Below are 529,667 nucleotides of genomic sequence, written 5' to 3' on the forward strand. Positions count from 1 at the left end.
TCCTCTGCAGTGAATGGGTGCCGTCAGAATGTGAGTTAAAACATCTGATAAAAACATTACAATAATCCACAAGTGACTCAAATTCATCAATACATCATTCTGACTATTTTTAAGTTTTTAGCTAAAATATAGGCTCATAATCCATATTAACACTCCAGTGAAAAGTTTATCCCCTCTTATTTTCTCACATTGAAATCCATAAAAAATTTTGGACTTTACTTAACAAAACATTAAATTATGAACTGGAACTGGAGTTGTGTGAAATACTTGTGGATCATTGTGATGTTTTTATCAGCTGTTTGGACTCTCATTCTGACGGCACCCATACACTGCAAAGGATCCAATGGTGAACAAAATTCTCCAAATCTGTTCTGATGAAAAAACAAACTCATCTACATCTTGGATGGCCAAGTAAATCTTCAGCAAATTTTCATTTTTACGTGAAATATTCCTTTAAATCCATTGTGTAGTATTGTAGTATAAGTGCATTTACAACAAAGAGTTAATGTACACTTTGTAACATTGTATTGTTTTCCTTTTCAAATCATCTTCATAATTTGAAAATAGACATTTTGTGTTTCAGAGAGGATGGTGTTTACATGTGAAAATCACTTTTTTTTTTTTTTTTGCATCGCAGATGGTTTAAAAGGAAACCACATTTGTATGACCATTTCCAGACATTTTTAGGTTGGGTTGAGACGCGGTGGTTTAAGTGTGGCTATAGATTTAAGAGCAATGGCAGCCGTGAAAGACATTTTAATCTGCTAATGGAAAATCACATTACATTTTTTCCCTCCAATTTGGCTCTTCTGTTAGTACAATATCATAGATTCTGGATTGCAGTGCAGGCTTGGATGGAGCCACTTTTCTTCTGGCTGTCCACATGGTAAAACCCAGCATTTGAGATGGAGATTACTGCTCACCCAAAGAATAATTTTCCCCTGGGATTATCTTCATTTGCTCTTATGCAGCCGTGACTTTTCTCATCGCAACCTATTATTCCATCAGGCGAGGTTGGTGTGGTACCCGAGGGAATCCAGAGTCCCTCTGAATGTTTCAGATGTCTGATATCTTTTTATGGGGTTCCCAAGGAAACTCTGGGAAGATATTCATGTGATCCTGCCAGTCACAATGCTCCAGGTAAAGAAAACACTGCTTACCTCATTTATCTGACCTTTTTTTTTCTTTCAAATCTGTCTCCATATGTTTTCATAGTGCATGTTGTGTGTGTGTGTGTGTGTATATATATATATAAATATATATATATATATATATATATATATATATATATAAAACTCTCTAAAAAAATGCTGCGTTAAAAACAACCCAACTTGGGTTATTTAGCAACCCAGTGCTGGGTATATATTACACAGAACACATGCTGGGTTGTTTGATATATTGTTTAAAAATTATTATATAAGCATGATAAGATGAAGAGTTACAACAGCTCAGGCATTCAGGCTCACCAGCGTTTGGAGATATAGTTCATGGAACACAGAAAATACTGTAGATGAAGAGAAGGGATAAAAAAAGACCAAAGAGAGCAGAAAAAGTGTGCATGACCAAAGAACAATAAATCCACTGGGCTTGTATGCTGCTCCTTTGCGTTCTCAGGCTGCAGTGGGAAATGAGTTCATTTAATACTGTGAAATTCCATTAGAAGAGAACATGACGATTTTGTACAGCAAGCACGCCGTTTGCAGGCCCTCTTAGACACATAATTCCCCCATAAGACCAACTCTGATGAAACAGCCAAAACATATTTATTCAGAGATTTAATCTCTGTAATCACAAAAATGGCTTTACTGTTGCTTTGGAAACAGACCAGAATTGAATGACCTTATTGCGTGTGTATGTGTTCACCTCCTGTTTAAATGTGTAAAGTTCAAACCAATTTTCAAGCATTTGGAAGTGAAACAAATATTAGGGCAGTGAAAACAGTATTAAAGGTTCAGCACCTTTCTGACTCTGTTAAATATGATCTTGCGCAAGTTCAAAAATCCATTTTATGCTCTGTTCAGACTGCTGCAATGAACTGGCTTGACTTATTTCATATTTATTCATATAATGAACAAGATATAGACTAGAGAATACAGCGAGCAGCATGACATGACAATCGTTAGCAGGTGCTGGTCTTGTCAGGCCTCTTCTCATTCCTGCATTGATCACTTGGTGTAATTAAAGAAGAGCTTGCTTATGCAAAGCCCTGTAAATGAAGCACACAATCATTAATTAGGCTTAGATGAAACGCATTGTCTGTGAGTTGCTCTAGAGATTTGTCCAGCGATAACAAAAGTGCAGTTAGTCTTGAGGCAAGTCAGACCGCTCTTAGTTAACTGCCACTCTGCCTCGCAAGGATCAATACTAATCTTACTGATTCAGGCTAAGCTCAAACCATTTCAATAAACAGGCAGCGAAGAATTGTGCCCTGCTTCAAAAACATGCCAGTGTTGTCTTATGTAAGAGAATTTGTGCTTTCTTTAGGGGAAAAGCACTTTTCCACTAGTTTAGCCATTAGAAATATCATTTGAATTAACCTCGAGATGTACATGGTTTTTTATGAGAAAGCTTAGAGATGATGTAGAAAATAGACAGCCTTGTTTGGGTTTACTGAATTAAGATCTAAAGTCTCGTAATTTTAATTTAAATAGTAATTTAGAGGTAAGTCATGCAGTGACATTCAGAATAGAGACCTACATATGGAGTGATTCTAATGTCATTAAAGGGACAAATCACACTAAAATTAACATTTGTCATCATTTATTTACCTTCATGTCACTCCAAACTGTCATAATAGCACATAAGTCTTCTAGTAAGAAACTTTATAAAGTTGTAAGTGTTCTTTTCACAGCATCCACTGTCAATAGTATGACAAAGTGCTAAACTATTTCTGACTTTTTATCGCACAATTGAAATTTTTTCTCACAACTCTGAGTTTATATTTCTCAGAGGAACATCTGAAATTCTGAGGTAAAAAGTCAAAATTCTGGGTTTATATCTCACAGTTTTGAATGTATATCAGTTATGGTACATTGAATGTATTTATAGAATCATACTTATATTGTGTGTGTGTGTGTGTGTGTGTGTGTGTATCAGTTTTGCTCTTGGAATTCTGTCATGCTCAGCACATTTAGAAACTACTTCTTTCTTTTGAGTGTGTTGTCATTGTTGTCATTACAGCTGTTTTAATGCAGCAAAATGTGTTCATCCACAGGGAAGAGTGTAGTTTTCAGAGTCTCTATGGTGTAGTTGGAGCCGGACAATAATTCACACCATTCTAAAAGCTCTCACTTCACACCTTTATGCTGGCATCATGCCTGCTTCATTTAGTGCATGTTTGCAAATCAGTCTCTAGGGAGTCCTTGCCATCAGAAAACACAGATTGAGTGGCTCTCTTTAGGACTGTTACTGAATGACGAAATAAACTACTGAATCCAATTCACTCAGGCCAGAGGGAGATGGTGAAAGTGTTTCTGGAGAGAAAGGAAGGTGGAAAACAAATAAACTTTGAAACACCTCAGAATATTCAAAATTCTGAAAGATTATATATTTTAGATTTTAAAAAATGCTTTTGAGTATTCAAAGACCTGTTATCTACTGTATACACATTTGAGTGTTTACTCAAATGACTGTTTTAAAAGTATTTATCCATCTTGTTTGAATGTTTTAAAGGACTGTTTTAAACATATAGAATGCTTTTAAAGATAGACAAATTTTAGTACTCAAACATATTATTATAATTCGTGACCCTGGACCACAAAATGGGTCAATTTTCAATCTGAGGGTGCAAAAAATCCAAATACTGAGAAAATCGCCTTTAAAGTTGTCCAAATGAAGTCCTTTGCAATGCATATTACATATCAAAAATTAAGTTTTGATACATTTACAGTAGGAAATTTACAAAATATCTTTACTTAATATTCTAATGATTTTTGGCATAAAAGAAAATCAATCATTTTGACCCATACTATGTATTTTTGCCTATTGCTACAAATATACCCCAGCGACATAAGACTGCTTTTGTGCTCCAGGGTCACGTTTAATATAACTCTTTTCTATTTTTTTTATATATTTTAAAATGTAATTTATTCCATTGATGATAAAGCTGAATTTTCAGCAGCCATTACTCCAGTCTACAGTGTAACGTCATCCTTCAGAAATCATTCTAATATGCTGATTTGGTGCTATCAATGTTGAAAACAGTTGTGCTGCTTAATATTTTTGTGGAAACCAGGATTTTTTTTTTCAGGATACTTTAATGAATAGAAAGTTCAAAAGAATAGTATTTATTTGAATGAGAAACCTTTTGTAACATTTATATGTCTTTACTGTCACTTTTGTTCAATTTAATGTATTGTTGCTAAATAAAAATTCTAGATAAATAAAAAAAGAATTCTTTTGTTTTTAAGAATTGTTTATCCATACACATCTGAACATTGAGTATTCAAAAGACTGTTTGAAAAGTGTTTGTTTATCTAAACCCATTCGTCTGTATTGAGTATTCAAAAGATTGTTTTAGAATTATTGTAACTTTTAAAAAATATATATATATTTGTTTATCTGTATACTTTTATGTGTTCTGAGAATTCAAAAGGCTGTTTTTAAACACTCAAATGGGCATTGATAAACAGTCCTATAAATAAAAAAAGTCCTATAAATACTCCAAAAACTCATGTGTATGGCCTCCTCTGGTATCTTAAACATTGTTTTCCATAATTTCTCCCCAAGTACAGAGTCAATGATCTATTGTGCAGTGATCCTTTATAAAGGAAGCAATAGGAGGAGTATGCACAATCAATATATATATATATGTAGACAAAACCGAGCAACGATGAGCGATGGAGGAAGACGAGAGGAAAATGATCCCTCGTCGATCTCTGTCTTACTATGCTTTATTGCTCCAGGGCGTCGAGTGAGATGGCAAAGACAATGAATACAGTATTATTTATTTTGAAACTCAGAGAAGTGGCAAGTGTCTGTGCCTCTCTCCAGCACTTGGACATTGATTAACTCACATCCCTGTTTTTAGCAGAAGCCCATTATGAGCTTGATTCAGTCACGGATCCAGCCTGACATTTCATTTAACTCGTCCTACAGTCCCATCATGCTCTGTTGAAATAATGTTTCTTTTATTAGTGTTGCGATAGATTTTGCTTGTCTATTTTATTTACACGCATAGCCTGTTTGTTTCTGAATGGGAGTTTATGGAGGTACTGACCCGGAGAGGACCAGGGGTAGAATTTCAGACGTTGATCGGGTCAGATGTAGTTTTCATCAAGTTACAAACTGCTTAAGGGGAGATCTTCAGCTCTTTAGACCTTCATTGTTCTGCTTAAACAGCTTTCTTGGATGCAATTTAGTGCCAGATTATGAATTAGTCTGTTTCATAAAACAATAATACATTTAAAATATAATAACTTCATACAGTGATGTGTTTTTTTATTGTGATCTGGCAACCTGATAACTAGCCCTGATATCATTCTGGCAATGTTCTCTCAAAGTTATGAGCAAAAATTATTCCAGTAACATTAAGGTAACAATTTATAGTGAGGTTTCTTCTATTAACAATATTAATTAACATAAATTAGCAATGAACATTACTTATACATCATTTTAATGTTAATTTCTACATTTAATAATGCAACTGTTAACATAAGGGTTATGTGCAGTGAACTAACATACACCATAAACAACTGTATTTCTTCTTTTTTTACCATTTTTATTGTTTTAACAAATTTTATTTTAACAAAGGTTAACATCCTGTAAAATATTATATGTTGCACATAGTTATTTCATGTTAACTATTGCATTAACTTGTTAACATGAGCTCTTAATAGAATGTTCATTAAGAGTTATCTGGTCTTCGATATTGTTCCTAAAACTTTAGCACAATTTTTTTTTTTTTTTCTGTAATGCTTCAGTTGAACATTTGTCAAATGTGTTTTTTTTTTCAGTTTACTTTTACAAGTAACGTTCCCATAATGCTGCAAAATGAAATAATGGAATGTTCCTGTAATGTTTTCCTCTAACGTTTGCATAATAGAAAATAATGGTTTAAAATAACAATGTTTTGAACGTTCAGGGAACATTTCGAAATAATATTTTTCAAACTTAATGGGAACCTTTGCAAAATGTTGTTAATATGTTTCTGTTAGCTGGGAGCCTATGTCTCATATAGCCTAGCTGTTTAAGAGAAATATGTTGTGGAAACTAATTATAATAATATTAAATTTATATCCTAATAAATGAGCTTTTATTGTATTATAGTGCAATTATGCCACTTCAATTGCACTAAAGAAAAAATGTCACCCTTGCTATGACTCAAAGTAACACGATCCTACAAAAAAAAAAAGAAAAGAAATCAGCACATGTAAGCTTATCAGTGCTAACACTGCTGATTGAATAAGTTTCTATTTAAAAGCAGGTGACTCATCATTGACGTAAAAGTGAGAATAGAAAACTGAATATCATTTTGAACTTCTAGAACTTTCCATTGACGTTATTTCAGCTTCCATTCAGTTGAAAATTTCTGTCCATAATGTTATTTCCCAGACCATCAGTGTGATGTCACATTCCTAATTTGTTATTTTGATTGTTGCTGTGTGTTGAAAAGTATTATATTCATTTGACAGCATATCTCACATTCCATCTCTGGCACAGACAACAGCTGCCATCAGGTATTCTTGTTGCATAATGTTGCCATGTATTATTGATGTGGATATTCCTGCCCTTAAACACACCGGCCAAGATACAGTGACACATTATACTTCTGCTATATTCCTGTGTATAGCTGCGCTTCTGTTGCCAAAAGACCAAGAATGGCTGTTAAATCAATATAGAACTATATTTAATATTACACATGCCAATCTGAATTAAAAATATCAGATTGCACATTCACTAGAAATGACAAACTAGATCCATTATTACTGATTTGAGCCCATGATTAATTGTATTGATATGCATATTTGGATTTCAACAAGCAATATCTTTCTTTCCTGGCAGTAAAAGTCTTTGTTGGTGGACTGACAGGTGGAGATGGGTGTATATATGTGTATGTGTGCATGACCTCTTCTGCCGTCATCAGTTTACATGTGAGATAAGGAGTCTCTAGGGAAAGCTAGCCTGTTCTGAAAGATACAATACCACATAGACCACTAACCCCATTGGGATCCAGGCTTAATGCTGGGTAGCCATTAAACTTCAAGTGTAAACTGATACTTCTTATTAGATGTTGTAGCATGAGTGGTCACTTAAACATATAGTTTCTTTGCTCACAGTCATATGCAATGTTTGATTGTATGGATTTGTGAATGTGAAAGTGAAACCCCCACAACCATCACCACCTCCACTGTTCAAATAACATTTACAAATGAACAATACCGTCCTTTGTTGGTTCTGCAGCTGCTGAACTTGAGTCAATAGAAAGTGCTATTTACTCAACCTCTGTATGTCATTTCCTGGCCATTAATGTGCTTCCATTATCTCGCTTTGCTGAAATTTTCATAAGCTAGAAGCACATTTTCTCATAGGGTTATATCCTGAGATAAGCCTGACTAAATCCTGATTATAGTCGGCACTTAAAACCTGATTTTATTTGTAAAACCTTTTTTTGTTGTTGTTATTCTTATTTGGCAAGATTTTCCATTTACTCCAAGCAATTAATACCTCAGTGGTGTTTTGAATGCATTCCCTGTGTGTATTTTTGTATCGTTTAGTATTTTCGTGCTAAACACTTGTGTGATTATAACACGATTGTGCACTTAGCTGGCGGTGGGGTCGAGCTGCTCACCACTCTAAGTCAACATCGTGACGCAGTGGACGGGAAAACGTCCCGACCTGCTTTTGTGTGGGCTGCTCTCTCTGCGGATCCACTCAGCATCATTTATTTTGTAACGGAGGTCGAGCGTATGGGATGTGCTTTTAAAGCTCTTACGATGGAGTTAAGTTTACCAGGCCAAATGTCATGGGAACATCATGTTCAATGGCGCATTGTGTGCTACTCTCAAACTTCATGTAAAAGATGGCAGGAAATCACCCAAGTTAGTCTGTATCTTGTCACTGAATCTATCTGTTAGTATATTTCAGTAAAATTGCAGACATCAGTCCTGCACAAAATATATTAAATCAATGACAATTATATATAAAAGAAGGCCTTCGATTATAAAAATGTCTGTCTAAATACAAGAATGGGATATACAATGCAATGGATTGCGAAATAGATGTACTAATTAAAAAAATATATTTTAACCAGAACAGCATATTTAGATTTTGCAATATGAAGCACTAAGCAGAAATAGCAAAGTGCAGGAAGTGTTGCATTTCTTGTTCTCAAAAATAAATGGTCATGTTGGAATGAGCCAAAATGTTTTATTTTATTTTAGATTTTATAGTAAAAACCACTAATAAAACAAGATATATTTTACTTGAAAAGAAAAATTACATAAGAGACTAAGAAGTATTTTTAGTGAAATTAATAAAATTTAGATCAGAATCAGAATTGGCTTTATTGCCAGGTATGTTTGCACATACGAGGAACTTGTTTTGGTGACAGAAACTCCACAGTGTGACAGAATGACAGTGACAGGACAAGACACAGATAATAAAAATAATAATATACAAATATACAAAACCGACAATGTGCAAAATAGCACAAACACAATATACAAAATAGACAGTTTAGTATGTACAAGTATGTTAGGTGCAAATTTGAAACGTAATAAGTATGTGTGTTAAATAAACAAATATATGATAGTGTTGTGTGTTTCATGTTTCTTGTTAATTGTTCAAATGTTCATGAGATGGATTGCCTGAGGGAAGAAACTGTTCCTGTGTCTGGTCGTTCTGGTGCTCAGAGCTCTGTAGCGTCGACCAGACGGTAACAGTTCAAAGAGGGAGTGTGCTGGATGTGAGGGGTCCAGAGTGATTTTACCAGCCTTTTTGCTCACTCTGGATAAGTACAGCTCTTGGAGAGTGGGGAGGGTTGTACCAATGATTCGCTCAGCAGTCCGGACCACCCTCAGTAGTCTTCTGAGGTCAGATTTGGTAGCTGAACTGAACCAGACAGTTATTGAAGTGCAGAGGACGGATTCAGTGATGGCGGAGTAGAACTGTTTCAGCAGCTCCTGTGGCAGTTTGAACTTCCTCAGTTTGCAAAGGAAGTACAACCTCTGCTGGGCCTTTTTGACAATATGTGAATGTCCCACTTCAGGTCCTGAGAGATGGTGCTGCCCAGAAATCTGAATGACTCCACTGCAGTCACAGTGCTGTCCATGATGGTGAGTGCAGAGGGGTTTCTCCTGAAGTCCACGATCATCTCCACTGTTCTGAGTGTTTAACCTCTTTAACCTCCTGTCTGTAATCAGACTCGTCACCATCCTGAATGAGGCCGATCAGTGTGGTGTCATCTGCAAACGTCAAGAGCTTGACAGAGGGGTCTTTAGATGTGCATTCATTGGTGTAGCGGGAGAAGAGCAGTGAAGAGAGAACACAGCCCCGAGGAGCTCCAGTGCTGGATGAGAATTTTCCAAGCTTTACTAGCTGCTGCCTGTCTGTTAGGAAGCTGGTGATCTACTGACAGACGGAGGTGGGCACGGAGAGCTGAGTTATTTTGGGCTGGAGGAGTGATGGGATGATGGTGTAAATAGCTGAGCTGAAGTCCACAAACAGGATCCTCACATAAGTCCCTGGTCTGTTCAGATGCTGCAGGATGAAGTGCAGTTCCATGTTGACTGCATCATCCACAGACTTGTTTGCTCTGTAGCCAAACTGCAGGGGGTCCAGTGGTGTCTTTCAGATAAACCAAAACCAGTTTTTCGAATGACTTTATGACCACAGATGTTAGAGCCACAGGTCTATAGTCATTAAGTCCAGTAATTTTGTGTTTATTTGGGATGGGGATGATGGTGGAGCATTTGAAGCATGAGGGGACTTCGCACAGCTCCAGTGATCTGTTGAAGATCTGTGTGAAGATGGGGGCCAGCTGGTCAGCACAGGATTTCAGACAGGCTGGTGTCACACCATCTGGGGCTGGTGCCTTTCTTCTCTTGTTCTTTCTGAAGACCTGGCACACATCCTCTTCACTGATCTGCAGTGCAGGAGGGGGGAGATGGGGGTTGCAGGAGGTGTTAATGGTGTTTTTCAAACCTGCAGTAGAACTCATTCAGATCGTCTGCCAGTTGTTGATTCTCCACAGTGCTGGGGCATGGTGTCTTGTAATTGGTAATGTCTAGTGAAGTTTAAATGAAATTTATAGGTGAAATTTAGTGATGTAATGAGCAAGATAAAAATTTAATAGATAAAAATTAAATAAACGTATTAAAAAAATACACTTTTATTTTTCTTCCCCCATTCGATATATTTTTCATATTTTAAATATAATTCTTATGCAAATTTGGTTCGGTTAGATTCTTTCTTCTAGACACTTGGGTAACACTTTATTTTAGGATCTCTTATTATCATGCATATTACTAGAATATTAACCATTTATTAGTTGTAATTAAGCACATATTAATGCCTTATTCTACACGACCTTATTCTACATCCCTAATCCTACCCAATACCTAAACTTGACAACTACCTTACTAACTATTAATAAGCAGCAAATAAGGAATTTATTGAGGGAAAAGTCATAGTTAATGGTGAATAAGTGTTCCCTATTCTAAAGTGTTACCGACATTTGTTGGAAAAACAGATTAAATTAATGGCTCTGTCCATGCAAGAATGAAATTAGTTTACAATGCAATAGAATGTGACTATTAAAAAAACACTTTCCACCATATTCCAAAAAATGGCATATTCAAATTTTGCAAGAAGATGAAGCACTAGGCTCATCTGAAGCATAAATGGCAATGTAGGTGCAGGCAGTGATGTATTTCCCTCTACCCTTGTGGCTCTACACTTATATTTAAAGCAAGCAGAATCGGCTTGACAGATAAGTTCTTCTTGGCTCGAAAATAAATGGTCATGTTGAGGAATGAGCCAATGAAGACTTTTAAAAATGGCAGTGTAATCACAGTAATTAGAGTCGAGGTGGGAGGACGGAGCACTCAGGAGCCAAGATAAAAGATCCACCGCTGCTGTAGAACAACGCAAAACGGTGTGCATTATGCTTACTTATTGTTTACATTTTTGCAATGAAAGAACAATTCCAAATCATCTCATCCACTTCCCAGAAACGCATTTGAAGGTTAAAACCCCAACTCGACTTTGAGGAGAGAGTGAGATGGAGAAGGAGTTTTCAGAGACTGGCAGACAGGAGGAGGATAGGGAGAGGAAGTCGATGAAGTAACAGATAACAGATTCAGAGAGACAGAAGTAGCTAGAGTGAAATAATCTCTATAGAATCAGCTCTGGGAAATTTAATGGAAGTTGGACCGATCTAGGGACAGGACGTGTCTACTGTAATGCACTTATGATGTCAGGGCGAGTAATGAGCCACCCGACATCAAGGAAATGAGAGGCTTTGATAATGTCTGCATTCCCAGAACTCAGGCAATGCCTATACTTCTTTGGAAAGAAAAGAAGCATAGGAAAGAAGCAAGAAAGAGAGAGAGAGAACTTCCCAGAATACATGTGGTTCAGTTTATGTGAAAAAATGCATGGAGAGGACAAATACTTTCTGCACTGCATTGAGAGAGAGAAAAAAACTTCTAGACCAAGGTTTTGTTTTGTGTTTTATTTCTTTATGGTTTTTGTTGTGTGGTTTTGATTTTATTGTGCTGTTGTTTTTGGCTTTTGATGTTTTGTTTAGTGTTTTTTGTTGTTGTTTGGTTGTGTTGTTTTTGTTTTGCATTTTGTTAAAGTTTTTGTATTGTTTTTTGTTGTTTTGTTTTGTTGTTTTTTGTAAATTTAGTAAAAAAACAGAAAAGGGGATACATATTCTTTTTCTTTCCCAATTGAAAATGCTTATTAACATTTTAAGCATAAACCTTATGAAAATTTAGTTTGTTTGTTATAAAAACAAGACTTATCTTATTTTGTTAAACAATATTTTATGTTCCACAGAAGAAAGTTAAACAGGTTTGGAACAATAGGCATCAGTGAGACTTATCTGATATCAGCAGGTTTGGGAAGCCAAATAAAGGAATCATTAGCAGGTCTGCTCCTGTTATATAAAAAATGTTGATCTCAGTATGCCAGATGGGAACCTTTGGAACTGTGAAGGCATGTTTTCACTATTAATTTAGAGTCTGTTATTTAGCTAACTGTTGGAAGTGACTGTGTTTGGGTTTGTTTGTGGGTAGGGGCAAAACAGAAACAAAAGAGAAATACAATAGTGAATTTTTAGGTCTAAAAAAATGTAACAGTTCAGGCTGTGCTCTGAGATAACAAGGGTTGAGTAAGTTAGACTGTAAACGTGAGACACAGATATCCTGCACACAGGCTGATTCTCCAGCACAGCTTCAGCGTGGAGGACTTGAGCAGATGCTCACAGAAGGTTGATCACAGTGAGAGAAAGAGAGAGATGTGCGATATGGAGATCTTGCTTGATGAATGTGAGAATCTCAGAGGAAATGTCAGTGAATGCTCCAGTGACTCAGTATGTTATCGCACTTTCTTTTTTTTCTCTAGTTTTCTATCTCTCTCTTTGTTTCTATCTGTCAGATTGTCTCTCTCTACACTGTATCTCCTTTTTCTTAATGCCTTTCTGGCTCTTCTGTCTTATACATACACAAGCTGATACATATTTTTCAGCTCCATACTCTTTCAATCCCCCTCCTCACTGAAATATTTTGAAATGCTCACTTCTGACCATTTATTTTCATCCTAGATACAATTTTCTCTGAAAGTTAAAGAATATTTTTTACTCATGTTTTTTAATAAAAATAAATATTTATGATCTTATCTTATGATTAGGTTAGTTAGGTTTACTAACGTTAAACCTCACTGGTTCATGATGTTTGGTCTCGTGGAATATCAAAGAGGGTTGACGTTAGTTGACGTTTGAAATTTGTGCCACCATTTGATGTAGTCTGCCTATACTGCCGCAAATATTTATTTTAAGATATATTTTAAAATTATACACAAATTCTGATTTTAAAGTATACTTACATAAGGATATTTTGCATAATTTGTAGTTATTCATATTTCCTATTTTATTTGTCAGTTTTATTTCTATTTTATATATAAAAATATCTTTAAATTTTAAGATTTAAGAGTGAACAAAGGCTTCTATTTCCATTCAGTACATTCAGCCAAAATAATAATAATAATTTTCAAACCTTGAAGCTCATTCTTTCTTAGAAACTTCTCGGACATCATGACGTTTGTCACATGACTTGCAAGAACTAATAATGAGGTCTGACATTTGAGGTTTGTACTGCCATATTTGATGTAGTCTGCCTATACTGCAAATATATATATTTTTTTCAGATAGCATTTGAATATATGGATTAGAAATCTTTATTGTCCACACATGTGGAAATTCATCTCATCTTCGGCCCCACAAAAACATATACCAAAAATACACTTGACTTCACAGTCCAATACAACAGACACACCGAACATACAAGAGCGTCCTGCCCCAGGGATCACAGACACATAAGACGCAAAATAAGTATATAGAAATTAGGCCAATAGCACTAAAACCACAAATAGATAATAATAAATAACTAAATAATATTAACAAACAAACAACAGCAATTAGTTACATAATATACATAGTCCTGATTATAAATCATTTATTTAATAAAGTAACAGCAGATGGTATAAAAGATTTCTTGAAGATATTTCTTGTTGCTATGGGTACCCTGTATCGTCTGCCTGAAGGACGTTTTTCAAATTCATGTTGGAGAGGATGGCTGGAGTCCTGAACTATTTGTGAGGCTTTTCTCCTGGTCTGATTTGTATAAAGTTCCACCAGCTGCCTCTGGGGGTCTAATATGATTTTACTGGCTATATTAATAATCTTTGTGATCTTACTTTTACTTCTAGCCCCCAGATTCCTATGCCAACAGGTGATGTTATAAGAAATAATACTTTCCGGTATACTTTAACTAGTGTAGACCATCCTCAGGATTCCCTTGCTCACATTAAAACTATTTAGTTTACTCAAAAGAAACAATCTTTGGCTTGCCTTCTTGTAGATATAGTCTGTGTGCTCAATAAAATTTAAACTACAATAGGATAATCCCTAGTTATTTAAAACTATTTACAATCTCAACATGTCGGCCCCCAATTATGATTGGCTGACATGTAGGTTGCCCTTCCCTAGTACTGACAACAAGTTCCTTGATTTTAGAAGAGCACTCTCCACACACCATGCCACCAGGCGGTCTATATGCTCAAAGTAAGCCCTTTCTAACTCCCCCCTTCCTCTGACCATAAGACCAACCATAGCCATGTCATCGGCATACTTAAACTAAAATTACTTTCACAAATCTGCATTTCATTTATATACATAGAAAACAATGCAGGTGATAACACACAACCTTGGGGGACTCCAGTGTTCAGAATAACCTCGTCAGAGGTTTTCCTTAAGAGGGAACCTTGTACCTTGTACAGAGACTCTTTGAGGACAGTCAGCTAAGAAGTCCTTGATCCATAACACAAGGTGCCCATTGGTATCCAGTTTTAATAGCCGATCTAATAAAATGTCAGTTCTGACAGTATTAAAAGCAGAACTAAAATCAATAAATAAAATTCTAGCAAAAGCACCAGGATGCTGAATGTGCTGAATGTGCTTACTAATCACATGCAGCAGAGTTAACGTAGCATCCTCCGTGCCTCTCTGTGCCTTATAAGCAAACTGCAGTTGGTCAGACAAATAGGTATTTGTCAAATGCCCTAACACAACCCTTTCCGTGCATTTACATAGTATGCTGGTGAGGGCAATAGATCTGAAGTCATTAGGTGATACAAGGTTGCAGTTTTTAGGCACAGGGATGATTGTGGTTCTCTTCCAAGAAAATGGGACAGTGTGTGTGTCAAGCAAGATCTGAAATAGTCTAGTAAAAACACCTTTAAGTTGGTAAACGCACCCTGCTACGGCTCTCCCTCTAAGACCATCTGGGCCAGGTGCTTTATGAGTGTTTACCCTAGCAAGACAACCATCTCCTCCTCTGTAAGAATGATGGTATTCCAAACATTGCTACACACTTGGTCAGCCCTAACTGCATGTGTAGTTTTGTCAAACCTACTCTAAAACTGATTTAATTCATTTGCAAATGATCCAATATTTGTGGGTAGGCTATGTTGCTTCTGGGTCTCTCTACCCATCATATTGTTTAGACTGCTCCATGCTTTACGAGCATCCCCAGTGACAAACTGTTTCTCCATTTTATCTCTATATTGCTGCCTGGACTTTCTAATAATCGCTCTGAGTTCTCGTCTTTTGTCTTTAAAGAGCACCATATTACCTTGAGCAAAAGCAGCCCTTTTCTCACTTAGACATTTCTTCATTGCATGTGAAACCCAAACCTTATTATTAGGGTATATTTTAACAGTTTTTGTTGGTACAACATTATTCTCACAGAAAATTATGTAAGATGTTACTGTTTCTGTTAACTCATTTGTGCTTACACAGTTATCAAAGAAAATGTCCCAGTTCTTATCATCAAAGCAGTCTCTCAGTCTCTCTTTACAGACCTCAGACCACATATGCAAAACATGACCACAAAAGATAGATTTTACAAAATATTTTAATTAATAATTTTTCTATATATTTTAGTTATTTAAATTTCCTCATATATTTTCTGGCATTTTTGTATACAAATACAAATTATTATATTGTCCAAAATAATTTCACTTCACAAATGGACCTTGTTGACTTCCATAATTTGGACAATATCTTGTTCTGTGTTCTGCAGAAGAATGCAAATTGTACAAATTTGGAATGAGGGTGAGTAAATGATGACAAAAGTAGAAGTCCAGTAGTATACGTTAGAGATTATAAATAATTGACAAACTATCCCTTTAACTGATTATTTGAAGTGTACAGTCACCCTGAAGGTTAAATTATGGGGTATACAGTTTATTATTGTACCCCCAGCAGGAAGCTCTTCTCTATTTTATCCGATTTTATGAAATAGTGGCTTTAGATTTGCTCAGACTAAGACTTAAAATCATGCTGCAGAAACCTGACTTTCTTATGCGCTTTGCAAACAGAGGTCTTTCATAGTAAAGCCAGCCATTATGCAGTGACTGAACTTATCCTTTTTTCCCTTATCATCCTTTTACAACAAAGCTTGTTTGCTTGTCTGATTTCCTTCTGACACTAGTCTTGAATAAGAGAGAGAGAGAGAAAGATGGCTCGGCTGGTGCCTCAGCTCTACGGAAACCAAGAAAAGCAAAGAAAAATACTTATTACAACAAGAAATACTAGGTTAAATGTAAACCCTGGAACTGATAACTCCATAGGTCAGTCTTCCAGAGCAAAGTTAAACAGAATATGAGAACAGAGCCGTCAGTCTCTACCAGCATGCTCTCTTTTCAGCTTGTTTCATCAGCTGCAACACAGGAAGCTCGGGAATGTGAGTGTGTCAGTCAATATGTTGTTTACTTAGTCAATCTAAGTAAATCTGCTCTGAACTCATACCTGCGGGCGCAACATTGATCCACTTGACCCAGGCGGCTTCCCGGTTTAATTGAAAAAGAACAGCTGAGACCTTTATGAATTAACTGGAGAAATCAATATCTGCAGAATGCCACCCTGTAAACTCTCTCCCCATGATGCCAGAGCAGCTAGCAGGCAGGTTGTTTGCAGTGCATAGTAGAGTAAACAGATGGTTTCCTTTGCTTTCTGTACTGTACAGGTGTACTGTACTGTTTTATGCACTCAGATTGTTAGTGAGTGTGAAGGCTGTCATCTGTTCCTCTCTTTTGTTTTATGTCACGATATATCGAATGACAACAGGTGGCAAACATCCTGCTGTAATGCTTCAATATAAATCTTCTGCAGATAAAACTCTCAGTCTCATGCTGTGTGGCAAGTCTGCTGTATTTACATGGGCACGTTAAAGGAATAGTTCACCCAAAATGAAAAACAGCTGAAAATGTATTCCCTCTCAGGCCATCCAAGATGTAGAGGAGTTTGTTTTCAGCTATGTTGGTCCAGATGCAGCTTCTGTGTACATAAATGATTGATTGATTAAAATTAATCAAAAGTTTTAATTAAAAGTTATGAGATCAAAAGAAAAATTAAGCATGCACGGATGAATCATTCACAATGACAGCAATGACATGCATTTAGAGAATATATAGGGACAGAGCAGTCACAGAATTCATAACCAGTCATAAGGTTAAATTTTTTTAAAGTTGAGATTTATTATTTAAATTGAGATTTATTTTCTATTGATATATGGTTTGTTAGGATAGGGCAATATTTGGCTGAGATACAACTATTTGAATATCTGGAATCTGAGGGTGCAAAAAAATCAAATTTTAAGAAAATCGCCTTTAAAGGTATCCAAATTAAGTCTTTTGCAATGCATATTACTAATCCAAAATTAAGTTTTAATATGTTGACAGTTGGCAGTTTCTTCATGGAACATGATATTTATTTAATATCCTAATGATTTTTTGGCATTAAAGAAAAAACAATAATTTTGACCCATACAATGTAATGTTGGCTATTGCTACGAATATACCCGTGCTACTTATGACTGGTTTTGTGGTCCAGGGTCACATATCTTAATATGTACAAAGAGTATCAGTATCTCCTGTACTGCAGAAGATAAAAGGGCATGGAATTTGCATGAAAACAACAGTAGTGAGATGCCATCTGACCTGGTTGTGTACTGGTGACGACAGGAAATTGGTTGGATGTGAGTGAATGAGGGAGATGTCAAGCTTTCAGGTGAAGGGGCTGTTTCTTAGAGGGTGGTTTGGAAAGCTTGTCTTTGCGTCGTGTCTGAAATGTCCTGAAGGGGATAAAGAGAGCCGGTCTGTCACACAGGGCTTGTAGATGCCTCAAGACCTATTAGTCGTTGGTGAATACTGGAATTGGCAGGCACACAATAGAGTGGAATCCTAACTTTCATTCTTACTGTGTGAATGAGACCAAAACATAGTCATCTCACAGGCACTGCATGTGATAAAGCGCTACTAGAAGAATCCCAACACTGCAACATGCTTACCTCTGATAGCTTTTCTTCCTCAAATACGTATCGTACAGCTTCAGATGAGCTTGACTCTGCAGGCCGGAGAGGTTCGATCCATTCAGGATCTATGACGGATCTATGATAGATCATTTGGGCTGCAAATCAATGACATGGTCAACACCTTTTGATCGCAATGTTAGTTTTTTGAGTGTGCAGATTTCACTTGCGTCCCAAGTAGCAAACTATCTGGAAAATAGCTTTATACCCTTCTGGAAGTTAAAATACATTGCCCCCCCCCATTCAATTCAAAATGCAGCTGGTGCACTGCAGTTGTGTTGGTGGTGAAGTTCAGCACCAAGGACAGCAGACTCTCTCAGGCCTTTCTGTTGTCCTAAGTAAGTGCACCCACAAAAAAGATTCACAAATTTATGAATCAGGTTACAATGGATCCCCTCTTAAGGAAAATGTTTTATCTGGTTCCAAGGTGCATTATTATTGGAAACAAAAGTGTTTTTAGGAGATTAAGTTTCATTGCACACTATCATAGAGGATAGTATGTATTTTTGAGGGGATAAATAGGGTATAAAATAAATTTGGGTTAAAATAGATTCATAGATGTAAAAAAAAAATGCTGAATTGCTGAATGGTCAAAGGTGAAAAGTTGAAAAGGGTCCAGATGTAACACTTTTTAAAATTAGTATTGTTTATGAAAACTTATTCAATAAATCAAATAACCTGATTATTGTATTTTTAGATATTCTTGACAACGCTGCAAAGCATAGCATTTTTTATGTATATATTGAAAACTGTCTAAAAATGACCATAGACACATTCACTCACATAATACGCGTTCCTTGCAGGTATTGTTGCGAAATGACTATACTTTATTACATTTTCACCGAGTATCCTGGTAAAGAAAGGATGACTGTATCTTTAGAAGAAACGGCGCGTATCTCAGGGAAGTCAGCATGGATCTACAAAGGTAAGCAAACACAGCCATCTCGTAAACATTTCGTGTCCCTTTCCCCATATGAGTGTATCTACCGCTTCAAAAAGACACTCGTTTGTTTTCGGCCAAGTTTTCTCTCAGATTTTACTACACCTTTAAATGGCGCGAGCCGCGCAGTTAGAGGAAGGCGGGGTCGCGCGGCGCTTGCGCGAAAATCTCGTGATTGTCCAACAGTATCTCTGAGCGCGCGGCTCTCTGTAACTGCAAGCGAGCACAGGACGAGGGTAAAACATCTTCACACAAGACCTCGAAAAAACCACATTTAGCAGCGTGGACCAAACATATAGAGCCTGTTGGGAATGCAATGTGGATTATTACGCTTTGGGATATTTTTTACGAAAACTGAGGTTAGTCTGTTTCTTTTTTTGGCACGGAATGATTGAAAGCTCGCCGGGATGTTATAAGTTCATCACTTGCTCCGAGTATTTACTCTTAGTTGACTTGTTTTTTACATTGTAAATCACGGTTCTTATTTAATTTTACTTTTATTTCTGTGAACGCGGCGTGTTGCATTGAATCAAAATAAATGACATTCGCGTTGTTTCGCGGAGAAGCGCGATAAAAATACTAAACTAACTTACATTATCATTCAGGCCCACAACACAAGAAACGAAAAGAGGTTTTACACGCGCTGTCCAACTCTAAAAATACATTTACGAGTATTTATTCTTCAAGGATAGATGGTCATCTTCTGTACAGAGCTCAGTGTGGAAACAGTATATTTCTGTCAGAGTTGACCGGTTTTCGAGACAAAATCTTAGGCACAAAAATAAGTGTACTGCCTCTTTTTTGTCAGCTGCCCAAAATATCACAAAATATTTCGTTTATTTTCATTAAGTTAGACAATGTAGGCCAGTATTCTTGTTGTAAACACGAAAAAAGCACGCATTTTCCTCCGTAAACATGTAACAAACAATTTCGCGCTTTGCTCTCAGGAGACCTGTGTTTTTCTTAATCTGTAAAAGTAGCTGTGAATAATTAATAAGAGTTCTCAGGTGTCTGTGGAGCCCATCATCAGCTGCCACTCAGGATAAACAACACGCATGCCCACTGCATCCTTATGAATGCACCTAGACATGGACTGGTCAAAAACACAGGAACATATCCATGTCCTTTTTAGCGCATGTATGAATATGTACTAACATTTATTTGGGTAAAATTTATTTTTAGCCAGCACACATGTGGTGCACTTATCCTAAAACATTTTACTAATATCTATTAGTGTATTACTTTATTCTGGATTTTATTAGACAAAATGTATAGGGAAATTTAAGCAGTCTTTTATTAAAAATATATATTTATATATATATAAAAAAAATAGTTAAAGGGTGGTTATTAACACGTTGCAGTGATTTAAGAATATTCACAAACCCTTATAAGTTATTCGATATAAACATCTGTCTTGTTTTCACAATCGAAATGTTAGAATTTTTTTAACTGATTTTTTGCACGTTCAGCTCTTTTCGCTTTGAAGTGAGTACAGTGCATTATTAGAATATGTTAATTCGTTCTCATCAGTTTTTAGTGGCTCATTTAGATCTCCTGGAATTTAATAGACTTTGGTAATAATCCAGTATAACACACACACACTAGCGCGTTCACACACTCATTTTAAAGACTATTCAGGCGTGTGCTTTTTAGTAGCCTACCTACACTTGATGTTTTTGTCAAAATAATAATTGGGCTAGACACACTGTATTTGTGTCTTAACATTTTTGCCGAAATGTTAACACATCCACCCAGACAGTATCGTTTGTCCTGAAATTGTCGGGGTAGATAATATTTCCTGAGCGCGGCCTTGTCTCACACACATGCATAGACGATTTTTCCCCCACAGTTGACAGAAATGAAAATGAACACGTATGTCTGAATTAAAATAATATATCATATATTTATTCGAGCGTGTTTAATTTCTCCATGACGCTCGAGTATAATTACACCCTGTGGTGTTTTGTGACCTCTTTTTGTGTGAAATATGATGCAGTGTCCTCTCACCAAAATGTAAAATAATTTTGTCGGTCTGTTTATACATGTGCACATTTATTTGTGAGACTGACGTGCCTTATTTTAGGTGACCGAATTGTGCACTAAAAAGCGAGATTTCAGTGTATTAGAGCGCATTTCGTGTATATATTGTGCACCAATGTAAAAGGGTGAAACGAAGCGAAATGCTGTTTTAAAAACGAAATATTGGAGCACAAAAACCTTTCAAATTTAATAATCTATTTAAACGATTGTTGCTTAAAAATATACATCTGTTTCAAATGTAGCTATTAAATCGCATTGCACGCTAGCTAAAATTAAAATAAAAGGATATTTGTATTAGCCTATTTCGTTTCTCTGTATTTTGTATCGTCTTGTTCACACGGGTGTTGGTTATAATCTCTATTTAGATATCAGGCCAAGACAGCTAAATGATTTTAATGCAACCGATATATTTTCCCACAGAGATAAACGAATTAGAATAATTCACGCTGATAATTCTAACACTGAAAAACACGCATATATATGCACATATAAATGTATTAGATATTTAATGAACGCCATGTAAAATAAAATATATATTTTTGTTTTGTTTACCAAATATAATATTTCCCAATTTTGTAACTATGTCGTTCTGCCGGGTTTGTGTGTGTTTTTTTTCCCCTTTTTTAATTCCTTCAAATCGCCTTTTTGTCTGTCGCATTGAAGAATATTTCCTATTGGCGTTGTGTAATGCTCAGCCTCCAAAACTCTCATCTAATGTGCTCTGCCTTTCCAATACACCGCAGTGTGACGTGATCTTTCTGTCTTGTTCAGAGCCCTATATGATGCACACACACGCCACACCTTTACCACAGTGAAATTTGGTCATAAATCATATTCCTAATCCTCTGTTTCTGATTGTGAGGGGTATTATAGTGAATCATGGCACAAGGAGGGTGTGTTTTGGCAAGGTGATGTAATGCCGTAAACGACTGCTGCAGAACCCTCCTGCTTTAATCTGCTCACAAGTCGCTGTTCCTCTGCAGTGGGTTGTTTAGGGGGTTGCTGGTGGTACCCGTGCCCACTCTGGGTCACTGGGGGGAGGCTATATGAGGCCAGGTAGGAGCCTCACGCCTCCCATTCACCGGCTGGCAGCCCAGGAGGAGAGCACCGGACGCTGATGTCACCCATTTTGGCCCAGCTCTACCTCGCCCACACCTCCGCTCCACCACACGGATGCTCGGCGCAACCGTGTCACGTATGGAGCCGAGCTCACTGAAATGGCGTACGCCTCCTCCCAAAGCCTCCATGATATCATCGGGGCGCACTGGAGGACATTTTGTCGCAGCTCTTCTGGTGTAATGACAGAGCGTAATTGAGGCACCTGTGGTAAAACCCAGCTTTGTGTGTGTGATGAATGGTTGGCCCTGCTGTCATTAACATGCCCCCCTTCCTCCATTACACCTCCTTCTCCTACTCGCCGACTTTTTAAGCGGGATCCAAATGCAGGGGTTTTATTTTGTGGTGTCGTGTGCCGTTCCCAGTGGGGTATGTCAATCACATATCAATGAGGACAATGATGGGCTTAGTTTAGCCTTTTCACCTCTCTCCTCCTCTTCGCAAGCCCTCGCCCGACAAAAAAAGAAAAAGAGAAAGCACACATGCATATTTCGAGGTGTGGGTGCGAGCCAATGTGGAGTATCTGTTACAAGCATGCGGTCTCTCACTCTTTTTCTCCTCTTCAGCTGCAGAAGGCAGAGCTCTGACGGCATGCATTGTGTTTCGGCTCGGTTGAATCGCGTGGGCTGGTAGCACTATTGTCCTGCCGTACCTACTGCCTACGCCTCAAGGACACGGGCAATATTAGATGTCTATTAGGTTACACCTCGCATGTTGCCATGTAATTGGAGCCTATTCATTTATGCACGTAGGGGACACATGTTAAGAGGAGCCAGAGCTGCGTTTTGCCTTCACAAAAGTCCTGCTAATCTGTGCTGGTTCAAGGCCAAACGTCAACTCAGCATGGAAATAACAAAACAGGCCATTTTGTTTGTGCTTAAGGATGTGTTAAAAAAACCCTGTAATTATTTTAATCCATAAAATAAACATTTCTGTTGCATTTTTACTGCATCTTGTTATGCAACTTTCCTTTAAAAAAAAAAAAAAGACAATAATAATAATAATGCACAATAATTTTAGATTTTAATATCATCTTCATGCAATGCATTTTATTTTCAAAATGGTTCAAAATGAAGGACCACAAATGAAATATTTTTAAAGCTAAGTATTGTAGGTTTTTAGACCTAGTGTTTAGATGACTGTGGAGTATATGTCATGGGAATGTGTCGACATGCATATTATTGTTTTCATGCATTGTGCATCCTGCAGAAAGCCTTTTAATTTTCCACATCATCAGATAAACACGGACTCGCTGCTATTGAATGATAGCTGGAGCTGCCATGTGAATAATGCTGGTAATTTACACACTAGATGACCGATAACACACAAGAATCTTTTGGGTAAAATGCCTCTAAAATAGAAACTTTTAATTAGGCTTTATCAGGAGTTGCATTTTACAAAATGATGAGAGCCTTATTCAAATGCAGCTTTTCATGATTATAATTGTGAAAGTGTACTGAATTGTTTTGTTACATAATATATTTTTATGCTTTTGGGTTTCATGCATAAAAAAAATCACACACTCGATAGACTGAGACATCTGTGGATTTGTTTGTAATTTGATGCTTTTCTATTTTGACAGCTATTGTGCGCTAGACAGGGCAGAGCAACCATATGGACTACATTACCCACAGTGCATCATGCAGTCTGCGTTGGTTTCCCTAAATACAGAAAGAGTCCTACCTGGAGGACCTGTCTGGATGATTGAGGTCTGAGGAGATACCAGAAGAAAACAGCACCTCAGCAGACACACAGCACCTCATCCGCTCGTCTCCATTCCAGGAAACGTGGAAGAAGTGCTTTTATTGTCGCCTGACAGAGATTGGATTGTTGTGCAATGTCATTGGCCTTATGACTGTTATTTAAGACTGTTCTCCTCCTAACTCCCTCTCCTCTTTTAGGATATTTTTTGTTTGTCGCTGCGTTGACGATCTCACCTCTTCTTTAGTATCTCTGGGCATATACTGTGGGATGTACTTTGGATATACTGACCTTTGAACCAAAGCGAATTCAATGATTTCCTTCTGTTCAGGATAATAACCCCAAATCTCCAGCACTTTTACAATGAATTTCTTCAGATTCCCAGTCCAGTTGCAGCTGCTGATCAGTACTGTACTTGGGCCCTGCTTGGGCCTGGAGTTTACAGGGTCGCAAGGCCAGTGGGCACGCTATCTCCGCTGGGACGCCAGCACCAGAAGTGACCTCAGCTTCCAGTTCAAAACAGACGTGTCCACCGCCTTAATCCTGTACTTTGACGATGGCGGCTTCTGCGACTTCCTGCAACTCATGGTGGTCGAAGGGAAGCTCCAGTTGCAGTTAGGCATCGACTGCGCCGAGACCACAGTGGTATCGGACAAGCGAGTCAATGACAGCAGCTGGCATTCTGCCACCCTGAGCAGGTACAACCTGAGAACTGTGCTGGTTCTGGACGGAGTGAGCAAATCGGGCGAGGTGCGGCCACAGAGGCAGTACATGAAGATCGTTAGTGACCTCTTCCTGGGCGGAGTCCCTCAAGATATTCGTATTTCTGTGCTCACTCTCCCGACAGTGAAGGATCTTCCGCCGTTTAAGGGAATTATCAGGGAACTGAAGTACAATAACAAGGAACCTATTCTGCTGAGCAGCCAGAGGGTCCGCATGGACATAGAGGGGATCTGCATGGAGAACCCATGCGAGAATGGAGGAACATGCTCCGTTGTGGATGGAGAACCGCTTTGTGATTGTTCTAAGACGGAATACGTTGGCCGATTCTGCAACGAAGGTAAAACGGTTTATATTTTACAGCTTGATAAAGAGCAAATGCAATATTGACTCCATACTGTATATGCAATGTAAAATCTTTTCTCAAACGTTTATTGGCATCCATCTAATTATACTCGAAATTGTCAGTCTTAACTGCTGAAATGTAAATAATGTTTCCCAGAATCCTTCATGCTACTGAAGTTTGACTCTGAGGTCCAGGTTAATGGCGGCTCTTAGCTTGTTTTGTTTTCTGCATTGGCAGGTGTTTTTGTGCTGGGAATTCCTCGATCAGCATCATAAGACCCTCCTCTATTCCCCCATCGCTTCTTACAGTCAATTGAAAGTGAATGCCATTGAAATGCACTACTAGCAAAGCCTGCATTTTTACCTCTGTAAAGCACTAAGCTGTTTGTCTCTGGCAAGCGTTTTTGTGTATGTGTGTGTGTGTGTGTGTATGTGTGTGTGTTACCGTGCCCGGCTGAGGAGGTGGGATGTTAGGATGTTAAGGTGCCTTTTCAGATCCCTTGGTTGTTTTTCTGAAGTGGCCATTTTAGTTTCTCTGGGGATTTGAGGAGGCCATTTCACAGCTCTGGGTTTTGTTGTTGCACCTCTTCAACAGAGAATGAATCGGAGACGGGGGATAATTGCCTATTTTAAACATGTCAATTGCAATTCTTTATAGCGTCATTACTGGTTTTCCTTGAAAGAAAATTTTATGACCTTGGTTATCGAATGTGCTCATTTATATACAGATCTTCTGGTTTGCGCACATTTATTTTGTAAGTATAATCATCATAACTAATCTAATTTTATGTTATACCAGAGAAGAAAATCACAACTTTGAGTTCTTCCCTATGAAACATGTTTTAGATCCTGGTAGATGATCCTGATGGTAATGAAAGGTACACTATGATATATATATTTTTAATATTTCTGTTTCTTTTTTGCTTAAAAGATATCCTCATAAATGCCTTCAATTGTAACAAAAAACAATATGGGTTATCTTTACCTGATATATAATGAATTTGAATTAGCTAGAAAACAATTACAGAAACTAATGTGTATATATCCTAAGGCCTAAACTTTTTTCCCCTTGTGCTTGGAGTGTTTAAGCTGGGTGATTGGTCGGTGATCAGTGCTCTGAGCCCTAAGAGTTGTTACTCTCATTGTAGACACAACCTCTCCTGCGATGCTCTCCTTAATTACACAATTACTGAATGTGATTGAAAAGTTAAAGCCATGATGCTATCTGTGTACTTAGGTATTTAATATAGAAGTGAATGTGTATGCATGTACAGCCAGTGCAAGAAAGAGAAAATGAGAGAAAGAGGGATGTGTAGAAGACCGGGCACTAGGGTTAGATTTATTGGTTGTAAAGAGAACAGAGTTTTGGGCTTGATTTACAGCCGTTGTTCCTCTCCATCTTGTTTGGCTGACTGGGTCCTGCAGTCCACTGATAGGGGCTAAAGCCAGACGTAAAAGCAGCTTTGATGGCATTGAATGCTGGGAATCAGTTCAGCCAATCATAAAAGAATAAATAAACCATTTTTGGAGGCCATTTATACTGGTGCACAGGGGTAGCCTGAACTTAAAGGCTCTGTAAGACCACAGCTGAACTTCCTCTCCTGATGCCTCTTACAAATCCAAATCAAAACCAGTATTGTGGAATGACACATTAATGGCTGACATCAGTGTTTGATAACAACATTACGAAAATCCACTGAGCAATCTTAATTCCATCTTAATCTCGTGTCTTCAGGCTTTTGAAACATCTGTATGTGGGTAATAAATATCGGGTCGGAGCCATATGGCAAGCTGGTACGAAGTGTTAAGCATTAGCCTTACGTACGTGTGACTGAATCCAATTGCCATAGCAGCGGCAACAACAATCTGACACTCCTCTCGATGGCCAGATGGCTAAAATGGCCTCAGAACTGTTTTGCGTTGTTGTGGCATATGTTTCTTGCTCTGTGAAAATCGTGATAGCCACACCACTGCATCTTTTGCGAAAGCGCATAATCTTTTGGCGGATTAGAATAATAAACATTTGGCAGCCAAACAAACACTCAATCTGTCTTCCCATGCGGATGGTCTCTGAATTGGTACGCTGAGGTTTATGTTTAAGCTGGCCACTCTTTACAAATCTCCTCGTGTTATTTAATGTAAACAAAGCAAATTCAAAAGTACATTATGAGTATATGTAGATCTTAGAGTTGTTTTTAAAGGATACGACTCTCGAAACATTTTCTGTTATGGTTTGCTATTTTTTGTATATAAGAGAACTGTTCTAAGTTATTGAACTTAACATTTTCACTTTCTGAACAAATTTGTTCAGAAAATGCAAATGTTTAGTATTATGGTTAATAATTTAATATTTATTTTAGAAAATTGTGCATAAAATGTGTTGAGAGACATTTTATTCACATGACTCTTTGAGAAATGAAGGAAAAGATCTACTGATGTGCCACAACTAAACGTTAATTTCAGTTTCACTGCTGTTTCTGAGAAACTAGGTCATCATAGAAGGCTGACACTGCATGTAGACATTCATATTCCAGCCAGAACTTCAGTACAGGTCATCTCAAGAGCTGAACACATCAATCAAGTCACCATGGCTCTCACATCCTGAGTGTAACTCAGCATTCCCCGCTCTCCAATCACATCCTAATTTTTTCTCCACCAGGTTAATGCATCTCATCAGAGGACTTAATGTCCTGTACCAGCCTTTAACAAGCACGGCAGACAGACACACACTTACACATTGGAACGTGTCCCGAAAATGAGTGACCGTGAGAGACAACATATTGCATTTTCAGCCAGTACAGACATCAACACATACAGGACTAAATTAATGTCTAATGTAGCTATAATTACTCTCCACTAAAAGCATTTCATGGAGGCAGACCCCATCAGGTTTCCCTTAATTTCCTGTATTAGCTGCAGTTTGTGTGCACTGGCAACAGATAAATTGGTTTTTCAGCCTGTCTGTGTAAAATCTGTAATTATTTAGAGTCATATGAAATAATCCATTGTACTAATTTGTATAATCTCAAAATTCTATCTATCTATCTATCTATCTATCTATCTATCTATCTGTCTGTCTGTCTGTCTGTCTGTCTGTCTGTCTGTCTGTCTGTCTGTCTGTCTGTCTGTCTGTCTGTCTGTCTGTCTGTCTGTCTGTCTGTCTGTCTGTCTGTCTGTCTGTCTGTCTGTCTGTCTGTCTGTCTGTCTGTCTGTCTGTCTATCTATCTATCTATCTATCTATCTATCTATCTATCTATCTATCTATCTATCTATCTATCTATCTATCTATCTATCTATCTATCTATCTATCTATCTATCTATCTATCACGCGTGTGCATACAAAATAGATTTCTGTTTAAATAGTCAAATATAATTTTGTTTGTCTAAATGCTATACAATGGCTGTATTTTAAGAGAATTTCGTTATGTTTAACAGCTGAAGTTGAACACAAAAGCACCACTGCTAAAAATATCAAAGCTTAAGAATCGCTGACCTCACTAATCGAGAAGTTGGACGGTCAGATGATCGTGAATCATCCCTAGCCAGAACAGATTAGAGAAATCATAGATTAGCTGTTTTTCATCACACAGAGCATTGCAATGCCCGTTTATCAGTGTTGGATGCCCTTTGGTTTGGGAGACGACCAGAGTGCATTAATGAAATGAGTCAGCCCGGTGCTTCAGTGCCAAAGGCGGCCTGTGACACCAAGAGAGAGAGAGAGAGAGCGAGTGTGTGTCTACAATGAGAGTAAACGCTACCAGGCTCTGAGTATGGAACAGTGCTTTAGACAAACATCAGCGTCCCATAAATCCACAACCCTCTCTAAAGGGAGCAGGTTCTGTTGCCTGTTTGGATTTATGACCCAGGCGTGGATGTGGGCTTTATGAGTGTGTGTAAGACATGGAAGATGAACTAGACCTCTTAGATGTTGGTGTGTCGTTTTGTTTCATACACCACAGATCTGATCCCCCCCTCTTCATATCCCAGGGAGAAGAGGGGGTGGATGGATGGATGCAAGGGGCATTTTAAGGGTTTCTATGTACATGCACAGGGCAGATGTCTGCTCAGTGCATGCTGGCAGGTGTGTCAGAGTTTGCATGATAGTTTTCATGCAAAGATAATAAGAGTGGGCTCTAATGGCTACAATGTTTCTCTCCTCTTTTTTTTCTTTTTTCTATTTTGTCTTCTTTGCTGCAACACCATCAGAGGCCAACAACATCCCAGGTGAGTTGATAATGTCTTTAAAGCTGAATTGAAGCGGTCTTTTATAGGTGGTAACAGCATTAATGATGTAGAGTGCATATGTTATTTAAATGTACAGTAATATAAACAGATATTTTCAAACATGCTATTGCTCTTTTTACCATAATGAAAAAATACTTAGTTACCATGAAACCGAAGTCGCGATAGATAAAAACTAAAAAACTAAAATAAAAATGAAATCTACATGAATGAACTGTTCACAATAAAATCTGTAATATGCATTTGGAAAAATAAAATGAGACTTTCATCTCTAAATTAGTCATTAAAATCAATATACTTTGTCACATTTATATAAACGTCACATAAAATGCACAACACTGTAAAATTATTTTTAAAAGTTGTAGACAAAACAAATATTATTGGAATATTTTTTATTCCAATAAAATTTTACCATTTCAGTCTTTCTACATCAAAATTTCAAAATTTCACATTTAATTAAATGTGTTACTTGACATTTCTTTGTAATTGTCTAATTTAGCAGTTTATGAGTATAAATAATTTCTACACCAACGTTTTACTATATTTGACTATAGATGACTATTCATAATATATTTACTTTTTTTCACTTTACAACCAAAAAATTGAGCTGTCACATTAGATAAAACATCAAAATAAATAAAAATAGTTAAACCAATAATTTCCATAAAAATGCAAACACAGGGACTTTTGTAATTGCCACTTTGTGTCAAATTATAAAAACTTTAGGTTACACTTCATTTAAGGTGTCCTTGTTACAGTGTAATTATACATTTAAGTACTGAGTAATATTAATTAACTACACGTACTTACTATATGGTTAGAGTTTGGCTTAGGGTTACTTGCATGTAATTATGCATAATTAATTGTTATTATGATAGTAAATACATGTAACCTGTGTTAACAATGACACCTTAAAATATAAGTGTTACCAAACTTAAAAATAAATAAGAGCCTCATAAACCTTTTCCTTCTGCAAAGATTTAATGTCATTGCATGGTCTGATACATGCCTAAAGATGTTCTTTTCTTTCTGTCACTTTCTCTGTTTCTCAAAGGATTTGCACACATGATGGCGGATCAAGGTATGCCACACCCCTTCACTGGTATTCACTCTGTTGAGATTGATTATGCATGCTTGAATTGCTCTGCACTGAATGAGCTAAACTGTAACTCTGAACCTTGAATGCATAGATGTGAACTGTGCTTTGACCGTTTCTTCATATCTCTCCATGCTTACCTTCTGTGGATACTCCTTTATCTCCCTGTTCGTTTTCATCTCCTTTCTCAAGCCAAGGGCAAAGGTACAGAACCGTTTTCTTCCTCAAGTTGTGCTCTCCTGTGTTTACATTCTTGTTTTTAGTATTCTTTTCTAATAGCTGTTCACCATGGGTGACTGGATCAAGAGTATAATTAAATGAGAGTTAATTGAAGACAAACACACAAAAGGTATTCTAACTGCATTCTTAATGGTCTGAACTGTGGCGTCTGCCTCCCTGGTGGTCTTATACCCAGTAGATATTTGTATCAGCTACTAAAATGCTTAAACGGCACAGAATGACTCAGTCTCATGAGGGTTTATCTAGCTTGAGACCATGAATGACGCTTTATTTGCCATGCAGTGTTTGTTGTGGCTTTGATCTTGCATTGTGGAGTTTTGAGAAATGTGTTTGTGTTCAGCCAGGTGCCACAATGACTTTCTCTGTGTTTTTTTTTTTTTTGAAAGGAGAGAAAGAAAGAACTGTGATATTTCAGTCTGGCAGTACATGTGTGCTGTCATGTCATTTCATTGCAGACTTCTCTAGGGAGGCTTGTAGATGGGGCCCGATTTAGCCTTGAGTTGCTGCTGGGCTGAGCATCCCTGTGGAACGCTGTTGTACCACATGTCATCCCGCCGTCTCACCTGATCCAATATTTCATCATGTCTCCGAGTGGCCAAATAACTTCATTCTTCCATGGACAAGGCCTGGAATTGCCTTGATCATTTGCAGGACCTCAGTGCATCCAAAAAGTTTGGAAACGCCCTAGAAAAATTGGGTTTTGGACAATATTGGCATGAATCCTTTTTAATTTGTGATAATTTTGCACTGATAAGGGACAACACAAACTACGAAAACATATTTTATTACATAAACAGTTTATACATAGAAAAAACTAAAATTTTCGATTCATCAAAATATCCACCATTAGCAGCTATTATAGCTCTGCATAATCTGGGCATCCGAGCTGTCAGTTTATTCAAACATTGACTTAGAATTGGCAATCAATTGTTGAAGCTACAGTATTAAGGTGTGCTGACCCAAAAATCTTTTAAAAACCTGGGCCAAGTTTAAACCAGTAACCAGGTATCACAGCTGGCAAAGCTGGTCTTCAATGATAATGTCAAGTTACTTTAATGTATTTGCACCAAAAAATTTGGATTTATGCTGATATCATCCAAAACCACACTTTGCCAGGGGTGTTTCCAAAGTTTTGGAGGGCAGTGTAGCTGTATTATTTAAAAGTTCTCAGGTATTTAGGTTAATTGCCAAATGGTTCTCTCAGCTTGAACCCCACAATAGAAATTTTGGTGCAGACCTGAGTATATTTATATTTAGTTGGATTTTTTTGTTGGTGCAGCATATGTGAAAACTTGTATGCTTCTTTTTTAGGGATTGATCAGTTGGTAATGGTCAATTCTGAAAGCATAATAAATGCAATAATTTTTTTTCAACTTAAAAAAAAAAAAAATTTTAATACATATATGTAATTTACATAGTTTTTTATCAGTTAAAACAGCATATTTTTCAAGCAGACATAATTATCAAAATGTACTTCCCTAGTATAGTTCTGGTGGACTTCAGAATGATTTGCAGTTGGTTTGAATGTAGTCTAGTCTAATATACCTTCAGGTTAGACGCCATATTGAATTTACACAAATGAAAACAAGACTGTAAGGGACAGCCTTACACATTTTTTTGTAATTGCACACACTGTATAGAGATCCTATCCCATAATTTTCGCAAATTTCAATGCTTTGTGTATTTTTTATTTTAAGACGTGTCATCAGCTGAACAATTGGCATCCAAGATTACATCTCAGAAAATTGTGTATATGTCAATTAGGTAACTGAAGGGAAGAAAAAATTTGTAAAAAAAATTGATGATGCACCTCTTCTCTAAAAAAAGGTATCTGCTGAATGAATTAATGTGAATTGAGACTTGTGGATTCACTTACAAGGAATACACAGTTGATCAATCAAACCATATGTGAAAATACGCAAAGTCATCGGACATTAGAAATGCATAGTACAGTATAAAGGGTGTGGCTTTCTATTGCATGAATGCTGATATGAACTAAAATAAATCCAGACATATGCTGCAATTCCACTTGCCAACCTAGTTTCTTCCCTCAGCCCAATTTAAGTGCTAAGTCAGAGCCCAGTCAGCGAGAACCTGGCAGACCGACAATACCGTATAGCCAGTTAGATGCATTAGCATGTATTTGCCTGCGTTGCATTAAAAGCGTTTGTATTGTAGCGCTGTCTCCAACGCTGTCTGTCTCTCCCGCTACTGCCCTGTGTTAAATCCCTCTGCTAGACGGAGGGACATTATTACAAATCAGCCTGGCTGTACGCCCAAGTTAAGACGACAAGGGCTTCCATTTAGGAATTCATTTGCATCTCCGCCATGCTGAGCGATTCTACGAAATGTTTAATTTATCTGCATTTGTTTCCATCGCTGCATCTCTTCCTTTCACCTGTCATCGCAGCTCGAGTTTGTACAGCACGTAAACCTCTCATTTTTAAACCTTTCCTCAGAAACCTCTTGCAGTTAAACCTTAGGAAGGTTCCTAATTGTTGTGCTTTGTAATATTTGACAGTGTTGTGTCTACAGGACCATAAAGGGAGGAAGTGAGAGGCAGCAGCTGTTTTTGGGTAGCCCAGGGCTTGCCACTCATGTCTGTGTATCTCACGGCTCTCAGACGCCATTCCTCTGCACCCATCTGAAGTCAATCATATCAGTCAGCGCCCTGTTCTCTTCTCTGGCACAGGCATATGTCAGCAAACAACAGAAAGGCACAGGACAATGATGAAGAAGGATCTCTCAGGACTTCCTGTCTCTCATTGTTTTTGATTCTGTCCCCTTTCCTTCCATCTGTTAGTTTATCTGTGATGCAACTTCCTTTTATTTTCCCAGAGAAACCTTTTAGTGCTCAGAGGTTGTGCTTTCATAACTTAGGAGACATAACAGAGTTCTGACTTGTTTTTCTTTGAAGTATCAGCTTTGTCTTGAATGATTTCTAGAAATTGCCACATACGACAATTGTTACAGAACAGTATAGAACTGTAAAATGAATATGGATGGCAAGCTTAGATATTTTGGTCTTAAAATAAATATTTGAGGTAGTATTTTTTTGTATTTAGGAATATTTGACAAAACTTTCAGACATTTATTTTCTTTTTTGAAACTCTAGTGGAGAATTGTGAGATTATTAGAAGTATTTAATGAGTTCATATTAAGTCTGTGATATTGTTGAGATCTTGAGGAGACAGATGTTAGATTACTAGGGTCTTTAAATCTGAAAATCAAGAGACATAAGCAGAAGTCTCCATTTTGCTCAGAGGTTGCTTTTTTCGTAGCTTATTAGACATAATAGAGTTCTCATTTATGACTCATTGAACTATGAGCTTTGTTTCAAATGTCTCTCATTGTTTTGGATGAAAATAAATAGATATAGTTGTGAGACAGATGGTGATAAGGATTGAGGATATTGCTAAATGTAAAATTAAATACAATTTATTGAGGATTGCACTCAAATGATGGTATTGTAATATTTAGTGAGAAATGTTTGAGTTCTTATTGAAACAAATTTGAACAATTTTTTAGTTTCTACGGCTCTAACGGAGACAAATGTGAGATTACTTGGGCCTTTTGTTTTCAGGAGAAAAATCTGAAAAACAGGACACTGTACAGAGTAAAAAATGGTGTAGGATTTACTTTGAAACAATTTGCTATTAAATTTCGCACAATTACTAAAACAACAAGTAACATTGGATTAACCATGAAGATGGACTGAAATGGTACTTTCCTGTAAAACGAGCTCTGATAATCTGTTTTATTTACAATTTTTTTTTTTTTTTACAGTGTAGCAGAAATTTGTTCTCCATTGAGCAACAATTAAGATAATTTGTGATTTTACTTTCTTGGTCATGCTTTTGTGTCTTTGCGTTGTCTGAGCTGTACAGGCATTCATTTGCAAGTAAATGGAGATTCTAATTGATATTTTTAGTTTTTTTTGTCATAATAGCTCTGACGCAATGTAGTATCTCTCACCTGTTCCTCTTTATCATCTTAAATCATTTGCAAAATATATTCATTTTAGTCAATTAAATCAGTACAAGTCTGCAAATATTGTCTGCTTCGCACAGCGGTTAGATAGGTTACTGTGGCTCTGGTTCAGACCACCCGGAGATTTCGTAAGGCATTCTGCTAGTGTGCGAGTCTTTGATAGATATTAGTTGGTACAGGAGACAGTAAATGAGTTGACCTTTTCGGACGGCAGTGGAGAGTCTGAGCTTTGTTACAGGACAGAAGGGAGTAGAAACACTGCAGCTCACGCTATGCTGATGAACTCGCATGCAAGGTAATGAATTGCAGTGCCATTATGCAAATACTATGCTAATTATCTAATCAGATTTGATTCCATTAAGGATGTTCCCAGCTTCCTAACCTTGAGAAGAGAGGGACTGATCAGCGCACTCTTTCTAAATTTGTTTCTTTTCTTTTCCAGACATTTTCTTATTTTTTGAATCGTTTGTTTTTCTTGCCTGTTTTGTTTTCAAGAATTTTTCTTGTTCTTTTCAATGATTTTATTTCCCCCCCAAAAAGACTTTTCAAACCTTGCTTTTTCTTACGTTTTATTTTCCTTTTGCTTTTTCTTTTTCTTTTTCCTTTTCTTTTTCTTTTTCTTTTTCTATTCTATTCTATTCTATTCTATTCTATTCTATTCTATTCTATTCTATTCTATTCTATTCCTTTTATTTTTCTTGAAATTTATATTCCTCTTTATCCCTTTTTCTTACCCATTATTTTTTCTTTCTAATTCTTTTTTTGTTTTAATATTTTTTTATTTTTCCTTTCTTTCTGACATTTTCATACTACTTTTAAGTTTTTTTACATTTCTATTTCAAACTGAATTGAACCTTTCCTTTCCTTTCCTTTCCTTTCCTTTCCTTTCCTTTCCTTTCCTTTCCTTTCCTTTCCTTTCCTTTCCTTTCCTTTCCTTTCCTTTCCAAACCAAACCAAACCAAACCAAACCAAACCAAACCAACCCAACACCTCTAACTGCTTAAAGGTTTAGAAATTTGAAAAAAAAAAGAGTCCTGTTGTGATTTTTCATATTTACATCTTATTTGCTGCAGTACAAAAGGCTTTACCACCCTGTTCCTCTTAGTGGGGTATTTTTTATGGCACAGAACAGCGTTAGTTATCTGTTACCGCACATCTGAAGGCAGGTCTCCCTGACAGTGAGGTGACACATGGTGTGTGTGTGTGTATGTGAGAGCCAGATAATGAAATCTTTATCACATGTTTGGGAGGCCTGTAATTCCATTTGCTCTACTAATCCCTCGGTCACTCTGTCTCTCTGTCACTCACTGAACAAACCTGTCTAACCAGAAATACCCTTCCATTCATCTACAGTTTACACTCTTTTTAATGGCATAAATGTGATGAGCCTAAATAAGCTTACTTTTAAAATAGGCCATGATTACTTTCTTAATCAAAGCAGGCTACAAATGTTGTCTCTAAGCAAATACAGAATGTGTTTTTTGGAGGAGATATGAAGCATGAGAACCCTTTTCAGTAAGAATATGTTAGGAAATATGCCGGTTTGATGTTACTTGCAGAGTCGTGTTTTGTCTTTCATGTTGTCCGTAATTTATATAGTTTTTAAAAAAAATGTCATGCACTGAAGACTCCTCAGGCCTCATCAGTGCAGGAAGAGCTCTTAGGAAAGCCTGACTGAGCCACCTTGCCGGCTGTCTGCTGATCAGAGCACGATGGCCTCTCTTGTGTAATCAGGACCAGCCACACAGGGCGTCCTTTAACAAAATAGCCTCATCACCTCCCCCTCCGTGATCTCCCCCCTCTCCATGCGCTGTAACCGAGACAACAGAACTCCTCACCGCCCCCCTCCCCACGGCCCTCTATTTCCAAATCCCAAAGGCTCTTTTCAGCATAACACTGAAAAGAACATCAATCACACCTGATACGCACACATGTACACACAAACAAACAAAAAAATGAAGCTTTATTCTGCCACCCCCCGGTCCACCCATCTGAATGCAGTTATGCCCATAATTGCCTCCAATTTCCCTTAGTCACACCTGACATATTAAGCTACTGTACACAACGATTTCCTTTTTGGTCTCCAGAGGGAACAAGTGCCATTTGATTATGGCTAAATGTGATTATTGTCCTCCCGTTCCAACTGGCTTGTGGCGGTCTTTTGTCCCTGACAAAACAAGAGAACAAGGCGACCACTCTGATAGTGACGGACCAGCCCGGATGTTGCCCGGTGAACAAAAAGTGGTTAATTATTTGTAGAAATAGGCATTCATGTAACAATGAAATGAACAAAAAGAAAGAAATCAGATGCATGGAAAACTGTTTTTGCAGAAATAGGGTTTTGTAGAATAGGGTTTTACATGCTTCTTTTTTTCATACTAATTTTGTTGTAATTATATAATCATCTGTTAATAATAGTGAGTAATTATTATTATGAAAGGTTTCATTATTACTTATTGTTTTGAAATTAACAAAACAAAGAAAAGAAAAGAAAAAGAAATGCTGTGCAAACGTTGTATGGCTTATAGCTGAATTATTATTATTATTATTATTATTTTTTTTTTTTGCATGTCTGTAGACTGACTGATGAATGCAAGATATTTTTGGCCAGCCTCATCAGACATTCAGAAGTAGGAGGCACATTTGCAAAAAGGACTGCTTATTTAAAACCACTTCAATTAGTAAGATTTAACCTCTCTGTTCTGGTGAGAGGAGGGTATACGACTGTTTAGTGTGGTATCTCTTCTTTTACCTCTCATTCTTTTTTGAGACATCTCAATCACTTGGTTACATCTTTTTGAAAATGTTCTGTTTCCAACAGTAATAAGAATTTTTTTCACATTCAGAGTGAATAGCATCGGTCTGTTATTTGTCATTTGAAAATGTCATGTTTCAGTAATGGAAATTGATTCAGAAATGACACAACTTGTCTTTATGACACTGGCAAAAATAAGACTGGGCCAGACCTAATGGAGTTCTCCAGTTTTTATAACGCAAAACTATGGAGAGAATATAACCTTATTTACTTTACACATAAGCATATACTGTCATGGCCAAAAATATCGGCACCCTTGGTAAATATGATCAAAGAAGGCTCTGAAAATTAATCTGCATTGTTAATCCTTTTGATCCTTTATTTCAATTTACAAAACTCTAACCTTTCATTGGATAATAAGAATTTAAAATGGGGGGAAATATCATTGTGAAATAAATGTTTTTCTCTAATACACATTGGCCACAATTAATTAACCCTTTTATTCAATACTTTTTGAAACCTCCATTTGCCAGTTTAACGGCTCTAAATTTTCTCCTATAATGCCTTATGAGGTTAGAGAACACCTGACAAGAGATCAGAGACCATTCCTTCATCCAGAATCACTCCAGACCCTTTAGATTCCCAGCTCCGTGTTGTTGCTTCTTCTCTTCAGTTCACCCCACTCATTTTCTACAGGGTTCAGGTAAGAGGATTGGAATGGCCATAGGAGAAGCTTGGGTTTGTGTTCAGTGACCCATTTTTGTGTTGTTTTTAAGGTTTGTTTGTTTGATAGATATTTGATAGAATCCATGATGCCATGTGTCTAAACAAGATGTCCAGGACCTCCAGCAGAAATATAGGCCCACAACATAAAAAATACAGCAATATATTTCATTGTACACATGGGGTACTTTTTATACCTGTGTTCACCAAACCCATCTTGAGTGTTTGCTGCTAAAAAGCTCATTTTTTAGTTTCATCTGACCATAGAAGCCAGTCCCATTTGAAGTTCCAGTCATGTCTGATAACTGAATATGCTGGAGTTTGTTTTTGGATGAGCTAGGAGAATTTTTCTTGAAACCCTCCCAAACATGTGATGATGTAGGTGCTGTTTGACAATTTTTTTTTTAAAGGTTTTCTTACCCCTATTTTCTGCAATTCTCCAGCTGTGGTCCTTGGAGAGTCTTTGGCCACTCAAACTCTCATTCTCACCGTGCATTAGGACAATATAGATACACGTCCTCTTCCAGGCAGTTTCGTAACATTTTATGTTGATTGGAAATTCTTAATTATTGCCCTGATGCTAGAAATGGGGATTTTCACTGCTCTAGCTCTTTTCTTAAAGCCACTTCACTCATTTGTGAAGCTCAATTATCTTTTGCTGTACATCAGAAATATATTCTTTGGTTTTTCTCATTGTGATCGATCATTAAGGGAATTTGGGCTTTTATTTTCCCTCCTATTTATATTGCTGTGAAAAAGGAAGCATGGCTGGATAATTTCATGTTCATAATCACCCTGGAGTGCTCAAAATTGTGAATATGAATGGGAATATACTTCAGAGATATTTTACTCAAAATAATTTCTAGGGGTGCCAATATTTGTGTCCAACGTGTATTTGAGAAAAACATTTATTTCATAATGATATTGCCCCCCATTTTAAATTCTTATTATCCAATGAAAGGTTAGATATTTGTGAATTCTTTAAATAAAAGCTCAAAGTGATTAACAATGCAGATTAATTTTCACAGCCTTCTTTGATCATATTTACCAAGGGTGCAGATATTTTTGGCCATGACTATACATGTTTTCAGCATGTTTTTGTCAATTTTTATATGAAATTAAATGCATACATTTTGATTGAATATTAAACATTCTAAATGTTTTGCTGGCTGCAAGGCAAAAAAAGGCTCAAGTAGACCAGAAACATTTTTATACATTAATTTTTGGTGATTTCTCCATTGCAAGGGTGAAGACAATATTTATTTTTAAATAACCATGATAAAGCATGTGTGTTTGTGGTAATGAGAGTTTATATAGGAGTCTCCGAGTGTAGATGTCTGGTTTTGCACACAGGTCATACAGTGCCAAGCAGTAATTACGTTGTTAGAAGTGGGCAGATGTGAACATCTGGTGTCCAGCAATGCACCTATTGACCTATTGTACTTGGAGACAGCAAATGGCTTTCATTCCCACAATCACTCTTTAATTGTGACAAGCATGAAACAAGCATATTTAGCACTATTAACCATCATTGATTGAGAGTTATTTGAGACCAGACTTGTCTGTGCAGGCTTGCAGTAGTCTTTTGTTAATGCTGGACACAGCAATCATCTTTATTTACTGTTTATTAAGAGGATTACTGATATAAATATGGAAAATAGCTAATAGGATACTATTATAGGAATAATTCACCCAGAAATGAAAATTTGCTGAATTTGTAACCAATCTCAGGCCATCCAAGATGTAGATGACTTTGTTCTTTATTAAAACAGATTTGGAGAAATTTCTTCAAATCTGTTGTGATAAAGAAACAAACATATCTACATCTCAATGGCCTTGATTAAATGATGGATGAGTAAATGTTCATTTTTGGATGAACTATTTCTTAATTTCGATTTTAGAAATAGTTTCTAGTAGTTTGGTTTTCATCTCTATTTAGGGATGCAAAGTTTTGTTAGATATAAAAGACTAAAAAATATCTCTTTTCCAAAGCATAGTGAGCTGCATATGGAGGAACTAGTTAAGAAAAGTGGTGTCTCAAGGCTGTACCTCATTTTGGCCAAATTTGAAGACGCCATTGAAGGTTTTGGAACAGATTCATCATGTTAATTGAGATAGTTGGCAACGTTTCCAATGTTTTTAGTATTATGGTTCAGTAAAGTTTGTGTATTAGGGTGATGAAATTTAGACAGTGTTTACAGCTCAGAAGTTAAAATGCTAAATGTACCGAAAAACTATATTTCTGAATATTTCTGTTTTTGTTGTTGTGTGTGTATATAAATGTATGTGTGTATGTGTATATATATATATATATATATATATATATATATGCATGTGTGTGTGTGTATATATATATATATATATATATATATATATATATATATATATATATTTATATATATAACAGACGTCCATGTTATGTTAGATAAGATAAGTAAATGGGTGCATGTAGATATGTGTGAGACAACCTACACCTGCTAGAAATCGATACCCCTCTCAAGCGGAGCCTGGGTACCATGGTAACCCCTCTCAAGCTGTTTGTTTGGGATGGTGTGTTAGCATGGTGCCTTGCCTGGTTTTCCCTAGTCTTGGCTAAATCTAACTAAAGCGGACACTTTGGTGCATAATTGTGCATCAATGGAAATCTTAGAGTAGCTCATGCAGCTCCTAATGCTAATTTTCTTTCCTGTTATAATCCACATGCGGGATTAAACAGTGCATCACAGTACTGACTCACACTTTCATAATATCAACCTTCGTAATGAAGACTTACAAGTAGGCATTTCTCACAGTCTGTGGACATGCTTAAGGGCTGAGAAAAGCTTTGAGAATTATGCTGCATTCCGTTAAACGTCAAACGTCCTGTTTGTGAAAGTGCCACTTGATGTTGGACTTGGATACGGGTGTGGTTTTCTCATTCATACTTTATCTGTATAATTTAGAAAATATAAAGTGAGCTATTACAGACAAAAAGTGTTTTCTTAAAATGTGTCTTTTTCTAAAAAATAAAATGAAATGACACAAACTACTTTCTACATAGCAAAACACCTTATGATGATAACTGCTGGAGGAATCTCTGGGTGGATGGCAGATTCTGGCCCACTTTTTACCCGAGCTTGGCTAACCTGTCGTGTGTGTGTGTATGTGCTGAACACCGTTTGAATTGTGTGCGTTGTGAAATATGCATGAGATATGCCTGGGCAAAGGGCCATGAGGAAGCAGGTCAGCCCTGGGCTGGACTTGAGAACCTGTTAAGTGTGTATACACACACACACACACACAAACTGGACTTCACTGAGCACATGCTCAACAGCAGGTTGTGCATTCACTAAAAAAAAAAGTAGAGAATAAGGCTTGTTTTGTGTATCTGCACAGGTTTTAATTTTTAATTTTAATTTTGACAGTGGATGCACAATACTTTACTGGTTAATATATTTTTATATTGCTTATATCTAACATATAATATACACTGTACAAAAGATTTTTCAAAGCTGTAAAAAAAAACAACAACACTGGAGTACATTTTACAAGAAATAAAAAAAGTTAACTTATTTCAATGTCATTCACCATTTCTTTGTATTTGTTTGTTACATTTGAGTGAAAATAGTTTTAAAAATTGTTTTAGTTTTATAATTTATTAAATAGTTTTAAATTGATTAAAAATAAACATTACTATTAATATTATATTAAATTCATGCAGGTTTGGAACAACTTTAGGAACAAGCAAATGATGACAAATAAAATTTTTTTTGGTGAAATTAAATGTAAAATGTTGCAAATTTCAAAGATAAGAATTTGTTTTCATGGTTGAATTATAATATTGTGGTTTTCCTGTGGCCTTTTAAAATGATTGATTTTAGTTTGTAGTGTTGTATTTTTTTTGCTGATCTGACAACTAAACATTTTAATCACACTTTCTCTCCTTAAGTTAATGCCTGGCATCACCGTAGTGTTTCTGAGACAGGATCCTGTCCTTGTTGTTGACACTCTGACCTGTGCTTTTGGTTAAACGCTGCACATCTATTCTTTCCTGCTCTTCTCTTTCCTAGAACACACACACACCGAAAGTAACTGGTGACAGTGTCGTGCCCGTGTTTGGTGTGAGTAACCCCCCCTCAGTGCTTTGGAAGCCTGAGATTGTCACCTGATCTGGCCTTGCTGTGAAAGGATAGAGTTTGTGACCTCAAGCTTGATGGGATGCCCTGCCAACAAGAGCCAGGCAAAACAATGATGAAGGATGATTGTCTGTTTTAAAGAAAGCAATATTTCATCCGAGGGCAATTTCGGTGTCCCTATAAGTGCACAATTCAGATCTTAAATGTTTTATAATGTAAGTCACTGTAAGATCAAGTTGTCGTCTGCTGATGTTTCACAAGACATTTGGTACGTTTTTGTACAAATGTTACTGGAAGCTGATGGCAAGGAAAAAAAATTGAATGTTGTTCCTTTAATAGTGTTTGATACTCCACTCGTACTGCGTCTTGTTAAACACGCTATGGGAAAAAGCCTCCATCTGCAAACGGTTCAGTTGATTTGGAAGATCTAGAGCCGAAGTAGACCTTTTCGCCTCCAAACACAACTCGCACTGCCCAACTTATTATTCGAAGGTCAAGGACGCGTTGGCCCACGACTGGCCCAACCTCCTCCTTTATGCATTCCCTCCGATCGCCCTGATTCCACAGGTCATCAGGCGGATCAGGGAACAAGGACACAAGGTCTTATTGGTGGCTCCTCTATGGGAAAACCAACCTTGGTTGTCGGAGATGACTCAGCTGCTGACTGCAGCCCCCTGGCCCGTACCCCTGAGACGAGAGCTCCTCTCTCAGGCGAACGGTACAATATGGCCCGAACTGTGGGCCCTTCACCTTTGGCCGCTCAACGGGAGCCTACCAGCCTCCCAGAGCGAGTGCTAAACACCATTTCTGAGGCTAGAGCCCCGTCTACGAGATACCTCTATGCCCTTAAGTGGGCGGTTTTCTCCGCTTGGTGCCTGGGCCGTGGTGAAAACCCTTCTACCTCTGAGTTAGCGGTGATTCTGTCCTTCCTGCAGGAGCTGCTGGATAAAGGACGTTCTCCCTCTACACTTAAGGTGTTCGTAGCAGCTATAGCGGCCTTTCACGCCCTATAGCAGGCCGATCAGTGGGCAGAGACAATACAATTGTCCACTTTCTGAGGGGAGCTAAGCGGCTGAATCCGCCTCGGCCCCTTACCGTCCCTACATGGGACCTACCCACTGTACTGAGGTGCCCTGAAAGGTCCTCCTTTCGAGCCTCTACAGTCTACGAACCTTCGGTCACTGTCGCTGAAGACTGCTCTGCTATTAGCACTAGCGTCGGTTAAGCGAGTAGGGGACCCAACAGGCACTCTCTATTAGCCCTGCCTGCTTGGAATTTGGGCCCAACGACTCCAAGGTCGTCCTGAAACCAAGGCATAGATACGTACCTAAGGTACTTTCGACTCCGTTCAGAGCCCAGGTCATTACACTCTCCGTGCTTCCTCCCTCTGAGGAGGACCGGGAGGTGTCCTTGTTATGTCCTGTCAGAGCTTTGAGGATCTACTTTGAGCGTTCCGCTTCCTTTAGGCATACGGAACAGCTCTTTGTTAGCTTCGGTAACTGCGCCGAAGGGCTTCCGGTCACGAAGCAAAGACTCTCTAAGTGGATAGTGGATGCTGTTAAGCTGGCATATTCTTCCTTGGGCCTACAATGCCCCATTGGAGTACGAGCCCATTCGACTAGAGGCATCGCCTCGTCATGGGCTTGGTCTAGCGGTGTGTCCATTACAGAGATTTGTGTACCGGCCTTACAGGCCAGGGTCCTCTCTGCTTAGATGAGCGTAGATTATACGCTGTGGGAATACTCCTGACAGAGAATCCTTGACCGCGAGGCTCTCAAGCTCTCTGGTGGGGTCCTTGCATACTTCGGTCCTAGTAGTACCTAGTATATAAGAGTTTCATGGAACGATCAATCAGGCCGAGTATGACCTCGATGAGTTTAGCTCGTTTAGCCTGGAGTACACTGTTGCACTATATATAGGCAGATAACCCCACCCATTCTGGCGGGATCTGGCAGGCTTCGTCGCCATAGGCTCGTGCAGCTCTGTTGCCGACCCATTGGTTCGTTTTACACACACTGCATGAACCAATAGCCGTGCAGTTTCACTGCGTGATTGAATAATACTTCAGTTCAGGAGAAAAAGGCTTTTTCCCATAGCGTCTTTAACAAGACGCAGTACTCGTTCCGTATCTCAGGGAACCGAGGTCACGACAGTAACCGAGTACGCTTCAGTGAATCAGTTGAGAAATCCCATTGGCCCAAAAGACAGCTTTACCTCAGGCAAAGTCAATAGCAGAGGGCAAAACATAATTTATCTGGTGCATGCATCTGTTGTGTTTAGAAAACATAGGGGCCAGACACCAGGAGATCTACTAGAATACTGATGAACAGTCTGTAAGCCTCAATTATTAAAAGCTTAATTTTTATGCATCTTAATAGAAAGACTGTTTTCTGTTTTAATATTTTTTAAATTAAAATGGAATTTAATTGATTCCTGTGATGGCAGAGATTATTTGGTGTTTAAGTAACTCACACTAACTCACTCACACACACACACACACACACACACACAAAAAAGACTGGACCAAGACTGGACTCGAGTTGGTTTCATACGGCTTACTTTATCAGATAATATTTGTTTAAAAATTGACACTTCAAGCTTTCTATAGATATATTTCTCATGTCTGTGTGTCAAGTATCCCCTGAGTTTTCGTTCATTTTTGTGGCACATTTCATAAAGAAGTTCACAGAGACCGAGACGGCAGAAAGTGCACCCTGTTTGTTTTCTTTATTTTACAAAAGCACAATGTTTTGTTCATGTGAATTTATACAAATTAAAGCAGACCTTTTACAGTTTCAAATGATGTATTACTCTTATCTGTTTGATGATGTTGACAAAAAAAATTACAGCGTTTTCACTGTTATCAGGAAAAATATGCAAGCGATTGTTCAAGGTACTATTTTCATACTTATATAATTTTAAAGTCAATATTAATTACTGAAAGAACTATGAGTTTCATTCTGTAGTGTATTTGTTTAGGTTTGACTAATTGAAAAGTAAAATAAACTTGAAGTAAAGAAATGAGTAATCTGATAACTTTTTAAATGCAGTAATCAGTAATGTAATCAAATTGCAATTTTAAAGTAGTAATTAGTCATTTGTAGCGGATTACTTTTTTGGAGAAATTTACTAGGGCTGTCCAATTAATCAAAAAACAGTTTCCATTTCGATTTTGGCCTCCAACGATTATGAAAATACAATAATCGAGATAAAACGATTATTGCACTCCATTCCGCCCCCTTTCCAGCGCTGTGCTTGCTCCTCCTTAAAAGCCCAGTTTCACGTGTAAATCAGTAAAATCATGTAACATGGCTTTTGCGAAATGGGACGTGCTTGATTTAATGAAGTATATTTGATTTATTTATATTTTTAAAAGCGTGAAAGAGAACTTGCGCTGCTCCTCAGGAAGATAACGTTATATGCGCTCAGAGACGGAGCAGAACACGGACATGTAAAGTCATCTTTTAGCTCAAGGTGTGCACCTAAATGGTCAAGTACATACAAAAATGTGTTAAAATGCCGCGCTTAGTGATTGTTCATGTATACCTTCATCGGTCATGTAATAAATGAACGTAAAGAGTTGAGAATGAAAATATGCGAGTAACAGTAATTGGATCCGTGCGGCTCTTAAAATGACAGTGGGCTATATTCATGCTGTGACTGTGTGCTTAATAGTAATCAAACAACAAAAGACAAACTGCTCTTGAGTGAAGGACCTTTGTAGCTTTAATAAGAATCAAAGAAATTGTAATTCTTACAGTGAAGACTATTCTGTTTATTTTACATTTGATTATTCATTTCTGTAATAGGCTGTTAACTGCTTGAGATTTGCATAAAAAAGCATTAAAGCAGCTCATTTGTATCTTTTTATTTTATTGCATTTGTTCTTTGCTTTTTTATTACTGACAGTTTAATTATTTTCAATAATTTTGAGCTCTGTTTGTTTGTTTATTTGTTACTTATAGGCTAGTTACCTAATTCTCTGTAGAGACCAGTGAAATTTCACAATTCTCAATACCACAGCAATGTAGATGTCATATATTTGATATGTATCTTTAAATAAATCACTCATATAAAGTTTTGGTCGTATTGCCCCCTCATAATTATGTTAAATAACCATGATTAGAATATTGACCAAAATAATTGTGATTATTATTGGTAATATATATATATATATATATATATATATATATATATATATATATATATATATTTATTTTTGGTCAATATTGTAAATATTAATATTTATTGAATGTGTCATATGTGGATCAACTTACTTTGTTGTGTATTTTCAATATGAAAAAATAACTTTTATATTGATTCAATGGATTTAGTGCATTTTGAAGAAAAAGAAAATAAAAAAACGTCATGGATTTATTGCATTTTGGGGGGGGGGAAAAGATGAGTTTTTATAATAAATATTTGAAAATCAAAATCTGGATTTGAATTTTTATAACCTAAAGATGTTATGTGAAAGTTTGAAACAGAAAATAATGGTTTTCATCTTGCCACTTTCTTGGTAAAGAAAACACATTTTTACTCAAATTAATCAAAATGGATTGATAGCGTTTTGGAACCAAACTCTTCATATATACATATATCTGACATTTTTGTCAAAATTTAGTTATTCGCATATTCTTATTCTGTGAGAATTTATTTACATTATGTGATAGATTTTTTAATGTTGTGTACATTTTGGGACTTTTTATTTAAAAAACAATAAGGTTTTATCTACACAGTCGAATGGAATGCAAAAACTGAAGCTCAATATTGAAAAACTACTCTGAATGCAGATAGAACCTTATAATTCCAAGAGGATGAGATATACAGTATATACAAACACACAATACAAACACACGAGAGAGATATATACAAACACACATTGTTTTGTTTTAGTTTTAGTTTTTTTATAACCTGAATCATTTATAGTAATATCAGGAGTGTTTATTGAGAAAGTAGAAAGGGTCCCTTTTGAGATCATGGTGATTTTATTGAAACAATTGGCTAGTTAAAAAGCTATTATCAGCATTAGCACAAGCGTTTTTATTTTTAGCTACAAATTATGCCACTGTTTCCGGTGTGAAATCCAAATGACACAAGCACCGCCATTCCTTTGAGGAGGCTGTTAATGTTTTAAGGTCTTTAGATCCGCCATCACACCATCACAAAAGCATAGGGAGAAAAAGCGCTTTCTTTTTTTAATAAGCACCATGGGTCTTCGTCTCTCAGAAAGCTTGATTTAGGAAATGAAAGACTTCAAAGGCAGTGTTGTGCCCTTTCATGTTCCAGATTAAACAGGGTACGCTCAGCCAGAGTGGGTTCGCTCCACACGTGGGGAAATCCGTGCTGATATGATACGTGCGTATACGCTTATAGGTGTTCCTCCGCATGACTGTTGGGTTTCATGTGCAGATCCACACACGAGACGCTTGTAATGTGATTGGCTTTGAATAGAAAAAGAGAAAGTGACACATCAGATTATGACATTCTGTCTGCTGTATTAATACTTTTCTTGTAGTATGCTGGTTTCTGCGTGGATTGATTTTGTGTGTATTAAAAAAAATGTGTACATACTAGACACATCAGACCTGACACAAACATACACACATTTACATGGACACATCTTTGGTCTGGCCTGTTGGGAATAGCTGGCAGTTTCATGCTGAAGGTGTGGACTTACAGTCAAGAGGTCACTGCTTTGATTACCATTTCCCCTGTCACTTTTCCCCCATCTAAGCGTAGTGAGAGTGATGGGTAACATAGCTGAGAGCGAGATAACCAGACATTCATGCTTCTGGGCTAATCACAAGCTGTTGTTTGGATGTCATCATGTGCTCATGTGTCAAGTTTGCTGCCAGGGTTTTGCAAGTCTTGCTCGTAAGTGCCAGAAGCATTAAGCTAGATGAGGACTTCCTCTGTTTACACCCACTGGCATCCGACATGGCTTATGAATTTAACATAGCCGACCTTTGGTATGAGAGTGTTTGCTATTTTGGGTAAGTTGACTGTATTGAATAAAATATTCAGCAATTTTAGTTCAGCTCTACTGCAAGAGCAGCTGTTTACCAGAAATCTCTTCTGATGGCAGAATAGTTTTATTAGTTTACTGCCTCAGTTAAAGGAAATAACTGATCTATTCAGATGTATTTTGTTCACTTTTCTATTTGGTGATTGGATTACAGCCCATTTTACTTTTATAATGTGTCATTTCCAGGTGAAACAGAATATTCAGTGAGAAAAAATGTAGGATGGGACTCGAGTGTCTTTATCAGGAGTTGTGAAAAGTGGATGTTTTGTACTAGATTGAATCTAGTATGAATGCTGGTTTGGACTTGAATTAATTCTAGGACTTGAATACTATTTTGCAGTCATTTGTGCAGGACTTCTGTGCTATGTTTGTGTGGAGACCGAAGGACAAGATCAACCTAATTTTTTTTCAAATCTATTGTTATCTGCTGTTATTGTAGTAGTCTTTGGCATGAAACAGAAGTGGTGATTGTGATGTATATCTGTGTGAAATGGCTTGTCAAACGAGGAAAAATGTAGGATGAGACTTGCTGGGATCTCAAGTGATTGACAGGGTGCTGGAGAGGATGGATTATTGCCCAGCCCTCGCACCGTCACACACGTCATCATAAAAGAATAAAATAATTTTGTTGTCATGTTTTTGATTAAAGATTACAAAGGCACATGATTTTTTTAGAGCAAATGATGATGGTTATAATCATTTACTGTATAATAAACACTGCAATATTCCATTTTAAAAACAGAACTGTCAATTTTGAATTCATGGTGACTTCAGCTATTGGCAAGATTTTCGAAAGGTGACATTAACTACAGCAGCAGTCATTTTGGTGATCAAAGTTGTTGCATTTGGATGGAAGACAAACTTTTTGTTGTTATACTGCACACTTATGTATCAATTATGATAAAACCAGGAATATGTACTGAGAAGGTATCGGGGATTCATTTAGATTTTTTTTGTTGACTTTAAGCTACCAGAGCTGAAAAGGAATCCCTTTTAACAGGAAACTATTAAATTTAATTAAACTATTAAATTTTAAACTTAAACTTAATTGGTTCAGTTGTTTCCTGATATGCTGATCCAATTGAGAGGCTAAAAACTTGTTTTCAGATTTGGCAAGAATTAAAAATCCTCCTAGGTAAGGCTTATCATAGTTAAGATTTTCTGCTATAGTGCATGGCGTTTAATTCAGCCTGCAGGCTTGTTTTCTAAAGAAAGAATCCTTGTAAGTTTGATTTCTGGCACATTAGCGATAGCTGAAGCTGACATTGTGGTGTTGCACTTACAGCAGTTTGTTACACACTAGTGTCAGTGAATAATGAGAGCTTGTGGAACATTTTGAAGCTTAAAATAATGAATACTCCAGAGGTGTTATTTTCACATTCATCCAACATTTGGTGAGTTTAAGGTGTCATTTGTCATGTCTGCAAATGACAGAGAGTGCAGAGGGGCAGAGGCATGACAAATAATCCACCCATGTATTAAAGCCACTTTTTTTCTCTAGACATTTTGGTTAAAAGAGGAAAGTGTAGGAAGATTTAACAGGAAGAGGCAGGAGCACTGAAATTTGGTCAGATATATGTATATGGTTATGACACATGATTGCAGTGGAGCTGATATTACACAATTCTGCTATTGCTATTGTGGAAATCCCAGACAAGGGATCTGGGATTCACATCAGTTTCATAACTTGAAATAAATTTATTAATCAAGCCGAAAGTGTCCCAAATGGACATTTGCATCAGAAAGAGGGGTGTTGAGAAATATCAAAGAATGATTGAAGTTCTTGGGACACTTCAGCTAAAATAATTACTTAATGTAAATAAATATTGAATAACAGTACTATAGAGTGTATCTACATAGGCGCTGAGCTGTTAGCACCACAAGCTCTGATGTCCCACTGGATGATTCAAGGCTTGGTTAGCTATGCCAAAGTGTTTATTCTTCCTCTTTTTTTATTTTTAGCAGCCAGCTAATATTAACAGTTTTGTCAACTCTACTGCGCCTGTGGCAAAAGCGCTTAAGTGTATCTTTTGCAATTTAAGTGACCTGCTTTCCGGCTTCGACTTTTCCCATTACTGGGAGTGACATTTCATTTAGGGCCCATCATTCATCTTTCTTGCGCCTGGGCCTGGGCCATGAGCATCTGTGCCCTTTCTCTCTTGCAGCTGAATCTATTTTTACTTTTCTATTTTTTTTTTTTAAAGGTAGAGACTAGCTCCTCTTTGCGCAGTTCTGTAAAACATAAAAATACAAAACTTATCAAAACATTTCAGCTAGTTTAAATGCATACATATTTTGTCTGTGATCATATGTCAGGTAGAAAATGTTATAAAATATTGGGAAAAATTAAAATGGCATATATTCGTGTACTCACTTTGTGCAGTTTTGTAAAATTAAAAAAAAATAATACTTATGCATTTTGCCTGTAGTCATCACTATGCCAGTTTATAAATGTTATAACATAGCTAAAGAATAAATTGCAGATTTTAAGATGACAAATACACTGTATTCCTAAAAATTAAAGAAACATGCTCTTCTGTTTTGTAGAGAAAACCTACATAATTTTGTCATTAATGTTTTGGTTCCAGTGCAATAGAACTTGTGGGCAGTCTTGATCAGAAGTAAACTAAAAAGGGGAATTTGATGACGCAGGAAGAGTCACTGTGGTTTGCTTGTGAAAGAACCAGAAAGATGGTAGATATGCCTCTTGGGGAGTAAATCAGCGGAAAATGAACAGCACCGGCTGCCTCCTACGCACACTTAGCTCCGTGTTATTGTACAGATTTTTATGCATTTTATTTGTTTAGCTATTTTTACTAATTGATCAGAGGGAGCGTTATCAAAATGACATTAGCTCCTGGGGTTTGGATTGTATGCAAAGAGATTTATATTTTTCTGACAGGTCTGTCTTTTTTTGCCTAAATGCACTTACTTTTAGTAAATAGTCTTAGCGTATTTTTAAGATTAATCTATGTAAAAATCTACTGCATGTAAAAATGTAAAAATTTGTGTAAATTTTGTGCCAACAGAACTGAATTTATTTGCAAAATGTCCCCTTTTATTAACCTTGTTTTAAATTTTCAGGATTATGTACTTGTTTTCTATAAGAAATGCAGATAGATTGTAGTCCTTTTTGAAGAAAAATAAAAACACACACATACAATACATTAATCCTGTTACAATCTGATTATTTTTCAGCACTATTTACTTTGATATATATGGTTTTATGGTAAGCTAATTTTAATATTTTATAAGGTTGTGACTGGGACTCCCACACTTCAACACTTCCACTGAGCGTATGCTCCGTTATTGCCTTTATGAAAGTGACCTCATTATTACAGGAAAATGATCAAGATAGCAGAATGGCCTATATGGATTTTGAAACCAGTGAAGGTGATGTATCTGATTGCATGTTATGCAAGGTGAGAATATGAGTGCCCCTTTTATTTTAATCAGCACCAATTATTCCTTGTAATAATTTTCATCATAGTTTAATTATGGAAACGTTTCTTTCTGTTATCGGATAGTGAGCTTTTCATATGTAGGATCCCTTACTGGCTGGTGCTTGGATTATATTGGAAGAGATAAACATACAGTGCATAATGGGTTGTAGTTCCATTCCAGCAAGACAAAAACTACCTGTTGTTCTGTCTGAGGACAGCACAAGTGGGTAAGCATGTGTGAATGTGTTTGATTCCCATATTTGCCTTCTCATAGAGCGTCCTTGCTATGTTCTTTCAACTGGAAGTCGTATCTGATTGAGTCAGAGACTGCAGGGTGCAGTGCATTCTGGGACAATGGACATCCCTTTAGGGAACTGGTAGGGGCCATTGATAATTTTATATCTTTTACATACCCCCCCACCACCACCACACACACAAAAAAATGCACTGTAACCTTCCTAACATTTTATTTTGAGGATCTACACTAAGAATCGTTATAGTTAATGCATTCATTTTAGTATTATTTTCAGTTGAATTATGGTTAAATTCTGTTATGGAGTTTTCTTGATCACTGTGATAAACTTTAAAGGGGTGCTATTATGCTTTTTCACTTTTTGAATTTTAGTCAGTGTGTAGTGTGTATGTTTGGGCATAAAGCGATGTACAAAGTTACAAATCTCAAAGTCCACTCCAAAGGGAGATATTTCGTTTTTTAAAAACCCTTTTCAAGAACTACAACGAATGGATCATTTGGACTACAAAGTTGTTTTCCTTTATTTGTGATATCACAAAGATAAATCCCGCCTACTGAAATTCTAATAGTTGGGGGGCGGGGAGAACGCTTGGTTGAGCACTTCACGTTTTAAATTTGAAACCCGTGCTGGTGTTTTTATATCACTGTATTTCAATTCACTTCAATTCAATTCAATTCAATTCAATTCAATTCAATTTGATCACATATACATATATTGACACATTTGATCAGATATAACTGCAGTACAAGATTATAAGATGCATTATGTGAATGCTTGGCTAAAGAGATGTGTCTTTATTCTAGATTTAAACAGAGAGAGTGTGTCTGAACCCCGAACGTTATCAGGAAGGATATTCCAGAGTTTGGGAGCCAAATGTGAAAAAGCTCTTCCTCCTTTAGTGGACTTTGCTATCCTAGGTACTACCAAAAGTCCAGAGTTTTGGTTGGGAGCGGGTTGGATTGTAGCGTGGTAGAAGACAAGTTAGGTACGCAGGAGCTAAACCATTTAGGGCCTTATAGGCAAGTAATAATATTTTGTAAATGATACGGAACTGAATGGGTAGCCAGTGCAGAGACTGTAAAATTGGGGTAATATGATCATATTTTCTTGATCTGGTAAGAACTCTAGCCGCTGCATTTCGGACTATCTGTAGCTTGTTTATTTCTGATGGAAACCGACTGTTTTCAGAAAATTTTGGATGTCATTTTCATTTCTTCTTGCATATAATGTCTGATAAAGCAGCGGTTTGTGAGCGGAGCTCTGCTTTGTGTACAGTGTTACCGGGAAAACAGCGCCTCCCGCTGGCAGAGAATTCATTTGCCTATATATGCGGCCACAAATAGTGTAAGTCTATGGTGGGACTATGGTATAAATAAATTCAACTGTATAACAGTTTCACTGCAATTCATGTTATAATGTTAGAATTAAAGATCAATAAACATAATACATATTACCGTTGCACTTATCTGTAAATAGTCAATGCAGTTATTTTTAAGCTGTTGTTGACATCCTATCTAAAACGTGATTTAGCCAAAAAACAACAACAATAACATTACCACTTTAAAATGTCTTGCAATATCCGTGCGTGCAAAAGATTCTGAGCGATCGTCTTTATTCTCGAGGTCTGAACTGATATGGCAATATTGACGAACTTACTGCTTTGGCAAGGGGCGGGGCAGTACAGAAACACCGTCTAAGCTGTTCGCCAATCACAACGCACTGGGACAACTAACAAATCACAACACATTTTCGGAAGGTGGGCCTTCATCAAACCCGGAACTAATCGAGTCGTTTGTGTCAGGCTGAGGAGAAAGGTGTTGTAATAATGTAAATTATGTGAAAAATAATGCGATTTTCGAACCACCAAGCATGAGAGCATGTTCTAGTACACCCCCTAAACAAAATCAAGACTTTGTAAAAGAGCATAATAGAACCCCTTTAAAACCTAATATTTTATCTTATTTTTAAGGATCTACACTAAGAATCATTATAGTTACTGCATTCATTTTTGTTGTATTATTTTCAGTTGAATTAAGGTCATTGCACACTGGGTCCGAAATTTTTACACGTTAAAAAATAAATACAACCTCACGTTGTGTCAATCACGTTTACACACTGCCTCTGAAACTTTCGTCCGTCATAAAAAATTCGGATCAGGTTTGATTTTCTGCATTTTCGCATCCGTAGCAATCATTCTGATATGAAAGGATGACTAATATAAAAAAAAACGCATACGGAAATTTTGGACTCAGTGTGCAATGGCCTTCATGGTTAATAGGCATTTTAGACTGTGATGTTATTGGCAAGTACATCATTGTCTGTTACATCATCAGAAAGTTTCAGAGAGAAGATTATTATATTGCAGAAATTTTACATAGAAATAATTTTTAAAATCTCTTAAACTTTATAGTTTCTATTCACAAGTCTGTTCTATTTTATTCTAGGTATTGATGCAAGAAATGCTAAATGATATATAATAAATTATATCTCAATATTCCAATAGGCAGTCTATTGCTTATGGCTTTCAGCATTTTACATGTTTTTTTTGATATAGCAGTGTACATTTCTGGCCAAACTGTGACCTAGTACTTGATAGCGAAGTTTACCCTGTGCTATTGTTGTGAAATTATCTTGACACTCTTGAGCCGTCTGACCTCATGTTCATGCAGGAGGGTTGAGGTGATACCGTTATCATTTTGAATGTGCGTTTCACATCACTGACTGTGTTCTGAAGATTTTTTGGGGGGTACCAAAAGCTCCTGCTCTGCCTCTGGCTTTCGATTAGGTTTGACAAACAAAATGGCTCATCTAAGACCACCTCCATTTTCTTCAGACACACCAGTTGGAAGAACGTCTTTTTTCTGATTCTTCACAGTGGAAAAGCTTCCCTAAGGGGAAACATTTCTAACCAGCTCTGCTTTAACAAAGAACATTAAAGCACAAAGCACTTCTATTTCAGTGTTTCTGCATGTTAAAGTTTGTTAAAATTTTGTAGAGCAGGTTGTGTTTTTGTGCTGTTTTTAAATATAAATAAAAAAATATATAGTAAATGCACATTGTTTTATTGGCATTTTTACAAGACATTTTCATATTTTTATTTATTTACAGGAATTTTAGATTTTGAAGCTTTTTGATTATTTTTTAAATCATCTATCCATTCATCTACGAAAGCATACTAAATTTCATTGAGCCCGATAGAGACCAAAAACACTGTCTTTGACTTAGAAAGGGATTTTTCTCTCGTGTCTGTATGGTATACAATCACCTATATGCTTTTATGGCACTATTATTGTACATTGATGTATTGTACTCTATTTTGTTATTACAATTTTTTTCTCTTTCTGTCTATGCATTCTGTATGTATTTAGATGGAGTGGATGTCGTACCCATCATTCCAGTTCCTGGCTACTTTCAGTACAGATTAATCTGTGACACTCTGCATTTGTTGTATTTTACAGATTGTCAGATGTGGTCCATACTGGTGTCATCTCTTTTGACTGTCCAGAGACATGCATTGGTTGTTTTGGGATGAGAATTGTTGTTTAGATAGCCTTATTTTGGTAAGATTGGGAGACTGGGAGGAAGTCCAAATGCACAGTGTTCCCACTGAGACTGAAGCAGAACATAATGCACCCTTCACCATCAAATTATGTGTAGTTAATTACAGAAATTGTGCATTACAGTTCATTTCAAGTCTCTCTTCATTGCATTTCATTTTTATTGTTTATTTATTTAGTTTTACTTTTCTTGGAGGAATTGTCTGTTTTGGTAAACTACTCGCTCAGTCTGTGTATATGCAAAAACCTGAAGGATTTTTAAAATTTAATTTTAGTTCAGATTTGACAAATAAATGCTACTAACAAATTTATTTCAGAATACACAATAAACTGATATGCATAACACACAAGGATTACATTTTATGTTTAAAAGCACAGCTCACCCTGTCAAAGGAGGGTGCAGGGAGACAGTGACAATTTGATTGGTTTGATTGTGATTGGTTGGCACGCTGTGCTGCACTCCCTGTTGGCCCGTCTGATTGGTTGAGAGCTCTCCGTGGTGCTGAACTCAAGAACAATAGTGCTGTAGTAGAGTGCCTGGTGCCCCCAAGCACAGATTATCAGGCCCTCTTCACTCTTCCTCATAATTTGTCCTGAAAGGATGGGTTTCCACCGATGGCAAGGCCTGAGTCTCTTGCGATTTCATGGAGAGATGATTTTGATGATTTCAGTGAATTGGTTTGGGTTAATCCTCTTTTGTTTGACCCCCTACCACATGCCCACTGACACAAAACCGTGGTCTGAGTCAGTTCATTTTGTTGATGCTTTGTCTGCATGAGTGCAAAATTCATTATCTGTAAATCTTTGTCAAAAGAATAGTTTTAATGTTCCAACTGTATATAGTAAGGATATATTTTTGGTTTTACATAACCATCTAATACATTCTAACAGAAACCACTATTTCCATAATCTGTTAGTAACTCATATATACACACAAGGTGTTATCGATTTTTCGGTTTCTGTTTGCTCTGTACATAAGTCCTGACAGCTGTACATTCTGCCTCAGGCTGTTTATATAAAGCAAGTCAATTCAAGCACATGTACTGAGAGAAAATTAACCCAATTATGCCCCTTAATCAGTACCCTGCTCCCATCCAGACGAGAGTAATTGAAGGCCGTGTTCAGCACTTTGAAATTGAGGGCGGAAGAGGCCCCTGTCATTTTTGAGGGTCTAAGACGTCATATAAAGGTTCAGCCAATTACTGTAATCAGCCCCAGACAGCACAGTGTGCTCCAGTCATGGACGAAATGAGAAAGGAAACAGACTGCATCTTTTTCACTTTCTGTTTGATCTGTCCTCCGATCCGGAGATTACTGAACGTTGCATCCATTTAAAACATTAAAACTGTAAAATATGTTGTGTTATATTAAATAATTTGAAGTAAAATATTTGTTTCAAAAGTGTGTATATTCTACATTATAATATACAGTACTATGTTTTATATATATATGTAGTTGTAATGTTTCACATTATAGTTGCAAGTTGTAAATATAGATGCAAATGTAGTGTGGAACATTCATTATTTTAGATATTTAATCAAGGATTTTGAAACATGAATATTTATACTTCAGATTATTTAATAGAATGCAGTATGCCAATGTATATATGTGTGGATGTATATTTACAATAATATGTAAAATATTTAAAATAATATCTTGTTTGTTTTAATGTTTAATGGTTTTTATTATTTTTATAATAATAACAACTAATAATAACTTATTATTATTAGTAGTAGTAGTATTAGTATATAGTAATAAACTTTGTTTAAACAACTTTATATCCACAACAAGCTATAATAATTTAATCTTTTATGTAGGTATCAATAAAACAAAGTAAACTCATTTGGTCAGAACATTCAACCAAATGTGGTACTAGTAATGTGAATGAACGTGTGTGTGTGTGTGTGTATGCGTGTGTGCATGTGTGTTTGTGAGTTGGGACATTTTTTTTTGTATGTATGCGCTACATTATATGTTGATCTGAATGAGAATGGAAATATATCTGGTGGTGTTTTTGGATAGCTTTGTCTTTGCCCTTAATGCATTCAGTGTTATTTTCATTCCTTTTTTTCCTGGCACCATAGCACAGAACACACACGTTAGAGCGTTAGAGATTAACATATTAAAGGGAGATTTCAAAAACACATTACACTAAACGTCTTGTGTTCTTTCTGCCGTTGACTGCGTTCTCTAGGAGATTGTCTTTGAAGCGAGGAACAGGAAGGAGGAGAAGAGAGAGTGATGCCTTGTGGGGCTAATGAGTGGAATCATAGCCGTTTGTGTAGCGAGTTTTGTTGATTAGCTAATATTTGACTTCTCTGCTGCTTGTGCCTCGCAGGACTTTAGCTCATTGAGTTTGTTCAGGGAAAACAGCAATGACTTTTGAAAACTCAGATTACAGTACCTTGAAAATGAAAATTAACCTGAAGCTTTTTTGAAAGTGAAGCTGTTTTGCAAAAAGCCTATTATTGTTCCAAAGTTGCCCTTGAGAGTTACATTTTAGGTATATGCTCAGCAAAAACAGCACCATAGTTAATAAAAGCTCTGGATTGATTGACAAATAGTGTCTCGCCACTGTCTCGTACAGAAAAACAGGACAATACATCTGCCTCTTGAAGGACATCATTGAAATAAAATAAAAAATCTCTTTATAATGCATTTTACACATTTTATGTATTGTAGAATATGTAATGCATTATGTATTGTAGAAGCCATTTTCTTTGATTTATATTATTCTTCACAAAGCTTTTCCAATTTTGTTTTGTTTTGCAAAGAAAACACCTTGTTGAATGCAGTGACTGTGTTAGCAATGTGAGATAAGGCTATGAGAAAGCTAAGCTGGGAATGGTCTGGAGAGAGAGAGAGAGAGAGAGAGAGAGAGAATAGGAGAGAGAAACACTCCTTTCCTTTTGTTTCACTCGGTTTCTGACAGTCACTTTGCTGCTGAAGCTGTCCCTTTGTGTCTGTGACAGCTGAACAGACTCCGATAAACAAAAGGGTTGCATCTGCACTTCACTGCAACTTTGACTGCAGCTCCGCTGGGAGATTCCAATCCTCCTTCTCTGATTTTCTTTCCCGTTTTGAGGCTTCTGACGAACTGTACTGCTTTGAGATTTTCTTAATCTAAATATTAAAGAACTTGGACATTGTGACCCTTTGATAATGGAGACTGAATGTTCTGAATTTATTTACATTTACATTTATGCATTTAGCAGACGCTTTTATCCAAAGCGACTTACATTGAATTCAAGTTACAGTTTCTACATTTTATCAGCTCTTGCTTTCCCTGGGAATCGAACCCATGACCTTGGCGTTCCTAGCGCCATGCTCTACTATTTGAGCTACAGGAAAGTAAACTATGAACTATTTCATAGTTTACTCACCCCCACCTTATACCTTAGCATATTTAAATTTGGCACATTACACTACATGACCGTTGCAAGTATATTTTTGAAGAAGGTTATGAAGAAATTAATACTTTACTTCAGCAAGGATGCAATAAATTGATCAAAAGTGACAGTAAAGACTACAAAAAAACTAAACAAAAAACAAATTTTGTCACAAAAAATATTAAAAAAATTATATTATTTTGAACTTTCATCAAAGAATCCAATATATCACGGTTTCCACAAAAGTATTAAGCAGCATAACTGTTTTCAACACTGATAATAATAGGAAATGTTTCTTGAGCACAAAATCAGCATAATATATTTTTTGAAGGATCACGTGACACTGAAGACTGGAATAACGGCTGCTGAAAATTTGGCATCACAGGAATACAATACATTTTAAAATGTATTACGACAGAAAACAGTTATTTTAAATTGTAATAATATTTTACTGTATTACTGTTTTGCAGTATTTTTAATCAAATAAATGCAGCCTTGGTGAGAAAAAAAGTGAGAAAACATTAAAAATAATCTTAGTGACCCCAAACTTTTGTACTAGGGTAAACGTACCCATTCAGCACACTTTCATTTTTGAGCTCCGATTATAAAAAGAAAAAAATATATATTATCCTACCTGATGTCTTACCAATTGATATGTTTGTTACTATATACTGTACCTCCTATAATTTCAAGTCAATCAGATTATTGCACGCTGAGATACGGGTCTCCATGTGTGCACACTGTCTGGTGGCCATTTTGAAAGCTGTCTAAAAAATTTCACCAAAAGAGGAGCCCCATAAATGTGCGGTTTTTAGATGTTTAAGCCTTTATTTTAGGTAACTTACTGTACTTACTGTAAAATTAAGAGATTAATGTTTAGACTTTTGCATATTATAACCTGGAACTTGTATGTGGGAAATAATTACAGTAGATCCAAAAGATAGTTTTAGCAACACAGCGCTGACTAGCTGTATAAGATTGTGTGCTACGCTAATATATTACTTCACAGGCATTACTGGCTTGTACTTTTACATCCATAATACTATAAATTAACAGTTTATTGCTGGTCTGTGGTTTTACACTGCTGTGATTTTTAAAGATTTCATATTATTTTAAGGTGAGCTTAAAGGGTACGCTCCTATGAAAATCAGACAGCTTAAGTGTGACATCAGTAAGAAAAAGTATAGTTTCATAGATATTATTAATAATAGTTGTTCATATTAAAATATGTATGAACCTAATACATGAACTAGATTATTTATTCAGCAAAATCTTGTCATTTGAATAAATATTACATGAAATGTATTAAAAATGGTTGCTGCTCCAATTAAGCTCAGTGTGCTCTCTTTAAGCTCTTCCACATTAACCACCTATGTAAATACTTCATAAACAGACTTTAAATGTTAACTGATGGTTATCATTTTAAGATAATCTTTCTAAAATGTCTAATAACTTATTTTAACAGCTTTAAGATGACAAAATCGAGACTTAACTATAGTTTATGCCCAAAGTTGAAAGAGGCATGTCGTCCGTCAGAAACCTGTTGTATGTGTCCAGGAAAAAAGCAACTAAAGGCTGGAATACACTACACAACTATTAAAATGTGAACAGATTTTAAAACACCAGGCATCATATACTTAACGACTTTGTAAATAGTCACAAAGGAAAACTGGCCATCATACACTAAACGACTGAGGATCACACACCAGCAGACTTTAAATTCCTTCCGATCACAACAAACTCACACAGAAATGTACGCATTGTTTCTGTGTTCATCCCCATGAAGGAAATGTTTTATTTAATTTTTGAATAGGTGTTATTTAGCTGAACGTGGACTAGTCTTGATGTTGCAGTGTCCTTAAATAACACTACACTATGAATATATAACTGATCAAATTGAATGCCCTGTTGCTTGATTTTAGTGTTTAGTGCTTTTTTAATTGACTTTGTACCTTCAAATAAAACATTTTTCAATTATTCTTTAAAAAGGTTTTTTAGAATTTGTAATAAAACATGATGTGAGCTTAATGGGAACAGGGGTGTGCTTAAAGGGTACACAAATGTATCCATTAAGCACAGCCAGACTTTTTGAATTTAATGATGTATATCTTAATCAAAATTATTTTGTCATTTAAAAATTAAATATTTTACCATAACTTTTTGTACTGAAACCAATATCTTGTGCACTAAAATAAACTGAAATATAGCGGATTTTTAATGCTTTTTTGTTAATCCTTGGATAGCCTCCTTAGTAATTATATGCTTTTGTTCAATGAAAAAGAGCTGCTTGGATTGACATGAAAGTGAGTAAATAATTACCAAATTTAAATTTTTGAGTGAAATATTAATTAAAATAGTAAGTATACATGTATAAATTTACAAATGTGCTCGTCAACAAAATTAAAGTTAAGAAAAAGTGTATAAAGGCAATAAACAGACTGAGAGCAAAGTGAACTTTGCAAAACTGTCTGTAAATGCACATCGGTGTAAATGCGTTGACCCCAGCGCTAAGTAAGCAATGTTTTCTGCTATCTGATGAATAACTCATACAGTCTCTGACTGGAAAAGGTCAGCACGAAAGCCCTACACGCTCTTCACCGATACTCCGAGCAGATAAACAATCCTTTCATCTTGTCCCACTGTAGCTGTTACAGGCCGATCTGCTGTCATCCGGAGCACTGAGCAAACATGGCTGCCATTCCAGTCTCTCTGCGCTCTTCGTTCTCTAAAGTGTGCGTTATGTAAATCAGCCTTCAGAAGTAATTAAGTCGCAGATCACCTTTGACCAGACCTACAGAATTCAGTCTGGTCTAGTTCTGACTGCTGCCTGCCACATAAAAACTGGATGTTACACATATAGATTGTTGTCATGCAGTTGGGAACTTTTATTTCATGACCTAGATGATGATAATTAATTACTCTCTCATTATAGAGCAAAAGAATGCATTAGACTGTAAGCCATTTGGATGAAGCCCATTTGAGTCTGTACACATTTGTGCAATTATGTCATGTATTTCCATATTGGTTCCTTCACCCTTTCAGGCTCAAAGTAGATCCTAATTATGCAGCAGACAAAAGCTGAAATTAAATGAACAGTACAGAAAACAAACAAGCCCCTACAGACATTTACCTAGACCACTTTAGTCAGAGTAAATTCAATTGGATGAAAACATTGTGATATTGTAGCATGGTAACTTTTTTGGTCAAACTTTAGTATAGGGACCAATTCTCACTATTAACTAGTTGCTTATTAGCATGCCTATTATTAGCATATTGACTGTTTATTAGTGCTTACTGTATAAAGCCCATATTCTGCATGAACATATTCTACATCCCTAATCCTACCCAATATCTAAACTTAACATCTACCTTACTAACTATTAATAAGCAGGAAATTAGGAGTTAATTCAGGCAAATTGTTAATAGCCAGAATTGGACCTTAAAATAAAGTGTGACCATTTTTTTTCTTGCTACTGCTGTGCTTTTTCTTTTTTTTTACTACTGAATTACCATGCAGCCATAATTTTGCCAGAAAATATGGATTATGAAAATGTAAAGTTGATCGAATAACTATACTGTATGACATACTTTAGAAGTTTGGGGTCTGTTTTAAAAGAAATCTCTAATGCTCACCAAGGTTGCATTTATTTGATCAACAAATACTGTAACATAGTAAGAACAGTAATATTGTGAAATATTTTTGCAGTTTAAAATACATTTTTATTTTAATATATTTTAAAATGTAATTTATTCCTTTGGCAAAGCTGAATTTTCAGCATCATTACTCCAATCTTCAGTGTCACATGATCCTTCTGTGCTGATTTGGTGCTTAAGAAGCATGTCTTATTATCAGTGATAAAACAGTTGTGCTGCTTGATGTTTATGGAAACCATGATACTTTTTTCAGGATAAATGGAAAGAACAACATTTATTTGAAATATAAATCCATTTTATTTGTCACTATTTATAAATTACTTAATCCTTACTGAATAAAACTAATCATTTTTTAAAAAACAGCAACATTTGAACTGGGTTTAGTGGTCTCTATTTTCCTTTGTCAGTCTTGCTTTTGTTTGCAATTTAAGTAAGGCATTTACTCCAAGACATCCCCACAAACTTAGAAGCTCCTCTTTTGTTCACCCTTTTTTTTTATAATATAAACTGAGGTATAAACAAACCTCTAAACAGCCTGTAGTGGTCTGGACTTTATGGAATAAAAAAAATACAAGTTTTCCATTCAGGTGCACTGAGCAGTAGAGGAAGGGGGACGACCAGAAATGACACTGTCAATCTTCTCTTTGAAAAACTACATGCGCAAAAGCAGGCAATCAAGTCGACGTGTGGAGCTTCACACATGAGTGGCTTCCTCTTACCCAGCCTGCCCATCTCCACACAGAGCCAATCCAGAACGGCCCACACGCCAACCCACACGCACCGCTTGCTATACCTCACCAAGCTCTCTGGGTTTATCCATCAGCTTTAACCTGCCCGTAAGGGATCTGGTGTTAGTAGGCATCCTTTGTTTGGTGGCCGTTGGCCCAGACTGAAGGAAAATAATGATTTAGACTCAGGTCATGGAATAATATCATTCGGTTTATGCCTGCATTCTCCCATTATTCCTCTTCAGTGAGCAGCAGTCTCAAACTCTACCCCCACACAAGCCCTGCACCGTTTTTTGTCCATATAAGATCACGTTAGAAAGCATTATGCATAGTACATATTCTATTTAGGTAAATTATATGTTCCATATATATACATATTATATATTTATTAACTTATTTATTTTACATATTAAAATAGGACAATGGTTTATTTACTGGCTACATACAAGGGACATATAAATAAACCCAGGCAGTTATTAGGACCAGGACATAAAAAAAATAATAATAATTAAAAGCTATTATTTATTATGTAATTTGTAATTTATTATTATTATTATTAATTAATTTTTTGTAAAAAAAGGGACATACATATACAGGCTATATAAACATTAAATGGACATGTTAAAAATAAAAACAGAACAATGACTGAAGCATTACACATGATGTCATGTCAATTTTATTTAATTTTATTTATTAATTAAAAAACAACAACAAAAAACAAACTAACTAAAAATATATAACCGGAACATTAAGCATGATAAAAGTACATTTGTTTGTTTAACGTTTATTTGTTACTTTATTTTTAATCTTTTTTTCATTTTTTATTTATTGTTATTTTCACTATTCTTTTTACAGCTTTAGGAGCCTTAATCACGACAAGGGATACTTCAGAGGGAATTTGGGGCAGGTTTAGACAATGCAGTCTGAGGAATTTCAGGCAGTCGGCTACTGCAGAGAGATGAGTGAGTGGGAGAGAGAGACAGTGGGGAGGGGGAGTCATTCTGAAAGGAGGTGATTATGGGACGCCTGGGGACTCCTTCTGTCTGGTACCCATGAGAGAACGGGTTAAGAACACTTAGCCCGGGGGGGCTGTATAGACTGGGTATAAGGGGGATGGGGGGGGGTATATGAGAACTAGGCCTTCCTCTCCCCTCTCTTGAATCAGGTCCCTTATGGATAATATGGACTTCTGAGGGTCTTTGCAGGGTCATTGTGTTTGACACTGGTTTGCCGAGGGCCTTGCACACTGCTGCTGGCCTGGTGCCAGTTCCTGTGAGGAAGACCCCGGCAGTGGATCTGTCAGATGCATCTGTCTTTCTGTCTCTTACAGTTTATTGTACATGTTCACAGCCCTATCTACAGTCTGCATTTAATCTGCAAATTCATTTAGAGTGTCATTAAAGCAATGAGAAACAGGTTCCATGAAGCTTCTTGAAGAACAATAATTCTTAGGCATGATTTGAAGATGTCTATAAATAATGCGTCTTAACAAATATGTGACCCAGGACCACAAAACCAGTCATAAGGGTCAATTTTCCCAAATTGAGATTTATACATCATCTGAAAGCTAAATAAAGTTCTTAGCAATGCATATTACTAATCGAAAATTAAGTTTTGATATATTTACAGTAGGATATTTAGAAAATATCTTCATGGAACATGTTCTTTACTTAATATCCTAATGATTTTTGGCATAAAAGAAAAATCAATAATTTTGATCCCTACAGTGTAATTTTGGCTATTGCTACAAATATACCCCAGCGACTTAAGACTGGTTTTGTGGTCCAGGGTCACATAGAATTAATAATACTTAGCTAAAAGTTAATTAATAATACTTATAGCTAAAAAAAAATCTGCCATGGCAAAATTGCATGTAAAACAATAAATATTTCTAATATTATTTCTCATTTAATGGATAGTAGTTTATTTTTTTCCCTTGACTTCTAATACAGGTAATAATAGCAAAATGGAGTTAAAGCAGTCAACATTTTATGTCTTTTTTTTTTTTTTTTTGCTAGGCTAATATCAAGATTGATGTTGACAAGCATATAAATTGCCCGTCATTGTCATTACAATTAGTGTTCCTTAAATGAGGGGAAACATTTTCCAGTGCCACAGGGCATAATAGTGGCCCACTCCCTGGGGAGTGAGATCTAGGCTGTTCATACAGACTAATGAACTAAAGCAGCAGATTCCACTTCCTGAGGTCTTCTGAAGAACCTGTGTGTGAATGATAACCTACAATTCTGGTGAGCAGTATGTTTCTGTACATTTATATCCATTCTGTACTGTAGATATAATTCATGGGTATTTTGTCTTTCTCGTTCCAGGAGTGCATTAGACTCTGAACTTTGTTACTTCTCTGTTTTTGTGTCTCACTGCTTTCTGTTTGCAACATATGAAACCGTTCTGAAGCATAAGGTATTCTAGAGTTTAATGTAGGCAGAACAAATAGAGGTAAAAGGATGTGTTTACTCTTCTGAAGCCTTGATATGTATTCTCCTGTTCTGACTCTGTTGCTTTAAAGGACGGTAGCTCTTTGTTTTTGCCGCTGGGTGCTGCTGGTTACAAGTGGACAACCAATCACAGCACAGTGTCCTGCACATAGAAGAAGCAGGTTTTGTGTTTTTGTTTGATGCATTAAGTGACTGTAGATCTGTTTGCAGACTGGAGTGGTTTATTTGAGATATTCCAATGCTGTATAGCTTGCATTAGACAAACAGAAGTGTAGAGGCAGTTTAATCTGAAATGACCTTTCCTCGGTCCTGTTAGTTGTTCTTACATAACAATTTTTTGCCTGTCCAGTCTCATTCACTTACCTAAATTAAGAAAACACATTGACTTTAATATGTGTAATTTATCAAAAACACTCTGAATCCTTCTGTAAATTAGGTTAACATTTTGATTAATCTCAGCTTGTGCTATCTCTCATGCCAAAGCGTCAATTATTTCCTCTAACTGGTGGAACGTGGTACAGCCTTTATGAGGAATTATGGAAAGCCGAGGAGACAGCTGTCTTTAACACTGCACACACATACATGGCTTTTAAGACTTTATAATCACTAATCATTCATGACCAATAATGTCAAACTTGATTCAATAGAATCTTCATACTGTTTTACGACCTTTCATTGATTCCCAAGCAGGAAAGATGCGATGCACAATATGTGGTTTTAAGGATGTACGGATGAATGGAGAGATATCAAGGGAATAGATGCCCTTGGTGATCAATATCCTTTATTAGTGTCACCTGCTCTTTCTCTTTGGAAGTGTATGGGCTATTACTTTGTGTTTAATGGTGTTTCTTGTGTCGTGAGTTTATTGACAGGTACGAGTCATGGATATATCCCTGTGGAGGGTAAAGGTCATTCTGTTTGTTTTCTCGAGCAGGGCTAATGTGTTTTTGTAGTGTCTGCTTGTAGGAGACAAAGTGTGTCCTGTTTGTCCTTTTGTGTCTGTAGATATAAATTTAGGACATGGGAAACATACTTTACACAAGTACTCTGATGCAAATTCTTGGCTAAGCATATGCTCCTGCAGTACATACTTAACGTGCATCCTTTCTTTACTGTGATTATAACCTCCATGCGTTAGCAGTTGATGGTTACTTTCAGATAACTATGTACATGTTGATAGTTAATACTACAGTGTGTATATATATATATATATATATATATATATCCTATATCATTTTGTATGTCTCCCTTATCAGACACACCTGATTCAACTCATCAGCTCATTAGTAGAGACTGCAAGACCTGAATTGGGTGTGTTTGACAAGGGAGACATACAAAATGTGCTGGGCAGGGGTGCTTGCAGGACAGGTTTGAAAACCACTGTCCTATATAATATTAGGGATGCACAATATTGGAATTTTGCCCGATATTTTTAAAACTCATGGCTGATAGTCGATGCTGATAGTGATATATTTCCTTTTGTTTGGAGCAACACCAAATTTCTCCTGTGCGAAGGAAAAATATATATTTTTTTAGTTTTCATTCATTTTGAGCAAAAACGTACTTTTTAAAACTAAATAAACAGTAATATAGTTATTTTTATAATGAGAGTACATTGAAAGCTTTGGAATTAACTAATAAAATGAATAACTGCAATTTTTCAGATAGATGCTATTTATTTATTTTATTTAGTTGAAATCTTCACATTTTAGTTGTAGATTTAACATTTGTAGATGGTGTAGAACAAAAGAGCTTTAAAAATTAAAAAAAATCTTTTAGAGCTCTTTGTTTTCATTATCCATTTTAAAAATCTGTATATGTAAAATTATTGAATTTACAAGTACAAACAGACTCATCATTTATGACATCAATTACTGCTTTATTAATTCAGAAACACAAGGATCTTAAGTGTATTTTTACTTTTCATTATTTTTATATATATATATATATATATATATATATATATATTTATATATTTTTTAGAAAAATATATAAATAATATTAGCGCACTTGCATTCATGTACATTCATTAGTTCACTTATGGCCCAGTCAATTTTATGTTTTCAAGGTCTACCTCTCAGTTTATGAAAACTGATTTTACAAAACTGTGTATGATATGATAAAAAAAATAAAAAATCTCAACTGTAATATCTCATCATCTAAAAATGCACTACAAATGATTTGTGCTATTATTCTCGCCTGTGCTCTACACTGTTTGTACTGGGTTTGTGTTTGTGCTCTGTAATATTTGTGGACATTATATTAATTTTATGACCTAAGCTAAAATTGCAATATATTTGCTGTTTTCGCAGATTCCTTATATTGTTTTTTTGTTTGTTTTTTTGGCCTTTTCTTTTGTGTGCTCCTTTCCAAGTGCATCTATTTACATGATGTATGCACTTTATTGTTGTTTACTGTGATAATACAGAATTTGCATTAGGAATATAAATGCAAATGCACATGGAAATCAGGTGGCTTTATTTGACCTCACTAAGTGCACTCAGTTGTTAACAATAATGTGTACTATTACGATGGCCTGCTATTGCATATCACAGTGGAATTATGCATTTGTTTAGTGCAATATAACCTTATCCACCAATATAACCTTCCATTGCATGTTATAAAACAGTAACCCTACTAACAAGCTATCTCTCTCACTCTCTCTCTCTGAGTGTAACATTTGAAACGTGAGATGCAAATGAAGGGGGTTGGAAAATAAATATTAAATTTGGGCTCTGGCACTAAATGCCTGTCTTATCTGGTTTAAGTGGAAAATGATGGGCCAAGCCCCACTGCCCTCCACCGGCATGTCTCCACGGCAACACCGAGGCAGCTGAAAAATGGCACCCAGACATAGATGCCCCTTCATTAAATATCAACACAGCAGCTGACAGCAGAGATAATGGCCAATAACACTGTATTATGTTTAAAGCAAATGAAATACTCATGGGACTGGCTGTCATGCCTTGGGTAAGAATACATACTGACCCAAAGTACAGGTGTACTGTATATGAATAACGCTGGATTTCTGCAAGCCACTGCTCACAAATAGAGAGTTAGTGCACAATTTATGGCTGTATGCTTTACGAAAACAGTGCTATATCAAGAATATTTTTGGACCAGGCTGGAAGTGCCCATTTTTCCTAGATTTTTCTATTATTTGAAAGAACGACAGCCGTCATGAGCTGTTCATTGTAGTAAAAATGGCAGCCAGCATTTTCCTGCTTTTCAGTGTGATCTGTTGTTTCTCCTTTGTGACGTTAAATTCACTGACATCCGGGCGTTTCATTGGGTGCCGAGAGCAGACTAACAAACGAGTTCTCGTGTGCGCAGACATTTCTGATGATTATCTGTCTTCTATTCCATTGGAGGAATCTCTCCTCTTGTCTTTGGCTCGTCGGCTCTCATTTCGAGGTGTATTTTAGTTTCCCTCACCCCCGTCTTACTCCTGAGATGACAGTATCTTTCTCCTTTGATACTCTACTTGTTCTAGTTTTTCTGTGCTTTTCTTTTGCCTTTTTAAGGATTACATCAACCACTCTGTGCCATTACACCAAATTACAGCGGCAGAAACGGAACCTTTCAGAGGGAAGTGTCACCTTAGCTCTGGATTGTAGATACAGTGAAAAATGTGACATTTTCAGGGAATGTAGATCCTAGAGAGGAACTCATGTGAAAGAATCTGCATTTCCTCCAGTGCAAATTTAATCCTTGTGCTTAATAAATGTGTGTAAAGCATCATTAGTGGCATCATTACTCCTAAAGCCAACAACATCTCCAATGGTGCAAAAACACGTAGCTACAGTGCTGCATATTCAGTTTTTTTTCTATAGAACATTTTTGAAATTCATAACAATCATGTCTTAAGTCTGTCGATGAAAATGATAAACTTTTATTCAGCAAGGAGCAGTACAATGCTTTGAATGTTTCTATTTTATATAAATGAAGAATCCTGAACATTGATGATAATAAAAAAAATTGTTGTGCACCAAATAAGGATATTAGAATGATTTCTGAAGGATCATGTGACACGGAAGACTGCAGTAATGATGCTGATAACTCAGCTTTGCCATTGGATGGATACATTCGATTTTGAAAAATGTATTTAAAATAGGAACAATTGTTCTTTTATTAGTGAGTTTCAAGTCTGTTCAATTCAATCGAAGTCAATTCTAGTTTGCAGATGTAACTTTATTTCTAGAATTCCATGAACCCTTAATGGCTGCACATCACCTGCGGTTGATCAATGAATAGCTTTACTGCTGTTGGACTGCTAGTGCTTTAATAGTTTTGTTTTCTTCTTCTTTAGATGGACCCTCAATCCTAGAGCGTCATACCTGTAATTGAAAATATGAGAAAAAAAATTAATGAAATACATATAATGCCAGAGATCAAAAAGAGCTGGCAAATTTAAATTAGCTGGGTATGAAATTGCTTTCCCTGGATTGTGAAAGCAAACGCTTAAACAGTATCCTGAAGCTTTTCAAAAGCGGAATAACAATTTCAATGGAATGGGACGCAGCAATGCTTGTCATTTGAAAAGCTGATCTGCATGTAGTTTCACCTAAAACGAGGTAGGAGAGGAGATAATACTCTCATCGCTGACAGATAGGCTGATAGAACATGGCCTTTAACAGGGACTAGATTGTATACCGTTATCTTTTCATTTCTCATCTCTCATTCTCAGGAAGAAAGGCTTTGCTGGTACAGGGAAGTTGGAGGTTTAATTTATCACTTGTGTTTGAAAAGATCTCATCCCACCAGGAAAGTTGCTTAAAGGAATAGTCCAAACAGTTGATAAAAACATCAGTCATCCACAAGTATTCCACATAACCATAAAATAATCCATTAATGAATATCTTGTGAAGCAAAAAGCTACATCTTTGTAATTAATGTTTTAGTCCTCTATCATAAATACCACTTGCTTTAGTGAAAATGTGAATCAGAGGAGAAATATTCACAGATCAAGCAATGTTTACAATCAAAAACTGTCCAAACAGTTCTATACAAATGCTGTTTGGACTCTCATTCTGATGGCACCCATTCACTGCAGTGACATAATGCAGAGTTTTCTATAAATCTGCTCCGATGCAAAAACAAACTCATCTATATCTTAAATAGTTTGAGGGTGAGTACATTTTCAGCAAAGTTAAATTTTTGGGTGAACTATTCCTTTTAAACACTCAAACCAGGACAACATTTTAAAAGTTGGCTCTTATGGCAAGAAATTTGATGTTGATTGTGTGTTTTAATGCATTGTGTATTTAATCTGTCTCAAGTATTAATGTTTTATAAAGATTTCAGTGTAAGCGCAGTGTGTTTCAGAACTTAAGATTGTATGTTTGCTTGCTCTGAGAAAGACCAACAGATGGTCCGATCTGGAATTCCTGTCTTGTTGCACCTGGTCCTAGTCCAGAACTCCCTGCTGATTTCACTCCTACTCCTGTCCTAGCTAGGCACGTCACACACCCACAATCAGGCACGATCACACACACTTGCTCCATATACACAATCAAAACCTTACGTCTTTTTTACACCAGGTTTGATACGACCATCTGTACATCTGCTCCGATCTTTACAATCACTGGCAAGCTTTTGTGACCTCGTCAGAAATCCTGTTTTATATCTACTTTAACAAAACACATACATCTGGGGTTGAAGGTTCAAGGCAAGCAGACTGGAAAAAACAGAATCAGATGTTCACAATTTGGATCGTGGGAAGTTTGATTGTGTTTGAACGTCCCATTTCACTTGTAATCACTATAGGAAATGACGAATAATCACATCAAGCTTTTTGTTTCACCTGGCGTATACAGGTTAATTCTTCTACACGGTGGTTTAACAGGCAGACTGACACCCAGACACCAGCGGGGAGGCAGACAGACCAAGAGAGATGGAGAAATAGAGAGAGAAAGCTAATAGTAGCAGCTAAAAGCTGCAAAAGGGAGGAGCAAGCCATTGAAGCTGAACACGGACTGCGGCAGGCCTCTTCTACCCAGAATGTTCTCTCAGTGAGGGAGATTCAAACACACACTTACATCAGCAATTAGCACTTTCTAGCAAAAGGTACAAAATAGGAACTGAGACTCTTATTTCAGGCCCTCTGAACCTCTTAGAATTTATTTAACTTTTTCAGCAAATGTTTGGAGGGTGAAGGAGATGGGAACAAATACAGCTTTTTTGTTATTTAAAAAAGTAACACTTTTTCTAATTAACAGTAGGAAAAACAGGGTTTATTGGTTTAGAAAATAATGCAAAAATATTGCATTATATAAAAATGTTGCAAATGAAAATGTGGCCATATCTACATATCAGTGCAAAATATTATACAAAATAAATGTATAGTATATTTTTGTAAAAAAAAAAAAAAAAAATGGAGTTATGTTTTTGCAAATAATCTCTACACACACACATACACACACCTACACAAAATATTATAAATAGTAATAGTGTTTTAGAAATATTTTATTGTCCAATTACAACATTGTTTGATTTATTATAGTTATTTATATTCATAACCACTTGATTTGTTTAAATCTAGTTATATCCTACTGTATATATAAGCTGTATGTATCATTTCTTTCTTTTTCCTTTTTTGAAAGAAATCTAAAGAGTACTTTAGAAATGAATACTTGATCAACACAACTGATGCCGACTGGAGTAATTGCTGCTGAAAATTCAGCTTTGTCATCACAGGAATACATGTAAGAATATATTCATATTCATGGCACATATTCATGGAAAGTGCAGAAAGTGATACCTGCCTGTCAATAGAGGTTCAATAGACATAATCTATCTCTATAAACAGAGGAAAAACCCTACAATAACATCAATCACCGCACGATGACCAAGAACACATCTGACATTGCAATTTTCCTCTTTTAAATAAACGATTAACTTGGTCAAACATTATATTGTGCATTATAAATCTAATAGTGTAGTGGGTGGGTTTGGTTGCAGTTTTGTGTGAGTTAACACCCTGAGGTTGTAATATACTGTTGCTAGATGCTGGTGAGTCAGCAACTGTCCGTGACGGGAGTTTGGTCTGCACAACATGGTCTCTCTAGGTCAGCCTGAGGGAGATGGGCCCTGTTTCTCCTTCCCTCTTTATTGATTTTCTCCGTCACCGCTGCATGACGGATGCTCGGGCCATACCGTCTGGAAGCTCCCTCTGGATCTGCAGGGATAGATTAGCCTTAACACTGCCCTCAGTTGACAGATGAAGAGAGAGAAAGACTGAGGGAGATTGATTAGCTCTAATTATGTACTCTTTCGTAAGAATGTGCTCATCTTTTGTTCACTTTTAAGATGGCTTGATGTTAGAACAAGCATCTTCCTTTGAGTGTTTTCATGGATAATAAGGTGATAATAGAAATCAAAATATCAAAAATCAGCTCATTCTATAGACCAGACATTTTTTGCGAGTTTTTGTGTATTTTCTTTTCTTTTTTTTCTAATTAAGGTTACACAAAATCTGTGTAATGCAATGAAAACAATCTCTACTGTATAAAGTGGCATAAAAATTAAGGTGAGGGAAAATGGTGAAGAAACAATTTCCACTCAGAAATAGCTAGTACATTTTACAATTAATTACAAAGAAATGGCAAAACATTGAGGTAAACATGATTTTTTTTTAAAGTTTAAAGATTGAAATATTATTTTCTTGTAACACATACTCCAATAATCTTTGTTTTATTTAAAACTTTGAATTTATTGTTACAGTTTTGCACTCATTCAGTTTGATCTTTAACTGAAAGTTTTTGATAATTTTTGATAAAATTGTCCCTGATCTTGTGCTTAATTTATTTGTGAACAAGCTTAATCAAATCTTTCATCAAAATGTAACATTCTCAGACTTATTTTGCTTATGCAAATAGTTTGGGTCAGGCAAAATATATTTGAATGAACCAGTCAAATCCTGATATTAAGTCTTGTTCTACTCTTACTCTTAAAAATAAAGGAGTTTCACGATGCCGTAGAAGAACCTTTTTGTCTAAATGGTTCCATAAAGAACCTTTAACATCTGAAGAACATTTCTGATTCACAAAAGGTTCTTTGTGGCAAAAGAAGGTTCTTCAGGTAAGAAAGAAATGGTTCTTTAAAGAACCTTTGACTGAATGGTTCTTGTGGAACCAAAAATGGTTCTTCTATGGCATCTCTGTAAAGAACCTTTTAAGCACCTTTATTTTTAAGAGTGTACTTTATTTCCTTCTGATTATTCAGTTCCACTTTAAAATGTCACATTATGAAGTGTATTAAGTTTGTAAATGATGACCGATTTCTCAGGTTTGTTTGAACTCTCCCTTCAGATCTTTGATATATTGTCAGCACCCATGATGCAGGCATTATCATTTCCATCTGTGTCTGTCATGGTCGACTATATTTTTGTGGAGGGCACTATGTGGCAAATGCCAGTTTTGTTTTAGGAGTTGAGAGGCCAATTGGTCAGAAAGTTGCCTGCATCCTCTCACATGTGATTGACAGTTTGAGAGCTCTCACCCTGTAATGGTCTCCTCCCTAAAGCATGCTGGATTTAATGGCTTCTCTAACGACACTACTTTTCTCCACTCATGGTCCTCTGACACCTTTACGCATGAGCACGTCTCTGACCAAACCACCACCATCCGTCTCTGTGTAGTGGAGGGAAAAAGCATTAACAGACCATTGCAATTATGACTCGATAAGAATCTCTGTCCCTGGTGCAGATTTTACTAATAATGATGTTTTCATTAAGATTTCATAATTCAGCACGTTTACTATCTCACACAGCCTGTAACCTCACCCCTCCTTTCCGTCGGATTCTCCATTATAGAGGAGATTAAGTACCTTTGCCCCCCCTGAGGATTTTCATTAAAAATCTATACAGATAAGGTTTGTTTTGAAAGGAGTGCTGTGGCGAGACAGAAACTGTGGGAAATGTGCTTCTGTGCTTGGCTTTTTGTTCACAGTATTCTGTGATAGTTGTAGATTATAGGCTGGAAACTTTATGAAGAAGAAAGTCTAAAACAAATACAAAGGAATGAATAAATAGTATTCAGTATTTTAATCTCAGCTGGATTTCCTGCAAGGCCGGAATTGAATCCCACGTATGCTACATTGCCAACAATATGTCTTCTAATTGTCCTTAACTAACATATTGACATACTGAAAAATGTATTCAATGAACATATAACTTGTGGAAGCAAATCACTTCATTCTTTTGGCCAAATGTCTGGCAATGAGATTTTTCTCTATTATATTAGAGCTTGGAAAAAGTAGGATTGTTTTGGGGGTCTTAAATATGGATTGTTGAACATGTTAAAATAATGAATGCAGTTAACGCAGCCACAAGTAATAAGATTGATCATGTTTTGTTAAATAATAAACAAAAAGAGTAGTCTGGTAATTTGAACTTTAGCCAACACTGATGATAATAAGAAATGTTTAACAAATCAGCGTATTAGAATGATTTCTGAAGGATCATATGACACTGCTTAATGGCTGCTGAAAATTCAGATTTGCCTTCACAGAAAAAAATTACAGTAATTTGTTAAATATGTTAAAATATAAAATAGCTATTTAAATTGTAATAATATTTCACAATATTACACAATTGTTTTTATCAAATAAATACAGCCTTGATATGCAAAACGTATTTGAATAAAACATTTTTGAAAATCGTACTGACCACAAACTTGCGATATTGTACTTCAGTGTACTTTATTTATTTAGATTCTACTTTAATTTGAAGATTTGATGTGTAAATAATTTATTTATTTATTTTTATTCACAGCCATAATTTATAAGTCTTTTTCCTCTTTCCTTTCCTCTTACTGACCCTCCCATTCTTCCTTCACATCTTCCACTCTGCTCATGTGTGATCCCACATCATATCAGCATGGGAAGGTGACTCTTTATTAAGTATTCAGAGCTTAAGATGATTGTGCAGGGTAACATCTGGCAGTAATGTGGAGTGGTGTCTTTAGTAAAAACAACACTCTGTTTAATTAATAATTGATCAGTACTCTCTCTAGGCACTTTAACGGCATGGCAGGATCTCAGGGATGCGGTTACAGCACCAAGTCAGTCAAGAGGAGGGCGATATTGTGTCAGGGAGCTATTTGAGGGTCTGCTCTCTCAGAAACACGCCGCTAACAGTAGCTGTGCTCAGGGGAGTAATAATGCATCTGCTGAGGTGTCGGCACAAGGCTTCCATGCCAGCAAGTAGCTGACAATAACACCCGAAAAGCACTGGTCCCTGTTTCGAGCAGGTGATCTAGTTTGCTCATGATGTTGAGATTTGCAGTTAGATGTGTGCAGGAGGACACAGAGAGGCTGGTGAAATATTCCCTTTATTTGATTCATACAGTACCAGGCCTGAAACAGAGCAGCAGTAAGTTCTGTGCTGTTATTATTATAAACAAAACTGATCTGAAGATTTTGCCACTAAATATATGTGTTTACATAAATAGATATATATTTAATACATAATTTATGATGTGTGTAATATGCATAAATATCTAGTGCTGGGCAACGATTAATCGCATCCAAAATAAACGTTTTTGTTTATATAATATATGTGTGTGTGCACTGTGTATAGGTTATTAAAATGGCACAAACATACAGTATATATTTAACAAATATTTACATGTATTTTCATGTATATATTTATATTCATATAATTTATATATAAAAATATTTTTATATATAAACATAACAGATTTTTTCTTAAATGTATACAAGCATGTGTATTTATGTATACATAATAAATATACAAAGTACACACACAGCCTATATTACGTACATAAAAACTTTTATTTTGGATGTGATTAATCATTGCCCAGCACAAAAATCGTAAATTAATATATAATAATAAAATATAATTGTTAATGTTATTAATATAATACATTTTAATAATGTAATAATTGCTACAAAAATTATTATTTATATTAAATTTGTTGTGAATTTCATAAATGCTAAGTGGACTAGTAATACAGAGTGGGCCTGAATTATATTTGTAAGGCCTGTGATAATTTTGTTGAACGTCTGTGACTTTCTGTTGTGTTGATTTGTATTCGTGCTAGAAAACTCCTTGACCCTCTTTGGCACGGTCCAGTAATCTCCACAGGCTAAACATTAAGCTCTCTTTATTTTTTCCTGTAGAGTCTAGCCAAATAATAATGGACTTGAGAATCTCTTCGGCAGTGTGGGATTTGCACTACGAGTAGCCAAGTACATATAACTGCCAGTTTTTGACACATGGATGATACACCACCCTCTCCTGCTGGACAAAACTCTTTCCCACTATCCATCCAGTCATCTTTCATTAATCTGTTTCTTTCAGCCTTGTAATGAGCAATATAATCTGAATTATCTCTCTGACTGCACAGAAGTAGTGGATTTTTGGTTTTGGTGTTCACCAGCTGCATCAGGGTCCCATGTGTTTCCAATATGTTCCACTGTCAGTCAGTTTGCCCCCTTCTTAACCGTGAGTTTATTACCATGTGAAGTGTATCACAGCTGGGCACCAGTATCAGCCCTGATGAGAAAATCTGCTCTGCAACCCTGCAGTCTGCTCAGGCTTTTTTAGTCCAGTGAAAAACTGGTCAAGATGTCTTTACCCGGTCAGTTAAAACACATGCTACATCCACTAATGCTGATCGCCGAGGTGGAGCATAGACTTGGACGTGTGAGTGTTTTGTCAACATTTAGCCAGAGAATATATCGACTCCACAGTGGCCCAAGTGAAGCACTGATAAATCAATGATGCCATTAGTGCCGAGGTCCTTCTTTGGCCGCCTGATATAAATGATGTCCTGTGCTGATTTGGAGGAACTTTCCATTAGATATGTGTATTTTTTACCTCCTCTGAGCCATACCACCATAGCTTGGTGATTAATGGACTGGGGACCACATGGACCAGGAGTGAATTTATTTCCATAAGTTTGGATGCAGTAGATTATCTACTATGAATTACAATGACCAATGGGATCTTGGCATGCAATCACTAAAACTTAATTTAAAGTCAATTTTACATCAAAATTACTGATATCAAAGTTTTTCCTCATAATCTTTCATTTTCCACCTCAGAAATTACTTTCATGTTCAGCTGATGTCACCAAACACTTTTTTTTTTCTTCACAGCTCCTCCCTTTAACTACCTGTCATATAAGGACCATTTTTCTTGATCCAAACAAAACCTGATGGATAAATTCAAGTCCCGCCCAACTTTTTTTTTCTTGTAGAATAACCTGTTTTACTTTGAAATATGTACTGAGATAAAATTGATAACAGCCTATTTTGTTGACTTTAAATGTTATTAGGAAACTATTTGTTCTATTTTACTGTTTTTAAATAGGGGTGTGTGAAATGCATTGTCTATGATAATATCATATTTGTTGTTTTAATGGTGTCAGTATTATTTATGCAGTGCATATGCATTTATTCCACCTCTGAATTGCATTAAACAGTCTGCGGAAATGCATCTATATGCCACTTCAGATGCTGCTTTTGTATCATCTCTGGATGATCTCATGGATCAGGCATAGTTTGAGGAGCTTAAACAACATTAATGGTGATGGATTGGAGGGCACAGCAACTTTTGTAATTATGACTCAGGCAAGCAACACAATCACTGAATATTAACGCATATATGCCTCAAAAAGAGAAATTATCTCCCTGATGATCTCACCAGATCTTTGGCTTTAAATGCACAGCCTCTTTGTGTGTTTCGCTGCCCACACTTGGATATGCGTCATCTTGTCTCATTTTGTGTCATCTTCCCTGAGCTTAATTGCACTCCTTCATTGGTTAATATCAGGAAACTTGTATATTTGGGTTTGTTTTGTTTCAAGATGTTCTAACAACAGTTTTTCCCTCTCTTATAGCGCGAGAAGAGAACGTGGCCACATTCAGAGGTTCTGAGTACTTCTGCTACGACTTGTCTCAGAATCCCATCCAGAGCAGCAGCGATGAGATCACATTGTCCTTTAAAACCTGGCAAAGAAATGGCCTTATCCTTCACACGGGCAAGTCAGCTGACTACGTCAACCTGGCCCTGAAAGATGGGGCTGTTTCGTTGGTCATCAACTTGGGTTCCGGAGCCTTCGAGGCCATTGTCGAGCCTGTCAATGGCAAATTCAACGACAACGCCTGGCATGACGTGAAAGTCACACGCAACCTCAGACAGGTAATGCTGAAATGGCTGGAATTTCATGTTTTCTGATCTAATTCAGAGCTAAATGCTACTGTATATTGCTTAAATTTGCATTTTCAGTTATTTTAAGTTCTCAGAGATGCTAACGCAACTATTTCTTCCCCTGAGTTCTTCTACCTTGCCTCATGTTTTGCCTTCTCAGGCATTTACCTCTGTCTGAAGCTATCAACAGTGCGATGGCTTCAAGAGGCTGTCTCTCTCTCCCCTCTAGATATTCACCTCACTTCTCCAAATAGTCTGTCTTATCAGGGCAGCGGGGAGAGGCTCCAACCAACCTCAACCGTTCCATTTACCCACAGCCAATCTTTGTTGAACTGTTAAATCACTCCGCCGCTGCATTTTAAAATATGTAAATATTTAGGGTGGTTTTGCCCCTCAGGAGTGAAAGGATGTCACTTTTTGCGCAGGCGTGTGTGGAGGCGTGAGTGCCCACAAGCACAAGCTATTTCAGCTCTGATCCACTAGGACTGTGACATTTGTTTCGCTTTGTTTAATAGCTGATTTACTATCACGCCAAGAACATGCATTAGAATTACCTTATACATTTGCCTGAGGAAAGTCAAAAACCATATGAATCACAACAAAGAGGCAGTTAGATGGAGGTCAGTGTTCACGGTTGTAGCAGAAAACAGTTACGAAACATTACATTAGAAGGGACCTAAAAATCAAAGCTAAATGTGTTTTAGAGACGAAAAAAGGGAATTATTGGTGAAAAATTCTGTATTCTGGAAGGCTTTTTCAAGTGAGTATGCACTTTTAGATTTTGCCGACAAGTGCAGTGCTTTGACAAAAAATTGAAGTGCCACAGGCTCTGTGGAGAATCCGCTGTTTCTTTTTCTTTTCCACCTTTTCTTACTCTCACTCATATGCTTTGCTTGTCTATGGATAACATTTGTTCAGACCCAGACTAACCACTCATGAACCATTGACTAGAGTCTTTAGTTTACTAACCAGAACCTAAACTAATGTGCTTCTCATCATGACTTCATTTGATTTTATATAATTTTATTAACAGCCCTTTTGTTCATTGTTTAATTTCCTTTCTTCCCCCTCTTCTCAAAGCATTCAGGTATTGGACACGCTATGGTAAACAAACTACATTGTCTGGTAGATATCATTCTTATTGTCCTTTTTTGGGTTTACCGTGTGTTTCCCTGGCCCTCTTTCTTTCTCTTTTTTGGGGTTTCATGGCTTCATAAAAAATTAAACAGACTTGGGTTTGTATTTCGGGGATTTCTTCCTTTTTTATTTCAAATGTCCTCATTCCATTTTCACCACAGCTTTACCGCTATTTTCTATCTTTCTTTCTTTGAACTTCCTCTTTGGCCCTTTTTTTAGTTTTTGAAGGCTTAGTCTCCCTCTTAGCCATTTACATTTTTTTTTTTAATCAAATACTGTCAAAAACTGGCAGAAGCTTTCCAAAACAAAAAAGTGACGAAAACAACAGTATGAAATACAAGAATAAAGAACTACTTCAGCACTGGAGCTCTGACAGTTGATTCCAGTTGTTTGCGCATGCCGCGCTGACCCATTCATGTTGGATCTACCCTTGTGTTACTAACACCTAAACTCTTGTCTGAGCAACCCACCATCTGCCCAGTGTCCTGTCCTGCCTGTATTGTGGTGTATGACATGACTTCTTGTGTCCTCCCTCATTATACCTCATCCTGGAGCTTTTGCTTTGGTCTCATATGTGGTGCTTCCCCTTGCATGTCATCTTGGCTTGAAGAAGATGCATGATTCCATGTTTGCCGTGGTTGTGTATCTCACTATTAATGTTATACGAGGAAAAAGACCATCTGACCTCTGTGTTGCATGCTCATTTGTGGTAGTATTAGCTCATTTTGGATCGCATGCATATGTATGTGTCAACTAACCCTGTGTGCACAGAATTTGAACTAAAAACAAGCAATTTGTCTATAGTTTGTACATAACACTAACCCCTCAAACTAATGTCCCAAACCAGAAAACCATTTCTAACACCATCAAAGATAAAGAAAATATGCCGACAAAATATTTTCTTTACCTGTCCTTTGTAAGTTTACCAATACTAGACAAGAACGGCCTACTAAAAGTCTCGAAGTGGTCTTTGGTACACAATCAAAGACAGACAGACAGCAACCTGCAAGATCGAAGCTAACCTATTCCTGGCAGAGCGTCCGTCACAGCCATGATGTTCATGAAAGGATTTTCCCCTCCCTTTTGTCATTCCTCCCAATCAGGTGACAATATCTGTGGACGGCATCCTGACCACAACAGGCTATACGCAGGAGGACTACACAATGCTGGGATCAGATGATTTCTTCTACGTCGGAGGAAGTCCAAGCACAGCAGACTTACCTGGGTCGCCCGTCAGCAACAACTTTATGGGTTGCCTGAAAGAGGTAGGTGGTCTGGGCAAACCCCGTTCTTTCATCTACATGCATCATATCACCATGTCCTTGTCTGGACTGAGAGGGAACAAGTTTGAATAGACCGTCCGAGCAGAATAATAGATGCAGTACAGCTTATCTTGTGAAAAGGATAGAGCAGACATCATACCCGTGGTGTGTTTCTCTAATGAAATTCGCTGGAGTTATACATTTTTGCTCAGATGCGAAATTGTTTCAGGCGTATTTAATTTGACTTTTCAATTGTGGTGAATCATTTGATTAAGGTTTCACAGGCCAGAGAAGAAGCTAAGGTGATTGGATGAGATGAGACTTTGCATAATGATATGCATCATTCTCAAAAAGGGAACCCCAAAAAGATTCTGCTGAACAACTGGACATGAAGACATCTGTAAATGCAAAATAAAATGTACCCACAAGCTGACTTTATAGGGTGAATCTCACAGAAAAATCTTTCATATTTCACCCCTAAATTAAAAAGAATTTTTTTTTTTTTTTCTGCGAAAAGAAAATTAATCCTATTTTAGGACCATTGTTTTTTCTTTTTTTCTTGTATTTATTTATTGTCATTTGTAACTTAGTTGTGATAAATTTAAAACCTAATTAAGAAATGTTTTTTATCAAAAGAAAAAAAATGACTGCAGTAAATGTAATGTGAATGCAGTAACGGTAAAGAAAAACCTTGTCATAAAAATTGTCACAATGCAAATGATCTTCGTTCTAACACCTTTTTTTCTAAACAAAGTATATATATATATATTTTTTTTTTTAGGTGAATTATGATCCAGACAGGTTTTGTTTTTGCTTTCAGTTCACCCTCTTATTGTTGTTGTTGTTATTATTATTATTACATTTTCCACATTACAGTAATTATAAATTTGTTAACAAAGTCGCTTGTAAAATGTTAATTTTCATCACTTAAAATGGAAAATGGAATTAGATTTAAATTAAAAGCTAAATTTAAAGGACAAAGACAAAGACAAAAAAGTAAATGTAATGTAATGGTCATGAAAAACCTTGTCATGAAAATCATTTAATGCAAACGACCTTAGTCCAAAAAAGTTTTTTTTTTAAACAAAGTATCATTTCTTTTTTTGAATTTTGGGGTGAAATATGATCCAGACAGGTTTTGTTTTCGCATTAATTTCACTCTCTAAGAGCCATTATAGTGTTTGCAGAAGTTAGATGTCATTCTCTTCGATCAGCTGTTCATTTCCACACTCCTCAGTTGTCAGGTCTGGATAACTTTATCAGTAAATGGACTGATCTTTAATTTAGCTGGAAATAGGCAATTACTCTGTTGCGCGGCTGCTGGTGAGATCCTCCATTAATTCATGCTGAACAAACAGCAGACAACAGAACCTCCTTTTTCACAGGGAGCGCTACAACAGCCTGCTATCTTTTAATGACCCGTCATCAAGCTATCACTGCCGTTTCCATCTCAGACCACCCCTCCTATCGCAGCGCTAAAAACCTGCAACATTCGGCGTTTGCGTAAAAAACTAATTTCATTCCCTCTTTACTGTGCTGAGTTTTAAAAAAACTGCTAACCATGTCAGAGATTACAGTAATCAGTCTCATATGTGCTGCGATTATAGCGAGTGCTTACATAACACTGCTCTGTTAGATAGGTGAACTGGATGCTAAGAGCTGCTCAAGACGAGATAGCAGAGCTTCTACATCCTTCACCCACCCAAGAGTGGCCATAATGATAGATACCTCCTCCTCACACTCTTTCTCACAGCTCGAGTCCAAGGATTAAAAAAATAAATTTTATACGCTTCTCAGCTTTTAAAACCTCACAAATGATGTGAAAATTATGTAGTTGTTATGGATCACGTGTGGCCGCTCAGACACATGGGGTTTGTAATATAGCATGAGACTGTGCCAACATCGGGATGTTGACACTTTTTTTTATTTATTTTTTTTATACATGCAGTAGCTACATAGAACATGCAAAAAACAAACATACAAAAAAAAAAACAGTTCCAGAATAGTATATTATATTATATTAATTTCCTTTTATTTTTCCTTTATTCACTTCACATTTTTGTCTGTTCTGGGGTATTTTTGTACTGGTAAACTTAAGTGATAGTAACTATTAAGTAGTAGATTGTGGTATTGTAGAGTGTACCACCCTGTGGCACAAGATGCTTATTGCAGCCATGTTGTGGAAAGGGTAATGCAGAGAGACACATTTAACACTGCTTTTAACTATGAACTGTATATAGGACAGAGGTTTCAAAAAATGGCTTTAAGACAGAAAATCAAAGCAATATGCACTGATTTCTTAATATGTTTAAGACCACAGAATTTTTAAAAATGAATTGATAGATGATTAGATGTTTTTTAGCGTAATTAACTATAGTTTTTTTTCTCTTTCTTTAAACAAAGCAAACACTTGCATAGATAGTTGGTGGCCCCCTCAGACCGCCTTGTGTCCCTCTTTCAAACTGAGCGTGAAGGGCAGTAATCAGGGTATGACGGGGCATGTGGCTGCACAGGGGTCTGCCAGCACTAATGACTGGATACTGAGCGGCCTGCACTGCTGAGCTGGACTCTGGCTCTCTTCCTTTGTGCTCTGCCATCACAATCAGTTTCCAGGATGTGTGCATGGTGACTGTCATTTGTCACTTTGCTGGGCCGGCTGGATGAAACTGCCCCTGCTCTCTGGACACTTGCTCCAGAGCCAGCACTGCTCTATGGATGCGAGACAGGTCTGAGAGCTCTGATGGATAGATTGACCCAGTCTCACTCACTCTCTCATCCTCTATCCAGCAGATTTGTTTCAGTAAGCACCGCAGGACTGTTAATATTTGGCAGAAGTTCAGAGCTGTATTGCTGGCCAGCCTGAAACAGCAGGAGTGGTCTTTGTCTTCTGTGTCAGACATGTAGTGTTCAGATGAAATTATATTTTAGAATATTTTGATGAAATAAAAACAAAGCATCAGTTAAAGTCATAGTTCACCCATTTGTCATTTACTCACCTTCATGTCGTTCAAAAGCTGTATGACTTTTTTGTTGTTGTTATTGTCAACTTAAATTAAAAGCTGACATAAAAATGTTAAACTAACTGAAACCTTAAAAATTTAAAACTTTAATAAACTCTACAATAGTATATAAATAATATAATTAATATAATAATATAGTATGTAATAATAGTAAAATAACACAAATGTTAAGAATTTATTTATTTTTTATATTATTTTTATTTTATTTCTTACATTTATTTATTCATTTTATTTTATTTTATTTTATTGTTTGTGGTCCAGAATATGGAGGTAAATGGTAACCAAAACTCTTTGATTACCAGATTATTCAAAATATCTTATTTTATTCACAGAAGAAAGACAGTTTTATAGGTTTGAAATTACATGAAAGTAAATTATGAAGAAATTTTAATTTTTTGGTCAACTATCTCTTTAAGTAGACCTTTATCGATAGTCAGTGTTAAATGGCTAGCTAGCAGCAATGAGCTGATGACAGATTTCCTCACAGGTCATGTGGCTAAATTGTTTGTTAAAGTGAAGATGGTAGGCTTCTCATGTTAGCATGCTCATTAGCATTTGGTTCAACACTCTTGAGCTTGTGAGGAAAATTATATTTGAATACAGTGCATGCAGATGAGCCGTGGTCTAGCAGAGGTTTGAACAAAATAAAACAAACTATGAATAAGTTGCAAACCAGACCGGCTGCCATTACGCCAACAGTGAAATGTTTGGCTGTGCGAGCCTTGACCTGTTATACCATGTTCAGCCAGACCATCTAGACCTTTCTGTACCTTGTTGCCCTAAGCTCCCATGCAAAACATCCACAAAGGGCCACCTGGCATGCTTGACTAGTGAATAATCTATTCCGATTTCCAAGATTTCTCCAGTTTGACCTGGGGGCTATTAATTCTTTGAGAGTGGTGGGTAGGCACTGTAGGCAGAGATTTATAGTAGAAGCAGACAGCTGTGGATGATGAATGCGGATGTCACTACAGGCCCAGCACAGGCAGAGAGGAGGCCGCAGACACAGAAAGTGCATATCCGCTCTTCCAGGTTCTCAGCACAACAGCATAGGCACTACAACAGAACCTTAGCTTCAAATCCAAGCAAATATCCCTTTGCTTATCTCATGCTCATAGCAGTCAGTGAGAGCAGACGCCGCTTGATTTGACGTACTATCTTTCACAATCCAGACTTTCAATCCACTGGAGTTCTGTGGAAAGACATGTCTTCAATATTTCATCGGCAGAATTGACACCCAGGTGCACAAAAATACAATATGTTGAATGGACTTCACTTCAAATGACGTATGAGTTCATTCTGAAACCTAGTAAGCTGACCTACTTAGTCAGCATCTTAACTTCACAAGCGCAGTGCATTCTGGGATTGTCTTAGACATAAAGTGCAGTGCTGCCATATAATTTGGCCTAAACAAATGATGGTGTCTGTTCTGACTGAGGTTTGTTATATCATGGGTTTTTGTCAAACATTTTGGTCCCACTTTATATTAAGTGGCCTTAACTACTAATCAATTGGTACAATGCACTTATTGTGTACATATATATTTTTACATTGTACTTGTATGCAGGGTGGGAATTACACAGTGACCATCGGGGGGTGGAGGTCAGAGCACTTGTTTTTGATGCAAGTACATAGTATTTAAGGCCGCTTAATATAAAGTGGGACAAACCTTTTTTTTTTTACAAAAGCCTTGGGAAGAATATATGGCCTCTCTGGTTGTAAATAGCTCAGCTGTACAACAAAGACTTACATAAGAAACGTCGCTCTATCCATCATTTTTTGTTTCACTTTTTCCAGTTTATTTCAGAGTCTGCAAGGCAAGATAACAACCTGATTAAATTTTTAGTCCATCCACACACTCAAACAAATTTCTTTCTGTGTCTCAAACCACTCAATCCTTACGTTCCCTCATGGCCGAATCCATAAAGCCGAGATAGCTCCACACAGACAGATTTTTGGAGTCTTCTCATGCCTATCTATAGATTATGTCTCAGTTACACTTGCTTGCTTGCTTTTCCTGCAAACTACACACCAGTTGTTGTTAGATAAAGCCCTGGCATTATATTCAAATGTCAGATTTCTATGAGTGCTCTATTCAAGTAACCCTTCTTTTCTCCCAGGGGAACAAATATTTGTTCTCCCCTGAAATGCTTATTTTGTTTGAGTGACATATGTTGCTTTTCCGTTATGGTTTGAACCAAAAGTTAATTAATGCAATTAAAGAATGTTTCTGCAAAGAGATTTAACAGTTTGGACAACTGAAATATGATTTGCAAGCTCGGTTACAGAATCAAGACTTAGAGAGGAGTGCAGATTTTTCACAGCTCTGAGCAGCTCATCAGCTGAATTAACCGGCTGACATTTCATGGGCCGCCTGAGCGCATCAAAATGACAATGCCATAGAACGGACCAAATTGCAGAGTATCAATTTGTGTCAGACACTATGGCTGCCCCTGGTGTTGTGGACAATTTGCGAGATGAAACATGATTTAGGTGATGAAAAATGCACCAGACAGGATAAATAGAAATGATAATGTTACAAATAACAGCAATCATTGTCTAATCAATGTCTGGCAGTTTTCAGTCATGTTGAAGTCCTCAAGGTCATATTTAGGACTGTGTGATGCTTGCGAGGATTCTGTGGGTAGCATACGATCTCTTTCTCTTTCTCCATTCCCGAATCCTTCATTCAGAGATTATCTGATGTTCTGATGTGTTCTACTTGATGTACAGCATAATGTAACAACGTGGCTGCTGAAATTTCAGCTTTACCATCATATGAATAAATAACAAATTTTTAAGTTTATTCAAATAGAAGACTGTTATTTAAAATTTTTATAATATTTTACAGTATTACTGTTTTTTTACTGTATTTTAGTAAAATAAATGCAGCTTTGGTGAGCATAAGTCTTCTTTCAAAAATATGTAAAAACAAACATACTGACCCCAAACGTTTGAATGGTAATGTATCTTTAAAAAAAAAAAAAAAAGATCTCTGTATTATATTGTTTCTGTGTGTGTATAAATCTCAATTTCCAGTTGATATAATATAGTTTAAGAAAACGGTCTATACAGTACATGATGTACCATCATGCCAGTATTTCAGACATGGAAGTCTATAATGTAGTCTCCAGTTTCTAGACAACAGAGAAATAAGTGCTTTAAATTTCTCTGATTCTTTCCATCGTGATGTTAGAGATTTAACAGAGCCAGTGTACGTCAATCTATCTGACAGCACCATGATGGTTTACCAAGGAGAAATACTGTTTTTGAAAGAACAATAAGAGACTGAAGCTAGCAGTTTTAGTCTTGTGGAGAAAAATTACGATGTTTGTATGAGATGTGAGGAACCAATGTATGGCTTTGTCTGAGAAATGGATCCCCCTCAGGGAGAATGATATTTATGATCTATCAGATAAGAAACACAGCAGAGGAGAAAAGCCTGGAAATCTCAGTGGCTTTTCTGCAGAAAAAGAACACAATCCTTCCATTCCGCTATGCCCTTCCTGCACCTGAGAGGATGTTTGATTTACAACCCGCAATGTCCAGGATTAAACTGTAATATCAGGGCTGGAACGTTTGTGTCGATTGCTTGCGCTCAAAAACAGCGTGATGTTCTAAAAATGTACACCCAATAAAAGATCTCTTTCTTCAGGAGAAATTAGCTAAAGCAGGCAATTTCACACCCCGGCGAATTTCTGCAGAGTTTGCAGGTACAGTATGCTCTAGACCAGTTTAATCTGTATTAAATGTAATGTATGGTCAGACCATGCAAAATTAGTACGGCAGAGAAATAGCAACCATATTAATTTGCCAAAAAATAGCCCAGATGGTCTTAAAGAGTAACCTGTTCCAGCTTTTCGAGGACAAAAGGATCTACAGCCGCTAACTGACCTAAAGAGTGTATAGATGAATCTACTCTGAAGAGAATATAATCAGCAGATAGCATACTACTAATTTCAACAGTGTCAGCTAGCCTTCGCAAGTCTCTGGCAACTGTTAGCATGATGACTTCAACCATCTCTCTAAAACACAATGCTGAATCGATGCTTGTCAGATGCCTTTACGTTAACGGGCATTGCGCAGGCAAACAATCGAACGCAGAACTTTTATAACAATCAACCAATGGTGGCATAAAGACCGCCTTCTCTGATGCTTGATAGACACCCTCTCATTAGCATGTTGAGCTGAGGAAAAATAAATACGGAACTACATTCAAAAATGAATAAACATTTGATGGGGGGGGACTTATTTCCCCCAACATTTGTTTAATTTATTTAATTATTTATTTTCTCGCACATTTAATTATTTATATATTTATTTATACAGGAATATGTGGATTTATATATTTATTTATGTATTTATTTTTGACATTTATTTATTTATCTATTTATGTATTATTTTGTGGATTTATTTATGCATTTATTTATTTATTTATTGTTTTTGCAGGTTTGGTCCTCCATACTGATGTACCTTGGGCTTGTTTATAATTAGACGTCCCACATTATGCATAAAGGTTATATAATTAACTAGAAATATTTAACTCAATCAAATAAATAATTTTGCTTTTAAATATCTCCTTGTATCCCTTTATTAGGATAAAAAAAAATCAGTCTTTCAATTTAAAAGCACGTGTGCATTGGAAAAAAGTAAGAATTAAGCCCTAATAAAACTAAGCACTTGCTCAGAGCACATGGTAGGTGTCTTGGCTTTAACTGACAGGCACTAGGACCCAGAGCACAATGTCAGATTTGGGAAGCAGGCAGGGGGCAGGACTTGCTTCCTCAGAGCTTTTGTGGCAGAAAGTGCCATTGCAGCTTTGTCAACCCATTACCATTGTTATCAAGAAAACCAGACCCACATGCTTGTGCCAGCACAGCCCGAGTCAATTACCATTGAGAGACAGTCATTTGCAGGCAGTGGCTGGCCTATTGGTATTATCACAGGTCATATTTGAATAAAGTCACCTTTCCTGGTCTCTCTATTTAGCATCCAGCAAAAAAAAAATGAATTTGCATATTCATATTCATTATCTTCGAAAGCCAGATAAAGATATCCCATATATCATCATCATTGAGTGATTCTTTGCTTACATCCATGCAGGTTGTTTACAAAAACAATGACATCCGGCTGGAGCTCTCCCGGCTCGCCCGCATCGTGGATCCCAAAATGAAGATCCAGGGAGATGTGGTGTTCAAGTGCGAGAACGTGGCCACCCTGGACCCCATCTCATTCGAGACGCCCGAGGCCTACATCAGCCTACCCAAGTGGAACACAAAACGCATGGGCTCCATCTCCTTCGACTTCCGTACCACCGAACCAAACGGCCTTATTCTCTTCACCCACGGGAAGCCGCAGGAAAGAAAGGACGCCCGTAGCCAAAAGAACACAAAGGTGGACTTTTTTGCTGTAGAGCTTCTGGATGGAAGTTTGTACCTGCTGCTGGACATGGGCTCTGGGACTATCAAAGTGAAAGCCACACAGAACAAGGTGAACGATGGGGCCTGGTATCATGTGGACATCCAACGAGACGGAAGATCAGGTCAGTGTGTGGATTCGCAGATGAATACACTCACACACACTTAAGTGCATTCTTTATTCCATGCTGAACACATTTAATAAATGCCTTTGATTTTTAATTTTGTTTTTTCAAAATCCAGTAAATTTTTATTGTATATCATTTTTATGTACTTTAACTATTTTATTTTAAAAAAAAAAATCCTAGCTTTTGCACTATTTTGTATTGCAGTAAAGCTATTGTTGGCACATTTGATAGCTTTTCATTTTTCTCATTTGTTCCTTTGAACAAATCTAAAGTTAAACGTCAATAGATATATAATAATAATAATAATAATAATAATAATAATAATTACTATGATTATTATTATTTTTTACTTTTATTATTATTAATAAAATGGAAATTATATATTTATTTAGCTTTTTTTGTTGCTTATGATAACAGGCTACAGTGTAGTGTAGGAGAAAAGTACTGTAGGTATAATAAGTGCTTTTTGTGCTAAGCCTTTTTTTGCTCCATATACATTGCTGAATATTATATGGCTGTTGATAAAGGAAATATTCAATATAGTAACCCAAAATCACTCCATAATATTTATGTTAGGAAAACAATTTGTTAGAAGCACAAAGCGAACCCGCTATTGTGGTTTTGCTGTTTCTTCGTTTGCCTTATGAAATAGACCTAAAGGTATTGAAAATGGCTTTGTACATCTAATTTGTGACAAAAATTACTAACATTATAAATGCAATTCAAGGAAAAAGTCTTTAAAATTGATTTCCATGTGGGAAATATGCTCTTAGAAATAAAGACATTACCCATAAATTGTTTCTCATTTTAAAACCAATTTTTAACTGAGCACATGAAGAACTCCCACTTTGTTTCATTATTAAATCGGTAGGATACTGTAATTGCTTGTTAGTTTTCCATAGGCGTTAAGCTCTGCAGCCCAAAGATAACAGCTTTAAACAAAAAGCACTGTGGTTAGTCACCAATAATGAACAGATTTAGTCCAAAGGAGGCTGACATTTTCATTTCATTTCACATCTATTTTGACAGAACTTTCTATTAGGTTTTATCCCCTCTATCTTTCTCCTTATCCTCCTTCACCTCTTTCTTTCTTTCATTGCCCTTGAATCGCTGGCACTCTGTTTCTGAATCGATCGACGACTACTCCATATCACTTCATAGCACAGGGCCCTTGGGAGGTCTTGTAGGATATCAATAATGCGAGGTTTTAGACAGAGCCATGTGGGTGACTGGACCGGTGTCAGTTCTGAAGAGATTATTCCCATTGATCCCTGGTTGCTCACATGGGATGCATTGTTTACATCTGTGTGTCTGTATGAGGGACGCCGCTTTACAAGATTCACACACTCCCCATGAGGTCATAAATAGAAAAAAATCTTCTTGTAGCCCCCACTCCTCCATCACTTATTCTATGGCTAGTCTTTCTATCCCTATCTTTGTCTCTTGTGGACAGGATAGACACAGGACAGACAGTCTTAGTCTGAACCCTGCTGGAATACGCAGTGCAGTAATTTACAGTACTTTAGTTTAGAGTTTAGAGTTTATAGTCTCTCCACATTAAAAAAAGCATTTATTTTATTTTTTGTTTATTTTATTTTATTATGCATTTTATTTAACATGACCTTCACTTAAAACATATTCATATATTATTTATAATATGAATTATTACATATATGTATGTCTCCTAACAGTTTTAGCATGTATATAATATTAAAGTATTTAATAATAATCTAAACTAGATTTTATTTTTTATACTTTGTTTTCAATAAAATTTTAGTTTGAAATCAAATTGCTCTTAAAGTTCTGATCTGTTTACATTTAACTTCACCTTTTTATCAGACATTTTTAAAAGAGAAAAATCACAAGCAATTTATCATACTTTTGGCAACAGAATCTAGTTTTAAAAAATTGATAGATAGATAGATAGATAGATAGATAGATAGATAGATAGATAGATAGATAGATAGATAGATAGATAGATAGATAGATAGATAGATAGATAGAAGTATTTGTACTTATCTTTATTTTTAAGTAAGTTTAGTACTTCAATTAAAAATTATTTTATTTCAGTTAGTTGCAAAGGCAACATTTCTAATGCATATTCACATTTTTGTTGAAGTTTTTTAAATTATTATTATATAGTATATTTTATTTATTTTATTGTAGCTGTATTTCAATAATGTGTTTTGTCAAATTAAAATTACTTTGCGTTTACTTTGACATTTTAGGGGTTAAAGGGGTCATATGACGCAATTTCATGTTTTCCTTTGTCTTTGGATTGTTGCAAACTGTTCGTGCATATATAAGAGCCGTAAAGCTGCAAAGATTAAAGTCTCAAACCCAAAGAGATATTCTTTCTAAGTCACTGTGTGGGAAGTTTTGCATAACACTGCCCAAATGTATACACCAAGAAAGGTGGTGTAACTTTTATTCTCGCTGTAGTTAAGTGAAGTGACATACTGCCAAGTATGGTGACCCATACTCGAAATTCGTGCTCTGCATTTAACCCATCCAACGTGCACACACACAGCAGTGGACACACACACACCGTGAACACACACCCGGAGCAGTGGGCAGCCATTTATGCTGCGGTGCCCGGGGAGCAGTTGGGGGTTCGGTGCCTTGCTCAAGGGCACCTCAGTCGTGGTATTGAGGGTGGAGAGAGCGCTGGACATTCACTCCCCCCACCTACAATCCCTGCCGGCCCGAGACTCGAACCCACAACCTTTGGATTACGACTCCGACTCTCTAGCCATTAGGCCACGACTTCCCCAAATTATTGGGGAAAGTACTGTTGCCGCCGCAGCAATGGAAGCTGATATGGTAAGGGGTGTAACATTTCCATCACACGCTTGAGGTATTCGGCCAATCACAACGCACTGGATAGCTGGCCAATCAGAGCACACCACGCTTTTCAGAACAATGAGCTTTGTAAAAATCGACATGTTTCAGAAAGGCGGGGTAGATAGGTGCAACAATAATGTACGGTATGTGGAAAATAATGTGTTTTAAAACCTTCAACTGCATAAACACATTGCATTACACCAAATACACAAAATAATGTTCTTTTTAGAAACGTCATATGATCCCTTTAATCATAAAACTAAACTGCTAAAAAACTAACTTGTAACGTCACTGGAGCACTAACAGTAACTGTGTGAATGTGTTTCATGTATTTTGTGGCTCATATAATCTCTGTCTCTTCTGATTTATTTTTTTATTTTTTCAGGCACCATATCTGTTAACAGCCGTCGCACTCCGTTCACCGCCAGTGGTGAAAATGAAATCTTGGACCTGGAGGGGGACATGTACCTGGGTGGCCTCCCTGATAGCCGGTCTGGCCTTATCCTTCCCACCGAACTATGGACTGCCATGCTAAACTATGGCTATGTGGGATGCATTCGGGACCTGTTCATTGACGGTCGCAGTAAGGACATCAGGCAAATCGCTGAGGACCAGAACGGTGCAGGCATCAAACCTTCCTGCAACAAGATGTCAGGCAAGCAGTGCGACAGCTATCCGTGCAAGAACAAAGGTGTGTGCAAAGAAGGATGGAATCGCTTTATCTGTGACTGCACAGGCACCGGTTACTGGTCCCGCACGTGTGAGAGGGGTGAGTTAGCTGCCTTTACATTTACCTTTCATTAGTTCATATTAACCTAACAGGCCTGGTTTCCTAAAATAAATTTTTTGCTTTGTTTTAGAATAAACCCGAGAGGTGGGTTTAATTTCAATCGCAACATTTGAATAAAAAAAAGAAGTGTTTACAATCACCGTCACGCCAGTTTGTTGAGCTTCTCACCTGTAAAATCCCATCTGCTGCTGTTTGTAAACAACGGATTAGCTCTCACATAATCAGTTAAACTATAAGCTCATTAATATCTCAGCACGTTGCTGTATGGAAGCTGATGTTCTCCCGGGTTTGGGGAGTGTTGCGTCTGAGTCAAACCCCTGATGATGTCATACCTTGGAAAAAGTCCAGCCGCTCATAAAGTACAGATCTTCAGATATCATAGGCAGAAAGATTTATAGAATTATTATTATTTTATTTTTTTTGTGTGTGTGGTTGTTTTATGTATTGTTGCAGTTTTGAGTCCAAGACAAATTTCCTGTAAAGGACTATAAAGTATAACTCTAACTCTAACTCATAGTCACATGAAAAATGAAGCGGAATGGTTTTGGTAGATGACAGGAGATTGGTTGTGGATCTTTTGCTCGAATCTGTTGGGGCTGCATGTTTGAAGGGCTCCATATGGGCCGGAACGCAGGGGTTCCAGGTAACCAGGTAATAGAGGGACTTCCAGCGTGTCTGTGAACACTGAGCAAAGCAAATTGCTTATTATGTTGGCATGAGAGCTGGTTTCTCCATTGGGCTTCATCCATTTGTGTAATATTACAAGAAACCATTTTTTATGGTTGTTATCGTTTTTTACACTCTTTCTACTTTTTTTTTTTCACTGTTTTACTCTTTATAACATATTTAGATAATCACATAGATAAAGATAACATTTCATAACATATCAAATCAAACCAATAAAATTTTACAAAAATATTACAAATGTAGCTTCTTTAGCCCTTCTTATTTTTAAAAACTAGCTTCTGTATACTCTGTACTGTAATACAGCTAATATTGTTGGCACTTTTATGATAAACTGCTTGTGAATTTCGACATTTGGGGCTTTGCGGAAAAAAAAAGTCTTATATACAAATGTAAAGTTCAATGCAAATAGATGAGAAATTAAAATTAAAATAATCAAATTTTAGCCTTTGGGCTCATGTTCCCGATTGAGAGCAAAAGTTTCATGAGGATACAAAGGGTCAGACGTAGCAAATATTGACATGAATCGTTTTTGTATTGTCAGAGGACGGACATGCTATGACATCTTTTTCTGTCCTTGTACAGTGTTTTTAGACAAATGTAAAAGTCAAATACAGCATTTTAACAGTCCATTGCCAGAGACAGATTGTAAATCAACCTCCTGCACGTTCATTTGCTGTGAATGTCAGTCATAATCATCTGCAAGGGCATCAGACTGAGTGTCACCGCGAGTTTGTAAGAAGAGTGAGTGTGAGAAGTATTCTGATACTGACTAGAAGTGCGTCTAAACATTGTCATTTGGCTACACTTATGCCACAAGGCAAAATAGTCTTTCTAAGTGTCAGTCACACACACACACACATCTGTGTGCACCTGGACTGCTCTTTTGCATGGCTCATGTCTGAACTAATAACCAAATACTAAAATGACTAGACAGCCCTAACACTTAAAAGAGCACATTGTAATTATTACTGATGCTTGCTCAGCTGCTTATCTAAACTGTATAGAAAACACAGAGGAAATACCTGGTAAAATCTGTGTAGCCTGATTCAACCAGCTCTTGGCTTGGCCAATAAACAGGCCGTATGTCATTGGGTGCACCAGCTGAGACTTTACACCGATAGTCAGATGTCTAATAGTTCTGCTAAACTACACAGTCAGGTTCTATGTTTTTTTTTTTTTTTAGTGTTATAAATCTAAACTCACACTCTGCCAAGAGTGCACACCCGACTACCTGATATTTGTCCAGATCTATTATCTGCTCCATAGAAGCCTGTAGCTGCTGCTTGGGCCAGACAACTGGCTGCTGTCACACACCACGCTGTCCTCCTGTCAGTACACATACACTTCAGATTTTCTCTAATGCACACTCGGCATTTCAACCCTGACAAACACCTCTTTTTTTCCAGATTGAGGAAATGTGACTCTGTGCTTGGAAATTTCAGGCCTGGAAGAGCAACTGCTGATTCATTGACTGTAGAAATTCAAAACATTTAATACAGGGGTCATGTAATGGGAAATTATTTTATTTTTATTTTTAAATGGTAAAATACTAATAAAGTTTTGTTCTATTTAAAAGTAAAAAAATATATATACTATTAAAAAAATATTTTAAATGATTTCTCATGATATGACCCCTTCATTAAATGCCAGTATTATAAAATTCTACATATAATATTGTTTCAGATGCACCTTGCTCGAACATCTAAACATGTTATATCATGTGATTTTATATTATACAAAAGCCTACATACAAGTATAGAAATTAACATGAATATGAATGTACCTTTTCCTCTCTCACTTTTGTGAGTTTGATTGGCATAAATTATCTTCTAAACAAAGAAAACCTTCCTCACAGAATAGCCTGCTGGAATATAAAACACACGCAAGCTGGAGAGTCGGAAATAACTGAATCCTGTTTCCTTAAGAGTTATTAAGTCCATTATGCAGCTAGGATCTCACGAGGTCATTTCATATCTTATTCTTAAAATTACACACAACATCATTGCATATACTGCATACGAGTTTAGAAAACTACATTTTTGATAAGTGAAAGGGATGAATACAGTACTGTATTCTTTATAGAGCAAGAATTCAAATTTAACACTGTGCAGCTTTACACAATTTTGCATCGTATGTAACTCATTGGCTATAACTTTGACTACAGTATATTCACAATATAGCGAAGTCCTATTTATTTCTTCTTATTAGTTTGCATTATAAATTTACGCAATTTAATTCCAAGTGCCATCTTTGCACAGGAAGTCTCAGTATAATTCCAAGCCAATATCATAGCAATCTGTTTTGTATTAAGAGATTTAGTATTTTGTTTAAATCTCTTATATCTGAATGATGGTTTAAAACATTTTCCTTTAGCTTCCCAACCAGAAAACTGCAATACTGTTATAGCTCACAGTAGAATAAAGTTAATACTGTGTCAACAGGTGAAACCTGTTTTCATGCAGTAATTGAACTCATTTTACCGCATCGTCTGATGTGCCTTGCCAATTTAGTGCTGAGATTTCGTTTTGCACGTTAATTCCTTCAGTCATTAATGTACAAAATGAGTTTGTTTGGTTAATAAATGCAAAACCTCATTTCCGTGCGAACGGCCCTGATCATTTCAAAAGTAGCTCGACAGGTCATGCCTCAGTAATGCTAAATTAAATAACGAGATCGGATGATTGTGGGATGAGCTGATATGTTGATAATTGGCTCAGATATTTTGTTCATATGCATGGTTTGCATTACAGATTAATATCTGTTCAGTTAATATCATTTATATGTGTCTAAACTCTATGTTTTAATGTGTTTTTGTTTGCAAACAGGCCGAGTTATACTGGGAACTTTGGGGGATTTTTTTGTTTTTTTACAAAGCACCACTGGCTATAGTGCTCGAGTTAATTGCTATTGATTCAGGCAGTGTGAAGGTCATCTATGCCGGCCTGGAGGCCTCAGAGAGCCAAAGTGGACCCCACAGCCATGGCCCTTAAATCACCTGAGAGTGCACTGAATGCTAGGGCTACGGTCCCTTAACAACACTCAAATATAATCACAACTGAGTTTACTCACATTCTGGGGATTTTTTTTCTATCTTTGTCAATACTATATTTCTCCCAGGCTTGTCCGTAGTGAAGCCCATGTGGCACGGAGGCCTGGGTGATTAGTGTAAAACTTTATAATACAAACTGCAGGTTCCCTCGGTAGCTTCCCTGTTTTAGCACGCACTGTTTTACAGCCGAAGGCTTTTAGCATATATTGATTTGATACTGTAGTGTCTCTGATTAAGCCACAAAGAGCACATAGAGATGACATCCGTGAGGGTTTATCTTGCAATTACTCTTTCCAGCCTAATCTGGGTAATTATGTCAGTGACTTTACTTTTTCCTCAGGTTGTCCTTTCTTTTGATTGCCTTCATTTCTTTTTGTTTCATTCTCTTTGGAGAGATGATGAGGGGGAGGAACCTTTGTAAAATATACAATGATTGGGGTATAGCATTTAATGGCAAAATTCATAAGACAAAACACACAGAATTTAAAAAGATCTAGATCCGTGCAATTTATTCATGCAGCTACAAATGTGTTTATCCACAAACAAAAATACAGACACATACATGTTTTATTTGGATTGCTTGCAGACAGAAAAATGTTCAGTGTGGCATTGAGGTAGATGTGAATTCTGTTAGTCTGTTTTTAATTTTTTTTAACATTTTTTTTAAATCTTTGACTGTTCCATTCAGGGTCTAGTATTCTTGAGTGTTGCATTTTTAATGATATATCAAGTTAAAAATAGTTGTAAAATAAAAGTTTAATTTGTGGTTTGTTGATTTTTATTTTTGAATTAGAATTTTTGAATGTGTGTGTGTGTGAACTGATTCTTTTAATTAATCTCACAAAAACACTTATTTTATTTAAATATAAAATATGAATAATATATAAATATTAAATTGAATTATATTAAAAAGTAATGATTGTTTATTAAATTATTTATATTATTTAATAATTATTTTACATAAAAAATAAATATATAAAATGCCAAATTAATTAATTATTAATTATTTATTTATTTATTTACATTTTGATCGCTGTGGTCATTTTAGTGTACTCGTGCCTGTCACTAATGCACAGATATGAGTCCACTCTCACATATAGAGTCCACACTCACATATACGTACATATCCACATGTTCAGACATCTTGGACTGAGGATTGAGGGTATGGATCGACACTAAAGTCAGATCTTAGGGGTAAACATGTCAGTATAAGATTTCACAGCAGTCGATCAAAACGTGCCTCCCCCGTGGTCCCAAGGCTTGTTATCTTCCCTCATCCCTTCCTCTCCATCCCCAGCAATCTGCCTGATTTCACAGCTTCAGGAAATCAGCTCATATTCTGCAGATTTTCCCTCCCTATCATTCACCTCTCTTTGAAAAGTCTCTAATCATGCTGAATAGCCAATCAGTGAAGCACTAACAACAGCATTCATTTGGCCACGGTACACAAGCTCATCCAGACGGAAGTGAAAGGGAACTTTCTATCTGCCGTTGTGTAGCTCTTTATTTAGAACCGGGTAAAAATGATTTGTTCCTTTACGAGATGCATCAGTGTGTTGACATATCAGACCCCATCAATAGAAAGTGTTCAACATGAGGGTACAAAACATGCCATTCCATCACGAAAGGGGAGAGGTGGTCTCCGCCACTGCCTGAGGAAATGGGAGGTAGCATTGCTTTGCTTGACAGTTGTGGATATTGGATATTTCAAGTGTTTCCACGTTCTCTCTCGCTCTCTATTTTCCCTTTCTCACTCTATTCTTGCATTCTGTCTTTGCTAGAATATATTCCTGATTTATACTATATGGGCCATATTCATAGCTTTTTTGTTACTGTTTAAGTCTGTTTATAATGTCAGTGAAAGGCTGTTTGAAAAAGTAGGCAGCATATTTATGATCCTTCTAAGGCAGCATAGCATGCATCCTTCACATCCCATAATGCATTGCAACAGCTGACCCACGATGTGTGATGGAGCCATATGAATCTCCTTAATCAAACTGATTGATAAAGCTTTTTTTTTTTTTTTTTTTTGCGCAATGGGCAACATTTTATAATCAGACCTGGATATTTAATATGATGATTTAAATCAAAGGTTCAGGAGCCATTTCAGGTTTTAAAAGCATTTTGATGAATTATTCAGTAGATTTCAATGAACTTCTCTGGTACTGATCAGGATTAAAACTAATTTCTCAGAGTTCATGACTAATCAAAATGGTGAGCTGGAATAAATTAATTAGAATCACTAAATATCTTAAAATAAAGTCTGTCATGAGTAAGATAATACTTTTGTTTTTGACTCATTGAGTCTGTGATTTAGGACAATACATGAGCACAGAAGAATGTGAAAGCAACTTATTATTTTTCTGTTGTGGCAGGAACATTACATTCTTTCACTATTCAGAGAAAATAGAAGCATGTTTCTTTCCAAAGTGCTTTTTTGTTTTCCGTTTGTCTCTGAGTACTTATCTGTCAAGCAGACTTGAATAATTATTGAAATGAGCAGACTGTGGAACAGAAAATCAGCATTTTTAATTTACTACAGGAAGTGAACAGCCAAAGGGAGAAAAGAAAAAAAAAAATTATATATAGTAATATTTAGTTTATTCAGACAGTCTCACAAGTCAGAGAAAAAGTTCAGAACTGCAAGATATAACCTCAGAATTTTTTTTGCAATTCAAGTTTATATCTTGTAATTTAGATTTTTCTCAGGTTACACTTCATTTAAGGTGTCCTTGTTACAGTGTAATTATACTATTGGTCATGGAATAAAAAAGGTACTTTTACATAATATTTTAATATCTCATGGTTATATCTCACAATTGCCAGTTATAAACGGGGGGGGGGGGGTCACTTTTAGGTTCACGATTTTTCAGAAAATGCTGCATCGTGGAGCACACTTTATGCTGGTAATGTCACATAGACAGTCTTTTGATTATGTATAAGCTCTCAATTCACTGAATAGTACTGAGAATTTAAATAGTGTTTTATCACACTGAAAATTCAAGCTGACACCAAGTAAATTAGACATCATTGAGCATTCACATCCCATAGTATCTCATTTTATATCAATGTGGCTTTTTTCTCTCCCTCCTCTCCATGCATGGAGTCACACAGGAGCCAAGGTCTCTGTCTGCACCTCCGTCACAGCTGGTTAGAGGAGCAAGAGGTGACGGCCCATGATTATCCACCTAACATGCTCTTAGTAGTCACTCACAGACCTGTTGAATTTTTCAGATCGCAGGTGTTGGCAGCCTTAAAAACCTTTATGAAATATTGTGTCGACGACCTTCATCAGGTGAAACTAGACTGTTACATCATTGTTTCTGTAGTCATCTATGCCAGTCACTACCCTTCCTGCTTTCTTCCCTTAGAAAAATATAAATGAGCCATGAAAGGACAAGGAAGGAGAGCACAGTAGGGAAGAGGGAGTGAGCAAGAGAAAGACAAGAAATATGGGAACTTGCATAGCGGTTAGCATATGTGCCCCTAATGTACAGCTATGATGCCCATGCAAGTCATTCTAGGATAAATACAACCTATGAAATCCAACCCCCCCGCTCCCCCTTTTTTGTGTGTGTATGTATATATGAAATTGTTTGCATTCATATTGAAATCTCTCACTTTTTGATTGCAGACTTTGAGTTTGTGACATTGAAATCTCTTCCAAAATTCTTGAGACAGGTGAGATTTCAGGGGTTTTCCAAGGAGAAAAGTATACGGTACATTGTATTTAAATTAAAGTCTCCATTAGCTCTCCATTTAATTGGGAGGATTAATACATTTTACAGATTTTAAAGAGATTTGTGATTTTTATTTGGGCCTCTCCCTGCTATTCTCTAATATCTACAATAAAATAAGAAACCCAAGAAGAGAGGGATTCATGGAGGGCTTGTGGGTTTGCTGTAAGCTGTGCGGCTCTGCGGTTGAAAACAGTTTATTTTCAGTGGCAGGAGAGTTATTGAACTGTTTCTAATCCAGCTCTGAAGCTAAATGAGTGCAGACGAGAGCGGTCAGCAAGCTGCTTCCACAATCGCAGCTGAAACAGAACAGAGTAAATCCTTTTGTGTCTGCGTTGGGAGGAGCAGAGAGGCAGCACGTGGAGGAGGGATGTGCCTACTGTATTTGGTTCACCTCTTCTCTTTTTTAAGGGCGGTTCTAAATTATTCAAATTGTTGCTGCAGTATAGCTACGATCTGCTATTTATGGCAGTTGCGGGTGTCAGAAACCCCCCTTTAGGGTTTCACTACAAGCCAGTCCTGTGCCCACACCAGCCATCTTTTAGAACAGACCAGAGCGTGAGAACTGATTTGTACTTTTAAGTGGTTTTGAAGGATGCATAATAAACTTGAACATTGTTTATTCACAGGCGGCACGGGTTCTTTAAAATAGTTAATTGTGTACCATGTCCATGCAGAAGTGATTTTAATGACTTGTATTTAATATTGGTTGACATTAATTGTTGTGCAACCGTTTAAAAAAACACTGCAATATATTGATTTTGCATGCATTGTCATCATTAGGCTTCTGCTGCCATCTAGTGGCACAGGAATGAAATATTAAAGTCTCTGTGATTGTCAAACAAGGGAGATAGAGGACATTTTAAGGACAGATGCTGTTTTCTGGATATTTGTCCTGTTTGGTGCTGTGCATAATCGTGTGCATCATTTCTAATATGAATTAGATTTAAATGTTAAGCATTATACAGTATTTCCTAATTTAAGTAAGATAATACTACAATTGATTGCTTCTGTTGTCCTCATTTGTAAATCGCTTTGGATAAAAGCGTCTGCTAAATGACTAAATAATATAATAATGATAATAGATTCAACTTGTTATTCATACTTACATATATATTTCCAAACCCCTCTATATGACATTTCAAATCATCTTATGTAAAATAACACTGCTTCAAATAAATGGCCTGTAAGTCATTATAGTCACATTTAGTCCTGATGCGCTTTTAGATTTATGACGGTTTATGATTGTTGAGCAGTTGTGCTGTGAAAAACCTTCATTTTCTCCCTTATGACAAAATAATGCTCATTGAAAGGGAATCTGTTTCATGTATAGTGTGTGATTATGGCAGTGACCCAAAATCACGTCTCTCTCGTTCTTGTTAGAGACTGCAATTAGCATCATCCGGGTATTTGCTTCTCTACAAAATAGAACGCACACCTGTGACGCATTATTTAGCATGCGTATGTGGACATTTGACCACCTGCAAGTCAGTTTAATTACAAACATGCACTGAACAATTTCCTGAAAAATTTGGCTTTAGTGAAAGGTTTTAGTTCAGATTTCACGTCATTATTTCGTCTACAGATGCAGAGAATATTAGGGTGAGGTGTGTCACTTCCTGCAATCAGGACAGCTATGTTTCCCGTAAAAAAAAATTTTTTTGTCTTAGGTACTACAAAACCAGATTTGTTTTAATACTAAATTATTCTTATTGTTAGTTAACATTCATTAAAGGAATAGTTGAATGCAAAGTGAAAATTTGCTGAAAATTTACTCACACTCAGGGCATCCAAGATGTAGATGCATTTATTTCTTCATCAGAACAGATGTGGAGAAATTTACATTACATCACTTACTCGCCAACAGATCCTCTGCAGTGAATGGGTGCCGTCAGAATGAGAGTCCAAACAGCTGATAAAAACATTACTATAATCCACAAGTAATGCACATGAATCTTATCCATGAATTATTACTCACATATTGTTGCTTCTGGCTAAAATGGAAGTCCATAATCCATAATAATGCTTCCTCCAGTGAAAAGTATATCCCCTGTTGTCCTCTATAACTGCTTTTGCTCATGAACAGTGCTTGATCTGAGCATATTTCTCTCCAGATTCAGATGAGACAACTTTTTCACTAAAAAATGTTATAGTGCAGATAAAGGAATTGTATTTTAGCCAGAAGCAATGGTTTGAAGTTAAGAGCATTTTTATGATGGATTACAAACATGTTGCTTACAAACATTACTTATGGATTATTGAACTCTCGATCTGACGGCACCCATTCACTGCAGAGGATTAATTGGTCAGCAAGTGATGTAATGCTAAATGAAGAAACAAACTCTTCTACATCTTGGATGCAACGATTTCTTTAGTACACCTGAATTGGCTATATTATTATCATAATCATCTGTCATACTCATACAATGGTTGATGAAATGTCATCAGGAATTACCTAAAATCTAAACTGGGCATTTGGATGCTTCACTGCAATGGCAGACCTATCAAAAATCTCTTAATTTCCAGCATGTGGCACCACAGGAGCTGATGAAGCTTAAGAGTCTAACTGGACAGCGGCAACAGCTGCTCTGTTTTGAGGCACTGCTTACCAAATGGTCTCTGCACATCTCTGTCTCACAGAAGAGATTGAAGGTTGAATTGCTGTCTGCATTAATGTCCTTGTCATCTTCGGTTTAGAGTTTGTCGTCTGCCGGTGAGCAGCAGGAAGACTGACAGTTTAATGAACATTGATTGCATTTTATGCCTGATGTTTCTCTCATTATGTCATTGAGACAGAGCTCAGTACAGGTCAGTCTGATCCCTCTGTGCCGCACAGATGATGATGATAGATCATATCACAGATACACCTTAATTAAGCAGCCAGTGTTCACTCAATATTAGAAGCTAAATCAATACATTTGTATTCCAGAGCGCTAGCCCATCCGGGTTAATCGAAATGTTATGACACAAATGTGTTACCGGTGCCTCAAGCAAGGCCTGTAACTTGATGAAAATAAATAAACACAAATGCATTCACACAGGGTCCATTATTTTTTAATGAAAAAATGTGCCAGTCACAAATATTTCTGTAAAAAAAAGAAAAGAAAAGATTTTTCAAAGTTGATATAAATAGAAAATAATAGAAAAAATAAAATAAAAATCTAAATAGAAATAGAACAGGTGCAAGAAAATACTATTTATTTCTACTTCAAAATTTATTTTGATGCATATTACTATACATTTCTTTAGTAAACCCTACACCTTTATTTATGCATGTGTATATATATATATATATATATATATATATATATATATGTTTGGCAAGAGTCCTTTTGGACCTCATAAATAGACACTTATGTATGTTTCTAAATTATTTTTGTGCAATAAATTTACTTTTTTTTAGCATATACTGCAAAAAAATATGAAGTAAAAACAGACTATACAATAATCATAAACTAATTACCTAAATGTTTTCAGCTGGAGTATAGCATGTCACACTGCAGGACACTGCTTGAAATCTAACTTGCATATCCCCTTGAATGTGCATGAATGCTCAAATGCATAAATGCATGAAAGATCTGTTTGTGAAAGATAATACATATCCAAAAGTTCAGATGCAGCACAGAGAGAGAAAAAAAAACAATTCTGATTAAACATTCCATCTATTCAGTCATCAATTAGTCAGATGGAATGTCAGTTAAAGCCCTTTATTTATTGAATTAGCCTCTCCCATGAGTAATGCTTTTTGCAGCTCATTTGACTTTCATGAACCGTGTTTCATTCGGGCATGTGATTGAATAAGTTCTGTGTTCATTATTTACATAGGAAAACAAAAGCAGGGCTTAATTAATATTCCGAAATGTCAGATGTGCACCGCATTTTTATACAGCCACATGATCTGCATTAATTACCCCAGCCTACAAATCTAAAAGAGAGAAAGACAGCCACATTTTACAGGTAAATACAGTGAATGAGTCCCCTCACGTGCTGTGAGACGGATTTATGAGATGCTTTGAGAAGAAACTCTCTCAAGATGGCTGCCGGATGCTGTTGTGTAACATCGGCCCCTTATTGAGAAACACTGCCACCCTGTGAAGATCTCTGGTGCCTTATTCCCCTGTCACTCTCATCATATCCTCCACGGCATGTTTCTGTCCACTCGCATCAGCCTGCTGCTCAATAACGTTGATACAAAATCATTTTGATTTGCTTTCACTCGGAGTTAATCGTCAGATACTGTCTAGAGGTTAGTCCCACTTATCTGTTTCTCTTCTCGTTGTCTTCACTGATGGCAGCTCAACCTCGATTTCGCTCTCCCACTCTCTTAGTATGCCGGGTGTAAAATTTAAATTGGCGGGGGCCCCAGGGAGGATTGAAAAGCAACTAATCGCACATAATAACATATCGATCACTGTAATTGTAGAGTTTGTCAGCGGTTTCTATGCATCGATATTTAGGATGCATGTGTTCAAGATGGGGTTTTCACATCTCAGGATTAAATGGGCATCTGTTATTAATCTTCTCTTGAAATGTGTGATCATTGTATTTACGTCTTATGATTTAATGAAGTCTACTAATATGAGCTAATCTAAACCTAATCTTGTCTGTATATGAATGTCTGCAATTTCATTTTATTGTTGTTATATTTTTACAAATACTGTTTAAAAGTTTTTTGAAAGAAGTCTTATACTCAACAAGGATGCATTTATTTAATCCAAAATACAATAAAAATTAATTGTGAAATATTGGTATTACATTATTAGTATTATACAATCGATTATGTCTGATTTTTGTCAAACAACCTTATTTAAAAAGTTTCATACTCAACAAAGATGCATTTATTAATCAAAAATACAATAAAACAAATTTTGTTAAATATTATTATTATACAATATTATACATTGTTTTATTTTGTCATATACTTTAAATATGGAATTTATTCCTGTGATGGCAAAGCTAAAATGTCAGCATCATTACTAATCATTACAAGAAACGTATCTTAGTATCATCAATGTTGAAAATGGTTATGCTGCTTAATATTTCTGTTGAAACATGATACAATTTTTTTCAGGATTCATTGAGTTGAGATTGAACAGCGTTTATTGGAAAGAGAACTCTATTGTAGCATTATGAAACGTCTTTACTGTCACTTTTTATCAGTTTAATGTGCCCTTGTTGAATAAAAGCATGAATTTCTATTAAAAAAAAATATCTGAATGGTGGTAGTATTTTATTTTATCAGCCTGAAGCAAACTTATTTTCACCTTCATTGAATATTGCAACAAAAGGTAAATATCTTGTTGTGCTGCAGAAGGTTTTTCTTTATCTTGAAGTGAGATTTTATGTGGCCTCTTTTATATTATAATTTCTTCTATAAAAACCCTGGCCAGACAACGCAGCCTAGCTGTGATTTATGTCTTTCTTTCACCTGCACGTCTACGGGCTGTAAAGTCCAAGCAGACATTTTATGCCCGGCTGGCTTTTCTAATACTTTCATATGGAGTGTTTTCCAGCCAGCACTGTGTTGAATGACAGTCAGAGGCTGAGGCTGAGGCTGAGGAGAAAGGGCATCGCCACATCCATCAGTCCCGTCCTAGCAGTGTGCCTGACTGGCCATCTATGTGGCAGCTTGCTGAAAAGTGCAGATGTCTTCAACATTTCCCATGGCAGGAGAGATCTGTTCATTTAACTGTTGAGCCAGTTAATAGAAACTTGTGGGAGGCTTGTGCAGATCGTGTTAACTCAGTGTGCTTTGTTTTAGCATTTCCTCAAGAAGATGATTTTAATTTTTGCAGGCCATCATCTTGAACGTGCAGACTGTTGGTTTATGTTGTGTTGTAATGTTTTAGGATTGTTTAGGGATACAATTTAACATTTCCTAAACAAAGTCAAAAAAATATATTATTTTAATTAGCAAAGTTTTTTTGTACCTATAACTTGTCTAAATCTTGCATTCTTTTGTCCACAGAGGCGTCCATCTTGAGCTATGACGGGAGCATGTACATGAAAGTGGTGATGCCTACCGTGATGCACACTGAAGCGGAGGACGTGTCCCTTCGCTTCATGTCTCAGCGGGCATACGGCCTGCTCATGGCCACCACCTCACGCGACTCCGCCGATACTCTTCGGTTAGAGCTGGACGGCAGTCACGTCAAACTCACGGTCAACTTAGGTATTGTATAAAACCCCCTCCTTCAGGATGCAGTGCTTCTTTTTTCTCTCTCTTCCTATCTGTCCATCATTCCAACCCCATCCTACCCTGCCTCCATCATCATTACATTAATTAATAAGATATATTAAGATGTTGTTTTATTGTTTTTCTTAATTTGCATGGTTCACCAGACATTTGATTGAGTTCAGTTTGAATTTATTATTTTCTCAAATAAAGTAATTGACGGTAAATTCAAATTTTGGCTACTAATTGATGTTAGGGATGGGTGGTATGATATTATATCACTGTACAAGTAATATAATATTATATAATCACAATATAGTTACATATATGGAAAATAAAAAAATAGTACTTTATACTTTTATTCTGAACATCATGGATGCAAAGCAAAAGATAAGTTTGTTTATAACAACCGAAGGAGTATGAGGAGCATTAGCTGCATAATTCAGGTAAAAACATGAAATATTGTAATGAAATTAGAATATATATATATAAATATAAAACATACTTTCAATTCTAAATTCTGATTGAAGGGGTCATATGACATGATTTCATGTTTTCCATTCTCTTTGGAGTGTTACAAGCTGTTTGTGCATAGATAAGATTCGTAAAGTCGCAAAGATTAAAGTTAAGACTTAACCATGCCTTCCCAAAATGCCTCATTTAAACACGCCTCCACAAATCTACATCACTGTGTTGGAAGATTTGCATAACACCGCCCAAATGTACACGCAAGGAAAGAAGGCGTAACTTTTATTCTCGCTGTTGTATTGTTGCCGCCACCGCCATGTTGTGGAGATTCTGTGTTTCCAAATATGGGCGTAACATTTCTGTCACATGCTTGAGGTATTCGGCAATTACAACGCACTAGATACCTGGCCAATCAGAGCACACCACACTTTTCAGATCGATGAGCTTTGTATAAATCGATGCGTTTCAGAAAGGTAGGGCAGAGAGCAGCAGCAATAATGTACGGAATATGGAAAATAATGTGTTTTTTGAACCTTAAACCGCTAAACACATTGCATAACACGAAATACACAAAATGTTATTTTTTAGCATTGTCATATGACCCCTTTAAATAAGCTCACATTATAATTGCACATCATTCGAATTCTTTATTGATTTAACCATAAACAGTTAATCTATATAATTTTATATTATTTTGCATATTTTTGGGACATACTACTACAAATTACTACAAATTTCTCCATTTCTTTCAACTGTAAATAACTTACAGCAGTCTTGCCCACTTATTTCATAGCGGATGTGTCTATTGCGGTATAAAGTTATTGCAAAATTTCTAAATTGCTGTCGCATATACAGTACCACCATACTGCCCAGGCCTAACGTACACAATGTTTGGTGCATTTTTTAATATATTAACCATGATCATTGTCATAGTGAAAACAAAACTCCTTTGAGACAGTCACAGCACTGCATAACAGCATAGCATTTTTTATTTAATGTCGACTTTTGAAATGATGGATAATTCCTTTTTATGATTATAATCCAAGTGTTGTGACTTTCTGATTGTCAACTTAACACTAATTCCTGTCATCTTTTCTACTTGACAATGTCTTCAGTAACTCTTTTCTGACAAACCTCATGTTCTGTCTCCGTTGGTTCCATTCGTACCACATTTGTGCTTTGGTTGGTATTTCCTTTCTGTTACATCACTTCCTTTTAACCACCGTCACCTCTCCCTTCCTGTTCAGTTCTCTGACACACATTCTCCATGCTTTGTCAAAAGATGGTATTCACCCCTTCAAAGGCCCTTAGCCTGCGGCCCGGTCGGCAAACAGCCCGAGAACAGAGCTCTCAGCTTCACCTGCAGCTGGTAGCACCTCTCAATCCTCGATCCGACACCATTACCTTTACATGAGAGATGAGACACCATAACTGGTCATTAAGTCACAGTGTCATCATTAAAGGAAGTGACACAACTCACACCTCACTGTAGGAAACAGCCTGAGGTTTGACAGTAGTACTGATCATCTGTGACAGCTCAACCATAGTAGAGACAAACATAGCCCACACACTGTAAACATACTGAAAGAGACAAGAATGTCTTATGATTGCATACACAGAGAAATCATCTGGAATGATTTGACAGCCTGTCAGCCATAAAACACAACCGAATACATATGTATATCATTAGATATACGCTCAGGACTGCTCTAGCTTCCAAAATACAAGTTTATTTTACTTTTAGGACAACGCAGACCTCTACAACTATACATTTACAAATAATTATTAATATATTAGAGACTGTAGTATATTAAGGGCTCATTTGAGTGGTCAGATCTCAGGAAGATCTAGCTGGAGGTACAGAGGCCACTGCATGGTGCTGGTGCTTATTGGATCGAGGCTGTTTGCTCCCACTTTTCTGTTGCGGTTGACGACACATGGTAAATCCAGCCACACAGAGCCCAACCCAGAGCATGATGCCATCAAAATGGGAAGGCAAGCTTGAAATCGTTATTTTCCAGAGCAGTATTCAAGAAAAATGCCCTAACACCAGCTTCTTGCTAAATGTATTTAAGCTATTAAAGCCTATTTAGCTAATGAGCTGGTGTGATTTCTATGGGGCAGGACCTCAGATAGGTCTGAGAATTAAAAGCATAATTAAAAAAAATATATATAACGCTCTGGGTTGAATAGTCTTTGTGGTTGGTGAGCTCCAAGTGGCCATTTTATAATTTTATAAAATAAACACTGCTTATAAGGCAATTATTTGTTTTTAGCAGCAAAATAATTATAAAAAGTATTTTATTCATAGACATTATTATAATTATTTGACAGTTGCAGATAATCCAGTGACTTTGTGCGCAGTATTTTCATTAAATTATAATGCTTTCATTAATAATAATAAAAAAATGGCCGCCTCTTTGCATGTGGACGTCCCCGGAAGGGTGGAATTATTGTTTTTGGATGTCTGCAGCTGTAACCTTGAAGGATGCAATTTCATCTGTCACTTATTTTCCCCCATCTAGACTGTATCAGGATAAACTGTAACTCCAGTAAGTTAACACTCAAGTTTCATTTTGCTCCTAATGATTCTCTTGTTGAAACGAATGTCTTAAGTCTTGTGCCTTTTCCTCCATTTAGTCAAGGAGAATTTGCGTCTAATGAAAGGGTCAGTTGATGCATCTCGCCAACCACGATTACCACGATTATAACTGGTGGTGACTTAATAATCATGGCTTGTTTTTGACGGCCTGTAATTTAGCTGTCATGTCAATCTATTTCCTATCCTGTCAGCATCTTTTATAGAAAAGTCTTAATTTGTACTTAAAAGTTGATGCTATCTTTTAAACTACTATTTTTTTTATACTGCCTTTAGTAAGGAATGCAGTATTTAAGTTTAAAGTAGTGCATGCATTAATATGAAATATTATTGTGCATGCAGAAATACATGTTATGTTAAATTATTGTATTTGGAGACAGGTTTGCATCTTTTCATGTTGCCGTAACTACAGTTGTACAGCGTTTAAAGTCACATTATAAAGTCACCACAAACTTTTTTCCTAAAAAATAAATTGTAACTCATTTGCATACAGAGAACATAAAATCACTAATGTTACATTTTTATAATGGCATCTAATTTCTGGATATTTTTATGATATGATGCAATATGGTTTTGTCATGTTTCTGTTTGCTGGGTTGGTTGTATTTTAAGTCAAACTACTGCAATTCATTTTAAGCTCAGTAATGTATGGCGTAATACAATTCTTAAAACAAAAATGATGCTAAAGATGCACATTCAGTTCAGTTGTTACCTGAAGTTCTTGGAATATTCCTTCTAAGAAATACAGAAATGTCTTTGTTCAATACTATGCCATTTTATTTAGTTGCTTAACTTTTTGTACTATTATACTATTAGTAAAGAAAACATTTGTACAGTTTTGGCAAAAACACTGCTTTTACTCAAAAATAGGTCTTGAATTCTCTCAATGACAATTTTTGATTGATATAAACTATAAAGGTGATATCATATTAGATAAATATTATATATATATATATATATATATATATATATGTATGTGTGTGTGTGTGTGTGTGTGTGTGTGTATATATATATAATATATATATATATATATATATATATATATATGTGTGTGTGTGTGTGTGTGTGTGTGTGTGTGTGTGTGTGTATATATTCACACACAAATTTTTTAAACAAATAAAACCACTCTGAATAACTATGAACTAACTGATTTTCCCACTTTCAAAGGTAAGAATGTTTAATTGCATTTGTCTTATTTTGGCTATATATGTGTATGACTCTAATAATAATAATGACTCTATAAATGGCTTGCATGCCTTATGGATCTTGATATCTTCATGCAATAGTTGCACGTTTTTTTTAAGTGTTTTCATATGTTGTTTATAATGTGACTGTTTAAATACTATCCTTACAGTGGTCTGATAATAGAAAGGTAGCAGGCTGGATTCCATGTGGCTATTCTTACAATGACTGTAAGTTACTTTAGATGAAAAGCGTTTATGCCAAATGATGAGTGTTGGTGATGTACTAAAGAGCCTGGCCCTGCTGGAAATGTACCAAGTAAAGCAGTATCCCACAACTACGCCTCCATCAGTCATTCTGATCAAGTAGCAAACACTCACATCATGCTAGATTAGTCTCATCCCTTTACCTGCACCAGTTCACACTTTCCATCACTCAGATTAATACAACGCCACTAATTATAATGATGTGCTTATCGGAGCTATTGGTTCTTAAGCTCCTGTTACGAGACCTGCATTTTTAAAAGCTCTAAGATTATTACCTGCATACAGCAGTGGAATTCGTGCAGAAAGTGGTTGATACTGGTGGATTTGTTCATTAATGTAACCCTGGTAAGCCGAGATGAGATTTTTATGCTTTCAAAATACGGTAATTGCTTGTATGGCCTTTAATAGTTGTTCTGCTTAGTTATTATGTTTTGAAATTCTGAAAAGGACAATGTTACCCTTTCAGAATCAAATATGCACTAGGTATTGTTTTTGCATCGGTGTAGTAAGGATGATCTAATAGACATGATAAATTGTCTGAACAATGTCAGTGATGGCAGATTGTGAGCTTCATGTCGGTCAAAACACATTTATGTCAGTGCTGAGGAGGGTGGAGGGTAATATTCTTTCTCAGGAACTACCGATAACTGCATGCTGGTAGGTACATAACACAATTTCCCAAGAGCCAAGAGATTTTGAGGGATGTGGAGCATGATTTCATAGCATGCTCTGAGCTGAATCCAAAACACTTCACTGCTCTCCTCTGTGACTACTTAACTCCTCAAATGTATTGCATCATAAAGAATATATTGCTTTCTTGTAAATTAACTCCGATTCTGACTTTAAAGGTGAAGCATTTGATTTCTGTGTCACTCGTGTTACCAAATCAAATTGCAAAAAGATTAAATTTTCAAACAAGTTTCCTATATTACAATCCTTTCTGCCATTGGTTTGGACAAGCATACAGCCCCGTCCCAAACTCATGCTATAGGTTGAGCGAGTGTTGCCAACTTATAGATTCATATTCACAACTGTGACCAAAGTTAACCAAAGTTAATTTATGTATAATTTACATTATCAAACCAACTGTGAGAACTTTGTCTTTTGAGTGGTGTATCAAGACCTTTTATGAGTAAAAGCCATTTTATAATCTCAGGATTATGTTTTGAAGTGATTATTGTGAAAAACAGAGGAAACTAAATTAGCTAACAATTTTAGTTTTTTGTTAAAGCTTATGTTTTTATGTAATATTCAAAAAGATCTGCACCAAACCTCTGCTTTCTCTATTGTGGTAATCATCTCAACTCGGAAAAAAAAGAATCAATTTAACCTGATTTGCCACATAGTTAGCATCAAATTCAAAGCAACTAAAAAGTTGTAACTTTTTCTTATTGAAAGCAAAGGTTTGGTCAGAGACGATTCAGGTTGGCATTAACGTTTCATGACCGTCATTCTCAGGCAAAGGACCAGAGACACTGTATGCTGGACAAAAACTCAATGATAATGAATGGCATACTGTGCGCGTGATCCGGAGGGGCAAAAGCTACAAGCTAATGGTTGACGATGACGTAGCAGAAGGTACTATCCTGAAAGACAACACAATTCTTGATGCGTTATTTTATTTAAGAAGCTATAGATGATTCAAGTGTGTAAATAAAGCAGTTTTGCTGCAGGAAACTGCAGAAATAAGTATGTGAAAGTTTTCAGAGTTACTAGTTCTAGTTATTCTTTAGATACAGATTGTGTCGTTTTGATAAATTGTGGGAAAAATCATTTACAATGTTTCATCAGTTGTTCTCATTCCAACACTACTTTAGAGTTTCACAGCAATAAGATGCATGTTTTTGGTTCATGTTTATTGCTACGCTGACATAATGTAGAACTCGCTCTGTGTACCCAGTAGTTGGAGAGTCTGACTCAGGGTTTTGGTGTACGGTAGCATTTTTATGCCTGTGCAGCAGTGTAATATTGTTTGAGGGTGTAGTATAGCAGCATCTTTTTTCTTGTTTTCCTTTCCAACCTGCTGTGGTTTGTAGGTCAGATGGTGGGCGATCACACCCGGTTAGAGTTTCACAACATCGAGACGGGCGTGATGACCGAGCGCCGTTTCGTCTCCATGATCCCCTCCAGTTTCATCGGTCACCTGCAGAGCCTCAAGTTCAATGGCATGCTCTACATCGACCTATGCAAGAACGGTGATATTGACTACTGCGAGCTCAACGCTCGCTTTGGCATGCGCTCCATCATCGCAGACCCTGTGACGTTCAAGTCAAAGAGCAGTTACCTGAGTCTAGCGACCTTGCAGGCTTACACATCCATGCACCTTTTCTTCCAGTTCAAGACAACTTCTCCAGATGGATTCATCCTCTTCAACAGCGGGGATGGAAGTGATTTCATCACTGTAGAGCTGGTGAAAGGGTAAGCCTTTTGAAGAAATGGACACTTTATTTTATTTTTTTATCTTGCCGGTAAAAGTGTTTACAAGGTAACAAGCTACTTTAGGTAACACTTATGAGGAAGAACTAGATTAAACTATGTCATCTGGCGTTTTTGGGATTGAATCTTATCAGCATACAGTAAATGAGGCAAGTAAACCACAAGTCTATAAACTGAATCATATATCCTGCCTTGTTTTGTAAGAATTTTTGTAAGGAAAGAAAATTAAAGGTAATTTCTGTTTGTTTTTGTGGCATCTTGACATAGACTGGTAATTGGTTTACACTTTTTTTTAACACAATAATCGGTTCTTTAATATTGAAGCCAGAAAAATTACATAATTAAAGTTGGAATGGAATATGATATGGCCTTTCTACTCTCCCTGTAAACTGAACTTCACTCTTCTGTCTTTTAGGTACATACATTACGTGTTTGATCTTGGCAACGGGCCCAATGTAATCAAGGGCAACAGTGACCGAGCTCTCCATGACAACCAGTGGCATAACGTTGTCATCACTAGAGACAACAGTAATGTCCACACACTCAAAGTCGATGCCAAGGCAGTGAGTCAAGTCGTCAATGGCGCCAAAAATCTGGACCTTAAAGGTACGTAACCAGCTAAAATTCATATATTCTCATGCCCCCAATCACAGTCTTACCTGGGCATCTATTGTATCTGCGTTCTGCTCAGGTGACCTCTACATCGCCGGATTGGGGCCCAACATGTATAACAGCCTGCCGAAACTTGTGGCCTCTAGGGATGGTTTTAAGGGTTGCCTGGCATCTGTGGACCTGAACGGACGCCTTCCCGACCTCATAAACGACGCTTTGTTCCGCAGCGGTCAGATCGAGCGAGGATGCGAAGGTACACCCTCTTACAACTCTAGCTCGAGGAGCCCGTTCTTTCTCATGAATGCAAACAGTAGTTCCACCTCACTGAGCCATCACTCCATCTTTCTGACCCTGCTTGTCTCATCTCTCACCCAGTCAGCTCTCTGTTGAGCCAACTGGCTTATTAATATTTTTATTGGCCACATTGGTCATGCTAGGATCAGCCAAGTCTTTGTTTGTATGAATTAGTGACATTTTTACGAACCGACTTACAGAGGGAATATTTACATTGCAGTATTTTGAGTCAAGATGGAACTTTATGCATTTGATCTGATGTGTTTTGACCTTAAACCATTAAAAATAAAAGAAGAATATGTGCAGCTATTAAGTAATTATGACAAATATGTACACTGGCATTCAAAAATTTGGGCTCAGTAAGGATTTTTTATTTAAGAATTTAATACTTTTATTCAGCAGGGATGCATTAAATTAATCAAAAGTAACAGTAAATAATAAGTAAATGCTTTTATTGTGGGCTTTCTATTCATCAAAGTATCCTGGAGAAAAAAAATTTATCATGGTTTCCACAAAAATATTGAGCAGCACATCTGTTTTCAATATTGAAAGTGTCATGTGACACTGAAGACTGGAGTAATGAATGCTGAAAATTCAGTTTTTTCCATATTAGAAATAATATATTTAAAATTTATTTAAAGTTTTAATTGTAATAATATTCAAAAATATGTTTTATTTAATAGTTTTTACTGTATTTGTGATCAAATAATGCAGCTTTGATGAGCATAAGAGACTTATTTAAAAAAACATAAAAAAACTCTCAATGACCCCTGGCTTTTAAATGGTAGCGTATATATAATATTATTTTTGTTTTGAATATATATTTTGAATGGGAGTGAAATAAACGTAACATTTGAATATTGTGATATAATTACATCTCTTTGCATTTGACTGATTAGAATAAAAAATTAAAGACAAAAAGAAAATAAAAAAAAATTCTAAAATATTTAGAAATACAGATTATGTAAGAATTTGACATTTTATCGGAAGCTAGGTGTCAGTAAAATGATAGTGCAGATATTATGGTCATATAACCAGCATCAAAGCTTCAATCATAGCAACTGATTGTATGTTAAATGCCAAATATGTCCAAAAGATCAGAACACAGATCACTTAAGATCCATACAAGAATATTTCTTCACTTACTCATTGCTAATATCCATTTTCTTATGTACATGAGATCTCTGCCATATTTCAGTGCATGTTAATGTCTTTGTTTTCTTGACATTGTTTGGTTGGTTATTTTACATTTTTATTTTTTTGGCCTTTCACTTTTTTGTTCTCAGTGTTCTCTTGTTCTCTTTTGATTTGTTATAGTCTTGTTTGCGTAAAACTTTGTGTGCAAGCATTTATATGATCTGTCCATCCATTACAAAATGAATTGTCCGTCACAATTCCATCATTCATCTCAATGTTGTCTTGAACAAAAAGCCTCGCTTTATGTTGAGTATCCTACATGTTACGTTTACATGTTGTTGAACCAAGAATAAAATCTTAACCATCTAAATCGTTTGGTCTTTTGTTGTATCATCTTCACATTTTGTTGCTTGAGTCCATTGTGTGAGCTTGAAATGTCAATGTCAGCATGCTTGATAATCACATACAGAAGTCTGGGATTGTTTTCCAAAGACAAAAGGCTACTAGTTTATGAACACACCACAGGTCTTAACAGATATGAAAATGTGTTTTTCCTCTAAAGAACTAATGCACATTTAATGGTTTAATGTCAAAGCGTACACAATTTAAAACATGCAAACCTTTTTTTCCCCTCGAATATCAGTGTTGAAAACCATTTTTCCACGACTTTTTATAGCTGCCCTTATATTGTTGAAGCTTTCAGAACCTACATATAGGCTAAGCAAGGGCTTTTCACACTGTGCTTAACCCTGGGTTATCATCTGCTAAACCTTGCTTTTAACCCCAGATAAAGGTATGTTTCATGGGCTTAACAAAGCTTTTTACTCGGGGTTATGAAAATGTAAAGGAGCAGGGTTGGCACTGCTTTTACACGGTCAAAGGAGTACAGTGTGAACTGTTGACACGGATTTTAAAATTTAACGCTAATGTCTAGAAGCTAATTTTGATAATTTTGTTCATTTTAATTTGATTTTGACGGAGGGGACCCCTGACGCATTTTGGACTGATTTTGTTTTGTAGACATGGCAACCCGGTTATAAATGTAGAAACCTCTGCTTATGAATTAATTGTTAACCCCGGTTAAATTATGAGCAGTGTGAATGGTAAATCCGGATATGACCTATTTCAAGTGTGAAAAGCCCTATGCAATGTTCATTAACATAATTCCACATATTTTCAGGACACAGGCTACCACCAGATCATCTGATGCAGGTCCTATTTTATAAACAGAGACAAACCCGACACCATTTGAATTCAGTTCTTCATTTCATACATGAATAGAACAATTTTGTGTGTGTGTGTTTTACGTTTATCTCTCCCGCACAGCATCCAAAAGTGAACGTGAGTAGGTTTTTATGTTCACAGCCCAGCATGAAAGAGACATCACTCTGTACTGTACTGTTTGTGCACAGTAAAACTGTAAACCGTGTATGGAATGGCTCCACAATGGCAACAGAATCCTTTGCTGGTTCATATGGCAATGAATGCGCCATTCTGTTGTAATGAAGCTTTTCATCCACCTGATGGCAATGATGCACCTGTGCTTAGGAAGGCGAGGGCTCGATTACATGCTGCAGTAATACAAGGGAACATTTTGTTTTCACAGAACGCAACATCATTAAATGTCCCCTCTCTAACCGCTTGCTTTATACAGTTTTAGCATTTTCTGTTGAGTTACGTTAGCTTTAGCACATTATCATGCCCATACTGTGCATTTGAAAGTCATTTGAACATTTTTGCTGTCAGAACAGCGGACTAGAATGGAATATGCAAATGAAGCCTGATTTTTCTGCATGTTTATTGGCTGAATATATTTAAACCGTAAATGAGATCATTTTTTCAGCCACAATTTCATCAACAAACTTCAGTTTTAATTTACTTGTGCCTTTTTTAGCAACTAAATAGTAGGCCTATTTTCATTGAGTGCCATTACACTTTTTTTCAGCCCAGCCATGCTGAATCAACCCATCAGTTTCATGACTATTATTATAATTTTTAATCCATGGTGCAGTAACTCAAGAGTGCAAACCCTTCCTAAGAATGGTAAACGCATGTCCTGTTAGTAAAGCAATTGCTTTATTAACAGAAGCCATCGACCACTTTCTTACCTGTTTGATTGTTTTCGCTTTTCTGTTTCTTGCTTAACAAAGTTGGTTTCACCAAAGCAGATCTACAAGGTATATAAGGTTCAATTCCATTCTGAGCTCGGCTGAAAGCTGCTGTTTTGTCTTGTGCCAGTTTGTTTTGTACTCTTCCCAAAACCCAGACATAAAGCGGACACTAGCTGGTTCACTGTAACAATGTCTTGGTATAAAATGGTTCACTTCTTTCTAAAAGAAAATGCCCTTGTGTTTTTACCGAAGGTCGTGAGACTTGCAAAGTGAGAATGAGAAAAGTAATGATTGCAGAGTCTACATTAATAAAACATGAGGTCTCCTGTATAATTAAGCCCCCATGTCCTGTTTTGCTGTATCTGGTCTTGTTTCTTTTTTTTACGCTAACGATGTTCAGCTGAGAGAGGAATCTGGCTTAGGAGAATCCATTAAGTAGCTCACCATGGGTTACTTCTCGCTTGTCTGTAGATGCACTGAACAGCAATATGATTAGCAAAATAATTAATAGAATTAGCATGAAAATCCATCTGGAAATGTCGGCACGCTACCGTAGACTTTAAACTCAGATAGCGTCCCACAGAGCACGTAAACTCAAACAGATGTGATTTCCACTTTATTATTTAAGCGACATCACACATAAGAGTTCTTGCTGTTGATGTGAATATCATCGCAGTTGAGGGTAAATCACGTATATGAAGTCACTAACATTTTAGACCCAATGTCAGCTGGTTCATTGCTGCAAGTCATTCCTGTTATGCAGTACATACAACTAATCAAAATTAATAAATAAAATAAATGAATGTGCTGGTGTCGCAATTTCAGCACTTTAGCTATTTATATGATGGCAAAAAAATAGAAACTGGTTTAGGAGAAAGAGTTAAGTTACATGGATGTCAGCATTTTGTGTGTGTGTGTGTGTTTAACCAGTATTCTGTTTCAGGACATGTTGTCTTGAAAACAATTTGAGTATTAAATGGGAAAAACTGGGAAATTTTGAACTGTGTTGTATAACGTTAATATGTCAATGCACTGCATACTATGAATGACCCTCATCAGCACTCTTGAAATGGCTACTTTCTAATCAAATTTGTGAACTGGTACTATGCAAATCTGTACAGAAACCAAAAATATCCTAATACTGTCTTAATAAAGCCAGTTTACATAATGTGACGTTTGACCGTATCCCATTAAAATACGTTAATGTGCTGCTATAATAAGCCTGAATGATGTGAATGGAAAAATCAGAGAGAACTATCTTGAAGTATAGTCTCTCCGGTTTTCCTATCTGCAGTTTTGACAGTCAACAAATTGGGGTGAATCATTTTATGTTGAACTTTTACGTAGTACTGAAGTTGCACTTTGCGTTGCAGAGTAAATGTGCTTTTAGGCTTCTTTTCTCCCCCTTTTGTTAAACTAAAGTTTATGTTTGTGGTTAACCTCTTGTTTTTGCAGTTGTATTTCATAAGAAAAATGCACTCAAAGCCAATTCATTTGCAATTTTCTTGTTTACACGGTTAATTCAGGGGGAATGCATTCACCCTCTTGCTCTGAATTGGGTAATGAGCTTTATTGTTGTTGCTGCATTCCCTCAAAATGAACCCACGTGTGCCAAAACACAAGATGTGTTTGGAGCACGCTCAACTCGATTGCACGTGGCTGGTGTGCACACTATTGTTCTTAACATGTGTAACAATAGTACCTGGACTGTGTACACATCTCGCTATTAAATGTTGTCTTTGACCTTTGTTCCTCTGTGCAGATGTGAGAAAGTTCATGCTTGGCCCCATGTCTGATTCTACTGTAACAAGCCATGTTGAATATGTCTAGAGTATGATGTTTATTACTAAAATCCAGTCGTTTATAGGGAATGCCACGTTTGTTCGACAGCTTTCAGGATGTTTTTTGAGTACCTCTACTAACCCAAACTGCATGTGTACTGTTACACACACCTGCATGGCACCTTAACAGCATGATGGGACGTTTGCCCCCAGTATTACATTGCTCTGCTTTGCCACCATAGGTCCTAGCACTACATGCCAAGAAGACTCCTGTGCCAACATGGGGATCTGCATCCAGCAATGGGAGAACTACACCTGCGACTGTTCAATGACCTCCTATACCGGGACGCAGTGTAATGACCGTAAGTTACCCTCCGTCCCGTGCAGTTTCCACATCCTCTCTTTCTTTTTTTCAGTTCACTCTTTGGTTCTCTGGTTTAGACAATTTAAATGATCACATGGAGTCATTCTACGAAAGATTAATTGAGCACACTGTAATCTACAAAAGCAAATGTTACACAAACACCAACAGTATTTGGTTGCACAAAATCTCATACATAAGCACACATACACACACACACACACACACACACACACACACACTCACTCACTCACTCTCTGCATTCGTGTTCTGAAGACCAGTTTGGGAGACGACAAAGGTACGTGTTGTTCTCTACATTTTGATGCTGGTAGAACATTATGTATTTTACTAGATATTTATTTATAATTTTTTATAGAAATATTTGTGTATATATATTTGGAATTTTAAATAGTATTTTATATACATAATTTATAATTTATATAATTATTTTTTTATTTCTGAAATAAAAACTGCTAAAAGAAAATTTAAATTAATATGAAATTACATTTTTTTTTTTTTTTTTTTCAAATTATTTATGAATAATACCTATGAGAAAGGCAACAGTGGCTCCAAAAAAGTTTGAACACTTATGGCAAATATGGCACAATCAAACTTTTCAGTTTTTCAGTTTCAGTTTTAAGAGGGGAACTGGTTTATGTAAATGTTGATTTATTTATTGTAAATATGAATATTTTATGTCATTATTTATTTTTAGTTATTTATGAAATGTAGTCAATACTACAAAGCAACAATGGGTCCAAAAAGGTTTTGAATACTTAAACCACATATTATGAAATAATAATAATAATAAAAAATAAAAAAATAAATTGGCATGCACAGAAATATGGTAAAAATCACACTTCAATACATTTCAGGAGAAAAAAAAAATGTTTAAGAGAACTGACTTTATACATCAACTAAATGATCAGAAAAGCTCAATACTAAAATACAGTTAGTTCTGAGACAAGGTCTATTTGTTTACTAATACCTTTGGTTTGATATAGTTTGTACATCTTTGTGTTTTAAGTTTCCAAACCATTTATGGTTCCACTATATTGTGTTATATTAATAATTGTTAAGTGTGACATTTGAGTGTTTTTTTCACAGAGGTCACATTAGTAAAGATCTAATTGAAGGTGACATGAAACTCATAACTATGAGAGAGACACAAAATAACAATCTGCTCATAACCAGCCCTTTAAAGTTCAAGTCTGCAATCACTTCACTGAACTCCTCATGGGTTTAATCAGATCTGATTATGTAAAACGTGGGAGTAAAATATAACACTGCATGGGTACATCACTTGATCTATTCGGACGACCCCTTTGCATTACAGGTCATCATGTATCAAATCTGTCTAAAAAGCCCTGAGAACCAAAATCAATCAACAGCAATGCACTTCTACCACGAGGAGTCCGTCTTTATTCTATAGTCATAATGATGCAATTCTTTTGACATCACTGCCACAATAAAAGGTGTTATCTCGAGCCGGTGGAGATAAACACCATCCCTATAGACGCAGAATGCACCTTGGTGAGAATGTGATATGACTGTGATTGCCTTCCTCCCCTCTGCCGCAAGAACAACACAGTTGACCTTCCAGAGATTGAAGACTGACATGCATAATAGTACGCTAGCCTGCTGCTTTGACAACTCGTATTTTTGTGAAAGGCAGCAGTGAATCAAAAGCATGTTAGTGAAGATAGGGATGGACTTAATTGAATAATGCAGAGAGAGTGATGTGTGTGTGTGTCAGCTTTGTCAGTCTGGAAGAATATCTGCCGCGGAGGAAGGAACTCAGAGGACAGGCTTTTTGCAGCTGCGCCAATTCTTGCTGCTATTCTTAGGCTTTCGAAAGCTTATTCAGTGCTATAATCAGAAATGTCTCATTTGAAAGAGTCGTAGTGACATGTGACAGGCCATTGTGCTACACAGACGGAATACAGAGCCTTAATAATGAATATAATGTCTGTGTTAGTAGACGAAACAGACTGAACAATCTTATGCATGTGCAGACTGAACGTGTCACTATTCAACACTAGGTGGCAGTAATGTTTTAGTTAGAAACGAAAGAAGAAGTCTGTTGTGTGCAAAGAATGTCTTATAAAATTTGAATATTTGAATAATGCATTATTATATAGCACCCTCGGTTCTTGGTAAATATTTTTGGAAAATGTATTCTCACATGCTCCTTATTCGTAATTTTGCAGAGATTTCTTTCTTTTTTTTATGATTGGAAGCTGCAAGACATTCCAAATTAGGAATCATTTTTTAGGAAGGCTTTCTTTTGACAATAGAAATGTTCTGTTTAAAGACGGGTTATTAATATTAACACACAAGGTGTGATGTTGACTACATATTTTAATCATAAAGCTGTGAATTATTCAGTATTTAATATATTTTTTTTTATAAAAACTAGAGCTAGTGAAATTGGCAAAATGTGTCTTTGAAGCAAGATTCTATTCGTAGTTTTGTGGAGGGTTTTTTGGTTTATTTTCATACTGCATATATGAGCTGATATTTGAAACAGCTGAGAGTTAATGACACGTTTGTACTTTATTCCATTGCAATCACTTGCCCTTTGAAAGGTCAAATCATATTATTTATAAAAAACGCTTCCACTTAGCAAATTTGAATCATTTATTTATCAGTCATGCTTTTTGTTACAACTTATTTTGCAGCATTTTGGTTTGTTGGCTATAATAGATAACTTAGAATGTATGTCTGTGGTCATAATTAGCATTTGCATTCGTATAACTATATGGTTACATTCTCATCTGGTTTTGCCTTGAGATTTTACAATTTGGATATCATATGCTCTCTCAACAGAGCACCAAAAATAGTTTTTCACTCAAAAGTAATAAAATGTTCCTTTGAATGCGGTTAGGGGCATTTGAATGATCTCTTTTAAAGCGTATGTGCGTATAAAGTACTGTATAAATACAATATTTTATTCTGCATATTAAATTTGAATATATGAATGCATCCGTTCCCAGAAAAGCCACTAGAATATGATTCACCCAATCCAACCGAATCTAACACTAATTTGGTTGTTCCATTGAAGGAGGCCAGTGATCATCAAAATGCTTTTAGTCATAGTATATTTAGCAATGGCAGACATGTTTGCCCTTGGCCTCTAAATTAAGATTAAAAGTGAGTACAGTGTTAATGCATTAGACAAGAGCTTGTGCATGAATGAGATGCATTTGTTGCCTCTTTCAAGCAGCTACAGCTAAACAAACACCAAATTGCAAGTTGCCCCTCGCATTCCAAGTCTTTGCTTATTCATTTGGACACACTGTGCAATCACGTTGATTGAGCTGCGGTAATAAATGACTGGTTAGAAGCTCCATTGGCTGTTAAATGAACTTGTGGCAAATGAATATTGCTTAAAGGAATTTGCCAGTATCCGCTAGACGAGGGCGAGGTACTGTCTGAGAACGAAGCTGTTTATTCATAAGTTTAAACGGCCTCATTTCATCCGGGATTCTTTTAGTTCCTTAAAGCAAAGCAGTCAGCGCTCAAATTCCATGAGATGTTCACAAAGGAGCTGTGCTACGCGCTTCCTAATGAATTCCCTCAGGATTTATTGAAGGTGCCTGTCATTTTCTTGGCTGAGGGCCTTGATGGCCAGCATGCCATATAGCTTCATACCTTCGTCGAGTTTCGGATACGGAGACTCCATATCTGTTCGTTTGAAAGTGAAGATACTTGATAGTGCTGTTTTATATAAAAACTTATGAAGGGGTTTTACAAATTGCCTAGTTGCACAACAAAGCGATTCTTTTCCTTTTCTGTTTTCCTACAACATTAATTACCAGGGTTAACATAAAATATTGCTTCGCACAATTTAAATGATACCCATCGGCATTCTTTCTTTTTTTCCTCCATGTCCAACATTTGTTTCATAAATTTATAAATTAAACGACAGATACACAAATAACATGCTGGAGGGATGGATTTGTTTTCCCTCATGTGTGTCTGACATGAACAGAATCTCGGTAATTAAGGAGCATCTTTTTCTCTGTCTTTGCTGGAGAGGAAAGAGGAGGAGGATGCTTCACATCCCTGCTAGCGAGACTTCATCAAAGCTGTGTTCTCCTCACTCCATTAGAAACAGGAGAACCCATCTGAGCCACACCATCAATTAAGATGGCAACAAAAGCAGAGGCGCACCTTCAGCTATCTCGTGTCCAATGTAGTGTTTCTCAGACAATACGTCTCGGCGGAGAGAGAGAAACGCATTAGAGATGGATGGAAGGCTTAAGTAACAGGAAATGTTCTGTGATTTAATTAAGCGAAGTGTAAATGCTTTGACTAGAATTATGAAATGACTTCCTGGATGGCAAATGACTTTCAAGAAAATCTTCTTTTTTTTTTAATTAGTGGTGCTAACCTTGGGTTAGAGGTTTAAACAAGACATTTTTAAGGTTTAAGGGCTTGTTCACACCAAGAACAATTACTGTAAATCTTAGTCAGTGTAGTGCCATATTTAATTTTTGACAGGAATGAAAACGAGGCTGTGAGGGCTCAAGTACAATGAGTTCAACGGATTGTTGTTTGACAACATACCGATTGTTCAGTTGACGAAATGTCTTTCTTAACCAACTCTCAATGGAAATTTTTTTTTACATAGAACAGTTTTGAAAGTTGTTATTTGTGAAAATGACTTGATCTAGGATGTTTATGCAGCTTTACACAGTTTTTAGTATCATCAAACCTGATGAAGGTCAATAACGATAACTGTAGTAGTCAACATTTGAAGTAGATCAAAAAAGTTCATCAAAGGTGTCCTAAGACAAGAATGCATTTTGGTTTTAGGATTTAAGACATCTTTGATGAAAGGTTGTGATCCACTTCAAATGTTGATATTACCGCCCATTTATTACCCAATTTATGAGTAAAATAATGTGTGTGGTAAATATAAATTGATGATACTCAGGCATTTAGCGCTACTATATAAATTACACACACCCAAACTGAAAACGTGAATTCTTAAGCATTTGTTTATTTTTCAAATAATGAGCAACTATAAGAATCTTTGGTGTGTGAATGTGTGCAGTTTAGGTTGTACAACAAAACATACCACTGATATATTTTACTCATGAATTGAAAATCCCAATTATAAAAACCTATGGTAAAATTTTGAGGGGACACATGGGTAAATAGTATTCTGGGTTTTGTTGTCACAAATGCAGCTTTTTATTGACCAATCAGAATCAAGTGTACCAGAGAGCCCTGTAATGACACAGTAAAGGATAGATCATTTATGTAACCTTTATGGTAATATTGCATATAAATTTGGGGTGTTCAGATCATGACAGAAATAACGTATTTACGAGTTGAACGAATATGAATGTCACCAAAAAATCAAATTAGGAGTGGAAAACTAGGAAATTCAGAATTTTATTTGATCCCAGAGTTTCAGAGTTGAGGGCATGTCAGTGAAAAAAATGACGGTACTCAATTCATGCAGCGGTCACTGTTGAAATGAATGAAATTTCTATATATATTTTTTCATTTGCAATAAAAATAAAGTTGCATACAATAATATTGTAGAATTATAGTCTAATATAAACAAATAATATAGCTTACAGTGCCTTCGTAAATTGAATAAAAGCATCTAAAAAATAAAAAACACACCAGGTGCACATTTGTTATTCATCATTTTGTAGAAGTAGAATAAAACAAATTTGCTCCAACCAAAGTGATTTGAACACACCTGATATTGTAGTTTCAAATAACCCATACATACAAACTTCCCATGTGGACTTGAACACACCATTTCTTACAGTGTTTTTCCATCTTATCTAGCAGAGAAGCCGGTTGGCCTTATTTTGCAAGAATATTGCAGGGATACATAAATCAATATGCATTACAGAATATATAATGTGTTACACTAAACTAAAAAAGACAATATAAAGGCCAGAAATGGTATATATATGTAAATACGTATTTGAACTTCAGGAGAAATCAGCATACCATAATAAAAGTAAACAGAAGATATAAGAGCCAGCAGTGATGTTTGTTTTATCTCTCCATTCTAAAAAAAAACTCTCTTTTTAAGGTTTTGACATTGATTCAAAATCGAAACAAACTTTTAGACTCTCGAATTCTTAGTGTTTGTTTTGTGCAGTTCATAAGAATCGGTCATCAGATTTCTCAGACGGTTTGTGGAAGCCATAGCTCACGCTGTGTTATCTGGGTGGGGCTGTTTCTGTGAGTGTGAGTTAAAAATGCTGTCGTTGATGAAAAACCTGAGGTGGCAGGAAGATGAATCGTTCATGTGAGTCCATATTCATCACCCAGGTGTCCCGCACTTCCGATGGCCCCTGACACAAGATAAAGAGCTGCGAGACAGGGGAAATGACCTCATCTGACAGCCTCAAAGAGAACCAACGGCACAATGGAAATGGATTGGCGCGTTCACAGGAAATATTACCACACGCTGTATTCATGATGAGTGGTGCGATATGCTCTGCCCTCTTCAGTCCAATGATTGAATTGGCAGCGGTTTATTATTTTATTTTAGTTTACGGTGAAGCACGAAACGATGCAGCGTTGAAGGAGCTGTCTAAAAAATACAGCCGGATCGATCGGCGAAGGTTTAATATCCTTCATTTCTTTCAATCGACCTGGTGGCCCTTTTATCTGTCAACAGAATTACATATTGTATGAGTTAGTGCAGTGTGCACTTTGTTTGTTGGCTTTACGTTCTTTTTAATTGCTTTTGTTTATAATAACTTTCCATTAGTCTGTGTTCACTAGAGTACACTTTGTTCCAAACTCTAGCGAGCTGCTTCTTGCGATTGATTTCAATGGAGTATGTTAGCATTTTGTTTAGGTAACAGGACAATACACTGGGGAAGTAGGGTTCAGAAATTGCTTGTAGATTTCACAAATAATTACAAAGAAATGGCAAGTAAAACACTGAATTAAACATAAAAATATAGAAGTAGAAATTTTTTTTTAATTTGGCAAATGTTTCCCAGGATAGTAAGGAAACAGCACACACACATTTTGGGTAAAGTAATTTGTTTTGAACTACTTTTAATTTTAGTTTGAGTTTTGAATGAAATTTAAGTTTATTAATTATAAACGTGTTTTATTTACATTTTGTTTGGTAGGCCTATTTTAGATTCCTGCAATGTATTCTAGAATTGACTTCTCCATGAATGAATTACAATTTGGGCCAAATGAGGTGAATTATGTATAAATAAACATTAACTACCTTTTGATAACACTCCTTTGATGCCTTAAAATGCTTCCTATGTAGGCATCTCATTAGGTTTTGGAACAGTAGAAAAAAAAATCTGAGCTCTCTCTTTAATCCTCTGGCCTTTCAGTGCTCAAACCTTGCCGATAACATTGAAAAATAACAGTATTACTGTATTATACAGTAATACTGTATTATACAGTATTACTGTAATGATTGAGGCTTTATGTGTTTAGCACTAGACACCTTCAAGGCCACCATAAGCTTTAAAACCAGGATGAAGTACGGTCGTATTTAGAGGAACGGACAGGAACCGCTTCAGAAAACCATGAAACACAATAAAGCATCTCAGCATAATCTATTTATTTATCTTTCCCTTTTTTTCTCCAAAACCATAGTGTATTCTCTGCGTCTCAGCTAGAGCATGCAAAATCCATCCCGAATCAATACTGTCGTCTGATACCTTTATTTGACGATCTCTGTACGGGCTGCTTGGGATTGCGTGCAACCAACAAACGCACCTGACAAGACCATCAAACATGATTTCCAGCGAGTGACTTCATTCAATATGGCTCATAAAGAAATAGTAGTGTGCAAAAATCCATTTTTGGTCAGGCAAGGTGACCTTGTGGGAGGGGAAGTGGTCTTTGCTTTAAGGCTTAGTCACTCAAGTGGAGCCATCCATCACTGCGCATTTCCAGGAAAAACAAATTATGCCCTGTACCAGCACATAAACGTGGCCAATCAATATCTCTGCCCTGCCTCAAATGCCACACATTTTATACCATTTCTAATCATCTTGTTGTCTTGCCACCTCTGCCACTTCAATGGAGTGTATCATAGCCATTTATTTTTTTTCCTTTTTATTATTATTATTTTTTATGTACAGTTGTTCAAATGTGTGACATCACTTTTCATCTTCTGAACTAATTGGTTTTGTAACTTGAATCACTTGTGTGCTGCTCATAATAAAAAAATCATTTTTGAGGTTCATTATTATTGTTTTTGTATCGATAATTCTCTCTCTTTATAACAGATAGCGTACATTTTTTTCTAACCTCCACCCCTTCAATGTCTGCTTTTTTGACTAGATAGATATTCATTTTTTTAACATACTTTTTAACAGTGTAGATATGAAATATGGCTGTTATTATATTTTTCATTTAAATTTCAGATATAATAAAATACCTCTTTTAGGTTCATTGTTATGGGTTATGTTTATTATACTTTTTTACTATACGTTATAGTATACTATACTTTTTTGCATTGGCTGCGTCAGTGCATATCAGTGCATATTTCTATTACAACTATGAATAACTGTTTTACACGAAATATCAATTATTAAAATAAGATATTTAATGCATTTCTCAAACCTTTTCCCAGGTCCTTTTCTTGTATTTTTGGTGTTCAAGTGCATATCTTTTTTATTTAATCTCACCACCACCTCTCCACTATGAGAATAGTAATATTTTTAACAATATAGATATATAATATTTTAAATATATTTTTAGCAGTGCAGATGTGAATTTTGCTGTTTTTGTTTAATTTTTAACTTACATTTCAGATTTGTGTTTAGTTTACCTCCAGACTCCTTGTCAAGATCTAAAATGGCATATCATAAGTGAGCATCCTTAGTCTACAGCATCTAAATTATATTTTAAATACCACTTTTACAAAGAGATAGCGATGAAGCATTTAACAAGACAAAAATGTGAAAAAGACCCACAGTATGGTTAGTGAAAAAAGCGGTGCTTTTTCTCCAGGATTTAAAAAAATCAACTCAGATTGAGTTTTTCTAGAAGTCATCTGTTTCATGTTGCCAGAGAATCGTTATGGGGGATGTGGTCAAAGCCCTTCTCTCCTCCTCTCTTGCACAAGAGCACAATCCTGCTCTGATTGAAGCGGTAACTCTCAACTGCCTTTGATCAGGTCGTGTGTCACTTAAGACTGCTCTGAATGGAGTCTCATCTTCCTCATCCCGCAGAGTTCCAGATCGGCTTGGGCTCTCAATCAAAAACACAATTAGAACAGCATTAAAAAAAGACAGGCCTGCTCCGTCTTATCCATACAATCGACTGCCTTTACCTTCCTCCATTCATCCTTCTTTTTTTAATTTTCTCTTTTTTGTTTCACAGCACATCAGGTTTTTTGAAGAATTAACCGTTGAGCACTCGTGCATGTAATAAATGAAAGCAGGAAAAGCAGATAGATGTGCTTCTACAGTCCAGCAATCACCTTTATTTATTTTTTTGAATTATGAAATGTATTTTTTTGGGCTGCATATCTGCATTCACTTAACGGCAGAGATCGAAGATGAATTTGGTTGCTATGTGAAGCAATTTCTTAAACTCATCCCTTTGGCTGCTCACACTGTCATGGCAATGTGGAAGATTGTTCCTGGGAAGACGGGCAGCACTTCTGGAAAGCATTAATTACCACAGAATGGGACCATTAATCAGAGCTGTCTATGCCAGACAGAGCAGAAGGCAGCAGAAAAGGGCTCCTCTCTGCTTCTGTGCTGAATGACTGGAGGTGTTCTTATGCATAGTACCCTAGTGCACAGGAGGACTGCAACCAAACTAGGACATTGACATAATGAAGACAGATTTGCTTTGGGGACCTTACCATTTCATACAAGGAGGACCTTGTAGTGCTCCTGAATTTCCACTAAATTATCCCCGTTCCTCATATCTTCTTGAATCATTGCAGATGGAAAAATTCAAAATGCATGAAAACCAACTAAGATGACACACATCTCTATTTTAAAGCCTACCTATTTAGAATAATTAACTATTTTAAAATTCATGCATTTAATGATTTTTCCTGCTATCTGTTGTGAATGTACAGCATCACTCCAGACAGGGTTTGCTCTTAAATGCCACTTGCTTAAGTGCTGCAAATGTTTAGTTAATTTGACTGAACAGAAGTAAGTGTATGTTAATTTTGTCAATATTGTGCAAATGGAAACAGACTTGTAATGAACTTAATGCATTTGATCCAGTGGAGTTAATTTAATTCACACAACCTTAAGGACCCCATGGAATGGCTTGATGAGTGCAGTTTTCTTTTTTTTTCCTGACCTATTCAGGGGGGCGACAGTGTTTCCTAACTGTTTTTGCATATGCGTATGCATTGCATTCATGTAAAAAGGTTATCATATGGACATTCAGCAACTTAAAGTATAGAAAGGATTCTTCAGACTGATTGAACTCATTTTGAAAAGAATTGCAAAAAGCTCTTCTCGGTACTAAATTGGCCAGTTGGAATAGATATTCAAATCACGCAGTGAAATGCAGCAGTGAAGGGCAGAATGAAATATTTTGCAACCAATTATTTGTCAGCGGTAACCACTCAGTCCAATCTGCATTCAGTAACACATTAGTATGTTTTAAATTATTATTGGTCCAAATGATAATTAATCTTTAATGGCATTTACTGGTGTATATAGACTCACCTTTGTAGATTACGCTTTAATAAAAACACTCACATTAACATATTCTTGCCGTGTTGTCTTTGTAGCGTCTGGAGGTCTGAGCACTTTGAAACAGTGAATCATTTTTCAAAGGAAGTGGTTCAATTGATTCGAAGCTTTGGTTTCCCCCTCCACTAGGTTGCATTTGTTTGTGAATCTGACTGTATCGGTCAAGTCATAGTGCTTTTGATTCACTAAAAAGAACCATCTTATGTGAGTCATTTGTTGTTAAATCGGACTATGAGTTATGATTTTGGTTCGCCAAATAGAAGTACTTGCAAACATGATTTGTGATGCCTTTTATGACTCCTACCAGTAGTGCTTAATCATGATTTGGTATGATTTTGTTAGTCAGGTGGCTTTAGTGGATATATTCACTCTAAATGCCATTTATTTGAATGAACACTTGGATATGGAGGTATATTGGATATTAATGAAGTGTAAATTTCTATATAAGAATTTTTTATCGTTTGGGAATAGAGTAGCTTAGATCAGTGATTTTCAATTCTGTTCCTCGGGACCCACTGCTCTGCACATTTTGCATGTCTCCCTTATCTGACACACTCATTTGAGTTCATGGTGTTCTTTCCTAATGAGCTGATGATCTGAATCAGGTGTGTAAATTAGGGGGAAATGCAAAATGTGCGGAGCTGTGGGTCCCCAGGAACAAGTTTGAAAACCACTGGCTTAGATGATCTCAAGGCCTACGTATGGAAAATTGACAACTCATATTTCGAGGGGTGAGAGCTAGAAGGGCGTAAGTCACATTTTTGGTGAAATGGAGATATATACAGGTCCTTCTAAAAAAATTAGCATATTGTGATGAAGTTCATTATTTTCTGTAATGTACTGATAAACATTAGACTTTCATATATTTTAGATTCATTACAACACAACTGAAGTAGTTCAAGCCTTTTATTGTTTTAATATTGATGATTTTGGCATACAGCTCATGAAAACCCAAAATTCCTATCTCAAAAAATTAGCATATTTCATCCGACCAATAAAAGAAAAGTGTTTTTAATACAAAAAAAGTCAACCTTCAAATAATTATGTTCAGTTATGCACTCAATACTTGGTCGGGAATCCTTTTGCAGAAATGACTGCTTCAATGCGGCGTGGCATGGAGGCAATCAGCCTGTGGCACTGCTGAGGTGTTATGGAGGCCCAGGATGCTTCGATAGCGGCCTTAAGCTCATCCAGAGTGTTGGGTCTTGCGTCTCTCAACTTTCTCTTCACAATATCCCACAGATTCTCTATGGGGTTCAGGTCAGGAGTGTTGGCAGGCCAATTGAGCACAGTAATACCATGGTCAGTAAACCATTTACCAGTGGTTTTGGCACTGTGAGCAGGTGCCAGGTCGTGCTGAAAAATGAAATCTTCATCTCCATAAAGCTTTTCAGCAGATGGAAGCATGAAGTGCTCCAAAATCTCCTGATAGCTAGCTGCATTGACCCTGCCCTTGATAAAACACAGTGGCCCAACACCAGCATCACTGACTGTGGGTACTTGACACTGGACTTCAGGCATTTTGGCATTTCCCTCTCCCCAGTCTTCCTCCAGACTCTGGCACCTTGATTTCCGAATGACATGCAAAATTTGCTTTCATCCGAAAAAAGTACTTTGGACCACTGAGCAACAGTCCAGTGCTGCTTCTCTGTAGCCCAGGTCAGGCGCTTCTGCCGCTGTTTCTGGTTCAAAAGTGGCTTGACCTGGGGAATGCGGCACCTGTAGCCCATTTCCTGCACACGCCTGTACACGGTGGCTCTGGATGTTTCTACTCCAGACTCAGTCCACTGCTTCCGCAGGTCCCCCAAGGTCTGGAATCGGTCCTTCTCCACAATCTTCCTCAGGGTCCTGTCACCTCTTCTCGTTGTGCTACGTTTTCTGCCACACTTTTTCCTTCCCACAGACTTCCCACTGAGGTGCCTTGATACAGCACTCTGGGAACAGCCTATTCGTTCAGAAATTTCTTTCTGTGTCTTACCTTCTTGCTTGAGGGTGTCAATGATGGCCTTCTGGACAGAAGTCAGGTCGGCAGTCTTACCCATGATTGCGGTTTTGAGTAATGAACCAGGCTGGGAGTTTTTAAAAGCCTCAGGAATCTTTTGCAGGTGTTTAGAGTTAATTAGTTGATTCAGATGATTAGGTTAATAGCTCGTTTAGAGAACCTTTTCATGATATGCTAATTTTTTGAGATAGGAATTTTGGGTTTTCATGAGCTGTATGCCAAAATCATCAATATTAAAACAATAAAAGGCTTGAACTACTTCAGTTGTGTTGTAATGAATCTAAAATATATGAAAGTCTAATGTTTATCAGTACATTACAGAAAATAATGAACTTTATCACAATATGCTAATTTTTTGAGAAGGACCTGTATATATCAAATGAAAGCTCTTAATGAGCTCTTTCTACTGGCAAAAGTACTGTCATCCATGAGTGTAGAAATTTGTATTATAAACAATTGAAATCAGTACACAAAGTCAGATAAAACTATGGTAAAATATTTGTTTTGGCTCTCCTGTAAAGTTAGTGAAATGTCACTTACGCCTTTCTGGTTCTCACCTCTCGATTTGAACTACTTTTAACGAAAAACGGCTAGAATTCACTTTAGATGTTATTTAGTCTTTTGCAGTTATGCTCATGAATGTAATCTTTCTCCATCTACCTTTGGCCAATTATGGCAGAGAACAGACAGTTATCTGTCTTGAAGACTCCTTTCATAGTGGCACAGTTCCTTTTGGCTAAATGTTCATCTTCATAAACCACCAATGTGCTAACCTTAAGTCAATCCACTGGCCATTTTAAGAGCATTTTAAGTTGTCTTATTACTCTCAATTATTTCTTTCAGCTCTAGATCGCCTGTTCTTATGAATTTGTCTATAACTGGCATCTGAGTGCCTTTTTCTTTTCCCATTGTTGCAATAAGTTGAATAAAGCTTCCCCCTGCCAGAATGTATTTTTTGCTTAGCCTAATGTTTTCAGAGATAATAAAGCAGATGCTTTGTTGTTTTTTAGCATTACTGCGGCACACATTCAAAAGGAATTTGGCAAATCGCATCGATCTCTCGCATCAGCCGCTTTAAATACTCTGTTTAATGTTGCATCACATCTCTGCCTCTAATTATCGGAGACCTCTCGGCTAGGATAAAATGGATAATGCTTATTTGAACTTCTTCAAGGCCTTTTCACAAGCAGTTTAGGCATGGCTCTGTAAGTAACTGCTAGCTGGGTAGAATTTATGAGCGGTTTCACAATCTCACCAGATCCTGTTATCCCCCCCCCCAGTTCTACTGTTCCATCAAATCTCTTGCTCACCTCTGCTGTCATTATGATGTCATTCTATTTTTCCCCCAGATGGACAGTCGCAGATTCAGTCCATCTTCAAAGTAGCTGTGCAAGTGTATATCCGCCAGTCTGAATTCTTGTCTCCATCCCACAGATATTCTCCTGCAGAGAACTGATTTACCAGCAGCATTTTAATGGCCGTTCACTTTGCAGCCAACACCGGCTAATGAGTCCACAATAATTAGTTGAGGTACGTTGAGCACCACCAGTAAAAGTCCAGGTGCTGTGACTAATTACAAAGGTGTTCAAGGCCTTACTTACACCAGAACAAGAGAGGGGAGACCCTTTGCCCATGCTTCGCTCTCAGTCAGCGGCACCGCGACATTTGCGAGGGCCCAACCAATCATTTCCACATTAATGTTTCTGCTAAAGTGTTATTTTCTTTAACAAGATGATTGAATATTTGTTTCCTGTCAGTAAGCATTGTTGTCACTTTTCTGAAGGCATAGCAAGAGTCATGCATCATGGAACATCTTTATGAACAATCAAAGACAGTCAGTTGACAGCATTGCGTTTACAGCATTAACGTTTTCATGTCTTAAGCAACAAAAATGCTAAGATGTGCTAAATATACCACTGCATATTTTAAGGTCTCACATCCTAGCTGTCAATTTGGCTTTGGTTACCTCTCAGATCCCTTTGCACAGGTATATATATATATATATATATATATTTTTTTTTTTTTTTTTTTTTGAAGTCTCTTAGGCACTTTTTTTAGAGGGAGGAACAGCTTAAGATGAAAGAGGTAGTTCCCCTACAGGATTATGTACAATGAATAATTTAAAGTGGAAAAAGAAAGCTCAATTCCGTTAACCTTGTAAGTTATTTATTGTTTTTAGATGGCTGTCATGTTTGCTAATATGCTCCCCAGTCAGCCACAACTGAAAATGGAAATTCAGTGGAGTCGTCATCTCCAGAATGCATGCAGACTCTGACGGATGACTCGTACAAGGCTGGAGTTTTTCTGCTTTGGCGGAGGTACAGAAAACCAGAGGAGCCTTGAATATTTATGCTTTATTCTTGACCTGGACAAGTTAAAATGACCACTGAGGAATCCTTGTGACCTGAAAAACAATAGGAATGTACATTTGCTACATTTGCTTTGGTCCAACAAAAGGGATGGTTCACTCAAAAAAAAAAAAAAAAAAAAAAAAAAGAAACATTTATCCACACTTATGTTGTTCCAAACACAGTAGAACATATTTTGAATCATGTTTACGCTGTTCTTTTCCATAGAGGCACTAAAAATGAAACAAAAGCATCATAAAAGTACATTGTATGCATGAATAACATTTTTTTCTGTTTTATAAAGTTATCGTATGCTTATGAAGACTTACTGGGTTGCTTTTATGGTCTTTTTTTTTCTTGTCCCTGTTCACTTGCATTGTTATTTTTTTGTGTTTCACAGATGAAAGAATGTCTCACATCTTTGGAATGCTTTGAGGTTGAGTACATAATTGCAGCATTTTTATATTTCGGTGAACTATTCCTAAAGTATAGTTTATCAAAGTCTGCACACATGCTTCAGAATGTGTGCGTTTTTATTGTTGGTTATAGAAGACCTCCAAAACTTAATCCATAGTGTGGATAACTTTAAGTATTGGCGTCCTCTCCTCATTGTCGTTGTTGAAGGTGATCACTTTGATGCCCAAGAACCTTTTTTTTTACTCCTCCCAGGATAATAAAGTTCCTTCACAGTCGTTTAGATGAATTTCCAAAGCTCTTCACTGACAGATGGCGTCTTTTAGAGAGTGCTGTGATAAATAGATTGTGATATAAAAGGTGAGACACAGGCCAGCATTTTTATGGTTTGAAGGCGCAAGCTGCTGCAGGTGCAGATGCACGGAAGGAAAGGTGTCTGGGTACTAAAACAATATTTCTAGGCCAGGGGGAACATTTGCCAAAGACTGGTTGATAAGGAGGAAAAGATAATACTGATGAAAGCGAGTGTGAGGGAGAGTGGAGAAAAAAAAAAGATTGAGAAAATGGAGGGTGATTTGTACGGACATCAAAGGTCAACCGGGACCAATTTTCATGCCTTGGCTTTCCTCCCAGGTAGGGACGAGGCTTGGCAAACTTGTTCTGCTTTATTTTATTATTTTATTTTTTTCAATTTTCTTAAGCATTCACTCAAGGTCAGCTATGGAGCTTGGGTCGACGCATACATCAACATCACAACCGCAGTGCTGTTTGTTTCCAAATAACTTTGGGAAAGTCACCGTAGGTGAACAACGCCCCTTGAATTTGTCCATGTTTATCTTTTTTAAATTCTTGACTTTGTCTTTCTATCTACAGTCCTTTAAGTCGTATATTGATCTTTGGACTCAACAGATCAGAGTGACTGATTTTCCATTGTTAACACAAAGTCTAGTTCCTCAGAAGTCCTTAGTTTCCACGTGTCCTTTTTGTGTCCTCTCCCATGTTCATTTGATAAATAACACTGCCTTTGGTTTATGTGGCGGGCCGGTGCCTTTGAAGCCTTTGGAGCCTTTGGAGCTACTTTTGGCTCGGCATCACCAGGGTTCTGAAGGACTGGAGGTAAATTGTGCAGCCCACAGTAATTCGCTCATTGTTTCTGGTATTTTCGTTCCTCACAGCAAATGGCTTGTCATGTAACTCCCAGAGAGAGTTTGCCTAGATGGCGCTTGGCTGCTCCCTCAAAACCCCGCCTGGGTGCCTGGATGGTTCCTCCCGGGGAGTTCTGCCCTGGCTAAAGCTGGGCGTCTCTTCACCTGCGTTGCATTTCTACCTTCGCTCGTGAATAATTCATGGCGTAGCCATGTTTGGTCTGAGGTGCTGGGTCTGTTTCTCCTACAGGTGTAATGAGAGGCAGAAGCGGTGGGCTTTGAAAAGGATTCTATATGGATGCAGGCCAAAGCTTTACCCTTTCCATGGGTTCAATGTGACCGTAGAGAGAGCCAGGCTAAATTTACCTCTAATGTCTCTCTGAGATCACCTCCAACCCGCTCTTTTCGGTAATAAGACCTGTTTACCACCACAAATTCGAGAATCAGCCCTGGCATACGCCGCCATTTTCCCTTCCCTCTTAAGAGGCTTTGCAGTGTATTTTTTTGCTAGTGAACTCCAGACCTTGTCTTCCTGAAACACATTAGTTATCATGTGGAGTGTAATCTGAGTACATGTGATGTTCTTTTCCCCCTAGTGTAATGTGTTTATAGAATATGGCATCCTTGTCAGATCAATAAAACCAACACGGACTGGCTCAGGGAGGACAAGCCTGGAAAGCAAACAAAAAGGGCCGCCGTATTATCGTTTCTCATCCTCGTATCGTTAGAACTCCTGTCAAATGTGTGAGACTCAATGTGACATGTTTTCCGTGGCACATGTATGTAACCGACAAGTTAATCCGTGCTCAATTGTTCAACCCTGGCATCTCTGACAGGCCGTCTTTTGGAGGACGAGACTGTGACAGTATGGTATGCGGCATTCATTAATGATGAGCTGATTTGAGATGAGCTTGCTGGAGGTTTTGCTCCTTCAGGTTCCCAAACATCTCCAAGAGTAAGCTGAGCAGGAGAGACAAAGGACTGCGGGCAGGAAGTAATGGTGCATTTCTGTTCCTGTCCATGACTGATTCGTTCCCTACCCTTGCAACATAATTACTGGGAGGGGCAGCAACCTCCCCTTTGAGTTGCATGGGTACACGAATGTGCATTCACGAGACATGTTAATAATTGGCGGCAATTACTGCATTTTGGAGCAGACAGGGAACGTGGGAGGCTATGACAGAAGGTCAGTCAGCATGACCCGAATCGCAGTTTTCTCTGCTCTTTGTCATTTTCTGCAACAAAACTTTCTCGACCCTTTATTATTTCTCAGTGCTTTCATCTCTTCTGCTGAAAAGTGCTTGTGAGGGGTAATTTTGATTGAGGTTGGCAACTGGATCTTGTTGCACAATTTCTGTTACGGCTTCTTTTCGTGACAGTTTCCCAATGACAAATGTATTCTGTCCCTTTTAATGTCTCTGAAGAAAGTTCTTCCCTTGCAATGACAATTTTCTTTCTTTCCTGTCCCTCTTTTTTTGTTTGTTTGCTCTTTATTGCGCTGTCATGAGGAAAACGTTTTTAAATATCTTGCCAGTTAGGTGTCAACTTCCTGTACAGTGTTATTGGTGCTGTACTTAAACCATGTGTTTATTCCTTGATATCTTTTATACTTTTATTCCAGAAAGTCATTTTCAATTTGGATTGAATTTGAATTTAAGTAGCCGAAAGAAAAAAGAAAATTAAAAAAGAACATTTATAGGAGTTTCATTTTATCTGTAGTTTTTAATACATTTTATTTTTCAATAGGAATTAACTGATAAACATAATCACAACATATTGTAAAGGTTAAAGATAAAAATATAAACATTTTACAAAGATGAAAATAGTAGATAAATAATTTGGAATATTATTATTATTTAATATACACACACATTCACTTATTTCAGTGGGTAACATTTAAACATGGCTTATTAATATTATGTATGTTTCTCAAAATACACAACATATAATTAAAAACTACAATTGACAAATGTTTTATTTGACTTCAAACTAAATGGAACCAGATATGAATAATCTAGTCAATGAATTTGAATGATGCTATCAAAATATTTGATTTGTTTTTATTTTTAAACAAAATATATCTTTAAATAGTTTGACGGCCAATTTGTTGTTCTGTCTAGCAAATGAAACTTCAAGTTATGGTGCTTTTTGAAAATGAGTTGGAATTTTAGATGCATTCTCAATTAAATTCCGAATGGTGTTCAGTCTTGCTCTGAATATTTTCATTGCAACGGAAAGGCAAGAATATCTAATAAAAATTCAGCATTAATCCGCAAGACTATAAATACACAAAATAACATACTATATTTAATATAATACATGCACCACAAACCCTGTAGTGCATTGTTTCTTATACATGTCAAGTCTGTTCTCTTCATGAATGCATTTTGAAATGTGTTGACCTCAGCCGTATCCGAAATGCTTACCAAGGAATCCGTTCATTGATTGTCAGCAAAACATGGCTGTGAGACGTGCACCTTTATACCCCGTTTCTCAATTTCATCAAGTCAACATTAACCCCTCGCATGATTCAGCCTGTTCTCATTGTCTCATGGTTATTGCTTTGTTGCTTTGCTGTCTCACTCAGCCACATTGCCCCATTAAGAGCGCTCATTGTCATTGTCATATTTCATACCTAGCCCGGCTATGCAGGTATAACCAATAGAAAACAATTACCTCCGGCATTCAATAATGACCCCGTAGTTAAGATTTGACCTTGCGTGTGATTTGTCTGCACCATAAACAAGAGAACGTCGGCTGTGGGGGGCCGTCTGAGCGGTCATCAGATTTTGATTATCTTAATCTCTCCGAGGGGCTTTATGGCCATGCCGTCGATGAGCAGGATTCAGCAGTTTTCTACAGAAGGTTAAAGACGCACACTTTTTCCCCTCCTGCTGTTCTATTACACGAGCAGCTGTGCCATTTTCACTTGCCTAAAAACCCATAAAATTTTATTCCAGCTTTTCTCAAGGTGTCATGATCTTCAGATTTGCAGGTGTGATGCCATGATGGATGTGTGCCTGCGCTCAGCTTTATTTTAAGGTCCCCAATGAGCGTTTTCACACCTCTTTGTAAACACCTGTGAATATTAAGTGATTGCATTGGATTTATGTGAACAAACCCTGACAGTAGGTCAAGTTTGAAGTATTTACGACATGTTTGAATTGACAGATGGACTTGCATTAAAGGATCTATGAATTTTAATACAGTACTTAAAGTGTAGTTTTACATTAAAACACATGGAGCCTTTAATACAAGTTAATTTATGCTATATAAATATGTGCGTCTTTAGGAAGACAGTTCATTTCAATTCTTGAGCTTCGCTTGAGCTTAACTCATGTTCCCATCTGTGCATCTGCAAATTAAGACAATTAGTCATCAAACTGCTTGAAAGCGCTCATGCACACATTACTGTATACTGTATATGTCGTGGAGCATCTGATGTTGTCACTTTTCCTTGCTTTTTACTGTTCGTTATAATGCAGATGTGAAATAAGCAAACATATGCTCTGCTATAAGAGTCAACATTAGATTAACCATCAGTTTTATTGCAACAACCACAGTCTCCAACACTGAGACACCGAACCTGCTGGAAGCTGCTGAATGACAATGACTTTGTCTTATTTAGAACCAAGTACTCGTATATTCCTTAGATTTTATTGACTTAATAATGACAGCGGAGTCAGATATCAACCTCTGACCTGCAGGAACTAGAAGGCGAGTTCGGTTACTCATGCTCGGTAAGGCAGATCTGCGAGGCAGGGAACCGTATGCCGTCCTCCGGTCGCTGAGGCTGACGTGCATTTGTTAAGTCTGCAAGTTCCCTTGGCAGAACACATCAAAGAGAAGAGGCGTGGCTGACAGCTGGCCACAGGAGTGGCTATCGGAGACTGTATCTGAAAGATAAATGCATGCATGCCGAGAGCTTCCTCTGGCCCCCTTCCTGTAGAGAGACCGGTGTAATTGAGAAAGATGGCTTCTGCCAGAGTGGGGACACATAGTCCTCTACGTGTGTCTGTTCCTTTGGCGAAACAAGGTGAATCTTCTTCCAGAGCTTACAGCGTTGATGTGCTGAACTCCAGCCATTCCTGTAGACAAATGGAGGTGTGACTGGTGTAAATTATGGCTTATTAATGTTCGTCATTGAATGTGTATTTATATCTTGGAAAAGGTTGATGGTGTTACTCTGAAAGAGTGACTTCAGAGACAAAAGAACCTCATTTTCTCTCAGTTTCTGGTGTTTCTCCAACTCTGGACACTTTTATGGACAACAACAACATTTATTTATAAAGCATTTATTTATAGTGGAGTATCAGTGTGTGTGTGTGTGTGTGTGTGTGTGTGTGTTTTCCTTTTAATATTTACAGTAATTTGAACACTAACAATGTCCAGGAGCATGCAGTATATAGTTTTTTTTTCTGAAATGTAACAAATGTTTCCACCACAGTAAAATTTCTACCACAACTCAAACAATGTGTTGTTTAAGAAGCCGTATGTTTTTTTTTGTTTTCTTTTTATAAAACGGCCAATTCCTTTGTCTTTCTAAGGTGAATTTCATAGCTAGCATTGAGTATTTTTTCCAATAATATCATTTAATTGTAAATATTATGCACACAATTATTTTTAATGTAACTATATATCATTTTACATAATTATATATTATTTGACAAAATCATAACTTGATTGAAAATAATTCACTTTCTTGTGAATTATTCACAAGCCCCCCACCCCCCTTTAATCTCTTCTAAAATGTTAATTATTTTATTTATTTATTTATTTTGGTGCACGCTCTTCACTAGTAAAACAAGTAAACAAGTGAAATGTAGAAGTTTCCTAGTCAAATGTATTTATTTATTCTTAAAAATGTTTTCCATAGTATAAAAAATTTAGCAGTTGTATTATACCTTTTGTTATTCAATTTATTACACACAATTTGTTGTTTTTGGTTGAAATGACACCTGTGCACAGTCAAAATTTGTGTAAACATGATGTCAATCAATTTGACATGATACATTTTGTAACACTTAATGATTGTTTCACTTTTTGATTAGGTTATTGTAATTTTTATGATGGATTTGCATGTTTTGAGATTGAAAACTGTGCTTAATTTGAAAAGTAGCAAAAAGTAGTAAAAGTTTAAAAAAGGCAGTTTTATGTGACCTTCATATAATAAAAGTTGAATTTGAAAAATGAATTAATGAATGAATGAATGTTGAATAAAAACCAACCCCAGGAAATAAAAGTCCCCATAGCTGAAATAACTCCCATATATCCTTGAATCTCACTTATAGAGTTTCCGAGAACCTTGGCTCGAGAAGAATGTTCACGTGTTTCGCGGTTCCCCTGCACACTCAGCAGATGTGTCAATGTTATCAGAAAAGGAGCAGCAGGAGCTCAAAGCGCCTCACCCTTCTCATGTGCTTCTCTCACACACTCGTTCTCTAAGCTGACTGGAACGTCTCCTTGCCTCTTTTCTGCCTCGTCGTTTTAGCCTAATTGTGTCGATTCACAGGCAGAGCGAGCCGCATACATAATCAATTCTGATACTCAGTCTGAGGATCCACAGCTTTCTGCACATCAAAGCCGCGGAGCCAGCCAAGACCAGCTGGTTATTCTCGCCCAGCCGTCCCACACAATATCAGCAGGGGAGAACGGGCCGAGGACAAACGTTTGTCACAAGATGCCGAGAATGTTTTCCTACTGTAAATATGTTCTCCTTCACACTGTTAAAGGTGTTGCGCGTAATGTCTCCTCTGAGTGATGACTTCGGTATAAGCGACGACATAAAAGAGATGCCCGACTTCATTTCACTTCAATTGCAGATGCTATTATATGGCCTCCTACTGAATGTTTTCTCAGTTGGCCAAGTATCCAGAGAGCTATTCACATAAAAGACTCTGATAGTGCCAGCGACTTTAGTGATTCATTTTCAGGGTCCGGGGCGACATAAAACGGAGCTGGTCCAGATGGTCCGTCGGCAAGGTGCGACATCCTACTACATCCCATTAAAAAAAGTACACGTCCTCGTTGAGCACTTTTTTGTGTCCTCTGCACTGTGGTCCCTGATGCAGAATCATGCGCCAAACCGGCTTGATTTAAAGAGTAGGAGCTCGTTGTGCTGTAATTGGATTCTTGTTCTCATTTTCTTTCATTTTCTGGTGATCTCTCTTCATTTCTCGGTCTTCTTTCCTCTCTCTTTCTCTGTAAATGTTCCTTTTTGTACGCTTTAGTGCTTATATCAAGCAACAGTGTTTCCGCGTCTTACAACGGGGAAGCTCGTGCATATTATTCCTACTTAAGTCAGCTTGATGGTGTTAATTCTCTCACGGTCTGCTGGGAGAGCACTCAGCCATAATATTTAGAAACAACACACTCATCATATGATGTATCGTTACACCGGCTATTAAGACAGACAGCAAGTAATGCCTTGGAGAGTGGCTCTTCAGTATCTAGCACACTCGGTGGAAACTATAGATTACTATCACAGCAGACACACACACACACACACACACACACACACACTCACACTCACAGAGTCGGTTCATTTTGATCGCTCCTTACATGGCATGAGATAATGAACTGTTGTCTGAGGGAGCAATTACATTTGTGTGCCCAACCAGGACAAACACAAATCTTTGACAAGAAATTATATTACAGTATCACTCCAAGAGCAAGCCGAGTGTGCACGTCACGTCTTTGTGCTGAAAACGGTTTGGCATCACATCCCCATCGCATGCTTGCTTTCTTACAGTTGACTTGGCAGGATGCAAACTTTTGGTCATGACTTGTGGGTAATGTAGAGCGCCGACTTGTCACGAGAGCTCAGTGCCTTTTGAGCTGGTGGAGACACACAAGAAAGAAAAATTAGATATATCTTTAAAGGCATTTCTGTTATTATTTGCTGAACTTTGTTGTTCAGAATGCATATTTATTTTTTTATTTGTTCACAAAAGGTTCTATTCATTTTTGTAAGAATATCCTTTTTCAGCTTTACCAACTCTTATGCAGTTATACAATAGCTTTTGTAAGGAACAGAGTAAAATTAAATTCAATATTTACTGAGTTGCAACTTGATCGCTGCAACTTGATCACAGAGTCATTGAGTTTCATTTGAGAACTGAATTAACCCTTTTTTAAACAATCATTCAGATTTATTTGGTTTAGTGAACTGATTTATATAAAAAAAGATTCATTCACAAATCATTAACACTTTACAATAAGGTTAAATGTAAAAACATTAGCTGTGATGTTCAACTGCAGGACAACTTGAAGAATAGAGATGCTTATAAAATGAATCAAAATGACTGTTAATTTCCTTGGGATGAGTTCGTAAAGTACCGTTCTGAAATCTTTTTTTGATAAATGACCCCGACTAGCCTGGCAAGACGCTTATCTGCCTTGTCTCCCAATTCAGACTGCTTCTGTTTGAGTTTATTTAACAGATTAGAAACCTGATCACTCAAGATAGAATTTTCATATTATACATGTTACAATTTATGAATATGATCTCTCTGAGATCATAATGAATGTTTTAGACATGAAAGTACAGTTTCCATCTTGGACAAAAGTCTATGATTCTCAGCCTCAGACGTCAAGCTCTCGGACCGTCTGATGCATAACACACAAAACTGGAAACACTTCAGGAGCTTTAAAGTCATCATTGGATTGGTTGAATTCCACAGGATTTCCTGGAGATGCTTTTTAACGTTCCACCTGGAAACAAAGATGCCTTGACGCCAAACCTCCTCATGTATGAAGAAAGCTGTCGTGTTTATAACCGTGACAATGAGTATGTGAAATATAAAGTTTGTAGCATAGACACTTTCAAATATGTCCAAGGGTTTTACACACTTGTCAGTTATTGTGGGGACATTTCCACTCCCCTAAACATGACACGGCGCAAAATGAAACGTGATTTGTTGCTTTTCCGGTCAGTCCTCTTAGATGGAACATTAGCAATTAGCAATAAACAGTGTATAAATAAACCTAGATCAATAAATGCTGTTAAGTTGTTGTTTATTGCTAGTTTGTGATTCATATTGCATTATGTAATGTAAAAAATTTAAACTTGTTGTAAAGTGGTACCCTCAACTCAAACATGGTTACTTCTCTGGAGACTTTAAATGGAGACTTTTTCTAATGAGAAAAGATCCTAATAAACTCACATGCATTTCTTATAGAATTTTAAAAGAGAACTTAGATTTCAAACACTGATTGCCAAAAGCCAGAATCTGACATGTCAATGCACACTTAAACTCTTCTGATCAAAAATGAATTTGCCGTACTGTATGCCAGCAATCTGCATCTTGCTTTTATTCCTCTTTGGAATTTTAGGAGAAACATCTGAGACAAAGTTGATATTTCATTAACTAGTCTCCTGATGTATGAAAGAGACATTTTTGAACATTAAAACGTTCCTCAGGGAGACTGTTAATATACCGTGATGACACCACCAAAGTCAGGAAGGCGGAGACCACCTAGTAATCTCAGCACATGAATAAACTTCAGAAGAGTCCTGGTTTATTTCTTTCTCTCCTTTTTGTCTGTCCTTATTTACTTGCAGCTTATCAGAGAGCGAAGCCTTTACTGTATCAGTGTAAATTAAAGCAGGATCAGTCTGTTTTTTTCTTTTCCCCTATTTTTCTGAGGATTTGTCCAAGAAAGAGGTATTTGGTTTAGCAACAGATTTAAGTCCCCTGCTGCTCTTTTGAAATAGCGCTGTCTTTGATGTCCAGAGGACAGGGCAATACTCTTTTTTTTCTATATTCACCCATTTTGTTTTATTTATTTTCTGTGGAAAATTATTTTGTGGGTGTTCACAACCCATTTAATGTGACATTTCAGAGTGAAACAGGATATTCAGTATAACTAATGTAGGACAAGGCTTGATTTCATCCATTGGGATTTGATTGGATTTAGAAAAGTGGTCTCTATAAGCCCAGTGGTTGGAGGAAAGGAGTTTGATGACGTCAGCTGAAAAAGAAAGTCTTGTTTCGGATGTAGACAAGCATTTTTTCCCTCTTTGGATTAACGTACGCGATGACTCATGCATAATAACATCAGGAAACGTGTGAAGAGAGAGTAAATATAGGGTCATTGCTGGCTTCATGTCGACTTTAGTCAAGCAATAAGGCAAGTGTGTTTCTTTCTGGTCTAGTTGGGTTATAACTCATCTTCTCCCAACAGTAGCGTTAGGCTGGCCGGCAACCGGGCTCCCTGAGGGTTGAAAAGATCAGGCTGGGAGGTGGTTTGCTGCAGGCAATAAATCCTTTGACATAATCTTGCCACATTTATGGGGAGCTGAACTCCTTTTTTGTATCATTAGCGTGACATATCATCTGATATGTGGAGTTAAGCAGCCTTGGAAAATGAGATTCACTTTGAGGACCAATGGCTGCTTTTTTATGTATTTTGTTTGCACGATTTAAAATCCTTGTTTTTTCTCAGAGACATGGAGGACTGTTTATTGTGCATGCTCTGAGCATGTTGATCCATGGTGCTAATGTGGGCGATGCAGGTTTGAATCTGGCATGTCTACTTTATTTATCCAATAAAAACATAACATAAACATAGATTTCCTCAATTTTTCATGGTCTTATTACATCAATGCTAATTTACAGCACATACATTAAATTTAATCAATTTAATTTAATTTAATTTAATCAGGTTGCCAAGTCAAAGTCATGTATTAAGCATTGTCAGCAGTGCATTATGTCATGCAATTAGTTTTTGAAGGCATCAGAAAAATGTGCCGACAAAACCTATCCTGGTGCATTTACATGCCAAAGAGACAAATCTGTCTTGACCAATCAATAGCATTTGTTTCAATTGCACTTAAAGTGAGCTATTATAACGATTTTCTGTGTTATATGTTTAGCAGCTCACTGATGTATTTCTGACCCAGGTATTTGATTAGATGGCAGCTCTTCAGTTGATAGCTCTATGTGTCCCACAGACATTGATCAATAAACTGCATTAAACCGCTTTAGCTGCTGTGGTTGAAAGTTACAGTAGTGCTTCACAGAATTAGAGCTGTTGGTAACGCCTTCTCAGTTACACAGTTCCCTCCCTAATCGGATAATGAATAAAACAAATGATGTGGTAAAAAATAAACATACTTCCTGTAAGTGATTTTACACAACAGAAAGTTACAGAAATCTAATTGGCCAACACAGTCTTACAAAAGTAAATAAATAAATTAAAATAAATAAATAAATAATTTAAATATAATTATTAATTATTAATATAAATTAAAAAACATTATTAATATATTTATTTATTCATAAAAATTTATGCACATATATATATATGTGTGTGTATGTATATATGTATATACAGTACGCATTATATATGGAATATTTCATACAAATATTTAAATTATAAAAATCAATTTCAGTAATTTATTACAATTTAAATAATGTCATATTCAGAATCGAGGACTGGAACTTTACGTTTTATAGTGAATGTTAATAATGAGTTCTCTTAAATTAAAAAATGTAAATAAAATGTAAAAAAATATATAAACAGTTGCATGATTGATCCACTTCTACATGTACGCCAATGGGCATTTCCAAAAGCACCCGAGGACTTTTCCATTGTGGAAATTAGCCTAGGTTTGCACTCACTACCTATTTTGCTCAGAGGACCACTATTCCAGCAGAGCGTTTTATGCTCCCTGCAACAAAAGATCAATGTTCCATTAGAATAAGTGAGCTGTTAAATTCATTTCAACCTTGGTGCTATTATTTGATTTGGGGTCGTGTTACGACATGTTTGCCTCCTCTCTCGCTCCAAATGTTTCGCCCTCTCCCTGGCTTAATCCTTTTTATGATGGCCAGCAAATGCCAATCAATATCCCTCATTGTAGTTCGCGTCTACGTTCCCACAGTGCAGCCGTCCTCTGCAAGACGATTATACCGTTGAAGGCACTCAGAGAAGCAGAAGGATACGTGCATGCTCGCCCATCGTCTTGATCTTCATGGTTTCTGCTGGCTCATCTCTTCCACACCTGCTCCGCCGTGAACAAACAGACGTCTACTTCCATGCAGCTGCTAATTAAATTAGAACCATTAATCTTCATCAAATGAAAGGATGAAAAGCTATAAGAAAGGAGAGGAGGAAGAAATGAATTGATCAACACTTTAGCAAATTGTGCTTAAGAGTTTTTCTTTCGCGTCGTGAATAACTGACGAGCAGGTGAATGAAAAGAGACAGCGGCTCAGACCAGCTTCACAGAAGGATGTAGTGTAGGTTTGCGGGTTTACAGGTGCTGGCACATTTTCACCCATCTGAAACTTGAAATTGCACCTACAACCATTTGTCAGGACGCCCTGATCTTTGGCTCACCACTTTCCAATGCAATAACCCCGGGCGCTTTCTTTCTCAGTATCAAAACGCATACTCTGAATTTATTAATAACTACTGCGTTGTTATGAATTCAGAGTATGTGTTTCTGAAACTCTCTGCATCCCATTTCTCTGCTGTACTTCAAATGCCGAGACAACCGGTTGAATTTAAAGAGGGAAGTGCATCTGGCTCTGTATTTGGCTTCTCTTGGGCTTCCTTCAGTTTTATCTGATTCTATGATAATGGAAAAAGTGAGATTACAAGGACCTTGTGTGAGCTACTTGTTGAACAGTCTTATCAGCTGGGCCGCATAATTATTCAGTATGTTAGACATGTTTTGCATGATTAATTATTCTTTTGTGGAAGGATTGTTCAGCTTTGCTGGCCTTCGGCACACAGCTATCACCGCATGCCTCTCTTCAAACATGCGTCACTTGCATTATGTGACAAGCAGGAGTCGTATGCTTTCCTATAGACTGTGGGATGTTATTGCAGTTATTCACCAGGGCCATTTTAAAACAGTGTCTTTCCTGCTGATAATCAAAAAAGAACTGTTTAAAGAACCATTTCCCTTGAATAGTAAATATTTTCCATACTGAGTTGTTTCAGTACTGCAAATAAAAATTCAGATTTTTTTTTTTTTTACATTGAAAACCTTAACAGACAAGCATGACACATTAATGGCCCAAAGTTGGAAATTTGTTATGGTTTTGAAAGTAATAATAATATATATATATATACAGTATACACACACACACATATCAATTAAAGTCTTCCTTAGCATTTATTTGTCACAATTTTAAAAGATTTGGAGATGTTTCAGTTGTTTTGTGCAGTCTTGCATATGAGCTTCAAGTGGCACTTGAGATTTAAGTATAAATAAATGTTGCTTAACTTCAGCCATTTACACTTTATAATGCTTAGGCGCACTGCCAATGGGCAATATATTGTAATGTGGGTAAGATGATACATTATGCATGAGGATGTTATTGTCCCGTTGGAATCTGGGATAATAAATAGTACCAGGTTTTAAGGCTTAGTAATATTGAATCACTGCAATCTGGGGAAATGTTGTGTACAGCGCAGGTGAAATCACGTCTGACCTCTGCCTTTTGTAAGTAGACATATGAATATTTGATTTTCTTCAAGTTGACTCCTGCATCTGTTTTTCATCATATCAGAGACAAACATGTGGCCTCTGCCACTATTGCCGCAGTTACAGACAGTGTTCATTTCATTGCCTGTCATTACTGTTACTAGAATATCTGCTCAACATTTCTCTAAGTGGCAGCTGTGAACTTAAAATTGGAGAAACTTAATTGGAGATTTCTTTAGTTTAAGCAAATTGTGCAACTTTTGTCATGTCCCTGGACTTCTAAATGGGGGAAAAAATGTGATTTTTATTATTTTCTATGGGAAAAAAAAGTGTATGTATATATATATACACACACACTTCTATTCAATTACTTTTTAGGATGCATTGAAGTGGAGGCTTTTACATTTGCTTCAATCAATCAATCAATCAATCAATCAGTCAGTCAGTCAGTCAGTCAGTCAATCAGTCAATCAAACAAACAAACAGTAAATAAATAAATTCTGTTCTTTTAAACTTTCAGCATTGTTTTACTGTATTTATGTATTAATGTTGTGCTGTATTTTAATCAAAAGTCTTTGTGAGCACAAGATAATTCTTTCAAAAACATTAAAACATTCCCATCCTTTGATGCAGCAGTTTTCTTTTTGTGTAAGTAATACCTAAAATAGGTGCTCAGTTTACTCCGATAGTTTTAGATAATCTCATATAAAAATATTTCATAAAATTATAGTTAAAGTTATAAAATACTCCATAACAGGAATGAGCCACACCAAAAACGTATGTTCTCTAAAGACAAGCTACAAAATAACTATGCTGCTAGACCTTCAATAAAGCGAAATCCCGCAGCTGAGCAGAAGTGCCAGCCTCTGGCTTTTGGCTGTCGAAAAATGCACGTTTTGCAATATGAACCCTGTGTCATGATAAAAACTCCTGAGACAAAAGACATGCGAACAGGCATGTCATGATCTGATGCCCAGAGATGACACACTCCCTCACCTCATTCAAGTTTCCCCGCAACCTGATCAAATGGTGTCACATACAGCAGTGTCAGTACACAACAGCGGCTGACAAGAAGCCCTGTCCATCAAAGAGCTCCCAGGAGCTCAGATGCTGTTTGAATACGAAGGGGAGGCTTGCAGGTTATTGTGTGTGGTGATGGAGCCCGGCTGGCTACCGGTGGGGTGACAGAGAGTCTATTTTCTACATGACTGGGCTTTATTTCAACCCTGCCGTGAGCGAGATCACAGTGATTGATTTTTCTCCTCTGCCATAAAGCACTGCGATTATGCACAGCATCCAATCTTTAATCAGAGCTAAGTGTCTTAATCCATTATTTCTGGTGGGGATAGGTGGGCATGGAATCGTCCTAGTATGAACTGCATTTGGATTCGGGCCAGATCTGGACGTTGGGGTATTGAGATGGTTGGCCATCAGAGTCCGTCTTTAGCTGTACTATAAATCAGTGATTTTCAAGCTCTGGACCACTGGGGGCCTGCAGAGTGGGCGCTGTATGTTTTTTTTTTTTTTTTGGATTTTATTTTGAAAAAAAAAAAACTGCCTATTTTTGGGAATATTGTTTGTCATATACATACTATCTTTCTATGGAGGATTTTCTTGTCACTCTCATCTTTGTCTTGCTGTATTTGTACCACTTTCTGTAAATACTTAGGAGCAATGTTTATTGCTCAAATAATTTCTCTCATTGCTTAAAAATATTTTTGTAAAAATTGAATGTTTTATAGAAAAACAATATACTGTTAATTTAGCATATTTTATATTTTGTTGTGGCTTACATTTGGCTTACGTCTGGCTCATGTTTTATTTATTAAATATGTATTTATATATTTATATTTTCATACACACTGCAGCCAAAAGTTTGAAATAATTCATATTTTTAAATGTACACCAAGGCTGTATTTATTTGACCAAAAACAGTAATATCGTGAAACTTTTCTATTTGAATGTATTGTGAAATGTAATTTGTTCCTGTAAAAAAAGCTATATCAAAGCTGTTTTTTTAGCGGCCCTTACCCCAGTCTTCAGTGTCACATGATCCTTCAGAAATAATTCTAATGTACTGATTTGGTGCTTATTATCAGTTAATATTGGTGCTCCATTATTATTAGTGTTTCTTATTGCATATTATATATTGTAAATATTAGGCAGCACAACTGTTTTCAATGATGATAATAGTAACAAATGTTACCAAATCAGCATATCAGAATGATTTCTGAAAAATCAGATCACACTGAAGACTGGAGAAAGAGAAAATTCAGCTTTGCCGTCACAGAAATAAATTACATTTTAAAATGTAATAAAATAGAAATTAAATAAATTCAGCTTTGGTGAGCATTAAAAAAAAAACATTAAAAAAATTATTTAAAAATTGTCCAGCAGTAGTTTTTTAATGGTTATTTATAAATTAAAATATTTTGCCCTTTAATATATTAGAAAAGTGCACTCGTTGTCAGGGAGATGATCATATTTGGGTTTTAAAATGTTTGAAAACCTCTGTTATAGATGACATCCATTCTCTTAATATGTTGTTGATAAGAATTGGATAAAGTATTTGTTGACCTTCACCTTGTTTGGGTGAATGTGCAAGAAATGTGTTTTCGGACTCCAATGAGTCTGTGCATTTCTATTTCAGTGAGCATAAATCCAGAGCTGGGGGCAAAGAGAGAGGAGGGGGAGGTAAAAAAAAACAAAAAACAGCCATGCATCACCATGGACAGGCCATTGGAACAGTGCAATGCAGCGTCTGAGAGTTTCAAGATTAGAGGGGCTAATAATTTTTGAGGGCCATGCTTTATGTTAATGTGGCAGGCCACGCTGTATATTTCTGCTGAGATGGTGCCTTTGTGGCGCTTAATTTTGCTTTAATGGAACTGTTGTGTTAGTATCTGCAGCAGACTCTAAGATTTAAACCCTCTGGAATTAACTGGCTTTATTGCAGAGGACGTCCTGTGATTTATCTCACGTCTCCGGACATCAGGAAGGACACGTGAAACCAAACACGTAAAAAAGGAAAAACATGGCAAATTAACTCGTATTGCTACAGTTTCGTACCTGTGTAGGGTGAAAGTTGGAGATGATTCTTGGGGCCCAAATATGTCAAAATATGCCATAATTATTTATAGGCCTATTCACAAAGTTTGTTTTGTGTAATGTAGATAGTTTTAATATTTCACTCTGGTTTATTTCAGCATTCAGTTTTTAATAAATATTGATTATAGGATGAGAAAATTACATATATAATTCTGATTATTGTTTTCAGATAAAACCTTGGCCTATTTTTGCCATTTAACGTTTTAATCATCTTCTAGAGTCTATTTTTGCTCTATATATTTTCAGATTATTCCCAAAGTATTTTATTTCAAGAAAAACAAGAGCTCCCAAATTCCCCAAAATATTGAGATGAAGTATGTTATTTCCATTTATATCTATATAGCTAACTGAATCATCTTTTAATCATAACATAATCAATTCATAACTTCACTTTCCACTTCCACTTTGCTGCACTAATTCATGGTGCTTCATCTTGGCTGTCCAAATTCATACCATTTTCATTTTTCTTAGATAAAATTAATTAGTGATGATCTAAAACCCTTTTTGAATCATTCATGTGCTCAGTATTAATAATTAATCAATAATCGTTATACACTCATTACGCTAAATGTTCATTAAATAATGTAGTTTATCCATCTCTGAGCTTCATTGGAAGTCTTTTTTAAACATTGCTCAACTCAGACAACTGTGAAACTTTGTTCTCTTTATTATTTGGCTAGGATAAGAAAAGGCAGTGACTTTTTTTTTCTTTTTCTCTTCATAATTTATGCTATTAACCTTGGAAGGCACTTTAGTAACTGTCTTGTTGCAAAAATGTTTAAGGTTTTTGGCAAACAGATCTCCCAATATGCGTTTCAGCACAATTTGTTTATTAAAAGTCAACTTTTTTTGTTTAATCATTATTATTTATTGAAATTTGCACATAGTCCAGCTCTCACGCCACAACACACATGCATATTCCGACCCACTTCCTTTCAGTGCAGCAAGCTGATAAAGGTCACTCTCGCCAGGACTATTTCATTAGCTAGTGAACCCAATTTAGCTGTTTAATTTAAATAAATGGAAAACTCGTTATACGTGCACCCTGGGTTTTGCTCCTTTAATGTGCTTGAATTCAAATTCATATGCAAATTAACCATCAGCAAATGCATTTAAATGTACTAAATGCACAATGTAGTACTACACAGAACATTTTAATAAACAATTTTAAGGGGCAAAGGAAAATAATAATGTAAATGGCTCTGAAGTTTCATTGCGGCAGGGCTTTATTGTTCCAGCACAGATTCTGCCCAGCACAAAATGGCACCGCTTTAGCAGGCCATCCCAGTTCCAGAAAGAAGCGGCTGTCATAGGCTGCACAGTTCATGCATGGCTGAGAAATGCTTAATATGTGGATCCATCCCACCTGCTAGCAGGAGCAATATACAGTGAGCTTTTTTGTCTTTGAGTATTCTTATTGAAGTGTCAAATATAGCAATGTGAGTGCAGGTTTTTGTGCGTGTGCACATGGATAAAGAAGAAACATATTTGATTTTTTTATTTGGTGTTTTTTTTTTTATTTATTTATTTTTTTTTCTCACCCCAGAGAACACAATTTTAGTTTTTTTCATGACTTTAGTGTCTTGCCTTAAAGATCCAATGCATTTTATATCTAATATTTTAAGGTACAATGCAAATTTCACAGCATTAAATAAGCCTGTTCCCTTCCTCAAAGTGCACAATTTCACCATGAAGCATGGTGAACCAGAAGGTCATGCTTTGGCAGCTCAAGGTGTTTGTAACTGATCATTCGGCGGGATGAGCGCATTACAGGACACACGGAGAGGTGTCACGTCGCACTTCACGCATTTACAGCGTAAGACTTGGGAAGATGAAGAGTTATCTGATATGGTGTGAATGTTGTCAGTGATTCTTTAATCTACCGCAGCCAGAGTGGTATTAAAGCAATAAGCCATGAGAGGCAGCAGATGCAGTGATTTTTATCATGGTCATGGCTTGTTGTTTGGCATGATGCTTTCTTGACTGTGGTCAAATCATTTGGATGGTCTGTTGCTTTTATAAAATGGCAGCTACAGCAATATGAGAGAATATTAGATGATTAATGGTGCATATTATTGCATTCTGATGGGATGACATTTAAATAAGTCAGCACATGTCAGTAAGATTTTTTTTTTTGAAAGATATCAATACTTTTATTTAGCAAGGTTGCATTCAATTGATGAAAAGTGACAAAGTTTTACATTATTTAGAATGTTATGTTTTCAAATAAATGCTGTTCGCTACATGTGCTATTCTGTAAATATTCAAAACATTTTGTTCGAATCCAAACATTTTTTAAGGCAAAGAAGGCTGAGTGACTTTGTGTTAGAGCAGCTTTTAGTTGTGTTGCAAGAGCGGTGAGGAGATTTGGACAACGCTCAAGGATAGCCCAGAGGCTAGGTTAGCCCAGACACCGCAGAAAAACTCTACCAGAGATGCTCCCAGAAGGCTGAAGGAAGAATCGAAAAGGAAGCTGAGGATAGATGATGCCCAAAACTTTTTTTTCCCCCCTACACGAAACATCTCTCATGCCATATGTTTATTGAATGCATACAGTACAGCACGTAGCTTTGTACAAGTGTACTTCTCTGACTTTCAGCTTCTTGGGCTATAAAAATTTAAGCCGCGCCACCACTGAGGGGCTGTTCACTAATATTGGCTCACTCTTCTCCCAGCTGTTTGGCACTGATACATTGAATTATAGACAGGAAATGTAATATTCATATAGGCCAGAGCGGTGCATTTTAATCTGTGTGATCCTCATGAGTGCAAAGGGCAGCTCAGAACGACGAGCCTGCTGGGTATTCTAGGACAGGCTGCTGTGGGACAGAGAGTGCTCTGTGTGCTACATGCCTCATTTAATCACACACATTGTTCAGCAACTGTGGCATTTTCACAATTGTTGTGAGTGTGCAAGGATGAAATGCATGATTCATGATTTAAAGTTCTTCTATACATTATTGACAGCAGGTATATAAAAAATTAAAGCTATGTTTCTAAACGTGCATGGTTTTGTATTGGATATCTTTTTTATATGTTTTTATGCAAGAGTCTGCCAGCAGATATACCATAAAAAATTGCCATGGTAACCAGTTTCTTCCTTGAAAAACAGTAAGATTTTTAAACTGTTTTTGAAAGAAGTATCTTTCTTGGTACTCATCAAGGCAGCATTTCTTTGATCAAAAATAGTTTCTTATTTCATTTTATTTAAAAATGCCATTTATTCCTGTGATGGTAAAGCTGAATTTTCAGCTCCAGCCTTCAGTTTCACATGATCCTTCAGAAATTTTAATATGCTAATTTGCTGCTCAAGAAACATTTCTTATTGTTAACCATGTTAAAAACAATTGTGCTGCTTAATGCTTTTCGGAAACCATGATCCATTTTTTCCAGGATTCTTTGATTCCTTGAATAGAAGGTTAAAAACGGCATTTATATGAAATAACCTCATACCTCAAACCTCTGTAACATTATAGATGTCTTTACTGGCACTTTTGATAATTGTATGCTTGCTGAATAAAACTAATTTCTTTAAAAAAATAAAATAAAATAATAATTTTACTAACCAAACTTTGTGACAGTGCATTTTATTTTTCATTTATAACTATCATTTTTTTTTTCTGTAAAAAAAAAAAACAAAACAAAAAACATTTAGACATTACCATATTTTTTATGAAATTTATACTTTTTCTTTTTGTAGTATTTTAGTGTAATGAATAAGTTTTTCCACTTTATATGGGAAGGAAAATTACAGTTAACCAACATAAGTTAAATGACAGTTTTTTATATATATATAAAATAAAAAAACATGACTTTTTATACTGCATAAACAATCTTCCTTGCAAAAAAAAAAAGATGCCTGCAGTGAGAGCCTGTGGCTAACTAGTCATGCATTTACTGATGTGGTTATGTTCAATGTTTGGCGTTCCTAAAAAATCTTGAATATTGCTTTGTCCTTGAGAGTGTGACGGTCGGGTGCTGACAGTCGGAGTGAGGGAGCCAGTCATCGGGGTGATTAGCTTTAATCTGGCTTCAGTGCTCCCTGACTTCACAGGTCACCAAGCTTCAGCTCTGGCCGCATCCACAACCCCTCCAGCCTAAGTGGGCGCTAGAATCAGGCCTGTCTGAAAGGCCAGATTTCCCCTTTTCTCTCTCTCTCCCTCTGTCTCTCTTGCTCCCTCCCTCGAGAAGCACAGCCTCACAGACTCCGGGCCTTCATTGTGAAGCCGGGACAATAGGAGAGATGATTGCTTGAGAAACCTCTGCTGATGTGTTGTGTCTGTGGGCGGGGCTGAGCTGGATTTCGTACTGCATGCGTTGCCATCCTTCATCATATGGACTCACACCATTTTTAAAGGGTCATATTATTAAATTGATGATTTTAAAGGGGTCACATGAAAAAAATTAAATAAGAACTTAATATACTTAAAATAAATTCCTCATTTTGGGTAGATGAATACATAAATCCATGATTCAGTGTTCTGAAACTCAATGAAATAAGGTGGAATTGATATAGTTAATATCAAACTATAATTGTCACCCTGGACCACAAAACCAGTCATAAGGGTCCATTTTTCGAATAAATACGTTTTCCATTGACTTTACATTGGTTTGTTAGGATAGGACAATATTTGGCTGAGATACAACTATTTGAATCTGGAATCTTAGGGTGCAAAAAAATCTAAATATTTAGACAATTGGCTTTAAACCTGTCCCAATGCAAGCAATGCATATTACTAATAAAAGTTTTAATATATTTACGGTAGGAAATTTACAAAATGTCTTCATGGAACATGATTGATTTTTGGCATAAAAGAAAACTCAATAATTTTGACCCATACAATGTATTTTTGACTATTGCAACAAATATGCCCGTGCTACTTAAGACTGGTTTTGTGGTCCAGGGTCACAAGATCTCCACACATTGTTCTGTAATTGATTCCCCACATAAAAATGTTTTTATTTTTTTTTTTTTATATAATTTGATTTGAGTTTTCTTTTTACTTTTATTTATGTCAATGTCAATTTCAGTTTTATTTATGGAACACAACTAAATGGACCATACATAAAATAGCTAACAACTGTTTTATTTTATTTTAATTTTGTATTTTATATAAAATTTTATATTTATATTTTACAAATTGTTTATAATATTTTGCACGCCTAAAAAGGAGCAGTTGTTAAAGGATCCCGCAGCTCCATTTAAATGGGCAAACCTGCAACCATCTAAACTGGCAAATTTCAGGTGCAGAGAGGACTTATACATAACACTCTTTGACAAGCAGCATGAAACTTATAACATTACATCAGGAAAGAATAAAATGCCAAAAAAAATAAAAAGCATGATAATGACCTCTTTAAAACAATAAAGAATTTCAGTGACTTGGTAATTGCCACCATGCTCATCACCAAAAATGAAATAGAAGAGTTCATTAAGAACTGGTTGACTGCTAGGGGCATTTCTAGGTGGTTACTAGATAGATAGAGCAGCTTGAAAGGCCTTCAATTACTGATCTGACCCCAAACCCTTGATTTTTAAACTAGATAAACTCATTCTTTTCATAGCGCTAATACTATATGTTCTAGATAATAATAAATGCAAATTTGCATTGATTCATTATTCTTTAGTGCTATGGTTGCAAAGCAGTTGTTTACAGATACCAGATTTTGATATTAACCGCCTTTCATGCAATCCTTATCGTCGCAACAAAGGTTCCAATTAACAAGAGCATGTGCCTTCCATTTCCTCTCTCACTGCATTAAGCCCAATAATGAATCATTGTCAACCACATGGAGGGAGAAAATGAATTGGAGCTTGAGTCCCGGGGCGTTATTTTATGACTCTAGTGTGGCAATTCAAATGGTTACATATTATTATTGAAATTATTAAGAATTATTGGGTGATAATTTGGCTGCCATAACCCATACAAAATATGGAGTGCCACATTACAGTTGACTAACAGGAAGAGAAATGGTTGTGAGCTGCTAAGAGCTGAATGCTGTATGAAATTGAAAGTAAATAAAAAAAAGAGAGAAGAGTGACAGAAAATCTATCCCATTTAATTTAGACTAAAGGGTTACTATAGGGATGGAAATGAAGCATGGGGCAGTCATACCGAAAGCTCATCTCAGGGAATGGTTAGAGTGCAGTGGAGCTTCTCAAATCTGTCAAAACACTTGTGGATTTTGTCAAGTTTGATCTGTACCCGAGCACCTTGTGAACATGGGGATGCCTCTTTCCACTAGATAGCAAAATTAAACAAATGTTCCTGCTCCTTTGCTATTATTGGGGATCCTTATGATTTTTCCCTGGGTGTCCGTGCATATGTGACTTTAAATGCATTCTGTATCCATACATACAGTATGTGTGTGTATTTTCAGTATAGATTGTAAATACGAAGCACTTCTACCAACATCTAACAGGTTTTAGTGATATAAAATAATCGTCACAAAGCAGAACATATTTTATCCAAATTACACAAAATGGTATAATATAATACTATGATTTATATTGCATTATCTTATTTATCCTGAAGAGTTTTGGGAGAAATATTAAAAACAAAGAAACAATTGAAAAAATGTACATAGGCTATGGAAGAGCAAGCTCAAAGTTCTTCTGGGATAGTCCTATATAGCAGCCACTGGCAGCTGCATATTTTCTGCTGCATTATTAGTTGCATGCTTTATTTAACACACATTTGTAGTGCTTCTCTCATCTTTAACAATAGAATCCTTTAAGGCAAGCATTTTCCCTCACAGCAGCCGGCGTGAGGAAACGTGTGCACAGCATAAGTGGATTACAGTTCTTAAAAGCCTAAACTTGTCTTCTGCTCATGAAATTTAGAAAGCTTCGCAGATGCTTGAGTTCCAGGCTTGATTGTGCAGAGGAGCTTAACCAGGAATTGCACTTAAAGATGATTCGGATTGAGCCAGAGGTAAAAACTTCCATTTGGAAAATGAAGTTGAGGAAGTTCTAACTTCGGTCACTTCTGAAATTGGCACATGGTTTGAACCGTGGACAACTTGCAGTCCATTGTATTCTAACGGGGCCCTGTATATTTCATTCAAATGAAATGCTATATTGCCGTTTAGTTCATGTAACTGAAGAATTTCCAAATTAATCAATATTGAATCAAATAGGAACTGAACTGAATCATAATTTAGCACCAATTTCTATTCTTAAGATGTCTGTTATGCTCACCAAGGCATCAAAAATTATTATAATTTTTTTTAATACAGTAAAACCAGTAATATTGTTAAATATTATTACAATTTGAAATAACTATTATATTTTAATACACATTAAATTGTCATTTATTCCTGATGGAAAAAAGAATTTTCAGCAGCCATTACTCCAGTCTTCAGTGTCACATGACCCTTCAGAAATCGTGCTGATTTGGCGCTCAAGAAACATTTCTTATTTTGATCAGTGTTACAGCTTAATATTTTTGCAGAAACATTTTTCGAATGAACCGAAAGTAAAAAAAAAATAAAATCAACATTTGTATATTTTATTGTAATAATGTAGAAGACTTTACTGTGACTTTTTGATGCATCCTGAACAAATGTATTCATTTATATTTTTATAATAATTTTTTTATATAATTTTTCTGTATTTGTTTTTTTCACTATTATGTTTATAATTATTTGTTTAAATTCACTATTATGATCAAGTCTTTCTCATTCTAAATATTTTAATAGTATTGTTCCTCACCAAAACAATGACAGGTATATTTGTAGTACATTGTATGGAAAAAAGAGGTTACAATTGCCTCCAGTCTCCCCTTTTGATACTAAAGTCATTTTCTATCTGCATAGTCCGTCACACAGCCACCATTTTGAGTTTCAGTGCATAACGAACTGCATCTGTTCTTGCTCCAGCCTCAGCTTTTGTCTTATCCCATTGTTTGTTCCAGTGGGTTATTTGTCTTTCTCATTGGAGAAGCCAAGATTTGAAAAGATAAAACGCATAATTACCAATGGCTCACATATTCATGTGGTCTGTTCAAAGCTTCTGCACCAGTGTTCAGGAAACAATTTAGCTGTTTCCCTCTCATCTTGCCTAAAAGACATTAAATTAAGCAACAAAAAAAAAAATGTTCATGTGGCCCAAGACCACTTTAGGAACTGCAGGTGTTAGATGCTGCTGGAAAGAGAAGGAAGGAAGAAAGAAAGAAGGAAGGACGAACAAGAAAATAATAAGGAAGGAATAAGCTAGGAAATAAGGATGGAAAGAAAAAGTAAGGATCGAAAGCAAAGAAAAAAGGTTAAAAGGAGTTATTTGTGTCTTTGTGGTGTTAAACTATGAAAGTACGTTGAGTGTTTTACCTGTGAACTGAACTCAGATAACACCTGTCATACAAACTAACAAAACTTTCACCAACAAATGTCAGAGTCTGAACACGTTTAAATTCCCCTAAATAGCTGAAAGTTTTGATGCTGGAGTGTCATTTTCAGTTTAGAGGTCTTTATCTCTCGCACATGTATGGAAATGAGGATATACGCCGACATAATAGAAGATGAGAATAGAAGATGATATGGAGCGACTGAGGATTGAATGTTTGCCAGGTTTGTGGTAGACAGCAGATAGAGACAGAAGCTCGCTGTGGAAGAAATAGGAAGAGAGTGTCTGGGGGATCTAAAAGGAGAAAAACACAATAGGTAAATCTGTGACAGGCAGGTCTGTATAGACAGAAACGAGAATGAGCAAAAGATAAAGAAACAAGAATGAGCGCTACTGTACACCACAAGCGGGTGCCTCTTTTGGGAGAAAGGCGCGTTTAATTTTGGCGACCGGCTCTTATAGGTCTCGTCCTGCCTGCCATGATCCGTTCCGTCATTTAAACTCTCAAGGTAAAGAAAATCTGGGTTCCAGCGGTGAAATTGAAGAGTAGCTTCATTCTGCTGCAGTCCAATTTGTCCCCCATAGAGACTTTCTCACTGGCGGTTCTGGTGCCAGACACTCCCGGATTGGCCATGATGCCTTCCTCTCCTAGCTGTTGATTGTGCATTATCAGTGCCCCTCACACACCGAAAATTACATGTAGCACCAGAGGTGGTCATGACAATGATAGCTGGTTTCCATGGCAATCAAAGGACCTATTGGAAAGTGGTGAGGCCTGTCGCATTGTGATAATAGCTCCACTCATTTCGCTCTAATTGAAAAAGCTTTTGGAAAAAAAAGGTTCCACCTCCAAAAACTGTCTTTCTCTCATTGTAGAGCTAAAGCAAGGTAAATAGGCTGGTGGAACGCCCCTTAAATGTATGTGCACCATTTAGTGACATCTGTCTCTTAACCAAAAAGCATTATTGTTTTTTGGTGTTACACTCTCTGAGTATTTTTAAAAAAAAAAGGAAAATTATTATTTACAATGTCATGTCCTTGTACTAGTTGGAATTCCTATATCGTATCATATACATATAAATAAATTTGGGTATATTTCAGTTAGAAATGCTCTCTTTTCTAATGTTGTAAATTATGCAGGACAGTTATTTCAAAATGATTCAAACCAGTAACTTGTCTTGTTGAAGTAGACATTAAATGAACTGAAGAGTCAATTGTTTAGAAAACCGGGCTTCCCTTGTACTTGATAAAAGAAAAGACTCGATAGAAATTTAGTTGCCTTTGCGGATTGTACGCAAAAACAAACAAGCAACTTGACCAGTGTAGTCTGATTTCTACAAATGACTCTTATAACGGGTTCTTTTTATTGAATCAGTCATATAGTGCAGTCAATGAAGCCTGAATCTCGAAACGAATAAGTCTTATTAGGCATTTCTTTTTAGTGAATCAAATAGAGTGCACACGATATACATTCCGAATTCCAATGCGAAAGATTCTTAAGAGTCAAATATTTTTTGGAAACTAAGGAATCACTTGTTGTGCTTGTATGTTCATTGATTCACTAAAAAGAACCTACTCATAAGAGTCATTTATTTCTAAATCAGACATCAATGGTTTTCTTTATATCTTTGATTCACTAAGAATAACTGACTCATATGAGCCATTCATTTTGGGATTTGGAATACATATGAATAATGTATTTGTTTCCAAATCAAAGTAAGATTTGGCCTTAACCAGTGATTATGTGTGCCTTTGATTCACTAAAACGAGCTAAAAATAGTTTTTTATTTTTGTAAGTGAATCGGATTACACAGGTTGCGTTGCATGTTCGTTTTTGCATACATTCTGCAAATGAATTTCAATAGAAAGACATTTTGTGCAATTATTTTGCGCTACAGATTGTTTAATTATATCACATTTAAGATTAACAACTCAGTTTTGATTTATTTTATTATGGCGCTGAAGCCAGCCACAGCCATACAATACATTTTCACGCAGCCACTTTGTAGCTTACGTTATGATTTATTACCTTTCCATTAAAATATAAGAATTACTACAGGGATCAAACCACTGGAGAAACCGCGGGTTAAGTGTCATGCACAAGGGCGATGGCCTTGTTTGTCCTTCCATGTGGGATTTGAAGCTCTTGGTTAGATTGTACTCATATTCTGCTATGGAAGCATATGAAACACTGATGCATATTCCTAGAATGTTTTAGCCTCTAGTTAACCTCTTTTTAAAGGTCAGATCAGTAGGAGTAAAATAATTGCTTTGTTGTCACATTTTATAATGATCAACGTGACTATGATGTCATCTCCAAAACAATAAGCTCACGCTTGGGATTTACAAGTCCATTTGAGGACTAGCAGTCACAGGTGATAAGCACGTTAAGTCAAAGCCATTGAACAGACTGTAAATAGAAGTGTCATTGAAAATGGAACACATCAATGCTAAGTGAAGTGTTTACTTCATACTGAATGATTCATTGGGCACTGAGAGCGCTCTCAATGAAGTCAGCGGAGCTGTGCAGCTCACATACTATTCCTGTTTTTATACTCAGAACAATGCTAAGATTTATTGAGGTATAGCAGGAGAATTAACCTTTTTAAACTGTTGTGTATAAATGAGCACTTCTCAGTGACTGAATCGTGTTTTTGAGCCTCGTCAAAGGCAATTGGCACATAGAGGTGTGAGGACAATATGTCCAGTGTCCTGCAAAATAAAATGAAAAATACTGAGAGCATGGCTAGATCTGTTGTAAAATTAAGGCCATTTTTAAAGCCATTTTTTGTGTGCATTGCGATGATGTCATTATTGTAGCAACCAGAGAGCTTATAAAATAGGCTGATGCATGATTAAATTAAATTAAATTAAATTAAATTAAATTAAATTAAATTAAATTAAATTAAATTAAATTAAATTAAATTAAATTAAATTAAATTAAATTAAATTAAATTAAATTATAACTTAATTTAAATTGATAATCAATATTTTTTTTAATAAGTGAATGGTTTCAGTAAGGATGCATTAAAAGGATCAAATGTGAAAGAAAGAGATATATAATGTTAAAAAATAAGTCTGCATCACATTTTTAAACAAAAATATTAAGCAGCACAACTGTTTTCAACATTGATAATAAAAAATGTTTCTTGCGTATAAAATCGGAAAATTCAAAGGATCATGTAACACTGAAAGTAATGACTGGAGTAATGGCTGCTGAAAAAATAATGGAAATATAATTACATTTTAAAATATGTATTGAATAAAAGGGATATTTTGTGTTTTTACAGTATTTTTTTTTTTTACTGCATAAGAAATAAAGTCGTACTAACTTTAAACTTTGAAACAATATTGTGTATAAATATATTAAATGAAGAACGTAGCCCTTGAGGTCAAAGGGATGCTGAACAGCTTCACTATAGACTCCCAGGCCGGTAAGAGAAGCACCAGACTAAATTTCCAAAGTCAGACACAAGCACAGAACCCTGCCACCCTACGACTATAAATCAATTTCTATTTAGATCAAGCAGATTCAAATGTGAAGGCCTAATGTGGCACTGAACAAACAGGCCAGGCTGATGATGAATGTGAGGGGGAACGTAATGGGCCGACCGACTGATAGCCCGCTATCACAAGCATCCATCTTCCTTAATTCCTGGTGCAGTCTACTGGATCCTGTCCAACACACTCAGATGAATTGTCAAAGACACAGAGAGGCATTTTGAATCAGCCTGTTTGAGTTATAGCCGTCAACTTCTCTGCCTACCAAACTTTGCTCTTTTCATCCCTCTGAAATATCAATTATTAAGCCCTGCTTCAGAGGTGTGCCGAGGTTGTGCAGATACTCTAAAATATGCAGCGAAGTGCAGTGTCTTTTCCAGTGTCAACACTAATGAATTTGGCTTGAAAATCGCCCAGATCGCAACTCTCTGCAGCACATTGTTTACTTGACTTGCGAAGGAGTCTTGTGAAGTCATAGAAATGCTGTAAATGAGGATGTATTGGTGTCATGACACTTTCATGTCTATCTAAAAGTAATAAATGTCACATTTACTGAATCTCTGTCGATCGTTGCATGGTGATGCAATGTCGATGCAATGCATTTCAATTGTCTTGTCTTATATGAGTATAGCAACTTTCTCTATATATAATTGAATTGTTGTTCTTGGATATTTAATCATATATTTTGAAAAATATTTACAGAATTCTATGGTATTCCCATTTAAAGAGAATACAGTTGAGCTGTATTGCACTGTTACACAGGGGTAGTTGTGAAAATGAAAAATGAAAGATAATTATTGAGATATGCACAATGTTGTAAAGTAGTAATTTGGATATGCTTGCTTTTATAATCTTTCTGGATATCAGAATTGACTTTCACTTTAGTGCCTGTTTGGATGAAGCTTAAGGTTTTAATATTGAGCAAATACAAAAGATTTTTCATGCCTCATTCATAATGTATGTATTCAGTGAAAATAGAGTAGATTCACATTTGGATAGTTGTTGAGTCTGTTTCCCTCCCAGTATTTTTGACACTGGGTGGTAAATGTCTCCCTGACAGCTATAATAATAATTCATGAGATATTGCAGAGATACATATGTATTCATAGCGTGAAATGCAACATGTTATAAAGTGACCTAATAAACAGGATGAGATGATTTCAGCACAGAAATCGAACAATGCAGGAACTCTTGTGATTGTACATTTTTACATTTTGAATTGTGTGCGTTTATAATCTTTTCTGTTCCTGCTGAGCTTTTTCTCTCCTTCTGCTTTTAATATTTGTTTGGGAAAAGCAGCATGATCTATTTAATAAGTAAATCAGCTCGCCCGTTGAGAGCCTAAAGCAGTAATACAATCAAAATCAATGGGCTATAAAAATGAAAATAGTCTTTTTAACTTTGTCGTGCAGTCTTGTAACAGTGGTTTTGCTAAATTGAGAAGTGTCACTGTTAACCAGTGTGAATGAGTGATAATGCATCTTTCCCGGCAGCATCCATATAGCTATATATAAACAAATTATAAGCAAACTACTGCATTCTCGACTTCAAGAAATTTGGATAATAAGTACTGAATCTCAGTTTAGCTGTTCCTACATAGGAATACTTAACAAACCTAGATTTTATTTTGATGTTTCTTGTAGCCCGCTGCCATACTGTGACTTTAAATAATCCATCAACCTTTCTTGCATAGCTAAAATTTTGCCTGTCAGTTTGTTTCATTTGTCTGCCCCAAAAAGCCACTAAAACAGAAAGAATCTGTCTGAAAACATTTAAAAAGACCAACCACAGTACAGTTTGTTTTTGCATGCTGTCTTGGAATGAATTTATCTGAGATAGTTAGTACCAGAACAATAGACTGGAATAAAATATTAATTGCTCTGCAGTCTGCACTGTTGGCCAGATGTACAGAAAACAAAAAAAATGTTCAGAAATGTTTGCACGTGTGTGTAATCAAAATATCTGTCCGAAGTACTCATTATTTTCCAGACACAGCTCGTAACACACTTTTGCTCATGCATATTAAGTTTACTTGCTATTAAGAGTGAGTTTCTTGTAAAGATTTGATGCCGTGCACGTTTGGCAAATCAGTGATTAGTTTCTTCAAAAACACTTGTAGTATAAACCTGGTAATTGTAAACAATCAGACTTTTGGAAGATTAAAACTGATTTGAATTGTTGATTTTCAACCCGTTCTTCCTACTTTCTATGAAATATGCATTAGACATTCATTGACAATATTATCTATTTTTCCAATATTTGGGGGCAGTAGTTTAAATAAATCTCTTATGCTCACTTGGGGCCGCATTTGATTGATGTTGTGAAATATTAATATAATTTAATTGTTTTCGAATGTAATATATTTTTAAATGTAATTTATTTCTGTGCTGGCAAAGCTGAATTTTCAGCATTATTACTCCATTCTTCAGTGCCACATGATCCTTCAGAAATCATTCTAATATTCTGTATATATATATGTATGTGTATGTATGTATGTAAAAAAAGTTAATGCATCCTCTCTGAATAAAAGTTTTAATTAATTTAAAAAATGAAATCTTATGAACCCAAAGTTTTGAAAGGTGTACTCTGGTAAATACACCAAAAATATTATATGATTGTTTATGTATGCATGTACACATATTATTTATTTATTTAGTTTGTATATTAAAAATAGAATCGATTCCATTAAAGAGCAAGATGTTCTCTTGGCGAATACACCGAGACACTCATAAACAACATGAATACATAGCAGGCAGCGTCATCACAGCGGTGTCTCCTATTAGAATCAACAGTTGCTCATGACAGAATGATGTCTGTGGGCCCTGAATACACCAGGCATCTGGCACTCTCTCCAACCAGCCGCATGGATGTCATCCATTATTGAGATATTTCAAAAAAATCAATACGTTAAACCTCTAATTAGACCCAAATTAATAATGATCATTTAGTTTGTCAATTACAAACTGTGCGGAAGCCAAATGAAGCTCATAAATAGCATTCTAATGAGGCATCATGCAGTCAGGGGCCTCTTAGCATGTTTCGAGCTGATAATTGTATCAGACCCTTTGATTCTTCCTACTGTTGACTATCTCCTCGTGTGTGTTCTTGGCAACGTGAGATTGATGATAGCATTTTACAGGTTATTTGCTTTCCTTTTTTTCTGTGCGGGCTGCTATAGTTCAAACCAGTTTATTCTCATTGCTCTGTGATAAAGGTTGACATAATGCTTGGATGAAATTACTTTTCAAATGCTTCCCACTGTATCGCCAAACCTCAATTCTTGGGTGATATGAGTGGAAAGCTGATGTATGATTATCAATTATCTACCTGTCCAGAGAACGAAAAGTGATGTGCACATTTCCCATTTCATCTCATCAATCACCATCAAATACTGAACTCTTATCTGCTTCAACTATCGTGCCACTAAGAAAGTGCCTCTCAAAAACTTTCGGATATTACTTAAAGTTTTGCCCTGCATCCTTAGGGCTATTTTCTTAGTTTACTGATTGAACAAAACATAAACTTTCAACCAGTCATAGTTTGACATTTCTGAGAGGGGAAATATGAAAGAAAACAGAATGAAACAGAGGCAGGGATGCATGAAGGAGAAAACATGGCTGTCTTAGGCATCTTCAGAGATGCTAAAAGAAGATGAAATTTGGCATCATATTTTCAATAGGTGATGGAGTGCTCGTATTTATATATTCATTTATTTTTTGCTTTTTTAGTCACCAAATAACAAATGTTAGCCATTAAAGTCTTTTTATACATGTAATTTGTATTACATTTCCATTCAAAGTTTGGGGTCAGTGAGACTTTTTAATATTTTTGAAAAAAGTTCATAAAGGCTGCATGTACTTGATCAAAAGTACAGTAAAAAAAAAACTGTAATATTGTGAAATTGCATTACAATTTAAAACAAGCGTTTTAATATATATATATGTCTGTGATGGCAAAGCAGAATTTTCTGCATCATTTCTCAAGTCTTCAGTGATACTTCAGAAATCACTCTAATATGCTGATTTGGTGCATAAGAAAAAAAAAATCTTATTATCGATGTTGAAAATAGCTGTGCTGCTTAATATTTTTGAGGAAATTTTGATTTTTGAAAGTTCTAAAGAACATAATTTATTTTAAATAGAAATCCATGGTGATGAAATATCTACTCACAACATTGTGTTAAACATTTTTAAATAAATAAAAACTAGTCTTTTCTGTTATGTTTGTTGTAAGTATATGTTATTAGTATTTTATATACTTGTTCCCAGTTCTGTTTACTACGGTATATGTTTATGTGAATTAAAATGTAAAAAAAAAATGCTTAATTATTTTAGTAAAAGTACAAGTAAATTTGATGCATTACAGTTGCTAGTAAGGAAAGTAGAAACAACAACAGTATTTGTTCTTGAGACATTTAATTTACACACTTTAAGTAAATTTTAATACTACTTTAATATATAGCTAGCAGACAGTTATGATAATATTACATCAAAGTATGAGTTGGAAGAAAATCACTGCATTAAAATGTTGAATTAAAGTTTATATTTAATGGCTGTGATGATAAATGAATGTCCCATTACAGATTGAATGAGTTTGATTACTTTTATTTTTCACCTATTTTACATTTAATTTGTTTTCTGTGTTGAACAAAAGAAGAAGAAAAAGAAGAAACCCTGCAGTAGTAACTGTACTTGGGCACGCGGGACTTGTTTATGTTGAAGCCTTAACAATAGTGCCTGTGAGTTGTGCGTGTGGTTTTGTATGGAGTGGCGGTTAGTGTGTAAGTTGTGGTTGATAGCAGATTAGGATAGTCTGTCAGAGCAGTGCTGTGCGTGACGGCAACTGTGTTGCTGTCAGGGGTGTCTGGGTGAGAGATTGCAGTGCGGCATAATTAGCAGACTAGCCTGCTGAGTGCTGCATGCTTCCGGGCTTCGTCCTCGCTGTGGCTTGTCTCTAGTTTGACGAAAGTTTGAGCTCTCATCTCCCTCTCCTTCTCGAACGCGCCGGTTCGTATTCATGGAGGAGAGCAGATGGGTAGTACATGCTCTCACGCTGTCCAAACCCTCCTAAGATCGTAAAGATCTCAAAGCATGACGTGGCAGCTCTGTTCAAAAGCGCCGGTATAGAAAGGCACGGCTGTACCACAGGGAATGTCCTGGCTTTAAACAACCGAACATCACAGAACCAACAAATCTGTGCTGGTTCACTCTTCCCCCAGTGATAACCTCCATCAAGTGTTCATTTTGAGAACTGGTGTTCATGATATTGATTCTTTGGACGGTTCTCATCTGATTTTCATTTACATGCAGTTTTCATCCAATTAGAGATGTGTAACATTTTAAAGCATAGAAATGAAACTGTTTGTGTGATCTTGGAAGTCAACTAAAGGTGTAATGACACTCACCATAATAAGATTTTCCACCGACTGGGATCGCCATTTCTTTCACACCAGGACACTAAACGCTTATTAGAATCTAACAGATCGGCAGCGTAAAGAAATGTCCTGACTCACCATGATTACGCCATAGGATTGGAAGGCATTGTGCCATTTACCCATAATGCTTCTTGGTAGAGCATGTTACAATACTTTGATATTTTATCTCGAATTCCAATAAAAACATCCTCAAACAAAATACAGCTTTCATCATTTCTTCCCTGTTGAAAAATGTTTTTATTTTTGCATCTTGTTTTAAGAATGTTTTGAAGATTTTTAAGTCATATACTTAGAAAGCAAATTACTTTTACCTGTATTTCATCAAATCAAAAAGCATGTAAAGGTATGTTTATTTTTTTATTAGTATTTTATTATTGTTATTGTTAATTTATTTATTTTAAGTAATGGCTGGTGAACATTGCCAGTATAATAATTATATTTTAAATTATTGCTGTTAAGCGATTAATCGTGATTAATCGCATCCAAAATAAAAGTTTTTGTTTACATATTACACTGAAATAAATTATACATTGAATTTACAATTTTTTTAAAGGTAAGTGGTTGCAATCAATTAATTTTAGCTACATTTAAATAATAAAATTTAGTTGACTAACTTTCAGTAAAATTTGTTTATTTAAATGTAGCTAAAATAAATTGATTGCAACCACTTACCATAAAATTTTTTGTAAATTCAATGTATCATTTTTTTTCAGTGTATATGTGTTTGTACTGTGTATATTTATTATGTATATATAAATACACATACACATGCATGTATATATTTCAGAAAAATATGTTGTTTATATATTAAATATATTTATTTATAATATAAATTATATGAATATAAAAATAGACGTAAATTCGTGTAAATATTTTCCAAATATATACTGTATGTGTGTGTATTTATATATACATAATAAATATACACAGAACACATACATATATTATGCAAACAAAAACTTTAATTTTGTATGCGATTAATCACGATTAATCTTTGACAGCACTATTTAAATACATTAAAGTAGAAAACAAATGTAATAATATTTCACAACATATTACTGTTCTTACTGTATTTTTTCTCAAATAACTTTGATAAAATAACTTGTGAGCTCACAAGACTTCTTTCAAAAACATTAAAACAATGTACTAACCCCAAACTTTTGAATATTTATAAATTTGACTTTTTTTAAGTTAAGTTTTGAGAAACTTAGTCTTATCTTATTTTGCTTACAAAGTAAATGCATAGTTTTTCCAGGATGTTTCTTTTTCATCTGCTTTACTATTTTTATAGAATTTTGTGTATATACACACCATCATACGAGAACCAAAACATCTAAAAACATTTCAGCCTACGCTACATAAATTTAGCCTCAAGTCACGTCAAGCAGGGTTTGCTGAAGTCTCAGCATGTCTGCATCCGCAAAATGATTCTGATGATGTGTCAGACCCTAGTGATGCAATATCACGAAACAAGATTTTATTTACCTAAACATCTTCCTCGCGTAATCAAAAATATCAGTTTCATTTGCGAAGTTTACCGACCGCAGCTATTTCCAGAGTGGGTTTTAGATTTCCTAATTTTCAGCTTTCCAGGGCTGTCTGCCTTTTCAGGATGAGGAACTCACCGAGGGAAGGACACGGCTCTTCTCTCGGTCATACTGAATTCACTCTGCATTCGATGAGGACGGTACCCTGAGGCAACAAAAAAACACCAAAGACCAGCAGCTGAAGAGGGAACATGCATAGGAATACCAAGCAGTCATTACAGTCATCACAAACTTTATTTAGTTCCTAACGAAGCACTCTGGAGGTGCTGCTGTGAGACCTACTGAGAAGTTTTCCTCAAAACCTTGGGAAACATGGGCAAAAAGAGAGGATCTGTATGTGGCTAGTGGTGCTTTTTCTTTCTAATGCAATTCTGTGATTTTTGTGTGTGTGTGTTGTGCGATGTGCAGTATGAGCACATAAGGACCCTGAGGCAGAGTGATGGGGGAACGGGGCTCTTCGGGGTGAGCTGGAAGGTTTCGACATGTTACAGGACAAATTAAGCGGGTGTGTGTAGAAAAGGTGCTTTAGAGGAAAGGCCTGATTTTTGGACTGTTTTGGGTTCACTGGGAATTGAGCAATAAATGGGACAGATGCAGTGTCATTCCAGATCATTTGGTTAGTTTGAGAATCAAATGCATTTCCACAAATTTGTTTTCAAATTAATTAATATGCAGGATCAATACTGGCATTATAAGGCAATTTGTGTTATTTGTTCCTTTAGTGTTTTTATTCCACTTAGAAGCCATATCAAAGCAGTAAATGTAGAATTAGGCACCTCTGTGTCTTTGTAAACTTGTCATATATTTACTGTTTTGATATGTGTTCTGTGTAGATTAATGGGTTTTATAAGCATATTTAATAAAGTTTGGTGTCAGAAAGATTTTAGATATTTAAAAGAAAGTAATATTTTTATTCAACAAGGAAGCATTAAATTGGTCAAAAGTGACAGTAGAGACTTTAACGTTGTTTCAAAAAACTTGCCTTGCCATCATAGGAATAAATTAGATTTTAAAATATAGTAAAATAGAAGTGTTATTTTGAATTGTAATAATATTAATGTTTTTACTGTTTTTCAAATTAAATTTATGCAGCCTTGGTGACCTTGAGAAACCAAATATCTCAACAACCCCAAACTTTTGCAAAATTATTATTGTTTTTTATTTATTTTAATATCTATCATTAATAACCCTCTGTAGACTGGTTTGCTAAACCTGTACTTTTTAAAAGATTCACTTTCTAGAAATATATTTCAGCACAGAATAGAATATTTAAAAAGAATGGTGTTGGAAAGAAGGCAAGATCCCTTTCACCATCAGTAATATTCTATAATTAATAGTCATGCTATCAACATTGATATTATAGCGCATGAATCTGTGTCATTATGTTTTTGATGTCCTAGTATGTCTGGTTATGTAACTTATGTTAAATAAGCAGCAGTCATATCCTCTGATTAAAATCAAACTACAGCCAACATTTTCGCCTTATATCACGGCCATATCATTCGTCTTCGTAACTTTAAATTCACACACACACACAAATATATATATATATATATATATATATATATATATATGTGTGTGTGTGTGTGTGTGTGTGCAAAAGAAAGCAAATGTGTACTGTAAAATGAGCACTTCATTTTAGCAGATCCTCCTATAATGATGTTTAAGCCAAGCTCATGATCCAGGTCTCCTAGTACAGCTCCAGGCAGCTTAGCAGATGCCACAGAGAGCTAAACACACTCATCTGTGCCCGATTGTGACTGCTGATCCCAAAGCTGTCGACCAAGATGTTGCATGTCCTCCAGGTGGGTCCAGAGTAGGACTGCTAACGCACTAACACACATCTCATTTGGTTTTCTGGAGTTGCTGAGTGACTTTTACGCATGCCATTATGAAATCCAGCAGCAGACCTGCTTGTTTATGACTGCTTGTTTACAAAGAAAAAGTTTTGTACACGTTGTTTAGAAAAGCATCTTGAATTATTAATCTGAGGACAGGCGAAGATTTTACGGGCTCAGGATTGTTGAAGAGGAATTTCTTGCGCAAAAATGGCAGATATTTTGCTCTCTCATTAGAAGCGTGGAGGCCACTCACCCGAAAGATGCCTCAGGCAAGGCAGAACTAGCTCTGAGGACCGACTTTGGAGTTTAATGAAACGCAAAAGACACAGCAGATGAAGAAAAGCAGTCCTTTTGATAAATGAGTACCTATTCCAGCACTGAGGGCTTTTGCCCTCATCTATCGTTTCTCTGCACCCATCTGTGGAATGAATATGAACTGATTATAGTCACGGAGGATTTAAACTAAACGGTTCTTCATTTACAAAGCTGCAAATGTTAAGAGAGTCTTTCACCAGAGTAATATCAATGGAGAGCTGATTTGCTGTTGCGGTTTGTAATTCCAGTGCTACTATTTCAGGGCTCGCAAAATTTCAAAATCCCTGGTAGCCCTTCGGGCACGTACTCTTCAGATTTTGGTAGCCCGAAAATTAATTTATCTAGCCCAAATAAAATAAAGACCATAAATGTCAATCAAAAACATTTTCAATACACAAATATCAACGAATATCAAGGAGTTTTATTTTACTACTGTATTTACAAGATATCTGCAGAATTCTTAAAAAATCTATTTAAGGCAATTTGAAAAATTATTTCTTATATCATTTAACATATTTAAAACTGTCTAAGGCCTTAAAAACTCTTCAATTTAGTTTATAATTTAAATTTAAGGACCCGTGGGAGCAATGTTCCCTCTAATTTTTTTTCTTGCTGAGCAAAACTTTTCTCTATTGGGTGGACATTTCGGTCACCTGAGCAAAAGCATTCTTTATACCAGACCTGTACAGCACGCACACAAAAAAGTGTGTAACTTTTAACTTTAATGTGCTATTTATATTTGATTTGACCCTTGATTTAACTAAATGATGTACATTTTAGGTTACCTGAGAAAATCTTTTTACTGTACAATACACTGCAGTTTTTGTGTGCTGCGAAGCACATTATTTCTTCTGCGTGGTTGCGCGCGCTCTCAGCTTAAAGGGAACATTGCATGGGAACCCTGTATTTAAGGTAGCCCGTCGGGCAGGGCAGTGATACATTTTGGTAGCCCGACTGGAAGACGCAATAGCCCCGGGACGTCGGGCTAGCGATTTTGCGAGCCCTGTATTTACTGTCTGTGAATAGCAGCGGTGTTTAAAGATTTAAAACATTCTGAGAGCTTTCAAAATCATCCATTCTAGAGGCAATGTTCTCAGATTTGATTGCCTATTAAAGGGACATATCATTGCTCTTTTGAGGTCGATATACTATGTAGATTAACCTACCGTTTACGCTGCAAGAACAAGTCGTTCAGAAGTTATTGTGGTATTGATGTTAACACAGTATCGATCAGCTTTACACGATTTCAACACCATACATGTTAGAAGTCTTTAGAGGTACAGTAGAAAAGAATGTCAAATGGTTATGTAAAACTAAATTACAGATACAAAATATGGCCCATTGTGAATTTGCATGGATTTTTTCCCCAAATTTTGAAGACAGTAATGAAACCAAATAATTAGATTGTTACTTCTTCATCTCATTTCTTATGTGTTTTTTTAAATGAAATTCTTGTAGTGACAAACATGCAATATACTTTCATTCGAGATTTATTAACACCTTGTTTTAAGCGCAAATGTTGCCAATTTTTTATTTTTTATTTATTTGCAAAGATGCACACTTTCATCATTCAATTATCACATTGTCTTGTTTTCCTTTCCTCTTACGTAAGCTGGGATTCACTAAGCGAATGAGAGGTCTGGAGCTCTATTTTAGCAGGCAGCAACAGATCCAGTCAGTCAGCCGTGCTTTCCGGACTGGTCTGTTTCAGATGGAAGGATATCCCAAAAAAATCTAGTGGAGTTCCAAAAGAGTTCCAAGATTGTGTTCCAAAACATCATTTTGATTGTCTTGTGGCAAAAGTGGTGCATTTAGTGTATGATAATGGGGTGTCTATCTGGGTTTTATATTTTTTCGTAAATTCATGTTTAAACTGTTGTTTACTCCGGTTACGAGATGGTATTTACCTTACATTGCCCACAAGATTTTTTTCTTTATATTTATAACTTTATATTAACAGGCTATTTGGTTAATAAGTTTATGCAATTTTATTTTTTGTATTGCTTCAAAGATAATACAATAATCAGTTCAGTAATGTTGTGAAAAAAGTTTAAAGCTTTATTTTTTTAAAACCAAACAAACAAATGTTATTTTAAATTTTAATATTTACATTTTAATATTTAATGTTTTTTTGTTTTTAATTTAAAAAATATGAATGTTAGAATATCGCATTTATTTTATTATCTAATGTTCAATTATAAATAATTTGGCTTTAAATATGAATATTACATATTTAATAATAATAATTAACTTTATATTTGTATTTATTAGTTTTAAATTAATACCACTATTGTTCACTTATTATTTTTTTTTATATTACTATAATATTGATAACTGCACAATAGTCAGTGGTATTAATGTAAATTAATGAAATTTTGAAAAATAAAAATTTCACCTTTTAAGAACCTTTAGTCAATCGTTTCTTGATAAACACAGCCGGTATAATGATGGTCACATGCTTTAATGTACTTTAATTGCAATTGCCTGCAAAACCCAATTTTGTATTTCATTTCAAGTTTTGATTTGGATGGTGTCGGAGTGAGCGATTTGTTTACTTTGTAATTAGTCTGTCCATTTCCCCCTTCAGGCTGATTTGCAAACTGATCGGAACATGAGAGGCATGCATGATCACGCTGACAGACTAATCAGCCAATCACAATGACATAGAGATACTGCTTCATCTCACATGACTTTTCACTTCAGCAGCTTTAGGAGAACAGACAATTTTGTATAATATTTCGGAATAATTTTACGTTTTATTTTCGCACTCTCAATTATATTATTGAGAGGATGCATTACCTCCCTTCCCTCCTCAATGAAAGTTGTTTAAAAGTCTTTTTTTGTTTTCTGCCTTAATTCCCACAGCTGTCTGTCATTGTTTCGTTCACTCCCTGTATCTCTTAATTTGCTCTTCCTTCCATAATACGTACAAGTTCATCTCCATCCGAGACAGCAGCTATGTGTTTTCAGTGGGGATTTGTATCGGCATCCCCATTTTTCCACACTTCTACACCCAAACACACACATACGCAGGCACAAACCACACATCCTCTTCTCATCCCATTCTGTTTGCTTTGTTTCACCTGTGCCGATCTCTCTCTCGCACTCTCTCTCCCTCCTCCCACCAGCTCCGTCTCTCACTCGTGCGCTTTCGTTCGCTCTCTATCCCTCTCACAGTCTCATTGCTTAGCAGAGCTGCTGAAAGTGCGTCAAGCCTCTGTCCAAATACAGACAGGCTGAGCAATACTAATCTCAGGAGGAAGAAAATCAGAAGAGTGTGTGCGTGTGCATGTGTGTCAAGGAGCGGTGTTTCAGCCCAAGCCTTTGTATTGCAACACCTTAGGAGCCCAGGAGCGGACAGTGCCGGGAAGAAAAAGAGGAATCTGTTTCATACTAGAGTTTATCCTTTTGAAGAAAGCAGGAAGAAAAAAGTATTTTCTTCCCTTGCTTACTTTGTGCGGGATGGACAGTGAATGAGTGTCGGGGTCGTGTCATGACCCTCTTTTCCACCGGGTAATTGTCACCTCTTCAGGTCTTGTGGTGACTGATGCAGCTCTGAGAGGATCGGACCTCATCGCAGACACTCCTTCCCAATCCGTTCGCTCAGCAGCTGTAAACGGGCTCTTGTCCTAATTGAGTGCATTTTCACAGGGGCCGGCTGTGGGTGCTGGACGAGGAGGTTGGGACTCCTAGCATGGGGTTTTCTGCATCATGAGAGAACTCTCTTCTCTCGGTTCTTCGCACCTAGTGTCTAAGAGCGAGTCGGGTGTGCGTCATGCTCGGATGGACCCCTTGGATGTGGTCTCTGATGTTGGGATGTATTGTCGGTTCGGTGTGGAGTTCCTCACCCCGCTCGGATAGTTCAGTGGCCGCCGCCGGACCCCCTGGGGTGGCAACCTCTCACACGCATCCCGAACACCCGTTCCACAATGGGCGGCACCACGCTTCGCCCATCTCCATATACCGTTCTCCAGCTTTCCTCAGAAGTGGCCATGGTGAGTCCCTTGTGGTCCTCCTAAAGAGTTCTTCTATATAATAGACTTTTGTTTGTTCAGGAGTATGATTTGCTTTCTTTTTAACCCCCATTAACCTCAATAGTTAATTGCAATGGGGGAATAATCGGGATTTCATTTATTGAGGGAAGATTGTGTCAGATGCTCTCAATAGTGGTTATCAGGATTTGTATCTGTGCTTGCAGTTTAATTAAAGCAGGGAAGATAGTGCATCAGTGGGGCTATAATAAGTCTGGCTTTAGATTGGGTTTTTGGAACAAGGGGATCTGATAAGCGTTGAGCTATTTTGTGGTAACAGAGAGCGGAGTTCACTTTCCCAAGGCACACAGGCAATTACCCTATTAAAGTCTGAAGCGAGGAGCCGTAACTGTGCTGTGCTATGATTGCTCTTTTGCAGGGGTTCGGTGTCAACAAACCTTTCGCATTGTATCTAAGGTAGCTTAGAAATGCTTGAGCGATGGCTTTAGAGAAGTTGGTGGGTGTATTTTAATGAGTGCAATGGGAAGACGACAGAGACGATTGCTAGATGAAAGCAGAACTTTGAGCAAGAACCTGTAGATGAAGTGTCTTTGAAGCGATGCAGATCAAGACGTAAAGTACTGACCTCTATCTACCTGCCATTTCCTTGTAATTGAATTATTTGAATGAGGCTGATATTGTTTGCTTTGTATTATTCAAATGTCTTGAAGGGTGTATGCGCTTGGGGAAATGTACTCACAAAATACTAAAGGACATGCAGGTAATGCAGCGATTAATTTCCAGCTTACCTTTGCACTCTTTCAGTACATGGCAATTGGGAATAGCAGTCTTAATTCAGCCTTGAAGCCGTTAGCTTGTTAGGAAGAAAAAAAAACATTTGATTGCAGAAATGCATTTATTTAGACTCGAGCAGAGCGGATTTTCTCACCTCAGCGGCTTTGTACTTACAAATCACATTTATTCTGCTCACGCGTTGCATTTTGCTTTACCCTCAGACTTTATTTTTAGACGGATTTCTCTTGTAAGCTGTGTGTGGGTGTAAAAGGAGTTCATCAGGCACATTTAAAACCTCTCTTTCTAATTAAATCAATAATTTTCATTTTCCAGTCAAAGGTAATTTCCATGAAGGACAACAAGACATGATTTCTTGAGTGGTTCTCATTCATTAGTTCTATAGGTGTTTTTTTTTTGTTTTTGTTTTTTTAGATTTTCCTGACCGATTGAGCTGGCCAGACCATAAGTTATTATGTGGGGAAATAATATACACTATATATATATATATATATATATATATATATTTATATATATATATATATATAGGCCTATAAATAACACTTTACAATTTTATTCACATAATATATTTCAAAATTAAGTTTTAATAACTTTCTTCTTCTTCTTAATATTATTATTATTTTAGTCTTAAATTGATGTAAACTTTAGCATTTCATCTGCATATATAAAATGCTCTTGTAAACCAGACTTGGATAAGTTCTGTTTGTATTTTTTGCATTAATATATATTTTATTTATTTACAAGTGTATTTGTTCATTCTTTAGATCAGCACTCTGGATTTCTCACCAGCTTCCTGACATTAGGGTTGATGAAATAGCTGTGGTTTGGTCAGTGTGAAAATCCTGCTTGAGCGTAGCACTCAAAGACTCTCCCTCCACTCTCAATGAGGACCCCTGGGGCATGATGCCGCGTTAGATATAGATGAAAAGCGCTCCGGCACGCTCTCTCATTCCCTGTGTTTACATATGTAAGCAGGATATCTGGATTAAGTCTCTACATCATTAGTTGTGCTATTATTTATTTATCATTTGATTTACGTATTCGTTGTGCAGCTTCTGCACCTTGTTCTGCTGAATTCATTGCGAGTTGCGCAACCTGCAGTGTTGCTCGGCGGTTAGATTTCTATTTGCTTGGACATATAGCCTGCAGTCGAGAGGTCTAAGATGAAGGCTCCCCGGCTGTCAGAAGGTGTCTGGAGAGTTAGATACTGTATAGAGGAGATGTGCTCTGTAATGACAGGGGAAAGAAGCATCCAGGTGAAGACTCTTAGAGGAAGCACTGCTAAGCCAGCACACTCTCTCTCCAAAGCCCCACAACGATGAGATGAGAGCATGACAGCCAGAACAGAGTGGATTTTCCCCCACTTGTTTACCACGATAGTGTGTGAACGCATGATAGCGTAGGTATGTGTGAGTGAATGAGTGCATGACGTGAACAGGCCTGAAATTGTGAACTAATGCATTTGTAAACGTTCGAGAAACTACTGTGAAGAATCGCAAAACTAATATTTGTGGAAGGATGTGCTGTTGGTGGGATTAAGTTGGGATTTATCCAATGGCATAAAGGAACTCATACTTGTGGATTATGGGAGTGCACAAACTAATTTCACATAGCTCTAAATTTAGATTCATTGTTAAAATCACAGTCTCCATTTGTCATAGACTGTGATCAGGCAAGTTTGGCTTAGATTTTGAGAAAGAAAATTGTGATAATTGAAACCTAATCAATCAAAAACACTTTTACAAGCAGACTGTCTGTGAACTGTTTAACACCTAAGTTTGGAAAACTGCTTTCGCACCAAATCAGCCAAACTCACCAAAAGCACACTTTATCTGGAAATTTCACCCAAAAATGGAAAGATTTGGTTATTTACTAACCCTCATGTTGTTATAAACCTGTATGACTTTCTTTCGTCTGTGGAACATGAAATGAGAAACTTTTGAAAATTATTTTTTTTGTCCATATAATGAAAGTCATCCTATTTGGTTTTGGATCCCATTGACTTTCATTGTATGAAAAAAATAAATTTTCCAAAATTTCTCCTCTTCCACAGAAGAATGAATATCTGTCATTTGAAGTGGAATGAGGGTGAGTAAAAAAATAAAAAAAATTGTTTTTTATTTTTGGTAGAATTTTCTATTAGGATGTTTTTGCTTCTTTATTATTTCTTGCATTTACAATTGTCTTTTGTAGATTATTAAATGTAATTTGAAAGAAAAAAGGAACAGTATATCAATAGTATTATATGAATAGACTCAGTATATGAATAACAGTGTATGAATAAACTCAGACATTTTGCAGAAAGACACAAACAACACCTCCGGTCCTACAAATTATATGCTACCATGACAGCTGTTCAGCTCAGTGTCCGCCGATGCTTTGAAACACATTGTTAGGTTGAAGTTTAATTAATTAACATCCAGTCGCTCTTATGCAGACAAATTTAACTTCACTCCTCTTATCGTGCGTGACAGAAACTTTGAATCATAATTGCAATAATTGCAGGTCATCATAATCCTGATAAATGAGGAAGCTTAACACACCTATTGTCAATATGCTAGAATTCCCATTCAGTTACAGCTCTTTAATCTGAAAAGCGGCTGTTTCAAACTCATTCTCTTTGCAAATTATCTCCTTTTATCACTCTTCAGAAAGACTTGCTCTTTCATAATTCCCACACTATACATTTTGATTAACTGTCCAGCATTCGTGCTGAATGGCGGGAGCTATCGAACACTTCACAATGAACATAATTGACTTTCAAGAGGAACAAGAGGAACATAACCGCTCCGTTTATGTCCTTGTTCCTCGGTCTCCTGCCATAGGCGGCTCGGCACGCGACCGGCGGCGTCTATCTGCTTGGCTCCGTGTCCATTTCCTGTGCTGCGATGGCATGCGTGGCTCTTGCCGCCGGGTTAATCGTGTTAAGGCAGAGCAGGTTGTGTTGCTAGTGTCAGTTGCCAGGTTTGGCAGCGTAAACAGAGGCAACTCCTCTGTACATGAAGACCCTGGGACTAAGTCTGCTGGGGGGCTGCGCTACATTACGCGAGTGTCTTTCTGCTAACTGAAATGAGGATCAAAGGAAAGTTTAGACCTGTATCCTCGGGACAAGGATTAATGGAAACAGCAAGCATGGGGAGGAGTTTAAGATAACAGTATTTCACAAGGCCCGTGATGGGGAGACAGTGAGTTGGAGAGAGGGGAATAATTTGAGTGTGAGCGAGAGAGAATTGGAAGGCGGAAAAGGGGAAGAGAGCTTGGGAATGGAGTTATGAGACCTGCCATGATATGCACATGAGAATTTCTCTGTGTATCTGCCAAAATTCTCTTTGCGTTCGCTGGAGCTGCAATACATTTTTCATAGATTGGCTTTTATAGCTGCTGTGCCTTAGTCCAATTTGGTCTAATTTTGTTAAACACCGTATATTGGGTTATACACATCAAATGTGACTCAGATTCTTATCTTTTTAGATTGTGATTTAGAATGGTTGTCCTAATTAAATGTTTGTATTTATTTTATTCTATGGTTATTTATTTATTATTTCTTCTGGTCTGGTTTTCTAGATACTGTAATATATTTTAATTAGGCCATTCGTAGATTGATTCTCTTTGAAAAAAAAAAATTAAAATAAAAAAAAAATGTAAAAGTACAAAATAAAATAGAAATGGATAAATACTTGGAAAGTATGTACTGTACACTGTACTGTAAAAAAAGTATATACTGTATATATACACACTCAACCAATGGCGTGAGTTTGATGTGGGACTGCCTTTTTGTCTGGCAAATGGAAGTCAGTGTTGAGGAATCCTGTTTAAAATCCAAAGTCAGTGGCTCAGAAGTTACTCACTTTAAATATGGCCAAATGTTCTAAAAAGCATTTAGTGATCTTACTAAACCATTACACATCATTTGCATTCTCCAATTTCATATAATGTCCCTCTAAATTAAGAGATGTGTAGCAGAAGTGTGTAAGTCTCTGCCTGTTCTCATATTCATCTGCACAGCTATGCTGGCAGTTCAATGATACCGGAGCCCAGATAGCCGAGTTGGAGGTGGCAAATCAGTCTAAAGCTCTTATTTCCCACCTGTACCGTGGTGTCAGCGGATCAGCGGCTCGCTTCATTCAGCACAGATTGGATGAATTCAATCTGACATACGGTGGTAAACCAGAACATCAGTGAATCCTGAAAGGAAATGCTGCATTCGTCCTCACTGCCACATAACGCGAAGAGACAATCATCCAGTTAATCTCCTTAGAGGGAAATTGTCTATGTGATGCACAGCTGTTTTAACTGCATAAAGTGGATTGTACAGCTGTGTAGAACAGACAGATAAATGAGGGTTACCATATTATAAATCATGCTGTGATTCTAGACGTCATTTTATGATGTTTTCAGTTTTTGATGGTTTCCTACTAATACGGAAGAAATTTACTAAATACTAGCAGCACTTGTGCATGCTGTATTTCTTATTGAAAATATTTTTTCAATAAGTCACACACACACACACACACACATACATATATATATATATATATATATATATATATATATATATATATATATACACTGTATGTACATGTATATGTAAATTAATTAATTAATTTATTTTAACATCAGTACGTGATTGGCTAAAACAGTCCAGACGGTGCATGCCACTAAATGTCACTATAAGCAGGCGCAATTAATCTTTAGAAAATTCCCCCACATATATATCTTGTATTTTTTCACCAGCTGTTATCTGAAATTCACATCCTCTGCGTCCCCTATGCAGATACTCCAGAGAATAGGCAGGGGTGGAAAGTATTAACTGTGTTTACCCCAATGAGAAGAATCCTCAATCAGAGCAATGAAGAAGCCTCTCAATGCGAGATAATGTTCAGCACAATGGAGGTAACTCTGTCCACACAAAACCTCTCATTCTGCAGCCACTGCCAGGGAATTAGCCCCAGCAGATTAATCCCATTATGAATGAACAAATTCCTTCTCGCAGATCGCACTGAAAGAAATAAATAATTAAACAAAAATCTATTGGTTTTATGGAAATTTCCAATGCAAATGCCAGAGTTGGAGTATAAATGGAAAGATTAAAAAATGCCTGCTCCTGAAGAAAGCTGAACTAGCTAATATTATTGTACGGAATAATCTACGGCCCTGGGTGGGACATGCAGAATTGCATGTTCAAGATTAAATCAGTTTTATAGCTTGTTTTCAAATTCTACATTACACATTAGCATGGATTTGAGAACTCCCTGGTGGTCGCAATCCAGTGAGGCACAGGAACATTTTAACTCCCCCTTCTTGTAGTTTCTCCTAAGGTTCCCAGAAAGCTTTTTAAAAAGCTATCAAATGAGGTAAACACCCCAAAGTCAGTATTACTGTTAACTGAATTAAAAGCTATATAGAAAAATATTTGTTGACAGCCTTTTTTTCATGACTAAGACTAGACGAAGATGAGATGACACCAACAACATTAAACACTAACTGTGACTATATGCAATACTGTTAATGAAAAAAGACAAGGCTAAAGTGTAATATTAAAAAAAGAAAATTTTGTATATTTTCTTTAACAAAAAAAAAGAGGAGAAATATTATTATAATTGGGTTGCCAGTTTTAAATCCCCCATCAGAGCTTTCCCACTAAAAAAGAATAATTTTCTGCCCAGTGTCTTACTTTATCTTCAGGACCTGGCAACCATGTGCACACACTCTGGATATAGTTACTGTATAAGTGTAACTTGTTTTGTTATATATATGTAATATAATTGGGAATTAATATTAGTAATTGGAATTAATATAACTGTTTTCTCTTTTGAGAAAAAAATCTTTTTCATAAAGCTGACAATGTGTTCATTTATAACTGAATAATTATAATCTAATAAATAATTTAATAAATTGGGCAACTAGATCAAAGTGCAGTAGGTCTGATGAAATTTCTCAAATGACAACAATATGATCAGTTATCGTGATTATGAACTTGGGTGAAATAATTGTGATTATCAGTTTAAATATTATGCAGCATTGACTAGAATAAAATTCCAAGACTCGTCAATTAAAATGTGAAAACCTGTTTTTCGAGTTTTTAAAGAGTGAATTGCAAGCTGGTTCCTTGCAGGTCTCATTCATCAGGCACAGTTTTTTCGCCCTATATTTTGTTTTTGTCCGGTCCCTATTACAGTGGGAAAGAACCTGGAAAGGCGCAGACTGTGCTGGCGAGAGAACGGGTTCATCTTGATTATAATTACGACTGTACAATCAGCATTAAACAGCTCTGCTGCAATCGCACGCTCTGCTGTTACACATGCATGCATCTAATTCAGGGCTGTGCAACATCAAATTAGTCCTTGTGCTGCAAAACAAACACTGAATGTCACTTCCTGGCCTCTAAGGGTGGCGAGATTGTTGCGTACGTGCAAAACAAATCGTATGTTGCTTTTACAATGGCACAAGTCAACTCAATAATGGCCAGCAATGCTTGGAGGTAAGGTGGTGTGTTAGGGTTTCCCCAATACACAGCAAATGGCAGGTGTCTAACACCTACTTTATGAATATCTATTCATGTCAGTGCTAATTATGAGCTGACACACTCGCCGTCTTAATGAGCCCTTCGAGCCACTGAGAAATGCTAATACTATCTGTAGCAGCAAAGGCTAGTCACCTGCTGACACAGCAGTTCCCTATTAACACGCGCGCTAGGCGTTGGATCCTGCTGCGAAGTAAGACGCGTGGACCGCTCAATTGTACCATGACAAAGATAGGGACCTCAGGTTACCCTCATGCAGGCTCTTGTTAATAATTCCTTCCAAAGAAAAATTGATGATGCATTATTTTAGCTTAGTTCTTGTAACTTATTTAAGATTCTCTAGTTTAAATTCCACTGAATGATTCTGATTTAAAAAAAATCTGTTCTGAATGTGTCTCTTTAGCAACATGTTGTATTATTTGTAATTTACTTGTACATATAAACTTGTAGAAGTGTAATGATGGAATGATTTGTGGTTCAGTGAATAAGTGACTGTGAGTAACTCACGAGTTCAAAACGTTCATAAAAACACCTGGCTCATAAGCATAATTTGTTGACTAATTGCATTACACTGGTTACGCCGTACGCTTGCTGTTTTGTGCAATCAGCGAGGATATTGTAATAAGAATTTCTGGTGTCTTCACTGTAAAATCTAACAACTCAATTATTTTTGTTGACTTTACATAAAGTGCTATTGTTTGTTTACCTTACAGATGTAGATCTATTAAATCTTACTATTTGTGCTAAAAGTCCCAGCTACTCAAATGTCCCTAGTTAAGGTTACATGATTTGTTTGAGTGCTGTGCAATCCATGTGACCACTGATGATCAACGGCCATCTTGTTTTGTGGAAGACCTCGGCTGATAAACAATAAAACTGGTGAGTATTTATACATATAAGTTTGACTTTAATGTTAAGGAACTTGATTATATGATATTAAAGTCAAAGTTAATGGACTAATGCACGTGTCAAATATAAAGTGTCAATATACATTTTGTTATGTCACCTGGTAAAAAAATGACACGAATATATATATATATATTTGTGTCATTTTAATGTTTTATTTATTTATCTATGCTTTTGTTTTCCTTCAATGCAGTTAATAATTGCTCTCCTTGTTTTTTTTAAACAGACAATTTGGAGAAGGTATGTGACAAAACAGACAATTTGGAGAAGGTATGTGATGACTTTGCTTGGCAGAAAAGGATGTTTTAAAGGGATACTCTTCCCAAAAATCTAAATGATCTGATCATTTATTCATTCTTATACTGTCCCAGATGTATATGACTTTTTTCTTCAGATAAACACTATCTAAAGATTTTTAGAAAAATAATCCATCTATGTGAGACCTAATGCTAGAGGAAGGGACCAAAAGTGAATGCTTCAAAAACGAGAGAGATGTTGTGAAGATGTCTTTAGTAGATATTTATTCCTCCACTGGGCTCATATGAATTACTGTCACAATGTTTGTTGGTTTTTAACTAAAGCATCAAATATGGACCCACAGGGATTGATTATTTGTCTAAAAATCTTTGTATTTTTCAGAAGAAAGTAATATACATGGAGGTTAGCATAAGGGTGATAAATGATAAGAGAATTGTAATTTTTTAGAAGGACTACCTCATTAAATTAAATGGATTGTCAGCTTTACATTCTTTACACATACAGAATAACATGGAATCTCATTTTATATACTCTTCCCTCTTTTCAGGAAACTGAGGTTACTCTTCAACACACTGCAGTTCTCCATGGCATTCCTGTCCTGCTTGGGCACAACACGGAGAGGAAAGGTCTTGCGGGTTTATTTTCATGTTTTCTCTTGATTCAGCTGTTGTGTTTACTTGATGACACAAGTTGACATTGCAATGGAGTTAGAAAGAGTTAGACAGTATGAGCAAATGTTTGTGTTAAGTTAAAGTATATTAAGTGTGCATTCTTTTTATACTTTTTATGTGCTCAGGGAATATTATTCTTCTCAAATGCTCTTTTTTTGGTTTTGATTGCTTCTATTGTCCTAATTTGTAAGTCACTTTGGATAAAATCATCTGCTAAATGACTAAATGTAAATGTACAACTCTTAACATTTAATTTGGGATTTTTTTGTTTCTGATTCAAGTATTGTTAACTATTACAAATTACCATGTTGATTTACATTATTTTTCTGCATTTGGGAAAATAAATGTTTTGAAATGTGAACGGAGAGCTGTGTGTTTTTCTTAACTAGGTATAGCTATTCTCAGTGTTCCTCAGATCACTGATTCAATTAAGTTAATTAAAAAATGGCTTAAGTAAATAGGACTTAAAATAAGTAAGGAATACTTTTAATATATTGGTAAGTAGAATTTAAATTACACTTAATTCAATTAAGTTAAGATTACTTAATTGAATTACGGCAACGAGTGCACAATGCAATTAAGTAAACTTAACAAATGACTTTTTACAGTGTGCTTATTGTTTTTGTATTATTTTGCATGAACAGACTTTCTTTCATCATACTGCAATTCAGACTGCAGGCACACAAACAACAAAATTGATTAATTTTGCTGTCATGCTGTATACTCAGTAGTGGAGCAGCAGCACCAGTATATACATTTTTCACATATTATTATTGATAAATCAGTGCTGCCTTACAATTATAATAAAAAAATTGAGATTTCAAGAACCATGTTCTTGTATGTTTTGAGAATATCCCATGAGAATAAAACAGCTGCATTTATAAAATGATCTGAAGAATATCTCAAAAATATCTCAAGAATAAAATCACTATGGAATAATAAATTCATAGCTTAATGTGAAAATGAATTACATTGCTTAAAATAATAGGCCACCCACAAATGACAGATTTTGGTTCGCATTATATTTTTTTGTCCACACAATGGAAGTCAGTGGGAACTGAAATAAACATTTAGTTACCGGCATTCTTCAAAATATCTTCTATATTCCACAGATGAAAGAAAGTCATTCATGTTTGGAATGACATGAGGGTGAATAAATGATTGCAGAATTTTAATTTTGGGGTGGATGATCCCTTTAATGTTTTTAGTCTTCTCTAATATATATATATATATATATTTTTTAAAGAATGTTGTTCAAGTCAGAATACAAACATTCAAGAAATGTTAGTGGTATCATGAATTTGTATCACTATAAAATGGTTCTTATTCTCAGTTTCCTTACCCTACTTATACCATAGACTTATTTGCTTTCATCTACTGATGCGTAAATTCTCAAATAATTGCAATTTTGAGCGTTGAGATCTTAATGGGCTTAATTAAAATGGCTTCAAAGTCTGAAATTCAGTGCCTGAGAAAACCCACATCTCCAGTCTCCATCCCCGGCTTACTTTGTATCTTATTTAGCCTCATCTTCTCTCTTAGCCTCTCTTTCTCTGTCACAGGCAGCTGGCACAGATGCTCCACTTATGTAGGTTATTGCTGGCTTTGTAACAGAATTCCAATAAATCTATGGCTGTGCTATTTTCAGAGCTGCTAATGTTCACCGTGGCCGGCGTTCTGTTAAATTCCTCACCCTCCAGACTCCGGTGCGGTTGGATGTCTCACTTCTGGTTTATTTCTCCTGGAATATCAGAGACTGAATTTTATACATCAGAAATAATATAAATGGATACATAAATAATAGATCCTGGATTTTAGTTGGAGATTGAAGGTCAATCACCATGTAAAATGGAACTATTGAAATGTAGCATCAAAAATGGATTGAAACGCATGCATGATTAAGTGAAATGAATTTGGATGAGGGACTACAAGCACTTATCTATCAGAATTCACCTTGACAGCACACGTAATGACCAGCGGCACATCGTAGCCATCCTAGAGGGACCTATGATTACAATCTAAGAAACTGCAGGGCTTCATAATCACATGTCCATCAAGCTGACTACACCGCACACAGACACTGCCGGGCTTGATAGTACACTGCCAGTCTAATTCGGCTTTGGAAATTAATGGGCTTGGGTGCCGGCCGTCGTGCCATTATCGGCCTCGTTTTTCTTTGTCTTCCCTAGTGCAATTCTCTCAAAAATGACAAGCTGAAGAAATGCAGAGTGCACCTACACCATCAGAAGAAAGACGTAAACAAGATCTTAATGCACGGTTGTGCTACTCAAATGATTGGACTCTCGGTTTCCAGCGTACACAGATTAAATGGCCACGTACTGTAATGAGACCTTTGTGTGGTTCGTCGAGCTCCATTTAGGAAAGTGCGGCCTTGCCCTCTGCGTCTCAGCTCTCAGGCTTGAGTTGAGGGCTCTGATGCGTCTGAGATCACAGGATGCGGCGATGCATTAAAATGGAGCTCCATGCCGCTGATGAATGCCCGTGTGCACAGGGCAAATTAATTACCAGCCAATAGCACGGCTCCACCACATAATGTAGTACTTCCTGTCTGCTCGAGGGAGCTGGTAAGAGCTTAGACACCTAATCATTGCGGCTCATCTCTTAAACGCGTGTTGTCAGACGAGAGGAGTCTCGTACACTACAGCTTTTAATTTCATACTGACTCACCCTCAGAGAGCCGAGTACATCTGTAAGACAGGCGAATCATAGAGGACTTGCCGGCTGTGTCGGTGGAGTTCATATTGATTTTCAAGAAGCTAGAAACGCTTAGCTCATTGCTCTTGAAATTAATTTTTTCATCACATTTTGTACCATCATGGACAGTGCTGAGTGTAATGTGTTGCGTAGTTTCATTTATTGTACAAGTAACAAGTGCCATTATTTTTTCTAAAGTAATTTTCTATTTAATTTATTTAATGCTTTCAAGTGCTCCTAAGAGCAAAAAAATAATATATATATATATATTGATTTACATGATTTTTGTAAATTATTTCTCACCAAAAACATCTATTTAATTAATTTCATGATTTTAAGAGCCCTCCAAAAAACAAAACAAAACAAAACACATCTTCTGAATTTACACCTACTTCTCTTTTTCAAACAAGTAAAATGCATTGATTTAGAATTTATTTCCTTTATTTAATTCATTTTATCTTTTTAAGAACCTGTGTTTGGAATTTACATCATATAATTTTTTTAAACATTTTTAATTTTGGGGGGAAATTAATTTCATGATTTTAGGAGCCCTTAAAAAGTAACATATAATATTCTGAATTTATACCATACTCATTTTTTTCAAACAAATGATATTTGTTGTTATGAACTTGTTGTGTTTCTTTCCTTTTTATTAAATTAAATTCAAGCCCAGTAGTTTTGAATTTATCTTTTTTTTTTCTTTTTGTTTTTAAAGTAGCATTACTTTATTTTATTACTTTATAACTTTCTTTTTATGTAATCAATTTCAAGTTTTTAGTAACACTTAAAAAGTAACACCTTTTAAGACATCAGTTATATTTTAATTTACACAATATTGCTTTAAATTTCTTTATTCTTTCTATAATTTCTTTATTTTACTATTGTTATGCAATTTGATTCAACCTTTTAAAAACTCTTCATAAAATGCACTGCCTGTTATCTAAAAAGCGATATGACGTTCTTTTTTTAAAGAGCCCTTTAATTGAATATGTAATGAATTCAAAGCATCCATTACATTTCTGTTTATTTAATCTATCTACAAATACAATAGAAACCATAGGCTCTCACTGTCGCATAACAATCCTGTACAGGGTGTGTGATGGCATGTGCACCGAGCATGCGAGCGGCATGATGCGACTTGACAAAACTAGAACGTTTCTGTTCTAATCAGTGAAGATGTCTACACTGAAAGCAGTGCAACGTCCATACAAGGGTAGTATAGTTGTGGCATGCACACTACAGACAGTCCTCAACTACGGAACATACCACTTTGAAATGCTTGCAAACCAAGCATAGAGCTACTCTTTTGGAAGAAATCACCCTTAGGCTGATTCTGAGAAAAAGTAATGCAAAAGTATCTTGCGAGTTTCTTGCCATGAAAAGTAAGAATGTTACGTAATTAGTTACCTTACGCAATGAAGTGACATTTTACTTTTAAACTTAATGTTCCCCAGCATTTATCATGGTCCCCAAGCACATTTTAAATAGTCAGTATCAGATGCTGTTTATATCTGCAAGGCTTTTCACACATGAGCCCAGCGGTCCATCAAACACATTAGCGCTGTGTATATAAGGCAGAGAGAAAAGAGAGAAATTCAAGGAAAGCCGAGTCTCTGAAGGCAGATCCTTCTTTGGTTGATGGTGTGGATGAGAAGAGAGCTGGCAGTCCCAGCATGCTTCAGCCCACTCTGTCTACTGCATCACTTCCTCCATTTAGCCAGGAGCCATTCTACTCCCCAACATGGACTGCTACTGCTCAGAGCCCACCAAATACCTTTTCTCCTCCAGGTCTTTTCACAAGACAACAAAAGGAGTCAGTGTCACCCTTTATGTGCTAGGGACATGGAATGGGAATACTATATTATACTCTCAACAGATAAACTGTCTACATAAAGCATGTATCACATGTATCACAGTTTTCACAAATATATGAAGCAGCACAACTGTCTACAGCATAATGATAAAAATAATAAATATTTCTTGAGCACTAAATCAGCATATTAGGATATTATTTTAAATTGAAACATTTTACAGTATTACCGATCTATATTTCTGTCATGAAGGTTTATCATGTTAATATACATGGTATTTTTAATGTGTTTGGTCAGAATAGATCTGCTGCTGTGGCAGAGAAAGGACTGAGACTTGCTACTGCTACTGTGAGCATGTAAGAAACACTGCTGCACATATACCAACCCCAAACTTTTATATATTTACTCAAAAATGAAAATGCATTATTTACTCACCCTCAGGTCATCATAGTGCTCCAAAAGGCTAAAAAAAAACTTTCACACTGCATCATCCACACTGCATTTAACTTCTACAGTAGATTCTAGGGCTGGGTTTTGACACTAATTTCACAATTTAATTTTGATTCACAAGCTTGCGATTCGTTTTGATTTCTGATTCAATTCGATACAGATAATTTTGGATATATATCAGGTACACATGCCAAAAAGAATCTCTTTACCAATGCTGTAAAATGTACTTGAGAGTCTGTTGGTAATACATTACTATAATATTGAAGGGTAAATTAACTGATTTGTACTGTATACAAATGCTTAAATTAGACTCGATGAAGTTTCGTTATAATGCTAACTTTACAATTACACAATAATTTATACTCCAAACTCGTTTTTTGAAATAAACATTTAAATGATGGCTGTCATAAAAACTTGAATGATTTATTCAAACACAAATTAAACATCAGCCGAACAAGCAAACTCCTGCCAAAAATGAAATAAGACTCTACCCTGACCAATGGTGGTCACTATAAACTTGCTGTATCAAAAGAACTGTGCAAGAGTCTTCAAAAACCGTTTGGACAGCATGTGGGTGAGTAAATGATGACAGAACATTCAGTTATTTCTTTAAAAGTGAAAACAGCTGAATGTCATTTTAACATCTGACAGGAAATTGTACAGTATAGCAATGTATCACAGATGTGCAAACACTCGAAAATTACATTTTCCAGCTGAAAACACACACCGAATAGACATCTCGCTGACATGCGTCCGTGATATGAGGCAGCGTTTATTGCATGTTATTGCATGTGATTCATTGTTTCAATACTTGAATGTTCAAAACTCCAAATGACTCCTGAATGACTATTCAAATTTATGTGGCCAAAATAATTATCCCTCTAATTATCAGCGTTCCCTCAAAAAAAGTGTGAATGGTAGTGGATAGTCTAGGCCATCTAATTGCATGCAAATGTGGGATGTCTCATACCTGTGAATAGCAGAACTCAAATCATCACCAAAATAGTACAGGTCATTATTTTCCTGCCACCAGCACTATTCGCAGATGCATGTCAGTACTGGTCGAGACAGTGTGCTGAACACAGACATGATGGAGGTGGCGGAGAGTCTATATGTCAGTCTGAGAAGCTGTTCGTGAGGAATATTAAAACAAATGGCATAATCAAACTCCTCATTCGGGCTTCTGAGAGATCGAAAAGAGAAATTCCTCCACTGATAACTCAAAGAGCACATCTCTGCATGCATGTTTGTGCGAGACAGAGAGATTCTTAGTGTTTCTTTGAAGGTGTGAAATTTTAATGGAAACCTCCTCTCGTTATAGACTGTTAATGGTTTTCTTCCTCTCACTTAAACAGGCCTCCTTATTGTGAGCTCTATTGGTTTTGCTCTTCATACTGAAATTGTGACTTTGCTTAATGGATGTATTCACATGCATAAGTGCACTACGTCGTCTATGAGGGAATGTCTCTTCCATTTCCATAAATTACATGCAGAAGTCTGGGGATGGATGTAATTTTGCCTGACAGACAACCACTCATGAGCTCCGCCAGCATTGTGAAAGAGCACGGCGTGTTCAAATTGATTTTCCTTGTTTCTCTCCCATTGAATCTGCAGCTCTCCAGCTAGTCTTCTCCGAGTTAGTTTTATGAGGAAAGATGTAGTGACTTCATATGCAATTTTATTTGAACATACAGTACAAAGCAAATACATGCAAATATGTTTTGATAGAAGCTTGAACATGTTAATAATCCACTCTATGTTTTATTTAAGAGCGCCGCAATGATAAAATTGACTCGAGCTAATGGAGAGAGAACATTAAAGTCTTGTTTTGTTTTAAAGCTGCTATTTTTTTATTTATTATGCTACGCAGATTTAATGTCTGGTTTCATTTTGTCAAGGACGGTGTAGAATTCGTAACTCAATTCAGAATAACCTTGCAGACTCCATTATAATGTGGTTTTCTCTAAATACACACTCGCCCCCCCAATAAAATCACAATTCCGACATTATGGGATTATCTAACTACACATCCCATCATGAATATCTGATTTTCTGTATTTTAATCGCCAGAGTGGGATGGATTTTTGTGTGGAGAGTGAACTGGTCTACGATCTAAAGGAATCTGGAGGGGATTCCTACGAAAGGTCATCTAAGCGGAGTTTAGATCAGGGTTGCCACAGTGCAGCGTGAGCCAATCAGTGCAGGGTGTGACACGGATATATAGAGGGTATTCTGTAAAGAGAGAAAAGCAGGCCAGTTCTTCAGAGTCTGAAAGAACAAAGGTACTGGAGAAGTCTGGGTAAATGTTAGACGTTTACAGAGGTCGGGGAAAGTGAGCTGCTGCAGAATTGTGAGAGCAGGTGCCATTTTTTCACATTACTCTTGGATCAGTATGGAATTATATGGCATAAAAATTACTTTCAATTTGTCTTATAGAACATTATATGTACAGTGGGGTTGAACAATGTTAGGCCATATTAAAAATCTGGGATGAAAAAAATAAATAAACAGAATTTTGATGTAAAATTAATAAGCATATTTAAGATTTTAAAGTTCACTAGTGTTCAAAAGTTTGCTGTCAGTAAGTTTTTTTTTATGTTTTTGAAAGAAATGTCTTATGCTTAATGAGGTTGCATTTATTTGATCAAGCATACAGTAATACTGTAAAATAGTATTAAAATTTTTATATATTTTAAAAAATTATTTATTCCTGTGAAACTCAATTTTCAGCATCATTACTCCAGTTTTCAGTGTCACGTGATCCTTCAGAAATCATTCTAATATGCTGATTTGGTGCTGAAGAAAAAAATCTTAATATCAACCTTAAAAACAATTGTGTTTTTTTAATATTTTTGTGGAAATTGTGTGATATTCTTTTTTTTTTTTTTGGGCAGGGTTCTTTTATAAATAAAAAGTTCCAAAGAACAGGATTGTATAACAATATAATGAACAATATAATGAGCCGCTATCCAAATAAGTTTATAATTAATTTGTTACTTTGTATCAATGGACAGATGCTCTTGCTTGGTAGTATCTGGTTGTTTAAGACATTTCAAAAAAAGTTAATTCCATTTTTTCAAATTGTTATACTGATACAATATTTCATAATTAAAACATTTGCATTGAATTACAATGACCAATGGAAGCATTTTCACATGCGATCTCAGACTTTTGTAACCCATTCTATAACTTCAACATGCTAAGTATATTTTTTGTGACCAGTGTTTTGTACATCTTTGTAGCTCAACCAAATATTTCATGCAGAAGCTTGTAAAGGTTTCCATGTATAATTTATGAAGATATTATTGAAAATGTAGGATTTTCTGGTTCCATAACTTAGGAAATTGTTATAGTAGAGGGTGTACTGAACCTTGTAGAAACTCAATTAGTTTCTTTATGGTCAGAGTTGAGGGCTCCCTGTGCTACTTGATTTTGAACCTGAAATGGTGTATTGCATTTTTAAAGAGTACCAAATTAGTCTGCTCCTCAAACTGTATAGGTTTGCATCGCTAGCTCCGGGCTTCAATGTGCAACTTAAAACTCTGAAAAATATCATACCGCCGGAAACAAATAGGCACATTTAACTACGAAACTCATGGTTCTAGGTATGTTTTTTTGCATAATGGCTTTCGTTGCTTTAGGGAGACATGAATTGCTTCACATTTCTCACCTTGACATCGGTGCTATTCCACGGCATAGGAAATGCACAGGGAGTCGATGTGCGAAGGGGGGGAGTCTGGTCCCCCACGTCTCTCATTCCTACACTGACAAATTAAAAAGGTTACATTAGATTTTTTATCATCAAAGAGAATTAAGTTCTGTAAATGGAAGCGTAAAATGCCTCCTGGGCTTTCTTTCAGAACTATTTTAATCAGCGTTCAGCTCTGGAACAGGGCCTCTGATGAAACAGGCCGGCACAGAGCCTCGTACGAGTGATGGGGGGTAGGTTTCTATCCCTCCCTTGCTTTCTGCAACAGTCTGTTCCTCTTTTGCACACAATAAAATGGCTTTCATAAGGCTTCAGTGTAGCATAATGTGAATATGGCACAAATTTCTTTCATTATGCAGCTGAAAAAATGTACAAATGCATCAAGAGACACACAGATTCTTCACCAGCCTCGTAATTGTGCACATTGCCACCAAACCATCGGCCATAATTTTCACTAATGTAACTGTATTGCCAACCAGTGTGAGTTATCAGAGCATTGATTTACCAGTCCGTATTGATTTTCTCTGTATCATTCAGAGAGTGAGCAGAAGATCATTTCAGATTTCTCATTTAAATGATCGCCCTCCCTTTAATAACTCAGAGCGGGTATTAATGTAGCTGTCAGGTAAACCTCTGGCCGTCTTTCCTCTTGCTGGTCGCTCATGGGAAATGATGCACTCCATAAGAAATAAAGCCCTTATTAAGAGAGCCAGTAGACGAGACCTCAACTGAACGCTGGGGGACTCTCATTAAAGCAGAGAAGAATATTACGAAGGCTGTGGATTCACCCGTCTCTGTCTGCCGGAACAGTTTGCTGTTGGTTTTGTGTGTGCATTTGGCCTGTACGTTCTGAAACATTATTTTGTTTAAATGTCCTAATGCTGCTTTTTTCTGAACACTGGTTTTATCTTAATTGGTTTGCCACCTCTTGACCATTCCTACTGCATACTGAAGCAAAGTTTAAAAGCAATTACTCGGTTATTTTAAAGGACAAATTAGCTTATAAATAAACCAATTTAGTTCATTAGCAGGTCTGCAGAAATAAAGTTAGAGTTGAGGGTCAAAGGTCAGCTTTTTCCAAAAACTGTTGCTGAATCTTATTTGAAAAAAAAAGGTGTGAACATAAAAATTAATCAATTAAGTATTTAATTAGTTATTTGTGAAATTCAGAAACTGTGAAATGTACTAGCAGGTGCTGTTTTTCATTTCTTTTAAGCAAATGTTTCTTATTTTAGAGCTTTAATTTCATTTTAAGTGAAAAGATAATGACTATGCAGAGCTGTGAAGTATTATTACATGACATACAGTAGAAACGATTTATAGGTGATTTCATGGTGAACTAGATTGTAAGTTTCATCAAATACAGGGAAAAAAAAATTGGGAAATGAAGAGAACTTTTCTTACCTTTAAAACAACTTTTCACCATAAATGATACGCTGACAAATGATCAGAGAGCTCTGAAATAGATTTTAAAGTAACATGGACATGTGTTGCGCAGAAAAGCTAATGTCAATTCTTTCGAAAGCAACATGTGAAATGAGAAAAATTGAACCTTCCCTTCTTATAACAGAATAACAGTCATGCGTCTTGAGATACCTAGAGAATATTTAAAGCCCTTTGCGATGTGGGTCACATTCTCATCTATTTCCGTGTAAGTAAGAGAGTCTGTGAGGGTGAAAATTGTTTTCACCTCTCTGTTGAGATCATTTAAATGCATAACATAAAATGTGTGCTTCTTGTAGATGTGGACTCAAGCATATCAATGTTTACTGATGTTTTTTTTCTTTTCTTTAGACTGCCTGGTTAAGTCGATGTTCCACTGTATTCTTTGTGAATGCTGGGGTCCAAACAATAATGGAGCTCATTGATTTTCATTTTGTAACGTGCAAATTGCTGGAATTCACTTTGCATTTCTCTGACAAAAAGTGATGATGACAATCTTCATGAATTATTATTTTATCTTTTAAAAGGATAGTTCAATTAAAAATGATGTAATTTACTCACTTTCTTCTGTGAAACACGCAACAATTATATTAAAAATATTATTAAGATATTTTTTTTTCTGGCCATACAATGAAAATCAATGAGCTCCATTATTGTTTGGACCCCAGCATTCTTCAAAATATATTCCTTCATTTAAGTAGAATAAAGAAAGCCTTAAATGTTTGGAATTACATGAAGATGAGTAAATGACAGATATTTTAAAGTTCTTTTTAATTATTTATCTCTTTCTTGAATATTTTACATAATTATAATTGTTTAAACAAAACCCTTTTAACAGAAACAAAAAACTTTATATTTGCATTTTTTTTTCAAAGCTCTGGAAAAACTTTATTTAAATTTAGATTGCGTAGACTAGGCAAATCATTTGTAGGTTGATTTCCCCTGAAAAACAATGCAATACTGTGGCTTTGTTATTAAAACATTGCTCTATTTATTTAGCACCCCAACCAACCTGACATTATTTCAACCAATAAGTCTGTTTTTGACCAATGGCAGTTAAGTATTTGAGAAACCTGTCTGGCAACAAGCTGATACATTGTTAACAGCACAATATGCTTTAAATAATGTTTAATTTAAATGCATTTTATAATAAGTCTGATTTGCCTGAAAACAATGTTGAAAGATTATTTAAATGAAATTCACCTCGTATTTTTGCAATTACAGTTAGTGACGCAAGTGGAACAAAAATTATGCCATATACATTTAACATTTGACTACTCACAAATGTTATTGTAAGGCATACTGAAGCATTCCCAGCTCTATTTTGAAAATGAATCATGGTTAACAGTTCTACTCTAGAGGCCTAATATACTGTAGTTCACATTTTGACCTTTAATGAAAGGCACCGGAGATTAATAAACGAGCATGGATGTATTCTTTCTTGTTTGCACTTAGCCTTTCCTTTCTCTCCAGAGCCATGTACTGTACTACATACACACTTGGTGATTAATCCAGGAGTAGCATCGGTGTGATGGCGAACATGCTCGCCATCGCCGGCCTATCACGGCACAGGCCACATCCCAGCATGTGCGGTATGTTAGAGCACCTGAGTGGAGCAGACATGGCCAACCAGGTGTAAAATCAGCAAGGCCCGAACCCGAATGCATGGTGACAGCTCTTCATGCTTGGTAGCCTTCATCTATCCCGCTTTCGACCCACACCTAGTCCGCATCCAGTCCTCCCGATTCCTCCCCCCGCTCTTCAGACCAGAGGCTCCTCCATTTATCTCCATCCTGCAGGTCACACATGCACAGCGGGCACTAATGAGTCTATCCTGCTGTCCCTGTCACCTGCACTGATTGATTGATTTATTAACTTTACAGAAGAGGTTCACGGTGCTGCAATATCGCAGTCTCTCGTTTGGGTTCTTTACATGATGGAAGCTAAAAACTCAAAGGCAATAGAGCAGGAAAACACTTTTTTCTTTCTGCAACACTCGAAGTTGCAATGAAACTGAAGCAGCAGCAGATCTGTTCTTTCATATTGCGACACACATCTGAGTTTGTATGTAACAAATGTAAGAATAACCTTTATATTAGTATTATTTCAGAATGACACTTGCTCACTTACTGGACTGAAGCAACTTAAGCTTACTTGACTATCCACACACACACACACACACACACACACACACACACACATACATATATATATACTTAAAATATTTGTGCATCTCTCTCATCATTGTATTTTATACATAACATTTTTATACATTTTATACATGTTATATTTTTTGCCACCAACAATTAAATCTCCAAAGCTTTGATCATAAAATTAAACATTTAAATATCAAATATTATCTTACCAAGACACATTATTGGGAGATATTGAGTGACAGCTGATATTTATATATTTTATGCAGGTAGTCTGCTTTTGCTCTAAAAAAGATAAGCTATCAGAATTCCATCTTACTTTTTGGCCATATAAATATCAGCAAATGCACCAAACTGTATATTTTTGCTCAATTTGAGAAAAAAAAAGATATGCGCAAAAAAAAAAAAAAAGCTCCATATTCTCACTATGTCATAGCCTCATGTGTCAAATATGATACACACACACAAAAAAACACATAAGAACATTTTATAAAAAAAAATTCTATAAATTATTCCATTTTAAAACGAGCCTTTTCTGACTATTATTTCATAGGCTTTTACAGGCTTAGACATTGTGAGGTGAAGAAAAATATATACATGAAACATATGCACAAATGAATTGTTCATAATAAGATTACAATAATGTGCATTTAGAAAGCAGGTGAATTTTTAATTCATGCTGACTTTAAACACATCGGTGTCTCTGAAGAGGTAGCGGTCCACCCACAGGAACGAAGTGTCTCTTAGTGTTTCAAGGTGTTGGGTTTTTTTTCATGGGGCACATAATGCTTTCTGTGCGAGCGTGCGTATGTGTGTTTGGTTGAAAAATGTGTTCCCTGAAGAAAGTGCTGTGTTTGGGTAGACTGCATCCACCATCATAAGCTGCCAAGCCTTTGGCTATGTAATGTTTCATCCTTTTCTACTAAGTGCGTCTTCAAAGGGAGTCGGGTTTAGCAGTGTGTGGGGAGGGAGAAAAGAGTGGGAAAGAAAATAATGCGGTGATGGAAATGAAAAAGTGCACACACACATAGGTGTTCACATCTTTCGGCAGCTGCTGGCATCACAGCGACGAAGCCATTGTTGCTTAGGAGAAGAGACAGAACAACAAAGAGAGTGCTATCAGGAGCTCCCACGTTCTGCCTTCTCTGGCCTGCTCTCTGCCTCGTTCTGAGGCAGCTAATGCGATAAGAGGCACATGCTAAAGCGCATGGCTAGCGGAGAGGGGAAGATGGAGCAAAACAAAGAAAGAAAGAGTGGGAGATGGAAAGGGCACTGTTAGAAAAGAGCATTTCCCTCTTTGAGCTCAACCTGCTTGATGGGGCCTCCAGAGTCCAGCGTTCTTTGTACTTCCAGTATTAAACAGCACTGCGGATACCTGCAACACTGATGATAACCGGAGCATATTGATGCTTTCTGGAGATCTACTGGTGCTTTGTTTTCTTTCACCGCTTTTTGTTTGTCGGCTTTGATTGAGGATACTCGAAAGTTTGTTTTCTGCTCCTCTCTCCAAGTGTTTTATCACATGCTGTAGGTATCCTGGAATCTATGCGGTCTCTCATGCCTTCAGATAGCTTGGTTTGTTTGTGCGGTTCTGTCTGAAGTCAGACTGCAAAGGCTTGACTTGATTATTGAGCATGCACTGTACCCTCGTGGGGCAAACGGTAGCATGAATCATACATGTTAGCCAAGTTGTGTGTGTCCGCAGTGTTTATGTTGTGCAGGACGCTTTCTTATGTGTGAGATAAAGGTTAAAAGCTTAAGGTTGTTTGGTTTTCCTGTTGGGTGGTGAAGTTGTAGGTGCATATCTGGCCAAAGAGATAAAGCAGTAGCTTTATCTAATTGATAACTATACCAGCTATGATAGATAGATAGATAGATAGATAGATAGATAGATAGATAGATAGATAGATAGATAGATAGATAGATAGATAGATAGATAGATAGATAGATAGATAGATAGATAGATAGATAGATAGATAGATAGATAGATAGATAGATAGATTATAAATTATAATATATTAATATATTATAAATTCCAACTCATGAAAGTTTAAAAGAACTAAATTCTTCAGTCCTGGCCTGACCTGCCCTTCTTCCCTCTCTAGTAGACCTTTTTGTAGAGTTTCTTTGTATCAACTTGAAATTTTAAAGTTTCATTCTTTCTGAATGTCAGCATCTGAAACCATAGGAACGCTAGAGTTCAGTCAGCATGCCATGACATGGATAGAAAAATGTCTGAACAGACTTAAAAGAGAGATTCAAGTCTAAAACATCATTGTGAAACGAAAGCTCATTGTCGTTCCTTCCACTGAAAGTCTGTATCCATGGATCTGCGTTCCTAAGCATTTATCTCCCACATCAAGGCATTTATCTCCAGTCAGAGCCCCTGTGAGCGCCTCCATTTGTTTAATTGGACAACATCTCCAGCCATTCAAAGCCAACTCTACAAAGAGATCACATATCTTTGCCTGGATGAGGTCAGCTGTGTGGTATCTAAACTCGAAAAACTCTCAAACCACAAAGCCCTGATCAAAGATAAACTTTGTGCGTTTTGGCCAAATTGAGGGAGTGTAAGAGGGATAAAAGGAAATTCGAGAGAGAGAGAATTATGTGTAATTAGAGTCGTAAATAGTGAAGCACTCACATAATACCCGCACTGAGACAGGAGGGACTCAACCGACGACTGCCACTAATCGTAAAGTTCGAGAACTTCTCCCGCGATAACTATATCATGTTCCTACCAGCGGTGTACAGTGAAGAGGCTGTTGTCATGACAACAAGGTGGCAACACTTATTCAGTGGACCAGGCGGGGAGAATAACAAGAATTTATTGGACATTAAAGAGGAAGGCTTTGGAGCATATAACCATTAGGCACCGACAATATGTGTCATGGTGTACAAAACAACACATTAGAGGATGCGACAGCCCGACATATACCCCCTATGTAGTATTAAGTTATTTATGCGTTTTCAAATCCAATATAGTCCACGTAAACGACCAGCATGAAAATTTTATATGGACTGTATATGTATATATAGTGTCTTTTTTTATGCCAAAGAGAAATAAATCTAAAAAGATTTTAACCTATTACCATGGCTGGCTTAATGCCACTTACTAAAGTGTGGGGCAAATTGGATAATTTGTCATAATATAACCTTAGGAAAACTCGGAGAGTGGGACTCTAAACACAAAAGTAGAAGTAATGGCCAATTATCCCAGTGAACAGTCAGTGTCAGACAGCCGGGGAGCACAGGAAATTGTAACAGTGAGGGATACATGGTTTACTGCTGTGGCCTGGCTGCATATTTCATTTCCATTGTTTTTTCTGGACTTTGAAGGCCACATTATGTTAAAATGAAAAATTCTAACTTTCTGAGGAGATTACCACCCAGGCTTTTCCTCACACGAAAAGACAATTCTTCCCTAATTTAGTTTCACGCTGCAATTTAGTTACAGGAGAGAGACAAAAACAACTGTTTAGAAGCATCTAACCAAAAGACAATTTTAATCTCAATCAGAGCGAGCATCTTCCTTGTTGTTCTCTCTTATGGAGAAAACATAATCAGTCATTTGCTTGTCCTCATGTTGTTCCAAGTCATAATGAACACAGACCACAACAGCACAATAGATATACCATAAAAGTGGCATGTATGACTTTATTTCAAGTTTTCCAAAGCCATGTGATAGCTTTGGGTAAGAAAAGTAACTTTGTTGTTATTCACTGAATTATCTTCACTGTTTAAAAAGTACCGATATCAATTCATGAACGAATCATTCTTGTAAATTGGATAATTTCAATTAATCTTTCGAAATCTGTCCACAAGCCCTGTCTGAATGATTAATTTAAGAATGATAAACTAATAAAATGTATAAGCTAAATAAAAGTAAATTATTGTTGTTAATATATGAAGAATTCATTTGCAAAAACCGATAAACGCCACTTAAAAAAAAAAAAAACGATCTGATTGCCGTGCATTATTCTCCACATATAGCGCAATCTGAACCCTAAACACATTTTGTCAAAAAAGCCGGTATTGTCCACTTTAAAGGCTTCACGAGCTCACGTTTTACTGCAAAAGCCGACAAACGCCCTTGTTGTTTTTGAACAGAAGCCGATAAGTCCATTTTAGCAAATCAGCGCGCTGTATTCAGGTCAGGTGACAAGGCTACTTTCACTTTGAATAGACGTGCTAGCCAAAGTCTCTATAGTCTTTGTGCTAGCTGAGAGGAGTTTTTAATCATTTCAACGAACTTGATGAACCTGCAATATCTTCTTCAGGGTGTAAAAGGAAAATAAAAGCTGAAACGTTTTAACGGAGCCTTGCAAAAGCAGCGCGTTACAATGGTGAAGGAAAAGCTCTGTGTATTGTGTATAATCACATCCATACAGTCACAACAACAACGTTTGTCAGTCATCTACATTGTCATCTGAGGAGATTACAAAGATTAAACGAGTGTTTTTTTATACTCTAAATGTGGAGTTATCTGCTTTTGCCAAAAAACGACTGTTGGAGGTATCTGCTTTTGCTATAAAAAAACTTTTAATATGTAAACAAAACATACTTGCCTGTATTTGTTTAGTTATTATTACTTAATCAAAACAACCCAACTGCAGTTTGATTGATATTACTTGGAATGCGCGCTAAAAAAAACAAGTTATCGGTTTTTGCAAATGAACTCTTCACATTATATTAAAACAATATTACAAATAGATTCATTTTTAATTAATGTTTTATCATATATGCATGTTTGAAATTATATGCTTGAAAGTAAATTCATATTTCGTTTATATATTTTCTAGTTATTATGATAAAATTAATAGCATAAACAATTACTATAGTGCAAATATTTCTAATATTAATATATTAACATTTCATATTAATATTAATATAAAATAAATGAAATATTATGTAATATCAATATTTTATCATAGATCAGTGTTTGAAATTATACATATTTGTTTAGTTTATATTGTTTTAGTTTATATTCATGCTTAATTTGAAAATTCTTAATATTTTATTACATGATGTGGTAAAATATTAATATAAACATTGAATAGCCTATAGAATTTTCTGATATGGTAAAATTGTATATTATATAATAATATAATATAATGATGATTTGATCAAGTGATACATGCTTTTTTTTTTCAAGTCATGATTAACTTCTATGGACAACAGTAAAATAATGCTTCTCCCAGAATGCACTACCTGTGTTGTCTTTGAATTATAATTCAGTCAATTCTTATTCCTGCCTGATTCCAGCCGGATTGATCTGAATTCAGCTCACTGGCTTGATTCTGTCACATAAAGCTGTCGTATGACTTGAGAAGATTTGGAATATAGCTTTACGGACTACTTTTAAGACACTTTTCTAGTGATTCTAGCGAATACATAGAGGTGGGTAAATGATGGCAAAATTTTTACATTCGAGTGAACTATTCCTTTAATATCAGAATGCCAAACTAATAAATCAAATCAAAACAACGCAGCAGTTGCTCTGTGCCATCTTGGATCAAATGCTACGGAGGCTATCGGTGCGAGAGAGCTGTGCTTAAAGCCAAGTCATCAGTCATTCTCTGTAATTATGATGCTTCTCATTTGTCTTCTCTTTTGTGAGGCAAACACTTGGAGATTATTCACAGTAGATGAGCACATTCTGCTTAAAGGATGTGCTCCATTCCGCTGAAAAGCCAGCCATGAAATACAGTCCGACAAGAATTTGGCAGAAATGTTCACAGTCATCAATGCCGTGAGTGACGTCATCATTCCAGGAGAAGTGTTCGGTTTCCACGAGCCTCTGTCCCACTCATATTCTCGGCATATGCGGCGAGACCTAGGTAGCTTTGAAATGTGTAACACGATTCCCCTGCCCACAGGACATTTGCACAATGGATGCTGTCTCCGCATGTGTTTGTCGAATGGAAGTAATTCATAAAGCTTGCCACTCAGCCACATTACGAATACATTTCCTAATCTTCCAGCTCTAGTGAATACGGAATCAATATGCTATGTGTTGTAATGATTATCCTTCCGTGCTTGTCGAGTTTGCATGTCTGTGAAACAATCCATAAGCAAACATATAGATTTTTTTCAGATGCCGTTATCGTTGTCAATTAAAAATTTGCTGCAGGCTGAAATGCCAAATCTTGGCTCCTATGTTCTGTTCTATTTCAGAGCAATATGCTGTCAAATGAGGTAAGCGTTCTGCGATTGGCACAATTCCTGCGCAGCGTTTATTTAGTTTAAAATCTGTTAATCTCCCAAAGCAACTGTCTGATTTTTCACAAATGAAGAGGAATGATGGGGAAGCGAACAATGCAAACAGTTGTAAATTTGGACTGGGATATCAGAGAAGCTGCTGTGGATGCCAAATATTCATAGCGCTCTGATATATTTTTTGGCCTTTTGTTGAGAGAGCACAGGAAATGAGAGGGAGAATGGGACTTGGAGATGCAACAAGCCAGATTTGTTCTGTGGAAAAGTGTGTCGGCCGCTATGCTGTGGTGCAAACAGCTCATTGCTAATATGCAATCTGATATTTCACTTCTGAATCGTCATCATTTTTACTTTTAAGTGGGTTTTTTTATCTTAAAAATTTAGATATATATATGCAAAGTAATCCAGTTTAATTTAATTATTAATGAAATTAAAAAATTATAATTTTTAGGTTGAATTCAGTGTTGTTATTGTTAACTAAAACATCTTTGTTATCTGTTAATTGAAATAAACCTGAAATAAAATAAAACAAACACTGGTGAAAAACTTAGAAACTTAGAAACTTTAGAAATGTTGCAATAAAATAAACAAATGAGTTTAATTACTGAAATTAATTAAAATTTAACTGAAACAAATATAAATTAATAAGTATATATAAAAAAAACATCTAATAAAAAAGAGAAAAGCACAAAAAAAGCAAGTTCAAAACACCATACCAGTATATAAATATTAAAATAACACTGGTTGAATAATGTTTTTAAATGTTAACTGAGACACAGTGTTTGGCTTAACCAGTGACGTTGGTTTTGGGCTAGGGGCATTCTCTTTGACCAATGAAAATCTCTATAGAAACACTAGTACTGCCAAAATTGCATACATTAGCAATCATACAAAAACAAATTTGAGAGTAGGATGATTATGCACATCCCGATAAAGGTAATGAGATTTTGTGTATAAGCATTTTGTTAACCCTCCTACGCTCTTACATTAGGAGGACAACTAGACAGTTATTGAGCAAGACAGTTCTTTTTCTAATTGTTTTCTCATTTCTGTTTCCTTCCCTGATAGTCATGATTTGCATTTTTATTTGTTCTTGTTGTGTTGATGAGACTTTTATCTTTTTATTCTGCCGTTTTTGGTTGGCAGTCCAGAGCACTGGTCCTCACAGTAATGATTACCTCTATTGAATTTTGCTCTCCGGGGAAAGACAAGACTGCCAAGCAGTACGGCCTGAGCAACCCCTCTCCATGATTGAACGAAAAAGACTTCTCTCGAGTAGGTAAACATGCTCGGAATAAGTTTTGGTGCAGTGGTTGGGAAAATGATGGGGATGGGGGCGGGGGAGTTGAAAAGGGGGGCTGAAAAGAGATCTATCAGAATGCCATCTCGTTTCCAGTTTAGTGTTTTCCCTCTCTTTAGTGCCACATTGTGTCAATTGATCTTTGATTGTACTCTGCAGTTAAGTCTGCCCATCTGACTCCCTGCTCGATCTCTGAAGCATTTACAGAAACATTCACGAAGAGGAAGTGACGAGGGCGTTCATATCATACTTGCACTTGAAAAAGAAAGAATATGAATGTTATTCATGCGGTTTCCCAAGTGCCCCACTGGCAGAAATGGATTTATTCAACCCACATATCTTCTCTGGGTTTCACGCTGTGAGCATAACTCCTCATTTGCTAGTTAAATTAAAAACCCAATCCAGACCGAAAGCTCACAAGTTACTGAATCTGCTGAATGTGTGACGTATGTCTGGTCTCGCTGCCTTTGCCATTGTAATCGAATCAGATATTTGCTAAATGCGAGTTTAGAACTTCACAGTGACTTGCATTCAAGTTTGGAGCAGACAGGACTTCTACCTGCTCACTTTTCTAATCGCCTCCTTATCTAAGAAGCTCAGAACCAATTGCTGAGCTGATAGACTTTAAACCTCCCAACACTCGCCTTGAGAGCAGCTCTATACTGTTGACTCTTGGGATCATTCTAGCACAGTGCCTGTCTGCTTAAAATACTCTATTTCAGATATTACAGCTCTGTGTGTACAGGCAATCAATTTTTGCACGTGCATGGTATCAGGCTGAAAAGAAGGGCCTGGAATGTACTTGATCAAATTGAGATTTTGAACATTCTCATCTTACAGTCAAATTTGGGGGAACGAAGCTCAGCAGCACTTTCCATTTCACACTTACGGAATATCAATAGGGCAGGTGCGGATGAATCACGTATTGAGCGAGGCATTTCATTTTCGCTTACATTATGATCGTATGCATGATTGAGCGACAGGTCTTTGAACTTCCACCTTGCATGCTGACACATGGAAGAAGCAGCAATCTTTTGTCTGTCTTGCCACTGTCTAGTAACAGGCTTCTTGTTGCAGTTTTAATGCAGTGGATGAAGGATGCGCTCTTCGCTATGTGACACACTGCATGAACTCTTCATCATGTGTGCCTTATCGCTGTAATCAGCACGTCTCAAAGAGATGTGCCCTTGTTGGTGATTGTCCTTTGCAATTATAAGAGTATCAATGCTGAGATGAGATTAGAATGTTTTATATATATATATAAGCAAATAGAGTGAATTAAGTATCGGTGGCTCTCAAGGTGTCGTCAAGTTCATTAATGTGGTCTTCTCAAAAAAAAAGTTTCAAGCAGAGTTAAAGTAATATTAGAATGAGTGAATGGATGAAAAATAATACATTAATTATTTAATTCATTAAAAATTCAGCATTTTTGAACCAATCAGTTGAGTGAATGAACTGATAACTCATTCATAAAGATGGTCAGTTCATTTGTTTTGAATCAGCGAAACGGTTGAATGAATGATTCAGTGTTTCACTCAGACAGGTATTTGTTTCATTCCTAAATGATTCAGTTTATTTGAAAGAATTGGTTGAATGAATGAATAAATGCCACAACTGATATGTGACCCTGGACCGCAAAACCAGTCATAAGTAGCACGGATATGTTTGTAGCAATAGCCAACAATATATTATATGGGTCAAAAAAAATTATCGATTTTTCTTTTATGCCAAAAGTCATTAGGATATGAAGTAAAGATCATGTTCCATGAAGATATTTTGTAAATTTCATACCGTAAATAGATCAAAACTTAATAAAAGCTTAATTGTTGATAAACAATATGCATTGCTAAGAACATCATTTGGACAACTTTAAAGGTGATTTTCTCAGTATTTATTTATTTATTGCACCCTCAGATTCCAGATTGTCAAATAGTTGTATCTGTATCTCAGCCAAATATTGTACCTTATGACTGGTTTTGTGGTCCAGGGCCGCATATGTGCTTTACATGCACAGATGTATTTAGTGTACATTTCACCTAGTAAATAAATTTGCATATAAACTGCATTTAATTTCCATTTATATTTTATTGTATTAAAATTGGATACTATATATTTTATATTTGTGTGTAATATGAATACAATATTAATACTAATATAATAAATACTAATAAATCATGACATGAACCAGTGCTTTACCATAACTTGGCCAAAAATACAAATAATTGTATTATTTAAGTGTGAGGTGCCCTGGGTATTCCTCTCAGTCTTAATTTTGCAATCGATCATTAATTCTAATTATATGGATTTTGAACTCAGAGAAGGTAGAGCGTTGTATTTATTTGAGTTATGATTTCAAAATGTGACATTTAAAGTGTATTTAATATTTAATCAGTGCTACTTTGGGGTTGGGACCTGCAGTGTTGTTTGACATGCAGTTCCTAAGCTGCAAAACATTGTTTCATCTTCTGTATTCACAGACATGTGTTGTGTTTTTGGTACCTTAAAAGGTTTCAATAACATATTCACATCAGCCATACAGACAAAATTACACATATCACATTGCAATGTACGTGAATGTGGGGAAAGGTCCGGATGTTTTCCATTTTGCTCTGCAAAATAATTGACTGATTATTGATAATTCAGTCTATGTACTCTAGGTCACTGGAAGACTATCCATTAAAGGTAGAACACCCTCCATTTGAAGAGATACCTCCATTTTGCTTAATGGAATTTTTTAACAAAGGCAACCATTAGTGCTCAAAATCCTAAAATACAATCCAGAGGCTTCGAGAAATACATTGTATGCGTCTCAATTAGTCCTTCTTCTTTTTTCTGTTGGTGGGTTTCTGTCCTCATTTGAATGCTTATCAGGTTAAGATTTCACATTAGCTGGGTTGTTTGAAGCTGGCAGCTAATTTATTAAAGAACATTCTACAGGCATGCACTGCTTTGAGTAAACCGTTGACACTACTTCCTCTTTATGGAAGTAGTTCCGCTGCATTTCCCTTTTACGTCTTAATCTGACATCACGGCAAATATCGGCGAGCTCATCAAAATGCAGAAAGGAACGGCACACTTAGGTTTCTTAATTGTTTTAAAAGCCTCACAGTCATTACATGTCTGACATAACAGCACAAGCCTAGAGCATCTCCAAATCATTAAAAAAAAAAACAACAACAATAACCTTTAAGTGCTTTTGGAGTAAAAACGCAATACCAACAGAATCCATGCCTCTGCTTATGATATTAAATGCATTACCTCTGAATAATTTTCATTCAAACTCAGACACATAAGTGCAAATGAGGTTCAGTTCCATCTTGTCCGTGAGCAAAAGATTGCACCTATGGCGCCATCGCATCTCCAGCTGTGACTTCCCGTTGCGTATTGGTGCGATCTGTCAGAAGTTAATGACGGATTGTGTCACCTGTAACAGCAAAATCATAACTTCTTGACGCATATGGCTGTATCTTGCATATATATTACATGCTGCTGCCCCGATGACTTGCCAAGCTGTCGTGGGAAAGGATCGCTGAAGTCAACGACTCAAATTGAGAATGAGAGCCATAAAGGGACTGCGAGTGGCAGCACGTCTGAGATGGAGGGGGCGATATATTGTGTGAGTGCATGATCCGCTCCAGGGCCAGATGTTCCACTTGACAGGCCCCTTGAGTGGAGGGCAGTTCTGCCAGCTGTCCCCTTTCCTACCGCACATGCAGCCATTTGTTGGTAGATTGTTGAAAGCAGGGGGGAAATCAATAGAATGGCTTTGCACCACGATCCCCCCTTGCAAATGTTGTCCAAAACAAATAGTCCCGTGAAATTGCAGTTTACCCAACAATGCTTTTGTTTACCGCAACACTGTTCCCCGAGTTTCAGTATGTGGCCGGCCAAATTGGAAAGAATTATTACCCTACATCTATTCCAGGTGAAGCCTTTTGCGTTTGCCTTTTCCCTCGTATAATGCATGATAATAGCAGAATTCATTCATCAAAGGCTCCTGCTGTTATTCCCTGGAAAGAGTTATATTTAACTTGGATAGGTCACAGCATTTTCCAGCAGGCTCTGCTGAGAATATGAGCCTGAAGAATTATGACTTTTCTGACCCAGGTGTGGGCATTATTCATGCTTAAGATCCGATCGCTAGTGCTACCAGAACGCGGGTAAGAGCAGCCGCTGACAACTTAAAAATGTCAGGACTTTTCTCAAAGTCTTTGGCCTAGTTGGGGAAACTTGAAGAGGACATTTTAGTGGCACATCATTGGTTCTTGTGCTATCAGCATTTGTGAATGTGACAATGTATGGGATTGTTCTGGTTTTCATCCTGCTGTTTTTTCTCTACTGCATTTGGAGTGACATTTAAGTGGATTTCATGTCACTAAACACACTGTTAAAATTATTTTTGTCGAAGTTCTGAATACAAATGCTATTTCAGTCTTTCTACTTTGGAATTTCATATTAAATTCCATGTATATCTGTCATTCTTTGTAATTATGTGTGCAATTTACTAGTAATTTCTGAGTTCAATGTCTACATTTTTTTTTGTCTAGAAATGGAATGAATAAAGTTGGGGGGGGGCAGCATTTTTAATTGTATGTATATAGATGTGTATGTATATCTATGGGCCTCTTCGATTTATATTTCACTTTGGCTGAAAGTTCATTTCAGTTTAACAAATTAAAAGGTTCTTCTGCACACAGTTTCATAAAAATAATTTGTGTATTGCAGTTGAAATGCGTTCAGAGTCAAGCCCTCAGTAATGCAGGCTAATCTTTGCATTCTCTTGTTGTCTTTTCCAGCTGGAACAACATATATTTTTGGGAAAGGAGGAGGCCTCATAACCTTTAACTGGCCGGCCAACGAGCGCCCGAGCACCCGTACGGACAGGCTGACAGTGGGCTTTAGCACCTCTCTCAAGGAGGGCATCCTGATCCGCATCGACAGCGCCCCCGGCCTGGGAGACTACCTCATGCTCCACATTGTAAGTCAGAGCTTCTTCTAACTTGATCGGCCACATCTACAAATTTCACAAGCCAGAGCACACAGTAGAGATGTGTTTCTGATGCCCTGTTCACACTGGGCTCGACCAGTAATCAGCTGTGAGGCTTATGACTTCAGCATTTTATATATTAATAATTTATATTTATAATTATTGAATCATTATTCAACATGCATGCATTACTTTGACGAAAATGTTATAGTTTCACAAAAATGTACACAAATAAATGTGGTTCTTATGAACTTTCTATTCATCAAAAACAAATCACAGTTTACAGAAAAAATATTAAGCATCACAAGTGTGTTAAGCATTGGTGATAAAAATAAATATTTCTTAAGCAGCATATTAGAATGATTATCAAAAGAATCATGTGACAGTGAAGACTGCAGTAATAACTGCTGAAAATTCATCTTTGTTATCAGAGGAATATTATTGTTTAACTGTATTTTTAGCTGCAGCATTGGTGTGTATAAAATACCTATTTTAACAACTTAATAAAACAAAGGCATTGGTTTGAATACATTACAAATAAAATTCATAGAAAAAGGGGGAAAAAAGTGAAATAATATTTCAAAAGTGCATTAATTTTTTCATACAGACATGGGTAATTAAGTGGTAGGAGTAGTGCTGCAGCATCTCAAAAATACACAATCTCAATCCGACACAACATATGCTTCCAGTGTATTGTGCTTCAGTGCTGCATTGATTATAATGGGAGAGATTTGAGGTGTCGACAGGCATTCTGTGCATTTCATAGAACACAACACCTCTGTGTGTGGATACCTTGTGGGTGGTTTCTTTTTCTTTCTGTTGCACGTCCTTGTAAATAATCAATCCAAGAATAATGATGTCTCTCAGGCGGCTCTGTTTTGAGTTGCACAGCTTCACTTCTACATTAATCTTTGTATTGTGTCAGTGACAATAAGAAGTTTGTCACTCCACAGCTGCATTATAAAAAAATAAATAAAAAAGAAAAACTTTTCCTAAGATCAGCCATATCAACTGTGAATTTCTTCAGAAGTGGTGTGTTTTATTTTGCTGAGCTGCACAATGTTCTTTTCAAATTATTAAAAATCAATACATACGCCACACAAAAGCCCAGCAGCTTTTTTCCTACAGTTTATCCACGATGAGAGCTTCTATTTGGCCGGATGTGTCCAATAATGTAAATAATTCAGCACTCATGTAATGGATGCTGGTTTGGTAATTAACCTGCTTTTCTGTAAGACAAAAGGATTCATTTTCAGACAATGTTTGTCACCAAAGGGTCTTTAGCTCATAAATGAACAATGAGGTCATTAGAGTGTTTCCTTTTTATTATAATTTTTTTATTAATACTGCACAAACAATATATATTGAAAAATGTAGACACCTAAGCACACACTCATTTTATTAATTTTTTTATTCAAAATGTTTTGCACATACTTTTGGCCATATTAATTTCACTTAAAAACATTTATTAATTATTGTGCATTTTATCATTCCCTAATTTTAATGTCTAATAGTACAGTATAAATTATGTATAAGATCATTTTAATTAATAGACAAGAATTGAGACATACGCATATGTAATAGATAGATAGATATATAAACGTGACTTTAAAAACTTTTACACTGTTAGAATTTTTATTTTTAAATAAACACTGCTCTTGTGAACTTTTTGAAAAAGTAGTTAATTATTGATGCTTTTTTAATATTTCCTGATTTAATAAACAGTTCAACACATTCGAAAATTTCTAACTGTACAGTATAGATTACTGCGACATATTGAAACTGATAGTAAACAAACCAAAAATCACATCTTATTACGTTTGCACATAAACAAGTGACCTTGTAGTTTAATGGGGGGCTGGATTTTTTTTTTTTGTCAGAATGTGAATGGGGAATATTTCTCTGGCTATCTCCATCTGTCCACTAGTTTTATTGTGGCCCATGTTGGTGGTCCACTGGGACACTTGGGGCTCTGTAATGGGCAATATAACTAAGGGCATTTCACTAAACCCTCACCCCCTGCCTTTACCCTTTATGACACACACACACACTCGCCCCATTATAGCAGCGCTGATGGAAATAAGCCTCTTCAGCCAAATGAACAAAATCTAGAGCACAACTCTAGAGTAAAGGGAATTAAGCTGCCGTATTTTCGAAACTTACGTAACTAGTGATTGGGAGTTGCCTTTGATTAGCATGTACTGGTGTGGAATTAATCTTTGCATTTGGAACACTATACAGGGCACATTATGTCTTTAGTCTCTTTTTAGATTTGAGCACTAAACGTTTAGTCCTTGGAATGTAAATATACTTTGTTATGTTTGTCCTCAACTTTGGGAAGAGTAGTAGGTGACGATGGATCAAAATGTCGCTGTTTTTTTTTTTGTTTTTTTTTTGCTGATTATGGAAGTCTCCCTCCACTCATTTCTTCAGTGCTGATAATGAGAGAGCTATTTTCAGCTGTAAACGCTCGTCTTTCTTACACTTCTGAACTGAGCGGCTGGTGACACCATGGAATACCTTGTTAGACAGTTTCCGGCAACAAGGGAAATGTCAGTGCCGTTGCCCTTCAAACATGCCAACTCTGAAATGGCAACCTCTGTGATGGAGTCTGCGAACCAATCACTTTAACTTGAGCCTTAATAAACCATATAATCTAACGGGGTCGAATTAATAATCACAGTTTAGACTAAAATGCTACCTCATGACTACCATTATTAATTAATCCCGTTTTTATTCTAAGTTTGGAATTTCGCATTGTGAGTTTTAAAGGGATAGTTCAAGTGAAAAATGTTAATTCTGTCATCATGTAGTCACCCTCAAGTCATTCCAAACCTGTGTGACTCTCTTTCTATACTTGGAGCAGAAAATAATATATTTTGAAGAGTTTTTTTCAGTTTTTGTATATACAATGAAAGCCAGTGAGGTCCAAAACAACACCCCATTGACTTTTATTGTATGGTTATTGTATGTAAAAAAAAAAAAGAAAACAGAAGAAAGAAAGTCATACGGGTTTGGAAGCACATGATGTCAGGGTTTTTATTTTTGGGTGAACTGTCCTTTTTACATCCTGCATCTCCACACATCAAAGCAAGGAACATCTGTCCACTGTAAATTTTGGCATTTCTCACTTTTAAAGTCATCTGATGTCTGAAGATATAGACATGCCATCTGCTTCTCGCCATGTATTCTGTCCATGTGACACATTCATCCATATCATAACGGGTCTTGTTACACCCTCACTTCATAGCCCTTGCAATCTCAAAGAACAGCATTTTAAACTTATTTTACTTCTGTAGTGTGACACACTTTTCAGTGAAACAGGTAAAGGTGGGTGGGACTTGATTTTATTCATCAGAAAGTGGTTGGATTGTGAAAAGTGGTTGTTTCAAACCAGAACAGAGCAAGAAGAATTACAGTTTGTGGTTTGCAGTGAGGCCAGTTACATATTTTGGGTTAAAAATGACATAATTATCAGAATTTGCTGTCTTCATCAAAATTCACAACTTGAAATGACTTCATCGGTTTCGTGTCATACATGCATCACATAATCAAAATTTCATATCATACATACATCATCAAACCATATGTTTCCAAACCTTTGACTAGTACTTGTCTCATTCTCTCAGTAGGGAGGAGTGCAAAATCTGCCCAAATCTGTGGATAGAAGTGTGAAAATGTTTTGTGTGAGATTTGTTGATGCTGTTTGCGGTGATCATAGCTATAAAAAGTTGCAAGCAAATAAAAATTTCTCACACATTTGTTATAATTATAATTAGTTCTCTTGAATTTCATTTTTTATTAAAGATGTACAAATGAACATTACTGAAGCATTTGTGTATAATCAAGTCAAATTTGAACATTTGAACAGCTGCCTTTTCGTGGTAGAAAACTAATGAATCCAATTCCTATTGGGTCATGCATTGTAGAATTATTATTTTGACCATGATAAAACCATTCATGACACACACACACACACACTTACACAGATTTTGCCTTTTTACAGCCATTATTTCCCTACTACCAGTAAACCATTCATGCCAGCATGTTTGCCATCTGTTGACCATGATGGTCTCACACGATGCACTTTTGTAAGTTGCTGTGGATAAGAGCGTCTGCTAAATGCCTTTAATTTAGACGTCTTCTTCTGGAGAGAGAGGAAGAGGCGAGGAGAGACTCTCGTGAAGATGTCCCTGCTGTTCCGGTTGATTGTAACACTCATCACACATTCATTTGAAATTGCCATTCTGTTCCTCTGTCTTCCTTAAGAGTTAAACGCTTAAAGAAAGTTTCAAATGACTAAAGTTAAATGCATTTGGAATTCGCTCCTTCTCTAATACGAAGAGCAGCGTCTGCATAGCATTACGTATTTTTTGTAAAACCGTTGGATACTCATTAAGAGCAAATAGCTTCCCTCCACCAGCTGCACAGCTGGAAGTAAGTGTGTAATTAGGGTAAAAAACTAAGCGTTTCTACAAATTGCTTGTGCCTCCGTGTTGTATTACTGCTACACGAGTGGACGAGATGTTTCAATTTGCTTTAAAGGTCTTTTTCACCCCCTGCAAAGCAAAACACGCTCGCTATTGCTGTTTTAAATAATGTTAACCAATGTCTTTTCGGTTTAGAAACTTGCACTCTGGCCAAATAGACAGGGGCCTTAAAATGACATGGTCCAATGATGGGCCAGTCATTTTAACTGAATTACGTTGCTGGGCCCTTTCCACATATCGACAGAAGAGGGAAAGGATAAATGGCTCCGACACCAGCAGTCTTTGCCACCAAAGCTGTTGACTGAAATCCTATAAGAGAGAATGATTTAAGTGTACAGAAAATCAATGGTGTTGATCTCTTTTAATCAGTGAGCAGCATAACTACACATTGCCTGTTGATTTTCAATCCTGCAAACCTCCCTGTGCTGAATGGCCCCTGCCACAAGCATCCCACTCCACTTCCATTCAGCCTTAGTGCAGAACGTTTCTGAGTGAGAAAAGTGAGCACAATTACCCAGCTTGTTCCATTTGCTGCTCGGAGTTCACAGTTTCTATACCAAAGAGAGGGGGATATACTTCATTCTGACAGACTCTTAAGACGTGAAAAAGCGATGTGACTAAACTGGAACGCTATGGTTGTGGGGGGTCTGAGGCTCTTTTTTCCATCTAAGTATTATAAATGCAAATATTTAGTTCCTGTTTATACAGAATAAATTCACAGAGGAATTTGTTGCAGGTAACTGGGTAATTTATTGACGTCTTCACACAACTAGTTTTCAGGTTTGGACCATAGATCTTCTAAAATGGTTTGCTATTGAGGTTTTGCTGCAGAAGGGGTATTTGCATCAGGTTTTCGTGAAGTTTGCATGTACTGCCATTAAAATGCATCTGAGTCTAATGATTTGCAGAGTGGATTGTATGACAGGAAAGAAAACTAAGCTCTTGATTTTAAACCAGGTTCATTTAATGAGTTTCGTTTGAGTCTTTTGGGGTTTACCACTATTTTTTTATATATTTTATATACATTTTGATATTTAATGAATACTGCTGAACATAATGTAATGCATAATTTTATATATTTATAATTTAATTTCTGTTAATTATATATAAAGGTGATTCCATCATTTACAGTATGTATGTATACTTATTTCTTATCAATATTCCATGTACAACCAAAATTAGTTTTCTGTTGCAAGTCTATATTTAATATTTTTATTTATATTTTACTCAGCATGTGACAGATATTATGAGCTTTATATTGCCTATATTACTTTATATTATAGATGCTCAGTGCTGAGAAACAGTATACAGGGAAGAGCCAACTTCAGCAGAACGTCTCAGGTTACGTATGTAACCATGGTTCCCTGAGTAGGGAACGAGACACTGCGTCCTCTAGAGGTCGCTATGGGGAACACCGTCAGCATGACCCGTGTCTGAAGCATACATACAAAAACAACACCTGTTGGCTGGTGACAGCCTATGACATCACTACCGGCATGACCACAGTATAAAGGGGCGCCAGGAAAATACCTCATTCACTTCTTCGTCTGAAGCTTGCGTCCAAAGCATGGCACCGAGCCTAGAGGACAAAGTGTCTCGTTCCCTACTCAGGGAACAATGGTTATATGCGTAACCTGAGACATTCCCTCCGAACTGCGTCCTCTAGGGGTCGCTATGGGGAACGGAATACCCATGCCACCATGCCGAGGGAGTGCAAGCCAAGCACAAAAGGCGAGCACCAACTCTACCGGGCTAAGGGAGTTGTCCCTGGGACGGTTAGACGGCTGTCAGTGACATTATCCCCTACGGCCAAAGACCCAAGCTGTATACCCTAAAAACGTATTCCTGTTAAGGGCCGGGACTCCCGGACCCAGGGTAGAGCTCGAAGGCTTTGAATCATAAGAAAAGATTCCTTTAAGGGGATAGAGCCAAGTGCCTAGGATAGTTGCTAGGTCCTGGCATGTCACCCAGGGGCTACCGCTTGCTCTGCACAAGCTCACTGAGGGAACTGTCTCAACAGACCCTCGGTAGCACCCCACTGTTCAAGCCGAGAAACATTGAGAGAAATAGGTAGAGTGGGGCCCAAAGGCGAAACCGGGGCCTGACCAACTCAAAGAAGGGGCATGAAGCCGCAGCGCGTAACCCCTACCGTACGGGTTTTTAGAAAGAACACAAGTCACTTGATGTGTGATCTTACCACAACGTGGCTTTCAGAAAGTGCACAGAGACTTAGCGTGCGCACTTACCATAACATGGATTTTAAACACCAGAAACATTGGAAGAAATAGGTAGAGTGGGGCCCAAGGCGTAATCGGGGCCTAATCAACCCAAAGAAAGGGCACGAAGCCGCAGCGCGTAACCCATACCGTACAGGATTTTAGAAAGAACGCAAAACACTTGATGTGCGATCTTACCACAACGTGGCTTTCAGAAAGTGCACAGAGACTATCGTGCGCACTTACCATAACATGGATTTGTAAACACCGTTCTAGGGAGCAAAGCGAGCAACTTAACAGGGAGGCAGAGAGAGGGCTAACAACCTGAAGTTGCTAACTCACAGAGCTCTGGGGGGGTGGAGAACTCAACTCTCAGGATGAGAGGGAAACTCCAACGCTCAGGAAGGGGTTGCGTGCTCATAAAAAATCTGAAGAGTCGGGTCCGGATCGTCAGTAAGGTAGCTTCTATGAAACATAGAACCTTACCAAAACATCATAAATCCAGCATAGAGACTGCAATGTTTTTCAAGCGCAGCTTTCTAGGTTCCCACCTAACCTCGGTCAGGTGGAATTAATAGTGGTTGCAGGGGAATTAGAGAGGGGAAGATGATGGCAGATGCCCCTCGAGGGAAGGGAGTAGACGTTCAAGTCTTACTCGGCTCCGGACGAGAGCGTTGAGAACGCCTCGTCTGGATCACCTCCCTCAGGTCTTGCCTACCTCTCTTTGACCCACGCCTCCCTCTAGCCCTACCCGCAGGCGGGGGAGGGGCATGAGTCGCGACACTAGCCTTCTGTGCCCATCTCTGATCCCCAGACAGAGATGGGCCAGGACCCCCCTGCGTTGTTCGGGCTCAGACCTGGACCTTCTTGGAATGAAGGTTTTGAAGGCTGCTGAGCGTGACTTCACCTCCCTAAACTTCTCGACCACCGTCTCGACGGAGGTACATCATCATCATCCAGCAACTCACTCTCGTTCGCGGCCGACGAGCATGAGAAGCCCCCTCTCTAACTCAGCCAGATCTGCCTGCGAGCCCCACGAGCTCATTCTCCTCCGTCCCTCGACAACAGTGGGTCTTGAACCGCGGGAATCAGACGGCTGTCCCTCCTTCCTCGAAAAGACAGACAGACGAGAGCGGAGCTTTCTCATTGAAAAATGCTCACTGTGCACGCAGATTTCCCCCTCGAGGACATCACGTGCGTGCTCCTCGCCCAAACAAATGACGCAAAGGTCGTGTGTGTCATCAGGTGTCAAATAACGAGGACACGGATGCACACATCTCTTAAACGCCTCGCTAGTGCTCGCCATGGTAACAGTAGAAAATCGTTCTTACCAGTAGAATGCACGCTTCAAACAAAAAAAAATCACTGAAGACAAAGAAGAGAATGAGGTATTTTCCCGGCACCCCTTTATTCTGTGGTCGCGCCGGTAGTGACGTCATAGCCTGTTGCCGGCCAACAGGTGGTGTTTTTGTATGTATGCTTCAGACATGGGTCACGCTGATGGCGTTCCCCATAGCGACCCCTAGAGGATGCAGTTCGGAGTTCCCTCGAAAAGGAATTATAGTTTTTTCAGATACAATTTCCACAGAAAGTTGTTTTGTGTGAAAATAATTTTATCAGTAAACCTAAATAATTAATAATTACTTATTACACTCACTAATACGGTGTGGTGATGGCGCAGTGGATAAGACACATGCCTTTGGTGTGAGAGACCCGGGTTCGAATCCACTGTGAGACACCAATGTGTCCCTGAGCAAGACACTTAACCCCTAGTTGCTCCAGAGGCGTGCGACCTCTGACATATATAGCAATTGTAAGTCGCTTTGGATAAAAGCGTCAGATAAATGTAAATATATATATATATATATATCATTTTGTATATATATATATCATTTTATATAATTTTGCAGATACTTATTGTGACCTTAATGTTGACATCTTTTATTTATATGTATGCTTACCTGAATGTGGCATAAAACAAGACTGTTTGCAAAGCATGTCTTTATGTCCACCGTTAATGCCCTTCACTAAGAAAAAATCTTAGAAATAGTACATTTCTTCCTATGACACAAATATTAATCTGTTTATTCGCTGAAAAGCTAGAAACAGAAGTGTATAAAATTATAGGAAGCTGTTGCGCTTATATAACTCATTTTTTCAAAGGCCTATTTCCACAATCCATCGGTAGAGCTAATCACAGCACAATCACACATGGCTTTATTCCAACTTAGCTTAGGAATGCAGGTGCAACACAATGTTTCTGCTTCATTTTCTCCACCTTTTCTCTACTTATATGGCTGTTTAGTTTACCTGCCACATCCAGCAGTGTGTGATAGTTTAAGATTCACAGCTGGTTTGGCAGTTCTGATCAGCTCCTTTGCTCTATGTGTGGTCATTGTGGTAAAAAAGCCCAGCTGGATAAATGAACTTGACATAGAGGAGGCTGTTCTAAATGCGTTCTGAGTTTCTGTTTTCACGGTCAACCTCATCAAAAGAATCCAGCTTTAATCTCTCATACTGCTGAGTTATGAATCAATATTTCAGAGTCTAATATTACCTTCTAATGTTGTTTGAAAACTGAAACACTCCAGGCCTGTAGCTTAAACCTTCACCTGGCCACCTCTATAAATAATCACTCTCTTATTATCAGAAATGACACGGCCCTTTGCCACATATGCATACATGTTTCTATTGTATATTAATCAAATCAATTAGTATATTCTAAGAACTTAATGCACATATACAGTACATTTTGTTCCATAATTTTGAATTATTTTGATGATTTTGTTTTTATTGACACTATAAGTTCTAAAACATAACATCATTCTAATACAAGACAGCATACAATAAATGTATATATACATATATATATATATAGTATATACATACATACAAAATCGTTAACAATGGATTGACTCTTTGTTATAGTACATTTTCTTGTAAAAAGTCAATATTCCATATACGCCTGAAACTTGTATTCTGTAGCAAGTCTATATTTAATATATTTTTATCAGCATGTGACAGATATTATGAACTTTATATTACTTATGTCACTTCATATTATAAAGATGCTAAGTGCTGGAAAAAAAAACAATAATATACAGAGAGAACAGCAAAGATAGATCTCACTATGCTCACTATCACATAATATTTCGCTACTCCCCAGGGTTTCTTCTGTTCCAGATAAAAAGAAAAACACTGTATCCTATATGTCTCCACATTTCTGTATTTGTGGTATCCTATATGTCTACACAGTCAGACTTTTTTAAAATCAGCAAATCTAAAGCAAATCAGTTTACAATTAATGTCTTATTTGGGTTCTGTGATAGCGTACTGTCGGGCTCCGCCGTGGCTACAGGCGAGGATGAGAGTGGTGTAACGCAATCCCCCTAAGGTATTTTTGATCTGGAAATTGCGTTAAATTGGCCAGCAGTTGAAAACAGATGAATGCGAGCCATGTCTGAAGTAGAGCATAATGTGAACGCAGATGGAGAATAAAAAGTGCAGACGCCCTGGAAGGTCATTCCGATCAGAGTGCATTGATCCTCATGGTTCAGTTTAGGAAACTCAGACGCGTAAACAAGAAGGAAATTGACGCTTCCTCATGGGTTTTGCTCAAAACAGGTTGAATTTCAGTGACTTCCCAGTATTTTTTTGTAGTTGTCTCATTAACCTTGACATTGATTAGTACATGCACACTTTTACTCTGGCCACCTGAAAACAGTCTATGTTAATGTATTCCAGCTAATGATAATGGTAGGAAATCTTCCCCAGCGATATTCCTGGCAATTCTTGAAGGACTGACAAAAAAACCTCAGCTCGTATTAAAGAAAGCTGGCAGCCGCGGGGCACGAATTTGCATTATTTTGTCCAGCCACGTTTTAATCTGTGACAGGCTTTGCCACTCAGCCCAGACCTTCCCTACATGACCCACTTTCCTCACAGCATATGCTGTCAGGCGAGATGCGCAGATTTATGAGGAATCAAAACTGCTCCATCTAAATAAACTGGCCGATCTCCTTGATGGCACAGATGAAAGACACAGGTGCCTCATCTCAGTACGCTGAGGTCATTTCTATTGGATTTTTTATTCTCCTTGAATGTAAGCCTTTATATTTACTGAAATGCTCGGGGAAGGCGAGACTGGAAGTATTATTTCCAAAAGTACTTCATTGTGTCATTTTGCATTCACCTCACGAAGATGGTAATTGTGTGTTCTAGGAAAAATTGCAGTCTGTCTGACTGCCTCCCCTGCAATTCAGTAACCAGGGGTCTGTACAGAAATCAGGCAGGAAATGTGTTCATTTGGAGTGACCTCCCCCTCAAGCTGTACCTTCAAATGGGCTGAGAGAAGCTGTGTAATCCACAATGCACGCTTTTCTGTATAAATAAATAAATAAAATGTATTTAAAAATTGAGTGGTAATTGAAATTAATTATATGCATTGCCAATTGATGAATCCCAGTTAATCCTAGTTAATTGCTAAGAAAAGTCTGGAATCACTTTTTAAAGAAAATTACTTCATGCATTAAAATGATTAAAAGTGACAGTTAAAGACAATGTAATAAATATTGTTTTTTGAACTTTCTATTCATTAAAGAATCCTAAAAAAAACATTTCCACAAAAAATGTTAATCAGCACAAGTGTTTTCAACACTGATATTAATAAGCAACGATTCTTGAGCATCTGATAGCATATTAGAATGATTTTTGAAGGATCATGTAACACTGAACATTATTCTTTCATTTGATTGCCATCACAGAAACAGTTATTTTAAATTGTAATAATATTTTCACCGTATTTTTTACAAATGAATGCAGCCTTGGTGAGCACAATTAAAAAAAAAAAAAATATATATATATATATATATATATATATATATATATATATATATATATATATATATTCAGTTATCACCCCAAACTTTTGAATTATAATTATAGAATATATATATAAATTTTAGTACATTTTATTTTTATTTAAATTTTAAATTAAAAATCTATAGTTAATTACACAAAAATTTTAGATTTAGGCCTACATTTTCTTAGTACATTTGTGGGCAGCGCCGGATTGGATTCCTTTCTTTGCATGAACAGAAATATGAGGTTTTTTTTCCCCTCATTTTTGCTCTTATGAACTCTGCTTGTTTTATCAGTGCTCTCTCCAAAAATGATTTCAAAATGATCGAATAATGCTGCATAGTGGTATATAACACAATCACAACCATAAGGCAATATATATTTCTTTTTCAGTCCTGTAAATACAAAAGCAGTTACAGAGGGATTTATTCTGCTTTGATTTATAGATGCCTCACAGAAATAGATAAGTGCACCTGTCTGCTTCAGCAGTGTTGCTCGTGGCCAGCGGGCATCAAATCCATATTATATTCAACAATTCACTAGACCGTTGTTTCCCGACACTTCTCTGCAGAATTTAGCCCAAAACCAATCATCAACTTCTTATGCATCCATCAGTGTCTGCTGAAAATGCAATGTAATATTCATGTGATTCCTCTCCATTTGCTTATTTGCTTTTTTGTATTTAAGAAAAATGCTTTTAGTAATGCCATTCTGAATTAAAAACAAAACAAAACAAAAAAACTAAGGGACTGTTTCATCGCCATAGCCAACAAGGTACCATGATTTTCTCTGAATGGTTGTGTAACTCAGTAAAATCCTTTCTGCCGGTAGTTAAGAGGAAATTTTGATTGGTCCTGTACCAAATGGTTTTGTCCAGTGATTAAATGATCAAATTTGCTGAACAAGTAAGGTTTCAAAGAGTCAAAGCGTGGCTTTGTCTAGGGATAATTTGAGATAACTACAGCTGAGTGTTCTCAGAAGAAAAAGTCATGTTTACAGCATGCTGTGAAGCCGCTGAACGTCTTTTCCTTTCCTTTTCATTTCTGAGGTAATGCATGTGATTTGAGTCCTGCTGTGATTTTAAGACCTGTGGGGGAAAAAGTTTTAAGTGCTCTGGAAACTAAATTTCCCACGATCCACAGTAGGAGACATCAGTCTTAGAACAACCTAACAATTCCTAGTAGCCATCAGACAGGTTAAAATGACCCACTTGTATTATCCACTCAAATGTACCAACAATTAGGCTAAAAAGGGAAACCTTTAGTTTTCAGCTCTATATGTTGAGTTTTTCCTTGAGTGGACTTTTGAATACTTTGACAGCTGGGTTGAGGCAAAGTAAAAAGTTATTACAAATAAACCTGAAGAGTTCTTTCTGATATTTTTGACGCTTGAAGTCCAGAGGCTTCACTTCTTGGACTTCGAATCTCTGGCTGTTTTATTCAGCCTTTTCTTTTTGTAGAGAAAAAGCCTTGATTCTCTAGCTGTAAGCTTGGATGGCTGATAATCAAGAAATGGTGCGGACCGGCTCTATCATTGATTTTCAGGGAGTCGCTCCAAAGGCATTGCGAAATGTATGATCCAGGGTGGTGCAGCTGAAGACCTACAAATCTGTCTTTTAAAGTTATTGTGCCAAAGTCAAAGAGAAGAGAGATGAAAGCAGTTAAGGATCGTAGGGAAGTCTGACTGTGAAGAACCTTGGAGATTCCAAACTAAGTTAAACGGCTTTATGTTGGCGAGTGGGAATTTGGTTGGATTTACCCACATGTATAAAAGTGATCACGCGGAGCAGTAATGACATTTCACGTTTACATTTATGCATTTGGCACACACCTTTACCCAAAGCTTCTTACACTGCATTCAAAAGGAGACATTTTTATCAGTTCCCTGGGAATGAAACCTATGACCTTGGGGTTGCTATTGCCATATTTTCTTTGAAAGCTAATTGAACTACATTTTGAAGCACTGCTAAAAACCAAGTCTGAGGTCGTAATAGTGACATTGTGACACTGGAAAGCTGCATTGCATCAGTTCCACTTTTAATGAGAAAGAAACTTTGTCTAATTTGTGATTTCCAGCTGTTTGTTTGGATTACTCTGCGATGCTTCTTGGCTTGTTGAATGGAGAGAGCTGTCCATCTTATCAAAGTGTTAATGAGTGTTTGCTAATCTTTTTGTAAAGCGCTTCAAATCATTTTAATTACTTTAGCATGTACTCCAAATATTGTATGCAAATCTGCATACTGAGTAGCTCTGTCAGTCTACCTGGTGCTCTCTAATCATTAGTTTTATCTTACAACTGTTTAGTTGCTTCATTTGCAATTCACAAAAGTGAATGCATTTTTGTGCTCATGTTAATCCTAACTCAGTGGTTATCAGTCCTGGTTAGAGAGACACGTGAAGTCAGATGATTCTGTCTCCAGCCTGGCGTAGTCCTATGCTTCTGTCACCGACCAAATCACTGCATCCATAATTTAGGAACACTACATCACTTTGAGTAGTTCTTATCCCTAATGACCGCTTTGTTTGCTGACAAGCCAATGAAGAATGACAGCCCTAAATGGTTTCACATTATGCCAATTGATATAAAGTCCAGCGGAAACAAATTACACGCGGAACAGACTTGAGTGAGAAGCTGACAATACAAAAGGGGTGTTGCTGTAAGGAGATCTAAGAAAAGCATCACATATGTTCATAACTGCATACTAGATCTTTGGTGGAAACAACAGCACACCTTTTTTTTTTTAGTGCACAATATGAATGTGAAAGTTGTTACTGTATATAGGAAATATCTAATTGGATTCATACAGATGTTCTGAATTAGTCTGTGTAGAAATAACCCAAGTGCATGAAATACAGTACACTTTTTTCACAGAAATTAGGATGTTTCCCCCATATTTAAAAAGTAAGCTCTTTAGACAATGCTTTGAGCATGGAAATGACAACTTTAGTAAAAACATAAATTGCAAAAGTCTTCTACATTGTTACAAAATCCTGTTGTTTAGATCATTCTATTCTTCAAAGAATTTTAAGAAGCAGTGTTTTCACATTAATCAGCAAAATAGCATATTAGAATGATTTCTGAAGGATTGTGTGACACTGAAGACTATGAGATTATTCTGAAAATTCAGCTTATTCCATCCATCCATCCATCTTCTTCCGCTTATCCGGGGCCGGGTCGCGGGGGCAGCAGTCTAAGCAGAGATGCCCAGACTTCCCTCTCCCTAGACACTTCCTCCAGCTCTTCCGGGGGGACACCGAGGCGTTCCCAGGCCAGCCGGGAGACATAGTCTCTCCAGCATGTCCTAGGTCTTCCCCGGGGTCTCCTCCCAGTGGGACGCGCCCGGAACACCTTCCCAGGAAGGCGTCCAGGAGGCATCCGGAACAGATGCCCGAGCCACCTCAGCTGACCCCTCTCAATGTGAAGGAGCAGCGGCTCTACTCTGAGCTCCTCCCGAGTGACCGAGCTTCTCACCCTATCTCTAAGGGATCGCCCAGCCACCCTGCGGAGAAAGCTCATTTCAGCCGCCTGTATCCGGGATCTTGTCCTTTCGGTCATGACCCAAAGCTCATGACCATAGGTGAGAGTAGGAACGTAGATTGACCGGTAAATCTTTCTTCACCACGACAGACCGGTACATCGACCGCATTACTGCAGAAGATGCACCGATCCGTCTGTCAATCTCCCGTTCCATCCTTCCCTCACTCGTGAACAAAACCCCAAGATACTTAAACTCCTCCACTTGAGGCAGGAACTCTCCACCAACCTGAAGTGGGCAAACCACCCTTTTCCGACTGAGGACCATGGCCTCGGATTTGGAGGTGCTGATTCTCATCCCAGCCGCTTCACACTCGGCTGCAAACCGTCCCAGTGCCTGCTGAAGGTCCTGGCTTGATGAAGCCAACACGACAACGTCATCTGCAAAAAGCAGAGACGAAATCGTGTGGTCACCAAACCTGACACCCTCCGGCCCCTGGCTGCGCCTAGAAATTCTGTCCATAAAACTTATGAACAGAACCGGCGACAAAGGGCAGCCCTGCCGGAGTCCAACATGCACCGGGAACAAGTCTGACTTACTGCCGGCAATGCGAACCAAGCTCCTGCTTCGGTCATACAGGGACCGGACAGCCCTTAGTAAAGGACCCCGGACCCCATACTCCCGGAGCACCCTCCACAGGCCGCCGCGAGGGACACAGTCGAATGCCTTCTCCAAATCCACAAAACACATGTGGACTGGTTGGGCAAACTCCCATGAACCCTCTAGCACCCTGTAGAGGGTATAGAGCTGGTCCAGTGTTCCACGGCCCGGACGAAAACCACACTGTTCCTCCTGAATCCGAGGTTCTACTATCGGCCGTATTCTCCTCTCCAGTACCCTGGCATAGACTTTCCCAGGGAGGCTGAGAAGTGTGATCCCCCTGTAGTTGGAACACACCCTCCGGTCCCCCTTCTTAAAAAGAGGGACCACCACCCCGGTCTGCCACCCCAGAGGCACTGTCCCCGACCGCCACGCGATGCTGCAGAGGCGCGTCAGCCAAGACAGCCCCACAACATCCAGAGACTTGAGGTACTCAGGGCGGATCTCATCCACCCCCGGTGCCCTGCCACCGAGGAGTTTCTTGACTACCTCGGTGACTTCAGCTTGGGTGATGGACGAGTCCACCTCTGAGCCCCCAGCCTCTGCTTCCTCAATGGAAGACGTGACGGCGGGATTGAGGAGATCCTCGAAGTATTCCTTCCACCGTCCAACGATATCCCCAGTCGAGGTCAGCAGCTCCCCACCTCTACTGTAAACAGCGTTGGCTGGGCACTGCTTCCCTCTCCTGAGGCGCCGGACGGTTTGCCAGAATCTCTTCGAGGCCAGCCGATAGTCCTTCTCCATGGCCTCACCGAACTCCTCCCAGGCCCGAGTTTTTGCCTCCACAACCACCCGGGCTGCAGTTCGCTTGGCCTGTCGGTACCCGTCAGCTGCCTCAGGAGTCCCACAAGCCAGCCAGGCCCGATAGGACTCCTTCTTCAGCTTGACGGCATCCCTTACTTCCGGTGTCCACCACCTGGTTCGGGAATTGCCGCCTCGACAGGCACCGGAGACCTTACGGCCACAGCTCCGAGCAGCCGCTTCGACAATGGAGGTGGAGAACATGGTCCACTCGGACTCAATATCTCCAGCCTCCCTCGGGATCCGGTCGAAGCTCCGCCGGAGGTGGGAGTTGAAGATCTCTCTGACAGGAGACTCGGCCAAACGTTCCCAGCAGACCCTCACAGTACGCTTGGGTCTGCCGAGTCTGTCCAGCTTCCTCCCCCGCCATCGGATCCAACTCACCACCAGGTGGTGATCAGTTGACAGCTCCGCCCCTCTCTTTACCCGAGTGTCCAAGACATACGGCCGCAGGTCAGATGAAACGACCACAAAGTCGATCATCGACCTACGGCCTAGGGTGTCCTGGTGCCACGTGCACTGATGGACACCCTTATGCTTGAACATGGTGTTCGTTATGGACAAACTGTAACTAGCACAGAAGTCCAATAACTGAACACCACTCGGGTTCAGATCAGGGGGGCCGTTCCTCCCAATCACGCCCCTCCAGGTGTCACTGTCGCTACCCACGTGGGCATTGAAGTCCCCCAGTAGAACGACGGAGTCCCTGGTTGGAGCACTTTCCAGCACCCCTCCCAGAGACCCCAAGAAGGCCGGGTACTCTGCACTGCCGTTTGGCCCGTAGGCACACACGACAGTGAGAGACCTATCCCCTAACCGTAGGCGCAGGGAAACGACCCTCTCGTTCACCGGGGTGAACTCCAACACATGACGGCTGAGCTGGGGGGCTATAAGCAAACCCACACCAGCCCGCCGCCTCTCACCATGGGCAACTCCAGAGTAGTGAAGAGTCCAACCTCTCTCGAGGAGTGTGGTTCCAGAGCCCAAGCCGTGCGTAGAGGTGATCCCGACTATCTCTAGTCGGAACCTCTCAACCTCACGCACAATCTCAGGCTCCTTCCCCGCCAGCGAGGTGACATTCCACGTCCCTAGAGCTAGCTTCTGTGTCCAGGGATCAGGTCGTCGAGGCCCCCGCCTTCGACTGCTGCCCGATCCTCTTTGCACCGGCCCCTTACGGTCCCTCCTGCAGGTGGTGAGCCCACGGGAAGTCGGCCCCACGTCGCTCCTTCGGGCTGAGCCCGGCCGGACCCCATGGGGGGAGGCCCGGCCACCAGGCGCTCGCATACGAGCCCCAACCCCGGGAAAAAAATTCAGCTTAATCACAGAAATTAATCACAGGAATAAATTGCATTTGAAAATATATTAAAATAGGAAACTGTTATTTCAAATAAATATTTTTTACATTATATTTAGTTAGTTAATTAGTTCGTTACTTTTTTTACTGTATTTTTGATCAAACAAATGCAGCATTGGTGACTTCTTTCAAAAACATTCAAACAAATTTACTGACCCCAAACTTCGAATTATATTATATTAAATTCAGTAAATACAGAAAAGTGAGAAAAGCCATGATAACAGTCAGTTTAGTCCAGAAAATCATTACGGACTGCAGTGTTTACCGGATCTGCGATAAATGATAGGGTGTTGTCAGGGGGCTTTTATTCAAAACACACTCAGAAGTGTGTTTGAGTGCCTCTGTTAAATACACATGTTCTTTCAAAGGCTAAAAAACATTATCCGCATATTTGGTCATGATAATTGCACTGAAATGCAAATAAACAATTAATGCATTTCATAAAAGATATAAACACCCTACCCCCCGTTCATTCATTTGTGTAATTTATGAAGGTAATTATGATTTTATTTTCAGGTTCATTGTGTATTAGTTTCCTTTAGAAATGCTCTCTCATCAGCAACACTCATGACATCATCAAAACTACACATGCAAACTCAAGTTCAAAAGAAATTAGTCATAAACTATAATCTTTTCATGTGCACTCATATGATCATATTCATGTTTGCTAGATGAGGTATAGCGTTCATTGAGAAAGGACAGATGTCTTTTGTGAGTGGAACATGTCAGATCAAACTCTGCGTTGTTTCACATGACGACTTGCGGAATGTGGCAGCTGCAGTAACCATGGAAACAGCTGCTTGGGGGTGATGGGGGTTAGAGCAAAACAGGGAGCGTATCTTTTGTCTTTTCTAAGTCTGTTTGAAAATCAACTGTCTCTGAAACTGCCTAACTAATCTTTACGCCGTAAACATCGTCAAAGAATGGGAATCCTTTCAGCCCACCGTTCGGGCTCCAAAGCCTGAACCCTTGATCACATGGCACCTCTGCTTGTTAAGGTGAGAACATGTGCGAGAAGAGAGGCAGGTCATACAGACAGAATACATACAGTCACGCCTCACATGAAGCAGCATGTCAAGATATAACCCTATTGACCCAGTCCCCCTCTTACCATCTCTGGAGAACCTCTTTATGTATCTTGAGATGTCACAATACCACCCTTGTATATGTTGCTTTTCCAGTTTTTAAAATGTTTTTAATAGCTTATGCTTATCAGGGCTGCATTTATTTGATCAAAAATACAGTAAAAACAATATTTTCTGAGATATATATATTTTTTAAATAACTGTTTTCTAATTTATTTTTAAAATGCAATTTTCAGCTGTCTTCAGTGTTAAATTATCCTACAGAAATAATTATAATATGCTGATTTGCTGCTCAAGTAACATTTCTTATGATTGTAAATATTAAAAACTTAATACATGTGCTGGTAAATATTTTTGTGAAAATCATGATGCTTTTTTCATGATTCTTTGTAAATAGAAAGTTAAAAAGAACAGAGTTTACCGGTATTTAAAATACATTTTTGTAACATTACAAATCTTACTGTAAGTTTTTTAATGCATCCTTTTTTCAGCATTAACCAGCATTAATAAATAAAAGTACGCATTTCTTTACTAAATTGCTTTTCAATTGTAGTGTATATAGTAGTAATAAATGTATTTAAAGCATTTCACAAATTATTTATCAATTATGTAATTGCATCAAAAAACTTGGACTTGAGAAGAATGCAAAACTTTGTACATGTCTGCATTTCTGATCTTTTGTGTTCGTATTTGTATGAATGGAAGACAATGGTAATGTTTTTGAACAAATTGGTTGAATGAGCAATACAGTGACTCACTCATAATGCTGGTCACTTGTTTAATTTGTGAATGTATCTATGGTTTTGACAGTCACTGTATCCATCAGCGTAACTTGCAGAAAGAGTTACTGAAAAATCCCCACCACTAATGTTCTAAACTGACAGGTTTATATGTCCAATTTCTGTGTGAAGCAAATGAATGGGATTTTTAACTTCAAGAACCAGGATGTTGCACTCAGTTCTGAGAATTTTCTTGGGGAAATTCTACTTTATGCTTTTCCTGTCAGTTTACGCTCTAAGCTAAATGCCCATCCTGCATCTCATTAGCATTTTTTTTTTTTCATTTGCGATTTGAATTAGTGGCTAGGAAGTATGAGTTGTGTTTTTAACGAGATGTAGCCCACATAATCAGATTGCCCCCTCCGGGTAATGTGATCTAATTACCAATAAAGTGTAACGAACCATCAGAGTGTAGATGATTTTGTGATGCCTTGACTTTCTCCTTCAGTTTTCCAGTTGTACTGGAGAGAAGACGCAGTGGCGCATGCCGTTTCGGCACGTTTTGCACCACACTGCCCCCTGAAATAAGCTCCTTCTCGTTCTGTTGACAAAGCAAATTAGAAAATTGAAAAGAAAAAAAAAAATTCGCATCTCTTAGCTTTTCTTTGGTCTGCAGAACGGATCTTCGTAAATAACATCTAGTGGACGTCGGCTCAAGGTGGAGTACTTTATAATGTCGCAGAGGGCTGTTTAGATAACATTTTGACTGATCAGCATCAGACGCAGATGAAACACAAATGTCTTTGTCTTGTGACCTCCCTGAGGATGTGGCTACTCATATTCTGCTCACATGACAGATCAGACTCAATGTGATAAGCAGCTGCTTTCCTTTTATTTGTATTTTTTAGAGTTATGAGGCATCTGATCCTCTTGACTTAGCATAGCATCGTTTATTTATCCTGTATATATTTATACACTCAAGGTCTGTGTGCATAACGGAAAGATGAAAAATTCTACTAGACGGTGTTGTAAAGTGCTTTGCATTGTACTCTTTGGTTTGCTACTTGTAGACCATAAATCATTATCTGAATGTGTCTCACATCCAAGTGTTTAGAACCTTCATCACTTTTTCTTTTTTGTTTTAAAAAGCAAAAAACCAAAGCAGCGCTGTCCTTGAAACACACCGTGATATGAACCACTGAAGGCCGTTCAGTCTCAAACTCACCGTGCATTTTTTTCTTTTCAATTGTGTATTTGTACTTTTGAAAGAAACTTTGACTCTGTTTACTGTCAGCAAAGTTATTTCATATAAGTTCTCCCCCCATGTTGTTTTCCGTTTGCCATATAAGAGTGTCGATGTAGCAAGTTCTGGGTAGATTAAGTATTGTCTGGCAGCTGTCGGTGTTTTGTGGACCCAACAGCCTTGGCAGGCAAATCAGCAGCTAGCAGTGAATTAAAAAGCGCTTTCTGCCTCATCAACATGTTTGATATCTCCATAAACTACTCTGGAAACACAGCAGCTCTTCAACGCAGATGTCCCACGGACACCAGGCTCCCTCGAGATTCCGCCTGTATCAGCAAACCTAATTGAAAGGCTGTGGGAAATTGAAAATCTTCTGTCTGTAGTTTAAGTAGCAATGAGCGACTTGAAGGACTAATTGTAGTCGGTTTACTTGAGTTCAATTTCTCGACTGGATGATTGTTGTGGTGTTTAAAGGCATTTTTAGATCTCGTGGTTATGAGTAAGCTTTCATTCTGTTTAATAAGGCGTTTGCAAGTGTCAAGCTTCTGAAACTTCAGCCCTCCATGCTGGTATAATTAGTGCAATAAACACAATGTCTCGCTTTCTCCATAATCTAAAGCAAAAGTGTCTTTATTATACTATAAATGCTGTAATAATGCAACAAAGAATCAAACCCATCTTGTTTCTCAATTAACATTATGTAGTGCACTCTAAAAAATACGCAGTGTTGCAAATGCGTGCCCATTTTGTTTACTTGCTAATTTTCCTTTAAATGTATCCTACAGCTATTTCTTTTGCACTTGCCAAACGGCACGCTGTGAGACACAGATTAAACCGAAAGTAATGAAGTTGTTCCGAAAAAGATCCCACACTATTTAGCGGCGGACTTGAAAATATCGACTCTTATATTGATGAACCAATCAGCTACGAAAAATTGTCACTTCCATTTTCTCTTTACAACCAATTGAGGAGCATCTCGCCTTATCAGCTCTCCACAGACGGGCACTCACAGGGAGAGAAGGTTCATCTTTTAGCCACTTATCAATTTGTCCAGGTGATACAGTGGGGCAAACCTCTTTGCTCCTCACACAGCAGAGGAGAGCAAGAACAGCACAACTGATGACTGTAATGATTGGAGTTTGCATTCTGGAGCAGGACTCTTAACTGTCTGGCTATCAGAGGAGCGTGTCGCAGAATACAAATAAGGCCACTCTTGCTTTGTTCCTACTGCTGCTTGTTTAGTTTATCCTGAAAGGTATATCAAAATGGCGCATTATAATATTGTGATGGAGGTTAACAGCAAAACAAATGAAGTGGCCCGTGGAATAAAAGAGGGATTCAATTATGAAAGATGTGGATTGGGGTTTTAGCAGTAGAGATTGTTGCCGTAAACACGCCATAACTTTAATGGATCATTATCCAACATAGAGACAACATCTGATAAAATGATGAGTAATTAATAAATTTGCTCTTTTTATGGCTTCAGACTTGTGGAGTCTGTTTGTATACTTTTAATATAAAGATTTAATTTAAGCCTTGATTTTTTGCATAGTGTTTGCAAAAGGACCAGGCTTTCCTGCCATCTTTTTTTGTGTCTAATTTTATTTGTTTAGCTTTTCTGCTTGCAAAATCATTACGTGGCTCATTGTTTCAAACTCATTTTAGCAATCAGTGTTTTCTTTCCCATGTCCTATTCCACTTCAAATACACAATGAGTAATTGGACGTGCCAATCGTTTTACACTGTGCCAGCAGCAGAGTTGCATATTTGGCTGGGTACTTTCAGTAATGTCCTAAAAATATCATCCAAACGTATTAAGTGACATTCAGCCTTGTACTTAAATGTTCAGGATTATTGAAATTAATTCAATAAAAAAAATTAGGTGGTTTGGAAATAGTATTAAAAAAAAACAAGTCCTGGAATTCTCATAAAATGATTAAAATAAATCTTATTTTAGATTTTAAAAAAGAATATTAGCATAACCAATGTCCATGAACCCATTTTGGTTTTAATGAATCAAGAAAATCATAAATCATGTCTGACTATGCATGACTACAGTATGCCATGTTTTATTTATGTATTTATTTGTATTTATTTATTGGTTATTTCAGGTGAAATTGAGTAACCAAAAAAACTTGGTAACACTTTATTTTAGGGTCTCTTAACTAGTTGCTTATTAGCATTCATGTAACTAGAATATTAGTCATTTATTAGTAATTTAGCACATATTAATGCCTTATTATACACATATACATGACTTGCAACTTACTAACTATAAATAAGCAGCAAATTAGTTAATAGTGAATAGGTGTTCCCTATTTTAAAGTGTTACCAAAAACTTTAATGATTCATTATTATAATAATGATTCAAGATCATTTTTAACAATACAGTATTTGTTTTTACCTTGAATAATTTTTTGAAAACAATGATATTTCTTTCTTTCTTTCTTTCTTTAAAAAGTCTGAAACCAACATGAATGAAAAGATAACATTTCTTCTTTTCATTGATCTTGACCATCTTTATTTGTCATTGACCCATAATAGAAAAATCACACTGAGCTTGTTCAGAATTTGCTCCCTCTTCCTGTATGCAGCACTGACACGACGCTCAATATAGTGTGCGTGACAGACTCTTTCCTTTCATGTATCACTTGCTCAAAAACCAAGAGTTTATTCGTCCTTTTACCCTCCTGGATACGAAAGTGTTGCAGTATTGGAATTGGAACGTGGAAAGGGGATGAGATGGATGTACGAAAGAGAGTGCAAGAGAGAGACACTTATAAACTCTTTGATGCTAAATGTAAAAGAGTGTTTCTGTGATCAAACAAGTAATACAGCAGCAAGAGGCTTTCACAAAGTGAAAAGTAACAGGGTGCTTAGATATTTCATAGCACTGTGTGTGTATGTATGTGTAAGTCTGTGGAAACAGATTTAGCTCTTTAGAAGTGCTCTTTATGTGTTTTGACTCATTTTCATCTCATTAATATTTTACAAGAGGGCAGAGATATGTTTTCTATAGCTTTTCATGCAGGAAGAAAGGCCGGGTTACAATAACGTACAATCCTCCTTCCTCTATAAAGACGGTCTCAAGGGACCTGAAGTATCATTGAACACAAACACTTCATTAAAACTATACCACACATTGACAAGCTTATGAATATCTATCCATTAAATACATAAATAAGCGCACATAATATAGCCATAAGCTACAAGAGGCCATTAACTATAGTTAAAGGAGACATGGCATGAAGTGGAATATAAAGAAAACAATTATTGGTCACACTTTATATTAGGTGGCCTTAACTACTATGTACTTACTTCAAAAATAAGTACAATGTACTTATTGTGGTCATATTGTATTGCAACACACTTTTACTGCCATTGCGGTGGGATATGGGTACGGTTAGGGACAGGTTTGGTGGTATGGGTAGGTTTAAGGGTGGGCTAAGGTGTAAGGGATGGGTCAACAGTATAATTATAAATGTAATTACAGAAATTAATTACAGATGTAACTACATATAGGTATTTTTACAAATAAAAGTACAATGTAAGAACATGTACACAATAAGTGCATTGTATCAAATTATTAATTTAAATGTAAGTACATAGTAGTTAAGGCCACTTAATATAAAGTGGAACCGGTTAAAGCTTCAGTAATATCTTTCTACAGGAATTTTGAATTCTGAGGAAGTGCAAGATATGTAAAAAATTTATCTAATATATTTTCTTAATATGTTCAAAAATATTTTTTTCTTATATTTCTTACATATACAGTAGAATTTTAACTGCAATTTTGAAATAAATATAATGTTTTATCGATATCTGTGGTTAATTTTGAAATTGCTATTAACATTTTACTGTACACATTACTATCTAAGGCAGCCTTTATTTGTTCGAAAATACAGTAAACACTGTGATTGTGAAATATTATTAAAATTTTAAATATCTTTTCTATTTTGATGTGGTTTAAATCATAATTTATTCCTGTGAATGCAAACCTAAATTGCAATTACTCCCATCATTATTGGCACACGATCCTTCGGAAATCATTCTCATATGCTGACTTAGAAACATTTCTTATTATTGTGTTTGAAAACTGTTATTATGAAAATGGTTGAAAACTGTGATGGTTCTTTGTTTAATAGAAGGTAAAAAGAATAGCATCTTTTTGAAATATACATTTGTTTGTAATATTTCAAATGTTGTACTGTTACTTTTGTTCAATTTAATGCATCCTTGGTGAATAAAATAAAAATAACAGTGTAGTGTACATCACTGGGGTTTCTGGGACACCAAACATGAAATCAGTGAAGTCAATATCAAAAAAACATGAGGGTTAATTAAAGATATAAACAGAGAAGAATATACACAGCATTCCTGTCTTTGGAAAAGTCTTCCAAATGAACTTGAGAGAACTGCCCCAGATTTCTCTCAGGGAGATCTTTCTGTGATAAATGCACTCTGCGGTGATAAACATCTCCCTTGATACAATTTATCATCTGTTGTCATTTTCCATGCTGCAAAAGATAAGAACAACACCAGATTCGGTTTAACATAAGCATAAAATATATCCATGCAACCCAGAGGGCTCAGGAGGGGGGTAGAGAGAGTGCGTTAGAGAGGATGAAACGGTTGCAGAGAAAGAAAAAAAAAGAAAATGCTGATTTAGCCGGTCTGAGCAGCTGACAAGGGCCCGAAACCCGTTAAAACTACCAAACCAGCTTAGGCTGGTTTCCAGCAGATACTTTCAAAACACATAGATAATTCATGACATTGACGATGGATGAAACATTTCCTCAATGCTTCCTGCTCCACCGATGCTCATTGAGGCTGTGCTAATTAATTTATAGTGGGAATCTTTGCAGCTACATTTGCACACTGCCTCTTGGATCCACGAGGGCAAACACTGCACACCTTCCTGTTCCATTAATCATTCTTATCTATTTCTCTGTTTTAGCTAATGCTATTGATTTAGTCCACTTTCACTGCATTATGTAAATCAATGAGCCAGATTCTTCACCTCCAAAGACGGGGGGTGCTAATGGCTGATGAATACTTTTCATCAAGCGGACAAGTTTATCAGGGGTCACTAATGCTAATAGATTATTCAGGATCCTGCTAGAACAAAAGCGAAGCAAGAGGTGACAGATTTCAAGGGCAACTGCGTCATTAAAAATTAATCAACACAGAATAAATGCATCTCTTCATTGAGGTGAATACAGGAAAAATACATAAGGTGAATCTGAATGGCAAAAAGTCATCCCATGTATGTGTTGTTAATGTAGACGTTGTGGACAAAACTGATATTTTTCTCATCCTTTTCAGGAACAAGGCAAAATTGGAGTCACATTCAACATCGGAACGTCTGACATCACTGTTCAGGAGAGCAGTACCGCTGTAAATGACGGCAAGTACCATGTAGTGCGCTTCACCCGAAATGGGGGCAATGCTACACTTCAGGTGGACAACTGGGCCATCAATGAGTACTTCCCCTCAGGTAAGACCTCTCACCGACCGCTTCAACCTTTGGCTTATGACATCAAGAAGATGTATGGACAACGCTCAGAACTGGACAGCAACTGCTTTCGAGCTATTTCTAAAGTCACTTTGTCTCCCCAGTGACTGTGCAGTGTTCTTTCATTTAGCAACATCCTGTGAGCCCCAGTCACAACAATACCAACAAACAGTACATTTGTAGCCTCTCCTATTTTCCTAAATTGCATTTAATTGTCAATTAGATGGGGGTTTTTTGTTCTTCCATGGCTGGAAAATTATGGCATTTTGCTTTGCCGCACTGCTGTGTGGGTTTCTGTGGAAACTATTGGACGTGGTGTGAAAGTTTACTTTTTAATTTTATTTCTCCTTTTTTTAAAGGTCATTTATTCCTGTGATGGCAAATCTGAATTTTCAGCATAATTTCTCCAATCTGCAGTGTCACATGATCCTACAGAAATCATTCTAATATGCTGATTTAATACTAAAGATGTTATGGAATATGTGTTTGTAGATAAACAAAATAACTAAACGGAGAATGACGATGCATCAACGCACTTTTTCCTTTATTAACGTGTAGACAGGACAAAGATACAACACAAACTGAGATCTTTTAAAGGAACAGGAACAAAGGAGTAAACGAGATAATTAACTAAAAACAGGTGACAGGACTCAACAATGATTACTAATTAACTAAACTAGAAACGGAACTACCAAATACGGGCAAAACAGAACTGAAAGGAAACCAACACGTGACAAAAGAAGCATTTCTTATAATTTTGTTGAAACTGTGATATATTTTTTTCAGGATTTTTTAAATGAGTTAAAAGTATGAAAAAAAATCTTTTGTAAAAATATAAATGTCTTAAAGGTCTCTTTGGATCATTTTAATGCATCCTTGATGAATAAAAGTATTAATTTATTCGCAATTACCCCAAGGTTCTGAGAATGGTGGTATACAGTAGGCTTTTCACAAATCTAGTATTATATCTCTTTTTATTTTTTGCTGTTATTTTTTTTTATTACTTCTAAGAAATTAGTTAAAGTGTAAAAGGAAAATCATGTACCAGCAAAGTCCCTTGAAGGCAAGTTAGTTCAGTCTGCAGTCATCTTAATAAAGCCTGAGGCTGCTATTTCCTAGGCATGCAAGTACAGCTCTTATCTAATGAAAAGGGAAAGACTGCAATTTCCAAACATTATTTCAGCATGTCACATCAGCTGTATATATCTATTCCATCTACACTAGGGTTCAGACGATTGGGATCATCAAGATTTAGATTTTTTTTTTAAAGCATTTAATACTTTTATTCAGCAAGGATGCATTAAATTGACCAAAAGTGACAGTAAAGACATTTATAATGTTACATAAGATGTTACATAATGTTACATTAAAAAATGCTGTTCGTTTAAACTTTCATAAGAAATCTTCAAAGAATCATAAAAAGAATATATCAGTTTCCATGAAAATAGTAAGCAGCACAACTGTTAACACTGATAATAATAATAAGAAATGTTTCTTGAGCAGCAAATCAGCATATTAGAATGATTTCTGAAGGATCATGTGATACTGAAGACTGCAGTAATGATGCTGAAGATTCAGCTTTACCACCACAGGAATAAATTAAATTTGAAAATCTACTAAAATAGAAAACAGTTACTTTTTTATAATATTACTGATTTAAATGCAGCCAACCCAAACTTTTGAACTGTAGCGTAAATCTGAGTTGAATTAATTAATTTCTTCAGCAGTGCACTTTACAGCCCCGTCCACTGTAAAAATATTGTGAATATTAAATATGAAATACCTCCTAAATGACTGTGATTATGCTGCGTCACACTTGTTTTTTCAAGTTCAACTTGATGCCATAATTTAATGACACTGAACCTGGTTCCGTCCCCTCAGTTGTGTTCTTAACAAAAAGGATTGACATCTTTCCATTTTCCATTTTCTTCCCATATCTAGTATTACATCTCCTCTCAGTTAAAACAAGAGCAAAGGGGGGAAATCATGACATAGCCAGCTCCTCTTAGCTCACATTTTACTCCATTTAGCATGATTGGACAAATTGGGGAAGGTCGAGAAGTCTAAAACCTCTAAGGTTGTCATGACTTCATCTATAAAAATCAAGATTAGCACAAAATCATTGAAAGGGAAGCCGTCACAGTGATTTACTTGGATAGCATTAGAGTAATGCGCTATCAGTTGGATCTTTTCTATAATGCAGGTACATGGAGTACAGTTTATTTTGAGGGAGAATTAAGGAAAGATTATACAACGCAAACTTCCTCCACTTGTCTCCTCAGCTGGGTCACGCACAAGAGACACGCTTTGTTGAGTATTATCATTACTGAGCAAACATTCTCATCAAGATTATAAGAAATTCTAAACGATGCAAACTTCTGTATTGTTTTTTAAGGAACATGCCCATGCAAATACAGTGTAGAGTCATTTGTCTTGTTCATTACACCAGCATGTCCGTTTTTTTCAGTTTGAGCATCTAAGGGCATCAGTTTGTGTTCCTGTCGGCGCTGAATAAACCCATTTTATGTGGCCAACCCTACTAATGCACCCATTTATCAGTCTGCCATTTATATGAATGATATTAGGCATGACAAATATATGCAGCAGCGTGTCGCCGTGCTGTTCATATGGATGCATTATACAGAAGTCAGCTCCTGCCTGTTTTAGGTCTAAAGTTTCATTTTTGCCAACATGGGCATTTGCAGCAGACTCACATAAGAGCTGGGGAAATATATCACTGAGATTTATAGGTGGCATGGTGGTATAACACTTCTATATAAATGTCAGCAAAATTTACTTTCTCTGCCAAAGTTTCAACATGTTAATAAAATATTTATATATTCAGATGGCCACCTGCGAATAGAATATGATTATGCTTGAAGACAGATGTCCCCTCATGGCAGGCTGCTCTTTGCTTTGGCACTGATTTCTTTGTAATGTTTGATTTCTCAATTCGATCTTGTCAGGGCGTTGATGAAGAAATATATTTGGTCTCTTTGACAGAGCTGCAGTCCTCAAGTGATATTGCGAGTTTTTGGTGCGCTGCCATGCTATCCTTTATTTAATTTACAGGCTAAATGAAGCAGGTTCTTGAAGACCCATGGAGAGCGCTGAACCGCGCTCAACATCTGTGCTTTATTTTCTTAATGCGTCAAAGAACTAATGCCTAATAGTTTCGCCACATCGGTTCCAGAGCTGTGCTTTTGCCAAGTTATTACACCGTACCTTGCTGCGCTAAGCACATACAAATAGCAAGGGCAAGTTAGCTCGTTGCGTCTTTCAAGCACACTGCCTATTTATCTCCCACAGGTCCCAAGAGGTCAAGCAGAGATGTCTACAGGGCCACAAGCGCGGTCACCTGAAGCTTATGACTGTCATTACATCGTAACCCGAGGCCATGTGCAGAATACTCAGAGAACTTTACTTTGAGAATAAATTGTGCTGTGCTTGTCTATTCACTTTACTAGAAATACCGAGCCAAGTGCCGCCACATGTCCTAATACAATTCGCACACCCTCCGGTAACAGCTAACAAATATGAGTAAGCATAAGATGTACTTCTTTTGCTAGTATTACTCGTCGGTTGTAGGCAAGGAGATGTGCTGTTTTGGCTGGATTTGCTTGGATTTTTCCAGAAAATGCTGAAGGGAAATTCTACGGTGTCTATTATTTAAACTGTAGCTGGCAATCTGGAGTTGAAAATCAGCACAATCTTCTCTCGTTCCCTTCACTTTACCATATAATGGACTTACGCAGTGGAAATGCAGTTTTCTAACTCACTGCAAGAGCCAGATAAGCAACTTCTTTTCAAGGAACTGTACCTTGGACCAACAACTGCAAGCTATAAGACATTATATTTAGAAAACCACAGATACTAAGTCTTGTGAATAATTATCTCATGTTGTCACTGATATGCTAACCGCATTCAAACACAAAGAGTATCGAATAGTGTTGTGCAAGATCTATTTTAACCCTTCGCTACAGTGTCACGTATTCTGTGGGTGTGCCCTGGTTGGCCACCAGATGTCACTGTCTTGTCTGAGCACATGGGTTTGTGTTGTGATTGTTCCATGTGTTCCCCGGTTGATTGTCTAACTCCGCCCTCTTGTTATCTCGTTATTGGTTTAGTGAATTCACCTGTTCCTGCTCGTTTGTGTCCCTATTTATGTTCCTGGTGTTTGCAGTTCTGTTCGGCCACGTTGTTACATGTTGTGTACGGTCAGTCGTGTGTGTTCCTGATTCCTGTTTTTGCCATGCTCTGTTTTCCCCCTCGGGGTAGTTTCTTTCTGTTTTGTTTGTTTTTATAATTAAAACCACCATTCCCCTGCACTTGAGTTCTCGCTTCATTTGCACTGCACGTATCATGACAGAACGTGGCCGACATCAGAGAACTCAGCGGGGAATGGATTCTTCCCATCCTCCAGCCCCTAACGTGAGGAACCCCACTTTTTTACGGATCCTCCAGGTCAGGACGCTGCACTCTCTCCGTCAGAGGGGCACTGACGTCAGGATGTTTGCCTGGATGTTTTGTGAGGCAGCAGAGGGTTTGGGATACAACGAGGTGGCTCTCAAGGACTTCTTCAACCTTGCCCTTGATGAGCCCATCGATGAGGAGTGGATGAGGGAGTTACACCACTTGACTTTTGGGGAATTGGTGGAGTTTTTGTCGCTTCTCCAAGCGGCGGTGCCCGCTCACAGCGCTCCCGAAGCGGCGGTGCCCGCTCACAGCGCTCCCGAGGCGGCGGTGCCCGCTCACAGCGCTCCCGAGGCGGCCGTGCCCGCTCACAGCGCTCCCGAGGCCGCGGTGCCCGCTCACAGCGCTCCCGAGGCGGCCGTGCCCGCTCACAGCGCTCCCGAGGCGGCGGTGCCCGCTCACAGCGCTCCCGAGGCGGCGGTGCCCGCTCACAGCGCTCCCGAGGCGGCGGTGCCCGCTCACAGCGCTCCCGAGGCGGCGGTGCCCGCTCACAGCGCTCCCGAGGCGGCCGTGCCCGCTCACAGCGCTCCCGAGGCGGCGGTGCCCGCTCACAGCGCTCCCGAGGCGGCGGTGCCCGCTCACAGCGCTCCCGAGGCGGCCGTGCCCGCTCACAGCGCTCCCGAGGCGGCCGTGCCCGCTCACAGCGCTCCCGAAGCGGCCGTGCCCGCTCACAGCGCTCCCGAGGCGGCCGTGCCCGCTCACAGCGCTCCCGAGGCGGCCGTGCCCGCTCACAGCGCTCCCGAGGCGGCCGTGCCCGCTCACAGCGCTCCCGAGGCGGCCGTGCCCGCTCACAGCGCTCCCGAGGCGGCCGTGCCCGTTCACAGCGCTCCCGAGGCGGCCGTGCCCGCTCACAGCGCTCCCGAGGCGGCCGTGCCCGCTCACAGCGCTCCCGAGGCGGCGGTGCCCGCTCACAGCGCTCCCGAGGCGGCGGTGCCCGCTCTCAATCCCCTAGTGGTGGCCGAGGATGCCGCAGCGGCGCCCCGCTCCCGGAGACGGAGGAAGAGGCGGAGGAAGGCCTTCTCCGTCCCACAAGGCCAGGAGGCTACCCAGGAGCTCACTGCTGGCCAGGAGGTCGTGCCAGAGCCACCAGTGCTCCTCGCCCTGCCGGCGCCACCCGTGCTCCTCGCCCTGCCGGCGCCACCCGTGCTCCTCGCCCTGCCGGCGCCACCCGTGCTCCTCGCCCTGCCGGCGCCACCCGAGCGCCTCGCCCTGCCGGCGCCACCCAGACTCCTTGCCCTGCCGGCGCCACCCGAGCGCCTTGCCCTGCCGGCGCCACCCGAGCTCCTCGCCTTGCCGGCTCTACCCGAACTTCTCGCCCTGCAGGCTCCACTCGAGCTCCTTACCCTGCCAGAGACCGTCCCTGAGTTCACTGCCTGCCCTGTCACGGCCACAGAGGCCGTTTCTGAACTGACTGTCTGCCCTGTCACGGCCACAGAGGCCGTTTCTGAACTGACTGTCTGCCCTGTCACGGCCACAGAGGCCGTTCTTAAAGTCACTGCCTGGCTTGTCCCTCCGGCCCCACCCTGGCCGTGCGCTGGGGTTCCTGTTGGGCCGGAAACCCCCTGGTCCGTCCCTCCGGATCCGTCCTGGTCTCCTGCTCGGCCTTGGTCTGCGGGCCCCCTGCCTCTGCACGGGCCTGGCCCACCATCCCTCCCCCTGATCTGTCTCTTGCCCACCTCCCTTCTTGACATTTTGTATTTTCATTTTTCATGTTTTTGTGTTCTTAGTGTTGCAGATGGAGCATCTGGGAGCTGCTCCTTTGTTGGGGGGTAGTGTCACGTATTCTGTGGGTGTGCCCTGGTTGGCCACCAGATGTCACTGTCTTGTCTGAGCACATGGGTTTGTGTTGTGATTGTTCCATGTGTTCCCCGGTTGATTGTCTAACTCCGCCCTCTTGTTATCTCGTTATTGGTTTAGTGAATTCACCTGTTCCTGCTCGTTTGTGTCCCTATTTATGTTCCTGGTGTTTGCAGTTCTGTTCGGCCACGTTGTTACATGTTGTGTACGGTCAGTCGTGTGTGTTCCTGATTCCTGTTTTTGCCATGCTCTGTTTTCCCCCTCGGGGTAGTTTCTTTCTGTTTTGTTTGTTTTTATAATTAAAACCACCATTCCCCTGCACTTGAGTTCTCGCTTCATTTGCACTGCACGTATCATGACATACAGGCGAATGATTCTGATTAAAATACAGCTGGTTAATTCAGAGGAAAGTCAAAAATATACAACTACAACTTCATCATGCTTACTTGTGAAAATATAATAGACTTAATGACTTTTTGCATTTAGAGGGTATTTTAAAGAGTAATAAATAGGAGAATTAATTCCTCACCTTCACAGGGTGAACTTCTCTTGGGTGATATCCAATTTGATTTGTAGTTTAGTCCTTTAATTCCAATTCTGCTAGTCAGCTGCAGGTAAGATGAGGTCTTAAGGCTGACTGTACTGTTATCGTTTTCATATTTTTATGTTATATATTAGAGGCAACTACAACACTTATCATTCGATATTGGGAATGTTTAAATGTAGCAGTATTGGTTGATATTGATATTTAAATGATCATGCCCATTTCTGTTTTTTTTTTAGATCTATATTACCTTTTTGATTTATTATAACATCATTTTAAAACGCTGATTATAACAATTTTATATGATGTTTATTATTTTATTAATTTTAATATTTTTTACACATGTGTAAATATTTACATATATTTTAGACATTTTATATATTATATTTTACACAATGTTACCTTTGCTAACTCAATCAATCTTTAGAAAAATGTTTAATTTAATAATCTTTGATAAAGTATTTAAAAAAAACATTATATTTAATACATTATAGTGTTGATATGCCTATATTCTTTTTCAGTATCCATATTTATATTAGTTTTTAGTTTATTTTTAATGCTATTTCTTTATTTATTTAGTTATAAAAGTATACAATTTTACTACTGGCACCACTGTTTTGGGTAAACCAAAATAGAAAATAACATAACCTGCATGGTAGAGGTGAAGGAAGCTAAAATAAATCGCCTTTTCCTTACCAAAATAGAGCAAAAGCAAATGGAATCAGTCCAAATCTTTATCACTCTGGCTGCAGCCCCATACTGTCCCACACACCCCTGCAGTTTGGCAGGAAATGTCAGAGTGTGTCAATCAGACGGCAGCTTGATGCTATGCTCAAGAGACAAGCGTATTCGTGGGACAGGGGTTACGACAAGGAACACGGAGGGGATGTTATATCATTTTTGACACACGTGTGCGCAATATGATGGCTTGACGGTGTGTGTCTGTGTCTTCATCTTTATGTGTGTGTGTGTGTTGAGAAGAAGATGACTTCTTTCTTTATGGCTGTGCAGAGGCTTTTTGATGTCCCTGTGGCTGCTTTGGCAGTTCCAGGACCCAGGCTGGGTAATAGCGAATGACAGCGGGGAAAATGGCAGACGATTATATGCGATGGGCGCTGCTATTCTGCTATAGCACTGACAGTGGTTCAGACCGCCATACTTCAGTCAAATCACCGTATCATTTTTGTACCATCAGCGAGGTTGGTAGAGATATTCAGTTCTCTCATTTCCCATCTTTTGTTGCACACCCCGCTGAAAACTGTTAGTCCAGGTTCACTTCATTCACCATGATGCTCTTGATTTACACTGCTAAAAAGTACTATTCTATTTATTTATCTGCTTTGTATTTCTTTAAAGTGCAATCTATATTTGATATGTAATAAAGCATAATCTAAAGAAGCTTAATTTGCATTAAAAAGCCTGTTTACTTGAAAAAGAATGATTATGACTTAACTTATATGTGGAGCTTACTGCTTAGACTGGATTTCATATATTTTTTGAATAGAATAAGTTCATACTGTACAACTACATTTTTTATTTCCACAAAAATCTGGTATAGGATTTACTTTGAAGTAGTTGTCACTCAGAAATTGCTGGTAAATTTCACAACAATGAAACGCTAACACATTGAATTAAACTTAAAATTTTGAAGTAGAAAAAACAAAAAAAAACTAATAAACATTCCAATAAACACTCTGAAAAATAATTTCAAAGTGTATCATAAACTTTCATTAACTGAAGTGTGTGTGTGTGTGCGCGCGTTTTTGTGACAAATGAACTGAGGACATAAATTTGTATAATGACATAGGTATTACAAGGTGAAGATGACTTTTCAGGACATTGCCCCATGTCCCCACTTTTCAAAACGCTTTTTTTGGGGGAAAGTAGAAATGCACTTTGAGGGGAAAGTTACGCCTACCTATGGAATGTCCCCATTTAGATAGCTAAGTAAACGTGTGTGTGTGTGTGTGTGTGTGCATGTTTATGTGGTTTATGAGGACACAAATTTGTATAATGACATGGGTATGACAGAGGTATTACAATATGAAGGTGGTTTATGAGGACACTGCCTATGTCCCCGTAATTCAAAAGGCTTAAAAAACATACTAAATGGTGTTTTTTTGAAAATCTATTTAAAAATGCACAAAGTCTCCTGTGAGGGCTAAGTTTAGGTGTAGGGTTGGTGTAGGGCAATAGCACACACAGTTTGTTCAGTATAAAATCCATTTGCCTATGGAGAGTCCCCATAAACCACAAAAACCAACATGTGTGTGTGTGTGTGTGTGTAATTAATTAAGTTGACAGCCCTATATATATATGTTTTTTATTCTACTTTAGAAAAGTAATTTTAAATTCTTTGCCAATTTTTTTGAATATGTTCAGTGTGTAGACATTAGATGTATTTTTTTTTATAAATGGCAGTTACAGCACCGTATTATGTGTGATTGTGCAGAGATTGAGCTCACAGGTGTAATCATAGTTACCCAATGCTGTGTCATCCCTGTAGTTGCTGAAGCAAGCTCAGAAATGATGCTTAGGATCCCATGGTGCCCTGCTTCAGGAACACCATTTCAGTTCAATGGCTTCTAAATCAGCATGTTCCGCAAGCACGCATAACATGTCGCTCCACCTTGATGCTAATGTCTGCATGACGTGCATGATTTTTTTGACTGAAAATCCTTGTTGTTTTTGTCACCTCTCTGTAAGGTTGCATATCCTTTCTTTTATTAAAGCATTACAATGCACTTTTCCCTCTCGAGACTGAGTTCTGATTCTAAAGTCAGGCTTATTCCTGATGCAGTAAATTGCAGTAAAAAAGCCCCACCTGCTCTGTCTGCTTTTGCTTGTCTCCATTATCCTCTGTTTATTTGTGCAACCCTGTTTAATATGAATGAGTTTATTTCTCATTTTACATTTCGTATGACTCACATAAGATGACCAGAAATGTTTTTCTTTCTTCCTTGAGTGTGTCTTACCAGAAGGCAGTTCGGAAGTCCTCAGAAACCTCCTGTTAAAATAGGAGGAAAAAATTTTATCGAGCATCTCAGAAGCAACATAACATCTACAAAGACCTGACCATCTCCTGTAATCTGATCGAGTCCCATAGCAGTGAGCGGCACACATTTCACGATAAGCAATCCTTCTTCTTTTTGAGTGCGGATGGAGCCAGGCGGCTCGACTGCAATGCAAGAAGACAATTATCTTTCAAAACAAAAAGACGAGATTGCATTTTTGACAAAGAAGGAACCTTTTATCGCAAAAAAGATTCAAGACAGGGTTCATATGTGCGAAATAGATACTTGTGTATCCTATGAGCCAAATACAATTACTCGTATCAAAAACAAAATCTGTTGCCCTTATAAATCTCTCCAGAGGGGGAAAGAGATAAGCTTTCAATATGAGCTGTCTTTCTAATCCCACGATTAAATGAAACCACCAAGGATGGTCGGATAAACGTTCCCACTCTCATTGTCTCCTCAGATACTGAGGGACGAACCTCTGGAGTCACATTTCTTATTTGGGGATGTGTTTGGAGTGAGATAATGTGCAGAAAGACTCTTTCGATTGAGATACAAGCCTAGTGTAAGAAGAGTGCTCAGGGAGAGAGTACAGAAAACCTGGAGAGGGAGAATTAGACAGAGGCCGGGGCAACGAGTCGAGTGTTTTAAATTTCAAAATTTCTCCTTGTCAAAGTTAAAGGTGTATTAAGTGAGTGGACAGAGTGATATATTTAGTTTTTTACTCACAGTAACTACAGTTTTCATGCAGGAGACCGCAGACTTTCAAATCTTGCAGTGCTTATTTAGCTTTAAAATGATGCCTCAAGTGTGACTATACCCCATTTTGCGCCTTTTTATGCAACCCTTTTTACTTCCATAATGTAACGTATTTCTGAAAGAAACACAATATTCAGTATGCACATATAATTTGAAAGTAGACTCGATTTCACATTCCCAAATTTATTGTACTGTGTGAACCCAAAAATATTGGTCTGTCAAAATTGGTGGTATTTTTTTGATAATAAATCAGTTTTATTTCAGTGTCATTTATGCACTTTTATAGTATTTATTAGTATTTAGAATAAGCTTTTATTTTTATATTTCCAATTTCAATTTTATTTTTAACTCAAGTTTAGTTTTAGTAATTTTTACGTTATGTGATTTTGTCATTATTATTAATTTTGAGGGTTTTTTTATATTTCTATTTATTTTCATTTCAATTTTATTTTTGGTCATTTTAGTACTTATTTTATTTTCAGTAGTTGCCAAGGTAACATTTCCAATTTTCATTGAAGTTTTTAATCTAAAATCTAGATTTTTATTTAATCTTAGCTTTATTTCAATTAACGAAAATTTTTCATAATTTTAGTTTTAGTTAACAATAACAACACTGGATAACTATTTCAGTAGCAGTGGCATACACTGTAAAAAAGTTGAGCCAACTTAACATTTTAAGGCAACCAGCTTCAGCAGATTTTTTGAGTTTTCTCAGCTTGTTTTAAGTTTATACAACAAAAAGTTGAGAATCTCCTACAAAAATAAGTTGAGAGAACTCAAAAATCTGCAAAAAGCTGGTTGCCGTAAAATTTGAAGTTGGCAAAAAATTTTTTTGTTTCTTTGTACAGTGTGTGTATATATATATATATATATATACTTCTCTTGAGGGATTTTTGCCTTCGCTCAATGATTGTTCCCTCCAAAAAAGACACAAAACAGCAATTTGTCACTGTGAAACACAACACAGTAGTGTTTATGAAGAGATTTTTTTCTCTTTTTTTGGAGGCTCAAATAATACTTGGCAAGGACGATGGTTTCATGCAATAAGCTATATTTGTTTTCAGAGAGATGGCAATGGCATCCCGTAGCAATTTATCATTCGGTGGCGAGAACAACTGCACACAACACTGCTGGATTACAAAGGGAGAATGTTCACAGTCACACGGTTGATCTCATTAATTATTTTGAGTTGTTGTTGTTAGCAGCCTTTTCCACAGAGAGAGAGCCGCACTTATCACGTCTAATTATATAAAAATATAACAATTTCTATGAAATATCTCATACATTTTAAATGTGGCAGTAGTTTAGGGTTTCTTTGGTGTGCACTCGTGGTACCGCAGAGCCATTAAGGGTTCCTCCTAATTTAGAATTAAAGGATATTAAAATGCACAGATATCTCACATTCTTGTATGTGTTTGTGAAACTTAATCACAGTAGGAGGAAAACTCCCCCACAGCGTGTGATCCTGTGCCATGTTAACACCTCCTAGTGCTGTTTCATTTTCAAAGAGCCTTTCATGTTCTCAGGAGTGAGAAAAGGTCTCATGCCCTCTGTACTGCTGGATCAAAGAAGCACAAATCCACAAATGTCTGTGCACCAGGCAGTCCTCCATCCCTAACCCCACTGTCCTGAAAAAAACAGCAACAAAGCTCCTAAAATATTTTACATTTTTGGTTTTGAATATAAAATCATTTGGTTTATGTAATGCTAAGATAGGCATGAAAAGAAGAGAAGAAAACAGAATTGGGGCGCAATTCAGGCTGAGCTTGAACCTTCATCTCTCACACACCATAGTTCAGATATTTTAAAATATATCTATATTTTGGGGTTTTTGTCTATATAATAAAAGTAAATGGGGTCCAATGCAGTGTTACTTTAGAATTATTTATATACTATTATAGTACTTAATATTTTTTTAATCAGCTTTTATTTAACGTTTTTGTTTTTTATTTTTATTTTAGTAATTTGGTTGTGCTATTTTAAATGTAACTTATATTAATTGATTTATAATTATTTAGGTTTAATAATGTTAGTAATTAAACTTAAGTAGTATTACAATTAATTTTAGTTATTAATAAAATTTAGTAATTGTTTTTTTATATTTATATAGTATTTTATTAATTAGTTTTATTAATTATATGTGCTTTGTAATTTTTATTTATTTTATTTTTTTAAATATAACTTGTTTCTTGATTTATAATTTCAGTTTTAGTCATTTTAGGAATTAAAAATATTATTACTATTAATTTTTAATAATTAGTAAAATATGTCATTTAAAAAAAAATTTAAGTATTAATTTTCCATTTAATATTTATATAGTATTTTATTCATTTGTTTCAGTAATCTTATGTGCTTTTTTTCATTCTTATCCTTTTTTTTAAATATATATAGTATACGTTACGTATTTTATAATTCATAATTTACATGATGACATAATTGTAATTGTAAATATTCCTTTAAACTCTCTGTATGTGGGGTTTATTTTTAGGATCCAGTGTTGTGATGTCTAAGCTCTGGATGAGCCCATCTTTAATGGGTTTCCACCATCAGACTACCCTGTAGTGCCACCACTAACACCTCAGCAGAGCTTAGAATAATAGCAGTTGACATTGCCTCTCTTGAGGATCTGTTTAGTGCACAACACATTCTTTACCAGGGTAAAACTGAATTTGGGACTTGGGAATATAATAGGAGGGAATGGGGAAAAAGCTAAGTGTGTGGTTCGTGTGAATTTGAGAGAGGTCATGGCCTCAGCCAGCTGTACTCCCTCTTTCCTCTGATAATAAGCATCCCATCCGTTCTCTCCGTCTGCTCTCTTCTTGTCCCACTGCCCTCCCACATATCCAGTGCTTGCGTCCCTTGCTAGCCACCTGCAACATCTGTCTGCAATGCTGCCACATGGTTCAGTGTCTGTACTTGTAACACAAGGATTGCAGGTTAGGTCACACAGGTGGCTTTAACTGGGGTTACTCCGATAGGGCGCCATTAAAGGGACAGTGTCATTTGTGTGTCATTTACTCTATGGCTGCACAATAGTGGATAAAACTGTCGTTTCAATGATTTTTGTTCTGCAATAAATAGTGCGATATAAAAAAATAGGAATTTCCAGCAGATGATTTCAATAGCTATATTTCAAATCTAGAATAATTGGGGTGATTTTTTTGGGCAGTGCATCTGCATAGAAAAAAATAAATAAATAAATAAACTTCTTTTAAGACTTCTTTTCATGTGAAGCATCTTTTTAGCTCTAAATTATAAAAAAAAATAGGGAAAACGTAATTGTTCACACTTACGTTAAACGTAAAAAAAAAAAAACGGCAAAAAAGAGGTTTTAGTAATTGTGTTGCTTTATTTTTCATTTTCAGTAATTGTTTACTTTTTTTTATATTACTTTATTGTTATTCAACTTTTTTTCATTTATTTAATTTTTTTGTTTATTTTACTTTATTTACATTTACATTTAGGCATTTAGCAGACGCTTTTAACCAAAGCGACTTACAAATGAGGATTTTTTTTTACTTCTAATTTCATTTGAAGTTTTAGTTCTGTATAGTACACTGTAAAATTATAATACTGATATTTGTGTCTTAATTTCTTTTTTGTTTTTGATGGACTGCCATCAAATAAATATATACATGACATATATTTGTGTTCACTTGGAATGGGTAGGTATGTATTTATTCAACTGAATAAATTTTTTTTCACAGCCTTTGCGATGTGTATCGAGTGAGATCATATCGCAGTAAATTATATTCCGACATATTGTGCAGCCCTAATTTACTCATTGTTCCAATACTGTGTGCATATCACAAAACAAGACAGCAAGACAGTTGCTAGTAGAGTTGCCTCAGAACTCATCCTTCCCTTTTGTGCAACATAAAACTTTTGTTTTGTTTTGTTAGTTGGCGTTCCTCTCAGAGGCTACCTCTGAGCGGTTGGGCCTCAGAAGCGTGTGACTCGAATTCTCGGGTTTGAGGGTATTGGTTGCGCTTCCTGCTGTCTGAAGACAGCTCTGCCAATGATGGAGGCTCCCTTTAGGCTGGCCCCCTGGTACACCCCTCCTTGGAGTCCTGAAATTTGGCTCACACAACATCCTGGAGTGTCGTGCCACCCTTAGCCCTCGAAGTCATTGTTGTAACAGCACGACGTTGTGGCCCCCTGTCCTCAAATGACATCCAGAACCCCCTCTGATCAGCTTCCTGCTGCGTCTCCACGAGCCCACAGTCGCATGGAATATCAGCACGGCTCTTTGGGCTTGCCATTAAAGCAAACATCCCCAGACGCATCTCGTGAGTGGAGGCCCGCGCCTCGCTTTTGAGTCCCATTGGTACCAGCTCATTCATCAAACATGATTTCACATCTATATAATTTCCGTGGCTTTGGAAAACAGAAGCAGCTGCTGTCTAGTTCTTGTTTGTCAATGGTGCTGTATGATTATGACTATTGATGTGGTTTTCTGTGTGAAAAAATATAAATATTGACCGGCATCATTAGCAATCAGCAGATAAATGTGTATATAATTAATAATATAAGTATGTGAAGCATGAAAGCGTGTATGCTGTCATCTTTTGATGGATAGATGGATTGACCGCAGGCAGCTAATCTGCTGGCATTCATTATACGCATCTCTTACAGATGAACCAAATTTATTATAAATATGTTTTTATCAACTCTGGTGATGATTGATTTAATTACGAGAGAAGATGGAGTAGACATGCAGTTTAAATAGTGTTTCATTACTGGAGAAAAAAAAAAAATTAACTGACTATGAACATAAACTTTCAAAAGCTTTCAAAAAAAGGACATAAATTTACATGACTAAACTCTTCTAAAAGTGTTTAAATAAAAATATATATAAAATATTGACAGAAAATGTAATTATGAGTATTTTAACAGTGATTATTGATTCTTAAAGATGTCTTTTAAACTTCCAAGGTAACAGCGATAATGAGAGAATTCAAATGGCCAATAAGAAAATTCCTTTCAAATATGCCCGGCCCGTAGAGGAATGGCTTCAGGAGAAAGGTAACTTCCTCCTTTTTATTTTTTTTTTATTTTATTTTTTTTATTTTAATATATATATATAGATTTGACCATTTTTCTTTAGTTAAATTTACTTATTTATAATATATAGATAAATAATTATATTGTATATTGTGTTGCACCCATCACATTTTTGCTTTTCTTTTGCCTTTTCAATGCTCGTTGATCTTTGTATTGATCTTAAAGTCAGACTAAATGATATATACTTTGTTTAATGGTTCTATATTGGCCTAATAAACCTTTTATGAATGTTTTAAATGTAAACATTAAAACAAATTAACATAAACATAAATTTGACTTGACTTTCTGGCTGATATAAAGGAAGGTGGACAGACAAGGTTTAGTGAAACACAAGAGCTGCTGCAGGCAAAGTATCATCCGAGAAGAAAACGCCAGCATGATTATTGTTTCAGACATTAATTGCATATCATCAGGAGCCCTCCTCATTATAATCACTGGAATTACTCAAGAAATTAGGACTTTTTTATTATAATCATGAAGTGATGATTTCTGGACTCATTTAAGCCAGAAATTGTTTATATATTTTCTGTCTTTTTTTCTGAATTGTTATGATCTGCTGCAAAGCTTTTTATTCACAACCACAGAATATTGTGTCTGTTATTTTCACTTATTATATTCTTATATTCTTGAGACATATGACAAAACATATTTGAAAATATTTAATCTGTCGTTAGTTTTGAAAATAGCAACAATTCTGCATTAATATTATTCAGAGATAATTGCTAGAATGTTCTCAGCACAAATAATCCTTTTATTTTCTTTTTATTTGATCAAAACTATCTTAAACACAATGTTTTACTGCATCAAAATGTATCCCAAATAATTATTTTTATTTATTGTTTTATATTTTATGTCCCAGGAATCAGTGATTTGTACATTATACCATGTGTTTATAACAAAGACATTTTTTACAGTAGACAACTTTTTCAGCATTTTTACAGTAAGAATGGCTCTATCATGTTAATCTTTCTATTATTTCAGAACACATTCATGTAGCAGTCATAAGAAATTTAGTTTTTTAATAGTATGGATGATCTCTCTTTATAGAGGCAATTATAGTAAAACTTACTGCAGCCACCATGGGCTTGTAGCTAGGCTCATTCAGGGAGACATAATGGGTCTGGTTTATAGTCTGGCCCTCCAAATGTTTACGATGTGTCTCATGGTAGTATAACCCTGAGCATTTTGGAAGAAAATTAAGCCATAGTGATCCAGCACAACCATCTAAGTCATTGTACTTTGGCTGGGTAGGTTAAGTGCCTAAAAGAGACATGAATCTTGTTGCTGAACAAGATATTTTGTGCTCTTACCGACCCATAACCATGAAATGTTCTGGATCTTTCTTACATCCTCAGGGCGGCAGTTAACAATATTCAACACCCAGGCCACAATAAGAATCGGTGGTTCAGACCGCAAGAGGCCATTTCAGGGCCAACTATCCGGACTCTACTACAACGGCCTCAAAGTGCTCAACATGGCTGCTCAGGGCAACCCTAACATCAAAATCAATGGCAGCGTCCGCCTGGTAGGGGAGGTTCCCGCCGCAGGTTCAGCCAGAACTACGGCCCTCCCCCCGGAGATATCCACCACCTTTATCGAGACCACCACCACCATGTCCACCACCACCATGAGAAAACACCGCACTCCTCCCACAATACAGGTACGACCCCAGACACACAAGCACAAATTCAAATGAAGACATCAGTGGGAACTGCTGAGACTAGTAATATAAGTTACTATAATTTACTGATGGCCATTTAAGAACTTCAAGAACTCTAACTATTAAGATAACTATAAAAATAAAGATAATAGCATCCAGCTGCATTTCTGACATTTCATCAGTACTAGGGCACTTCATGCCTGCCATCAAAATGTGTTCTTGATCTTTTTTTTTATACTTTATTGGATATAAATGCATATAAATTGCTGTTCACAAGCTGTGCAATAAAGTTGTTACTGCTTCATTGTTGAAAAATGATAGAAACAAGTTTTGTCTCCTACAATTTGCTGTAGGTAAATACTCACCTCATCGAGCGCTGTTTTCGTTTTCTGTCTTATAAAATATCGAATTATGTTTTCTGCTACTTTAAATGTTTAAACTTTTTAAAGTTGAGTAGATTCAGATCGGCTGTCAAAGTTTTTATTGTTTATCAGCCAGAAAAAAATCACTCTGAAAGTGATTCCAACAATATTGTTCCTCTGTTTTCTTATCATTATGTATCAATTTATAGCTGTGAACTTCCCTGTTCTCATAAAATTAGAACAACTTTCTTTTTCATAATCATCATAGTTGTAGTCCTTTGTGTGAAAGGGTCTTAAGACTGGTAGAGTGATTTAGTTATTAAATTTGTAGAAAATCAATTGTTAACTGTTGCATAATTGTATATTTTTTATATTTATATTTTTATATTTATTTTATTTTTATTGTTATAGTTATCGTCCTCGGAGTGAATGGGCCTTATGACTGATTTTAATTTGTTAAGTCATTAAGTTTATACTTAAATTGGTCTAAGACCGATTTTTTCCCCGTTTGCTGGTCAGACCCATTTTTAACACATGGGTTTAACATAATGCTGTTTATGTGACTGGCATGTGTTTTCGCATGTGTGCCTACATCTCCTCATCGTCTGGCCCAGATTTACAATTCAAATAAATGAGGACACAAATTTCTTGCAACACAACATGGAAAATAAATCTCCGGAATGGATTTTTGGGTGATTTTCTGCACAGCTACACCTTCCATTCTGCAGAACATCTCAGTACTGCTGACAACGTTCTCCTTAATTTATTACTCTCTCAGTTTGGTCCAATGATTTCCAGTGAGCTTATTTGTCAAGCTTAGACCTATTTCTTCAGCTTTGAGTTTGCAGATGCAAATTTAACTGTGGTATTAAAATGAGAAACAATGATTGGACCGTGACAAGGTTACGTATGTCACATATGTGGACAGGGTAAACACATTAAACAACAATACATTGTGTCTGTGTGGGATGTCAAATTATAAATATGCAAAACAGAGGCTTTTGTTTCATTTAGGAGAAGTCTCTCAACCAGGTGCATCTGAATGATTTTCCAACAGTATGCAAACAGCTTGCTCCAGTTAACGCGAGCGCAAGCGGTGTCCACGACTTCATTTTATTAAGGTTGAGGGCATCTCTGACACATTTTTGTTTCCATGTTTTTCATAACCGAAGAGAATTGTTTATAATTCTCCACGTCCTTTAGATAAAGACACGAGAGCAGGCGAACAAAGCTTCATTCGCACACTCTTGACAACCAAACAGAGTGCCGCCCACATAAAGTTTGACCGGGAGCCAATAAAACACTGTGGTTTGGCGAAATGCGATTAGATTGGCCATTTCATAGGCATCCTGGTACAAATTGAGCTGGTGGAAGTGATATTAAAGCCATCAGTCTCCTCTGTGTCTGAGACACATTTTGGCAAGAGACATTTGTAATCATGAAACCCCCACAGTTGACCGCATGAAGAAACGTTGCGACTGACTAATGTTAAGGGAATTGGCGCTACAAATGTGTTCTTCCCAGTCAGATCATTTGTTGAATTCAAAATGCATCATTTTGATTAAGTAATTAAATTTGTGGAAAATGAATTGTTAATTGCATCATAATTGATAGAAAATGTGAAAATGCTCATTCATTCATTTATAATAATTTATCATTTAATAATTTACTTATTCAAATTAATCATATAACCATTTATAATAATAATTTAACCACCCAAAAAATCATAATTAAAAAACTCTTAAACTTGATTCTATCATGGCCAGTGGTTCCACACACTTGAATCAAATTATTTGGATATGATTGAATCAAGTCATTCATTTTTGTTAATTAGTATTTGAGTAGAGAATACATGTTTCCATCGTGTGGAAGCACTGTTCATGATTTAATCAAGTTCAGCCAAACACAATAACATACTAGCAAACTAAATATAACTTTTTGCACATATGTTAGATGTTGGCAGTATGAAGATGCTGCTGGTTATCTTTAGCACTACCAGTGGAGTTGATATTATTAAGGCAACTTGAATTCTTGAGAGCAGGTCCTCAACCAAAGCATATGCTAGACAGTTCATCACAATGGTAGCTCACCAACATAACAGAAAGTCTTTTAAAACACCACTTAACAGTAGATTAAACATTAACAATTATTTTCTCATCTTACTGAAAAATGCATAAATTAACACTTTATTTTAACATTTACTCTCCCTGTGCAGCCCTGTGCAAAGCATGATGGGAAGTGTATAATTTTGAGCTTCTTGATTGAAACATCTTCTTTTAAAATGAAAACATAAAGTTAAGCCAAAGAGTAACGTTTTTAATCAGTTGCATGATGTAATCTTGTTTAAACGAGAAAACTGTTATTTGTTTGAATCGTTTAAATAAAGTGAACAGCGTCAAAAAAGCATATTGAATGCATTTATATAATCGTTTCACTGATTCATACATTGATCAGTTATTTTATATTATTTTTTCATTGTTGTTCAGTCCTATGGCTGTGTGGTTTCAAGGGATATTTGTCTTCATGAGAAAGAAATTAGAGATATCTTTCAAGGTTAATTTCATCATATTTTTTATTTTTTACATCATAGGACAGTGTTGTAAGGCAGCAATTTTCCATTGCTTTTGCTTTAGTATTAAAACACTTGGTGGATTTGTGCTGGTTAGACAAAGTTTGACTGAGCAGTGAAACAGACACAAATCAAGCGTAGCGTTAGTTCTGGCAGGTCATGTGAGTCAAGCTAGCATCTGCTGACTCTCAGCTGATCCACATCTACCTATAGGAATACAATGCCTGTCACGGTATTCCTATATAAGGTCTATCCAATATTATTCGCCAGCTTTATTACTTGCTCAGGAGCAAATTGACCTCCTCCATCCCCAGCTCCTCCTTTCGTCACAGTCAGGACTTTTCTTTCTGATATTCCTTGTTTCCTGGAACAGACTCCTTTTATCTTGAATCATGTTGTTACACTAAAATGTCATTAAGAACAATAATGATAACAGTAATGATGCTACACTTTGGTTCTGTTCTGTTTACCTTAAAGGGGTTATTGCTGCTTTTTACCCAGCTTTTACCCAGAACAGAAGCATACCCCCAATCCAAACTGAATGCTAAGTGTCAATTATTTTGAAGATAGTGGTCCTGACAGAACTAGCATTATTCTCTGCTCATTCAACCTTTACTTCTGCTTTCTGCTCTTCCCTGGTGTCCTCTGTCTTCTGCTTGGGCTGATAGAATACAAGACGAAATATATTAAAACAATAATTTTGTGTACCAGACAAAATTCTGTTGACGGGTTTTGGGTACCAGCACAAAAGGGGATATTTGGTTGGATCTAATATTGACATGGAGACTCGATCTAACATTTTTGGCATTATTGGCAAGATGCTGGCATATCTAATAGTGCTAAATGTGGCATCCCAGTGCACAGCGAACCACAGAGATGGAAATTTCCACTTACATTAAAGCTGAAGTTGACCATGTCTGACTTTAGCTGGAAACCGTAGATGCTCAGCGAAGCATCAGACCGCATTACAATCTTGAGCACAAACAGGCAAAACGCATGCAAACGCTGCGGTAACGAGAGAGCATGCATCTGCCTGGAGCAGAGCCACGCTTGAGAATAAAACAATTCTCTGTGACGCACTCACAAAAACAGCTCTGCTGTGGGTCTTGTTTGACTTATGAGGCTAATAGATGTTCGAGAAAACACAGCCATAGATTGTTATCTGATCTAATGAACCAGTCACAGTCACATATTGGGCACGAAAGGGTGAAAGACTTGTGTTGGTATTAGAGTGAGTCATTTTGTTGGTGTCACTTAACATGACTGGAATTAAGCTTTTGGAAATAGATAATAATACACCCACAGTTGTTTCTAACGTGTTTATTTATGTATTCATGTTTTAATTCCCGTCCCACGCTTATTGGCCCATCTTTAGATTCAGGCGTTCATTTTAGTCACCACTACTCTGTTAAGGTTGACGTTGGAATGAATAGCGTTTTCCGTTGAAATTTTTTGACATTTTAATTTTCCTTTGTCACTTCGATAACAAAATAGCTAAAAACATCATACAGCCAATAACAAATCATCAAAATGGTTTTTATATTAACGAAACATTGGTAGTAACATGTCAAGTGGTGAGTTTGAAATGAGAATTAAGAGCGAATACAGGCCTCATACACAATCATGAGGATGAATGTAGGATTGTAGGTACTTGAGTGGAATTGGCAGGAGGATTCTCATTAATTCTGATCAGTCTAGTAGGTCAACAGGCTGCTGGTCATGTTTGCTTTCTCATCTTAATTTGTGCAAACAGGATCAGTAAACAAGTGGTCTGTTACAGTTGGGGAAGGAATATAATTGTAAACTGCAATCCCCTACATGTATTGTGCTGGGACGAGAGATCTATTTTTAAGCCATTTGCATTTGCGTCGAACTGGAACAAAGTCTGTGCAGTTTCTTCGGCTTAATTAAGACCAGGGCTGTAGAGATGTAAAGAAGCCAGGCTTGTGCTGATCTCAGCGTAGAACTCTTTCGAGGTTTGCTTAAGTACGCTCTGCTGTTCTTCAAAGAAATCCATCTGGATGAGAAGTCTTGAGAGACAGATCACAAGGAAGGGTTTTTCTTGTTTTAATCATGTTTAGAAAAGGTGCAGAAGCAGAAAAGATGTAGCTAAATGTGATTTCTTGGCTTATGCTGACAGGAGAACTACGCAGCCTGATGAGACCGTTAGCTTTAGAAAATTAGAAGCCCAAAACATCTTGTTTTTTTTTATAAGGAGGAAAGAAAATTAGGGAATTTAATATCTGATAATGTTCAGAAGAATCCCCAACTAGGTGGTAGTCAGATTTAATCTGGAAGAAGCTTGTAAAATTTACTTTTTCTTTACCTCAAGGTCTATCTTTATTTCATTAATGAATCTGAGATTATTCGCCAGGCTGGATTGATGGTAAACCTCACATATGAGGGGTGTGTTTTCCTCTGGGCGTCTGAATCATTGATGTAAGGTAGGTTAATTGAGCTGCACACATTTTCATATCAGAGGGGTGGGATGATGATATGTATTTCAGGGCAGCGATTTCATTTCATGTCTGCAGAAAAGCTGAGGGACTACATTTGGTCTCATACGTCCTTTGGCCTCTAATAGGAGGGATTTTGGGCATTTATGGTCATTCCATCCCAAAATCATCAAATCCTTTTTCTTTTGCTGCACTGCTGAAATGTAGTACATTAAAGAATCGTGTGCCAGAGGGGATCAAACCCTTGGTGAGTCACAGCAAAGGATTTTCTCTTCGAATTAGCCCACTTTCAGCCATGTTGTCGTAAGTGCTCTATTTGCTTTAAACAGGATCCCAGACAGAATGATTTAATGCGCTGAGCATTAGGATGGATAATGCATATTACGGTAGTGTTGATTTTATTAATATTTCAGCTTATACTGTATGTAATAGCATAATGGAGTAAGACAGGACATGATGACTGATGTTGTAAAGGTTAACGATAAAGCGATTGCATGCATTTGATGATGCATTTGAAGCCATTTTTAAAATGGACTTGCTATTTTAATATTTTAAAGAATTAGTTCTCTCAAAATTTTTAATTGCTCCTAGCTTCCTTGACTTTCTTTCTTGTGTGGAACACTCAAGAATAATTTCTTTGAAAAATATCCTGAATACTCTTTTCTGGTGCTGTTAAACTCACAAATGACGAAAAAAGCTCTATAAAAATATCAAAAGTGATGCCGACGGCTGGTCTTGATAAGTATTTACGTTTTTAAGTTGTAAAACACTGAATCTATGTTAGACACGTATGTGGCCAATTCCAGGGATTGTTATCTGTCACCATGCATCTGCTGTGCACAGCAGCTAGCATCTCTGGCTGTGTTGTTACTGGGAGGACATGTCGAGAAACAAACAAATTACTGCAACATTGTGATGTACCTCACAGAAACAACATGAGTTTTGTGGATTTAATTAAGCTGCCGCACTGGGACTCTCGTAATTGTCCACAATGGGAACAACTAATGGATATTTTTGCATATTAATTGCTTCTTCATGAATGAAGTGTAGAGTTAACTGAGGCTTATCAGTTTTGGACTGCAGCTTCTAATTATCACGTAACCGAACAGAATTTAGCTTCCATCGAAATGGAAAAAGTTTAAACAAAAATGCATATGCTGACTTTCACCGTGTACGCATAACAGGCTGCGTTTAGAAAACACAAAAACTAAGTGCAAAGGTACAGTCCGTCTAGCATAAACTAAAAGCTGTACACTTTCTTCTGCATGAGAGCTGGCAGACAGTTCAGGGGTTAACCGCACCATCCACTGAGACAGAAAAAATACTGTCAGCAGCGGGAGTTGCTGCACTACCACAATAAAGATTAATATTTCTCCAGAGTTGTGTTTAGAATCCAATTATATGGAGGTTGGAGGCGGCCGACAGACGGCTGTGGTGCAGAGGACTGATACTTTTCAGAAGGTGCTGACGAGCCACGTGGGACCAGGATATTACGCGTGGGCAGACGCTGCTATCCCTAAGAGACGGCGGCCTTGATTTATTGAAATGCGCGGCAGCCGTAGTTAAAAGGGGCAAAGCTATGGGAGCCGTATCAAGGCGCTCCTTGGGTAGATGATGCGAGTCCAATCTCCTGGCCACGGTAGTCTATTGAAATGTGAATCGAGTTTCACTTTACTCCAATTTATTTCCTCTTGAGGCGTGATACCAAATAAAAGTTACAAACAAGGGACGCTACTGGGAACGGACAAGTTTGCATAACAATAGCAGTGGTGTTTGGGCTGCATCTCAACAAAGATTCTCCTCTTTATTGCACCAATCACAGAAGTGATTTGGTCAGAAATGTTTTGAAGCACTTTTTGTATCACTTTTCTTAGATGCACAAAATCATTGCAGGACTTTAATACAGGACTAAAAAACAAACATTTTAAGAGAAATAATAAAATGAATGAAACTGATAAATACCAATACAATTTTCATTTTATTTTGTATTGTAAATAATATCTAATAAATAATAATTTTGATAATAGTAATACGATTATTATTATTATTATTCTGCATAATTTAAAGTAATAGTATTTTAATATTTAGTTATTAATTTTATTGCATGATTTTTTTTATATTGAAATGTATGACACAGATGAATACCCATACCATTTTCATTTACTTTGTATAGGAAATAATTTCTAATAAACAATAATTTTGAAAATAATAATAAGAAATATTATTATTATTATTAGTAGTAGTAGTAATTATTATTATTATTATTACTATTATACATTATTTAAAGTAATAGCATTTAAATATTTAGTTGTTAATTTGATTTCATTTCATTTAAAAAATATTTTTTATATTTTTAGTGAAATGGATGAAACAGATAAATACCCATACAATTTTCATTTTGATACTCTACTTTTTTTTACATCTGAGACATTTGTAATTAATCATAATTACTTATCAGTTAATTAAAATAATAATAATTACTAATTTTAAAATATAATTTGAAGTAATAGTGTTTACATGTTTAGTTATTAATTCTATTAAATCTAAGTTTTTACAAATATTTTTTATATTTTTTGAAACAGATAAATAGCAAAACAATTTTCGTTTTGAAAATGTACTTTGCTTACACCAGATAAATAATGAATGAATTAATAATAATAGTAGTAATTATTATTATTATTATTATTATGCATAATTTAAATTAATACAGTGTAAATATTTTGTTATTTTGATTACTGTTACATGTTGATCTGTTTTAGTTGTGTTTTGCCATGTCATCCGTTGACCTAGTTTTCCTTAGTTGCCCAGATTAGTTAATTAGCTCCTCACCTGTTTCTGTTTCCCCATGATTACGTTTAGTATTTAAAGCCTGTGTTCTCACATGTTCCTTTGCTAATATTTTGGATTTACGTTTGGTTGTGCCCTTCTCAGTCAGTGGCTAATTAAAAGAACACCTTTTGTATTCCTTCGTCGTGCTCTTTTTTTAACACACCAGACACCCCTAACAATTACATATGAAAATATTTTGAAAATGTTTCAAATATTTAAAATATATATATATATATATATATATATATATATATCACTGTTCCTTCTTATGCCTCTATCATTCAGACATTACCACACGCACCTCTCTATCTCCCAAGACCATTTCCATCCCCTCTTCAAATTAAACAGGCACGGCATAATAAAAGACGGCACTTTAGATTTGAATCTATAATTGAAACAAACTGCGTATTGCTTTCTAATTTTAGCGAGTACACAAAGAGGAGTGCTCAGGGAGATAGTTTGTCATAAGGTCCCATGCGACCTTGCCCTCCTCAGCCAGAAAGTGATTAAAGATAAGGCGCAGGACCGTTACCGTGTAAACAGGAAGATGAACGGCGGCTGTTTGAAAGCTTCAGTGTAAGCTTGTGACGATTATAGTTTGCCGTGAAGCACAAAAAAGCACAAAACAAAATGAAGTGTTCTGGAGTGAGTCCTTGCTGCAGGCCATTCTAGTGCAAAGAGGTAGTGAGCAAAGAGAGCTTAGAAAGCCAGTAGCCAGGTGAGATACAAAGAGAGAAATGAAGAGAAGGAAAGATGTACTTCAGTGAAGCAGGCATTTACACATTCATTCAGCCGCAAGAATAAATCTTTAAAATATTCTGAATGTTAACATAATGTCTGAATAATACATTTAAATGTACTTGAACACTTTGAAAAAATTGTAGGTCACAAATAGTTGTGGGCAGGACCTAAAACTAACATTTTGCCACACATGCCAGTTTTTTTTTTTTTTTAAAGTTCAAATATTTTTCAAAGTTGTATTTAAGATTATTGTAGTATTTTACAAGAAAATACTATTTCAGATTTTCTACTTCAAAATTGAATGTATAATTCAGTGTTTAATTCAGTGTAGTTTTCATTCAAATTACTAGGGAAATTGTGCAAATAATTGCAAAGTATATCCTACAACAATTTTTTTTCAATGTATACTTGATGTTACATTTTATCTATTCATATCAAAGTAATATTTATATATTTATTTATTTGTTTATTTATTTGATTATATCTAAGATCTAAGATTATATATTGATTATATATCTTAAGGAATGAAACAGATAAATACCATCTTGAAAATGTACTTTGCTTACACCTGATAAATACTACTACTACTACTACTAATAATAATAATTAATAGTTATTTTGAATATTTTATATAAGATTATTATATAAGATTATTGTAGTATGGTATAATAGTTATATTATAGTTGATGTTACATTTTATATATATATTAATACATTAATACATTGCTGAAATATTGTATTCTTTCAGTAGAAGATCCCTTGTTTTGTTTTTTTCCCTGTGTTAAGCCTTCGATGTCCTTTTCATTCTATAGATATGCCTCTGTTATCACTCACGCCTTTTTCTTGGAGAAAACATGATGTGTGATAAGATGTCAAAGGTGGAACTCTCTGAATCATTCTGAAACTGATCTTCTCCCTTCTTATTGATTCAGTTTGTAATACAAGCTGTTCACTCCTTGTACTGCCAAAGTGGAGATAGACACGATAGCATCAAGGCCAGAGAAACCCACAGGAGGGATGAAAGGAGATGGTTATCTGAGGACCAGAGTCAGCAAACTTTTGTTTTAATATCTGCTTTTGTCTGCTTCCTTTTTTTGAAGCTACATGGAATCATTTGGGGTTAAGGTGATTAAAGCGACTAACTAGATATTTTCTTTTATCTTAATTGAATAATAGGTGGAACTGTTATCTTAATAACTGCTGATCACCTCTTGAAGAGGCTTGAGATACAGGCATGGCTGGAGCACTTTGAATCACACGATTGTGTGGCATTTCAGATCTGATTGTCATGATAAAGGGGATGGAGAAAGAAGACGTGTCACCCCCTTAATCGATCAAACTGCTAGTAAACAGTGTATTGACCATATATTTGAGTGGTACAGGTAGGTGTTCGCAGGAAATTCAAGCACTCTGCTGCGTCATTACGTCACGTCTGTAAACATAAAGAAGTTGTCCCAGTAGGCTATCACATGTGAGGATCCTGCAGGTGCCAGATCGTTTATAGCCTTTTTCACAGCAGCTGGAATAATTAAACATCATTTTGATGGCAGATTGTGATCCAGAAAGGATTATGTGTTTATGAAACACTTGTGAATGAAATTAAATTATATTCCAGTTTTAAATATGCTCCTGAATACAGATAGCCTGGGATTACACAAGATTTGTATTTTAAAGAAAACCAGTTCGAAGGGAGCATAGTTCGCTTTTTGGGTTAAAAGTATTTCTTAATATGAAATTCAAATGGCATGACAATTAGATTAGACTGTACAGAAATTGAAATCTACACCCTAATACACACTATACTCACGCAACGCTGACGTTGTTAACATGCAAGAAAGTGCAATTCCAGTTTTTCAAACAGAGATGGCGACAAAGAGGCAAAACTTACGGACTGCAGCTTTAAAAAATGTAATTTATTCCTGAAGCTGAATTTTGAGCATCATTACTGCAGTCTTCAGTGTCACATAATCCTTCAGAAATCATTCTAATATGCTGATTTGCTGCTCAAGAAACATTTTTAATATAATTATCAATGTTAAAAATAAATAAATAAATAAATTCTTACAGACCCCAAACTTTTGTATGCAAAAATAGCATGTTTGGTGATGAAATGCTAATGTCTAAAGCATTATAAATTATTTGGCTAAATATTAGCCATGTATCGTTTTTAAATCAACCATAATGATTTATTCTCATGTATGTTCATATTTTATTTGAAATGTAAATTGTAAGTATTTCCCATGATTCAGGTTACCTAAACTTCTAAAACCTCTTGACGTGACACAGCTCTTCTTCAGATAATTTCATTTAAACCCATTCTGCCACATAAAATGCTTTGTTTCTCTAGACATCTTTGTTTGCAAACCTTTTTAGAGCAGGACATATTTTAGTCAAGCTACAATGACAGACGTTTACACTATTTCTCGTGTAGGTGAAAAACTCACCTCCTACGAGCAAATCAAGGGTGTGATTTGGAAAGTATATACGCTGCCACACAAGCTATTTCTGCGCTACCCTACTGCTGTAAATTATTTAATTAGAAAGTTCATTTAATTAGACCTGTTTGGTTATAGCTAAATCAGACTGTCTCGTCCATTCAATTATAGCCACCAAAGTGATATCTGTACGCTCTGAACATGAGAGCTGTGATCGCACTGTAGTTATATCAATATGATTCAAATGTTGTTAAAACCAAACAATTAGATTTCTTTGCCACGTTTTATCAGAATTAGCTGCGTTCTTACTCATTAGAAATTAATTAATTGTTTCCATTCATTATGACATGATTAGTTCTTTTTGCATTGATTATTTTCCCACTGATTGTGACATCAGAATGTCTTTCTCCATTGATTATGGCGTCATAATTAGTTATTTTTCTACTGATTATGACTAATTATGTTCCCACTGATTGTGACATCAGCATTAGCTCGGTTCCCAGTGATTCCCACTAAATCTCGACATCAAACATGTTGACCACACCAACGTCTTCAATCAAAAAGAGGCATAAAAACATGACAGGAAGAACTTCCCTAAATCTCAAAGATTATTCCAGCATCAGCACTTTTCTTGGTGCTGTATAATCGATTAGGACTGAGGGGCTCCTGTGATATGAATGATCTGGCTTCTGTTTGGAGCGTAAATCACACGCTTGCTCCTATATCTACAGGATTTACATGCACAGACTTTTGGCAGAGGATGCGCCGATCCTGTGCTATGTGAATTTCGACTTTGCATTATTTTTGCAGATTTTGTAAATATGGCCTCCTTGATCCAAAAAAAGAAGAAAAAAAAAATACACTTTTCAGCATTGAACTATTTTAACTGTTGAGCACTGAGTGAAGATAAAGAGAAACTGGGCTTCACATGACTTGATAATAGGCTTTCAGTGTTAATGTATTTAAGTCTGTTCTTGTGTTCACACTGTGCTTCTTTCAGTGTTATTAATGAAATGTCCTGTATTGTTCACAAGCTGCTCTCTGACCTCAATTAAATCACTCTGCGAGGCAAGCCAAATGGAATGAAATAAATCAATAGAAATAGGTAATTTGGGGGGTCTATGGGTCAGCAGCACTAAATTTGTGAAGCTTTTCATCAAGCACTGAGACTATTAAGCTTTTACACCTCAGAAATGTTTATACTTACAAGAAATGCTTCGTCACTAATTTATGCAAGACTGTCAGCACAGTAATTTAAGGTGAAGAAAAGTGCAATGAATTTGGCGTGTGCCCCCTTTTAGCTCTTAAAGAGTTTCTCCTCAAAGCTTGCTGGTGTCATTTAGCTAAATATGAGAAAAACATGGGTGTTTGAGTCCATTTTTATGGCATTTTTCATTGAATTCAAAACGAGCGGCTCAAATTTAAGTGGTCACATTTTTGCTGTATTTTGAGATGCAAATGGCAAGAAAAGCCAATTTTAGTGTCCTTACTGTCAGTGGTGAATACTGAATCCATTTTTTCTTCCACGCAGCTGAATTTGCTATAGAGCCACATAATGTGATATCAGCTCTTCCTATCAAGTCTTCACCCAACACATCTGTCAATAGATCCACCTATTTATAGTAAATATGTAGAGCGACTAAGCCACATTTTTTCAAGGACAACTTTTTTCATTCACTTCAATTGAAATATTCCATGCACTTGAGCAATAGATATGTTAGCTTTGTTGTCTACATCAGTGTGTGACAGAGAGCATTTAGACCAACTGTTCTCAGTTTGCGCACTGATAGGCAGCTTTTCAAATTACTTTCGCATTCGTTTATGCTCCATTTGTCCTTTGATGCAGAGCATTTTTGATATTAGAAGGCTTTGACTAGACCCTGTGTAATCACATCTCCGAAAAGACCATAGCTTTCTTTTTTCATAAACATCCTTAGGGTTTCCGGAATAACCAAATTCAGCTGAATTGAGATGCTGGCCTCTTCTGCTCTGTCACTCTGTAGTTCCCTCCTTCTTTCTGTACCCAGCAGGACACTGGAACCGCTCACCCAGGCTGTCAGTTATCTTTGAGCAGAGCCATGGTAAATATCCTGCATTGATTAAGCAGATTTACATAGGCAGAGCAGGCCTGGAGGCAAAGAGCTGAATGCTAACCAACATCCACAATGTCACAGGCCCAAAATACCATCTCGCCCTGCAGCTGCAAGGGTATTCTGCCATAAGCAGGCAAAGAACGTAATCAGACTACTGGCTTTGTGTAGGAAGTGGACTGGAAGTTGCCAAGGCATGCCACATTTGCCAGAACGGTTCTTTTGTACTGCTATATCTCAGTGATTCTTCAATTACAGGAACTTTTCTGTCCCTTTAAGCTGCATGTTTTAGTCGTTTTTATTTTTGAATGATTTGTTCCTTAATTTTTATAAGAATGTTGACATGTTAGATCTGAATATCTAGAATATCTTTGTTTTGGCCCTGTATTGATTTAGTGTTCATATACTATTATACTATTTACTAATATGTTGAATAAGCTTTAATTTTTATATTTTCAGTTTTCAGTTTAATTTAATATTTCTAATATTTTTTAATTTCTAAATATTTCTATTTAGTTGTAATATACTGTATATATGTTTTAGTTTAAGTAATTAGTTTAGTGCTTCAATTTAGTAATTCAATATTTGAATTATTTCAGTTAATGAAAACTATGTTATAGTTTGGCAATAGCATCACTGTTTTGACCCTTTATAATACATTTGTAGTGTTAAAATGAGGAAATTCCACAATTTTATAAAATGGGATTTTTTCATTCATTTCTTATTAATGTGAACAATTTGTATTTTTAATTAATAAAGAATGACTGTGCCCAACTTCTGTTATTAAAAATAAATTATAATTTTTTTTTTAATTATTATATTTTATTATATTATATTCATAAACTGTATAAGAACCATAAAGTGAAATTGAAAATATGAAAAACATGAAAACAAAAATTAGATTTAATATTTTATATTAATAGATTGGAGGTTTAGATTGAGATTTGATGATTTCAGAAAAAGTTGTAATATTGTTACTCCCATCAGTGTCTTTCTCTTAATTTTACAGTCTGATTTTAAGCCACATACTGTGTGAACAGCTATTTCACGTCACTTTACTCTAAATGGAATTGTGACAATCTAGGTTTTCTTTTTACATTCTTGCAGACTAGCCAGCATTTGATGGAGTCCAGCCTTTGGTAACAGTCTCGATGAGTTTATCTCAGAAGGGCTGCTGTCCACAACAATCAAAGGTTCAGGACCGCAGAGCTTTAAACTCTCTTTCTATACCTGGTTGAAGATAGGAAGGGGAAATTTCTGTATACAAAAATATACAGAGATAAAACAGAGATCTTACTCTATATGCATTTTAACATTTCAATAATTTTCTGTTTTGTTAACATTTAGACACAGATATCTCTGGTCATTTTCCCTGACTTTTAGTTTGCACAAACCTCTTTTTGCTCATAGCTGCAGGCCACTCTGATTTCTGTGAATGCACAGACTATTATTGAAGCTCAAGGGTGAAAATACAAGCCTGTCCATAATGACCTTTACCTTGTCAAGGTAGAATAATCCGATTTCACTCTTTGCCTCAGCATGACAGCAGACAGCTCACTAAAACTCAATACACAGCAGAGCTGCTCATTTTCACCAGGCCAGACTAATAAAAGGTCCAAAGGGCCCTGTCATCTAAAGCTATGTAGTCCTCATCCCGTACAGCTATGTAGTCAGCTATTATTCAATATGAAGTGCAAGCAAGCCATAGACTTTAGCCAGAGCAGACACCATATTTAATCTGACGTGAACAGAAGTGAGGCTGTGAGAGAGTCCATGCAATATGTTGTACTGTTGCGTACGTGGAAGTTGATCGTTAAGTCGATAAAACTGAAATGTCTTTCCACAAGTTTTCAGTGGACATAAAACTTCAGAAAATATGTATTATGAAAATGTAACACAAGTGCACTATTTCCAGGTACACAACAGTGAAGCATACTAAACTTATGTCCCTCTCATTCTCATTTTCATTTGTGAGTCAAAATCAATGTGGTGTTTACTAAATGAGTAGTTTCAACTGGTTTGTTTTCAGGATCCAGAATAATTTATGATGCAAAATTAAACAAATTATTAAAACTCTGCATATTTCCTACAATATGCAAAATAGACACATTTGGTTTCTAAACATCTTTTCACTCTCAGTAGTGTTATTTTAGGATACGAGATACTATTATAGTTTTTGTTCATATTTTGAATAAGATTTTTTTATATGTGACCCTGGAGCACAAAACCCAGTCATAAGGGTAAATTTTTTTAAATTTGAGATTTATACATCATCTGTAAGCGGAATAAATAAATGTCCCATTGATGTATGGTTTGTTAGGATCGGACAATATTTGGTCGAGATACAACTATTTGAAAATCTGGAATCTGAGGGTGCAAAAAAATCTAAATATTGAGAAAATCTCATTTGAAGTTGTCAAAATTAAGTTCTTAGCAATGCATATCACTAATCAAAAATTGCGTTTTGATATATTTATGGTAGGAAAATTATAAAATATTTTAATAGAACATCATGTTTACTAAATATCCTAATGATTTTTGGCATAAAAGAAAAACATTATTATAAATTTTTTTTTTTCTTTTTTTGGTCTATTTTATTAGTTTTTGTTGTTTTTAAAGTGTATATATTTCAGTTGTAGTTATTTTAGTACAAGTTAAACTAAATGAAAATGAGAAATGTTGCAGTTTTGCAGAAAACTGTTTTTTTCAATAAACATTTCATTTCATTAATGGAAATGTTTTCTATGTTTTTAGTGTTAGTTTTACTTTTAGTTAGCTATAATAATCCTGATTCTCAGAAGCGAATAATTCAATGCACAAAATAAAAAAAATTGTCATCGCCACAAGTGGACCTGTATTTAATGTAGTCTGGGTTATATTATCTTTTACCTTTTTATGATGATTTTTGAGTAATTTAAAATTGTTAATTAGTAATTGTAAATTAAGAATCTATTCAGGTGCCAAAGTTTGTTGTTAAAATAATAATCGTGGCTGTTGATCACATTTTGCTGCAAATTATTTAGTGGCAACAGACTTGTAAACTTTATTGAATGATGTTTAAAAAAATCAATAAACAGATAATTCTACATTTTTTTTATTTGTCCAAAATACATTGTTCTCTAAATAATGTGTAATTTCCTTAAGACTGAAAATAAATTGAACGGATTTAACCGGATTTGCTTATCTGGTGGACACCATGAATCATTACACTCTCGGCTTTGAGAAGAGTGAAGAAACAAGCTAATCTTCCAGGAGTTCAATATTAAGTTCCCGTCACTGTCAGACTGGGCATGAGAGAGGGAGGGAAAAAGATAAGACTCTTCAGCACAGATGAACGTTAAAGGCTTATGTGCCACCAAAACACATTCTCATATTGTTAATATGTGGATTAGGCCATTTTCTCATTCGCAACAGAAGTATCAATATATGAGTATAAAATGGCATAATGCAGAAGCTCTCCAGTGCATTCTCGGCCTGTATCAACGCTGAGCTCGTGTTATTGTGAAAGAGGATATGAAGAGCGGCTTCTGAGATATTCAATGCTTCTAACTGATTCCAGGATCTATACCTGTGCATCAGTCTGCACGTATTCACAGACATACATATTCAAGGCGGCCATTGTGTCAGTAATGTTTTCATACCGAGTATCAACCGTGGGTTCTGTTCGGAGCGGTTTATGAGATTAAATGCTGTCATTCAAGGGAGAAACCTGAAATAATTTCACATTTTCTCCGCAATCAGTCAATTACGTTTCTCATTGCTTTCTGCATCTGTGATATCCTCCTCCTCTTTGAGTCACGAAGATGAGTTGTTTGCCACACTAAATATAAATTCAATGAATAATTTTATATTCACATAGAGCGATATTCCACACCCCGCCAGTGCGAAGCGCCACCTCTGCTCAGCCTGATGTGCATTCGAATGGATTTTTGCACCATTTTCATACCAAAACTGGGAGAAAAAAAAGAAGCAGCTCATTTTTTTTTTCCCAGCAAAGTCCACCAAGAATATAGAGGGAAAACATTTTATTATTCCATCAAACCCAATCATATTTATGACCCTGCGCTTTCACGTTGGAGAGCGCTTTCCATTGATCCCTGTGTTATTTAAAATTTCATAAACCTGGTCTACGACAGTGCTTATTTTGCCCCACATTCTAATCTGCTCCTAATAAAGACATGCCAAGCGGAGGGTGTGAAAAACGAGCTCACCGCAGCGGTTGGCATGAGTAAGGGAGAGCGCTGGGGATAAATCAGAGAGGGAGACGTTGGAGACACACAGATAATCTCAGAGTGCCGCTGTGTGTTTGGTCCTCTCCTCTCAGTGGAGGTGATATACAGTGATGGGAAATCCATGCAGACTCTCGAAAGGGCGAGATGGAGGTGACTCGTATAAATGTTTGACGTGAGCAATTTTTCAAAATAAAAGTTTGGAATTAACACCCAAGATGAGCTCAGCAAATGCATTCACTGTCTGTCACCGGTGAATTAATGTTTATTGACGGGGAAATAATGACAGGCTTACGTTAAATCTGTTCCTGCAGAGCTCCTCGGAAACTGCTGTCATTTATAAAATACCCTAAATCTCAGACTCATTGCATATTCATTTATTAAATATTGTGGCTAATTTGATTATGCTTTCAGCTGCTAATAAGAGTGTGGTACTCTCAGCTCCATTCAGAGAGAATAGTTCTCCCAAAAATGAAAATCCTTTTATTTTTCCACCCTCATCTTGTTCTAAATCCATATATTATTTATTTTCTTACTTATTTTACTTATTTCAATATTTGCTATATATATATTATATCAATATTTCAATATATATATAGATATTTATTGGTCCATATGGAAAATGTTTCATGAAACTTTTTTAGAAAAACCTTAATGGTAACTCTTTTATAAAAATAATAGATAATGAATGTAGAAACGAATAAATTTGTGTGTGTGGGTGTGGGTGGGGAAGGGGGGTATTAACTAAATTTTGGGAACAAATGTCCCCACAAGTATAGTAATGCCAGGGATTTTTGACCTAATCAAGACAGTTTTTGTTCCCTATGAGGAAAACAGGTTATAAATCATAGTAAAGGATTTTTTTTTACACCTAAATATATAAACGTTTGAATATTTTCTGTGAGGGGTAGGTTTAGGGTTAGAGTTAGGTATAGAATATACAGTTTGTATAGTATAAAACTCCTTATGTCTATCGAAAGTTCCCATAAAACATGGAAATTGTGTGTGTGTTTATTATTTTTTGTTAATTTGCTTATGCTGTTGTTATGGAATTTACTGTCCATATTTTGTCTTCATAATGTTTGACCAATAAAATATTGTTACAAAAATATTTACTTATTTCTTATTATTTTTTACAATTTATTATTTATTTTTGTAACTCGTCAGAAAGGGTGCTGTCCTTTTTTTCTTTTGAAGGCCTTCTTGGATATTTTTGGTCATCCACACCACAAATTTGACTTCAAAATCAGTGCAGAAAAATGCATCTGGGCCGATACAATATATTAGAAACTTGATCTAAAAAGATTCTTTTACATTATGGTGGTGCAATCTAATGCATTCAAGTCTCTCTTTTGTGTGTCTATTGTCCTGTTTGTGTGTTTCACCGTATTATAGACCACGGATGACATGGTCTCTTCGGCCGAATGCTCCAGTGACGACGAGGACTTTGCTGAGTGCGAAGGACATGCAGGTGGGCTAGGTCAGTTGAATTTTGCTTGCCTCTATGTGGTGACTTTCATTTGCAACTGAGGATCAGATCCTCAAAGCATCGCCTCCCCCCATGGATAGAAAAAGTGTAACTTCCTTTCCAATCCAACCCATGTACACCAATATAGAGACATGCATATAGTAGGATATCTTAAGAAATAATATAAACAAAACAGAAATAGGCATGGATTTCTAATGCTTAGTCTATTCAGTGGCCTTGAATCAGAGCTAATGTCAAATCATTCCACTCAAACTTGTATTACGAGCTACACTTGGCCATGGGGTTTTCCGAAGTGGTTAACATGGTCACACTGATTACTAATTTTGTCCCCAGTGCCTATTATGAGAGCATACGTACAAAATTAGTACAGAAAAGTGACATGTTCTCTGCATTGATGCTTCAAAATGTATCATACTGAGGTTTCTTTGCCATGTGATAGTGGACTGCATTTTGGCACATGATACATTTTGAGATTTCTCTTGAACTTTGCTTTCAGCCTTATAGTAGAGTGATATCTATCAGATTAATTGCTGTTGAAGCAGTCTTTTCTATACCTTTCTGTTTCCTCATTTCAAGAGGCTTGATTTAAGTTAACTTGTTGTAATAGAGAACAGATATCATCGAATTTCTGTGTACAAATTTTTTTTGTGTGTCGTTATGCTTATTTTTAACGATATCATTTTGCCTCAGTGTGAACTAGCTGTTCTGCTAATATTTTCCAACCCAAATATGAAAAATACAATTCAGTGATTAGATTGATAGTGAGAAAGAGAGAGATTTGAGAGAAATTGGGTATTGGCTTTTTTTCTTTTTTTTTTTAAACGTAATTGTAGCTTTGAGAAAATAGTCTGTCATGTCTTTTGTGAAATATGCTAATTTTTTGATTGCAGTTATAGATCATTTAAAATTTATTCCTTTGCAATAATCATGATTCCAGCCAGAGAGGCCAAATGAATCTCATTATAATTTGAGTAAAACCCTACCACTTACAATAATTAGGTGTTTCTTCAACTTTGGGCACTTTTATATCCAAGGGGTTGATTTTTATTAAAATGAACAGATTTCAACTTTTTTTTCTATGACACGAAGGTCATGTTAAAATGTATTACATCAAGTCTTGGAAAGTTTTTACCATACTTTCATCATTTATTTTGATGCCTTTATAATAGATTTTATTGTTTTCCCAAACCAGTGAAATAATCAAAAACATCTAAATAATAAATATCAGAGTAAATCATTATTTATTGAAATAAGTTTTGTACATAATTATATTTTTAGTTTTTTTTAGTTTTTTTTCATTGTTATATGAAATATCAGAATATAACTTGGTTACAAATCACTGCAAGTAAACTAGCAAATGTATAAAAAAGTGTGTTCTCCACAAAGTCCAGAAAGCCAGATGTGCCCCTAGTTGAAAAAACACCCAATTATACATTTTGCATGTCGGAAAAGCGAATCAGCGCATAACAAGAAAAACAATGTGCCATCAGATGATTTCCAGAGGCCAAAGCCATTTCATGGCCTGTTAGTTTTATCTATTGGCCTGCAATGAGCACGCTGTCTTTCATCACAGGAATGCGCAACATGTTTATTGTGCTCCACTGGATGAAAATGTATACGTTTAAGTTTTCATGCAGACATGACAGGCTAGTGATCTGCTCTGTTTACCTGTTCTGATCCTCTGCAGTTCTCTCAAATGTCAATGCCAATTTCTTCCAAATGCCATTCATCAGTTTAGCGGTTTGAGAACAATATCCATCTTTCTGGAATCTTTATGTACTCATAAAGAAAGCTATTGGCAGGGTCCCAATCATCCAGTCACGTTTACACAGAAATTCATGCCATTCTAACCTCTACATCAGTTGATGTGAAGCTGCATGAGACATTATCGCTGCAGGGTTGCATCCTCATATTCAGCGTGTGTTCTGTACCGCATGCGTGGGGTACGTCCCCTTGATTTGTCCTCTAAATTTCATGAGCTTGTTCGCGGTCGATGTTATTTTTGGTGAAGTCCTCATCTATTTCCCAGCTTTCCAAAAGCAACATTCCTGTCATCTCGCCTCATTTTGTTCCGCATGATATTTTGGTGTTGAAATCGATTTTTCCTCCATTTTTCTCAAGCATCTGTACCATCTGGGCTTGACCTTGAACATTGCCATTTTGATTAACAAAGCGAAAAACAGGCAACAAAATCTTTTCTTGCCATCCAAAGAGTTTTTAGAGCTCAAGCATTGATGTAATCTTAAGAAAGTTGTGTTTTAAGAATGACCAGCATCCTTGAACGCCCTGCCCTCTCTTCCTCCTCACCTGACTGAGCCGGTCTGCATATAAAGTCGTTTTTGAATGCAGATGGCATAGAAAGAGTTTTATTGCCACAAACCGTGTGCTTCTCAATGTCACGCTTTCAGTCATTTGTGGCATGTAATATGGTAGCTGCTAATCAGAGCCATTTTCCAGACTATTCTCTCATTATTCAGTGCATGGCGCCATTTTTGATCTCCATGCATATCCTCACCATCAGACTAACCTGAGTGCTGTACTGTATGTATGAGCCAGTTTCAGCAAAGCATCATACCTCAAGCTTATGGTTGCAAAGATCTCCGCTGCATTTCCTGTACCAAATCGTGTTCCTGTCTATCAACTTGTCTGTCTTGACGTGTTGTCACGTGATTCTGTTCTCTGTTTGTAAAAATTGTTGGGTTTTCCCCTTTATCCCCTATCTGGAATTCCATAGGAGGGGTTCTGTTGATTAATCATCCGCTTCCGAATCATTCCGTAGAGCAGTTCTGCTGTATTATTCTCAAATTATTTCTCTGCACACAGATCTCATTATTTTAAAGTTCACACTTGCATGCAAACCAAAAAAGTTATATTTCTGCTATGTAAAGTTGCGGATGTATTTTTAGAAAGTTGTAAATAAACTCCACGCAATTGGTTTATTCTGAAACACTAAATGGGGCTCATTTTTAGAGTTTTTAAATGATTCGGTAGTACAGTATTTCCATTTGAACAAGACGAAAGGTGAAATGAATTAGGAATCGAGGGCAAGAAGCCTCCAGAGACTCAATTATCTGTTCAACAGAAGCATCTCTCACTCTAGTTTATGGTACAGTTTGTATATGCAGGAATGGGTCAGTGCGATGTATAAATATTAAAGTTGCATTACAGATTTGTGTTAGCATGTAGTGTAATACTAATCAGTTCTAAAGGGCAAAGTTCTACATCTTTCCAGAAGTGTGATTTTTTTTTTTTCAGGCTTATCGCTGTCTCATATTGAGGCTTTTGATGAAATAATTATGGATAATTAATCAGGAATTAACAAGCACTAGTTTTGCTTTGCAATGATAGCAATTTGTTTGCGTCTGCTAAAAAAAAAGTCCCATGAGATTTTTCTGTCATTAAAATGTCAGCTTGGCTCAAACCAAATAAAGATGAATGAAGAATGAAATGGGTCATTCCTGTAAAGCAGCACCTTTTGAGCTCTCTAACTTGTGTCATTTTAATAAAAAGAATTACTAAAGGGCTTGGCAGACTTTCACAAATATGGTCAAGCTCAACAAATTAGAGAAAATTAACATGATGCCTAGAAGAATGGAAATAAAAAGTCATTTCTCAGAGAAGGAATTATTACGGAGCCTGACACAGGAGAAAAAAAAAAACGATCCGTGGCGACGGTTTTGCAATCCGTCCCCTCGGTTTATAAACCGTACTCGCGAATTCTGAAACCATTCCCTCGGTTTAACAAATCGTGCCCATGGATTAATAAACCGTACCCACAAATTTCCAATCCATGTGCTCAGATTTTGTAAACCGCACCCTCGGTTTTTGAATCCGTACCCACAAATTCATAATCCGTTCACACGCTTTCGCAATATGTTCCTGCGGGTTTGTAAACTCACAGATTTGTGGCCCCGTCCCATTATTTTATTCCCCAACAGGATAAAACACAGCCGCCTGTATAAATAAACGCTAAAAAGAAGAATAGAAAATCTCCTGAATTTAAAAAAAATAAAATAATAATATATATATATATATATATATATATATATAGGTTTCAAGAGGAGAAAGTAAAAAGCAATGCAAAACAAACAATGTACCAGTTATGTTGTCATTCCTTTGCTCTCTAACTGAATCAATGTTATAATAGACCTAACATTAACAGTGAAACATGCATCTAACTATGGGGGGAAAAGCTTAGTATAATAAAATCACATGTTAAGAATGAATAGTAGCTACACAAACACATTTCCAAAACTGTAAAAGGTTATTTAAAAAAGCATTCATGAATTGTTTTATGATAAACATTTTACTGTCTTAAGTAACTCATTTAATCAATGCACTCATTCAGTCTTAAGTGCACTCATTTATTTAGCCTATTAATAATAATAATAATAGTATATTATTATTATTATTATTATTATTATTATTATTATTATTATTATTATTATTATTATACGGACATTCCACCGAATGGGTGCCATTTGCTTCAAAAACTTTTTTTCTATCTTTTTTAAATACTGAATCTAGTAATACACGTTTAACTATTCAAAATCTGTATTGGCCTATCTCAGGTAACTTTATTGAATTTTTTACACATTTTTAAGTGGAAGATGGATGCATTTTTCTCAGTCCTGTTACCAAAACTCTGTCTTTTAAAAAGCATGTTTAAAAATATGTCAACAAATTCCTTTATTTCCCCCTATATATATATCCTTTTTAATCATAAAGAACTACACAAGGTGTATTTTTCTAAAGTACATTTTTCCAAACTAATTTTTTAAGGCGACTCAAACCTCAAGCGTTCCAATTTTCTATGATGCTATTTATTAAACAATGGGATAAATTAGTTTATTTACTTAATTTAAAAATAGTGGTTTAACTTCTAAAGAGACGAATACATAATTGCCACAGGACATAAATCATACATTTCCTGTCATACTTGCAGGAATTTAATATAAAACATCAATGCAGGAACATCCATAAGTTTTCTCTGGGCAAAAGCATTGTCTCAGTGTGGAAAGAAGGCCAAAATGTTGAGAAAAATGGTTTGTCTAGATTAATATGGATGTAGCCTAATATTTAGATTAATAAATCTGATGACACTACTCACTCCTGTTACTTTTACTCAGCTACTACATATAAGTATAGGATATATGAGTAACAGGACTGAAAGTAACAGGATTGAGATTTTAGGATAAAATTAGCAAATACATATAATCTAGCCAAATGGATACTAATACATGCTAATATTATGAGAATATTCAGCAAATTATAGCGATTCACCAAAGATTTGTATTTTTAAAATAAACAAGTAAAATAATCTAAGAAATAATGTAGGTAACAGGAAAGTATATTTATAATGACACTCCCAGCCACCATCACAATATCATCAAATATACAGAAAAGACAATAAGACCACATGCTTCTGATCATTTCATTAGCTTCAGAAGATCCAGATGTCGCAATATTATGTTGAAAATGTGTCTTGTGGACTTTGTGGAATTGGGAGAATGTGTTAGGCGGGTAACAGGACAAAATTTGTATTTTATCCAAAATATTATACATTTATTTTGAAATAAATGTATTTAAAGCACAGATGAGATATGGAGGTACACAAAAATGCACAATAAAAATTATTTCTGAAGGATTTTAAACATTATATTTCATGTTAAAATGTATCGATAGACACTGGGGACATGTACAAATGCTATATTTTCAGTGTTTTAGGTAGTTTTAAATAATTTTTAAAATTATATATTTTAAATTTGCAGTCAGATTAATGTGCAGGACACTTTGCTTAATAATAAAATGTATATTATAGCTCATTTTTATGCATATTTGTACCTATAATTTCCTGGGGACAGAAATGGTACCCATTCGGTGGAATGGCCCATACATTTAGATTAGGCTACTTATGCATTTAGAAGAAGCTTTTATCCAAAACGACTTACAAAAGTGGAACAAATTACTCCAAAGTCAGTCACAATGCCAGGTTTATTATACAATAATAATCAAGTGCTAAGATTATCACAAATTAAACAAGATTTTGAGGTCGTATTCCACCTCGTACCCATTACAATAGACAGAGAATCACTTAAGACAATTTGCTGTAGGCCTACTATTCCACATAATAATATGCAATAAAACAATAATAGGCTACAATAAATTAACACGTAGGCTACCTAGCTTGCTGGTCTTCTAAAATGAATCCGTGAGTACAGTCTACAAGGGGATATTACGGGGGGGGTGAAGGAACAACCAGAATACTACTTATTATTATATTATTAATAATAATAAATAAATAAATAAATAAAGTTAGTGAATCCATATTTATTGATTGTGACATTGCCATGACTAACACTGACTAATATGATTCCCATTTAAAAAACTATGAATTTATTATTGTATCCATTATATTACAATTAAACATACACTGCCGTTCAAAAGTTTTGGGTCAGTATTTTATTTTATTTATTTTTTTATAATAAAAAAATATGACTTTTTAAGCAAATATGACAGTGAAGATATTTTATAATGTTGCAAACGATTTCTAAATGCTGTTCTTCTAAATGATCAAAGAATCATTTAGAAGAAAATGTATCACAGTTTCCACAAAAATATTAAGCACATGGTCATTAACTGCGTAATAAGAATGACCCAAGAAACATTTGGTCATTCTTTGCTCACCTTCATGTTGTTTAAAACCAGTATTAAGCACAAAATTACAGATATATCCTTAAAAGTGGTCCACACTATACTCCAAGACTTCTTAAGCCATATAATAACTTTTTCTGTAATAAATAGATCAAAATGAGACATAACTAAATATTGCTCTTATGCACTCTATATGAAATATGCTGTGTCTCTGATTTGCATTTGTAGGACCCATTTCTCTTCCTTGTACGAACACCAGATGGCATTATATGCTGCACTCATGATTTTAGATTCAAACAATACTAAGAAATTCCCAAAAGATGCATATGTAATGAGCTGGATTTTAGTTATTCGCCTGATTCAAGCAGATATCTACTTTTTAAGAATAAGTCTAGCTTGTTTTGTCATGCTGATTAGACAGAGGTGAGCGTCTTTTTAGACTCAAAAGCAATTAGATGCTGTTGGAATGCAGGAAATGAATTAAAAAAAACGGTAGAACAAAGGAAAGAATAGTCCAGATTAGAGAGCCAGTGTTGCTTGGCCCCATCCTGTGCCAAGAGAGAGGGAGCTGCTTTTATCACAGGCCTGCAGGTGGCCGTTCAGCATTGGAGCTCTTGTTTAATTACCTATCCATAGTGCAACCAGTGATAAGAACACACTAGGCGCCCGGCATTGAGATACACCTCTTGTGTTAGAAGAGTTTTGAATAGTCTCACTTTGCAAATAATACCCGATGCGTTACAGTGTTTGCATTCTAATGGGGTGCCTTACCGCACAGATGTACACTCTTGTCAGGTGCCGTCAGTCAGTTTAATACGTAGATATACATTACTAACAGAATGTGTGAGTTGTAATTAGTTGAAACAAGTCAGTCTGGCGGTGCACGAAAAACAGTCATAGCCTTGAGCATTTAATACCTGTTCACACCAAGAACGATAACTATAAAGATAGGTTTTAACAAATCAGTCTGAATTTAAAAATATAGGAGAGTCCACACCACAACAATAACCATAAAAGCACAGAGGAACGATATTGTTAAAATAACTTCCAAAACCCTTTTTTTTTTTTCAGCTGATGAATGATAAAAACGTTGACCGCCAATCAGAAAGCTTTAAAGAGCTTGAGCAGTTAAAGAATACATAACTGCATAACTGCAGCGAGTTTTTATATTAAACAGACAGTTACTGAGGCTGGGTAATATTATTATCATTATAGTTATCATTCTTGGTGTGAACGAGTCTTAACTCTTGTTTAGTCAGTTCTCTGTATGGGAATGTCACGATTTCCCAGCATGCACTACACTGGTATATAATGTTGGATAATTATTGCCGGTTTCAATACATTGCAAGTAATCATTAAAAAGGTTGCATATATTGACACATTGTTATAATCTATCAATCAAAAGAAAGTCAAATTACAGTATATATATTTTTAAGAATCTTATTTTCATTCATCACTGCTTTCCCCACAATACTAGTCATTGTGAGGTTTCATTGTATTTAATTATTTTTGAGAGGAATTTATTTGTTATTTTCTTTTAGAAAGGAAAGTATAGATTTTAGATGATTAGATTATGTTCTAAGTTAAGTTAATACTGTTCACCCTAAAGTTTTCAGCGAGTTTATTTATTTTTTCTATAGAAGTCATCTATCTTGAACCCTCTTGTGGAATTCCTCAATCAATACTCTGCTGCTTTTGAACCAAAGTCTGTGGGTACCGTCCACGATTATGGCATTTAATGGCTTTACCGGTATTAAAAATCGAGGAATCTGCTCTGTATTTTCCAGCAGTGTGCTGCGAAAGCCAACAGACAAACATCTGTGACCTACAGGCCCTGGTTAAAAGGCTTCTTTGACCTCGCTTAACCTTTGATGTCTGATTTGACCCCCAGCTTGCTGTGTTGTTCGTCTACTCTCCCTAAATGCAACTTACTTTACGCATGCGTCAACATCTTGCAGTAAAAAAAACTTAACCCATTTTCAGCCAATTTTCCTCTCTCTTTGACATACATCCAGACTGCACGCCTGTTACATGTTTAAGACTAACAATGACAGATATATTTGTCTTTGGGTCACATGACAGAGGAAACAGTTGTCTGTTAAACTGTCCCTCTCGATTGTGTCTGTTTTATAGTTTGTGCATCTGGTTGTAGTGTGTGAAAATTAGAATTGCTTTGTTCTTTCGTCTCTGGGAATTTTGTCTTTTTAGTTTACACACTCAAATCGATTTCATTTTTTTGTTGGTTACCATTTTTTGACTAGCTGAATTTTTGGGTTCAAAATTAGTGGTGAAATTTTAACTAGATGTGAATATCAAATCACAATTATCATTCATTTGATAACGTGTTTTGATTTTTGGTCTCTTTTTTAGATTTGGAACTAATTCAATGAAAATTCCATGTGTTTACAGTGATAAATCATCAAAATCATTTCCGAATCACATCCAGAACAAATCTGCACTGCCGCAAATGCAAAAACAACCCAATTTGGTTTAGAAAATAGCAAATAAATAACCAAAAAGGCACATGATGGTCAATGAAAAGGTTCCAGATCTTGATACACTTCTTGTTTTTTTCAAATTTTGAGAGTTGATCTTGATGAACAATTGACGTTTTAAGAATGTTTCCAAACTGCATGGCGAAGAAGTTGCAGTTTAGGGTTTGTCAGATTGTCAGTGTTAGAGTTTTGTTCTTTTTCGTAGATGGGCATGTATATGCTCATTGTTTGTATATCCCCATCCCTTCCTTACAGCCAAAAACGTTAATGCTGCCCGACCGCTTCGTACTGCCTATACATGGACATGGCAACTGACTTACACAATCACCCCCATCATTATCATCTCCTATGTAGTATGTTCATAGGTCCAATTCCCTTGTCACAACCCCTCCCCCTTCCTCCCCCCTCTAGCTATGGTAAAATATGTACAGTCATCCATTCACTCAAACCTAAAGATTAAAACCAATCTAAGCAAAAAGTTGAATTACTAGAATGTAGATATTTATTTAACAAACAAAAAATGCTATATAAATCAAAGGCTCAAATATGTACAGTTTTTGTAAGAAAACTGGATTATATATCAAAGTAACAACAAAAGAGAATAATGGTGAAGTTTATTTTTCATGTTATGTGGTGTGGATGTATGTGTTGTTGCCTTCCTGTACTCTCTCATGTGGGAAACAAAAATATATATCTAACCAGAAACACGATGACAGTCATTTTGTTTTCACAAAGAAAAAACCTGTCCAAGAACATTCTTACACAACTTCCTTTTGTACGTTTTTTTTCTTCATGCCAAAATCATGCGGGCAATTTGTTGATGTAAGTTGACAAAAATTTTTATGTGTTTATGTTTATAATATATATGTTGTTTATGCTTGTTTAAATTCTTAATATAATGAGATGAAGAAGTTCTGATCTCGATTTGCTAAAATATACTGTTGATGTTTATATTGCCTGTTTGTCAGTACTGTATTGTGTGCTATGACTAGTTATTGAGAATTTATGGTATTGGCTTTGGTTTACTTTTGTTATTATTAAAGTCTGCCTCTTTAAGTTCTTTTAATTTTGATCATTTTTATGCAAGTCTTACTACAAACCTGATGGCAGTTTTATCTTTCATTTGCAATGACAGTCTGAATACCTAGCAGGTGGAGAGGCAGATACACCAAAATATTTTTCTTCTAGTATTACAATCACTCCTTCCTTTCTGAATAGTGATTTTCTGAATAGAAATGCTTTCTGTAGCATTTTAACATAAAGAAAGCAGCATTCATTGTATTCCTTATTACTTAGATTTAGTTATTACTTATTAGGTATTGGATTTAGATTGCTTATTACTTAGATTAAAGCCTTGCCCTTCGGAAATCAACCATATTCAATAGATAATTACAGAAATTATTCAGTTGTCATTGCATTATGGAGACAGTAGCTGCCATTAGGAAGTCATTCAAAAGGCAAGAGTCAGTGCACTGCTGGGGAGCCACATCTTCCATCACACATATGTGTGTATATATATATAGTGAGAGAGAGATGTTTTTCTACAAAAATATGCAAGCTGTTGACATTGTTTCACTTCTTATAAAACAGATGAAACCGTCATAAGGTGAGACTTCACCTCAGAGTTTATGTTCACCTCATGTACTGTATGTTATTTCTTCTGACATTTATTTTTAGGTCATGAGACTTCATGGCAATAGGAAATTGTTCATTCACCTTTTTTAATTATGCAAAATACTATTCAAAAAATTCTATATTTTTACAATAAGGATGCAATTCAGTAAGTTACAGCATTTATTCATCTTGATTAATGTTCATTTGTATATTTTTTATTACTAGTTCATGTTGAAATGCATGAGCTAATCCTAACAAACAAGTTTTGTGTGAAAAAGTTTTAGCAGAAATTAACATTATATGTGATTTATATTAGTATTGTTAGCTAGGGCTGTGATAAAAAATCGATGCATCGCGATTCGTGGATCAATTCTGAGATTTTCCGAATACATCATGATTCTTTCTGAAATCGATTCTGAGCTTAGTTTTTAGTTTTTAACCACACACACAAATGCTCATGAAGAAGAACGCTTGAGCGCTTTATGTAAACAGCCTACTGTGAACACCCTTGTAAAACTTTTTCGAACTTTATGAATGATTATTTTAGGTTCAAGTGTGTGTAAGGAATTGGAAGCAAGCAGACTATGACTGTTTCTAAAGCATGAAATGCCACCTGCTGTTAAAAACTAAGCTCAGAATCGATTCGAGAGAGAATCACAATTAATTCAGAAAATCTCAGAATCAACGCACAATCATTTCTCAATTCGCCATCCATCGATTTATTTTCCCATCCCTATTGTTAGCCCATGTTAATTATTCACGCACAACTTCAAATAGCTCGCAAACCAGCTCACCCACAAAGACCTGTCAAGTCCTTTTGATGCCAACTTATAGTCGTTTATGTTTGATATTGTTTTGCTTTTGTCTTTTATTTATTTTTTTTTTATTTTTTTTTGTACGTTCTGCCTTGTATCCGTTAGTGTTTCTTTAACCAGTTTTCAAGACTAACTTGCCTCGTGTCTGTGTTCAATTGTAGGAGGCAATTTAGTTTTCCCAGTACTTGTAAAGGATCCCTTAGAGCTCCCCTCTGTAGCCACTCGTACACCCTCCATCCCCTTTCCCCCAACCCTCCTCCCCCACCTCACCATTATTGAGACCACCAAAGAGTCCCTGTCCATGGCCACTGAGGCGGGGGTACCTTGCTTGTCGGACCAAGGCAGCGATGATTGTGATGATGATGATGGCTTGATGATATCTGGGTATGGCTCTGGGGAAGCATACGACTCTAACCTGCCCCCTACTGATGATGAAGATTTTTACACCACCTTCTCCTTGGTAACAGATAAGACCTTGTCTTCGTCGACCTTTGAAGGTGGCTACAAAGCTCACGCACCTAAGTGGGGATCCAAGGACTTGAGACCTAACAAAGTCTCCGATTCTGGTAGGACTACTACCGCGTCTTTTTCCCCCAAGCTGAGCCGCTCCACAACCACGTCCACGCCACCCAAACTGCCCGCGGGCAAAATGAATCACAGGGAGCTAAAGCCCCAGCCCGACATAGTCTTGCTTCCATTGCCCACTTCCTATGAGGTAGACAACACAAAGCTGAAGAGCCCATTAATAACCTCCCCCATGTTCCGTAATGTACCCACAGCAATCCCCACGGAGCCGGGCATCAGGCGGGTTCCGGGGGCCTCCGAGGTGGTCCGTGAATCTAGCAGCACCACCGGAATGGTCGTCGGGATAGTTGCCGCTGCCGCTTTGTGCATCCTAATTCTGCTGTACGCCATGTATAAGTACAGAAACAGGGACGAGGGATCCTACCAAGTGGACGAGACCAGGAATTACATAACCAACTCAGCGCAGAGTAATGGAGCAGTCATGAAGGACAAGCAGCAGAGCACGAAAAGCGGCAACAAGAAACTGAAAAACAAGGACAAGGAGTACTACGTGTAAGAACGTCGCCCGTCGCTGTGACAGAACTTTGAGCTGTTGGGCGCTGCGCCGAGAGAGGGCGACAGGAGCCGGACCCCGGCGCCGCGCCAAGAAGGCGAACTCTGACGCAAACTGTACCATAAAGCACACTTACAACTGTAAGCAAGCCGCGAAGGTAAAATAGCAAACATTAGTGACCTTATTCCTCTATCTGGTCGGAGACGTTATCAGTGTAGAATATTCCACAGCTACATCATAATCCTAAGTGACTTTTAGAGGTATGTGAACCTTGGCGTAAATCTCGTTTTTCTTTTGTAACTCTGTAAAAAAAAAAAAACAAGAAAAAAAGAGGAGAACGTTTCAAGCATGTAAGAGACACATTGTGCTGACGTCCGTAACGAAAGTGGGATCCAAAAAATGTTGTTCACGCGAAAAAAAAGGACTCCTGCCAACAAAATAAATAAATGAATAAATATATATACAAATATATATATATAAATTCTATATATGAGAAATTTGTATTGTTTATATACATTACATGTGGTGTCTTATCATTTTTTGCTTTCTGCAAAAAGAAGAAAAACACAATGTAATAAACGAAGACCGGTCACCGAGGCTCTGACAGCACAGCACTGTTATGATTTCCAGCTGAAACTGATCATTCTAATTGTACAACCAACTGTAATATTGCAAATGTGTGAGTTTCCAGAAAGACATTGACGTTTCCTTGTCTCAGTAAAGCGACTGATTGTAGTGCATGCCATGCCATCCTTCGCTTCGATCACGTCCGCCCACCAGGCCGGTCCGATCATCAGATAGACCTCTCGTCCCTCAAAGCGACTCGACAAGGAAACGGGCCGCAGATTGGAACTTTTTCAACCGTATGTATGTTGGTCCATTTGCTCTCGTCTGTTTTTTATACAGCTGTCTGATGCAGACTGGCGCAGTGCTATGATACTGTTAAAGGATGTCTATACGAAAATAAATCTAATGTGAAAAGTGTGAAAAAAAAAATCTATCTGTTGTCACAGTCGACTGTGTCGAACGAGAAATTTGTTTACATATTTTATTAAATGATAGGGGTTGTACTTTGTAGGTACAGTAGATGATGTACATACAAACCTAAGTTGTATTTTTTTTAGTAATTCTATTGTACAGAGAGATCATTTGATTGATTTATTCAGTGTGTTTCATGCCGAAAAATCCAACACTGTCGAAAAATATATATATACAGTGCACACACGTTTTTGTAAGGACAAGCAGAGAATATTGTTAGATTAGAGGTCTAATCTTTCTCGCAGATGTTTCTAAGTCTAAGCATGGATATTTGACTACTTGAAGCTGTCGATGAAATACAAGACGCACTTCTTAATTATACCAAGGTTTCCTTGTTATCAGTTGTTTTATTTATAGAAGAATCAAAGAAATATGTAATAAAGACAGACTAATATGGACATGGACATGCAGCTCAGATAATTTACGCCGTGTGTTTCTTACCTTAATGTCTTAATACAAGTGGCCTGGACTGCAAGTAAGCCCTGTCTCATTGACGCAATCTTTTGCCATTTTTATTCTTATTCATGTATATTTTTGCCATTTTTTATGTATATATATATGTTTGTTAATCACTGTACCATAAATATGATGTCAAGATGTGCCCATGTTATTTTTCTTCATTTTCTGTTCAACCCCATGTGTGCTTTTATTATTTTCATTTATGACATCCTAGTCATGTAGCTTCGCTTCAGACAATATTTGGCGATGATCTATAATAAAACATTCCATGGAGGTTGATCATATACAGGTTGTCTTAATGTGCTCATATCTAAACTCTTTTCGGCGATACATATTTTTATGTCATTCATCACGCTGGACAGCACACTTTAATTTCCTGTTCTGTTAGGATCTTTTTAATGTGTTCAAGAGACTTGGGTCTGAAATATGCCTTTCCTAGCATGCTTTTAATGGATTAAATGCCTCACTTTGTTTTTAGCCCAGTCTTAGTTTGTTATACCGAAAAAAGACGACTGCATTTCTGTAGCCAGTCAAAGAGCAACAATGAATCAATGTCCATCAGGATTTTCTTGGGAGACACAGATTTATATTATAAGACCCTATACCCACAATGGCCTGTTAACAGCATAAGAGCAGAGATCTTGAGTGCAAAATATTTCTCTTTTAGTTACCAAGGCAACACAAAGGTACAAATCAGAAGCTGTGACTTCTGCTGGGGTTTAATTGTTTCATTAGACATGGTAATTAAAGTATGCCTGACTATAAACGACGATGTCTAATATGCTATTGTTCGAGAACAAGTACAATGTGTGAAATGCTGACTGAATGCAACATAAAAACTGACAGATTGATCATATGGCAACACATCATGCATGTCCACAAATAGTGAGAAGGTGAGAAATTGTGACTTGTTTTAGAGGATAACATTAAAATGTAGACTAATCATTGATGTTCAGTTTGGTTTCAGCGTCATTGGATATTTTCACTTTTGTTGGACCCCTCACACTGACAGCCATTTGGAACAACAAAGTGACCAGAAGTCATTCGTTTTCAATGGCAATTTCCAGCTTCATGGGTTACAGTGACTCTTTTGAAGAGATTTGATGCAAAAACAGTTGATAAAAGTTTATGCAATTGAGCAGCAAATACGGTGTTCATTGTTATTTATTCACAGTCAGTACATCTCATTTGTGTTTGGATTTTTAAATGCTTTGAATATTTAGTGTATATAGGTCATCACTGAAGTCATCCAGCAATAGGAACACCTAATTACAGTGACCTCTAGCAATAAAGTCACTATGAACAAGCATTTTTTTCTTTCCAGGTGCTGACCGTAAGTCCATATGCATAAAAAGAGCCGTTAGATCACACCCACACATTCTCATGATTTCCAGGTGGTGGAAGTAACAGTGAAAGAGATTGGCAAGATGCTGCAAGAACTGGCAACAAACTGATATTCTTCTTTTTTTAACAACTGATGGGTGAATTTACTAAGTGCCACTTTTGTGTGCCATCTTGTGCCATCTTTTTCACTAACCACCCACAATCCAGTCTAACCAGGTACAAAATGTGCTGAAATAGTGCTGTGTTCAATTCTCAGTCATTCATTTAGGAAATTAAGATATTCTGTGATACTTTACCACAATTAATGCATGCTTTTGTGGCCATGTTTGCATCGTTACTTAATTTGCATAATTTAGTTGAATTTTCCTAGTGGGTTCCTCCCTGAGGTTTTGCTTTTATTTACTTTTTTGAGCAAACTTCTCATGACTAATTCCTCCAAAGAGAGTAGTTAAGACCAGTTACTCAATTGGCAGTTAGAATATATATATAATATAATCATATAATCATGTCACTTCACGTCTTGTCATTAAAAAAAATGTAAAATGATGTTAGAAATGTCTTGCAGAAGGCCAATTGTTTTGACCAGTCCAAAAAGTTTGACCAATTATATTACCTTTGCTCAGATATATCTGATACTCTCTTTAGCTTCAAGCCTCACTCTTACAGACAGAGCACAGTAGTTGCTCTAAATAAAAGAGGAGCGTGAAATGTACAATTTTGTAATGAACATCTTATTACATGGGTGGCTGGATTATTGAACCACACTGACTGAGGAAAATCGTATTCTGGGTAAAGAGAAAGTTAATTAAAATTCTACAAAGGCTTAAAATTCAATAATCCCTCCTCAACTTCCAGATAAATTCTGTTGATTGGGACCATTCATCAAAACAGATCTTTTCTGTGGTCGAAATTAGTCCTTCCTTTTTTTGTAGGAAAGACTTTTGATTGGGAATCTAATCTAATTTGATTGGGAAACTGCTTTTGCATTTTGCAGTTTAATCCTGTTGTCAGTAGACTAAATATAAATGAATTGTAATGAATTTGCATGTTGTATCACTGGCTCAGCCATGAAATCTAATGATGACACCGGATTTAATCAGATTTTGATCGATCGCCTCAGTGGAAACTGGAAGAACAGAACTACACAACATACCATAATTGTGCTACATGTATATTAAGCTAACTGTCATGTTAAAACATATGAACATCCTTATGATGAGATTGACAGGTCATGCAAGGGCATCTGGGATCAGTATCATCTGATTGCTTGATGCTTATGTTTCCTTGAGAAAAATTACAATGGGTTTTATTCACTAATAAGTGTGCTCTTTCTTACTTCACAGGAGATTTTGAGACTTTCCATTGAGTTATCTGTTAAATGATTACAATGTTTATGTTGTGCAATTATGTTAATCAGTACTGCTCTATAATGTGTATATTTCTATAAATCCGAAATCATGAACAGCCTGCTGGTAAATGTCATACATACACCATGCTGCCAAAAAAAACATATTTCTTCATCAAAAGCCATGCAGAATAATGTTTTTGCAAGCAATATGTATTAGAAATGACTTATTATGGGGGCCTCTTAAAAGTGAAATTAACTTTATTGTAATGGATCATTTTCCCTATCTGCTGCCTTTGAAGGGTTTTGAAATGTTCTTGTGATGCCAGCAACCGAAGCCAATCTTGCTGTTGTTCCAGAGTGATTAGTGACATGAAATTTACAGCTCACAGACAATTGCACCCATGAGCAAAAAATCAGCTCACCTCATGCACCAACTGAACAACTATCACTGAGATGAGCGGGAATGCTAACAGATATATTTTTAAGAGTATTATAGACCTCCTTGATGATACCCATAAAATATAGCATGCGCTGCCGTGCACGTAACATCAGTGGGAAAAAAACATTGACTTTTGGAACAAATGCATCACTGTAATGACAGATAGAGAGGTACGCATGACACAAATAACCCAGAACTCATAATATTACCATTTATAACATCTAATAATAGACTTATGGTAAGTCCATTTATTCTATAAAAAATGGTTCAGTCCAACAGTGAATTTATAGATGGTCTATTTTCACTGTCTATAAATCTACCTATTGTCCCTCAAATGAATAGAGGATCATCAAAACCATGCCATTCTAAAACTGTAGCAGGAACCTGATCCACAGAGACTGAGAGAGAGAGAGCGAGACTGGTATAAAAGCCTTGATTCATTATTAATCTAAGCTGCAGAGCACTGGAGATCAGCCACTGCTTTAAAGGAATACTAACACGCCAGACTGGGACATTGCGGTGTCGGACTGAGGAGGATATACAGTATGTTTGTGCAAAATATGCATCATCGCCATCAGAGGATTAGCTTTTCTAAACTACTTCTATGCAAGCTGCATATTCAAGCACACACCGCAAATCGCAAGAATGTGATTTTCTCTCCAGTTTTTTATTTATTTATTTATTTTATTATTGCTATTTAATGTTATTTTTAGTGGTAAAAAAAGAGTAAACATAAAGACACAATGAAAACTGGAGAGTAGTAGCCTACTTAGTTCTCTGTGGTTGAGAGTATATGCATGTGTGTGTATATATATACACACACACACACACGTATGCACACACACACACACACACACACATACCTACACAGTGAAGTGAAATCCAAATCTGAGATCACATAAATATGTTATTCAAAATCTAATGTTGAAGGAATATCTGTATCATTTGAAAAATAACAATATCAATATTTAAGTACATTATTTTTAAGTCACTAATCAAATAAGTGAAGTTGTGACATTTATTATGTGACTGTTTGTACACTGTCAAATGTTCTTGCTAGGTTTATTAACTAAAGCCATTTAAAAACAACAACAACAACAACAAAAATCTATTCCTATGAAGGCATCACTCGTGATAGGTTCATCATTTAGTTACTAAAATAACAAAAACTGAAACAAAAATGAATACACAAAAGAAATAAAAATTACAAAAAAACATTTTTATTTTCAAAAACACTATATATATATATATATATATATATATATATATATATAGTGTCTCTATTATAAAATAACACTTGCAATGAACCACGAGATCTTTGAATCATTTCAAATCATGCTGGAGAATATAATCAGCAGGTTTTACATAAACTTGAAGTAAAAGAAGGACAAACCAAAAGACAGCGTGGTATTACTGTTTTAAATGAAACTTTTCATTCAAATTATGCTAATATAATTTGTAAGGAGAGAAAATACTTATAAAAATGGCAAATTGAAGCAATTTTTAGTACTTGTTTAGTCTTAGTGTTCATATCACAAAATATCAAATTGTGCAGAGTTTGGCTGAGTAATTAGCACAAAGCACAGTCATGCAAAATACAAGTTCAAATGATGCTTCCACTGTTCTCCCTTACTGAATGCACAGCGCCCTCTAGAGACGTGTGATGTGTGTGCAGATCTGTGTGGGGGGGCATGTGTGAGATCACTGGAGTTCTGTAGGGGGGTGATTCTGAAGGAGAGCCTGTGGTCAAATCCGCTGCCTGTTCTGGCCAGCGTGACACAGACAGCATGATGTACCAATGCTGTATTGTCCGAGGACAATGCCACAGTTCTCCCAAACATTCCCTTTCACCAAGTAAGTGGAGCAAAATGTCGGTCACAGAACAGTATGGTTCTTGTAAAGACTTCCTCCCTTTTGTTTGCGAAAGAAAAAGAAAGGAGAAAAAGACTTTGTAGAGTTGGAAAACTACCTTCATGTGACCAAGTCTACTTTATGGCCTTTAGTTTCCAATGTATTTATATCTTGTTGTATAACTGTAATGTTACTGTACCTAAATGAGTGCTTGATCATTGGTTGCTGAAAACTGTTGGGATTTTTGGGAAGGTATGAGAGTCACTCTCAAAAATAAAGGTTCCGTAAGTTTTATTATTATTATTATTATTATTTAATTTTAGGGTTTTTTTGCTTGCTTACTTAGCCTACTTACTTATTTTTCTTATTTATTTGTTTGTTTGTTTGCAGCAATGCCATAGAAGAACCATTTTTGGTTCTCCAAATAACCTTTCAGAGAGTTAATCTTTTTTTTTTTTCCTTAGTATAAAGAACAGCTGTGCAATAAAAATGTTCTATGGATGTTAAAGATTTTTCATGCAACCTCAAAAGCTTTAAGTGTGGGGGAAAATAGCAACTTAGGATAATTTTTATCATAATAATAAAAAAAAAAAAATGTAGACCCAAAAATTTAAATCATGTCATGATATTCTAAAACCTATGACTTTCTTCTACAGAACACAAAAAATAATAAATAAAATAAAATTATTTTTAAAGTATGGACAAAAAAAAAAGTAGATGTTTCCAAGTCTACATGAAATCTGCAATACTGTTTCAAAATATGTTCGGAGGAAATGATGACAGAAGTTTAATTTTTGGATGAACTATCCCTTTAAAGAAATTACAGTGGTATGAACCTGATGGCATGGACCGCAAATCAGCATCCTAGCATCCCCATAATGATCATGTGTTCTTACCCTTATTTTGCCTCCAACCTAATAAGAGGCATAGAAATCAATATAAAGATGATGACAGATAGTAAACACAATAACACAATACAATAGGATTATGAATCCGGATCAAACATAAATCAGAACAGAATGAGTTTAGTATTGACATACCACATTTGCTGAGCACTTCACAGAATTTAAGGAAAGCGTACAAGGAAAAACTCAGGAAACAAACTCTTAACAGATTTAACATTTAACCGAATTTACAGAGTATGAAGGTGCATACCCGTTTTAATGGTCCCCGCCTGAAAACCTGAAGATTTTCATAAAAGTGCTAATGTTAGTCAATGAAGGGGAAAAACAGGGAATTGCATAAAACTATGCGTGAAATAATCTGTATAGAACCTACTCTTGTTTTAAAACTAAAGGGATGCTTTTAGAATTTAATAGTTTAAATCAGAAAATAGAAAGAGGCTGAGTGTTAAAGGGATAGTTCCCTTCAAAATAAAAAATGTTTGATTTTCATTGTATGGACATTCTTCAGAATACCTTTTTTATTTTCCACAGAGAAAAGGGAGTCATACAGGTTTGGGACGACATGAGGGGGAGTTAATAATGACAGAACTTGAATACAAAAAAAAATTTTCTGATCTCACTTGAAAGTTTAGTATATAATACTCTGTTGTGTGGAGAGAAAATGTGAATGTAAACAGCTAGACGCCTGATCCTGCTAAATTTGGTGGCTTTAGCATGAGAGACGATTGAAGGAGCATTTTATACATCAGTAATGGTCTATGGAGACAAAATGAGAGTGATGAGAGAAAAAGCATGGAGGAGAGGAATCCGGTCAGAAAAATAAGCAAGTTTAAGTTGATTTGACATGTGCATCAGGCCAACATAAATATTAGGTTTCCGTAACAGAGCTTTTACTGCGAATGAGGAGGAGTTCGGCCTGTTACTATGGAGGTGCACCGGCAAAACAAAATAACATTTGCGAACATGTGAATAACTGTTTTCCCTCCTCTTATCATGAAAAACAAGAGATGCTTTCGTGGAGACATACTGCGAACAAACGACTGGAAATACAGACTCCATCCCAGGGCGGCTGTCAGATCGTTGAAATGTTTTGTCAGAGTAATGAGCCGTGTTGTTCTCACTCCTGCAATAAACTCAGCTTAACCAAAAGACTTTGAGAAGAACCCACCTGAGATCCTTCATGCTGGAAAAGCTACTGCAATCTGCAGTAAATCTTTCTAGAAACGGCATTGTAATTAGTTGATTTGAGATTGTAAGGTGACCCAGTCACTGTAGATGTTCCCTACACAAGATATAGCAGTCTTTCATTGCATATTATAAATCTGCATGGATCATTTCTGTGTCAACTTAACCAGCAGGGCTTTTCCCCCTCTGGCATAAGATCTTGAGTGAAGGGGATCTCTCTATAAAAATCTAATTTACTAGATAAAGGGAGAAAAATTTAAGTCATCTTCTCAAACAGATATTTTTTGAGGAATGTTTTTGTTTCAGTTGAAAGATTTATTCGAGTTTATTTAACTAGCTGTAATATATTTCCAGCTAACACCTGTTTCTGACAGCCTACCTATTTTTGTAAACACTGGGTATTTTTTGCATTTAAGTGATGCAAAGTTCTTTCTGCTGAACACAACTTGCCTCTCTTTTTAACGTCTTAAAAGTCCTGCCACAAAACCACAACGCAAATTAAAACCAAATCTGTTTGGCTTCATGAAAGATTAGTCATCTTGCACCTCAGAAACCATCTCTACTAAATATAGTTTAGTCTAAGTTCAGCTTCTGAGATGGATTGGCTGTCAGGTTTTGGCATGAATCTGGATTATTTAATGAGTCTGTAAATTTAATTTAATAGCAACTCAACCAAGTCATCAAAGAGCTTCTGGAAGCTGGCCTCACAAGATTTACATCTTTATGGTCTATTAAATTTATTCACATAAAATTCAGCATCTGTGAGCCCAGCTTTTGTCAGACGAGCACGATATATTATGATTTATGACTATTTCAACCTGATTCATAATAAACCGATGAAGAAAAAATGCATCTAGACATCTGTGGCGGCATCTTAATTCAAGGTCAAAAAAATGAAGTGCATGTGAAGGATGGAGAAAGAATGCTTCGAACACATCTTGTCCGATTTACTGTCTTTAATCAGCCAAATGGCACAATAAAACAAACTTGGCATTAAACATAGTAGGAAACAAGGCACGTGTAACAAGCTGCCAATCAACATTCTTAATAGTTCCTCTCAAAATATATGCAAAATACATTCAATATTAATCCATACCCAAAGTTCCTTTTCAGTTTTAGTTGTTAGGCTTTCACAGCATCAGGAAGAAATTAAATGCATGAAGACAAAGGCAAACCCATGAAACTTATTAACCTTCATTTTAAAAGCATACCTATTAATATTGTTTTTAAAGTTATGCATTATGAAAAAATGCTGTTGCATTCAAAATGTGTGCTAACATACAATATGTATACTGTATATGTTAATAATAATAATGCTATTTTTATTTTTGTAATAAAATGATCAAACAGTTTGTACCTTACAGGTCAAGAATGGTTTCAAGCATAAAAGTTGAGCTGAGTTTGAGCATAGCTCTTATTGATAGTTCCATAGTCTTATCTATTACCTGTAATGTAAGAAACCAGAGTATGTTGATTAGCATGAGCTTGCTATATGCATATGACCATATATCAGACCATAAAACAATCAGCTGTAAAACATGACAGATAATGTTATATGAATTCCAGGTTGTACGGTTTTAGCTGAATTACATGTTTTGAATGCAGGTTGGTCATCGAGCATCAAAGATATTTGGAGCATGTTCAGTTTGAACTCAATTCAAAGTGCAAATTACTTGGGTCTAGAAGCTAACCTTTATACGACTTAGATAAAAGCATAATTTTTTCTTATCCATGTGTTGTATCAGTGACTAAGTGCATCTCCAAAAGCTGCTGAGATTCTTACCGGAGTCAAAGAGAGGACAAATGAAAATAAGACATAAGATTACGTTGATGATAACGTAAGAACTGTTAGGGTGGATTACTGTGACAGTATAGACATGTGCGTAGATGAAGAAGGGAAATAAACTCACATTTACAATGCAAGAAGGTTATTGATTATTTTGATTTGTGATTTGTATGCAATACAGTCAAATCCTTACTGATTAATATCATACGATTCTCAAAAAGGTTCCTTAAAGGGTTAGTTAAGCCAAAAACAAATTGTGTCATTTACTCACGTCGTTTCAAAACATTTGACTTATTTTCTTCTGTGGAACAGAAAATAAGATATTTTGAAGAATAGAAATAACATTGGACCCTATACTGACTTTTACTGTATTTTCATTTTTAAAATATCTTCTGTTTTGTTTGGAACAACATTAGGCTGAGTACTGGAAATAATGACAGAATTTTTATTTTTGAGTGAGCTATCCCTTTAAGATCTAATTATCTTTAGGGTTTTTCCTTTTCCCCCTCATCAGATTTATACATGCAGGGGGAAAAAAAGTGCATTAAATATGAATAAAATGTTTGGCATCCCTCGGGTTGGACTCTTGAGCTGATTTACTGAATATATTGATATTAGGCCTAAGATCATTTTTCCGAGAGAGCGGTCAGATCACATCCAAACCAAATAGTCCACTGACAAAGTATGAACATAAACGGCTTATCTTTGAACTGCAGACACATACATTTAAACGCTTGCGTCAACATTTCATTTGAATTTATACTGGCCGATTTGGCAAACGTCCGCTTTTCTAAGGCGTCACGTTTTGACCTTTTCTGAATAAATGGGACCAGGTTTCCCCCCCTTAGTCCCACATCCTTGTTATGCCCTATAAATGAGAACACTTCACACACTGCTTAGAATTCTGTTCAGTAGCTGTTTACCAGACGCATTCCTTAGAAAGCACACCATGGGACTCTTTCCTGGAGTGGGGCTTGTGTTTGTTGCTGTTGTGTGGCTCTCTTTTCCGATGCCTCCATCTTTAACATTGGCAACCTCCCTGCTCCATCGTGCAGCAAGGTGCTTTCCAAGACTGAGACAGTCTGTGAATAACGTCTTAGTGGTCCAAATGGACTAGTTCCGCTCGGATAAGCGATGCCCGGCCACAACAAGGGGTTCTGTTTCATGGCGCTTCCCAGGGACATGTTCTCCCTGAGCCTTTGCTATTTAGTTATTGGCAGCCTGGAAGACGCTGAAGTTCAGCCAGAAACCTCTGCGTCACACGGTTTAATTGTGTTGCACATGTTCAGACCCATCACTATGCATTTCTGCAGACACATATTTAATTGAGAAGGGAAAAAAGCACATGTACTCCTCGACCCCTTACGGCTGGTGCATTTCCATTTTTTTTTATTAATTTGTCATCATGCAACATTTTCTCCATCTGGAGTTTTCCACTGAACTTTTTCCCTCCCTTTTTCAATCCAATCACCCCTCATTGAAATTTCCCAGAATCAAACACAAAAACGGGGGGAAAAAGACAGTCAGCAGCCGTTCAACTTTATTTCTTCTTGCCTTTTTCTCATTAAAAGGAAGAGGACGGTTGTAGTACATGAGAACAGTCCTGTGAAACAAAACTCAAGGCCTTCAGAGTGATTCAGAGTGATTGTTTCAGCATGTTAGCAGTCGTGCTCATTTGGATCAGGACAGAGAGGTGTGGTCTCTCATCCAACCACAGACAGGACAGAAGACCATTTCGTCTGTGATTTTCATGTGCACACCAGCACTGTATTGACCCAAATGAGCGACTGCTGATCTGTCGACAACATTCGAAAACGTTTCTCTAACATTCAGGAGTAAAATAACTTTTCATCAGCTTTCCTGTACACTGCAGCGGAGCCAAGCATGTTTTTGGCAATTTTTAAGTACAATAAGGGCCGAATGAGTTAGTAGTTTTCATAATGGAATGCTGGGAATGCTTTTATTACCGGTGCAAATGAACTGAACAGTGTATCAAGGATGTAAAAGCTGATGGTACATGGAATATGAATGATTGTCAGTTGAAGAGGGGAAGGGAAAGCATTACAAGTGCATAAACAGGCCACATATTAAAAATAAACACTGAATGTCAATAAAAATAAATTATTCTCTTTTCATATAAAAGCTGGGTACTTGTGCTTTCTCTTCTGTTCAGCAATTTGGTTTTCTTTTGTAAGCAATACATGTTGTTTCGCATAAAAATATTGCACATTTTAACTCTACGTTAATTGCTTGAATTGTTAATTGCTAAGTTATTAATAGTGCATCTACAAATCATTTTGCTGGCAACAATGTAATCTCAAAATCGAAGTGCAAACCACACGGTCAGTATTTAGTCTATATTCATTTCATTCTTTTTGTAAAGTGGTTAGGAATGGACACCTGCTGATCATTTTAGACAATTCAAGAAAATGACTTGGAGCCCAGCCCAAGTGTTTCCACCGGGGCCACCGTTAAACAGTTCGAAAAGCACCTTACCCTTGATTTCTCTCCATTATACAAAAATAAAATCTTCTAGCATTCACAGAAAAGACTATATGACCTCTTTTTCCAAAAAATTATCGCTTCCCGTAGCTCTTCTCGAGCCAGTGCCGAACATCTTTAAGGTTGTAGAAAAATGGACCCTTACCCCCAAGGTAAGCGATTTTCTTCTTCTGCACGATGCAAACCCGCTCGTAGGCCACACCGTAGGCTACGTTGGCATTGTTGTCCATGCAATCTGCCACCAATTGGCACTGAGGAGGCAAAGAGAAATGCTCCAGAAGTGTCCGGGCGGCAAACATCCTCTCCTCCAGATTACGGTGTTTCCTCACTTCAAACGAAAAGTTCTCCATGGGAGGAGCCGCCCAGCCGTCTGAGGGGTGAGCCTCATCGATGTAGACAAGCAGGAAGTCTGCCACGTCCGAAAATTCCTCCACCATCCGCCGGAAAAACGGCAGCTGGCTTATAAAGGGGGGTCAAGTGGCCGAGCCGAAGTTGACCACTAACGGGCGGTTGGGAGACTCGAAGTCCAGCAGATGGCACTCGTTGTGGGTCTTACCGCTGACGCTCCAGCGTCTGTTGATGCTGGCAACCTTCACAACCTTGGAGTTTGGAGCAGCTTCGCCCAGTTTCACCTGAACAAAACAGTTCCACATTCACACATTAATATTTTTGAGGACATTAGAATAACATGGGCAATGAGCCATAATGCCTAGTGGCCAGCTAAAAGATCAGTCTCACGAACACTGAAAATGACTTTACTTTGGCTTAGTAGGTTTATTGGCCTCTGTTATGGAGACTCAGGTGATGTCACCAGGCTTGAGATTTCACATTTACAGTTGTATACATACAAAAAAATAAAAATTATTTGGGGCTTTGTCACTGCTCTAAGCCAATGTTTTGGGCTTGCACCTTTTAACACCATCTATAAGAACTTTTAAGCATCTTGTAGAAAAAGTGCAGCACATGATCCCTCTGATCTCACAAAAGACTTTGGAGCCAGATATTTGTTTGTAGTAGGATGTCTATAAAAATCTATTTCTGTGACTTTATAAGTGCATATGAACTTTGGCACTGTGTTAACACCTGGAAACACATAACTCATCCTATCCCTGTGCCAAAATAACGTTTACATTATTTTGACACTAAACGATTTCCTCAGCAAGACTTTGTAACCAAACAATGATATAGTTAATGGTTGAGGACAATGAATGCACATTAAGCTAGTGTATCTTACCCCACAGGGTGATTTGATTGATTTTTAGTTAAAAAGTAACAGGAATGTGAATCCAGACATTTAATGAATTAAGAGCATTGCCCCCAGAGGTCACTGACTGTCTGGAGGGCAAAGTTCACACACCTTTATAAGGATTGGAATTGCACCAAATGTCACGTTTTGAAGATTGAGCAAATATATATTCAGAATTAGTTGGAGGATGTACACCACACTGTAAACAAATGCTTTTTAAGAACATATTTTCATCCATTTAACTTGTCACTATATATATATATATATATATATATATATATATATATATATATATATATATATATATATATATATATATATATATATATATATATATATATATATATATATATATATATATATATATATACACACACACTTAAAGCAGAAATTAGGTTGAATATTGTAGAAATCATTGGGTAATACATGCATGCAGACTGATAACTAATTAAAATAATAATAACTCTAATTACAAAGTGTTCATAACATAAAATGTACATAGCCCTTATTGTGCAGCATTTTTCAGCATCTGTTGTTTTGAAATGCGCTTTAAAGCCAATTAGACGTCACTACGTGTGTCCATTGATATTAAGCATTACTTAACGTGGGCACTAAAGTCTAACCAAACATCGATTATGTCTACTGAACATTAAAACAACATAGACAAATAATCCCCTAAGCACTTTGAACCTGTTTGAGTCATGCTCCACCGTGAGCAGACCGAGTCTTGTGCTGTCAGCTTACCTGTTTGTAGGCATCCAGCAGAAAGCTGTTCCATATGGAGCGCACGCCGGCTGTAGTTAACATGCGCTGCCACTCACCCGTGGAGCCCGAGCAGCTCAGGAGTGACACCACACGCTTTACCAGCACTATCGAATCATACAGCACGAAAAACAGGCAGTTGGAGAAGAAACCAGGCAAGATCTGCAAAGTTACCAGGAGGTCCACACTAAGCATGCCCATTTCGCGCTGATTTATAACAGGTGGTTGACGCGCACTTTTGCTTATTTAAGTTCACCTTTCCGACTCATCCTGGTCAGATATCATCTCCTCTGCCTTCCCCCTCCTAGGAAACTTTCCTTCACCTAAAGAAAGCAGAGCCGACCTAAGGATGTGGGCGTTTGCGCGCGGTGAGCCCGAATCTGCGTTTCTCCAAGCATCAGGCGTCTTTACGCAAAGAGGAGCGCTAGTGCCAAACGTCCCCCTCCTTTCCTCTTTACAATTAACCAAAGGCTACCCGTTAGGCAGGTTCCTGAGTCGCTCTGCGTCTTTTTATACCGTAAATCATTCCGGGCTCTGAAATAAAGCCCGCGGGGCTGGTGGCAGCGTGACGTCATAACGAGGGCTTTCTCTCCGGACGGGACATGCAATAAAAGATGCAAACAGATTCAGCGCTTTTTAACGTCAGTTGCTGAATACAAAAGGAGATTACGTGTCCCTGCATAAAGAGACACGTTTGCATTGATTTGCATGAAATCAATCTTTTGCGTATAAAGTTGTTTTGTGATCATATAGCGAGCTCTAAAAGTTATTGAACATTGTTAGTTGGAATAACATAGAGAGAGAGAGAGAGGGAGGGAGGGATGTAATCATACAGCTAGGTCTAAAAGTTATTGAACATTAGTTGGAATTTAAAAGATAGATAGATAGATAGATAGATAGATAGATAGATAGATAGATAGATAGATAGATAGATAGATAGATAGATAGATAGATAGATAGATAGATAGATAGATAGATAGATAGATAGATAGATAGATAGATAGATAGAACCCTAATTCCAAAAATGTTGGGACGTTTTTTAAAATTTTAATAAAATGAAAACTAAAAGACTTTCAAATCACATGAGCCAATATTTTATTCACAATAGAACATGTATAACATAACAAATGTTTAAACTGAGAAATTTTAAAATGTTATGCACAAAATGACCTCATTTCAAATTTGATGCCTGCTATAGGTCTCAAAATAGTTGGGATGAGGGCGTTTACCATGGTGTAGCATCTCCTCTTCTTTTCAAAAAGTTTGAAGACATCTGGGCATCGAGGTTATGAGTTTCTGGAGTTTTGGTGTTAGAATTTACTCCCATTATTGCCTGATAAAGGTTTCCAGCTGCTGAAGAGTTTGCGGTTGTCTTTTATATATTTTTCATTTAATGATGCGGCAAATGTTCTCTATAGGTGAAAGATCTGGACTGCAGGCAGACCAATTCAGCACACGGACTCTTCTACTACAAAGCCATGCTGTTGTAATAGCTGCTGTATGTGGTTTTGCATTGTCCTGCTGAAATACACGTCATTATATAACTTTCAGCATTCATAGTGCCTTCCAAAACATGCAAGCTGCACATACTGTATGCATTTATGCACCCTCATACCATCAGAGATGCTGGCTTTTTAACTGAACACTGATGACACGCTGGAAGGTCTCCCTCCTCTTTAGCCCGGAGGACATGGCGTCCGTGATTTCCAACAAGAATGTCAAATTTGGACTCGTCTGACCATAGAACACTTTTCCACTTTGAAACAGTCCATTTTAAATTAGCCTTGGGGCACAGGACATGACGGCGCTTCTGGACCATGTTCACATATGGCTTCATTTTTGCATAATAGAGCTTTAGTTGGCATCTGCAGAGGGCACGGTGGATTGTGTTTACTGACAGTGGTTTCTGGAAGTATTCCTGGGCCCATTTAGTAATATCAATGACAGAATCATGCCAATGAGTGATGCAGTGTCGTGTGAGAGCCCGAAGACCACGGGCATCCAACAAAGGTCTTCGGCCTTGTCCCTTACACACAGAGATTTCTCCAAAAAGGTTTCATCAAATTTGAAATGAGCTCATTTAGTGGATAAAAGTGTAAAATTTATCAGTTTAAACATTTGTTATGTTCTCTATGTTCTATTATTAATAAAATATTGGCTCATGTGATTTGAAAGTCTTTTAATTTTCATTTTATTCAAATTTAAAAAACGTCCCAACATTTCCAGAATTCAGGTTGTAGAACGATAGATAGATAGCAGGCAGGCAGGCAAGCAGGCAGACAGACTAATAGATAGACAGATGTGGAAGAAGTTTGCCCCACATTTCTAATTAAAGGCCTAGCCTGTCAGGACAAGGCAGGATATGTTTGTTTATTAAGATTAGATCAATGTAGATGCTGCAGAGTGGATGCTTATCATTGTTTCGGTTGAAGGAGCATAATTCTGAGCTCTGACGCACGACACTTAACGCAATATTCTCTCGCCCATTGAAAGTGAGTCGAGAGCTGTGGCCTCTCCCACAAATATTTCGCCATTGTGACTGACAGCATGAAGCCATCTTCAACAGTGTTTGCTCTTGTTTATCACCAAGGTTCCAGGATCCTTTCCAAACTGGTTTGACCATTGAAGTCAGACAAATTCTTTACGTCTAATGATCAAGTTCATCTGGAGGTGGCAATCAAAGCATTTGAATCTCAGGGTGATGACCCCCAGTGTGAGTCCAGATATGCGGCGAATTGACTACGGCAGCACTGTCTCGTATCCCATTGACCCAGAAACTTCCAGAGCATCTAAGCCAATTAAGGTCAGCAACACAAGGATTTCTTTGTCCAGTGGTCATTTGCATCTCAAACACACATATCAATCTCTACTTGTGTACACAGTGTTTACATGAGAGGCTGCATATAGTCATTTTCACCTTAGATCTTTGTCCAAAAGAAATCATGGAGGATAGCAGGGGATGGGGAAATTATGAAAATATGTTTATCTTATACATCAGCGATTCCCAGATGAATAGCGCTGTAACAATAGCAGTGTGATGAATATTGCTCTCCCTTTCATGACCAGCTCTTGGCGGGTCCCCCAGACTTGACATTCAACTTAAAGACTTGCGACGGGTCGGCAGGTTTGTCTTCTTTACTTATAGAGCAAGCTTGCTCTTGTTTGGGTGTCTGTTTGCTACTTTAGTTCAACATCTATCTAACTAACTCCAGGACAGAGCCAGAAAAGTGTCGTAATTATGCTTTTCAGCTCGGTCTAACTCTGCTGGTATGATGGATTGTTGTTTTTGGAAATGAAGTCCTCAAAGAAATTCAAGCAACAGGACATTACAAAAATATGCAGAGCCATAAAGTCTATAATATGCTATGCAGTTTATGTTTACAGGGACATAAATATATATATTGGCAAAAGTTGCCAGGAGATCCTTGCCAGAACAGAATAATCATTCACTTTCTGAAGATTATTTTGAGACGGCTATTTTTATATATTCCACAAATCAATTATTTCCTGCTTAAGTGTTTGTGTTTGTGGAGAGTTTGTAATTGTTACGACATATCAGAATTTTCAAATGGAACATTTCACTTTTCACACTATAAACAAGGTGCTTTTTCATGCCATATCATTTTTGACTTTAGGGTCACTTAGCAATGCATAATAGTCTCACAATATCCTCAAAGCTGCATCGCTAAACTCATAACCCATCATGTCCAACTTCTATGACACGAAATGCTGTAAATGACAGAAAAAAACTGCATTTATGAATTTTATGAAATTCTCCTGATAACACCAGTGCCAGATAAAACTTGATCCAAATGAGTTAATAATTGCTAGATAAGGCTAATTTAACATTAGATGAATGATGAGATATGTAATGCTAAACCTGACCATTACTTCACTGAAGGTGGGGCTGCATACTTTACGATTGCCAAAAACTCAGCAAACTCCAGAATATTCAGAAAAAGACCTCGGTTTATCAGCCATCGCATAAAGCAAAGGAATGTCAGAATTGTAATTAGCATTAAAAACTAGTGTAACATGCCGAATTATTAGCTGACAAGGTTGGAGTAATGCTGTAAACGTTATTCAAACTATTAAAGACTCATTTACTTAGTGGCAGCAGTAAAATGAACACATGCTATGATCTCAGCAGCACACCAGTTGGCTACATCCTCATCCGTTTTAGTCATTCAGTGATTCAAGGTGGATTGTATGTTTGTGTAATTGTTGTAGCTTGAAATTGTAAACTGCCTCCACTGATTCATATGCTCCCCACAAATATTTACTCCCATCTGTGCACTGTGTACAAGCAGGAATTAAGCCAATAGACAATGAGCTTTAGAATGCAAACTTGGCTTGCGACGTCTTTATCCACAACAATGTATAACAGGATTGTAGCCAAAAATTCAATTACTACCTCTGCATTGAGTGTACACGGAGAGACAGTGACGTTCTAAATGCACTCTCTGTGCACCACGTCAAATAAGTCTATCCTGGACTTATAAGAGGTTTAAGCTGTCTCAGAAAGTGCATCCAGACTATGTGCTGCTTGGCTCAGAGTGCTGTAAATGTAAGGATAGTTTACTGTGGGCATTTCAGCAAACTTTCCAATCATTATAAAATTGTTTTGTTGGTTTCTCGCCCCAGGCAACTACTCAAATCAACTCAATCAACAGTTCAGTCTGGTGCAGTGGCGTACTGGCCATCTGGAGCACCGGGAGTTTTCCCGGTGGGCCGCTGTACAATGTGGGCCAGCCCTTTGTGTAAATATATATATAAAAATGAATTGTAGTAAATGTACGTATAGGCTATCCTTCCATTGGCCCAGACGAATGGCCCACGTGGCCCACTTGATTCAAAAACTGTAATTCATTTAGTGTGCTCAGGCTCAGTGCAGCGGCTCAAAAGCACGAAAAGTTTGAAATAGCCAATCAAAACGAAGAAGGCCTTTCAAAGACGCTGACCTACGCGCGACTTAAATGCAAGCTGAGGTAAGCAGCTAAACATGACGAGACAATTCAGCAATATTTGCTAACCGTTTACGATAAAAACAAATAAAATAAAAGTTAAATGAAAAACATGAATTTTCAGGAATACAAACTACTACTGGCCTTCTCAAATTTCTCAGATTTCAATGCCATTTACGTTATTCGTCACGATGTAGCCTACATAATATAGCAGACATGAGATAAGAGTTAATGTAATATCTCTATATAGGCTTTCTTCCGTGATTTCACGTGTCTAAGAAAATGTTTCAAAATCTATAAAAATCATTCTCAATCTTGCTCTAAAACATTGTAAATCAGAAGACTTTTGCTTTCGAGTGCTGTGCATTGGAAAGTGATTTATATTATAAGCCTAATAAAAATATAATTTGCTAATTAATTCACATGCATTGTTTTATATGGTTAAAAGTTTGAAATAATTAAGGCTTTTTATTTATTTATTTGAAAGAATATTGCATTGATTAGATCAAAAGTACAGTAAAAACAATAATATTATGAAATATTACACTTATTTTAAAATATAATTTATTCCTGTGATCAAAGCTGAATTTTCAGTACCATTACTCCAGTCTTCAGTGTCCCTTCAGAAATCATTTTAATGCTGCTTAATTATTATCAGTTATTATTTGTAATCAATTCTTAATAATGGTTTTTACTATTGGTATAATAAAATACCAATAACCAATAATTTTATTAATGGTTCTCAGTTAAAGAACAGCATTTATTTTAAATATAAGTACTTCGTAATAAGTGTAAATATCTTTACTGTCACTTAAATCAGTTTAATTCAACCTTGTTGAAGAAAAATATATATTTATATTTTTTTAATCTTACAAAACTGAATGGTATCACATTTTCTACAAAAAAATATGAAGCAGCACAATAGTTTTCAACATTCATAATAATCAGAAATGTTTCTTGAGCATCAAATCATCATATTAGAAGGATTTCTGAAGATCATGTGACACTGAAGACTGGAGTAATGATGCTGAAAATACAGATTTGATCAATTATATTTTACTATATATTCTCATAAAAAGACAGCTATTTTAAATTGTAACATTATATATTTCACAGTACTGTTACTGTATTTTTCATTATCAAAATAATTTGTATTCTCTTTTCCACATTTGGAGCTCTATTCCTTAAAATGATAGATGTCAAGCTCCTGCGTTGTTGCATAAAAAAATCTATTTTAAATCAAATCTGTTTAAGGTACTTTCTGTTTATCAAATAATCCTGAATTTGTGTGTTTGAACTTCAGTTCACCCTTCTCATCCTGATACACAGAACAGGATTAACAGTTTCTCTCACACACCACAAAATCTGAGAGTGAGCACAAACAGTGGGGTCTGCAGACTAGGCTTATGTTTTGACTGCAAATGTAATGCAGAACTGTCAAGTGGGTCAGCAGCGGGTTTCATGGCAGGAATCAGATGCATGTGCGGGGATTACGTCTAAAGGCTTATGGGCTCTCTGCATGCCTGCCCAGCTGTGACAGAAGCAGCATTGCTTCAAACTGCCGCTTCATCAAATCATCACAAGTGCGTGCCTAAAAAAATGATAGGAATTTACAGTTGAGAATATTTGCATTTTAGGTTTAAGTAAATAAAATTTGAACAAGCAAATGAGGAGGTGAAGGTTACATATTACATAGGTTGCAACAACCTGAGTTGTATTTATATTACTTTGCGTTTCCAAACATTTAGAATTAAATAATAAATATATTAAATCGATCTGAGCATCTCAGAAAACCTGTAAAAACCATATACAACAAACTTGAGAAAATAAGCACCACAAAGATAGCCTTTCTATGAGACAAATAAATATCCACCAAAATACTTTGAAATCGTCTGGAGATCTTGGAAGCATTGCAAGCTATTTTTTTTCATGCAGAATTATTTAGCTAAAAAAAATCAACAACACAAGGCATTGATTAGTTTGTTATTAAACAACGGTTTGCACACAAAGCAGCATTCAAAAGTCATTTGATCAAGAGAAAACAATACTTTGAAAAAATGCTTTTCATAATATCACCACCTCTGAATTATGACCTTAAAGCCCAAAAATATTGCAATAATCAGCTTTGGTGGTAATCAGTGATTACAGCTCAACACTGAAACTGCAAAAGAAAATATGTCCCAAAAAGCTCAAAGCCCCCAGAAAGCATTATTAGGAATTTGTCTGCTAAGCTCGAGAAAAGGAAAAAAAAAAGTGTAGATGTTTTACAGCCTACTTGAGGAAATAGGCACCACATTCATCCTTTTCCTCAAGTTGTGAACTGTGGATAGTCAAGGACTTTGGCCTTCCACAAGCCCAGTGTGGCTCCTTTCTTGCGAATGAGAGACCTCCTGCAAATTTCCTCGAAATGCTAGCGTGGAGTTTCTCTACGCTCCTGTGTATTTTGTTTTGTTTTTCTTGTCCGTGCCAATTGTATTATTTGCTAGACAGTCTGTGTAAACTCTGCGGTCTGAACATGAGGTTAGCACTAGCAGGATCTCCAATTTGGGCTCTAAAACCTGGTTTTCTGAATGTATGTTCAGAGAGAAATTCAATTATAATTAGGGGATTTCTGCTCTTTGCATTAAAATGCTGCATTTGATCTTTCATCCTCCAAGGGAATAACTCTGAAACAAGTAAGATGCTTGAAAAAGAAAAAGCTCTTAAACCGGGATAAAGAATTAAGCTCTGATTCCAGTCGTGCAAAAGTTATAAACACATCCGGGAGTTCTGGCAAACCTGAGTCATGGTGTGTAACACTAGATCGTTTCTGCATGGCTCACACCATTATCAAGGGAAATGCACTAGAAGGGTGTTCTGGGATCGTCTTAGAAACAGTCTATAACTCCAAAAATATTTTTACAATTGTAAACTCTACCTGGCGTAGCGATCAGTTTCCTGTGAGAACCATCGATTCTGCTCCAGGGAGCTTCACAACCAGCACCTGTCAGCAGGATAGTCGATAAAGCCAGTATTCTTAATATTCATTACTTTGAAAGGTCAGTGACGTACAGAAAACTGAAATAAACACATTTTCTGGCATCCTGGCTGATTTTATCGATGGTTTAACATACCCCTTGCACATTAGCTGTATTAGTACTTAAGCTAATTGTGTCATTATTCAAAAGTCAAAAACAACACAATGGAGAATAAGTGGATTAATAATGGAAATCTCCATAATCTCTGTAGCTCTGATGTAAACTAATCAGCAAAATTGACTTTTTTCTGCAAATAACTTTAAAGAATTGGTTTACTGAAATCGTTTGTATACTGTATGTCCCTTTATTTCATCATTTCAAATGATAAATTTTGTCATAATTTATTCACCCTCGTGTCGTTCCAAATCTGTATGACTTTGTTCTGTGGGGAAAAAATAAAAATTCTAAAAATTGTTTTATAGTTTTTTTTATTTTTGTGATGGTTGTTCATGAGTCCCTTGTTTGTTCTGAACAGTTAAACGGAGCACTGCTCTTCAGAAAAATCCCCCATGTTCTGCAGATTCTTCAGTTTTCCAGTATCTTTTGCATATTTGAACCCTTTCCAGCAGTGACTATGATTTTGAGATCCATCTTTTTGAACATTTGAAGCTCAAGGTAAATTGTACTTTATTTTGTCTTTCAGAAAACATGCAAGGATCTTCTGTTGCTTCCGAAGGGCAGTCTTAAATGGAAAAAATATATATTTCAACAAAATAAGAAAAATGTGGAAATCTTCATCCCATTCAAAAGTTTTGACCCCCCCACCCCCGGCTCTTAATGCATCGTCTTTCCTTCTGGAGCATCAGTGAATGTTTGAACCTTTTTTTAATAGTTATGTTCAAGTCCCTCAACCATCACAAAACCAAAAAAAAAAACAGTCATAGATCATCCAGGTAATCACACACAGTATTAAGACCAACGCTTCCCAAACTTTTGAAGGGGGTTATTTTTAACGGGGTCTTGTGGACTTTTATAAACTTCTTTTATGTAAAATATCTTACTCAGTCGTACTAAATAAAAACTAACATGCATTTTGTATGATCTCTCTTATTTTGTTAAAATTATTCACATTTTCACAGATTCTGCAAGGGGTTCCCAAACTTTCGCATGCCACCTTATGGCAAGAATAGTTAAAATATCTTTTTTTTTTTTCTTTTGAGGATTGAAACCTTTCAGTCCCCAGATTTAAAAAGAAGAAAAAAGATGACTAAAATTAGCAGAAAACATCTCATACAAAATTTCATTAAATGTACAAACTACCAACCATGAAACATGGAATTCACCAAAATAATTAATACGATGGAAATTTAGACTTGTCCAGCATGTTCCATACAGCTTTATTGGACAAGGAATCTCTCCAGGTGAAAATAAAAGACAAAATGATACTCATGCATGAGCAAGAGAAAGACTGATTAGGATGTAGAGAGAATGGAAAGAAAGCTAAAGCTGTGGCTGCTTTTTGTCTCAATGCATTTTTTATGAAATGAGACAGAATCTCTTACTAATGATACTGAATCCCTAACTAATGATGCTTAGGAGCTGTCCGTTATCTCACTTCTTTTCCAGGCCTCATTAACAGACCTGGGAGGAATACTGCATGGGACAGATGATTACAATCATCACTTCCCTCTGTCTGTTTCAGACACGTTATATTTTCCTGATTAAAATCCAAGTCACTATCTTGGAAATGATTCATTGCTGTGGCAAGTTGGGCAGGTGCAGGAACGTGTCTGCAGATGTTTTGCTGGTAAGCACAATGAAATGATTCAGAAGCTTTACTAATGGAACCGTGGGACTGAAAAACACAAATTGTTGAGTAATTCGGTACTTCATGAGACAGTAATTTGCGTAAACTGATCACAGAAAAAACATGCTAATTTGTCTTCAGACAAGGTATAAATGTACAACACCACAAAGAAAGTCAATGCAAAAGAACCATTTAGTCCATGTGATCTGTGTGCGTTTGCACATTCAAATATGGCACAACATAACACATTCAAAATGTGGTACATTCAAATATGGCACAACACCCTATAAGCTTGTTGTCAAAGATGCCAGTTGTCACTGGTCCTTGTGTGTCTTGTAACTGACCACGACTTTCTAAATATGAAAGTGTGTGTATACAAATTGCACCAATGAGATTCGAGAGCTACGGCAAAGGATAAGACTATCAGCAATTGAGCAATTGACTTAAATGTCATTCTATTTCTAACCAAAGTGGTAATATAGGTTCAAAAGACTTAAAATATAACGCATGGCTCATTTGGACCACTGTCATGTTATGCTTATGTTTTTTTTTGTTTTTTTTAAGCATGGCATTTCATGGAAAACAGCAGCACAGACATTCTGCCAAACGTCTTCTTTTTGTGATATACAGAAAAAAAAGATGTCATATAGGTTTGAAAGTGGGACAGAATTGTCTTTTTTTTTGGTGAGCTAGCCTAATTTGTGTTTGAGTAAAATGTCTGACCAAAAGTCATATTCACTGAAAGGAAACACCAAACACATGCAGAGAAATATATGCTTTTATATAGGTCTGAAATGGAAAGTGGAAAATCCCAGGAACCCTGCCGTCTTTGAGTAAGGTTTGCATAGTCTCATGTATAAACAGTTTCAACTGTTTCCTGTATTCTGGCTGCCTTTGAGGGGGGTGGAATGCACAGGGTGGAGAGACAACTGGGGGTGGAATAGTGTCTCTATGAGAAAAAAAATGCATCTGGACGTTCTTTCCACCGAGAATAAACACTGTCTGGTGACCACATAATCATAAACAATGAATCATACAGCATGTATAGCCCTTGCTATCATAACTGATGTATATGCACGTCATCTTTGTCCATTACAAATCCAGTAACACACAAACACCCTGTGAATAATGGCTTTTGGACCACTGCTCTCTTGTTAAACATGTTACTGTAGGTCCAGTAATTAGGATTCAAAATGTAGCCATATGCAATTTATATGCACCAGTTTTTTATGTGTAATAATAGAGCAGGTGCAGGATGGTCATTTTGCATTACTGGTGTTTCACAAATCATGATATATATATATATATATATATATATATATATATATATATATATATATATGGCATTAATCACTTTAACATTGTTACAAAAAAATAATTCCAAATAAATATTCTAATGCTTTCTGTTCATTAAAAAATCCTGAAAAATAATGTACCACAATTTCCACAAAACTGTTAAGCAGCACAACTGTTTTCAACATTTGATAATAATGAGAAATGTTTTTTGAGCAGAAAATCAGCATATTAGTATGATTTCTGAAGGATCATGTGGCACTGCAGACTGGAGTAATGACTTTGCCACCACAGGAATAAATTTCATTTGAAGTTATATTTTGATTGAAAACAGATCATTTAAATATTAAAATATTTTACATTATTATTATTAATAATAATAATAAATGCAGCCTTGGTGAGCATGAGACTTTTTTCCAAAAACATTAACAAATTTTACCAACCCCAAACTTTTGAGCAACAGTGTACATATATGCCTAATAAAGAAAACGATTCTTATGATAAAGAAATCCTAATAATCTGCAGATCTTTATGCTGTGCCATTATTAGACTGGACTGCAGGACTGTGAGAAAATCAAAAAGCAAATTAAAATGACAGTTTAGAGAGTGCAAAGAAAGAGTAAGATGATGAATTGTACAATTATGTTTCTATAAACAAGTGGAATAAATTATTTTCTTATTTGTGTTAGTGGGCATAGAACTGTTACTCAATGACACAATGATTTATTCTGTGGTCTTTGAGTCATAGGTAAAATAAAAACAAATAGTGTGCCCAAGCAGTACTGATGTTTTAGTCACTTTCCAATGCCCTGACAGATTCCTGAAATGAGGAAGGTTTTTTAATCCAGAATAAATACATAATTTCCATTAATTCATCTATATTTTCATCTTTCTAAATCCATTCATATTTTAATATGCTTTTTTATATTTATTTTTATATCCAAAGTTAAAAATTAATAGTAAAATCTATATGGAACAGCATTTACTGTACACGGTCAGTAAGAAAACAAATCTACAAAACAACATGTTTATCAGGGAGTATTATCTCATATTTTAGCCAGAAGCAATGGTTTTAAAGTTAAAACTACTTAATAATTGTTTTGTTTATTACAAACACCCAGCTTTTCGCTTCACAAGACATTAACTGAGGGGATCATGTTGATTACTTGTGGATTATTATTTTTATTTTTTTTGCAGCTGTTTCTGACAGCACCCATTCACTTTTATTTTGGGGTGAACTATTTCTTTTATTCGACCATTTTTAGCTTTGATAATACAGACTTTAGCATATTTTAATGGTTTCAAGCTATTCAAGCACAAAAATAGCCTCAGCCAGTAAACTGGCTTTGTTGGGCAGTGTTGCTTTATAAAAATTAATGATTTGTATATTTATTCTAATATTTAGAAATTCTCGTTTTATTTTTGTGTTATTTACAGTATGTTGCTATGCGATTCCTTGAGGTTCTGGGTGCTTTTTAGGACGTTGTCTCCTTTAATGTAAGTCTATGGTTTTTTTCACCTCTTATCAGCTGTCATGAGAATTTGTCTTATATGTAAGAAAAGTACCAGCACACCTCTTCTTGACAAGCTGTGTGATATGAATTGTCATTCAGGACCGTAGCACGAATGGTGCAGGATGAGTTATGGAGTGAAGTTTAAAACCTTGAATGTAAGCAACATTAATAGTGATGCTTGCTCTGCAAAACTCACCGCCACGATGCTAGTGCACATGCTTTGAACATGTTTCCACACTGTTGCACCATGACCCCGCACCGAATTCAGACCAAAGTGTCTTTCTAGATTTGTTATCAAGCCCTTAACGCATCAAAATTATCTGGGATTTCCATGTACAGCTATTTCACAGGAATTCTACGGTTTCTGTGAAAAGATTTAAGTTTAACAGGAGTGTTCACTGCACGCTGTGTACTGAGCAAACATAATGTCTCACCACACCAACACAGACTCAGTTACACTCTGTTTTGGAGCTGGACACGTAGTGACAGTCCATACAAAATGTATTGAATGAAAGGGCAAAACACTCTCATGCCGTCCCAGGAGCACAAAAATGTGTTGAGTGGGCGGAGCAGACATTGTTTGCCAGTCAAGTTTGTTTTATCAGGAGTCCATAGAATTACTGTCAAACCATGTTTAGGAGAACATGTAATCCACGTCAAAACCTGAGGTTTATTTTTCACCACAATAGAAAAGAAAGATTTAAAAATAGATAAATAAATAGCACATTCAATTTCAAATAAGTGGATGAAATATGATGCCATTCTGTGGATAAAAACATGTTTTTAAAGAGCATCACATTAATTATCATAGCATTTATTATGCAACAGCATCATAAACCCCAATAATGAGCAATAAAACATGCTTTTATTCCACAAGAACTTTAATAGTGACGCTTCATTGATTTTGTACCTACTCCAAACGGTTAAACAGAGGACATGCGGTGCTTCCAAGTGTCAAGTCTTAGTGTTTTACCATAAATAGAGGAGAAAGCATGCGTTACAATGTTAGCTACTATATGAACCCATGGGAGACACTTTAACAGGTTACGATTAACTGTTACAGGCATTACATAACTTTCAAAACCACTTTGGCAGGGGGGAAAGTGCACCGTACCAAAACAAAGAAGACCATAACCTTACATAATAATAAGAAACAGCTCAAGAAAATGACCGCCAGTGAAGAAATATGATCCGAGCACTTACGAAACATTTGACTTTTCCCATCAATTTTTAGCAGCATGCATGCAACAGAGGTCTACCCCCTCTACCCCCAAAGATTTCCAAGAAATCATTGATCGGTTACTTTAATCTCTCAGTAATCAAGATGATCCTCCACCTCTCATACAACCAATGAACCCATGAACTACCTAGTGCTAGCGTTCTATAGTAATGAGCTGGCACCGGCACCTGAACCAGAACAATGTCTCCCCTTTGCATCCAGCCAGACATCAGATCTTCCTCTGCTATCCAGACAGTCTGCACTCATGCCAGGTTTATGGATTAATATAACCCTCTCCTCTCATTACCGCTGACTCGCTGAAGGGTAAAACATACACAGAACCCGTGATTCAGGGTCCTTTCTTTTCTAAAGGCTTTCATTAACACCAAAATACATTGTTTGTGTACAAAAGCCTTTGTCCTTGTGGTCAGAGCCTGTGTTACAATGAACAGAATGTCCTGTCCTGGGTGAGCTGCTATAGAAAAACAAGTCGCATGAAAGTTTGGAATTGTCAACCCAAAACCCCCCTCCCCCAAAGCAACCCCCAATCTTGTGTCCTTTTTTCCCATTTAATCCACTTTGAAAAGAAATTAACATGAAGTGCTGGTAAATGAAACATTGAGGGCTACATTTTCCCTGTTTGGCCAAGTGAAATTAATACACAGAAAAGAAAAGAAAAAAATGAATGCAACTCATAAATAAATGTAGACATTACCGTATTAACAAAGAGCCATTACGGTATATTGCAATATGATCAAGTTACATTATTTCAACATTGATGCAATCAGAGGAAAAAAATAAAAATTTGCTGAAAAAGTACTCACCGTCAGACTAGCATGAGTAGATGAGTTTGTTTCTTCATAAGTGAAGTGAAGCGAAGTGACATTCAGCCAAGTATGGTGACCCATACTCGGAATTCGTGCTCTGCATTTAACCCATCCAACGTGCACACACACAGCAGTGAACACACACACCGTGAACATACACCCGGAGCAGTGGGCAGCCATTTATGCTGCGGTGCCCGGGAAGCAGTTGGGGGTTCGGTGCCTTGCTCAAGGGCACCTCAGTCGTGGTATTGAGGGTGGAGAGAGCGCTGGACATTCACTCCCCCCACCTACAATTCCTGCCGGCCAGAGACTCGAACCCGCAACCTTTGGAGCACAAGTCCAACTCTCTAACCATTAGGCCATGACTTCCCCAAATAAGAACAGATTTGGAGAAAGATTTGCTCACCAATGGATCCTCTGCAATGAATGGGTGCCGTCAGAATGAGAGTCCAAACAGCTGATAAAAACATCACAACAATCCACAAGTAACCGACTTCAGTCTATCAATTCATGTGTCATGAAGCAAAAAGTTTTACATTTGTATGAATTCAGCATCAAGGCATTTTAACTTCAAACTGTTGCTTCTGGACAAAATACAAGTCCATAATCGATATAATAAATACTTCCTCCAGTGAAAAAAGTACATCCTCTGTTGTCCTCTCACATGAAAATACAGAGACATTCGGACTGTTTTCACTTGTAAACAGTGCTTGATCTGTATGCGTTTCTCTTCTAGATCAGTCAAGACCTTAATGGGCACTTAATGAACACCTTTTTTAGCAATATTCTGGATAGAGAACTTGCATTTTAGCAGGTTTGAAGTTGAAAACACCTTAAAAATGGATTTGTTTATTACAGACATGCCGCTTTTCACTTCACAAGACATTAATTGATGGACTGGGGTCATGTGCATTAATTGTGGATTATTGTGATGTTTTTGTTAGCTGTTTAGTCTCTAATTCTGACAGCATCAATTTACTCCAAATCTGTTACAAATGAATAGAAAACTCAACTCATCTTGCATGGTCTGAAGATAAGTACATTTTCAGTAAATGTTTTTGGGTGGACCATTCCTTTAATAAACAAATAAAAACTGAACACAGCAAATTACAGTTACAACATAAATTCTGCAGCATTAACTAATTCTAGTAAAGCTTTGAATTAAAATAAAACTTTTCTATTTCTATTTTTCATGCTCCAGATTCAAACACAGTCAGATTTTTCCAACATAAATGAAAAGTAGCATTGTTCATAAACTAGTTAAGTAATAAGGAAGAATTAGGGTTTATATATTAAAATGTTAAAACCATTATCTAATGTATCTGTTACAGTTGCATGCTGGGCTAAAGGAAGCAACACAATCAAGAATCTCCAAAAGTTCAGGTCATTGAGGGCACTGAGCGTATCCTCCAGACATGGCATGACTTCCAAAGGGTGAGTAAGTTCTATGTAACACATATGGCTCAAATAAGTTCCATGAAGGGTTTTTTTTTTTTTTTTTTGCACCATACCATACCTCAACCCATGTGTTTGACTATTCAGAGTTAATTTAGCTTTAGATCTCACCCAAGCCACCTCAAAAATATCCTTTTTATAGTACAATGGCAGGAAAATGAATGTGACTTTAATAAAAAAAACATTGTTTTTCCTAAAACAGTTAAACACAAACACCATCCCATAAGTCATTTCTTTCCAATATCTGATAATCTAAATCATGCAATAAAGCTCAGAAAACGCACAGATCAGTATGTTTTAAGGTACAAAGAGACTTTTGGTAGGTATATTAACATTTTGTCATTATAACTTGATTACATGAGTTGTACAATATGCCATCCCATTGTTACCATATTTTTCATAGTGAATTTCTAGAACAGCAGTCTTAAATTTAATGGGATATTTTTACAGTACAATTATAATTGCTATATAGCTAGTCATTCACTTTGGTAGGTACATTAACAATAACAAGAACTCCTGATGATGGTCTTGCTTCAGAGTTTTCTACAGTAAAAGATGAATTCCTCTGCAAACTGAAATTGCTATTGCTCTATCAGTGTATAACAGTTGTGGCACAAAGTTTATCATCTCTAACATTCATCAAATCTTGACTGGAACAAAGTCTTTCAAAATAATACTTGGACTTGAAAAAGAACAGATTTTAAGAGAGAGAAAGGGGGTGTGAAGAAGTTGTTTATCAGTTAATGTAGGATGTTGTGGTAGACACTTTGGCATCAAATGGCAATTCAACTAACGATCTGGCTGAAAGCTGCTCTTTACTCCACTGACTGGCATGCCTGACACCTGGAGGTCGCAGGTTCACTTTTTCTGGAACGAAGCAAACGAAAAGGAGAAGATCAGAGACTGTCGATCACAGAGTGAAGCCCTTGTTTATGTCTCAACAAAACTGACAGCAGAGCATCACTCCAAACCTGAACCTGGGTCAGCCCACCTATAAATAGCAGTCTGTGTGATAAGAGAGTCTGAATGTCTGGCCAGATTTGATATTAACTGGTTTAATGTCTCATCCCTATAGAGATTGGTAAATCTCTGTGGGTCATTGCCAAAATATTTTTCATCCCAAATGACTAAAAAAAATGCAAGCGTTTTATCGCTTAACAGAAATCATTCTAACATTGGGTGCTTTTTAATTATCAAATTTTATTTAAAAAAATGCATGACATTCTAAAATTATACAGTACACATAACACACTTACCATTTAACTGCAGAATACACGTGATATGCAAGATTCAACAGCCTCCGTTGAAAAAAAAAAAAAAAAAAAACTTGTTACTTCATTAACTGTTCAGTGTGTGAAACTCATCATGTTCTCTCCTGCTCTTCTGCTGCTCTGGGTTTCTGTTTTTCTCATCATGAGAACTGGCCTGCTCTGGTGTAAAGAGGAAACAATCAATGCACTGAGGGAGAAAAAGTGGCGGGTTCAACCACAGGTCTTGACAACGTCATGAGGATCTTTAATACATGTAATAAATTCTATGTTTAACCTGTAAATGATGCCGTGAAACATGTCCATCCATACAAACACATACATACAAACATCCATTAATTTTCCAAGCCGCGTCGGGATACTGGAATATATATTTGAAAAATTGTCATTCTGAGATGACATGCTTCTATAATCATTGCTACTTGGCCTGCTATTACATGTTTCCCTGTTTTACACAACATGTTGCTATTATTGGTATTGCATAAATGCTAATACCTTAAACCTGTATATAAAGCATTAAAAAGGTATTCATAATGTGCAGTGCAAACCACAGGCATTATAAATGCATTGCTTTGCATGTTGTTGCATGTAATATCTAGTAATTTTTTATTGCCAAAAAAAGGATTAATGCCTGTGTATGTAATGCCAATATACTCATTTCAAATGGAAAATAAATTTGCCTTAAGAACTTTGCAATAACAATGGGTGTGTAGCTTAGAATACCTATCGGATTGAGAGTTTCATAGATAAAGTGAGAGAAATTTATGGGTTGTAGAGGATCATAACTCGTTCTTAGCTATTCTTCACTTAAGTCATGCCTGTGCTGATATAAATCTTTTTACCAAATGAACTACGTAAAGGGGAATTCCACCCAGTTTCAATATTTTTAATAGTGAGTTCTTTATCCTACAGCTGTTTATGGGACGTAGGCAAATATGCTCTGCTCTGCCAAAAGTAGGAATCAAGAGATCCATCCATAACACCTTTTGGCTGTTAAGCTAAAGCCTCCCAGCTTGAGAGAAATGGCTAGTTAGGAGTGTTGGTCCGAGGCCAAGCATATCTCTGGACAAGACAGCTGTATCAGGCTGAAACTTGGGGTTTCAGAGTCAGTAAATGTGTATTTTTACCCTGAAAATGAAGAGTTAATTGTCTCTGTAAGGTGCTGCCACATATTCTTAACTGTAGGTCAACGATACACTTTAAAAAATAAAGGCTCCCAGGTGAGTCTTTGCAGTCTGGAGTTGAAATACAGTTCTTTGTAGATTAGAAAAGATATAGGTTTTTTAGCACAACATAATGGTTTCTGGGGTCTTAAAAGCACCAGTAGTGTCTTCGCTGATTTTGTTCTTACAACCCTTTTGCTTGTCACTGGAAACGAAAATTTGCAGACAATTTACTCGCCCTCAGGCCAAGATGTAGATAAGTTTGTTTCTTCATCGTTACCAATTTGGAGAAATTTAGCATTACATCTCTTGCTCACCTATGGATCCTCTGCAGTGAATGGGTGCCGTCAGAATGAGAACCCAAACAGCTGATAAAAACATCACAACAATCAACAAATCATCCAAATAGCTGTGTTTGTGTGAGAAACAAATCCATCATTAAAATGATTTATCTTTATCGGAACTTTTTTTACTTCGTTTTTCTTTGTTGGTGAACTATTCCTTTAATGGTGAGGGTTGATTTATTTATTTTTTTTATATATATACACATACATGCCATTGTCAATGAGAATGTCATTTTGTGTGAGTTTTCCCTAATGCTCTATTTTGACTGACATTTTGACCTTTTATTTGACAACTGAGTCTGTAAATCCAGATCCATAATATGGCTATTTTTCTCTTTAGATATAATCATTTGCCACAGTATAGAAGGGATTACCTATTTTCACTTTCAAACAAAACTCACCTATAAAGGCAGAGGGTCTTTTTGTCCCGAGACTGGATTATGTTGTGAGTGACATCAACAGTTAAGGGATTAAATGCAGCTTCAGTTTGCCCTTCGGTCCTTGGCATCCCAGTGTCCTCCTGTAGAATAACACTGAGGGCTTATATCAAATTCAGATGGTTTGGTCTGGAAGTCAGTATTATGTCATACGAAGTGCCTTTTGTTCTCTTCCCTTTTTGTAAAACCAAAACAACATAAAAAATAATACAGAACAGTTGTACTGGATTGTAAGTGCTTTCACTGTCATTCATAGGTCATTATTAATCATATGCTATTATTTCACCAGAAGTGTCCAATATTTTTGTAAGAGAACAAGAGGAAGACAGTTAGATAGCAAGAGAGTTGGTAATGTTGCATAATAGAGGTGTAAGGCTTAAATAACCTTTCCGTCCAAACAGTCAGTCTGATGTTGACTCAGTCCACCTCCTGACCTAGACAGACGCTAGCTATTAAAAGTTAATAGCAGTAGTGCTGACACTGAAACATTTGAAATACAAGCAACACCACAACTGCTGAAAAACCAAGTGTACCAAGGGACTGAATGTTCTCTCGTGCATTTGCAAACATGTTTATTAGCGAACTGAAAAGAAGTTATATCTAGTAACATTCAATTTGAATAAATCTTAAATATTGCACATAACCACAATGTTTCATAAAATGACATCAGTATTACATCAAGAATGGTATTACAAGAGCTCTAGTCTAGATCAGTGGTTCTCAACCTTTCTAACTTCAAGGCCCCCCGTTATCAGTCAACACTCAAAAAGCGCCCAAAGAAACTAGAACTGCAAATACATTAAAACTGAATATCAATGAATATCAAAACACGAAATTAATGCTTTAAAGCACTACTCATTTATTAAAGCAAAACACGTTTTATTTATGCTGTAAAGCTTATTTGGCATTGTAATTGTAGCATTTGAATAGATTTTATTTTAAATGATTATCATCTTTATCATGATTATCATCAACTGGTTTAAGAACCACTGGTCTAAACATAGGCCCCTCCAAAAGCACCCATGATGTTGTTCCCATGAGCTGAGCTTCCAGAAAACCGAGTACTTTTCAAGAGCAAATAAAATATTCCATGTTCATGACCCCTGGTTGGCAAAGTGAGACTGTGTCTGTATATCGCGTCTTTGTTCATTAATTAAAGCCAATAAACAGGCCACTGTCATAAGAAAATCTGTGTCAGGACAACATTTGACACAAATCGTGAGAGAAAGGAGGAAATGAATAGAAAGGCTGCAGGAGAAAGATTCAATTAAAGTGTTTACGACAATTAATGTCTCACACTTGAATGGCATGACAGCCGGAGAGTGAGTGGACAGGAATTGTGGGTGATTATATCATGCTGCATGAAGCTGTAATACAATAGAGACACTGTTTTGTGTCTCTATTGAACTACATCTTGCAAGCACTCACAAGGGCAATGCTTGCTTTCTGATTGGACAACTGTAATCTGAATTGTTGATGCACTTCATTTAACATTCTGAACAAATCAAAGAGTTCCATCCACCTGGAGGTTATTGCAAAAGCTCTCATACTCAGAAAGACAAGACTGGCAGACTTACCATATCTCTTTTAAGTTTCGCATCTCAGGGCAATTGGGAATCCTATCATTGTAATACAATTCACTTGCAGTGCAACAGAAATACTGCTTGTAGATTATAGGTTACAGAGCAGCTTTGCATACATTCAATCAATACTACACTCAAAATGAATGCTTGTAAGACTGCTGAATGAGACAAAATATGAATGCAGAACTAAAGAATGTAAAATTAGTTATTGAACACAATGTAGAAATGATGTGAGACAATGAAAAGGTGTTGAATGAGTACAAATCTTCAGTATGAACCTATTGTTCCTATTATTACACAGTGACCTAATTTTATCTCTCACAATTGCAACACAAAAAAAGTCCAAATTATGAGATAAAAAGTTACAATTACCTTTTTTTGGGGGAAAAAAAAGAATTGCAAGATGCAAACTCAGAATTCAGATAGAAAGAGTCAAAAGTGTGAGATGTAAACTTTTTTTTTTTTTAAGGTAATTGCAACTTTTTATCTCACATTTAAAACAAAATCGCATTCTGTGTGTCCTGAGGCAGTTGTTTTGTATGTTGTAATGGTCTGTTTTTTCCTGGTGGAATCCTTAAAATAATACACAGGTAAATTTGTAAAAAATTCTATTAACTCAAATCAATATTTAATATTCCCATATTTATTCATTTGGTGAAATATAGAATCTGCAATGAGAAGACACGAAGTGTCACACAAACAAGGTGTAAAATACTTTTAAGTAAGGTCAGAACAGAGGAACAGAAGGGGTGGGATGTCACGAAAAGAGGAAGTGGACCATGAGTCAAGAGGGACAGCAGCAGAGGAGACAAAATGAGAGGAGGGAGCCAAGAGCCAAGAGGATTGGAAGGAAGTTGTACATCCAAGGAATGGAAACATATTGGACACTACAATGGCCATAAACTCCCTAAGAGAGGTCAGGGTTACAGAAAACGGCTGGGGAGATTCAAAGAGGCAAGAAGGCTGTCAGCACAGCAGTGGGGAACCAAGGTGCAACAGGTTCAGCAGAACCCAGAGAGAAGGGTGAGTCTGCTAAAGAGATGTGGTTTATTATATGCACACATGGAGGCCCGGAGGAGGAGAATATGTATATAGAATGAATACATATCCTACTGCTTTTTAATAACGTTAGATTTTGATATGTTCTGTCATATTACATCTGACAAATCACATGACTTTTCTAAGCAATCCATTTTATAATTTTCATAAGGGGGGGGGGGGTTGAATCTCCACATACATTATATAAAAGAATCAGAGACTTGGGCTGGACATTTTTTACACTTTGGTCAGTAATTCTAGTAACCACCATCAATGCCCTAATCACCACTAATGACCGAATGATCTATATTTATTCAGAATCCAAATTCAGAGCAAATTGTCATATTTAGATGAGAGTTACCAATAACAAGACCACACGGCTCATCAATGCCTCCTTAGCCTCAAAATACTGTAGATTAAAATATTTTTCTTTCTTGATCTTCCACGAAAGAAGATAAACCCTGACCTCTTCAGAGAGGTTCTGAAGCCTCTTAGATTACCTAGCTCGCCACTAAAACTCAATCAAAGAAGCTTTTGTCAGGCTGTAGTGCCTGGCGAGAGCGAGTGTGCGCCACGGTGACCTTTTTACAATAGCCACTGTTCTACAAAGTGAACTATGGAGCTTAACAGCAGCGAATAAGGCCGGTCCATTCTGAGGAGACAATTGCATTCTCTAGGAAAGCAAGAGCCTACTCTGCGGCCAACCATCAAATACACGAGCTTTTCTGGATTAAAGCAGTCTATCTAGCCATTGCGGGGTCATCAGCTTTAGGGAGACGGAGCAGTGAAGACAAACAGCAGAGCCATTGTAAAATTCTTATGGCATCAGAGCTATCACAACAAGCACAGAGCCGCACAGACACTGGGCCAAAATCAACAGGCTCGATTCCTCTGGAATGATCCAACGTGATATTTACTTTGGAGGAACACGAAGCAATGCACTTTGTGAACATGATCACAGAGATGAGTAAAGGTTTCAGATTTAGGTTGATTCAGAGCGTGTCGCTTTTTCTGAGACATACGCTGTGCGGTCGCATACAATGGACGATGTGTTTGACGGATCGTTTTGGCCGTCTGTCTAGGCCACACACCCGAGAGAAATAAACCACTATGGATCTGGCCTGAATAAATGATGTGTGAATGTCTAACTTAGTCGGCATACGTACAGTACGGACCTCCGTGCAGTCCTAGAATGGGGAGTAACCAGCAGGGGGGATAGGAGGGCGTACGAACGCATTAAAGTGGCAAGGGGGTGTGGGTCACAGGCCAGATTAAAAGACCCATAAGAGGATTGATATCTGAGCGATCCTCTGTTTTTCTTCTGATTCAGAAGGGCAGACTGCTTCCTTCTGTTGTCGAGATCTGTCATGGTATTAACATGCCTTCAGGGGCTCCTTCAGATTAACTCCCTGTGAAAATCAAGAATGTCTCTGAACATTTATGTGGGTTTAAAGAAATATTTTACTCAAAAATGAGACTTCCATAATTATTTCATCTTCCTGGCTTCGAAATACATATGACTCATATCCGAAATGGCATAAAAAAGACCCATTAAAGTGGTCCAAGTCTTTAAAAAGACGTCTGTAACAGAAACAGACAGATATTGAAGTCAGTATTCACTCTGATACATGAATGAATCTTTCTTTTGTGTCAAATCTCTAATGTACTGGTCGATACATTTCGCTAAACTAATCTGAATTATTTACTTACAAAGCATTTGTTAAAGGGATTGTTCAGGGAACCACATTTAATTTAGACTTTTGTTTACATCTAAACAATGATGGACATGCAATCATAAAGCACCGTAACACATAAACCCAAACGTGCGCTAGTATTGTGTAAAAACCAACAAGATTTCTTCTAGTTTGTGACGCACACACAAACACAAGCCTAAAGTAAAATGAATTATCATATAAAGCAATATCTCTTCACAAGTGACAGTCACCAAAACCATCACCACACGTGCAAACCAGAAGCCATGGATGACAGCAGAGGTTCGTGGGCTGCTAAAGACCAGAGATGAAGCATTCAGATCAGGAGATAAAGCAGCCCTCAAAACAGCAAGAGCCAATCTGTCCTGTGGCATCAAAAAAGCAAAACGGTCATATGCCCAAAAAATCAACAACCACTTCACAGACAGCAGAGACACACGGAGCCTGTGGCAAGCCATTCAGACCATCACTGACTACAAGCCCCCGCCACAGGCCTGTGATGAGGACACATCCCTCCCCGATGCACTCAACCACTTTTATTCACGGTTTGAAATGCAGAATGACACACCTGCACAAAAACTGCCCACACCTCCCAACGACCGGGCGCTCTGTCTGTCCCCAGCCGACGTAAGGAAGACCCTATCTAGGATTAACCCACGCAAGGCTGCGGGTCCTGACAACATACCTGGCCGTGTTCTGAGAGACTGTGCTGCACAGCTGACAGATGTCCTAACAGATATCTTCAACACCTCGCTGAGTCAGGCAGTCGTCCCCACGTGTTTCAAATCCACAACAATCATACCGGTACCAAAGAAATCACCTGTGTCCTGTCTCAATGACTACCGTCCCATAGCACTGACTCCAATCATGATGAAGTGCTTTGAGAAGCTAGTCATGCATAACATCAAAACCAGCCTCCCCAACACACTTGACCCGCTCCAGTTTGCATACCGTCCAAACCGCTCTACGGACGATGCAATTTCCTCCACCCTCCACCTGGCTCTTACCCACCTAGAAAATAAAGACTCCTATGTTAGAATGCTGTTCATTGACTTCAGCTCGGCATTCAACACAATAATCCCACAACAGCTCATAAATAAGCTAAACCTGCTGGGCCTTAACAATTCCCTCTGTAACTGGATCCTGGACTTTCTAACTGGAAGACCTCAGTCAGTCCGTGTCGGCAACAACACCTCGAGCACTACAACACTGAGCACAGGTGCCCCACAAGGCTGTGTGCTCAGCCCGCTGCTCTTCACACTGCTGACCCACGACTGCACTGCCAAGTTCAGCTCCAACCACATCATCAAGTTTGCTGATGACACAACAGTGGTAGGTCTCATCAGCAACAACGATGAAACGCACTACAGAGAGGAAGTGGCACAGCTGGCTGAATGGTGTGGCACAAACAACCTGTCCCTCAATGTGGAGAAGACAAAGGAGGTTGTGATGGACTTCAGGAGAAACTCCGTTGACCACCCCCCACTGACCATCGACAGCTCGACTGTGGAGAGAGTCAGCAGCACTAAATTCCTGGGGGTGCACATCACAGAGGATCTCACCTGGACCACCAACACCATGTCACTCTCCAAAAAGGCACAACAGCGCCTACACTTTCTCCGCCGGCTGAAAAGAGCAAGTCTCCCTCCACCTATCCTCACCACATTCTACAGAGGCACCATTGAGAGTGTGCTGACCAGCTGCATCACTGTCTGGTACGGGAACTGCACTGCTGCTGACCGCAAGACCCTCCAGCGGACAGTGAACACAGCTGCAAAGATCATCGGTGCCCCTCTCCCCTCCATCCTGGACATCTTCCTTACACGATGCTCCAGCAAAACCAACAGCATCGTGAAGGACTCCACCCATCCCTCCCACAGTCTCTTCCAGCTCCTACCATCAGGAAGACGGTACCGGAGCATCAGAGCCCGCTCCGCCAGACTGCTCAACAGCTTTTTCCCCCAGGCTGTGAGAGCCCTGAACTCAAACCACCCCGCCCCCCTCTGAAACCTCATGCAAACCCCTACCTCCTGAACATGGACCACCCCCCACCCCAAACCTTACCACACCAAAGAAAAACTGTATGGAACTTTTATATATTTTTTTATTTATTTTATTCTTATTTTTCTTTACACTATGGACACTCTCCTCTATGTGCACTATGGACACTTTACACTATGGACACTCACACTTTACACTATGGACACTTTACACTATGTGCACTATGGACACTTTACACTATGGACACTCACACTTTACACTATGTGCACTATGGACACTTACACTTTACACTATGTGCACTATGGACACTCACACTCTACACTAGGTGCACTATGGACACTTACACACACTGCTGCGTGTGCACAATCTCACAAAAAACTCAGCAATATATGTATGTTATGTTTACATACTCTTGCACTACAAATCATCCTGCACTGTTCCCCAACCAGCTGCTGACTCAAATGTCTCTCTTTGCACATGTACAGTTTGTATTTTTCGTCTTCTATTTTTTAGTTTGTATAGGATAATATTTATGTGAAGCATTCGTATAGTTGTATTTTTTATCCTTTATTCTTTTAGTTTGTATAGGGTAAATACTTATATATAGTATACTTATAGTTAAATCTGTTAGTAGTGTATAGGTTTATAGTGTTTTTTCTTACTTCATTGTTGTATGTCTGTATTTATGTAGCACCGTGGTCCTGCGAGACACGACATTTCGTTCCACTGCATGTCCCCACATGTAGCGGAATGACAATAAAGCTCAACTTGAACTTGAACTTGAACTTGAAGACTTGGATTAAAGCAATTAATTCATATGGATTTGTTTTGCAATGCCTTTGTGACCTTTTTTAATCTTCTATGTTTTGGTTACCTTGACCTTCAAAGGAGGGACAGAAACCTCTTAGGTTTCATTAAAAATGTCTTCATTTGTGTTTCGAAGATTAACCAAAGTTTTATGGGCTTGGAACAACATGAGGGCAAGTAAATGATGACAATTTTTATTTTTGTGTGAACTATTCCTTTAAAAGCTTCAATCCTGCATTCATCATAACTGTATTGAAAAAAGGCACCAGTAAATGATAAACAAATACATTCTTTTCGTGGGTTTGGAACAACATAAGAGTGAATAAATGATGACTGAATGTTCATATTAAATTAACGGAGGTATGCTATTGTGCGAAGACCGTGATGCAATCAGGAACACAGTAATCTTTGATCTGTGATCTGAGTTTTAGCTTTTGCACTTTATTGGTCAACAGGGTCATTTTGGAGGTTTGGCAGTCTTCCCTGACCTTCTTCTGTTCCCAGACAGACAGCAAATTGACAAATGAAAAGACTGATAAACAAACATGCAGACGGCTTGATAGGACATCTGAACACGCTAAGATCCGCTACAGTGCCCTCGGCTTTGCAGGCCAGACAGTCGTGCCAACCATCTTGGCAGCGCACACTGTATGCCACCCACACCGACAGAACCCTAACCCACACAGAACAAATCAATAATGTGGCTTCATCACATGCATTGCACACCAGGTCAACGTGGCGTAAATTGACAAATTTGAACATTTTCCATAAAGAACAGAGGAGATTTTGTACAAGTTCAGTTTTCTTACTCCGTCTATAGTAGTTACTGCAAAAGTTGAGCCAAGTTGTGTTTGAAAGGACCTTATTGAGCATATGGTAACATTATATCCCGATGACATACTGCAGATGAATACAAACCAGTTCTAAAATGTAGGCCAAGAAAAGCATCTCTGTCAGTGTGTGGAGGACTCTGGTGAAGCAGCTGTTGTTGACTCATCTCTCTTCATTTTTAAATAGTTTGTTGTTGGCGCCCTCTACTGGGTAAAATTCCTTCACACAACAAGCACGACTGATACTATCCTTTATGATTGTTGCCAGTCATATTGTACAATATAACTCTTGCATCTATCTATCTATCTATCTATCTATCTATCTATCTATCTATCTATCTATCTATCTATCTATCTATCTATCGTAAATCATTCTACCTTTTCTTCATACATATTCTATCAACAATATAAATTTAAAATAATATTAATTGAAAAAAATCCAACTATAGGCTACCTATAAAACAGTCCTTGTGAGGTTTGGAGGTATTGAATTCAACTGATTTTATAGTTGAACTGCTTCTCCTGGAGAAGTCTCGCCCTATCACATTTATGCATGTGCAGACAGAGGATGAATTATTAAGAATTTGAGAATCCTCACAGGCGCTGTCCCTGCTAGAGAGAAACCTCTGCTAGATCAATGCCTGCTTCACCTAGTGTCACTCAACAAGCGCTGGGAAATTGCTGCTCTACAGAATAAAAAAGTCCTAATTTCTCTCTAGGTCAAAGCTATTACTTTTCCAAAATATCACGGGCTCAGAACGCTCGAGCCAATCCAGGATTTTCTCTGTATCGACAGTGTAGGAAAATACAATAAAGTTGCAGGTCGAGTCTGGAGTGGACCTTTCCTTCACATTTGCCGCATTTCAATTTTCGAGATGGTAACTATGGAAACTCATGAAATGTTGACTAAGATGATTTGAGGGGCTAATACTTCCTTCACATTTTCTATTCAGGTTATAGACTGGAAAAGTACAGGTACATTTTCTGTAAATTATAGCAGCAGCAAAGCTTGTACAAAAAGATCCATGCAGGACAAAAGTTGAATAGTGGGAAAGGAGGCATATAAGGGCAAAAAGTCTGATCATTACTCAGAAAATTTGAGGATAAATGTAAAAATGTCTAATCAACAAAATCAAAATACAAGCTAATTTCAAAATGAGAACTTGCATTAAGTAACAAGATTTATTTTTTCCCCCAATCAAACATACTTTATTGTATGTATACCATCCAGCTGATAAATGATGACTGACAGATTGATGTTAGTGGAATTATAATTATGTGGAAGACAAAGATAACACATCTAACAGTATTAAATGAATATCATTAGACATTTCCAAACATGAACAGAAAATCCAAGAAACAACAAAATAATCAATCAATTCTGGAACACACAAAAGACACTTTAAGACATAAATGAAATTGAAGACACTATTGCAAAATATGTCTTTGCCCAAAGTGTCAGGATTAACAGAAGTATTCAAATATTGCATAACTGTATTTGTTTTAATGTCAATGTCCATCATCAGGCAATTTATAGTTCTATTAAATGGTTTCCTATGCATTACAGGACAAAACAGAGCAAACTTAAATCATAATCATTTTTAATTATGATTAAAAAATACATGGTCATTTTCAAATTCTTTCTTGATTAGTACTAGGTTTGTGCACTGAATAATCAAAGCAACTGTGACTCCCAAAAGCAAAACAACAAAACATTAAAAAAAATTGCAACAAAATAATGGACAAATATTATTTGGGAAATGTAATCTTAAATATTAATTTTTAAACACATTACTTATCAGTAAAAGTTCGACAACAATTAGTTAAATCAACAGAGCATAAACCTGAAAAGAAATGTGAAGAAACAATTACAGCAGTAGTTGCTAAATTAACAAAGTTTAAGCCCACTTTAGTAATTATGACACTACTTTTTGAACCTATACTTAATAGTTAAACACAGTTAAAAAGTCCCTCACTGCAGTACTATGCTTTAAGACTTAAACACATTTGCAGCCACTCAGATTTTATTGTGTGGCAAACAAAACCCAAAGAAAAAAAGCGAACAAATTAATTGAATCTGAAGGACATTTTCATTTGGATTTTTTGTTGCTCTAATAAATATTCATAAAAACTAATTAAAATGTTCTTATAAAAGACTCATGAACACAAATCTAAGGTAAAAAATTTGCATTACTGGTACCTTTTATTTTACTAGTATGTATTTTTAATTGGAATTTAGTGAGGTTTACTTGTTTGTCTTCTAATTAAAAAAAAGCTCTGAAATGTGTTAGTTAACGAGTCCCTCGTTATCCTCTGTACAAAGTTAAATAATCAAGACAATTTACTTTTAAACTACACAAATGACTCTTCATAGGCCAAAATATACAGAAAAATTTACGCAACATTTCTGTGATATCTGCAGCTAAGACAAAACACAACAGCTGCATCGTTTTAGGCAAATATGATTATTTTACGAGATGATTGTGAGTTAGTCGCCTAGTGGACAAGCCAGATTTTCATGTCCATAAAATACGATTAATAGCAATAGCAAATCATATTCTTGAAATATTTGGACATGCGATGCTTGCGGAGATCTGGAAATATACTGTAGTGTTGCAAGGGATCCCTTTTTGCATATCAATCTTACACGTAACATTTGCAAAAAGGGAAAAAAAAAGTCCAAATGAGCAAGAAATGTAAACGAAAACTACCCCCAGTTCTCTCGTTCCACAAGTGCAAGCTGTAAACCTCCCTCTCTTCCAGGTTCCTCACTGTTGAGTGCACTTGCCTGGTTGCTCTTTCTGAGGACTGTCCAATGTGCTCTCATTCTTCTGCTCCACTGCCACCTACAGGACAACAGAAGCAAGTGCAAGTGAGTAGTCAAGTAGTAGCGAACATTAGCCACAAGGAGGCAGTCACTCACAACGAACGGAAGTCAGGACTAATAACCTAGTGTAAACTGAACAACCTAATCACAAGCAACACCTGTTCTCACATGCTCATCCCAATTCAGTTTGCCCATGACTGACCTCACCGGGGTTCAGACACCTGCTGCCACTGTCCTGCCCCACAGCTATGCTGCATTTATCATATACAGCAAGATGCTTCATCAGCAGGTTTCTCTGTCATTCTTATACTGAGGTTACAGGCAGAGTTTTACATCTTGTTCCTGCCGTCCTGCTGTTTGTTGCGCACCTCTACTCAATGATGAATCACTCCCTGTGGCTGCTGAACAGTAATGGAAACAGATGTTTGTAGAAAACAGCTCCAGCCACCTTAATGACATGTTTGGAATGCAGTAGGGAAAACAAGCTCTGGCAGCTGACACAGCAGGTTGCTTGAGGGTGACAACTTGTCTTTCAGTGGCTTTGTCACAGGGTACATGACATTTAGCTCAGACCCGCCCCAAGGGCTTGAAAATTACCACTAAATAACCTAATTAAATTACTGGTTTTCTAAAGTGTTATACTTAGGGTGAGGACAGGTGTATAACAAATCATGTTATAAACAGCTTTAATATCTACACCAACACAGATTTAGAGGAGAGTGGGGTAAGGTGTGTCATGATGCATCAACACTTAATCTAGTAAAGTGTGCATAATTTTTGTCATTTGACCATATATAGCATTTAGTTGGCACCCATTATATATTGTTTCTTGCAAAATTAATATATTAAAGTGCCCCTATTATGGGTTATGAAAGGTTCATATTTTGCTTTTGGGAGACCCCAACAACAGGTTGACATGCATGCAAGGTCAAAAAACTCTTTCATTTTCATTTAATATGCATTTATTTTTCCCTTATTTGCTCAAGGACTCCCAAATGATTCGTTCAACGATTCATTTTTACAAACCCCTCCTTTGCGTGACACTAATCTGCGGTGATTGCTCGATTTCATTTAAAGCAGTGTTTGTGAGCTTTTAACACTCCAAAAGCGGCACTTATTCTAGGCAACGAATAAATTAGCATTTTCATTCAGACCAACACGAAAATCAAGTTTTCCCAGGTCTGCGCGCAACAAGTGGGCGGACAATATGCTAATGTTTCATGTTGAAGTCAACAACTCATTTCAATGATTCAGAGTAGACTCTTTCTTTTGAGAGACAATAACTTTATACATGGTGCACTTTCAGTTTTAAAACATTGCAGGATGTTTTCATTCACTTTAGTTTGAAAAGTTTTTAATTTTAGTTAATATTTTAGTAATTTTGTTGTTTTTGTCATTTTAGAAGTTTTTTAGATATATCTCTATACAGTTTTTTATAGTTATTGTAGTACATCAAGTCAAATTAATAATAAAATAAATGACAACTTTTTAATGGCACTTTCAGTTGATGGCAGATATCTGAAATATAGTTAAATGTGTTAGTTTTACTTGCCTTGAGGACAACTTAAGTAAAATGTGGCACAGCTACTTCACCCTCCCCTAACACACACACACACACACACACACACACACACAGATAGAGAGAGACAGAATACCTGATAGGAGAAATGTGATTTGTAGGTGATCCATTTCTTCAAGTCATTTCTGTCCCCTACTGACAGAGAGCGAACGGTGGCTTTGGACGCAGAAGCAGAGGGCATGTCAAACTCAACCTCCACCAGGCACTCAAACTTAGGAGGCACCTCCCAATCTGAGCCCAGCTCCAAATGACAGAAGAACGTATGAGGATGTCCCAGTGCTACAAAAAATACCATCCACAACCATATTAATGTAATGTATGCAATATTAATGCAAATAATTAATCCATGCAATTTACTAGAGGACCTTTTAGATGAAGTAAACCACTGGACCTGAGCAGCGTAGATGTATAATTTAACATTAGCATAAATGTATAATTTAACTATTAGCATAGAACTGGCCTTGATTCTGCTAAAATAAACTGAGAAAAGTGATGAACATGATGGCAAAACTTTGAATATGCAAAAAAAAAAAAAAAATGTAATTTTTAACTTGAACCTAAACATGATGTAAATATCTTGTAAAGTTGCAAAAAATACTTCTGATATATATAGTATCTATATATATATATATATATATATATATATAGGAAAATCTGAATTGCAAAGCTCAGGGATGTCAGACTGAGAGCCTGTGAATTAACAGATGATCACAGCATGAGCTTTGTCTAACCAATCAGACTCATGCAGGAGGAGGGGGTCCCTGCTGATATACTACTGAAAAGCAGAAAGCACCGGCCATTGACAGAAAAAAAATACCAGCACTGGCCACAATGCAAATGCTATGACAACAGAAAATCTACAAACAGGATAAAAGATTTCTACACCACTGCACTTGCATTGGGAGTCAATACTGCGTTAAGAGGCATGGCTTTTACCACAGCATTGTGATTTGAAAGTTGTGAGGATTTATTCAGCAGAACCAAAATATAAAAATCAGTGTGAGTTACAATTGTTGGTTAATTTACTGACTTGGTCGATATGACACACATGTGATGAAACAGCAAGATAAAATAAAGCAGCTCTTAAATAACTATTTGCTTATGCTATTGCATAAGAGTAACAGAGGAGAACAAGATCAGTTTGACCTGAATGTAGAGACCATAGCACAGCTTGATAATGTAATGCTATCTAAATATTTCAATTTGTAAGTCACTACATTGACAAAAACATTTAACATTAGGGTTGTGCACGTAAACTACTTTTCAATTTTAGAACAACACAGGACACCTTTTCAGTGTTCAAAAACTCTTAAAGGGATAGTTCATCCAAAAATGAAAATTCTGTCATTAATTACTCACCCTCATGTTGTTCCAAACCTGTAAAACTTTGTTCATCTTTGTAACATAAATAAGATATTTTTAATGAAATCCAATAACTTTCTGACCAGCATAGACAGCAATGGAACTACCACATTCAAGGCCCAGAAAGGAAGGACATCATTAAAATAGTCCATGTGACATCAATGGTTCAACTGTAATGTTATGAAGCTACTAGAATACTTTTTGTGAGCAAAGAAGAAAAAAAATCAACGTCTTTATTCAACGATTTCTTCTCTTTCGTGTCAGTCTTCGACACACATTCACGACAGTACCACGACGCATGCGTGTGTATTCCTCTGCTTGTAAACAAGGCGCAGCGCATCCGGGTTCTACTTCAGAACGCCGGCTCCTGTTTCAGCAGCACCACAGGCACACGTCATGATACTTTCATGAACAGGCGTTGAAGACTGACAGAAGAGGAGAAATTGTTAAATAAAGTTATTTTTGTTTTATTACAAAAAAAATTACAGATGATCCTCTGATGTCACATTGACTATTTTAACAATCTCCTTACTACCTTTCTGGGCCTTAATATGGTATATGGAATATGGTAGTTCCGTTGCTGTCTATGCAGGGTCAGAAAGCTCTCGGATTTCGTCAAAAATATCTTAATTTGTGTTCTGAAGATAAACGAAGGTCTTACGAGTTTGGAATGACATGAGGGTGAGTAATGTCAGAATTTTCCATTTTGAGTGAACTATTCCTTTAAGATAATTCTTGTTGTTACACAATTTGACTCAATAGCCACCTCAAAATCAAACCTAAGTTCCCACCTGAGTTCTTGTCTGGCAGGCGACTGATCCTCCACACCACAGACCTGAAGGCCTGTTCGTATTTCGCCGTGCCAAGCGTGACCCTCATGGCCGGTTCGGACCCTGACGTGCTGGTTGAACCAAAACTGGCTCCTTTATTGAAGCGTGCCTTCAGGGACTTCTCTCCTGTCACACTCTCCCGCTTAAAGTTCTTTGCCCAAATTTCCGGTATGGGGTAACGGATAGCAATATTCTCACATGGTATTAATGTTAAAGGATCCCGATTGGATGAAAACCCTGTTGACATCACCAGCCAGGACTGCACCTCCACTTCCGCACCCTTGACGCAAGCGACTGTTCTCAGAGTGAAGGGAAGGGTTTTTTCAGCAAATGCCGTTCGGAAGCGCAGCAGTTCAAAGCGACGACCAACCGGTGGACTAAACGTAATGGCTCGGGACTCTGCAAACTCTAAATGGTCCGCACACTCATGCAGTCGACAATCCCTCAGTTGAATCCAACGTGACGTTGTGTTGGGAATTATGTCATGCCGAGAAACCACCTCTTTACCTTTGATCTGGACATCATTGAGGCCGATACTGCAAGGTGGAGTTCCGTTCAAGAAGGCTAGCATGTTCACTCGGGTCAAAACTAGCTGCTCCAAGATACGGCTGTCCCCTTTGGAGACAATCCCATAGAAGTTATCCCTTACCTCCACGTGGATCTCCTCCTCAGTGTACGTTGTTGGCCAGTTAAGACCTTCTTGATCCACCGAGAGGCCCACAAGGCTCTCATGCAGAGCATGCTGAATGCTCAAGAAGTCTTCGTAGTTTGTTGTCCCAAGCTTCACTGCTTGCTCTCTCACAGGCATATGAACCACTGTGACCTTGGGCTGGATCTTCCTCTTCTCTTTGTAAACCACATGGTCTACACTGATGGTATGAACCCGGCCATTCTCATCGTAGTTCTGAAGCTTGGGTTCAGATATTTCATGCTGGGAGTTTAGCTGGAACTCTTTGAATGGCTTTTCCAGCCCTTTCTCATAGAAAAGTTGCAGCTGGCCACTGTTCGTCAACCTGACAAATATTGGTCCCCAGTGACGTGAGGACATGATGTTCTTCTTCTCAGGGATGCGCAGGAGCATGGGCCAGCCATCCTGAGGAGTCATATGGTCTGGTTCATAGGTGCAATCATCAGAGTCAACTTCCTCCACTGAACCATCTGGTAGAGTAGGACTACTGTCACGGTCAGGGTCAGAAAAGTGAATATTCCTGAGCTGATCCAGACCATCTATAGGAAAGCCTGATGGGGTACTATCTTTTCCAACTACAGAGTCTTTCTTAGATGAGAAAAGCATAATAGATTCCCTTTTGATATCAGCATCTTGATATTCAAAGAACGGTGAGCTGAAAGTGGACACATCTGGTACCTCCTGACACATGCCAATGCCTTGGGGCGTTTTCAGGTCTGTTTTGTCAAAATAGGCACTGAAAGGATTAATGGGAGAAGGTTGTAGGTTTGAGAGCTCATCATCCAGGAAAGGGTTCTTCTTGGTGTAAGGGACGCTGTTGTTCGACAGTGTGTTATTACAGTCAAAGATGGAATTGGTGCCATCAGGGGTCAAGTCCAGAATGTGTCTCTCTGTCATCTGGCCACAAAAGGAAGAGGAAATCAGGTTGCTGTTGGCATCCTGCAGAGGAGAACTGTTGAGGTTATCCAGTTTTATATTAGACTGTCTCCCTGGAGGTTGGAAAACTGAGTCCTCATCATCATCAAAGGTAACCCAGCTGGCAAAGCGGTTGGAGGTGACATAAGATTGGCCATTAGTGTGTTGGTTGTTTGCTGTCCAGTTGAATGAATCCATGTTCATTCCTTCATCCTCTTGGCACACAGAAGAATCTATAAATAAAAAAAAAGAATACAGAGCTGTTTCAACACTTTTAGATGAAATCTGAGCAGGAAAAAATGCACATGTCGTATATGAGAGGCAGACATAATCTTATAAACAAGAAAACAGATGACCTCCTTGGACTTTCCAGTGTCCTTTGTGACTCTCATTAGGTTTCAGAAATAGGCTCAATGGTTGGATTATTTTGGTCCAAATCAAGAAATGACTGAAGGACATTTTCACAAACAGGAAAGGGGCAGATTCCAATCAACCACAATTCATAAGCATGCATTCGCATACATTCACTCTCTTTCCACATGCTATGCATTAATTTCAATATAGATACAATACATTAATATTTTATAAGAAGAGGTGTGATTGACTACAGAATAATGAAGTTTTCTGTCTGAGTTTTTTTTTTTCACTAGGACAAAATGGATCTATTTTCAGGAACAATGGAATAGTTGAATAATCGATTTCTTTTTAGTCACACCAAGGTCACAGAAGACAGCTTGAAGACCATATCACAAGAGCTTAAATTTATTGGTGCAATACCCCTACTTTTTAACGGCTAATAATTTGACTATTTACCACATTCAGATTACAAACCTTGACTCGGTAAGTATGTTTACATGCACTTTAAAAAAAATAAAATCAATGTCCCACTAAAACAGTAAAACAGTTTTTAAAATGTCATGTAAACACTTTTCATTTGAAATTGGGACATTCAATGATTCTGAATGAACCTGCAAAAAAGCATAAGTAAGAGTGATAGCAGATAGTGATCTGCTCTCTTGAACCAAGCTCAAACTCTTGTCTGTTCTAGTTCTCCCATGCCAAATTAGAGAGACAGTCTTTACCTGTTGCTAGGCACCAGCATTCCCCACCTCAGACCTACTTTCTCTGCCAATGCAACAAAGCAATGAATGGTCTGTCTCTCATGCTGGAAACTGGCATGACTGCACTATGCAAAAAGAGCATACATATGCACACTCAGACTCTGACACGCTAACTCACAAACAACACTTTTTAGAAACTAAAATCCAACAAAACAACTAATAAAGCCATGGGCCTAATTTATACTAGAATTGTTCAGGACTGCCTCTTTCCAGTCTCTTAAACCACTGCCTATTAAATGTGAGAGTGTGTTGGCACTATGGCTTGTGGCTTTGTTAATCTTCTCATATTAGTTCAACAGGGTTCATAACACTACAAATCAACTGAAACCATTACAATAACAGAAAATAATAAAAGACTACAATACAAGACATGTGCATACACAGAAGCAGCCACAAACATAAAGAGACTCAGATGTCAAGGCTCATATCTTATCAGCCCTGGAGGGAGAAGGTAAAAAGATTATCCAAGCTCAGAAAAAAATGCAATGTCCCAAACAGGAATACTTATGAACAGCGTCTGCGCACCTCCAAATCAAGTTTGTTCATGTTCTTACAAGGGATACATCAAATCAGCCAGAGGGTTAGATGCACATTGCAACCATTAGAACAAATCTTCAAGGTTCAATTAAGTTCAAGTTAAATTCATAAATTAACATATCCATGTATTTTTTAAATCTCTATTTTTTTATTCTAACAAAGACAGTTTACTTGCGGAACACTAACATACACTGCAAACAGTTATTAATCAGTATTTAATTGTTTTTGAATAAAATAACTAAAGAATTAAAGCAAGAATGATTTATTTATACTGCATACATTGTTGAGAATATATTTTAAATTAAGTTTGTTTTTTTTACAAGCATAAATCAATAACAGTTTAGTGAGGTGTATGCTTGTAACAAAAACATTATATTACACAACTTTGTTCTGAAGTAAATATCTTATTTTAAGGATTTACTGGACAAAAAAAAACATTAAGAAATTTTTTTTGAAGTCTAGAGAGTGTTCTACTGAGTAACTCATGAAAGCAAAATCTTGCTAAGCATCAACTAACTGGTATTTCGTCAAACTTCCAACTCCAAGTAAAACTCAGCATGGATAGAGCGCTGATCCTGACGCTATCTAAGCAATGCCAAGTGAGACTCTCACCCCACTTCTTTTTAAAAACAGACTACCCAGTTTTAAAATACAGAATTGAAAAACAAATATATGCATAATCAGCATTAAAAGATCACGTTATATATTTCTGAAGAGGAAGGAGGAACGGCTAAATGAAAACTCTGTAACAACCACAAGCATTTATAAGTCAAACTCTGTGCAAAGTCTGTCACAAAGCAACAGCGCAAAGAAAAAGACTCACCAGTAGAGCAGATTCAAGAGTCCAGGTGCTAAAGAGAAGAAACAGATGGGACACCAATTGTGAGGCTTCACTACTGCACCATGCATTAAAAAGCAGGTCACATGACCTCCTCTGTCTGTGAAGTGCCCGCGCAGACATGTAGATGCCTGTTGGTCTGCCTGCCAGCCTGCCTCCTTCACAGGAGGAGGAGTCTAAACTTTTTGACAGGTAGCTGTCTTTACAGAAATCACACCACAACACTTGCACAGAAAGGCATTCTTTGAAATATGATTGATGGAAAACAAGGTCAGAGAGTCACCTGCACTCTGTGTGCTCTCTTATGTTTTGTTTTGTGGTTTGCACTGAAGGTTGTGTTTGCACTGAAGTCTTGATCTGCTTTGAGATCTCTCAATCCTTTCCTACAGCACTAAGCTACTCATCTTTATTTTGCTGGTTTCAGGTCAGTCCTTCTAAACCAGAGCATTAACTAGGGATAACTTCAGAGTTGGCCTTACTGTGCACCCATTCATTTTCATTAATGTTCTCATCAAATGGAGACTGGCACTATTACTGTACTGTGAAATAATCATATTTCACTATTACTCTAAACCTTAAAGTCCACCAAATGATGCAAATGAATCAGCTATGCTAAGATTTTTTTTATTCACAAAACTATGAATGTATCCTTAATTTATTTATTTATTTATTTATTTATTTAGTCATTTAGCAGACGCTTTTATCCAAAGCGACTTACAAATGAGGACATAAGAAGCAATCAAAACCAACAAAAGAGCAACAACGTGCAAGTGCTATTACAAGTCTTGGTTAGCCTAACGCAGTACAGATAATTATTATTATTATTGTTGTTATTTTTTAATAAAAAGACATAGATAAAATACAATTAGAATAGATAGTGCTAGAGTTAGAGGGTCAAGTAAAGATGGAACAGATGAGTTTTTAGCCGTTTCTTGAAGATGGGTAAGGATTCGGCTGCTCGGATCGAGTTGGGCAGGTCATTCCACCAGATGGGAACAGTTAATGAAAAAGTCCTTGAAAGTGTTTTTCTGTGTTTTTGGGATGGTACAATAATTCGTTGTTCACTTGAAGAACGCAAGCTTCTAGAGGGCACATAAGTCTGAAGTAAAGAATTTAGGTAAAGGGGTGCAGAGCCAGTGGTGGTTCTGTAGGCAAACATTAATGCCTTGAATTTAATGCGAGCAGCTATTGGTAGCCAGTGCAAATTGATGAACAGAGGCGTGACGTGCGTTCTTTTCGGCTCATTAAAGATTAATCTTGCAGCGGCATTTTGGATTAATTGTAGAGGTTTAATAGAATTGTCTGGAAGACCTGCCAAGAGAGCATTGCAATAGTCAAGTCTGGACAGAACAAGAGCCTGAACAAGGAGTTGTGTTGGATGTTCCGAGAGAAAGGGCCTGATCTTCTTAATATTATATAATGCAAATCTGCAGGACCGGGCAGTTTTAACAATGTGGTCTGAGAAATTCAGCTTATCATCAATCACAACTCCAAGGTTTCTGGCTGTTTTTGAAGGAGTTATGGTAGATGAGCCTAACTGGAAGCTGAGATTGTGATGAAGCGATGGGTTAGCTGAAATTACAAGCAGTTCTGTCTTAGCTAGGTTGAGTTGAAGGTGATGGTCCATCATCCAGCAAGAAATGTCTGATAGACACGCTGAGATGCGAGCAGCTATCGTCGGATCATCAGGATGGAATGAGAGGTAGAGTTGAGTGTCATCAGCATAGCAGTGATATGAAAAGCCATGTTTCTGAATGACAGAACCTAGTGATGCCATGTAGACAGAAAAGAGAAGTGGTCCAAGAACTGAGCCCTGAGGCACCCCAGTAGCTAGATGTTGCGACTTGGATACCTCACCTCTCCAAGATACTTTGAAGGACCTATCAGAGAGGTAAGACTCAAACCACTGGAGTGCGGTTCCTGAGAAGCCCTTTCTCAATAGGGTTGACAAGAGGATCTGATGGTTGACTTTGAATTTAGAATTTTTTTTGAAAAATGTTGCTTTCCGAACCATGTTGGTGAGAAGACACACAGTGTAAGTGTCATCTCTGACAGGCAGAGCTTTCCTATAATGCGAAGCGGAGTGATAGCTGCAGGTGTGAGTCACAGGAGGCGGGTGTTTTCACAAGGACATTTGCAGGGGTCAAAGGTCACAGACGATGAGGAAGCGTGCGAGATTCCCAGCAGGACGTGCTCTTAAACAAGCTGCTGTTCTACTCTATAACCTCTGCTGATCTGAGATTACAGTAACTTCTGCTGTCCTCTGTAGAGATTTGCTAACTGATGACAATGCCCTTCTGTGTGGGCGCCTTTGGATATGAAAAAAAAACACATTCACACACACTTTCCCTTCCTCTCCCAGCCGCACACAAACACACACACACACCCATTGCATCTCTATGGACAACAGCATTCTTATACATCACCGGAAATGGAATGAGAAGGAAGTGAAAATGTGAATTGCATATCAAATGCACTGCACGTCCTAATAAAGAACATCATTAGCCATCTGTGCCTGTAATTTAGCCTAACACAAAGCTTTCGTAAAGACCTGGCTTGTCCCATACAGCTGCATAAACACTCGTATTCACTCGTAACCAATAGTCTCGGCTTACAATGACACATTCATAACTATAATGTTTCATTCATGAACATAAGCTGTAAATTACATAAAAGACAAGATTTGACAAACAGTGCTTAAAGCGGACAAGTCAATGTGTGCAGTTACACACAAGCCATGTGCAATGTGTACAAACAGTTAATGCAACTCAAAAGAATAACAACAGAGAAGAACTATGTACACAAATAATCAGCAATTAGACACAAATTTACACTCAGTTCAGCTGTAAATAAACAGTCATGGAACAACACCCAAGGGTCACAAGCTGAAAGGAAAACAAACAAAACGGCACTCTGCTGCCAGCTTTTAGCAGCATACACTTCAGCACAGTGAGAGCAGGAGCAAAGGCCATTGGGTAGGGCAAAAGTGGGTAGGGTAAGCAGATTTTCAAACAATTTCACTTCTAATGGTACCTCGCACAGACAGGCCATAGGGAAACCCCCCCCCCCCCCCCCCCCCAAAAAAAAGAAAACAAATGCTTCTACAGAAACCTACTGGTAATGATTCCTATTGCTCATACATACTCCTCAATATTAAACACTCACATGTAACTACACCTTGTGTACTACAGGCATTAATGATATCTCAAATATTCAGGTTTGACAAGGACAAGGGCACTATTACTTTTCAAATATCATCTGGCTTTTTTTTTTCTTTTTTTTTCACCTAGAGGCCAGTACAATGGCCAAAAAGCCATAGCCACATCAAAAGAACAGAGACCTGAGAATAGTTCTCTTTTGAGTAAGTAACCACGCAACCACACAGCAATGACCAACTATAACACTCTAGCATCATAGTAAAAATGTAAAAATCTAGTTTTTCCCTTATGCTGCTATCCAACTGTGTGTTCACCAAGCCTGTACTGATTCGATCAAAAACACAGTAAAAAGTAGAAATATTGTAAAGTGTTATTACAATTTAAAATAATTACTCTCTATTATATTATATTTTAATAATTTAATTTTACTCCAGCCTTCGGTGTAAATCATTCTAATATGCTGATTTGCTGCTCTATAAACATTTTTATTATTATTATCAATGCTTAAAACAGTTGTGCTGTTTACTGTTTTTGCCGCTTTTATATTTTCTTTTCCTAATTTAAGAAAAAAAAGTTAAGAATATTGGTTGTATTCCTGAACATAAATGATTTTTAAAGAATGTTTTTATCTTTTTTTCTTACAGGCTCAAACACGACCAAACTCCAGCATAGCTTGGCATAATTACACACTTGACTATTTACTGTAACATTTGCTTTAACTAACACTCAATATGCACTTCTATTCACTCCTGCCTCAAGTGAAAATTCTGTTGCAGTGACTCCATCTTCCCACAGCCTGAGAAATGAAGCATGCTGCATTTTAATAAATAAAACCATCTTAAGCACCTCACCCTCTCCTGTCTCCATAGAAACCCTGGTCTGAGTGAGCTATTGCTGGAGGGCCAAGGCGAGAGGCCCGAGATGGATCGCGTAGGAGCGCTAACCGCTCCGCCACAAATTACCTGCGAGAGAGAGAGCGTCCTGCCTCAAATCAGCACAGCGTTCCTTCAGAGCCACCATCACTCACACGAGAGGAGCGTCTGAGGAGCAGCTGTCACAGACTGTGTGAATTTATTTGTCCCGATTCCTCCATCATTTACTCCTAAACCTGCCGTCTTTTCATTCTGCCTGCATTTCTGGATACGACCCCGGAGGCTGTGCTGGATTTATTGATGGATAATTCAGCATGTGAAGCATTTCCTGTGTGATTCTCACTTCCTTCTGTCTACTCACGCGGGGACAGACTTTAATTACTGTTTGAGGCACTGGGTGGATATAAAACTGCCACTTACAGATGTTCGACTGATGAGAGTTACCCGTTTATTAACTTAGTAGGTAGGACTCTGTGTGTGTGGTACTCACTAGGAGAGTGAGGACAGGAGGGTGTTTGACTGGGTGGCTCTTCAGTGTTAAGTGAGGGCAGGTCACAGGAAGACGCCCCCAAGCTCACAGAGCTCTGCTCCTCTGATTGGGTGGTCCAACTGCTCTCCGATGGGGGAACGGCACTCCAGAAACTGGCTGAAGAGCAAATGCTGTGCCTGGGACCTGCAATAAAACAAATGTCTTATATTAATCTTAGATATGAATTTAGGATATATATGCATAAAACAACTGCCATCTTCACAAATAGGTAAAAATTCTGGATTTAAAAAGGAAAAGTTCACCCAGAAATTTGTTAATGCACTTCCCTCATACAGGTCTATATACACATAATCCATATGTATACCATACATTTTATTTGTATAAAGATATTTACTTATATTAACTTTAAACAATTTGTGGTGGTTGTTTTTTTTTTCATATTTCTCACCAAGGCTGCATTTATTATAATGCTTTAAAATAACTGTTCTCTATTTTAAGAGTTTTTAAAAGGCTGAATTTTCAGCAGTCATTACTCCAGTCTTTAGTGTCACCTGATACTTCAAAAATCATTCTCATGTGCTGATTTGGTGCTCAAGAAACATTTCTTATTATTATCAATACTGAAAACAGTTGAGCTGCTTAACATTTTTGTGGAAACCATGACAAAGAACACCATTTATTTCGAAGTCTTTGTCACATTTGATCAATTTAATGCATCCTTGCTGAATAAATGAATTTGCTATTATATGCATTCATTTATATGTATTAATTTTTTTAAATAAAAATAATAAAATCTTACTGACCCCAAACTTTTGAATGGTAGTGTCGATAATTATTTCCATGAATTTATTTGCATTTCATTCCATTTTAACTTCCTGAAATTAAACGACTAAAATTTAAATTACAATTCTATCTCCTGTTTACTACTGTAATTCAGGAATTGAGTTGGAATCTAAAGGCATTGTCACTTTTGATTCTGACTGGCACACAACTCAGTTGTGTGTGTGTGAATACCATAAATATGTGTCGCTAATGAACAGGTGTTATCATTGAATTAGGAACGAGAGACTATTAAATATTCACAGTGGGGAAAAGTGCTTTAGTAAAAGGATTAAACATCAAGGGTGAGGAGAGATAACGCAGCATACTGATGTGTATCAGCCTCGTCAAACAATCGAAGCAATCTACTCAATGATTTTAATTAGCACTGCTGTAATTACTATCAGAGGACACATTACTTATGTTATGAAATACTGCGTAGAAGAATGCTTTGAAACAATAATAGAGAGAATACAGTAGTACTACACAGATGATGTTTTAGATTCAGGTTGGAGTAAATATGTAAAGTCAGATGACATATTTCCAGTTCTTTAAATACATGTAGGCACCGCTGATGCTTAATTAAACAAATGGGATTCAAAAACATCCCAAACACAGGATGTGTTCACTGCCTAGCAACAAATCCAGCCGCACGCTTTTTTTCTGGAGCTCAATTAAAAAGTTCACAAAAGCAGTTATTTAAAACTTTATGACCTACATAAAAAAGTACAACAAAGAATAACTTGAAAATGTTACAAGTAAAATATAAACATTTTGGGGTTACAGGTTGAAATGGATGCAGAAGTACATTAGATTAATTGTGTAAGTCATTACAACAGAGAAGTGGTTGGATGCAATGAATTTAGATCATCTGACTAAGTATCATAAAGAAAAAAATGATGATGATGATGATGTCTAAGCATAAGACTACTGCATCATCTGGTTGTAAAAATAAAAGTACAGTCAGTAAACTAAGAGCAATAATGCACACGCATCATTAAAAATTATCACTTGCCAAGTGATTAAAAGTCTTCCCTCAAACTAATAAACTGAATTTGAACCGATTCAAACTACTCAAATCTCTGTATTTTCATATACAGTGCCCTCCAAATGTATTGGAACAGTAAAGACAAAATTGCTCTGTTGGCTGTGGAGTCAAGACATTTGCAAATATGATTAAAAGATGAATATGAGACAAAACTACAGAATGTCACATTTTATTATTGGGTGATTCAACACGATGTTTTACCAACTAAGTTTCATCCCTCTATCTGATGTGAGCATAAGTATTGGAACAGTTGCCTCACAGGTCTTTCTAAGTGATCAGCTGTGTCCTGTTGTATTAATTCTTCAGATATTAAAAGCAGAGAATGTGTCGTATCAGTTATATCCATTACTTCTGCATTCTGAATCTTGCATTCGATGATGACACACACAAACCAGGATGAAGCTGAGAGAGCTGACTTTGAGAGAAAAGCAAGCAATTTGGATGCTAAAAGAAAAGAGGAAGTCAATTAGAGCTCTAGCAAAAACAAAGGGCATGGAGAAATCAAGAGATTGGAAACCACCAGCGACACCAGCAACCAACAACGACCTGATCGGCTGAGAAAACCACAGTAGTTGATGACAGACAAATCATAAAAGCTGTGAAAATGAACACTAAAAGACGTGTCTGTAAAATCACCAACAACTTCCAGAAAGCTGGGGTGATACTCTGACAATCTACTGTCCTCAGGAGACTTTGACACAGAATTACAGATGCTACACAGCAAGATGCAAATCTCTGACCAGCACCAAAAATAGAAAGGCAAAATTAGAGTTTGCAAAAAAGCACAAAGGTGAGCCAGAAGAGTTTTGGAACTGTGTTTATGGACCAATGAGACAAAGATGAATCTTTATCTAAGTAATGGGAAAGAAAAATGTGGAGAAAAAAAGGAAACTGCAAATGATCCCAAGCATACAGCCTCATCTGTAAAGCATGGTGGAGGTGGTGTCATGGCATGGGCATGCATGGCTGCCTCTGGAACAGGCCCTCTCAACTTTACTGATGACTTAATGTATGATGACAGTAGCAGAATGAATTTGGAAGGGTACTAAACCATCTTGCCTACCAATATTCAAGAAAATGCCAGCAGATTCATTGGGAAATGCTTCATATTGCATCAGGACAATGACCCAAAACACCCTGCCAGTTCAGTCAAGGAATTTATAAGGGCAAAGAAATGGAAAGTCTTAGATTGCCCAAGTCAATCTCCAGATTTAAATCCGATTGAACATGAATTTCACCAGCTGGAGAGGAGAGTAAAGGCAGAAACTCCCCAAAACAAGCAACAATTGGAATTGGCTGCATAAAGGCTGGGAAAAGTATTTCAAAGGATGAGACCAAGAGTCTGGTGATGTCTATGGGTCACAGACTCACTGCTGTGATTGTGCGCAAGGGATCTGCAACTAAATAATAGCTTTTAATCTTTTATATCTGCCTTATGTTCAACTGTCCCAATACTTATGCTCACATCAATGAGTGGGATGAACTCTAAAAGTGCTGTTCTTCTTATTTGGTAAAACATGTATGTGTTGAAACGGCTAATAATAAAATGCGACATTCTGTAGTTTTGTCTCATATTCATCTTTTAATCATATTTGCAAATGTCTTGACTCCACAGCCAACAGAGCAATTTTTTCTTTACTGTTCCAATACTTATGGAGGGGACTGTAGCTGTTCTTGAGAGTCTATGAGAAAAGAAAACAAGTGTGCATGTGGGATTACTCCACCTAACACTCCTTTTCCTGAGGGTTCCCAAACCTCTGATTTCACCACAAACAACTTCAGATGGATCCATATGTGCTCTGATGGGTTTTTTAGTCAACTGAAAAAATTAATCACATTATGTTCACAATATACGTACTTAATATAACAGTGTCAACATGAAGTTTCTGCTGCATTAGCATTAAAAAGCAGTGCTTTCACTACTAATCTTTGTTGTTTTATCTTCCTATTTAAAAACAAATTGTATTCAGTCGATCCAAAGTGATATGAATCAGAATGCCTCTGAATATAAATAATGTAAGACATTGTGGTTGGATAAACCCTACATCAGACATTGGCTTTCTGGCTGCTAAAGCTTCCTCTAGACCACACATGAAAATTAAGGCATCAAACCTGAAATCATCTGTTGGACAGCCCCTGTAATCGGACTAAATAAGTAGTACTTTAACAAACCCAGGCTTGATCTCTTAGTGATCATATTATAAAAGAATGATAGACCGGCTGCACCCTTGACTTCATCCTAAGGCAGATTTCATGCAAGAGCAACAACAGCTGAGATGAAAACTCTGCTTATGGCTTCAATTAGTGTTTGAAGGGTTTGGCCATTTGCGTTTTGTTGCACTCGGCCTCTCACAGGAGATTTCCTGGGAAAGAGTTGCTGGCAAAGCTGCTGGGTTCTGACAAGAGTGGGGGTGGGTGAGTCAATGTGTGCAAAAAAGAGACAGACAGAGATAAACGCAGAGACAGGCAAGACTAGACCAAGCATCAGGCCTAAAGGAAGTGATACAGTCCTTTTTTAGCCCAACCCAACTGAGTCAACTCATTGTAGAAATCAGTAAAATAATGTTTCTCTGGAAACATTGGGAAATTCTTGTTGAAATGGGTGTGGTGTAATGGTTAGAAACTCAAGGCTGGCACAGGAAGGTTGCCATAGTGCCCTCAAGCAAGGTATAATCCCAGGTTGTGCCAGGAGAATTGTCAATTTCATAAAGTAATGGGTGACAGATGCTTTCTCAACATGTGACTTGAGTTTATTTTGAGTATCATTATGAAACCATCAGAAAATGTGGACAAGCCAGAGGACTAGTGGAGAAATGTTTTGTGGACTGATGAGACCAAAATATAACTTTTTGGTTTAAATGAGAAGCATTATGTTTGGAGAAAAGTACACAATGCATTCCAGCATAAGAACCTTATCCCATCTGTGAAACATGGTGGTGGTTATTTAGCTCTGTTTTACTGCATCTGGGCCAGGACAGCTGAAGCTAGCAGTTCATAGGAGGAAGCCCACCATCATAGAGTAGAAGTGGTTCTGTACTGAGGAATGGGCTAAAATTCCTACAAGTCATTGTGCAGTTATTTATATAGCATAAGAGGGCCGCACCAGATACTGAAAGCAAAGATTCACATGCTTTTGCAACTCACAGATATGTAACACTGGATTATTTTTCTCAATAAATAAATGACAAAAAAATAAAAAGTGTCTCATTTGTTTGATTGGGTCCTCTTGTGTTTACTTTCAGGACATGTGTGTGAAAATCTGATAATGTTTTCTGGGTCATATTTACACAGAAATATAGAAAAAGGGTTCACACACTGTATATGTATGTGTATGTGTGTGTGTGTGTGTGTGTGTGTGTGTGTGTGTGTGTGTGTTTAAACTTGAGTACTTAACCTTAGAGTACTTAAACTGAGCTCTTTTCTCAGAAGATGTTGTTTGTTTCCTTATGATATGACCCCTTTTGAAACTGTGTACATTGCGTTTCTCTATATTCTTTTATTGTCAGTGGGTTTTTAAATGAACTGAGGGATGATGGATTGCATTGTACTGTGTTGAATCCTGAACATGCCTTTGGGAGCACAGTATGCAAATCTCATGGTTAGATTCCAACATCCATGCAATAAAAAAACATATTTAAGTAGTTCTCATACCTGTTACCTGTGATGGGGGAGGAGGAGAGGGTGACCATGGTTTGTCATCAAACTGAACCCAGGAATTCGGCTGCTCTGCTTTCTGACCAGACACAGAGGAGGAGTCCTGCACAGGCTGGTCTAAAGAGGGCTGGAGGTGGTCCTCATCTTTGGACCAGAAGAAGAAACACAGTTAGAGAAATACAGCCTCTTCTCAGTAAAAAGGTCACAGTTAAATGTTAAATCTAGCAGGGTGCAAGAACTGTGGACCATTCCCGCAGTAATCACTATGGAGCAATGACCTCAGGACACAGGAATCTCACAGAAAGGTCTGAACACAAACTCAGGCAGAGTAAAACAAACTGATATCCACTCAGCAAAAAAGTTACATGTCTTTATAATTCCTTACAAATGGTGCACATAAAGTCCCGTAACTATTTTTCAATTAGACAAGAACTTCTAGAGCTGTTTCTTTGCCATCTAAAGCATCATTAACAATCCAACATCGGACATGGCTTCACAACCGTCTAAAACTAACATTAGTTAGGGAAGTGCCATATTTAATTTTTGACAAGTATGAAAACAAGGCTATGAGGGATAGAAGTACAGAGTGTCTGGTGGATTTGTACTGTTGTTTAACATCATGTCATGATGCCAATAGTTCAGCTGACAAAACATCATTCCAAAGAAACTTTCTGTAGACAAAATATCCATAAAACTGTGTTGAAAGTTGTGAGTTTTCAAATCTTCAAACCTTTATAAAGTACATACTATAGTCTATCCTTCACAGCCTTCACTTGCAAAAAATTCAGTATGCTGTCTGCCCTGACAAATAGAAACCTCCATTTACATTTATTTGTTTTGCAGACATTCATCAGCAGAGGATTCAAGGTACACATTTCAATAGTTATGGTTGTTGCATTAGAATATGAACTCACAAAACATCTTGTAACTAAGTAAAGACTATATTTGCACTGACCTGCCTGTGACTCCTCATCTGAAAAGTCAACCCAGCCTGGTCTGGGTTCAGTTCTGCTACTGGCTGTAGCAGCCATGGAAGTTGTCCTGTCCTATGTCTTGTTCCTTGTTACATCGTCTCACTCCCCCAAATCTTGGACTCCATGCCCACCTAAGAAGGCTTAAGAGGAGAGAAGCAGTTAATTAGGATTTGATATATTTCAATGAAGGTAATTGCCCAAAAAAAAAAATAATAATTTAAAAGGGACACTAAGGAACCATTGACCAAACAGTTAGTGTTACCAAAAATATTCAAAATGTTTAAAAGAAGTCAAACTAAAAGAGTAAATGTTTTTGAAATATCATAAATTTATCATAAACCTGTAATATTTTGAAATATTAGTACTTTTTTCTATAAATTCAGTTTCAGGAATCAGTAGTTTCAAGCGTAACCAAACAGTTGACATAACAAACAGTAGAACATAACTCATCCCGTAAAGCCAGAGGAGAACTGACTCAACTGTTCTCCTCTGGCGTTACAGGATGAGTTATGTTCTACTTGTGCTTGTTGAGAATACAAAAAGACTGCAAATTTGAGGCTGTGATACCACAAATGAACAACCATTGCTACAGGAATAAAATAATAGACAGAGAATGGGGACGACTCGGGGACGACATGCATTGTCTAAGCAAAATAATTTCTCCACAGCAAGTAGTGACAGCAGTAAACACAGAAGGCTTGTGTAAGTGTTTTTGACTGCCAAACAGAAAACAACATGCCTCGACAGGGCCCTTTAAAACAGGATGGAGGCAGTGCGAAGCCACAGGAAGGACTACTGATAAATGTCTGACAACTGAAAACCATTTATAACACAAATAGCTACAACAGCCCCTACTCCGATCAAACATCGTACAAAGAGGAGACATAAAAGTAGTGTGTTCACGAGGAACCGGATGACGAATGCACCACCGAAAAGTCACAAATGCCCTTCAAAGGTCACAAAAGAGGAAAAGCACAGTGACAAAACCTATGAGGCCATTGTGATCAGGATTTTTCCAAATCACAAAGGGTCTATTTTCTCTCCTAAATCGAGACCCTGCAGGAAGCACACTTTCATAGAGGAAACACACTTGAATGTGCTAAACAATCTGGTCAATTGGGGCCAATTCCGTAACATATTTTTGTTCTGGTAAATCTTTCCTTCGCATTCACAATTCGGCTGCATGCTACCCTTCCTCAGCCCCCTATTTCACTCCAAACAAAGCAAGCACCTCCCTCCAACTAGAGGATTCGTTCAACATCGCACAACACCCACTGTTTACTGAAAAACTCAGTGGTTTGGATGCTATCAGCACTATATCTTCAGCCATTTCTTGGCCAGTCATGTGACTATTTAAAAGTGATATCTTTGAATATTTTTGAGAATTTATATTGTTACCAAAAAAATATTTTGAGTTACCACCATTTGTAAAATGGCCCAAAAACTAACATTAAAAACAAAAAAACTCTAATTATAAAATAATTATTATTATTTTTACTCTATGCTGTAACTTTTTCCCAATTTTTTTAAAATACCATTTTTTACAAACCTATAACTTTGAATTTTTAACTAAACAACCAGTCAGTAATTGTAAACATTACAGTAATTGTTAATATGAAGTCAGATATGAACAGAAAAAAAGTTTTAAAAAGACAGTCTCCTACTCAGCAGTTAATGAGTCAAACTGATGAGTTTGGGTCTGTGAGATTTATGAACCTGTTTGACTGATTCAAATCTTACGAACACTCATGTGCAAATAAAGTTGCCCCATCTGACTACATTTAAATTTTTCATTCTGGCCATTTTAGTTGCACTCTTTCTGGAGCCTTTAGAGGGTGTAGCCAGAATTTCAAAGCAACACTGATGTTTGCAGCTGCAAAATCTAACAAAACTCCCATCCACTTCTTAGACTCCAACAGGCTTGGGCTCTGGCGGTCTGTCAGTTATGTCAGTGGTGCATGCAGGCGTCCACAAGATATGTGCACAATATTGGGACGTTTGGCAGAACTGGTCTGCAGAACTCTCTTACTGTGTCAAATCTTTCTCTCGCACAGCCATCCGAGAGCTCATGATCATGCATGGCATCATCATTCAGACTGTGCTTTCAGACACTGCATAATTTCCTGCTGTCAGCGCTCACAGTAAGTTTGCCTCACACAGTCCAAGTTTTAACACTTTACCAAAACAAAACAAAAGTAGCTAGGAGTAAAAACCAACTAATCAAACAGGAAAAACAGTGTACATAGTGTCCAGAAATGCAGGAACAAACCGTTATTATCTGTGTGGTAGTTCTGCTATGTCAAGTCATATCTAGACCTCAAAACTACATGGTGGTCACGGTCTACAAGAAGCATCAGGTTCAGCCTCCTATTGGGCCAGGATAGCAATGATCCAAAGTCTGTTGTTGTTATTGTTAACTAACACTAAAATTACAATTATTTTAAAACTTTTTTTTATTGAAATAGATTAAATACAAACTTACATTTAACTAAAATTACTGAGACTAGAACATAATATAAATTGATATATAACATGAAATATAAATTAAAGTTAAACAGAATTGTTTTTTTTTTAATTATAATAATAAAAATTACAAAAGCACATAACAAAATGACTAAAACTTAAAGATAAAAAAAATTCAAAAACAATTCAAAAATTCAAATTCATAATATTTATTAAAAAAAAACAAAAGTATACCAATAAAACTAAAATAACACTGGGTTTATGATGTTGGAATGAAAATATATGATAAATAAAATTCATAGCAACCAATCAGACCTACAGCATAATATTTCTCAATAATAACAGGCTTAAAAACTCTGGGGAAAATAAAGTGGCTGGAGTAGTTTTACAGCATGACAAAAACAGGTGTTTGCTTCCAGACAGCTTGATTATAATTGAAGTGATCAAGATTTGTGTGTTAGTTTTGTTTTGCATCTGTCTAGCCGATTATGTCGTTGTTGTTTTGAAATGTATATGGTGAGGGCAATTTCCTGCATCACCAACCATGGCATTAATGATTCCTGGTTCAAGACCAACAAGTTTAAGGGGCCAGTGAGGAGCCAAATCATCCACCACAACAGTAAAGGAGTTCCTTAACTCTTGCAATGTCCTCTACTGAGCCAAGCAGAAGAGACCCCGTCATTCCCTAAAGCCTCATCTCATGGGCTTGCTGAGATGTCTGACTCAGCCCTGCACCAAAAGACAACAAATAGTAGTTTGATTTTAATAAAAAAGCGCCTACACTCCCCTGCTTCACAAAAGTTCTCAGCTTCATGCCAAGTTCACAGAAAAACGGTTTACAGAGCAGCAAAGCTCACATGAATAACACCATAATCTCCAGACGCTCTACCACAAAATCCTGCTGCGCTCAGTCTTCAAAGACACAGCCATCAGTTCCAAAACAAGTAGAACGAGTAAAAACAAATATCAGTAACTAAATCCGTGAATAGGTAAAGAGGTCAATCCACCACCTGGGACAGATGAATGCAGCTAATGAAGGACATTTCCCCTCACATAACCACACCATGTGCCCTGCGGTAACACTGCCCGTGTATGAAGATGAATGCTGACAACTACAAACTTTCTTTTCACACATAGTGAGACTATAATTGAGCTAATGTAGGCAAGTAAAATGCACATATAGCTTTGCCATAAGCAAACATTTACTATGAGTCAGTGAATAAGACTATGATGTAGGTGGAATTATAGGCAGGTTTTGCAATGAAGGACAAAGGATAATATTACATTATGTCTTGATTCATTTCTGAAAAACTGAAGCATTTCAAATGGTGCATCTCCTTTTAAATTAAGTTGATAGCAAGTGTTTGATTTGACACAAATCTATAAAGTGCAGCATAAGCCATCAACATTAAGCTCCATTTTCCCACTAAAACTGAACTGAAGATTGCTTGAAAACTAACATTAAAAATGTCAAAACTCTGATTCTAATTTCATAGTTTAGGAGGAAAAAAATAATGGTGAAAAGATGCTAAAACCATTTCATATTATTTCAAGAAAGTCCCATATTGAGCAACTTCTGTATTGTTTGTTGAAAACTGGTTACTGTGTTAAAATAAGTAACTGCAGATTCTTTAAAATCACTGGTGAGCCCTTCAGAAATTCAGAATATGCAGAAGTGGGTGTATATCCATCTAAAATGATACAACAATAGATAACCATGCATTATGAAAATGTAGCAGATTGCAAAGAGTGGAACAACAAAAAAAGCACAGACAGTTATTTTATAGGCCTAATTAAAATGATTTTCACCAGCACTAAGCATTTAAGAATATTAAAGGTTTTATTCATTATCAACTCAATCTATGCTAATAACACAACAATAATCTGCTGTGATGTTATCAAATGAGTAAAACAGGCTTCAACACTTAACAATGGCACAAAGACAACTAGAAATCTCTCCTTATCACATCAACTTCACATAAAAACTACTTCGATTTGTGTATTCTGACATTTGATAACTTTTTGCCAAGTGTTACATATATCCTGCTAACGTTACCTATGTAAACAAAGCACACGCGCTTACAACAACCTGTTTCACGGTAACTAATGGAATTTAACCCTGAATCTATATCTGTGAAAGTATTAAAAGGTTATTAGGGGAAATCAAGTCGACAGTAATATGTTTAACCCAGCGACGAGCCCAAAAAACAAGTGCACGGGAATATTTACATACCGATATCGTGTTGTTGAGTCTAAGCAGAGTGTAGCTCTCACTCGCTCCCGGTGAATCTGGTCTAATGCCCCACCTTACTCGCAGCTGATTGGACGGTGAAAGCAGCGCTGTTCGATGCCACGCCTTCTTGTCATATGATTGGACAGTTAAAGCAGCGCTGCTTCAAATGTCCAATCAGGTGCAAACCAGGTGGAGCACTAAAGAAAGTTGCCCCAAAACGCATCACACCAAATAAAAAGTGTGTCTAATTAAAGGATTTAAATATTCTATTCTATTGTATTCTATTATATATTTCACTTTAACTTCAATGTAATAATATAATTTATATTATATTAGCTACATTGAAGTTAAAGGGACAGCTGTGTTTTTTTTAAATCTCTGTTTCACGAACAAAAGGAATTTAAAAGGGTTATTTTGTGTCTGAAAACAGTCATGTCGTGGATGTACATGCATTAATGTATTTAAAGTGTAATTAACGCATTGCTTGCACACGTTACGCCATCTGTTGGATGTAAATGCTTGTTTTGGTTTTGTGTTGTGGCAGCTTTTCTATTGTTGATATTTCTGCACAGTAATTCCTATGTAGGACTCGTAAAATAAAACATTATTTTTAAAGTTAAGATGCATGACTTTTAAATGTTTCTGAATAAAGTGAATGAGGTAGCCTACAAGTGAAATAGTTTCTGTAAAACATAAATATCTCCTACAGGGGGCGCCAAAGTTCTTATAAAGCCTGGCATTAGATATAACTTTAGATCACGTGTTTTTTCATATTAATGAACTGATTATAAATGGAATTTTTGGAAACCATTTAATATGAAATAAAGCATTAAATAAAAAATAAAATTACAACAAGCAGGTTCGATGCATATCTTCAAATCGCCAAAAATGTAGTTTTCTACTATTTATCACATGAAACAGGATATTTGACTCTTGTTTTCAATCCACAGGTATCTGCCTGTATGATCAGGAAGACCTCGGTTACAGACTCTTTGAGCCCATTCCTGTCTATCAACCTGTCAAGCTTTGAAAAAGCCAGGGACCTTTTCCCAGGAACCCCGAGAGGGGAAAGAATAAGAAGGTGAAAAAAGTCAACACAAAACAACTTTCAAGTCAGCACATCCTTCAGTGAAAGGAAAGCTTTATTTTTAGCATTAGCAGCGGGGTGATTTCTGGCGCTCTGTACGTGAATGGCAGAGACCCTGCTGAGCTCTCGGAGTCCTTAATGAAAGCGCTCGCTCAGTCTCTCACGCGCTCGGCTGTCTGTGTGTTAGCAGCGCGTTGCATAAGTACCAGTGACGCTGTGCTGTTTCTCACTGTTGCCAGGGACGACGGGCATCTGCCCCCCTGCTGCACTGTCACCACCTCATGCATCTGAGACCCCTCCAGTCAAAGGTATTAACAAAGAAGTTTGCTTTCAAAGTTCAAAGTATACAGCTCGACATATAAACATGCTCAGAGGTGCTTTCTTTTATAGTTTAGCTTTATTTGTGTTTTCAGGTTTATTTAGTTTTAACATTATTTCATTTTTTATAAACTTAGGAGAAATAATATAAATGCAAATAAATACCTAATATTGAAAATGAGTATAAAATAATAGTATAGCCTATAAAATATATATAGACTATTATTTAGCTATAAAGTTATAAATAAATATAAAATAACTATTTAATAGTTTATAATGGCAATAGTTAAAACGTTTAGTGTCAGTTAGTTTTCTTTGTTTGTTTTTTAATTACTACATTTTTTCAGCAAGTATACATTCAACTGATCAAAATTTACAGTAAACACAATGTTGCAAAAGATTTTTTTAAATGAATAAAAAAATATGTATTTATTTATTATTAATATTATTATTATTATTACATTCTATTCAACAGAGAATCCTGAACAAAAATGTATTACGGTTTCCATTAAAAATGTAAAAAGTAGCACAGCTGTTTTCAAGGTTGATTTTATAAATATAAATTAATATAAATTATTTTATTAAATATAAATACGTTGTAATATAATAAATAAATATATATATATATATATATATATATATATATATATATTATAATAAAAATATAACAAATATATTAAATGTATCATTATTTTAAAGACAAAATTTTTGTAATTTGAAGTATAGCATTATAGCATAATAGCATAATGTGTGTATATATCAAATATCTTATAATTTCAGACTTTCCAAGTGGAAGAAAATACTAAAGAATGTTTTTTTTTGTTTGTTTGTTTTTCAAATGGTTCAAAAACACTTTCTATATAAAGTGCTTTATTTTTTATGCTAATGGCATTTGGATGAGGCATGCTGTAAGAGCGGACCCAGAATAATCGGTCTGCTCTCTGGCACGTGTGTCTTATTAGGAGTCAAGGTGAGAGGAAGGACCATTCACATGCTCCCTAGTTTCCCATCCATTCCACATGCTAGTAATTTATCCCCTCTGGTTAACCTACTTTCTTCACAATTAAAATGCCCAGGGCTTCGGCGCATTACTCTTTTCTTCTGTCTCTCTCTCTCTATCGCACAGAGACACTGAGTTCAATCTTGCTTTTCTCTTGTCATAGAGGAATGATGAGGACCTCATAGACTAGCCAAGGCGCTGATACAGTTTCAGTATTATAGGAGGCACCAAGCTGTAAATCTCATATGACATTACATCCAATTTGTGTGGATCAGGGACGCACCATGGCCTTCCCTTCATATTTACATCTGCATGCCAGAATGTGTCCCGCAAACAAAGTCAATAACCGAATCCCAAGCTGGCAGAACATATCAGAGAGATTTTATGCCACGTTCCTCGTGAAGTTTAATTCAAATGTTGATCTAATAAATCTCATACTTGTTTCTGATCCACGTCAGTCCACACAGGCCTTTAAAATCTGATGAATACATCAGTTCTCCAGGGAGAAATAAAGCTGTCCAGTTAAATGAGATTGCAGGAGTAGCTGTGCATCTGGATCCAAATGAATCCGTCGGACAGCCTAATTTTATAATGGCAGTCTCGATTAGAGAAGCTGCAGCCCTTCGCCAAGACACATTAATTCTCTAAATAAGTTCTCAATGAACTCATAGCGAATCAATGAGGTCTCTTCTGTCTGCAGGTGGCTGTGCCGTACAAAGCTGACTAATAGGCGGGTTTGATTGCTACACCGGGTGGAAAATGATCGATAGCTCCAAGTGCTTATCCAGTGGTCCATGCGCCTTGGACTTCACCTCAAATTTGAAAATGCCCCTTTCAATGTGGTTAATTTCCTGTCAAAGCAAGTTACTCAATACACAACAAACTACACTGGAATTGGAGACTCGATATTAAGACAGATTTGGGTCTGAAACCTGATGTAATTTCGGGCTGTTTCTTCATGGTGAAATAAATAGATTTTTAGTCTTAAGCAGACAAATGGGAAATTATGAAAGCATAAGTATGGGACGGGGGCACCTTTTGGGCCAAACAATGGCAGATGCGAGGGTGTAGAATTGCTTCATTGTACTGTAGTGCAGGAGAAAAGTGCAAAAAGTTAGTGGAGAATTACAAAGTAGTTGAAGTCTTTTCTGTGATGAAGGCCGGATGGACAGACTTGGTTGCTGATGGAAGGGCTTTCTCTCCTCCTCTCCCTCGCTCCACTGGCTTCAGCTTTCCCTGAGGTTCTTTAGGTGGACTCCTAATGAAAGATCAAGGGCATTAGCTGCCGTCGGTGCAGAAACGGGGTACCTGCAGTTAGCCTGATGGTTACAGAACATTAATTTTACCGCAGGCTCATTTGTAACTGAAAGAAAAGTGTGCGTGTGTGGGTGTGTATAAAAGTGAAAGGTATTCTCAAGAGAGTGACAGAGAGAGAGAAAGACAGAGGGGAAGAGAGAGATCAGTCCTGATTTGAAACTCTCACAAACTCGGTGTCCAAAGGTGTAAAATTCATGGAAAGCATGGTGCAGAGAGCAAAACAGAGAAGTGGGAACCATTCAAGCTGGCATTTCCATCTGCTTCGTCAGCACAGCCTCTGTGGAAAATGTCAGATTCATTACCTGCTCCCTCTTTTCTCTCTCTCTTTACTTTATGATTCACACAACTTCACCTAGTTCATCTCTTAAGCCCAAAGCACATTGTGTGACTTGTTCTGTCCTTTACAATTGTTGCTTGACCCCAGTGAGGCCTTGCGTACACGTTAAGGCAGGCTTGGTGTAAGCAATGGAATCATTTCCATAGTCGTACTTTTGATTATTGTTATCATTTTTGTAAACTTAATATTTGTAAAGAATTTTGACCCATTTTAAAATTTGGACATTGATAGAACATTCAGCATCCAACGCTAATGATGTCTTGCAATGTATCATTGTAACACTGTAATGATCTTTCGTACATTTATTTGCATAATGAGTTGTACATGTCTTTAACAATCTTTAGCCATTGAATTATACACCTGTTCATTTTCTTAATCAGTATTTTAGTTGAGATCAATTTTGATCAATTTATTTGAGAAGCATAAGATATTTCAAATGTTTTCAGATAACAAATCTATTTTTTTTTTATCAAACATGCTAAAAAAATGGAGTAAGACAAATAAACAATTTATAAATTAAGTTTAGCTTTTTTATCTATTATCTTTATCACATTTTTTTCTCAGGTAAATTGATTTTTTTTTCACACCTTAAAGTATCCTAGTAGTGCACAACACAAAGAAAACAAGTGCAAAACTCAACAAAATTAGCACAACACAACGGAAACAAGCCCCAAACACCAAAATTAGCACAACACAATGGAAACAAGCCATAACACAACTAACAAGCTACAACACAACAAAATTAGCACAACACAACAGAAAGTGGCCTAGTAGTGCACAACACAACGAAAACAAATACAAAACACAATGAAATTAGCACAACACAAGTGGCCTAGTAGTGCACAACACAACGAAAACAAATACAAAACACAATGAAATTAGCACAACACAAGTGGCCTAGTAGTGCACAACACAACGAAAACAAATACAAAACACAATGAAATTAGCACAACACAACGGAAACAAACCTAAACACAATGGAAACAAGCCATAACACAACAGTAACAAGCTACAACACAACAAAATTAGCACAACACAACGGAAACAAGTCACAACACAACAGAAACAAGTGGCCTAGTAGTGCACAACACAATGAAAACATATACAAAACACAACGAAATTAGCACAACACAACGGAAACAAAGCTGCAACACAATGAATTTAGCACAACACAATGGAAATAAGGCACAACAATGGAACAACGGAAACAACGGAAACAAGCCGCGACACACAGCAAAATTAGTCCATAACACTGTGTTGTGGCAATTTCGTCGTGTTGTGCACTGGGCCACCGTACCTGAGATTAAACATAACATGAATAAAATCTGGAATATTAACATCAGTGTGTAGACCATTTCTGTTCGTGTCTGCACCTGAACCCAACTTGAATGTACAATTTTTTTTATTAAAACTAAATCTTTTGCTGCAAAGTGAAGCGCTGTAGGCTAAATCTAGTTCAGTGATCATACAATACTTCATGACATTTATGGATCACCTCAGGTAACGTAAGCAGGGTTTTTTACTCTCATTATACATCAATGAAAGAGGCAGCAGCATGTCTAACCGCTCAAACCCTGGTGATTTCGCAGAGAGACCGTGTAGACCTGAAACACATGCCCTCGCTGATGAAGTCCTGGCACGTTTCGCCAGCCGTCGTATGAGAGATTCCAATTTCTCCTCAAATCCCTCGACTGTGCCCTCATGCAAATCAGGCAGATTAAGGCAAGATGTATGGACTTGCAAATGTATTCAAACATTCTTCCCTTAATGCCACAGATTTGCTGTAATACTCTCGTATTTGTGGCTGACTTACAAGGACCGACAAATTGAAGGCACTCCGTGGCAGATTTGAATGGTTATCATCTCGCGGCGCATTCCATCAAAGAGCACACTTATTGATTCGAGCTGCCAATGAGCGCCTCGGTTTCCTGCTACCTTGGCAAATGAGTATAGATGCAGGTGGGAAGTGTTAGATCTGGTTGTCGGTCCTCCAAACCCAAACAAACCTCCTGAGATGACAACTTTTTAGGTGATGAAGGGGGCAGCCGCTCCCCCAGACGCAACAATGCGATAAACCCCAGTGCAGTTTTTCATGTTACGTTCTGCCGATAGAGAGAGAGAGAGAGAGAGAAAAAATAAAACATCTGGATGTGCTGGAATGCGAGCCACCTCACTTTGTTTCCTTGGCAACAAACACATGCAATATGTCTTTTGGAAGTGTGTTTTGGGGCTGCGCGCAGACTCTCGTGGGAGATTTCAGAGGAACGCTAAGATAGATTTACTGAGTAAACGAAACAGCCATTTGACTGCCAGCGTGATGTTTGCAGAGGTCACGGGTATGCCAAACTCCACACAAACACGCACAGACAGCCCAAATTGAATAATGACATTTGTTTGGTGTTTAGTTTAGTTTTGAATAGAATTTTCCCCGGACCATGTCGGTGTAAAGTGAAGCGCGCGTGTTACCTCAGCTCCAGTAACCTGTGCGTAACCCTTGCAAAATAGATGAACTCTGTATGTCTGTGTCTGGCAAAAAGCTTCTTGTACATCTTTTCCTGCAGTTGCATAGCAACACAGGCGAGCATGGGTGTGGTGACAGGGTGCAGGGAGGCAGTTGTGATTTCCAAACGCTCACTCTTTGATTAAGAATAGGCCACAGACTGCATCAGAGCTTATAAATGATGTGTAAACAAAGTTCACTCTGATAGGGATAGCAGATGTCACCAAACACGGTTTAATGTTTGTTGTTTTTATGAAGACCATAAAATATGGTCAGTTTTGCATACGGACTGCATACGGTTTTTGCATACGGCTTGTGCTTTGTAATCATAGTATTTTTTCATTCAAGTCTTTTGTCTGTAAATGTGCAGTGTGTGAAGTTGGGAGGTGGGTTGCAGAGGAACAATCAGGATCAATATAGAAATTGTGTGATGTTCCAGATACTGTTACTGCTGGAGTTTAGTCATGTGACATTCTGTAATGGATCAGTACAATAAAATGACAAAAGAAGAGAGAAACACTACATATTAAAGAGAATTTAGGGTTTGTAAAGGCTTACAAAAGTTATTGAGAGGATTTTTTCCCCTGTTGTTTTGATGACATTTTCCAACAGTGAGATTTAAGGTCATTAAGTAAAATAAAATAAAATTCTCCAAGCATGCACAACTGTTTTTTATCAATACTAGGAATCAACTGTTTCACCAAATCAGCATATTAGAATGATTTATGTGAATCACTGATCATGTGCCACTGAAGACTGGAGTAATGTCTGCTGGAAATTCAGCATTGCCTTCACAAGAATGAATTACATTCTAAATTATATTAAAATATGTTATTTTAAATGTACACTCTGAAAAATGCAGGGTTACATTCAACCCAGTGCTGGGTAAATATTGGACGGAACACATGCTGGGTTGTTTTCAACCAAAACCTAACCTTCTGGGCAGTATGGGTTCATCCATATTTTACCCAGCATTTTTTAGAGTGTAATAATATTTCACAATACTACTTTTTTTTTTTGTTTTTTTTTTTACTGTATTTTTGGTCCAAAAATGCAGCCTTGGTGAGCATGCTTTTGAAAAACATTCAAATATTTTACTGATTCTAAACTTTTGAATGGTTATGTTTATTCCTACAATATTAATTACATATATATGTTTTTGATTCTTAGTCCTCATTGCATACTTATGGTGAAGCAACAACAATTAGAAATGTCATAAATTGGTAAACTAAAAAAAATAATCTGAATCCAATACACAATGTCGTTAACTCTGGTTTAGGCTATTTTTCCAATATCCCTTCCTGTTAAACATGTTGAGTATTATATGATTCTTTTTAGAAATAATATCAACAATGGATTTAGAGCTGCACAAAACCATCATGCTAGTCCAGAATCACCTTTGCAACTTTTTTTTTATTGCAACTGGAAGACAATACATCACAGAAACTTGAAGGTAGGGTTGGAGAGAAAAAAAAAATCAAATGAAACAAAAACAAATAGAATTTGTCGTAGTAATGGACAAAGTGGTATTTACATTAATCGATAAAATTGTTGTCTTTGGCAATATGATTACAAGTCAAAGGAAATACAGAGTGCAATTACGCCTCTATATTGACATTAGCAGGGTGCACATGCCATCAGACCGAATATTTCATCACAAACCAAATGGACTCCATTACTTTCATCTTAAACAACTCAAACACATAACAGAATGGCAGTTAACAGGAACCTTTCAACAAAAACAAAAAGACACAATGGGAAGAAAAAGAAAGACTTCGCCTCCTATTAACATTTTTTTGGCTGGCTCTTCTTGATGCTTTTTAACATGTTTCAGGTTCCTCTGAAAGAACTAGAAAGGAAAAGGTCCGTAGTGAGTGTTGTCTTTGAAAGAAGGCAGTGTATAAAGGACTCATAGCTCTCTCTGCTACCGGTTTCCCAGTTTGAAGCATATTGAACGGAAATGTGATATGACAGGTGTGTATATAGACCAGCAGACAAGGTTATAATCAGGGTTATTTTGCGTCAAGAAATGTCTAGCTCGGTTAGGGGAAAGGCATGCCAACTGGAGACATCACATTAACACTCATGGGTCAGATATAACATTTAACACGCTACAAAACATCGGGTCGAACCATTATCATCATCGTCAAATGAACGGGGAAGGCAGTGTGGATTCATGAAACACAGCAATGCAGTGCGATATTAACAAATATGATGGAGAATATCTTATACATGAGTACTTGACAGAAATGCTACAACTTATTGACATGTTTGTGACTGACATATCAAGTATGCATCGTCCGTTTTGCAGTGTATAGAGTCATTACAGGCTTTGGCACTGAATACTTAAGTTCTTTACTATACGTTAAAACAATAAAAGTGCAATTCGGTGAGGTCGTGAAAATATATACACTAGCGTTTGCACTGAGCTCTGGTATCACTTGTTTTTATTGTCTATAAGTGCTTAAATATATATGTGTGGAGGTGTAAATAACCGTCTGACTGCCTGACTGTACCGAGAACAACTGAATCAATACTGATGACTCCTGAACAGTGCTACATGTAAATACAGGAATAAAATGAACAAAAAAAACAACAAAAACTGCAGATCCAAAGTCTTGTGGAACAAAATGGAAGACCCTGAATAAATCACAGACATGCACATCCGGATTACGTATGGAAGTAAAGCAGGCATGAAGCCGGAAGGGGACTGACACTCACTACGAACTTCTCCTTGACGAGACGGACATTAACGTAGCAGGTATTCATGTGTATTCGGGACGGCCGCTAGCATGGACCGAGACGGCCCGAGCCCTCGTATTGCAGAGAGAGTTTCCCAACAGTCAGTGTTTGTCCCTGAAGAAGGTAATGTTAAGATGCCTGCTTCAACACAAAGGTGATGAGGACGACAAATGGAAATTAAATCTGACAAAAACAATGAAAGAGACTAGGCCTATTGGCATAGAAATTAGAGGCGGTGCCTTAGTTCTCTAGGATCTATATTTATATGAAAATAATTCATGCTCCATGCTAAATACATTATTTACCTTACATGAACTTTGATTTTTAAAAAAACGGTCTTCTTTTTCTTTACAGAACCCATGCAACACGATTTGGAAAATCCTGCTGGCTACATTGCTTAAATTAAGAAAGGAAAATGGTCTAGTGTTACTTTTATACAGTGTTTATCCTGACTGGATGAAATTGCTTATTACATCACGAGGGTTTCAAATAAAAAATTTGAAGAAAAAAAAAACGTAAACAAATGAACAAACACAAAACAACTCCACAGTCATTATTTTCTGCTATTAAAATACAATTGGCAGGTATTGTAGCTTTAGCTCCGAGTTTTCATTTTCATTGTGCCAAAGAAAGAGTATCACCATCCACTATCGTTTTAGATGGAAAATATCCCTCAATTTCATTGCTTAGGAAAAACGTGGGCAGTTTTAAGAGACTTTTGACTCCAAAAACACTTTGACAAAAGCTTATGGCTTAACTCTCATCCCAGTGAACTATGATTCGTACGAGCCAAACGACAACTACAGAATGAGTGTTTTCCACACGATGCTTTAACGCCCAGAGCATCAAGGGGAAGTGACATCACAGAAACTGCTTGAGGATTGTCTTTGGCACTGCCCTGTGCTTCTAAAACATCTTATATTACAGCAGAGATTAGTATAACCCATACTTATCACTAACTCGAGAACTATGACTGCAGAACACAATTTGTCGTCATGTTTTTAAAGGATTAGTTCTCCCCAAAATTACAATTCTGTCATCATTTATTCACCCTTATGTCATTCCAAACCCAAAGACTCATCTTTGGAACACAAATGAAGATATTTTTAATGAAGTATGAGTGACTTCTGTCCCATTGAAAGTCTTTTCAGCCAAAACTATCACGTTTCAAAACTTTCATAAAAGAGAAAAAAAAAATCAAGTGGTTTAATCCAAGTCTTCTGAAGAAACACAATTAAAGGGGTCATATAATGTTGCTAAAAAGAACATTATTTTGTGTATTTGGTGCAATGCAATGTGCTTACGCGGTTCGAGGTTCAAAAAACACATTTTCAACATACTGTACATTATTGTTGTCAATTTTTACAAAGCTCATCGTTCTGAAAAGTGAGGTGTGCTCTGATTGGCTAGCTATCCAGTGCATTGTGATTGGCCGAATACCTCAAGCGTGTGACGTGTTGTGACCCTTATCATGTTGTGATTCATAGTGTTCACATTGTAGGCTACCCTCTCCCAGGATCAGGAAACAGTCCTCCGTAAAATGCGCTGTACACACTCGAATATTTGCATTGCATTCTGGAACAGTGTTGTAAATATAACTTAACCACTGATTTTTAGTTGTGTACTCATTTGGAAGGCCAAACAAAGTACTTTTGCTATCACAATGAAACACAGCATCTCCATGACATGGCGGCGGCAACAACAATACTACAGCGAGAACAGAAGTTACGTCTTGTTTCATTGCGTATACGTTTGGGCAGTGTTATGCAAATCTTCCCACACCGTGACGTAGATATGTGGGGGCATGTTTGAGACTTTACAGATCTTATATATGCACAAACAGCTTGTAACACTTCAAAGACAAAGGAAAACATGAAATCGCATCATATGACCCCTTTAAGAAGTAAAGTTGCGCGTCAAGCAAGCATGCTTGAGCTTCTATGAGCAAATCAGAATGTTATAAACATTGTTCGCTTAATGTTTGTATGTGAATATAAGCCCAAATTGAATCTGTTCATCTGCTCAGAAGATTTGGATTACATTGCTTAGTTTATGTGGATTTTTTTTTTTTTATCTCTTTATGAACATTTTAAAGTGTCAGAGTTTTGGTTGAATAGACTTGAATTTCATTGAATTTCATTTGTGTAAATAAACTGTGTTCCAAAGATGAACGAAATTCTTACGAAAGTCTTTGAAATGAAATGAGGTAAGTAAATGACGACAGCATTTTCATTTTGGCGTGAACTGTCTCTTTAACTATGACAATGGGGCAGGGCAATTTTTACTATCACTTTTTTCTCTCAGTCGAATGAAATGCTTTACTGAATATCTTAAAAAAGGGAAGGCTATGGCTTCAATCTCCGTAGATTAAAAAAAGAAATCACATTAAAATGAACTAAAAGTGAACTAAAAAAAGGAACCCTCAGTAAAATGTTGCCTATAAAGATAGGAAAACAAAGTGATTGTTGATATTGCCACAAATCAGTAGAATTCACCTGATGTCCTGGAAAAAAAATAGTAAATTCTATTCAAAGTGATGTTTTTTTTTCTCTTTATAATACAGTCAGTTCATTATTTTTGCTCTTTCTGTCCCTTTGCCGTCCGGTTGGTGATATTGTTCAAACAGGCCCTGACTCCTGCCAAATGAAGCAAGGATCCGGCTGCCTCCTTCATCTCCTCGTCGTCACTTTCCGGAGGCTTCTCCGTGCGCCTCTTTTTTAGAGGAAGAGTGTCACTGGCCACTCTCTGTTTGACTTTTGTCAAATGTTGCCGTTTCTTGTGCTGGGCCAGAGCAAGGGCATCCACGGACCACTCCTTGGGCTCCTTCTTGATTTTGCTCTTGTCGTCCTCCTCGGCATCGCTGCTAACCTCATTGGCGTGGAAGCTCACCTCGCTTCCATCGCAGTGGGCCTCGTCTTCGACATCCGAGCTGGAAGATTTGGCAAAACTGTAGGTGTGGTCCTCCTTGGGGTCACTGTTGACCAGTGGAGAGTTACGGGTTGGCTCGGCATCACTGGTTATTCTGTATCCGAGTACTGACCTATTAACACAGACGAGAGATGCATTAGTGCAAGTGTACACATGCTGTACGGGTTGTACGGTGTAAGTGCTGAGTAAAACAAATGAACTACATGCGCTTACTGTGTAATTATTTTGTGGAGCTGCTTGTAATTATACTACTATAGCAATTAATTATAATAATATGTGTAACATGGACACTCTGTACTGATGTTTCGCAGTTTTTTGCACAGATGGCAACAACCTCTGGAACACATCAATAAATTAATCTCATTTGTCAAGTGAGTAAATCTAAAACACAAAACCTGTCAAGAATATGCCTAGGTAATATTTCACCTAAAATCAAAAGAATAAAAAGAAATTAACAATCATATATACATACACTACCTTTCAAAATGGTTTTGAAAAAGTCTCACCAATGCTTCATTTATTTAAATCAAAAATACAGTAAAACAGTAATATTGTGAAATATTACTGTATTTTAAAATAATTGCTTTCTATCTGAATGCATGTATGAAAATGTCCAATCTACAGCCTCATATGATCCTTCAGAAATCAGTTTAATATGCCAATTTGGTGCTCAAGAAACATGTCTTATCATTATCAATATGAAAAACAGTTGTGCTGCTTAATTTCTTTTTTAAAACCACCTCTTTTTTTCTTAAATTTGTGTTATGTGCTAGTAAGCACTGCAGCTTTCAAGCACCTCATCCTTGAATGTTAAAAACAATTAAACATTTGTCTCTGAAACACACTTGAGCTTTGAAGCACCTCTTCAGTTGGCCAACAACATCATTAAAAAGCAAATTAATTGGTGGATTACAAAACTCTCCACTTTTGGCTAAAATAATATGATGAAAAATGGCAAATAAAGACAGTTGAGCTCTATTTATGCCTCTTACCCTCAGAAACAGTAATGAAGTGTCTTAAGTGATGCTTGTTTTGTGCTTCTGGTCACAGTTTATATAGCAGCAGCTCTGAGTGACAAAGAACATCCTGCCACGCTTTGCAGAAATGTTAAAACTCCCTCTGTGGTTTGAAAAATAATCCTAAGAGCTTTTCCACTTCCTGCCTCATATGTGCATTTATGACTCATAAAATTATAGCCACAGCACAGCAGGCTAAAGAAACTGCTTCAATAATTAATGCCTAAATGCAGTGTCACTCATTTTAAAGAGGCAAAAAGGCTGTTTTACTCTTTGGACTGTATGCAGCCTGTCACTTGCACGATATGTGCATCATACAGCAACTGAGAGCCTGAGCAGACCCTGTGTGTGAGCAAATGGACAGAGGAGAACTGTTCCTGAATGCTCAGAGGTAATCAAAGGTATTTATCAGGTCTAGGCTTTTGTTTTATGCTCACAAGATGATAAATCTTAGAGGAAACAAACATGTCTGAGTCATATTTCACTACAAATTCAAAAGGAACAAATATGAAAATGTATTTTAGCATCATCGGGACATTATCTTCTTCATAAGTCATTTTCATTGGTGTGTTCCAATAAATGTTATTTGGTATTTTATATATTTTAAACTATATATATATATATATATATATATATATATATATATATATATATATATATATATATACACACACAATTTTAAATATATAAAATACCAAATAACATTTATTGGAATATATATATTACATGCTTCAGAATTTTAAAGTAAATGGACCACCATAATGAGGAAAGGAAAGTAGGGGAGAAAGTGGTTAATTGTCATTAAAATGAAAAAAAAAAGTTCTACAAATCCTAAATATTTTATTTATGAAACTCTCATTACATATATGCAAAAACTGTGTTTTATTCCCTTTCATTTATGATGACTAAATTATTCTAAAGAAGTCTATTCACAACTTTCAAAACGGTTTTATGGTTTTGAATTTGGACTTTTAAAAGAAAATCTGAAAGACGTTTCATTAGCTGAACTATTGGTATCATGTTAAACAATCCATTGAACACTAGAGTTGGGGTACTTTGACTTGGACGTAGTGTTGTGAAGAAGTGGCGTTGACACACATTGCACACCCCTCTCTTTTAACTGGTGAATCTTTCGTTTTTACACCTTTCCGAGCACTTTTAATTCTATCCTTTTAGTACAAAACACATCTTGCATTGAGCTGCAGCAGAGCTTGGAATGTTTGATTCTGTGACCGGGCCAGCCCCTGAGCCCCTGTATCTTCAGCTGAGGGGGCATTTTGTGTAGATTTTGCAGTGCACTGACACTAGCATGCAGTACCTGAGGGGCGGCCTGTTTCTGAGGCCCAGCTTATGAATGTTTCAAGGCAAGACAGTCAGTCTGTGTGTTTGGTCATGCCATTAAAAAAAACTTAAGTGTTTGTGATAAATTATTCATGTCACATCATGCATGCAAGAGTGGGGCCTTAGCCCGGATAGAACTTTGTCTGCAATGACCTGGCTACTCTGATCTAATGAAATGTGAGGAACAGAGCAGCCAGATTTCAGAGAGTCAAAGGGAGAGATAAGATGTGAGCCAAAACACTGCAGTGTAAGCATGATTCTGATTGGCTGATAAACCTGTCAATCATGTAATGAGTCTGGAAATGGGCTGAAAGTAACTTGAGGGATAGGACTGACCTGACAGCGGCTGTCCTGCTGACAATGGGGTTGATGGGAAGGGGTCGGATTCCTGGGAAGAGGCCCTGGCTCATCATTCGAGCTCCGTTCTGGATCACTCCCTGAGGGACTGAGGAGAGAACACAGATAATGTACATTAATGCAAACGCTACCTGAAAGCATATGGGAGCAAAAATACACAATGTAAACAATCCTGCATTCATCATGTATAATAGCAGACATACAAAATCCATTCAAAAGCTCCACACCATGTTTAAGCATTTAGAAATCTGCTTAAAATGTTTAGATTCCAGTTGTTGATGGTGCAAAGATGAAATTTCCCAATAGTTTCAAATAGTATCAAACAGACAAGAGCTGTCTGAAATAATCGGTTTAAATCTGATAGGATGGCTTTTAGAAAATCTCTTTTCTAAAAATGTTCTAAGAGTGAAAATTGTGTCAAGTTTTCCATATTCAATCATGAAGCATAACCACAAACCCAATGGAGGATTATGGCTTTTCTGGTTTACTCATAATGGGAGATGAAAGTAACCCAGACAGAAAAACAGGAAAACAAGAATTGTGCTGCATCTGAGTGCTGCAAGGGTTAGTTCTGCCAAAAATGAAAATGCTATCGTAAGTTCACACCCTTATGTCGGTCAAAATCCGTAAAACCTTTGTTCATCTTCAGAACACAAATTAAAATATTTTTGATGAAATCTGAGAGCTTTCATGTGTCGTGGTGCATCGAAGACTGACACGGAAGAGAAGAAATTGTTGAATAAAGTAATTATTTTTGTTTTCTTTGTGCACAAAAAGTATTCCCACTTCATTAATTTCAGTTGAACCACTTCTGTCACAGACTATTTTATCGATGTCCTTACAACCTTTCTGGGCCTTGAACATGTTAGTTCCGTTGCTGTCTTCACTCTTAAAAATAAAGGAGCTTCACGATGCCATAGAAGAACCTTTTTTTGTCTAAATGGTTCCATAAAGAACCTTTAACATCTGAAGAACCTTTCTGTTTAACAAAATGTTCTTTGTGGCGAAAAAAGGTTCTTTAGATTATAATTCAGGTTTGACTGAATGGTTCTTTGTGGAACCAAAAATGGTTCTTCTATGGCATCGCTGTGAAGAACCTCTTAAGCACCTTCATTTTTAAGAGTGCAGGGTCAGAAAGCTCTCGGATTTCATCAAAAAAAAATCTGAATTTGTGTTCCAAAGATGAATGTAGGTTAATTAATGTAATTATGTCAGATTTTTTGGGTGAACTAACCCTTTTAAACATCTTTGAATTCAGATTTTTATTTTTTTTTTGCCAGGTCTTGTAAATCGGTCACTTGACTTTACAAAGAAGTGGTCTGTTATTTGATTTCTTGTGTTGTTCAATAAAATGCTGATGCTACATGTAACAAGTGACCTTCTTAAAAAAAAAAAATTGACAAGTCAAATTAAACCATTAAAATATGAGAAGTATGTCAAGAAGAATAGAATTACACAATTTCACACACACACACACACACACTTTAACAAATATTTATTATAAAATGTAATAAATATGTAATATTCTTTATTACATAAGCCTTTTTCATGGAGGTCACACTCCGCATCCAAAAAACTTTCATGCATTCCCATTAAGTGCATCAATCCAGCATCCTCCTTTAATGAGGGTTAACCAGGGTTAACCACAATTTTGGCGCTGCAGTCAAACAGACCTAATGGCCGCTGCCCTTCTCTCAGTCCAAGTACGGGGCAACATATAGCTCCATCTGGAAACGAACCTGGGCTGGTAGCAGATGGCGAACACAAAAAAAGGACAAAATAACCATCCATTCAGAATCCAGCACACTGATCTGGCCATTAGGCGGGAGCATTGTTGCCTAGGCAACCGGTCCCCCTATGTATGCCATAGTCGCGGAACTCAACTAGGTGACAGCGAGATGCGGCTGTGAAGCCGAAAGGAACATCTGGGCTGGCTGGGTGCCCTCTTCACCCGCCTCTCCACCCTGAGGGAACACACTGCTATAACAAGGTGAAGCGATGCCCTGTGACAGAAGCCGTCCCAGCTAACTGAGTGCGCGATGAGAATTGACAGAGATGTGCGGTTCTCCACCAATTAGCGTGGATGGGCTAGCAAACTGAATGGCTAATGATCTCGCCCCATTGTAGGCGGTTCATGTCGAGCCATCCATCCAGGCATCAGAAACAACAGCAGGACACATTCACAGTGCAGCTACATCAGGAAGGAAGCCAGTGAGGCTTTTGTGCCTGGGGATGTTCCCTCTTTTATGTGGATGAGAGCTGTTAAACAAAGGCGAAAAAGTGTTCGCTGGCTCAATAGAAAAGAAATCCAGATCTGCGATGGCAATGAATGCGCCATTGACTGAGATTTTCTATGTGGCATTATGTGTGGATAATGCTGCGTTTAACAGCAGGTAATAAATAAAGTACCGTGGACGGTGACTTCCAGGAAGCTGGGCACACACGTGAGCTGTGCTAACATCAGCAGTGATTCAGCGGCATGATGCCCATGGGAAGGTGTCCTGGCGCTCTCACAGGGCCACTGCGGAGGCAGTCAGCGCACAAATGCTATCAGACTGTTCATTCACTCTCTCTCTCTCGGCCTTCCTCTCAAGCGTATTAATGTCGGTGGCAGATGGCGCTGGAAACAGCGGTCCTAATGCACAATACTGTATTGAAAAGTCAATTTCTCTCTAATTCTCTCTTTAACAACTGTATTCTAACAGGGGACAGCTGAGTTGGGTATCAGCGTAATGTTTATTCTTACTGAAAATCTCATTCATCAGTCTTGTACATCCATTATTATGCCTCGCAAACTTAAAACTTTGATGCCTTCTACATTGTTACTCCAAATCAGGTTAATAATATATATATATATATATTATAAACCTATTTATAAACCTATTATATAAAATATTTTGTTACTTGAAATAAAATAGTTTAACGGAAATAAAATAATTTTTATTTTTTTTATCATTTTTATTTTGTCTAACTGAAATAAATGTAATAAAATCTATAAAAAAAAAAAATAATAATAATAAAAATGACCAAAACACAACAGAATTGCTAAAATGTTAACTAAAATTAGTATAAAATAAAAACTCAAAAAATTAATAAAAACGAATAGTTTCTCATTGTCACTAATATAAAACTGCTGCAAATTAAGATGAGTTTTAATCATGATAATATTTAGAAGTTGACAAAATTGCAAAAATGTCAAAAAAGAGGAATTAGTATAAAATCAAGCAAAACATTTATATCTGCATAATTCCTAGCCTGTTTTTGTCGAGAAACTTCTGTTGTTGGAAAAAAAGTGATAAAAAACTATACATATATAAAAATATAATAAAATAAAATAAATGTTTGGTTGGAAATAGTTCTTGTTCTGAAACATGCTTGCAAATGTAAATCAAAAGTACTCAACAGTCTTCAGCACCAGTCTTTGCCATATTTGCCCACCAGGGGGACTCATTCACATCAAAGCAGGCATCTACAGTAAAGGAACATTTAGTTCACTCTTTCCACACGCTTCCATATAACCTTATCAAAGTACATAAAAAAACCCATTAACGTTCATTCTACACAATAATGCTCCCTTAAAGCCTCTCATCACTCAATGCTTTTATTTGCAACAAAAGAGTGAGTAAATGAAGCCTGAATTTTCATTTTTGCGTGAACTATCCCTTTAATACATGATTTACAACTCCTTCACATGAAATTTCACAGCAGTCAATCTGTAGATGAGCCGTCCTGACAGGACTCCTCCTTGGGCAAACTACACATTCAGTAAGAAGTACCTTAAAAACGATGCTTATACAAAGAGTTTCAGGGCGAGAATGATTTTGGCCATTGTTTCCTCACAATACAGCTGGGGGCTGCGTGATTCGTACATTCGGGCCTATGACACGCACCACTGCTTCTGTAGAGCGAGCGCTTCTTTACTCACAAAAGCCAAACAGCAGGGACTCCACATCCTCTCAAGAATCAGCCTCCGCACATGGGCTCTATGGCCACTGGGCTTCTTTCTGTATAAACACCAGTGGAGGAGGAGGTGTACTGAAGGGGCTTTTGTATTCAGCTGGCACACTTCTGTATGAACAGGTTCAAGTAAGCAAGGTCAGAAGCCATATAGAATGGCCGATTAAAAGCTTGACTTGTATCTGAGTTTGATATAGTGAGAAAATCCTCAGCTTTATGGCTATAAAATGTACAAGCTACACAATAAAGACCAATCCAAAAAAGAACAGTGTTTATTTGTGTATTAGTATCGATCCAGCATGATAATCTGAGATGATTTTTAATAAAAAGTAAATTGTCTTTCAAAGGAAGCATTTACTCGCCCACACATCGTTCCAAACCTGTATGAGTTTCTTTGTTATGCTGAACATAAAAGAAGATATTTTGAAGAATGCTGGTAATAAAACAGTTGATGGTCTCCATTGACTTCCATAGCATTTCTTTCCCTACTATGGAAGTCAATGGGGACCAACAAATGTTTAGTTCTTCAAAATATCTTCTTTTGTTTTCAACATAAGAGAGAAACTTATACAAGTTTGGAACCACATGAAGGTGAGTAAATGATGACAAAATTCTAATTTTTGGGTGAACTTTTCCTTTAAGTAAAAGCTATGATGTCGTCATCTCAGATACACTACCATGTTCCCAAAAATACAAATTCTGTCATCATTTACTCACCCTCACCCTCCAAACATGACTTTCTGTCACCTGTAGAACACAAAAGGAAATATTTTGAAGAATAATCACTCTGCTCTTTTATTTAAACCAAAAAAAAAAGAAGAGAAAAAAAACACCATAGAAGTTCCATAGACCTCCATTCTGAAAGGCCAATTTTTCTGAACAATTTAATATAATTTAATAAATAAATAATAGTCAAATTATTTAAAATGTCTAAATGTCTTATTATTATTATTAAATGTAACAATTAAAATTTTAAGTAAATTCTAAAAATTCCTTTAAATAAATAAAGAAGTCGCACTGTATTAGGGTTAAGCAGCGACAAAAAATTACCAAAAAACAGGCAATCTGGAGCCAAATAAAAAAAAAACGAAGCACCAATTCCTGCCTTCATTTTCTTTTGTTCTGGTGCTGAACTCATTTGGGAGCCATATGGAATCTCTCATTCCAAGACTAAAAACTGAGCCAAAAATATATTGCCTGATTTAAAATCAGCTCTAGTAATGTCTGCGCCATAAATATTCAATTCAACGAGTAAAAAAGAATCCAGATTAACACCAGCAAGACTTAATGGTGACTACAGCTTTGTAGAAATGCAACAGAGAAACAAGCATTTACATGCCTGCTCATTTAATCTAATACTGCATCCACTGGAATCACTCCTCCGGGGTATAATGAGCGAGACACAGTGAGAAAAGAGATAAAGACAGATAAACACACAGACAGACACTGAAGGGAAGAGGAAAGGCGATGAGAAATGCAGATGACAAATTCAGTGTACTGTAAACTTGGCACCTGCTGTTGTGCAATAAAGCCCATGCATTTAGCTTAATTCGTTTCCCAGACGAACTATAGGAAGTATATTGGATTTGAGGGGATCGGTTTTCAGCTTGAATATTTGCAGCATGATAAATGTCAGCATTAGCTGGAATTAAAAGGAAGGAGCAGTCAAGTGGTACACTGCTATCTTGAGGCATTGAGGCAGGAATAGCGGTGCAAAACGATGCCGGCGTCTTAAACAATTCTCCTACACGCTACAGAGAACACTCGGCGGATTCTTGGGTTGCTATGAGAAGTTCTTCTGCCTTTCATGGCCCCAATACGCACTCGTGAGATGGCCAGCGCATACATCACACGCATAAAGCCTTGAGAGACAGAAACAGAGTTCAATAGCAGATGCCTTTTTGTTCATACAGCTACAGCGACAGCCACGACACAGAACCGATTCCAAACAAAATGCCGTTTAAGGATATAATTTCAGTACACTGGCAGAGATCGAAGGACGCTTTGTAGGTCACACAGTGACAAGGGACCTCCTTAGGGACTAATCTTCCGCTCGCTGCTTCACAATTATTTACCAGGCTGCCATGGCAACCCAGACCGACATCTGAGTGTTCGCATTTCGCTCAGATCCCGCCTCTCACCCCAGTGACCAGGAGCGAGGTCAGGCCGCAAAGATAAACAGTGCGCAGGGTCTCAATGTTATGCAATGCTCCCGCTGACAGAAAGCCGATGAGAGCAAACGAACGCTCTTTTTAAGTCAGCGCCGGCTGCGTAAAACAGAGGCGGGCGGGATGCCAGCGCATGTTTTGAAGGCTCGGCGTGTGAGCTCTCCTTTGATTCTTCAGACAAATGAACATGTTGAAGTGCTTGAAGAATATCTATTATTCACAGGGTGAAGACCCAGCGTTCATTTAAGTGCTCGGCTCTGATGAGATTTTAACACACATTGGCAAACTTAACAACGCCTCGCACCACGTCAGGGCCCCGGGGTTAAGCATTTTTCAGTGGCACGTCTTCAAACACAACCAGCGTTTTTACAAATAAACCTGTAGTTGAGGTCAAGTTGAGGTTTGCAAGTTGGAAAACAAAATAAATCAAGTCATTTCACTATGCTGGGTTTTGCTGCACTCTTAAAGGGATAGTCTACACAAAAATGGAAATTCTGTCACCATTTAGTCACCCACATTCTGTTAAAAAGCTTTATGCATTTCTTTGTTCTGTTAAACACAAAATTAGATATTCTGAAGAATGTTGGTAATAAAACAGTTGCGGGTAGCCATTTACTTCCATAGTACTTTTTAAATAGTTTCCATACAATGGAAGTCAATGATGACCAGAATTTTCAATTTTGGTATATGCCTTTGGGAAAAAAAGGAGTGTTTTCAGAGTGATGCCACAGAAGACGGTAAAAAAAACCCCCCCAAAAAACGGTAACACTTTATTTTAAGTTGTCCTTGTTACACGTTACATACTTACTATTATAATAACAGTACATTATGCATAATTACATGCAAGTAACCCTGAGCCAAAATCCTAACCATATAACTAAATACATGTAGTTAATTAATATTACTCCGTACTTAAATGTATAATTAGACCGTAACAAGGACACCTTAAAATAAAGTGTAACCAAAAAATCAAACTAATACCATACTTTCACCATACCATACTAGTTGATTAATTACATTAAGAATTGAAATTTAGATTTTTTTTTTTTAACATTATGTGTAAATATGCAAATGAGGCATTGGCTGATTAAATATGCACTAATTTGCATACAGTTTTAGAACAGAAGTGTGAACACTGGATAAAGGCAGATTCAAAATTCATTGTTTCATTTTGTTGACATATTAGAGTCAAAGGTTTTTACAGAAGGGATTTTTAATATCTCTAATTATCATGAATCAGAAAATACTGTGAACATCCATAAAAAAATATTTTCACCATGTTTTTAGGAATTAAATGATGTACAATGCAGGCAAATTATTCAGTATATGAACAAACCCATCTGTAAAAACCTTCAGAATATAGATAGGAATACAACTGTAAAGTTTGGTGTAAATACTACTAAAGAGGAGATTTCTGACTCATTTTGACAAAATAGCCTTTGAAGATGTGTATTATACCTGAAATCTACAGACACAAATAGAAAAAGTCCAATAAATAAATAAAGTAACTGAAAGTGTATTTTGCATGTTTTCTTTCCACTAGTATAAAAAAAGAAACGTCACGAAAAGTGAAACCAGAGCATGAAAAAAAAGTTTTTGCCTGTAGTGTCTTGCCTTAAAACAACTATTTTTCTTATTGTGAAAAAAAAAAACTTTTTCAAAATCAGAAGAACCTTTTTCTACTAGAAAATACGTTTCTGTACAATGTAAGGTTCCATGGAACTATAAATGCCAATAAAGAACCTTTATTTTTAAGAGTGTCTGACAGTATATGACTTTTTCTTGTCGTGATGGCTACATAGTAGAATCGATTGCATAGATCATCAGATGTGAATCCACAAGAGCAGCTGTCCCAGTTAAGCATTGAGCCATAGGAGCCATAGGAGAGAAAAAAAAAAAAAAAAAAAAAAAAACACAAAAACCCTGTGAAAGGTCAATTACCATTTTTATAATGATGTGGATGGGGATTTGCTTGTTTGCAGCAACAACTAAGTTTAATTGCACAGTTAATAACACAAAATTCCTTCCCAAAATACACCGTGTTGGCACACAGATCATAGCTGTTGGATATCAGAGGCTGAGGGAGGAAAACAGTCTGAGAAGGAGAGAGAAAAAGACAGAGAAGGGCAGAAATACTTGAGAAGGGGGGCTATAAAACCCTAAAGCTAGTGTTGTTTTTGTTTCAGTGGGCAAAATCTATAGTACACACACACATATCAGAACGCTTTTAAATCCGAGTGCTTTTAAAAACTACTGCGAGCTAAAAACAGAAAAGCGTACAGTTTTTGGGTGTCCTGCCTCTTCATTTTCATAAGATTAAAGCGACTTCTGTATCTAGAGTGGGTCGCCTCAAAGGTGTTGACTCTACTGTACAGCTATAAACTAAGCTCGGAGGCATTCGATGTTACAGTGATGAATAAACACACAGAGCGTGTTTTTTGTGGGTGCCGTCACGTGGTCCGTGTTGATATGCAGAAATTGCTCTAATTCTGAGAGAAGTCAGTAATTTCCCTCAGGTGCCCGCCTCAGGCCCCGCAGCGGTGCGTAGGCCTCAGGAGTGCTCAGAGATTAAGGGCTTACAGTTGGCACATTAGCTGCTAAATGAATCCTGCTCTGTCACTGGTAACGGGGCCACCTAGCTGTCAGATACATTTCACTGTAGTCCTACTCCACCCCTTGCCTAAATATACCCTTCGACACACTAATGTACACAAATGCTTACCTACAGTAGCTAATCTTACAGACTATGAAATATTATTTATTTTGTTATGGCCTTTATACCCCTTTATCAATACAATGCAAGTTGAGAATGCAATCAGAAAAATATAATTATTTATATTTGCCTGGCTTTGAAGTTATATTATAATATAAATAAAAAAATTATTCCAATAATGGTTCAGCAATGTAGTAGTCAATAAACAAAAAAAAAGTAAATAAAGAAATAATTTTGTGTTCTTCTATACATATTTTTCATGTATAAATATATATTTGAGGCCTTTTTCAAATTTGTTTTAATAAAAAAAACTTTTAAAAATATATTGTACCTAAAACAACAAAAAATGATATAGCTGTACCTTTATACACTCACAATATTACACCGTTTTAACAAAACAACAAAGTAAAAAACAGATAAGAAACGGTTAAAACAGGTTCTGTAATAGTACTAATAACCTAACTGTGTTATTTAACCAGGTTTCTATACCGTATGTATCATCAATAAATCAAATTTGCTTTAATCTCATACATTTTAACTAACTGAATATTTCTTGTTCAACAGCTAGCCATATTTAAACAATATTTGTGTCATACTTTTTAACTGAATAAGTTTTTTCACAATGAACAGATGTTGATTCTAAGTTGATTCTAATTTGAATAAATGTATTTTTAAAAATATGATTATTTAAATAAGTGCTTTCATGTTTTATTTACTGCAAGTATGATTGACAAATCTGTAAAATATTGTGTTAAAATAGTTTGAATTTTAATATGCAATTCAAATACATCACTCTTAAATTTAGGCCTCTCTCTCGCTCTATTTATATATTTTTTATTTTTTTTGATGTCCTAAAAGGGAGGAAACAGTTTCAGCAAATTCTTTGCCAGAAGTATAGCTAGATCTGAAACACACACATACACACTTGGGTGGGCAAATTAGCCAACCATCAGTACTCCAAAATCAGCTCAGTTTTTGTTTTGAGTGTGGGGTGTTAAGTTACCCAGCGGTACCCCACAGGAGGGAGTTGTGTTGTTTTCTCTCTTTGCTCTGGTGCATGTCGATACATGCTAGTGGAGCGTGAAAAGCTGCTGATACAACAGCGTCCACTCAAACAGTTCTTCTTCTCCCCCCTTCTGTCTTTAAATCCCCAAACAAGGATTGTGGGCGGTGTGGCGGAGCCAAACACACACCAGCCAAACGGGATCAAACACTACGGAGACACTCGACATGTGGACACCAGTCATTCTCGCCCCCTCTGGGACACGCCCTTCTCATAATGACCCTGTCCTCATGCTGCCCTCCACAACCCAGCAGATAAGCCACTAGCGTCTGTGTGTTTTATGAACCTCTAATGGCCTCTGCACGCATGAGTAGAGCTTAAAACTGTAGAGCACGCTTGTTCTGTCCTCCCCCCTCGGCTAGCCCTGATAAACACAAATACACACATGCTGGACAATCCTCTCCCGCACATCTTTAAAAGGCTACTGCACCCACTCACAATGATATTTACTCACTCACATGTCATTCCAAACCCCTTCCAATGCTCTTGTTTCCACAGACGACAAAAGGAGATGTTTAACAGGATGCTCAAGCTGCTTTTTTCCATCCAATGAAAATGTGAAGAATGATCAGCAGCTATCAAGCTCCAAAAATGACAAAATGCACCATAACAGTAGATGATATGTGAGTTTGGCATTGTATTTTAAGTATTTTTTTGTGTGAAGAACAGACAAAAATATAAATTGTTAGTACATGAAAATGTACTTTTTTAATTGCACAATTTAATTTGTTACATGTAACAAAATATTATTTGGCATATTTTTGGCAAAATATTAACCTCTCATTTTTTCATTTGATTTAAAATATTTTTTTATTTGATTTAAATTAATTAGTGAGTTTTGATTTTGAACTGTCACAGCTACAACTATTGTCTGGCAAGAAAAACTTTATTTTACATTTTAAAATGGGAAATTCCTCTTCATCTGAAAACTGATAGAAATTATTTTAGAATTTATTTATGGCTAATTTCACCTCTAAAAATTCATGAGACTTTATGGTGCACAAAGTGTATATGGACTAATTTAAAGAAACAAAAAATGAAAATTTGCTGAACATTTTACTAAGATGTAGATGAGAACAGATCTGAAGAAATTTAACATAGCATCACGTACTTACCAATGTAGAAAGCAATCATATCATGGATAGAGAACTCGTATTTTAGCCAGAAGCAATTATTTGAAGTTAAAAACACCCTGATGGATTTGTTTATTACAAACACACAGCTTTCTCTGAACAAAACATTAACTGATGGTCTAAAGTCATATGGACCACTTGTGGATTACTGCGATGATTTTATCAGCTGTTTAGACTTTCATTCTGACGGCACCCATTCACTGTGTTGTAATGCAAAATTTCTCCAAATCTGTTTTGATAAAGAAACAAACTTATCTACATCTTGGATGGCCTGAGTGTGAGTAAATGTTCAGCAAGTAGTGTTGCATTTTTGAGTGAACAATTTAGCTTTTTGTCACCTTTAGAGCTTGACAGGTCTGGGTCACCATTCATCTTTTATATTCTACAGAAGAAACAAAGTCATACAAATTTGAAACAACATATAGGTGTGAGTACATTATGCCATTTTTGGGTGAACTATCCCTTTAAAACTAATTTTACAGATGTCCACAATGCAAAGCAAGAAAATGAAGAACTGCCAGGCACAGACTTTCCCTCCTGTTTTTTATTTTTGGCTTTGCACTGTAAAATGGTCTGGTGTGTTGAGTCGAGGAGGATAAATAATTAAACGTCTCTTTAAGACGTCTTAGTGAGTTTTTCAGCGCCATGCACTCAATGTAAGATCTCCGGACGTCTTCCTTCCTCTTGCTTCTTTTCGCTCCCCTGGCTGGGGCTTGCTGTCACCATGACAACCGCTCACATTTCACACACTCGAGAACAGTATATCATGCAAAGGCCGAGGCTAAAACAGGAAATAGTGCTCTGTGCTCAGTTGTGGCTTTCAGAGGCATGTTTACAGCCGGTAATAGAAACCAGACACATGGTGGCGACTATAAACGTGGACACTGACATACACACACTCGGTGTAATATTATAATACACTGCCCCTGACTTCAGAGTGTATTTATAGAAGTTACTGCGAGGAAGCAGAGAAATCAGGACGCACTTTATATAACAGAGACAAACACATTTCTGTAAATGACTTTTAGAGCCACACTGTTCTCAGGTCAGTTTACTGTGTGACCGACACGCTCAAATCCACTTCCAGCTGACCTCAGAGCCCCCGTGAGCAGTCAGAGAGAGCGCCAGAGTTACGAGGTGAACCCGAGGGACGCGTCCAGATAAGAGCTTGAAGCCACGGATGGTTTATTTGTTTTGGCATTTTCAGTAAAGCGGACATAAAACAGAGCAAGACATTTTTTGAAGGGCACGTCAATGTAGCAGCACAAAGCGCTATACGTGTTTCATCTCTGATAATGCGCACCGAACATCAACACAAATCTTTTCAGGCAAACCTCTGTAGAGGAGCCGCTAAACCATGATGTAGGGTTGAAAATCAACAAAGACTTTGCTTTCCTGTCCCAAACCTGTCTTCCACAACAAAAGGGCCATTTGGAATTCATGAGGACACAGAGGTGCTGATAGTGATCAAAGCTATAGGCCAAGATGTGTATACATCGGGGGTGTGCTGATTGTCACACTTTTAGTACAGTGGGGAAAGCTGCAATCTGCAGACTGGTCAGTTTGAATATCTCAGATTTAGTTTTTAGTCCCATGGTCAAGGAAGAAATAAAAGAAGACTGTAGCAATTGCTTTGTCTCTTTTCTTCGGCTCTCTTCTTGGGGCTCTGTGTTGTCTTTCTCTCACTCTCAGGTACATTCTACATACATGCTGGGTAGAATTACTGTAACTGTATACTGTATGTTTTTTCATATTTCATCTATATTGTAACCAGTTCAAGAATAACCATAATGCAATACTGTTATTAAACCATCTCAATTACATACACTAAAGTTTGAGATCAGTAAGATTTTTAATGTTAAGTGCCTTATGCTCACCAACGCTGCATTCATTGGATACAGTAAAAACAGTAATATTTTGAAATGTTATTACAATTATTTAAAATATAATTTATTTGTGTGATGGCAAAGCTGAATTTTTATCAGCCATTACTACAGTCTTCAGTGTCACATGATCCTTCAGAAATCATTCTAATGCGATTTATTATCAGTGTTGGAAACAGTTGTGCCGTTTAATATTATTTTGGAACGTGTGATACTTTTTTAGGATTCTCTAAAAAGCAGAAGTATTTAGGGCCTATTCAAATAAAAATTAACAATAACAATATAGGTATTTATAGGGGTGGCACGGTACACAGATGTCACGGTTCGGTACGTACCTCGGTTCGGGGGTCACGGTTCGATACAATTTCGGTACAACAGGGAAAAAAAAAAGACATCTACTTTGCTCAGTTTCTTTTATTTTGATGTGAAAATGCTAAATATTATTACATGTTATATATATAAAATCTGTTTTGTTTTCATTGTGAGTGTACACAAATAAAAGCAGACCTTTAACTACAAGCAACAGCACAAATAAAAATACAATAGAGTAAAGATACAAATAAAATATCAGTGATTTTCAGGGGGTTTTTTAGGTACAGAAATTGAAGTACGATTAAAGTAATCAAAGGTAAAACAGCATTGCATATTTGACTGTATAAATTAAAGATTACTCTTTATTAAAGTTACAAAAGCGATTCAATCAAGAGCAGTGAGTGATTTCTTTGTTGTTGCTGTTTATTTAATATTAACTGTCACTTTAAGAGAAAGCACTGATACTGTACGCCCAGCCGGCTATGTCTGCTATAGGATACTTACCAAGACGGGCATTTTGACAGAATTTTGTGTGAATTTATCCATTAAAACACAATACTTCAGAGAGAGCTTCATATTTGCGCGCGTTCTGAGGCGCAGGTTTGTGCGCTTCTGATGAACGCACACACAAATCTTCTCACTGCGCGCGCGAGCTCGCGTCCTCTGGCTCTTAAATATTTGAGCTGGCAAAGCTTACATGACTTTAGTCTAAACACCGATATCAACGTGTGCTGTTCAGGTCTCACCTGTGCGTATAGTATAATAGAATAAATGCTCATATTCCAGCATACGGCACTCGCATTGAACAAGAGTGAATGATTTGTCCACTTATTTTTTTTCCTTCTCAACGCTGTTGTTATAATGTACTGGGAAGCCAGAATGCGCATCCATTAACAGAAACATACATTAGCCGAACCCTTTTTGTTTTACGTGTTATTTATAACAAACCACATGCGTTGTCAGAATTCAGTTGAACCGCGGTCCTAGCGCGTGCCGAACCGTGTGTGGAGAACCGTGCGGTTCGGTTTTTTTCCGCGAACCGTGCCACCCCTAGGTATTTACTATCACTTTTTTTTATCAATTTAATATCGTTGCTCAGTTGTGACAGTATTACCGGTTTTACTATATTTTCGATCAAATAAATGCAGCCTTGATGAGAAGACACTTCTTCCAAATTTTTTTTTTTTTTTTTTTTAAATCTTACTGATCCCAAACTTTTAAACAGTAGAGTATGTGCTAACTAGTCTTGATTTAACATTACCATTGAAGTGCTACCTATTGCAATACAATACTGTATATTCACACAATAGCAACACTCTCCTACTAATTTTACAATTCTGTGCTTATTTCCATCATTGATATAAGTAGCAGATGGTGGTAATAGACAAGAAATGTGCAGATTTATACCATCATGCTTACACTATAACATTTCTTTAGTCATTCTGTAATCATACAGCCTGAACCACTGTAGTGAAAGCACCCTAACAGTGGGACGGACGGTGATTGTTAAGTGCGGACAGCTTTACAATAGCAGCCTTCAATAAACTTTACACATTCCACTGAGTAATTAGCATGAGCCATGCCACTTGACGATTTCAATTTGCTCAGCGAGACACAACACCCACGAAACTCCGTCTGAGAGACAACGCGAGAAAACAATGCGAAGAACATCACTATTATTATTGTTCAGTTATAAAAAAAAATTAAAAACCGCTAATGCTAAATTTCATCCTGAACTTTTACAGACTACAGGCAGGATTTTTTTTTTTGCTCAACCCAATCTAATACACCCTCATTCTTTCTCTCTGTCATTTAATTTTATTGTCTTCACTAGCCTGACAAAAAATGGAGATTTATTGTTCTTTCATCTGAGTCATACAGACACAATGCCTTCCTTCCTTGGTGGGAGTGGGAGAAGGAGATTGAGGAAAGATGGGATGGAAAGAAAGAAAGTTGAAGGGATTGAAAGACTGACCTAGTGACAGTCAGTGTCTGTTCAGATATGCAGGTCAGGCGGCACAAGAGACAAGATATTCTGTATATACAGTGAGCTCCAAAAATCACAAATTACACATATTACAATATAGAAAATAAAAAATATTAATATAAAAAATATTAATTTCAAAATGTCTTAGTATCTGTATTGTCCCTTTTTTGCTGTAAAGGAAAAGCACCGGAGCTGCATGAACTCCAAAAGTTTGCTTAAAACCTGATGATCATGTTCTCCAACATGATGATCCAAAGAGCATTTTGAGCTTCAACAGAAGAAGCAACATTAGTTACATGAGCAGTAGCTGTGTTTACATGGACCCTAATAATCCAGTCGGAATAAAAAAAGTCACACGTAACCTTGTTTATCAGAATGAATTGACCAAATCCAACTGAAATTTCCTTCGGATTGTAAGGAATGTCGAGGTGGTGGTCTCCACACCATGAAGGGAAAATTTTCCACTTCAGGGCGTACAGTTTCCTCGTAGAGGGAGCTCTGGATTGGAGGATGGTCTCAGCAACCTCGGTTGAGAGACCGGAAGCTATGAGCTGTGCCTCCTCAGAGGCCACACCCACAGCTTCCATAACTCCGAGCGGGGGTGAAAGACCCCTGCATGTGAGAGGAGATCTCTCCTGACGGGAATATCCCACGGAGAGCCGTCGAGGAGAGAAATCAGGTCCGAGAACCAAACTCGGCCCAGCCAGAATGGTGCTACCAAAAGTAGGCTGACCTCGTCCCGGCGCACTCTCGCCAGAACTCCCGGGAGCAGAGCGATCGGGGAAAGGCGTACAGACGAAGCCTCGGCTAAGTCTATACCATAGCATCCAGTCCCAGAGGAGCTGGAGGAACTAGAGAGAACCAGAGGGGACATTGCGCTGTCTCCTGAGTCGCAAAGAGGTCCACCTGTGCCTGGCCAAACACTCTCCATATCTGCTTCACCACCTCGGGGTGAAGCATCCATTCCCCGGGCCTCGGCCCCTGTCTCGACAGGATGTCTGCTCCCATATTGAGATACCCAGGAATGTAGACGGCTCTCAGCGAGCGAAGTCTGCCCTGGGACCACACAAGGATCTGGTGCACCAGCTTGTACAAGGAGAGCGAACGCAGACCTCCCTGGTGGTTGATGTAAGAGACCACCGCTGTGTTGTCGGTGCGCACCAACACATGGTGATCTCTTAGGTCTGAGAGAAAGTGTTTGAGTGCTCGAAGCACGGCCAGCATCTCCAGGCAGTTGATGTGCCATGTGAGATGGTGACCACTCCACAGACCGTGGGCAGGGTGGCCACTCATGACCGCTCCCCAACCGGTGAGTGATGCGTCCGTCGCTAGCATTACGCTGCGACAAGGAGCTCCTCTATCTGGGGGGAAGAAACCGCGGGGCGGGCTTCCGAACACAGAGAGCGGGCGCTGGACCTGATGGGAAAGGAAGAAGATAGGGGCTCGCCCGTCTTCATTCCCTCCAGCTGATCCATCTGTGATTCCCACGAGCTCCGCCTTTTTTTCTTTTTCTTCGGCAGAAGCGGGACCGGCACCACAAGGAACGCTAGTGAAAGTTCACTCCTCAAAGAGAGCCTTCCGAGAGCAAGCAGATGCAGTGACAAACGAACACAAAGAGGGCAGTCAGCTCCCTCGAGAACTGACTCGGCGTGCTCTGCTCTCAAGCAGACCACACACGGACTGTGTGTATCCCCAGCAGTGATGTAACGTTTGCAGGGAGGAACATACAGCCTGTAATTGGATCTGCTCTCGCCCATAATGACATACATAATGAAGGTCAAAAGACACATTATTGTGCACACTGATCTAACCACTGAGATGTGAACAGACTTTCAGTCATTCCTGCAACAGATTCTGTTCAACAAGTGAAACAAGTAAATCATACCTGATATTTACATGTGTTATTTAAGTATTGCTGCTACTTTCCAGAGATTCAAGAAGAAAAAAAACAATCAGTAGTCAAGGATCTTGTTTTACCATAGAATATCAGTGTAGTTGAACATCTGATGTTGGTACAGCGCTCTCAGAGCAAAACAGTTTGAAGAGACTGAAAGTCAGAAGGATTCATCTGTGGTGCAGATATCTGATTCAATAGAATACAAACCACCAAAAAAAAAAACAAACAAACAAAAAAAAACAAAGAAAAGAAAAGAAAAAACATTTGTGAGCATGTTTATATCAGGAGCATCTGTATATATATATAGGTTTTATAGCCATAGACTCACGCATGCTTTGTACTATCGTAAAAAAAAGTCACTCAATTATTATCATTTAGCACGTTATTAAAATCTATTTTTGAACAGAGTAGGCTATTAATAATAAACATGTTCTAAACATACTTAGACTCGTAGCATTCATCATGTTACAGTGTACACTCATATTACTTCTATTGTTTTATAAAGAGCATGAAAACATCATCGCGCTGTAAGAAATTTAAATACAATGAATTTCCTATCATATTCAAAATGTTGTATTGATTTTGACTGATTGACTATGATTTTGTAGTCATATAGCCATCCTGAACATCATGTATGATTTTATAGTATAGAAGATATGATTCTGCAGTCCTAGACTCACGCATGCTTTGTACTATAAAAAAAAGGATATTTTACATCTGAGAACTAATTGTTATCGTTTAGCATGCTATTAAAATATATTTGTGAACAGATTATTAATAATAAACATGGTCTAAACATTCTTAGATGCATAGCATTCACCGTGTTGTAGTTTGGGAACAACCGAACTAGTAGCTTAAATGTGTTCACGTTTGAGTCACAATAACACGTTAACTAATGCAAAAAATGAAACATTACTTACTCATCAGATCGATCTTCTCTTCTGGATTAAATATTGTTCTATTGAGGGAAATCCAGCCTTTACTCAGCGCTGAACAGTAGCCGCGATGAACGACTCCTCACTCTTTGTTTATGTAAGGCGTCACCATGAGCACGCGGCTCACGCTGTTATTTAAATATGAACGGCGCGAGCCGCGAAGGGGCGGGATTGCATTAGAGATAATGAGTTAGACGGGAAAGACTGAACATCGTGTTGGTTTCATACGGATTACTTCATCACAGAATATTTGTTTTCGATATGACTTCATTTAAAAGTAGACACTTCAAGCTTTAGACACTTATATCTATAGATATAACTCCCATGCCTGTGTGTTCAGAATTCGCAGAGTTACAATTAATTTTATTGACGCGTTTCTAAAAGCAGTTTGCGGAGACGGAGAAGGCAGAGAGCGCACCCTGTTAGTTTTCTTTATTCTTCAAAAGCACAAAGTTTAGTTGTTATTATGAGTGTATACAAATAAAAGTAGACCCCTTACAGATTCAAATGGTGTTTTGCTCTTATCTGTACGATCAAAAATGGCAGAGTAATTCAAGCTCATTTCTGCCTTATCAGGAAAATCTGCCACAAAACGCGTATCCGCGTTTGTCGACCCCAGAGGATTAAAGGAATACTTCACCCAAAAACGAAAATTGCCCCATCATTTACTCACCCTCAAGCAATCCTATGTGTATATGACTTTCTTCTTTCAGACGAATACAATCGGAGTTATATTAAAAAATGTCCTGGCTCTTCCAAGCTTTATAATGGCAGTGAACGGGGTTTAAGATTTTGAAGTCCAATAAAGTGCATCCACCCGTCATAAAAAGTGCTCCACACGGCTCCGGGGGGTTAATAAAGGCCTCCTGAAGTGAATCGATGCATTTGTGTAAGAAATATATCCATATATTTAAGACTTTATAAACTGTAATTTATAGCTTCCGCTAACTGTTGTACGCGCGTTCACGAGAGAGTGGCGCTCCAGCAGATAATGTAGGACGTAGGCGAACGCGTTGATGAACGTGGAAGTGGCGAATGTGGAAGCGCAGAGGAGAGAGCAAAAAAAAGGGTCATGAATTAGAAGTGCAAAATGAGGATTTGTAAAGAAAAATGTCAGCGGATTTCGATATAAACCAAGAGGAGACTGGTTTTGCTTTGCATTAAACAAATTCTCACGAAACTATACTCACTGGAGCTTACGCTACACCTACGTCATCCGCTGGATGCCACTGTCTTGTGAATGCATGTACGACAGTTAGCGGAAGCTATTACTATTTATAAAGTTTTAAATAAGGATATTTTTCTTACACAAAAGCATCAATTCGCTTCAGGAGGCCTTTTTATGATGTATGGATGCAGTTTTTTAGGCTTAAAATTTTAAACCCCATTCACTGCCGGCTTAGAAGAGCTGGACATTTTTAATATAACTCCGATTGAATTCATCTGAAAGAAGAAAGTCATATACACCTAGGATGGCTTGACAGTGCGTAATCTTCATTTTTGGGTGAACTATCCCATTAACCTTTTCTAATCTGTTCAACAGGACATGTAAACACTTGATCGGATTGAAAACATTTGTGCACGACACATTTAACGTGCTCATCATCTCCTAATTAGGACATGAAATAGATAAATATAAATTCTCAAAGCTTTTTAAATCAAAGAAGCAGGAGGAAGGCTAGTATGCATGACTTGAAGCAGTATATTTATATAAGAAATCTTATATAAATGTCAAATCTTATTACTTAAGATGACATATCTCACTTTATCTCATTGAAATACTTCTAAAACATTTTCAGGTTTAAATCAAATTTTGGATTCACAGACTCTAATGTGAGTCCACTGTAAATTTATATTTATAAAGTATGCTTTATGTTGGCTGGGACTTTGCGAAATGATGAGACAAGGGTTCCCCAGATGTTTCGCCCTGATGCTGGAAGGCATGTAACTTTTAGAGCGGACCCCTCATCGTTAGCCGGGGTGGCATCAGAGGCAGAGATGAATACATTTCAATGTGACTTCTTAGTCACTCATCTGACTCATGTAGGTTCAAAGCAGCCACTGTAGTAGAGAATGAAAGAATGACTGAAATGAAAATTTACGTATCCACCTCTACAGAAGACAGGTAATGTCACCGGCATGACAGCGCTCTATTGTGCTCTCTTTGCACTCCTCTCAACGTTTCTCTCTTTTTTTCAACTAATTCAAAGAGACGAAGAAATGCAGAACAGTTATGACACAGCAGCTATTTATCAGTAATGAAATCTGAGGAATGGCAGGTGAACTGAGCACAAGGAACATTTTCAACCCTGAAGCAAAGCCTCCAGCCAAGAGAAACTAACTCTCCCACTTTCATTCATTACTGCTTATTACATGAAGAAAACTAAATTCATTAGTTTCAATATTTTAAAAACCTTTTCTTTTAGAGTTATATCCAATCACACATTATATAATTTTTGTCATGACTATGTAACATTACAAACATTATAAACCCTAAAATACCTGAAAAATGTTTCATGCATGTATTAAATTGTGTTTTTCAATTGAAAAAATGTTAATTGATCTTAACTTGTCTTGAACCTGGATTATTCCTTTAATGCGAATATGGCTGTGAGGTCATATTTATCAAATTAGATTACCGATAACCCCAATAACATTACAGTAAGGGAACGCTAAGCAAGGATGAAAGGACGGAAAGCGCACAAACAGACACACACTGACATGAAAGTACACACATTCTCATACACAAACTAGACGTGACTGCATATTCAAAACACAACTCAGTTTTGTCACGTCCATTTTGATACAACTCTTGTAGAACAAAGAGGAGATAAAAGAGGAAACGTGCAAGACAGCAAGGCAGGCAGGAGACAGCGTTCTCGTTCCAGCGCACACTTGCAGGCGTTGAGAATAATAAGGTCTGAAAAGCATTACTGAAAGAGTTCCACAGCTCCGTCCAATCCTGACAGCCTTTCTTCACAGCAAGCGAGTGACTGAATTTCAAACTGTTGTGGCTGAGAGATGCGTTTCTGTGTAATTCTTCAGAATTCAAAAACAAAAGTTAGTTTTAACGTGTCGTCTACATGATGAATATAGTCAGCTTGTGGGAAGAGAGTTTTTACAATTTTGGTTTGTGCACTGTTAAGATGTGAACATTTTTCCGCATTTTTGCCACTTTTAAACTGTGGACGTGACTGGAGAATATGCATGCACTTCCAATGCATATGTCACAGCACATCAAGGACGTTTTGTGCCCTAATCCTATTGGTCCGGAATGATTCAGTGCAAACACGAAGTGAAATTTACTACAACAACTCATAGATCACACTGAGTCACAGAGAGGGGAAAAGTGCACTCCTGGTAACTGGAACAACTACTCAAGACTTCCTTCCTCTTTGTTGTTGCTGTCATGCCTCATAAAAAACACTGACCTCTTCATAGTAAATATGTGCACCTCAATGAGTAAATCATGCAACTTGATGAAGGAACTACTCAGTAACCTTCCAGAACAACGATAGAAACCACATAGTAGCCACACAAAGCAGAATCATTCTGTGGCAACTCAACCAGAGGTCCCCGGTTCAAATTTTTGATTTTGCTAATATTTTTTCTGAAGAAAGACAGACATGTATAGTGATGGAAGCAAAAATATTAAATGTCGTGGATGAATATTTACTGAGTAATCCACTATTTGGTAGAGGGGGGTCAGAGGGAGATTCAAAGCCAAATTACAAGGGGGTAAAAATGACTTCAGAAAGACGGCAGCATCATAATATTATTTTTACACAGAGATTGGTAGGTCTGTTAGCCAATGGTGACCATTCAGAAATGGGGAAACAGCACTTTAAGTTTTTTTTTTCTCCAAGGTTTGTATGCCTGTAACTCAAGAAGTATTAAAGATATCTTAATCCCCTTTTAGATATTGGGTCTTAACAAACTTTCCTTTTGGCATCTTCATTTTTATGGCCCTATATCGTTCCATATTGGAATTTCAATATGGCTCCAGGAGTAAATTATTAAAATGGGGGTCAATTTGCAAAAATATGATACTTGTTTTCTTTTAAAGAGGAATGTCTGAAGAACAAATAATGTTGAAACTAGAGATGTACATGTATCTTGTTTACTTCTGTCAAAACAACTGCATTGAACATACCTGTCTAAGTGCCATAAATATTTTTTTTTCCCCAAAGTTTGCATGCCTATAACTCAAGAAGTATTAAAGATATTGCAATATGATTTTAGATTCTAGTTCTTAATAAACTTTTCTTTTGGGATCTTTATTTTTAAGACCCTACATCGTTCAGTCCCAGAGGATCTCAATGAGGCTCCATTTTAAGATTGTTGAATGTTACCTATTTTTAAGGGTTGAAAACCAAATGTTGATCACTTTGTATACAGCTGATACTTACTGTATTTAAAGCAGAATGTTTGAAGAATAAGTAATGTTGAAACTAGGAATGCATCTTGTTTCCATCGCTCAAAACAGTATGCACAGAACATACCTGTCAAAGTGCTAAAAATGCACTGAAATGGTCAAGTTAAGGCACATTACCTTTCTCTCAGTAGTCTATTCATAGTTTTTGAAATTTGGTTGATTTGACATGGAATGACTCCATAGCAAACACCCTAGCATTATGAGGGATTTCCACAAATACGTAAAAAAGTGATAAATCACTGAGCCTTCTTTCATCAATTTAGCAACAGAAGCATAGTTTGTGTTCTACAGCATTTCTAAACACAGCCACAGCTTTCTACAGGCTATGAACTTCAGAGGCGCTACTCAACATGAAGAGGCTGGAAAAAAAACAGGAAAGAGCAAAAGAGAGGAACGAGGGTTTATTGTTTATTTGGATAGTTTTTCATGGAGTGTCAAAAGGGCTTCCACAATCACCAAATCAATCCGACCTACTGGTAACTGGGTGAGAGGTGAGAGGTGCTTAGCTGTGAGAGAGTGTGAGAAAATAACAGAGAGAGAGAGACGGAAAGAAAGAAAGGGGGAGAGAGAGAAAGCAATGATCAGTTTCACAGTGAAACTGAAGGAGTAAATCTCACTGGTAATCCCTTATTAAATAGTTCTAAGAACTTCTTGGTCTTTGTGTGGTTCTGTGCTTGTCTTTAAGCATAATAAGAGGGCTGGATATGGACCACTTGTCACAATGCTATTACACACCACCAGTGTGCAGGACCAGCACACTAATTTACCACAAGCTTTTGCTATAACAAGATCATAGGACAGAATAATGCTACATGCAACTTTTTAATAAAATAAAATACATAAATGCATCCTTACAGTATCGTTCAATAGTTTGGGGTGAGTATGTTTTTTTTTTTAAGAAATTGATACTTTATACCACAAGGAGAAAAAAAATGACAAAGACATTTATAATATCAAAGTTTACGATTTCATATTAAAACCATTACAACATACACTCACCTAAAGGATTATTAGGAACACCTGTTCAATTTCTCATTAATGCAATTACCTAATCAACCAATCACATGGCAGTTGCTTCAATGCATTTAGGGGTGTGGTCCTGGTCAAGACAATCTCCTGAACTCCAAACTGAATGTCAGAATGGGAAAGAAAGGTGATTTAAGCAATTTTGAGCGTGGCATGGTTGTTGGTGCCAGACGGGCCGGTCTGAGTATTTCACAATCTGCTCAGTTACTGGGATTTTCACGCACAACCATTTCTAGGGTTTACAAAGAATGGTGTGAAAAGGGAAAAACATCCAGTATGCAGCAGTCCTGTGGGCGAAAATGCCTTGTTGATGCTAGAGGTCAGAGAATGGGCCGACTGATTCAAGTTGATAGAAGAGCAACTTTGACTGAAATAACCACTCGTTACAACCGAGGTATGCAGCAAAGCATTTGTGAAGCCACAACACGCACAACATTGAGGCGGATGGGCTACAACAGCAGAAGACCCCACCGGGTACCACTCATCTCCACTACAAATAGGAAAAAGAGGCTACAATTTGCACGAGCTCACCACAATTGGACGGTTGAAGACTGGAAATATGTTGCCTGGTCTGATGAGTCTCCATTTCTGTTGAGACATTCAGATGGTAGAGTCAGAATTTGGCGTAAACAGAATGAGAACATGGATCCATCATGCCTTGTTACCACTGTGCAGGCTGGTGGTGGTGGTGTAATGGTGTGGGGGATGTTTTCTTGGCACACTTTAGGCCCCTTAGTGCCAATTGGGCATCGTTTAAATGCCACGGCCTACCTGAGCATTGTTTCTGACCATGTCCATCCCTTTATGACCACCATGTACCCATCCTCTGATGGCTACTTCCAGCAGGATAATGCACCATGTCACAAAGCTCGAATCATTTCAAATTGGTTTCTTGAACATGACAATGAGTTCACTGTACTAAAATGGCCCCCACAGTCACCAGATCTCAACCCAATAGAGCATCTTTGGGATGTGGTGGAATGGGAGCTTCGTGCCCTGGATGTGCATCCCACAAATCTCCATCAACTGCAAGATGCTATCCTATCAATATGGGCCAACATTTCTAAAGAATGCTTTCAGCACCTTGTTGAATCAATGCCACGTAGAATTAAGGCAGTTCTGAAGGTGAAAGGGGGTCAAACACAGTATTAGTATGGTGTTCCTAATAATCCTTTAGGTGAGTGTATAATGGTAGCTATAAAAAATGCTATAAAGTTTCTATTCATCAAATAATAAGTTAAGATTTACACAAAAAAAGCACAACTGTTTTTAACATTGGTAACAATGAGAATTTCTCTTGAGTCCAAACCACATATTAAAATTATTTCTGAAGAAACTGAAAAAAAAAAATCTAATAATAATAATTATGACAATTTTTGATTAAATAAATGCAAATAAATAAATTAGCAAAAAATATAAAATGACAATCAATTAAAAAGAACTATTCTGATTCCATTTCCTTCTCAAATTTCAAATCAATATTTCATGTCTGTTTATTTATTTATTTGGGTGGCCATTGTTTTAACAAAATTGCTAAGTATACGATCAATTCCTAATGGCCCTAGATGGAATATAATGTTTCATCTAGAAAAACATTACATTATGTACTTAAAATGGTATGCAAATTGAAATTCCAGTTGACTTTACCGACTAGGCTACACATGCCCCCAATCTGTGTTCACACTCGCTTACAAATTATGACGGAAGTCGTGGCCTAATGGTTAGAGAGTCGGACTCGTAATCGAAAGGTTGCGGGTTCGAGTCCCCGGCCGGCAGGGATTGTAGGTGGGGGGAGTGAATGTCCAGCGCTCTCTCCACCCTCAAAACCACGACTGAGGTGCCCTTGAGCAAGGCACCGAACCCCCAACTGCTCCCCGGGCGCTGCAGCATGGCTGCCCACTGCTCCGGGTGTGTGTGTGTGTGTGTGCATTTGTTCACTACTCACTGCTGTGTGTGTGCACTTGGATGGGTTAAACGCAGAGCACCAATTTCGAGTATGGGTCACCATACTTGACAATACGTCACGACTTTACTTTTTACTTTTTTATGACATGTTATGAAGTTTCTAGTAGACTTCAAAGAAAGCCATTTTGAAACTAAATGGCCTCTGGGCTGCCATGACTGACAATGTGCCAGAGATCGACCTGTCACCAATAAAAGCCAATAGTGACTTCATAGAGAATCTTCATCTCAGAGAGTATAAGAACACTAAAACATAAATATTTTAGTCTCTTTGTACTTTTCAAATGATATCTGAGGATGCAAGTCAGTCACGTTCCGCATAAACACTAAACAGCTCATTTGCCTGTCACTCCATCAAACATCATCCCATGTCACTCCCAGGATTCCCAGAGACATTTCAACTATTTAGTGAGACACCAGTGCTAGCAGACAAACCGAGAGCAATTCATTCCAATGCTCATTCAGTATTTGTTACAAAACCAAAGAGCAAAACCTCCTTGAAAAATGAAGCTGGCTTGCACTTTCTTCTCCTTCCTTTGTTGAACCCATTCCAAATCCATCTTTCTCATAAAAAGTATTATTTAGCCTTAACTTTTTTGCCTTTTAAAAACTAATTATATCTATTTATGTCAAGCTAGCATCTTAGATCTAACTGATGTTTCAATAGCTATGCAACAGACAGGGCCTTTACAAGCAGAAGAAAACTTCACTTTAATGTTTAATGGCATATCTGAGAAAGAAGGATGCGATGGACGCAGTATATGCGAATGTGCGTTAGTGTGCGCTAGCACTTCTGAGCTCAGCAGATGTCCCTCCTACAAATGTGGCAGCCGTTGCAGGTGTATCGCTGTCGCCTCCCCATGCGTCAGATAATATCACAGCCACAAAAGAGTTTACAAAACACACAGCTAACTGCCAATTATACCGAACAAGTCGCTGCCTGCACGGCACCTCAATGCAGCGTTCAAAAGCCCCTCTTCGAGAGGGTGTTGTGATTTTCTCTGTCATTTAAGCATGTTTAAGAGGGTGATGGGTGATGATATATAAGCGATTATATATAACTAGGCACTCATTCGCACACATCAGATACTCATTATGGTGCAGGGGTTTATGTAAAAAAAGCAAAATAATGATCAGGCTGTGAGTGAGCAGCTAAAGCTGCACTGCCGTGGTGCTGTTGGAGGTGGATGTCTGCTGGGCTTTGGACTGCTGTGAGTGTCACACTCGCACCTCGAATGAAAAACATTTATAATAACAGCTCTCACACCGCACTTCCATTAGTGTGCCGCTTTAAATGCCACAGGTTAATTAAATCTCTGATTACTGCGATTCACATGCATGAGTATACATGTGGAGGGAATCCAGCACATACTAAGGAGAGATTTGAACAAGGAAATTTTCAGGACAAGAATATCTATTTCAAGTGAAACAATCCAAGCCATCGGTCAATGTCTTCAGAGTTTGGCGCAAATTAATTTCCAGTCAAATGAAATATAGATCACATCTTAGGTGCGCTGAATGCAAATTCATTTAGGTGGCTAAAGAACCGCTTCCGGGCTTGTCAATAAGTCAACCACTTGTATCATTGGACCACAGTAGGCATTGGTTTTAAATTGGATAAAACTGTTAAGAGGTGGATTGGTTCACTGCAACCAAACAGTGCTTTACGCACATGAACCAGGCATGTGATTCCATGCATAACTTCCTGTCCTCTACCCACCATCTCTAGCAATAAAAAGCAGCAAAATTCTCATGCAGCAAATAGGAAGTCTATTATCTTTAAAACGTTACTTACTGCTACTTTTGCATTGACTAAATAAACTAAAAACACTGTTACTGTTATCGTGACATTTACTCTGCAAGTCCTGGGACGAGATACTGAGGAAAAGTGCACAGCGACCCATCCAATCCTTTGCCTGCTGAGGCTAATGTTTCTTGTGCAGCAAATCAGCACAATAAATAATTTAAGGATTGCCATCAAAGAAATACAGAAAACTTATTTTAAATTGTAATAATATTTCACAATATTACCATTAAATACCATTCCTTCAAAAGAGGAAAATTCAAGAAAGCATAATGTTGCCATATGAAAAAAAAATTATTTTAAGAAAAAAAAAATCTTCCTGAATTAAGTGTTGTATTTCAATAATTAGAACTCTTACACACTAAAGCAGCATATTATCTGTTACTTTAAGCATTTTAATTTTATTTCCAATATATTACGCTATATCCTTTTCTGTAAAATGAGAGTAAATGAAAGCCATATGTATGCACCATACAGGGCTAAGGAACAAAGTTTAGGCCAGGACATTACCAATCTTCAGTCAATCATTTGTCTCATTTTATCCATTTAGCTTTCTTTGAATACTTTACACTTCAACAAGTTTGTTCAACAATAGGGAAAAGGACTTGCACGTCACAACTGAGGGAAACATTTCTCAGGATTACAGAATGAGACAGAGAGAGGAAACAACTGAAAGGCTGGCGGGATCCAAATACCACATTGAAAAGAAGTGAAGAAAAACAGTCTCCGATTTGAAGCAGCTCTTTTTAAACCAGGGCAAACAAAGCAAATAAACACCCACCCAGCTAATTCCTTTAGGAGCTAGCCAGGTACATGAATATGAGCCTTTTGTTGATGGAAAGGCTCATCTAAAGAGCATGCAAATAAACCAAGATCCCTTCTTGTAGTAGAACTGATGCGGGTAAAATAAATAAAGAGCACATGTCAGTGGAACCAATGACACATTAAGGACAAAATGGTTCAAAGCGTGTAAATACAGTAAGACACGTCACTCTACCTTGTAGCAGGACTCCCTTGTTTTTTCTGTAAAAGGGACTTCCTGGCCAAATCGGAGGACTGGACATACTGTAAAGAAAACACAGTGGAGAGAATGATGAGAAAGTGACACAAACAGATGATGTACAACTGACAGATGGACTGCAATCCTGAAAAACAGACAACGAAACAGCATGAAAGATATTTTAAGAGATAAACAGTGCCAAAAGACAGAGGTAGCAAGAGTGAGACAGACAGAGAGAGTGCATATCCACAAAGAATTACCATGGTGAATGTAGCTTCTGCCAGTTTTTATGTTGATACTGTAAAATCATAAATTAATACAGGATCACAGTTAAAGTTAAAGTTATGAGATCATGTTATCACAGTTTTACATTAATAACATTAACTGATGCAGCTAGAGAGGAGCAAAGCTTCATGTTGCTATGCAATTACCAAAGATATCTGTCTGATTATGCATGGCTATTTAAAAAAAAAAAGTAGCATTACATCACTTGCTCACCAATGAATCCTCTGCAGTGAATGGGTGCCGTCAGAGTGAGAGTTCAAACAGTAATCAACACAACTCCAGAACATCAGTCCTAAATTCATAATTTCCTTAAGTGAAAAAGCCTCTGTTGTCTTCTCACATCAAAATCCACCTTTATATTTATATCTGTGCATATTTCACTCCTGATTCAAACGAGACATTTGACTTTAAAAACGTCTTAATGATGGATTTGCTTCATACAAACATACACTTTCACTTCAAAATACATTAATTGATGGACTGGAGTCATGTGGATTATTGTGATGTTTTTATCAGCTGTTTGGACTCTCATTCTGACGGCACCCATTCTCTGCAAAAAATAAATTGGAAAATTTCTCCAAATCTGATCTGATGAAGAAACAAACCCATCTACATCTAAGATGGCCTGAGGGTGAGTAAATTTTCAGCATATTTTCATTTTGGGGTAAAGATGAATTTCAAAACAACTTTTCTACAGGGTTTTACCATGTGAATTAGATTAGATAGATTAGATTCAACTTTGTCACTGTGCAGAGTACAAGTACAGAGCCGAAGAAATGCAGTTAGCATCTAACCAGAAGTGCAAATAACAAAGTATATAAATAAATATAAAAAATATGTGTATATACATTAAGTTTTATGACATATAGTGAAGGTTATGAGGTAGAGGGGAAGAGACTAGCTCAGTGCAAATGACTGTACATACAACTTAGGTCGCAAGGAAGTATAAACAGAAGGTGCATTATACAGTGAGGTATGTAAATAGAATGTGTTTATATATGGCCAATGACCTTAACGGCATCCGGAGGTATGTGCAAAATATCAGAGAAATGTGCAAAATAACAGAGGGAATAATAAGAACATTGTGAGTGAAGAGTGCAGACAGTTTATTGAACAGTACACTTTTTTTGTTTTGTTTTTAACCATTAGGTGGTCCATCTTGGATGTAGTGTTCAGCACCTGAGATTGGAGTTCAGTAGGCTGACAGCTGAGGGAAAGAAACTGTTCCTGAGTCTGCTGGTGCAACAACAAAGACTCCTATAACGTCGCCCCGATGGGAGAGGAGTGAACAGCCTGTGATTGGGGTGAGAGGAGTCTTTGATGATACTTCTCACTCTCCTTAGGCAGCGTTTGTGGTAAATGTCTTTGATGGAGGGTAGCCCGACACCAGTGGTGTATTGGGCAGTTTTCACCACCCGCTGGTGGGCTTTCTGGTCCGAAACAGTGCCGTTGCCATACCTCACTGTGATGCAGTTTGTGAGAACAGTAAAAGTTCAGCAGGATGTGGGGGGACAGGTGAGCTTCCCTTAGTTTCCTAAGGAAGTAAAGGCGCTGTCATGCCTTTATGATCAGTATGGAGGTATTGAGGGTCCAGAAAAGATCCTCAGAGAGATGGACACCAAGGAACTTGAAGCGTATCACGCGCTCCACTTCGGCCCATCAATGTAGATGAGAGTGTGTGTGTGGTCCTTCTTAGTCCGCCAGTGGTCTTCTGGGTGTTGAGTTCAAGGTTGTTGTTGGCACACCACGTGCCTAGATGCTGAACCTCAGCCCTGTAGGCCGTCTCACCATTGCCGCTGATCAGGCCAACCACCGTGGTGTCATCTGCAAACTTGATCATGGAGTTAGAGCCATGTACAGGTATGCAGTCGTGGGTGAAAAGGGAGTAGAGGATTAGGCTCAGCACACAGCCCTGTGGTACCCCAGTGTTTAGAGTGAGGACAGAGGAGGTGTGGTTACTGATCCTAACAGACTGTGGTATTCCTAACTGCAGTAACAGCTAAAGCTAATCAAAAGTGTAATAAACTAGAAAAAAAAAACTAATCTAAAAAAAAGTCTAAAACTAGTAAACCTTCAACAACCAAGTAGTAAACTTTGGGTCCAATGGCAGGTTTTTGTATGTGAACTACATTACTTCTACCCCAGGAACCAGCAAACAGCTTCTGACCAAGTAAGCAAAACATGGAGCCTTATGCAATGTTGAGATGTGACTATGCAGCAACCTAGTCATTACATCCTCTTTCAAATTGAGCCCTCGTAGCTTCAATCATTACTTTCTGGTGGTGAGATGACAGGCCAGCTCAGGTGATGGTGCTGCAGACTTCAGTATGCAGCTACACAGTGGGAACTCTTCAGCTGAATTACACACCACTGACTGGTGAGACCTTTTTTTTGGCACAAATGAACCGAGCGATCAGGAAAACCATGTTAGCACTCTGTGCTGTCACTCAGGCAGGAAAATTGGATGTTTATTTTTTTTTTATTTGTATTACTGGTTTAATAAAATGCCAGAAAATAGACATTCGAATGTGATGAACAGGAAAAAAGAAAGAAAGTTACTCTGCTGGCTGCAAGAATCAGACTTCAGGATTGCTGACATATAAAAGCTATTGATCTTTTTTGGTGATCATGGACATCCTTTGGAGAAGGAGGTCAACAGGTCCTTCATGAAAAGAAGTGATGGTGTGAGGCAGGATGTGTGTGCAAACTCAAAAGGTATCTGAGAAAATGTAAGGAACAACAGATCACCGAAACAAAACAACATCATACTCAGATGCCTGCGGTTCAGTATATTATTTGACATATTAGTATAATAAATCAAATTATATGATAAATTTAGTACTTATTTTATAATAAAATGTAACCATTATTGTATTAATAAAAAAAGTTAAGCATACATAGAAAAAATAGTGATATTACATTATATAATCAGTATAGAAACAAATTGTATTACTAAATAATATTGTATAATTATATTTTGATATTTTTGATTTTTTTTTTTTTTTAATTATTACTAAATATATAAATATAAATATATGTGTGTGCGTATTTGTGTGCATATATACACTGAAAAAAATTATAAATGCAACAGTTTTTTTTTGCCCCCATTTTTCATGAGCTGAACTCAAAGATTTAAGACTTTTTCTATGTACACAAAAGGCCTATTTCTTTCAAATATTGTTCAGAAATCTGTGTAAATCTGTGTTAGTGAGCACTTCTCCTTTGCCAAGATAATCCATCCACCTCACAGGTGTGGCATATCAAGATGCTGATTAGACAGCATGATTATTGCACAGGTGTGCCTTAGGCTGGCCACAATAAAAGGCCACTCTAAAATGTGCAGTTTTACTCTATTGGGGGCGTCTGAAAATAAGTCAGTATCTGGTGTGACCACCATTTTCCTCACGCAGTGTAACACATCTCCTTCGCATAGAGTTGATCAGGTGGTCCACTCCTCTTCAACGGCTGTGCGAAGTTGCTGGATATTGGCAGGAACTGGAACACACTGTCATATAAGCCGATCCAGAGCATCCCAAACATGCTCAATGGGTGACATGTCCGGTGAGTATGCTGGCCATGCAAGAACTGGGATGATTTCAGCTTCCAGGAATTGTGTACAGATCCTTGCAACATGGGGCCGTGCATTATCATGTTGCAACATCAGGTGATGGTCGTGGATGAATGGCACAACAATGGGCCTCAGGATCTCGTCACGGTATCTCTGTGCATTCAAAATGCCATCAATAAAATGCACCTGTGGTCGTTGTCCATAACATACACTTGCCCATACCATAACCCCACCGCCACCATGGGCCACTCGATCCACAACGCTGATATCAGCAAACCGCTCACCCACACGACGCCATACACGATGTCTGCCATCTGCCCTGTACAGTGAAAACCGGGATTCATCTGTGAAGAGAACGCCTCTCCAAAGTGCCAGACGCCATCGAATGTGAGCATTTGCCCACTCAATTCGGTTACGACGACGAACTGCAGTCAGGTCGAGACCCCGATGAATACGACGAGCATGCAGATGAGCTTCCCTGAGACGGTTTCTGACAGTTTGTGCAGAAATTCTTTGGTTATGGAAACCGATTGTTGCAGCAGCTGTCCGGGTGGCTGGTCTCAGACGATCTTGGAGGTGAAGCTGCTTGATGTGGAGGTCCTGGGCTGGTGTGGTTACACGTGGTCTGCGGTTGTGAGGCCGGTTGGATGTAATGCCGAATTCTCTGAAACGCCTTTGGAGACGGCTTATGGTAGAGAAATAAACATTCAATTCATGGGCAACAGCTCTGGTGGACATTCCTGCAGTCAGCATGCCAGTTGCATGCTCCCTTAAAATTAGCGACATTGAGCTGTGAGATAAAACTGCACATTTTAGAGTGGCCTTTTATTGTGGCCAGCCTAAGGCACACCTGTGCAATAATCACACTGTCTAATCAGCATCTTGATATGCCACACCTGTGAGGTGGATGGATTATCTCGGCAAAGGAGAAGTGCTCACTAACACAGATTTAGACAGATTTGTGAACAATATTTGAGAGAAATAGGCCTTTTGTGTACATAGAAAAAGTCTTATATCTTTGAGTTCAGCTCATGAAAAATGGGGGCAAAAACAAAAGTGTTGCATTTATAATTTTGTTCAGTCTATCTATCTATCTATCTATCTATCTATCTATCTATCTATCTATCTATCTATCTATCTATCTATCTATCTGTGTGTGTGTATACAGTATATATAAATTTATATAAATAAAAATTACATTTTAAATCATATAAACATACATATGGACACATGTAATAAATATAAAAAATAGAAAATAATATAAATGATAAAAATAGAAAAGATAAACTACGGTGAGTGTTGAAACAGCATGTAAACTGCAAATTAATACATTTTGACCAAATGTACTACTTGAGAACATTTGTGAAGAATATGAGTACTTCAAATATGATCAAAGTTCCCAAATTCAGTCACGAATTTTCTCTTTATCTTTTCATCTCCTCCAATGCAATCTTCCTCCCTTAGTCATGATTTTTCCATGCTCCGTACTGTTTGCATTCCCAAACACTGATCATTTGTGACAGCAAATATCAATTTCCTGACCTTTTTGTTTGGGATTTGTGAAGTACTGGAGCATGGTTTCACATTTAGCATTTCCCACAGAGTTTAGAAATGGTTTATCCACATCTCTGTTTTCTGACAGTTCCTTCTGATCTGAATGTGTTTTGCTTCAAAGGTTACCATTTTTTTTTTTTTGTGGATTAGCTGCTCAGTTTCTATCAATTATCTGCTTGCGTACGATTCCTCCTCCATCTCACTGTCTCGCTCAGCGCTCACTGTGAGCTTCACAAATCTAATCAGGAGCAGTCTAATCTTCAATTTAGCCCTCTATCCACTTTCTGCCTCCCTGTAGATTCAGAATGTGCAGACATTGGCTCTGTCATCTCCCCCTTCTTAATCTTCTTAGAGTATATTAACTAATTGAGAATTAGAACAAACAGAGGTGGGCACAGGGCTTTGAGCACATTTGTCTACATGCTGTATTTAAAAGCCCAAGACTGTGGTTTGACGGGGCTGTTTTGGCTCTGGACCTCTTGCGATGAAGGAGCGCTCTACGGTGCATGGCATCTCCGAGCGTCGAGAGGCCGTGTGCCAAAGCGAATATACACAGTGCTGCCACTTCACATTTGCTAATCTCCACAGGGCTGTCAGACTTCAGGTATCTGCCCTGACAATTGAGGATAATTTAGTGTGAGAAGTAATGGAACCTCTCTATTTCTTTACGGATCCATTAATTACAATGTTCTGTCAGAATGTGTTTGATTTTTTTCATTCTTTTTTCCCGTTGAGAGTGATTAAAACATATCTCGCACAGCTCAGACGCAGCTTGAGACGAACATCTTCATTAGCATACTAGTCGCCTAGCAACTGAAACATCTCTAACTTTCAACTTTGAGATTTTTTCACTAACCTTACACCTGAGTACAGCACGCAGTCATTACTAATGTAAGGATCCACCAATTCTGATCCACTTATCCCCATAAATGAATAAAAAAACACAGCGTACCTTAAAACAAGCAAAAAGGTCAAACTAAATACAAATACATTTACTTTTGCTCCTTATAACCACGATAAATGAGACTAAAATCAGAACAGTATAAAAATATTCACTCCACAAAAATCAGAACTTGTACAGTATAACTTAAAAGTCCACTGTGAATTGAATTGCGGATTAAGATATTTGCGTTGAAGACTTGCAAACTGAGCACTAAAGGCAGAAATGAATATGAAATATTTAATATTAAATAAATATGTAATAAATTATAATATTAATAAAAATATTTTGTATTTTTAATTATATATACAGACACATACACACATTATATATATATACACATTACAATTATATTACATAAATTTTATAATATATATATTTGATAATTGATTATTTCTATAATTGATTGATTAATATTGTATGCAAACAGGTTTACTATTTATATTCATTTTATGATATTTTATGTACTTATATAAATTATATAAATATATAGTATATTATATAATACTTATTCTAAATCAAATTAATTTTTAAAAATTCTGACAAAATTTGATCAGTGTGTATATATATATATATATATACACATACAGAAATTATTTAAATATATAAATTAGATAAATTATATAAAAATTAAAAGTCAAGTCTGGCTACAGGAATTTATAACAAATAATTATCCTTACTACTTAAGAAGAAAAAGTGTGCAGTACCAAGATATTCTAATGAAATAAAAACACAGACGAAACAGATCAGAATTCACTTACAAAGACACTAAGCTACAAATTAATAAGAGCGAACTCTTTTGTTGATTTAAACAGTTAGGCGTAGGTATTCACAGGAAAAGAAAGACTGCTGGCTGAAGAACAGTAAGAAAGAGCAAGATCCCCGCGGTGCTGAGTTCACCGTGCCATCTCTCCCTCTTTCTGCTTCTCCTTGCATCTCTTTAGCAGTCAAGAGCAGTGCTTATACTCCTAATGCACATATGCTTTGTATCGGGTTACAGCTACGGTATGTGTTGCCATGGACACAGCATGCCTCATGATAGACGACCCAGGTCCTTTTTTTAATCAGCTGTAAGAACCGAACCAAAAAAGCAGGAAAGCTTTTATGATATTACGTTATTTATATGTTATTATGTGCCCTCCACTCTCTGAACATAATAAAAAGAAATGAGATCTCCCGCTGCAATTATTTGGCCCATGGTTTCGCCAGTATAATTTAACACATTCAAAGGAGGGAATAATCAAACAGCTGCTGATGGAATTTGAGCCCATGAGGCCTGATGTGCTCTTGTATCAATAGCCACTCTTGTTCTTGACTAAAGGAACTATTACTGTTGCTCACAGTTAACGTTAGTGATTTGAAAAAACTCCTATTCAACTTAAGTGCAAAACTGTTTGTGCTACAGGCACGAATGATACTGCAAATCATACAGCTAGTTGCTTGGCAGACGATCATCTAAATTAAAGGAGGGAAAATTAGAGACTTGGGGTGTACTCTTTGGCCTTGGACGACGAGAAACCACCTAGCAACCAGTCAGATCATCTTAGCAACGCCTTAGCAAACATCCTGCAGGTCTCAAAGGTAATGATTTTGTTTCTACCTCCCCAATCAGGCCAGCAGTTCAGATTTCTACTTCCTTTCCACCACATGTGATTATATATACATTTTTAACTAGAGATTAAAAAAAAAAGATATAAATTAATTGGAGGTAAAAAAAAAAGTAAAAAAAAAATACATGTATACTTTTTTTTACATTTTTTTTTTAACCTCCAATTAATTTATATCTTTTTTTTATCTTTTATTTATAACTGTACATGTAATGTACATAATTATTTTATTTAAAAAATAAATAAATAAAAAAAATAAAATAAATTATATATATATATATATATATATATATATATATATATATATATATATATATATATATATATATATATATATATATATATATACAATTTTAAATAAAACAAATGTACAATTTTATTTTGTTGATATTTTTAATTGTTATGTTTCATTCATTCTGTATTATATTTCAAAATTATATTATGTATATATACACACACACACATGCATATATCCACATAATTGTAAAATAAATTATATTAATTTACAATTAAAAGATAAAGAAACTTATAAAATTAAATATATTAAATATAAAACAATACATATAATTTCAAAATAAGGCATATAATGAATGAAGCAAAGTAAATAATATACATGAACAATATATATCATTATTTTTAATAAAATACATTTACAATTTTACTTTATTGATATTTTAATGGTTAGATATTACTTATGTATTTTATTTCAAAATGATTGTATGCATGTATAATGTATGTATATACTGTATACACAAGTAGTATATATAGTATATATTAGTATATATTTAGTATATACAATAATTTTTAATTAATAAAAAAAAAAAAAAACATAAAATAGATATTTTATATGCAAAAAATGCATGTATATAATCAAAAATGTTAGATAAAGCATTGACCAAAATGAATTTTCCATCAACTAGGCAAAAAAAAAAAAAAAAAAAAGGGAAATGCTCTTACACTCTGGGCCAGCCTTATTGTTGAGCCGTGTCCTAACATTGTGCCAGTAAGTTTTGCATGGGCAAGCACCCCTCATTTTCTTCAAAACATGTAAAAATCTATTTAAAACCTGTTGTATAACAGCACTTGAGGGGTGGAGGGGGAAGGGATACATCAGGGTACAGGGCCTGGAACAAAACAGAGCCGCTACCTCGCCCTGCATATGCATATCCCAGTAATCTAAGCGGAAATGACCCCGACCGGCTCCAGCGGAACCTCTTTGAACCTGCTCTGTGGGAACGTGGCTCGCTCCTTCAGCTGAAATGTTTTTTAATCAAACATTAACGCCAGCTATGAGAGCCAAAACCTGCATCTTCAGGCCTCTGGTGGTGCGGCTAAGACCGTCAGAGCATTTTCAAAAATGTTAACATCAATGGGGAAGGGCGCTCTTTTGCCCTTGCTGGATGTTTGAATGTAAAACACACATGCCACCGGGCTGGAGCCTTGCTGGGTATATACCCCATCTATTTTTAATCTGCCGCATTCTATCTGTTTGCTCTGTTAATGCAAACACTCACACCATTCAAGGAACAGCCGCTTTCTCCATCTCCATCAGGAGCAGGCCTGGGTTATTCATTTTTAAACAAAGCTTACCTCCTTTCGCTTGAGTCTATAATCTCATTTCAAATCCTATCGCCCACTACATTTTCCTTTTACCCCTACGATCTCAATCCTCTTTAACTAATCTAAAGTCTAATTGGTGCCAGCACCGGTTCTCCCCTATAGGTTACTTCTCGCCTTGAGGTTTTTAAACTTTTGTTCATGTGAAATCTGAACTGCTCTCGCCCGGGCTCACGGCTCACAATGGAGGCTTTCTCAGGGTCAGAGGGTTGTGAATGCCGCACACAATTAGTAGAAGGCATTTCGGAGCAGAATCTTGCTAAAGCCGGGCGAATTCCTAAACCTAAAAACATGCAGGTGTGGTAGAGCAAAGTCAGTGAAGAACCTCTAACATCCATAGAACATTTCCATTCCACAAAATGTTTTGTACAGCGAAAAATAGGTTCTTAAAAGATTTTTTAAATGTTCTTCACACTGATTATTTTAAGAACTGACCACTGAGAGGTTCTTTGGGGAACAAAAATAGGTTTTTCTATGGAATGACTGAAAATCCCCTTTTCGAACCTTTATTTTCAAGAGTGTGAAAACTATCAATTACACATAAGGTTCTTTATAGTGGAAAAAAAGTTATTTAGATTATTAAAAAATTATTCTTCACACTAATAAAAATGGCTCTTTTAAGAACTGCCCACTGAAAGGTTCTTCAGGGAACCCGAATGGTTCTGCCATTGCATTGCTACAGAACCACCCTTGGAGCCTTTATTTTTAAGCGTGTAGACGGTGAAACTCAAAGAAAGCATATTTGCAATTCGAGATTCATCTGTGCAAACAACTAAATCAGAGCTGGATGGAAGTGGTTTTGGAGCACAGAAAAAACAGCTTGTGGAACCAGACTGAATATTTTCCATGGACTTTTAACAGGAAAAATGCAGGCTGTTGACAAACCTCCAAAAGAACAAAATACCTCAAAGACAATAAATATTCACAGACGCATTTCCAATGACTACTTACCGCCACCCCAAAAAGCCAATCTTCCACAACCTCCTTTTTGTTTCTCTAAATCACCTAAATAGATGACAAAAGGGGTTATGAGGGAAGCTAAATAAGATGTTTGCGTATGCTAAATGAACTTAAGCACTAAACACTCAAAATACCTCAACCGCCCCAAACCTTCTCTTTGCGAAGGATGTTCTTCTCATGCCTACGTTAATCAAAGAGACATGTGACATGTTCCATTGGAAGGTTCATCAGTCTGGGCTGCTGAAAAGCTAATATATCTCTGAACTTTATAGGCGGAGAAGATCCAAGGGTTTCTGCCAGATATGGAAGCCCCATCATTCACAGCACTGGCCATTAGAGAAAGCGTGGAAAAGTGGGCGATCTTGTCATTTAGTGTTACTGAGAAGACTTGAAAGCAGGAAAGGTGGGGGCCCAGGCACACAAATAAACCTAGAATTCTGGGAGAGAAAGAAGCTAAACAAGGCAATACCCGACTGGGGCTTTTCATCAGCTTGTACATTGAATTTGTTTTCTTAGTAATGCGTTTTTACCCACGGGCTGAAATGACAACTATTAAAAATGAGAACTATGTCACTCTCGGTGCATTCAGCATTTTTTTTTCCTCCCCTCCTTCTCTTTCTTTCAGGGCTTCATTTAAAATTAATCTCCTAAAGCAACTGGACCTCCAGTTGTCATCTCTGATAATTCACGCATCCCTGAATTTTTATGAAGACGGACAAAAGCAGGTACAGAAAACCCTAAAATAGACTCCAAGCCATCTGCGGTTGCTATGGAGAGTTGCGTGTTTCCAGGGCGCTAGTGTATTTCTCGAGCGCTAATGGCCTATCCTTTTGCCAGGCAACAAATAGCCCTGTGATGCAACTGCACCTGTCTCGGCTATGTGTTACCATGGAGGCGTTCCTGTTGCTATGGCGACCATCACGCTAATAACCTCGCAAGGGCAAACGCGCGTTGGTGAACTCCGAGGCCCAGCTGTTCCTCCTGCACTCTCGTTCTTGTCATGTCTCTCAAACTCTCGGAGCATGTTAAGGAATGTTTGTCTACCTGAGCCCACCTTGCACCAAAACCACAGCATTACCGTCCTCTCAGTGACCTTTACACAGTGTACACAACAACATGACAAACAATACAAACATAGAATCTCTTCCATATTAGACTGATTTTGATTGGTCATGACAGCAACAAAAGATGTTTTTGCTACTGTTTTGTGAGACTATTATGTTTGCATTTACATTGATTACTTTAAATTACAGTACTTTGAGGGCATACAAGCAGTCCTCAATCACAAAATTCTATATTGGAATTCGGAATGAAAGGAAGAGGAATTTAGTGTAATGTAATGCATTTTTGGAAAGTGTTTTTTTCATCCTATACCCACAAAAAGTTAATTTATTAAAAATGATGAAATAAATATTCATAAGGTCTAAAAACCTTCAAACTTTGAGGCTTTTTAAACTTTTACACAAGAGTAACCAGTTACTGTACAAAGAGTACTAAGATACTCTGCCAAAAAACATCTGTTTGGTTTTGATTGTCATGTCTATGACACTGAAATCATGCGTTTTAAACCATGTTCATTTAAACTTCTGATATACAGTTTTCTGAGCGCACACATCCAAAGCATGCACACAGAAAGCGGCTGTCGCATGGCACGTGAGTACTAATCGAAGTTCTCTTTCATGTCTTATTGTGCTTAAAATGTCAAATACACACAAGTTTGTTAAAAACACACATAAGTTACAAAAATACAGTTGGGGAAGGTAAACAGCTGGGAAAAAATGCATGTTTATATTAGATCTGTATTTTAAGCAACATCAGCATTTAAATTCTCTAGCATGAGGATGAACATGGCGGATTGTGTGCGGCTGACTCTGCTGTGGGCGGGATCTCTGCTAATACGGCAGTATCTGTAAACATCATGGGCGGGGCCTGTGCAACGTGACGTCACATTGTACAGATTTTGCAAACGGCTTGTTCTGAGACACTGCTTATGATTTATGGGGATTATTTATTTATTTATTTTTATCATTATAGGGTGGTTGTGTACAAGCGTGGGTGTTTATGTTTTGCATAATAGGTGCCCCTTAAAATTAGAGCTTAAAATTCAAAACTCAAAAAATCATTTTTGAGTTTTGAACTTCGTGTGTGTCTACAAAATGGATCAAACTATTTTATTTAGAAAAAAATGATAATTTCTGCAAGTTTTCCCTTCTTTAAATGAAATCACATCCTCCCTCCACAGTGAATAAGGACACATACCTATCCACAGGGATTGATGATGACATCACCAGAACAGACTATGCATTCATCTCATCTGTCTACCTGACCAACAACCTGAAAAAGAGCTGAAGCCCTCAGCTTACTACTCTCAGGATCTAATAATCTCTAATATTGCTGTGATTACAAAAACAGCAAAGATGAAAGAGTGGTGTGTTAAAAAAAATTGAGCAGAAAAGAGGAGTGTGTCAGTCTATGACTCAGCTGATTTGTGTGAACCTTAGGAATGCTATAAAAAGCTTCATTCGGCTTCCTGGGAGCCGCAGTGGCCAGATAAACACTTTATTACACACTGCTACACGCAGATTCACCATCTGGCCTGAGAGAGAGAGGAAGCCGAGCCTGTGTGTGCCCAACACTACTGTGCTATCTTTGCTACCTTATTCACACACACACCTTACACCAGAACGATCTGAAATATGAGGGCGGAACATAGTATAAACAACTTATAAATATTAAATTACATAAGGTAGAGTTCGTTCAATAAAAGTAACAGATTTGCTCAAAAAGCATTTGCTTTTCGTTTTAACACACCCAATTTCCACGGCAATTAAACACCGCATTAGATTCCTTAGATTTTTGAGGTTGCAAGGTTCTTTGGAGATTAACAAAAGTTCTTAATGTTCCATTATAAAGTTCAGATCTGTGAATCGGAATCATCTGTTAAAACAGAACAAGTTAAACTCTCCTGAGATCTGTAGAGCAGCACTTGGAAAAATCTAGGTATTTAAAACTTCTTTTACCCCCTTTCCACCAGCAGGATCCAGGTGCTAGTTCAGAGCCAGTGCTATTGCCGGTTCTTAGTTGGTTCGACTGGCGAGTCCTTTAAGAAGCGGTTGCTTTTCCACAGGCTAGAGAGCCCATACAGAGCCAGGTCTTACGTTACTGAATACATTTCATGTTTCGTTTCGTTTCACTAGCGCAGCCACGCCAAACACAACAGACTTGTTTGAGTGCATCGGCGCCACGCAGAACGATCGATCGGCCCACAACACACTAAAGCACCCACTGTGAGAGCAATCCAAAAGCAGAGCTGTCTCCCGCAGCACCCCGATGCCTCGCACCGACCGATCCGCGCAGCGCCGATCCATCCCGAACAAGCCTAAACAAACTATCAACAATGGCAGACGTTGCGTTGCTATTGATGTTCATGGCTTTGCGAACCTACATCGGCATCCAAACATGGCAAATCCAACGCGTTTGTGTTCAACGCGCTGCTATTTCAAATATGGCGGTCCAAAGTTTCTGTTCGTCTTGTTGGTCGCGGTAACCCCGCCCCCAGCCCCTGACGCAAGGGCTTCTTCCTTCTAGCCCAGCAATGTTTTGGTGCTACTTACGAACCGCTTTTCCTGGTTCGGAGCTGGTGCTTTGTGTCGAAAAACAAAGAACTGGTTTGAAACTAGGCTCTGGCTCTGAACCAGCACTGGAACTGCCTTGGTAGAAAAGGGGTATTTGTGGACCTTAAAAAGGTTCTTCTATGGCATTAGGCTGTAAAACCTTTTCTGGTTCTAATTGGAAAGTTTATTTTTAAGAGTGTGTCTTTGAAAATAATATTGTGTGGTTGTTATAGGCTGTTGTTTTGAAGAGGTGTAGGCTAGAGGGACCGTCCTCTGTGATCTCCTCTTCCCACAGGGCCTCCGCGTCTTTGAACACCTGGTGCTAATAACCAACCCAGCGCTGTTCCCACACATTATCAGCAGAACACAACTGACTGCTACACTCAATACAGAAGGGGAATTCGCTAAGAATGAACTGCACCCACTGATAGCGTCATTTATTAGCACATGCTGTCTGCGCTGTTTTAGCGTGTGATTCACTAAAGGAATTATGCAAATCAGGTAACAACACAAACACAGGCAAAAAAATTACTGCGAAATGCAATTTGCACAACACTATTCCATAAGTTTTAGGACGGCTCCGAGCCTAGGGTCTTTAAAATGCTAAAAATGTCTTGATATACCCATACACAATTTTTTCCTGCCCACAATATATTTTAAATATATGCTCAATCAAGGTGTGTTTGTAAATTGAAAATGTACATTGTTTAAGCCTTTAAATGCTACAATATATTACATTAAACTTGTACTTAAAGGTGCACATATACCTTTCCAATATATACAATTATATACATTTTTTAAAAATGTACTTTGGACAATACAAATATATTTTGACTGAAAATGGCCAAAAATTTTACTATACTATTACTAAAACTTACTGAAAATATATGCATGCAAACATATTTTTTTAAAAGTTGCCATTTTGAATTACATTAAAAAATATATCTGCTAAAAAAAAAGAAATGGAGAAAGACAATGTAACAGCATATACCCTTACAGCAAAAAAATATATATATATGTTTTCATTGATAACAGCTCACTCAACGTTAACTTCTAGCCAAATACTTCTAACTTGTGCAATCTATAATAATCCAAACAATATAAAGCATGTATACCTGATACATAAGGGTGGTTATTCAATAAGACTGATTTAGCAGGTGCAAAGGTTTAGAAAAATCTTTCATTTATAATCAGAAACCTTAGAATGAAATGACACCAATTATCATTCCTCTCAAAAAGCCTCTCATCAGGTATGTGTGTATTCTGTGCAGTTTGGCCAACAGTGCAATTTCACCTCCTGCACACATGCATTTTGGGAGAAAAAAGTATTTTTTTTTAAATAAACGACCTTATTCAGCATTTGTTTGTCGAGCTGTGAGATTTCTGCCTTGATGAGGCAGCAATGTGCTGCTGAAGGGAGAAATGCAGGCAGTCGTCACAAAACCCTATCCACATCTGAGCGCGGCTCCCTTCTCAGCCTCATTCCTTAATCATCTCACCATGCTTGAGCAACACCTGAAACTCTCTTACTAGAGCTGTCCGCTTTAATTCCATCTCCATTTTCCCTTTCTAGCCTCTAAGCTGGCTGCCCATTTGTTCCATATCCTTTGTTAAGGATGATATGCCAGTTTGAGTTTTACAGTAAAGCAATTATTTTGTCTTGCACAGTCGAGTGACTGGGAGCAAGCAGACCTGTTAGCCGGATCAAAATGAAATGGAGCGGCGAGGGAGCCGCTCGGAACCCAACGCCGGGTCTCGCTCTGACAGCTCCACTCAGCTCGCTGCCGCCTGTGGGTTCCACTGCTAACCGATACCAACAGGGACAAGCATGCAACACAGAGGGGGAGAGAGACATTTGGTGAGGTTTAAGGATCGATGTATCCAGTGGGCCGCGTGCCTACCTTTGATATGCCTGAGGAGAGGTGGGAGGCGTGGTGAACACCTGGGAATACGGATGATAAGGCGTCTTCTTCAGTGCCTGGATGAGATTCTGTCTGTATTCTGGGTCTATGCACCACAGGGAGCCCTTTCCGATACTCTGTGGAGGAGGAAGAGGAGTACATAGTCAGGACAGAAAAAGAAAAACCATCTAAACGTCTCAAGATACAACAATAAAGACCAGGACGGCTAGCAGAACCAGTCAAATATGTACAGCGGTCACTGTCTTATGGCAAAAACTGGTGTTTGTGTACTTCTTTTACCTTTTGGCTCAGATTAATTGCCTGTTATTCTGGTGTGTGGATTTCAATGTATGGATCCCATCTATGGACATCAGTTATTGAGCTGTACATCCCTTTATGATGTTAATTTCCTTCACATCCCAAACATCAGATCATCAAGAAGGAATGAAATTATGAATATTCAATGATGGATAGCTGAGCATACAAATACTTTTCTATCTCTTGAAAATGGGCCGTCTTAAGATGTTTCAAATCCTAGTGTTTTTAGGCATCAAATGTGTGCTATGGTTAAATTCTAAATCAGCATAGCATGTATACTTTGCAGATTATGCAATTCCAGAATGCACTGAGGTGATCTCACTGGAAAAAAAAAAATCAAACAGGATGAATAGAAATGTTAATACTGTAATACAGACATAACATTTTATAACATTAATATTTACTATTTAGTCAATAGTAAATTATATTTATTAAACATTTAATATATTTCATATATAAAAATCTTCATAAATATATTTTAATATATTTAAACATTAAAAAAATATGCAATAATATAAATTATTTTATGTCAGTATTGCAGTGTTGACATTTCTGTTCATCTTGTTGGATTCTTGTTCAAAGAACATGCTTTCTTTGCAGAGTATGCAATCCCAGAATACAAATACAAACTAAAATATTTAAAATGATGGACAGAAATGTCAATACAGTAAACCTCACATAAAATATAATTTATATTAATATTTTATAAAATATAAAATAAATAAAATAATCATTAGTATATATTAATGCATACATTTGAATGAACATTTAATATTAATATTTATCATTATTATTATTATTATTATATTTGATTACATATTCAATACTTCAAGAATAAGTAGCTAACACGTTTACACCCAATTTGACTGGAATCAGTTGTACAAGCGCTTTGAAAGTCAACAAGGTACAAATGGCACTGTTTCGAGAAATATGAAGGAGTGTTCACATTTATTGCTACAAGTCATTAAATACAAATACACATCTTACTTGGCAAATATGTTGATTTAGTGCTCTGGCTACAAGATAAGGCTGAGTTTGTTTGGTCTAGTACAAGGGAAGAAATGAGAACCTGACCACCTGCATTCCCTTGACCTCCACATTCTCCAGTTCATTAAAGTGAAACGGGCAGACAAAATGCATCAAAAACCCAAGAAGTGCAAACTACAGCTAGCACATATGCTACAGATCACTTAGACAAACTCAGCATTTTAAAAAAACAGCACGGTGAGCGAACGCTCCTAGTATATAAATTAGCTCTCCTGACAGATCCTGCTGAAAACGAGGAAACGGCAAAATGTCACTTTGAAAGTGATATCAGGGGACAATTACTTGGGCTCATTACTACAGACTACAATCAGTGTCATGTTACTAAGCCCCATTTTTCAGCTCAAGTTATTCCTGTACTGTCAGAGATTTACACAATCAGCAAACCACCGCGACAGAACAAAGTGTAGACTATCACAGTGCTTTTGTAAAGTCAAAGTCATTTCCTTTCACTCAGACACTTCAAAGCGATGGACAGTATGTGCTGTTTTGTTAGACAGACTGTGTGTTCTCAATGAATCAATAGTCATGACCTTCAGATAACTGACAGTGTGTCATACTGTGTGCCCTGAGGTTACACACACACACACACACTTGTCTGGGCCGTGTGTCACGTATTCAAACTTTGCTAAACTAACAAACCGAACATTGCTTTTGCAGGAGGTTTCATTTTCATCAACACCCCTGAAATCAGTCGTCTCTACTGACCACTGTTAATCACTTTGAGTTAATTGAGTGTTTTTTTGAAGGGGCCAAAATATCTTTAACAAAAAGCTGCCATGAGATTTTTTCAGCTTGAATACTAGATTCCCCCGAAAAGGGCTAAGAAACGATAACACACTCTATTGATTGCAGCAAACCCCAGAGCGAGCGCTCGGCTCTTTACCCACAGTATTTGGCTTCAGTGGAAAGATTTGTACCAGAGCAAGTCAAACAATTCAAACCCTTGGAGTGTTTCAGCAAACAAAATAAACAGCACATTTATTGGACTCACAATTCATTTGCGCTCATGTCTCGATGATTTACAGCTTGACCAGTAAAATCTGAGGTACAACAGCAACGATGAAAAATCTAGTGGTTAAATAAATAAAGAATAAATTGTTATAATAATAAAAATAATATCAATAGTAACAAAAACTATTGCATTTACATTTTACATTTATTCATTTAGCTGACGCTTTTATCCAAAGCGACTTACAATTGCTATATGTGTCAGAGGTCGCACGCCTCTGGAGCAACTAGGGGTTAAGTGTCTTGCTCAGGGACACATTGGTGTCTCACAGTGGATTCGAACCCGGGTCTCTCACACCAAAGGCATGTGTCTTATCCACTGCGCCATCACCACCCCTTGCATTGCAAACATTACTATTACAATAACTGCTAATTATAATTTAAATTTTCTATTTATAATTTGCATTATAATTATATATAATTATTGCAGTAAATAATTGAATAGTAGGCCTGTGTGCGGTGTCGTGCCATGTAATATTTTTTCCAGATTGAAAGGTCTTTCCTAGCAAAAAATTCAATTTTCTTCTGAAAGCAGCGAATGCATTTATTCTTAGCACAAACTGACATTCTCCACCTAATTAAGCTGTCAACTTTCCATCAGCGTGTTTTAAAACCATACCTGGACCAACCACAAAGATGAATTGCACCATGAAATTCAATCCTTAAATGGTCTGTCCGGTAGATGCTCTGATGGAAATGAAAAATAGGGGAGTTAAAAGAAATGAACAGGATGGAAGCAATGAAAAAAAAAAAAAACAAGGAAGGCAAAATATAGTGACTAGTAAAGAAAAAAATAAATAAAGTTAATAAATATATATTATAGGGACACAGAAGAATTTAAACCACAAAAAACTAATCATTATTATTAATAATACTAGTATTATTATTACTGTAGGGACATAGAAAAATGAAACCAAAAAAAGTATGCTACATTTTCCCCTTTCAAATATTACCTACATTTAGCTAAAATAACTGAAAAAAGTGGGTGTACTGGCTTTTTTGTCTCTTGGGAAAAGGTAAACGCATGAGATTAAACAAAAACGATCAATTCCAATTACCACAGCATCATAAATCGCTGGGCACAAGCCCTGCAGGAAAATCTACTACTGTTGAACTGACTAAAGTCAGTTTCTCTTGAGAATACGACATTCTGACAGCTTCAAGAAAGTGAAAAACACACCTATTGATGAGTTAAAGTTGCACCTCTGAAATAGTTACATTCTCAACTGATATATTTGAGTACTATGTGTACATTCAGACACAATAAAGCTTCCAACAGGGCCACATCCGTCTTTAAAGGGTGTGATATGTGATCCTGAGAGCATCAGATTATTCATATATGCTCCGTGGAGAAGAGGCTGCACTGGTCTATCTTTCCAAATGTTCCGTAATCAGGAGAAATCAATAGGTTTCAGAGCACTTTGCCTCAGATTTATCTCCATCTCCTGACAGCTGCTGTGTCCGTCTGAAGGCCAGCTCAATGGCACCAGCCAATAGAGACTCCAATCAGAGAGAGGGGGTGAAAAAGGGAGAGGAGAGCCAGGGAAAAGGGGGGAAAGCACTTGGATTACACAGGTCTCCTAGGCAACAGGCAATGGTGGAGTATATAAAAACTGTTTGATAGTCTTGGGAGAGAGATCTTTCATTCTCCCTAAGAAGCACGGGCCTCTGAAGATGCTATATTCCATTACAAGCAGTAAAGTTAATCCTATCAGTTCCTGAGCAAAATGAAAGACCTGCTATTATGAAGCACCCCCCTTCCTTCGACCCGACTGTCCAGAGTCCCCCCTTTTATGCTCACAACTTTAAACATATGAAAAAAAGAACTGTGAGGAAATATTTAACCCAAAAAGCCAAGTTTTGGATCCATCTTTATGAGACAACTGCCCATTATACTATCAACTCTGCAGAACTACAAAAACACCCGTTTCTTTCTTTATGATGACTGCTTATATTTAGGTGAGAGATTAAAAAAAAAAATCCCCTAAGGGTCCCCTGATTTTTTTTTTTTTTTTTTTTGGCATTTTCAGATTTCATTTTAGTTATAATTTGACTAATTTTGCTATGTGCTTTTTTAATTTTTTTTTTTTATTTTTTTTACTATTTTTGGACTTTGTTTTAGTTCAGTTTTATTTTTATTTATTTATTCATTTATTTATTTATTTTACTTGTAGTAATTTTAGTGTTTCAACTTTTTTTTTTTTAAATCTAATATTCTAATTAATATTTAATCTAATATTTATTGGATGTGTACCTTTTCTGTAATCAACTGCTCACTTAAACTTAATCTTTAAAAAATTATTATTTAATAATGTTAAATCTAATCTTTAGAAAATCTGAAATGAATATCCATTTTCATACTGTACATTATAACATTTTGATGCCTAAGTTAACTTTTTAATTTTTTTACACAAGAGTGTAGAATTTACATGGGCAGTCACTGGCCAAACCATGAAATGTTTTTATTTGTTAGACCAAACAGGTGAAGAAAAAAAAATTCTAGGGATTTTAGCATAGTTCACATTTATTTTAGAAAATACAGTTAATTACTGTTCTTAGTAAAAAAAACAAGGAGATTCTTTATTTTTTAAGAAGAAACGGATTCTGCTAGACAAAAACACTTCTATTTCTAAAGAAAACCAATTCGCTTCAGCCGCACAGTGCGCTGACTTCCTAAAGCAGGTGTGTTAATGCTCTGTTGGTAAGGTGATCTATATAAATGCAGACATCGACCGTTCTGAAACATGGATAAATCAAGGTGTCCAAAAGGACATCATTGCTTTGGTCTCCAAATCCCAGCAGTCATCAGCTGCTAATGGCTGCGGCCCCAGAGTCGTCATCTCTTCTGAGGCTCTGCGGCTTGAATCACACGAAGGAGCAGAGAAGCGGTAAGCTCACACTGTGATTGGTGGAGACATGATGTCCTCCGTTCATATTGGCTGAATTCTGCACACAATGGCATTTTTAAAGCAGGTCTATATTGTGGAGTTCTGCAGTGGAGCATTAAGAGACCGATGACTCTACTCACCTTCAGAGGCTCTCAGTGCATTAGGAAGGGCATGAAAGGTCATTCATAATGAGAGCGTTTGGGGAGGGGGAAGCTTGGCTGTTGTTGGATCTATTCATTGAGACAAGTCCAACACATAACCCCCATCCAACTCTCACGCTCTCTTTTCAGTCTTTCTAAGACTTTCTGAAGGCTGAGTAGCGCATGAAGATCCACCATTGAAGTATCTCATGAAGAACATCAGAAGAACACATCACACCTTCAACAATCTTTCCTCATCCATTACAAACTATTTAAACAACGAAAAAGATGATCCCAACTCTGAATTCTGACTGGAGGTCACAGTCAAATCCAAACTATTGTAAAATAGCTGATATATATTGTTTTGCAATGGCTTGGTGGTAACAGTGTCATTCAGTCTGAAAACTGATATACCTGTGAATGCACACCAGCTGAATTATGCATCAGTTATGTATCAAAGTTGATATATTGCAAAGCAAACATAAACAGCCAACCATACATCTAATGAGCTATATTATTTGGCAGGAAAATTAAGTAATACAGAATTACAATAAATGCGCATGCTCTAGTCTCTAGAAATAGTCAGGATGAAATTTCCTTTTTTTAAGTAAAACCATTAACTCAAAATTAAACATTAAAAAATTACAAAAATATATATATATCTTCTAAATTATTATTAGTAGTAGTGATATTAATGTTACTAATACATTCCCATTATTTATATAAATCACAATCAATTAAAAAATTACTTTTTTTATAAAAGCTACAAAAATGTTGTTACCAATTATTAAATTATTCTAAATAAAAAAAATAAAAAAAATCTCATTTAAAAATTCAAAATAAATTTGTATCAAATATTTTATTTTTTCTCATTATGTATATTTTATATTTTTTTCTAAATCACTATATTTTCAAAATTTATCACTTTCATCTCTATTCTAGTCCTAAAAATGTTTGCAAACTCTTGCGTTTTTCCTCTATATCCTTGCAACACAAAATAAATGGATTTTCAGCATAAGTTTTCTGTAAATGCCCTTTAGTGATGTAGGATTTTAAGAGTGTTGCCAAACCCCCCTCCCAAAAAAAAAGTCCACCAAAAGAAGCTAAACTGAGCAACGCCACTGACACAACCACGATCAACAATTTAGTTTAACACCAAAATAGGTCCCAATAATGAGGCTCACATAAAAAACTTGGGTTTGCTAATGACATGTGTAATCCTAATTAAAGAGGATTCCTTTGCAGAGCCTGAAGCCATCCAGAGTAAAGCAGATACAAAAGTAAAAGCTGATGACATGATAAATTGAGACAAGTTCTGTTCCCACAGTGCAGTCTGTGCCAGAACTGTACCCAGGACAGTGTGTGTGTGGGTGTATGAAAGCGTGCGTGTGCATTCATACCATACTTCTGAGTGTATATGCTGTACATGATCACCAGTGACGAAGGGTGGCCAGATCAAGCCCGCTGAGATGTAGTCCCACAAAATTCGCACATTCTTGAGCAAACCGTCTCTCTTGGCGTTCACGCACCATGTTTATTCTGACACAGTCAGCGCACGCCGAGATCATACGCAAGCAATATGGTGTCCCCCACGGGTGCAGCATACGGCCACGAGGCGTGAGGAGACCAAGCCTTGGAATCAAATCAGTGATTCAACCTTGTGCAGGAAGTGAACAGACTCACACATGCCATCATATTTTAAACAAAGTGACCTTTTATGTGACTGCAGTTAATATAGCAGTGTAGTCTATTTCGACCTATTGCCTGTTAACTACAGCAAAAGGTTCCGATCACAAAAACTGAATAATATGCCTCTATAACACTGAATCAGAATGCAAATGAGATGAATAAGTGGGTGGAGCCATGAATATAAAATCTTAAAAATTGCATAAAATATTAAATAATGTATTTATTAAATTGTATTCAAATATTGCAAAATATTTTTAAATTCATATAAAAATATGTTTAATATCCAAATAAAAATATAAATAAAATAAAACTAAAACCTATTAAAAAATCTCTGGGTGGGGCCATGAAGGATTAAATCATTAGCATTGAAAGAGCAGCATAATTAATAATAGTTCAAAATATTGTATAAAATGATAATATAATATAATATTTATTAAAAATAATTTAATATTACAAAATACATTTATTCAAATATACAACTGTACAAAACAAAAGAAATATAATTGTATAAAATTATAAACATACGTGTGTGTATACATTCACTTTTTTGTAATATATACATACATATATATCATTTTCAGAAGAATATGTGAGTGGTGATTGCTCATCCAAAAATCACTGCCATTTTGGGTGGATTCCATGTGATCTGTGCAGTTGCTCGATCGTTGCTAAGTGGTTGCTAGGTTCATGTTCAAATCTCTACGATGTTGTAATATTTAAGCAATTTGTGATGTAATTAATGGCCCTTAAGCGCAAATGGTAAAGGGCGAGCTATGCACCAAAATTGAATTTGCTTGTTCAAATACCCAAAACCTTAAGTATGAGCATCAGACATGGGGGAAAAGCAGCGAAACCCCTAAAACTGTTATTAATTGTGGAGGGCGACAAACAGACGGGCAGATATCTTGAGGACTGGACTGCTGAGGTTCTCTTGTGTATCAGGCACCTGAAGTTCTGCCAAGAGGCTCTTTAAGCGCAGACAATTGACAAAAGATGCTGATTTCCATAATCAGATGGTAAAGATTTCTAACACACAGATTATCTAATTTAACAACACTTCTCACCCTGACAGACTTGTATTCAACACAGATTCAGACACACTGCTCTGTCGGTGAAAAGACCTAATGATGAAGCACTTATGGGGCTATATCTGTAACAGACAAGTCAAGCAATCTCTAAAATTGCTCAATTGTACAGCTCAAATGACAGAATTAGCAGCAATTATCCTTTCATCTGTTCAGTGTTAGTCTTGTTAAAAGCGGCAGTCCCAACACGGATCCTAAGTGCAAGCACAATTCTGTTAGGTTGTGTTTTTGACCACAAAATTACATTTCTGTCCTTGTTTACTCACACTCAAGTTGTTCTGTTGACTTTCAATCTGTCGTGGAACACAAAAAACAGATCGCTTTTGGAATTGTACATTGTTCAAAAATATTATTACAAAATAAAATTATTATTTTCTATTTTATTACATTTAAAATGTAATTTATGTGATGACAAACTGAATCATCAGTAGTGATTTACTATTAATAGCAATAGCAATATTGAAAACACAACATTTTTTCTGGATACTGAATAGAATTGGATATATTTAAAACAAAGATTTTGTAACTTTTAAAATATCTTTACTCTCACTTTTGATCAATTAAACATCCTTACTAATGAAAAATGTTGTCATGCCGTAGATGATCTTAGCACATTCATGATGGTTCAACAATGTCCATACATCATTATTTAATTATTCTTTTTAGTTTATTCGTTTAGTACATCAAATCTGTCTAAATTATTTCTTCATGAATCTGACTGATCTGGTTTTCACGCAGTCATCATATCACTTCAGAGGACCTGAAATATAGCTCACAATGCTTTTTTATGATACTTCTGCAGCTTTATGAGATTTTGCATGCTTTTTGAACTCGAAAGCTCCATAGGGATCTGTACAATCCTTCCAAATTTCTCCTTTTTGTTGAGGGTGAGTAAAAGATGAGGAATTTTTTATGTTTTGGGTGAACTAATCTTTAAATCATGCATTCCTTTTGCTGGATGCAAGGTGCTAATAATGGTTTCTTACAACCATTAGAGCAAATATAAAACAGCGTAAAAACCACACATTGAACGTTTTCATGTCATTTTAAATGACTGGTCAGTGAGTCACGAGTTAAGTAATGCTCTTTCATTTTCTCTATCTTCACAACCTACAATAACCATAAAAATCATTGACAGATCCATAGCGTTCCCCAAACTTGTATCAAATGGTCTTATCATCAAGACCAGACTTTTTTTTGCTGCCAAAACTTTTGCTTGGACGTCAATAAGCAAGACATTAAGTTTTAGAGTGAAATCTCATCCTGCTCTCATTAAATTATTAGTTGACTTCCAGAATAAAAATTTCCTGATAATTTATTCACCTCTATGCCATCAATGACGTTCATATATTTCTTTCTTCAGTCAAAAAGAAATGGGTTTTTGAGGAAAACATTCCAGGATTTTTCTTCATATAGTGGACTTCAACGGGTTGACGGTCCAAATTGCAGTTTCAATGCAGCTTCAACAGGCACTAAACAATCTCAGCCGAGGAATAAGGGTCTTATCTCGTGAAATGATTGGTCGTCATCTTAAAAAAAAAAAAAAAAAAAAAAAAAATGTATATAGTTTTTAACTTTGCACTAGCTCGACTTTACACATTATGTAGTCACATTGGAAAGGTCATGTGTGACATACAGGCAGAAGTACTGACCCAATGTTTACAAAGCGAATGTGCAAAGAAAGTCAAACGGCCTTTACAAAAAAGGTAAAACAAAAGGTAAATCAACATGTCAGATCATTTCATAACACTGGTATATTTGTAGCAATAGCCAAAAATACATTAAATGGGTCAAAAGTATAGATTTTTCTTTTATGCCAAAAATCAATAGGATATTATGTAAAGATCATGTTCCATGAAGATATTTTATTAATTTCCAACCGGAAATATATCAAAACTTCATTTTTGATTAGTAATATGCATTGCTAAAAATTTTATTTCATCAACTTTAAAGGTGATTTTCTCAATATTTAGATTTATTTGCACCCTCAGATTCCAGATTTTCAAATAGTTGTATCTCAGCCAAATATTGTCCGATCCTAACAAACCATACATGAATGGTGATGATGATGTATAAATCTCAAATTCAAACAATTGACCCTTATGAATGGTTTTGTGGTCCAGGACCACAAATGAGATGGATTATTTCGCGCTACCCTACCTTTCTGAAACGAATTACACAGACGAAGTGCAAGATGAGCATTCCTGGTTAAAACGTCTATAAATTTGTATTTATTTTTTTTTAGAAAACGACAGATCGTTTCACAAGATAAGATCCTTATTTTTACCAGGGATTGTGTAGAAACTGCAATTTGGGCCTTCAACACGTTGGTCCCGTTCACTATACAAGTCCACTATATGGAGAAAAATCCTGGAATGTTTTCCTCAAAAACTTTAATTTCTTTTTTCGACTGAACAAAGAAAGACATGAACATCATGGATGGCATGGGGTGAGTAAATTATCAGGAAATTTTCATTCTGGAAGTGAACAAATCCTTTAAGTGCAACATTCAGATTCCGGAAGGTGCTTACATCCTGAGAGTCAGCGCTCTGCTCCGTGTCTGCTATTGATCGGCAGGTACTGTGGTGTCAGCATCAGGATCCCTGGGGGACGGTCATGTGACCCTTGTTAAACACGGTGCAGCCTGCAAAAGTCAGCCGCGCTGGTGACGTCAAAGGTAGGTTTGCGTGCAAATCTCCCGCAGCTTCCCTCGCAACCAACATCTGTCCACAGGGAACACAACAGCTGGCCAGGGAACATGTCAGTGAGCAGGCCGGCTTTATCTTACATCAACCTGGCTTTCAGAGCAAGGGATAAATCGTGTCACGCGGATCAGCGTTATCACCGTAAACCCTCACGGTTCCACATAGATGGGATTGGAGAGCGAGGTTCAGAGAAAGACAAAGAGAGTGATATATATATACACATTGCTCTTTAAATAATTAAACTTCTGAACTCAATTGAATGTCCGAGCAAACACCCAGAACATCACCATTACAGTGCTGACAGTACAGAAAACGCTACCCGCTGGAAATGCCAATACGTGCTCTTCCATCCTGTGTTTCTTCAAAAATAACTCCACTACTACCTGTTCAACTGCAACTCTTGTGTAACCTCATCTTGTTGCTATGGAGATGACATCAACAACAGAACAGACACATTAATCATCAAAGCTGTGTGTAAACGCCGATGCATGTGCCTGTATGTGAAACAGGCTTTTAAAGGGACACGAGCTCTGAAGATCCTCCCATATATCCACCACTCAGGTGCCAAGTTCAGATCCTGTGTTCATAACAGTGCCATGGAAACAAATGACAGGGTGTCATTTCTCATTGCTCACTCTTCACCAGTCACTGTGCATGCACGCATGAAACCACTAAAGATTTGCACCACTCTAGTGCACCTACTGTCAGTGCAAAACTCTGCTCTTATTTCACATACGCAGCAATACCAAGGTCATGAGTTGATTCCCAGGGAATGCATAAACTGGTCAAATTTACCTCGAATGCATTGCAAGTTGCTTTGGATAAAAGCACTTGCCAAATGCATTAAATATGAATAGAAATATTTATCGAAAAGCAGCTTTTATATAAAGCTACTTGCAGTTAAGTTAAAGTGTATATTTATCAGTATTTTCACTCCCTGGGAATTGAACCTATGACTTTCAGCTAAGCTACAAGAATTAAAAAATATATATTTTTCATTATTGAATAATTCTTAGAATAGCAATATTAAAATAATTTTATTTATTAAATAATTTCTAAATCATATTATTTTATTAAAAACCTTTAACTGAGCAAATACACCTTATTTCTATGTAAGGGTTATTTTAGGATGTGCCAGATTCATAAATGTTACTGCAACTTGTTTGATATAATTTAAGATGTACTATTTCATTTTTTGTGCACATTTCCATGTGATTATTGAAGCAGTCATTTTATACCCGTGTGAGAAATGTCTTTCGCTGTCTTTAAGCCATTGTCTAGTTACATTTAAGTGAACAGGGTTGAATTTCCCCACGCAACACTAATTTTGTTGCCGTATTTGCACAGTTACCTGATTTGCATAATTCCTTTGTGAATCTGGTGCTAAAACAGTGCAGACAGCATGTGCAAATGACGCTAGCAGCGGGTGCAACTCATTCTCAGTCCGTAAAAAAGCAAAAACAACATTTTCTTGAGGTCTGGATCTCTTAATTTGATTCTCCTCTTGGCCGAAATTAATTATTCCTCCGTAAACCCCTGGGGATTGAGCATCTATCAAATGTTTGTTTATTCAGACTCTTATTTTGCTGGTTTAATTTGCCCCTTACTGTCTCATTATGTAGAGTGATGCATGATTGCATAGCAAATCCACAATGAATCTGAAATTAAAACAGACTTAAAATAGTCATCTCATTCATTAAGTAGGCCAATGAGGCTAGAGAAATTAAATCAAATAGCAAATGAACAGGCATACGGCTAATCATGTCTCTGTGACCTAACTGAAACTTTTTTTTCTAAAAAGTATGAAATAAACAACTCTAGAAAACTTAAGAGACAACACTAAGTTGTGGAAGGTTTGCCAACATTACTGTTGTCATGCAATGTTAGTGGTGTTTGCTAAGGTTGTCATCACTGTTACTAATTATCTAGTCTCGCGTAGCCAGACCTTCAGACTGACGGCTGAAGGTCTGGAATATATGGCCATTTTCATTGGCCAAGGCCTGCCCATGAGGCCGTTTGACCAACATGTCAAACAACCGATCATAGTTTGTTTCGTTTAGCGTCACATTTCGGGGCGTGGAAATGTCGCCACAATAACAAACTCTCGGATGTATTTGAAAGATTATATGCCGCGAACTTTAAATATTTCACATACTTTTGAAAATCCAGCGTTTAGTTGACCCTGACAAGTGTTCGTCGTCACAGTTGTAAACACGACGGCTTTCTTCTTTCGTGAGGGGGTTTGGCGCCACGGCATCTTTGTTCCCCAGCGGACCGAAAATAAACGCAACACTGCATAATTGAAAAATCCTGTATAATTCAACCAGTCAGATGACGACTTCGACATTCCTGAAGTGTTTCCAGAAAAGAGTGCCATATGCATCAGACGTTTAGCCAACGTTCCGTGGACATGACGTCTGAGGCTAATTATCATACTAAGACTTGAGGATTTGAATAAATCCAAGTGATTTGAGTAATGACCTGGCAGACAATAAAAGAACCTAAAAATTGTATGCACTCACATCACATCAAATAAAGAGTCTAGAAGCTTTTGACCTGGCACTGTAAGGAACTCTCACCCTAGCATCATGGCAAAAACTTCTGCACATGCAAGTACCACCTAGATCAGGGCTATATGAAATCTGTTTTCCCAAACTCAAATAAAAAATATATGTTTTAATGGTTAAATTAAATTGTATTAATCAAAAAGCATGTGTAATTAATTGAATCTCTATTTTACATAAATTTTTCTGGATTCCATTTTAATGGCTTCATTAAATATTAATAATCAAAGCATCTCTAATTAACTGATATATATATATATATATAATTTTTCCCATCTGTGCATTTCATTCACACAGAGACACAAAGAACATGCAGGATACATATTTAACTAGTATTTTAGCGGCTAGTCCATACAGTGCTTTGATTTAAGTGAACTGACCTACTTTTGATGTATCCATCCAAAATTTGGCAAATTCCATGACATTCCACGTTATACAGGAAATTCTGTTTTTTTGACTGGTTCCGTCGGCGATTTCTGCATTGTGGAAATAATAGGGCCCTACTAGATCACCCTAGCAGCCATGCCACAACATTCTAACAACCAGTCACAACAACCCAACATCATGTTTGCAAGTTTTGCACAAGCAACACCGTCGAAAAACCACTTAGACCACCCTAGCAACAACCTAATAACCATGCACAACGCCCTAGCATCATATTGACACGTTTTGCCAAAAATAATCATGTAACCACCTAATCACCCTAGCATCCACTCACAAGAACATTATATTCACATTGTAAAAAAAAAAAAAAAGGTAAAAAAAATAATAGTGTTTCAGTTTTGTTTTTATGCATTTCCTAGGTGTATAATAAAGAAGTTTAAACTTCCCAGAGATATTATAAGGCTCTTTGTGCAATAAAGAAAAAAAGACAAGAAACCTTTAATTCCAAAAAGCCCAGAGCTCAAACTTACACAGTTCATTTCAATAAATAATAACCAACTCGACACTGTGAGTCTCAGCAAGCCATAAATAAATTTTGAATAGCAAAGCTGTTAAATAAAATTAGATGAGTGCATTAGAAACAAGCTCTAAAATGATATCTGGAGTCGAGTCGAGCATCACAGCAGATGAAAAACAGCCCCAGTGCATTGAGGGAAGATTTTAAATTGAATTTTAACTTAATATTAAGCAATCCTAAACAAAGAACATGTGGATTGAATTCCTCAAGTTAAATATTTTGACCAGGTCAACCAAAGCTAATACTGCAACAGGAGACAAAACACTCATTCTGCTGCGAATATGATGTTCTTATTATTGGGGCAGGAATGAAGGGGTTAAATCGGGCGACACTATACTAGCATCAGTGGATTAGCCATTCCCAGCCAGAACCCTTTCTCACACACATACACACACAAACACATCAGTTTCTCTGTTGCTACAGCAACAGCTTACTTTCCATGTCAACTGCAATGCTGTTTCTATGGAGACACATATACAGAAAAAATTATTTGCTCCACAGCCAGGGACCAGATGGCAATGAACTGTAAGAGTCACATGGAATGGCTTTACTGTTCTGACTAACTTGCAGACACAAGCACACCATAAACACACACACGCGCACACACACACACACACACACACACACACGCACACACACACACACACGCACACAGAGAGAGTATACTCTCAAGCATTTATCAGCCTTTGACTAGAATCAGTCAATACTCAATGAGAATCTAACGAGTCCCAATTCATAAGTTTCATTCCCTTATCAAACAATTATAAAATGTTCTCTTATAGGAATCAATTCAATCAACATTTACTGATAATAAACTTGAGATAACAAGTCACACCCCTGAATATTGACACATTCTGCACACTCCTGCAAAGCCTCTTTTAAAAAAGCAGTTATCTACACTACAACTTAAAATACAGCAATGTTTTAAAACAGGCCAAATCTTTCTAACTATATTCTATTATAACATTTAACATAACACTTTCCAATAAAGTTAAATACATCAACATTATTTAATGCATTAGATATTAGATATGCATTAGATAATACTGAAAAATAAACACGGTTCACGATCAATTTTTTTAAATTTATGATTAACAAATAAAAATGGAAAATTTCTCAAATTGATTCACAAATCATTTTATGAATCTGTCCATTGCTGATCTGAACGGTCTGATTCACTGCAAACGAACTGGAATTCCCAGCAGCACCTGCAAATCTATAAGGCTTTATATGCAAAAAATATGAACTACAAATGTTCGGTTTAGCCTGTTTGTCACAGCTATTTATTTTTGTTTTTTAAAGCAGCTGTTTTCAGGCTACTGGAAAATGTTAAGCAAATGTTTGGTACTGCTAAAAAAAAAGAGAAGTCAAATAAAAAGTGTAAAAATGAAATGAAAACTAGAGCAAATTAAGGTCAGCACTTAAAGATTTAAATTAAAGATTGATGTCTTGATGCAGAGTGGTTTTGGCATCCTTACCTGACTTCTGTCCTTGTCCACTTTCTTAAAACACTTATTGAGGGACAGATTGTGCCTGACTGAGTTCTTCCACCCCGTGGGGGCGTTGGCAAAGTAAGGGAAGTGTTCCAGGATCCAGTTGTATATGTCTTTAACTGGCAGTCTCTTGGAGGGGGCATCTTCTATGGCCATGAAGATGAGGCAGCTGAAGGAATAAGGGGGTTTGCAGTTCGGGTTCTGCTTGGCGTCGTAAGGGAGGTCCGAGTGGGCCGGGGAGGGCGGGGTGTCATCGTCCAAGTCCTGGACGGGACTGACGCTCCTCAGCACGGGGTCACCAAAGCTGTTGAGCAGGTTCTTGCTCTCGTGGAGCCAGTTGAGGTTAGTGAGTTCCTCGTCCTCCATGCTACCCTTCTCCAGTTTGATGGTGGGAAGAGCCAGGTCCATCTCCTCAGCCTCCTGCAGGGCGCGTGTGATGGAGCTCGCCTGATAGAACTGGCTCAGGCCGCTCGCAACGCTGACCCCGGAACTTTCCGGCTTCTTACTGGGAGGCATAACCGGACCCATTTAGACCAAGGCTCCTACAGAAGACACCAAAAAGAACACGATCACAATCACAGAAGGTCAAAGGTGAAATTAAAACACATTAAAAGCGTAATTTGGGACAGTGCAAGAGACCACGAAGCAGGCTTTACACAAGATATTTCTCAATTCGAATCCGCTATTGTACAAGTTAACAGACTGACAGTCTTGGAGGATGACTAAGATCACTTGATGTTCAGATCACTGCAGGAAGCCCTTTTTTCCATCCAAGGGACCAAACATTCTCTGAGAGCACAAAAGAATGAGACTATGAGAACCATCCTACTCTGTCAACAGCAAGAATGCGCGGCACGCAAGTCTGCTCTCTGAGATGATGGAACAGCTATCGAGCAACCGAAGACGCCTCGCTGTAGTGTGAAATATTTCAAGTAAATGTAATAACGCTCAAGGTCATCTACAAATGATCTGCTGTTTCATGTTCTCTCAATTGCTCTTTTTATAGTGGCCATACACATAAAAATACAGATATCAATACATATATAATGTAACAAATAGAGATATACAGTAACGCTATGATAATTTCTTATCATGATTATAGTGACCAAAATTATCATGGTTGCCAGTGTTATCAAGGTATTGTTAAAATGTGCTGGAAATTTTCAAAACGTACTGACACATGATAATTGATTAATAAATGATTATATGTATGATTATACGCATAAATCAAATACGGTTTTAATAATACTTACATTTACAGTTAGTCATTTAGCAGACGCTTATCCAAACCGACTTACAAATGAAGACAATGGAAGCAATCAAAATCAACAAAAGAGCAATGATATGCAAGTGCTATAACAAGTCTCAGTTAGCCTAATGCAGTACACGTAGAAAGGTTTTTTTTTTATTTATATAATAAAAAGAAAACAGATAAGCTAGTGCTAGTGTTGTGAACAAGCTGCAAACGAACAGAGTGCAAGTCTAAAAGGGACTTAAAAAAAAAAAAAGAATTAGAATAGAGAGTGCTAGAGTTAGAGGGTCAAATAAAGATGGAAGAGATTTGTTATTAGCCAATTCTTGAAGATGGCTAAGGACTCGGCTACTCGGATTGAGTCGGGCAGGTCATTCCACCAGGAGGGAACATTTCATTTAAAAGTCTGTGAAAGTGATTTTGTGCCTCTTTGGGATGGCACAATAAAGTAACGTTCACTTGCAGAACACAAGCTTCTAGAGGGCACATAAGTCTGAAGTAATAAATTTAGGTAAAGGGGTGCAGAGCCAGTGGTGGCAAACATCAATGCCTTGAATTTTATGCGAGCAGCTGTTGGTAGCCAGTACAAATTGATAAACAGAGGTGTGACGTGCGTTCTCTTTGGCTCATTAAAAATGTATCGTGCTGCCGTTTTCTGGATTAATTGTAAAGGTTTGGCTAGAAGATCTGCAAAGAGAGCATTGCAGTAGTCCAGCCTGGACAGAACAAGAGCTTAAAATATGAAACGGTAATACTAATCTTGGGGAATTTTTATCATGATTTATCGACAAATAAGACAGTAAAATCATGTGACAATAAGAAATGTTTCTCAAACACCAAATCAGCATATTAGAATGATTTCTGAAGGATCATGTGACACTAAAGACTGAAGTAATGGCTGCTGAGAATTCAACTTTGCCATCACAGGAATAAATTATTTTATATTTTAAAGTATATTATAAAACATTACATTTGAATTGTAATCATATTTTACAATATAACAAAGAATAAAATCTGCTTAAATATTTATGCAAAGTCTTGGCCATTTTAAGATGTCATCACAACCAGCACAAATGACAGCCATAGTATTACTAATCTAAAAATTACTGACTATCTATTTCAATACACTAACCCATAAAGAACTGGGTGTGACAGAGGGGAAAGATATTATAGGGGCATGTCAATCAGTGAATCAAATTCTCCGAACATGACACCAGAAAAACAGTCTGCGACCTTCCCTGTGATCGGTCACAAAGATCACAATTTATGTGGCGCTGTCTCTCCTGCCTCGTTCTCTCTCTCTCTCAACACACCCGGTCCATCTACAAAAGCAATTACTAGAAAGTCACCATCAAACATGATACTGCCGAAATTATTCTACGAAAACACAAAAATCAAACACTGCCTCCCCTCTTCAAAGAGCAGATTATGTTTTTTTCTACAACAACAAGACCTCTACTTTACACTGATTGTCATTCAGAAAAGAGAAATACTTAAAGATTATACTTTAGCGCTGCAGAGAGAGCATTTTGAAGTGGAACGAAATCACCATCCGCACATTGAAATACAACACGGACATGAAAATCATTCATGAAAAATCAATGTACTGCATCTTTCCAATGAGGAGCGCTCATCTCACTCAGCCTCCGATGGGGAGCTCCGGTCCCGTGAGCCGCTGCACAGGAAAATTATATTACAGCTGACAGTAAAGTAATTTAATTGCACTGTTGCCATGACAACGCAGGGCTCTGTTTAGGCCTAATTTGCTGGCAACTGCCAATTGTGTCCCGAGAGACCCGAAACATCATTCTTGACCATTATTTTCGACTTCAAAGAAAGTTTTTAGCAAAATACTTCTGAGTATTACACGATAAGGAAGAGCAATGATGTGAATTCTCTTTTCCTGGTTCATTTTAGAATAAAATTTGCTGTCAGATTTAAGATTTTACAAGAAAGCATGCAGTATTTTGCGATTTCATTTAGCTCAAAATGTGAGAGGGTCACTTTGAATATGGAAAGCTAATTTGTAACACTTTTTCTAAGAATATCCTCAAAATGCAAACTTTCACATTGGCTGTTAATGGGCCCAAAATAAAAGAAAAGCATGCATACTGGATCCCACATAAGTTATTGTTGTGAATGACACATTATACTCTATGTCCAGGTTCAGCTTTGTTTCTGCAGGAGTGTGTTTCTCTGGCAAATAGTTGTCAATGTGCTCCAGTAATGCGTCCAGATGACAGCAGAAAGCAAGATCACAGAGGGTGGGTTAAAGCTACAGATAATTAGGCATGATGCTCTGATCAGAGCCCAAATACCATCTGCCTGTCTAAATCAACATTTGTTTGGCAGCCTCATCATAAATCAGTGATTAAACACATGCATACATTCAGTTTGCGTTTAATACAGTCATATACAGTACATCTGCATATGCAAGTGACTGGCCGTTGGGCTTGAATAAATTAACATCCACCCGTGTCTGCCATGTGTTAAAATGCATAACGATATTCTATAATCGGCTATGTTCATTTACATGCCAGTATGAGTGACATAACAAAGACAGCACGATGACAAAGAACAGCACATCGTTCCCTCATCACCCATATTAACATCTGACTATTAACCACATGCACGAGTGCCAAGAGAGATCCTCTATTCAACACGCAGACGCGGACCGTCCTGATATTACAAGCCAGCCGACTGCCAAACTGTCATTGTTTTGCTCGCTTGATTGGGAGAGCTGTGTTAAAACAAGCACGAAACTCATTTAAAGTGGGTGAAGAACAAGTAATGAGTCTATTCATGCTGGTAATAAATCGCTCACTGAGTCACTCAGCCACAAAAACAAGAAAAAGTAAACTTTATGTGCAACTTGGCTTATAATATGTCACATTCTCAACAAATTAGACTAAACTAGAATTTTACAATGTCAGAAGAAAATGCGACTGGTGTAAAATTCGTTAGTGGTTGCCAGGATGCCGCTAAGGTCATGTCAAAATCTCCTCAATCTTCTTCTCTTTTCATGCAAACCTGGCGATGAACTAGAATCAATGGGATTTAAACGAGAGCAGCTTCCTAGAAGAGTTTGTTTTGTTGCTTGAGGGTAAAAGTATAAAAAAATAGAACCACACTGTAATAAATAATCAGATTTAAGAATACTTTGACAAGTACTTCAGCTTTACATCAAAACAATTGCCATCCATCCCACAAGACTCCTATTTCCTTACTCACATCACACTTAATATCAACCTGACATATAAATGGGCCTTTGAGAAAGTAAAAATACACTCTGTACCTGCTCTGAGATTTCATTCATAAGCTTGGCGTAGGCTTCTCTCAGCTCTTGTGACAAACACTTTCCTTCCCTCTAGACAGAAACACATTTATATGTAATCTCACACCACGGTACCCATATTTCCGAGGCACTCCAAAGTACGTAATAGCTCTGTTTTGAGGGCATAAACAACAGCCTACGTCAAAATCCCAGCAAGCCTTGACTCATCTGCTCAGAATGTTTACCTGTAAGAATTCTCTCAAAGGGCGTGACCTGCGGAGGCTCCTCCTCCTGTGGAATCACATGACATGCCCTGGGCACGTCTGATTGGACGCAGGCCCGTGAGCTCCTATGAGCTGCAGAGACACGTTTGAGTGAAAACAGAGACAAGAAACGTCATTTACATGAGAAAAACAAACTTAGCTGGAGGACTCCTGGCATTTTCTTGAAGCCGGTAATCAACATGTCACGTGCTGTCAATACTCGAGGAATGAAGGAGAGGTGAAAGGTCACGTTCTCTCTGCCACAGAGGCAGTAAATAGCTGCACTCAGCCTGTTTTTAAAGCGGCTCTCTTATCACTCCACAACAGAGAAGTGGCAGGTAGAGATTTCATACGGCTCAAAGTAAAAACCATGTCCAACTCAAAGCCTCGACTAAGCAGACACAAAACAACCACTCTGCGTTCAAATAGCCCCAATTACACGAGAAATAATCAAAGGGCTTTAATCTTGGCATGAAAAAACATTACAAAAGTTGCAGCGAGTCTTTTTATCCCATTTGAAACTACAGCTTTTAATTACAGCTGGTCTGTGCAGCTCTCTGCTCACAGTATTGTTATGCCCAGAGCCAAGTATTGAGCAAGAGTTTCCACAGCTTAACACGGTTATCATGGGTTAGTACTTGCAGAAATGATTTATAACCAATCTTTTGATTAATCTACCCTAGTGTATTTATTCAAAGCCAAAAAACCTTGTACACAGACACTCTGTGAACAATTTCACTATGAGATGCTGGTTCACACAAGTGACTTAGAGTTGTCTGAGCATAGCTTTCATTCTTAACCAGGAATGTTTCATGTTTAATACAAGGTTTGTTCAGGTTTGTTCAACAACATTCAGGAGGATGTTTGACAAAATATGTAAACTTCTAAAAACAAGTTTTGAGACAGTTTAGTCTTCTCTCTTATCTGCCCAAGAGCAAAGCCCCATTTTACCCTCTGTGAGAGCAGACGATATCTTAAACTGGATCTAAACACATCTGGTATATTTATGAATGGCTGGCTAAATAAAATGTCCTTTCCAGTGTTGTGCACTGTTGTTTTTATATACATATGTTTTTTAAACATTAAAAAGAGGCATATATTTTTCTTCATTTGTTTTCATTAATAATTATAAAATATAAAAATAAATTTTAAATATTATATTTGCTGCGTTATAAAAAGTATATTAGATTTAGATTGTAATTTATTTAGGTAATAATTTTTGGCAGTTTTTAAATGAATGAAAAAAATCTCAAAATGGTGACAGCAACCATTTAAATTTAGACTATATTATATATATAATCTATATAAATTTAGATTATATATAATTACACACACACACACATACGATGAATTTGAATAAATATTATTCTACAAATCTATCTAGAAGACCTAAAATTCTATGTAGATTCTCAAAAAGGGTCAACTATTTTTTTTTATCAATTCATTTACATGAATTCTCCAAATGAATCAATTCACTAGAATGTATCAGATTTTCCAGTGCTAAATATGAGAGTGCATCTGTTTACTAACTTAACTCTGTCGGCAGTAAAACCACATGCAAATTACAATGTGACACTGAAAACAGCAATGTAGCTTTGTGGTTGCGCTACACTGCTACTAGGAAAAGACTCTTGAAAAAGCTACAGTATTTTGAAAACAACCAAGCGACTGTCATGCTACTGAAAAATGTAGTAAAATCACTCCATTTAGTCTCGAATGCTCCTTTTTCCCCTCCATAGCCTTCCTGTTTGAAATCCTAACAAGGTTATTTACTAGAACAAAAGTAAATTCCACCATTTCAGTAGCATCTAAGTCAGGGGCGGGGAACGTTGATCTTGGAGGGCCACTCTCCTGCAGAGTTTAGCTCCAACCCTGAAAAAAACCTAACTGCATCCTGAAGACTAGCTGGTTCAGGTGTGTTTGATTAGGGTTGGAGCTAATCAAACACTCTACCTAGTAGCCGAGAGCTCATTAAAGCAGAAACAAAGACTCGATAGTGTCAGACGCTGCATATATTTTCCCCACAGAGGTCAGTAGGGTAGATTATGACTCTTCTGTGGAGATAGAAACTCCAATTCCTGCTGGTTTCAGCTCTGACTGGGCTGCTGCCCACAAGGAGAGCTTCAGTCAGGCTGCAGCGGCAACTGTGTCACCACACTTACTCCGAGGCACATGGGCGTCCGTTACCCTGGTAACCGAAGGATGGCTGGGACAGAGTGACAAGCTGTGTTAATTCTTTCACCCGTGAACCCCAGAGGATCACCGCCATTTCTCTTCATTTCCATCGGAATCGGAGACCCCATTAAAACTGTCCGATTTCCAGCACATCTCAGCTTATTACCACCATGGCTTCATTCTTTTTTCTTCCAGATTTCCTTATTGGATACATCAGAGGCAAAGAGAGGTACAAATTGAACAAGAGCTTTGAATAAATGCTGTAATGGATCTCAATACAAGTACAAAGCTGTGTTCAGCCGTGGATTTATATCCATAATATAATCATGCTTAATGGCTCTCAATCACATCTACCAACCCCCTCATGAAGCAATGCAGCCTCCACCATGACCATTCTGACAGCAGCGTGAAGAACTGAGGTCAGCCTCGCTATAAACAGCACTGGACTTTTCTTTGTGCTTAGATCACAATCCTGTGGCATACTGGATACCCAGGCTATGAGACAGCTAGTTTGTAGTTAGTAGTGATCAAAAATTTCTAAAACAACAAAAAAAAAAATATATATATATGCGCTTTGGATAAAAGTGTCTGCTAAATGACTAAAAGTAAAGTAATATATATATATATATATATATATATATATATATATATATTTCATAATGTATTTGACAAAATATTGTTTTATTTATTATTTTATGCATTTTACACAATACATTTCTAATATTTTCTTTTTTACTTGTATGTGTGCGTGTAAAATATATATAAAAATATTAAAATAATCAAGAACATTACAAGAAAATACACGTGATAATAATATTGGAAAATATATATAATAATAGTATCATATAATATATACACCCACCCACATTAATTTCATAACATTAATTGATATTAATAAATACATTATTAATATCAATTAATGTTATATTTTTTTATAAAATGCACAATTGTACAAAATTGTACAATTTTGGATTTACATAGACATACATGTACTCTGTGTACATATATACATATATATCAGCACCAACAACATCAGCAGCAGGAAAACCCATGCATTCGAATTAATGCGTCCAATGCTTCGAATTAAACCAGAGACCTTTCTGACAGCATTTACGATCTTCAACCATTAAGCAACCACCACCCAGGACAGGCCTGCATGGGGCCGGAGGGGACAAATGGTGATAAAATCAGAATGGCTGCAGCTCCCAACCCGGCAGAGATGAACCGCATTCGACGATAGCGAATCTGACAGAGCTGCTGCGTTGATGCATATGACCTGCTACACCGCAGAGCCCGCTTTTATCACACCGCAAATCAAATGGACCCAGAGCTTTTAAACCATGTGGACACACACCTTGACATTCAAATTCCCTCAGAATTCTCCTCCCATTGGTTTCTATCTTCTCCGTGGCGGTCGAGCTGGGCTGAGGTTTAACATTTCACAGAAGGTCAGTGAACATAGTGTGATTTGAAATCCAGCAGCTTTATCTCTATTGTAGAAACCGGCCATCTCCCCATGAATGCCACTGCCCTGCTGGGGCTCAGCTAATACATCAAAGCATCCAGGCATGAGAGTACAGGCTAATCTAATCCCAATGACAGAGGCGTGAGCAGAGAAAAATGTCTGCACAACTCTCCAACACATGTACAGGCATATCTCGACAGGAACCATGGGAGGATGATGGTTAACTGTATCCTAGTCACCACGCTCAACCTGGGGCTTGCGGTATGATGGAGTAAGTCCCTGTTGTTGCGAGCATCGGCTCAGGGCCTGCGGAGAACACCCGCGAGACAGGAAATTGAATTTGCCAGTGTATCAGTGACAAGGGAAACCCAGTTAGCAGCTGAGTCCAAGGATGCAGGGCCTCAAGGGGAGAGGGCACTTAATGAAAATTAAGACGCTGCTCACCCAAACCACTCAATTCAGCTGATCAGCAGGCCACAATCGAATACAAAGTTTAGAAAGACCTACAAAAAGAAACAAAAGGGGTCTGACTAGCCTGATGTGGCTGAAGATGGTTTCAAGCTCCTAAAAGAACTTATTCTTTTTTTTTTTTAAGAAAGCTACTGCTGCTAGTTAGACTCCAGAAACCAAAACACCTTCAAAAAGTTTTACTTATTTTCAAAAAAAGCACTGACTGACAGGTGAGTGTCCAAAGCGTTCAACATTCAAATGCATAATTAAACAAGTCAGTTACCTGAATAAAATAAAATAAATAAAATAAAATAAAAAATACATTGAAATGAGGTATAAAGATAAACATTAATTAAATTAAATCAAATCTTGGGCTGTATGTATATAAATTCACAACATATTGCTTTCATTTTCATTTCTATCATATGAATATTACTTTTGTCACCTCTGATAACAGCTACTCTTAATTGCAGAAACAAAGGAAGAAAAAAATCTGTAAAGCTGTTTTGAAACACTACGTACTGTGAAAAGCACTTTAGATATAATTGTTAATTCGACTGAACTGAATATTCCCTTCCGCTGTGATATTGAGAATTGTACAATTACAGTAACGACAACTACCACAACAACCTTACTATACAGCAAAAAATGGTTCTTTGCTGAAGCTAAAGTGCTGCTACGAACCACTGAAGAACCTTCAGAAAGGAAACTTCTTCCTGTTCACTCAGGCCACTCTAACAGGCTCCTAATGAAGGTGCGCCTCACGGGAACTCTTCAGTGGTAGTTTTTCTCTCTTTTTCTTCAATCCCAAAAGGAGTGAGGGATCAGAGTATGGCTGCTTTAGGTTTAATAACCGTGTTAAACGGCAAAAACTGTCTCGCTGCGCAACGCGTTTCATTAGTAAACAGCACTCAAGACGGCAGTGCCATTCGGTACAATAACACGTAACAATGCAATTAATGGTGTTACATGAGGGAGGGGCCGCGGTCTCGGGTGCACTGGGAAGATTATAATTGTACCAGTCTGACTACCTCTGGGAGCCTGCAGCGGGAGCATTTACTACCAGACCGAGAGAGAGAGAGAGAGAAGCAGCTATACTGTACACCATAAACAGAAACATAAGTACTCTTTCAAACCGTACTGAGCTGCCTCAATGCATACTGCCTTTTAAGCCAGCATCCTAACCATCATGAAACCTTGTGACTTATTTGGAATGGCCTATATAAGCATTAACCAAAACAATACCACTCCTCACAGATTCTCATGGAAGACTCAACAGGATTTTAATTTCAATAGGGTTTGGTGAACTAATGCTAATGGCCTGGGTCGTGTTCAGTTATCATTAACTAAAACCTAAACTATTTAAAATATTGTTTTATTTCAGCTTTATTTTAACTAACAAAAAAAAATAATAAAAAAATCAAAAATTCTAATTGTTGCTTTGTCAATTTAAATTTTACACTGAAGTACTAAAATTACTAACTGAAATAAAAAAATAAAAAACTAAATCACTAAAATTTAATCTACAATAAAAATGAAAATATAAAATCTAAACTGAAAATATGAAAAATAAAAGCTAAATATTACATTACAAAATATTAAAAAAGCTATATAAAATAACCACTGGTTCTGATCCCACTCCTCCTCCTCATATATATATATATATATATATATATATATATATATATATATATATATATATATATATATATATATATATATATATAAATACAATTACATTTAATATAATAATTTGAAATAAAAAAAGACTGTAAACACACATGAAATGTGCCATTTGAAACATTTTTATAGATACTTCAAGTATTGAATAAAATATTAGTTTCTTATTATTCTTCCTATTTATATACTTCTTGTAAGGCATTCTGACATTGCATCCTCTGTGAATAACACATGCACTGCTGCCTTACAATTTGACTAAAACAAGTTAATTTAGAATGCTCTACGTTTTGGAACAAACTTTGCCTTGATAAGCTGCCTCACTAGCAGCAACCGCACAGACACAGCGTCCTTTTTCCACATTTACTACTCAAAGGGGAAGACAGCACGCAAACCGCTCGTTCTTAAATTAAAGTATATTCGTCCCCAACCACAAGCATTTCAGAGCACATTCCTTTTGATCTACGTCTCCAATGTCTTCCAGAGGAGTCAATAAAAGCTATACACCGGCTCCTTTACGAGCCCTGCAGATATATATTAGAGGGATCTTACGGATTCAAAGCACAGCCATGAACACAATGGCAGGCCTGGCTCAGTGATAAGCCTCCCTTAGTGGAGACTGATGTTATCGGAGCGAGCACTGGACTGAGAGAAGGACCAAGGTGATGTTGAAGTCCTTCAAGGGAAAGCGAGAGACCATCAACTCAGTAAATCACAGTTCAGTGTAGGACACAACTCACACACGGCCACATCACGGCCCAGCAAACAGATTCCCGACTTGCCGCAGAAATCCTGCTAGATGAGGTTGTAAAACAGTCTTAATCTTTAATCACCAAGCCTGGATCAGAAACGTTCATTCACGCACCGATGATAATACCGTCTCCTGTACCTCAGGATCCACCTCTAATCACCCAGCATCCTCCTCCACAGTGACAAACACTGTGACATAAACAGAAACAATACATACACGTTAATGCCAATTAACCACATTATAGTTATGATACATACCAGGGCTGGGTTTTAACACAAATTTCACAATTTGGTTATGCTTCACAAGTTTGCAATTCAATTCGATTATGATTTTGATTCGATTAAGTATCGTTTATTTTGGATATATATCAGGTACAGTACATGGCAAAGTTTCTCCAGAAAAAAAAAAATCTCTCAACTAATGCTGTAAAATATACATGAGAGTCAGTCGGTACTAAAGTTATAACACTAATTAACTTTAAATTTCATAATTATATTTCTACTCCATTTAGTTTTTTTAAATATAAAGATTTAAATGCTGGCTGTCATAAAAACTTATTGATACTTAACTTAAGTGATATTGTTTACAAGCTATTACCTTGACATCTTTCTGCGGTTGAAACAATAATTAAGACTTAGTTCACACTGCAGGCTAAAGTGGCTCAAATCCGACTTTTTTGCCCAAATGTGACCCATATCTGATTTTCTTATAACAGTCTGAACAGCACAAATCCGATTTTTCAAATCAGGCCCAGGCCACTTTCATATGTGGTCCTAAATCGGATACATAGCCGATGTTTTGCAATGCGACTTCAGTCTGAACGGCCATGTCGCATATCATGCGATTTTTATGTCATCTGCACCATCCATTTTTATTTCCGCAAAAACACAGTGCGTAAGTTGTTCTCTTTCTTTTAAAATACCTTTTTTTATAAAGATTTATTTTTGCCTTTATTTTGATTGGATAGTTCTTTTAACATAGCTTCAGTTTTTTCACGTTTATTTCAAACTGTAACTGGTGCTTAAGCGGAGGAGATGATCAGTTCACGTGCATTTCACGTTGCTGCTTCTCTTGAACTGAGGCGCAGCAGAAATCACTTAAACACCGCAAAACTGTATTTATTGTTGGAATACTGTAATAAAAAGGACATCATTTGAAATCTGAGACTTTAGCCCCGTTTACACTAGTGCGTTTTCGTTTTAAAATCATGTTTTAAAATGAAAACAATCCTCGTCTACACTGGCATTCTCACTGCCACTGTCACATGACCATTCATTATGAGCATGATGTTATTGTTTACACGGTCGTCAAGGATATGCAGTGCAAATGTGGGCCGTCATGCCATCGTTTTCAAAAGTCTCTATTTTTGTCCATTTACACTGAAAAGCAAACCATGAGTTTTCAAACTAAAACAGCGCTTTCGAAAACACCGTGGTAGTGTAAACGACAGGCGTAACCGTAGCAAAAGTCATGCATTTTAAAACGAAAACACTACGTAGTATAAACAAAGCTTATTGCGATTTATTGAATGGGAGGTGCGCTAAAATGTTCGGTTTATTAACTGAAAACAGACTAGACTACTTGATTCTTGGGATTTTAGAACTGATATTGTTTCGTAAAAATGCAAATTGATTAAAATAAAAAAAAAAATGTACCCAGCCCTAATACTGTACATACAAATACCTACACCTTTCAATCATGTTAAGCAATTACCATTAGTTTTATACTAAGCTAATGACACTTTCGATCCTGTTAACCTAAACCAAACCCTCGCAAAAACCTCTTTGCATTTACTTTAAGACAGTTAGTATATGCATTGAGCCATTTTCTTTATTGGGTCATTCCCCGGCCCCTGCAGTGTCGACAAAACCTGACCCGCACTCTCACACAAGTGTACACCTCCAGCTGAATACATCACAGAGGTCAACTGTGGTCACAGAGATAAGCTATCATTCATCATTGTGGCAGGGGGCGCTCCTGAAATAAGCTCATGGTACAGTTATAACCAGAGGAAGAGGGTCCATATCAACACTAAACAAAGCCGTCTCAGTGATAGCGGGGTCAGTGAGAGCATGTGAGCGAGATTCTTAAGCTCTCCTGCTCATTTGACCTGCTCTCCTTTCAAACATGATCACTCCACATTCATTCAGCTTTCATATAAAACAAGATCTGTTACGTTGTAAAGCAGCCTTGAGAAAGAGGCCATTTGAGTGTTTATGTGCTTGTGTCTACATTTCACAATGCTTGTAAAGAGCAATGTATGTCAATGTCCTCACAAATATAGTGAAAAGACACATAAAAAAGGTGTCCTTGCATATGAATATGCCTACTTCTTTACAGTATGCAAAAGGACAAAAATGTTCTGGTATCCACTTTCCTATCCCATAAGGCTACAGGGGAGGAGTCATCATTGGCAAAAGCAACATGGCTGACGTTGTAGTAGGTCAAATGACAACACATCACTGCTGAGGTAGTGTATTCAAACTGTATTGATACTACACACAATGCTTACAGATTTACCTTTATATATACAGTGGGGGAAATAAGTATTCAACACTTGAACACATTTTTTATTAAACACATTTCCAGTGCAGCAATTCACATGAAATTTTGACCAGATGTTGGTATTAACTCAAGAAATCTACACAGAGAAAACACAGGAAAAAAGTATTGAACACACTAACTGAGATTATACTTCACACTTGGTGGAAAAGCCTTTGTTTGCAATAACAGCTTCAAGACGCTTCCTGTATGAACAAACTAATCGTTCACAGTGCGCAGGTGGGATTTTGGTCCATTCTTCTAAACAGACTGTCTTCAAATCTTGAATGTTCCGCGGGGCCCTCTTGTGAATTTTGATCTTCAGTTCCTTCCATAAATTTTCTATTGGGTTTAAGTCTGGTGATTGACTGGGCCATTCCAACAACTTTATTTTCTTCTTCTGGAACCAATTCCGAGTCTCCTTTGCAGTATGTTTTGGATCATTGTCCTGCTGGAAAGTCCATCCATGTCTCATCCTCATCCTGGCGGATGGTAACAGATTCACCTCAAGAATATCCCAGTACAAGGCTCCATTCATCTTCCCTTCAGTAACATGGATTCTGCCAGTACCATGAGAAGACAAACAGCCCCATACCATGATGCTTCCACCTCCAAACTTCACTGTTGGTATGGTAGTTTAGGGTCATACGCAGAGCCATTTCTCCTCCAAACATTGTGTGGTATTATTGCCATAAAGTTCCATTTTTGTCTCGTCTGACCAGACTACATTCTCTCAGTAATTCACAGGGTTGTCCAAATGTTTTGTAGCAAACATCAAACGAGCTTCAACATGCCTTTTCTTCAAAAATGGATCCTTCCGAGATGAGCGTGCATGGAGGTCGTGGCGGTGGAGTGCATTGCCTATAGTTTTCTCTGTGACAACTGTACCTGCTACTTCCAAGTCTCTCTGTAGCTCTTTCCGAGTGGTCCTTGGCTCTTGGATTACTCTTCTGACTCCCTGATCAGAAATCTTTTGAGGAGCTCCTTTGCGTGGCAGGTTGATGGTGGAGTTCTTTTCTTTCCACTTGCGTATAATGGACCCAATGGTGCTTACAGGAACATTTAGGAGTTGTGAAATCCGTCTATTACCACTACCATTTTTATGCAGCACAACAATCTTGTTGCGAAGGTCTTGGGACAGCTCTTTGCCTCTACCCATCATGAGATGTTTGTATACTTGCATTCAGAGGTGGCTAAGGCTTTTTCTAACTGATTAACCTGCAATAACCTGGCTGATTCTAATTTGCACAAATAGGAGGTTGAACTAATTAGTGAAATCAGCTGTTTTCTGTGTGTTTTCAATACTTTTTTCTTCTATTCCACTTCATTAAATATAACTTTTTTATGGATTGTAAGAGTCAACATTGTTTCTCTGTGTAGATTTGAGTTAATACCAACATACCACAAATTCCATGTGAATTGCTGCACTGGAAATGTGTTTAATAAAAAATGTTTTTAAATAAAAATACAGCAAAAACAGTAACATAGTTTAATATTAATGCTAAAGTAACTGTTTTCTATTTTAATATATTTTAAAATGAAAATGTAAAATCTACTAAATTAAATATAATAATATACATTAAATATATTCATATATCTCTAAAGCTGATTTCCCCCCCTAGCCATTACTTCAGTCTTCATTTGAAATAGAAATCTCTTGTAAATGTGTTTACTGTCACATTATATCAATTTAATACAGTCCTTGCTGAATAAAATTATTATTATTTTTTTTAAAACACACAACCAAACAAAAAATCTTAATGATCCCAAACCTTTAGATATAGAGAAAGACAGTAAATTTTGGAGTTCAAGTTGTCTTTAAAAATATTAAGTCTAACTGAGGTCATCTCAAGTATATAGTGTATTTTTGTGAGATATATTTTTTGTGCACTGACGGCTGATCTTAGCATGAGCATCACTGTTCATCTGTAAAGGATATACGGCCCCCTAATGAGGAGAGTAAAACAGCTGCTCTCTGCACCACTAAATTTAGGCAGTCAAAAATCACACACATAAACATGTGCACGGACAAATACTCATGTGCCGGCAGTGCTGGCACAGCATAATTAAAATATTATTCATTGCATTTGATTTGCAGTTAAGGTTAAATGGTTGCAAATTATTTATTCCTCAATTAAACCGCACATGTGCAAAGGTGAACACCATTAAATTGTAAATACTTGTGTCAACAGTTTTTGCCCCCATATTTTTAGCAGTGTAGCATTATTAAATGGAAATTGTGCCCATGGCGGAAACTAAAATTTGACCCAGGCAAAAATACAAATGAACCCAGCTGTCATTTGCAAAACACAAGCTTTTCATGAATGCAGGAATTATAGGAAACAGCTGCCATGTAGTGAACAGACAATCCATGATACTGGTAATTCAATGCTCGACTCAAGGCCCTCGTCCATAGATTCTCATGGAAAATGAAACAAGATGTTCATCTGTGTGTTCTATTCAGACTAAGCACTGCATTCTGCATTTACAGATCTGTTTGTCAAAAAAACTGAAAATAGGCAACTGATAAATTGGTTATCTGATACTCCAGATATTCTTCTGAAAAGAACTTTAAAAAAAAAACTTCATAAAAGGTGAATGCAGCAAGAGAAAGAGTGAGATTACACAAGTTCATCATACACTTACTCAATTTACATAGCCCAATGTATGGCAGCACAATTTCCTACAAAACAGCAATAACTGCACAAATTTACCTTAATAGAGGCCTACTGTGCAGTGCTGGAGGCAGTACTCCAGTTTCCCAGCGTGCCGCCAATGTGGAACAACTCATTCCAATATTCTGACAGTGCCACAACACCACCACTGAAACTACATCAAGGACAAAATAATCACCAATGAAATCATTAATAAGCTGAAAAGATTCAAATAAACGATAATCTGACTCATTAAAATCCTTATTTCTTCCCATCTCAATAATTTAGAGTGTAGCTCAGCCATTAAATGTTTAATGTCTCCATCATTGTGTGTAAACAGGGAATAAAATGTGGATAAAAGTAAGAAAAGTAAAAGTCTGACAGAAGTCCGTATGATTTAAAAAATAAATTAAAATGCATTAAAGAGATTTATAATGTTAATAAAATATTTCTTTTTCAAATAAATTATGTCCTTTGAACTTTCTATTCATCTAAGCATCTTGAAAAATGTACTATGGTTTCAACAAAAAACATTTTTCAACATTTATGATAAGAAACCTTCCTTGAGATCAATCAGGATATCAGAATGATTTCTGAAAGATCATGTGACATGAGGACTGGAGTAATGATGCTGAAAATTCAGCTGTCATCATAGAATTAAATTACATTTTAAAATCTAGAAGAATAGAAAACTTATTTGAAATTGTAATACTATTTCAGTATTTTTACTGTACTTTCGGTCAAATAAATGCAACCTTGGTAAGCATACAAAACTTATTTCAGAAACTTTCAGTGACTTTTTCTGTGTCCTGAATCTAGCAGAGACTTAAATCTACAGAGAGCACGAATCCTTCTCAAACCTGGGCAGAAGACAAGATAGAGGTAATCAAAATATATATCCTGTTCTTCTCAATCTTTCTCCGCCTCACTCACCTCACTCACACATCAGCGGGAGCCAGAGTTTGATCAGTGGCAGGCGCACACTTCCTTAAAGGCTGCCTAATCTGAGGGAGTCAGCTGTTTGTACCTTCTGCCAAAGCTTTGGCGGAAAAGTGGAGCGGCGCAATCTGACAATGCTCCTCTGACACAGTTGCCTAGCAACGGCGAAGCTTGGGGTCTCAAGCTGATGGTCTCAAGCAGGATTTATCATCTCTGACGACTTTTATTTGATCTAGACAGATTAACGGGCCCTGCGAGGAGCGGAGGACACACAGGCGTATAAACCCCCCTCCATAAACACATATTTGAGCATAAACAGCAGGCACGGAAAACAGATGTAGAATATGTCGCTGGCAAGAGAAGACAGGGAAGCGCGAGTTACCTTTCCTAAGATCTCTCCTTCCTTGCTCCGCAGGCTGAGAGATCTTATATATTCTGCAGTCGCCTTTTGCTGCCAAGTGCAGCTGATTTTGAGGAGATGAGAGCTCTGGTCTTGGCGTGGTGTGATGAGCTGTTGGGAGACTAATTGCGGAGTGTAATCTGCTCTGATTAGCGGGAGAGGAGCGGGCAGGTGTGAGCACACACACATCGGCTCGGGCCGACGCAGCTGCAACCTGACCGCATGCCAGATAAACAAAAGGCATGAGGCCGAGGCCACGATAACACATGTGCAAAAACAGTCACCATCACTATCCTCTGCTAATTAACCACCAACACACCTATCACACTTAACTGCCTGCCATATGTTTACATCCAGATGAGTTTTCATCTCAGCCACCTTCCCAGGAGCGCAGTTCATATCCAATTCTAAAGCTGCAGTGACAAACTATTTAGGAGCGCACACGGGATGCAGGCAGCGCATACATCTTGTTTAGATTTCTGTAGCGTTGTCCTGGGCTAGAAAAGGCACAGGAAAACACATGCTGTGCTTGAGTCAGCAGGATCCGGGGCTGGCGTATTAAGTTATCACGCCTCGCTATCCCTGCCCACAGCTGACACAGGCAATTAGAGCTGAGGTTAATATCGCGTAGCCACGGACCAAAAAAATGCATATCTCCCTATCCCATCGCTCTGAAGGAGGAACGCAGGGTCCTCGCAAGAATTAGTGCTGGGGCAGCACATGCAACGCCAGGAAGGACATTCCGTGGCCTTGGCGTAACCTTGAGGTACAACCGCTTGGTTCAATACCAGGTTTGGGAATTAACAGGGGTTTTGGGCAAAAATACCACTAAAATGAACCAAATTTAAGATAAGGGGGCAAAAAATGACCAAGCATAATTCAATTGGTTTGTCTCAATTAAAGTGAAACGTGAACATAAATGTGTTGATTGTGGCATTACACATTGCATCAGATTTCTTTTTATGCATTTTTTCTTTGCAGCGCTAATTTTTATAACCAAATTTTATTTCACAAGTTTCTGTTGAACTTATGAATGCAATAGCCAATCACCACTGAAAATGCTGGAGTTTTCTTAAGTACATGCACAAACTGCAAAAATCTAAGTAAGAGATTTATTTTGCAGTGTAGACAGATTCAGTAGTTGTAACAGACGTTTTTGTGAGAGTGCATAACTAGCGCTAGACTGAAGTCATGGCCTGCTTTAGTGATGCGTTTCCTGTTTTCGGCATATAATTTATTCACAGTTTGAATAACTATGCTCTTAGCTTGTTTTGTCTGTGTAGACAGATATGACATGACATTTCCCCAAATACAAAAAAACTTAATCATTATTACAATATCAGGAGCAATAATCAACAATAATAATGTCAATAAAGTGTAGGCATATTCTGTAATAGGTTTAAATTTCATGTCATAATTTATATACTTTGTGTACAGTAGGCTATTTACATTATGCATTTGCTGTGTTAATACACACACCTTTGAGCAGCATTAAACAGCCACTGAAAATAAACTTAAATGCCATGTCTGAAGCAGCTTCTGTTTTACCTCTGCAGTGTAAAGATGGAATTTGTTGATGTTGATAACATTTTATTGATAACAGTCTATAGTATTCTGATTGACTAAAGTAACTGGTTAAATTTAAGTATTTGACAAAGACAACAAAGTGCCACTGGAAATCAATTCTAGGGGGCAAATATCAGTTAATTTCTGCCCCTGTTCTACACACAATCACCTAACCAGGACTCTTAACCTTCTAGTGCAAGGTGAAGGGTATACACCGAAAGGAGATGTGACGGAGATGTTTACTGTGCTCCGGCTCACTTAATCTCTGTGTCAGATGACAATTTATACATGCCATTCCATTACCACACCATAAACTGTCCCCAGTGAAACGCTGCCCTGCTAATCAGCTCCCTCACAAACAGAATTAGATTTCCAATTGAATTTGTTTCGCCCTGGAAAAATATGACAAACCGCTAGGACAATGCAGCCCGATGGCCGTGGAAGGGCGGTTTTCTTTTGATAATCGAGTTAAAACAAAACATAGCACGAGGGAGCGCTTTCAATGTAGTGCTCTGGCGTGGAAAGTGTTTGCAGAGAGGGGAACGAATCTACATTCCAAACAGACAATGGCTGGCCAGAGGTCCGTCTCTTTATTTTCCCTTTGGCGTGTGTTGTCGAGGCATCTGAAAACCTGTGGCTCTTTCACTTATCTTTAGCAAACACTGGCGGAGGCTGACTGTCACAAGCCCAAAGTTTGTTCTTGTTGATAATGTCATGGCAACACAGGGAACGGAAAAACGGCACTCCAGCTGGCATGGTGGCAAACACGCTAGAAGCACACTAAAAAGACTTCAGATGTGTTTATTGTTGCTACCAAAAACATGAATGAGAAGCCAGCGATCTGGAAGACAATGCTCATTTTAGAATCAACTACGTCACGTCAGATTTTTGAGTGAAACAAGGTATTAAACTATTTTAAAATAAAATTTTATACTAGATAATTGTTGGTTTTAAAATGATTATCTTTTCATGAATTTGGTAGAAGCACAAAAATATGTCTCTTGCTTCTGTTGTTATTGATTGTACCTCCATACTTGAATGCAAGAAAAAAATATATATTAATCCCCCTCCCCACACGATTTCTCCAAAAATGCTTTTTTACATCAAAGTGCTAAATAAATTCATAAATTAAATAATACATACACAAATAAAAAAATAACCCAGGTCCACCCAGGTCTCTTGTTTTTATAAATAACTATGGTAAGTTCTTAAAAAACAGTGTCTTTTGCTCATGTATCATCTCACTGAAAAAGACAAGGCTAATTTTAAATGTTCCTTGAAGCATTTAATTCCCACATTATCAGAGAAACCACAACTTCCAGCGGATAAATCATCTGTATGCAAGATGAAGCACATTTCTTCAAGATCAGCGGAAGAGATCGTGAGAGAAAAGCTGTCTAGGGTCATTAGTAAGGTTTCAAAGTCACTCTGCCCTCTGACAGAGAGCGTTTGACAGGTGCTGCCGAGGCAAAGCTTGCCGCAGGAGAGAGAAATGATACCGTCCTGATTAGATCGTCCACCTTAGGGAAGGTGCTGATGCACAGAAATTCTAAAAGAGAAGAAGAGGAGGACGAGGGTGGTGTGGGGGGGTGGAGAAAAAAAAAACTAGAAGTGCAAAATAGAAGAGCTGTCAAATGTGCAATGTTTCTTCCCCCACGTCGCACTGTCCCTCTTCTGGTGTGGTCTGGTGCATCACCCCCAGCGGAGACGTCTCAGTGCGATGTGTCAGTCAACAGAACCCTATCCTTGTGCCGTTCACAAAACTGTCAGGCTTTGCACCGACCCACCAGCCTGTGTTATGTGTTACTACCACATCAAAAAAAAATCAGACGTTTGAGAAAATAAACCACTCTTGTGTAATCCACCAAACCGAAATTCGCACTTGTTAACCGGGAACGGCTCCCAAAGCACTCCAAGCCCTCTCCCAATCAAGAACCGATCCTCATCTGGCATTTCATTAAACTCAAACAAGCATTACAATGCATTGGCTCGCACGAAAGCGGAGTAATTCGAGGGGTTAGGCTCATCAGCACTGGCCGCTTCTCTAAAGTCATTAATGAGGGCTCAGGCCAGGCTCAGGGCTTTCCACGAGTCACTAACACTCCTATAACCCCTCTTCATTTGATGAGCTTGTTCATAAAGCCTGAGGAGCCGGGATGCCGTTTTAGAAACGGCCCCTTTTTCCAGGCTAAATGAACAGTTATTGAGTGAAAACAGGTCAAGTGGACTGGGGGCACACTGCTAAGTAAAGCTAAAGACAAAAGTGTTATAGCGGGAAAAAAAAAAAAAGAGCAGAGTGCGTAAGTGAGAAAGCAGAGGCGGACTGGCTGTTGCTCAGCATCTATGGGAAGTGGTGGCAGCACAGAATGAGGTGATTTGCACATTAAAAGCAGCAAATGTAGCGCAGCTTTGAGGAAGCCACCAGCAAAGAATTTACACTCTCTAAATAAATAAAGCAAGTTGAAAAAAAACCCTCAACATTCGGCGTGATAAAACACTTTCGCTTGAGTAGTAAATCGATGCAGAGTCAGTGCCTGTATGTCAACAATGTTTTGAATGTATTTTGACACTGCGAGGTGACAGTCATTCACTGAAGACACATTCTGCCTTGGGCTTGTGATTGGGCACAGGATGTGTGTGTGTGTGTGTGTGTGTGTGTGTGTGTGTGTGTGTGTGTGTGACGAATAGAGAGAATGATACAAACCATAGTGCGCTGAAAATGAAGCTGAGAGCCACCCCGCTGCACAAGAGCCCTGTAAAATACAGTTGTTTATATGCTCGACAGCAGGGCTGTGCCCTCCCTGACAGAACAAAAATGAAAGCAATATCAATGAAATATGACACTGATGATAGATCGGGAGAGGAGATGGAAATGACTTGATTCTCCTGAGTTTTCCGAATGAGATCCGGCCTGCGAGGATGTGTTCAAGCTGAACTCTGAGATGGCTCGCACTTGTCAGGTTTCTCAAACAATCAGGGCATCAGCTCCGCTGGGAGTTGTCTGAAATGAGCAGAAAACTCAGCAGGTTTGGATGAAGCCCACGGCGGAAGTGCGGGTACTGTTAATAAACCGCCTCTAAAGGCTACAGCTAGATCCGAAAACCACATACTCCAACTACATAAAACGCTGCCGACTGTTCCAATCAGCTAAACTCGACATTTTCGCTGAAAGCTGAATCCTACATGACCTGTATGTTTATCTGTGTTTGAGAAAGCAAGTGTCCCTATGTCCTTGGGCGAACATCCCTCGCTGTAAGCAGGGATAGACCATGTCCACTGGCTGTATAGACAGAGTTCTCAATGCCCTTGATGCCTGCAGAACAGAGGACAATACGATCAGTTTGAACAATGCAAGCCCTCTTAACAACACTGATCCCTATAGGCCCAGAACCACAGTCCGTCTTCACTATCATCACACCACACACACACACACACACTTCAGAGGAAAAATACCTGGTTTACTCTCACTTTAAATTATTAATAATTGAAATGTTTAATCTTAGAATAATCAAATCTTTCAAAGCGATTTGAATTGAAGATTTGACATGTCAACTGATTTGTAGACTAGGGATGCGGAACGGTGACAGATTTTAAGTTTGATTGTTTTGTATTATAATATTATTATAATATATATAGGCCTATCATAAGTTTTTGTTTACATAATGTGTGTACTGTATATATTTATATTTATTATGTATAAATACACACACACATACAGTGTATATTTTGAAAATATTTACATGTATATATTTATATTCATATAATTTATATTATATATAAATATATAAAAAAAATTCTTAAATATACGTGCATGTGTATTTATATATTCATAATAAATATACAGTACACACGCATATCATGTAAACAAAAACTTGCTATTGACTTGCTATTGAAAGACTTCCTATTAGTCACGATTAATAATTTGAGATTATAATTTATTAGTGTGGAGTGTTCACACAAACACAGTTTTGAAAGGATCTAAACATTCCGTAAAGCTCTGACAATTACTCTCTGTAAGCCACAGTAAAGAGCCACTGCAGTCAGTGAGCATTTTGGGGCACAATCCTCCATTGTGCCTGTAGCACAGGGCCTTTTGACCCAGGTGTGAACTTGAGTGTCAATACCATTCTAGAGTCTGTTATTATTTGATCGGCAGCGGTCAGCTGGGGACATAATTCCAGTGCACTGGAGAGCCGGTCGTGCACTCACACTGGACCTAAGTGGCCAGCCATTTCAGAGGCAGCTACACTTCCCATTTTTCTCTGCTGGAAACCCAAGTGTTTACATCAAATTTACAGTTATTTTTTCCCTCCTGTGCAACCAGAGAGGCACCAAAAATAAGGAGAGACGATACAAAAAGGAAACAAAACCAAGAGAAAAGTTGGTCTAGAAGGGGACGGAGTTCATTTTAGATTAAAACGAGACAAGTGTGAGATTCAAAACATGTCTTTGTAGCTCACTCATTTTTAGCCAGAGCTCAGCAAGCGGTAAACGTGCTTCCCAGAGGTACTGCTGCCAAGGGTCTATCATTCATTAGGCTGCCACCATCATCACATGCATTCCAGACACTTAATCACTAGGATAGAGATAAAATAAAAAGCTTGAAGGTCACCAGGGGGAGAGAGCGATAGAGGGGAGATAGCATAGAGGGGTGAAGATATATGGCCTCATTTTGATTGAGGACTTGACGCTTTCAGTCACACGCGACAGAACACACGATGAGGAGATGCGTTTTGACTGGAGACCTTTATCACAGACTCCAACGGTTTGCCGAGCTACACATCACAAGGAAACGTCCCTAGAGAATTCAGCCGCAAATCGCATGCGAAAAAAATTTAATAGGACTCTCTGAGTCTACCCTCTTCCGTATTCACTTTACGCTCTAGAAGGCGAGCGACAGTAGAGCGAAACTCTGAATCTGAACCATCATGCATATTTCCCCTTCTGTCCCATCAGGTGTTTTTTTGCCTGTCTACTCCTCTGATGTTTTGACATATTTCTCTGCCTCGTCGAGCACTCGTCTCCGATTTGCCATGCTGTTTAATGTTCATGAGGGGCGGCGCAAAACTCGGTCCGTTGACAACCGACTGGCTGTTGTTACAAGATCTCAGACAGACAAAGAAGACGAGGTGCACCGCTGAGGAGTCCCACACTCCACTGCCTCAAAATAAAAAGCGCCTTGACCTCCTCGGCAGCCAGCTTCACCTCTCAACTGTGACGGACGGACGGAGCCCTAGTCTCGTCCCGCGGCCCAGCGTGCTCGAATAATGCCAGCTCTCTGCACGCCCCGGGCCAACAGCCACCCACCATACTGGGAAACTTCTGATGCTTAATCTCCTGAAATGCAAATGTACCAAATGAGAGACGGGTCTCAAAGGAGAGCCTACCATGCTGCGAGTGTAAATGGACACGGTTAAACCCTCCTCTAAGACCGGCTCAGACTACACCGACAACCAAATCTGAACTATAACAGTCACTTTCCAGGCAGCAATTTGTATGGCATTTGAATTTGAAAGGGTGTACGGTGGGGCATACAGTTTTGCTCGAGGATATTGGATCTTTCAAGAGGCTTTGTTCGCATGCCGTGATGACAACGGTGGTGCACACCAACTGAGGAGAAATTGTCAAGGCGACATATATCGAATTTCACAAAAGTTCAGAGCAAAGCGATTTCCCTCCCCTCTCCAAACCTCCCGCCGAAGACAAAACAAGCGATCCACGACACATCCTCTTACTTTAAAGAAAACAAGCGGCTGACACATTTCCTGCCAACAGGCCCTTTCCTCAGATAACACAAGACTCCAGTCAACAGGAAGCCCTTTCACCGGCGGCTCTGCCTCCCTTCGGCACGTCACACAAAACAGCTCCTCAACCCCAGCCCCCACAGCCTCCCCTCCAACTGTTGAGGAAAACTTGCAAACGATGCTTGCTGAAAACAGTTTGCAAGGAACCGGACTTAAAAGTGTGGGCTGCAGCCTCGAGTCCTTCAAATGGCTCTTGGTCTGAGTGGCAGCGTTTTAACAGCCTCAACAATACTCCTGAAATCAATTAACGTGCAGCCTGTGGTATCAACATTACTCACAGCCTGCCATTACATCAGATCCCACAAATAGCTCTGGCCAGACGGACGGACATCGTTACGGTCTGTGCAAACCACGGGAAAGTGTGCACACAAAAGCGCAAACATGCCCTCTAGGCACGGGTCAATGCTTTAGATTTGTTAAAAGCCTCCAGTTCTGGTGCGCTCACCAGTTTACACGAGTGAGTGCACGAGCGCGGTAACGACGTATAAAAGATTTGAGGGAAGTTTGTAAAAAGCAAAGCAGAACTCACATTAAGTGCAGAGTGCATTTGAAGAGCGGTGAGAGAAGAAAACCTGAGGCAACCTTCATAAGGCAGGGGCTGTACTGTTTGAGCAGCTGCTAATAGGAGAACTGGCAGAAGAGAGAAAGAGAGAGAGAGCAGACACTTTCTGCAGGCTGCTGTGATGACATGCAGGCTTTTTTCCTTTTTTTTTTAGTAAGGGGGCTTATCTTTGTCTCTATGGTAACTGTGTCTCTGGGTGGTTATTAGAAACCCTGAACTTCCTGTGCATCTGCAGGATCAGCCAATCACGCGCCGTGTTTTCATAGGCGGAGATAGCTTGTGCTATAGGCAGTGAAGAGCAGCCACATGAGGGGGCCATGGAAACAGAGGGTCAGGGAAAACTTACTAGGCACAACACTCTGGTTTGCATAAAACAGCCCAAAACTGTATTCACTGCACTCTATGTATTTATAGAAACATCTAGTGACTAAAGTAGGTTATAAATCCTAGAGCTCATTTTTTCCAGCAAAACAGCCTCCACGCCACAAGCTTTTTCCAAATAGGACAATGCCATCAAGGTATTTCAGTATTTTTTAGGACGAAAATGGAAACTCTTGTGGAAAACACAAGCTCAGCATCTCGGATTTCCAGAAAGAACTTGCTATAGCACTGTGGTAAAGAGACTTGCAGACAGACAGCCACAGAAAGCTCAAAGCTCAGCAGAACGGCCAGAGTTACCAGAGTCCAGCTCTAATGACAATAAATCCACAGGATGTGCTGTGTACCAACACACTCATGCGGTTCGTTTTAACAGCAGACTGTGGATGAGCAGAACTTAATGCTCATGAATGCAAATGAAAGGAGAGCATGCAGGATTACAGTTGCAAGGCAAAAAGCTGACATGGAGCATGCATCTAGGACAGGACTTTCAGCTGCTGTGCACAGAAAAAACATCTGAACTGGAGAATTGCAACATAAAACTATCAGATTTCAATGAGAAAGCTTCGTTTTCCCAGCTGAAAGTATATATGAACCAACATAAAAAGTAATATATGCCTGTTTATCCTCGCAGACAGGAATGGGAACACACTTTTTGTGTGTTTATAGGAAAACACGCTACACACACACACTCACTGCATAGTTTCCCAGTAGTCTCTCTGTCTCCTAGGTTTAAGCTGGTGAAATCGTTTGGAGCAATGTGGCTCACTTCTTCCCTGCTCTGACTTGTTTTCCACCCAGCGAGCACATTCAAACTTCACTCGGTGGCTGCTTTATTTAACACCGCATTTGTTGACAAGTCTCGGAGCAAAGTTCCCCAGCAGAACCCTGGGTGCTGAACTCGAGAACAGCAAATACAAACAATGCCGACCAGAACAGAGTGCCCTACCTGAGGGCGAGATGTTACTTCATCGGCACCAAGAAAAACATCAGCCGGTCTACTAGGACAGTGAGGGAACGACCCCCGAGGCACACTCAGCGAGGGACGGTCTAGACTTCTTCCAGCACTGTTTACAGCTGCAGCGACTTCCATTCCTCAGTGACAGTGCCCTCTTTCCTGTCTCTGCTGTTACAATATTTCATCCGGCTTAAGTAGCACATGTCCCACACGTAACTAGACTCACCAGACAGGAGCTCCCAGTGGCATCTATATGCCCGTGAACGCTCTTGCACTCCTGATAAAACAGAAAGCCCTGATAGATTACAGCAAGAATGATCAATCACACACAAACCTTTTAATCCAGATCGTCCCCTGATTGGCTGCCTCCGCATGAGCTCCAGATTTTTAAATCCGACTGGTTAATCCCTCCATTTCTCTCAGATTCAGTGTTTCAGCAGTGACCACAGTGGGCTCTAACATTCACTTGGCTTTTTTCTCTCCCTCCCTCTTTCTCTCTCTCTCTCTCTTTGGACTCTGTTCTGAGACCGCTCACTGAGCTCTGGAACTAAGGGAGCCTGATCAGGAGGGAAGAGACTCGCTGGGTCCTAGTGTCTCTGGAGTTAACTGAAAGAATGCCATTATTGTTTCATGTGTAACCCAGGGCTTCACTCTACAGACGGCTGATAAGCCCTGCGCTGTGCCAGATCCACTGCTGGGGTATTTGTAGATGGATAGAGATGGAGAGCTGTTCGATATCGATAGTTGAAAGATCATTTACAAACTGATCTAATTTAAAAAAAAAAAAAACTTTTCTTACTCAGTATGCTTGTGTTGTCTGCAGTATAAATACATAAACATACTTGAAAAATATCTTAAAGTGAATGTATCTTGTTTTAAGCTTTAAGAAATTATAGAAAAACTGAATGAGGTTTTGGTAATAAAACCCAAAACAAAATAGTGTTCCATCCAAATTGGTCTTTTTTCTTTATTTTTCTTACTCCACTGTCAATTACATTTATAGATTATTATTTAGTGTGTTTTTTTCCAAGTAAATATATCTTGTATTATTGATCATGAGATGTTTTTACTGATGTTGATATGTTTTTTTTTTTTTTTGAGGTCATAGAAACTCCTTTTATTTTCCCTGTTTGCTCAACTTTGTTAGGCAGAATATTTAGACTGCTGTTTTGTATACTTGTAACTTGTGTGTTACATTCCTAGTCTCCTGGAAAAATACAGTACTATAGCTGAAAGTGGTTATTCACTGAAGACAGATTTTTATCAGAAATCTTATCATTGTAAAATCTAAAATTTAATCTGCAGATTTAACATTAATGATATTATGTGACTAATTTAGGGGTGTGTCCCCGACTAAGGATTTTCGTAGTCGAATAGGAATTTTCGAATCTTGCCGATAGTGGACTGATAGTCGAATCAAGTTTAGGGGCGAGGGCAGGGGCGAGGGCGAGGGCGAGGGCGAGGGCGGGGGGGGAGGCTAAATACATCACCGAGAGTCAAGCCAGACATTCGACAGTCATACTGATGTTAACACATAGGGAAAACGTGTAACCGATGCCTCGCAGATACAAAAATAATGTTTTGTGTTTTGATTAAAAGATTAAAAAAGTCAGCGAAACCCTAAAAAATTAAAAAAAAAAAAAAAAAAATTTACAATAGTGGTCTCATTATAACGTTATGTATCCTATATGGCTATTAATGTTCTACATTTCTGTTTTGAGCTGCACGCGCTGAAGATGACCATATGAATGAAGCATTTGATAGCAGGTTTTAATCAATGGCATTTAACTCATCATTTATCTCATATAGAATACGCTTCGTTGATCTTATATAATTATATTCTGAAGATAATCACCGTAGTAGCCTACTACAATGAAGCGCTTTACTACAGCTCAACTCAACCAAACGCATCTTATCCGAGATAAATAATATATACACAATATATATATAAACCGGCTGAAATGTTTTGAAATCACTTGTACCCTACCTGATCGAAAAAATCCAGTCTTTCACTCTGCCTGTGCCAATTTGAGTCCTTGATATTTAAATCCCAGCTGCCAAAATGCTCCTCTGTCGGTCACAGATTATAGAAAGTGAAATTTAAATCTATAGGGGTGGTTGGATTTATGGTGGTTGGAACGCACGTTGAAATATTTATTTAAAGCTTCTTTCTTTTCAGATTCTTATTTACAGTATTGTCTTAATAGGCTGTATATTAATTTGAGCACCCCCATATAGCCAAAATGGCATGATCATAACAGCCCGCGAATATTCGACTGTAAGACTGGTAATCGAATCAGGCTCCTCCTATCAAAGCAGCAAATCGTCGACTATTCGGGTCACCCCTAGACTAATTGCAATGCAGCAAGTTTAAATAAAGGCAACAGAAAATACTGTATGGCTTGATAGCTACTGCATAGCTTTAGTAAAAGAATGGTTGACAGGTCATATTAACCACTTTTATATTTCATGGTGGTTTTTGGAGACTGACAGTACAAATCTACTGATGTGTAAGGAAAAGAGCATCTTGAATATTCTATGTAACATCTGTTACACATGAAGATGAGCTGATGAGAATATTTATTTAAAATAGTCCTTTAAAGGGTTAATATTAAGGCTTTCCTGTAGCTCAAATAGTAGAGCATGGCGCTAGCAACGCCAAGGTCATGGGTTCGATTCCCAGGGAAAGCAAGAGCTGATCAAATGTAAAAAAAACTGTAACTTGAATGCAATGTAAGTCGCTTTGGATAAAAGCATCTGCTAAATGCATAAATGTAAATATTTGACCATGTACTGACATTTTTTTTTACTTCAAATTCAAATAAATGGCTTAAGTATGTCATAATCCATGACATCAAATGCATCAAAGCACACAAATCATTACCATTACCAAAAATAAAAAATAAAGTCTTCCAAAAGGTCAAAACCCCTACTTTTATCTCCCTCTCTATCCTTAGAAAACATACTGAAAACAAACCCTCATTTTAGCTCTACCCTTCAAAGCATACTAATATTTAAACCCCAAATCCTTTGCTACCACTCTGAAGTGTTTGCTATTGCAAATGTGGCAGCAATGCTAAAACTATTATGTGCACGGACACTACAGCCAGGGCTATAAATATAAGCAACACATGGAGCGGCAGACTGCAAAACAGGGGGAAATTTGGGCTGCGTATATCTGTCAAGAGCTGCACGAATCAGGCCGCCGGCCATATGATCAGTCCACCTCCTCAGCAGGGAGCTTTGTAACAGCGCTTCTCCTTTCTTTTTCAAAAAACAGACTGAGGGGGGGGGGGGGGGGGGGGGGGGTTGTAAAATACCCTGGATGCTTATGCAAAAAATGCCTCATGAGGATCATAAAGTGTCTCAAATGAAACTTGGTCCTTATCTAAATAACAGTTGACTAATGTGCTCACAATGTAAACTCAGTGGCTTACCGCAAATCTTGGGGGCCCCCCGTGAATCATGAGATAGGGGCCTGGACACAAGTGGATATATCATGCACCGGTGTTTCTTCTCAGGGGTGAAACAGCATCTGATGAGGACAGACCAGTTAGTAAACAATTACAAGCATGATACCACTGTGATTTCTTTGTAAACACATTTATGTTGAATTTTGCACAGCATTAAAGGGGTCATCGGATGCCAATTTTCCACAAGATGATATGATTATTTAGGGTCTTAATAAAAACTCTATAACATACTTTGGTTAAAATTTTTCAATAGTAGTGCAAAAAACACAATTTTTACCAGCTCTGTTTTCAGCAAGCTGTTTTTTAGTCCAAGTCGCTTTAAATGCTAATGAGCTCTGCTGACCCCGCCCCTCTCTTCTGTGGAGTGACCAGCAGACTGTAAACTTCAGCTGCGAAACTGGCTGACTAGCACATTTTTAGGAAAGGCGATTTGCAAAGATTCATAAAAACCCTTATACTCACTTCTGTAGATGAAGCTGGATCACGAATGATTCACGCGAACATAGATGCATTTATGTAGATCGGGGATCGGCGCATTCCCTTCAAAGCAAAAATAACGTTAATCCTCTGCGTCTTCAGCAGTTCAGATGTCGGGAGTAAATGACGACTGCTATATTCATTATTACATCCAACAACAGAACACCTCAATTGCTTATTCGGAGACATCTCGTCTTCCCCTGCACTGGAGTCGACACAATGATGGACTGATGACAGCTCACTCAGGGCGGGTCTAAGGTAAGACGGCCTTGTCAATCAACTATCATGGGAGGGGCCTGTACAGAACTACGTCATTCTGACAGGAATCTCAGAACAGCCTGATTTGAGAAAGGGAATTTTAAAATAGGGATTTAAAAAAAAACACCGGGTGGATTTTTATTATTATAGGATGGATGTATACACACACTTCCAACACACATTTATGTTCAAACAACTTGTAAAGTGAATTTTGAATCCGATGACCCCTTTAAAAACCCAAGAAACACAATATAGTACCTGCTTTCATGCAACATGTAAGCAGAGTAAATCTTGTATCTGCAGTTTAACCCTAATATAACTGGCTCATAATGGCTTGAGGGTCCAATGTTTGACAGTGTGTATATACGGCTGAATTGTGAGCACATCTTTACTATAACAAAAACTATGTCTAAAGGGAAACAAATGCCTGTGTCCTTGACTGATGTGTAAAACAACAGAGCAATTGGCTTTTATGTTATGTGAACGAAGCCAGACTTGTGAGCACGAGAGCTTTCCAAAACTGTACATTTTCAGATCAAGCAGTTAATAATGTTCAATAACGTTTCAGTAACAGAAACCGACTGCGCTGCCAAATGCTCTGGCCTCTGAACGTCTGGCAAAAAGATCCAGGTTTTGCAGCAGCTGTAGGATGGATTTCTGTTTGTGTTTCCCAGTACTAATGTTCAAGTTACACTAAACACAACGCGTCTCAGTATAAGGCAAAATCTTTATGAGTAGGTTGCAAAAATGAAATGTAGCAAAAAGTGATTTACATAATTTCATAAAATGTAAATGAAATTTTCTGTAAACTCTCATGATGCCATAATAAATTAAAAAACGTATCATGAGAGCAAATGCACATCAGAATTTTGCTTTATTAAACAAATGTATACAGTATGATTGGATGAACAACGATATAACACCTGTGATTGCACATCAATTGAATTCTATATTAATGTGCACTCACACTCATCTATGATCATTATGTTGCTTGGCAACCATAAACAGCCAGCAGTTGAGCTAATGAACTATATTACTTAGCAGGAGAATTGTTTATGATCATTAACAAATATAATTATTTATTGAACATAAGTGTCTCCTATCATATTGATGTTGCCATTTAATAAAAAACAATAAGCCACTTGAGGATGTTACAAAGATTTTTCCATATCACATTTCCCATCACCCTATGTTAAAATCAGTGGCTTATTGTTTAAATGTAAATTGTACAGAGAAGTGCTCCATAAGCACTCTTGTAAACTATGAGAGAATAAACAGTGGGAATAAAAAAAATGATAATGTCAATGACACTGTTGTTGATACAGAAATGAATTAGTGTCCACACCTTTCCTATATCACAATCTTTTTCGCTATTCTCATTAAAATGATTTACATACAGCAGTCATAAGAATAACACAATTAATGTTCCTCTCAGTTAATTACTCCACCTTCCTCTTGTCAACGCATTTGAAAAAAAAAAATACAAAGCCCAGATGAATGTCTTCATCATATAATATTTTACCCAAGGCACTTAAGTGAATTAATGTAGCATAATTCCTGAGCAAAGTGCTTGCTTAGTGCAATCAAAGGATTTGAAATATGCATTTTTCAAATGATATTTCAGGCAACACTTACTGAGAATAAAATATGAATGTGTCTCTGAACTAAGCAGAACCCTGGTAAACAGTCATGTTGTTGCCCACAACCAAGAAGTGATTTCTGTGTGGTTTCATATTCTATTGCTAAACCTGCTCAGTGAATCAGAGCGAACCACTTGCATACTGTACAATTACAAGCAGAAAATTTCATTTGGTGGAAAAATGCTTAAAATGATCTCTGTGTTTGATGCAAGAGTATGATCGATATCAGCAGGGTGTAATCTTACAAAACCTGTCAACACCAACATCACAACAAAGAAAGAAGAAATCAAGAACTCTTTCTTTTGTAAGAAAATTAAACCTATTTTAGAATCATTTTTCACTGACATTATTTTAGATTTTGCACATTTCCCGTCATTCTCATTGATATTCAAAAACAAACCAATAAAACAAAAACTATTTCTCAGAATGTTTTAGTATTTAACACAATTAAATTATAAAAAAAATTACATGCTCATTAGTCCAATTTGAACATATATTTATATAGTGCTTTCAAATAACTGTTTGTTTTTTTGTTGTTGTACTGCCTTCAATGTTCCAGTCTTTATTAGCATAAATTAGTGTTTAGAATTTACTAATTACAAATAGCCTAGTTAATTATTAAAATGAAAGTCTGAATTAAAAAACAGTATGAATTAAAAAAAAAAAAAATCCAGATGCATTCACAGGGATGAGAATTTGGGGTAAATATCCAATATTTCATTATGAATGAATTACTAAACAACAAAACAATTAACAAACATTATAAATTTTATATTTTCAGATTTTCAGGAGTTTTGCCTAGTAATACCCCCTATTGAGTTTAAAACTCAAATAAAAAAATAATCAACAGATCTTTAAAATCTTGAGTAAGTTCTTGAAAACCTCTCATCTCAATGTTCTGTCATTCCAAATGAACCACAGTCAGATACAGCTGTTTCTGCAAGAAGTGAAAAAAACAAAAAACAATCCTTGCTAAATACTGCATTCATCCTGTATTATGTATGCTGCATTATCTGAGTCAAACCTACCTGAGCGCAAATGACCTGTACACGAGAGATGCAAGAATGGAACAGTGCTCTTGCATGAGTATGAATATGATCCAGGCGCGTGATAGGATATAATGCAAACCATACTAGTTAAACCACTCAACCGAGTCCCAGCGTCAAAACTCAATAAACATTGTTTACACAGCAGAGGTGGATCTGCGCACATCTTTAACTACTGTGCTGTTTTCTCTGCGCTCGGTGGCAGAAAATAACTCAAGAGCGTGAGTATAAGAGTTGGCCCCCCATAATTGAAATAAGTGATGAAATCCGTTAGCTTCGAATCCTCCCAGTGCGATTCAGGGATGGGTAACTAGTCTCACACTATGAGCTGAAATGTTCTTTCACGGGGATGCAGCATCAACTCATATCTATAATGTGACACAAGGGACAATAACCATTATTATAATCTATTGAAGTCTGGGAAGCTAATAGACACCCAAAACAGAATGAGGCGGTGCTGCCTCGCTGCTGGGGAGAAACGAGGATGATTGTTTTTCACTCTCTGCGAGAGTGTGAGCAAAGAGCAGGGAGAACGAGTGATGAATCTAGCACAGCCACGTGCCTGCCGACTGAAAAATCAATCACAGTAATGGCTGGCGCTTCCGCAACGATTCTCCCGCAGAATGAAACGCAGCTTTAATGTGACATGCAAACAATAAAAACGGAGTGCAATTCTTTTTCAATAAAAGAAGGCACTTTTCACACAACAAACGCAGCATGAACAGGAAACTAATGTCGCCATCCCTCCATCCATCCGTCTGTCTCGCTCTTTCTCAGGGAAAAGCACTTGTAGATGGAGCTGTCTCTGACGAATGTACTGCTGGAAGACAGGTCATGTTAACTGCTGTCTCTGGAATGGTGTGCGGCAGCGCTTCATTACGATGGCTACGGTAAGGACATAAAACCAGTTCCTGTGAGTCCAAACCTTGGTATGTGACACATGATGGCTCTCTAAACGTCCAGGGGCTTTCACCACCAGGCACATCCTGATGCGACCATGTGGGCCAAAGTAATCCATCCATTGTTTTTTTCCATTCCTCACGCGGGGGACACACACAGCATAATTTGTTGAGATCCTCACCCGGCTAATGGCCTAAAGCCCAAGTGGGTCATTTGCGCAGAGAAATATTGGGTCTTTTTTCCACTCAATCCTCACACACAACCTACACTCACCTATTGTACTACAGCACCGACAGCCAGCCACAGGCATTTGGATCAAGGACATGGTGGGTTTGAATTAATGCAGTACATTAAAATTTGTGGAGCATAGCTGAAATTTTATAGCTGGTAACAACAGAGTGGAATCTAGACTATTCATTTGTTTTATTGACAGTGCGGCTATCAGCAGTTATGTGCGCGGCACACATTTGAAACAAAAGAAAATGATTACAAATATGCCTGCAAAAATTCCCATGCAACTCTTTAACACGGTTTTGCTATAGGAATAATGTTATTGTGACAAAATTGCATCAAATGCAAATCTAAGCAATCTATTCAGGATACTATTTTTAATAGATGATTACTATAGAGTTACTGAAAATACCACTGTTAAACTATTTTTTAAAAATTCACAAGGATTAAATAAAAACTGTTTAAGACCAGAACATATGAACTTACCATACTTTAGGCCCATCATATATCACTACACGAGAGCATCTGATTTTCTTCATCAGATCTGCATGACTTCAACTGGCAGTAATCAAACCTGGAGTCATTTAAATGCAATGGATGAAAAATAATTAACAGGTGTTTGCATGTATTTAAGCCTCGTGAGAGTACCAGAATTTAAACGTCAAAGGTTGACAGCACATACATTATACATTAGCCACAGGTGGAAAATAAAATGTGCCGAAAAATCAGTGCCATTTAATAAATATCTGCACAAAATTGAAAATCTAATTGAATCTGTGTGCGCGTGTGTCATGCGGGATTCACTTTGACACACTCCGCTGCATGTTCCCCGATAAAAACATTAATGAGAAGAACGCACAACATTTATAATGTCTGCCTCTCACACTGATCATAACATTACCAAGACATAATTTGATATTTTTACTGAAACATTTCGGAAAACTTACTCATTGAGCTCAAGCCTATCAAGACGTGCAGCAGATATTGTGTGTAAAAGCACTATTTCTGTGAAAATCAAACCTTCTCTTCAAGGAAATCATAGTTTCATTAAAATAACATAGCTACTGCTGGTAGAACATTAACTGCGGAAATAAACTAATTTTAAATTGACAGAAAAAAAGATCCAGTACTAATTTATTATGATTTTACATTAATAACAATAACTGTAGCAACTGTAGCATTTTGGTGGATAGATACTATAAGTAGCACAGTGATATTTCATTTATTTATTTTTTATTTAAAACAAATCAATGCTTGTGTTCATCTACTGTATAGATAAACAGAGAAAGACAGAGAGAGCAAGGCAGACAGACAGACAGACAGACAGACAGACCGACCGACCGACAGACAGACAGACAGACAGACAGAGAGACAGACAGACAGACAGACAGACAGAGAGACAGAGAGACAGAGAGACAGACAGACAGACAGACAGACAGAGAGACAGAGAGACAGACAGACAGACAGAGAGACAGACAGACAGACAGACAGACAGACAGACAGACAGAGAGACAGAGAGACAGACAGACAGACAGACAGACAGACAGACAGACAGATAGACAGATAGATAGATAGATAGATAGATAGATAGATAGATAGATAGATAGATAGATAGATAGATAGATAGATAGATAGATAGATAGATAGATAGATAGAGGTTCACATTCATCAGGGTGATCGATAAACAAGCAAAACAAATAAATTGCAGCTTACCCCAGCATATTGGAAAACCATATTTTCTTCCTTCCTCTGGAGAGTTCTCATCAGATTTGCTGCAAGATATGTATTTTCTGTAACCAGTCACATCATATTAGTCAGCACGGCCTTAACAGGACTCTACCTTCTATAGTATCCAGCTCCCTCAAATTTATGATTCATTCATGCCTGAGGCAAAGGCAAAGGAACTAGTTTCTTTAAAAGTGGGCCAGAAGCGTGGGGCCAGTGTGAAGCCGCTCTCCAAATGAAGCCCTCTCTGAAAACACAGAAAGAGAGAAGGGGATTACAGACACAATACTCAGCCATGTTCTCCATGGCCAAAACTCCCAAGGGTCTGCTTGAGTCCTCACAAAAGCATTGATCTCTCTTTATTGATTGACTTTATGTACCACTTTTCCTCCTCCTGCTCCCCTCCATCTTTTTGTTTTCTCAGTGTCACCCTGTATGCTCGCCGTGCCAAGTAAGAACTCCAGATCTGTTTGTAAAGGCCTTGGAGTGCCGTTCAATTTCTTCTTGTGCTTGAAAGCCTTTGAGGTAAGAACTCAGCTCCAGGTAATTGCCTCTTAGATCAGTGAACACGAGTGCTTATTCCTCAGGTTTGAAATATTGAGTGGCTAATTTGATTGCTGGTTGATGAGTTGAATGAAACAAGTGCAATGCGCAGCTCAAATGCATAAAAGTACGTGTATTGCTGATCAGAATGCGTAAGATCAATGTGGTGACAATGTGTCTGACTGCCCTCTATGAACCTTCCCGGTCATTTATTACAGGGGTTTCTTCCTGGTGTACATGATTAATTACCCCTCTCAAATTAATGAACTCTGCTACTTCATTCTTTTGAATGTGTGAACATTTTCTTTAGAGTTTAGATCTTGAATACGCAATTTCCATTACTGAAAATCTGTTTATATATATAATAAACTAAAATATACATACTACAAAAATAAATAAATAAATCAGATTACACAGCTAATTTTGAATGGCCATCGATGGAAAATTACGCATTTTGCATTTTGGGGTGAGACATGCTGAAGGTAAATGAATAACAGATAAAAAGCCTGAAAACTCCCATTTTGATTTCAACAATTAAGTATGTATGTTGACTTGGTCGTTATTATTGCTCTATGCAGCTGTGCCATAAACAAACATGACCTTCTTCCAACGGACTGGCTGTCTACTCTTCCTAAATAGTCTGTGTATTTGTCTGTGTCCCCATTTTATCAATGTCAATAATAAGTCGTGAGCTGGTTAATCTTCCAGCTTGGCTTGAACGCTGATGTTGGTCATTAGTAGGCCCATGTGCCATGAATCACAAACTAGTGGACAGACCGCACAGGGACAAGCAGAGTGAATTGATGAGAGATGCATCTGGTCTGTTTGTCCCATTCAGACATTCCCGTTGAGCATTAACATATGCGCCCTGTTGAAGGAAACAGACAATATGTTGAGGAACTAACATGCAGTGTGGCTTATAATTAGTAGAGCATATCGGTATTGTTTTACAATGACTCCAAAATCAGATTTATTTTGCTAAAATGACATAAAGGGAGAATTTAGAGAAAAATCATGTGGCCTTGAGCACAAATAAAATGTCTAACACTGTCTTAAAATCTGCTTGTGTGAGCCATTTGTCCATGATGCTGAGAAAATTAATGTTTAAATCAATAAACGAACAACGTGAATGCATCAAATTCTGATATTAAACCTATTGATGAGCTTTAATTCATTAGCGCAGCAACACAAAAGGCTTGTTGAAACATAATTATTTAATGTTTGTGCAATAATGAATCAAAGGCAGTAAAACAGAACAGCACCTTTAAACATAATATGATGATAAGAGGCTCTTCAGTGGCTGCCAGTGTGATATTTACACAAGCTAATTGAGCCAAACCCTCTGTGATACAGTAATATGGGCTTCAGCTCTGTTTGCACATATAATTAGAGTTCAGAGACTCTGCGCCCAGCCACCAAGGCATGAAGTAAAACGTATCTTGAGGGGTGCATGAAGGCCACATTTGTTGCATTCAACACCATATGCAGCTATGAGACTTAAATGTATCATTTCAAAGCTCTTCGTGAGATAAAGGTCTTCCTACAGCTTAAAAAGACATAATATTCTCAATTAATATATTACAATATTCCATGAAGTGCCTTCATTAAAGTGACTTAAGAGACTAATTGTATTATTAATGTGACTTCAAAGACTAATCAGCGGTAAATTTCTAATTATGAATGATGCATGTGCCGTTTCTCCAAGTACATAAGGGCAGATCCATTCATTTCTACAATACGCACCTAATGGATTGTGTATTTTATCTTGGAAATCTTACTATCCCGTTGCCACACTACTGTTAACATTGACACAGCAAAACATCAGTGCAGTTGAATTTAAGGCAGGACTATCTGTTTGTCCAATGGCAGGAGTGAGTATTCGAGAAATCTGTTCGAAAACATATTTGTCATTTTATTGCAATTCCATTTGGAAACACCAGCGGCAAAGGAAGTAAAACATTTATCTGGATATAAAGGTTTCGAAGATCTGTTGAATTTCCTGAACCTATAAAAAGTCTTGAAGTGGCACATAAAATAAGAGGGGGAAAAAATCAATTGAAACAACCCTTCAAACCCAAGATTTAAATTGGTCTCATTCCATCCATGTAGCACTTTCATACCTCATTAAGCTAATATACAAATAAACGAAAAACACATCTTTAATTTTTGAACGTGATGAGTGATCTATGGTACCATGAGGAGACGCCGCGTCTGTTTCATCAGTTCTTCGGAGTTTGTCTGAGTAAATCACCCGTCATTTTTCATCCATTCTCTCCATTACGTTTGGGCTCTTGTGTGGCTAAACACAGCTTTAGGGAAAGAAAAGGAGGAAAGTATCTATAAATCATGTTTAATAGGCCCCCCATAAGGAAATCAATATGCTCATAGGGCCTTGGAATGCGCCTTCACCGTCGGCATTTATCAGTGACTGTCAGTCTTTACAAAAACTAGCTTGGAGCAGAACTTTTTATACGTTTAACCCCACAACAGATGGTAGCCAACCAAATTGGAAAATTGAGAATTTATAATTAGGCTGCCTTTGATTTTAATCTTAAAGTGCATTTTGCAGATAATTTTTTTTTTCAAATGAATATATAACCTTGTATGAAAATACCACATGACCCGTTAATGCAGGATTTGAAAATGTTTTACAAAACACGAGGGCACAAATTTAGATAAAAAATTGAGGCTTTCCTTGACGGTTCTCAAAAAATCGCTTTTTTTTTTTCGACATCGCGTCATGTTACGTCAATGTATTTTTATTTCAATGAATCATTGTCATGGTAAATTATTGTGTTTGTGGAGGTTGCACAAACTCCAGCCTGTCAGGACATCGAGTCCACAGGTTTCCTAACAAGAAATAGGACGGTATCTTCTGGGCCTCGGTGCGTTAGTGCAGCTGAAGAGACGGGACTTCACTAATGCATCTGCTTCAAACACCGCGGTGGTGTGTAACTTAACAGAAGTGATGGAGGCCAAGTGGAAAAGCATGGTCAGCAGTGAATGTGATCTAAACTTGTGTTTGCTTCTCCCAGCATGCATCAGTCTGAGAGAGGAATACTGCAGGTCACCACAGGCTCCAGGAGAACACAGCACTGCCATGTCCACTACACCTGCTCCTCTCTCCAGATCCCTCCAGTCAGAGGATCAACATGATGAGGCTGTTGTGTATATCTAGCACAGCCTTCACCATTTAACAACACATTAGTGTGATACCCAGACTGAAAGATTGTTAAATGTTTTTAAATGGGTCAGATGGTATTTCTTTTGGTAGTATATGTTTGGTACATCTACATATATATATATATATATATATATATATATATACATATATATTAACGGTTGAAATGTTGTGTTTTGAGTTGGGTATTAACAGTGCTATGAAATAATATTTATCATTTAGTGCTGCATAACTAAAACTGAATTGAATTAACCATAAATGCAGATCTGCTTGATTGTGATTTAATTTTTTTATTGATTTAATGGCTGACACATCACATGCACTATAGGCCCAGCGGACAACTTGCCAATGGCATCAAAAAGTGTTACTTATAGGTAGTCATGACCTAAATTTGTAATTGAGAATCAAAATTATTCAGACTGTTTTAATATTAAAATCTTTAACTATGTATTTATACATGTATACAAGTATTTAGCTTAGAGTAATAAATGATTTCTGCCCTAAAACATGTGTCTGCTGGCCTGGAGAGGTCTATGCTTTCCTCGTATTTCCCACACAAGCACCTATGAATCAAAAACGTGTTTATCTCTCTCCTGCGGTGATAAGAAACCACTATCACGTAACGTTAGTGTGGGATATTAACGAGTGTGACACGCCTGATCAACGCTTATTAGTTTCTATTACTGGTAGTATCAATACTAGCATTGATATTGCCTGATTACATTAGCTAACGTGTGTATATCTGTAAGCTAACACTGATCTCTCACCAAATACCTGCCCTGTTCTCCTCACATCAACTCAATTTGTCTCCTCTGACCGTTGTTCTGTCTAATCCTGGCCTGTCCTGCTCTCTTGGCTGCATACGAGAGTAAATACACATTGAAAATTTTCTCAGCGTCCGAACTGTCATTGCGTTCCATTGTTTTCCTGTGGTTTAAATGGACCGCTCTCCCTTTTGATGCGTCACTTCCGGTTTTGGCACGTTTCAGATGCGGAAGTAAAATTCTCACAAAAACGACTCCAGAAGCCTTAATAGCATATTTTAAAGCATATTTTAAAGAAAATCTAGTTCCTACAGTATTTTTCTATACATCGACTCACTGAAGTCTCTAACCTCTAACCCTTTAATCTTGATCACTCAGATTACATAAAAGTACCATAGACATAATCTCAGATTAGAATGCAAGGTTTAAAGCACCTGCTAGGTCAACTGTTAGGCCACGACTCATGTTTGGGCATTACATTGAATTTCAAACACAAAAGAGCGTCATGTTAGCAATGACTTGACTTTCAGTAGCAGCAGTGACAACAGCATGAACAAGCTCCTTATGACAGGTCTGTTCAGACCGAACTACACAAGAACGCCACAAAGATGTCACTGATGGACTGCAACAGAGCTTCTTGTTTTCCACAGATAGAGCGTTCTGTGGCAACGCTCTCTTTCTGCTAGCAGGTTGAGCAGGGAGCAAGGTCCCTCATTTGTATCTGCCAGTCCTGATTAATGATATTTCATCCTTACCATGTTCACTTGTTCTTTTTTTTCCTTCCCCCAACTTGCACTCTGTGTCTCTCTGCTCATTTTAATACAGATACACCAAGCTGGTACAAGCAGGACTTATTGATAATACATAGACAGTGCTTCTAAACAGCCCATTACACATGTAGACCTACACATGACTAACTCACACTGATGTGCACATCAGATTGGACGAGGGTAAGAAGACTAATAAAATTAAAGTGATTGCACATCTCAGTTTCTCTTATAGAGAAACACAGGAAGGATAAAATGTCAGTGCAGTATCCAATTAGAACATCTAACCAACAAAAGAACCAAGGGAACTTGGGTCATAGAAGTCTATGAGACTAGGGGTGTCACAATATAATAGTATTGATGACATTGTGCATTGTGTTTCTACTACACAATGATAATATTGTAAATAATCCAGTGTCTGGTTGACACTTCAACGTGATTGGTGGCAAAACTGCATATTAACGCTGGATGACAACCACGATTGAGTAGAAAAAACAAAGCATAAAGCTAAAATCATAAAAGCATAAAATCATGTTGGAGGAGACGACACTCTCATCCGGAAAAAAAAAAAAAAAGTGTGTGAGTTTTTGGATTCTGTAAAAAAAGTCAGCCTGCAGGAACTGCCACTCAATGTTGTTATTTTTGTACTTTGCACAGATATGGTTAAATGCTTGTATTTTGAGTGGTTCATTGGCCAAAAAATTAAAAACTCAAAATAAACAAAGTTAAAGATAAATTTGGTTGGTAGCACTTTAAACATTTTATTTTGTGATTCTATAGATATCATTTTATATATATATATATATATATATATATTGTGCATGATCATTTCCCCTATTTTGACATTTGAGTTACTCTTGCTGTCATCACTCAAAGTTAATCTTTCTAAATACTAATAATTTTAGTCAATGTCAAAATATTTTTCATACTGTGCATTTTGTGATGCCTACATTGACTTGCAGCATTTACAATGGTTAATTTTACTTGTTAATGTTTAATTTTTAATTTACCATGTTTTTATTATTATTTCTAATTTGCTTGCTAATGGCTAATTTTACTGCAGTGATATCATTGCAGTGTGGGTCTCTCTCTAACCTGTAACACCTAACATGTTAACATAAACCGCCAACTTAAAAATGAACGATTGATTATATTACCTAAACTTATAGTACCTAAACTTAATAACAGCACAGCATTCCAACAAACAGACCATGTTAAATTTTATCATGCATTCACTTCCTGGGTAAGTGTGGAATTATTTGTAAAAATAAATAAAAATGTTTGGTCTTTCTGTCAATTGTTGAATTCTTTTTCTCGCTATCAGCTCATAGCAGCTTCATGGCATGAAAACGAATGAGAAAAATAGAAAAGCTATCCTCATCGGCAGAAAAAGAGCTTCTGAAAACACAAAGGAACACGGTCTATTCCCTCAAACGGCTGGCATAAACAACAGGCACACAATGTGTTAATCTATGGCTCTTTGCAATGTTGGCAAGTCTTAGACTGAAGCCACGTCGCAAGACAGCTCTACCTTCTTTCCTTGCACGGGTTTGGCTTACGGTGTCGCACGCTCTCTCCCACAGCACAATACAGCAACTAAACTGGGGAATTAGTTTAATCGAGTTTCAAAGAGGAAGGTGAAGATTAAACTAGCGCCTCTCTGTTTATATTTGAACAGCGGGTCATTCCCGAAAATGAACCTATGAGTGGATTAAGCACGTATTTGATTAAAACTGTATTTGATTATTTTTCTCCAAGGCCATTTCCTTACTTGATGCCTCCTGAGCCCCCTGATGGATTGAGGATAGAGTGAGCGTCATGTCATACAGATGAAGACTCAGGACTGATTACAAAAACAAATGAATCTTTATTCAGATGGGAGTGCAGCAAATCTCTCGAAACACAAACAAGTATTTACAGTTCCATAATCGCATGTAACAAGACGAGTCGCATAAAATCCTCCCTGAACGAGTACGCTTTGGCTTTTTAATATATGTCGCTAGCAGGGAGTTCTGCAAAAACAGAATCTGAATGTGATAGTTAATATTCAATTTTAAGGCAACCTGCCTATTTTGCAGATGGAAATTGAACGAGGAAGGAGAATTGTAAAGATTCGACCCCTTATACTTGCCATTACATGGGGTGACACAACTCACAGAATTCATTTTAAGAGAATATCAGAAGGCTGGGATGGGAATATTGTTCCCGCATCTAGTGAAGTAGACCCTGAGAGGCTGTGTTAAATTTAATGTAGTTTGTAAGGCAACTGCACAATAGAAATGTGTGCTTCTCTATTACATGGTGCAGCCTCAGTCCAAATGGATCGATACAACATCAAAACTCATCATCAAACCCAAGTGTCAAGCATTTGAGGTTACTCTGCCTTTTCAACAGACAAGGCCAAACGGTGTTCTCTAAACAATTATCTGTTGGAGAGTCAATGTGAAAAACCTGACTATCAAAGCTTTAAATTAAAAGCCAAAAGGAAGGGGGGAAAAAATCACTGGGTTGTGAATACATGTTGTTTTATTGGAGATCTAGTTGTATGTATTTTTTAAAGAAGCAGTTTCCAGACTCTTATTTTGTGGCTCCTGTGGAGCTGCAGATGTTCGCCAAACCATAGCTGATGACATTTTGAAAGGCCTTGAAGCTGATACCATCAGAATCCTGATCTGCATACCTGTGCAATAGAATAAATGAACAACAAATACATTTGTTAATGTTTGTGTAAGAACAAATAAGTATAGCAGGGTAAGGTGGAGGAAGAAGCTCCTTTTAAAAACAGTATCCAAACTATCATATTTAGAGATGTGTTAAGCATACAAGATGATGATGATTTATAATGCAGTATATTATTAAAGGAAATAATTCGAAACATTTGCTACTTTAGCAGTTTAGTAAAAGTCTATATTTCTCATTACAAGTATGCAATAGTAGCAACAGACCATAAATCCAGATTACATGATGCCACTCAATTGGCCTATACAGGTTACAAAGAATAATGGAGTTGTTTGAAATGTAAATCTAATGCACATAATTATTCCATAACTCCATGAATTATAATTATTTTTAAATTAAATCATTAAAATACCAGTAACAACATCCCTTCTGAGTGCCCCAAAGGTCTAACTTCAACTTTAGTTTAAAATAAATTCACGGATCATCTAATTCTATCTCGTTGGTATTATCTAATAACAATAATTCGATTATTTAACCTCACAAACTATTTAGATAGATTCAGAAGATTAAAAATTGAGTGAAAGAATATAAAGAGCAAAAACATGGTGGGACATCTTACCCCAGAGGATATCTTACACCATCTTACTTAAGTCAAATCATTACAAGACAATCAATTACATCCTGAAGATACAGAAAACATGTAAGATCTGATTAGTTTGAACATTTTAATAGCATTCAGTCTAAAGCTGAATTTCAGAACGGCATAAATAAAAAGAAAAGACGTGAAGGCACAGCGCTCTGTAATATTAAGCCACAACTCAGAAAACACTATTGAGTATCTGTCAGTGTCTGATATAAACTTAAACTGAATAGCAGGAGGGTTGAGTAATATGCAATGCTTCAGCTCTCTCACTCAAATTCGACATGACATCCTTTCTTTGATCTATATCCCAGGCACTTCATCACTAACATGGCCTGCAATAGTATTCCTTTTGAAATGCACTAATACTGTTGATGCAATCTGATAATCCATAAATGTGATGACAAATGAGTTGCATGGACGTTTTCTGGTTTAGCACGTGTAGCCAAATGTCTTTGTGGGCCGACACAGCTGAATGCCCGTAGCTGTACCTCAGCTCTCAGTGACTGATGTTCACTCTAACCTTGCAAGTAAGTGCTGTCTGATTGACTTGAGCAAGCCAGCACCGGACTTATTTCACTTCCTGGTGGTAGTGGACAGGTGGTGAATGTGCAGCTGAGTCTTATCAGTCCTGAGGGGGAAGTCATGTGGCAGGAAGAGAAGCCTTGATTCTAATTAAAGGTCTTATACCAAAGCCATGAATTTCAGGAAGTTCCAGTTTAGAAATAAGCTTTTCAAGCTGGAAGGGTCACCGAAAAAGTGTCTTGATACAAAAAGTAAAAGCAAAGAAAAAGAAGCTGAGAAAAATACACCATCTCATCAGATACCATGGTTATAGGCTCATTTGCCTCATCAGACTGTCTCATCAGTCTGTGTCTTGGTTTGATGCTGAAAACAAGTGACTTGCAATTGTCCAGATCTATCACACACTTGCAGCTTCTGAGAGCAAAGCTCTTCTCTCTTCTCCCTCTCAAAGCAAGCACACATTTCACATTGGCGAATGAGTCATTCGTGACATAACAAGCAGATAAAGACAGTGTGAGCAAATTGAATCGTGTCCGAGGAGCAGAGGAGGACATTACAGAGCAATGGGCTGACCATTTCTTCCTCTCAGTGCTCACTTCCTGTTTCAAAGATGAAATTAAAATGGCTATTTTACTGGAAAGAGATCTTTATTTCCTGCTTTTTGGTTCAGCTGTTTATCGTCCACAGTGTATCACGCAAGTCTGCAAGCGCAGAATCAGATTGCAATCACGTAAAACTCATTAAGCGGATGTTTTTACCAAGACCGAGATTAATGCGGATAAAAACCGCCACAGGAAAACTGCTCCTCCAATTGCAGATGAGGAAGAGCAAACAGCAAACATAAGGGAAGAGATATAGAGGGAAGTGACATGTTCCTGCCTCTCCCTCACACTGGGGTGATTTCTCTATTACTCTCAACAGCAGACTGATCGTGTGCAAACACAGCAGATGTGAGGGAAATTTGGTAGCAACAGGGAGGAGAATTAAAACAACATTAAGCATCCAGCAACTGGAAAATCACACTTCCCTTTTCCATGCCGGTGACTCCCATTCAAATGGAAGTGTAGCACACATCTAATTAGATTCTAATGAAGTCCTCCCCATGGAGGAGGACCGTTGAGACATCAAGCATGCCCCTCTCCCAAGCCTCTGCACCTCTCTGAAGCTTTCAACAGAAAGAAAGATGGCAGAGAGAGAAGATGACTGCCTGAAACTTCACCAACAGCTTTTGAACACCTGTGCTACTTCCACTGATTAAACAAATAAGGCAACATATCTCTCTTGCTAGCCTGCAATCAAGAGGTTGCAATTAAAGTGTGACAAGGTTGAGCATAATCACGTGTGAAGAGGATTGCGTGGACTGACAATCTAATTTACATAGCAAAGCAGACCGATTCACTGCATTGCCGTGGTTGATTGAGTGATGTGATATTAGAACTAAGGCTTTGCATCAAACAGACTGACAGGTTGTCATACGAGAGGACACAGTGCTGTACACCGAGGGACTGTATAGTCTTCATGGTCTTTATCTCAGCGAGAAGAGACACATGAGTGATATTTTAGCTGTCCTTTCTTTCATACGCTGCGAGTTGTAGTTAACGTAGCAGTGTCAATCAAAAGGTCTGTGTTGCAAAGCCCGTTCACTGTTTGAACGAATGTAACAATTCTACAGCTGTGTACGATACCGATTTTCTAGTACAATCTTATTTTGATTCAATTGTCATTTGAATTTGATTCCGAATCAGTTGAGTATTCATTACAATGTCCATTTTGCTTACATAAGAGAAAAGTTCTATATGTTAAAGCAGTAAATTTTACATGGCAGTGTTTCAGACCGACTAACTCGATTAACTCTTTTTCTGCTGGAATTTTCCATAATTTATGAGATAACGCTTCCCCACTACTGACAGAATTTCGTCTTGATCAAAACACCATGAAGAAGAAGCAGAAACAAGCAAACCTTAATCACTATATAAATCATGACAGAATGAAATGACGATCCAGGGCCATGCAAGCTTTGGATGTGTTAATGGAAGCCATCCATTTCATCTACAGTATGGCTTGATTATCAATCTGAACCTGATCCAGACGTAGTCTTTTACAAAAACACATTTTCACAGCTTTTTGTTCAAAATGGGAGTTTCATGCTTTTTTCATGAAACTTACCCACATTTAAGTGTTGATATAAATGACTGCATGAAGCTAGAATAAACCAGGTTTTTTGTTTAAAAACAGAGGCTCTGCTCTTTGTTTTGACATTGCATGTTCAAATATTCATTCAACAAAATATTTTGGATGCCATTAAACTTTTGTGAAAATGATCAAAAATGCTGGCGGTGGTTGGCAACTTTTTGGGGAAAAAGAGTTAACTGATTAACTGTTTTTTTTGTAATATAAGGATAAATCACCCAAAAAAAAAAAAATTTAAAAAATTCAAATAAAAAAATCCCTCGTGTCATTCCTAACCTATGACTTTCATTCTTTTTGGAGAATGTTGAAACTAGTGCTGTCAAACGATTAATCGCGATTAATTGCATCCAAAATAAAAGTTCCTGTTTACATAATATATGAGTATGTACTGTGTATATTTATTATGTATATATAAATACAAACACATGCATGTATATATTTAAGAAAAATACATTGTTTATATGTTAAATATATTTATATATAATATAATAATATAAATATATAAATGTATATACACGTAAATATTTTCTAAATATATAATGAATGTGTGTGTATTTATATATACATAATAAACAAACACAGTACACATACATATATTATGTAAACAAAAACTATTATTGGATGCGATTAATCGTGATTAATCGTTTGACAGCACTAGTTTCAACACAAGAAAATATTTTGAGAGTTTTTAGAGACCCCACTGAATTTCATTGTATTGGCCAAAAAACTCAAACTTATCTTCTTGTTTTCTGAAGATGAATGAAAGGTTAAAGAGCTAGTTTGCCCACAGTAAAAATAGTCATCATTTACTCACGTCGTGCGTGTCCAAACCTGTATGATTTTCTTTCATCTGCACAACACATCACATGTCTGAACTATTACTTCAAATGCTGGTTGTTTCAGCAGGGTTTTCTGTCAGAAGATAGCCAACTACTCTAAAGAAGGGCTGAGTTGTTGGTCCCTAAATGGGCCTGCCGTTCCATGTGCATAGGTGTCTTCCTCCTCGGGCTCTTAACTGTTTGGGTGCTTATTAGCCTTCAGCCAGAGATGAGGAATATCTTGGGGGCTGAGCGGCGATGAAGACTCATCGAAGCATGCAGATCCTCTAATTACCACATTGTCATAGCTAGAATACCATCGTAATCAGAATAATGACGCATGGCTCGGGGATGTTGTTCTTATTACCACGCAATGTGGCAGCTGTATCTGTGAACGCTCAGCTAATCAACTCAGCTGAGAATCTGCCAAGTCATCCGCCCAGGCCACGACTCCTACGAAACACTCGCTGTGTGTGAGCTGTGCCGCTTCTGATAACGTACCACAGAGGGGCGAGATGGAACCTGAGCGTAGCGAGCACGACGAGTCTTCTTAGTCACACAGGATTTGTGTTGGGACAGAAATCAGCATGGAATTGTGAGAGAGTGGGCAAGATTTGCTCGGCAGCAATGTGTTGGACGGCCATAAGTGAGATAAATATTGCCTAGACGATTCGTTTGTCTCACACCTCCGTGCCAGGATTCCCTGTGGAGGACACTGCAGCCTTCCCGGGAGATGGAAAGAGGCGGGTGATGACATCATCAGCATGGCCCACAGGAACAGGTGTATTCTTCTGATTGGTGTTCAGATATTCTTTTTTTCCTCTCTCTTTATTTATTTCATTTTGGAACAAGGGGAGATGGGGAGGAGAAGCATGGCAGACCGTAAGCGCTACTCTGTCACTGTCAAGAAAACGCACGCTTCGCTCCTGTACTGACGCTGCATAAACCTGAAGGAAAAAGATGCTCTATTGGCCTAACTTTTCTCTACACCAGCACAGTTTTTATTCTAAGACATAGAACAATATGAAAAGTGCTACGACAGGGGTTTTCAAACTTTGATGTCAACGACCCCTCCTGTATATGCATAAAAAGATACTGAAATGTACTGAAATGTACTGAAAACTTTGTATACTGATATTCACAATAAATATCATTCCATAGCTTTTAGTATAAATTTGGCTTTTAATTCTTTAAACACAACAGAATACAATAATCATGATTAATCAAACTGTAAATTAAACTAATAAAAATTACATTAACATAAAATTTGACAGCCATAATATAGATTTAAAAAAAAATAATAATAATTTCCAGTCAAATGCCCTTGCAGCCCTCTGGAGCCTCAGTTTGAAACCCTCTGTACTACAAAATCTGCAGAGGTATCTGTAGATAACCGTCATCTTCTCTAGCACACTGTTTCTACATCCAAAAAGGAGAAGACTTAGACATAATCAGGTTCTACTTCAAATAAAGAAAGTGACAGATATGCATATGGCACAGGAGCCAAACAAGCAATCAAAGATGCATGCCACTGTAGAAAAGAAAACCTTCTGCTCTTTCATGCCAGTGGGTAAGGAAAGAGCCACTTCACTGCTGAGATGTGCTCTGATTGTGTCTTAATTGGGACACATCATGGATCCTCTCACTGTTTCATTTAAATTGCTCTTCTTTTGTCCTAATAAGAGAGCACAAAGAGGGGTGGAGCTGGGATCCTGAAGAGCTGCATTTTCACGTGTGATAAATGGAGACCTGCTGCACCGTGGGAGATGTTACGACCACGGCTCAATTTTATATTAACAAAATCACTTCCATTAAAACCACTGCACATTGCTGTCATGGCAACTGCTGAAAGTATCAATAGGAGTTGTGAAATGTGCAGCAGAAATTTCTTCCCCGCCTGTGGCCCCCAGACGTGATATTGATGCCGCTGTCAGGGGCGGCTGGCTTCCAGCTCCACAGCTACCTGTCGTGCCTACAAACAAGATGCGGGTTAATTCTGCCAGCAAGAATCTATACATCTCATCCCCATGCATACACACATAATCCCTCAAGCTGCTTAAGCATGAGGAAAGCTCATATATGTGCCTAAGCAATGTTTTTGTAGACAATACATATGATTAGTAAAGCTGCAATGTTTGAGTTATCGAGTGTGTAATATTACAAGCCAGGACCTGTAAAGATAGGCAGATGAAAACCAAGGCTCAACAATAGGGATGGTCTGTTGACCAAGGGCCAGAATGAACAGGCCAGACTTAATTTTTTTATTAAGTACATGCATTTTAATGCCTTTACATACATTTTAAATGCACAGTTTTTTTAAATCAAAAATAAAGTGCTGTCCCAGTCACATTTTATTCGATAAATATAACTTACACTATCAGAAAAAGAAAAAAATCTATTTTATTTTTTTACATTAACAATATAATCAGTATTCTATTTATTAAACCCAGGTATGAATCTCATCAAGTTAAGTATTTTACATTTATTCCAAAATAATAACAAGGCAGTAACAATTTAAACAATATATTTTATTTGTGAACTTTTTTGTGAACTTTTTTTTATTTTCAGTTTTTTTTTTAAATAGTTAACTTTTAAGTATTTTATTTTTTATTTTTCAGATCATCAGTCATCAAAGCTTAGTAAATATTGGTCACGGACACAGAGATTTACCTTAAATTTAACCAAGCTGATTAGTCACTAAAAACTCCCACAGATAATGTTTTCAGGCCTTTTCAAGGCTTATTTTGATGTAACAAAGTGGTTATATCTAACTGTGTGAGTTGTTTACTTCTTAAAATCAGTCTTCCCACTGATGCCATTATATTGTTCATTCGTGAATTTGTCAAAGAAAAACACGCACAAACATGATTTATCACATGAACTAATCACAGATGATCATAACAAATAATATCCAATCACACTGCAATGAAGGCACTGCCTCCTGTCACATGATCTTTCCCCATTAATTCTCAATTACCCCCCAATCAAACTCACTGCACTCTATGGGGTCTGTTAAAACCCAAAGGGCTCAGGGGAGGCAAGAGAGACATGGACTCCCACTGTAACTTTACCTGCATGTGTCACTGTCTCAGTGTTTCTTTAGATGAATGATTTATGCACTTTTTAATGATATATTTTGTAATATTTGCATTGTTTTATTTTTGTACTAAAAATGTGTTGGGGAAAGTTACTTTTAAAAGTAATGCATTACAATATTGTGTTACTCCCTAAAAAAGTAACTAATTACGTTACTTTTGCATTACCTTTTAAATATGAGCAAGGCTTGATTGTTTTTAATACAAGAAGTTCTAATTATAGCAAATATAAAAGCCCTTTCACACCAAAAAGTGTAATGAATAAACCTGAGACTGAAGGAAAAGGAAATTCACGTCTGTAAAGTAGAACGCAGGAGAAGAAGGTTCAACACTCTTCAGCAATAAAAAAAAAAAACAATGAAGCACAATTGTTAGTTTATCTAAAGTCATTTTTGCTTATTATGGTTGTACTGGATCATCAAAGGTCAGCAGCAAAGACATTGGTTAATAAGTGAAGTGAGTGAAGTGACATTCAGCCAAGTATCGGAATTCGTGCTCTGCATTTAACCCATCCAACGTGCACACACACAGCAGTGAACACACACACACCGTGAACACACACCCGGAGCAGTGGGCAGCCATTTATGCTGCGGCGCCCGGGGAGCAGTTGGGGGTTCGGTGCCTTGCTCAAGGGCACCTCAGTCGTGGTATTGAGGGTGGAGAGAGCGCCGGACATTCACTCCCCCCACCTACAATTTCTGCCAGCCGGACACTCGAACCCGCAACCTTTGGAAGTCCGACTCTCTAACCATTAGGCCACGACTTCCCCACAAAAAATGGGATTAGATACATTTGTGTTGTTTAACATTTAATTATTGCAGGTTTGTGCCATATTCTGAGTTTGCATTTCACTGTTTTAATTAATTTAGATGAATACTAAATCTTTTTTTGCGAGTGGGATTAATTAATACACATTCACATTTAGTATAGGACTACAGTAACAGCATGTTCACACAGCGCACTGTCAATCAATAAATGGGAAAAAAGTAACTGGTGTTACTTTTTTGAAAAAGTAACTCAGATATTTTCTTGTAAATTAAAAAGTAATGCGATACTTTACTAGTTACTTGAAAAAGTAATATTATTACGTAACGTCCGTTACTTGTAATGCGTTACCCCCAACACTGTGTGTGTATATACAGTATATATATATATATATATATATATATATATATATATATATATATATATATATACACACACACACTTACACACAAACAAACACATACACAAGTAGGCATGTCGTACAAGTAGAAATCTAAACTACTGGCCTCACCAGACCTAATCTTTTCTATTGAGAGTGGTTGCACAGGATACACTCAAACACAGCATGCAACAGGTATATTTGCATCTGAATTTCTCTATTTGCCCCTCTTCTCTACAGCACAGGTGTTCTGCAAACACCAGTCAACAGGGAAGAAAGAGAGCAGTGCTAGCAGGGACAGTCTATTCTTAACAATCCGACAGGAGTACACTGAAAACTAAGCTGTTGTTCCAGTAGTCCCACACAACCAGAGAGAGCGCATGCCAAACAACACTCACAGCCTGTCAGGTGAGCAGTCTCTTTCTCTTTCACTCACACACACAAAATCGTGCACGCAAACACACATCTAGATAACGCAACACAAAACCGTTACACACACACACCGAAAACCAATCACCTTTCTGTGCACCCAACATTTGGATATAAAGCACTAAAATATCTAAAGGAGAATGCCACAATTTGATTCATGCCACGCTTAAAATTCTGACACGTTTTCAGCACAAAGCCATGAAGGCGAAACTATGCTGTAAAGCCACAGCTTGCAGCTTTAAATTAGAATGTGCTTACCGTGCGGAGAGATTGATGACTACGTAGTCTGCATCTTTTGACTCGCTCACTTAGTTAATAGGGCATCGCTGTGACTTTCCACATCTGCACTCATCCCGGGCGCAGCAGCTTCTTAAACAGAATTAAAAGAGATGTCCGTGTGACATCCTTAAAAAGCTTGTTGACCAATTGGTTGAGGAGGCAATTTCCTCTGTGAGCTTTACAGGTGGTAAATGGATTACGTAACTGGGAATGAAAGTCACAACGATGGGGCTTTGTGGAGCATGCAGAGGAAAACGAGAGGAGCTGTGTTGTTTGTTCCAAGGCTATGGATTTCTAATAAATGTTTACCGCTCGCTTTGGCCCCAAAACTCTCAACAACAATCCGTTTTAGTCACGGGAAGGAAAAGTCAATTTATTTAAATCCAGCTCTTATCCTGAAAACTCATCCTGGCTTCAAACCCGTCCCAAGCCACTGGCTCCATTTGGCATCGCTGTCATTTCCAGCCGTCTTCTTAATAACTCCTTGACTTAACCCACTTCCCGACGCAGGGGCCCTCATATTCAATCATCGTCTGCTCCAGGAGAGACCAATCCTGTTTATATTACTCCACAATTTATCCCACTTTAAAAGACTGCTCGGAGAGTGAAGAAGGAAGAGAGAGAAGGCACTGGAGGCTCTTTACAATAAGCCTGATTCATCGTGAAAATTTCCTCGTTGTTTAATCAGCCAGTGTAATGAGAGAGAGTCGCAGTATATTCAGACGTCTATTGACTCTTCAGTTCTGTTCAAACACTTTTGCTGCTTTAGTTCTCTCTGCACTTCATAAGCTTTTCCAGAAAAGCCTCTTAATGGAATGTGAGTCAGAGAGACCGCTGTTTTCTGACAAGTGAAGACACATTCGGGAAAACAAAACGTACAAGGCTGCCGAACGTGGAACCTGCTCTGGTACAAATAAATCCATTGAATCACTGCCAGTAGTGTTCGTATTGTCGAGCTTGGAACACAAACCACGTAAGACAGAAAGTAGGCAAAATGCAGACTCATTGGTTAATCAATCCATTTCTGTGTCCCTGCAAAGACATGAACAGAGCTCTCCTGCACCAACTCCCGTTTAGGCCAACAACCAAGGTATCAGGCAGGCACAGGCAAGGTCCTATTTCTCTTCCTGGAGTTGGGATCTTTTAGAACTGGCTCGAGTTTCCACTGCCTTGAAAGTTATGCCATAACTATGTTACTTCACAATACTTTGACAAGTAATTTAATGCCTTTATGTTGGGGAAGGGAAAAACATAGTGGATGGAGACACTGTGCAACACTATAATCTGTACATAAAATGTGCACCATATGCCTCAGGACCTTTGGGCTTTGTTGAATTTGGTTTGTGTGCCATTGACTTCTAAATTGCACTCAATTTCCTGATTTTTAATTGAGGTAGCAAAATGGATGCAGAACTGCAATTTGAATTTGCATGTAAGAAAGTGGATATAAAATTCATTTGAATTTAAATCTTAAAGAAAATAAAGTCAAACAAATGTATATAAATTAAAATAAAAAGGAACATTTTTAACTAGAAAAGTAAAGATTGACAAGACAGTTTGAACAAAAGTTTAGATAGATATATAGATAGATAGATACCCTGTTGATTGTTGTGAGCGATCTTGTTTTGTATTCATTTTACCACATTGCATACACATAGAAGGTTCCAGATCAGGATACTGGCTCCACACCAATACCAGTACCCTGACGGTGGAAAAGCGGCGAGAGTGCATTCTTCAAGACAAAAAGCAGAACTCCTGCTACCGTATTACCATAATATCAAAAGTCGATTTTTGCTCATGTCTACAGAAGGAGCCACGGTTACAAATCAAGTATAAAATTTTTGGGTTATACAGCAGGACTTTAAAGCTCAGCGGAGAGAGTGGGCATGGAGCATCTGGGCCCAGTCAGGTACCGATGAGAAATCCAGAGAAGAAATGAGGTTCAATATGAGGAAGCCCTGCTGAGGATGAAATGACCCTAGTATTGAGGAGGTAAGGATGGCAGCTTTCCATGTGTGTGGCTCTCGCTGCTGATTAGTAGGACTGATGCTCTCCTGCGTGAGCCGGGTCTGTGGACTGATGGGACATCACCAGGGTTCCACATCGTCTCCATTAACACTTCATCTCGCTCACCTGAGGGGAGCCGAAATATGAAATCAAAATATAAAGAGCAGAGACGAGAGAGAATCTCTGAGCAGACAAAACATGCACAGTCAAACTCCTCCACTCGCCCATGTACAGTTTATCCCCCACACACACTTTCTGTGGCTGGAACTCCAGATACACACTCTCCAACAGTGCTCCGGTTACATATTCAGATCAAACGCTTCCCAGTACTCTCCAGCTGAAGCGCACTGATCCTCCAAGCTTCTAGTGCTCTTGTGTTCTTGTTGGATGTTCCTCTGTGCTTTGTGACTGAAAAAGAGAGCGCTTTCTTTGTGTCTTAAAATATGCCTCTGCTGCTTCTGTAGCAAGTCGCAATTTCTTTTGTCAGACGCAACTGAATGAAAGACCTTCATCTTTCTGGGAGGGGGTGGAGGGGCCCACCGAGACGCATCACACGCAAAATTGTCAAAATCAGTGGAAATGCGGCGCGCTGTTGGGAATTTGTGTTTTTAATTCGTTTTCTCTTTGCTGTCTAGACTTTGCTGCAAAGACGGTACAGTCGTCGCATTTCCTGACTCTCTATGGAGACATATGCCACTTTTTATCGTGCCAGGGTTGACATATAGATGCAAGCCACAGAAATTCATTTCAGGGTCACAGTAAGGCGTTTTTGTATAATCAAACTGATTAAAAAATTTAAAACATTAAAACTACATGCCTTAAATAAACACGGTCTGAACAACAAAAACAAAGCTCTAGGAAAGTCGCAGGAGGTCCTCCACAATTCTTGTTATGGACAACCCACAGAGGCCACAGAGAGTGCTGTCGTAACCATAAGAACCCCCCTGTGGGATGCGCACAATGGCAAATCATGCTAAACATAGTTTGTGGGATGTTTTGCCCCTCAGGACAACTGCACTCATAATTCATGCTATTGTCCATACAGATGAATTCGTTTGATGTTTCTCCGATATCTCTTACTCACCCCCTCTCGAAAAGTCAACACATGCTTGGGAGGAAATTCAAATGTGGAGCACTGCAGCAAATGTCAGGAACAATGTAAGCCTTTGAGATCAGCAATGTGAGTGGGGGTTTGTCAGGGAGGAAAGCCAGTGATGGTCTCAGATATACAGTAGATGCTGATAGACCCTAGGGCTTCTCAACATGGACATGAGGGGTGTACAGTAAAGCACAGACAGTTATAAGAGGATAGACTAAAGAATTAGATCAAAATCCAAGCAATAATATCAATGCTATAATGACTTAACTTCATGAAGAATAAATCTTGTTTAATCAAACAAGAGCAGTCTGTATGTATTTTAAATGAGGTCACAGACACAAAAAGATGTTTATGACAGCCAAGAGTGAAGTAAAAACAAGACATATCAGAGAAAAAAAAATAAACACTTGCTGCTTTAAAATGAAAAACTGAAGGAAACAGCGTATTTTTTTGCAAATCCTCAGCTTTGAGAACTCATTGTGCCGGGTGACTGATGGTAATTAGTTGAAATTAGGTTGCAAACTGGGCCACAGTATATCCGACCAATGCTGTTCATTTTTTCCTTCCTCTAATTTGTTTACAATCTTTAAGCCTCTTGAGTGAGCTCTGGAGTTTTTTTTTATTTTTACATAAACTGGAATTTAAAAAAATGAACAATAAAAAAATGCACTTTAGGGCTGCAACAAACCACCATTTTGACAATTGATTACTCTGCAGATTATCTCCTGGATTATTCAGACCTTGTTCAATGTGGTTCTTCAAACAATCTGCAAAGCAAAGACTATATAATATATAAAACACATTATATGCAAGTATGGCTGAAATATAAAAATCAGCCAAAAAAAACAAAACAAAAACTCTTTGGCTTATGTATAAATAATGCTATAGTAAACTAGCAACACACTGATTTAGAATATTACTTCATATAAAATACCAATATTTACATTACATATAAAATTATATAAAAGATTCTTTCTGGTTTATAAAAAAAAAGGGAAAAAAAAGACATCCAATCATTCTCTCCCGGTTAAATTGATTGTGCACGAGTTGTTGCAGTCCTATTATTGCTTATAAAAAGTTGTTGCACTGGCTCTGGAAAGAACAAGCTAAATAGAAAAAAGACTATTGAGCATAGTTTCCATAATACTCCAAAATGTGGTGGATTTTACAAATCAGATTTATTGGCAAGAGGATACATTACAACACATTCAAATGACTCTCCAGAAGAAAAAAACACTGCTGAGCTAGGCAAAGCTCCAGAGAAATTAAAAGTCTAGGGCAACGCGATCTTTAAACTGAGGTCAGAACAGAGAATCTATATCTATGAAATGAGCATCTTTTCAAAATCAAAGCAGATAGGACAGTCCACATCACAACAGTAAGGTGGATGTATTGGCATAAAGATCACCAACGAGATTAACACCGCGAACGCATTATGCATAATTAATGAGCTATGAATAGTTCCCATCCCATCTTTTTTGAGAAAGTTTCACCAGTTTTCGAAGATCATGGAATATATGGATGGAGAGAAAAAGACAAAAATGTGTATGTGTCAATGCATTATGCCTCAGAGGTTAAGACTTCAATCAGTCACATTATCTCTACCTGAACGTTACCTGTTCACAGCTGGCCTGTTGCATCCCGATAGATTGAATTTTTCAGAGGGACAATGTAATCACTTCTACCTAAGGTTGCCTTATCATACATCAAGCACAGATAAGAGCAATGACAAGAATTTCTAATGAATGAGCTCTCAAAAACGCTATGACTGGGGGGAACTGACTGACTATGATGGACGACTAGAGTGAGAGGCTTTTAGAGGTTTCTACCATTTTATGCTGACTTCCCAGCAGCCAGCTTTACTGTGAGACTTACAGGATATAAAATCAACTGCCTACTTGGGAAAAAAAGTATAGAAAGAGGTGTTGTGCTTGTCTGTAAAGAGAAACATTCAGTTGGTCCTGACAGTGAAGGCACAGTAGAGATAGAAGACTGGGAGCTTGTGCATATGGCATTGAATGATGGGATAGATTCCACATTCCGTCTGATTGCATGAACATTGATATGCAGTGCAAAGATAGCTACGCTACGGCTGTGACGAACAGATGTCAGAATGTGAGTCATCGCTTCATCAAATGAAGTCCACAAAATGCATCTGTGAATCATTCAGGAATGTGCAAAACTACACATTTTCAGTGAATCGTCTGAATTGCTAGTCAACTAATTGGTTTTAAGAAGCACAGAACGCCAATTAAAAACTGCTACTAAAAATATAAAAGAATAAATAAATCAAATGCATTATTTTACAGAGAAAGCATAAAACATCTCGTTCTAGTTGTGATAGTAGAATTTTACCATAATCATCAAACCTCATTTCAAGACCAGCAAATGTTCATTGATAGACACGATAAGCTGTTACCACTTGTTGTTTCACAGACAGGAATTAGACCAACAGATGCTCGGGCTGATCAGAGATCTGCTGAACATGCCAAGTGAGCCGCTCACCCCGCATTTACTTAACCATAGCCTTCTTCTCAGAAGTATTTACATTTTCTGCACAAATGGAAATCCAGATATTGCGCTGAAGGGTAAACAGCCCCTGCTAGAGAAAAACAGAGGTGATTGAGCCCTTGTCTGATTTGATTACAGGTTTTATACATCAACTACAACAGGGGTACCAGTCAGTACAGAGTGCTCACAAGTCTGCCGCTTGACAAAGCAAAAGCTGAGGGATCCTGTGCTGCAATTCATTCATTAGCATGCTAATTACATCCATTCACAAATGAAAATACCTACAAATGCCCACTGCCTTTTCAGAGGCAGAATGCACAAATCCATTAACTGCAGCGTTCAGTGACGTGCCGCCTCCTACATATCTCTTGCGTGATCTGCTATAGTACCACTCCCATCCACACTGATCTGAGTTTACTGCTGTATGGTGTGGTAATATTTGCTAACAAACTGGCTGTGCAAACTTGACAGAAAATTATTAGCTCTCAGTGTGAGTGGGGCTGGTGCTTCGCTGAACACCATCAAATTTCTGCTGACAAGCAAAGATTATGAAAGCATTTAAATGCTATACTTTTTTCTTTGTTATTACTTTACCCATTTTCTTTGTGAGCATAATATAAATTAACTTCGGAGACTACATTTTGAAAACTCTATATTAAATGAACTGTAGAGCATAAGAGGCTATTTCTGGCAAAGTTTGATCATAAATCCTTTTTCTTCAAATATGAAATGCAATGTTGCATTTCATATTTATAATTTCACAAAAACTCCTGAAGTTAAAGGTTCTTCAATGGTTTATCCCCCGTTTTAAAAACTAGCATGTGCTGGCTAAGTATGCATTGAAGCATGGCAGCTGGTTTGAGCTGGTTTAAGCTAGTCCTGAGCTGGTTATGAGCTGGTCCTGAACAGGAGCTAACCAGCTTATGACCAGCACATGACCAGCTTAAACCAGCTCATAACCAGCTCAGGACCAGCTTAAACCAGCTCAAACTAACTGCCATGCTTCAAAACATACCTAAACAGCAAATGCTGGTTTTTCAACAGGGATATCAGCACTTAGGGTTCAGAAAAGAACATTTGTATGTTTATTTTCACATTGCTCTTTTCTATGCAAGGAAAATGAATGGACAAAAGGACAATCTTCAATATTTTTATGGTACTCTTACAATTCTTTTTAGAGACCAACACACCCATCACCACTCAGTTACATTGCATGGAAAACATTCTGGCTAACAGTAATAAAAGATGACAGAAATTTCATATTTGGATGAACTATTCCCATTCCAAATGTTTTATTAAATATGCTTCAAATCAGCACACTGGTTATTCTAGGTACTGTCTGCTTATATTTTTTTTAGCTTTTTGGCATGACGGTGAACGAGACAGACAGCTGACAGAGTAATAGTGAGAAAAGAGGAGAGCCAGAATCTAACCTGGGTTACCTTTGCATCAGCTGCACCACCACTCAACAAGCCCACAGTCCTCTGAATGGACATCATCTGTTGACAGAGTAAAAGTGAAGTCAGTGCATACAGTAGATGCTTTTAGAAACTATCACTAAAGAATGAAAACATCTCTGTGAATCTAAAAAGGGTCATGAGACTGTAAAATCTCTTTCTAGTACAGAAATTGTACCCACTGTTGTACTCTTAATAGCCTCTATTTATAGGTCTCTAACCTGAGAAATATAGCTAACAGATAAATAACTCCATAGTGAGTGCCCAATACCAGTGTGTGGTGTCCTCTGACCCCTTTCATCTGTTCAGATCACTTGTACCATCTACAAATGGTTCAGGTGTTTACTTCAAATTGCCTGTGACACAGGCAATGCAGTCCGCAGGCAAAATGCTTAATGCATTCAAGTTGTAAAACATACTGCCCTCAGGCAAACACAGTTTTCAAAAGCTTTTGATTAGCAGGTAACTGATGAGGACACTTCTTGTCTAACTGTAGAAACACATCTGCTGGAATGCAACGGCAACATGAAAGTGTGTTTTGAGCTGGAGAGACAGTCTAAATATTAATATAAAAACAATCAAGTATCTGCTTAAAACACAATGCCTTGATGTGACTAATCTGAACAATTAGCAAATTACAAAAATGAAAGGGATAGTTTACACAAAAATGTAAGTTTTGGCATCATTTACTCACCCTCATGTTGTTGCAAACTTGTATGATTTTCTTTCTTATGCCGAAGATAAAAGAATATATTTTGAAGAACGCTGGTAATCAAACACCTGATGGTCCCCATTGACTTCCATAGTACTTCTTTCCCTACTATGGAAGTAAATGGAGACCAACAACTCTTGTTTTTTTTATATTCTTCAAAATATCTTCTTTTGTGTTCAACATAAGAAAGAAATTACAGGTTTGGAACAACATGAGGGAGAGGAAATTATATTTTAAAAAATCATTTTTGGGTGAACTATATCTTTAAGCCACATTTCTCATTTTTCATAATTAATAGCATGAATTTCAAAAATAAGATACTAAATGTTCACTAAACCTTCAACAGGTCATATTACTGTAAATCAATCACAAAACAGACTGCAAAGTCTGAGAAAATCAAATTTCTGAGCTTCTCACGCTTCATCGTACTGTCCATCAAGTATTTTGTTTTGTCCTGTAAAACTTTATGAGGGTTTTCTGACAATGCTTTAGCATTAATACTGAAATGTGTCATATTGTGTAGCTCAGCAAGGACCTGAAGAAAGCTTGTGTGCCGTGAAGTGTCCTGAAATTTGCTCAAGCTGACATCAGCGGCATCACTAACGTTGTTAATATTGCTAACGCACGGTTCGGCTGGGCTTGAGAGCCCTCGAGCATCACTGACCTTGACCCTGCTGAACAGCCGGCTTCCAGCAGCAGATGACAATTTCCCCTGTACTCTGCCCAAGGGGTCTACCGGCTCCATTAAGCCGGCACATCTGTAACAAAGCTCTAATCACTTCAGTAGAGGTATCTAGTGGCATCCTGGACATGATTATAAGATCAGGAGCGCTGAGAGATCGTAATCATTTAATCCTCTCAGAACACAGAGCTGCCTGATTTCTACAGCTCTCCAGTGTTTCCTATTATAGAATTCATTACAGGGAGGGGGTAAAAACAATTTAGACCTGAAAACCACAAAAAAACAAGAAGTCTTCTTCATCTTGTCTGCTCCTAAAACAAACATTTCTAAGGAACATCGGGGGAACATCTGTGCATATTTGATCAGACAAAGCAATACAAATGAATATTGATTTGATTATGAATTGGCATAGAGGAGGGTCTTGTCATCAAGTCATGCAGAAACAGTCTGTGTTCTTCTAGTGTGGGCAGAGCATTGTATCTCTCTATAACTCACTGTGCCATCAACTCCCAGTGACAGGGTGGAAACGAAGCCCTTTGCACCGACAGCCATCTGCCCTTGTGTACAATGACACAATGGGGAAGCAGAGCTGTGAAAAACACACAAACACTCCCTCTGTCTTTTAGCATTGGAAAAGTAGTAAACACAGAAAGACTCAGGAACTGGTGCCAGGGATGCGGCAGAAACAGGCGTCTTCTCTTCTAGGGATATCTGCAACTGTAACAGCTATACGTAACTTATAACTCTGCATAACTATGTGTAACTTGACCTAGTTGTAGCATAAATGAGTATTAAGTTACATCTGATGCACTACTAAATATTAGACCGTTGCAGTTTATTTCGTTTATACGCAAGATTACATTTAAACTGTTTTTGAAGCCATTACAGACTGTCACAGATATTTACAGACATTAATAAGCTCATGTTGCGGCTGACAGATTTCATTCCTTGCATAGATGATGTTTATGACAATAACAGTCATTTATATTTTAAGAGAGATTGTGTGGTGTTGTGTGAACTCGCTCAGGACAGTTGGTCCATGCGGCGGATCAGAGGTAAAAAACTATATAAATACTGTTCAGTTTCTTGCACAGAGCGATCGTTTCGTGTCTTTAGACCTTTAGCAAGGTTTAATTTGGTTTTGTCTGTGTTTTTTTTTCTCTCAAAGCCGTGAGTCCCAATGACTGAAAGACTGAAACGGTTTGAGTTAAAAATCTTCGTTTGTGTTCTACTGAAGAAACATCTTTGAAGTCGCCTACATCTTGGCTGCCCTTGGGGTAAGCAGATAAACATCAAATTTTCATTTTTGGGTGAACTATCCCTTTAATTCAATTTTTAAAAATCAACTTAAAAATGTAAAAAAAAAAAAACCTCAACCATATTTCACTGAGATAAACTAAAATGCACAGCTTTTAACACTACTTCTGCTTACAAATTTAAAGGCTGCTTAATGAATCAAAACTTAAATCTCATATTCTGCAATATATATCTATTTATGGTTTTGCTTTAAATGGGGAAATCTATGGAAGCCCGTTTCCGCCACTGAATAAAAAATTTAAAAGGTAATTGTGACTTTTTATCTCACAATTCTGATTTTTTTTCTCAGAATTGCGTGATATAAACTCGCAATTGTGAGTTGAAAAGTCATAATTGTGAGATATAAACTCGCAATTCTGAGATATAAACTGGCAATTGCGAGACAAAGTTGCAATTCTGAGAAATAAAGTCAGAAATGCAAGATATAAACTCACAATTCTGATTTTTTTTCTCAGAATTGTGAGATATAAACTTTAAATTGTGGGTTATAAAGTCAGAATTGTGAGTTATAAACTCGGGCTTCCATAGAAATCCCTGGTGGCGAGATGGGCTTTTATAAAACTTGGCAGTAGAAATGCAAAAACTATTTTTGAAATTGGTGCTACATGACTAATGAAAATAAAGAAAAATGACTTTGGTGTCTCCTTTTGCCAAAAAAAAGGTCAATACCCATAATGCATATTGGATTTTTGCACCACCCCACTGTCGATCTGACTGCCTCTGGTTGGTAATACAAAAATGCAGAAGTTTGATCTGTAATTTTGTGGTAAAGTGGTACTGGAGCTGTCAAAAGTCCGCCATATGATGACAAATGACATCTTTTGCATCATCCAGTGGACTTTTGCTGACAAAAACGGGGATATCTGGTCTGGGTAACATGTAAAATGGAGAGAGTACACATTGCTCAATACAAATCTAGTTGAAAATTGGTGAACTAATTCGTTGAGAACCAATGGTGTAACCAAATTTGGTACACAGTTGTACAACCTTACCCTAGAGAGCAGTGCTGACAGGCTCACTGTGGCTTTGACCACCCTGAAATTGGAGTCCAATTGCCCCAGCATTGAGGTAGAAGGCTGTGCACTGTGTGCAAGGTCTTGTGTCTGGGAGCAGGTGCCAATTGAGCCCCCACTAGCCACATACCACTAGGGGAATAATCTGATGGGGATACGTGGAGCTCAAAGTGTGCTGATGTTTTTAGACAGCTCCATCAGCCTGTCACTCTCCTTAACGCGTCTACCACCACACACCAGCTTACATCAATACCGCTGTGGCAGTCAGCCCACACAGCACAGCACGAGAGGAATCCTGACTCCACCCTCATGTTCAAAGAGAAGTCTGAAGAGAAGCCGGCTCGGTTTCTGCTCAAAGTCAGTGAGACAGAACACGCCATGTCTTTCCATCCCGCACAAAGCAAGCAAGGGAGGGAGCTAACTCAAACGTCAACACCTACAAGGAGCATCTGTTACTGGTTTACCTGAGATGGAGTGGAGATAATTTAAGGGAAAGAAACTCCTGCTATTGTTTAGGCTACGTCCTGCCGGCTTGAAGCACGTAGTGGACAGCGATGCTCTCTTTCTGTGTTGCCGGCAATACACAAAATATGCCAGTCAGGCAGACGCCACGGAAATGGAAAACGAGCTCATCCCTCCTCTGTGATAACCGGTGGCCCTGTTCAAGTCTCCCTCGCTGTATAATCTGTCTCTGATCTCCTGACTGAAGTCTGCCTGTTTGATAGGAAGGCCTGCGTGACCACTCCATCTCAACATGTGAGGAACCTGTGGAGGGCCTGGGAAGAAAAAAAATAAAAATACAGGTACTTCTGCATTCCTTGATGGGCCCCTGCTTCAATTTTGATCTCAGCAGCCTATGTGATGAAAAATGGATTAGTCGAAGGGTGTTACGACATAAAAGTCCAATATGGATGAGGAAAAGATTCGAGGGGCAGCCTTGGTTTTCGCCCTGGGTGTTTCAGGGCTTTCCACAGACATCCGACACGCCCTTTGGCTGTCTGAGGGGGAACGGTTTGCTCTAAAGTGTGTCTCACATCCTGAAGGTTACACGTGTCTCTTTCACAGCCTCTAAGTGACAGAGATGTTTACCTCTGACACTGAAAGGATTCCTTATCTTAAAGGCCACTGTAAATAGTACTGCGCACAGGTGGATGAAATCCACTGCAACAAACTTGACAGGAATAAACGATTCGCCCTTTTCTTTCCTTAAAGGTAAAACTAGTCATAGTTGTAGGCAATGTATCAAAAAACTGACAGTCATATCACCTATATTTATGGAAGTTATATAATGGCTCATCCTGTATTATAAAACAGATAACTCATGCTAGGTTGGCTGAGCTACATTTGGAGCTGTTTTTTGTTACCTGCACATCTTTTCAGTTATACCTGAATTAGACTAATGATATACTCAGTGGAAGAACTGTTTAATGTCATTTTTAATATTAATGAATAAACATTAGTATGCTATAATTACTATTTTTAACATTTTACAAAAGCAATAAACCACTTGATGCTATGTGTTACAGTGAATTTGCTACAATTAGTTTATTTTTGTTGTATTTTACACAACACAGATTGTTTCAAAGCACCTTCACCTGAGAGGTTTTAGGCGCTCATGCTACACAACAGCCCTGTAACCATAGTAGTGTAAGAAAGAAACTCATACAGGTTTGGAATGACATGAGGGTGAGTAAATTGACAAATTATTCCTTTTGTGGTGAACTCTCTCTTTAATGTTCAACATATACAATAAAAAAGGAGATTAGAATATCCATACTGTCTAAAAATTACTTATATCTTAAACCACCAATCACACTTCACTTACAAAGACATTCTACTGCATATACGCACACTTTGAGCGTTGATATAAAATGAAGCGTGTGTATACTGTGAATATTAAGCACTCTCACCGCTGAATGTGTGCTTGCTTCTTTTTCTCAGATAAAAATAAATTTTGCTGCGCTATGCAGGGCTATTTATAAATAAAGGCCAAGTGACTACATGTACGAGCTACTGGTTTTGAACTGATGAACTTGTTCGATTTCCTCTTGTTATTTTATCCTCAAGCGAGAAAACAACCATGCAACCTCTGTGGTGAAGGTAGTGAGTGAGCCGTGTGTGCCAGGAGAGCAGTAAACCCATTACAGCTGAGGACTCACACTCAAGTTGTGGTGCTGGAGGTGCACAGTTCCTGGTGTGTGTCTTGTAAACCAGTCCTCTAACTGAACCCTCTACAACTCACTCGCCTCCCCCTCCTGTTCTCACACACACACACACACCAGCACTGTTTCCACTGGGACCCCTGTCTTTATTATCACAGCCCGACAGCTTACTGTTTCCATGGCTCTGCAAGATGGATTAATCACACCATTTAATGTGTTTATTTCCCCCTGTCCAGGAGGCACAGGACTTGTGTGGAGGAGGTGGGCCTGTTATAACCGGCTATGAGCCGTCTTTAATTGGCGTGAGAGGGGACATGCTGCGCCGTGGCCCCGAGTGGGACGCACCCATAAAAGGTGCACTGCATAAGGGCACCTGAGCCCCAAGGTACACTCTCACACACACACCTCCTCTTCTACTCCTAAATCTCATCCATTGATGTGCTAAATAAAAATCCCCCCAAATAAGCACAGCAGTGGAATGTCATACCAACAAATGGCTGGAGGTCTGTTTCCAAGACAACAGCTAAGAATGCCCATGGAGCACATGTGAGAGAGCTCACTATGAATAATTTCTACTTTGACTTCCTTTGAAGGCATTACAGTAAGGGCTACACCTTTATATGGGCTTGAGTACCCATCTGAAACACTGAAACAAATACATATGGATGTATAGTATAATAAAATAACAAACAAAATGCACATGAATGCAAAAAAAAAAAAGCACATTTTATATATAAAGAGTGGTGCTTACCTGTATAAAAATTGGCATTACATTGCTAAGATTTTGCTTTGTAGTTGTTTTGAGCACTCTTTAGTATGTTGCTATGTGGTTGCTAGGGCATTTGGAGTGGTTTCTTCTTGGCTCACCTTAAAAAATTATGTTTTGTGAAATCACTCTGAAAAGTGCTAGTACACTTCCCCCGAAACAAAACTCAGGTGAGTAATTATTCCTGTATTTTTTTTTCTTTGATATGGACCCACATGTATATTTCTTAATTCAGCTTGTCTGTAATTTGTAAAGTAAAAATTCCCCCGTGAATATCCTACCATATTTCGCCGAACACAGGTCCTGCGATTAATATTAGTCCCGTGCGAATCCTGTGCGAATGTTTGATAGTATTTTGGGTGCTGTCATATCGCTACACCATACAATTTTCAAAAGAGAAAGTTGAAAAGGTTTAATGTGTTACAAATAAATCAAGCATAAAGCTTGAGATATTATTTTAATCTGGTGAAATGTAAATTACACAAAACTATATTAGTTTCTTTCTTTTTTTTAAATCCATCTAATTGGACCATAGAACGGGACTCTCAAAGACTTGACATCGGGGACATCGGGATTTCAGCAGCCAAATAATCAAATGCTGGAAACTGGTTGCATTCATCTTTAAGAGTAAAGATAGTACAGTTCCTTGCTTGTGACTCCCTCAGGTCGAAGTTAGAGCATTCTTGGAAACGAGCATTAGAACCTTAAACTCTCTTCAAATCAAAACAATTCATTGCCTGCAGCGTGTATGTGTGTTTGTGTGTACATATTCTGTTCTGTGTTATTTTAGCTTAGTAGAGTAGTAAATAAACTTTGATTTATTAAGAAATCTTTGTCTGGTGCTATGTGATTTTCAAGTCTTAAACTATTTGCCAAAGATCGCTTTACCTATGCTAAAATGACCTATGCTAAAAAATTACCTAATCAATTCGGTATTACTGTGGCCACGGGAATAATCTGAATTGTTAAAACATACTGGTTTTAATGCTTGCTGGACAAGTCGTTTTTATGATGAGACTGGGCGTTAAACTCTCACAGATACATGCCCAATGGGACACTCATGACCTCCGGACAGCTCCCCGTTTCGTCCTCCCTGCATTCCAAAGGAATGCATTTTTTTTCTTGTGCAAAGAACACCCAAACTTTTATTGACTCTCTGCCAACAGATATTCCTTTATTCCTATTTCTATTAAAACAATATACTCAATAGACAATACATACTAACGTTGTATCTTATGTCTTTCATATACTTGGTGTGATTATTTAGAAGGTAGCATTTTAATCGATGCATTAACCCATGTAGTATAGAGAATTAAGGTATGTACTTTGTGTATGCTAAATACCTGTTGTTTGATTTTGAATGAAAGCTAGTTGCGTCAGCAATAATTCAGTGTGGATGAAAGTTGACTTTTCTCATCATAATGTATGATTAAAACACTTATAGGGATCTACTAGGACATATTCTTCATTTACGCTCGGAAAACTTAGCCGTGCGGGGCTCCGCCCTACAGAAACACTTGTGATTGGATCAAACAGCAAAAGGGGCGGACTGAAATCAGCCCGTTAAAGACAGACGCACAGCTTTGCTTAGTGCTTGCTGCTTGCTCGCGCGCTGTTTGAAACTTCGGCTCCTCATCCGATCGCGCTGTTAAGCGGTCTCAGCCATATACCATCTGGCGAGGGTCCACACATGCCTTCAAAGTTCTGACCAAAGAAACTTTAACACCTGAAGCCGAAAGAACTCTAAACAGACTTCCTAAGAGCATCATCATGTCACAGAGAAATCAACCAATCGCAAGAGGGCATCCCCAGTGACATCACGCAACAGCGATTTCAGCAGCCAAATAATCAAATGCTGGAAACTGGTTGCATTCATCTTTAAGAGTAAAGATAGTACAGTTCCTTGCTTGTGACTCCCTCAGGTCGAAGTTAGAGCATTCTTGGAAACGAGCATTAGAACCTTAAACTCTCTTCAAATCAAAACAATTCATTGCCTGCAGCGTGTATGTGTGTTTGTGTGTACGTATTCTGTTCTGTGTTATTTTAGCTTAGTAGAGTAGTAAATAAACTTTGATTTATTAAGAAATCTTTGTCTGGTGCTATGTGATTTTCAAGTCTTAAACTATTTGCCAAAGATCGCTTTACCTATGCTAAAATGACCTATGCTAAAAAACTACCTAATCAATTCGGTATTACTGTGGCCACGGGAATAATCTGAATTGTTAAAACATACTGGTTTTAATGCTTGCTGGACAAGTCGTTAATGAGGTATCGTTAATAAGGTATAAATTGGACGTTTTGATTAATATCCATTAATCATACAAATATGAAATTGATATGACTCGATTTCCAGGAACTAATATTAAATTAATAGTTCTAAAATGAGAAGTTCCTAGCCATATCGGCCTAGAAAATTGCAACTTTTAATTGTTTTGATTTGAATTTCGTGTGGTGCATTTGCACGGGATATGCAAAGCCTGTGATTTTACTTGAAATTACTGACTTATCTCCCGGATACCCCGATGTCAAGTCTTTGAGAGTCCCGTTCTATGGTCCAATTAGATGGATTTAAAAAAAAGAAAGAAACTAATATAGTTTTGTGTAATTTACATTTCACCAGATTAAAATAATATCTCAAGCTTTATGCTTGATTTATTTGTAACACATTAAACCTTTTCAACTTTCTCTTTTGAAAATTGTATGGTGTAGCGATATGACAGCACCCAAAATACTATCAAACATTCGCACAGGATTCGCACGGGACTAATATTAATCGCAGGACCTGTGTTCGGCGAAATATGGTAGGATATTCACGGGGGAATTTTTACTTTACAAATTACAGACATGGCTGATTCGCACGGGATTAAGATCACAGACAACCTCCGCAATTATTACAAAAGACTGGAGGTGACCAGGTAATACTAATCCCGTGCGAATAGGGCTTTAGTACACGATGTAAGTACAGAAGAGACAAGTTTTAAATGGGAAAATTATCGAAACTCTTTGGTCATTTTTGAGCGAGATGCTAATGGTCTAATCTGATTCAATGATCTATGCTAAGATAAAAGTGCTACCGCCAGACCAGGAGATCAGCGTAATGGATTCAAAAACGGTTTGACTAATTGTTTAACTCTAGGGGAGTTGTAAAATTAGCCTATTTTAAAAAAAAGTGGAATGTTCCTTTAAATGTATTACGCGGACCCGACCACTATTTGAAAGTTGGACCCGAACCCGGCTGGGAAGACACAGACCCGACAGCATCCAATCGGCACATATTGCACAGCAGACTGCTATTAAGTCAATAAGTTGCGAAAAAAAAAAACATTCCTTACTATAGTAGCCTTCTCCCTGACTGCGATGCATACAATCCTCCTAGCCAATAAATTTCCATCCATGTTAGGCTGTTCCTCTCTCTTGCCAACTGAAAGAGCCTTCTTAATCCATTCAGTATTCCAGTTTTAAAAGTCTACTTGCTGTCACGGTTAGAGACAGATGACTAATGCAACTGCAGAGTTTTTTTTTTTCTCCATCTCGAGTCAACTTCGACTGTTACCCTTCGACTGTTACCCTACAATAACGATACTTTTTGTTGGTTGTAAAAAAGACTCGGAGCAATTATTTTTTTAGCAAAAAAAACCCACACAGAACAAGAAGTGCGTTACACTTTACTGCATGCGTGTTTAATAACAGGTGCGTCTCTTCAGTTTTGTTTCAGCTTTTTTTTTTTTTCCATATCACTCATGAAGGAATCCATGATCACCGCCCGTTTGCAGTATTAACTCTGCCCACGCTCTGCTTCTGGCGGCTGAGGTAACGCATGTTTTTTTTTTTTGGGGGGGGGGGGGGGGGGGGGGGTCACCTTATTTCCCTAATTTTACAAACTGAAAATTACAAAACACAAGCATGCTGACTGACACTGATCTCTGGCGGGTGCGGTGTTCTCCGATCGACTCGGGTATGTTAAATAGACCTGTGACCCGAAGTAACAGATTAGGATCCGACCCGGACCCAGCTGACCATTTAAAATATAGACCCGAACCTGTCCCAGGCCCAGGTCCTCGGGTCTCGGGTCCTCCGTGAAGACCTCTAGTACATACTACTGCTACTATACTATTACGAATAATAATAATAATAAAATTATTAAAACTTTATTTTTAAGGAATAATCACACATTTCATAATAATGAATCACAATAATGACACAAATTCCAATGAAATTTTTCTCTTGGTTTAAAAAAAAAAAAAAACCCTGAACAATGCCATTGGTGTGAGAGACCCGGGTTCGAATCCACTGTGAGACACCAATGTGTCCCTGAGCAAGACACTTAACCCCTAGTTGCTCCAGAGGCGTGCGACCTCTGACACATATAGCAATTGTAAGTCGCTTTGGATAAAAGCGTCAGCTAAATGAATAAATGTAAATGTAAATGTAACAATCACAACATAAGTGTTTGTTTAATTTTGAACTGTTCTTTTATCTGTTTTGTTGAATTATTCACATAAATGAATATAAATAATCTAATGGCTTTTACAGTATTTTTGTTTGCAACTAGTTCACTGAACAAATATAAAAACCTCCAATATGACCGTAAACACCACAGGCTCCATAGAAGCCCTGTTTTCGACTCTCTAAGGTCTCCTCACCACTCTGTGCTCTCAGGTCTGAACAACCCTGCTCTCTCCTTCTGCTCACGTCTGAACAAGGTAATTATACCTGCAGGTGTCTGATAGCTTTATTCATGGGACAATCCTTCCAGTTATCCTCTTTCATCAGTGGGAGAAAAAGCACTTTTGGCCTGTCATCTCCATCTCCAAAGCATACTCTCTCTCATGCTACGCTTGCCGATGATGAGAGAGACATCAGTATGGCAGCTCAGGGGGCCAAGTATAATCTGAATCTGATGGAAGATTTTAGAGAGACACAGGAAGTGCCTAAACTCAGATGTCACCAAACTTAATTTTAAATCTCTCCCTGTTTGAAAACTAGGGTGGTATGGAGAACCAAAAAATCCTATCTTTAATTCACTGACATCAAGCTATTCTTGTGTTAGTCGTGTTGACCCAGAGAACAAAAATATGATCAAAGTCATTTTTCCATCCAAATATTTCCCGGTTCAGTCTGTTTGACGACTGTAACACGAGTTGAAACCATCTTTTACTCATGTAATGCAGAAAAGATCCACTCAATTATTCACAATCAGAATGTTTTGGCTAGTCGGTCTTGGCAGACGGACCAATTCCCATTCCAGTTGCGAAACGTAGCTTGTCAAGAAAATGAACCCTGTAGAAATGAGGCAGAGACAATCATCTCTTTTCTGCACGACACCACAGCCAAAACAGGAAGTGATGCAATCCTGGACACAAATTACCCATTCGACCCATGATTGTCATGTATCTACAGCTTCCCCAGACCAACGTCCCAGAGATGTTTTTTGCCCAAACAACAAACAAGCATTATCTGGAGTAAGTATTCACCGCCGCTACTGACAGACACAAACAGAATCCGCAGCTTTGCTTTTCAATCTCCACAGTAAGTCAGACAAGACTTACGTAATGTGTGTCACACAAACACGCCGCCTCAAATCCCGGCTGCAAAAACTTTAATGGCCTGCGCCTTTGAAGACAGACCTTCCATGCGGTGGTTGTTTAATAATAAAAATGTGACAGCAGAAAGGCTGTGCAGAAAGAGAGAGAGACAGTCTCGCTATTCCCATGAGCCTCAGTTTAGAATCTCTGACAGCCAATCACAAGACTCACAGCTTAGGGCACAGACATGCTTCTAGTTCTCTAAACTAACAGGCTGTTTGAGTGAACAGGCTACAGCTACATTCTACAGGACAGTGAATTCATGTCTCAGAAATGTAATAAAAAACATCACAAACCAAGCATAAGTTGATTTGTGTCCTCTGATCAGCAGTCCACGGTGACCTTCAGGGCATTATGGGTAGCCATCTCTGCATTGACCAGTGAGAAGAAGACAAGCAGCAAACTGCCTGTGGAGATCAAAGGTACTCTTTTGCGCCTATGAAGATTGGTTTTGAGAGTTTTTACAGGGTGCTGGGGTGAAAATATAATAGGGGTCCAAACAAACTTAAACTCCTTTGACTTTCAATGTTCAGTATGGACATTTTTTATATCTACAAAAGAGAGTCAGTCATACAGGTTTAGAAAGATATGAGGAGAACATACATGACATAACTTTTATTTTTGGGTGAACTATCCCTTTAAGCTTGAAGAAACAGCTCATCTCTTATTTAAACCAGGACTTAACGTAGGCTCTTCTTTTAGAAGCCTGCTTGATTTTGAGAGACAGTTCTTATATGCTTACTGCCTCTACACTAGTTCAAAGAAACGATTCAGTCAAATAAGAATAATGGACCATGTCAACTGAAGCCCTATACTCATGCCTCTATTAAACATAATGAGATCTAAGACATCCGAGAGAAGTTCAAGGAAACTCCTCTACTTGATAATGACATATCTACACAGAGAGGGAGGAAAGGAATTGAATAATGGAATAATCCCTAAACAAAGACTTCTTATATTATAGAAATATGCCTATTTTCTCTGACTGAAGGGAGGCGGATATTAGCAGCCATTCACTCTAAGTGCAGACACAAATGCCGTTCCTTAAAAGTATTCTAACAGAGCATTTACTTTTACAATAATAGCTCCTCCAAATAACCAACATTTATACAAGTACACACTCTTTCCAAGATCGCTCTAAAACCAGCCAAGTCTAGCAGGGAATACTTCAATGTAGTGGAGGACTTATATAGTGTTTTGTCAAACATTTTTATCTTCATTATGATTTTAAGTCCATTCGCAAATCACTACAGTTCAGCAGAATGCGATGCAGCAATATTACTTCTAAGCACTGGAAAATCTGTCATTCTGACAAAACTATTTGCGAATGCATCACGGCGGCATAATTCTATTGCACTGTGCTAAACAAGCCCTGTTGTCTTTGACGTACAACATATTGGAGAACCAACAGTTTAAAGCCTGCAGTGTACTTCATAAATGATGCCTATAAAGAGAAATGTTGTCCAGTGCAATAATACGATTGCCAACATAATTGGTTGCTGCTTTCCCAGATATTTTCTAGAGAACCGCTCTGTTGCCTCTACCCATGTTGTTTTACAGAGCAACCTATTCATTACAACAGAGCAGGGGTCTTCAACCGGGGGGTCCACAGCAGTACTGCAGGGGCTCTGGGAATTATTTTTGATGTAAAACAAATTTTGTGAAAAAATAAGAACATTGAGATAACTTCGAGGCTAAAGAAGCAAGAGTTCAGTTATTTATACATCACATACATCTTCTCTTTATAGGCATCATCCAGCTCTCTCTCTACCCTCAATACCACGACTGAGGTGCCCTTGAGCAAGGCACCGAACCCCCAACTGCTCCCCGGGCGCTGCAGCATAAAATGGCTGCCCACTGCTCCGGGTGTATGTTCACGGTGTGTGTGTGTTCACTGCTGTGTGTGTGCACGCGTGATGGGTTAAATGCAGAGCACGAATTCCGAGTATGGGTCACCATACTTGGCTGAATGTCACTTCACTTCACTTCACTTCACTTCACTTCATACAGTACCATTCACATATAAAGGGGTCCCTACTCCATCTTTCTATTTGAATTACACAGTTCGAATATTCTATTAGGTGGCCAGTTCCCTTCTGAAGCAGTTTTCAAATGGTTGTCTGTATATATTTATATTAATATTTTTTATGATACGTTTGAAAGAACATTACATGAGCATAGCACAACATGGCAGGAGCATGAACAGGGGTTATATAAGGTCCTTATGAAAGGAGAATGCAGGACAAACACAAGTGCTGCAGTGAGCTTCCTTCCATCCCTGCAATCCCATCCCATCAGCATCAAACACATACACAAAGCCAACACGCTGTAAACAGACAGGATTTACTTAATGCCTCTGGCTCAGAATGGCTTGGAGCTTGGGCACTTCCTGTATCCTCTCATCCTGGAGCGAATTTGCTTGTCCTGTGGCTTCAGCCCAATTCAACGTCTTGATTTAGTACCAAGAGAAGCATAAGCATCGATAAAGAGCAGCTTACAGTGTTGAGACCGAATGGGCTCCCACTGCTTCCTCTTCCACAATGGGAATGAGAATATTGACAAGTAAAAATGTATCCTCAAGCAAAAAACACGCCGCGCAAAGTAAAAAAAAAGTGATAAAGTGTCACTAGTGAGAAACAGCACAGACAACATCAATCCTGGTAAAAGGGGCTACAGTGACCTTGCGTTTGTATCAGGAAGTAAACCTCGATAGATTGTGCGATTTGAGCTCTGTTGGAACGTACCCTCGATAGAAGAGAGATCATTTTCTTTGATAGCCTTAATTAATTCATTGATTTATTCAGCGCTCCAGAAGCTCCTTAAATCACTCCTTAGATTATTATCTCACCGGTACACATCAAACGCGTGAAAATTTGGTGTCTTATGTGCAGTAACAGATATGCCTGCAGGTGGAAATTAAATGAATAACATTCAAAAGCATATTAAACACAGAAAGGTGCCATTTAAAAAAAAAGAGAGAGAAAAAGTCACGCTTTTTCTTACTAAAGGTAAGTTTTTAAAGCGATTTTCGTCACGCATGCTTATCGCCCATCTTCGGGGAGCGCCACCAATGTTACCTCACTCCTGGAACAACGCTTCTCGCTGTCTCAGACTTTCTGAGGTGGGTTCTGCCGGACATATCAACCCATCTTTATTAGCCTAGACCCCGGGAGAGATAGTAATGGGCACAGCCCAGCAGTGTGCTGCTATCTCTCTCAGACAGCAGACCGTGGCCCCCTCCGTGGCCCTATTTAAAAGGCACTTATATTTTCGCTTCAAGGAACGCAGTTTTCCACTATGGCAGGAGATCCTTGATAGCCACACACACACCCAAACAGAAAAAAAAGAGGAGGGGGAAACTTCCTCATTAGAATTCCAACAAGGTGGATGATTGCCAGTGGAGACTATAATGTAATTGTCATGGCAACTACACAATGAACAAAGATCCCAGTGGAATTACTCTGATTCTCCACTTCCCTCTTTCCCTAAAAGCCATTGGTTTAAAAAGAAACCGAAGACATTTCAGTTTGGAAATCTCAGATGAACTGGCAAGCTCTAAATAATTTCACAGAGTGAAAAAACCAAACCATCAGGTTCCAGACAAAAATCAGTTATATATGGCCGTCAAATTGTATACAGAAACAGTACGTATGCAAAATTAAATGGGCTAAAAGACCACATCTTTAAGGCAGACGTGGAACAATACAAAAAGAAATGGATTTTCTGCATTTACACAGGGTGTATGTTTAGCCTCCCTCTGCAACTGAAGCCAGCCAGACGTATGCAGAGGCTGGAGGAACAGCCACAAGCAGAGGGCACCGCTCTCCTCACCCATTCGCCCACTCTAAGGGGAACCAATGTGATTACTGCATTACCCTCTGGCAACCCTGCTTGAATTCTGAGTCTGCCTTTAACCAGCTCGCTTGTCTAAAGACTGAGGAACAGACAGAAACAGAACAAGACAGAGCAGATAAAGGGTCAACAAAGGAAAATCTAAAATGAAAAGATTCATCTAAGCATTTTTTTTGTCTCACTCCTAATCATCGTTCCGCATCTGTGCATGGCTGATGAAGTTTTCAGTACAGACGGGGAAAATAATGCAAGCCCTGATGCAGGCTTTGCCCATTTTCAGCAATTTATTATTTCAACGAGATGACAAAAAAAAGCAAGGGACTGAGGAAATTAGCTGAAATTAGATTAAACCATTCCACCTCCCACAAAACCGGGTCCATTGCACTGTCAAATGGTTGTGAGAGAGTGTTTGCTTGTGTGTGAGTGTGATGTGTGAAGGAATAACACTAATGTTTCCAAAAGCCGCTCTTCAGCTCACCATTAGCGGCTTTCTGAGTGTCCAGGACAGAGCTGAATCGGCGGTGTTATTGTGCCTTCATTAAGCTTATTGTGTCAGCAGGAAGAGGGGGAAAAAGAGCTATTTTAAGGGATTTATGCACTCTGTGCTTCCATGGGCGGGCAGTGAAACTCCAGGCCAGCAATACCTCCTTTCAGAGCGCTACAAAGGAAATGTAATTACCTTGATATGGTGGCAAAGGGAAAGGGCAAACTCTCAATATGCAGTAAATGCACTCATGCTGAGACCAGGCAGGGCTAATTTGCTACTGATCTGTAGCAGTTTTTTCTCATTTCTCCCCCCCACCACCTATTTCGCTCTTTCTTCGCCCTCTTGAGGGAAAAAAATTGCATGAAGGAGTCGTGACCCTATTCCTACATGTGGCTGGTCTCCTCAGCACAGAAGCCACCTAAACAGGACAGAATGAGATACCAGAGGCATGAGGCATGCATATTTAAAACAGAGGTATGAACATCTTTTTTGTAGAGAGAGAGAAAGAGAGATATTCGCCATAAACTCTTGCTTGGCCTTAGGCGTTCACATTGTGGGGTAATTTGCATGAATATTTTTTAAAGGCACATAAAAAGCACTCAATGGTTAATAAGACGAAACTCCTAGAGAAGTTTAATTTAGGAATGCTAATTAATTCACTTTTTCATTAGCCTCCATTTCAGATTAGGGAGACTCTAAAGACAGAAGCAGAAAACACAACGTTTTTGGAGAGTACAAGTAAACTGCCACTCATCGCTGCAGTTGAGAGAGAGATGCAATTACATTTTTCATTGATAAGGGCAAGTGTTTCCATTATTCTACGGGCTTTTCTCTTTTTCTTTTTTTTTTACTTGGTTTCAAAGTAAAACTGACAAATTTGTAATAAAAATCCACTGTTGTAGTTGACATCCATGCTAGGGCCAGGTTAAAACAGTGATTTTCAATAGACACTGAATCAATAAAAAAATTTTTTTACATTAGAATCAAAAACATACTAATGTAGCCCAGACCTCTAAAGAACTTAAGAGCCAGTTTCTTTTAAGTGAATAAAAACAATAAAAGGCCACCATTTTGATACTTCATATACTAGGGCTGGGGAAAAATATTGATTTTCAATTAACATACAACATAATCAGTGTAGTCTGATACACAAACTCGTACAAGATTTTACAAGACTTTTTTTTCTCTTTTTTTAAACGTAAATTAAAAACGTAGTGAAACCAGTGCAGTAACATTTTCTAAACAAGTGACTTTTATGAGTCACTTTTTCACTTACTGAATAAAAATTATTATAAAAAATTACCATCATTATGATTTTAATACAGTATAAACTAGGGCTAGGTCCAAAAATTGCCATTTTCAATCGCCATACATGACCGGTGTAGTCTGATTCAGAACAAAATGACTTTTCTTCAGTTTATTAATCGAAACCATACAGCGCAACCAGTCATTTCCTTCCTTTTAATGAAACGTTAAAGATGAATTACCAGTTTGAATCGGTCTAATTGGCCCTATCATATACAGCATTAGGGGAATAAATGGACATTATAACTGAAATATACCGGAAATGAATCTGAATCAAAACCAGAATTGAATCAATAGCTTACGAATCAGTAATAAAATCACATCTGGTGTATTAATACCTCGCCTTACTATTCAAAACTAAACAGAACTTACTAAAATTGAATGCACTATGCTCCCTGAAACAGTGGCAGATCCTCAAGCAGGTGCGCAAGAAGCATGCTGGTTCAGATTCCTGTGCTGGAGGTGAATATAAAACAAAAGATTTCTGTTTTAGCCACCAACATAACACCTTTTAGCACCTGACTGCTCCATGGGCACAATTCTCCGACTTCAGTTTGTCCTGTATAGTCACAAGAAAGAGGAAGATATATGCGAAGCGATCAGGTTTAATGGATGTACAGTAATGCACATAAAAGCTCCACTAAATGAGAATGAAAGGATGTACAGTGCAAAATGGGCTTTTCCTTTAGACTTATTAGTAAGAACAAGTCTGTCAGTACAACCAGGCTAAAGCTGGGACATCAGAGAGGAGAACAATGAGAAACCTGAGATTCCTCAGCGGGTGAGAGAACGAGAGAGATGTGGAGGGGGAGGAGGATAAAGTGAATAAGAGGGGAAAAAACGCTGCATTCTTGTAACTCAAGAACTGTAAGAATGTGTGTGCAGCAGGTATTTATGGAAAGGTGATGGCAGATAGTTGCTCTGGAAACGGCGACAACAAAAGAGAAAAGCAGAGAATAGCGAAAGAAGAAGAAGAAAAAAAGAAAAACAACCGCAGGCAGCGCTCAAGGTGTGATGGCACCAGCTCTGCGTACCACGTCGTCATGGCAACAAGCAGCGGGGAGAAATGGCGGTGTTAACATTCATTCAGAGAGGCAGCACATGTCCATCAATCTCTAGCGCATAAAGAGGCAACAGCACGTCTGCTAATGGTGTGAAGCCTGCAGGGCTCTCCATTGTTCTGCTATAATTATGCCAAAAAGGACAGGAAAAGGGTGTTGCTCTTTTTTTTCACAAAGGGGTTGCAACACAAACACAGATTCAAAAGAGAGGCTTCAGTTCATCTCAAGGTATAAAAGAAGAGCAAACCTGACAACACACACACACACACGTACGTGCACGCACACGGGGCACCCCGTGCACCCTCTGAAAGAGACACCAAAGGCGGACGTTCCCGCTTATCACTTTGTTGTGATAATCTTTTCTAAACACAGCCCTGGGCTTGCAGATAAACTCCAAACACAACATTCAAGGTGAGCTCTCTCTCTCTTCCTTCGCTTCTTCCTTGGAATTCCATTTTTTTCCATTCGGTCCGTTTGCTGCCACACTCTGTCAGCGGTGGCAGGATGACGGGGCGGAGGAGAACCGGAGGAGGTGGAGAGAGGAAAACAAGATGGCACAGCGGCGTGAAGGTTATGACTTTGAACGTGCACTAGCTGGGGACCGGAGCGCACACACACTGACACGCCAAGACACAAATACACACACACAGAGTGCTCCGAGTGTTCCTGTTTGTTCCAGGTGCTTCTCTACTCTTGCAAAGTCAAACATCTACATGGCTTTTCATAGCAGGAGATACACCTCAACTGGTGAAGGTCAACACCTGAGAGGGCAAAAGGGAATCACTAGCCTTTGGCTTGACCAAACAAAGCTAAAACGAGTAGTCTGCATTATTTGACCGTAAACAATTTTTTCTTTTTTGTTGAATAGTTGATTGACCTTGTTATTGTTAACTTGAAATAAAAAAAAAAAGAAAATAAAAAAAGCTTGCATATACAGAAAGCTGAAATAAGATGAATATTTCATAAATTCAACTGTCTTGGCGACTAGACAATATAAAAGAAGTACTAAAATGACTAAAAAGTAATAAAAGAAAAAACGAAAAATTCCAAAAAGTATGTAACAAAATTACTAAAACTTAAACTGAAAATAAAAAAATAAAAGCTACTTATCTACTACTGTAAAAGTATATAATTAATACCAAAACAAAAAGTAATTTCTGAAGTTAGATTTGAAACCTGCATATGAAAGATTAACAACTAAGCCCAAACTATGCAGTCCGCTTTCTAAAAGATATAATCAACACAACCTAAAATTATGGTATTGAAAAAAAAAAAAAAAAAAAAAAAAAAAAAAAAAAAAAAAAGAGTACACTGGTAGTGTATGTTTTTGATCTATTAGGAAGATTGGGGATTTTAAGAATATCAAGATAAAGATGTGATTAATCACAAAGCTACGGTGGACCAGTAGGGCACAACACAATGAAATTAGCACAACACAATGGAAACAAGCCACAACACAACAGAAACGAGCCAAAACACAACAAAATTAGCACAACACAACAAAAACAAGCTGTAATACAACAGAAACAAGTCGCAACCCAATGAAATTAGCAAAGCACAACAGAAAAACGAAATTAGCATAACGCAATAAAAACAAACCACAAGACAATTAAATTAATCCTATGTGTTGTGTTGTGGTGATGTCGTTGTGTTGTGCACTAGTGGGCCACCGTACATTGCAGATTAGTACTGGATCATTATATTAGCTGATTATCAAAATAATCAATAGCTACAGTCCTACTGCCAAATGAGAAGTCGCTAGATACAAATCGAATGTCTAAAGTCATACTATATGATTTCTCGTGACAGAAGCCCTTAGCGCTGCGGCATTTAATTAAAAAACAAATGCCACAATGCCTCCTGCACTCATAAGTCACTCTGCCAATGCAGTGCTGGCATGTCATTGCAATCATAGCAAAACAGTGACTCACTGAGGATCTGAGGTTATCAACTCCTAGTAAGTCAGCTGAGCTTAAGGTCAGACGGACACAGTATCTGTGCTGTCAGTGATCATCGTTTGCATGGTGTGAGAGGGTGTCCGTATATTAGCTGGCTTTGCAGGACAACAGTAGCTGCTCTCAACAGTAGCTGCAACTCACAGCAGTGGCCAAATGCAGAGGATGAGTCACATAAAACAAAGCACTAAATCTGTCCAAACCACAAACAAACACACACGTTTCTGCACAAGGCGACGTGTATCGCATCTCAGAGCTCTTGAGCCCTCAAACAAAGTATGAAAGAGATTAATCGTCCAGTCTCAGAACCATGTACGGTATCCACGTCACCTCTTCAAAAGGAGTAGAAACCGAGAAGAGAGACTCAGTTGAGGGCTGATAATAATGTGTCACTATAACTGAAAACGCTGGGACAAGCTGAAACCTCTAGATACATCACAGTACGAAAGTAATGCAGAGATCTTAGTGGGAGATTGTCGAATGTCATATTGGCTTTGGGATCCAGCGATAGCTCTGGGTCTAGTGATAACTGTTTGAAATGGGTGTGAACGCACAGCACGCGCAGACTCTGAATCCCACCTGTTCAGAGCAGGTTTGAGCGAGACGGTGAAGATGAGGTGTACAGAGACACGTGGAGCAGCCATGGGGTCTGAACAGGAGTGGAAAGGGGCTGAGAAGCTCCACAGGGAGTACGAGTAACAAAGCTTCGGCCAAACACACAGCTTGTTGCTGAGGCTGACGTGGGAGGCCTGCTCTGAGCGATGGGTGCAAAAATCCCTTTCTGACTTCACATTCACGGTGTAATTACATCCATCTGCCTTTGTAATCTACTTTGGAAAAGGAAATCAAGAGGGAAGATGATGGAGACATGAGAGATTCAGACCAGAGAACCCTCTGAATGATGTACCTACAGAGAGGCCACAGGACTGACTGAAATCTTACCGGAAAGCCTCCAGCACAGTCCTCTCCGGCAGACGAGGGGCAACCCGATTGAAGACGCTTTTGAAGTCATCCAGCTTCAAGAAGCCACGACCTGTAGAGAGCACAGAAATTCAGAGCAAGTGTTAACAAGACTAATACTTTAAAACATCAAAAAGTTGTTCAAAGTGAGGCCGGGTGTGATATTAGAGCGCCACACTTGCATGAGATCAAGCAAAGAGGATGAGATAAGCACACCTGAGACCGCACTCTCATTATTTTTGCTTATCTTAAGGAATAAAATCAGCTTTCTTTGCTCGTTCCACGCACTAAAAAGCTGTTGGATGAAGCCGAAAGTACACTTCCCTTGTCCGTGTTCTGCTCCGGCTCACAGACTGTCTGCGTGATGGAATTTTTGTCATCAGTACAGTCTGTTAAGGTTCACACACACAGTCCACAAACAGGCCTGACTTTGAGTCTGCGAGGACTTGTTAGCAGACAACAGTGTTGGACTAGGCAATATGACAAAAATAAAAATCTTGTTTAATTAAATTAAATTTTTTTGAGCAATTCAAGATTTAGATTTTTTTATGTTTAACCAGTCAACTAAAAACGTAACTGCAACATGATTAAAGTAACTTTCTCTTTGTCAACCATCTGGTTAAAATAAGTTTTATTCCAAGTGCATCACACAAGAATTGGTCAACATGGTGCAAATGTTAAACAAATGACTTGATAAATACCTTTGAATAAAACATCCATGAAATATAAAGGCATATATTGTGCAAACATGTTTTAAACATATCATATATATTCAGAAATAAGAAAAATGCTAAATATTTCTTGACATTCAGTTTTAGAGGTTAAAGGCCTGTTCACACCAAGAATGATAACTATAAAGACAACTATATTACCGTCCACACCAGCAGACGATATCTTTGGTTTATTCTAAGTGCACACTCATCTGCCGCTTTAGATTCTCAAATTCGTTATAGCGGCAATGATTCTGATTTGCTGTCATGTTTTTATCATTCATTAACTCAAAAAAATAATTCTGAAAGTGATTCCAACGATATCGTTTCTCTGTGCCTTTATCATTATAGTTGCGGTGTGGAGTCTGCTGTTCTTTAATATAGAGAACGATTTTTAGAATTATATCTTTATTGCTATCTTTATAGTAATCTTCCTTGGTGTGAACAGGCCTTAAATCAAAAAGGCAAGACAACTCAAATTTAAAATGATTAAAAGTTTAATACCAGTTAAACTTAAGAGTAAATATTTTGTAAAAACAAAGACAATAACAGCCTTTTAGCCTGTCACCATCATGCAAACACGAAATATCTAACATACAGCAGTAGTTCTTTACAGATTTTAGCATTTTACTGTGCTGTTTTTCCATTGTGTTTTCTATGTAAACATGCACTTGGTGGACATGTTTGGCCATTACACTGCCATCTCTTGTCTCTTGTAGCATCTGATGCATTAAATGGCATTTTAATATGCGGTGTTCAAGTTAAAGGAAGTTCAACTCAGATCTCAAATAACCTTTCATTTTTTTTCATTCCACTGCCGGTGTCTTGTTTTTTTCCCCAAAAACATTCTGTGAATAGCCACTTAAAACTATGGATATGTTCTACATTTTTCTCTTAACTGTAACCACTGGCGTATCGTCAATGTGTCTAATTGTAAAATTTTAATCAAAATGAAAAAAGGAATAAAAAAATTTGTATTAATCAATAAAATTACCCAGCCCTACAACAGTGCATGTGTTATCTGAGCACTTGAAAAAATGGTTCACAAGATGTGTCCATCCACACTCAAGGAATATACTCTGAAAAGCTTGCACATTCAACTGTGTGCAAGACGGCATGGAAAATGAAGTATACTTAAGTCCACTTGCAGTTTTTTGCCTGATATTGTGAGAGCGAAAAGTAAGACCGGCTGAGATCTCAGAGTGTCTCCGGGAGCCTCTTCCTGAGAGCTCAAAGGAACAGCTTGTTGTGCCTTCTTCGCAGCGGCTGGCACGCAGGACTTTGATTTGCAGGCAATGGCTCCCCTGAGGAAGTTTAGAGCGCTCGGATCCAAAGTCAGAGCTGAGAGTGGAATCTGTTTAGCGTGTCTGCTGAATTGATGAGCGGCACAGCGGTGCACTGAGCGGGGGGATTATGGGGGGTGGGGGTCGCGGAGCACTGTGACATGCATGTCAACACACCAGACCCGACAACACAAGCTCACCAACCGTAACCAAACACTGCCCTCCACAGCCACGACAACAGGGATGAGAGCAGACACCTGTGGAAACCACAGGACCTGTGCAAAACTAGAAAAATGACACATCTCATATGTAAAAGGATTTGAAGTGTTAGAAAGGTGCATAATTGCATGAAATATTTGCTGAATGCAGGAGAAAACAACTGTTTTGATGACAAAGCCTAAGTAGGAATCGGCAGGGAGCTCAGCTCACTTTCACACCGGGTGAGAACGGGAGGGTTTCCAAATGCACCGAGCATGCTCTGTCACCGGGCAGGCTGCCACTTCAGCTCTGAATGGGAGCGACGCACTTCAGCGCGCTTTAGCTTCCAGCGCGTCCCCATTGAAGATGAGGACGGGGGTGACGGCGCAGATGAAACAGTCAAACATCTCATCCAGTGAAAACTGTTCAGCCGCAGATAGGCGAGGACTTGCCTCTGTTGGCAGTCTGACAGGAACATCAGTCAGAGAAAGCCAGGACAGAGGGTTTAAGCTTAGCTGGCAGAGGAACAAAGACAATCAATCTGGGAACTGCTGAAATTATTAAGACACTTTGCTAGCATGTAAGCTCTGCCGGAGAACACCTGCCTGACAGTTGTCCTTCAGCTTTCCAGCTGTGCATGTTCATTCACAGCCGTTTAATGAGAAGCCAATTTCATTTTCAAAAAGATTCAAATTTGATACAAAGAGCATTTTATAACACAATCAATTGTCAGTGCTGATAGACACAGTTAAGATCGGAATCACAATAAGCTGGGTGAGTTATGAGTAAGTCAGAATCACACTTCCAATCTCGGTTCTAAAATTAGCTAATTTTCAGGTCACTCAGAATTCGTACAAGGGTTGAGTGAACTCGCTCACAGCAATTTGGTCCTCGAGATGAATTTGATGGTTCATTAACATTCACAATTCTAATTAAAAGCCAACTGTTTTTTTTAAATGCCTACTACTTATTTCTAGAGACTATTTTAGGTCCTAGGAGGATGTAAAAATGCTCCAAAGCCTGATCGGGAGTCTCACAGGAAGTCGGAGATATTTCAAAGCAGTCTGAGAAAGCAAATGAGATACCAAAGAGATAAACAGAAAGTGAATGAGGGCGTCAGCTTCGGGCAATAACGGGTCCATCGAACATCTGCTAAAGAGGCAGCCTTCACATGTATAAATATTCTGCTCAAACACACCAGTTTTCCTCTTTAATGGCGGGTCAGCAGGGTTAATGAAATAAGATCCCTCGACCATTCTGAGCAGATACAATCACGGTCAGCTGATATCCTCCTCCTGTGGTCACTCCTAACTTACTCAGTGAAATTGTTTCTGTAAAAAAATTAATTAGTTAATTATACGTTTGTCTCTCATTGGAATATCCTACAAACAGTTCCAGAGAGGGTGAAATGATCCACGGAGACCACGAGACCCATTTTACTGTTTTCATATAGAGCAGAAAAAAACTTCAAAAACAGCAGTTAAACATGAAGGAAACCTCTGTATTTGACTTTCTAGTTTATCAGGCATTAACTGTAGTTAAATTACGTTAAATCACCAAAAAAGCTTTATTTCTTTTTCCACAAATATCAAAGGGAAAAAAAACTACCAGGAGGGAGAATATCAATTGCCTGATAGTCACAGTGGACCAAAAAAAATGACATATGGCGCCCTCTACTGCAATAATATGAAAACACCACCCATCCCCAATACCACAATTGTGTGTAAACTACACATTAGAAATTTGCAACCAAATATAATAACCATTGTTTAGAGAAGAATAATTAAAAGAAATAAAAATCCTCCCTGCGACAAGTGCACCTTGCATCGCATTCATTTCACACTTCTTATTCAAAGCGCTTCAAGGTACGCATCTTGCCAATATGTATGTTTCTTTTCTGGGAATAGAAACCTTAGACGTTCTACCACGCACTACCAGCTGAGTTACAGGAACTGTAAACATGGCAAACCACAAATTCCTGGCACAACTAATTTGGTCAATAAATGTGAACTGCACAGAAATGATGTTCACAGTTATTCTAGGCTTCTAATATTGTTTACTTCTAGTTCTCCTTGGCTAATGGGGCCTAAACTTAGAATGTGACATATTCATACCCACCTTAGTACTTGTTGCTTGCACTGTTTTGTTAGTTACATTTGAAAAGTGTCAGCTAAAAGCACACATTTACTGTGCATATCCCTTGTACTTGCACAGAAGACAATCCCAAAATAATCGGCACAGGTGCAAAAAGACTGCACAGGTGTTTCAACTGATTCGCTATTCTTTAGCATTTCCACAAAATAAAGATCATGAGGTCTGCAAGCAGATATATCACCAGTCTAATTGTATATCAACTCAACTGTATTGAAGCAAAAGTGTTATACATGCAGAACACAGAGAGAAAGAGAGGAGGAACATACAGTAGGCTATACATCAAATGCACTGAATATCTGCCTTGTCTTCTCATATGGATCTTCTGCTGACATCTTCCTCCCCACGAGATACACAAACCGCTCCAGCGATACCCCTTTCAGAGAAAGAGAGGGAGAGAAAGAATACTGGATTTATTACAAAGCTCTCGTCTGAAGTGCATGCTCTTCCTTTACATGGCAGTCATCTGAAAGCACTGTGTTTAAAGGAGTAATATCTTTCCCTCTTGCCTGCAGGGTAGTCATTTTTTCTCTGAGTGCTGTTATTGAGATGAAAAGGGTAGGCTGGGGAGTTCTAGATAGCATTCTCACGAAACGCCAAACATACAGAGGGAGTTTGGCGAGGAGATCTAGATGGGCTACACTGACAGTGATGGCTGAGAAACTGGGGGATAAACCTCTATTGGGAAAAGCATAAATTAATTAAGCGATCCAAAGACAGATGTGATGGCTCCACTGCACTTCGAGTCATGCCAAAACATACGCTGTAATCTGTCCTTTGAGAATCTCTCGCCAAGTGATAAAAGAATGCTACGTGAACACAGAAAGGACTGTTTTCTATTAACAAGTTAGTAAGCAAATGTGTACCTCTTCCTGAAGAAAACATAAGTGGTGCTAGACAGATGGAACACAACCCCAATGCTAGAGTGACTATCAGGGTTCTGCTATATGGTCACTAATGTGTTCTGGATGGGGTTTAGAGGGTTGCTAGTTGATTGCTTACTAGTCCATGTGAAAAATTCCTGGTGTGGTGGCTAGATATGGATCGCCTCCCTCCTTCCATAATTTTTTGTCTGAAAATCACACGTTTGATTGCTTAGAAAAGTAATAGCACACTCTTCTCAAGCTGCATGATTTGAGGCATCACATAAGCCCAGTTTCCACCGCAGGAACTTTCCCCAGGAACTAGGGACTTCAAGCCGGTACTCGGTGTGTTTCCACCGCAGGAACCAGGATCTAAATAAAGTTCCGGGTAAAAATTTGCCCCTCAGAGGCCGTAGGCTTGTTCGACTTCATGAGGCGAGGCAAAGATTGGCTGCCGCCTGACAAAAGCAATGCATTCTGGTTAGAACATTTGTCCGACTTTGATCGCCGCTGCAGCTGCCTTATGATCACATGTGCCGCGAGAGCAAAACGAGACCAGCCGCCAAGGTCAGGCGCTGCAGCTGCTCAAAATCGGCTGCGAGAGCCTTGATGACAACACACTTTATGCTCATTGGTCAGATTCTGTGATGACAAGAATGACGTGTGTTGCGTGCTTATTCTAACAATTCAATATGCTCACAAATCTGTGTTTTATAGTAAAAGTTTTTTTAGTGTAATCGCACTGTTATCGAGTCATTTTTGTCACAAAAAAAAACTGATAAAAGCATATAGGACTATACCCCCACTTTATTGGTATTTAGTAGCCTATGTTTATGCTGAACTTTATTCTTGACAGATGGTGCTGTATTATTAAGCAGTATATAAAAAGTGTTTATGTTGCTCACAAAAACGTTTGTGTATTTGACAAATTTTGCATTTCATTCACTTTATCTGTGATAAGAGCATGCAAACACTGTGAGAGCAGTGAAATAAAAAGGCTCGATGATGTATGCAGCCTACAAATGTGACCTCCGGAGGATGCAGCCTTCCCTTTGAGAAACGGCCAGAAAGTCCCTGCTCGCGAGGTAGTACTTTTTCAAAGTTCCGGAACTTTCGGGGGTGGGACTTAGGCGCTGGACATGCTGATTGGTTGAGCTCACGCAGCATTGTATTTCAACCACCATATATTTGCTTTTTTTTTTTTTTTACTAAATTAATTAAATGTAGTTTAAAAGTATTTCAGGCGAGATTGTAGTTGTTTAAAATTCAAATCTGCGGTTAATTTATAAAGACAGTTTATTTGAAAATGTGCGCCGCTGATTTCGGAGATGTCAGCTCCACGCGGTCAGCGGGTGCTCAGTGCTCATGTTTCCTGACGAGAGTGGCCTCAACTCGGCTAGTCCTTCTGACATTTGCCGCTGGCTCTGATGTCTCTGTAGTGGTTAAACGTAAAATATTTCGTTTAGGTAAATCTAACAGGTAATCTTTGGTCTTTATTCTATTAATCTATTATGTTAAAATGAAAATGAAAAGAGGCAGTAGCCTACTGTTTGCTATAATATTTCGTTTCATTGTAATGTATGTACGTTCGCTGAACTACATTTCTGTGGCTATTAATTAAAACGTTTTTGTTTTTGTTTTTTTTAAAGATACTTTATTCAACAATTGCACAGTTTACAGGAACGTTCAACTCCATTATAAAAATAACATAATGTGCAGTTTCCAACATGCAGGTGTTTTAACATAAAACATAAACAAAAGACTCACATCATCACATTTTGCCAGGGGAAGTACGGATTTACAAAAAGATATCAAAGTGTTTACAAACATTCACAGTTTTTGTTGCCTTTTGATTAAGAGAATACTTAATCGTGTTGACATGTTGCTTGACCTCATTGTTAAAAGCAAGAAAAGATGTTTTGGAATGCGCAAACTTACATTTATGAATGTAAAATTTTGCCAAGAGAATAATGAGATTAATAATGAAAGTTTCATTAGGCCTAGTCTTAGTTCTGTTGAGGTCATAAAGGCCAAAAAGAATATCCTTCCAAAACAACTTGAAATCTTGCTCAATGTTTTCTGCAATAAAATTACAAATGTCAGACCAGAAACTTTGGACAAAAGGGCAGTGCCGCTATTAATTAAAACTGCAGTAACCAAGGCGAGCTAACTGACGTTATCAAGTCGCCTGCGCTGCTCTTTGCAGAATTACCGGATTTGCGTCGTCTCGCGAAATCCGAACTACCCTGGATGCAAGTCCGAAATTTTTATATACATTGAGAAACACGCACGGACCTAGGTCACCAGATTATTTGCCTAATCTTCTCGGTACTTTAGACCGCGATGGAAACACAGACAGCAACAGATCTGGGGGACAAATTGTTCCAGGTAATTTCGGTGGAAAAGTGGCTATACTGTATATCTGTAGCACAAATGGTGAAGTACAAGATGCATACCAATGTTTCATAACATTTTTTTTTTTTCAAAACTATCCAAATCCCTTATCCTAAGCAATAGTAATAGTAATGCTTTTAATATAATAGTAAAATAGTAATAGTAAAACCTTTAATAACTACAACACAATGTTTTCTTAAAGTCACAACATAGAAGTAGTGACAGATTTTTTTTATCCACACTGTGACATACACCCATGTGAAATAGATTATCAAAAATCAAAATTATTGAAAATTTAAAATGTAGGGCGATGGATGAATTATTCACAATAAGATCAATAACATGCATTTAGAAAATAGATGGGGAAATTTTCACTTCACGTTGACTTTAATGTGTGCTGCCAAATTTTGATAGAATTAGGACAACTTTGGCCTACAGAGATTTTAAACATCACTTAAGCGATATCTGTTTCTGTTATCATAGCCATGAACATCTATTACATAACCTACATATTTGAATTATAAAAGTATTATAGATGCACAATGCATCTACCTAGTTCATTTTTTATTACTCTCACACACAAAAAAGAAGTGCACAGGTTTACGTATAACCTAGACAGCATGTTTGGCAACAAATAAAAGACGAAGAGCTGTGCAGACCTCTTTAAAACTCATCTCTCTCTCTCTCTCTCTCTCTCTCTCTCTTTCCCTCTTTCCCTCCTGCCTTTAAACAATGCTGGTGCAGGAAGCCAGATCAGGGCTGACTGACATTCAGAGCCCATCAGTCAAGGATGTGTCAACTGGGTGGTCTGTGCATCCTTCCCAAGTTCCCACCCCTTTCTTAATTTCTGCCTCTCTGCAGTCTTCACTACCGTGGGGTCTTTCTATACTCTTCTTTTTTCAATTGGTTTTCTTCTCACCGCCCTCCCCTTCCCTCTGATCCTCACATCTTCTCTCCTCTTTTGCGTGACTCGTTCAGCAGAACAGACCACTGCCTGACTTACACACACACACACACACACAGGGAAATGTGCAACAGTGTTCTCGCCTAGAGCTCCTATTTAAAATCATGGACATCTCTTTCCTCCCTTTTCACTTCGGACTATCCCTGAGCCATTCCAGCCCAGGGTGAAAGCTGAAATACAACATTGCATGGATGCTGAATGTTGCATAACCAGCCTAAATATAAGACGTTTTTAGAGAATTAAGGACAAAATCTAAACCTTAAACTCTAATCTACTGTGCCATTCTGGTTAGTCAAGCATTTGTCTGGGCTTTTTAAATCAAGTCCCATTATAATCAAATACTTGTCATACAAAGCCTGGGAAGAGCCCATGTTTACCTTTGCATGAATCTCAATGCAGTTTATATGCATAGGGCTTAGACATTTTTGGAGTTTTCCACTAGTATTCTCAACAAATACTGGCTATTTATGCAGGGATGTACAGATTAAACTAAAATTCTGGTCAGTATTGATTATCTGATAAGTATATTCATGTCAACAGATAAATGGTTAATAATAAATTAATATAAATTGACATTTTGATAAGAGACAAGAATAGCAGGAGATATGTGCAACACTGAAATGTCTAATAATTTAGCACTTCTTTATGAATTATAATGGTCACCACAAAATGGTATTTGCCTTCATAAGAGTTTCTACCACACCAAAAATTTTAAATACCTAAAACCATTCCTATAACTTATTAATCAATAAACTAAAACTAGTTTTAGTTTATTGATGTAGTGGTTGCTACTGGCCTAGTAGTTGCTCTGTCACATTAACCTGTGGTGCTCATGGGGGCAAGGCGAGTTTGCGACTTGCATTGAATTCCTAACAAAAAAAAAGGGCCAAAAATAGACATCTGTTATTAAAACTTCAGTCTGTAAGTTTTGCTTCTTTGTCGCCATCTCTGTTTGAAATCCTGCAATTGCAGCTGTGTGCGGAATTATCTTCCTTGTGTGGGTTGTGCTCTGGCATGGCTCCAGCGCGGATGAATCTTTGAGGAGTATGTTTGGCAGTCAGTGCACCGGTATGGAGATTTACTGTACTTCGCAATCACAGATTCTAGCCTACGTCTTGGAATACATGACCCAAATAAGAATTTTCACAGTATATTGTCATCTGAATAAGTAAGAAGTCTGCCACGCTTGTTCTGACCAACTGTGTATTAGGGTGTAGATTTCAATTTCTGTACAGCCTAATCTCTTAATAATATAATATTAATATATCTTAATAAGAAGAAATTCTTTTAACCCAAAAAGCAAACTATGTTCCCTTCGAACTGGTTGTCTTTAAAATACAAATCTTGTGTAATCCCACGCTATCTGTAATCAGAAGCACATTTAAAACTGGACTATAATTTAATTTCATTCACATCTGAATTAAGATCTAAGATGCCGCCACACACGGCAGCCACAGTGCTTAGCTGTCCAGTGTTTGTACTGTTTTTGTTAGTTTTCCTGTTTTTTGTTTCTCAAACACGATCAGTTTTACCAGGGATGAACTGCGGAACATTTGGCAGAACACACCACAAAATCTTTTGATTATTCGGACGCTTTGCTGAACGTTGTAGTTGGCTGAGCAGCAGCACTGGTCAAACGCTTCAGGATGCGCAGAAGGGGCAAGCGAGCCGGCACGCTCGTGAAGCTCAGACAGCACGGAATTCGGATGCCGTTTCCTAGCATCCATCTGGCGAATCTCCGCTCTTTACCCAACAAAACAGACAAACTTCTTCTGCTCTCCTGGACAAATAAGGATTTTTCAAATTCTGCTGCTCTGTGTTTCACGGAAACCTGGCTGAATGACACCATCCCGGACAGCATGCTACATTTGCCAGGCTTTCAGCTGTTTAGAGCGGATCGCGACGCAGAATCAGCAGGGAAATCGCGCGGCGGAGTGTCATGCTTTTACATCAATGTCAAACACAGATGTAACTGTGTTAAACAAGATGTGCTGTCCCGATCTAGAAGCACTCTTCATCAACTGTAAGCCATTCTATTCGCCATGGGAGTTTTGCTCGTTCATTCTCGTGAGTGTTTACATTCCTCCGCAAGCGCACTCGAGTCTGACTTTACAGAAACTCGCTGATCTGATCACAGAGACTAAGCAACAACACCTGGACTCTGTTTTAATCATTCTCGGGGACTTTAATAAAGCAAATCTCTCCCGTGAACTGCCAAAATACAGACAGCACATCACATGTCCCACCAGAGACAGTACCACGGTTACACCACAATAAAAGATACATATCACTCTGTCCCACGGGCAGCTTTGGGGCTCTCTGTTCACTGTTTAGTTCATCTCATACCAACCTACAGGCAGAAACTGAAATCAGCTAAACCTGTATTAAGGACTGTAAAAAGATGGACTAATGAAGCAGAGCGGGATTTACAAGCCTGTTTCCACTTCACTGATTGGACTGTTTTTGAAGTTGCTGCCACCGATCTGGATGAGCTCACAGAGACTGTAACATCATATATCAGTTTCTGTGAGGATATGTGTATTCCTACAAGGTCTCATTTAACCTACAACAATGACATGGTTCACTGCAAAACTCAGACAGCTCCGTCAGGCCAAAGAAGATGCTCGCAGGAATGGGAACAGATTCTTGTATAAACAGGCCAAATACACACTGGAAAAGGAGATCAGAGTGGCAAAGAGGAATTATTCTGGAAAGCTAAGGAACCAATTCTCTTCCAGTGATCCTGCTTCAGTGTGGAAAGGTCTGAAAGACATCACCAATTACAAGACACCATCCCCCAGCACTGTGGAGAATCAACAACTGGCAGATGATCTGAATGAGTTTTATTGCAGGTTTGAAAAAAACACCATTCACACCTCCTGAAATCATTTGTAAGACTGGTTTTGGCGTATCTGAAAGACATCACTGGACCCTTACTGGACCCCCTGCAGTTTGCCTACAGATCAAACAGGTCTGTGGATGATGCAGTCAACATGGGACTGCACTACATCCTGCAACATCTAGTCAGACCAGGGACTTATGTGAGGATCCTGTTTGTAGACTTCAGCTCCACTTTTAACACCATAATCCCATCACTCCTCCAGCCCAAATTAACTCAGATATCCGTCCCCACCTCTGTCTGTAAGTGGATCAACAGGTTCCTGACAGACAGGCAGCAGCTAGTAAAGCATGGAAAATTCTCATCCAGCACCCGTATGATTAGCACTGGTGCTCCCCAGGGTTCCGTCCTCTCCCCACTGCTCTTCTCCCTCTACACGAACGACTGCACATCTAAAGACCCCTCTGTCAAGCTCCTGAAGTTTGCAGATGGCACCACAGTCATTGGCCTCATTCAGGATGGTGACGAGTCTGCCTACAGACAAGAGGTTAAGGAGGTGGCTGTCTGGTGCAGTCTTAACAACCTGGAGCTTAACACGCTCAAAACTGTGGAGATGATCATGGACTTCAGGAACCCCCTGCACCTGGTCACAACAATTTCTCAGAACCTGAAGTGGGACAATCACATTGAGTCCATTGTGAAAAAGGCCCAGCAGAGGTTGTACTTCCTTCGCCAGTTGAGGAAGTTCAACCTGCCACAGGAGCTGCTGAAACAGTTCTACTCCGCCATCATTGAATCTGTCCTCTGCACGTCAATAACGGTCTGGTTCAGCTCAGCCACCAAATCTGACCTACAGAGGGTAGTCCAGACTGCTGAGCGAATCATTGGTACGACCCTCCCCACTCTCCTAGAACTGTATTTATCCAGAGTGAGCAAAAGGGCTGGCAAAATCCCTCTGAACCCCTCACATCCAGCACACTCCCTCTTTGAACTGTTGCTGTCTGGTCGACACTACAGAGCTCTGAGCACCAGAACGGCCAGAGACAGGAACAGTTTCCCTCAGGCAATCCATCTCATGAATATTTGACAATAAACGTGGATCACACAACACTATTATACATTATTTATTTAACACACATACTTATTTACATTTCAAATTTGCACATATCATACCTATACATACATAATTGTCTATATTATATATTGTGTTTTTGCTATTTTGTACATTGTCTATTTTGTATATTTGTATATTATTCTTTTTATTATAGTGTCCTGTCCTGTCCTGTCGCTGTCATTCTGTTGCACTGTGGAGCTTCTGTGACTATAACAAATTCCTCGTATTTGTAAACATACAACACTGGCTGGTTATGTACTTGCTCAAATATTGATTTTGGATAATTTGTAACCCCAAAAAAGTTATGGACTGCAGCTTTAAATATCCATCAGTTACCATTGTGGATGGATTTCTGAATCAACAACATCTCACATCCTAAAGCTTTCATGTCTCTGTGATAAAAATAGAGGCACTAGAAATTGCAATTAGAAGATAGGTAGCTGCGTTTCTCGCTTATTTCGCTAGTGCAAGACGACGAAAGAGAGTGAGATAAAAAAAAGGACAGTAGCAAGGGGGTGAGTGGACTAGGCAAGTGGCAGTGGTATTGTGAACACTGTGTAGCACTGAAGCCTTAAGTGGCCTCTTTTCCATGCGATGAGCCTGCCAAAGCATTTGAGTCTAGTCAAGCCTCCCACATCACCACCAGCAACCCTCTCCTCCCGACCATCACTAATTTAGTAATCACATGAAATTCAAAAGAGGGGCAATTTAATTCACCATTTGCTCTGAGCAAGATTTAATGGCGGAATATTTCATCACACAAAGCATGCCACTTTAACTAGATTATCTTCTGCTTTCCCACAGGGCAGCATACAAAAGCTATTTGCTTGTGGGATAAAACAAGAAACAAATTACTTACTAATCTAGGTCTTCAACCATTTAATGTCTCCCTCAAAATGCTGTCCTGCCAAACCCCCATTTTCCTCAGTGTTTCTGTCTGTCAAAAGGGCCTGTAGAAATCCTGTATGCATTTCACGGCAACATTATTTACCGCTGTTTGTCAGGATTTCATTACTGGCAATGTGTAAAAAGATTACACAGTATCTACGTCAGGCTCCTTTTCCTTTCACTTTGCCTGAGCGGTATAAAATTTGGTTTTCCACATAGAAAAATAAATCAGGAGCGAAATTGTGCATATAATTTTAGACTGCACAACAATGTGGGTTGAGCATCTGCTTAAGGTGAGCGAACCGCTGAGGAACCGAGGTTATTATTTGACATTACATAAAAATGTTTTTTACTAATTAATTTATTTAACACTGTAGTGATTTATTGGCACTAGAACGGCTCGGATTGATTTCAGTACGTCCGATTCCTGAACGAATCGTTCAAACCGGTTGTCTGAATCGCTTCAACGCAAAGAAGATCCGAATCAAAAGAACGATTCATTCAGGGAATCAAAGCTAGTCAACATCCCAGCAGGGGAGTTAGTCTTAAAAGTTAGTCATCTATTTTTTTCTTTAAGACTAGCCATAATGTTTTAAATTCAGTGTGAAGTGAACACACCCTAACATAGACATCTTAACATAGAGGTTAAGTTTATGCAGCTGACCCCAGAATAGAATTTAAGAACCAAGCGGGTCTCAGTTAAAGACAGTAAATGTTTATATTGGAAAATATCAAGCAAGTGATTCTGATTATTTTCTGTACCTTTGATGGCTTGTATCCCAAAAGCATGACCACTGCTATCTTAAGATCTTCTCTGGACAAATAATCTTTCTTACCCACATCACATTGATGGAAAACCTAAAGAACATAGACATGGATATATTATATTCAGAGTCAATCTGCAATCTTTATTAAGATATATGTATAACCCCAACAGTAGCAACATTAGAATCAGAAACATAAGTTTCATATGAAATTGGACTGTAAACAGAGAGGGATCGTACTGAATGTTCATAGGATTTTTAAGAAAAGAATCTGTGTTTAACACTGAACGCATGTGAAAGAAATCTGTGATTAAAGATCCCTTGTCCAGTAAATGTTTGTGGGAGAATATGCCTGGGGTTCATGCACACTACTGTGAGCATGGCGGGGTGAAGAGGGTGTCTATTGAAATGTGAGACACAGGGTCCACAACCGACCTAAAGTATCCAGATAGAAATTTGTTACCTATTTTCAGTGGGAAACTGCCCAAGCAAGATTGCTCAAAAAAGTTGCCCGGCAAAATTGCTCATAACATTGCCCCACTTATCATCAGCCATAGAGATACGGGGTCACAGAATTCAACAGGGCACCATAACAGGTTACCAAAATCTGTTACCCCTCTCTCAATCTCATTTCACACAGAAAAGTTTACATTTTTTACAGTTACCCTGGTAATATCTAAAGTTCTCTTTTCTGTATTTTAGAAAACATTTTGCTTTGATGCAAACAACAGACATGCATTGCAATTAAAAATATATATGTTTATTCTCAAGTCGGGACTCTGGTTGAAAATCCATTGGTGTGTGGTGTGATGTCTTTGTCACACCACACACTATAGGAGCAAAACGGTTAAAACTAGGATTTTTTTGTCCTCATGTTTGTGGTCTCTCACATTTTGAAGATCTTATAAGATTTTTAAAAATCTTTTAGTGTGTACCCAACGAAGAGCCATTTGGGAGCCGGCTCTTCTAAGGGAGCCGAGCCAAAAGAGCCGAACTTCTCATCACTAAATAAACACTTTAAAGTTTCAAAGGATTACTCTTTTGCATTAAAATACAGATTAAATATCGAGCAGATAAAAACATTTGTAATAAAGGAGAGTTTGGTGAACATTACAGACGTTTTTATTTATATTTTATTTAACATAATTCCCAAAAGAGCTTTACAGAACACAAACAAATAAAAAAAAGTATATATATATATATATATATATATATATATATATATTCTAAAAGTAAATTATATATAATGTACATCAGTGGCATCCGGGTGGACTGGATTGTTTCATTATTTATTTAATGATTCAAATAACAATCAGAAAGGTAAAACGCAAACAAAATATAATAATAACAATATAATAAGTAATAAATAATCATGTTTCACAGCATGGTCCATTCAAAGAGCTTCAACAAACTCCCCGCCGCGTTCTCGCACCAACAAACATATAAAGTTAATGAACAGCGATTTCTCTCGACAACACGTCATGTCCAGACTTTGCAATGATAGTAATGATTTAAGGTTGCTGTTCAAAACAGATCTAACGCATTTTACATTTCAATAACATTGAGACAACCTAGATAAAAATAAATAAATAAATAAAAATCTGAAGGCTTCTGGAAACCGTATGGATGTGAGGGGTTGGTTGTCTATGCAGAGTAGCACGCGACTGGAGAGAAACCCAAACAGTCCATTATTTTCAAAATAAAGGTCTAAACGCTACTCATTGCAAGTAACTTTCTAGAAATCTTTCCTCAACATATTTCACCCCTCAAATCAATTTATTAACGTGTAAGTAAAATTTTATTCCGCTTAAAGAAAAAGCTTATTTAGGGCAATTAAGGATGTTTAATTTATTTTCACTCATTATTGTAATGCAAAAATACAAACACAGTATACGCAGTTGTAATGAAACACTGATCAAAAAAATAACCTAGACATGTTAAAATATTACATTATAATCATTACTTATTATACAATACTTACATTATTATTTTGATTATAATTCTATTAGTCTAATTTCTAGCGATTGTCGTCAATTTGATTTCAGATAC

The 529,667-nt window shown here is 37.4% G+C and overlaps 4 protein-coding genes across 12 annotated transcripts; 1 reads left to right on the forward strand and 3 right to left on the reverse strand.

Annotated features, from left to right (window-relative positions):
- Positions 1-24,255: 24,255 nt before the first annotated feature.
- On the forward strand, positions 24,256-286,955 carry LOC306849927 (neurexin-3a-like; the record flags this gene model as incomplete). 2 transcript variants are annotated; one of them, XM_079385310.1, is made up of 18 exons in its annotated part: positions 24,256-24,952; positions 78,461-78,795; positions 81,045-81,206; positions 89,327-89,765; positions 92,998-93,381; positions 106,844-107,047; positions 110,044-110,070; positions 113,024-113,143; positions 113,602-113,983; positions 114,417-114,607; positions 114,693-114,866; positions 120,179-120,298; positions 211,174-211,355; positions 237,593-237,764; positions 253,308-253,397; positions 254,792-255,096; positions 274,203-274,287; positions 286,036-286,955. In XM_079385310.1, 18 exons carry the CDS (start codon positions 24,256-24,258, stop codon positions 286,953-286,955), a joined length of 4,989 nt encoding a protein of 1,662 aa, XP_079241436.1. The 2 variants fall into 2 exon arrangements, with proteins under 2 accessions (XP_079241436.1, XP_079241437.1); XM_079385311.1 differs by having other exon boundaries at positions 78,476-78,795; positions 274,203-274,278.
- A 9,508-nt stretch (positions 286,956-296,463) lies between these two features.
- LOC306850690 (type II iodothyronine deiodinase-like) lies at positions 296,464-302,332 on the reverse strand. The gene is made up of 2 exons (XM_079386483.1): positions 301,800-302,332; positions 296,464-300,441 (listed from the first exon to the last, which is right to left on the reverse strand). Exons 1-2 carry the CDS (start codon positions 302,016-302,018, stop codon positions 299,884-299,886), a joined length of 777 nt encoding a protein of 258 aa, XP_079242609.1. The 5' UTR covers positions 302,019-302,332; the 3' UTR covers positions 296,464-299,883.
- Positions 302,333-330,182: 27,850 nt separating this feature from the next.
- LOC306850410 (stonin-2-like) lies at positions 330,183-355,515 on the reverse strand. Of its 3 annotated transcripts, none has more exons than XM_079386038.1 (7): positions 355,445-355,515; positions 350,730-350,888; positions 349,772-349,918; positions 344,254-344,436; positions 335,596-337,470; positions 333,519-333,721; positions 330,183-331,882 (listed from the first exon to the last, which is right to left on the reverse strand). In XM_079386038.1, the coding sequence occupies exons 2-7, from the start codon at positions 350,803-350,805 to the stop codon at positions 331,805-331,807; spliced, it is 2,562 nt and encodes an 853-aa protein (XP_079242164.1). In that variant the 5' UTR covers positions 350,806-350,888; positions 355,445-355,515; the 3' UTR covers positions 330,183-331,804. The 3 variants fall into 3 exon arrangements, with proteins under 3 accessions (XP_079242164.1, XP_079242165.1, XP_079242166.1); XM_079386039.1 differs by having other exon boundaries at positions 349,779-349,918; positions 355,445-355,507; XM_079386040.1 differs by lacking the exons at positions 344,254-344,436; positions 349,772-349,918; positions 350,730-350,888; positions 355,445-355,515 and adding an exon at positions 339,719-339,859.
- A 7,881-nt stretch (positions 355,516-363,396) lies between these two features.
- On the reverse strand, positions 363,397-458,238 carry LOC306850809 (forkhead box protein N3-like). Of its 6 annotated transcripts, none has more exons than XM_079386700.1 (6): positions 458,050-458,238; positions 430,592-431,148; positions 414,709-414,845; positions 398,660-398,727; positions 370,367-370,475; positions 363,397-367,785 (listed from the first exon to the last, which is right to left on the reverse strand). In XM_079386700.1, exons 2-6 carry the CDS (start codon positions 431,132-431,134, stop codon positions 367,317-367,319), a joined length of 1,326 nt encoding a protein of 441 aa, XP_079242826.1. In that variant the 5' UTR covers positions 431,135-431,148; positions 458,050-458,238; the 3' UTR covers positions 363,397-367,316. The 6 variants fall into 6 exon arrangements, with proteins under 6 accessions (XP_079242826.1, XP_079242829.1, XP_079242827.1 ...); XM_079386703.1 differs by lacking the exon at positions 458,050-458,238 and adding an exon at positions 457,942-458,020; XM_079386701.1 differs by lacking the exon at positions 458,050-458,238 and adding an exon at positions 456,347-456,449.
- Positions 458,239-529,667: the final 71,429 nt, after the last annotated feature.

This window comes from Barbus barbus (genome assembly GCF_936440315.1).
Source record: "Barbus barbus genome assembly, chromosome: 30".
In the NCBI taxonomy this organism is placed as follows: Eukaryota; Metazoa; Chordata; class Actinopteri; order Cypriniformes; family Cyprinidae; genus Barbus; species Barbus barbus.

Excerpts from the sequence above, each read along its gene's own strand:
- LOC306850410 (XM_079386038.1), bottom strand. The coding sequence starts at position 350,805 with ATGGCTGCTACAGCCAGTAGCAGAACTGAACCCAGACCAGGCTGGGTT. Across the intron at positions 344,437-349,771 it reads TCCCCCATCACAGGTAACAG|GTCCCAGGCACAGCATTTGC; the intron begins GTATGAGAACTA and ends GTTTTATTGCAG. Across the intron at positions 333,722-335,595 it reads CCTGCCAGACAAGAACTCAG|CACTGGGACATCCTCATACG; the intron begins GTGGGAACTTAG and ends TATTTTTTGTAG.
- LOC306850809 (XM_079386700.1), bottom strand. The coding sequence starts at position 431,134 with ATGGGTCCGGTTATGCCTCCCAGTAAGAAGCCGGAAAGTTCCGGGGTC. Across the intron at positions 370,476-398,659 it reads CAAGGGAGTCCTGCTACAAG|TCCCTCAGGGAGTGATCCAG; the intron begins GTAGAGTGACGT and ends TTCTCTCCTCAG. Across the intron at positions 367,786-370,366 it reads AGCAGGACAGCCGCTGTCAG|GTCAGTACTCGGATACAGAA; the intron begins GTCAGTCCTATC and ends CTGTGTTAATAG.